This window comes from Culex pipiens, chromosome 3 (assembly GCF_016801865.2).
Source record: "Culex pipiens pallens isolate TS chromosome 3, TS_CPP_V2, whole genome shotgun sequence".
Lineage (NCBI taxonomy): Eukaryota > Metazoa > Arthropoda > Insecta > Diptera > Culicidae > Culex > Culex pipiens.
Genome location: NC_068939.1, coordinates 110,118,851 through 110,695,566, shown reverse-complemented (window position 1 = coordinate 110,695,566; position 576,716 = coordinate 110,118,851). Strand labels below are relative to the sequence as shown.

Below are 576,716 nucleotides of genomic sequence, written 5' to 3'. Positions count from 1 at the left end.
GCATTAAAATCGATTATACTATTATTTTATTTAAAACACTATCAACCGATAACTGCAGAAGCCTCACCAGTGATCAAAATGGTAAGAATTCAAAATTTACCGAGAAAATTTAACAGTCCAAAATTGGAACGCTAATTGCGGCTAACAATGTTAGGAAATATTTCGCTTTTTCCACGAGTTCTTCATTTATGATGCATATGCAATGGATCAAATTTCGATTTCCCAAAAACCAAAAAGCTACCAAAACAAGCACCGGATCAGCAGCACCAGTGGCCCAATGTTGGCCAGCCACAGTGAGGGCGGGGGGTTTGCTGTTTCGACCGGATTGTCGGCATGTTCACACGCTAAAACAATCAAATTAGTTGGTCATTCCAGTTTTTGCACTCGTTTTAATTGAATTAAAATGACACATAAATAATGCCGCTTCCCTGCCGGGCCACTGCTGGTCGCTGTCGGACGGGTTCCGGTGATGGCATTAATGTGGCCACGTCCCACGCAAGCCATCCCAAGCTCGGTTGGCGGTGGGTAGTCCAAAGCGTGGTATGTAAATCGGATATCCCGTGCATCGCGTGGACATTCCGGCCGGAGCGGACTGCGGACGGGGCTGGAGGAATATTCACGGAAGGCACGATGAATGTATCGGTAAATTGCTTCCAGTACACCAATTTGCTCGCAGCAATACCCCGACAATATGGTTACCGCGTCCGCACAAGGTTTTCCTTTTCAAATTAACAGTTTTTGGATTTAGGGGACGCATACAAGGAAACAGAGAATTTGAACTCCGGTTGATTCGAAAATTTGGTTTTTGCAAAATTCAAAATTGCACCATGAAAGTTGAACAGTTCTCTTCCTGGTTCCCGTTGGCATGAACTCTGTTCACGTTTACGCGAACTCGATTTTTTGAGCGTTCATAATTTTAGAAACTGCTACAAATATCGAGTACCAACTCAGAGACCCGGATATCCAAAGCATGGTTGAAACAGAGAACTTCAGCGTGGCCCCAGATGGTCTTTATCATTTTTTGCAGCAATTATACCAAAACAAATTCGAAAACGGAAGTCCAAGATCTATATGCATCTGCCTTGGCATCAATATTTGGAGTCAAGGTATAGAAGCAATTCAATGGCTTGAAATTTGTAAGAAATACTGGACCTAAATCATTTCCAACCAGGTTTGTTTTGGATTATTTAGCCAAAAAAAATGAAATTTGGCTGGAAACTGTAGGCTATTTTCATTTCTGCTTACCGCAATACAGATCCTCATAAGCATTTGGTCGCATTTGGCAAACATGTGACTACAGTTGGTACAATTCGACAATCCTACTGACGACATCCGATTATGGCACTATTCATGCTGGCTCCCCGAGCATGGGTAAATAACATGGGAAATGCGTAATAATACCTTTCTCTGATATCAATACCAAATGTTGGTATTCCTGGACCCTTTCAAATTTGTCTTAAGGATTATGCAAGAGCAAAATGTGGTTTCATACCAATTTAAGGTATTGTTTTTATATTGCAAAATTGCAGAAATTGTCAATGGTCGAACACCACATTTTGGTATTCTTTTGGTATTACAGTATTTTATCAAATTCCTCTGAAACTATGGGAAAATGTTGACCAATTTTGACAAAATCATTAATTTTGCGCTAAAATAATGTCTCTAAGCGAATGCTTTCACTGAAAACCGGAAATTTCAAAATTTATTTTAAATATTTTTGATATACCCCCTAAAGAAATGACTTGAAATTGTAGAAAATTTTCTAAGCCAGGATGCACCATTTTGGTATTATTTTGGTATTGGAGTGTTTCATCAAATTCCTCTGAAACTATGGGAATTTTTTTTATAAATTTTGACGAGATAATAAATTTTGCGCTAAAATGACTTGAATTCCAAAAATTTTAAAGCTGATTTAATTTTTTTGTATGTACCCACCAAGTTTTGCCTTCCTCACTGAGGTATGGCTATAATCCTGCTCTAAAATTGAACTTTTTATTTAAAGCTCGAAAACCAACCTTGATGTATTACTGCCCATGATCGCATAAATGTCCCATATGCATTTTCAACGATTTCGAATTAATGATGCAGTTTGGTTCAAAATTGTGTGCTCTTTCAAAAGAGCCTATAATATCCAGTACTTTGTTCTAGAAATCAGGAGGAAATCCATTTTTTTCGCGAAAACTTAACCCGTAGCCTTATGTATGGGACAAACTTCAAATGCGTTTTTCTCAGCTTGCTGTTTTTGCATATGGGACATTTATGCGAACATGGGCAGTATACATATCGACTCAGAATCGAAAACTGAACTAATGTCTGTGTGTATGTGTGTGTGTTTGTGTGTGGGTTTTTTTTTTTTTTTTTTTTTTTTTTTTTACGAGGTCGGAATCTGCTATCAGACATCTGAGAATTCATTTCTCAGGTAGTGTGGGGTTGGGAAAACAAAAAGAGTTTTCCCGACCCACTAAACCAGTCCTTGAACGCCGTGCCCTTTTCCCCCCGGGATGTGTGTGGGTATGTGTGTGGGTATGTGTGTGGGTATTTGTGTGTGTATGTGACCAATAATGTCACTCAGTTTTCTCAGCACTGGCTGAACCGATTTTGACCAAACCAGTCGCATTTGACTTGGTTTAGGGTCCCAAACGGTGCTATTGAATTGTTTGAAGTTTCGATAAGTAGTTCAAAAGTTATGTATAAAAATGTGTTTTTGCATATTTTTGGAAGTTAAATAAATGGCAGTAAACTGAACCAAACATCATCATGCTATACATCGTTAGTTAGGTAATTGCGAAACCAAAACATTTGTAATCTGGCAACCCTGTCTCGAGTTATAACCACTTAAGTGATATTTATGTACTTTTTTGTAGCCGGATCTCACTTAAATGTATGTAAACAATGTCCGGATCCATCATCCGACCCATCGTTGGTAAGGTAATCGAAAGACATTTCCAACGAGTCTAAAACATTGAAGATCTGGCAACCCTGTCTCGAGTTCTGACCACTTAAGTGATATTTATGTACTTTTTTGAAGCCGGATCTCACTTAAATGTATGTAAACAATGTCCGGATCCATCATCCGACCCATCGTTGGTAAGGTAATCGAAAGACCTTTCCAACGAGTCTAAAACATTGAAGATCTGGCAACCCTGTCTCGAGTTCTGACCACTTAAGTGATATTTATGTACTTTTTTTAAGCCGGATCTCACTTAAATGTATGTAAACAATGTCCGGATCCATCATCCGACCCATCGTTGGTTAGGTAATCGCAAGACCTTTCCAACGAGTCTAAAACATTGAAGATCTGGCAACCCTGTCTCGAGTTCTGAACACTTAAGTGATATTTATGTACTTTTTTTAAGCCGGATCTCAATTAAATGTATGTAAACAATGTCCGGATCCATCATCCGACCCATCGTTGGTAAGGTAATCGAAAGACCTTTCCAACGAGTCTAAAACATTGAAGATCTGGCAACCCTGTCTCGAGTTCTGACCACTTAAGTGATATTTATGTACTTTTTGGAAGCCGGATCTAACTTAAATGTATGTAAACTATGTCCGGATCCACAATCCGACCCATCGTTGGTAAGGTAATCGAAAGACCTTTCTAACGAGTCTAAAACATTGAAGATCTGGCAACCCTGTCTCGAGTTCTGACCACTTAAGTGATATTTATGTACTTTTTTTAAACCGGATCTCACTTAAATGTATGTAAACAATGTCCGGATCCATCATCCGACCCATCGTTGGTAAGGTAATCGAAAGACCTTTCCAACGAGTCTAAAACATTGAATATCTGGCAACCCTGTCTCAACCTATGACCACTTATGATACCACTTATGAGCCCTTGAGTGATATGTGTGTTTTTTGTGTTCCGGAACATAACGAAATTAGACGAAATTTGTGTGCAAACCCATCATACATATCACCCATCGTTGGAAAAGAGTGAGGAAGGCACCAACCACATAGGTGGATTAAGTTAGTTTTTTTTAAATCGTTGAAATTTCTCTAAGTCGGGATAACCAAATACTTTGAAAAACGAGTCAATCGACAGATTGTTGAATTTTTTGAAATTTTAACCCAGTTTAATTTTAATAACACTTATTTTTCAATCTTGTTATTTTTCAGAAGCTTCAAGAACTTCAAGCACAGGCCGTTCATCAATGACAAATGCATTTGATGTGGTGAAGAATATCACTAAGAACAACATGGAATCATCAGGTGAGTAGATTTGGCTGTTGCATATGGATCATTTCCGTTTTTTCACTAACTGCAACTGCTGCACTAAAAAATGGCATGAAAATACCAAATTTTGGTATTACTTGTGCAAATACCAGCGACCAAAATGTGCCCTTGGTTGCCCAGTAATAGATGGTAAAATACCATGAAATCATACCAAAAACATGTTTGTGGAAGACCACAGGAATACCAAAATATGATTTTCGAAGGGCACGGGAATACCTAAAAATAAAACCATGGCAATACCAAGTTTTCGTATTCAAGCAATGTTCAAAAATCCAGAAGCATTAAAAAATAATGTCAAACTTGTTTTTGCATAAAACTTCGATTTTTTCCAAAAATCACTATTTTTTCAAAAAATCATAACTCGGCGTCAGATTTTTTGACCATGTTTCTCTATAGCTCAAATGTTGCGGATTTTTGTCCCCTAAAACATATCAAAAAATCTCGGAAATCAAAAAATACGTATATTGAGTTTTAATGAAAAAAAAGTTAATGAAAAAATCTGCAATTTTTTTTCCGTGTACCTATTTTTTTCTCAAAAGTCCTCAACAATACCTACATTTTTGCCGAAGACACCAAATTGATCAGAAAATTCACTCAAAAGTTACAGCTGTTTGAATATTTACATACACCCAAAACTGGCAGCGCTAGTCCGAGATAATGATGGTCTCGAGTCGAGAGAATAGTGGTACCATTCACGGACACAGAGAACACAGCTCGAGATGGGCGATAGAACTATTCTCTCGAGGTTCATTTGCAAAAAAAGTTCATCCGTCAAAAAAAAAAAAAAAACAAAAAGTGTTGACTACGGGAATCGAACCAGAGACCTTTGACATCTCAAGTAACAATTTAAGTTTTTTTACTTTCTTAAAGATAGATTCAAGTTATCTTAGCCAAAAATTATCATAAAGCCAAACTTTCTCCAGAACAACAATAAATCAGCGTTAAACCTGAGTTAAGAGCAAAGTGGACTATTTTAGGAGGTTATCAAGAGTGTTTATGCGGAGTAATTTAAAACTAAGCAACTTTGACGTTGATTTTACAATACTCTGCAAATGCTCTTTATTGCTATTCTAAAACTTATTCTCAAGCTTCAAAAATTTATAACATCATAGAAGAGATCTTCAAGTCTGTCATAAAGTGAACTTAAACTTATTTGCTCTCATTGATGATAAAAAAGATTTGTCGAAGAAAAACCAGTTCTGAATTTTATTTCGTGAAATCCATTTAATCTTTTCGAAATTAATTCACAAATGGCCGATGAACTTAAGCTTACACCGATAATTATATTATAATAACAAAATAAATATAACTGTGACTTTACGCAGCCATTTTTATCGTAAAATTCTTGCCATAAAAATTTCACTGATCAATTTTCTTAGATGCCTCGAAAAAATATGCATCGAAGGTATGAATCTTTCAAAATTACTATGATTTGAAATTTTTAATGGAACAATTATTTCTACATCAGCAGAAAAATCAACATGGCTTCCGTTTTTGGGCGTTATTTTTTCATGTTAATATGGCTGATCTCATCAAATCTATTCTCTCTTACTCAAAGCAGTTATTAGAGCTAAGTTTCTTGAGAAGCTCTTGTTCAAGATTAAGTAAGAACATGTAGACTGCAGTAAGCTTTAATGCGGTTTTATCGCAGAGTAAAACGCGTAGTAATGCGACCGTAGCGCATGCACATATTTGTTTGCAGGAGGTAGATCCGAAAAAGATTTTTGGAAATGCTTTTTTGTCGTTGGATTAAAACAATGGTGTTAATTATTTTTCAAATCTTTTTATTTATTCATTGAACGGCCGCGACTTTTGAAGAAAACACTGATCTCGCATTTGAATCTAAATGTAAGGACGGGTACTGGACACGGATTCACCGGCAGGTTGGTGTTTTGCTCGCACCTTATTCGACAGCCTTGACGAGAGCCTTGGCCACTTCAACGGCAATTCAGCCTCGGCGCGTTCCACATCCGTAGAGGCCGACGAAAGTTTGCTCTGGGCGCCGGACAGGAGTTCGCGGCACGCACCGGCATCCAGATCCTCAACCGGGTGGGCTTCTTCGGCCAGCACCTGTAGAAAAAAAAATCACATGGAAAAAAAACGTTGAAATAACGAACATTTTTAGTCACAGTAATCAACACGAAACCAATAAAAACACTAGCACTCCGCGGGACATTTTTCTCCATTCTCGAAACGCCTAATTCTGGTCCGGATGCGTCATGCCGATTTTGCGTGTCGGAGAGGTCACTAAACTGACTGACTGTACGAATATTCAGTGATTTGACAGATCAAGTTCAAAGACTCTTGAATTATGCTTTCATTAAACGGAGAAGTTTTAGTTCAGTTTTAAGGCAGTTTTGGCAATGTAAAATGGTCTTAAAAATAACCTCTCTGTGATAACTTCAAGTCAAACAACGAAGAGTGACATAAAACTATGTGTCATGCTTCTAAAGTGCTCTTGAAGATGCTTTTAAGAGATTTCTATCGTAAATCTTGAAAGTTTTGTTCAATATCATCACAACACCAAGTAGCAAATTTTAAATCTTTTATAAAACCTGCTAAGAAGTAGAAGCATTTTGCTTGTTACTTGGGATACCATTCCAATGACTTAACTGCCTCGGCCACCACAGCTTGGTGACCAAGGAGAGGTCAGAAGTCGATGTATGACACTTGTTGGAAATTTATTGATTCAACTAACGAATGAACTCATTTGTTATGATGGTGTGAGTTGGTACCATTATTCTATCGATTTTGGCGCTGATCCCTCAATAAATTTTGAGAGAACGATTATCTCGACTGTGAATTTTGGGTGTACCATTTTTGTATGGACAGCTACCAAAATTGTATGGAGACTTGTATGGGTGAACCAATGACACAAAATAGCTTATTTGATCATAGGGAAGGCCCCCACAAAGTTTGAGCCAAATAAAAAAATACAAATAAAATCCATTTCCGGTTTTGGTAGAGAATTGCTCACAATCAGCTGAAATCAATTTAAAATGCATTTCCCTGCGTGTAGAATCATTTTTAACATGTTTGGGTTGATTTAAAAATCTATAGAATTTTTGAAAAATTTTAATGTTCAAGTTTTTTTTTTTTGCTAAAATTTTTATTTTCGTCAAATCTTTCATTTTTTGAAAATTAATGGTTGAAAAACAACTGAACTAGTGTAAAATGCATTTTAAAACACTTTTGCATTCAAATGCTGAAACTATGGCTTGTTATTTCAATATTTATATTTTTTTAGTTTATTGCCCCCTCCCCTCGACCCTTTTTGTATGGATCGTGGACAATCGCCATCCCCCCCCCCCCCCCTAAAGTGTCCACGTGGTTCCCTTCAGTCAGACGGCTGAACTAGTGGACCATCGATAAACCACGTGAACACCTTAGGGGGAGGGGGGAAGGGGGCGGTTCAGCGATTGTCCACGCTCCATACGAAAAGGGGAGCGTTTTTTTATTACGTAACGCAAAAAAAACTGGAATTTTGGACCACCTCCCCCCCCTCCCAACAAAATTGGAATTTTTTTTAAATTTTGTATGGAGCGTAACACAGCCTCCGACCCCCCTCCCCCCAACTGCGTTACGTAATAAAAGAACGCTCCCAAGGATTTGTTTTGTAATTTTCCTCGAGGGGGGGTTGGAGAGGTCTGACATTTCAAAAAAAAAACTGTCCACGTGGTTTATGGATAGTCCCTAAGCGCGCGGACAATTTCCAATTCGAGCAAAAAAAAATCAAACTCAAAACCGAGCTCAAAATTCAAAAAAATCTGCCTTCGGTTATCCGCCGGGCACTCGACTAGCAACAGTCAGTGATAGAGAAAAAGAGCTGTCGATTGATAGCTATCATTGCAAAATTGATCGAAATTCCGATCAAATGTCAAACGAACTAGTGATACGCGAATGAATTTCGGGAGAGAGTCAATTGAGCATTTGAGTGACTTTGTGTGGCGCTCATTCATTCGTGTGTGTGTGTTTGAGCGAAAGCAGAATGTCTAGGTCAGGCAGACGTAGCGAAAATGAGAGAAGAACTCAATCAACTGTCAGAAAAAATGTCGATCCATCACAACCCCTGGGCGCGGGAATACATAAAAAAACACCATGGCAATACCAAGTTTTCGTATTCAAGCAATGTTCAAAAATCCAAAAGACCTAAACTTGGTATTGAAATGGTTTTATTTTGAGGTATTATTTTACCCTTGGAATAACATGGTTTGGTATTGTTGTGCCCTTCCACATACAAGACTTTGGTATGATTTCATGGTATTTTACCATCTATTACTGGGCAACCAAGGGCACATTTTGGTCGCTGTTATTTGTCCAAGTAATACCAAAATTTGGTATTCCCGTGTTATTTACCCCTGCTCGGGTCAGCCATGCGTTACATTGGGGATCAATGATTTTTCGGTGGGTTCCGCATAATGAAATGACCAACCAGGCGAGCCTTCGTGGTCTGCATTGTTTGAAGAGTTACAAACCGAACCTGGACTAAGAGACCAAGCTGGTCAAGCAAAGCTGCTCGTCGGATGAAAATTTCGGACTTGTGGAATTCCAACTACACTCACTTTTTCGTTTGACACTTTTTTTAGTTTGTACCCCGTTGGTTGGTCAAAGTCAAACTAAAAAGTGACGAACTGTCACTTTTTACACGGCGCTCACGCACACAATCAAAACAAACGTTTGATAGTGTGTGTGAACTCCGTGTAAAAGGGGTGTCAAACTAAAAAGTGACCCCGTTCGTTTGACAACAGTTGGTGTCAAACCATCGGGGTTTGAGTGTAAACGCAGCTCGCATCAGAAAAAAATGAGTTTCATGCTTCGGCGTATCTATCGTCATTGGTTCACGCTGCTTACTCAGAACGGTTTTGAAAAGGAGACTTTTCTTTCACAATAGAATCCGGATGGGAGCTCCGGTGAAAAGGAGAAGGCTCACCATTTCCAGTCCTCGGACACTTAGTTTCGAGTAAAATTCTTGCAATAGAGAAAGCCAAGGCCATGATGTAGAACGAACAAGTTGATAGCCTGTTACACATGAAATTGAACTTTTTGAGTGTCATTTTAAGGTGAAGCCGTTGCTCATTTTCAAAGAAAATGTAACATTTCTTTAAAATACTTTGGTTTTAATTAAAATTGACGAATTTCTGCACCAAAATGAATCATAATGAACCTGTTATTACCTTCTTGAAGCTTGCGTTGGAACCCAACTTACATGGACACCCAAGCCTAAAAAAAGTCGGAACGGTATTTTCAACTCTCTGGATGTTGGTCATATCGCAAATAATTGAAACGATTCTTTTTTTCAGAAATTTGTAAATTTCCCTGCTTTAAGATTACAAAAAAGATCACCCAAAACACTTTATCAAATTTCCCTTTTCTTCAACCAGGTTATGATTGAAAACAATTTATAAAATATGTTAAACTCTGTGGTTTTAGTTTTTTTTTGTTACAATGCAATTCCAAATTCGTTTTATATTTTTGATATTTAGTATATATTTGAACCAACTTTTATGATTTTAGCTTCTGGATCAGCTAATCGTCGCCGTCATGCTAACTTGTCGTACGTGCATTTTGGGCCAAATTGAGTTAAGAACGCCATTTTGTGCAGCTCACAATGCCTCACCTTTTGTCCTTCACAGATCCCCAAAATTTGATTTCGAAAAAAACTCCGTGCATTTTTGTCACTTTTCATATGAAAGAAGTTTCAATCTTGTCGTGCTATCTTGAAACAGCCTGAAAATTTATGTAAGTACAACAATTGGCCAAAGTTTGACACAGGAACGAGCTCGAATATCGTAAACATTTTCAATTATATTTCGGGACTCCGGCAACCAAATTCAACCAAACTTCGGGGCAATGCTCACACAGAAAGAAAATCATGGTAATATTACACCTGGGAAGGGGTACATCTTTTATGTCAGACTAAATGTGTAACCTCTAACTACCTCTGAAAATGTGTAATTTTACCACTATTCTGGTGTAATTTTGCTTTTTCATTCTAAATAGAGGTAAAATTACATCATACAGGTAATATTCAACCATCCAAAATTACACCTTCCAAATTTACGCATTTTTTTCGCTTGCGCTCGTTTTTGTTTATTCATGGTCAAACACTAAAACGCCTTTTTCTCGGAACGTCAAAAAGCGACGTACGACAAGATAGCACGACAGCGTCGTAATGATGCCAAATATTTAACACAATCCAAGAGAAAAACAGAGCAAAATTCTCAATCCCAAGCAAAGTACCTACAGTTGTTCCCACGTAATTAGAAAGAACAAATTACAAAAAAGGTAATATTTGGAGCACTTGCTTCCACCGGATCAAATTTAAAGTGCACAATGAATCCTAAACTAACCAGCATTAGTTCGAACTCCGGTACAAGGACGCTAAGCCTGTATGGTTTGAAACTGTCTGCACTATACGTACTCACACGAACTGACAAGCGTTTTCCAGGATTAAATCCGAATCTGAAATGAAGCGCTTTTGCGTGATGTGATCCGCGCTCAGCAGGTGAAATCCACGTGGGTGTGTGTGCATTAGGGTGCCCAGAATATGGGACTTTTTTTCCAAACCTCGCTCCACAAGCTGAATATTGTTCCTTGACCTATTTTATGAGTCTGGGCCAAATATGAGCAAAATCGGTCATCATTTACCCATTGACACTCGGAGGTGAAGTTTTAATGGGAAAAATCGAAAAAATGTATGGAAAACCCAAGTTTCTTACGGTTTGGGCTACATGGTGCGCTACTTCCATCCAAATATTCCCAAAAGTGAGATTCTTATTGAAAATTTAATGCTCTACAACTTTGTACAACATACCAAAGCTGTAAAACTCGATGATGAAAAGTTATTAGCGATTTAAAAAAAATCATTTTTGTATGAAAAACCTTTTTTTCGCCAACTTTAGGCTCGGGTATCAATGGGTTAATCCCATCCAATTTCGCTCAATATTTACACAGATGCTTAAAATAACCCAAAAAACCTTTTTTCCGCTTGTGGAGCAGGGGGTAATTTTTTTCTGGGCACCCTAGTGTGCATGTATGTGGGAAAAACAAGTTGCGGGTGGTCTGCCGCGAATACCGTGCTCTATTAAGTAATATTTGTATATCACACAAAGTTTAAATCGGATGTCAGGGGTTTGGGAGGTTGGAGGTGAACAACGCGGTCGGTAGCAACATTTTATAGCGTGTAACTGTCAGTACGCGTGAGCAGTGCGCGAATTTACGTGAAAATAAGCGTACGGTTGCACCTCATGCGTGGTATTTTATTTAATATTAAAACAAACACATACACATGCACACACACCTACACACAGCGACAGCAATTTCCATCCACCACTAGTTAGAGGTCGCGCCTGGTTGGGTCGCAACATGGGACATGGTTCGCGGAAGATTTGCGTAAACATAATGACCAAACGCTTTTTTGTATTTGCGTTTTCGCGCTCTCGAAAATAACAAACCAAAAAACGCGCTTTTGCACACGTCGCTCCTGTTACTGATGGGTGGTGGTGTTGGGTGAGAGCTTGTAACCCGGCCATTGGATGCAGTAGTGCCCACTGGACCGAACTCACGGGGGGATTTGCGTTGAACCTTTGCTGTTAGAAATTTACATTATTATAATGGAAAAAACACTACTTTTTATTTGATAAAAAAAATCTAAGACGCACAACATTTTCATGGAATCTCTACAGTAAAAAATTGGTAAAAAAATTATAATATTAAATCTGGGAATGAGAACATCTTTAATGTCAGAAATTTTTTTTTAATATTACCTCTGATGCTGTGTAAATTTACCTCTAACATACGCAAGTGAAAAACTTGCAATCCCAAAAATTACATCAATCCGGGAATAATTATGTCCAGCTTACTTATTCCGCGTCCCGGATACTACTTTTAAACACTGTTTTATTAATAAGGAAAGCAGGGCTGAGCTGTTGGTTAGTCGAGGTTAGTCGTCGACTAACAAGTTCTTGAACAAAAATGTCGCCCTCCTTAAACCATTTGGCGCCCTTAGCAGGGCCCAAGAGAAACTTTGCATTTTGCAAATTTGCTAAGTTGCCAAGTTGCGCCGCGAAACGCTGCCGCGTTTGTTTGGAATCAACTAGCAGTGCTCTTCGACTTGTTCCGTTTTGATGATTCTTTCCTTTTTCTAGATGCTGCTACGTTGCTTGGGTCGCTGTTCGTTTTATGCATCGCTAGCATACAATGACCGGTGTTATGGTATATGTGGGTCTGGCCTGTGTTTGAAATATACTTTTTTGTTCGCTGCGATGATTAAATTAATTGCGGCTGGAGTGGCTATTTTTTGCCAAATCATTCTAGAACTTACCTTTACTGCCCATGATCGCATAAATGTCCCATATGCATTTCCATCGATTTTGAGTTAATGATGTAGTTTGGTTCAAAATCGTGTGCTCTTTCAGAAAAGCATATAACATCCAGTACTTTGTTCTAGAAATCAGGAGGAAATCCAGTTTTTTCACGAAAACTTAACACGTAGCCTTATGTGTGGGACAAACTTCAAATGCGTTTTTCTCAGCATGCTGTTTTTGCATATGGGACATATATGCGAACATGGGCAGTTTAGTAGGGGTGAAATCGGGTCAAAATGTTTTTTTTATGGAATTTGCAATTCCTCAGTCTTTTCAGTGAAACTTAATTCTGTTAAAGGTTTGAGACATCTTAAATACGTTTGCTGAAAATCTCACAATCCAAGAACAAAACCTGTGTTTGTAGCAGCTATATATGTTTGGGGTACGTTTTTCACCAACAAAGATTTCTCAAAAATTCAACCTTTAGTATACTCTTTGAAAAGGGTCGATTCCTTTGAAAGAGTAACACTGCTGAGTGACTTGTTTTGATCATTTCTTAGTATTTGAGCATTATTTCAGTTTAAGTTTTATAACGATTCATGTTGGTCAGCTATCTGAAATTCTTCGTAAAAGTTTTTTTTTTCATTTAAATATTTTTTGTGCGGTAGAAGTATTTTTTGTGTAATCCAAAAACGAATAACATATTCCAAACCCCCCCTCCCCCCCTCCCCCGCTCATCACTTGGCGCCCCTTGTACAAATATAGGCGCCCTCGCCAGGAACATTGGCGCCCTGAACCCGCCAACAGCGACTAACTAGCTCTAAATCGTACAGCTCAGCCCTGAAGGAAAGAAGGCCATTTAGTTTTTCCCGAAGGACAGGAAAAGTTGTCAGTTTCACAGCGGAATTGCAAAATATTAGTTTATGCAACAAGTTGCAAAAATAATATTTTTTAGCACGATGTGTAGATTAATGTGCCGAGTACTGAAAAAAAAAAGAGTTTTGCAGCGAGTTTCATACATTTTTTTCAGGGTGTGTCAAGATAGTACGACATGATTGAAACTTCTTACATGTAAATACATGTAATTCGTGAAATTCATTCAATATAACGTCCTTTTGAGTTGTTAGTCTGTATTAAAAAAAATGAAAATATTGTTTTCGAAAAGATCGGAAAATTTCACGAATGTATCATATTTTAACATTGAAAGTCGGACCATTAGTTGCTGGGATATCGACATTTGGGTTTGGGTGAGACTTAGAAAACATAAATTTTTCTGTTTTTAAATCTTTGCATGGCAATATCTCAGCAACTAAATGTCGTATCAACAAAGTTCAAAAAAGCAAAATATAGAGAATTTTCTCAGCTTTTCAAAAATATTTTTTTCAAAGGTGGGCAAACATGGGCACTAATTTTTTAAAAATGAATAACAGCGACTATTTTCAAAAAAAGTTCCCTGAAAATTGCTATTACTTGAAAACGGTGGACTTTATCAAAATTTATCTTTAGTACTTTTTGATTGCAAATTCGATTTTACATAGAAAAATGAAGTTGAAAAATTTGTGCGACCAATATTTCCATGCAGCAATTCCCCACGAAAACAGCATGATTCGAAAAAAAGTTCTCCGATTGAGCTCAATTTTTTTCTGGGGGATCCTTGGCCAAAATAATTAGACCCGTATTTTTTTGTTTGGCCATTAGGGTGACCTACGCCGTGTTAGGGTGGTTCGAAAAATGACAATTTTCGTCGATTTTCGCAAAAACCACTTTTTTTTCAAAAAATCATATCTCCGCGCCATTTCATCCGATTTTAGCTGTCTTAGACGCAAAAGAAAGGTGATTAGTTTGGCTATTTGGGAAAAATAGTAAGAAGTTTCAAAAATCTAGATTAACTTTTGAAAAGGTCGTATGAAAACTTAAAATGCTGTTTTGAAGGTCTCGGGACCAAAGAGCCTATGTCTGAAAATATTTTTATCGGATTTCTCGGAAAATTTCACATAACATAACAAAAAATGGTGAAGTTATGTTTTCGATACTCTGAGATACGATTTTTTGAAAATAAAAACTGGATTTTTCGACGCGCCACGCGCAAAAATGGGAAAATGACGAAAACGGCAAGAAATCGACTTTTTTCACTAAAACTGCGATAACTTTAAAATTTCAGCGATGACCTATACTGCCCCTGATCGCATAAATGTCCCATATGCATTTTCATCGTTTTCGAGCCGATGACAGTTGAGCCAGTCAGATTTGCGATTCCTTTCCGTAGGGTCGTAAGAATTTTCGGGTCCGCCGTCGGTGTGTTTTTCGTTTTTTTCGCGTGCGTGTGTGTGCGTGTGAAGGTGCGACTGGCTTTGGCTGTCCCGATGACAGCTAGCCAGTTCGATTTGACCCTATCAAAACCCTATCATACCATTTCAGCTTGATACACATCGAAACTCGTCGTTCGCACCGTTAATCAGTACCTCACTAAACATCAATCATTTAAAACTCGTAAAATCATCTCAAGTTAAAAGTTACATTGTTTAATCCTTCATTCTTTTATTACAAATGATTTTGGTTCTATCTTTCCACAGTCGGCTGTCTAAGACTAAACCATTTCATTTAAAATTTAACAACCGATAAACGGGAAATTTCTCATCCGCAGCATCCGATTGCTTGCCTTGAGAATAATATATAATACCTTTCAACAAACACTATGATTTTGGGTCGCATCATCATCTTCTATGATGAATCCTGACCAAATACCCTTCCCTACTAACAAATTTTTAGGTTCCTGGCGCTCGTGGGGTGTAAGCACAGAGTAAATCAGCTGCCCTAGTAGCAACTTGCGCTAACTAACATTCCCGTCCCTTAAAATCGAGGTCTACAAACTGACATGGCGGGCGCCGTTGGTGGCCAATGACTGTTACCTATTCGCAACTGATCTAGCTTTAGCAATCATGGTGTTTTATCTTTTCGGCGCATTCATACATGCTGTTGATAAGGGAAACATCACTAGATCGTCGAAGCCTATAATCAGTAGTGCTGAAAGGATATTACGGTTCTGTTCAGCAACGGAGGGGCAACCATGGGTGATCTCTCATGCTCATGCTCATGCTCATATGCATTTTCATCGTTTTCGAGTTATTGATGCAGTTTGGTTCAAAATTGTATGCTCTTTCGAAAGAGCCTATAACATCCAGTACTTTGTTCTAGAAATCAGGAGGAAATCCAGTTTTTTCGCGAAAACTTAACACATAGCCTTATGTATGGGACAAACTTCAAATGCGTTTTTCTCAGCTTGCTGTTTTTGCATATGGGACATTTATGCGAACATGGGCAGTATAGATGTTATGGTACCAAAAGTTGCATCTTTCAATTTCAAAAGTTGCGTCTCGAAAATGTTGGTACCCTAACATGTATAGGTCATCGCTGAAATTTTAAAGTTATCGCAGTTTTAGTGAAAAAAGCCGATTTTTTGCCATTTTCGTCATTTTCCCATTTTTGCGCGTGGCGCGTCGAAAAATCAAGTTTTTATTTTCAAAAAATCGTATCTCAGAGTATCGAAAACATAACTTCACCATTTTTTGTTATGTTATGTGAAATCTTCCGAAACTTCTTACTATTTTTCCCAAATAGCCAAACTAATCACCTTTCTTTTGCGTCTAGGACAACTAAAATCGGATAAAATGGCGCGGAGATATGATTTTTTGAAAAAAGTGGTTTTTGCGAAAATCGACGAAAATTGCCATTTTTCGAACCACCCTAACACGGCGTAGGTCACCCTAATGGCCAAACAAAAAAAATACGGGTCTAATTATTTCGGCCAAGGATCCCCCAGAAAAAAATTGAGAATCGGAGAACTTTTTTTTCGAATCATGCTGTTTTCGTGGGGAATTGCTGCATGTGAAATTATCATTTATGACCAAATTATGACCAAAAATCGATTTTTCGATACTTTGGCTCAATTCTGAGGGCAGATTCAGATTCAGCAGGCAAAATTACATGGAAAAACATATATTTGGACAATTTTCGAATTCCGTTAGGGTGGTCCCATATGGTTTCCCTTGAAAATTAGAATTTTTCAAATGAAGATATCTCGAGTTTAAAGAAAAACATCTATGAGATTTTTTCAGCGTTTGGAGTGCTAAATCTCCTCTTTCAAATGCAACCTAGTGCTTACAATTTGGCTTGCGCCTTTTCGAGATATTAAAGTTTTAAGTTTGCATCTATTTTACCTTAAAATGGCTGTAACATTTTTCGGAAAATCCATTTTCCACCTTTTTTTTCAAATTAAATATATTGCTTATTGCGAGATAAAATCATGTTTCTCCTTCGCTGTGAGTGACAGGAGAATATTGCCGCCTGAATACCGCAGTGTAAAAATCAGCAAGTTGAACTGAAATTCTGCGTTGATTTGGCTGTCAACATGGTTTGTTTTGAATATTTTCCAAAAAGTCAGCTGAAAACTCAAGGCAACCTTTGACAACAGCCACAAATTTGCTCTACGGTTGTCATGCGGCTGTCATGCGACCATTATCTTGCGGTCGTATCACCGCGCGTGAACTCTAATTATTGACGCCCGCAGTAATATCTTTATTGAACTTTCTTATAATAATTACATTTCTTTTACATGCTAAGTGGTATGGCTTAATGCTCTTCATCTTTGTTGTATTTTTCGTTTTATTATTAACTGTTCACATAAATTTATTTACTTCAAACTGTTTTACATTTTTGCATTGAATAGAATACATTTGGATAAAAGTTCAAGATGGTATGTCAGAGACATAACCGAAAGACATAAGACCAAACAATTTGAATGAGTTTTTGGATTGCTAGTGATATCTGGAATAAGATTATTTTATTTTGTTTCATAGATTTGTCGGCAAAATTGTCATAAATGGTTCTATGAAAGGCTCTCCGGGCCCCGGGGAACCTGCTTTGAGGGCACCGGCCACTCCAGGTTTTGGCCACCACTGTCGAAATGGCCATTATTATGTTCGGTATCAAAAACCATGAATTTTGATACCCAAATTGCCAAAACTCGTATGGTTCTGTAAATATCCCCCAGGCCCCGGGGGAGCCTGCTTCGAGGGCACCGGCCACTCCAGGTTTTGGCCACCACTGTCGAAATGGCCATTTTTCATGAGAACCGCCGCATCATAGCGACTTCCTCCGGTCCGCTTCGCTCGAATTTCCTCCTTCTGCTGCTGGTGGTTCTTCCTTCTGGTTGCTGGTCCTCTTCTTCTATTGGCTGCTGCTGCTGCTGCTCCGCGCCGGCCCGACGTGCTCAGTGCGAGTGCTCGTTCCAAAATGACTTGCTTTTGTGAAATTTTCTGGTTAAAAAGCGGCACAGCCGGAGAACGGCACAAAAGGGGCGCGGCCTCGAATGCATACGCTCGCTCTGATTGGTCATCTATCCGATTTGTACAGAAAATTTACTCATTTTGATTGCATGTTTTAAGTGCTTTAACTATGTTTAGTCAAATTTTCTATGTAGTTAAACGATAGTGAAGTCTTCCCCTTTCGATTGGTGGTTCAACCGTCTGGATTAATTCACAGGGAAAAAAGATATAAGCGTTCGAAATGTCCCCTATTTTGTACGCTTAAAAGTGACGCTTTGGATCGAATTTCTGAACTGGCCCCCAATATAGTAAGTAGAGACATAGTCCTATGTCAAAAAAGAAAAAAAAATCACTTTAACATCTAATCCTAACTTAAAACTAAAAAACTAAATTCATTGAAATATTTAAAATCATTAGAACGAGTAAACTACGAACTGTATTTCAAGATAAATCCTCCAAGCGTTCTTACTTGTTCCGCACGAGTTTTGCAACCATGCAGTGTTGTTGTCATCTCGATGAAAATGTTCAGAAGTTCTTGTGGTGGAAACAGGTCACTACTGCCTTCATCCGTTGATGCTGGTTGGTTTTCCTTCGTTTGCTGACTGAAACCAGGAGGTGTTGTATTCTCTGCAACTTTTTGCCGCTGATTCAACGGCAATGGCTGCAGATTTGGAACCATTCGAACAGATCCTGCTCCTGGTGACGCCAAAGCAGGAGAATCCACGTCCGTGAATGCTGGTGGTGTTTTGCGACGATTTGGTTGGTGCCTTGTCGTCGCTTGCTGCCGAATTTTTACAAACTCAGCACGTTTTGGGCAGCTCCGATTCTTGGTCGAATGGTCGCCGCCGCAATTGAAGCATTTGGCTTCTATGTTCTCGTTGATTGTTTCGCAAGCTTGAGTTTTTGTGCTCACCTCCGCAGGTTGCACAACGAAATGAAACAGTTCTTTCCACCATGTCCAAACTGAAAGCAGTTCGAACATTGTGTCACGTCACGGTGCACTGGACGATAACGTTCCCAAGTCACGATGATGTTGAATATTGCCCGAACTGCTTTCAGCTCAGACGGCGTTGTCGATCCTTTCTCGAGATGAACCAGGTACAGCTGATCACGATACCTGTTTCATGGAGCGTTTACCTGGATCGTCATGGCTGTAGTATTCAATCTTTGTGTTGTTCAGGAAATCCCGAACGTAGTTGTAATCCTTTCTGGTAGGTAGCAGAATTTTGAGTCCATCAGCACACAAGCGAATGGAAGCTCGTAAAGCACCAGATTTGATAAACCCGGTCAGCCACTTTCGCACCGAATCCGATGACGATGTTTTCACAAAAATGGGTGGCAACTTTTCCCGTCGTTCAAATTCTTCCTTCTCGCTCACGTCCACAGGGAGGGTAGCAAACTAGTTTCCAGACAATTTTTGAGCGTCCTTGCTCAAACTGCCTGGCTTTGCAGGTAGCGCTTCGGCATTCTTTAGCTTCTTCAAATCTACCGATCCTGCTGGTGAGGACCGCCTATTTTTCTTGCCGTGAGGCATTTTTTGCACTTTTCAGGAGCTAATATCGAGGAGTACCTCACTGATTGGTGGTCCACAAATGAATCAATCCATTTTCCACTTAATTTTGCGATCTGGACCACTGTGCATTGCTTTGGAAAGGGCATTTGGGTGTAGTTGGAAGGATCTAAACACAATATAAAATTTAATTGACGAATTTCTAAGCTGCTGCTCTACAAGACGTTGTTCCAGCCGGCGATGACGTACGGTTACCCGTACGTAACGCCTCCTTTCCTCTAACTATCCCACATCTATTAGCTATTTCGAATGTTATTTTTGCAATTTTTTTCCTTCTCTGTCCAATTCGTTCTCCTTAGTAAGAGTAAACTCTCTCCCCATTAAGAACAAATAAGCTGTTGAAAGGTAGTCCATATCTCAGCTCAGGATAACAACTGCACCAATGTATTTGTTAAAGCAACCAAATAAATGAAATGAAATGAAAATGAAATAATTGACGAATTTTGTTTATTAAATTTACAAAATTCATTTACAAAACACACCGTACCTCTCAAAAGTACTCCACGAATGTTTGCCAAATGCATTTCCTCTCGAATATTGGGTGCTATTTGATACCCTTCCTACAGCCACCCCTTTTTAACATAAGTCCCACCCACATCGCACCACGACCATCGTGGGTCACAGTTGAAAATGTTTTCTTTGTAGACCAGTTCTATGAACCACACACACCCACACCCACACAACATGGGTGCAACATTGTACATCCCGTGTCCGAACCACCCCGTGGTACGTGGATTCCGCAAACACGGGTTTGGAACACGTGGCCAGACTCACCGTGTCCCGTGGAGGCTCCAAACGAGACGAGCGCGGGTGTGATGTTACAAATTAAGTCAAGCGGCAAACTTCAAGTTGATTTGTGGGGCCCGTGCCTTTGCTGATGGCTAGAGAATTGCTGAACGGGATGCTGCGAGGTACTTTGTAATCGGTTTTTAGTTGCTGGAATTACGATGGCCACGTTGAAATATCTGTACTTTTTACCGTTAAAACAATCATTTACCGTTAAATTTAAGAATTCAACTAGTCAAGACTACAACAAAGCCGAAAAAAGCTCCGCTTTCGCATCGAAAATGATCCGAATAAATTAAAAATTTCCACAAGCAAGAACTCGAACAAAAACAACTGAACTGGGTTAACTAACGAAGTGCAAAAACGATCCTCCGACAGTATTCTCGAATTTAAATTCACATTATCATCAGGCAAATCGGGCGACATGTTTGCACTGGCAGGGGTGGCTTGGGGTAGAAAAACGTGTCCCGTGCATCGACAGATGGTTTTTCGCGTGCGTGTGTTTTTAAATCAGATTTTTCGATCACGGATTATTTTTATTCATCATGAGTTTTGGTGCTTCTTGGGTGAAATATTCATATTTGCCTGTGTCGTTCTTATGCAAAAGAGGGTACGTGATTTGAACGAATATGGGGTTGTATATAGAAATTGAATGAAAAAAATATATATATCAGAAAAAAACATTGAACATTTGCTATATTAAAAGCTGTTAACTGAGACGATTTGAGAATCACGGATTGATTTGAAATACTTATATTTACCAAATGTTTGCCAATATTTAAATTTGTTTATTTGGTTAAAAAATGAATAAAAGAAAAACTAGAAAATACATCATTACCAAATCTGATTTTTTAATACTTATGAAATGTTTTTAGTTCGTTCAAATTTACAAAGTATGTGAAGAAGTCTTTCAGATACTTTCATTCAAAAGTAGTAACATGTTGGTTCAGCTATGAGAGGTAGCGAGTTCAAAAAATGATCCAATTCAAGACATGATTTCATAAAAAAAATGAATTTCCGATTTTGGTACACATATTGAACTAAAAGCACCATGCGTCTCCAGCAAAATTATTATTTTTATGGAGTAGTATGTTACCGTCATCAGGGGTGAAATTGGGTCTGGGGGGTGAGATTGGGTCATACAAATTTCAGCATTTTTGTATGACCCAATCTCACCTCCCAGACCCAATGTCACCCCTGATGACGGTACTTATGGTTCGGTTGATTTAACAAAATCCGATACCGTCATCTGGGGTAAATTCGGACACATGGGGTGAATTGGGACAGCTGTTTAGCAATGTTGCAGCTTAATATTTTGATATTTTCGAGTGGTTTCTGATAGACCAGATTTAGAACAACAACATGTGTACATCCATTTCCAAATTTGAAACTATCAACTGCTCTGAAACGTGTTGTCCCTATTCAGACTGTAGTCCCAATTCTTCCAAGATGACGATACATTATTTTCAAGAAATCTTATTTCAAAATACTTCTTTTCTAATCTTATATAACCCTAGCGAAGCCATCATACCCTATTGGTTTTGGAGGCTATTGCATAAAAATATTGTGGTTTTAACAATATGTATTGTAAATAGTAATTTGCAATAGCTATGAGAAAAAGTCAAACCAATCCCGAATCCTCATGCCACATTTTTAAGTGCTTCAAATTATCTTTCTAATGCAACCAAGATAATTGTAATTGATCAAGTTTTACGAAAATGCGGACATTTTAAAGATTTCTTATATTTTTGGGCGTCACACCAGAAACAAATTTGTCAATCATTTTTAAATCGCACACTGTTTCTTTTTCACTGTACCATTCTCTTCTTCGGCGATTGTTAGAATTCGAGTTTGACGTTTCGTCACATCAGCTACTTCCTTGCTGTGAAGAATTCTGGAACAACATGTGAAAATGGCGGATAAGAGTTGGATTGGAAATGTCACAAAATCTGTCTTCAGTTGAATAGAATTAAATAGGGTCAATTGCGTTTATTTCTTAATACATAACTGAATCTTTTTTTCCTGTGAAAACATTGTTTCTTTTAAAAACGTTCCAGCATTTCGATGCCTATGCTAACTAGATAGGAAAACCAGCAAGCATAGTACAAGAGAGCACAGAGGCATCGAAATGCTGGTACGTCGAAACAATGTTTTTACAGGAAAAAAAAAGATTCAGTTATGTATTCAGAAATAAACGAAATTGACCCTATTTAATTCTATTCAACTGAAGACAAATTTTGTTAAAACGTATATCACGGCGTCTTTTTCAGGGGGGGGGGTAGTATTTTTTGAGAAATAGCAAGAAAACTGTCATATACATATGAAAGTGTGGAACATCCCCGTTCATTTGCGGGGCGAACGAAAATCTTTGGTCGGGAAAAATCAAAGTTATCCTCATTTGAAGTTTTTGAACTTTTTTCCTATGAGGCGAAATTTCGTCTATTTCAATTTAGTATTGTTATAGTCTACATAGGCATGATTTATGGTTCAGATCATATCATTTCTTATGGGAAATGATGCAAGGAACATTTTTCCTCAAGCACGCAAAGTGATTGAAAATAAGGGAAAAAAGTTATAAAGGTTTTATTGGAAATTTGGAAGATTTTCTGATAAAATTGCACACCCCTTTACCAAAAACCGCATTGTTTTTGATATTCAGATCATTATTTCGATGAAATCTTTTTTGAGAAATGTTTCTGGGCCTATTGAGTATATAAATCACTACAAAAAAGTGTAATTGGTTGGGTTCATGCTCAACTGTAAATCACATTTACGAATTTTGGATTTCAACCGAATCAACATATTTTTGTGTGTTTTGGTTATAAAATGTACCGTTTTCATTAGATTTTTCACATTTGTATTAGTCTTATTAAAACTCACAAGAGATCTCGTACTTATTTTGAGGTCAGGTGATAATATTGTAAATCAAAATCAAATCAAACCTCCACATTCACGACCCCCGGGTCTTTTGTGGTCTCTATTGCAAGTTTCTGATCGAACCTAGGAGTCCGAAGGCTTGAATAAGGAGAGCACCCAAACCTCTTTTTACTCCAAGGAACCTTCCACTCCAGTGTTCTGACTGTGAACTGACGACCTTTGGATTGCGAGTCCAACCGCCGCCAGCGATTCCACCGGAGTAGGCTTGGTTTGGTGTGTTGTTTGTACTTATGGAATGGAGACAACTCCTACACCTGGAATGACTTAATTGCCTAACAACCAAGGCCGGGACCGACATTTTACTTCCTCATCCGATGGAAGGTTGGAACAGATGGGTATCGAACCCAGAATCATCCGCTTACAAAGCGGACAGCGTAACCATTCGGCCACGCACTGCCACTGTAAATAAAAAGATCAATTATTTGTGTGTTTTTTAGCAAAACAATTAAATTGTTGTATTGTTCGTTGTTTCAAATTTGGATGCCAGACTTATTTAGTATGGGCCGGGACCGTGGTGTAGGGGTAAGCGTGATTGCCTCTCACCCAGTCGGCCTGGGTTCGATCCCAGACGGTCCCGGTGGCATTTTTCGAGACGAGATTTGTCTGATCACGCCTTCCGTCGGAAGGGAAGTAAATGTTGGTCCCGGACTAACCTAAAAAAGGTTAGGTCGTTAGCTCAGTCCAGGTGTAGGAGTCGTCTCCCTGGGTCCTGCCTCGGTGGAGTCGCTGGTAGGCAGTTGGACTAACAATCCAAAGGTCGTCAGTTCGAATCCCGGGGTGGATGGAAGCTAAGGTGTAAAAAGAGGTTTGCAATTGCCTCAACAATCAAGCCTTCGAACACCTAGTTTCGAGTAGGAATCTCGCAATCGAGAACGCCAAGGCAATGCTGTAGAGCGAATAATTTGATTTTTGACTTGTTTAGTATGTTAAGCTGAATTATTTGAGATTAAATTAATAGATTTACATGCATTTAAACTTTTTTAATGATTTTTACGCAATATTTATGTTATTACCAATAATTGCAAGTTCAACTCTGTAGTTTCAATACAAATAATATAGCCCAAATGGAAATACAAATTTACAAAAGGTTTCGAAATAGAAACCCTGTGATTGCATTTGCACTGCATGTCTCAATTAGATAAAAAAAAATATCATGTGGACCATGTACTCACAAAAAAAAATAATAATGAAAACGGTACATTTTATAACCAAAACACACAAAAATATGTTGATTCGGTTGAAATCCAAAATTCGTAAATGTGACTTACAGTTGAGCATGAACCCAACCAATTACACTTTTTTGTAGTGATTTATATACTCAATAGGCCCAGAAACATTTCTCAAAAAAGATTTCATCGAAATAATGATCTGAATATCAAAAACAATGCGGTTTTTGGTAAAGGGGTGTGCAATTTTATCAGAAAATCTTCCAAATTTCCAATAAAACCTTTATAACTTTTTTCCCTTATTTTCAATCACTTTGCGTGCTTGAGGAAAAATGTTCCTTGCATCATTTCCCATAAGAAATGATATGATCTGAACCATAAATCATGCCTATGTAGACTATAACAATACTAAATTGAAATAGACGAAATTTCGCCTCATAGGAAAAAAGTTCAAAAACTTCAAATTAGGATAACTTTGATTTTTCCCGACCAAAGATTTTCGTTCGCCCCGCAAATGAACGGGGATGTTCCACACTTTCATATGTATATGACAGTTATCTTGCTATTTCTCAAAAAATACTACCCCCCTGAAAAAGACGCCGTGATATATACTTAAGCCGATAGACAGGCCTACGCCACAAGGATAGATATTTAAAAAAAATCAAATAAAAACTAGACTCTAAGTGTTCAAAATCCAATTCAAAAATTTCCCTCAATTGAATTGATCTGTTAGCCTAGTTGTAGATTCGAATATTTATTTTCACGCCACACAGCCAACACCAAATCCACAGCTGCAAAGCGGTCGGATTAAACCGCTCGTATGTTCATCCGAAAACATTGCACTTGGGCCAGAGAGCTATTGGCACAGCAATTCATCTCGTTGAGCACATGAACATTTCGGGGCTGTTTTATTTGCAAATTGTGCAAGAGAAATCCCTTTATTAGACTTTTTCGTGAACTCCATAGATTACATGCAAAAAATAGCTCCATCCTCTTGAAAATCATAAAAACAACAAACATTCTCGAAGCGTTGAAACACTCATGTTGCACTCCCAATAGTTGCTCGTTACCGGCAGATTTCCGAGGATTTTTCAGGGAAATGTTCCACCAGAGAGAGAAAGTCGTACTTCGCATTGAAGCATCAGCGTCATCAGCATCACCAATGTAGGAGGAGGATGCAGTTTTTCCGCCATTTTCGCGCGCCCAATAACCATGCATTCGCGGGGAAAATTGACTGAATGTTAATCATTTTTTCGCCGAAGGATTCAACATTTCCACACGGTTTGGACCGAAGCCTTCCATAAATAAATTAATGCGGAAGCCCTCCCCGCATGGGTGGAATCCTTTTGTGCGAATGCAATACCAAGCGGTGGAAGTTCCTCCAGTGTTGCCAGCTCATTTTTTTTGTTTTGGTTTACAGATATGTTGTTTTTGCTGGACATACTATCGCGTGCAAAAAATGCCGACCCACTGTGGCACTTATTTCGACCCACCACCAAAGCACCAAATGGATCGCATCGGAAATGATGAAGAGTAGACGTGAAACAATTTTTAAAATTTATTTGCACTCAATCCTGTGCCATTTTTTGCCCGCCCAAAAAGCATCAACCAGTCGTGGTAAATGTGACATTTCAAATAAAAAAAAGGCTGGTGTAGTAGTGTAGTGATAAGTTTAGTGGCATTTTTCACTCGATAAAAATGCCTACTGGGACTTGCAGCATTTTACTGGAATTCGAAAGCCAAATTCAAGACTGGAAAAGAGAAACCTTTTTTTTTTACTCGGAGGTATTACGCTTTGTATTTCGTCGTGTCTCTGAACCATAATACATTTTTGTAAGTTTATAAGAGTGATTTGTAGATGGGAACAAGATCTACAAAGATTTTCAAATAGTTGCTTCGTTCCAGAGTAACCATTTTACATTAAAGTCCCTTTGACGCTGAATTTCCAAATCGTCACCATTTCAGGCTGCAAATTAAAGAAATACACGATTTTTTTCAAATGTTCAAAAATGGAAGGGGTCGTACCGCTCCTCCGTCACGAGATATTGAAAATGGAGGAGAGATTCCTGATCAGAGACAAAAAATACCCCTTAGGTCAAAGTTTCACGCAAATCGAAGTTGGGTCGGGGCCATTTTTCCGATTTCGTGGGAGTTGGCGTAGAATTACCTATTTGCAACCAAAAAAATGTCCCTGTTTTTTTAAACATTTTTATTTTAAAACCCGAAAAACAAGGATTGGACTTAGTACAATGGTCGATATGGAAACTTTTATGTAAAAATGTCTGAAGAATCAATTCCCACTATTGGTTTTTGAAAATGTTGACGCTTAGACCACTTTAAAACAAACAGTTTTAGTAAATGATATGATGAGTTTTTTAAAGAGAAACATCTTGCATTTTTCGTGAGTCTTTTTGTAACATCTATTTCCTCAAAATGTTTGAACGACAAAAATCGTGACATCACCTTAAAATTTAACTTTTAAATTTATAAATCGAAAAATCTCATAGAAGTGGCGTGTATTTTTCTTTCAGTGTATTTTTTCAGAATGCTCGTCTAATTTCCTACAAGAGCCACGCACGCTGGCTGAATGGTTACGATGTTCGATGTGAATGGTCCTGGGTTCGATACTCATTTCCAACGAGAAAGTTCTGGACTAATTGAATTTGGTTTCATTGTTATCGGAGAGGGTTGGATACAAAAGTACAAGAAAAATCTTGACTTAAGCTGGAATTGCTTATTTCTTCTTCTTTTAAAGCTTTTTTTTTACATTTTTTTTTATTTTTTTTAATCTTGCAAGATCTAACAAAAACTATTTTAAAATAGGGTAATTCTCCGCCAACTCACACAGCAGTTGCCCCGACCCCTCTTCGATTTGCGTGAAACATTGTCCTAAGGGGTAACTTTTGTCCCTGATCACGAATCCGAGGTCCGTTTTTTGATATCTCGTGACGGAGGGGTGGTACGACCCCTTCCATTTTTGAACATGCGAAAAAAGAGGTGTTTTTCGATAATTTGCAGCCTGAAACGGTGATGAGATAGAAATTTGGTGTCAAAGGGACTTTTATGTAAAATTAGACGCCCGATTTGATGGCGTACTCAGAATTCCGAAAAAACGTATTTTTCATCGAAAAAAACACTATTTTTTTTAAATTCTCCCATTTTCCGTTACTCGACTGTAAAAATGTTTGGAACATGTCATTTTATGGGAAATTTAATGTACTTTTCGAATCTACATTGACCCAGAAAGGTCATTTTTTCATTTAGAACAAAATTTTTCATTTTAAAATTTCGTGTTTTTTCTAACTTTGCAGGGTTATTTTTTAGAGTGTAACAATGTTTTACAAAGTTGTAGAGCAGACAATTACAAAAATTTTAATATATAGACATAAGGGGTCCGCTCATAAACATCACGAGTTATTGCGATTTTACGTAAAAAAGTTTTGAAAATGTTGGTCGTCGTCGATCATGGCCGTTCATCGTCACCCGCGACTGACACGGACGACGAAACAAAGAGAAACGCAAAAAGTAACTTTTTCAAAACTTTTTTTCGTAAAATCGCGATAACTCGTGATGTTTACAAGCAAACCCCTTATGTCTATATATCAAAATTTTTGTAATTGTCTACTCTACAACTTTGTAGAACATTGTTACACTCTAAAAAGTAACCCTGCAAAGTTAGAAAAAACACTAAATTTTAAAATGAAAATTTTTGTTCTAAATGAAAAAATGACCCTTCTGGGTCAATGTAGATTCGAAAAGTACATTAAATTTCCCATAAAATGACTTGTTCCAAAATTTTTTACAGTCGAGTAACGGAAAATGGGAGAATTTTTAAAACTTTTTTAGTGTTTTTTTCGATGAAAAATATGTTTTCTCGGAATTCTGAGTACGCCATCAAATCGGGCGTCTAATTTTACGTAAAAGTCCCTTTGACACCAAATTTATATCTTATCACCGTTTCAGGCTGCAAATTTTTGAAAAACACCTCTTTTTTCGCGTGCTCAAAAATGGAAGGGGTCGTACCGCCCCTCCGTCACGAGATATCAAAAAACGGACCTCGGATTCGTGATCAGGGACAAAAGTTACCCCTTAGGACAATGTTTCACGCAAATCGAAGAGGGGTCGGGGCAACTTTTCCCGATTTCGTGTGAGTTGGTAGAGAATTACCCAATTCTTCGAGCGTCTGTTCCCCGGTGTCCGGCTCCGTCGTTGAGGTAAGCGTCTGTTCTCCATGTCAGGGGCGGCTTGCAGCACATAGAGTCCGGACCCCCCCCCCCCTCGAGCGTCTGTTTCCCAGGTTAGGGGAGGCTGATTAACAGTCCCAGTGCCAGGGTGGGACTCTAAACAGTCCTGGTACGACGGTCCTCCGGCGAGACAGGGGGTTGGTGATGGCTACACGCACCCGCCGTAAAACAGTAGTGCAGAGAGCTCCAGATGCGAGCCGATCCAATCGCCGACCCGATTTTCGGGGATCCAGGGATTGGAAACTCGGGACGTGGAACTGCAGGTCTCTCAACTTCGAGGGGAGCGACCGCATTCTTCACAACGAATTGCGGATCCGCGGCCTCGAAGTCGTGGCGCTGCAGGAGGTGTGCTGGACGGGGAAGGACCACCGAGAACTCGGGGGGTATACTATGTATTGGAGCGGCGGCGATACACACGAGCTGGGGACAGCTTTTATCGTGCTGGGCGAAATGGCGAAGCGCGTGATTGGTTGGTGGCCAGTCAACGACAGAATGTGCCGGTTGAGAATCAAGGGCCGATTCTTCAACCTGAGCATCATTAACGTGCACAGCCCGCACATGGGAAGCGACGCCGATGACAAGGACGCTTTCTACGAGCTTCTTGACCGCGAGTACAGGAAGTGTCCAAAACACGACGTCAAGATTGTCATCGGCGACTTGAACGCCCAAGTTGGCCAGGAGGAGGAGTTTAGACCGGTTATTGGGAGGTTCAGCGCTCACCAGCAGACGAACGAGAACGGCCTACGACTCATTGATTTCGCTACCTCCCGAAACATGGCCATACGTAGTACCTTCTTCCAGCACACCTCCCTATACAAGTACACCTGGAGATCACCAAACGACACGGAGACGCAAATCGACCATGTTCTCATCGATGGTCGGCACTTCTCGGACATAATCGACGTCAGAACCTACCGTGGCGCGGACATCGACTCGGACCACTACCTGGTGGTGGCAAAGCTGCGCCAACGCCTGTCCGAGGTCAACAAGATCCGGTACCGTCGCCCGCAGCGGTATAATCTGGAGCGACTCAAGGACCATGAAGTCGCTACCCAGTACGCGCGGGAACTCGAAGCTGCGTTGCCTGACGAGGGTGAGCTCGCCGAAGCCCCTCTGGAGGCCTGCTGGAGCCATATGGAAGCAGCCATCAACGCAGCGGCATCGAGCGCCATCGGGTACGTGGACCGAGTTCGACGGAACGGCTGGTTCGACGAGGAATGTCAGGCGATTTGGGACGAGAAGAAAGCAGCGCGGGACAAGTGGCTGCTGCGTAACACCCGTGGGAACAAAGAGTCGTACAAACAGTTGCGAAGACAGCAAACCCATCTCTTTCGGGACAAAAAGCGCCGCCTGGAAGAGTTGGAGTTCCAGGATATGGAACAGCTGTATCGCTCCAACGAAACGCGTAAGTTCTACAAGAAACTCAGTCAATCCCGGACTGGCTTCATGCCGCGAGCCGAAATGTGCCGGGATAAGGACGGAGGAATTTTGACGGACGAGCGTGAGGTGATCGAAAGGTGGAAGCAGCACTTCGACGAGCACCTGAACGGCCCAGAGGCGGAGTACCAGGGCGACGGGGGAAACGACGTCAGCGGTATGGTGGACGGCGAGGACGAGCCAGCACCCACGATGAGGGAAGTTAAGGATGCCATCAAGAAGCTGAAGAACAACAAAGCAGCGGGTAAGGATGGTATCGGTGCTGAACTCATCAAGATGGGCCCGGACAAGCTGGCGGCCTGTCTACACCGGCTGATAGTCAAGGTCTGGGACACAGAACAGCTACCGGAGGAGTGGAAAGAGGGAGTAATATGCCCGATTTACAAGAAGGGGGACAAGTTGGAATGTGAGAACTATCGAGCCATCACTATTCTCAACGCGGCCTACAAAGTGATGTCTCAGATCATCTTCTGTCGTCTGTCGGAGCGAGCAAAGGATTTCGTTGGGACGTACCAAGCCGGTTTCGTGGAGGGGAAATCGACGACGGACCAAATCTTTTTGCTACGCCAAATCCTCCAAAAGTGTCGCGAGTACCAGATCCCGACGCACCACCTGTTCATCGATTTCAAAGCCGCGTACGACTCGGTCGATCGCGAAGAGCTATGGAAGATCATGTACGAGAACGGCTTTCCCGGGAAGCTGATCAGAATGGTGAAATCAACGATGGACGGGGCACGGTGCAGCGTGAAGATCTCGGGGGCGATGTCCGACCTGATCGAATCGGGCTTGAAGGTGTTATGAGGCGGGCGGGCTTCAACATGCGGGGCACGATTATCAACCGATCCTGCCGGTTATCTGCTATGCCGACGACATGGACATTGTCGGCAGAACGTTCGAGGAGGTGGCCAGGAGGTACACCGAGTTGAAGCGGGAAGCAGAGAAGGTTGGATTGAAGGTGAATGTGGCGAAGACGAAATATCTGCTAGCAGGAGGAACCGAGTCCCTTAGGGCTCGCATAGGACCGAGCGTGACGATCGACGGGGACGAGTTCGAGGTTGTGGAGGAGTTTGTGTACCTCGGATCGTTGGTGACGTCGGACAACAACTGCAGCAGGGAAATTCGGAGGCGCATCATCACCGGTAGTCGTGCCTACTATGGACTCCACAAGACCTTACGGTCTGGTACCCTTTCCCGACGTGCAAAGTGTACCATGTACGAAACGCTGATAAGACCCGTCGTCCTCTACGGGCACGAGACGTGGACGATGCTCGAGGAGGACCTGCAAGCGCTTGAAGTTTTCGAACGACGAGTGCTTAGGACGATCTTTGGCGGTGTACGTGAGAACAACACATGGAGGAGAAGGATGAACCACGAGCTGGCGCAACTCTACGGCAAGCCAAGCATTCGGAAAGTCGCCAAGGCTGGCCGGATCAGGTGGGCCGGACACGTCGCGAGAATGCCGGACGCGCTGGATGCGCGCCAACCGAACCAGACTATCAATCCGGTGAAGTTGGTGTTCAATTCAGAGCCGGTTGGAAAGCGGCGGAGGGGGGCGCAACGTGCGAGGTGGTTAGACCAAGTGGAGGAAGATCTGCGAAGTGTGGGAGTTCCGAGTCGGAATTGGAGAGTAGCAGCCCAGAACCGAGTTCAGTGGCAGCGCATCTGGAGACAGCTCATGACCCGGGGGTTGTCTGGGCAGTAAAAGTAAAGTAAGTATGCAAGAGCGATGAACCGCCCTAATTCTCCATACAAATTTTGGAGATAAACCATTCGGCTCTGTCTAAATATGTTTGAAAAATTCAAAGTGCACGTGTTTCTGGGGACCCTAAAGTTCATGCTGCCCCTCGAATTTAGCCTGCGCAGTCATTTTTGTAGGTCAGTGTAATCATATCTTGGCAAGTCATCATCTGATAATAAATTTAATGATTTCCCAACAAGTTTTAAAATTGTATGAGAACCCTATCCTATGATTTAGTTGTAAAGAGAAAACAAACAATATTTTTCTTAAGATTACACCTCCACCGAAGAAGTTTTTGTCTTTTATTTCCCAAATTGTTGCATTATCCAACCAAATATGAAATAAGTTGATTGTGAAAATAGTCTAAAATTGTTGTTGTACGTTTAGTAGACTTTGGAAGATTTATGAAAATAAATATATCGATAGTTTCCGTTGTTTTTTAAAAAAAGAAACTCAAAAATAAAAAAAAAAGTACATCTCGGTCCTCCAGATGTGCATCGTTAACAGGATTCTCAGATGGCGTTTTTCTTTTTATAAAGTCCACTCTAAATCCTTTTTCACAACAAAATTCAACTTTCTACAGAACCTAAATACCTTTGTGACAAAAATTCGCGATAACCCACCTGCCTTCAAACACCTCACAGCATCAATGAGTCTTATACATCTCCCAGAGAAAACTTCACAGAGCTGCACCGTCAAAAAATTACCCATTTCCTCCGAAAGAATAAAACCGTCAACAGGTTAAGATCACCGGAAGTCTTGGCCCCTCGACAGTTTTGATAGCGGAGCGCCTTATAAGTATGTCACTTTGCGCGTGTTCACCTTTGCTGACTTTTGTTTGTCCAGGGAGTGAAACTTGGGAAAAACTTTCGCCCAAGTTTGCCCCTAATAAGCGGTATCAAATCCTTCCACTATTTGTTTTCCCTGATTCTTGTATACTTTGCTAGGGACGAACAACCCCCACCCACCTCGCAGCTCCACACTACACTCTGTTGATTCAAGCTCAACAAAACGGAAAGTTCAAAAACTGTCACAATCTTAGTGTTTGCCGTTTCAATACACATCCACTTTCTTTGTCCCCGAGTTGTTACACAGTCTGACGAAAAAAACCATACGCTGACTAAAGCTTTGGAGTTGAATGTTTTAAGCTGATTCGATATAAATTACTTAAATTTATCTCTATAATTTGATACTGGGTTAAATAATGACAACAAATTCAAATTAAAAATAAATCTCTGAAGTTAAATCTTGTCGAACAGTGTTGTTCGTTGCCCTTGGACGAAGAAAATGGCACAACTCCGCACTCGACTCGAATCGAACCGCAGTCGAATCTTTCCGAAGCGTTTCCGTTTCCTCTTTTCACACCACTCACTCGCTGTGCGACTGAGAAGACGCCCTCCAGCCTGCCGGAAATTCATCTCGCGCACCAGGTGGAAACTTTCATTTTCTGTTATTGTTTTCCGTTCCACTTTGTTTGTGCAATCTTGGCCCATTGTTCCACCTTTCTCCTCCGAAGGTATCTTTTAATTATCTTCGTTGCACTTTTCAACTTTGCATTCATCCGGTGTTTGCGCTTCGCTGGTTGAACGAAATGAGAAAGGAATGATTTTTGGATTTTTTTGTCTGTTTGTCTGTCATTTGGGAAAACATTCGCTTAATCATGAAAGTACTGTATGTCTAATTTATAAGGAATCTTTTTTTAGCTCTTTAAGTATTTTAATAACATAGAAGACTAATATTAATCAGCAAAATATTTTCAATTATATTCGAACATGGCTTTGGAACATTTTACGTATTCTTTAGATTGTCGCAAAGCTTTTCGAACATATTTTTGCGGGAGTGCTTTTTCTTTTAAAGGTAGGGGAGGTGGGGTAAGACGGACATGCTCCTATTTTACTATTAAACTTGATAACGTCATGATTCGAATTCCCGGACGCTTCGAAACCCGGACACCTCATCTTGTTTTATCAATGTTTTGGATATAAGTTCGCATTATGTATGTCAAAACTGTGTTATTTTATGAATTCTAACATCAACTTTCATTTAAAGTTTGTTTGAACACTGTAGTTAATGCCAAAACAATTATATAAAATAAAATTATAAATTTACCAAAATTGTGAAACATTTCACTGAAATATTTCATAGGCGTTCGATGCATCGGGAAGGCAAAGTGGAAATTAATGGTTTTGATTTTCTTAAATTCTAGCAAATTTTTATATAAAATATCGCAAAAGTGTCCGGATTTTAAATCAGCTTTTATCAGTATCCGGGATTCAAAGCACAACAAGCCATTTTAATTTTAAAATTCTGATGAAAAATTGTTCGAAAAGACATTTGCTGCATGCATTCTCTTAAAACTGACTGTTTGTACTCCATCCTGATGATATTTCTACATTTCGAACTTTTACATGATTTTTTGCCAGCTATAACAAAAATGATATGCTACACCCAAAGAAAAAATATATAAACAGCAAATAAAGTAGCTGCGTATAAAAGGTCTGGGTGTGAAATAAATTTTGCATTATTTTATGAAATTCTACGTAATATTACCCCCTGAAATATGTTGCCCATCAGTAAGCGAGATCTACTTGACCGAAATTTAAAGTTCATAAATGCGTTTATCTTTCCATTCTTCATCGATCTGATGGCCGAGCGGGCTAAGGTGACAGTTTTTTACTGTTGGTACTGGGTTTGAATTCCGTCGGTTGCAACTTTTTTTTGTGTTTGCAAAAATTGTAGTTGCAGTGTGTAATATTAAATGTCTTTTTTGACGAAGATGATGTGCATGCTCTTGCATGCGTTTTTACCATTGGATTTTTTGCTGTGTACTTTAAGTGATTAAAAATCAAATGAATACATCGATCTCATGATACAGATCGTAGAATATTCACATGCGTTGTTTATATGATTCATTAGTTTGCATTTTATATCATTCATTAGTTTGAAATAAAACAATCCAACAAAAATGTCAAAAATGTGAAAACACATTCTCAATTCATGCAGAAGTATACATGCAAACATTGCTGTGTTTTCCGCTTCAAAGGTAAATTTTAAAAATTCCCCGAAAATCCTGTTAATTTAACCAAATGTATCAATTTTCAAAACTGTGCCGTGTTACAAAAATGTTCTGAAAATGTATCCATTTGGTAAAACTGATCAGTTCATTTTATTCAATTCACTTTATTTTCTGTTTTTACGGACCTCAACTCTTTTCTTAAACTTTCTTCTCAAACTCTTTTTTAGGATGATCTAATATAAGAAGCTATAAAAATTGTTTGGAAACCGGAATTAAGTTATATTTTACCGATTGAAAATAAATCATTACAAGAATTTTCGAAACAAAATGTCCCCGTGGTTTATGTATGAGCAATTCCAGCTCAAATCAGGAATTTTTCTGGTACTTTTGTACCCGACCCTCTCCGATTTCAATGAAACTTTGTAGACATGTTATCCTAGGCCTATATAAGCCATTTTTGTGTATATGGAGCCAATAGTACTCGAAAACAACATTTGAGAAGGGCGTAAGATATTTAAATATTTTTGTATTTTGTAATTTAAAAATTACTGTATCTCGAAGCCGTTGTATCGTATCAAAAAGTGGTCAAAGACAAACTTGTAGGAAATTGGACGGGCTTTCTGAAAAAAATACACTGAAACAAAAATACACGCCACATCTATGAGATTTTTTGATTTTTATGTCTAAAACTTAAATTTAAAGGTGATGTCACGATTTTTTTTCGTTCAAAATTTTTGAGGGAATAGCCTAAAATGTTACCAAAAGACTGACGAAAAATGCAGGATGGTATGTCTCTCCTAAAAAAATACAAAAATCATTTACTAAAACAGTTTTTTTGAAAAGTGGTCTAAACGTCAAAATTTTTAAAACCCGGTAGTGGCAATCGATTCTCCAGACAATTTTACATAAAAGTCTCCATATTGACCATTGTCCTATGTCCAATCCTTGGGAAGATACAGCGGTTTTAAAAATAAAAATGTTGAAAAAATTGGTTTTTTTGTGGTTTTTGGCAATTTCTATATGACAGACTTGGTTTTTCAGTCTCGTAAATATTTTTACCGGAAAGCTCGTCCAATTTCCCATAAGTTTGCCTTTGACAGCTTTTTGATTTGACTCGTTTTTATATTTACGTAAGCAAATTTACTATCCAGGTTTCTACCACACTGAAAAAAATATTCTATTTTCAGTTATTAGCAATGTAGTTAAGCTTATATCTGTAAGCCCTTACATCCAATTGAAATGCTGTCAAAGACAAACTTATGGGAAATTGGACGAGCTTTCCGGTAAAAATATTTACGAGACTGAAAAACCAAGTCTGTCATATAGAAATTGCCAAAAACCACAAAATAACCAATTTTTTCAACATTTTTATTTTTAAAACCGCTGTATCTTCCCAAGGATTGGACATAGGACAATGGTCAATATGGAGACTTTTATGTAAAATTGTCTGGAGAATCGATTGCCACTACCGGGTTTTAAAAATTTTGACGTTTAGACCACTTTTCAAAAAAACTGTTTTAGTAAATGATTTTTGTATTTTTTAGGAGAGACATACCATCCTGCATTTTTCGTCAGTCTTTTGGTAACATTTTAGGCTATTCCCTCAAAAATTTTGAACGAAAAAAAATCGTGACATCACCTTTAAATTTAAGTTTTAGACTTAAAAATCAAAAAATCTCATAGATGTGGCGTGTATTTTTGTTTCAGTGTATTTTTTTCAGAAAGCCCGTCCAATTTCCTACAAGTTTGTCTGTGACCACTTTTTGATACGATGCAACGGCTTCGAGGTACAGTAATTTTTAAATTACAAAATACAAAAATATTTAAATATCTTACGCCCTTCTCAAATGTTGTTTTCGAGTACTATTGGCTCCATATACACAAAAATGGCTTATATAGGCCTAGGATAACATGTCTACAAAGTTTCAGTGAAATCGGAGAGGGTCGGGTACAAAAGTACCAGAAAAATTCCTGATTTGAGCTGGAATTGCTCGTATGGTACCTAATCGATGATTTTTGTAAAACCAAAACCGAAAATCATATCTCTGGAACGGCCTAAACAAAAAGAAAATAAAAGCGTGTTTTGTCTTTGCGAAAAAAATATATTTTTCGAACCACCCTTACTCGGCTAGGACCACCCTATTTACCAAAAAAATAAATGGAGTTATTATTATTTTCTGTTTTATGAAAAAAGGTTTTCGGACCGATTTAGTACCTTCGTCAAAGTTGTTGCTCATAATCACAGCTCTGCAGAAAAATAAATTTACACAAAAAAGATGAAAGGAATTTCAACATATTCGTCGTTGTCATGCTATATTAACGCACGTACATTTTGGGCCAATTGAGTTAAGAACGTCATATCCCCCCCCCCCCCCCTTCAATCCTGAGATATTCAATGAAAAAAAACTCCGTGCAATTGGTGTAAGTGCGACAACTGGCCAGATAGATTTCAGGTCAGATGGCGTTTGACACACGTGCATGCCCGACTGTCGAAACATATACGAGCAATTCTCTATCAAAACCGGAAATGGATTTTATTTGTATTTTTTGATTTGGCTCAAACTTTGTGGGGGCCTTCCCTATGACCAAAGAAGCTATTTTGTGTCATTGGTTCACCCATACAAGTCTCCATACAATTTTGGCTGCTGTCCATACAAAAATGGTATGTAAATATTCAAACAGCTGTAACTTTTGAGTGAATTTTCTGATCGATTTGGTGTCTTGGGCAATGTTGTAGGTATTGTTGAGGACTATTGAGAAAAAAATAGGTACACGGAAAAAAAATTTGCAGATTTTTTAATCAACTTTTTTTTCACAAAAACTCAATTTCCCAAAATACATATTTTTTGATTTTCGAGATTTTTTGACAAAAATCCGCAACTTTTGGACCATAGAGAAACATGGTCAAAAAATCTGCCGCCGAGTTATGATTTTTTGAAAAATAGTGATTTTTGGAAAAAAACGAAATTTCATGCTAAAACAAAGTTGATGTAATTTTTTAATGCAAAATTGAATTTGCAATCGAAAAGTACTTTACAGGTTTTTTGATAAAGAGCTCTGTTTTCAAATATAGCCACCGAAAGTTTGATTTTAGCGAAATATTTGCAGTTTTCGATTTTTAAAAATAGTGACCATGAGTGACAATTTCTGAAAATATTTTTTTTGAAAAGTTCAGAAAATTTGCTATTAAATTGTCTAAGAGACATTGAAGATTGGACCTCGGGTTGCTGAGATACAGCCGATTTAAGAAAAAGAATTACGAAAATTGAAATTTTTTAAGTCTCACCCAAACAACTCACTATTTTCTAATGTCGATATCTCAGCAACTAATGGTCCGATTTTCAATAATAAAATATGAAACATTCGTGAAATTTTCCGATCCTTTCGAAAAAAATATTTTGAAAAAAAAATAAATCAAGACTAGCATTAGCATAAGAATTAGCACAAAGTTTGAGCCAAATCAAAAAATACAAAAAAAAATAAAAATGGTCGAAATCGGCCGATTTCGTAGAGAGATGCTCATGTACCGATAACCAAATTAAACCAAACTTCGCGACACAGAACAGAATGGTCAGCCAAACAAAACGTGTTTGTTAATGTTTACATTGCATGCTCTATTTTATGTTTAATCAAGGTCAAACAAGTTTAATACAACAGAGCACACAGAAATGCAGGTGTTTTTACCTTCTACTTCTTGAGTGAAATTGTCAAAAGTGTGCACAAGATTGACGACCTGCTGCCATCTAAGAACGTTGATGTGTTGCTGAGTCGCTGCAAAAAACAAGAGTCATTTTCCACTATTTTATTCCGCGCTTAACGTTGTGGGCTTGTTGTCACTAGATCAGTGCTCTGTCAACTCTATTTGTTTATGCACTTTTAGTTCTGGTATAAACACACCACCAACTGGCATGTCGTGTAGCGTGTTTGTATACACAACAGCTAAGCTAAAAGTTTTTCGCCCTTTTCGGCCCTTGGCAGACCGTGGTGCAAAGAGCGACTCTGGGAAGCTGGACCGTATTGTTTGGCCAACCCCACATTCTCCACGTGGTCCTTGCTGATGGTCAGCGAGAAGCATCAGCAGCAGCAGCAGCAGCCAACAGCGTCGGTTGGTTGAACTTTCGTCGAAAAGTTGTGATGTTTGTTTGCGGACCTATAAATCTGTTTGTGCACTCGTGAAGAAAGATGTTTCCTCACACTTTTGTGCCAAAACCGGCGTGCGGACACTTTTGGGCTGGAGTTTGTTGGCCGGAGGTTGGCGTTCGAACAATGCGAAAACCAGGACGAACATTCGCCGAGGAGGGGGATGAGAAAAAAAAATCCCGGAATATTCCTGTGGTTCATGCGAAGAGTTTATAATAACGAGGAAAAAATCGGCAAGTTTTCGACACAAAACAGAACAGCAAGAAAGGAGAGAAAACTTTTCACGTTGTTGTACTGTGGAGTAGTTATTTTTCTTTTGCTTCGTTTCGCCGATTTGCTGTGGAGCATTCCAAAGATTTGTAAGGAGGTAACGGTTGAAATAATTTGGAAGGAAACCCATAAATATTCTTCGATACAATTCCGGTCTCGATTCGAAACCGGCACACAAAAGGGACATTTAAAACTCATGGTTGATCAGTAAATGTTTGCACTAGTTTGTAGCTTTACTGCGCGAAAGAATTGTTTTTTTTTCACGAGAGGAAATAATTTCATTAGCGATCATGAAAAAGAGATCTAAAGAATTAAATTTCGATATTCAGTTGAAAGTTATGAATTTGCATGTTGTTGTTACACAAGTTTAAGTTGACATTTAAAATACTTGTTAAATGCCTCACTTAACTGCAACCCAAACACAAAAGAGTAAATTAGGTAAAAAAATGTTACCTTTTGGAATTGCTTGAGATGTAAGGTGCTATATAGTAAAAGGCATGGTATCATTAGTAGGGGACTAATGATATACATTAGTACTCGTCTCACAATTTCAAAATAACAAAAAAATCAAATGATATCGAAAAACATTTAACGTAGGATTGTTCTTAGGCTTCATCCATAAAGTACGTCACGTTAAAATCAGCCAAAATTTACCAAAAATTTAGTCAATATTAATTTGATGTGGTTTTTAAAATTGAAAAAAAAACTAGATTTTTTATATGAGAAAAATGTATTAAATGGAAACATACGTCTGTTGGTTTACGCCGATTTGAAAAGACATTTAATTTCTCATAAATACATGCCAGTTAAGCATAAGCATAAGCATAAGCATAGGTGCCCACCCGCAGTTGCTACTCCGTTATTGACCAGGACCTCCAGAAGTTACATCCACGAGCCGTGGAAGATGAGTGGGTGCTATCTTTCCTCGCTTCGCAACTTCTCAAAGGCCCCTATCATGCTGATCAATACCGGCGCCGGCCACGACCAGTGGTAGAGTCACGGGGAAGTGGATGGGAATGTTAGTCCGATACTTGAGTGATAGAGACCGCCCAATCGACTGCTTCTCCGACAAAGTATCACATGAGATTTGAGGGGGTTAGTAGATGGGTATGAGGTCAGGATTCACGAGTGGCAGTGATGTGACCATGAGCACTTTGTTTATCGGTTGAAAATTTTAAATCTTAGGCAACCGACTGCGGAAAGATAAATAATTGATTATTTAAAAGTGTTTTAATCGAACGCGTGCCAACCGAGCAGTAGTGCTATGGGCTGGACTTGTCAGTATATTTTACTGTTTGTACAATTTAGATAACGCGAGCAAATTTCAAAAATAGTAAATAAAAGACGCTTTACTCTTAATAAAATCGACAGTTTGATGAGTTAATACTAAAACTGTCAGCTGGGATAAACTATTACGATCAACGAATATAAACGAAAAAAAAAACAGGTAATCACGTAACCGATTGTAATGAAATTTAAGCAATAACTTAAACGAACTAAACCGGCGGCGTGCCTTCTAATCAACGATGATAAAAGAAGAACTTATGAAGAATAAAATATCAAATAAAAGGCTCCGTCAAACACGTTGCAGAGTAACCACGAGGTCCCGCTGCTTACAATCGAATCAAAAAATTCAAAAACGAATGATGACCCTATAACGATGATTTTCAATGAGATGTGATTTGGATTTATCGACCGATTCTGGAGATTTTACGCGGTTTTGAATATTTATTGGGCTGAAAAAAGAACAAAAAAACTCATTCACACTCTCTTACACACATAAACTAATTTACCCTTTTTTCAGACTTCAACATTATAGTGAGAAAGATTTTTAAATTAGACTTGAAATCATTTTTGAATGGCATCAATATAATGAAAACAGCCTGTACTGCAAAAATAAGAAATAACAAAGAACCCTAAATTGGGTAGAATTTCCAGCAAAGGAGAAAATCAACTCGCAAAAAAAAAAAAAATTCTCACTCGCAAATAGTTTTACTCTCACACTCATGATTCATTCTTCTCACCCAATGTTTGTAAAAAGTCTGCAGGTTATATCTAAAGTCTGCATGTGTAGATTTTGCCATTTTCAAAAATTACACTTCAAAGTTCAAATGACGTCTGTCAGAAAACCTCGCGAAAAATGAAGCCACAGCAGAATCCATCTGCACTTCACACAAATACACACACAAGCAACCAGCTTGTGCTGTCACCGCTCTTCTCTCACCATGCACCACCCCTCCACCTGCTCCCGACTCAGGAACCTGAACCCTTGCCCTTGGAGAGTAAGCGACGGCCACTCCGACTCCCCCGCCAACCGGAAACTGTTCTCCGCCGCACAGCAACGTCGAGTCGCGTCATCGGCAAACCAAAACACTTCATCGAACACACACTCTCCTTCCTGTGACGCTCTCCGAGAGCGAACTCTCTGCCAGAAATGACGTTTGGCTGCTTTTTTCTTCCTTAGATACACGACAACAAAAACTTAAAATGGACCAAAAACCACTTTCAAAACAGAAACACGCGTCATTTTCACAAAAATCGGTTAGCCTGCCACTTAATTATTGTATAGATGCACTTTCCCGGACCGTAGCACTACAAAAACACTTCGAAATCGGCAAGATAAATCGCGACGGAAATCCACAACTTCCACACCGCCGCCATCTTTTCCACCCCTCCAATTTCTCATAAATACATGCCAGTTGAATAAAAAAGAAGGGCTAGTTTGAAAATTTAACTCATAGTATAAACTACAACAAAAAAAATACAATAAAAAATGCATGCAAAATTGAAATGAAATGCGTAAATTCGTCAATTCAAACTGGAACGGCTTTTGTTAAAAGTTCATTTTTAAAGTATAATAATAGCTTAACCTCAATGAAGAAGGCAAAACACTGAACATAAACACTATTTCATCGTAGTGTTGGATTGATTTAGTTTGTTTATACGAGTCTGAGAAGGCCAACAAGTTGCATGCAATTACTGCCCTGACTATTAATAGGCTTTTTTTCTAAGACCAATAACCCATTCAAATGGTACCATTTATGTAATCATTCATTGAATAGAAACCATAGACAGAGGCTATCTCTTTCAATTCCAGCAAGATGCACCCACAATACAAACTCCCCACACAACAAAGAGATGCCTCTAGAACAAAACACTGCCTGAATGGTTCTTCTCAATTTTGCACCACTAAACCACCATCCCCTTCCATTCTCTTCCACTATGATGCTTTGCAGCTTCTGAGTGGCCTCTGTGGTAGCTGATCAATGCAGAAAATGATGGTCGTTATCCTTACAACAGATGGTAATTTATCATCGCTCTTTCAAGACTGCAGCCAATCTGACCGCCATCCATTCCAGTCAAGCTTGCAGCTTGCTTCCTTCTGCTGATGGCTTAGCAATGCTCTTCTGGGAGCTTCCTGCCATGGTGCTCACCGTGCAAAAGTTTAATTAATTACTCATATCAAGTCAATAGTTTGAAAGTTGAAAACTAATTAGTTATTCTATGCCGCCGCAGGGATCTATTATCCAGCGACGACAACAATCGCCAACCTCCCACCCACGCCGAGATGAAGACTAATGACTTCTGATTAAAGGCACACGCGGTGAACAATTTCACGCTACGATTTGCCGGGCAAAAGTTTTGCCATCCACCTCCGCACACTGACATCGATCATCTTCCTGCATAGCTAGGCATTAAGGAATAGAACAACGCACCAAGTTTTTGCCTTTGACATCAAATCAGAGCAGGAGATGTGTGATATAGGTGAATGTGGGACTTCGGAGCACGGGGATGAGTAATACCTTTATTACACCTTGCGAACGCTGCTAATGAGTGCTTCAGGCAAGTTCTACAAGTTTTCCCAGCATTTGCTGGAGTTGTTCCACTCAAACGCACTCATTTGCGCCCTGCTCTCATCTTCTGTGGTTGGGATGTGGAAATGAAGAGATCTCCTCTTGCGTTTCCGCAACCGATTTACGGGAAAGAGAGGGTGGTGTTCTTTGTTTGATAAGGTCTAGTCAGATAGTTGGCAGACGTCGTTGGATGCGCTTTTACATTTTCATTTCAATGTGAGAATAGTTTAAACTTGAAATTTAAATCTATCTTTTTATATTTATTTTAGGTTTCAAAAATATATTGGACGTAATTTATGACTTCTTGCTTGTCACGACTGTAGACCTACACTTTTTTACACCGTTTTGCATCATTAGTTTGTCCATACAAGTTCCATACAGTTTTGAAGGCTAGTCATACAAAATGGGCTGTGGAATATCCGAAAATCTCTGATTGATTTGATGTCTTAGTCACCGTTGTAGCAAGCAAGTTCTGTCTGTTGCAAAAGATAAATATAAAGATAGCAAGCAACCTGTCAGGTTCACAAATCATTTAAGTTGTCCAAGAACAGACTTGCTGTTTCAACTTAAAGGTATATTCTCGATGTACATAAATATTTTATTTTCTGACTAATTTATAAAAAAGTGTCTTTAATATTCTATTTTTAAATTAAAGAAGCATTGAAGCAAGCATATCTCTAAAAACCCAATCTAATCCCACCTGGGGTGAGATAGAGCCTTTCTTACTATAGAATATAACAATATTAGAACTTTTTTCAATTAATAACAATGAATTTGTTTATTTATAACGTCAGCACAAAAGAAAGTCTTATGATGAAAGCAATGATATGATTTCCAAAAGAAATAAAAAACGCAATTTTCACCAAAAGAATATTTCTTGACTTTTTTTTGATAAGGTCCTATAAACAAATGTAAACATTGAGTGTATCCCTTTCACACCTTATGTCAAAGTCCATCGGAGTAAGCGGGATACACTCAATGTTTACATTTGTTTATAGGACCTTATCAAAAAAAAGTCAAGATTTTCAATCGTACCATATGTTTGTACGTTTGTAATCAAACAAGCGTTTATGACAAACGCGATCATAGCAAGCTTCCCATGCGCCAGTGACAACGCACACCACGGTTTTGGTTTTTTAGCTTCGGTACGAGCCCTTTTGTGTGTTGGTATTTTGGTTCATCGTTCCAGCGCACCAAGCCAAGCAAAACCGAGGTACAAGTGAACCGCGTGTGCCGCACGGTGCAGGGAAGCTAGCCATTCAGCTTCTACGAAAGTGACAGAGTCAGAGATAGCTATTTTTAACAACCGCACCACTACACACTCAATCGCGAGAACCTTAGGTAGAAAGCCATTGGCGTCGCCAGCATTAAAACTTTGAAAACGATATAAACGATGAAAAGCTTAGAAGGCTCCTATTGGAATCCAATGAACCCTGTTAAATAAACTTACGAAAATGAAGTTTACATTTAGGCGATTTTAGGAGCGCAAGGGAAACAAATTGATTGTAGCCAGATGAATGTCCTATGTCACAAAAGTTTTTGCATAAACATTGGACAGTTATGCAAAAACGGACAAAGCAAAAGAAACCGAAAAGCTACGATATGTTGTAGGAAACATCGGTAGACAAGCTACTACAAAGTCGAGCCACAAAACATATGCGCCAGCAAGCGATGGAATTATCATCATCAAACGAAAATCATTGGACGTTCATCAAGAGAAAAAATCCGAAGGGAGCTTGGCTCTCCTCTCTTGCGCACGAAAGATCGGTAAAAGGAATCAAAAAAAATCATCATCTTGATTATTCGGCGGAACATCTATTTCACTACTACACTTGCAAGTGTAACGTCACACGTCGAAAAATGACCTGTCACATTTTGTAGATGGGCAATGTGTGTAAACAAAGTGAAATAAATATTTTTAAGTGGTGCTAACAAGAAAATTCACAAAAAATCATCCGCAGATTGATTTTCTTGAAGAATTTCGGGAGTGATTTTCTTTTGCGTGATTTTCCTCCTCTCTCTTTCGCGGGTGAAGAAAGTTCGCTAGCGAAATTGATTTTTTTGTGATTATTCCATCCCTGGCGCCAGCATTCTCGCGCCAGTATTCGAAGCTCAACTTGACAACTTGTCGACTTGGCGACGAAGCGTCGAAAATCGATGCAGTGTGATTTTTGACGATTTTTCCGATTAAAAAACATGCTGAATCGACATTTTTACGAAGATGAAAATGACGTCCAGCCTTAAAGTAAAACCTATACCTTTCTTTAGTAAGAAAGGCAAAAACTTGAGTAACATAGCATAGGGGATACCAGCCTAGATGAAGGAAGAGAATCTATGTTTAAGAGGACAAAAAATATCTTTTACGCAAATGTTAAACATGGTGCAAAATCTGCTGCTGAAGTTATGATTTTTTTGATAAATTATGATATTTAAAAAGCATCGAACAAACAAAATTTTAAGATTTATTTTTATGCTCTAAATTTAAATTTGCAATCGAAAATAACTCAACATTTTTAAGAAGTGCATCGTTTTCATGTTATAGCCATTTCAACTTTTTTTAATTTTTTTTTTTTGTAGATACGCGATAATTCGTGATGGTTACAAATAAACCCCCTATATATAAACCCCTTGATACATAAAAAATATTATTGTCTGCTCTACAAAATTGTGGAACATTGTTACTTACTTACTTTATCAGCAACAGGTCTATCGACCCAACGCTGAACTAATCGAAGATTTCCAGGATGCTCGATCTTGGGCCGCTCGTCTCCAGTCGCCCACAATGTTGGCCGCTCTTGCATCTTCGTCGACTGCACACAGCCAACGCGTACGTGGCCTTCCACGAAGCCGACGACCCCGTCCAGGTTCGCTGCTGAATGTCGTTTAAGCCGCCCGCTCGTCCGACATTCTGGCTACATGTCCAGCCCACTTTAGCCTGTCGTGCTTGATGACTTTTACGATATCAGCATGTTTGTAGTCTTGGTACAGCTCGAAGTTCATGCGCCTGCGCCACCGGTCTCCTACTTGCTTGCCGCCGAAGATAGAACGCAGGATTCTCCGCTCGAAGACCCCAAGTGCTCTCTGGTCAGCCTCCTTTAGCGTCCACGACTCGTGACCGTAAAGAGCTACAGGGAGTATCAAGGTCCTGTACAGCGTGATTTTCGTAGGCGTCCTTAGGCTGCGGGACCTTAGCTGGCTACGAAGACCGTAGAAGGCCCTGTTTGCAGCACTAATCCGCCGTTTCACTTCGCAGCTCACATCGTTGTCGCACGTCACAAGTGTACCAAGATATACAAACTCATGCACCACCTCATACCTTTCTCCATCTATTTCCACCTCCAAAACACCATCACCTGCACTGCCACGCGCTCTGCCAGCAACCAGATACTTGGTCTTGGCAGTGTTGATGGTCAGTCCGATCTTCGCAGCTTCCCGCTTGCAAGGGACGAACGCCTCCTCCACAGAACGACGGTCGATACCAATGATGTCGATGTCGTCAGCGTATCCAAGCAGCATGTGCAATTTAGTGATGAGTGTTCCGTTTCTTTGCACGCCTGCCCTTCGAGCAGCACCCTCCAACGCTATGATAAACAGTAAGTTCGAGAGAGCATCGCCCTGCTTCAATCAGGGGGACGACATCTATATCTCACAACAGGCAGCCTGTAGCCAACACAAGCTGTCAACCAGAACAAAAGGGAGCTGTCAATTACGGCGCCAGCACAAAAGAACAGCTGTTCGTTACGGAACCAAAACAAAGCAACTGCGCACTGTAAAAAAAAAGTACAAAAACTGCAGGCATAAAATGGAAATAAAGTAATTATTGTTTTTATGTAAAATTTTACCGCAATGTACGTTTAAAAGTAAGTGTATGTTTTTGAGGTAATTTTTATCAATTTATTTGCAAAATAAACTACTGAAGTTGGGATTATTAAGCGCACATCGGGCCGATGACCTCATTTAAAGTTGTACTATTATCAAATGAAACGTTTAACTTACACGCAAAAAAGTCCGTTCGCGTAAACGTGAACAACGTACCATGAAAATAGGAAACAAAGCAAATTTTATGATAAGATTTTGCACCGTGAACAAATGCATGATTGCAACCGATTTCCATGAACGTTTGTTCACGAAAAACCGTAACGCCAGGTCTGGTTACGTTTTTCCTGATCTCGTATTCATAAACTTCGTTCATGGTAATGGGAAACAAATCATACATTTGTTCACGCTCATGCGAACAAAAAGCATGAAATTTTTCTTCGGGGGAATTTTGTGGGCGTTGCCACAGCTTTGAAACAGAGGCGAAGAACGTTCAGAAATCCTTATACGGAAAAGTGACAGTTGCAGGGTATCATTCAATTATTACGTGATGAACTATTTAATTTTGGCCCGGGTACGGATATATTTATCTGCAATCAGTTATTCGCATACCAAAATTAGATAATTTAACCGATTTTGGATGTTTTGGCCGCAGATGAAAGATACTAAGAACCTGCTTTATTGGAGCAATGCCGATGGAACCTGGTCCAACCTGGCCACTCCGGAACGGGTCACCGGTAACCGGTGGCCACTTGGGGACACTTCGGAATTTGCAAGGAACCATGTCATGTGACATATCAAAATTCATCAAATTAAAAACTATGACCATTACAAGTGATGCCAACGTCCTCTGGCCCAACCTGGCCACTCCGGAACGGGTCACCGGTAACCGGTGGCCACTTGGGGACACTTCGGAACCTTGCAATGTGACATATCAAATTTCATCAAATTAAAAACTATGACCATTACAAGTGATGCCAACGTCCTCTGGCCCAACCTGGCCACTCCGGAACGGGTCACCGGTAACCAGTGGCCACTTGGGGACACTTCGGAATTTGCAAGGAACCATGTCATGTGACATATCAAAATTCATCAAATTAAAAACTATGACCATTACAAGTGATGCCAACGTCCTCTGGCCCAACCTGGCCACTCCGGAACGGGTCACCGGTAACTGGTGGCCACTTGGGGACACTTCGGAATTTGCAAGGAACCTTGCCATGTGACATATCAAATTTCATCAAATTAAAAACTATGACCATTGCAAGTGATGCCAACGTCCTCTGGCCCAACCTGGCCACTCCGGAACGGGTCACCGGTAACCGGTGGCCACTTGGGGACACTTCGGAACCTTGCAATGTGACATATCAAATTTCATCAAATTAAAAACTATGACCATTACAAGTGATGCCAACGTCCTCTGGCCCAACCTGGCCACTCCGGAACGGGTCACCGGTAACCGGTGGCCACTTGGGGACACTTCGGAATTTGCAAGGAACCATGTCATGTGACATATCAAAATTCATCAAATTAAAAACTATGACCATTACAAGTGATGCCAACGTCCTCTGGCCCAACCTGGCCACTCCGGAACGGGTCACCGGTAACCGGTGGCCACTTGGGGACACTTCGGAATTTGCAAGGAACCATGTCATGTGACATATCAAAATTCATCAAATTAAAAACTATGACCATTACAAGTGATGCCAACGTCCTCTGGCCCAACCTGGCCACTCCGGAACGGGTCACCGGTAACCGGTGGCCACTTGGGGACACTTCGGAATTTACAAGGAACCTTGCCATGTGACATATCAAAATTCATCAAATTAATAATTACGACCATTTAATGTAATGTCAACGAACCATGGCCCAAAGTCACGTAGAAGTTGCTATATTAAAAAGTACAAAAATACAAAAATACAAAAATACAAAAATACAAAAATACAAAAATACAAAAATACAAAAATACAAAAATACAAAAATACAAAAATACAAAAATACAAAAATACAAAAATACAAAAATACAAAAATACAAAAATACAAAAATTCATAAATACAAAAATACAAAAATATAAAAATACAAAAATACAAAAATACAAAAATACAAAAATACAAAAATACAAAAATACAAAAATACAAAAATACAAAAATACAAAAATACAAAATACAAAAATACAAAAATACAAAAATACAAAAATACAAAAATACAAAAATACAAAAATACAAAAATAAAAAAATACAAAAATACAAAAATACAAAAATACAAAAATACAAAAATACAAAAATACAAAAATACAAAAATACAAAAATACAAAAATACAAAAATACAAAAATACAAAAATACAAAAATACAAAAATACAAAAATACAAAAATACAAAAATACAAAAATACAAAAATACAAAAATACAAAATACAAAAATACAAAAATACAAAAATACAAAAATACAAAAATACAAAAATACAAAAATACAAAAATACAAAAATACAAAAATACAAAAATACAAAAATACAAAAATACAAAAATACAAAAATACAAAAATTCAAAAATACAAAAATACAAAAATACAAAAATACAAAAATACAAAAATACAAAAATACAAAAATACAAAAATACAAAAATACAAAAATACAAAAATACAAAAATACAAAAATACAAAAAAATACAAAAATACAAAAATACAAAAATACAAAAATACAAAAATACAAAAATACAAAAATACAAAAATACAAAAATACAAAAATACAAAAATACAAAAATACAAAAATACAAAAATACAAAAATACAAAATACAAAAATACAAAAATACAAAAATACAAAAATACAAAAATACAAAAATACAAAAATACAAAAATACAAAATAAAAAAATACAAAAATACAAAATACAAAAATACAAAAATACAAAAATACAAAAATACAAAAATACAAAAATACAAAAATACAAAAATACAAAAATACAAAAATACAAAAATACAAAAATACAAAAATACAAAAATACAAAAATACAAAAATACAAAAATACAAAAATACAAAAATACAAAAATACAAAAATACAAAAATACAAAAATACAAAAATACAAAAATACAAAAATACAAAAATACAAAAATACAAAAATACAAAAATACAAAAATACAAAAATACAAAAATACAAAAATACAAAAATACAAAAATACAAAAATACAAAAAAACAAAAAAACAAAAATACAAAAATACAAAAATACAAAAATACAAAAATACAAAAATACAAAGATAAAAAATACAAAAATACAAAAATACAAAAATACAAAAATACAAAAATACAAAAATACAAAAATATAAAAATACAAAAATTTCTTGAATTTCTTGAATTTCTTGAATTTCTTGAATTTCTTGAACTTCTTGAACTTCTTGAATTTCTGGAATTTCTTGAATTTCTTATATTTCTTGAATTTCTTGAATTTCTTGAATTTCTTGAATTTCTTGAATTTCCTGAATTTTTTGAATTTCTTGAATTTCCTGATTTTTTTGAATTTCTTGAATTTCTTGAATTTCTTGAATTTCTTGAATTTCTTGAATTTCTTGAATTTCTTGAATTTCTTGAATTTCTTGAATTTCTTGAATTTCTTGAATTTCTTGAATTTCTTGAATTTCTTGAATTTCTTGAATTTCTTGAATTTCTTGAATTTCTTGAAATTCTTGAATTTCTTGAATTTCTTGAATTTCTTGAATTTCTTGAATTTCTTGAATTTCTTGAATTTCTTGAAATTCTTGAATTTCTTGAATTTCTTGAATTTCTTGAATTTCTTGAATTTCTTGAATTTCTTGAATTTCTTGAACTTCTTGAATTTCTTGAATTTCTTGAATTTCTTGAATTTCTTGAATTTCTTAAATTTCTTGAATTTCTTGAATTTCTTGAATTTCTTGAATTTCTTGAATTTCTTGAATTTCTTGAATTTCTTGAATTTCTTGAATTTCTTGAATTTCTTGAATTTCTTGAATTTCTTGAATTTCTTGAATTTCTTGAATTTCTTGAATTTCTTGAATTTCTTGAATTTCTTGAAATTCTTGAATTTCTTGAATTTCTTGAATTTCTTGAATTTCTTGAATTTCTTGAATTTCTTGAATTTCTTGAATTTCTGGAATTTCTTGAATTTTTTGAATTTTTTTGAATAATTTGAATTACTTGAATTACTTAAATTCAAGTTCTTACTTGAATTACTTGAAAAACTTGGAATGAACTTGAATTTATCGAAATGCTTAAAATGTTTGAAGTACCCCTCCAACCCAACCCCTCACCCTCTCCCTGTGTTGCTTTTCTCCCTCCTCTCCAAAAAAAAACACATGCATGAGTCCTTGTGGGTAATGACCCCTCACAAAACTTACCAGAACCACCCGCCCCGAAGCCGAACGGTCGAAAATCCACTCACAAAACTACAACATTCATTTGTAAATCAAACTTCCTCGATAATCTTTTTGAAAATAAATACACAAACTAATTCAACCAATCAGCTGGTCAGCACGTCAAAACTTGTCTGTTTTGTTTCCAAGCGTTACTGGTCGACTTTGAAAAAGTAACGCAACTTATCGTCTTTAAACACGGATCACAGCGTCGTGAACTAGTTCATAACTTTATGAAGTGCATATCATGATTTCATGATTTTTGTACCATGATTTCATGAATTTGTTCACGTTTCTATGAACACGTTTGTTTGCTAAATTCGTGATTTTTTGTTCATGGCTACGGGAACGCTTTTTTTTGCGTGTAACTACTTTGTAATTTGACTTTTACTACAGTAATTGTTATAACAAAAATTGAATTATTAATAAAAAAAATATTCTTTTTTTCACTGTGCGCAGTTTGCGCGCATTATCAATCTCAATCACCCAAGATGGCGGCCTTTAGCATCCCCCTGGCTTCAATCCATCCAATCCATAACGAAAGCTTCAGATGTCTCGTTAGCTATTCGCACGCTTGATTTTGCTTCGTCGAGCGTTGCACGAATCAGTCTTATTAGCTTCGCCGGAAAGCCGTGTTCTAGCATAATTTGCCAAAGTTCGTTTCTTTTGACTGAATCGTACGCCGCCTTGAAGTCGATGAACAAATGGTGTGTTTGTAGGTTGTACTCCCGGAACTTGTCGAGGATTTGTAGCAGAGTGAACATCTGGTCCGTCGTTGACCGACCCGCTCGAAAACCGCACTGGTATTCGCCGACAAAGGTCTCGGTCAACGGTCTCAGCTTGCTCCACAGGATTCGGGATAGTACTTTGTACGCTGAGTTGAGGATTGTGATGCCTCGATAGTTGGCACAATCGAGTCTTTGCCCCTTCTTGTAGATTGGTGTGATGAGCCCGTCTAACCAGTCGGTCGGAAGCTGTTCTTCGCACCAAATTCGCTGGACGATTTGGTGCAGAATCTCGATCATCCGCGCGCTCCCGCGCTTGAAAAGTTCGGCCGGAAGTCCGTCCTTTCCCGCGGATTTTGCGTTCTTGAGCTCCTTTACGGCTTTTTCCACGTCCTCCAACGTAGGCGGATCCACAGCTATTCCATCATCCTCAACGTTCATCCTGTCCTCGACGACTCCCTCTCGCATCTCACCGTTCAACAGCTGTTGAAAGTGCTCCTTCCACCTGGCCGCTACCGCTGTCTTATCTGTCAACAGGTTACCTTCCCTGTCGTTGCACATAACAGGAGAAGGCGTCGCTTTCTTTCTTACACCGTTGACAGTTGCATAAAACCTCCGCTTATCGTTCGCGTTGTACTGTGCTTCCGCTTCGGCAAGTACCGTTTCGTCGTACTCCCGTTCTTTTCGGCGGTGGGTTCGTTTCTCAGCTCTTCGCAGCTCGCTGTATCGCTCACAGTTTCGGCGGAACATTGTTACACTCTGAAAAATAACCAAGCAAAGTTTCAAAAACATGATATTCAAAATGAAAAATTTTGCTCTAAATAAAATATTACCCTTCTGGGTTATTGCAGATTCGAAAAGTACATTAAACTTCCCAGAAAATGACATGTCCCGAAAAATGTTACAGTCGAGTAACGAATAGCGGCAGAATTGTTGAAATCATTTTTTATTTATTTCGGTGAAAAAAACGTTTTTCCAGAATTCTGAGTGTGCCATCAAATCTGGCGTCCGAATTTACAAAAAAAAATCCTTTTGGCACCAAATTTGCAAACCATCCCCATTTCAGGCTGCAAATTATTGAAAAACACGTATTTTTTCGAATCTTCAAAAATGGAAGGGGCGTACCGCCCCTCCATCACGAGCAATTGAAAAATGGAGCTTGGAAATTTGTACTAAAGAACAAATTCATTCAAATTCATGAAATTTAAACAAACCTGACCCAACTTAATGTAATGTAAATTTTTTGATCAGAAGAAGACTTCAGCTGAGTTTTGGTTAAACTTAAAACCACTTAAATGAAAAAATAAAATATCAAATGATTTTGGTGAAAATAGATCATAAGTTTCGAAGGGATTTTTCATGCAGGTTCCATCAGAAAATTCTGCTGTTTCGATTGTTTTACCTGCAGATGATAGTTGAATACAAAATACAACATCAATATCGAGCATGGACCAAACAATATAATCGTTTTCAAGGAAGCGTTCTTTTATTACGCAAAAAAAAAAAAGGATTTTTAAACCCCCCTTCCCCTCTCGTAACAAAATTTCCACACAAATTTTAAAAAATTTGTATGGAGCGTAACAAGGCCTTCGATCCCCCCGCTACCCTCCCCCTACTGCGTTACGTTATAAAAGAACGCTCCCCAAGTATTCTAACTTTCATAATTTTCGCTTCTACCCTAAACGGGACCGAATTCAAATCTTATGCACCAGCATTCTAACCCGTGCTCTAGCCTAATTCATTGCCATTATCTCTAATATCCTTCATATCCTTAGCGCCCTACCACTATCCCACCCACTACAACCAAGCGTAGTACTACTGGCAGCAGCGCCAGAGTGATCCTTGTGAAAGGCAATCCTTTCCCATCCCCCTCCCGAAAAGCAACGTTATTTGCCGAGCAGCAGCGAAAGTGGAGATCCTTGTAATCGCACGCGAAATCCGACTCAATGCTCTGACGGTGCAGTTTCGAGTGCATTTCAAACATTGCACTTATCTTGTAACTCGTGTACGAGTAGAGCACTGAATGTGCGTATGTGTGTGTGTGTGTGTGCTGCTTATTCACGTAATCAGTGTGCGGTTTTCTCCAAATCGTTTATGGTTCTTCGTGGAAGCGCTATTTCTCCCGGCAACGAAATTCGACAACATCTAGATGAGAAAGGGAACCCCATTATGTGTGTAGATGCTCTCTACTCAGATGATTTTGAGTTTTCTTCAAAAGTTCTCAACGTTTTAGGGAAGATTGAAGAAATGCACGTGAGTAAAAGTTATTGCAATATTCAGTATAACTGTTTAAGGTGAATCGGGACACCAGTTCTTGGACAACTTCTGTTCAACTGAAATCAATTTCTAAACTCGACACATTGCTTGCTATCTTTATATTATTATTATCGTTTGCAACAGACAGAACTTGTTTATGTTACTGCGTTTTCCGTAACCCTTTCAGTCCTGATGGGTCATCAGGGTGTAATATAGTTGCATGATAAAAAAAAGTTGTCCAAAATTAGTGAGCACAGCACGTTTTAGACCAGTTTTGAACATGCTGTATCTTTTTTCGGGATCCTGCTAGCACCATACTCTCTTCGGGAAAGTTGTAGAGCACCTTTCAGAGTATCCGAATATGAATCCGGTTTTGATATACCGCGAAACGTGAATTTTATAAATTTCAAAATCCAAAAAAAAAAGATTTTTCCCATACATATTCTCATAGAAAATTGAATCGCTCTACGCAAAGTGAGGACTAAACCAATCGTTCCCATACTTTGGAGAGTTGTTTAGTACCCCAAAAGGAACTGAAAAATTGCAGTGCTAGAAAATAGATTTTGATATTACACCCTAATGGGTTTCGCCTTGTAAGCGGAAGGTGATGGGTTTGATTCCTGTCTGGCTCAGCAAAGTCAGATCCCTTCAAAGAGTAAAATCTGCTCACTGGGAGTCCTGACCGGTAGAAGATGGGTTTCGACAAGCGGCGTACTGGATTTCCTTCCAATCCAGAGGTCGTGAGTTCAATTCTCGTACTGGAATGATGAAGTTTAAAATAAAAAAAAAGAAAAATGTCCAGCACTAGCCTATAATTTTCGTATGGGCGTAAAAATCTTTTTCCCATCAACAGCTAAAATTATTTTTAAAAATTCAGGCTTGAAAAAGTTAAAGGTGTTTCCAAAAACTCGAGTCGTGGTTTCAACATGGCGCGGCCTTCCCGTTTCACCTTAAGGATGGACGAATTTGAAGTTGAGGCAGGATCAAATTCTACAAAATCGGCAGATGGCGACCAATAAAATCATATTGTTTGTCCAAATGTTGCAAAAAATCATCAAATGATAAATGATAAATGATAAATGATAAGGCTGGTACAAATATTTTTAAAAGTTTTTGTCACCCCCCCCTTCAAAATTGGCCCGAAAAATCAGGGGGCAAAAAAAATATTTTTACAATAAACTTCAAAATTTCAATGAAAATTCAAGTGCAACCAGCTGAAATCAAATTAAAATACATTCTCCTGCGTTTAAAATCATTTTTAGCATGTTTTGGTTTAATAAAAAATCTTAAGATTTTTTGAAAATTTTCGATGCAAAATCTTTTTTTTCGATACAATTTTTGTTTTTGTCAGATCTTAGATTTTTTGAAAACTAATGATTGCAAAACAACTGAACTAGTGTAAAATGCATTTTAAAACACTTTTTTCATTTAAATGTGAAGACTATGGCTTGTTATTTAAATTTTTATATTTTTTTATTTTTTTGCCCCCCCCTTGACCTCGGCCAGGACCGAGGGACAAAAACTTTTTTAAATATTTGCATCGGCCTAAATGATAAATGATAAATGATAAATGATAAATGATAAATGATAAATGATAAATGATAAATGATAAATGATAAATGATAAATGATAAATGATAAATGATAAATGATAAATGATAAATGATAAATGATAAATGATAAATGATAAATGATAAATGATAAATGATAAATGATAAATGATAAATGATAAATGATAAATGATAAATGATAAATGATAAATGATAAATGATAAATGATAAATGATAAATGATAAATGATAAATGATAAATGATAAATGATAAATGATAAATGATAAATGATAAATGATAAATGATAAATGATAAATGATAAATGATAAATGATAAATGATAAATGATAAATGATAAATGATAAATGATAAATGATAAATGATAAATGATGAATGATAAATGATAAATGATAAATGATAAATGATAAATGATAAATGATAAATGATAAATGATAAATGATAAATGATAAATGATAAATGATAAATGATAAATGATAAATGATAAATGATAAATGATAAATGATAAATGATAAATGATAAATGATAAATGATAAATGATAAATGATAAATGATAAATGATAAATGATAAATGATAAATGATAAATGATAAATGATAAATGATAAATGATAAATGATAAATGATAAATGATAAATGATAAATGATAAATGATAAATGATAAATGATAAATGATGAATGATAAATGATAAATGATAAATGATAAATGATAAATGATAAATGATAAATGATAAATGATAAATGATAAATGATAAATGATAAATGATAAATGATAAATGATAAATGATAAATGATAAATGATTTAAAAAAGCAACCACCAGTGGGATTACTAAGCATGAAAATTCAGAAAAAACAATTTTACATTTCTAGATAGCTTAAAAAATTGATTTGATCCCCTTAAAACTTCTTATTTTACATTTAGATAAAGCATCAACTAGGCAGTAAAACAATTTCCGGTTTGAGAAAAAAGCTATCACAGCAAATTTAATCCTTTTCAGAGCCAACACATCGTTAAATAAAAAAAAAATAAAAACAGAAAAAGCAGAACCTCACGATGAGGTGAGTGAGAGTAATTCACAAAATTTGTAAAGCATTTCCGCAATGAAAGAACGTCAATTACTTCGAGCGTCATAATGGGGCTTTAATTTTTCAGTACACCATATGGCCATACAATCCTTCTAGAATGCCTGTACCGCACCGCACAACATACCGTTTCAGGTGGTTTTCCACGTGCCCATACACACATTCATAACCACACATTGGCGCTGTGCATCCTGCTTATATTGCTTCTCGTATTTTCCCCGTGCTTTGTCTTATTATGAATTATGAAGTAAACTTTTTTTCTCCCCGTCCCACCATGCGCAGAGGCTTGTTACCCGCCAGAAGTGCGACAAATGCACATTACAGGCTCTCGTGGAACAACCACGAACCCACGGCAGTCAGCCTGCCATCGAGCCAACTTTCAACTGAAGTAGTACCTTCTACACGCTCCATCTAATGCTTCTGTGAAAAGGTTTTTTCTTCTTTTCTTCACGGTTTTTTTTTCCTCATTTTCCCAGTCATTCGAGCCCTCCCCTCTCCACAAACGGCGGCGTGTGCAGCAAAACACAAATACATTGCTGGCCCCTTTCCACGTGCCATGAACAAAAATAAAAACACAGATAATGATCGTCTAAAGTATGTGCAAAAATTAAAAACTTCTCCCCACTTTTCTCATTTTCCGAGCGGTGGCAACAGCAGTGACACATGAGAGCAGGGCAGAAACACGGAAAAAGATAAATTTGGTTTAGTCGTATAGGATTGTATCAAAGATAAGTAAAACTTATATTTTTTAAGGGTCAATTCTAAAATTTAAAATGCCAAAAAGGTTTGTGATAAATTGATTGTCATCAATGTGTCAAAACTACTTTTTTAAACAAAAGCCATAGAAATAAACCACAAAAATAACAATTTCTACAATTGCGCCTTTTGTCGCTGCGATTATCGTGGCGACAACCTCGGCTCATAAATTTACAGCTTTCTTGTGTATACGACTTTACCGCAAAAAGAGTGGGATCCTGGAGTTTGGCCTGAGTCCCCTTCCCCACCTTCCCTTCCTGTCCGTAGTCCACGATGGCATGTTCTTGCCCTGTCTCTGTCCTGTCTGTGGAGCGCCGCAGGATGCCACCCGGGGAGATAAATTCCGAATAAATAGAAACAAATGTCCTCGGAATGTGGAAAGCCATCGCCTCGTTCGTGAGTGCACTTTTCCCGGAGAAGCAATTTTCCTACGTGCAGAAGCGAACCTCAGCCGGCGCATGTTTTCCCTCGAGGAAATGCTGGCTGCACCACCGAAGAGAGCACATACCTTTTTTGATTAGTGACTCTTACATCGGAGGCACTTGTGCTTCGTTTGCCGGATTTAGCTTTTCTATCCGGCGGCTATATGTCTTTTTTAAAGGTAACACTTTCCAAGAGCTGAGAACAACCGGAAGGCAGATGATATTGGTTGGGATCCCTGAGGATGCTGGGAGAACTTTATCTTACTGATTAACTTTGGTTTGGAAAAGTTTCTCTTAAAACTAATAAGTATTATGCAGACAATCTTGAGTCTTCAAGCTGTGTCTGTTATTGTAATGAAAATATGTATGTCGAGTTATATCCTCAATAATATAAACATCCAATTAAAATTGATAGCAACACGTTCCGTAATTTTAGAAGCTTTTTTCTTCTAATTTGTCTTTCAATAACCAATTGCAGTTTTCATCTCTTATTTTGACTACGTCTGCTTAGCAAACTTGAAAAAACTTATCCCCACTTAAAGCAAAGCAACAGTCCCGTACTTTTCAACGAATTCCATGTCACGATCACAAACTTACAGTTATGTCCAACTTTCTGTTATTCCCATTTTTCAGAAAATATGTTTCTTGCTCGCATTCTGCTCAATCTAGTTGGGTTCTTAAAAATATACTCACAAAGAGAACGTGGAGTGAAACTAGTCTATTTTCTCTCCATCTGCATGAATCGCAAAGTCCGATTGGCCCAGCTTATCCCTCAATCCTCGATGCATGTAGCCATCCGAACAGCGAACATCGCACCATTATGTTGCTGAACCATCACCACTGCTGCAACTCTTCTTGACACAAATTGTATCAAGGACCTTGCTCGAAAGGATCTGGGACAGAAGCGCGAAACTCGAAGCTACGCGTTCCCACCCAAAAAAAACACGAAAGAAAGAACAATGCAAATCGGTCTAGTTTTCGGATGAAGCCAGCCTGGCAGGTCCCGAAAAAATGTGTCCAAACCAAAACTGAAATGTTTCGAATCGAAGTGAAAGCGGGGAGGAAAATGAAAGGAAAAAAAAAGTACGAGAATCTATTTTCATGTCAAACGAAGTGATAATAGAAAAGAGATTATCGATGGAAAACGTTCGTTCGTTCGATCGTGGAAAATACGTGGCACTACACTGACAATGTGCGTTGGAATTGGGGAACGTTTTCGCATTCCCCGTGGAGTGTGAGGGGAACACGGCTCACGAAACAACTTCTTTTGAATCGGAAAACTTTCAGTGGGTATTGAGAGATAAAAGGAGTCGAAACTGCAGTCCAAATATTCGGTTATTCTTTTTAATTTTTGTATTTTTGTATTTTTGTATTTTTGTATTTTTGTATTTTTGTATTTTTGTATTTTTGTATTTTTGTATTTTTGTATTTCTGTATTTTTGTATTTTTGTATTTTTGTATTTTTGTATTTTTGTATTTTTGTATTTTTGTATTTTTGTATTTTTGTATTTTTGTATTTTTGTATTTTTGTATTTTTGTATTTTTGTATTTTTGTATTTTTGTATTTTTGTATTTTTGTATTTTTGTATTTTTGTATTTTTGTATTTTTGTATTTTTGTATTTTTGTATTTTTGTATTTTTGTATTTTTGTATTTTTGTATTTTTGTATTTTTGTATTTTTGTATTTTTGTATTTTTGTATTTTTGTATTTTTGTATTTTTGTATTTTTGTATTTTTGTATTTTTGTATTTTTGTATTTTTGTATTTTTGTATTTTTGTATTTTTGTATTTTTGTATTTTTGTATTTTTGTTTTTTTGTATTTTTTGTATTTTTGTATTTTTGTATTTTTGTATTTTTGTATTTTTGTATTTTTGTATTTTTGTATTTTTGTATTTTTGTATTTTTGTATTTTTGTATTTTTGTATTTTTGTATTTTTGTATTTTTGTATTTTTGTATTTTTTGTATTTTTGTTTTTTTGTTTTTTTTTGTTTTTTTGTATTTTTGTATTTTTTGTATTTTTGTATTTTTGTATTTTTGTATTTTTGTATTTTTGTATTTTTGTATTTTTGTATTTTTGTATTTTTGTATTTTTGTATTTTTGTATTTTTGTATTTTTGTATTTTTGTATTTTTGTTTTTTTGTATTTTTTGTTTTTTTGTATTTTTGTATTTTTGTATTTTTGTATTTTTGTATTTTTGTATTTTTGTATTTTTGTATTTTTGTATTTTTGTATTTTTGTATTTTTGTATTTTTGTATTTTTGTATTTTTGTATTTTTGTATTTTTGTATTTTTGTATTTTTGTATTTTTGTATTTTTGTATTTTTGTATTTTTGTATTTTTGTTTTTTTTTGTATTTTTGTATTTTTGTATTTTTGTATTTTTGTATTTTTGTATTTTTGTATTTTTGTATTTTTGTATTTTTGTATTTTTGTATTTTTTTATTTTTGTATTTTTGTATTTTTTGTATTTTTGTATTTTTGTATTTTTGTATTTTTGTATTTTTGTATTTTTGTATTTTTGTATTTTTGTATTTTTGTATTTTTTGTATTTTTGTATTTTTGTATTTTTGTATTTTTGTATTTTTGTATTTTTGTATTTTTTGTATTTTTGTATTTTTGTATTTTTGTATTTTTGTATTTTTGTATTTTTGTATTTTTGTTTTTTTGTATTTTTGTATTTTTGTATTTTTGTATTTTTTGTATTTTTGTATTTTTGTATTTTTGTATTTTTGTATTTTTGTATTTTTGTATTTTTGTATTTTTGTATTTTTGTATTTTTGTATTTTTGTATTTTTGTATTTTTGTATTTTTTGTATTTTTGTATTTTTGTATTTTTGTATTTTTGTATTTTTGTATTTTTGTATTTTTGTATTTTTGTATTTTTTTGTATTTTTGTATTTTTGTATTTTTGTATTTTTGTATTTTTGTATTTTTGTATTTTTGTATTTTTGTATTTTTGTATTTTTGTATTTTTTGTATTTTTGTATTTTTGTATTTTTGTATTTTTGTATTTTTGTATTTTTGTATTTTTGTATTTTTGTATTTTTGTATTTTTGTATTTTTGTATTTTTGTATTTTTGTTTTTTTGTATTTTTGTATTTTTGTATTTTTGTATTTTTGTATTTTTGTATTTTTGTATTTTTGTATTTTTGTATTTTTGTATTTTTGTATTTTTGTATTTTTGTATTTTTGTATTTTTGTATTTTTGTATTTTTGTATTTTTGTATTTTTGTATTTTTGTATTTTTGTATTTTTGTATTTTTGTATTTTTGTATTTTTGTATTTTTGTATTTTTGTATTTTTGTATTTTTGTATTTTTGTATTTTTGTATTTTTGTATTTTTGTATTTTTGTATTTTTGTATTTTTGTATTTTTGTATTTTTGTATTTTTGTATTTTTGTATTTTTGTATTTTTGTATTTTTGTATTTTTGTATTTTTGTATTTTTGTATTTTTGTATTTTTGTATTTTTGTATTTTTGTATTTTTGTATTTTTGTATTTTTGTATTTTTGTATTTTTGTATTTTTGTATTTTTGTATTTTTGTATTTTTGTATTTTTGTCTTTTTGTATTTTTGTATTTTTGTATTTTTGTATTTTTGTATTTTTGTATTTTTGTACTTTGGATGGTTCTGATAATTTTCCATGTTTTCCAACTATTTGAACCACACAAAAAACATATTTCCACACCAAAGTTCCTATTCTTAACATATATGTGAGCAGATGTTGTAAAATGTATAAACGCTGGGAATTTTTAATTTTCCCAACTGTTTTAAATAATAGCTCAAATTAATGGAAGGAATGCAGATATTTAATCAATCTAAACGGTATTTTATAGTAAAGTGACTCTTTTATAAGCCCTCTTATTGACAGAAGCAGGTTCTGTAGGTATAAAATTATACAGGACATTTGAAAGGGGGTATATGGAAGCGTTGTCCCGTCACGAAAAATAACATTAGTTAAATTTGCAATAGTTCGTGAAATCGGTTTTGCATCATATTTTGGATTCTCTTCGTACTCAAAAAACCCTTTAAAATGCTTATTAGAAATCGAAAATTGGCCAAAAGGATCCAGAGTTACGGCTGACGCAAGTTTGCGTTGTCCCGTCACACCAATTTTTTGGTTAAGGCACGAATTCAAAAAAAGATGCTCATTTCTCGTGTCTAGAAGCAAATCGTGTAACAGGCCAGTTTTTGATCGATCTAGACTAAATCGACCCTCCAGAATCCAAATTTGTCCGTTGATTTTCCTGAGTCTCAAAGGGAAGCGAGATATTCAAGATGGCGTCTAATATGGCGGCAGAATGGAAAAAAACACCATAAAAGGATTTTTAAGTTCAATCAACTAGTCAAATTTAACTAATCTGGGGTCGCTGAACTCGAATATGAGCCATATAATACTCCAAAGTACTCAGAGAATGTGCAATCCAAGATGGCGGCCAAGATGGCGAACCTAGAATATTGGAAATTTTTATACAGAAATGTAACAGGCAGTCAACAGGTCAAATTTAATTAATTTGGAGATGCTGAACTCGAATATAATCCTTAGAATATTCTAAAGTCCTTAGAACAGTCTGTGCGGCATAATGCCAAATACGGTGACAAATAAATAAATAAGTACTCAGGGAATGCAATTCAATTTTCTAGCTTCGCCATCTTGGATTGCACATTCCCTGAGTACTTTGGAGTATTCTATGGCACATATTCAAGTTCAGCGACCCCAAATTAGTTGAATTTGACCCATTGATTGCCTGTTACACATCTGAAAAAAAAATCAAATTTTCTAGCTTCGCCATATTGGCCGCCATCTTGGATTGCACATCCCTGAGTATTTTGGAATATTCTAGAGCTCATATTCGAGTTCAGCAACCCTTTGTTAAATTAGACCTGTTCATTGCCGGTTACATTTCTTTATAAAATATCGAATATTCTAGCACCGCCATTTGGATTGCACATTCCCTGAATACTTTGGAGTATTCTAGGAGTCATATTCGAGCTCAGCGACCCCAAATTAGTTAAAGTTGACTAGTCAGTAGAGATTTTCACAATTGCTTCATTTCTTGACGGGACAACGCGAGCAAAACCCTCTTTTGCAAAATATCTGCGTTGTCCCGTCACGAAAAGAAGTACCTGTCAAATCAACAAAATTTGACGAAATTGGGTGATCCAGGAAGCAAAATCTTCGTTTTTCATTTTAGAAACAACTGTAGAAAAGGGTCTTCCAAAAACTTACTAGGAGAGCAGAGTTCTTCACTTTTGTGAATGAAAATCAAAATGATCCAATTGTACGATGTTGTCCCGTCACGCTACATTTGTAACTCTCTTGACTCAAACTTTGTGTTTTTAAATGTTTGCTGGAGTGAATCTTATGGGAAATTTAATGTACTTTTCAAATTTGTATAAATATTGGTACCTTTTCTCACAGATTTTGAAGTTATCAGCAAAAAACTGAAAACATATGCGTACAAACGTTGTCCCGTCACGAAAGAATCGGTCTTTTGTATTTTTGTATTTTTGTATTTTTGTATTTTTGTATTTTTGTATTTTTGTATTTTTGTATTTTTGTATTTTTGTATTTTTGTATTTTTGTATTTTTGTATTTTTGTATTTTTGTATTTTTGTATTTTTGTATTTTTGTATTTTTGTATTTTTGTATTTTTGTATTTTTGTATTTTTGTATTTTTGTATTTTTGTATTTTTGTATTTTTGTATTTTTGTATTTTTGTATTTTTGTATTTTTGTATTTTTGTATTTTTGTATTTTTGTATTTTTGTATTTTTGTATTTTTGTATTTTTGTATTTTTGTATTTTTGTATTTTTGTATTTTTGTATTTTTGTATTTTTGTATTTTTGTATTTTTGTATTTATGTATTTTTGTATTTTTGTATTTTTGTATTTTTGTATTTTTGTATTTTTGTATTTTTGTATTTTTGTATTTTTGTATTTTTGTATTTTTGTATTTTTGTATTTTTGTATTTTTGCATTTTTGTATTTTTGTATTTTTTATTTTTGTATTTTTGTATTTTTGTATTTTTGTATTTTTTGTATTTTTGTATTTTTGTATTTTTGTATTTTTGTATTTTTGTATTTTTTGTATTTTTGTATTTTTGTATTTTTGTATTTTTGTATTTTTGTATTTTTGTATTTTTGTATTTTTGTATTTTTGTATTTTTGTATTTTTGTATTTTTGTATTTTTGTATTTTTGTATTTTTGTATTTTTGTATTTTTGTATTTTTGTATTTTTGTATTTTTGTATTTTTGTATTTTTGTATTTTTGTATTTTTGTATTTTTGTATTTTTGTATTTTTGTATTTTGTATTTTTGTATTTTTGTATTTTTGTATTTTTGTATTTTTGTATTTTTGTATTTTTGTATTTTTGTATTTTTGTATTTTTGTATTTTTGTATTTTTGTATTTTAGTGTTTTTGTATTTTTGTATTTTTGTATTTTTGTATTTTTGTATTTTTGTATTTTTGTATTTTTGTATTTTTGTATTTTTGTATTTTTGTATTTTTGTATTTTTGTATTTTTGTATTTTTGTATTTTTGTATTTTGTATTTTTGTATTTTTGTATTTTTGTATTTTTGTATTTTTGTATTTTTGTATTTTTGTATTTTTGTATTTTTGTATTTTTGTATTTTTGTATTTTTGTATTTTTGTATTTTTGTATTTTTGTATTTTTGTATTTTTGTATTTTTTATTTTTGTATTTTTGTATTTTTGTATTTTTGTATTTTTGTATTTTTGTATTTTTGTATTTTTGTATTTTTGTATTTTTGTATTTTTGTATTTTTGTATTTTTGTATTTTTGTATTTTTGTATTTTTGTATTTTTGTATTTTTGTATTTTTGTATTTTTGTATTTTTGTATTTTTGTATTTTTGTATTTTGTATTTTTGTATTTTTGTATTTTTGTATTTTTGTATTTTTGTATTTTTGTATTTTTGTATTTTTGTATTTTTGTATTTTTGTATTTTTGTATTTTTGTATTTTTGTATTTTTGTATTTTTGTATTTTTGTATTTTTGTATTTTGTATTTTTGTATTTTTGTATTTTTGTATTTTTGTATTTTTGTATTTTTGTATTTTTGTATTTTTGTATTTTTGTATTTTTTGTATTTTTGTATTTTTGTATTTTTGTATTTTTGTATTTTGTATTTTGTATTTTTGTATTTTTGTATTTTTGTATTTTTGTATTTTTGTATTTTTGTATTTTTGTATTTTTGTATTTTTGTATTTTTGTATTTTTGTATTTTTGTATTTTTGTATTTTTGTATTTTTGTATTTTTGTATTTTTTGTATTTTTGTATTTTTGTATTTTTGTATTTTTGTATTTTTGTATTTTTGTATTTTTGTATTTTTGTATTTTTGTATTTTTGTATTTTTGTATGTATTTTTGTATTTTTGTATTTTTGTATTTTTGTATTTTTGTATTTTTGTATTTTTGTATTTTTGTATTTTTGTATTTTTGTATTTTTGTATTTTTGTATTTTTGTATTTTTGTATTTTTGTATTTTTGTATTTTTGTATTTTTGTATTTTTGTATTTTTGTATTTTTGTATTTTTGTATTTTTGTATTTTTGTATTTTTGTATTTTTTGTATTTTTGTATTTTTGTATTTTTGTATTTTTGTATTTTTGTATTTTTTGTATTTTTGTATTTTTGTATTTTTGTATTTTTGTATTTTTGTATTTTTGTATTTTTGTATTTTTGTATTTTTGTATTTTTGTATTTTTGTATTTTTGTATTTTTGTATTTTTGTATTTTTGTATTTTTGTATTTTTGTATTTTTGTATTTTTTGTATTTTTGTATTTTTGTATTTTTGTATTTTTGTATTTTTGTATTTTTGTATTTTTGTATTTTTGTATTTTTGTATTTTTGTATTTTTGTATTTTTGTATTTTTGTATTTTTTGTATTTTTGTATTTTTGTATATTTGTATTTTTGATTTTTTGATTTTTTGTATTTTTGTATTTTTGTATTTTTGTATTTTTGTATTTTTGTATTTTTGTATTTTTGTATTTTTGTATTTTTGTATTTTTGTATTTTTGTATTTTTGTATTTTTGTATTTTTGTATTTTTGTATTTTTGTATTTTTGTATTTTTGTATTTTTGTATTTTTGTATTTTTGTATTTTTGTATTTTTGTATTTTTGTATTTTTGTATTTTTGTATTTTTGTATTTTTGTATTTTTGTATTTTTGTATTTTTGTATTTTGTATTTTTGTATTTTTGTATTTTTGTATTTTTGTATTTTTGTATTTTTGTATTTTTGTATTTTTGTATTTTTGTATTTTTGTATTTTTGTATTTTTGTATTTTTGTATTTTTGTATTTTTGTATTTTTGTATTTTTGTATTTTTGTATTTTTGTATTTTGTATTTTTGTATTTTTGTATTTTTGTATTTTTGTATTTTTGTATTTTTGTATTTTTGTATTTTTGTATTTTTGTATTTTTGTATTTTTGTATTTTTGTATTTTTGTATTTTTGTATTTTTGTATTTTGTATTTTTGTATTTTTGTATTTTTGTATTTTGTATTTGTATTTTTGTATTTTTGTATTTTTGTATTTTTGTATTTTTGTATTTTTGTATTTTTGTATTTTTGTATTTTTGTATTTTTGTATTTTTGTATTTTGTATTTTTGTATTTTTGTATTTTTGTATTTTTGTATTTTTGTATTTTTGTATTTTTGTATTTTTGTATTTTTGTATTTTTGTATTTTTGTATTTTTGTATTTTTGTATTTTTGTATTTTTGTATTTTTGTATTTTTGTATTTTTGTATTTTGTATTTTTGTATTTTTGTATTTTTGTATTTTTGTATTTTTGTATTTTTGTATTTTTGTATTTTTGTATTTTTGTATTTTTGTATTTTTGTATTTTTGTATTTTTGTATTTGTATTTTTGTATTTTTGTATTTTTGTATTTTTGTATTTTTGTATTTTTGTATTTTTGTATTTTTGTATTTTTGTATTTTTGTATTTTTGTATTTTTGTATTTTTGTATTTTTGTATTTTTGTATTTTTGTATTTTTGTATTTTTGTATTTTTGTATTTTTGTATTTTTGTATTTTTGTATTTTTGTATTTTTGTATTTTTGTATTGTTTTTTTACTCTTTACAATAGAGTCTTTCAATCGGAGGCTGGTTCAACTATTTTTGTAGTGTTAGATGTACAGCCAGATGGTAAAAAGTATTTTCCAAGAAAAACAATCGCAATATTTTTCAGTAACAATGAAACTGCTCATTTGTAGTTCACTTCCACATCAATTCATTGGTCACTTCGGTTCACTTCCGAAAGTGATTAAATTCAAATCAAATCAATCCGGGTCGTTCAAACTTTGGTCCCTGCTCGGTCGGTCACTCAGTCACCAGTTCAACGCCAACACAATTGGCCAGGTCATGCCAGCCACAGGCTGCAGGACATCGGGCCGTCCAGTCCGTCCGGCTGGCTGTCATTCATTGCCAGTTCACCGCAGAACTAATTACAAAAGTTCACAATGAGCACGATTGCGGAAAGCCACCTCAAAGTCCCAAAACGGTTGAAATTACCATTTATCAATGGGTTTGAAATTGATGCTGACCACCACCCACAACGGAACGGAACGAGAGCCGTCACTCTTTTTTGGGGTGATGGGGAGAAGTGGGGGGGGGGGGGGTCACCGGCAAAGAACAGGAAAAACTGGGCTCCCATTTTCCGGCACAGCAGCCATAGCAGCAATTATTGCCACCACCACCCCTACCATCGGCACCCAGCCCTGGGAGTGCTGAATGTGTGGGCTTTTTTCTGCCCTTCAACTCTCTTCATTTGCTTGAAATCCCGAGTGCGGGCGAAAATAATAAAAAAAAACGCTACGATAATGGAATCGCGCTGGGGAAAAAAGTGCTGCCCAAAGCTGCAAATACTTCACGTCAAATGCATGTTGAACGGTTGTGATTTCAAGGGGTTTTTTTTTGTTCCTGCTCCAATCCAAGAACTTGTGCCATGTGTGCATTTTTGGTGTGCGACGACCTTAATTGACAGTATTATGCAATGATATGCCCCAGAGGGAGAAATGTGGGTGAACTGAAACTGCTGGAAAACCACGAGATTTTTCATTTTGGTGGTGTGTGTGGTTTCGGCAGATTATTGTCACGAATTCGGATATACAACATCATCTAGCGGAAATAAACTTTGACTGAAATGTTTCAACAAAAAACTTTGATAAACAATACTTGGTTTGTTCAAGAATCATTCATTGATCACTGATCAGAAAACAAGCAAGCAGAGAGCTTACAAGATAAGTCGCTCAGATTATGATCCCCAATGATCAATTTCAGGAAACCAAAACATTTCACCTTCAACGTAATAACATTCGAAATCGCTTTTTCCGTGAAAACTGCAATAGTTTGTGAACAAAATAGTTTTGAAGCACAGCTATTAATCAAATCCTAAAAGAAGATTTTTCACCAAACTTTCGAAAAATTTGATTGTGGGGTGGTTTCAAAATGGATAGGGCGGTTCAACGATGGAATGATCATCATCAAAAAAAAAATCTTTGGATGTTTATCAAGAGAAAAAAAATCGAAGAGAGCATGGCTCTCCTCTCTCGCGTTCGAAGGATCGGTAAAAGGAATCTAAAAAAATCATCATCTTGATTATTCGGCGGAACATTTTTTTCACTACTGCACTTGCAAGTGTAACGTCACACGTCGAAAAAAGACCTGACAATTTTTGTAGATGGACAATGTGTGTAAACAAAGCGAAATAAATAATTTTAAGTGGTGCTGACAAGGAAATTCACAAAAAATCATCAGCAGATTGATTTTCTAGGAAAATTTTGGGAGCGATTTTCTTTTGCGTGATTCGCCTCCTCTCTCTTTCGCGGGTGAAGAAAAGGCAAGTGAAATTGATTGTATTGCGATTATTCCATCCTTGTTAGCTGTCGTGCTAACTTGTCGTACGTGCATTTTGGGCCAAATTGAGTTAAGAACGCCATTTTGTGTAGCTCATAATTTCTCAACTTTTGACCTTCACAGATCCCCAAAATTCGATTTCAATCCTGAGATATTCAATAAACGTTACTTAATCCACCCTTAGGTGGTTGGTGCCTTCCTCACATTTGAAGGGTAAATAAAAATAGATACAAAAGGGCGGACCTTTCAATGTTATATCAACTTGATTCATTATTCATACCATCAGATTGGGTAGTCAGATCTTCATAATTCAGGGCACTTATGTGCTTATAACTTTTGATAGGGTTGTCAGATCAGCAAACTTTTGAATTCGTTGCAAAGGTCTTTTGATTACCTCTCCAACGACAAGTCGCATGATAGATCCCGGCAACGTTTTCATCGAAATATCTCAGATCCGGCCTCTAAAAAGTTCATAAATAACACTTAAGTGCTTATAACTTTTAATAGGGTTGTCAGATCTGCAATATGTTGAACTCGTTGGAAAGGTCTTTCGATTACCTATCCAACGACAAGTCGCATGATAGATCCCGGCAAAGTTTTCATCGAAATATATGAGATCCGGCCTCTAAAAAGTTCATAAATAACACTTAAGTGCTCATAACTTTTGATAGGGTCGTCAGATCTGCAATCTTTTGAACTCGTTGAAAAGGTCTTTGAATACCTTTCTAAAAATGTATAACATGACGGAGTTTCTTTCAAAAACCACTCTTTTTACAATCTTCCGGACTTTTGTTAAAATCGTTTTTTAGCATAACTTTTGAAGTACTTTACTAAACTTTATAATTTTCAATAGCGACTTATTGGACCCCAAGACTAATCGAATGAGACAAAAACGGTCCAAATCGGTTGAGCCAGTGCCGAGATAATCCAGTGCAAATTTTTTTGATCAACATCCCACCACACACACAGACATTTGCTCAGAATTTGATTCTAAGTCGACATGTATACATGAAGGTGGGTCTAGGAGGTCAAATTAAGTTTTCGTTTTTCGAGTGATTTTATTGCCTTTCCTCAGTAAGGTGAGGAAGGCAAAAACCGAAAATACTCCGTGCATGTTGTCACTTTTTATATGAAAGAAGTTTCAATCTTGTCGTGCTATCTTGACAAACCCTGAAAATTGATGTCTGTGTACGATTGAGGTGCAAAAATCCGTCCTTTGCTAAGCGACCATCCATAAAGCACGTGGACACTTTGGGGGAGTGGGTATGGCGATTGTCCACGCTCCATACAAACAAGTTTTTTTGTATGGACAATCTGTCTACGAGGGGAGGGGGGGGGGGGTTTGAGATTTCCAAAAAATGTCCACGTGGTTTGTGGATGGTCCCTAACCACTAGGCCATAGCGACTTGGTGAGTTTAGGTTGGAATTACGAATACTGGTACAACCAAGAGCGAGCTATAGAGCATTCTACGTACGTATGTATTGCGTGTACGTACACGAAAAAAAAGTGAGGTAAAATTTTGTCAGCCAGCAAAACCAAATGGTGCGCTAGTGTGCGTACGCGAAACGTCATAAAGCTCTATAGAGTTATCTAAGCCCGAGCTCACGCACACTAGCACACCATTTGTTTTGCTGGCCGGTACAAAATTTAACCTCAATCTTTTACGCAATACATGCGCATGTAGATAACTCTATGGCGTTTTAACCACGGCAAATAGTGTCCAGGATATTCGTGGAAATACAATGTCCCGTCCCAGAGGGTCCCGGAATACCAAAATTTCTTAGCAGGCAGCAAAATTTGGACCGTATGGTGGTGTGTCCCTACGCTTCTTCCTTCCCTATAGATTCAGAATTGTGTTGTTGTTTTAACACTCCGTGCTAAACTCAACCCACTTTATTTAATCATCTCTGCGGTAAACTTTGCGCAGTATTCCTGGCCGCTCAAATATGTGTAATGTTAAGATTAAATATTTTAACTGACACATTTCGGTAACAATCGGTCTGATTTTCAACGTTCAAAAAAAGTTTTTCCCCTGAACTCAAACGAATGAAATGTGAAATGCCGTACGAATGAAGTATTATTTATCTATTTTTTACGCTGGGCTGTAAAATTAATGCATAATTGTAAACAAGTGTGTAACTCGATCCTCAATGACAATAAAGTAGATGATTCGTAGAAATATGTTAACAATTGCGTATTGTTAAAAATATTTTTCCATGCGAGTGATGGTGGAGTAGGAGAAATATGTCTATTATGTAAACAATCCAAACAATATTACTCAAAAAAAAATTTTATGGGAGTTAAAAACCGCAATATTTCTTTTTAAAAAGTAGCCTGAAAAGGAGTTTGTTTCCCCTACAAACGTCTCCAAAAGTTTTAATTTAATAAAAACGAGTGTCCGGAATTGGTTATTCGCGAATGCTTAAAACAAATGCGAAACATTATATAATTATGCAAAAAAAACCTGCCATCACTCCAAACCTAAGCGGTTTAATTATGGCTCTTGTAACGCTAATTGACGCGAGGGGTCCACTTGGCCTGGTTGTTCCGAGTGCGGCCTCGGCCACTCGTTTAACCTCTCTCATTGAGCTCCAGTCAACCCGAATAATCCCCTCTGTGTTGTGTGTTGAATAATTCCACTTAAAAAATCACGCAAACATACCACTTTGACATCGTAAAGTATCAGATTTATTGCCTCTCTTGCAGCACACACGCCCTCTGCATGTCAACCGTTTTCCCAGCCATCCGATGACATCCCAAATATGACCCCGTTCCGAAGCCACCCCGGCCAGAACCGTTTCGTGGAATGCCTCCCTCTCCAGACCACGTGCATGGGATGGCGATTCATGATGAGTGGGGGTGGTTTCATAATTATAAAAGCACACAGTTCCGTCCTGAGTCCTGGGTACGATGTACGCAACAACCAACTTGAAGCACACTGACACATACACATTTGCTGCCCCTTGGGTTGTTCGGATTTCAAATGTGTCACAGCGTCTCTCGCCTGGTCGTGGTCGACGTGGCGGCCTGGAGGCGATTCCAGAAACACATGTCCGTGGATTTGTTTGATTTTACGAGCTGACTTCGAGTTTGTAATTCCAGGAAAACTCGGTGGATGATGCTGTAATTGCTAAATAACCTTAAGTATGATTAGTCTAATAAACATTTATTATGACAACAAAAAATACAAGATAAATTTAGCTGAACAAATAAAATTCCATTTTGGGAAAAGCCGACTTAACAGATAAACTCATGCGTAATAGTAAATTTTTCCCATGACTCATGAAGATCATCGGGGCTGCATTTACAAAGCGGATTCTGTGGCTATGGCTAACTTAATATTAACATGTTATGGTTAATGTTAAAATTCCATAGGTCGCCTTCACTAAGGTGTCGGGCTTGTGATTAAACAAAACCTTCCCTTTACTAAGCAATTGAATCCAGAAGGAAAAAGATCACCAGTTGTGTTGGTCCGAGCCGGGATTTGAACCACGATCTACCCCTTACGTGGTGGAAGCGTTACCTCTAGGCTACGTTGCTCGGTCATAAATTCATGCGTAAATTTTCAAAAGGTCCCATCTGTAAAAGAAATCCACAAGACACAGGAGGGAGGAATTTATTTAAAATTGAAGACAATCTTGAATCCTTTGTTTAATAGGACTTTCAGTTTATCATCATGAATCATGAGCAACCTCTTAATTTGTGTGTTTTAAAAGCCTCAACATACACCCAACCAGCGGTCGCATGATTGTGATACATGGCGGCATGAAATTATATCAGAATCTGCATGAAAACTGTCCTCATGCATTTTTTGCGATATAGGGATATGGCATTTTTGCCCGTTACCGACAATTATCGACATTACCGACGGATGATTGATTGTATTGCAGAAAAAAAATCTTAACAGAACGAGGATTGAACCATCCACTTCTAGGTTGCTGATCCGACACGCTACCACCGCGCCATGGACGCTTGATGAATTGTGAGGGACAGAGCGCGAACATATTGTTCTCTCTGGAGTGTTGCTCGGAGACGCGCCCGCATTATATGTGTTGGTGAGAACTGCAGATCGCTGACATGTTTACACGCGGGCAAAATTGAGCTATGAGCTTGCTGCAAAAACTGTTATAAAATGTAACATTTTCTGTAGCAAATCCACTGTTGCAGATTTTGAGCTTTATATTTCCTTTGGGTGTACTTTGGAAAGAAATACAAAACTTGCTTCCACATCAGTATGATTTCAGCAACCCAATCCTTAGGTCATTCATTACCCCCTCATAACAAACCGCTCTCTTTTCATAAATTACGAACGTTATTGCTGGTGGATATTGGTAATGTTCTCCCAGTTTTTGAAAGCACACCAAATACAACACACACAGTACTTTGAGCGAGCAGCTTTTAGTGTGCAGCTTTTGCAGTGAGAGTGCCTTCGGAGGAAGGACATTTTTCATAAATATCCATTAGCAGACGTACAATAAAGGCACTGACTGCTGCTACTGCATCCCTATAGTAGCAGCAGAAGTAGCATCCTTTTCATTGAAGGGGGAGGGCACTTCATTGCACGTGCACACTCTCGCTCGCTCTCTCTCTCACACACACACACCACGCCACGCCACCCAACGGCGGACGGCCATAATTTAATACTTTCGATCGAATGTGCAGCATGCAGGAATTTATATTTGTTACGCATACTTGACGGTCGTTATACGCTTCCATGCATTATGATTTCCTGCGTTTATGCATCTCCGCGCTTTCGAACGCGAACGCGACGCGAGTGGATCCTCAATTCGCGCCATCACCCACACGCCCTTCTTCTCGTCACCCTTACCACCCAGGATTGATGAGAAACGAGGGCTTATAATGGGACGGGTAGAGGTGACAGCAAAATGCAATCTCCCCCCCCCCCTCTCCTCTCCTTCCGGCAGGCCAGCGCCAGCATGAGGGTAAATCGTGTTTGAATGTGGGTGAATAAATTTTTATTGCAATTTTTTTGGTGTCCAGCTGGTGTAGGGTTACGGGTGGCGATGTGACACATTTGGAATCCGGACACCCTTAAACACCAACTCAATCTATATTCAAGCTTGCTAAATTAATGCTCTCCCTCACACGTGTTTTGTATGTTGCAAATACGCCACTATTTTATAATTTCAAGCAAAACAAGTAAAATGTAAACAATTAAAATCCGCTGGCGTTTAGCTTCGACTTGACGACTTTTCGAGCGAGAACGAGCCGCGACTTAAACAGTAAAAAATTGTGTAAATTTGGAAGCTTTAATTTTGCAAGGTTGAATATTACCTCTTTTATGATGTAATTTTACCTCAATTTAGACTGAAAAAGCGACATTACAACAGAAAAGTGGTAAAATTACACATTTTCAGAGGTTAAATTACACATTTTTGCTGACATAAAAGATGTACCCCTTCCCAGATGATATATTACTAAATAATATTATTATTTTTTTCTGTGTAGAATTTGATGTTCAGTATGGTTCATTTCGCGCAAAGTGGCACACCACTCCAAATTGGCTTTTTCTGCAAAGCAAAGCAATCCACTTAAACGACCCCCGGATCTTGTTGGGTCATCCAAAACCTCTTTTACGCAAATGGACTGACGTGTTACTACCCCATCCGATAGAAGGCGTGATCAGGCAAATCTCGTCTCGAAAAATGCCACCGGGTCCGTCTGGGATTGAACCCAGGCCTTACTTGGGTTTAGAGGCTACCACGCTTACCACTAAACCACCGGACCTGGCTTACTCTTTTACTTTTTCTGATCAAGCTCAAATTTGGTGGAGCTATTGATACTATCAAAACATTTTGAACATTTTGATTTTGAACCAACTTGGAAACATCCCTTCTTTTTTCCTTTCTTTTTTTGCGATTTGCGCAAATTTTCCAAAACACCTTTTTTCAAATACAGTACTCGTTCGATAACTGGGCTGAGAACGTAGCCCAGTACCAGATCACCATGTTCACAGAATTAAGTTGAAAGATACCCTCAGGGCCCGAGGAGGACCACCATAAATACCGATGCGAGACGCGTTATCTCAACTAGACCTTGATGTTCTCTATCCGATCTATCAGTTCCTCTTTGATTCCAAAATATCCATTCAGTTTTTCTTCAGTTAGTTTTCCTTCAGTTAGTTTTCCTTCAGTTAGTATAACTCGCCTTCACACAAAGCCGTCGTTTCTGGTTTGCACCGGAAGCAGAGCAAGATCGCGCCGAGCAGCTGGACACCGAGTTGCGGCAGAGGACAAAAACAAAGGCCAGCAGAGCTAACCAAGACCCCTACACAATCCCCTTCCCTTCCCACGCCTCGTCTTTTAACATTAATCCCTTCCCTTCTAACCCCAAGTAGGCCGCGGGTAATCGGCTCCCCTCCCACGAACATGTACACACAAGATCCTCTGTTATTACTCTTAGCTTTAAGTAAAATGTAATTACAAAAGCCGGTCCTAACCAGGTCCTAGTACCGAAAAGTACCTAATAAACATAATTTTACGAAAAAAAACCTAGCCCAGTTACCGAATGCTGCTCGCTAACTGGGCTGAACGGAAAATGCCGAGGGGACCATCAATGCATTATACTTTCTTCGTAATATATAAAAATAAAAATTACCTGAATTTGTGTGCAGAGCCAATTTTTCAAGTTTCCTTAAATTGTGACTTGAAATTTAACAAAAAAAAAAAAAAAAGAAAAGTTTTATTTATAACAGTTGATTGTTGCATCCACTGACCCCTCGATCATTTTGGTTTGTTTTTGTATTTTTGACGTTTGTCTGCTTTTTAAGTTGGCTTCAGACCAGTTATCGAGCGCCCAGTTAAAAAGTAGTCCAGTAAAACAACGCCCAGTTACCGAACAACTACTGTAGTACATTGCTGTGTACAGTTAAGACGAAATTACCCGTATATGATCTGTAATAAAACCAAAAATTGAATAAGAAAAAATGGGGTAACAATATTTAAGACGTAAAACACTAATATGGCTATATCCCTGGAAATAAATTTTGGATAAGCTTTAAATTTAGGGCACAAGCAGTTTATGACGCAAGCTTATTGTTTGAAATTTAATTCTTTGAATTATAATGTGTTCTCTGTATTAGTTAGTCCAATTAGTCCAAAAATACCTCTAAAAATAGCTTTGACCTTTGCTTTGCTTTAGCTGAGTCTGCAGATCGGAAGGAACGCGGTCAAGAAATGTTGCGTGTTCTTTTCGTGACTGTTTTTTCATATTTTCGAACGTTTATTTTTGAATCATTTGTATTGTTGAATATAAGATTGTAATTGAATTTTTCAGTAAGAAAATAGATTTTGTATGATTATTGTCAAGTTTATTTTCATTCCGGTTAATTTCATTTCGGTCCCGCCAAGGTGGATTAATCAGACAGTGCAGTGAACTCACAATCCAAAGGTTGCTGGTTGGTACTAGCAATAGTTGGTGACACGTGGGCCTGTAGGGTTTTCGTCCTTCAAAATAATGTAAACATTATAAATATGTTGACTGGGTAATAATAACCCAAAACAGACGATTCCTTACTGAAGCGTGTACTTGGTTTTGACAGCGCATGAAAAGAGGCGCGTGTTTATGTTTACGCTGTGGACAGTTGAGAGTGAACGTTTGGCGCGGAAGTGTGAGTGTGATTGAATTGTGCTGGAACCGGTTGGCGGAATCCGGAGCAGGACACGACGGAAGCGGACATGAGGTCAGTGGGTGGTTGGGAGGTTAATGATCGGCAGCGATGGTGCTGCGTCCGGAACGTCGTGTCTCAAGGAGTCCCGGTTGCGACTCTACATCTGGCGACGAGGAGAAAAGGACCGTTTTTTTATCAGAGGGAGAAGAAGGGGACAACGGGCCAGGTTCCGGGTGTCGTCAAATTATAAACGAGCGATTGTGTGGTAATTGTAAAAAGATAATTTGATTCTGGTAGTGAAGTGGTAAAGCGAGTGTGGTTTCTCGCAAGATTGTTGATGAGAAGAAAATAGTAGAAATTATTGAAAGTGGAAGGCAAAGCGAAAGTCAAAGTAAAATGGTTGATTGTTTTCCCGGAGGGCTTGTCGTTGTTTATGATTTGATTCTTGACAGTTTGGCTAGAAGGCCTTACTGCAGTAGAAGATATGCTGAGCTGGAAGGGTCATGGATCGAATATTTGGCTAGGGGGCAAATGTTCTAAAATGATCGGGCTCTGGAGATGAATTTGGCTAGGGGGCCAAATGATAAAAAAAACTTAGGGGGCTCAAAGTTGAATTTGGCTAGGGAGCCAAATGATCAAATGTTTGCAAGAGCTAGGGGGCTCTGGAGTTGAATGATTTGGTTAGGGAGCCAAATGATTTAAAGTGTTGCAAGAGCTAGGCGGCTCTGGAGTTGAATGAATTGGCTAGGGGGCCAAATGATTTAAAGTTTGCAAGAGCTAGGGGGCTCTGGAGTTGAATGATTTGGCTAGGGGGTCAAATGATTTAAAGTTTGCAAGAGCTAGGGGGCTCTGGAGTTCAATGATTTGGCTAGGGGGCCAAATAATTTAAAGTTTGCAAGAGCTAGGGGGCTCTGGAGTCGAATGATATGGCTAGGGGGCCAAATGATCAAAAGTTTGCAAGAGCTAGGGGGCTCTGGATTTGAGTGATTTGGCTAGGGCCAAACGATTGGAAGTTTGCAAGAGCTAGGGGGCTTTGGAGTTCAATGATGTGACTCTTAAATTACTCAATTTTGGCTAGCGGTTTCAATCTATAAAGATTTGCTAGATCCTGGGAGATCTAAATATCAGTGATTTGGCTTGCGGGCTAAATTTTGATATCGTGGAGAAACTAGAAGGCTCTACAGTAATATAACTATTGCAGAGATGTCATATGTCTATTGATTGTCCGAATTAAGAGGCACCTTAATTTATTTAAAAGAGCTAAATGTTTGACAAGAGTCAAAGGAATTGAATTTGTACGAATTGATTCCCAGTACGTTGTTGTATTTAAAAGATGTTTCCTAGTCAAATCTGAAGTATTCAAAAGTAAAAGTGATTTCCGGTAGATTTCTCGATAGGTGTATAATCGAGGCAAAAAATCTTGACGGAGTTTGAGGACAAAATGTAACTGAAAGATTTCCGAGTCAAATTCATTGACAGTGTTCCATATATTTGGCAGAAAAGGTTTGTTTTAGTTTGGGAGCCAAACGATGATCTAATTTTAATGTGCAAAGACTTGAAGACGAAACATTTGAGACTAGTGGTCGAATGTGGTTGGAAATGTGACAAGAATAAAACGCATGCTGTAGTTTAACTCACTTTACTGCAATATTGATAAGACGATATTTGGTTAAAGGAGTTTGAATTTGAAAGAGGCTTTAATTGAAATGATTCAACTCTTCAATGTTTGGATATGTAAAATATTTTTAACAAAGATCGTTATGGTTAAAATTCCTACTAGGAAATATTTGTGAACCATTCAAAACATAAATGTGCTAATTGTTTCAAGTTTTCAAAGTGCCTTTTGCTTTGTTTGGTGTTTAAAACAATAGTAAGGTCTTCTTCTTATCATTGTGGCGCAGCATATGAAAGCAAGCCAGATGAAAGAAAAGGAAAGAAATGAGAGGTTGGCAAGTGTCGGACGAACAATCCAAAGGTAGTCCAAAGGTGATCCACAGGTTGATGGGTTCGAAGTGCATAACAGGTTTGAGTTAGAGGTTTGCAATAGAGACCACCGAAGGTTGTAATGCAGATGATTTAGTGAGTTGTTTACATTCCTAATGTTTTGTGCCTAGTCTAAGTCATTGATCTAAATGTTATATTAACGACGTCTTAATATAGCTAGGAATCAAAGTATCAAAATGTTTTCCAGATACAGAATTGCCAAAATGATTGGTAAGGATGGATCACGCGATGGATTGTAATTTTTCAATTGAAGTTTGTTAAATGTTTGTCTGAAACGAGTCGATTAAAAATAAATGTTCGGTGAAAAACAAGAGAACTTTGAATGAATGATGTTTTTAAGATTTAATTATTCAAGTGGTTTGTGTTACTTGTTGGTTTTATATTTTTTTCTGGTTGGTGATGAACTGTGATATGTGAAAGCATACTGTATTAGTGCACTGAATTATGTTTTGAGAAATGTATAATTATGACAGTTGAAAATTGTATGGATCTAAGAGTTTTCATTTTTTTAGCATTTTCAAGTTGATGGCCACTGACAAATGTAAACGTTATTGAAAAAAGTATTGTGCTGTTTTATTGATACTTTTTAAACATTATAAAAATGATAATGTTTATAGACATGACAATTTACTGATTCAAATACTAGTATACAGAAAGGCTGCATAAGGTAAAAAGTAAAATACTACAAGTAAAATATACAAGATTGAGAACAGTTGAAATACGAGAGTACTGATGCATTTGTTTTGAATGGCTAAAGTAACGTGTTTATAAAGATCGGCATTATTAAGGTTCAGATCGAAATTCGAGATAAGAGGTGTTGTATCGTAGTAAATAAATTAAAGTGTTATTGGTTCTATGATGTAACTTCAGTAACGTTCAAAAGTTAGTTATCATCACAGTTTTATAAAATAATTGTTAAAGGGCTAATCACTCCTGATATTATGATTATGAAATCTCTTTCGATATGTAGCAAAGGTATACTACGTGAATATTTTAGCGAATATGATATAACCAAAGTGATAACCCCTTTTATTGCTGTTTAGCTCGGAACAGTAAAGTTCTCTTCTTCGGTACGGAATAAGTTTCCAACTAAATTGTCAATCCAATGGTCGTAAGTTTATTAGTGATAACAAAAGTGATCCAGCTAGTTATTGAACTGAAAATAATCAAACTGTATGAATATGTGTTATACAATTCTGAAATTTAATCAGATCATAAATTTTGAGATTTCATAACAGAATGATTGACCAGAATTTCAAAATAGAGAAAAGATGAAAACATGGCCCAAAATGAGAAATACATAAATATGAGTTGTTGAATTCAATGTAGTTATGAAATGGTAAAGAATAAAAGAATAGTCGAACTACTTATGCAATTTTTGGTAAATGCGCTAGTTAAATTTTAAAAATGGGTTTTCAGGGTTTGTTGTGTTGATAATAAATTTATGATTTATTATTTTTATTTGTGAAATTTTGGGTCGGGATCGATAAAAAAATAGATATTTTATTTTAAAGCAATTCGAATAAAGTAGGATGTTTAGCACATTGCACTGGTATGTTATATCTGTAATATAATGACTTAAATCCATTGCAGCTTAAATAGATTAATCTGTGTGTCTTGGGTTCAAAATTCTCAGCATTATTCTCATGAAGAAGTTGGAGCATTGACTAAAAATAATAATCGGGATTGTACGTGATTGTAATTTTTTGATAGCTTGAAGTGTAGAGAAAACGTGAGAATGTATTTAATAATATTTCATATTGGTCATACGAATGGTTTGAGGTTCATTTAAGTATACTGACTGTTTTCAAAATTATTTAAAAGGTGAAGTGGGAGAGCGGATGAAAAACATAGCTGGTGAACTAATGAACATCACTGTTTCAAATGTGTTGAAGAAGATTGAGTGTCACTTAAAAAATATGTAAATTTTCGCTTGTGTAGGAAATAACTGAAGACGATTTTAATTCTAATTTGTTTTGGAAAATAAATAGTTGCATTTCAGCAAGTAATTGTGGCAGTTGATAAGGACGTTGATTTGTTTTGCCTTGAATGTTCAATTATCAAACTTGTTTACTAAACAGTAAATTAACTTGGGATCGCTAGATATCTGGTTGAAACTGATGTGTATTTTACTGTGGTTTTGTTTAGTTGAACTAAGGATAAATTATTGAAGCAAGTGATGATGAGATTAAATATTTGAAATTGTCAATGTGAGTGAATTCAAATCCAACAAATGTTTTATTTAAAGGAAGATGGGGATGTAGGGTTTTCGTCCTTCAAAATAATGTAAACAATATAAATATATTGACTGGGTAATAATAACCCAAAAACAGACGATTCCTTACTGAAGCGTGTACTTGGTTTTGACAGCGCATGAAAAGAGGCGCGTGTTTATGTTTACGCTGTGGACAGTTGAGAGTGAACGTTTGGCGCGGAAGTGTGAGTGTGATTGAATTGTGCTGGAACCGGTTGGCGGAATCCGGAGCAGGACACGACGGAAGCGGACATGAGGTCAGTGGGTGGTTGGGAGGTTAATGATCGGCAGCGATGGTGCTGCGTCCGGAACGTCGTGTCTCAAGGAGTCCCGGTTGCGACTCTACAGGGCCGACAGCAATAAAGAAAACTTCTTTTTTTTACTCCATTTCGACCATAAAACTAAATCAGTCCATTTAATTTCAAGATTCTGCATTTTGAGATTCGCCGGGATTTTCAATATTATTCTATCGAATACAAAATTATTAAAACGTTTGTAACTTTCAGTCGCATTCAAAAAGTAAAATTCAAATTCTTTGATTTTTTCATCAAAACATATTGCAAACAAGCGTCAAACGTCACTTTCCGTTTCTGTTACTTTTCAGCTGCGTACCGCTTAAGAAAAATCTTTTCGTGACCCTTTCCTTGACCGTTTCTTGGGCGTTTTTTTGTATGGAGTTTTGCGTTCCTTCCGATCTGCGTATCAGCCTTTTAACGGCAAACTCTGGATTGTGAGTCCATTGCGCGGTCCGATTGTTCCACACGGGTGGGATGAAATTTTTGAATTGCTCGCAATTTGAAACAATTGTAGAACTCCGCGTTGCAAATAGTCTTAAAAATAGAATGACTGCATATTTGGTGGGACCAAGGTCACATCGGATGTCATTGCATTGAATTCTTACATCCATTTGTAGAGCCTTTGACAAACCAGCCAAAGGATTTGGCTGCTCAAGTTTTAGTGTAGTTTTTCTCATCGACTATAGATTATAAAATGTTTTTAACCGAATAAACCTTTGGAAGCGTAAGTTTTCCGTTTGCCACGAAAAAGTATAAAAAAACATCAAGGTTTCTGTAAAATGTAAAATTTCCAAATTGTATTGAAAGTTACATAAATATATTGAAAACTACTGCTAGCAACCCTAAACCCAGAACCATGTCACCCTGCGCCACATCCCCGCCGTTTGGAGCGCCACTTATTACGCCAGTTCCCAGTGCCAAGCACTCGAGCACACTTGTTAAATGTTCATAAATTAAACTGAAAAGCCAAATGATCCGGAATAAATTGAAAACATAAAAATTTTACATCACACAAATGCGAGATGCTTCCTCTTGCTGCTGCCGGGTTCGCACCCGGTTTTAACCATTTTCGCAGTGCTATTATGCGCGTTTGCATTGGATTTTTTTTTCGTTCCTCCTCTCAAGCTCTTCAACTTTTTTATTTTATTTTATTTATTTTTTGCTGGTGGCATCCCGCGAAAGCATAAATTGTTTTCACTCCGGTGGCAGTGTAGCGGTGACGTCGGGCTGACATTTGGTGGTCGATGTCACAGGGTGGAGAGAGACCGGCACGTGGCACTGGCACATGGTTTGCGTTAAACGCTGCTGGCGGAAACTAAACTCGCACACAAGTTGGGGTTTCTACTTTTGATTGTTTTTTGGAAGCTGTCAGCGTGGTCAACTTTACTGAGCAGATGTGAAATTTCAGCTTTTTCAGGGTGGCATAATGTTTTGCGAAGTTTCTTCGAGAAAAATGCAGAAGGCAATGAAAAGATTGCAGATAAATTTATCGTGATTTTACTTAATTTTTTTTTTGTTGTGGAAAACGTGAAGGGAAAACTGTGAATTCTCAAATCAACAAATTTGTTTGAAGTAGAAAGTTGAAATCATATTTCGATACAAGCTAAATTTTGTCACCAAACCATAGTTCATAAATTCAGCGTCCACTCATCTCTCACCGTCAGCTGACGTGTGCGCACGTGAAATTACAGCAGCCGTTAACGTCCACCCGACCCCGTCAAGAACGATAAAGTTTCCAAATTGAATTTATCGCTGCGATCAACTGCTTGTAAGCTATCGAAAACAAGAGAGACAAATTAACACTTTCTCGTCAGCCAGCCACCAACGCGCAAAATTGCTTGATTGCTGCAAGGAAGTTTCCACCCCGGGGTGAATTTTGACACCCGATTTCTCCCTTTTGTCTAGCTCAACTGTCCTAAATAGTGTGTTTTAGAATGAGATGGTGCTCCAGAACAACGGACTTTGCAAAGGAACTAAGCCTCGGAAAGCTTTCGAGTGCGAAAACGAACACCGAATTGCAATCTCCGACTTTTGGGGAAAATTTTACTGAGTATCTTCTGATTCATCAGAAATGAAACTAAACTGTAGGGATGGTCAGCATGAAATTTCATGAAATATAAATTATATTGAAATACTCTGAGCATTTCAACGAACAAATTAAAATGTAATCATTCGAACAAAATTCGAATAGTTAATCAGTTGATAATGGAAGTTGACATTTTTCGACGAAATAATCTCACCCATATCAACTAATGAACAGCGTCCTCACAAAGTCAGTCACCATGATAGCAATGGCACGGTGTGATAAAATAGCTTATCATAAAAATGTATTATGTTAATGAAGTTTTTATCCAGTATATATCAAATTTCCATGAATCATAATCATAATAAAAAAAAATAATTGAATAATATTAGCTGCAAATCTGCATTTAAGAACACCGTAACGGGCCATTGATCGCCGAAATTCGGCTGACAGTAACACGCAGCGACAGCCTCCCGCCAGTGCAGTACAAAGTATCACGAAGAAAGTGCCCATCATTGCATCGGCCGTCAACCCGGCAGGGCCAGCAGTGTCAGTGCATCGGAACTTTGTATTTTCAGTGCGACGAGCTGACTTTGCCGTATGAACGAAACGGACAGTCGAAATCCTCGCCGGCTGGAAAATGCCACCCGCCAAATTCTGTCGCCATCAGCAACGCGTCCAGCAGCATCAGAGAGCGGGAGCTTTCTGGAAGCTTAACTGTATCTAAGGGAAACTGGTACACCAATGACAGTGTAACGAACGTTGCCAATGTCCGGGCAATATTTGAATGGGTCATTTTCATGCCTTGTTTGAACAACATTGGTGCGTCTGAATCTATTCAAATTGTTTTAAAATAAGTTCAAAAGTAGTTTTAAAATGAGCAAATCTCCACCAAATCCAAAAATTAAATATTAATTTTATTTAAGATTTGGTTCAAACTTTGTTGGGACCTTCCCTATGACCAAAGAAGCCATTTTGTGTCATTGGTTTACCCATACAAGTTTTCATACAATTTTGTGAGCTGTTCTTACAAAAATGGTACGCAGATATTGGAAAATCTGTAACTTTTGAAGGATTTTTCTGATCAAATTGGTATTTTCAGCGAATTGTAGTTATTTTATTTATTTTTTTTAAAACTTCATCATCCCGGTACGAGAATCCCAGCACGCCGCAAGTCGAAACCCATCCCCTACCGGTCAGTATTCCCAGTGAGCATATTTACTCTTTTAAGGGATCTGACTTTGCCGAGCCAGACAGAAATCGAACCCATCACCTTCCGCTTACTAGGCGAAACCCGTAACCTCACGGCCACGGAAGCTCGGCTCTCATAAGGACTATTTAAAAAAAATGTTGATTTCAAAATTAACTTTTTGCCTTCCTCACTGAGGTAAGGCTATAATCCTGCTCTAAGAATGAACTTTCTACAGAAAGCTCGTAGACCCACCTGCATGTAAACCTATCGACTCAGAATCAAAAACTGTACAAATGTCTGTGTGTGTGTGACCAAAAATGTCACTATGTTTTCTCAGCACTATCTTGATCCAACCAGTCGCAGTCGACTTGGTTTAGGGTCCCATACGGATCTAAAAATAATAGATGAAGTTTGTGCCCAAACCCATCATATAACCCATTGTTGGTAAAGAGTGAGGAAGGCACCAACCACATAGGTGAATCAAGCTAGTTTTTTTTACAAAAAAAATCTCGAAGTGATCACAAATGTTTCACAAACCTTTCATTTTTAAACATTGGAAATTGTATCATTAGTTGCTGAGATATTGGCACTACAAAATGTGGGAATGTTTGGATGAGATTTAAAAAAACCAAACAATTGTGAAATTTTATGATCAAGAATATCATTTCAACTACTTTTCGATTGCAAATTTGATTTTACACAAAAAAATTAGGTCAACAAAAATTGTTCACTTAAGGGTACAAAGCAACCAGGGAAGTTCTTGTCTTCTTGCGGAACCAATCCTGATATATTTTAATATATAGGTTGATTTTTTTGTTGTTGTAAATCTTTTTGCAAAAAGAAAATAAAATCGATAGTATTTTTGAAGATATTAAAATGTCTGTAAAAATAATCTGGGTGCAAAAGCTCTGGTTGATGTGACCCGTTAAATTATTTTTTTCCAAAATACACATTTTTCAAAAATCATAACCTGGTGGCAACTTTTTTGTCCATACTTCTCTGTGGCTCAAAAGTTGCGCTTTTCTGTTCCTTAAAACTTATAAAAGATATCGATGATTATAAATTTAGGATTTTGGGCATTGAATTGGTCCGGAAAAAAAGTAAACCCTCTACTGCCCAATTTTTTCAATTTTTTTTGCCTTGTTTAGGAGGTCATTTTGAGCAACTTTTGTTCTACGAAAAACTTTGCTACTCTAGTTTAATGTTTTTCTTGATTAATTTCTAGTATTTTAATTTGCATTAATCTTTTTTTGTTTTGTGTTTTTGGTAGTATTAGGCCTATTCTACCACCTCCTATCATTACATTTTGCCTATCTATTTTTTCATGTTTTTACAGTCATTTTTTCTATTTTTTGCTTGTTTTCTCCACTTTAATTAAAGTGGAATTTAAATTGTTAAAAAAATGCGTAGAGGCATAGTGTAGGACACAAGAAAAAATATTTTTACTTAACACACACACTTATTTTTACTTAAAATATAGGAAATTTTAGCAAAAAACACAGCCAAAGTTGACCCCTAAAAAAATACATTTTTTAAAACATTGGCAAAGTCACAAAAACAAGTCAAACTTCCAACCCATACATTTTCTAAAATTTTAATAGTTCTTCTTTCCAATGCTTTTTAAAGATCAAAAAGCCCGTCTAAAAGCGGGGTTGGGTTGTAGAGGGTTAATGTAAAAATCTTCAATTTTTTTCGTTTACCTATTTTTTCTGAATAGTCCTCATTAACACTCAAACGCTCGGGTAGCATTTTGACCACTATTTTTTTTTTCTTAAAAATCTCATAACTTTTGGTAGAATTAACTAATTTGGATGCTTCCGGTTGCAAAAGATCCAGATTTGTCTATATTTTTAACTGTCAGATGGGGGGAAAATATGGTCCACTTTTACCGAAGATATTCCGGATACCGTTGGGATACCTCGGCCCTCCTATTTGGGATTTTGGTCAAAATAACAAAAACTTTTTCACAGAACAATGCCGGAAAGTATGCAAAACTTCAAGGCATCATACTAATACATCATTTTCTATAGATACATGTCATGGTTAAGGACTTCGGGTACTGGACCAACCGGAAACGGTTCACTGTGCTCATGTCGATTGGTGCCCAACTGGAATCGGCTCCAGTGCCCCGTAGGACTTAACCATGTCAATTATTTTTGCAACGGAATCCGGAATATCTCCGGTAAAAGTGGACCATATTCATCCCTCATCAGACAGTTAAAAATATCGAAAAATCTGGATCTTTTGCAACCGGAAGCATCCAAATTGGTCAAATCTACGAAATGTTATAAGATTTTCAAGAAAAAAAAATAGGGGTCAAAATGCGTCCCGAGCGTTTGAGTGTTAATACCTACTACTTTGCCGAAGACACCAAATCGATCAGAAAATTCCTTAAAATGATACAGATTCTCGAATATTTAAGTACCATTTTAGTATGAATCTGCCAAAATTCTATGGAGACTTGTATGGGTAAACCAATGACACAAAATTGCTTCTTTGGTTTGGTCCCCACAAAGTTTAAGTGAATAAAAAAATATAAAAGTAAAAATAGAGTTATCTAAGCCCGTGCTCACGCACACTAGCACGCCATTTGTTTTGCTGGCCGGTACACAATTTAACCTCACTTTTTTTCGTGTACGTACACGCAATACATGCGCACGTAGATAACTCTATGGTCGAAATCGGACGATTTCGTAGATATTTGCTCTAGGGTCATTTCAAGTCAACTGGGTACATTTTTGGACTTGACTTGGACCAAATTTAGAGAGAACATCTATCGATAGTTAACAGAAATCCCATGTTTGGTGCCGATTGGACCATCCCTCTTTCTTTGGCATCGCCCTTTTTTGACGATTTTCAAAAAAAACTTTTTATTTCTTTACTCGTAACTTTTCAACAATTTGACCAAAAGCCTTTCTTCTGGTTTCATTTTATAGGAAATTGTCCTACGAATTCATTAAAAATAAAATATCAACCCTACCGAGCTACCGTGGCCGTGAGGTTACGGGTTTCGCCTTGTAAGTGGAAGGTGATGGGTTCGATTCCTGTCTGGCTCGGTAATGTCAGATCCCTTAAAGGGCTAATTCTACTCACTGGGAATACTGACCGGTAGGGGATGGGTTTCGACTAGCGGCGTGCTGGATTTCCAATCCAGAGGTCGTGAGTTCGATTCTCGTACCGGGAAGATGTTAAAAAATGAATCCTTGATGGTGTGCCTAACTCTCAAAACAAACTAATTTATCAAAACCTCAGACCATGTTCCAACCATTTGGCATGCATGACCAACAAAAATCGATAAAAATCCTAACCTCCAACACCAACTCGCACTCATTTTGGCAGCTTTGAAGCTCCATTCAGTCTGCCCCCGCAAATCCGTAGTTTATTTCGTCGAGAGAGCTTCGCGCCACTTCAGCAATATCACCAGGCAATCACAGTTTCACACCAGGTTTTATGACGCGGAGAGGAAAGTTTCCCCATCCTGGTTTTATTCTTTTTTTTTGCGCAACTTTACCTTCCGGCACAATCTGCGACCCAAACTGGCGAGGTTTTGCACAGCAAAGTTGGCCACCGACCGAGGTTTGTTCCGAAATAAAAATCGAACACAATAACCTGCCCCCTCGCACCCGTGCGCGCACACCCGTATACGTGATTAAACTGTTAAGCTTAATTTCGTTTTATTACTATTTTTATCGGTTATAGAACCCAAGGTATGCTTTCATTTTCGGCCAATTTCCTCGCGGAAGAGTTCTTGTTAGGATGTCCGAAAAAAATAGTTCTATCTTTTAATGTCATAAAAAATAAAACATTTAAGGTGAAACGGAACGCCTTAGACAACTTCTGTTCAACTTAATCAATATCTGAACTCGACAGATTGCTTGCTTTCTTTATATTTATCGTCTGTAGACAGAACTTGCTTCCAAAAACACGTGTCGTGGTTTTAATATGGCGCCGCCTTCCCGTGTCACCTTCAGGGTTGTTACGGACGGCGCGGATCGCGCGGATGGCGCGTTTCGCGCGGATAGCGCGGATCTGGCGCGGATTTGCTGGCTAATTTTGCTTAGGCGCGGATTTCGCGCGGATGGAAATTTTGATAAATAAATAAATTGAGAGAGACAGAATTACTTTCAAGTTTTTAAGAGAAATATTATCAGGAATTACGATAATTTGTTTTTTTTTCTTTTGAGTGCAAGAATTTCATATTTTTTTATTAATTGAATTTTCTTCTGAAAATGTTTGTTTGTATTTTCTTAGTACGAAACGTCGAAAAATTAAGATGAAGATTATGTAGAAATTATTTTTTATATGTTTCTTGTCATTTCTTAACATCTCCGGTTCTGAATATTTAATTTCTTTTGAGTTTAGAGTAATGATTTTTAACCATATTTATTTTTAGTTTTATACTGGATTCATTCAATTTTTTATGTTGTAAATCAAATATTACAAACTTTTCCCGAAGATATAGACATTAGAATGTGTGTGGGGCTTGTTCTGGTGAGCGCCAAATATGAGCTTGATGGAACGTAACAGAAGCTGGCCTCCACTCTCGAATTTTAGATGGAATTTAATCGTAGAAATATTTTTTTCTAAATTTGAACATTCTTGGCGAAAATAAAAAGATCAGAACATTCCAAATTCAAAGCTACAGAAATTCAAAAAATCGATTTTATTTTTCTTAATTTCTTAAATTCTTAATTTTTTAAATTCTAAAATTCTAAAATTCTAAAATTCTAAAATTCTAAAATTCTAAAATTCTAAAATTCTAAAATTCTAAAATTCTAAAATTCTAAAATTCTAAAATTCTAAAATTCTAAAATTCTAAAATTCTAAAATTCTAAAATTCTAAAATTCTAAAATTCTAAAATTCTAAAATTCTAAAATTCTAAAATTCTAAAATTCTAAAATTCTAAAATTCTAAAATTCTAAAATTCTAAAATTCTAAAATTCTAAAATTCTAAAATTCTAAAATTCTAAAATTCTAAAATTCTAAAATTCTTAAATTCTTAAATTCTTAAATTCTAAAATTCTAAAATTCTAAAATTCTAAAATTCTAAAATTCTAAAATTCTAAAATTCTAAAATTCTAAAATTCTTAAATTCTTAAATTCTTAAATTCTTAAATTCTTAAATTCTTAAATTCTTAAATTCTTAAATTCTTAAATTCTTAAATTCTTAAATTCTTAAATTCTTAAATTCTTAAATTCTTAAATTCTTAAATTCTTAAATTCTTAAATTCTTAAATTCTTAAATTCTTAAATTCTTAAATTCTTAAATTCTTAAATTCTTAAATTCTTAAATTCTTAAATTCTTAAATTCTTAAATTCTTAAATTCTTAAATTCTTAAATTCTTAAATTCTTAAATTCTTAAATTCTTAAATTCTTAAATTCTTAAATTCTTAAATTCTTAAATTCTTAAATTCTTAAATTCTTAAATTCTTAAATTCTTAAATTCTTAAATTCTTAAATTCTTAAATTCTTAAATTCTTAAATTCTTAAATTCTTAAATTCTTAAATTCTTAAATTCTTAAATTCTTAAATTCTTAAATTCTTAAATTCTTAAATTCTTAAATTCTTAAATTCTTAAATTCTTAAATTCTTAAATTCTTAAATTCTTAAATTCTTAAATTCTTAAATTCTTAAATTCTTAAATTCTTAAATTCTTAAATTCTTAAATTCTTAAATTCTTAAATTCTTAAATTCTTAAATTCTTAAATTCTTAAATTCTTAAATTCTTAAATTCTTAAATTCTTAAATTCTTAAATTCTTAAATTCTTAAATTCTTAAATTCTTAAATTCTTAAATTCTTAAATTCTTAAATTCTTAAATTCTTAAATTCTTAAATTCTTAAATTCTTAAATTCTTAAATTCTTAAATTCTTAAATTCTTAAATTCTTAAATTCTTAAATTCTTAAATTCTTAAATTCTTAAATTCTTAAATTCTTAAATTCTTAAATTCTTAAATTCTTAAATTCTTAAATTCTTAAATTCTTAAATTCTTAAATTCTTAAATTCTTAAATTCTTAAATTCTTAAATTCTTAAATTCTTAAATTCTTAAATTCTTAAATTCTTAAATTCTTAAATTCTTAAATTCTTAAATTCTTAAATTCTTAAATTCTTAAATTCTTAAATTCTTAAATTCTTAAATTCTTAAATTCTTAAATTCTTAAATTCTTAAATTCTTAAATTCTTAAATTCTTAAATTCTTAAATTCTTAAATTCTTAAATTCTTAAATTCTTAAATTCTTAAATTCTTAAATTCTTAAATTCTTAAATTCTTAAATTCTTAAATTCTTAAATTCTTAAATTCTTAAATTCTTAAATTCTTAAATTCTTAAATTCTTAAATTCTTAAATTCTTAAATTCTTAAATTCTTAAATTCTTAAATTCTTAAATTCTTAAATTCTTAAATTCTTAAATTCTTAAATTCTTAAATTCTTAAATTCTTAAATTCTTAAATTCTTAAATTCTTAAATTCTTAAATTCTTAAATTCTTAAATTCTTAAATTCTTCAATTCTTAAATTCTTAAATTCTTCAATTCTTATATTCTTGAATGCCACAATTTTTTAAGTCATATTTTATGTTAGAGATTTTGAAATTATGAGAAGAAAATATTTTAATTATCGGAAATTAGATTTCTTTCGTAGTTAAATTATAGCGAAGATTCTGGAAAAAAATCGTAGATTTTGAATTTTTGGACTTTCGAAATTTAAAATTTTATCATATTAAAATTTTAGATTTTGATTTATTTTTGAGCCTATATTTTGAAGATTTTTTTTCATGACTTGAGGTATTTTTAAAAATGGATTTATTGCTTTCTTCAAGGCTTGTATGCAGATCGGAAGGAAAGGGGTCAAGAAACAGCTTAACGAACAGCAGGAGAGGGAGCGATTTCTTGGGGCTTTTCTTCACCCTCTCTGACTTGCTTGCGCTGCCGCTGCTGCCCATTTGATTTTTTTCTTGACCGGTTCCTTCCGAAGTGCTTATACCGCTTTAAACATAAAACGAGTTTTTTTTTATCAAATACTTTCTGTACAAGTTTTTCTTTATTAGAAAATAAAATTTCTTAAATGTTGGTCACGAATTTTTTTTATATGGCGCGGATTTCGCGCGGTTTCGGATTTTAGGTCGGCGCGGATTTGGCGCGGATTTTTTTTCGACTCTCCCGTAACAACCCTGCACCTTAAGTATTCCAAATTAAATTTTAGGCTTTTAATTTGGATGTTTGTTTTATTTAAATTCATTCTAACAAACATTAAGAAGGGAAAAAACTACGTTTGTCACATGGGTCACTCTAATCCCAACCTTTCCTCCAAAGCATAAGGTAAAAATGCCATTAAATTTTCGCAGTCTGGATAACTGCTCGTGGTTTAATTCCTCGCACTCTGGCAATTTTCGACAACGCCACCATCGACCGTCGGAAACGAATCTCCAGGTGGTAATTGCACGTTGAATGGCCACACAGCAGCGCGCAGTGGACAAACCCTGCCGGGCGTAACCCACCTGATGATGCCCGTTTGACGTGAGGACTGATTATGGTCCACGGGAGGGAGCGGCTTCGGGGTCATTATCTTGATGAATTTGCCATTCGAGTGACATTGTGGCAAATTGAAATAAACGGACGGTTTGGTTTTCGGTGCCAGGGCCGAGGCCCTTAGGCATGGTTGTCACAGTAATGAGTACTTCTGATTGATTTCAATCGTGATCTAGGCTTTTTGTTCACATTAACAATCATTAATTAGCAGAACTGTTGGCACTTGTGGGACATCTCAAGGAAGTCTTACCAATAAAAAAAAAAGTCTGACCACTTGTATCTAATTAATCTTCATCAAATCTCGCCGAAGGAATCCAAGACGCGAAATTAGTGTCATCTTCCATCATTCAAACGGGGGGAGAGAAGCCATTCAAGTGTCCGTGGCATTCATCACATCTTCAAGATTTACTCCGACGGGGGAACACAAATAGTCATAAATTAATCATCATCTGTCAGCTGTCAACGTCTGTGGGTCTGATTACGGCGATGATGATTCCTGCTCTCCGGTCTCATCTTCGAGCAAGCCCTTCCTGTTCGTAAGGATAAATGTCAGGAGCTGTCTGGGCTGAGCAGCTCCTCTCTTTGAATGCATCTCCCCTCAATCCGATTCACCAGACGATGACACGTTTCTGCAAGGGGAGCAAAGTCTACAGTGAGATTGATTACGGAGGGTTGTTGTGATTATTATTGTGCTTTAGCATATTTTAATTGTTTGACTTGGGCTCATGAAAAACAACAACCAAACAGTCAAAGTCATTAAAAATTAACATTAATTTTTTTTTGCGTAATTTCAACCGATATTATCTCTCTTGGACACAATGAAAAATGATTACTTAGGTTCAAAGGAACAATAGTTTGAGGTTTCTCCCCGACCCGTGGTGTAGGGGAAAGCGTGATTGCCTCTCACCCAGTTGATCTGTGTTCGATCCCAGAAGGTCCCGAAGGCATTTTTCACGAGATTTTTCCTGATCATGCCTTCCGTCAGACGGGTAAGTAGAGGTTAGATCATTAGCTCAGTCCAAGTGTAGGAGTCGTCTCCCTGGGTCCTGTCTCAGTGGAGTCGCTGGTAGGCAGTTGGACTAACAATCCAAAGGCCGTCAGTTCGAATCCCGTGGTGGATGGAAACTAAGGTGTAAAAAGAGGTTTGCAATTGCCTCAACAATCAAGCATTCGGACACCTAGTTTCGAGTAGGAATCTCGCAATCGAGAACGCCATTTATTTTTTATTCTTAGTTTGAGGTTTCAAAAATCGCCTGACATTTGAAATTGTCGTATGAAATCTAAAAAAGCTGTCGAATGCAAAGAACCTATGTTACAAAACAGTATTATCAAACAACAATGGTGGAACTTCATTACCAGAATTCCAAACAACGATATTTTCAAAGTAAAATCGGGATTTTTCACTACACCACGAGCAGTAACGGAAAAAAGACATACTAAGGGCAAAAATCAAACTGCGATGACCCACACTGTGTTACACATACTTGGTACCCAAAAATATAGAGGCCATCGCACAATTTTTCAAGTTATCTTTTGTATGAGTCTGTGTTTACAATTAAAATTTGGTTGTTTAGTTAGTAAGATGAGGCGATAAATAACAAAAAAATATGGCCTTCAACATATAAACAAACTTTTCTTCCAATTAATGCATTGCTATAAAGATAAAACAATTTGAATAAAAACAAAAAATCATAATGCAAAAACAAAAACAAAATGTAAAATTCACAAATTGAAAAAAGTCATCTAGAAAATCACATTGCCATCCAACTTTTCCTGAACTTATTGGTTTGATACAATTTCACTGATCATTTTTAAAGATCGAGTTGGGAGCGCTTTCGACTCTTCTATAAAGTTGTCAGTGTTCAGTGTCAGTGTTTGGATTGTGGAGCTGCTATTTGAAAACTGTGCCAATAGGGTGGAATCGAAAATTTATTTTTTCAGCAACACATTTTTTGGGTCTCTATTAGGGTCCCAAACAACCTCCCAAAATTTGGGAGCGATTGGTTAAGCACACGATTGACGCAAAGCGAATGGAATTTTTATGGAAATTACCATGGGGAAACTTGTATTTTCACATTTTTAAATTTAAAAAATTCATGTTTTATTATTTCATGAAACTAACGCCGTAGAAGTACTTTTGTTAGAAGCAATTTGGCCCCATACTTTCTTCGGGAGAGTTGTTCAGGACATCCTGTGCTATACTTCTAAGGTGTTGGTTTCATAATGGATTTTAATCATTTTCAATTTTCTCATATGACTAGATTCCACTCTACTGTGCCAAGTTACTCAAACGAACTTAAAGTACCATGCGCCTCCATGAAATTGCGCACGAAAAATCTTGATCAAATCTCAGCGAAATTAAATAACAGTAATTACTTTGTATTATTATAGAACATTCTCCAGACGACCACCACTCCTTAAAATTTGATTTAAATATAGGTGGACAGGTCTATGGCAAGAATGATCATCTCTCTGTCTATCTTTCTAGGACAAAGGTCATCATTACAAATCAAACGACCACAGCCGGTGCTTCGAGCAATCACATTGAACGGATACCGTCTGTCGATGTTAATCAAAACAAATGATGGAAGATGGCCTGAACAATAACGCCACCACCCATCAATGCACACAAATGTGGTCACAACATTCAACCAGCCAGACGGATGCACACTTCAATCTAATCGTTTACGCTCCAGGAAACGGAAAGACTCAGGAAGCTGACGCTAGAGAGGAGGGAAAGGGGGAGTGGAAAGCCAACGGTAGGACACCAGCTTCGTACATATTAATCTAAATTGTATGTTCAGTGTCACCTTACCTTACCAGGTCATCACGAGGATACCAGGAAAGTCAGTCGATTATTGTGCAAGGAAATCGCTCCCGAGACGATACTGCTGCTGCTGTTGATGAATAAACAAACATTATCGACACATTAACGGGAAGTTTGTTGAAACGGATCTTCATCAAACACTCGGGCGTGTTTGCTCGAATCAACAGACTTGTCATCACCTGTGCAATCGTTGCGCAACAACGCAGTATAGCGGTAACTTTGTTCCAATCTGTGTGATAAAGGAAATTGTGCGTTCCCTCAGTTTGGCGTAATTTAAAGCCAGCTCCGAGATAAGCAAACCAATAAATAGTATTTTGGAGAAAAAAAATCAGCACTCTTTATTTGTGAACAGTGTGATTGATCAAAGTAACGGCCTATTTGCAATCACTTTACTTAAAAAATCGCACTTAGCTAAGGAATTTGAATTAATGAAATGGAATCAGATCTTCTACAATGAAAAAGTATTCAAATTAGAAACTTGACGTATGGTTTGGAACACAGAAAAAAAAGTTGAATTTTGGATTGTTGAAAATTTGGAAGGTTTATTTTATTAAAAAAATGTGTAAAAATGTGAACCTGATGAATATTCATCAAAAACTGATGAAAATTCAACATTTTCAGAGGTAAAATTAATCATTTTTTGACACAAAATCTGTCACCATTTCCTGATGAATTTTACCATCATTTTTTCTGTGAAAAATTCAAATTCTACGGTAAGTTGCCGTTTCCATATTCATATCAAACAACTTCAAAGCAAGTATTTCAACCAGCATGTTTTCTATGTTGATGGTAGATGACGGCCGTAAGTTGCGTACTTTCCAAAGTAACTGCTTTTTTACTTTACTGAGATGTTCTAAGCTACACAGCAAAAAAAAGTTGAATTTTGGAATGTTGAAAATTTGGCAGGTTGAATATCACCAATATGTTTAGTAATATTACTATTGTACAATCAGTTCCTAGCTGGACTCGGTCGCTGGAAACGACCGGCGACTAGAGCGTCCAATTTCCCGGGGTTACAAATTTCCCGGGAAACGGGAAATTTTCAGCCAATTTCCCGGGAAATCCCGGGAATTCCCGGGAAATTTATTTTTTAATGAAAATTGCTATGATCTTGGTTATAATTGATATTATGCATCAAAATTGTAAAGGACAATGTTAAAAATGGTTAAAATAAGTGTGAAGGTCAATTAACAGCTTGACTGCATGTAAAAAATCATTCAACTACAAGAAAATGTATTTTGGTATTTTTTGATGAGAAATTTCAAACTTGCCTCTGTAACCAGTTTATTGAAACAAGAAAATAAAAACATGTAGAAATTATGTTTTTCATGACAAATACTGGTTTCAGCTTTTGAACAAATGGTAGCATTTTAGTGTTGGTTTTACTCCAAACAACCCAATGTTTTCAAATATTTGAAGCAAGCTTTGAATATATTTTTGCATTTTTTTGAGAACGAACAATAGAAGTAATTTTCCAATGAATTTTTTGTATTGTTATGCAACATGATTTAAATTATGTTATAAATTAACATCATTAAAGATGTGTGAAGGTTTATGTTATAAAACTTTTTTTCGTAAAATCGCGATAACTTGTGATGTTTTTAAGCAAACCCCTTATGTCTATATATCAAAATTTTTGTAATTGTCTGCTCTACAACTTTGTAGAACATTGTTACACTCTAAAAAATAACCCTGCAAAGTTAGAAAAAACACGAAATTTTAAAATGAAAAATTTTGTTCTAAATGAAAAAATGACCCTTCTGGGACAATGTAGATTCGAAAAGTACATTAAATTTCCCATAAAATGACATGTTCCAAAATTTTTTACAGTCGAGTAACGGAAAATGGGAGAATTTTTAAAACTTTTTTAGTGTTTTTTTCGATGAAAAATACGTTTTTTCGGAATTCTGAGTACGCCATCAAATCGGGCGTCTAATTTTACATAAAAGTCCCTTTGACACCAAATTTCTATCTCATCACCGTTTCAGGCTGCAAATTATTGAAAAACACCTCTTTTTTCGCATGTGCAAAAATGGAAGGGGTCGTACCGCCCCTCCGTCACGAGATATCAAAAAACGGACCTCGGATTCGTGATCAGGGACAAAAGTTACCCCTTAGGACAAAGTTTCACGCAAATCGAAGAGGGGTCGGGGCAACTTTTCCCGATTTCGTGTGAGTTGGTAGAGAATTACCCTTATAAATTAACATCATTTCACAAAAAGTCTTCTATTTTTCACATATAACCCTCTAACACCTGTACTTGCACTAAATTAATACTTTTTGCACAAATTCGATTTTCATCTCATTTGATTATGGTAAATAGAAACATAAAAAAATATCAATTTTAATTTAGAGGTAAGGAGTTAATATTGTTTTGATGAAATACAGTAGTTGTTCGGTAACTGGACGTTGTTTAACTGGGCTGCTTTTTAACTGGGCGCTCGATAACTGGGCTGTAGCCCACTTAAAAAGCAGACAAACGTCAAAAAACCAAAACAAACCGAAATGACCGAGGGGTTAATGGATGCCAAGAGCCTGTTCAACAAATAAAAAAACTGTTTTCAAACATTTATTTAATTTCAAGTCATAATTAAAGAAATATGAAAAGTAAGCATTGTAAATATATTTGAGAAATTTTTATGTTTATATTACATCAGGATAATACTATGCATCGGTGGTCCCCTCGTTATTTTACGTTCAGCCCAGTTAGCGAGCAGCATTCGGTGACTGGGCTACGTTCTCAGCCCAGTTACCGAACAACTACTGTAACATCAATCTGTTAAAAGCTTACCTAATTGTAATAATTTAATACTCATTAAGCAAGATCTATTCCCAGTTGCTTCAAAAATTAATATTATCAGAAATAATTCTGATATCATAATTTTGATAATCAAATTAATTATATATAAACCAAACAATACATTTAATTGAACAAAATCATATTGAGTTTGTTCATTTATTATTTTTTCAGAGCATTTTCAAATAATAGTTCCAAAAATTTAAGAAAATGTATACTTCCGCTTAAATTTCGGGAATTCCCGGGAAATTTACAAATTTCCCGGGAAACGGGAAATATTTTTTTTCGGGAAATCCCGGGAATTCCCGGGAATTTTTTTCCCGGGACGGGAAATTGGACGCTCTACCGGCGACTCAACGACCGACGAAATAGGCGGCGGGCCAGATGCGGGCATAAAAATGTCAAAATCTCTTCCCCCTCACTTCGTCTCACCATCCAGCTGCAGCTTTGTTGACAAACAAACGGAGCAAGCGGTCGCATAATGGCGGCATCGAGCCAGAATTAGGGGTGATCATGTGATTAAAAATGATAGTTTTTTCAAGAAAAATAATATTTTCCGACCGATTAAAAAAATTGCGAGCATGTTCAAACATTTATTCCTAATGTCGGAGAAGTGATAAAAAAGCTAAATTTTAATCCATAATTTTTCCACAAATTGATTTTTTCACTCCAACTGGGAACCCCTAGGTCTATCCACGACCGTTTCCAATGACCGTGATGGCCTATCTACAATCACTTAGCTTAGAAAATTTCACTTAGCTTAGGAATTTGAATCAATGGCAATGAATCTGAGTTTCTACAATGGAAAAGTAATCAAATTAGAAACTGACGTTTAGTTTGGAAAATTTCAAAATCTACGGTAAGTTGACGTTTCCATATCAAAGGTAAACAAACAACTGCATAGCAACGTATATCAGCCCAGCAAGTTTTCTAAGTTGATTGTGGATGACGAACGTAAGTTGCAGACTTTCCTAAGTAACTACTTTACTTAGATGTTCTAAGCTAAGTGATTGTAGATAGGCCATGAGAAGATCCACATTAAAAATGTGTAAAAATGTGAATCGATAAAAAAACAAAAACTGATGAAATTCATCATTTTCTGATGCAAAATTACACATTTTTTGATACAAAATCTGCCACCATTTCCTGATGATAATACCATCTTTTTTTTCTATTAACGACGTGTTCTGAAAAAAAAATCAAGTTTTGCAACGAGTTGCTTACAACATTTTTTGCAATTCCTAAAACGCTTCTAGTTTTATGACAATTACTCATGTGTTTAATAAATTCACCATTCAAAACAAAAAAATGTTGAAAAATTTTACTTTTCGACACTAGTATAACACTCAAATTTAACTTTTCAGCACCCATTATAGTGCTGAAAAGTATTACTTGAAAGGTATTAATATTCCATTCTGTTATTTTTTGTAGGAAAAAGAAGGCCGTTTCGTTTCTCCATAAGGAACAGAAAAGTTGACAGTTTCACAGCGGAATAGCAAAAATAAAAGTGGAAGCCACCTTCAGGGACACTTGATCCCTTGCCATTATCTTGTCAACATGGGGGTTAAAAAATTAACTTTGTACTAGAAAAGTGTGAGTCAACTCAATGTGGAAAACAACAAAAACAATTGCTTGACACACATTTTTCAAAAAAAGCTGCAAGAAAACCTCCAAGAGATCTTTTTTCTTTGTTTTGACATGTATAGCAAACACTTATAATTAATGCAAAAAATAATGTTTGTACATGAATTGTTTGATAAACTTATCAACTACAAAACCCTCACGCATTTGACGTTAAATTTATCGTCATACTATTTTTGCAACCAATTGTTTAAAAAAAGTGTAATTAGGGAGACTTGATCCCATTTTACAGTCACTGGAATCAGCCTCAAGCATAATAAATAGGTTTGGTATTTTTTTATAGCTGTAGAAGACTTACTGCAAATGGAACCATTTTTCAAATATTTTGTAAACACAAATTATCAGCTTTTGTAAACATGCTCAATATTGGTTTAAAAGAGAATGTTTATTGAAATATTGTTTTTTTTTTATATATTTTACATACTAACCTAATATATTTTGAACAAAAATGTTCAGGCATCACGTAAAATTGCTGTAACTGATAGAAAATCAATAGTTTCGATTAATAAGAAACATTTTGCTGAAGATTTCTTCAAAATGTTAAAAGTAGGGTGAAGTCACCCCTGACATTTTGAAAATGCTGGTTTAAAATATGTTTTAAAACGCTTGGCATGACTCGAAGAATTCTTCTGATTGAATACCCTTATCAGCCTAACATAGTGCGATACCAAAAAGGGGATCAAGTAAATACAACAATGTTGACGAATTATGTTAGATTACAATGTTTACAAATTCGACAACATAGAGTTACCGGATTTGCTTACAGAATGTCTTTCCAGTTCAAATGGAACCAAATGGAACCATTTTTCAAATATTTTGTAAACACAAATTATCAGCTTTTGTAAACATGCTCAATATTGGTTTAAAAGAGAATGTTTATCTCACTGTGCGAGCTAAAATAAGTTAGCCTGAAATTAGTTTGTGGGGATATGATTTAAAAAAAAAAAATATTTTTCGTAAATCGTCTAAAATTTATCTTTTATTTAATACCCAAACTAGGACAAACATTACTGTTATCACCTAACAAAAAAAAGTATTAAATTATTTTGGCATGGGGATGTTTGCCAAATGTGAGTCAAACCGGAACACTTTTGATTTGAATCCTGCTGGTTCGATGTGAAATAATGTAGGTACTGTAACATTGATAGCTTTAAAAAAAACAAATCATGTTCATGAACTTTGATGATAAAAAGTATAAAAAAAACCCTTCCACAAAATGCACAATACACTCTTATCCTATCAGATAAACATGATACGAAACGGAACACACACAAAACCTCCAAACTATTGAATTGAGTTTTCCAAAAGATCACAATAAAGCGAAAGTATGCAGCAATAACAAACACGGCCCCCAAACATACTTTGTGAGCAGAGTGGAAAAATTCTGCTTTTGTTTTTGTTATTAAAAATGGAAAACGAAGCTTATTTTAAAAACTTGCCTCGTTTATTATTATTGTTTCGATACTGTGGTGGTGGTGGTGGTGGTGGTGCGCTATATCTGTATTGGACCACCTTTTTATACCCCCATCGCCATCATGTTACGGGGAGTGTTTTCCAGCACGTCGAATCTTTATTATTGTTTTTATTGCGCACACACACACCGATACAAACAGCACCGCAGAGTCGCGTGGTAACCTCACGAATCTCCTCCTCCCTGCCACCCACCACCCACTGAATGATGCAACAACTGGTGGCCACCAAACACACACACACACACACGCCCGGTTGGTCATCGGAAAAATGCATTGGAACCCGTTTTCGGGGGGTTGGGCAGTGTTTGACTTTGGACCCGGCCACATTGTGGCCACCGGGATGTGATTCTGGTGGCGTTTTTGTTGTTCCGGTCGGGACCGGGTCAGCCAGGTGTAGTGAGCTCCGGGGTGAAGATTGTCAGGAGAGACAAACTTTTAAGCATCACTGAATTTTAAAATCAGTCTGTTTTTTTTTTTGTTTTTGTAAAATCAAACGAGAGGAGGGCCAAAACTGCAATATTTATGAGCCACTAATTACCGCAACGAGTCCAATAGATCGAAGACCTAGCAACGAAAGAGTATTGAGTATTTCCCTTCTCTCTGTAGCAACCCTGTCTCAAGTTATGACCACCTTAGTAAATAAATAAAAAAGTTGAGTTGATGTATATTTTTATAGAAAATTTCAGTGGTGCAGTTTTCAAATTATTCAAATCAATCCGTTTAAAAAAAAAATACGAATTTAAAAATTCGAAAATTTATGTTTTTTTCAATCCAAGAATTTTTTTTTAATCTTGGTTTTTTTTTATTTTTTAAAGTTCAAAATTTATTCAGTATGAGTGGTAAAATTAATTTTTAGCAACAGAGGAGAAAAGCAACTCGCGATAAAATTTTGAGGCTAGGAATTTTGACAGGTATGATTTTCAAAAAGTATTCGCCTCCTTTTCTCTCCCACAGAAAACTGCTGACAATGTAGCTGTCAAACTAGGCCAAAATGTTAAAGTCACTCACAAAATGAACTTTGAGTGACTTGAATTCATTTATGACGTCACGATTTTCGCCTCTATTCCGTCGTGAAACTATTTACTTTTCCAGTCATTCTTGAACGACGAAATAGCCTACTTTTCTGTACCAAAAATAACAGAATCGAATAGCAACACCTTTCAAAATAAATGCTGAAAAGTTCTACTTTTCAGCACTCAAATGGGTGCTGAAAAGTTGAACTTTTTAGCACTTATTTCGAAAAGTAACACTTTTCAATTTTTTTTTTATTCAAACGATTTATTGACAAAATACATGGAAATTTGACATAAAATTTCACTCATTGTGTGTTTTTTGGAATTGCAAAAAATGTTGTATGGAACTCGTTCCAAATTAGATTTTTTTCAGCACTCTTCATATTTATCCAACTCGGTGAACCTCGTTGGATAAATGTACGACTCGTGCTGCAAAAATCCTCTTTTTGCAACTTGTTGCATAAACTACTATTTCAGTACTCTTATTTTCGGTGATGAAAAGTAAGCCGATTGAGTTGAAACGTCTACATCAGTTTGACAACTGGTTTTGACGGTTGAGTGCTTTTTAATTCGAATACGTTCGAATTAGCGAGCATTCGAACACACGGACATTCGAAGAAGCGAAATTAGAATTAACGAATCCGATCTGTATTAGACCGATTCTTCTCCTTTTCAAAAAATTGCCAAGTTTTTTTCAGCGTTTTGGCTGTAGTGGCACAATTAAAGAAGAAACCCCCCAATGTTATTACATATTTGAAAAGATAATTGATTTTCCAACATGGGATTTGAACACTTTGTTCGAGGTTCCCATTTTCATGAACGCTTGTTCACGATTTTGGGAACTCCTTTTTTCTCCGTGTACTTACACTCGTTGATGCCAAGGAATCGTGAGATGTTTTCTCCTAATCAACAGCTATGACTTAAATTACCCAACCTCCCCTACGACCGGTCACCGTCAGCTATAGTCAGCAGTAGCTCTGGTGATGGCCTCGGGCTCTCGAATCTACAGTCCAAACCCCCGGAAAGTTGACCCGCCAAATCCGCTTCCCGATGACTCTGTTTTGCACACTACTACTTCTATGAGGTTGTTTGCCGGGCCCCTATTTTTCCGTGGTTTTTATTTATTTTGGCCTTCAATTTTTGTCGCATGATCACGTGCACAGCCACACTGCACACGGGAAGTTGCAGGCGTCGATGATGTTGAATAAAACATTCGCCTGATTCGGATACATGATGCTTCCATTTCCTTGTTGCTGCTGCTTCTGATGATGATGGCACACGTTTAGCGGAACAGGTGCACTTCAAACGATACTGGTGCCCACTCTGGTGCACGGAGGAACATTTTCGGTGACCGTGGCCGCGCCAAAGCGACAATCACTTACCACGATAGTGGGCACTAATGTTGTGGTTATTGGACTAAACGCGAAGCTGTGTTGCGATGGAGCAAGGGTTTTTAGTGATCCAGTGGAGAGCGAACTGAAGTGAATTTTGGAGGATTTTTTATTCACTACACTACTGCGGTTGGACTCCCGTTGAAATTGTTACGTGAGTGGGACTTGATTGGTGCTAGAAACATTGCATTTCTGGACGTATTTAACAATTTTCAAAGTACTGTTGAAATATAGAGTGAATTTGTTTTTATACAGAAGGACCTATAGTTAATTTATATAAACCATTGCAATGGATGGATTAAAGTCTGAATCAACTTATTTTTTCAATTAAATTTACCAGCAGAACAACGAATTGTTAAAAACAAACTCTTTGGCCTCTAAATAGTTATTGATGAATATTAGGGTGTCCCAAATCCGGCTACCACGGGGCTATCCCCTCAATTCCAAGTTATTCTGACTACAGAAATCCTTCCCTCTGCAGGTATAAACTGAAACATTTTGACGATTTTTCCCGTACAAACTGGATAAAAAGAATCGAAATTTGAAATTTAGTCTTATTCGGATTTGGATCAACCTACTGGATATTGTAACCTACAGCTTACTCTCGTAACTAGTGACTCTCATGGAAATTTCGCTGTATTTTTCCATTAGAAATTATTTTGATGCATTTTGCGCTATTGATTTGTTCAATTTATTAGTATATTTGGTCTCTCTTTTAATATTTCACAAAGCTTATTTTTAATTTACTACAACTAGTTAGTTTGTATGAGTTAGAAGCTTAAACATTATGGAAATTTGATCCGAATAGTTTTTTGAGTCGTGTATGTTGTGATGTTTTGGTCATCCAAAGACTTACAGTATGTAAAAAAAGTATTTACACCCCTTGGACACTATGCACATTTTGTGATGAAACATGTAAACAATTTAAAGTTTGACAGAAAACTAGTACTATAGTATACGTTTTGTTCAGAAACTCATGCCAAACATTTTGCTGCAAAAAGCTCATGAAAAGATGATTTCTATAAAAAGTTCTATAACAAATACTATTACAAAAATCAAAAAAGGTGCAAAAAAGTGTGTCCACCTTTCGAAAAATTAACATAAATAAAGTTATTTGTTGACAAATCACCATAAATCCAGTCTACCAACTCCAAATGGGCATCGTTGACTGATTTAAAAAAAATTGGATTGTATATAAAGTTTACTAACTACTTAGTATTAAAAATGATATACCTCTGGAAATTATGTATAAAACATTTCTAAACTTATTCTTTTTAATGTTTCAAACTTTTAATTCAGCTAAATGTCAATATATTACCATAAAATTGCTAAATAAACATTGTCAAGTGGGTATAACACCGTTTCGGGGGTCTGTGAATCGATAGAATATACAGAAAAGGTTCTATCCCATTCCTCAGAATCCCATTCCCCGAGAATTCCATTCCCCAGAATTCCATTCCCCAGAATCCCACTCCCCAGAATGACTCATTCCCCAGAAATATTTAAAATCTTGAAAAACATGTTATGTTTCCCATTTGGTATAATGCCATTTAGCATAACGCTGTTTGGCATAACATAATTTGGCATAATGGCGCATAATGGTCAATTGGCATGATTAATTAAATTTTCAACATTAATTCAATATTAGAATCGCTTTAAAGAAGGCATCATGACTTGTGATAACTGCTGACACTAATTGATAATTTTTCATTCTTTAAGAAGGGGAAACTCTCTATACTAGGGATAACTGCTGCAGTTATCACAAGTCAAGGGAGTTTCAACTTTTGCCCGCAGTTAGACAGTCAAGAGAGTTATCCCTTTTGTAAAAAAGGGAAAATCAAGGGAAAGTTCTACTCCAAAGGGAAATTAAACCTTTGGCAACAGTATTGCCAGACCAGAGAGTTTTCCCTTCTTTAAAGAAGTCAAAATTCAACATTGAAGGGAAAATCAAACTTTTTTCAGCAGTACTGACAGACAAGAGCGTTTTCCCTGCTTTAAAGAAAAAAAAAACTCAACTTTAAAGGGAAAATTCAACTTTTGTCAGCAATTATCACAAGTCAAAGGAGTTTTCCTTTCTTTAATGAAGGAAACATTCAACTTTTGTCAGCAGTTATCACAATAAAGGCGGAATCCGAACACTTCACACTTTAAAACTGTTCATTTATTGGAATAAAGTACATTCATAGTAAAAATATTTTTTTCTGGGGAATGGGTCATTCTGGGGAATGGGATTCTGGGGAATGGGTTATTCTGGGGAATGGATTTCTGAGGAATGGCATTCTGGGGAATGGAATTCTGGGGAATGGGATTCTGGGGAATGGGATAGAACCTACAGAAAAATCTATTTTATCGATTCAAATACCCCCAAAACGGTATTATACCCACTCCAAAATGTTTATTTAACAATTTTATGGTAATATATTGACATTTAGTTGAAATAAAAGTTTGCAATACTAAGTTTATAAAGATTTTATACATAATTTCCAGAGTTATATAATTGTTTATACCGTAATCTGGGGTGAATCGAGACTATAGTCTGAATAGGGACAGCAGTTTTTAGAAGTGTTTGAATAGGAATTCGTATACGATTCTAGTTAGATTCCGTTTCAGAATTCGAATTGTATTGACTGGTTACCTTGCAACATCAATTTATGTTGCGCGACATTTTTTGGAAGTGTTGGCAAAAAATACGAAAATTGACCAGATTTCGGCTTTAGTGGTACCTTAAAGCTTTTGAATTTGGAAATGGATGTACACATATTGTTGACCAGAGTCTGTTCTAACCAAAACCAGCCAGAAAAATCAAAATATTGTGCTCCAACATGGTTAAAACTGCTGTCCCAATTCGCCCCATGTGTCCCGATTGACCCCAGTTTACGGTACTAAGCAGTTAATAAACTTTATATATTCAATCCAAATTATTTTTCTTATCAGTCAACGATGCCTATTAAGTTTTGGAGTTGGGAGACTGGATGTATGGTGATTTGTCAACAAAAAACTTTATTTATGTAAATTTTTCGAAAGGTGTACAAAATTTTTTGCACCTTTTTTGATTTTTGTAATAGTATTTGATATAGAACTTTTTATTGAAATCATCTTTTCATGAGCTTTTTGTAGCAAAATGTTTGGCATGAGTTTCTGAACAAAACGTAGTACTAGTTTTCTGTTAAACTTTAAATTGTTTCCTTTTTTATTGTCCAAAAATATAACTTTTTTATTATTTTTTTGCTGGGTCTCTTAGAAATATATAATGAAAAGGCACAACATTGTATATTTAATTGTACGGCTACTAAAGCTATAAGATATAAGCGAGCGAGTTTTTCACCAATGTGTAACAGGTCGTATCGAAGTGCTCCGATTTGGATGAAACTTTCAGCGTTTGTTTGTCTATACATGAGATGAACTCATGCCAAATATGAGCCCTCTATGACCATGGCGTAAAACGGGCATCGAAGTTTGAGGTCGAAAAAAACATAAACAATCTTAAAATTGCTCGCATTTCCGTAAAACTTCATCAATTTCAACTCTCTTAGATGCATTCGAAAGGTCTTTTGAAGCACTTTAAAATGTGCCATAGACATCCAGGATTGGTTTGACTTTTTCTCTTAACTTTTGCAAATTACTGTCAAAAATGGATTTTTTTGAAACCTTAATATCATTTTGCAACAGCCTCCAACACCCATACTCCCATAGGTCAAAAGATGTGTAATTTCATGGACTATAAGCCTATGGTATTAACTTTTTGGCCAATCGCAGTTTTTCTCATAGTCTTTCGATTTCTCTATAACAAACATTTTACAACGTTAGTTAGGGGGCGTAGGCCGCCATAACGGCACTTTTTGGTCTCAATTTTGTCATATTCGGAATTCTCGGAAAATTTCACGTAAGTTAGAAGTGTTGGAATTGTAAATTTGAGTGGAAAAATTGCCATTTAGAATGAATTAAAATATTTTTTTGCAATTCCGTCTTGAAACTTCCTACTTTTCCTGTCATTCTCGCGTGACGAAACAGCCTGCTTTTATCTATTCAAAATAACAGAATCTAATAGAAACACATTTCAAAACAAATGCTGAAAAGTTCTACTTTTCAGCACTGAAATGGATACTGAAAAGTTGAACTCGTCAGCACTTGTTTTGAAAAGTAATACTTTTCAATATTTTTTTATTTAAACGATTTATTGACAAAATACATGAACATTCGACTTAAAATTTCACTCAATGGGTGTTTTTCAGAAATGCAAAAAATGTTGTATGGAACTCGTTGCAAACCTTGATTTTTTCAGCACTTGTCGTATTTATCCAATTCGATGAACCTCGTTGGATAAATGTACGACACGTGCTGAAAAAATCTTCTTTTTGCAACTACTATTAACAATTTGTTGGGTTAGAGGTATAACAGATTTTCGCCTACTTGATACATCATTAGACGTATTAATCATAGGGTAAATAAGATCTATTTCTTTTTTCAAAAATGTTTTACTTAATTATTTTTTAAATTAAAATTACAGCTCCAATACTTCTAACTTACGTGAAATTGTCCGAGGATTCCGAATATGACAAAATTGAGACCAAAAAGTGCCGTTTTCTTGGCCTACAGGGCAAAAACTAACGTTGCAAAATGTTTGTTCTAGAAAAATTGAAAAACTATGAGAAAAACTGCGATTTGCCAAAAAATTAAGACAGTAGGCTTATGGTCCATGAAATTACCTATCTTTTGACCTATGGGAGTATGGGTGTTGGAGGCTGTTGCAAAAAGATATTAAGGTTTCGAACAAATCCATTTTTGACAGTAATTTTCAAAAGCTAAGAGAAAAAGTCAAACCAATCCTGGATGTCTATGGCTCATTTTAAAGTGCTTCAAAAGACCTTTCGAATGCATCTAAGAGAGTTGAAATTGATGAAGTTTTACGGAAATGCGAGCAATTTTTTTTTTGTTTTTTCGACCTCAAACTTCAAAGCCCGTTTTACCCCACTTCCCATGGTCGTAGAGGGCTCATATTTGGCACGAGTTCATCTCATGTATAGACAAACAAACGCTGAAAGTTTCATCCAAATCGGAGCACCTCGATACGACCTCTAGAACAAACCGAGCAATATTTGCAAATACTGCCTCTTAATTAAAATTTGTCAATTAGATATATTTCAGAAAGACTCACTTTTACTGAACTCTACTAGAAATCACCTTTTGTGCTAGTATACTTTGTGCACCGTTTGTAAGGGTGTTTGTCAGGGAGGCCGACTTCAAAATTTATTGGGTATAAGTTAAAAACTTAACGGGTATTTTGCCCTTGGGGTAAATTTCCCACATGAACCAAAATTTTGGATATGTTAGAAGACGATTCTGCTGACGAAATAAGTGAAAAAGTATTTTTCTGCATACATTTTTCACAAAAAAAAACTTTTTTCTCATGTGTTTGTGTAATTAAGAAAAGCTTAATGAATTGCATTTAAAGCATGGTATGTAGTTGAGTTTGTCATAACTGTAGCCTAACTTCAATTCCGTAGGAACAGTTTAATAGGGCGAATCTTCATTTGTAAGCAGTATATCCCTTTTGCTCAAGTGGCAGTTCACGTCAAGTAAGAGGGGGATAGACCGCTTGTTTAAAAACGCAGATTCGCCCTATTGAACTGTTACTACGGAATTAAACAACTTGTTTAAAACACTTTCGTACACATTTTTAACCATTCTATCCATTAGAAATTACCTATCGTTTAAAATCTCCTCATTTTTATGTGCATTTCCAAAACATTCACCAGTGGTGATAAAAAATCCCCGAAGCAAATCCACTTTAACTCCTTGCGGCTTCGGTCTTACACCGGTGAAAGGTACAAAATTTATGCTCCTCCGGGGAAACAACAACAACTCGATACCGCTCGAAAGGCTAGCCTAAAGTTGGCCATTCAACCGCGTTGGCTGGCTGGCTGGCGTTACATTGCGGTTGCTGCCATCCCCGGATCACCGCAAAAGGACCGACCGACGGGAAGAATCCGCTCCAGTCGGGCTGAAAAATATCTCCTTCTGCATTCCCAGGCATAAACAAACAGATTATTTATCCCGCCGGAGACATTTCTATTTCACAGTCGTTGACTTCATCGTCTGGCTCACCCTTTGGCTTTGGCCTGGAAGAAACCTGCCAAGAAAGTCCAGGGATCATCGGTTCTCGGATTGCCGTCGGATTGGTGGAACCTCTCTCAGGGCGCCAATCTTCATACATCGACGCAAAATTAGCCGACAGCAATAAACTGTCACTTGAATTTATTTATTGACCATTATGGCCCCCCTCTTTTCATTGCGAATCTCACTCGAGAGCCCCTCAGAAGTGATGAAATGAACGAGCGTCGGAACTGCTTCTTTGGGACCGCAATTTTTCCCTTTGGCTCAGAGAAGGAGAACCTGGAGATCAAACGGGTCCCGGCTTCAACTGCTGCTCCGCATAGATCAGGTGGAGTCAACCGAACTGGACCGGACCGGAAACCAGAAGCTTGGAATGCATTCAAAATGAAATGTGCATGCCTACGAGGGGCTGTAGAAAATAGAGCAAAATTGTCCTACGTAATAATTTGTACATTGATTAACAAAAAACATAATTGTCAAATTGTTCTACCAGAAAACCAAAAAAGAACAGCTGTTTTCTTGTACGACAATTATGCATTTACAGTCAAACCTCCATCTGAGGGCTCTGCGGCCTCGCCATGTGTACGGGGCTGGCAAATGTTTTCACAGGGCTGACTGGTTCCGTAATAACCCCTTTTCCAGCACAACGAGCCATTTAACTTCGCAAATTCCATCCGAAAAACACAGCCAACCAAATTTCAATCAGACCCCGGACGTCAGTCCTACTTGTTCGTCATCCGAGCCGAAATACAGCGGGACTAAATTTCGCACACGACCGCCCAAAGTCCACACCGATGATTATTTGCCATTATTTATTCTCATCCCACTGTGCCATTTTCTGCTCCCTTCCCCCTCGGCAAGAGGGCCTATTTCCCTGGAGATCATAAGCTAAATTCGAGCTGGCTTTCTCCGAAGACATCGGGCTGGATGGATGAGCGGGGTGGACATTCGTGGTACTTTCTTGTGCTCTGCCTCTGATGCCGGATATGCAACACTGCTAGGTCTTTAATTCAAGCCATTTCGAGTTCAATAAAAGAGTCAGTTAGGGTTTGTTTTTGTTTCAATACAATTTTTCTAAATGTCTAAAACAAAAACAAGTCAATACAAATTTGATGATTATCTGATTGATGGTTTCAATATTTTCATTCATACAAAGAACAAGAGAAGTGATAAGTTTCGCACCTCTGATTTTTAGTTTTTAAACTTTTATTTGTAGAGTCGTTTTTCTAAACACCAAATTTTTAGTTTTTGCTTTTTGGGTGTTTTTTAATACCCTTGACTCAAGGCGGTTTCAAAAACACCCAAAAAGTAAAAACTGAAAATTTGGTTTATTGGACCTTTTCAAAAAAAACTTCAGAAATGCGCCTTGGGTTTTCTTATGCACATAAGACCTTTTGAAAAAGTAAGCGAGATTTCTGAAAGTATTTGAATTATATTTTTTTAAATTCAACCAAAACATCTCACAGCACGAATCTGGTACATTTCGCCGAATGTCGTTTCACCGCCGGTAATTTCGCCGAATGTTGTTTTGCCGAATGTTGTTTCGCCGAATGTTGTGTCGCCGAATGGACGTTTCGCTAAATTGCATAACAATAATCATTTTGTGTGATTTATGGTATTATTGGTAAACTAAGAGAAATAATTAAAATGATAAAAAATTAAAAACATACATAAATTAATCATAATTATCGATGCTGAAAATTTAAGTCTCTGCTCACGTTTGAAACATTCGAAAACTCGCTGAAATGTTTTTTTTAAATGCACAGCTTTGCTGATAAAAAAAAATTGCACATGTTTGAAAGGATGCAAAAACTTGAATAAATATATCAGATAATATGCCCAAAAAAATTTGTCTGATTACTCCTTCCTTCTTCCTTCCCCGTAAAATTCAGAATTAGGGAAGCTGGGGGTAAGACGGCCAGGCGGGGTAAGACGGCCACCCCACTATGGGCCATCTCCATACAAACAAGCGGCCAAATTATTTTTTTGCTTTTTAAATGTTTTTTTTTCATACGAATTTGGGTAATTGTATGGTATTGAAATTATATACGTCGATTTTTATGACTTTTCATGTTTTTCAATAGTTGATTGTTTATAATAAATAGTCTTTTCATACATTTGCAAGTGCAACAGAATTGCGTATATATTGTATTGCAAGTTTATATTATTAAATTATGGATAAGCTAATACATCCCCACTTTAAGGACACAACCCCTCACTCCTCTTACTTTCACCCCCCCCCCCCCTCTCCTCCTCCCCACCAACAAAATTTGGTTAAGCGTAATAAACTCATTTTAAGTCAAATATTTATTATTTACTACTGTGTGTTTCTTTTTGTGAGTCCATGCCATATAACTTGAGAAACCCCCCCCCCCCCACCCTTACGGGCATAAATTGCGAAAATTTTAATTGTTAAATCAAATAACAGAAAAATTAATTTTATTCAAAATATTAATTATGAAGTAAAACGATAAAATACAAACCATATTCTTAAAATTCATTTGATTATAGAGTTTGTGACAGCTTCAGGATATGTTAAAGGTACTTTTTATGATGTTTTGTACTAACCAACATAGATTGATCGCAGAAATTCATCATGCTAAGTAAACATTTTGCTGAATACTTTTTTCGGTATAAAACTGAGATTCTCCAGTTTCGCTTGAGAAACTTCGGTACGAATACCTTATTTTGACTAAGGTACTCAATTTTAAATGTAGGCAACAGAAAATTCCAATAATGTCATTTCGAACTTCTTGAAACCAGTTATTGATTTTTGAAGCGACGATGCCCACGAAGTAGGTAGCAAAGCAAGTGAAATAAACGGGCGCATATGTAGATTGCAGCAAATTTTGATAAAACGTAAATGTTCAAAATGGCATATCTCCGAAAACGCAAAAAATCGCAGGCTGGAAATTTCAGCAATGTTAGATTATAATCCAATCTTTCAAGTGATCTTAGTTTCATGTTTAGCATCGGTTAGCAAAAAAAGTACTCGATTAACAAACACAAAAAAATAAGTTTTGTCAAAAAAATGCTCCAGTTATTCGATGAAAACTTCAGTTTTTGGTTTGGAAACAACATTTTATTTATAAATAGTTTCAAAGCTTATCTCATTACCTTTCCAACGATGTATAATTGTCCTAATAAAATATTTAAAATGGCTGAGCTATGTTAAAATTAAACAATCAGCCTTTTTCACGAAAAACGCTAGTTTTTACTCCATTTTTTGAGTTTCAGCTTGCGTATCTCCGTAATGAACAAACTTAGAGCTTTGAAAATTTGGATTTTTCTTAGTTAGAATGTTTACTTTCGAGAAAAAAATACCAAAAAATATTTGGAGAAGGTCACTTTTTTGAAACTTGACCACCCAATGTACCATAGTGCCCCACTGTTTTAATAAGTTTACTAATGAATATTACTAAAATGTTCAGCAATACTGTTCCTCATGCTAAATAATGCATGTGGAGTCACCTTTGCCAGAAATATTGTTTAAAATAGTATAAATATAGCTCGGTTGGCGAACGACTGGACATGGCGTACCATAGGTACTGTTGCGTCCTTGCTCGGCGTCCACTGTTCGCGTCGTCAGCTCCGTAATGACTCAGCAGCCCAAGCGAGCTGTCAAATCATCATGACGTCACAACGCGCAAGACTTATCATCGCAGGTGTGGTTTCAAGAATGTATACAAAAGGTTAAAACATAACTCAGGACCCTACATCCCTCCTTAACTTTATTCAAATAATACGAATCTGAAAAACATCATCAATATGGAATGTAATCTTTGAAGCGGTTCGGTTCACATCGCTTTCTCTTTGAGTTCGACGGACCCTCTTCAACCGTCTCATTCAAATCACCGTTTTCTTCAAGCTCGCCAATGTTCGCATCCCCGGCGAACTCCGGTTCCGGACTATCCACAACAGATTCCATTACAGGACCATCTTCGAATGGTGTTTCATCACTTCCCGCACGTCGAACCCTTTTGAGGTGTGTAGAGCATCTCCTGTACTGCTTCCCATCGACCGATGACTTAATAGTCACGTCACTTCCCTTCTTCCGAACCACTTGGAATTCTTCCGGCGCAAATTCCGACTCCACCTTGTTCTGCCTTCTCATACGCTTCGCCACTACCGTGTCACCCACCGTGATGTCACTAAACGTCGCATTTCGCTTCCTGTCAGCATACATTCTTCCCTTTTCCTTCTCGATTCGGTCACGATCGCGCACCTCTCCATCGTCAGCAGTTGTAGTAGGAATACACGGCAACTTTGTTCGCAACTTCCGGTTGAACATCAGCTCCGCCGGAGAGTGACCGGTGGTTGAGTGCTTTGTAGAGTGGTACGTCAACACATACTTTCGTAGTTCAACACGCCAATCCAGACCAAGGTCGTGAGCAATCTGTAGACGTTTTCCCATTGACCGATTTTGCCTCTCGACCTCGCCATTCATCTGCGGCCAGTACGGTATTGTGCTCACTAATGCCACACCATATTCCAGGCAGAACTCTTTAAACTCCGCTGATGAAAGTTGTGGGCCGTTGTCTGCTCGAATAGATTCGGGTACACCATACCGCGAGAATACTGTTAGCAGTTCCTTGATGGTGGACGCTGTCGAAATATCCGTCATCTCTACTACCTCTACGTATCTACTATAATAATCGACGCAAACCAACAGATTTTCGCCATCCGGAAGCGGGCCCATAAAATCAATGGCAATTTGCTGCCACGGTCCGACGGGTAGCTCCTTTCGGATCATTGGTTCGGGCGGGTTAGGCGCTGAGACTAATGTGCATCCTCGACAAGCTTTAACAAAATCCTCAACTTGTCGATCAATCTTGGGCCACCAAACCGTCGACCGTAAATGCTCTTTCATTACGCGTGCTCCAGGGTGCCCTTCATGTCCCAGTTGAATAACGCGTTCGCGCAGCCTGTCAGGTATTACAATCCGGTCACCTCTCAACAATACTCCGTCAACTCGGCACAGCTCGGGTGCAATCACTTTGTACGGCAGCGACATCTCGTCAGTGCAACCCGACTCCAGTGCTTGAAAAACCTCTTGTATTTCAAGATCAGCACCACTAGCGGTTTTAATTTCCTCCCACTTCACAGCGATCATCGAAGCAGCCCCACCACTAACCTCCTGAATTGTCAACTCCTCCGAGAGATCAAATGGTACTGGAACTGTGATTGATAACCTTGAGAGAGCGTCTGCAATGTTGTCCTTCCCGGAAATAAACACAGTCTTGTACTGGAACGCTTGCAGGCGAAGAACCCACCTTTCGATGCGTGCACATGGTCGTGATGTGGGTTTGAACAAGAATGTCAAAGCCTTGCAGTCCGTCAACAGGTTGAACTCTCTTCCGATGAGGTATATCTGGAAACGTTCAACGCTCCAAACTAGCGCCAAGGCCTCTCGTTCTGTCTGGCAGTATCGACGTTCCGTGTCCGTGAGCGACTTGGAGGCAAAACAGATTATCCGCGACTGCTGCTGGGAATCTGTTTGAACGAGAACGGCCCCCAACGCATACTGGCTAGCATCAGCAATGACACTTGTTACGTGTTCTACTCGATAAAACCCAAGACACTGCGCGTTTGCGATTCTACCCTTAATTTCAACGAAGGCTGCTTCCGCTTGGTCTCCCCATTCAAATTTTGTTCCCTTTTGCGTCAATTTTCGCAGCGGTTCGTCGATAGTGGCAAGATCGTGCACGAATTTGCCCATGTAGTTAGCAAGACCCAGAAAACTTCTCACTTCGCTTTCGTTTTCCGGCCTTCGAAAAGACAGCACCGCTTCCTGCTTTGCCAACGAGGGTCGAATGCCGTGCGGGCTGAACCTGTATCCCAAGAAGTCAAATTCGGTAACGCGTACTTTACATTTCGTCCAATTCAATACAACGCCATTATCTTCAAACCGTTTGAGCACCTACAAAAATGTAAATAAAAAAAAACAGAGATTTTGAAGACCGATTTATTTCTAACCACCAATTGATCACAATTGAATTATACCTTGTTCAACCGAGCGTCGTGCTCTTCAACAGTATCTCCTACGATACCGACATCGTCCAAGTACCAGTAAGCACCCTCACAATCAGCAAGCATTTCGTCCATGTGCCGCTGAAACACTTCCGGCGCCGACACCAGCCCAAAAGTGAGCCGCGTGAAGCGATACAACCCGCGATGCGTTATGAACGTGACGATGTCTCGCGACTCCTCATCCAGCTTCAACAGAAAAAAACGCATCCTTAATATCGAGCACACTCCAAATTCTTCCTCTCCCGATCTTTGCGACGACGTCCTCAACTACCGGCATGGGATGGCGCTCCCGAACCACAGCTTGGTTCACCCGTCGAAGATCAACGCACAAACGGATCTCTCCGTTTGCTTTGTTCGCTACGACTAATGGGGATACCCAGGTTGCCGGACCCGTCTTCACCTCAATGATGTCCCGTCTGAGCAGATCGTCCAGCTTCTTGTTGACAGCGTCCTCGAGTGCAATTGGAATTCGCCTCAGAGGCTGAAACACCGGCTTAACATCCGGATCCATTTGGATGTGAACCTTTGCACCCTTGATACTAGAGAAAGGCATCGTCTCTGTCGAGCCGCCCTGGACACTCTGCACATCGAGTCCCACCTTAAGTATGCCCAGACGTTTAGACGTAAAATCACCGATCAGATCACGCTGACCATTTTCTACGACGAAGAACTCCGCCTCAGTGGAAAGCTCACCAACCATAACCACCGCCTGGAAGGTGCCCAGAATAACAAGCGGAACTTCGCTTGCGTACGATCGAAGAATTTTGTTCCCGCCCTTTCTGCAGCTCAAAAGTTCCACCTGTCTGAACTTCAACTTTTGCCATGTTTTCGAGGTAATCAAATTGGCATCTGAGCCTGAATCGACCAACATTTCCGTTGAAACACCGCCGATGTTCACTTCCACCACATTTGTCGTGTTTCCGCCATAGAAAGTGTAGTACACCTTCTTGATGTCCATCTCCTCTGACCGATTATCGCTTGCTTCCACAGATCGGATCTTCTTCGAGGGTTGTTCGGGAATCTCTTGCTTAAAACTCCGCTTCGACTTGGGGCACCTCAACCCAAAATGGCCAATGGCGTTACACTTGTTGCAATTCCGGCCATTTGCTGGACACTCCTTGTCCATCGCCTTGTGACCCCGGCGTCCGCAAGCAAAACAGGTCCACGGGCAATGCTCCTCATCCTTCGACCGATTCTCGAAGTGAGCTTGCCTTCTTGATCCCTTGTCCTTGGTGATCTTGCACACCTCGCTGTACGCACTGCGCCCTGAGTCATTTCCCTTGCCAAGCTCCTTCTCCTGCATGAGAACGCTCTCGATCGACTCTCCCATCGCTTCAATTTCCGCCAATGTTTGATCTTTCGCCAGAATTTTCCGGCGCAGGTCCTGTGACGCACACCCTTCCACGATTACATCGATCATCAACATTTCCTCGATGATCCGCCGGACCTTGGGACGATATTTCTCAAATCCGCAATCCTGCATCTGCTGCCTCAAACGGAGAACGAAGTGGGCAAACCGTTCGTTCGGAGCTTGTTTCATATTACGCAACTTGTGCCTCTCGAGGACATCCTGTCGGCGTGGCTTGAAATAGGCATCAAGTTTTTCGATGGCAGCGTCGTACCAAGGTTTTTCAACGAGTTCCTCCGGGAAGTCTTCCGTTCCGTCCAGGCTGCGAAAAACCTTTTGCAGCTGCGGTCCTCCCAAATGCAGCATCTTTGCTCTCATCAACTTCTGATCCGTGATCTCATAGGAGTCAAAATAGCACTGGAGAGACCCTTTCCATTCCTGCCACTCTTTGGCCAACCTGCCGCCTTCGATCTGTTCGCACCTGAACGCGGGCAACGGTCGAGATTCGTCCATCTACAACCAAACAGAAAGTGATAAAAAAAATCATCAAATCATCTTCTTTTTTTTTCATATATTCAGACCCCGCTAACACATATCGATCCACGCAGGCATCGATCTCTTGCACGTCTCAACGACGGCCGAACACATACCGACCCCAGCGGGCGTCGATCTCTTGCTCGTCTCAACGACGGCCGAACACATACCGACCCCAGCGGGCGTCGATCTCTTGCTCGTCTCAACGACGGCCGAACACATACCGACCCCAGCGGGCGTCGATCTCTTGCTCGTCTCAACGACGGCCGAACACATACCGACCCCAGCGGGCGTCGATCTCTTGCGCGTCTCAACGACGGCCGATCACTTTTTTTTTAACAGATCCGCATCTAATTCTTATCACAAAACAAATAAATAAAGATCTGACAAACTGCTGTCAGCATCCTCATATATAAACCGAACATCTCAGCAAGAATTTTGTTGGAAATTATTTCCGTCCGAATTCTGCCCGAACTCGGCCGGAACACCATGAATGGGTAATTTTCATTTACCCGACGCATTTTTTTCTTTTGGAAAAAGAAATCACTCGCCGCCTCGCCGCGTTCAAATAAAACCCCCCCGACAATTATTTTTTTTTTTTCACTTTTCTTTGCACGCTTTGTTTGGCATCCGCCATTTTGTTTTTTCGTTCTTTTAGCTGAGCTCATCGCCGCTGCATTATTTTACCTGCATTTTGTTACAATAATTCCGCGTACAATCACCAATTAACTCGAGAAAACCACTTTACAACAATTTCCGCGCTACTAAAAATCCAAAGGCCGATAAACTTTTCTTTTTTTTTTCTTCACCGCGTCGCCATTTGTTGCGTCCTTGCTCGGCGTCCACTGTTCGCGTCGTCAGCTCCGTAATGACTCAGCAGCCCAAGCGAGCTGTCAAATCATCATGACGTCACAACGCGCAAGACTTATCATCGCAGGTGTGGTTTCAAGAATGTATACAAAAGGTTAAAACATAACTCAGGACCCTACAGGTACTTCGAGTACCGCAGGAATAAAATAGACCCACCAAGTGGTCCATTAGCCTCTTGTCCAGTAACTCCGATACCCTGGCCTCCCCGCGGCGCTAGCCGGGATACTAGTAACCATTGGAAAGATCGGGTAACCAACCCCGGTGGGAACTATGGTAGTATGCTGACAGGGAAGGGGGGCTCCATCCTCTTCGGAGGGTGTAGCTATACCGTTAGGCCTCGAGAGAAAGGCCCCCGTTACGGTGTCGAGAGAAAACCGGAGCTGGGTCTCGGTAGCTTCAAGGTGGCAGCCCCACCCCGAGACTAGGTATCGCAGCCCCAATCCGGCTGCATACCGAAAATTCAAGTATTACGAACAATCAAGAAGGAATAAGGATCCGGAACAAACGGCATAGACCTAGGCACGAAAAGGACACCGATTGGAAACTCGGAACATGGAACTGCAGATCGCTACGTTTCGATGGGTATGAGTACGCTCTGTTGAACGAGCTCAAACCCCGCAACTTCGATGTTGTAGCGCTGCAAGAGATGTGCTGGAAGGGAGCGAAGATGTGGGAGGATGATGCTTTGGAGCTCACCATGTACCAGAGCGGCGGAGCCGAAAACAAGCTGGGAACCGGCTTCATAGTGTTGGGCAAGATGCGGAGTCGTGTGATAGATTGGGAGCCGATCGACGACCGGATGTGTAGATTGAGGATTAAAGGCCGTTTCTTCAACTATCACATCTTCAACGTACATTGCCCACACGAGGAATCATCCGATGCCGAGAAGGAAGCGTTCTACGCGAAGCTGGAGCAGAAGTTCGACAGCTGCCCGCAGAGGGACGTCAAGATCGTCATCGGAGATATGAACGCCCGCATAGGAAGGGAGGAGATGTACAAGCCGGTGATCGGGCCGAACAGCCTGCACACCGTCACGAACGACAACGGCCAGCGGTGCATCAACTTCGCAGCCTCCCGCGGTATGGTGGTACGGAGCACATTCTTCCCCCGGAAAGACATCCACAAAGTCACCTGGACATCGCCTAACCAACGAACAAAAACACAAATCGACCACGTCCTCATCGACGGCCGATTCTTCTCGGACATACGGAACATCCGCACGTACCGCGGTGCGGACATCCACTCGGACCACTACCTGGTGGGTGCAAGCATGCACTCAAAACTGTCGACGACGTATCACCGACGACGGAGCCGGCTCCCACCGCCGTTCAACACCGAGCGGCTGCAGGACACGGCTGCGGCTCAGCACTACGTGCAGCAGCTGGAAGCGAGCCTGCCAACGGAGGAGGAACTCGGCGCTGCCTCGCTCAACGATGGATGGAGCAGAATATGCTCGGCCATCGGCAGTGCCGCTGAAGCCGCGCTAGGTAGTACGGTCCGAGTTGGAAAGCAGCGCTGGTTCGACGAGGAGTGCCAGCGGCTACTTGACGAGAAGAAAGCAGCTTATGCGGTGAAGCTGAGAGCTGCAACTGATGAGAACGTGGCCAGATACAAACAAGCGCTGAAACAGCAGAGAACGGTCTTCAAGCTCAAGAAGCGCCAGCTGGAAGATCGCGATCGCGCCGAAATGGAGCAGCTGTTCCGGCAGAACGAGACGCGTAAGTTCTACGAGAAAGTTAACCGGTCCCGCAAAGGCTATGCGCCGCAAGCCAACACTTGTCGGGACGCCGAGGGAAACCTTCTTATGGACAAAGGCGAGGTGTTGAACAGGTGGCAGCAGTTCTTCAACGAGCACCTCAACGGCGATGTAGCGCATGGAGACGGCTTTGAAGCCCAACTTGGACCGCCCGCTGCTGACGAACAGTTCCCGGCACCTGATCTGGAAACGGTGAAGAAGGAGATCAGGCAGCTGAAGAACAACAGGGCCGCCGGTAAAGATCGGTTACCAGGTGAGCTCTTCAAATATGGAGGAGAGCAGTTGGCGAGGGCGATCCACTTGGTGATTTCTAAGATCTGGAGGGAGGAGAAACTACCAGCAGAATGGATGGATGGTGTCGTGTGCCCCATCTACAAAAAGGGCGATAAGCTGGACCTCGGCAACTACCGCGGCATCACGCTTATCAACGCGGCCTATAAAATCCTCTCCCATATCCTCTGCCGTCTGCTGACACCGTACGCACGGAGGTTCGTGGGCCCCTATCAAGCGGGGTTTACTGGCGCTCGGGCCACCACGGACCAAATTTTCTCGCTCCGGCAGATCCTCGAGAAATGCCGTGAGTACAACGTGCCCACACATCACATCTTCATCGATTTCAAGGCAGCGTACGATAAAGTCGACCGCGAACAGCTATGGCAGATCATGCACGAGAACGGATTTCCGGACAAACTGACTCGGCTGATCAAGGCTACCTTGGATCGTGTGATGTGTCACGTGCGAGTGGCAGGGGAGCTAGCGGACCCCTTCCAATCGCATCAAGGGTTACGACAAGGTGACGGCTTATCCAATGCGCTGTTCAACATCGGGCTTGAGGGAGTTGTGCGAAGAGCGGGTATAGACACGAGAGGCACGATTTGCAACAGGACAGTCCAACTTCTTGCTTATGCGGACGACATTGATATTATAGCGAGAGACCTAGAGACGGTGAAAAGTGTTTACACCGCCTTAAAGACGCAAGCAGGACGAATTGGATTGGCCATGAATACGACGAAAACAAAGTACATGAAAGGGAGGGGCTCAAAGGACGTTGACCCCCCAAGACTCACCCCTCTAGCTGTGGATGGCGATGTGCTGGAGGAGGTGAGCGAATTCGTGTACTTGGGATCGCTGGTAACGGCCGACAACGACACCAGCTTAGAGATCCGGACTCGTATCCACTCCGCGAATCGCGCCTACTTTGGATTACGGAAAACCTTGACATCTGATCGAGTGCAACGCGCCACGAAGCTGACCCTGTACAAGACACTGATTAGACCGGTTGCCCTCTATGGCCACGAGACCTGGACGCTGCGGCAAGAGGACGAACGAGCCATTGGAGTTTTCGAACGGAAGGTGCTGCGAACGATCTACGGTGGAGTACGTACAGCTCAGAACGAGTGGCGAAGGCGCATGAACCACGAACTGCACGCGCTGCTGGGAGAACCGACCATCGTCACCCTGGCGAGAATCGGGAGGCTCAGGTGGGCCGGCCATGTCGCGAGGATGGACGAAGACCATCCTGTCAGGATGCTCTTTGACCGCGCGCGACCGGATGGCGGCACTGGCCGAAGAGCAGGAGCGCAGCGTGCACGATGGGGTAATCAGATCGAGGCGGACCTAAGAAAGATCTGCAACCTAGGAGACTGGCGAGCTGCAGCCCAGAACCGAGCAACATGGAACAACCTTCTTGATACAGCACGGGCACCGCGTATGGTGTTCTAAGCTGTTTGGTATGGTATGTATATAGCTCAAAATAAAAAAAAATATTTCCGAACTTGAAACTGGATGCAATTTTCATGAATTACAACTTAGGCATTTTTGTTAAATAACAATATGTTTTTCTGTCTTCAAATATTTTTAATATTGTTTACATAATTTTGATTTACTTATTCTAATCGAAATACACAAACTAATTTTTTTGTATCAAATTGTGTTTGTTTTGTAGTAAAAATTCATAGTTTTTCATAAAATGTGGTCGCAATAATATGAAATTCACTGAGCCAAAATATGAAATTTTTTAAACAGCATTTTTCTTCACATTTGAAACCTGGTTTTTTTCAACCAAAATAGTTATGGTGTTCAGAGAAGTCTGTTGAACCAACCATGTAAGTGTTTGGGTGGATTTAGCAAAGTTATTAAGTTAATTTATAGCATTGGCCGTCTTACCCCACATGGGTGGCCGTCTTACCCCGCGTATTTCATATTATACGATTTCAATTATTTTTTTTTAATTGCTGAAAAGTATTGAAAATTGGTTTTTAGACCAACTAATTTAATTCATTTCTATAATAGACTAGTAGAAGAACAATATGTACGTAATTTGAGATCAAAATAATCTGTTGTGTAAATTTTATTAGACTTCTCCCCTAGGGTGGCCGTCTTACCTCCATCTCCCCTATGTTGTTGTATGACCAATCCGTGCTCAAACTCAACCCAATTCAACGAATCATGTCTCTGCGATACGACTTTACGCAATAGGTCTGGCCGCTTTAGCGCTGATGTTACAATGCATTCTAATGAAAAGAAAAACAAGGCGTAATCTAACCTAAGGCATTCTTCAAGATCCCTTCAAAAGATTGGTTGCGCTATGGTTTGATAAGGTTAGATTATAAAGAGATTATTTGACCAAAATGCGTTTAACTTCTTTTTTATGTTATTCTTGCTCTAAAATTTTTAGTATTACATTTTTTTTGTTTCCAGAACTTCAAGTACAACGCATTCATGTATCATAACATTTTCCCCCACTCGGGACACCTCTGTCAACTGCCAGGTCGGGTCCGCCAACTTCTGGACAAACTCTTGGCACAAGCCCGATGCCTGATCCGATACCGTGCGGCAGGGTGGTGGCTTTACTGGGATGCCTTGGGTTGCACCAATCGTCATTTCCGCCGTAGAACAAACAAATCCATTAGGAACCAACGCCGTATTTTTGCATCTTTTTGCGTTTCTGCTCTTCTTGGAATGCTGCACCGACACTGCCATTCCCATTTCTCGTCATACATCACCCGGGGGGAATAAATTGAACTTTTATATCGGTGCTTGTACCAAAGGGGTCGATTTCGCCCGAACCAGATAAAGAATGCACCGGCGAGGAGCGAACGTCGTCTGGAGGCCACGATAAAAGGTTTCATATTGCAGACTGGTATCAAAGGAGGTGGTAGGGCGGGGGTGGACAAGGACAATTGCCATTGTGCGACTTATATCACAAAAGCTGTGAGAGATATGAAATGGATTTTAACAATTAATTTTATCATAAATTACGTTTCCGGTAACGGCAAACAAGGTTAAGGTCCAGGAAAGGGGAGGGAATAATAGATCGGATTATTTGGAAGAAAGCTTTTTGCTCGTCTGTGTCAAGATAGAGCCAAGACTGCAGAAGGGTGATAAAAGATTATGATAGTATATCGATGCCTCTGACATCCATTGTCTAAGCTGGTTGCTGGTTTTCCTATGCAGTTAGCAAAAGAGAGCACAGAGGAGCAATTATCTACCAAAACCGGAAATGGATTTTATTTGTATTTTTTGATTTGGCTCAAACTTTGTGGGGGCCTTCCCTATGACCAAATAAGCTATTTTGTGTCATTGGTTCACCCATACAAGTCTTCATACAATTATGGCTGCTGTCCATACAAAAATGATATGTAAATATTCAAACAGCTGTAACTTTTGACTGAATTTTGTGATCAATTTGGCATCTTCGGCAAAGTTTTTGAGAAAAAAATAGGTACACGGAAAAAAAATTGCAGATTTTTTAATCAACTTTTTTTTCACTAAAACTGAATTTCCCAAAATAGGTATTTTTTGATTTTCGAGATTTTTTGATATGTTTTAGGGGACAAAAATCCGCAACTTTTGAGCCATAGAGAAACATGGTCAAAAAATCAGCCGCCGAGTTATGAATTTTTGAAAAAATAGTGATTTTTGGAAAAAATCGAAGTTTCAGGCAAAAATAAGTTTGACATTATTTTTAAATGCAAAATTGAATTTGCAATCGAAAATAACTGAACAGATTTTTTGATTAAGGGCTCCGTTTTCAAGTTTAGCCACCGAAAGTTTGATTTCAGCGTAATATTTACAGTTGTTCAATTTTTAAAAATAGTGACCATGAGTGACCATTTCTTAAAATATTTTTTTTGAAAAGTTCAGAAAATTTGCTATAAAACTGTCTAAGAGACATTGAAGATTGGACCTCGGGTTGCTGAGATAGACCCGCTTTAAGAAAAAAAAAACACGAAAATTGAAGTTTTCTAAATCTCACCAAAACAACCCACCATTTTCTAATGACATTATCTCAGCAACTAATGGTCCGATTTTCAATGTTAATACATAAAACATTCGTGAAATTTTCCAATCTTTTCGAAAAAAATATTTTGAAATTTTTTAAATCAAGATTAACATTTTAAAAGAGCCAAACATTGAATATTACACCCATTTAAAATGCTAGTCTTGATTTAAAAAAAATCCGTTTTGATCAGAAAATTAACTCAAAAGTTACAGCTGTTTGAATATTTACATACCATTTTTGTATGGACAGCAGCCAAAATTGTATGGAGACTTGTATGGGTGAACCAATGACGCAAAATAGCTTATTTGGTCATAGGGAAGGCCCCAAAAATAAAAATGGTCGAATCGGCCGATTTCGTAGAGAGTTGCTCAGAGGCATCGACATGTCAAATAGCAAACTATATCAAATACCCTATGAAAATGGTTTCAAAAATCGGAAATAATGTTGAAAATACAACATATAGCACAAAAACTTTGACATTTTGTCGAAGATGTGGCGATAATTTTAACTGCATCGGTTGCACTTGAATATATGTCATACAAATTGACAAAGTTTCATCGAGACTGATGAAGCGAGCTTTGTTTGAGACCAAAACATAATCAAAAGTATCAAAAGGGTATTTAAAAAAAAAAACTAACTGTACTAATTTTACTGGTAGATACAGCTGAAACTAAAAATGTTTACAAATCTGTCGAAAAGGTTCAACATTCTTCTAACAGTTTGTAAGACTACTAAGAAAGGCAATTGATTACACCGACCAACACAATTTCGGCACATACTCAATGTGAGGGAAAGCATGAACACAGGGGTCCTCATAAACACGTGCTTTTTCATATTTCATATTTTTAATTTCCGATCACTTTTTTTTCATTTTAAGGGGTTATATATCTGTAAATCTGCAAAAACGTCAGAGGTTGTTCTGAGCACACAATTAAACTTTTCTATTATTATTTTTTCAGGGCATTAAAATATACATTTTTTTATAGACATGAATTAAGTAGTTTCTTAAAACGGGTGCCATGATATTTCAACACTGATTCGACCAAATCAGCTCAACATTTTGGTGAAGGCTCGTTAAACCGGTCCCGTGTGCATGACGATGGCCGATTTTCAAACTTTATTTAAAAAAAAAACGACGAAAATATTTTTTTTCATTTAAAAATTTTTCAGTTTTTGATTTTTGTATTTAAAAAAAAGCTAAATTTGAAAATCAGGATCCGTCATGCACACGGGGTGCTCACAAACACGTGCTTTTGGAGGTGTCTGGAGAGTTTTCACCTCAAATATCAGCCAATTTGGTCCATCCCATATCGAGATAACGTGGTACCCGTAAACCAACTCTGTGTTTAGAGAAAAACGCTCACAAAGTCTGACAGTTCACTTTGCGCATGGCAAAATTTCAAGCCTAAATCGGCTTCTACTAAGCACAAGCATAAGCATAGGTGCCCACCCGCAGTTGCTACTCCGTTATTGACCAGGACCTCCAGAAGTTACATCCACGAGCCGTGGAAGCTAAGTGGGAGCTATCTTTCCTCGCTTCGCAACTTCTCAACGGCCCCTACCATGCTGATCAATACCGGCGCCGGCCACGACCAGTGGTAGGGTCACGGGGAAGTGGATGGGAATCCGACAAAGTATCACATGAGTTTTGAGGGGGTTAGTAGATGGGTAAGAGGTCAGGATTCACGAGTGGCAGTGATGTGACCATGAGTATTTTGTTTATCGGTTGAAAATTTTAAATCTTAGGCAGGCTGCAGAAAGATAGATAGATGAATATTTTAAAAAGTTTTTTTTATCGAACGCGTGCCAGCCGAGCAGTAGTGCTATGGGCTGGACTTATCAGTATATTTTTACTGTTTTTACAATTTAGATAACGCGAGCAAATTTCAAAAATAGTAAATAAATTACGCTTTACTCTTCATAAAATCGATAGTTTGATGAGTATATACTAAAACTGCCAGTTTGAATAAATTTTTACGATCATTTACGACGAAAATTATCGCGAAAAAACAGGACTGCGCGTCCCCAGAAGCACTGCGCTTATGATGTCATTATTCAATTATAATAACCAATCACCCCATGCACACAAACAGACAGCGCTTCCCCGTGGGCAGCGCACTAATCACAAGAGTAAATCGGCTTCTACTCAGTTTAATCATGAAATATCTTCATGAAACTTTCAGGAGTGATTGTGATTTTCTTCATGTATGTAACCTCTTAATGCAAAAAAAAATGACAACAATATTTTACAATGGATCAACTATGATCCACTTGGAACGAGCTGTCAAGCAAAATCCAAAATCCATTTTTAAACCTTTGTGTTCTTACAAAGGGTCATTGCACTCAGAAAAATAAGTTTTATCGCTGGGAAAAAATAATATCAGCAATTTAAGCTTAATTTTATAACCCTGGCAGTGCGTGGCCGAATGGTTACGATGTCCGCTTTGCAAGCGGATGATCATGGGTTCGATTCCCATCTGCTCCAACCTTCCATCGGATGAGGAAGATAAACGTCGTTCCCGGCCTTGGATGACGCTTTAAGTACAAACAACACATCAAACCTAGCCTGCTTCGGTGGAATCGCTGGCGGCAGTTGGACTCGCAATCCGAAGGTCGTCAGTTCGAACCCTGGGGTGGAAAGAGGTTTGGGCGCTCTCTCCATCCACCTTAGGACACCTACGTTTGAACAGAAACTTGCAATAGAGATCACAAAAGACCTGGGGGTCGTTAAAGTGGATGGTTTGTTTTTGATTGTAAACAAACAGCCTATCCCTTTTGCTCCCGCGGGTAGTGGCTATTGTTTTAATTCAATGAATTCGAAGTAAAACTTTACAGCTTTGTATGACCCTACAAAATACGCAGCACGTGGTAATGTCCCTTATTTAGCCATTACTGCTAGTACCAATGGCCAATAATGCTCCATGTGTTCCATTCACCTTAGCTGACGGTATTCGAACTCGATCCTAAAACTTTGAACATATTGATCTTGTGAGTTCAATGTAGAACTGCTTAGATTTAAAATGAATTATTTTTTTTCAGTTTTATGCATCATTTGATTACCAAACACAAAGTTATGTGCAATTTTACTTCGTTGAAAAGATATTGCATGCAATAACGTACTCAACATTGCTAACAATGTTGTATTCAAGATTGCGTACAATATTTTGTACTAAAAATATGAAAATTACACAAGATGTCACCACTGTTATGAAATTGCGCTGTAAATGAAATATTTTGTGGTGAAATCTAGATTAAATTTTCAAAAGGTTCTATCTGCATAGGAACAGTTGTTCTGAAAATTCACTCTATAAATATTTAATGATCCACACAATAGAGAAACAAATCAAAGTACTAACGTTTCATCTCCCTTTAAGTTCATGATAATGATGTTGTATAACGTTATAAATTCGTAGTTTATGGACACTAACTACAAACGTCATTCATTCACGCGCGCTTTCTCTTTCTTTCTCACTTTTCATTCATTCTGTATCCAAGTGCCGAGCAGTACAGTCGTGTTAAATCAGTCAAACTTGTTTTGATTGAATACCAATAAAACAACGTCAGCTGTGTGCTATCTTGTGACATAGACCATTTTGGTCAAAAATGAGTTAATGATGACGTTTTGCTATACTTAAAAAACACTACAAGATGCTTTAACCTGATTTTGGAAACTCGCTTCTGACTCCCGGATATCGCAATACACACTTGTGACATAGACCAATTGGGTCCTAAAACGAAGCTTAGATTGCTGATATTATTGTTCACAGCGATAAAGCTTATTTTTCTGAATACAATAACCCTTTGTACGACTATAAAGACCTTAAAATGGATTTTTAAATCAATTTTGAAAAATTAACCTCGCGGTCCTTCTTGACAGAAAAGCTCCTACTTGACAGGTCGTTCCAAGGGGACCATAGTTGATCCATCGAAAAAATGTTGCCTTGTAAAAAAAAAAAATTGCATTAAAATGAAAAAAGTGATCAGAAATGGTTTTTAATCGTGTTTTTTACCGTTGTACATAAAAATTGGCATAGGGCTTTAGTACCCAATTTATCATCAAAATGATTGTGCACACGTCATACATGTTTTTTTGGAAAATGTGGAAAAATTTTCTTGTTTTTCACAAATTTATGTACACACATACTTTCTAAAGGCAAGGCAACCTTTTGTTTTTGAAAATTTACTGATTAAGTCGGTTAAACCATTAATTTAAGCCTATTTTAGTTTGAATGGGAATTCTGTGCACACTTGTGACAAGTAGTACAATTTTACTTTCGAAACACACTTGTGACACGTGCTTTTCAGATTTTTGTTTACATTATTTACTGTATCTTTTAACTGGTGTAACCAAATTAGTTGAAACTTGGAGCGTTTGTCACGCGATAGTATTGCGCGTATTCCCGAAAAATACACGCGGCATACCAGCCTCGAAACGACGCGCCGCACTTTCGGCAAATGCGCGCTGTCAAATCCCATACTGCGCGTTTTGTTTTTGTTGGTCTTCTTCTTCGAATTGCATGGCATTGTTGCCGGGTATGTTTTTTATTGCACCAAAAGTGCAGAAAATCGCTGGCAACAGTGTCTGCGGCACATTCTGAAATGCCGCGCGGCGTGTACCTTTGAAAGAAACGAACAATATAAGAACCGATTAATTCAAAAAGTTTGGCTCTATCATTCATAATTTTGAAATTATTTACCAACAAACTTTAAAAATCGATTTTCTCGAAAAGTACTAAATGGTCGTTGTCACAAGATAGAACAACTGACGACATGATGTCATTCAAAATTGGTGCAATGACTATGAATGATTGTGCTTGATTTAATGTCCATGAAGGTTAAATGAAATGAAAAATAAATCACGTTTAGTAAAATGCGTCAACAATGAACATGTATGAAACCATTTTTGGATTTCTGCATTCTGAATCATGATTTTCGAGTTTTTTTTTGCTGAAAAAATACAGAACAAACCGAAAAATGGCCTATCGGGAATAATGCCATTTACAGCCATAAATAAATAATTAAAAAATTACTTGAAATTCTGAAATAAAAATCTTGCCTTTCAAGCTGATAGGGATAAGATCGTTTAGTAACAGATTGATCAAACATTTTTGTCAAAACAACCTTTTTTAGACATTTTACATAATCTCAATCACTGCCGTAATTTTTCACATTGAATATGAGTGACCGTGACCGTGATGTTACGGGTTTCGCCTTGTAAGCGGAAGTTGATGGGTTCGATTCCTGTCTGGCTCGGCAAAGTCAGGTCCCTCCAAAGAGTAAAACTACTCACTGGGAACACTGACCGGTAAGAGATGGGTTTACATTAGCGGCGTGCTGGATTTCCAATCCAGAGGTCGTGAGTTCGATTCTCGTACCGGGAAACAAAAATCTATGGTGGCATAACAGTCTTGTTAACATACAACACATGGTAAAATCGTTGTTGTTCGTAATGTGTCATCACATTCTATATTTTATTCATTCAATATGACTTTCGGAAATAAACATAACTCAAAACTGTGTTTAGGCTTCTTTTATTTCGAATGTTTATCTTATCCAACATAAGCACAGCTATTACATATGTTATGTTTATGATCTCCATGAAGTATTACAAGCATTTTGTTTAGTCATCAGAATATAGACTGATCCTCGCTATAGTAGCTGATTCTTTTACAAATATATAATTTGATGGTACTTAGATGCTTGATTTTTAAGGTTGATGTTCAGATAGCATAAGAGGTCAATAACTTTGAAAGTCGAAAAGGTTGAAAATTTTGTAGGAGGAAATCTTTGACACCGCTCAATATCTTCATGCAGTTTGTTATACAATGTTATTTGTGTGTATATGTATGTGTGTGTGTGTTTGTGTGTTCCTTTCTCAAATGGAAAATCGGTTCGTGGCTTAAAACACACGCGCAAGTCTTTTCGTGGTGCGTTCATAACGTCACGTTTTCCCTACAGTTCTATAATTGGTGCTCGGTTCGTTATGTTTTCTTATGGCATCGGCATACTCGTATTCTGGTTCTGGTCATTCTATTTGCGGTTTTCACAAATCGTTGCGCTTCCAACCTGTCAGACCTATTTGTTACTTGTTTGTTTGTTGTTGTTTTTTTTTATTGGTTGCTGACTTTGTTCAACTTTTAGTTAAATTATTTGGTACTCTCTTTCTACCGTGCTATCGTTATTTTGTCAATTTTATGAGGTAGTAGTATCGACCAGATTTTTTTTTTCCAGCGTGTGCACTAATCCTTATCTTTAAGATCCCTAAATATCTGTTGTTTTTTTTTTTGTTACACGTTTCTTCTCGCAGGTACCCTTAAAATGATATTCGCAAGGTTATTTCAAAATCTGTGTAATTCGTTCAGTCCAAGTAAATAGTTTCTCTTCGTGGCTGCTGTTACTCGTTTTCGCTGTTTTCTGTGCTTTTTTTCGTACGGAAATTATTGATTGATGCGAAAAAGTTGGACTTATCTTTAATTGTGTATGCAATGGATCAAAATACAGAGAAATGCATGACTTAATTAAAATGAGTCCAGCTCGACGAACGAAACGTGTGTTTAAAAGGAATCTGCTCTCATCTCGTAATCAAATCAAACCAAACAATTTTAGGAACCTTCTAATATCTCTTTTATCAAATATACTCGTCGTTCTCATCTAGCGCCAATAAATTGATTTTGAATTGAACAATCCTACGCTTAAAACTATGCAATCCCTACGCTCTTTCGTTTAGAAAACTACCTTCCTTCAAAGTAAAAACCGAAAAGACACTCACTAACAAAGATAATCACAGATGTTGTTTTAATAAGAACAAACTAAAATAGAAAATGGAAAACTTGAACAAAACTGAATGCTATAAGCTATATATGTAAACGTGCTATGTTTTGGGCTCTGGAAGTAAGCAAATTGTTTCAACAACGTTGACATTGTAAATGCACTGTAAATCCTCGTTTGAATTGACCCCTCCGGATAGATCCAATTTGTACATCACACGATGGTTGAAACAATTTACCGTCGGCCACCGGAACCAGTATTTCAAAAAAGTGAAAACTTTCCATCGTCGTCTTCGTTCCTGCTTTCCAAATTGAGAAACAATAAAAGAATTATACACCCTTACACTGGTAGCTCTCTGTAATTTACAGAACAAAACACATCATTTTCACTTTTTCGAAGCAAACCGAAGTAAAAAAGTATCTAACCTAATGCATTTTTTGCTTAGAATCATGCGCGAATGGGACAGCGTTGCGTCCAATACATATATGTAACAGAGAGGGGGGCAATATATGAATAATATAGCTGTTTGTAATATGATTAAAAAATATGTCGGCCCTAAAACTTACAACACTCTGACCGTTCTCAGCTCTGCTTAACTCTACCACTCGTTTCAGGATAAAATAACTCCTGCTTATCTCGATATAATCAAACTTGATAGTAAGATATAGTTTATAATATGAATATATAAGGTACATACGTTATCATCAGCAGTTTCATTTTCGTCGCCCAATGCGAACGGGTGCCACACTCAAACCTAAGTTTAAACAAACCACCCGCCCAGCCATCGTTTCCAAACAATTTCATCTCTTTCTTCGAATCAGTTAAACTTGAATAAAATGTTCGAGCCTTTAATCTCAACAAACCTTAAGGAGCACTACATGCTGGCGTATCCAATCTTCCTCACTTTCCCTTCTTCTGTTGAGCTCGAAGCTGTATCACTCTCGGTTCAACCGCAATCAGATATCACCACGTCGTTCGATTTCCGGGGGGTCCAGTTTTACCGGTCCCGCCAAATTCACAAGCAGAAAAATAAAGTTTCCACGTATCTCCCTTAACCGTAGTGTTCAATATGGTGGTTCCTTATTGTGCCGCGGATGCACCGTACAAAAATGGCGGTCGTTTTTTTATGATTTTTTTTTCTTGTGCACGAGCCCTCTTTCAGTTCTCTCGGGTGATTAAAAAAGATAGAATTGATTTTTCCCTCCATCCGTCTCTCTCGCTGCTTAGCATCCTAGGTATTATCTTACAGTCTCATCAATCAAATCGTTCCGCCGGGTGGGGAGGCACCGATCCGCATTAAAACTCCTCCAGCACCTTGTCGATGTTGACGTGCTGGCCGGCCTTGAGGACCTCTAGGATTTTGTTGACAAACTCCGTCGAGTTTCCGGCGATTTTGATCTCTGCAAGTAGAACGTGATCGTTTAATTTTGATTTCGAAGATTGAATCGTCTTGTTGGTGTACTTACTGGTTGCAGTTTGGACGAGACCGTCCATCCTTTGCGAGCACTCTTCGACGGATTCGGTTGGGACCTGGCTGCACTTGGTCATAATGATCTGCTTCATCTGGTTGATACCGTTGATTAGGCGCTCTGTAGAAAGGAAGAATGATAAATATCCAAAACTCAAGCGGGGTAGAAATAGTCTAAACTCACTGTGTTCCGTCTCCAGGCCGTACAGCTTAAGTTTGTTAGCCTCGTGCTGGGCCTTCTTCTTGAGTCGGCAGGCCCGCGACGCGAGCTTGTTCTTCTCCTTGCGCGTCTTGGGCCGCGCGTTGAACGGTAGCTCGCTGACCGGCGTCATGTCGTTGATGACGCGTCCCAGCTTGTCCAGCTCCTTGCCGATGTTGTGCAGCTTTTTCGGATTGGGCGTCAGATCGTTACCGTCGCCCTTGCGTGCTTTACCACTGTGCTGTAAACGAAGGTTCTTAAGAAAATTATCAAGAGAAAAAGAGGTACACGTTTTTAATTCTGGTATCTGGTGCCAAGAAAGAGCAGCGTACGCGACGGATGTTAGACTACAAACCTTGATACCGCGCACGGAGCAGTTCGGGCTGAAGACCGGATCAGTGACCTCGTTCAGCACGTGCGGATCCTCGGTTTGGGTTTTGATGACCAGCCGCTGACCCTTGGGACCCTTGGCCTGGACGTTGTACTGCCAGAAGTAGCGCTTGGCCTTGGAGCTGCTGGACGACGGACCGCTTCTGCCGCCATCCTCGATGTCGGAATCGTCTGCAGGAGGAAACAAAAGGAAGTTTAGACTCAACAAAAGGGTCACCCCTCAATCACAAACTCACCATCACCGCTGGAAAAGTCCTCGTAGTGTTCGCTGTCGTCTGAATATCCTTCGTCGTGTGAAAAATCCGGTGCTTCCGGGCTAAGAACGCTGCCGGTGCTCAGTGACGAGGTTGATCCTGCCTCGGCCACACTTCCGGTCGACAGCAGATGCGGACGGGGTTCACGGCGCTGCCACATCAACATATCCATGCCCACGTGAGTCGGAGCCGACGAGGACAGCCGGGACATGGTTCCACCGCTCGTGCCACCAGCACTGCCAGCGCCACCGATTCCCGAGTTGGTGCTGGAACCGGCCTGCGCTTGCAGGTGGTGAAGCATACGGCGATTGCTGAATCCACCCGGGCTGAGCGAAGTTCCGTTCATCAGCACCGACGAGTTTCCGGGCACGGATTGACCCAGCATCATGCCGCTCCGATCGGCTCCGGTGTTGCTCATCAACAGCTGCTGCAAGGTGGAATACTTTGGATTGTACTGCACCTGACCAACGTTGCCTGGGTTGTTGTTGGTCACATTCTGGGCCTTTGACTTCTCGGCATTTTCCATCTTGATCAAACGGCTGTTGTTGTTCATGGTATTCATTTGAATTTGCTGATGGAGTCTATTGTGGGTCGGCGGAGTCAACGTTTGTGTGAATCCCAGCGACGGACTGGAGCTGTGACTTCCAGGGGAAAAGGCCGCCGGAGAGCTGACATTATTCGAAGTGTTGTACGGAGAAGTGGAGATTTGGGTGTGATCTTCGTACATTTCACAGTTTGCTGGAAGCAGCAGATCGTTCGTCAGATGCACATTGCCGGACATGGCCATATTGTTGTTTGCATTCGTATTTGATCGTAATATTTGCTGTGGCAGACTAGGCGATAAATGAATTGCACTTCCACTTCCACTATCTCCGCTGAGATTCGGCGACGGCTGGCTCAAAGTAGGATTCAATAGCAGCAGATCTTCGTGTAGTAAATCAGTCGCAAAGATATCTCCCAGCGTGGCATCACCAATCAGTTCATCCTTATCCAGCTGGTAAATATCGTCTTCATCCATGTGAAACTGACCCTGCTGACCGGTCAAATGCGCCACGGAGGAAACCGTCGACGACGGAGACACAATCTGACCAAACGAGTCCGTGTTCCAAATTTCAGGCCCTCCAAATCCACTCATGTTGATCGTCCCAATCTGAATACCATCACTCACGAATCCACTCTCGGAGATGTTCTGCAGCGTAAAGATCGTGTCCACCGGCGTCGAGGTGTTCAAATTGGTCCCAGCACTGGTCGTGATGAAGCTAATGTCCTGCAACATCTGCGGCGACTGACTCTGCTCAATATCAAACACGTACTCCGACAGATCAACCGGGGCGACCCGCTGGTTACCGCCGCTGTTGCGGGACGGAATCGGAACCGACGCCGTCGTCAGGATCGGATTGCTGCTGAGTGCGTCCATCATGCTGTGCTGGTGATGGTGATGATGGTGCTGGTTGCTGCTCGGCGATGGACTGGGCGACGCAGACGACTCTAGCTTGATCGAGGAGTGGCCTAGGCTGCTGTTGGACTGATCGTAAAACTCCGGAACATTGAAGAAGCCGGTATGACCTTGAGCGTTACCGACACCGCTCATATCCGTGGTTGTGCTGACCAGACTCAAATCGGAATTGGGGGTGACTCTGTGGAAGGGAAAGAGGGAAAAATATGTGTAAGGGATGCTGTTTATCAAAAACTGGAACTTCTTTTGTTGTTATTTAAACCAAAATTTAATATATTCAATTCATACACAATTACTCAAACAAACGTTTCTTGGTCCACCATGGAGCTTGGATGAGAACCTACTCAAATTAATATAAACTCATTATTAATTCATTTTTTTCATGCAAATAGGAAATTATCAAACGAGACAAAAAAGAAGTTCTGCAAGTAAGATATCGATGTAAAATTCAAAGCATTTTTGATTTTGATAATTCGTAAATTGATCGAGAACCGAACGAAAAGAAGTCTTATTTCCAGCTGGCGCATCGGACCTTTGGAAAACTAACCCGAGTGATTTATATAATTTTTTAATAAGGTTCACTATTTTTTTTTCTTTAGACAGAAATGTCTGTTCATTATTATCTTTTCCTGATTTGAAAGGTGTTTTAGAAACCTTCCTAGAAAAAAGGTTTTTTTTCTGCTAAAACCACCCTCGTTTCATCCTAAACACAGACCTAAGTCAAATAAAATGACAACAACCAAGTCCAATGAGCCCAATTGTCTTCTTACAGCTATACAAATTTGCTTTGTTTGTGATTCCGAGTCTCTTTGTATACGTTGCATTTTGCGAGAGTATAGAACTCTCGCGCTAACAGCAACAACAAATCGTGTTCATTTGTTCATTGAAGCAGTTCATCCGATTGAGAAGCTTATATGGATAAATTACCACCACTTAGTTACTGAATCTTGGTGGCCGATACGGCAAAGGCACGGTTCACTATGCCGAAAGCGGTGGGCTCGAGTCTCGGTATCGGCACTTTTTTCTGTTTTTGAAAGATGAACTTTTTAGGAAAATGCACCCATGAGTAAAGTACTCTCGGATATTTTGGGTCTTATCCTTTCCGTCTATTCATAGTATCATGTGGTATCATGTTACTACCGAACCGTGCTCTTTATCCTCTCGTGTGCCGATTCCCAGTTCTGGGTGTAAGAATTCATACTCTACTTACACAAATTTAATATTTATTACCGTGACTATTGTAGATGCTGTGAAGTTGATTAAAAGGCGAATATTTTTCAAAATCATTTTAACCCACATAATGTATAATGTAATTTTAGGATCTACAAAGTTTTCCGGAAATCGCCACCGTGACAAAATTTCATAAAATAAAGCAAATCTAGATCTTATTAATATTTTATGCCAATCGATATCTCACACCGATCTTGGTTCGTGCCACTCGTGCGGGGTCCCCAATGCAGAAGGTAAACATTTATCAAAGCTCGTTTTTCTCCTTCTCATTCCACTCTGCTAGATTTCCGTCAAAACAAACCCGCTGGCCTATGTATTCAAGCCACATATTTACAAACATTCAACATAGCACATAGCTCCGCTGTGTGTACGCCCGATGCCGATTCTGCTTAGATTTCGCTTTGGTTTGATGGTTGATGGTGTATCGGTAATGGCCAGCCAGCCAGCGTCGAAACCGGCTTCGAGACCCGAATAACGCCAAGTGCGGCTAGAGAGGTAAACAATGTTATAAATAAACACCTCTCTCAGGAAAAAGCCTTGAACTTCACCTCCAATGACTGGGGTGGTGGTGTTGGGGGGCAGAAAAGCCCTACCAAGTGTTGTATAATCACGGCCTGCTCTGATGGTGTTGAAACACGCGCCTCGTGACGTTCTTCCTGTCCCAAAACCCAACTCAACTCCTGCTGGTTTACATCATTGTGCTTTTTATTGTTGAATTTTCCCCGTCCCCACACAGCTCACAGCTTGCTTTATTTACGATCCGTGCACGAGCGTAGGAAGTGATTTTCCTTTGTTTTGACACGATCAGGTTCGTGTCCCAGAGCGGACTTCCCGCCTCATCCTCGAGCTATACTGGTCAAGATTTGGGCGGACTGGGTCAACTTCAATCTTAATTCAATTAAAAGTAAAAATTAAAAATAGGAAAAAAATCATAATACGACAAAGTGGTTCCGCAAATAGCTTAGCCACCCTAATCTAGCGCCACCGTCATTATTTTGTCGCAGTGTTATATTTTTAGCTCAGCTTTTTCCGTTGAAAGTGAAGAAGGATCCGCAAGCATCGTTGGATGTGGGCAGCTAACGAACGTCTAAGGCAGAGTACATGTACCTGTCATGAAGGAAAGCTAAGAAGAAAGAATGTATTTGGGCGCCACAAATCTTGCACCATAATTTTCGTCGTGTTGGATAACAGAGAAAGGAGGTTACCTGGTGATTAGCAAAGAATCAGGTCGGTTTCAGAAATAGAAAGGAATTTATGATGATTTAATTACATCGTAGCGTAAAACTTTACGATTTCTCTAATTTCTCTAGGCTACGGCCCAGTTATCGAGCGTCCAGTTAAACAACAAAACAAATAAAAAACTGTTTCATTTTAAAACTAACGTAAACTGGGGACAATCGGGACACATGGGGCGAATTGGGACAGCAGTTTAAACCATATTGGAGCACAATATTTTGATTTTTCTAGTTGGTTTCGGTTAGAACAGACTCAGGCCAGCAAAATGTGTACATTCATTTCCAAATTAAAAAGCTTTGGGTGCTCTAAAAACTGCTGTCCCTATTAAGACTGTAGTCCCGGTTCACTCCAGATTACGGTAACAAATTTCACAAAATGCTATCAGAGTGCTTTTGACTTGCACGTTTAAAAGTATTCATAGAATAAACCGTGATTTGAATCAAAACATTATGGTCTTCATTTATTTTAAACGTTTAAAAGTTTACGAAATGTCAAGTTTGCTTTTACGAATGATATCGTTCTCAGTGTTTTCACGAACACTTTTCTAGAGTTTTTATTTATTGAAAAGGTCCTATAACATGTGAAACACAACAGTTTATAGGACCTTTAAAAAAACTCTAGATTTGTTAGTTCAAATTTTTAAAGGTTTTCACAAGTTTTAGAAAGCCTTTGGATCTTTTAATGGATAAATATATTTAGTAAGGAATGTCTAAAAGAACAATTCTAGAGTGTTTTTTTAAAGGTCCTATTAACATATGAAAGAAAAAAAAAATCAAGTTTGAATTGAGAAAACCCCAGAAAACTCTCCCTTTTTAAATCAAACTCCCAGTTAAATTAAAATGTCTAATTAACAAAAGCTTCCATACAAATTCCATACAAATCCGTATTATGCGTGAAATTCCTTACAAAAATTCCGGCCTGTCAAAAATCCGCGAAGAGGGTCGAAAATCCGTACAGTTGGTAGCCTTACTTATAACAAATCTTGTTAAATATTAAAAAAAAAAATTTTGTTAGCATTCAAATCAGAATTTTAAAATAACTTTAAAAAAGTTAGGATTTGTCTTTAAAACCTGAAAAGGGCAATCAAAAATGTGAAAATTGAGTCTAAAAGTAAGGGCAGGTCTTATTTAAAGTATTTATTTAAATAATGGACCCAAAAAGTTTTAAAAAGTCTAAAGCTTCCTACATCATTTGAAAGATATCGTTTCTTCAAAAGTCTTTATCCATAAAGTATGCCACGCTAAAATCAGTTATCATTGTGTCCTCCTTAGGTAGGCCACTGCACATATTTTTTAAGGTTCGGCCCTGACTAAATATTTTTTTAAAATTCAAATTGTACGTGTTTCTGGGAACCCTGAAGTTCATGCGAATTAATTCTGGGCAGAAATTTTGTGGGACGGTGTAATCATATCAAGCATGTTTTGCTCGTTGAAAAAATATTTGGATTTTTTTTTGTAAATTTACAATGTAAAGCACCGCAAAAATATATCGTCTATACTTAAATATTTCTGAAGCTTATGATCAAAAAACAACTGGACTGGTGTATTATTCATTTTATGACACTTTTTTTCTTAAAATTTTGTGGCTTGTTATTTATTTATTTTATTTTTTTAATGCCCTCCCCATTTTATTCAGGTCAGAGTCGAGGAACATAAACTTCAAAAAAAAAATGTTGCAATATAATATAATTTTTATGAACTGTTGTTCAATAATTTTTTTAACTCTTGTTTTATGTTTACCTTCCTCTGGTATTAAAAAAAAACACACATAAGGTATTGGGGTCCTTTTCGACCACACACTTTAAAAAAAATCTCAAAAATTCAGTTTTTGACCGATTCCGGTTCTTTTGGTCACAAATGAAAGCTTAGAACGTCCCCTTTCCTAAACCGACCTGGAAACCAGGATTTGGTCACTGTGGCCACCGGGAATCGGCTACAACCGAAAAAGGACCTTTTTGAGACCCCAACTTTGACGACCTGTATCTCCGGCAAATTTCAACCAATCAGGATGCTCTGGGTTGCATTGGACAAGTATTTACCTGTAATTTGACCACAAATATTAATATCAGGGCCAGGTGACTTACCGGTTCCGGAAATCCGGAACATCCGAAAAGTTCATGTTTTACTGTTTTTCACATATATGTGATACCAATACTCTCATGATAGTTGAAATTGATCCATAAAACTTACTAAAAACACAATACACGATTGCCAGAACCACTCTGGAGTGTTAGTGGCCACTTCCGGGTAACCTGGAACCGGTTCCCGGGTACCCGATGAACGGCCAACTTGACTTTTTTGGTGAAAACCCATCATGTTGCACATCAAACTCCATGAAATTGAAAGATATGTCCATCTTTGGTAATACCGTTGTTCGCTGAGCCATCCTGGCCAATCTGGAACCGGTTACCGGTGGCCCCTTGGGAACACTTCCGGAATATGAGAGAAACCCTATCATCCGACATATCAAACTTCATGGAATTGATAGATATGTCAATCTACGGTCATGCCGTTGTTCCCTGATCCATTCTGGCCATTCTGGAACTGGTTTCCGGTGGCCCCTTGGGGACATTCCCGGAATTTGAGAGAAACCCTACCATCCGACATATCAAACTTCATAAAATTGAAAGATATGTCAATCTACGGTCATACCGTTGCTCGCTGATCCATTCTGGCCAATCTGCAACCGGTTACCAGTGGCCCCTTGGAACACTTCCGGAATATGAGAGAAACCCTATCATCCGAGATATCAAACTTCATGAAATTGAAAGATATGTCTATCTACGGTCATGCCGTTGTTCCCTGATCCATTCTGGCCATTCTGGAACTGGTTTCCGGTGGCCCCTTGGGGACATTCCCGGAATTTGAGAGAAACCCTATCATCCGGCATACCAAACTTCATAAAATTGAAAGATATGTCAATCTACGGTCATGCCGTTGTTCATTGACCCATTCTGGCCAATCTGGAGCCGGTTACCGGTGGCCCCATGGAACACTTCCGGAATATGAGAGAAACCCTATCATCCGACATATCAAACTTCATGAAATTGAAAGATATGTCAATCTACGGTCATGCCGTTGTTCCCTGATCCATTCTGGCCATTCTGGAACTGGTTCCCGGTGGCCCCTTGGGGACATTCCCGGAATATGAGAGATACCCTATCATCCGGCATACCAAACTTCAGCCATTGTTGGTAATAAGTGAGGAAGGCTTCAACCACATAGGTGGATTAATTTAGTTTTTAATCTATGATTCCTAAATTCACAATGTCAAAAAAGGCTCAAAGTTCCCTATTTTATCAAAATACTGAATAACCTTTAAATAATGTATTCTTAATAGATTTTTTTTCTAAAACAAAGGCTATTTAAATTGTTTTCTGAAAAAAAAGAAAAAAAATTATCAAACTCGGCCCGATAAATCAGGGGGCAAGCAATTTTTTTTTGTCAAAATTTCATATTAAAATTTTGGCTTGTAATTTCCATTTCTATAATTTTTATTTTTATGACCCTCCCCCCATTATCCACTGAGAAACGCAACGACCAGTTCAGCCGATCAGGACGTTCCTTTTCTCAGTGGGCGATCTTGGCCAGAGTCGAGGGACAAACACTTTGAAAAATATTTGCATCAGCATAAAGTCTTTTAAATCTCTTTACAAATTCTTAATTCAAAAGTTCAGAAAAATTGTGGTTTTTCATAAATTTATTTGGAAATAGCATAACTGTAAAGATGTGCCAAAAATTCGAAAATCAACCTTGATTATTTTTGTTAGTTTTTGTTCATGAATATTGTCAAAAGTTCCAAGGTTCCCTTCGTTCTTATGAATAATTCACAGATTGTTTACAGGTTTCCCGGCTACAAGCATTTTCATTTGCGCAGAAATATTTCAGGAAAATGTCAAAATGTGTTAAGCCTCTAATCCTCATCTCTCTTTTAAAATTATCTTCCAATCAAGTTCGATCCAATCAAAGCCCCAATTCACAGTCTCCTACAAACTGTTACCCTTGAAAGAGTTCATTAACACCGATTCTACTCGCCATGTGACGCTAACATTCCTCTACTATCTTCGTATGGTTTTGTTTACTATTCTACAAACTAGCTTGGGCTGTGCGGTGCGGGCTGTTCTGAATAGATCAAATTAGTGGCAGAAATTCCTTAGTTGAGTGACTTACATCGAATTATTCAGCACACACCAGCAAAACCCACCACTAGAACACACACACACGCGCGCGTCTAATGGGGCTGGTTTTTCCACTTTTCAGCTTCTGTGTGTGAGTAGTGTTGTGATCTGATCAGTCTTGTTATTCTTGTTTTGGTTCTGGTTTATGTACTCGGGAGCGCGCGTGTGTTTTGTTGTTGTGCTACAGCACACTTTGTGAGTTCATTCACTTGAGTGTTGCCTCTTTTTATTTTGCTAATTTTTTCGACTTTTCGCTAGTGGTCACTCTATTTCCGCGTTTGAATGTTGTCTATTTTTGTGAAAACGGGTTTAAGCCTCTTCTCTTATGTTTATCGCCACACACTTTTTCGCCTTTACGATATTGTTTTTGTTTTCTTCGAATTTAAATTATTATTACGTGTGTTCCACTTTTTCCTTTCACAACAAAAACAAATTAATCACCACCGTTTTTTGCACTCATTCGAGCATGTGCTCGCCCGAGCTGATAAGATAAGCTGACCGTCGGTTATCAGTGGCGTAAATTAGCACACGCAAGCAGGACCATCGCCATTCACTGCTCGGACGTTTCCTGCGCGACGGCGGCCATTTTTGCTCACTTTTCAAGTTGGCACTTTACCACTTCCTTTGTGCTGAGCTCCTTCCAACGTGTGTGCGCGCGGCGCGACACTACTAATCAAATTTGAATTGAAACTATGCCCAGACTTTCAAAAAAAAAAACAGCCAACACGATAACACGTGCCCCCGAAGCTGGCACTCCGGAATCAATAAGCCGAACTTTGGCACTCGTGCCACGAATTAAAACTCAAATCCTTCTTTTGTTTCTTGCTTTTTTTCGCGACTTGCCTAATCGAATCAGCTCACCAACATATAAAGAGCGCGACAACCAAATAATTTGGAAACCTTTCAAACTCGTTTGTCCTAGCGCAAAAATACAAAACGCGACTTTTGTTTATCAACGACTGTGCAAGACTGACCCGCCAGCACACAATTCAACGGGCCGAACCCGATCGCGAGCGGATCTTCGCGCGCGCACTCACACCTGGTAAAAGGGAGCGCGAGCGCGACACTATCTCGCGCGATTCCTTCTTTCATTCATTCATTGCTATACCTACACTGGTGGACAAATGTTCGTGCGCGAGGCGTGAGTTGTGGTGCGATAATTCGGGCTGATGGATTCCGATTCGTGATAGTACACAGATATTTACGAATACTCGCACACATGTATCATGTACGCCAGGTTGAAAGTATGTAAACAAAACTATTAAGAAAGCGAGAGAGGATGTATTATGGAGATATTTGAGGTGATTTTAGATGTCAACATCATTTAGCTAGAAGTTGGGATAATCAGCGGGATTATATTTTATTACGTCACATACCCAAGAATTTATTTTAATTTTATATCCATTATTTTGTATTAATAACTAAACAAATTTTAACAATTTGTCTCTGTGATTCTTGTCCTAAGCTTGCTGAGATTCCTATGTAGTTACCAGAAGAGAGCACAGTGGCATCAATTTGTCAAAATGCACTCTGAAATGCAATTTAGTAAACAAATCAAATTTCATAAAAATGTATTTTATATGAAAACTTATTAGGCCGTTGCAAATATTTTTCAAAGTTTTATCGCCCCCTTCAAGACCGGCCAGAAAAATCAGGGGGATTTTTTTTTCAAATAACCTGTTTGAGATTGTATTAAATTATTTTGAAATTTTCAGAAAACCCAATGTACAGTACCGCAATAGTAGTTTATGCAACAAGTTGAAAACACAAGGTTTTCAGCAGGAGTCGTACATTTATCCAACGAGGTTTACCGAGTTAGATAAATACGACGAGTATTGAAAAAAACAATTTTTGCAACCTTACAACATTTTTTGCTATTCCGAAAAAAGCTTTTTGCATGGAATTTGAGGTAAAAAAACAATAATTTCGTCAATACTTCGATATTTTCAAAACTAATGATTAATGTACTGTTTCCATTCAAATGTTGGAATCAAGGCTTGTAATTTTGATTTTTATATTTTTTAGCAACGGCTTTAACGATATAAATGCAATTATAAAAAATGAGCCAAAATATACTTTAGCATTACATGCATCACATTAAAATGTATCTAGAGTTCAGTTGCTTTCTCTTAAGGGGTTACATACATGTAAGTAATCAATTCATTAAATCCACTAAAAAGATCACTCCTGAAAGTTTCATGAAGATATTTCATGATCAAACTGAGTAATAGATGACCGACGGCTCCTTTTCAAAAAAATCCCAAGTTTTTTTCAGCGTTTTGGCTGTAGTGGCACAATTAAAGAAGAAACCCCCCAATGTTATTACATATTTGAAAAGATATTTGATTTCCAACATAGAAATGACATGCATAATGAACAATATTATACCTGTGCTTCTCCTGAAATGAAAATGTAGCGTGACGGGACAACATCGTAAAACTGGAATTTAAAAGGCACACCAAAAAAATCGACACAGTTTTGCCAGATTGATTTTTTAAAACTTTTGCTCTCCTACACATTATCACAAATTGAAAAACGAATCTTTTGCTCCTTGAACTGAAAGATTTGGTTGAGTTGAGTTTTTGCCAGCCATTTCTTTTCGTGACGGGACAACGAAAGGAGCAGATTTATGAAAAAACTCCTCTCCCATTCAATCAGAGACGCATCGAGCTCTACAGGCTCAATAAAAACTCCTTACCTGCTCTGTATGGTAGAACAGAGCTAAGCTCTGTATGCAGCGAACAGAGCCAGCTCTGTATGGGGAAAAATAATATTGATTTGCATATATCTCAAAAACGATAAGTTTTAGAAAGTTGACATGTTCTAGAAAGTTGCTGGTACCAAAAGGTTCTATATTATTGTCTCAGACGTCATTACAATTTGATTGATTTTAGTTGTGCAAAACAAGAAAAAACTATTTATTTTCTAAGATACAAGGTATAGAATATTTTTGTTTTCGACAAAGTTGCTCAACTACCAAAAATGAACAACTCTCTCGAAGACACCAAAGCTCTATCTGCAATAGATACCGAAATAAAAAATAAAAACTATTTTTATAATAAATACTGCTTGCGACAAACACAAAGCGACCGCGTCGTACGCACAGGTAATATGAGGCATGTTTGGTAGAGATCGTCTGAAGTGAAAACTAGTATAGCAGAGTGTTCATAGAGAGTTTTTATGTTAAATGCTCTCGTCTGGATGGTTGAAAGAAATTTCAGATAAAATTATACAAATTTATAAAATTATATTCTTTTTATTGTACTGGTAAGTAATTAAGATTAGAAACAACAAAATTATTGCACAGCTATTTTTATGTTTGTCTTGACAAAACAAATGTTTAACAAAATTACAAGTTTTGTACAACAAATTAAGATAAAAAACAATTTCAAATACGCAAGTTAAAAAAATAAAAACTAAATCTTCTAACAATTATTTTAATTTTATAAAAAGAAAATCAGTTAACATATGTTTCATTTCAGGAAACTTTGCCATTTTATTAAATTCAACAGAAAAAAAAACTATATTTTTCAAGCAAGATAACCATTGGAAAGTTTTAAGCTCTAAATAATCTCTATGATATTTTTTACATTTGTCACCTTTTTTAAATAAAATAAGAAATTGAAATTAAATAGCAAAAACCATTTTTTTCTTTATTTCTCAAGCAAGGAAATCAATGAAGAGTTTCAAGCTCTAAATGCTCTCTATGGAAATTTGCCATTTTATTACCTGTATTCTAAATATTTTTTTTATTTTTCAAACAAAGGAAAGCAGTGAAGAGTTTTTAGCTCTAAATGCTCTCTATGGAAATTTGCCATTTTATTACCTGTATTCTAAATATTTTTATATTTTTCAAATAAAGTAAAGCAGTGAAGAGTTTTTAGCTCTAAATGCTCTCTATGGAAATTTGTCATTTTATTACCTGTATTCTAAATATTTTTTATTTTTCAAATGAAGGAAAGCAGTGAAGAGTTTTTAGCTCTAAATGCTCTCTATGGAAATTTACCATTTTAATACCTGTATTCTAAATATTTTTTTATTTTTCAAATAAAGTAAAGCAGTGAAGAGTTTCAAGCTCTAAATGCTCTCTATGGAAATTTGCCATTTTATTACCTGTATTCTAAATATTTTTTTATTTTTCAAACAAAGGAAAGCAGTGAAGAGTTTTCAGCTCTAAATGCTCTCTATGGAAATTTGCCATTTTATTACCTGTATTCTAAATATTTTTTTTATTTTTCAAATAAAGTAAAGCAGTGAAGAGTTTTTAGCTCTTAATGCTCTCTATGGAAATTTGCCATTTTATTACCTGTATTCTAAATATTTTTTTATTTTTCAAACAAAGGAAAGCAGTAAAGAGTTTTTAGCTCTAAATGCTCTCTATGGAAATTTGCCATTTTATTACCTGTATTCTAAATATTTTTTTATTTTTCAAATAAAGTAAAGCAGTGAAGAGTTTTTAGCTCTTAATGCTCTCTATGGAAATTTGCCATTTTATTACCTGTATTCTAAATATTTTTTATTTTTCAAATAAAGGAAAGCAGTGAAGAGTTTTTGGCTCTAAATGCTCTCTATGGAAAGTTAGCAAAAACATAATCGACAATAAAATATATTATCGATTTATTTTGTCCAACTTAAATTTAATTACATTATTCAACTCAATTGATGTTAAAATCTTGTAGTGAGAAAAAAAAGCAAAATTTCTATAAAGAGCATTTGGAACAAAACACTCTTCACTGATTTCCTAAAAAAAAAATAGAATACAGGTAATAAAATGGCAAATTTCCATAGAGAGCATTTAGAGCTAAAAACTCTTCACTGCTTTCCTTTGTTTGAAAAATAAAAAAAATATTTAGAATACAGGTAATAAAATGACAAATTTCCATAGAGAGCATTTAGAGCTAAAAACTCTTCACTGCTTTACTTTATTTGAAAAATAAAAAAATATTGAGAATACAGATAATAAAATGGTAAATTTCCATAGAAAGCATTTAGAGCTAAAAACTCTTCACTGCTTTTCTTTATTTGAAAAATAAAAAAATATTTAAATGCAGGTAATAAAATGGCCAATTTCCTTAGAAAGCATTTAACTGCTTTACTTTATTTGAAAAATAAAAAAATATTTAGAATACAGGTAATAAAATGGCAAATTTCCATAGAGAGCATTTAGAGCTAAAAACTCTTCACTGCTTTCCTTTGTTTGAAAAATAAAAAAAATATTTAGAATACAGGTAATAAAATGGCAAATTTCCATAGAGAGCATTTAGAGCTTGAAACTCTTCATTGATTTCCTTGCTTGAGAAATAAAGAAAAAATGTTTTTTGCTATTTAATTTCAATTTCTTATTTTATTTAAAAAAAGGTGACAAAATGTAAAAAAATATCATAGAGCTTATTTAGAGCTAAAAACTTTCTTATGGTTATCTTGCTTGAAAAATATAGTTTTTTTTTCTGTTGAATTAAATAAAATGGCAAAGTTTCCTGAAATGAAACATATGTTAACTGATTTTCTTTTTATAAAATTAAAATAATTGTTAGAAGATTTAGTTTTTATTTTTTTAACTTGCGTATTTGAAATTGTTTTTTATCTTAATTTGTTGTACAAAACTTGTAATTTTGTTAAACATTTGTTTTGTCAAGACAAACATAAAAATAGCTGTGCAATAATTTTGTTGTTTCTAATCTTAATTACTTACCAGTACAATAAAAAGAATAAAATTTTATAAATTTGTATAATTTTATCTGAAATTTCTTTCAACCATCCAGACGAGAGCATTTAACATAAAAACTCTCTATGAACACTCTGCTATACTAGTTTTCACTTCAGACGATCTCTACCAAACATGCCTCATATTACCTGTGCGTACGACGCGGTCGCTTTGTGTTTGTCGCAAGCAGTATTTATTATAAAAATAGTTTTTATTTTTTATTTCGGTATCTATTGCAGATAGAGCTTTGGTGTCTTCGAGAGAGTTGTTCATTTTTGGTAGTTGAGCAACTTTGTCGAAAACAAAAATATTCTATACCTTGTATCTTAGAAAATAAATAGTTTTTTCTTGTTTTGCACAACTAAAATCAATCAAATTGTAATGACGTCTGAGACAATAATATAGAACCTTTTGGTACCAGCAACTTTCTAGAACATGTCAACTTTCTAAAACTTATCGTTTTTGAGATATATGCAAATCAATATTATTTTTCCCCATACAGAGCTGGCTCTGTTCGCTGCATACAGAGCTTAGCTCTGTTCTACCATACAGAGCAGGTAAGGAGTTTTTATTGAGCCTGTAGAGCTCGATGCGTCTCTGCATTCAATGACTTACAGACCTTATTTGGTCAATATTTTTGGCATTTCGGATAAGAAAACGCATTTCGAGCACATTGCAATTATTAGATCATAACTAAAATGAAATTTTTCATATAGAAAATCACATTGAAAATTGAAAAAGTGACATTTTGGTGTAGCTTTGCTAAGAATCGGTCAGATGATTTAAACTCAAAATTTTGCCTTGCTCAAAGCGGGTTGTAAAAATTTGTCATTTTTTACGGGTGCCACGATATCTCGAGATGTAATTGTCTGAAATAAGAGGTGGAGACTCTCAAGACACCCGGCGTAAATGACAAAGCCCGATTTTAAAATTTTGCTTTTTTAAACAATACAAAAATCAAAAACTGATTATTTTTTTATTTGAGCAATTCTCTACGAAATCTTTTTTTTAATTTTTTATTTAGCTTTTAGTCACTAAAACTTGATTTGCAACAAAAAACACTATTTTTATTTTTTTTATTTTTTGATATGATTAAGAGGACATCAAATGCCAATTTTTCAGAAATTTCCAGGTTGTGCAAAAAATCATTGACCGAGTTATGAATTTTTAATCAACGTATTGGTCGCAAAAAAAATTCAACTTCATTTTTCGATGTAAAATCAAATTTGGAATCAAGAAGTACTTCAGTGAAATTTTGATAAGAGGCACCGTTTTCAAGTTATAGCCATTTTCAGGTAACTTTTTTGAAAATAGTCGCAGTTTTATCTTTAAAATTAGTGCACATGATTGCCCACTTTTGAAAAAAATATTTTTTAAGAGCTCTATATTTTGCTTTTTTGAACTTTGTTGATACGACCCTTAGTTGCTGAGATATTTCCATGCAAATGTTTAAAAACATGAAAATTGATGTTTTCCAAGTCTCACCCAAACAACCCATCATTTTCTATCGTCGATATCTCAGCAACTAATAGTCCGATTCACTATGTTAAAATATGAAAAATTCGTGAAATTTTCCGATCTTTTCGAAAAAAATATTTTCGATTTTTTTAAAATCAAGACTAACATTTCAAAAGGGTCAATTATTCAATATTACGCCCTTTTAAAATATTACTCTTGGTTTAAAAAATTTGAAAATATTTTTTTCAAAGGATCGGATCGGATCAACATTAGAAAACGGTGGGTTGTTTGGGTGAGACTTAGAAAACAGCAATTTTCTTGTTTTAAACAGTGTTTTTTTGCAAATCAAGTTTTAGTGACAAAAAGTTAAATAAAAAAACACCAAAAATGTTGTTACCGTGTATCATTATTTTTTTCAGTGTAGTCCGTATCCATACCTACAACTTTGTCGAAGACAAAAAAATCCTTCAAAAGATACAGATTTTTGAATTTTATACATCATTTTGTTATGGACAGCGGCAAAATTTGTATGGAAAATTATATACTGCTCATATGAAAACACAAAAATAATTTTATCGTTAAATGAACTTTTTGAAAATCGGCCTTCGTCATGCACACGGGACCGAATAAACGAAAACCATCAAAACTCCTGTTTTTCAATATTATTATTTTTGAAAACGCTGTATCTGCATAAAGATTAGACTTCAGAGACATAACATCCTGCTTTTTTCCTGAGTCTTTTTGTAACATCTTAGGCTATTTTCTCAAAAATTTTAAACGATAAAAAATCGTGACATCGCCTTCAAAGTTAACTATTAAACTTGAAAATCGAAAAATGTCATAACGGCGTGTATTTTTTTAGTGTATTTTTCTAAGAAAGCTCGTCCAATTTCTTACAAATTTGTCTTTGACCACTTTTTGATGTGAAGCAACGGCATCGAGACACAATAATTTTTAAATTACGAAATACATAAATATAAAAAAAACTAACGTCCTTCTCAAATGTCATTTTCGAGGTATTTATAAGCCTTGAATGTCTACAAAGTACCATCACAGAGTAACCCAGAGAGCACAGTCCGAAGAAAAGTCATTGAAATATGTGGCTCCGTTACGAGTTTACCCTTTGGAATCATAGCAGCTCACAGCGTTATGTTTTGAGCGTTACAAGACCAGCGAAGATTTTTTTTTCATCATAGTAAACTCAGGATTTTCCTACGTTTTTTTTTTGCTTTGACAGTTTTGAAAAAGTGATGAGCTTTGAATAGCGTTGGTTGAAAGATTTGTTTGTTCTTCTGAGTTATTTCTTAAAAAATATTGTCTGTCAAATTTTATAAAACTTTGGCAGCAGGAGTTTTTGTTTTTGTCTCCACTTTTTTGAAGAACTAGATACTTTGAATTGGCTATGAAACATGAGCATGCTGTCGGGGTTTGTTCCCAAATTCACAGATGAGTTCCGATTTCCACAGAATAGAACAGAAAACAGAACGCCAGAGAAATTTAATGAACCTGCAGAGTTGCTTCCTCCATATGCACACGAGGCATTTTCTAAAGACTTCAACTGACATGACGAATACAATATCCGTAAATTATAAAACATTTTTTCTTCAGAAAATAAAATCATAGTTGGGGTTAGTCATCTGTTCCAAAAACGACTTTTTTTCTATTCACGCATAATGAGGGAAGTCAGAGCATCGATGCAGACATGGATAAAAATGATTATCTCAGCATGAAAATGAAAAAAAAAAACATGTTTAACATAGTAAATATAATTGTGCCAAGCTCAAATTCATGTCTTTGTTGTCCTCTTGTAGACATCTGCAAAACAATGCCGGAAAAATTATCAATTCAACACTAGCATTTGCCCATAATGCAAAATTACGACCAAATGTGGTCGGTGAACCGGCACAGGAAATTCGTCCAAAATGCCAGCACTTTTTTCTGCATTTCTTTCTAAATGACGATTTGTTGATTTTGGGAATTTGCAAAATGTTGACAACTCACAGTCGCACCGGGTCTACTAGATCGCTATGAAAAAATGTAACGCTCTTGGTAACGCCCCGAACGTCAGTTTACTCCGAGGCCCACGATAATCAAAAGTGTGTCTGAAGGGGTGATGTACTACGATGTACCGCGTAACGCAACCATAAATTAAATGCCAGTGCTCCCTCTGGGTTACTCTGTGGTACCATTAAAACTGGAACTGATGAATATTCACCAGTTCCTTAATTGAAATGTTAGAATTCTGTACGTTGAAATTTCATTTAAAAAATCCTGATATGTTTGCTGGTTCAATCATGCTTAAAATGAGTAAATCCAAATTAATCCAAATTAAATCAAAAGCACAATAAAGAACATACAAATTTCCAATTCTAAAAACTGCTGTGCCTATTCAGATTATAGTTTAGATTATGGTAATCATCTAACTCTTTGATTTATCGATTTATTAATTTAACAATTGTATTAGAAAATGGATTCTAAGATCATTTTAAAATATCACGAGAACCAGGGAATCCCTAGAATTTCAAAAATAGTCTTCCGTCTTCGCTGTAAATATGTAAGAATATATTTTTACCAAACAACCTTTGAGTACAATGTGAGTGCGTCAAATTCAATAATTCAAAAATAATCTTATTGCAAAATTGCAACATTGAAACAAACCATTCGACGCGCAATAAGCCGCCGTGTCGCAATGTCAGCAGGAGCATAACCTCAATTAAATCAATAGAACAGTTATGGTCCCTCGCAAGCTCGTATTCCAATCAGCACTTTATACAGCACACGGGGGTCCCAACTCAGAACGCGGAGTTTCCAGTTGCCCGTTTTTTATTGCACCACACTGAAATTTGAGGCTTTTTGCTTAACGCTGATTTGAAGAAAAGTTAGTTCTATTTTTGCCTCGAACTTCGATTCCCACAGCAAGTTCTGCTCAGACACTGTGGAACCACGTTGGGTTCGAATGCGGTTGCGACATTGTCCTGGTTGGCCGTTGAAGACCGCGCCGAAGTTCATGGTCAGTGATTGACCACTTTTAGCTGGGTTTGCTCAAATTTGCTTACGCAGTTGGGGCCCAACATTGTGTGCAATATCGTTCATCGGCAATCAATTATACGCGCATGATAGGCTTCGATAGACATCAATCATAAGCCTTCCGAATGAAAACAGTATTTGCACAGGAAATTGTGTATTTTTCGTGTTACATGGGGAAATTGCAGGTATAATATTTGTTGAAGATATTTTAAAAATTTGTGAAATTTCATTTATCTCAAACATTTGCAACTCAAGTTTTACAAACTTTATTCGTAACCTTGGTAATTTTTTTTGGTGAAATTCGTGTAACACCTGCCAACTCACCCCAATCCTGCTGTTTATCACCGCAATTGACGTCGACAAATGGCACGCGTAGTCACGGTTCTTCTCAAATTTGCTGGGCGCGTGGGCGTCACCGTCAGATTGTTGGTTTGATACTGGGAAAAAAGGACGAAACCCAGGCTGGGTGAGTGGGTTACAACGGTGTTGACGTTGGCTTGGTTCAAGGATGTTTTTCCGACACGTGGAACGGCGTGAAACCCCAAAGGTCTCGACACGAAGTTTTTTCCCTTTGTTGACGATTTTCCTCTGGTTGCGTAGGAATTACGCAAAAATGGACTGTGGGCGAACTATTTGTTCGAGGGTTTTGTTTGGATAGTCTATCGCTTACTCGTTATTCAGCGTGAAAGAGGAAACGATGAAGATAGCAGCTTGCCCTTTTACATGGCGATGTCCTTGTGGCTGCCGGCAGGATCATTTGTGGTGGGCTATTTTTAGTTGCTAGTGGTTTTCACATCAAGGAAATTTTCCTTGTTGGAGGTTCTCATTTTGTCCTTGATGTGGGAATCTTAAACTTTTGAATGATCATTTTTCATAAAGAATACTCAAGGCGTGATGACATGTCTGTTCTTAGAGAGCACAAAAAAAAACCTTTTGATTTTTCATGATTTTTATCGTCTCACCCCCCAATTTGTCCTCCACTGGAAGGTGTTTAATAAATTGATATTAGTTAATTCATAATTTTTATATTTGAACGCATAAATGTCTCATATGCAAAAACAGCCGGCTGAGAAAAACGCAATTCAAGTTTGTCCTGAACATAAGGCTACGTGTTAAATTTTCGCGAAAAACTGGATTTCCTCCTGATTTCTAGAATAAAAAACTGGATGTTTTAGGGCTTTTCTGAAAGTGCACACAATTTTGAACCAAGTTGCATCAATAACTCAAAAGTGATGAAAATGCATATGGGACATTTATGTGATCAGGGCAGCACAAAGATTATATAGATGACAACCCTATCAAATGTTATGAGCACTTCAATGTTAGTTATACACTTTTTTGAAACCGGATTTAAGATATTTTGATTAAATTTATGTTCGGATCTACCTTGCAATTCGGGAATTTAACATTTATCAAACAGTGAAACAGTATGCTATTATTTGGCCATTAAGGCAAAACATTTATTTGAATAAATTTGTCAAAATTTGAATTTATTTTCTTTTAAATTATAGCTCCTTCAAAATATATTATGTAACAAAAACAATAATTTTCTAAAAGAAAAATCATGCCTCCGAATCCAACACAGTCCAGGCTCGATTATTCGAATGCCTCGGAAAAATTTCACTTCGGATAATCGAATCTTCGGTTAAACGGTTAAACGAATCTTCGGGTAAACGAATCTTCGGATAATCGAATCACAAAAGAGTCGTTTTCTAATTTTTGTTTGTCGAGCTTAATTATGTCCCATAAACTACTCTAAAATGATTTAGAATTTTTGAATCCAAGATGGCGGCCAAAATGGCGGTGCGGAAAAATTGAAAAAAAAAATTTTTATTTAGAAGGCAATTATATATGGGTCATTCCAGGTCAACTGAGTACACTTTTGGACTCGACCTTCACCGATTTGGACCAAACTTGGAGGGAACGTTTATCTATCGATAGTTAACAGAAATCCCAAGTTTGGTGCTGATTGGACCATCCCTCTATTTTTGGCACCGCCCTCTTTTTTGGCGATTTTCTAAAAAACTTTTTTTTCTTTTAATCATAACTTTGCAACTATTTGAGCAAAAGACTTTCTACAGGTTGCATTTTATAGAAAATTGGCCAAGGAATTCGATAAAAATAAAATTTTAACCCTTAAATGCCCACTAACATTATATTTTAACGTTTTAAGTATAAAAATTCAGTTTTGACCAATTGATTATATTTTTATTTTTTTTTATTTTATCGCCATCGTGTTCCTCGGACAATTTCACATAATGATTAATATAGACATCAAACTAAAATGAACTATTGGCGAGATACAGCGATTTTACTGAAAAAAGTTTGATTTTGCACTGCACTCTGTCCTATGAATTCAAATCCGAAATAAGCTTCTCGCATATAAAAACCGAATTTTGCGAGATTCATTCCTTTTTGTTGAAAAGTACACCATGAACTTCCGAGTGCTGCGCAAAATCAAACTTTTTTCAGTAAAATCGCTGTATCTCGTCAATAGTTCATTTTAGTTTGAAGTCTACATTGATTATTATGTAAAATTGTCCGGGAAACACGATGGTGATAAAATAAAACAAATAAAAATATAAGCAATTGGTCAAAACTGAATTTTTATACTTAAAACGATAAAATATAATATTAGTGGGCATTTAAGGGTTAAAATTTTATTTATATCGAATTCCTTGGACAATTTTCTATAAAATGCAATCTGTAGAAAGTCTTTTGCTCAAATAGTTGCAAAGTTATGATTAAAAGAAAAAAAGTTTTTTAGAAAATCGCCAAAAAAGAGGGCGGTGCCAAAAATAGAGGGATGGTCCAATCAGCACCAAACTTGGGATGTCTGTTAACTATCGATAGATAAACGTTCCCTCCAAGTTTGGTCCAAATCGGTGAAGGTCGAGTCCAAAAGTGTACTCAGTTGACCTGGAATGACCCATATTCAAATTTGACTAAAATGGGGAACTCGAATTTGATGTTGAAAGTAAATAAAAAAAAATGATTTGTTTTTGGACCTGATTCGATTAACCGAAGTCCTATACAAACCTTCTGGTTATAGAACTTCGGATAATCGAAACTTCGGACAATCGAGTCTGGACCGTATATTTCAACTTAAAAATTATAATACCATGAAGTTTAAAAATATGTTGTAAATATTATTTTAAGTTAAGGCCAATTGCTTTTTTTTTTTGAGTACTTATGTATGATTTTAAAAGTCTGGATGATTTAGTATGTACTTTATTAAATCATTGGAAAAAAATCTTTTTTGCAAAGTTTTTGCCTTCTTCACCTTACTGAGGAAAGGCTACAAAATCACTCGAAAAAACGAAATTCTTAATTTGACCTCCTAAACCCACCTTCATGTATACTTATCGACTCAAAATCACATTCTGAGCAAATGTCTGTGTGTGTGGTGGGATATAGATAAAAAAGTTTGAAGATCTGACAACCCTATCAAAAGTTATGCGCATTTAAGTGCACTTTTTAGAGGCCGGATCTCATATATTTCGATGTAAACGTTGTCCGGATCTATTTGTCGATGGATAGGTGATCAAAAAACCTTTGCAACGAGTTCAAAAAATTTAAGATCTGACAACCCTATCAAAAGTTATGCGTACTTAAGTGTTATTTATGCACTTTTAAGAGGCCGGATCTCACATATTTCGATGAAAACGTTGTCCGGAACTTTAATGCAACCTGTCGATGGATAGGTGATTGAAAGACCTTTCCAACGAGTTCAAAAGATTGAAGATCTGACAACCCTATCAAAAGTTATGCGCACTTAAGTGTTATTTTTGAACTTTTTAAAAGCCGGATCTCATATATTTCGATGGAAACGTTGTTCGGATTTATAATGCGACCTGTCGTTGGATAGGTAATCAAAAGACCTTTCCAACGAGTTCCGTAGATTGCAGTTCTGACAACCCTATCAAAAGTTATAAGCAAGTGCCTTGAATTATGAAGATTTCACTACCCAATCTGATGGTATGCATTACCCTCTAAATGTGAGGAAGGCAACAACCACCTAAGGGTGGATTAAGTAAAGCTTTTTTTTTAATCATGTCGTTTGAAATTTATGTAAAATTTTCAGATATTTTAAAAATACAATATTTTTAGAATTCTACTACAAAAAAGTCACTATTAATACAGGCAATCACTTTTAGGTGGTTACTACATCAACACAAAAATTGAGTTCATGTTGAAAATTATGTGTTGTTGAAAAGCACGGTCATTTTTTACGAATTTTTCTCAACATCCCTACACACGCACAGACATTTGCTTAGAATTTGATTCTGAGTCGAAATGTATACGTAATGGTGGGTCTAGGGCATCAAATTAAGATGTTTAATTTTCAAGTGATTTTATAACATTTCCTCAGTAAGGTGAGGAAGGCAAAAACGTTTCAAGGTACCGATTTTTTTACATTTGTATGGAGTCGAGAGCAGATCACTGATGAAGTCTGCAAATAGTAGACGAAATACGTATCCGTCAAGATATTAAAAATATATAGCGGAATTAAAAGTCGTCTCTTTGTATTCTCATTTGTATGGAACACTGCACTGCTGCCAAAGTGTATAAATTTTTGTTTGGACTAATGATGCAAAAGGATTTTTTCGCTAAAAAGAAAGTACTCACATAATTTCAGCCAAAAAAAAAATATTCACAGAAATTGATAATTTTGGAAGAATTGTTCTTCTTGAATTCACAAAACCTTTTTTCAAAGAAAAAATTACGAGCATTTGCATTAATGTTGATAACAGTGTAGCTGTGCAAAATTTTTCTACAAAATTAATACACTGTGAATGCCATTTCCTGCTTTCTAGTAATTATTTATGTTATTCTAAAGAACAAAAACGATTTTAATTTTATTTTGAGTTTGTAAAATCTGTAGAGCATGATGATACAAAATCCCAATCATTAGTAAAATTAGAGGTATGGATTGGAAACTTTACTTTGTATTCAAGATATTTGAAAGCTTTCTTGAGGAATTTAAACTTTGAACCAAATGTATGCGTTCAAAAAGTATGTTGATACTAACGTTAGCCTAAAAAACATTGTAATTTGATTTATAAACATTCCAGAAATATCCTTCTAGTCTCGGAAGAAAACCGGGAAATTGAAAATCGAAATCTGGTGGCCACCCTATCCGTTTTCAAACTTGGATTATGCTAATAAAGTATATCTCAGTCCCGGGTATTAGCCTAGACCTCACGCTACTATTCCTGGGCCATTTGTCATTGTCTGGCCCAGCCTAAAGATAGAAGCTAGCACCAGAAGGATCCTCGATATATCTTTAAACTTTCAATACCTTCAGAGTAATCAAGGATTGTCACGTAAAACTAGTTTCTTGAAAGTGTTTTCCACCATAACGTCGTCAGTTCCCGAAATCGTATAACGGGAATCGAATTCCACGAAATTCCACAACAGATTTCGCTGGTGAAAGGTTGCCATTCACTTTCTCGGCTTATCGTTTACCACAAGGGGCACACCTCATCGAACCTCTACAAGTTCTCGGGTGGAACACAAAAAGAAGAAGAAGGAGAAAAAGTTGTTGTTTTCCACTGGCAATCGTTTAGCAAACAACACTCACCCAGCCCCCGCAAATGTCAGAATTGAAACAACTCGATCCTCCCCCCCTTCCCCAGCTTGTACCATATGGAAAGGGGTTGTTTTGCTGTCTAGCGACTTGAAATGTACGTCGTTCGGCATGTTTTTATTTGCATTGCCTGTAGAATCCCCCGTTCTCAGCAGTGACGTCATCCGGGCGCGTGGCAATTTTGTTGTTGTTTTGCCGACTGAGATGTGTTATCGTGTGGTGTGTAACGGTAGTGGTAACAGTTGTTTTTGTTATTCTGCGATAGTGGACCACCGACCACTATTTGGAACGGGTTTTTAAACATATACTACAACATGTCACTAAGCTTCTTTACAGTCAGACAGACACCAATAGTCAAGGACAGCGAACCAGATAGGTGTGTTGTGCCTCTGAAATACAAATGCCTTGGGTGAACGATTTGCATATTTGTGAAGCTGGGGGCTCGTTCAAAGCTTTTTCTTGCTTGTTACCCTGAATTTTATACCGGTTTAAACATTTCGTTGAGTAGATCATTTATGGAATATTGAAAAAAAAAACTCAGGGAAAATTCATTCATATCAAGTTTTCTTCTATAATAATTTTGATGTCACAAAAACAACTAAAACCTTCGAATGACCAACTATAAGTGTCGTTTTATCACGATACTACAGACTAACCTGCCATCGTAGTGTAGTGTACTCTACGGAAAATGTTGATCTTCCAGAGCCGCTGAGAGTGACTGTTTGCGTATTATGAGCACGTTGCAATTCGCGTCGACGATTTGAATTCCGGTGCCCGCAAACAACGCCCGGACACGTGCACCGTGTCTGACTACAGAGGAAGTATGTTTTTTTGCTGCTTCTTCTTAGGCTTAGATTGGAACCTGCGTTACAAGATTACTCTGGCACGTGGAATATTTTTAAGTGTCAGAGAATTAATGAGAATCTTTGATATCAGACTGGGATTGGATAAAATGTATGGTTCTGTTTGATATAGTTATTTTTATAACATAATTCAACATTGCAATCTTTGGTCTAATTAGGAGTCCTAAACAATCTATAAAAAATAGATCGATATCCGAAGTTCAATTACACAGACCTACAACAATTGACAAAAATGATGTTTGTCCGTTCTTTTTTTTGCTAAAATTGCTGGTTCACGGCGTGTTTTCTGGGCAACCTTAAGGAGAAAAAATAGTCATCGCTACTATTAAATGTGTCTTATAGGAAATTTTCTCAGCTTTCCAATGCTTCTAAGAGCGAAATATTTCATCGGGAAATTTCTGAGATATCTATATTTTAAGTTTTTTGTTTTAAAATCCTTAATCATTTATTGGTATCTTTTAAATAACAGTCCAGGAAACTTGTCAAATGATGTGTTTCATGTGTCATTTACTCATAAAAATGTGCAAAATAAGACAAGAAACTACTTTGTAGAAGGCTGCAAACCGCTAAACATTTTGAAAATGAAGTTTTTACCGATGTTATGAATATGTGGGATTTATTCAGAAATTAAAATCATTAAACCGCATTAAAATATTATTTTTACAAGAACAACTAGATTATTACATAATTGTTGTGTACAAATAACACCGGTCTGCTCTGATCCAGCTTGGAATTAGCTGATACAACCGATTTTTTTCAGGTTTGAGATTGATGAGGTTTTTCAAGATTTTTATGAATTAATATCATATTTCCTCAATCAAACATTAACCAGTTGCATGGATACAAAACATGTTAATGTTTAATACTCGAAATTGAACTGCAAACTACTGTTGCAAGCTTTAGGAGAAATACTTTCCATCTGTATAAAATAATTGTTTTAGTTTTTTTGTATTAAATAATCAAGGAATTAGCAATATTTTAGAAGATTATAAGACTCTCATCTTCAATCTCATCTTTTTAAAAAATGTTTTATTTCCTGATTTTTGTTCAAATAGTTTGGAAAGGAAGTTTCTGTTTGAATTTTTTTTGTTGAAATGATAAATAATATTGTTCGAACAAAAAAAAAGTTTGTGACGGTGTTTTCAGCATTCTGAATTGGAAGACTCGAGTTTTATTGCTACTTTTTAAGTGCATTTTCAAAAGTAAACATTATATAAAATTTTATATTTATTTTAAACTCATGAAAATATGACTTTTGAAGCTTGCAACAGTTATATGTAGTACATTTTCGATTTTAAATCATATTTGTATTTATGTTCCTGGTTAATGTTTGTTAAAGAAAATATCAAATTTATTCATTAAAATTCAATAATACCATTCACAATCACAAACCTGCCAAAGTTTCGGTTGAACAAGCTAAATTAGAGCAGACACGTGATATTTGTACACCAAAAATATGTAATAATCTAATAATTCTTGGTAAAAAATATATTTTTACACTGTTTTATGATTTAAATTTCTGAATAAATCCCATATATTCAAAAACTCAGACAAAACATAATTTTCAAAATGTTTAGCGGTTTGCGACCTTCTACAAAGTTGTTTCTTGTCTTATTTTGCACATTTTGATGAGTAAATGACAAATGAAACACATAATTTGATAAGTATTCTGAACAGTTAGTATAAAGTTTCTAATAAATAATATGAAATTTAAAATCAAAAAACTTAAAATAGAGATATCTCAGAAACTTCCCGATGAAACATTTCGCTCTTAGAAGCATTGGAAAGCTGAGAAAATTTCCTATAAGACACATTTGAAAGTAGCGATGACTATTTTTTCCTGAAAAGTTTGTTCTAGAAAACACGCCGTGGGTTAAAATATTCAAAAATAAGCACTTCACGATTGTAGGCGCAAAATCAGGTGCCACGATAAATCAACTAAAATGCTGGGTCCCGTGTTCATCATAAAGGCTACAAAGATTTTTTTTAAATTAGATAATTGAGGCTTTAGATATTGTGGTACCATCAGATTTTAATTTTTAATCGTTGATAGTTTGCTCAAATAATGAAATAGCTTGATTTTTTTTTCAAATTTGGTAGAGATACCAGTTTACAGTAAAATGACTTCAAACTTAAGAAATTTTTGGTCAATATTACTTAATTTCTTAAAAATTTTGAAATATTGGATTTTTATTAAATTTTGAATAAAATAACTAAATAAGTTTCAATTCAGCTTACCATTCAAAAAAATATGTGTGTTATATAACACTACTGCTTCAATAATTTAAAGTAACCCTTCATAAAACAAAAAAAAACACGTGGTCTTCACAATTGAATTGAAAAAGACCGTGAGTTCAGCTATTCAATGATAACAATTAACCAGTTCAGCAGAGTTCAACGTCCTTCCTTCCCATCGTGCTTGACATCTCTACCTATTTTAAAGAAAAAAATAATATCACCCTTCCCATTAAAATTCCCTTATTCAACTTGCTACCTTCCTCCAGGTTACGTCAGTGTTCAGTAACGCGCTCCCCTAACTCCAAAATAGAACATAACATTGAAGGAAAAACTCCTATTGGATAAATAGCGAGGGGTGAAATTCCTCTACTTGTAGATTTCCGAACCTGTTTGCCCTACCAACCTAGATTTTCATCTTCCCCCTTTGGTTATATTTTACCCCAATTATTCACAAGAATAAGAAAGAATAATTTGACCCTCCAAGAAGAATCGAACCATTCGCGGACTGAAATCGAGAAATAATCGAGAAAACATGTGTCGGAAATGGTTCGAAAATGGAACTCTCACAAACGAAACACATTTTGAGAGCAGAAACCTCTACATTGACAAGCCTTAAAACAGGTCTGACGTGTTGCAAAAATAAAAACTGGAACACAACAGAGGGAAACTGATATTGCAAACTCACACATCGTTCAACTTTGAACGTCTCAAACCATTCAATATAACAATATAAAAAAAACGACGCTTCTCGGTTGGTGTCTTATCAACAGTTTAATTAAAACACACTTTGAACGTATCAATTGGATTGGCGCCACCATCAGCGCAAATCGCGAGACTTGCGACGTGTCCAAAGTGTTTCCATCGGGGACGCGAAACGTCTGATGTGAATCACAAAATAATCGTCGCTTTCCGGAAGGGGGGAAGTCTTTCCCCGCTCGAAACGTCTTGGCGTCCTTCCACCCACACCCACACGACTACCCTCCTTGCAAAATGCAATGTTTTGAGTACAATCAAAACATGCGCCTGCGCTTCTAATCGGTTTGTGGGGCGTGAATCTTAGCGTGACTTTTGCATTGTTGGAAATTTAACATTCAGATAATGTTTCTGGATAACATAAATCTGAATCGCATCGATTTTTTTAATCGAGATATTGTAAAATTTTACAATTTTTAATATGGTCTGGCCAAGTCCTGCCAAGTCGGGGGTTCTCATACATACAAGCATATGTATTGTAAAATTTCACATTTTTTTCCCTTTGTCGCAATATCGTTTGTTGAAAAAATGAATGATAATTAGCAACATTTACCTAGAAAACATAGCTTTTCTGAATTTCATTTTTTTTTGCATTGCTTTTTATCTCAGCAAATAACTGTCCGATTTCAAGACCAAAACTGAAGATTTATGGAGTTTTTTTTTTAAAAAAAAAAAGGTCCAATTAGAGGGTGACGATTCTCGAGATTTTGCATTTCTCGGGAATCGAGAGTTGAATTACATTGGACCCGGGAGTATTTTTTTTGCAAAATCATTGATTTTTTGACATAATCTAAAAGAACTTACAAACATTGACAAATAACAACTGTCATCATTAAATCATAGTTATTCAGCACAATGTAAGTTAAATTTCAAAATTTCAATAAGGTACCTTGTGGAATACGGTCTACTTGTTGATAAAGCTTTCTTAATCTGCTGGTAAAAGTTCAATAATTTTTCCTGAGTTTAAATTATTTTAGTGTGTCGTTATCAACATTTTAATTAGATTTTTTTTAACAATAGTTTAAATATCAATTTGCAAGATCGAGATTTTTGCTATAAGAATCCTTAGCAACATTTGAAGGTTGTTTTTTTCGTTCTCAACTGTTAATTAGCAGCAAAATAATATTTTTGCAATTCCGTCGTGAAACTACTTACTTTTCCTGTCATTCTTGAACGACGAAATAGCCTATTTTTCTGTACCAAAAATAACAGAATCGAATAGCAAAACTTTTCAAAATAAATGCTGAAAAGTTCTACTTTTCAGCACTGAATGGGTGCTGAAAAGTTGAATTTTTCAACACTTGTTTCGAAAAGTAACACTAAAAAAAAGGTCCAATTAGAGGGTGACGATTCTCGAGATTTTGCATTTCTCGGGAATCGAGAGTTGAATTACATTGGATCCGGGAGTATTTTTTTTGCAAAATCATTGATTTTTTGACATAATCTAAAAGAACTTACAAACATTGACAAATAACAACTGTCATCATTAAATCATAGTTATTCAGCACAATGTAAGTTGAATTTCAAAATTTCAATAAGGTACCTTGTGGAATACGGTCTACTTGTTGATAAAGCTTTCTTAATCTGCTGGTAAAAGTTCAATAATTTTTCCTGAGTTTAAATTTTTTTAGTGTGTCGTTATCAACATTTTAATTAGATTTTTTTAACAATAGTTTAAATATCAATTTGCAAGATCGAGATTTTTGCTATAAGAATCCTTAGCAACATTTGAAGGTTGTTTTTTCGTTCTCAACTGTTAATTAGCAGCAAAATAATATTTTTGCAATTCCGTCGTGAAACTACTTACTTTTCCTGTCATTCTTGAACGACGAAATAGCCTATTTTTCTGTACCAAAAATAACAGAATCGAATAGCAAAACTTTTCAAAATAAATGCTGAAAAGTTCTACTTTTCAGCACTGAATGGGTGCTGAAAAGTTGAATTTTTCAACACTTGTTTCGAAAAGTAACACTTGTCATCATTTTTTTTATCTAAACGGTTTATTGGCAATATTAATGAAAATTTGATTTAAAATTTCACTCAATGGGTGTTTTTCGAAATTGCAAAATGTTGTATGGAACTCGTTGCAAAACTTGATTTTTTCAGCACTCGTCGTATTTATCCAACTCGATGAACCTCGTTGGAGAAATGTACGACTCGTGCTGAAAAAATCCACTTTTTGAAACTTGTTGCATGCAATAAACTACTATTACAGTTACAAGATAAACTGATCTGATTATTTACAGTAGGCTTTCTTAAACATTAAAAAAAAAGTTTTACTTAAATAATAATTGATTTTTGGTGCCTTTTAGAAAATAAAAATTGCACGCCTTCAAATTTTGAAATAACCTTGCAGGAAAGAAGTCTATTTATTTTAACCCACCGGCAGTCGCGTACGTGTACTTTGTACATAGTTTGTAAGGGCACCTGTAAGAAAGGCGAAAACACGCGACTTCCCGAAGGTTAACTACCTTGGTTTTTAATTTCTGGGCTGTGACTGCTAGTTTTTTATGAAGGAAAAATTTGGGCTCACCAACTTAGTGGTTGTGGCATAAATTACAAACGTTGGAATTTTTAACATTCCAACGCCCAAGGACGGTAACTTCAACTCAATGGTTCTCGGGCATTACTCAACCAATCAAGATGATTCTTCTTTCCAGTGATTTGTTAGGATGTCTAGATGATTCTAGAACTTTGCAGAACTTAATTTGATCAAATCTGTAATTTTTGCGATCAAAAACATCGTTCCAACTTTTTTTTCCGGGTGTAAAAAAAATTCTCCGAAAATTCCGCGGAGGCAGTCTTTTTTAAAAAGGTGGAACGAAGTTTTCGGTCGCAAAAATTACAGATTTGTTCAAATTGAGTTCTGCAAAGTTCTAGAATCATTTAGACATCCTAACAAATCACTGGAAAGAAGAATCATCTTGATTGGTTGAGTAATGCCCGAGAACCAGCGAGTTGAACTTACCGTTCCACCTTCTTTGGGAGGCTTGGGCGTCCGTGTAAGTTGGACATGCGTTAGGCGTTCCAGTGTTAAACAAGTTTGATTTTACACTTTCTGAATTTGTAAATTAAAGAATCAGAAATCATCGAACTTTAAAATGGAATTACGTTTGTTTTCTGTGTATGGAATTCAACTTTTCTTTTGTCAATGATATGATTTTTATTTTTTTGCCTCATTATTTATAAACATAAAAATTCCCGGGAGTCTCGACCATATTTCCCGGGAATCAAGAGGCTCAAAATGGCTAATTTCTCGGGTTTTTTTTTCCTGGGAATTTCCGCTCGTCACCCTCTAGTTCCAATAAACCAAATTTTCAGTTTTTGCTTTTTGGGTGTTTTTTAATACCCCTGACTCAAGGCGGTTTCAAAAACACCCGAAAAGCAAAAACTGGAAATTTGGTTTATTGGACCTTTTAAAAAAAAACTCCAAATGTAGTGATTTTTTTTCTTAGTATTGTTATCTCCAAACAAGTTACTACTGAGTTGTATTATGATTGTAATAAAATTATTTAAATGAATGTCTCTGCGCTCTCACCACTGAGTCTCTCAATCTTTCCGAAAATTGCAATGAAAGAACGCAAGATGGCGATTAGGAACCAGCCAAGCATGACGTCCCGTTAAACTGCCTTTGAAAAATAGGTTTGGTGGCGGCTTTTGTGGTTAAACGCTGTTGCCGTAGGAAGATCGTGGAAGCGGGAATGAGAGAGAAAAGGAAAATGCCAATCGCGAGTGTGAAAACACGAAAACGTGTTCGGCTATGTTCGACGCTGAGAGTTTCAATAAGAAGAGAAGAGCAGTTATATTTAGGGCCTGAATATTCAGGCGGGATAGTTGTATAGTTGCTGAGAGCTGATATTTTTATATTTTAAACAACCCTGATTATCGTCATAACAATTATCTGACTAGACGGATTTCATCATGGCAATTGTATCGAGAAGTTTTGGAGAAAGTCTGAAAGTCTGCTTGAATCAAAATTGATACTTTTTTTTAAGAAATGGTCCTGGAAACTGTCTGATTGTTTCGGAATTTTTTTAAAATGTGATGGTGTTATATGGCAGACGAAAATAATTGTGGGAATCTTTAGGATAATAAGTAGTTTTTAGATAATAGTATTTTCATGACCAATTGCACTAAGAAAGGATTTTCATTCTGTCGTATTGGGGTTTTCAGCTTGGATTCTGGGATTATTTCGAAGAACGCTGGAAATCTGTTTAATTTGATTGGGATATTTTTATTGGTACTCAAATATTGGTCAAAGAAATTTGAAGAATATGTACACGAATCCATTGATTTCTGTCGACTATTCTGAAAAAAAAAAATCTTCAAAAAATATGCTTAAGACTTCTTTCATGGTGCCAAAGATCAAACCTGCCAAATTTTATATCTTAATGTTCTCGAAAAAATACATCGTGTAAATATGATGATCAGAACAGGAAAATGCTTTTTCATTTGTTTTAAATTGATTAGGCTTCTATTCAAAAGATGAAGTTGTTTTTGAAAAACCATGGTGTGCCCTCTCGATAGTTCCGGCATTTTTCGAATGGGGACATAAACGTTGAAAAATATTTTCAGCGGCAAAAAATCACAAATAAAAATTCGATTTTATTGTTTTTTTTAATTTTTTAATCAATTTTTGAGACGTTAATGTCAAGCAAATAAAACATTAACACCGAAACTCCCAAGCTCGAGAAATAGGGGGAGTTTCTATATAAATTCTTCCTTTTCTTCGAGCTTGAGAGTATACGTGTCGCTTAGCGTAAAGACTTCCATCATTGCCATGATTTTTCGTTCAAAGATATAAATTTTGCGTAGCTTTCAACACTTTGACAAAATTCCTTCTACAAGTTGTTTAGAATAGTGCCCTACACATGCTGATTCCTTTTGGTAACGATTATCCCATTCCTTCCAAAGTTATGGAAATCGTGATTAATCAATGATTGTCAACTAGGACGTCAATGATTGTACCACAAAATTATATAAATTTTCAAACGCATTTGATTTAGACCAAAAATTCTTTCAGTGGCTTCAAGAAGGCAACAACCGGCACATGCTGATTCCTTTTGGTGAAGAAATTCGTTAAATTGAATTTAATACAGAATATTTTACAGTGATGATCAATTTTCTTCGAAAATGATCAACGGCTTAACCTTAAGGGCGCATCGATCAGAAATTCCACTTCAAAGATATTGATTTTTGAATATGCATTGCTAATCTAAAAAAATTCTTTGGTGCCTAAGAAAACAATAGAACTATTGATGTTAATTGAGGCTTCGGATAATCGAGTCTGGACTGTAAATTGTTAATTCTCTTTATTTATTTCAACGTTAAATGCTTGGTTTGAAGTCATTTTTTAATATATGCAACATTGAAGAGAGTTTGTTCCGAATTTGCAGATTTCATGGGTGTGAATTTTCTACTTTTTTTACAATGTCGTCAGAGCTTTTTTTCATTATTTGCAGATTGGACATTCTGCAAAATGTACACAAGAAAGCTCATAATACTTTCCAAATTCCTACACTCCAAAACACTACCGCCATCTCTGTTGCGCAACAATGATCAATATCACAAAGTTTTGTATGGGAGAGCAGAGCCTGCAATCAATAAATAAAGAACCAAAACATCCCCTCGCTAAACCAACCCTCGCCAGCGTCACCCATCCCAGCTCCCCCCACCAACTAGCACGACGGCGACGACGACGAGGGGACGCCAAAGTGCGCGAGGGGTTGCTTGTTGGTTAGTGTGTCAGAAGAGCCAAAAGAAGGGTCCGCGCACAAGGGTGGCGGAAAAAGGTAGGGAGGGTTCGGGGTATGTTTTGATCGCCTGAGCCAGTGCTCTGTTCACAAACACACACACACTGGTACAAAATAACAAGTCGAAGCAGTGTTGGTATGTTTACGACGAGGGCGACCCAAACACAAACAACGCATGTTTTTGTACCACACACAACAGCAAAACACAGAGCAGATGGAAATCAAGCAAAACAATGTAAAACGGCCATTGTCATTTTTCAAAACATTGAGAAAAACAAGAACGAAATTTTCGATAAGTTTTTTAATTCCTATTTCAAACCAATTAAACATACTGCAAAAATTTATTACACACTATGTGTAAAAATAGTATAGTTATGTATCCTTAAACTTACATTGTTGAAACTTTTTAATTATTCCGATAAAATTAATGAAAAAAGAACATAAGCCTTGAGCAATAGTTTTAACCGTGTGGGATCGTATTCAGCCCTTTGCGTTTTAGCACCTTTGTAAACATTGGCAGTTCCATTTTCCACTTGGGCCTCAGGCCAAACACGATCACAGTTTGTTTTTGTTGTTTTTTTTTGTTTTTGGGCTCGAAGGCCAAACCAAAACAGATTTCGCTTTCCTTTTTGGCCTTTTGGTTAAAAACAATGTTTGTGCTTCGTTTAGCGATACTTTAAGGATTGATTAGGTTTTAATTAAGCTTTTCATTCATCCGCAAAGGTAAGTAAATAAAATTTTACTTGATAAGGTTAAAATTATTGAGTTTATATTGACTTTCAGCATGCATCCAACTACGCGGATTTTCAGTACCGTAAGTTTACCTGTCGTTGGATAAGCTGCTGATGATTACTACAAGGGCCAGAGCCACAACATCCTTGAGGATTTGAACATTTCAAGGAATCGGCAGCGTAGTGTCAAATTTCAAGCTGGCACCAAGTCTCACGCCGAGCAGACACTGAGGAAGGACCTGGAACTGCACTGGACCGAGGACAAACCGGTGGTGTGGCAGGCTTACAATGTGGGGAAGAAGGCTCTGGCGATGCGGTTCGGGCAGAACAAGGCGGAAGAGATTCAGTTTGTGTCCGTTGATAAACTGTTCTTCGGGAAGCAGATTCCAGTCGAGGAGTGCATGGAGGACAAGTTCTTCGAAGAGATTGAAATGATAGACTTTGAGAAGGATCCGATCGCCAATGGTGCCTACTTCAAGAGTGCGTGGCAGAGCATGTTCAAGCCCGAGGAGACCAAAAAGGAGATTTTTTACATTTCGAACGAACGCCAGGATTTTGTCGATATCATGCACGTCGAGGGAACCTTCAACCATGCCGCCAACGAGAAGCTCGGCTGCCACATACCGAAGCTGCTCTACACCGGCCAGGACGAAGCGTCCCGCGAAATGATGTTCGTGCCCCCCCCCACCCCCACCCCCCTACCGAAACCAACGCACTGGACAAACTCAAGTACACTATTGAAAAGACCGTCGACATGAAGACCGTACTGGGCCAACTAAGCATGGGAAAGCTGTTCGAAAACTCGGCCAACTTCTCCGACTTCTCGAAGAAAGCCCAGATCGGCTTCGACGAGGTGCTGCAAAAGTCCAAGATCGTCGTCAACGAGGAGGGCGCGACGGCGGCGTCCGCGACGGTCGCGTCCAGCTTCCGATCGTCACGCCCACGGATCCGGCCATGTTTCACTGCAACCATCCGTTCATCTTCGTCATCTACGACAACGCCACGCAGGCTGTGCTGTTCAACGTGCTGTTTTTTAAATGTCGAAAACTCCCTTTCCATACTTAAAATAAATTGAACCAAAACCAGAACTATTTATTTATTGATTGATTGCAAGGGTGAAAAGGCATTATCAACATCAACAGAATCTTGATGACTCAAGTCTTAAGGGGAAGGAATTGATCAGAAATGCCCGATTTTTCAAATTTTCAGCTAAAATTGCAGTTTTGAAGCAAAAGGCCAATGTTGGTTTGGTTTTTGTTTGCAAACAACATCGTGTTTGTCCCTGGGACTAACACGATTCCAAAACAAAACAACCAAGTTTCCACAATGGTCCTTAGCAGCAAAGGGTCTATCCAAATTTTAAAAACAAACAAGGTATGATTGACATTGGCCTTTTGGGAAATATAATTTTTTTCATACAAAAATCGAACTTTTAATACTTTTCTCGATATGTTGCGATAGATTAAGACATTAAGCATCGTTTGCAGAGAAAATGTGGTTTGTTTACATTTTTGACTTAGGGCCTTTTACATTGTTTTGCTTGAAATATATTTTCGTTTGAGAATTTGTATTAAATATTAGTAATTTGCAGAATACATTAGTAACTTTGTGCCACTTACCCTATGGGTAATCTGCCACAAAGCGCAGACTATTTGAGTTGGACTACGACGACGACGATGATGAAAAAATCAGCACGATTATATCATCCTCCCGAGCTTCACGTTCGAACTTGTCCGCGACCAAGGGAAAACAGATGATTTCCTTTGTTTTTAATATTTTCAAATATGGCTCCCCAAAGTTCACGTTTGCTTGCGACTTCCGTTCGACGAAAAAGGATTTTCGAGACAATTTTGATCACTTTGTTCACTACTCAACGTTTTGTTCTCTTTTTTAAGTTTTTTTTTTAATTTCACAACAATCTGTTTGAAGAAATATTATTCCATTTGTTCAATTTCAACACTTTTCAGCAACAATTGTTTTCAAAAACACTCTCATTAGTTTATAACACTACAAATTAACACTTGTACTTGGTTTTTAACAACTAAGCAATGCTCAACGAGCTAAAATTTCACTTTTTATTCTGCCCTTAACCACGCTATCACTTGCGGAGCACAAACATTACACGGCCATCTTTGAATAGCACAAACTTCGGTATGAAAATGAATGACTCGATGTTTACAATTCTGATATAAAAAGATTCTGCTGCTGGCTTGTACAACAAGCGATCTCACCAACACATGCGCACTGCCGCTGGATGTGTGAATGAAACCGTACACATTTGTATACAAGCAGGGTTTTATTTGTGCAAATTATTCATACAGACACCTCAACAAACGCATGCGCGCCGATGGTTTCTGGTGGAGTTTGAGAAAATCAAAATATAAACAATAATAAATGCTGATGTTTACAAAATTAAACTGTTGAATTCAATTTGAAAAGCCAAATTTTCTATTCTATTTTTTTTAATATTATCAGATATATCAAGTAACCACAATCAAACAAAAGATTCAAAACAAAAGAATTTAAAAAAAAAACATTTCAGCACATAAAAAAGTACCTACCACCGATCGATAGAGCATTACCCCCTCAGAAACCATCATAATTCTGTTTCAGGGTTGTTTTGTGTATGCTGGGTTCTTTCGTGGCCGCCGCGCGCGTGTTGATAATTATGCTTCGTGCTTTTTGCTCTTCCCTTCTTTGTTCTCCGTTCGTACGTTCGTTCGAATCATCATGGCGGAGAGCTTTTCGTTTTCGTTGGTGTGCGTGCCAACATGCTTTGCATCGTTCGATTCATCGTGGTGTTGAATGAAAAGCTTTGCGAAAAATGCTATAGCTTTACCGTACGCTAGTTATGAACGGAAATATCGACGCCAACATTTCAAAAAGCATCATGTACAAACCATGCGTTTTGAGAAAAACGCATTAGAATGTTGAGCATCCATTTTCAATTCCCATTTTGATATAAAAGCAAAATAAGATGTTCTAATGGTAACAAACGATGGAAAACGTTGCTTTTATTGATACTTGATCATCCAAATTCATTAAAACATCAGTTCCGTAATTTTATTTGAGAAAAACAAACATAACTTCTTTTGAAATCACCAACGTCTATATCACCCTGCTGTCATTGAGGGGAGCGGTTTGTCATGATTCGTTTTTCTTCGCCGAATGTACATGGCGCTTTGTGCATGTTGCTTTTTTTTCGTCACTAGGTTCATGTAGTCTTTTGTTTGACAGATTGACAGGGCTATATAAACAGGGACTGCTGATGGCAGAGATTTTATTTATGTTACTTTATTTAAAATCATGATTAAACTGACTTTACTGATTCTTTTGAACGGCTCTTTCGCTCTTTTTCAAAATTTGGATGAAAAGGTTTTTTTAAGAATCGTGTGATTTTTTAAGTTATTTCACATTGGACTTTTACAAATCATTTGATAAAGAAAAACTAACTAAATCCACCTATGTGGTTGATGCCTTCCTCACTTTTTATCAACAATGGGTAGCATTGGACACAAATTTCAGCTATTTTTTTTAGATCAAGAAAAATAAGTACACAGATATAACCTAAGTGGTCATAATTCGGAACAGGGTTGCCACATCTTCAATGTTATGGACTCGTTGGAAAGGTCTCTTGATTACCTAACCAACGATGGGTTGGATGATGGATCTGGACATCGTTTACATACATTTAAGCGAGATCCAGCTTCAAAAAAGTACATAAATATCTCTTAAGTGGTCATAATTCGAGGCAGGGTTGCCAGATCTTCAATATTGTGGACTTGTTGGAAAGGTCTCTTGATTACCTAACCAACGATGGGTTGGATGATGGATCCGGACATCGTTTACATACATTTAAGCGAGATCCAGCTTCAAAAAAGTACATAAATAGCACTTAAGTGGTCATAACTCGAGGCAGGGTTGCCAGATCTGGAATGTTTTGGACTCGTTGGAAAGGTCTTTCAATTACCTAACCAACGATGGGTCGGATGATGGATCCGGACATAGTTTACATACATTTAAGTGAGATCCAGCTTCAAAAAAGTACATAAATAGCACTTAAATGGTCATAACTCGAGGCAAGGCTGCCAGATCTGGAATGTTTTGGGCTCGTTGGAAAGGTCTTTCAATTACCTAACCAACGATGGGTCGGATGATGGATCCGGACATAGTTTACATACATTTAAGTGAGATCCGGCTACAAAAAAGTACATAAATATCACTTAAGTGGTCATAACTCGAGGCAGGGTTGCCAGATCTGGAATGTTTTGGGCTCGTTGGAAAGGTCTTTTAATTACCTAACCAACGATGGGTTGGAAGATGGATCCGGACATCGTTTAAATGCATAAAAGTGAGATCCGGAAATATGTGAAAACACATTTTTATACATAACTTTTGAACTACTTATCAAAACTTCAAACAATTCAATAACGATGTATGGGACCCTAAACCAAGTCGAATGCAACTGGTTTGATCAAAATCGGTTCAGTCAGTGCTGAGAAAACTCAGTGAGAATTTTGGTCACATACATACACACACATACACACACACATACACACAAACATACACACACACAGACATTTGTTCAGTTTTCAATTCTGAGTCGATATGTATACATGAAGGTGGGTCTTCGAGCTTTTATTCAGAAGTTGTTTTTCAGAGCAGGATTATAGCCTTACCTCAGTGAGGAAGGCAAAACTGAAAACGAGAAGATGCCCTTGAAAACCTTGCCGGTCTGCCTATGTGGATCAATCGGACCGCGCACTGGACTCACAATCCAGAGGTCGCCGGTTCGAATCCCGAGGCGGACGCCAAAAATTCTAAGTGTAAATATAGGTTTTCGGTGCCCTCTCCCCGTGCCATACCTTCACACTTAGGAAACCCGTGAGGCGGAGTCTTGTCGCAAAAAGAACGATACACGCCTGTGGATTCGTTGACGAAACCGCAAGGTTTAAGAGGGCCACATTATAAGGTGTTACGTCGATTCCTTTTTTTTCTTGGCGGTCTCTATGTTAAGTTTTCTAATCGAACCTAAACATTCGTGTAATTGAATGGCATCCAAACTTAAATCTCTGATGTTGGAAAAATTTACTGTCAATTTTAATGTTGCATTTATTTCTGCTAGAATTGAACTAACGCTGATATTTGATTTGGAGGAAACATTCTGTGAACTCTTTTCTACATTCTGATTCAATCGATGAAGTCTTTAAATTCTAAAGTTTAATCGTACAAAAGGTTTTTTTTAATCTCTGAACTATTCACTAGGTTATTGGCAATATTTTACAGATTATGCAATTTGAAATGCTTAGGGACCGGCCATGGCTGACTGATTACGGTGTTCGCTTTTTAAGCGAATGGTTCTGGGTTCGATTCCCATCTGCTCCCAATGAGAAAGTTATGAACACATATGCTAACCACTAGGTCATGACGACTGAGTATTAGGATGTAACAAAAATGACTTTTTGGCGGGCATTCAGGGGTTTGTTCCGGTGGGCATACTGAGCCTAAATCCCAAATATGAGCTTGATTGGACGTAACAGGAGCTGGCGCTCCGCCCTTCAATTTTAAATGGGATTTAACCCGTAAAAAAAGATTTTTTCAAAAATGTCACTTTTTGAGGCATTTTGGCCACCAATGCGTTTACCAAAAACATCACTGGCGTGTAGGCCAGATCCTTGCGCATCTTTTGGTATATATAACATTGAAGTTTGGAGCATCCTGGAGCTCGGTACAGACCTTCAAAGTTTGGCATTTTTTCGAAAAATCGGCCCCGGCAAAAAAGATATGCACCTCGCGACGCCCAACGCCATTTGATTTTGCTGGGACCGATTTTTCGAAAATATGCCAAACTTTGAAGGTCTGTACTCATTATTTTGGGCGAAACACGCGCCACTTGGCTGAATAATACAGAAACGTTGTTTTTCCTCATACGTTTTTGCGATTTTCCCCATATAAACTTCAACGATAAAAAGCGACCTCTTAACCTTAACCGATTTTGCTCAAAATTGACGCAGATACTTTTACCTAAGAAATCGAGTCAGAGGGTATCCCTGATGTCGATTTTTTATTGTCACACTATTGTACGATGGTGCTATTAGAACCTTCGGATAAACATGTTTTCGTATAATTCTGACTTCAGTTTATCTAAAAAGGGCTGTATTTCGGGCTTTTTTTTACTTCGAAAAAGTTGTGAAGCGCACTATTTAAAAAAAAATAGTAGAAAGCAACAAACTTTTTATTTACGGCTGCAAAGATATTTTGATTCAAAAGATAAAAAATTGATCGTGAATATTTCATAATAGTTAGCCCTACATGTTCACCATTAAAAATATAAAATATCTTTGATGCGTATTGATCAAACTCAATGTATTTAAGAGCGAGTCCACGAACAGGGCATACCCCTTTGTATGGGACGTCGTTTGGACCTTACCAATCTGCCTGAAATTTTCAAGGGATTATTTGTACATATAAAACTAGCATCTGGCCAAAATATGAGCTCTCTAGGTCAATGGTAAGTGGGGCAAATCGGGACACAAAGTTTTAAGTTTCAAAAACGTCAAAAATCTTTAAAAGGCTATAACTTAGGCAAAATTCAATTGAATTTCAAAATTTAAAATGCATCTGAAAGGGCTTAAAAAATGCAACAAAATGCAGGGAGAAGCATCCCAATTGGTTGAATCCAATGGTAGTTATTGGCATTTTAGTAAAAAAATAGCATAATTTTCAAACTGAAATAAAAAAGTGTTCCATCCAGATATCAACTCGGTTCGACCTGCAGCTTGTAGGGGACATCTGGGAATACCATCTGAAACTCAGAACGCTTTGGGTAAGGCAGTTTAACATATCAAATAGACACTTTTACTTTTAGTGACATTTTTGGCTGAACATTTTTGCTCGGGGGACCCCTTAGATCCCTTTTTCTAGTAGTAATTTTATCATATTCGTGTTCCTGAGACAATTTCACATTAGAAACATGCATAAAAATGTTTATTTTCATCCATTTTAACCCCTAAAAAAATGTCTAGTATCCTTGGAAACGAACTTGATTTTCAATAAATGTGAATCGAAGATTTTTTTAATTTAACCAATTGGAAAACATCTCCCTGCATTTTGTTGCATTTTTTTAGCCCTTTCAGATGCATTTTATATTTTGAAATTAAATTGAATTTTGCCCAAGTTATAGCCGCTTTAAGATTTTTGACGTTTCTGAACCCTTAAACATTGTGTCCCGATTTGCCCCACTTCTCGTTGACCTAGAGAGCTCATATTTTGACCAGATGCTAGTTTTATGAATCTATGACATTTCCCCGAAACCCATATTACCGAAGGGACATTTCCCCGAATGCCACTTCCCCGAAAAGACACTTCCCCTGATAGTCATTTCCCCGAATTCCATTTACCCGAATTTCCCATTTCCCCTAATCGTCCACATCCCCGAATGCCATTTTCCCGAATGGGCCACAATCCCGAATGCCACTTACCCGATTAGTCATATCCCTGAATAGTCATTTCCCTGAATGCCATTTCCCCGAACGCGGTCAAGCGGAAATGCCCGGTGCCCCGGAGCGCGCGCTCCTGGGCACCGGGTATTTCCGCTTGACCGCGTTCGGGGAAATGGCATTTTAAAAGAAAAAAAAATATGACAATTTTTATCACATCAAACTACATATTTAAAGGTTCGTAATGGCCTTGAATGATCAACTTTCTTTTTGGCTTCATTCAGAACAGACGTAGCATTTTAGGGGGGATTCAAAACAAATTCCAATACAATGAATATTGTTACAGACTTTTTTTTATACATATATTCTCAAAACAAATACTTTTTTCTTATAGACATGATAATAATAATGCAATAGAAGTTTTGTTATTTTTTATGATTCAAAAAACATACCGTGCGATTTTCGTAGTACAGAACCCCGTACACACTCATCATTTTATTCACATTGCTGGTTTGGGATTTGGGGAAAAGTATAATCAACAAAAACTTTAAATAAAATTTGTACCAGCCTTATGTACCTATTTGTTCGATTTTTGTGTTCTTGAACAAAATTCGAAAAAAGACAAATTTCCTTGCAAATTTCTCAAAAACAACATCTAATTATGCGGTTGAATACAAATGTTAATTGGACAAAAAAAAACGAGTACAGTCCAGACTTGATTATCCGAAGGCTTCGGAAAAATTTCACTTCGGATAATTGAATCACGATTTTTTTTTATGATGCCTATTTTTTTATTGTCGAGCGTATGTCCCCTACGTCCCCTACTACGTTAAAGTGATTTAGAACTTTTAAATCCAAGGCCAATATGGCGGTGTTGAAATATTGAAAAAATGCATTTTATTATTTAATGATTGCATATTCAACTATTAAAATTTTACTAAAATGGGGTTGCAGTACTCAAATTTGATGTTTAAAACAAGAAAAAGAAAAAAAAAACGAAAAAAAAATTGTTCTTGATTCGATTATTCGAAGTCCCATACAAACCTTCGGATAATCAAACTTCGGATAATCGAAACTTCGGATAATCGAGGCTTCAGATAATCGAGTCTGCACTATAATTGGGTCCCAAAATTAAGCTTAAATTTGTGATATTATTGTTTACAACGATATGGCTTATTTTTCTAAGTACAATGACCCATTGAACGACCGCAAAGGATTTAAAATGGATTTTTAATTCAATTTTAAAAAATTCACTTCACGGCCCTTCTTGGCAGAAAAGCTTCTACTTGACAGCTCGTTCCAAGGGGACCATAGTGGATCCATAGAAAAAATGTTGTCTTGTCAATAACTTTTTTTTTGCATAAAAATGAAAAAACGTTATCAGAAATGGTTTTTAATCATGTTTCTTACCGTTGTTCATAAACATTGATAATGGGCTTTACTAACCAATTTACAACATTTAATCAACAGCATACCCGAAAAAGCTGTTTGTTCGGTAAAATTGAGAAAGAAAATATCTGTTTTTCATGGAAAAAGGCTTTAGCGAAAATGATGATTAGGGGATATGAAAATTCGGGAAAATTTAAATTTAAATAAACGGCAATTGGCGTAAGTGTCACTTCGGGGAAATGGCATTCGGGGAACTGGCCGATTAGGGGAAATGGCATTCGGGGATATAACCGATTAGGGGAAATAATATTCGGGGAAATGGCATTCGGGAATGTGGCTGATTAGGGGAAGTGATATTCGGGGATGTGGTCAATTAGGGGAAATGATTTTCGGGGAAATGGCATTCGGGGAAATGTCATTCGGGGAAATGAGCTAGACCCTAGTTTTATATGTACAAACAACCCCTGAAAATTTCAGGCAGATTGATAAGGTCGATGCGAGATGGGTATGCTTTGCTCGTGGATTCGCTCTTAAGTTTCAAAATGTGTTGGGTAAAGTCCACGATCATTATAAACAAAACAAAAATGTCTTTTTCGTGCTCTACAAATTTAAAATGCAAGGAAATGAACTACGTTTAACATTTTTTTTTTACATTTTGGTCAGTCGGGACAAATGGGGCGAATCGGGACAGCAGTTTTAACCATGTTGGAGCACAATATTTTAATTTTTCTGGTTGGTTTCGGTTAGAACAGACTCAGACCAACAAAATGTGTACATCCATTTCGAAATTTAGAAGCTTTAAGTGCTCTAGAAACTGCTATTCCAATTGTGAATTGATTATTTACCTGGAAAATAAATTTAATTTAATTGAATTGAATTGAATTGAATTAAAGACAACAGTGATTACATTTTAAACAGTAAAATGTAGGAAACATTAAAAATGACAAGAAAATCGAAAAAAAAAACTAAATTGGAAAAAGATAACAATAGTTTGAAGACTAAAAACAAGGGTCCTGATTTTCGGCTCACAGATCAGAAATCACTCACTCATTACTGAACGAATCTTTGCCGACTGAAGCGTGTAACCATTCGTGGGCGAACGAGACTCGCTTGGTTTAGAAGTGACAAACGGTAGGAATACATCAGAGCAGTTATACGTCACGCTCGATTTGTGCTCGCGAGTGACTGAGTCTAGGACGCTTGGCTTACGGTAAATTAATTTTTAAGCCAGGATTTTGTGATATAACAGAACTAAAAACTCACCCTTTTAAATGCTTATATTTATTTTGAAGAAGCGATTGTTTCTGGCCTTAAGATTCAGAGAACATTTAAACACAGAATTTCTTTTAAGAGCTGATTGTAGTTTACCCTCGCTCAAGGAAATAGCACTGGTCGACGAAAATTTGATCTTTTATAAATCACGAATCAATGAAAAGATAAACTTCCTTATGGTTAATGTGCTCTATTACGCTGGATGGTGTGAAAAGTGCATCATAATTTTGTGCCACGCTTTCGCTAAAATTCATAAGCTCTGTGGATTAAGGTGGATTTCCTAAGAAAAATACTTCACAACTTTCCGTTCGTTCACAAACATTTCGCATAAGCTGATTCGGCGCAGAGTTCCTAAAGGCCGCAAATTGCGCCGCAAATATGGTGTGGTTATGGATGTGGAATTGGACTGACTTACATTTTATTAGGCATCTATTGATTGTTTTATGGTACAGCATACTTTCATTGTTGTTGTGTGGTGACTTTTCCCGCTACTAATTGACACGTTTTGGAGACAATTTGAAGATTTTTCTTTGTTCAATGTACGTGTGATGCTTGGCATCGTTTATTTACTTTTTGTTCGTTTGCAATTGATGACTTTTTGAGTGCGTGAATAAAACTTGATTCGTGCCTGTTCTACAGTAGGAATAATTACTTAGCTGTATTTTTTTTATAAAATGCTTAAAATATATCTTCAGTGCACCATTAAAAATATTATCGGACGAAATTTACTGCAAAAATGTGCATCAATTTGTATGTATTGTGAGAGCTTTAGGTTAATTCAAACGAGCCGTTTAAAAGCTTGATAATATCTATCATAAATTTCTCTTGCATAAACAAACAATGTTTTAACATAACAGTTCAGTTGGTGCTTGCACCAAAATTTATTCGTTCTTCAATTCCGGCAGTAAGTCGTACCATCCACTGATACCCTGTCCGCAGGTGATTTCCGGATCGTTGAGGACAATTTTTTGCTAAAAGTAAAAAGTGATTTAGACGAGTTTTTATCAACATTACATTAAGCGAGCATTACCCTTCCAATGATGGGACTTCCGAAGAATCCCTTTTGCGTGCAAACGGTAACTTCCAGCTCGGAATTGATCAGTTCCGCCGGGGACATAATGTACTCGAAGGTAGCATCAAACACCGGATTGCAGTTGTCCTTGACCACGTTTGTTTTCCGCTTGGAATCAGCAGTTCGTCCCGGCAGCAGATACAGCTTCACGTACGGATCGGGGATGTTGGTGGGGTCCTTCAGCGGGATGTTGGCAATCTTGTGGACGATGACTAGCAACCGCTGGCGTTGAATGCTGTGCGCTATCGTCAGCTGAATGCGCCCCAGGCCGGCGGCACCAGCCGAGGAGGTCGTACTGGGACTACGACGAAGCAGCTCGGAACCATTCTCGCTGAGGTTTGGACTTCTCGGGGGAGTTGCCATCATGACGGTGTTCAACGTGGACAGTACAAACGGCTCTTCCTGGATGGACATTTGGTCAATAATCGCGGACGAGGCGGATTTGCGCGATTCTTGCTTCCTGAGCGCGCTTGAGCTCGCCTCCGAACTTGTTGAATCGGTCACAGTCGTAGGAGCCGCCTTGACCGAACTAGTCCTGGAAAGTACACTTTCCCCACTGCCAATTCCAGACTCGGACCCCTTCTCCGAGGCGGCATCGTCCGCCGAACCACGACCTCGCTTCAAAATTCGCAGCGACATGGACATGATGATTTTCGTTTCCGGTCCCGATTTCTGCAGCTGGAAGGGTTGCGACACCACCTCCAGGTTCTTCTTCTCCATGAGTGTGCTCAGGATGTACGTGAGGTGGCCAATGTTGGTGCCCGTCTTCTGGTCCAGAATTTTGAGCTGCAGTGTGTCGTTGTCCGGATTTCCCACCAGGAACGTGAAGCCCTGCTCCCACACCGGGGCGTCCGTTCGCATCTGGACGCTGGTCTGTTCGGTTTTCTTGCCAACGCTCAGGATCATGTACGGGTCCGGTTGACTCTGCTGGCGGGCTTGCTGTTGAGTTATTGTGGAAATAAGAACAGATTTCATTATTTGTTCCAAAATTACGACCTAATTTTATCGCCAAAAATAAAACTACTGAAACAAAAGTTTATGCAACCACAACAACAACAACAACAGTTACAAGATATTTTCATCTCAATTAAAGTTTTGAAACGAGTTGAATAAATCAGTTTTCGCAATTCCGGTAAACATCCTTAGAATTGGATTAAAAAAATAAAACTATACACAGCAAAAAATCCGATGGTAAATCGCATTCAAAGCTGCACATCACCTTCGTCAAAAAAGACACACATTACACACAGCATGTGCAAAGTTTTAAAACAAAAAAAAGTTGCAACCAACGAGACTCAAACCCAGCACCAACAGTACGGACTGGTGCTTTAATCCACTCGGCCATCAGACCGATGAAATTTGGAAAGGATAAACGCATATATGAGCTTGTCATTTCGGTCAAGTAGGCTTTCCATACTGATGGACTACATATTTCAAGGTGTAATAATACATAGAATTTCATAAAATTATGCAAAACTTATTTTACACCCAGGCCTTTTACACGCAGCTGCACGGAGAATGGTACGTTTTTCAAACACGTACAATTGAATTCAAACACTTTGTTCGTGGTTCCCATTTTCATGAACGCTTGTTCACGATTTTGAGACCTCATTTTTCTCCGTGTGGATTAGATTTTTTTTGCTTTGTAGGGGAAATTCTCGTATGTTTGGCAGGTTAAGCACTCGCTCCTAACTCCATCCAATTTGTTGATTTTCTTAAACAACAAATTTTGCAAAACTTTTGATAAAAACTTGCTTGCTCACTTCTTATTGAGCTATTTATGATTCGATTTCAGTTGAAAACGATTTTAATAAGCTTTAATTGAATGTCAAAGTTCTGACCTGTCAACATTAGAGGCACTCTGAAATTAGATGCTGTTCCCCTAGTTTATAAACATTGTTTCAGGGCTGCGGAGTCGGGTCATATTTCAAACGACTCCGACTCCGACTCCGACTCCGGCTTTCTCAGATTAGCTGACTCCGACTCCGACTCCAGCTCCGGCTTTGAACAAATGGTTGGCTCCGACTCCGACTCCGACTTCGGCCTACCAAATCTAGCCGACTCCGACTCCGACTCCGACTCCAGCTTTCAACAAATGGTTGGCTCCGACTCCGACTCCGACTCCACATATTTTTAAATGTTTCAAAAGTTAGTTAACTATTATTAGCTAATTATTTTTAAATCATTGATAAATAGGATAATGTAAATACTCTCTAAGCGTCATGTTTTTCTCAAGAAAAATAAGTTAAGTAAAAGAAAAGTAAGGTGAATAAACGGAAAAAAGTTTCTAGGTTACAAGTTTTTTACGTTATGGAAACAGAAATCAAAAAATATCCCTGTTTTAGAGGCATTTTGAGAAGAACAGTTTTGTAAGTAAATTTGGATTTATTTGCTGACCCTCAAATTTGAAAAAAAATGTTTCAAGGCTTATAAATTTAAATATTAATCTGTTATTTTTGAATGCATAACTAAAAGAAACCTGGCCTTGGTGATCTATTTAACATTAAAATTCAATTTGCTCACTTTCAGGCTGACATTTGTAAAAAGCACAGTGACAGGCACCTTGTTTTTTAAATGACAATTTTAAACGAAACATTTTTTTGTTTTTTTTTTTAAGATGTACATTGGCATCATGCCATGGCTGAAGGAGATTATTATTGCAAATCAATGTATTTAAACATTTTTTTCGTGGAAAGGACGCTTAAGATGTCCTTTTAAAATTTCTGTGACATAGAAAATATTTTATCCTAGAAATTTTTAATTTATTTTTTTTTATTTTAAAATTTTATATACTTTAAAAAGGAGGCGCACGATACTTCGTGAATCTTCACCTTAAACGAAGCTTTATGGATGATCTTGGGCCTCCATCAAAATATATGAAAAAAAAACTAAAAATGTAATAAAAAAACATATATCCACAAGTAAAATATTTTCTAGGTCACAAATATTTCATTTTTTGAAGGTAAATTGATTTGCAATGATTATCACCTTCCGTCGTCATATTGGCGTGGGACATACAGTATGAAAAAAATCGTACCAGTTGATATTATTTTGATTCTGTTTTTTTATCTATAATATTTGGAAAATAAATTAAAATCCTATATTTTGATCTATACATTTTTTTATAAGTTCATTTTTGTACTGAACTCTTGAGATTTGTTCAACGATAATTTGCAACGATATCAAAATAGTTTACCTAAAATCAACATCAACAATCAATAATTATTTCAAAATTTGTTGCAACTTCTTTTGACATTTTTTGATAGTTTAAATTATTTTAATTGCAACACTTAAATTTTCTTGTACTCAGTTATAAACAAAATGCGCATGTTGAGTTCCAAGTTAGAGATTGTTATTATTGTTGATTATTTGTTACAAAAGTTAAACTGTCAGTGACTCTTTTTCGATCTGTAAAAACAGTGATTATTATTTTTAATATTTTTATTTACCTTGTATGTTTTCCTAAATAAAGATTTAACTGAAAACCTCTAAGACATTCGCTATCGGGGTAAAAGATGACTTTGTGTGTACTTTTTTCAGAAATAACTGGATGAAATTTGGCCGAATTTAAATTTAAAGGGCACATAAATATAATCTGACTACATAACCAATATTTTTTATTATTTTTTGAATTATGATACTACCGTAAACTGGGGTGACTTTGATAGCTCGGGGTGACTTTGATAGGTTTTTCAAATGCCCGTCAAATTAATATCTAAACATTATTGAGAATTTTCAGTATATAAGCATTAAGGGATAGCTTATTATCGAACATATATGCAAAAATGTGACTGTTACATTGGATATATCAAAATTATTGGCCAAATCAAATTTCTATCAATGTCACCTCGGGCTATTAAAGTCACCCCAGTTTACGGTACATACTTGCGTAAGAGGTTATCATTTAGTGATTTTAGTGTAATAACCCAATTAGAGCTTTTCAATCACAATTAAAAGCTTCAAAAACATAATGGCATCTGATAAATCAATTAAAAATATAAGTTGTTTTGTAAATTAAGCTGTTATATAGGAAATACTGAACAATAAAAAAACATATTTTTTGTTGAATTTAAGATAACTCCGGCTCCGACTCCGACTCCGGGTTATCAGAAATCTTCAGCTCCGACTCCGACTCCGACTCCAGCTCTTAAAATTTAGCCGACTCCGGCTCCGACTCCGACTCCAGCTGTTCGAGTTTTGATGACTCCGACTCCGACTTCGACTCCAGGTCCCCAAAAAGACCCGACTCCACCGACTCCGGCTCCGACTCCGACTCCGACTCCACAGCCCTGCTTTGTTTGAAATGAAAACACTTACCGGTAGGTTCTTGGCCGAATCGATGAAAACCGTAAGCAGGGCGGTGCTCATTGACGTGACGCGCAGCAGCTGGGTTTCCTCCAGAGCCGCCTTCAGGTCATTCTTTTCCGCACTCAGAGTGAACCATGTCAGCCGCAGATGAATCAAACCATGCTTAGCTTGCTCGAGGGTAAGCCACTGAAAAGTTTGATAAATTAAACCTCTAGCAATATGGAGAGTATTCAAGAACATTACCGTATCAATTTCTCCATTCTTGGTAACGCTGCTGATTTCAACCGTAGCTCTGAGTTATTTCGGATTGAGAAACAGAATGGAAATATTATTAGCAATAACACTTAAAACTCAAAGGTCATAAAATTAAAAGTTCGACTATTCTATTTAGATGTAACAAACAGGCATACATAATCTATTTGAAATTGCAACCAAAAACCACTCAAAATGGAAAGCGCATTAACACCTAAGTTTAGTATTGACGAAATGCGATTAATTTGAGGAGGGAAAACTCCGGAAAGTCTATTCAAAACCAAAACGATGGGCAAAGTAGAGCAAAATGTCGAAGAACGAAACACAAAGTAGGATGGCACAAACAAAACGTGAAGAACTTATTCCAAGAAACAGTTCGATAAAAGTCGACAAGTCGCAGTGGAAAATCCGCAAAGTGGCAAAGAAAAAAAAGTGAAGTGAAGTGAGAAAAATTCGAAGAAATTTCAGAAGAAGAAAAAAAAGAGCAAAAGTTTATCATCTTGCTTCAAAGTGAATGAGGGAAAAGAAGAAGAAGAAAAGAAGATGTGAAAATTAGCTTGTCTTCGAACCTGCCGAGGGGATCGTGATCGCCGGTTCGATCCCAGTCGAATAATTTTATGCCAATCAGGGTTTGATGTGAAACGTCAACACAAGCCTGCTCACACGGAAGGGTGGAGGTGGGTGGTCGTCGTTATTTTTGTTGATTGATTGGTGGTGGTGCGTTCGGTCAGTTGGGTTTAAGGTTGGTTATTTCAGCGGTTATTTTTTATATTTATTTTTTGTAAGTGTCAGTAGAACGCGTAGGAAAAAACACAACGTCACACACCGTTTTGGACATGGGAAAATATAAAGTTTGGTTAGCGACAGAAATAGGCTGCTGGTTGGTAAATTTTTGTTTTGTTAGGAGGGATATTTTTGCTGGAGACAAACTGAGTGTGAGTGTTATTTTAGATATATATATATCTAGTGTGATGTTTCTGCTGAAAGAGTAGTTGTGTTCCAGGGTTGTGATTTATGTACAGTGATCCTAAGTTAGCGAAATAGCGGAAAACCATATGAAATAAATATGTTTGTTGCTAAAACTATATGTACAATACAATTATAAAACGTGTTCAGATTAAACTTAATGGCAAAATTGACTTTCTAGTTCTATATGTAGTAGTTTGACAAATTATTCCCCTTTATAGATCATCATATAGTCTTCTTTAAGTTAAATTTTCTTAAATTAGCTTTCGTAATTTGCATACCAATTGTACTAGATTTGTAGACAAAGGTAAACAAGCTATACATTGAGCTATCTAATTTTGAAAACACATTCAGCACAGTTCGTCACAAAAGGCTGTACTCGGTTACTTTTCATCCGAATTTCAACGTGAAAAAAGTTTCAAGAAGTGTTGTAAAAAAGACTTTAAATCAGAACAAATATTTGAAAAATAACTTCATTGATAAATTTGCTGTTAAAATGCTTATGCGCCCTTTTCAACTATTGCTCCAGATTTTGTCTAGCTTATGGTACGTTCGTTTGAGGGCTAGTTCCGCACTGAGTGCCGCACTCAGAGCTGTCAAAGTGTTTGTTTGAAGAAACTCGCGCTAGTTCCGCACGAGTTTTGCCGCCATCTTGGAACTGAAACTCTAGTGCCGCACTCGATATTTTTTCAGTTTCATGCGAGTTCCATGCACACTGAAAAAGAATGTTCGTTTGAACCAAAACTGGCACCGACGAGTGTGGCACTCAGTGCCGCACTGGCTGTTCAAACGAACGTACCATTAGAGGGTGACGAATTCTAACTCCCGGAAATTTCTTTATTTTGGCCACTCTGAGTTCCCGAAAAAAAACCTAACAAAAAATCGTTTCGAAGAATTCCTCCAAATTTCATTAGTCAGTTTTATTTGAAATACAAAAATTCAAAATTAATTATTTTTTATGTATTTTTATGTTTATATTGATTAAATGTAACATTTTGAAGGTCTTCCCTATGATCAATGATGAAATTTTGCAACATTAGTTCGTCTGTACAAACCTTGATAAAAAAAAATAGATGACCGTATAAAAACGGTATGTAGATATTCAAAAATCTGTCTTTTTGAAAGGAATTTTCTCATCAAGACGGTGTCTTCAGCAAAGCTGTAGGTCGTGGTGAAAACAATTTAAAAAAAAAAAAAAGAAAAAGTGCCCTTTTTAAATGCAAAATTAAGGCAGTTGCAAAATATTTTTTTGATGTTGAAGCAAAAAAATAAAAAAAAGCTTCATAATTTAAAAATGATTTCAACATTTGAATGGAATTAGCGTTTTCAAAATGCATTTTACACCTGTCCAGTTATTTTGCAATCATTAGTTTCCAAAATATCCAGTATTAAAGAAAATGTTATTTTTTGCGAAAAAAAAGTTTTTGCGAGGCTGTCATTGGAGTTCAGTTAAAAATACAACATATTTTTAATCCGGCCCAAGCATGCTAAATATGATTATCAATGCAGAAAAATGCATTTCAGATTGTTTTCAGTTGATTTGATTTCTATTTTCATTAAAATTTTGAAGTTCTTTGAAAAAAATAGATTTGCCCCTGATTTTTCGGACCAATGTTGATGGAGTGGGGGGGGGGGGGTGGCCACATAAACTTTGAAAAATGTGTACAATATCCTAAATTTGAAATTACAAACTAAAGTTTCTAAATCCCTTTTTCAAATAGCTGAATTCTGTACAATTTTCATTTTTGGACTCTGAAAATCTGATATAGTATTGCAATGAATTAAGAATCAGAAAATATCTTCGCTGTTCCAAAATTAGGCTCGTTTGACCTTATAAGGTCTGATTTTAAATTTTGAAAATATTTTTATTCCAAAGATTGGAAGATTACACAATGATTTCATTTTAAACATAGAAAATCAGATAAATTGCTTATAGAGTTATTGTCAGTCAAAATATCGAGGCTTATTAGAGAACAATTGGATTTTTTTAATTTTCTGCATTTCAATTCAATTATTTTTATTATTTTTAAAGTCCAAAAAGTAAAATTGTGGAAAATGTAAGCCATTTGATTTATTTTTAACAGGTTGACCAACATGGATTTTTTGAGTCAACAATATTACTTGGAATCAACACTAAATCGGTTAAATTTTTTTATTTATATATTTAGGCTGGTACAAATATTTTTAAAAGTTTTTGTCACCCCCCCCTTCAAAATTGGCCCGAAAAATCAGGGGGCAAAAAAAATATTTTTACAATAAATTTCAAAATTTCATTGAAAATTCAAGTGCAACCAGCTGCAATCAAATTAAAATACATTCTTCTGCGTTTAAAATCATTTTTAGCATGTTTGGGTTTATTAAAAAATCTTAAGATTTTTTGAAAATTTTCGATGCCAAATCTTTTTTTTTCGATATAATTTTTGTTTTTGTCAGATCTTAGATTTTTTGAAAACTAATGATTGCAAAACAACTGAACTAGTGTAAAATGCATTTTAAAACACTTTTTTCATTTAAATGTGAAGACTATGGCTTGTTATTTAAATTTTTATATTTTTTTATTTTTTGCCCCCCCCCCCCCCCTTGACCTCGGTCAGGGCCGAGGGACAAAAACTTTTTTTAAATATTTGCATCGGCCTTATAATTTTATAGAAAAAAATCTTGATTTTTTTTTATACAAAACCTCGCTTTAAAATAGTTTTCATTGCTGATTTGATTTTTAATTTCAGAAGAAAAAAATTGAAATATTTTTAATACTACAGTCCAGACTCGATTATCCGAAGCATCGATTATCCAAAGATCGATTATCCGAAGGTTTGTATGGGACTTCGGATAATCGAATCACGAACAATTTTTTTTCGTTTTTTTTCTTCTTTTTCTTGTTTTAAACATCAAATTTAAGTTCTGCGACCCCATTTTAGTCAAATTTGAATAGTTGATTGCGTATTAAATAATAAAATGCATTTTTTCAATATTTCGTCATCACCATATTGGCTGCCATCTTGGATTAAAAAATGTAAATTATTTTAGCGTAGTTTAGGGGTCATACTCAAGCTCGACAATCAAAACTAAGACTGCGAAATATTTTTTTTTTGTGATTCGATCATCCGAAGTGAAATTTTTCCGAGGCCTTCAGACTCGACTCCGACTGTATTACTATATTTTCGAAAAATAATATCTTCGTGAACAAAAATTTGTCCATATTTCTCTGAGTCTCAAAAGTTGGCTTTTTGATTCCCTAACACATATGAGAAACGGTTTTGGGAAATTCCCAATCAGTAAAAAAATAACTTATTCAAAAATAAGATTTTTCAAAAAGTTTATTTTTTCCTACCAAACCTACCAAAAAGAATCATCACGTAAAGGGTGCTATTTTAATCTACTTGTAGAAGCAATTTTGTGTAAATTTTGTAAACTAAGTATAATTTATAGCTCCAAGTGTCCTCTTTTTCAGTTGAAAGATCAGAACTCACTCATTCATCACCGAACGAAACTTTGCCGACTGGAGCGCGCAATCATTCGCGAGTGAACACGACACACTGGCTGCCAGCGGATTGGTCAATCGCTTCACTCAGCGAAACAAATACTCCGTGAATTTCGGAAATAACGTGGGAATAACATTTTTTTGGTATTTGAAAATACTAAGCAAATAACGTTATAAGTTATTTATAACAAAATTTGTTATTCGTCGTTATGATTTTTTTTATTGGATTGTTATTGTAATAACAGACTAATAACATTTCCAGTAATTTTTCGAACAAATCTTTGTTATTATTTTTTGTTATTTTAACAACATATCCGATCACCTCAATAACAATTGGAGATATTCCTCCATATCAAAATATGTTATTCCCAAGTCGTTTTGGCTTCTAACCTATATCAGTCCAATAACAATTTTTTTTTTATGATAACAAAAACTGTTATTAAACTCTTATGCAAAAAATGATTTTGCAACTCTTATGCAAAAAATGATTTTACATTTTATAACACTTTTTGTTATTTTAACAGTATTTGTTATTGAAATGGCATGAATTTAATTATTACCGCCTGTTCGGGGAGCCTAAAAAATACTAGTGTGGCGCTCACTTTGCTTGCACTACAACAGTTTGCCGAATTTGGAATTTGGTAAATTGCTGCCAAATGTGTCTTTGTTGTTGTGTAGACAACAAAATTGCAAAAAGTAAAATTGATTTCAAACAATCCCCTACATGATCAAAGTAATGCCAAGAAAGTACATGTGCTATTACGAAAATCTTTTTTTTAGATTCTTCAGGCACCGGAAAGAACTTCTGGACATAGAAAAACGGCTTGAAAATAGCAAATTATGGTAAAAACGGGTGTTAAAACTTAACTGTTTTTTATGAAACCCAAATTTCAGAACATTCATTACCAGGACCGGTGGTGTAGTGGTAAGCGTGTTTGCCTCCCATCACAGTTACAGATTGAGTTCAAAGTTCAGTTTTGGATTGTGGGCAATAATTGAACTCCTCTATGATATTTATACAGTTCCAGGTTAGTTGTGAATTGAAAGCTATCTTATATCAGTTCCATCAAATGTATGCTCATGAAGTACTCCACAACTCGTCCCAAACGCCGGTCATTCCAGATGAACGTATGGACTGAGGTGTGTTCCGCGACGCAGATGTTAGCAAACAACGGATCGATCTAAAGCGCGGAACAAATTCGCAGCCAACAAGTTTGTGAAAATGGAAACAAAAAAGCGACAACAAAACCCTTTCACCACCTGCCGAGAAAGTCGTCGTTCTGAACGCCTGGAAAGCCCGGATCCCAGTCCCACAGGTTGAGAATGATTTCCTGCCCTAACGTTGCGTTCACCTCTGCCTACAGGAAACCAAAGAATAATCGGTGTCAGTTTACTGCGAAAATGACGCGGAAGCTAGCTTTTTTTTTGGTGTTTGATGAAGGGTGGTGAAGCGGCGGCGGAAATGGTGATTTGCAGCTCAGCTGGTTTTGAGCTAAAACCTGATTAATCTGTGCCACAGCAGCAAACCAAACATGCACAAAACGCTGCAAACATTATCTAACTGGTCACAACGATAAGCTTAATCCTACCTGCACGAAAACAATTGGATTATATGTATGAATCACAAGATAGCAGAACCCTTTGAAGCTTTTTTTAAAATACGATAACTTAATTAAACATTGATTAGCCAATTCCCACGGGTATTAATAACTTAAATCATACCAAACAAACCAAAAATTACAAACACCGGCGTTAAATACAAACTCATACCTTAACTAAAAGACGTACAGAATACTGTTAAAACAGAAGGGAAAAACTTAATATTACAAATAAAAGTTCGCAAACAATCTCACCTTCCCAGCAACTCATCATCGCCGGTGTTGTCCTTGTCATTAACTACAATCTGCAAGTGTTGGCCGCTTTCCGCGTGGACAAACGCCTTCGTGGTTTTTGCGGGTGTGTTGGTGTTGTAGTTTCAACAAAATGAAGATAAAGTATGTCGGATTGGAGGATGCATTTTTTGTTTTTTTTTTTTTGTTTTTCAGTTGATGAGATGGGCAGATATTGGTTCACATAACAATAAATAAGAAAAAAATGAAAATCAATAGTACAAGCTATCATATGCGAGCCAGCGCGCGTAATCTATGGACGGGCCAAAAACCTACGAAACGATTAAGTTTTGGCGGTGGCTTTGGCAATGATTACTCTGCTATACACAGCTGTACAATTTGTTTGTGGCAAAAACAAAATATATAGTAAACAATAACCAATAAAGCAAGAACGAAAATGCCACACTTCCAAAACTTACGCGTTGTTTCGGTCCGTTTACGGTGCGATACTTAATAAAGGGTTCATAAAACTACGAAATATATAAAAAAAATCAACCAAGACTTAAATTAAAACTATTGTTCGTGACAAACTGATAAGAGTAATTTGTGTTGATAAGTCGCAATAAAGTGTAGAAACCACTCGATGTAGTTAAAAACTGCTTGAACAAGTATCAAATAAGATCTGTACAATAATGACAAAAGAGAGGTGATATCAAGTTGACACTCTAAAGTGGCATAGATAACTAACATTTCCCCAACAAATAGAATCAAATAAACGCCAACTAACACAAAATTGGGAAAAGTTGCCCAGACCTTTATTCTATTTCTATGAAACTCTGCTCTAAGGAGTAATTTTGTTGATGATAATCAACAATCGTGATCTACTTGTTTTTGTAACGGGTGGTTACTTAGACTAGCTTGAAACGGTAAAGGGATAGAAGTATGGTTTGGATAGGTCTTTTGTTCGAAATTGATTCGAAGGGTTGGTGTCAACGCACAGGTAGACTTTAAAAAAATGTTTAGGCCACTGAAATAATAGTTCGATCATTGCTGAAAAAAAGCTTTTTTAAGTTACCAATTTCGGAACGGATCTCAACACAACACAATTATAAAATTTAAAAATTCAGCCAATACAATTCATCCAATCACGGATATCATGGCTCCCGTAAATCAACTCAATGTTTCGAGAATACGCTCAGAAAGTTTGACAGTTCGTTTTTAGTAGCGGTTGGAAACCATATTTTAAGTCAATATAATAAATTTCGCTGCTCGAAATTTTTGTAAAATCTTCAAGTTCGGCCAGGTAAGATACGCAGAAAAAAAATGATGGTAATATTCATCAGGAAATGGTGACAGATTTTGTGTCAAAAAAAAAGGTTTATTTTACCCCAGAAAATGATGAATTTTCATCAGTTTTTGATGAATATTCATCAGGTTCACATTTTTACACATTTTTTATGTAATATTACCCAAAAAAGAGGTAATATTCTACCAAATTTTCAACATTCCAAAATTCAACTTTTTTCTGTGTACACAGAAAAAAAAGTTGAAAAATTTTCAATTTTTGCTTTTTGGGTGTTTTTTAATACCCCTGACTCAAGGCGGTTCTAAAAACACCCAAAAAGCAAAACCTGAAAATTTGGTTTATTGGACTTTTTCAAAAAACAACTCCAGATATGAAACAACTGGCCAAAGGGATTTCAGGTCAAAACAGGTTTGAAGCATGTACTAGCTAGACTACATATAACATTTGTAAATATAATTCGGGACTCCAGCAACCAAATTCAACCAAACTTAGGGGCAAAGCACAGAATGGTCAACAAAAATAATGTGCTTGTTATTGTTTACATTGCGAGCTCTACTTTTTGTTTATTCAATGTCAAAAATCGCGGTTTTCTCGGATTTCCATCGAATTTTTATGCTCGAGGTTGCATTTGACTGGTCAGTAGTTGTACCACGGACGAACGGACATGACATGACAGGACATGAAATGACTTTTACTTCTTCTTGGCGAAAACTTGCGCAAGCGAGATCGCTTATGTCAAAATCTTCACGCCACGTGGTCTTAAACGTAAACAAAGCCAGCTGATGATGCAATCTTATGAGCACTTTTTGAAATGGTCGTATGATTTTATATTAAAAATACCATTTCTATCAATTTCTCGGCAATTTTAGTAACCATGAAAAATTACATAGAATCATAAAGACAAATTTAATGCTTAAAAACTGATTCTAGCACCATACTAATGCTAAATGTTTTAATTAATTATTGCATAAGACATTTTGAGAAATCATGCGTAATCGCGCAATGCTACTTCGACAACTTGAGTGTAGATGGCGCAAGTGATAGTTTGCTTCAGAAATTTGAAGAAAATTTGTTCCTGGTGTCATGTCCATTCGTCTGTGGTTGTACTTTTAGGGAAAATTATGGATCAAGTGAAAATCTCATCTCAGCTAAAATGGAAGGCACTGAAAAAAGTGTTTTTTTGACACGGCCCCGGAAAATCCATAATCATCATGAACCTGTTTGAATTGTTTTAGTTAGGCCGTTGCAAACATTTGTTTACTTTCATGTTACGGCCCTTCCTTCAAATCAAATGGTGTGGGACCTAATAAGCGTTTCAAGCCCTTGGTATCCAGCTTTTGGGATCATTTCAATCAAGCCCGTTGATATTGTATTAATTTAGGAAAATTAAATTGTTGAAATTGAATAATAAGAAAAACGACAAACAAAAGAAAAGAATATCCAAAACAAGAAATTAAAGATTTTTTGTTGAGTTTTTTTTTTAAACTGTCAACAATTCCAACTGGGGGTGTTTCGACAAATGTATCACCAGATTATTTCAATAAACAAAACGGCACAAATCAGGTCCCAAACATGCAAACAAACCACACTTAACACTTCCCTAACTCCCCCGTCTGACGCCATGATTTCCCAAAGTTATCTCTCTCTCTCTGGAGAGCAATCAGGAGCTAATCAAGATTAAAACCCGTTAGAGTGATATATGTCTAGGGTTAAACGACAATAAAAACTCATTTTCAAACGCTCTAGTGTTTGTTAAACGAAGAAAAAACCGAAAACCGCACTATTAGTTGCTTCTAGCTCTCACTCCTGGCTGTTTCTGAATGTGTGTATGTATTTGTGACTGTAAGTGTGAATGATTTTTTTGTTTGTTTGTGTGTTTGTGTGACACTCTGCGCTGAGCAAGGGAATTTTTGTTTCGGGAGGGGGGGCCGGAAGCCCCTAACCAGCACCCACACTACTCACCTCGCACCAGTAGTCCCACTTGGGGTTGACGGTGTTGTCGATGGTCTGGGTCCGGAACTGCTGGGCACCGACGGACACGATGGTGTACGGGTCGGACTTGCCCTTGCCGAGCACACCGATGTCCTTCTTCATGAGGTCCTTCGCCTCGACCACGTGGATGCGAAGCACGCCCTGGCGGATGAAGGAAAGAGAGGAAATTCGCGGAAATTTATTCAATGGGCAGCTAGTCGAATTTGGTTGTTGGCAATTCTCTAGCAATACGTAAGTCTGATTTCCTTTGTTGAATCTTATCATAATGTAGATTATTTTTACGTAGACTTACACACGTCACAATGGATAATTGTCTAATCAATACCATTACAACTTTCCTTACAATTTTTTACCAAGATTAAAAAATAATCGACTTTCGAGTACCTAGAGACTTTGCTGCTGGACGATGCAAATCCCGGTGAGATTAAAATGCCACTACAACAGCTTGAACATCACTTACCTCTGGTTCCGGCATTTTCAGCGACAGCGCCGGAACACCGTCGTTCAAAATTATGGGCAGCTTGTTCGGCAGCACCATAATGGCCGCGACCTGTTCCACGATAATTTTGCGCAGAATGTCACTCAGCCCGGGCATATCGAGCAGATCCACCACGCCGACCAGGTTGAAGTCAATGTTCGGATTGTTCAGGAAGAATATCTGCAGCCCACCCACCAGGGGCATCTGGCTGATCAGTGGCTTCATGATCACCCGAACCGTACCGTGAATCTGGAAGTCCTTGATTCCACCCCGCAGCCCGCTCAACGAAAAGTTGATGTCACAATCACCGGCGTAGAACAAATCCAGATCCATGATGATTTCGTTCCGGGACACGTTCTTGTCGTACACCTTGACGCCACCGATTCTGGGAGGCTGCAAAAGAGTAACAAAACCCAGCTCGGTGGTCATCCCTTTGAAAACTTAAACTCAAAGACTCTTACAATAGTGCCCAGAATCATGCGGTCAAACTTGAACCCGTTCAGCTTGTAGCCGGCCAGGGCCTGTTGAATGTTCGGCTCGATGGACTCCTTGATGAGGTTCTTGGCGAAGAAGTTTGCATTGGGCCACACTTGTTTCAGGATCTGCCCGGGGGAGAGAAGGGGGAGTTTGGATATTAGCTGTGTGAATTTCTAAACGACAAAGTTTGCCGCCATAAAACATACCCTGTTGAGCCACTCGCAACGTTCCACATCGGGGAAGAACACCTGTACGAGAGAAAGTGGGAAGAAAGGATTAATTTACTTTGCGGGATTAAACAGTGGTAAAGTTTGGAATCAAAATCTTAGCTTTAGTCAGACAATGAGATACATAAAGGAAACATGATTAAAGTCATGCACAGTAGTCCAGATCGCAAAATAAAGTGGAATTTTTTTCCGAAAAAATGTGCCGTTAATGAGCCTATCACCCAGAACTGGGCATCAGTATTCAAGAGCATGAGCATGAGCATGGTTGACTGCAATGAGCTGCTACTCCGTTATTGACAGATCAGCTGAAGTTAAATAATGAATAAAAAATGATCAGAGGGAGCCAACCATCCGTTCACTGTTTAACCTCTGAAGATCCCTACTTTATTAGTCAATACCGGCGCCCTCCCAAGAAGCCTGCAGTTCAACGAAAGGGAGGAATGTTAGTCCGATAGTTTAAGTTGCAGACTCATCAAGCACATAGTTTTTCGCTATATACTTGTTGATACCGCTTGAGACCGTTGAATCCACAGCATCTCCTTCAAGCATCACGTGATTAATATTTTTTTGGGTTAGTATGATAAGGTATTGGCTTTTCGATGCGTCCCGAGGAGGACTTTTATAACAGAACCGTCGGCGAGCCTTCCGAGCAACGGTGCTATGGGAAGGTCTTTCTGGTTAGCACACAAAATCACTCACACACAGTTATTTTGCTCCACTATTAACTCGACGATCCAAATTGTCAGTGCGTCTTTCGATCATTATATAGAAATGGCTTTTTCACCGCAAATAAATAAAAACTTCGAAAAATTTAAACACAATCCACCCGACGCCGTGCCTTCCGATCAACGATGATATAGGAAGGGCTTTGAAAATCACAAAACAATAAATTAAGACACACACAATTCACGACCAAAGGCACACACAAAAAAATCACTTTTCACTCCGAATATTTTTTACACCACCTTTACAAATTATGCACTCACCCCATACGAATAGCGATACAAAAGCACACACAAAAAATTAACCTAAATAATCACGACTTCGCGTCCCCCCTTCCAGCGCACCAATCAGAACTGGGCATCAGTATTCAAGAGGCCAAAAACTTTCTTGAAGACAAAAAAAATCACAAAAATATTCCTACAAAGTTAGAATTTCAAAAACACCCTAATCGTAAAATACACTAATTTTTAATCAAGCCAAAAGTTGCCCCTTTTCAATTGCAACAACTCATTGGAAGACACTAAAGCTCCAGAACGACATTATTTTTACTTTTTTAGAGAGCCATTTGAGCAAACCTCCAAAAACGAGGTAGTTCAGGGCTAAGTTTTAGAAAAAAAAAGTGTTGTTGTTGGAGCTCTAAAAACACAGATTTTTATATTTTGACAAGTCTTTGAGGTGACCAACGCGGTGTTAGGGTGGTTCGAAAAATTGCAATTTTCGTCATTTTTCGCAAAAAAACACTTTTTTTCAAAAAATTATATCTCCGCGTCATTTCATCCGATTTTAGCTGTCTTAGATGCAAAAGAAAGGTGATTAGTTTGGCTATTTGGGAGAAATAGTAAGAAGTTTCAAAAATCTAGCTCAACATTTGAAAATGTCGTATAAAAACTTAAAATGGCGTTTTGACCGTGTCTGGACCAAAGAGCCTATGCCTGATAATATTTTTATCGGATTTCTCGGAAAATTTCACATAACATATCAAAAAATTGGCGTTGTCGAACCGAACGTTTCCGAGATACGATTTTTTGAAAATAAAAACTGAGTTTACAACGTGACATGCGCATAAACAGAAAAATGACGAAATCGGCAAAAAATAAACTTTTATCACTAAAACTGCGATAACTTAATAATATCAGCAATAACCTATACATGTTAGGGTAAAATACGCAACTTTTGGTACCCTAACATGTATAGGTCATCGCTGAAATTTTTTAGTTATTGCAGTTTTAGTGATAAAAGTTTATTTTTTGCCGATTTCGTCATTTTTCTGTTTGTGCGCATGGCACATTGAAAAACTCAGTTTTTATTTTCAAAAACCATATCTTGGAAACGTACGTTTCGACATCGCCAATTTTTTGCCAATATTTTAAATTTTCATACGACTTTTTCAAATGTTAAGCTAAATGTTTAAAACTACTTTCTATTTTCCTCAAATAGTCTAACTAATCACCTTTCTTTTGCGTCTAAAATCTAAAAGCTAAAATCGGATTGAATGGCGCGGAGAAATGATTTCCTAAAAAAAAATTTTTTTGAAAGAATGACGAAAATAGCTATATTTCGGACCACCCTTACCCGGCGTAGACAAGACGTTGGAGTTGTTTTTTTTTTGGAATCATGCTGTTTTCGAGAGGAATTGCTGATAAGCTAGGTAGTCAAAGGATTATCTAACAATTTAATGTACCGTAATCTGATGCGAATCGGGACTACAGTCTGAACGGGGACAGCAGTGTTTAGAGCACTTAAAGCTTTTAAATTTGGAAATGGATGTACACACTTTGTTGGTCTGAGTCTGTTCTAACCGAAATCAAAATATTGTGCTCCAACATGGTTAAAACTGCTGTCCCAATTCGCCTCATGTGTCCCGATTGACCCCAGTTTTAATTACAATGAGGTAAATACGACTGATATAAATAAGTTCAACAAATCCTGTTCAAGTCATATTTTACGATAATCAGTGAGCCAAATCTACAAACTCTACTACTAATTTCCTCAAATGGATTCTTCAGTTTAGTTCAATTTTTATTTGTGAAAAAGCAAATTGCAATAAGCCCAATTTGTGTACAAAACAGTGTATTGTAGTTCCTTTCATCTGTGTGTTACACTCATTCATCTTGGTGGAATTATTGCAATTAACTATAGGCTCAGCAAAAAAAACGCAAATTAAGAAATGTTTATTAAAAAATGTCCTATTCCTGGCAAAAGCCATCTCGAATAAAAGTCAATCCAATCGTCTCTTCTAAGAATCATCTATTGCTTAACGTGAAGACTTCCATCAGTGCCATGTTTTTTCGTTCAAATATATAAATGTTGCGTCGCTATCAATATTTTGACAAAATTCCTTCTACAAGTTGTTTAGAATAGTGCCCTACACATGCTGATACTTTTTGGAAACGATTATCCCATTCCTTGAAAAGTTATGGAAATCGTCATTAATCAATGATTGCGAACTAGGACGTCAATGATTGTACCACAAAACTATATAAATTTTGAAGCACAATTGAGTTAGATAAAAAATCCTTCAGTTGCTTCAAGAAGGCAACAACCGGCTCATGCTGATTCATTTTGGTGCATAAATTCGTTAAATTGAATTCAATACAGAAAATTTTAGAGTGATTATCAATTTTCTTCGAGAATGATCAACGGCTTCACCTTAAAGGGTTACAGAATTGAAAAAGCAAAAAAAAGTGTCCCCGAAAAAGGCACCCATAAATACTTAAAAGCTCATCAGTGCGATGAAGGGTAAAACATCATTTAATATTCCCTCTCAAGAGTCCAAAAAACTAAAGTCCAAAAGGGACGAAGCCACTCATAAAACATAACTGTCATTAGGAGGAGCTAAACAGCACCATTTTTATGCTCGAGAGCTCGTAATTGCGGTCAAACTGAGCTGCTCTCTTTGCTCTGTCTCTGTTATGTTGTTTGTGTCTGTGATGATAGCAAGCCAACACCATTTCCACTCAGTGTATGATTGCTCTATCATGCTGCTGCCAACCCTTTAACACTCGGGAAAACTGCTTGGCGTTCTTAGTGCGAATGACTATGGAGGGTGGTATGTTTGAGCTTTTCTTCAAGAGACCGACTGGAATGCTTCGTTCGTAGGAAAGGAAGGAAAATGCAAATATTTGGTTGGGTCTTTGAGACGAAGTTGTGGTGAAGATGACGCCAACGTCTTGTCTTACGGAAATACATGGAAAATGATGACATTTTAGATATGCAGGAGGTATGTTTTGCTAAATATACATTGTGTTATCATCATCTATAAATCATGCGAGAATAGTAAACAGTTTAATTGAATCAGCTGTAAGAAATGATCAAAAATGTGCTGTCTTAAAAATAAGACGCAGCTGAGCTTTTCTCGAAAAAGAATATCCGTTTCGACACCTTTACCTTACTCCCTGTTGTATATAAACAGATTCATTCACAAAGAAAATATTGATTCAGAATACACCGGAAACACACTCCCCAGGGAGGCTCAAAGAAGAACCATTTAGAGGGTGTACATAATTTGCTTCAACAACAAAAAGAACGTTTCCTTCAAATATTTATCTTATTTTTAAAGCGACGAGCTTCCGAATTGATGATAACATTTTAAAGTATCCGTAGGTGTTGTGTTTGCGTTTATTTTCACCCAGAATAAAAAAAAAACATGAAAATCTTCCGCTCCGGGTAGCCTTTCCACTGCGGAATAGCGTCTTTATCTTTATTCGCGGAACGGATAATGGCGAAGCTTCGGGGAGGAAAACAGCCGAGCAGTACACGGTTGTTGTGGGGATTTTTCCATCACAGCTTTCATGCTCGGTAGGTATAACACGGTGATGATTGGACGACGACGAAAAGGATAAAATCATTGCAATCTTTGAGCTTGGGAAATTCGTTGTTTTTCAAGGTGAGGCATAATAAATAGTAATGCATTGTGAAAGTTTTAGGTCAGCAGCGATTTTCTCTAAATTACTCAAATTATTCAGCAGCAAATTTGCATAGCTTCAGAAGTGCTAACCCTCTGATGGCCAATGTTTACCTTCTTTTGTTCTACGGAGAACATAACTTTTCCGATGTTTTTTTTTATTTACAGTCCAGACTCAATTATCGGAAGCCTCGATTATCCGAAGGTTCGATTATCCGAAGTTCGATTATCTGAATGTTTGTATGGGTGGCAGTGCGTGGCCGAATGGTTACGCTGTCCGCTTTGTAAGCGGATGATTCTGGGTTCGATTCCCATCTGCTCAAACCTTCCATCGGATGAGGAAGTAAAATGTCGGTCCCGGCCTTGGTTGTTAGGCCGTTAAGTCATTCCAGGTGTAGGAGTCGTCTCCATTCCATAAGAACAAACAACACACCAAACCAAGCCTACTCCGGTGGAATCGCTGGCGGCGGTTGGACTCGCAATCCAAAGGTCGTCAGTTCAAACACTGGGGTGGAAGGTTCCTTGGAGTAGAAAGAGGTTTGGGTGCTCTCCCCATTCAAGCCTTCGGACCCCTAGGTTCGAGCAGAAACTTACAATAGAGACCACAAAAAACCCGGGGGTCGTTAATGTGGATGGTTTGATTTTTTTGTATGGGACTTCGGATAACCGAATCCCAAACAATGTTTTTTTCGTATCTTTGTATTTTCTTACCTTTAACATGAAATTCAAGTTCGGGGACCCCTTTTTAGTAAAATATGAATGGTTGGTTGCGTACTAAATTGAAAAATGCGTTTTATCAATATTTGATCACCGCCATTTTGGCCACCATCTTGGATTTAGAATTGGTCGCTGTCGATCTTCTCGATATCGATATTGCTCCAGCTGTCAATAAATTGTTTTGTTCCTTCAAGAAGCATGCTTTGATTTTTTCGTTCCATAATTCGATAACTCCTTCTCTCGACAGTCCCTTCAATATCGACAACAAGAGAGTCCACGGTAGTTACAATCTGCTCGTGCTATCTTGTTTATTCTTAAAAGTGCGACAAATGGATAGAGGGAACCAAGAGGGAACTTAGTTAGAGGACATTTTGACACAGACATATGCCCGTTAATTGCATACATTTTTTATTGTATCTCGGGCATCCAGCCATCAACTTAAACCAAATTTCGGGAAATAAAATTTTCTTTTCTATGCGGATAAAAGACAAATCTTAAGATCGTGAATTGTGTTCATACATTTAAGAAACGTTTAAAATGCAAATGCACCATAGGAGAGAGTGGGGATACTTGATCTTCGGGGATCCGTAGCCTGTATCTCGTCAACATGTGGGTAAAACAATGAGCTTTGATCTAGACAGTTGTGCGAAATCGACTCAAACTCATTGTGGAAAACAAAGATTTTTTAAAAAATGTTCGGATTGAGTTACACACATTTTACTAAAAAGTGCTACAAAAAACCTCCAAGAGATATTTTTTCTTTATTTTAATATTTAAACACATTAAATTTATTCAAAAAAATATTGTTAATACTTGAATTGTTTGATAAACTTATCAACTTCAAAACCCTCACGCATTTGACGTTAAAATTATTGAACATGGCTTCCTTTAGTATAGTTTTAGAGGAATTACTGCAGTTAGAATTTGTTTTCCAAAATTTTTCAAACACAAATTACCAGCTTTTGTAATCATGCTCAATGTTGGTCTAAAGATGAATATTTTAAGTTTTTAAATATTTTACATACTAAATTTGTTTTATTTGAACACAAACGTTCGGGCTTTGCTGTAAATTATAGAAAATCAACAATTTGGATGAGTAATAAACAGTTTGCTTAAGATTTCTTCATAATTTTGAAAGGGGATCAAGTTACCCCTAACATTTTGAAAATGCCGGTTAAAAATCTGGAGTATTTTTTTAAAAGTTCCTATAAACCTAATTTTCATTTTTTGCTTTTTGGGTGTTTTTGAATACCCCTGACTCAAGGCGGTTCTAAAAACACCCAAAAAGCAAAAATTGAAAATTTGGTTTATAGAGCAATTCCAGCTCAAATCAGGATTTTTTCTGGTACTTTTGTACCCGACCCTCTCCGATTTCAATGAAACTTTGTAGACATGTTATCCTAGGCCTATATAAGCCATTTTTGTGTATATGGAGCCAATAGTACTCGAGAATAACATTTGAGAAGGGCGTAAGGTATTTAAATTTTTTTGTATTTTGCAATTTAATAATTACTGTATCTCGAAGCCGTTGCATCGTATCAAAAAGTGGTCAAAGACAAACTTGTAGGAAATTGGACGGGCTTTCTGATAAAAATACACTGAAACAAAAATACACGACACATCTATGAGATTTTTTGATTTAAAGTCTAAAACTTAAATTTGAAGGTGATGTCACGATTTTTTTTCGTTCAAAATTTTTGAGGAAATAGCCTAAAATGTTACTAAAAGACTGACGAAAAATGCAGGATGGTATGTCTCTCCTAAAAAAATACAAAAATCATTTACTAAAACTGTTTTTTTGAAAAGTGGTCTAAACGTCAAAATTTTTAAAAACCGGTAGTGGGAATCGATTTCCCTGATAATTTTACATAAAAGTCTCCATATTGACCATTGTCCTATGTCCAATCCTTGGGAAGATACAGCGGTTTTAAAAATAAAAATGTTGAAAAAAAACGGGATTTTTGGTGGTTTTTGGCATTTTCTATATGACAGACTTGGTTTTTCAGTCTCGTAAATATTTTTACCGGAAAGCTCGTCCAATTTCCCATAAGTTTGCCTTTGACAGCTTTTTGATTTATATCGTTTTTATATTTACGTAATCAAATTTACTATCCTGGTTTCTACCACACTGAAAAAAATATTCTATTTTCAGTTATAAGCAATGCAATTAAGCTTATATCTGTAAACCCATACATCCAATTGAAATGCTGTTAAAGGCAAACTTATGGGAAATTGGACGAGCTTCCCGTTAGAAATATTTACGAGACTGAAACCCCAAGTCTGTCATATAGAAATTGTCAAAAACCACAAAAAATCCCGTTTTTTCAACATTTTTATTTTTAAAACCGCTGTATCTTCCCAAGGATTGGACATAGGACAATGGTCAATACGGAGACTTTTATGTAAAATTGTCTGGAGAATCGATTCCCACTACCGGTTTTTAAAAATTTTGACGTTTAGACCACTTTTCAAAAAAACAGTTTTAGTAAATGATTTTTGTATTTTTTTAGGAGAGACATACCATCCTGCATTTTTCGTCAGTCTTTTAGTAACATTTAAGGCTATTTCCTCAAAAATTTTGAACGAAAAAAAATCGTGACATCACCTTCAAATTTAAGTTTTAGACTTAAAAATCAAAAAATCTCATAGATGTGGCGTGTATTTTTGTTTCAGTGTATTTTTTTCAGAAAGCCCGTCCAATTTCCTACAAGTTTGTCTTTGACCACTTTTTGATACGACGCAACGGCTTCGAGATACAGTAATTTTTAAATTACAGAATACAAAAATATTTAAATACCTTACGCCCTTCTCAAATGTTATTCTCGAGTACTATTTGCTCCATATGCACAAAAATGGCTTATATAGGCCTAGGATAACATGTCTACAAAGTTTCATTGAAATCGGAGAGGGTCGGGTACAAAAGTATCAGAAAAATTCCTGATTTGAGCTGGAATTGTTCTATAGGACCTTTTCAAAAAAAAACTCCAGAAATATATTTTTTAAACGCTTGGCATGACTCGAAGAGTTCATCTGATTAAAAAATCCTTATCGATCAATCATAGATGAATGTTTCAGCTTTCAATTCATGCATAAAGTTCATAGTTTTGTGAGAAATTAAGACAATTATGTGCTGTACAGAAAAAGGGGAACAAATCTCCCCATTTTCCCCTATTCATGAATATGTTTTATGTGGTTCTCAAATTCATGAAAAACAATTCACGATTATGGGAATTGATTTTTGTTTCGTCTAACTATCCCACATCTATTAGCTATTTCGGAGGTTATTTTAGCATTTTTTTCCTTCTATGTCCAATTCGTTCTCCTTAGTACCAGTAAACTCTCTCCCCATTTCGAACAAATCAGCTGTTGAAAGGTAGTCCATATCACAGCTCAGGATAACAACTGCACCAATGTAATTGTTAAGAGCGAGTCCACGAGCAAAGCATACCCATCTCGCATCGACCTCAGCAATCTGCCTGAAATTTTCGGGGGTTGTTTGTACATATAAAACTAGCATCTGGCCAAAATATGAGCACTCTAGGTCAACGGGAAGTGGGGCAAATCGGGACACAAAGTTTGAAGGTTCAAAAACGTCAAAAATCTTTTTTTCTTTTTTTTATTTGGGTTTTAAAATTGTGCTATTTTTTCACTAAAATGCCAAAAACTCCCTTTAGATTAAACCAATTGGGATGCTTCTCCCTGCATTTTGTTGCATTTTTTAAGTCCTTTCAGATGCATTTTGAATTTTGAAATTAAATTGTATTTTGCCTTAGTTACAGCCTATTTATGATTTTTGACGTTTTTGAACCTTCAAACTTTGTGTCCCGATTTGCCCCACTTTCCTTTGACCTAGAGTGCTCATATTTTGGTCAGATGCTAGTTTTATATGTACAAACAACCCCTGAAAATTTCAGGCAGATTGGTGAGGTCCAAACGACGTCCCATACAAAGGGGTATGCCCTGTTCGTGGACTCGCTCTTAAAGCAACCTAGCAAAATGAAATGAATTGATTTTATTCTGAGTAATAATTTAAAAAAAATAACTTATTTTTACTTAAAAAATAATATAACACCTTCTGGAAATTAATAGCAAAGTAAAACAAGTCCCATTAACCCGAACCAAGAGGTTGCTTTTTAATGATGCTGGTTAATGTTTGGCGATTTATTACGTTTTTTTATACAATAAAATAATTTTCTCTACTCGTTTCATCAATAGTTGTTCACATTCGAAAATTTAATTACATTTTTTGTCACACCAGAATGTGTTAAGAGTAAATTTCATTAAACCAGAATCGCTATGAGCCCTTTGGACTATTTTAAAGCCAAGCCCAAGTCAGGTCAGGTCCTTTGCTTTCATTTTACGACATCCCCCCCAAGGATTTCGACTCTTGCCTCAACCTTTGAACAAAGCGCACAACTTTAGGATGGCGTCGTAATTTTGCATCGGTCCATAAAATCGTGCCCTTGGCTTTGGGACGTTTGCCGACGTCGAACTTCATGTGTGGGAGATTGATATCGCAAACCCAGGGCAAATCAAGCGTCACAAAAAAAAGGGCAACACAGAATGAATAAATAAATCCAGTCACATAATAAAAACCAGCGAACTTTACTCACCCAAGCCGGCAGATCGCCGAGCCGTGCCAGAATAACGTCCTTGTCGTTGGCGAGGGCGGACGCCTTGGCCACGTTCCGGCGGGTTTCATTTTTGGTGCGCCACTGGTCGCGTGCCACCGACAGAATGACCGGCGTAATGAGCCACGCCACCGACCAGCCCATGTAGCCGACAAAGTAGATAATTCCGACGGTGACCACCTTCTTGGCGAACGAGTACACCAGGGACGCCGTACTGTCGCCCGCCGCGCTGGCCACACTCGATGTCCCGGCGGCTTCAGCAGCGGCGGCCGTCGCCGGATCTTGCTCCTTGCTGGCGCCAGTCATGTCGCCACCGTCCAGCTCCTCAACGGCGGATGTTGGTCCAGCTTCGGTCAACAGGCTGTCAGTCTCCCCGCCGTAGTTGAGGCTACCTTCGGGAGTAAGGGACGGCTCACCGGGGCCACCACCACCACCGTTGGTCAAATCACTGCCGGAAGAGAGAGAGAGAAAGAAAGAAAAAACCCAAATGACTAATTGCTTCACTATGGTAATTAAATTAGCACGCGACAACGACTTGGTAATGGTTGTTATTCCCAAAAGTCGGCCAACGATAACGCACCACTTGAACTCTGAGTGAGTGATCTAATCTGTTCGCGACCAGCGATGGAGCGAGAATGAAGTCGAAACGTGGCGCTACTCGGGGCCTGAAAGGAGCAGAATCTGGTCCCGGAGAGAATGGGGTGAAAACGTGGACTTCAAGAAATCAATTAGGGTAGGGTAGTCATCAATGAGACACTTTTGGTTTTCAACTTTCAACGATTTTTCTAATTTTTTCATCAGCATGTCTTAATGAGCTTTTAGTTGCATTATCTTTCTTTTAATGTGTTCTATCATTGACCAAAATATGAGATCGATCCGACATCTACAGCCAGAGTTATTCAACTGTCTCATTGTAGACGCACTTGGCAGGAACAATGAGACAGCTGGGGAACAATGAGACACTCTACGAAAATCAACATTTTTCTAGCAAAACATCATGTTTTGGTATTGTTCCATTGCAGGTGACTTGCCTTGAACATTTTAGAGCAATTTTGCCAACATGAAACTTTTAATAACAAAAGTTACACTAAAAAGTATTTAAATTTTGTAAAATCCATATATTTATACCAAATAACTTTGTATTTTTGGTTAAATGAAGTTTAAACTCTATAAATATGCCAAAAATCACTTTTAATTCATGTTTTGAAAGATTTCCATCGATTTTGAAAAGTTTATTGAAGAAAAATCAAAGTGTCTCATTGTTACCCATGGGCTGAAATGAGTGGGGAACAATGAGACAGTCCTGAATTCTGTGTGTATTCTAAATTTTGGCCAAATCTAATGAAAGGACATTGTAGCCCAACTTAATCCCTATGGAACGTCGAAAGACATTTGAAGAAATATTAGTTTTGGTGTAAATGGCAGCCTACGAGCGAAAAAGTATTTTTTGTCCATGATTTACTTTTACACCCCAGAATCAAACATTTATGAATTACTTTTCAAGGGAGCGTCCATAACCAAAGCCACTTATATGGCAGACGTGTATCCAGTAGACACACCTTTCCCCCAAATATGAGCCTGATTGGTTGAAACTACGACTTATGAGAGCCATTTTATCATTGTTCCCCGTGTCTCATTGATGACTACTCTACCCTACATAAAAATGAAAGGATAACATTGGCACATTGGAAAGTGTAGGTATCAGTTTAACCCCCTTAAAACAAGTTTTTTATTTACTATTTGTTGCTATTTTGGATTTAGGTTAACTATTATTGTTATTTCTTAATTTTCGAAAAATGTACAAAGAAATCCGATGCAAATACATGCTGAAAATGTGTTTAAAATTGCTTTCAGCTATTGGACTCGATTATCCAAAGTCCTCGGAAAATTTTCACTACGGATAATCATCACGAAATAGTAGTTTATGCAACAAGTTGCAAAAAGAGGATTTTTTCAGCACGAGTCGTACATTTATCCAACGAGGTTCACCGAGTTGGATAAATACGACGATTGCTGAAAAAATCAAGTTTTGCAACGAGTTCCATATAACATTTTTTGCAATTTCGTAAAACACTCATTGAGTGAAATTTTAAGTCGAATTATCATGTATTTTGTCAATAAATCGTTTAAATCAAAAAAATGTTGAAAAGTGTTACTTTTCAGCATTTATTTTGAAAAAACATTTTTTTGCAATTCCGTCGTGAAACTACTTACTTTTCCTGTCATTCTTGAACGACGAAATAGCCTACTTTTCTGTACCAAAAATAACAGAATCGAATAGAAACACTTTTCAAAATAAATGCTGAAAAGTTCTACTTTTACGCACTGAAATGGGTGCTGAAAAGTTGAACTTTTCAGCACTTGTTTCGAAAAGTAACACTTTTCATCATTGTTTTGATTTAAACGAACTATTGACAAATACATGAAAATTTGACTTAAAATTTCACTCAATGGGTGTTTTTTGGAATTGCAAAAAATGTTGTATGGAACTCGTTGCAAAACTTGATTTTTTCAGCACTCGTCGTATTTATCCAACTCGGTGAACCTCGTTGGATAAATGTACGACTCGTGCTGAAAAAATCCTCTTTTTGCAACTTGTTTCATAAACTACTATTTTATGTCTTGTTTTGTCGTTGAGCTCTAAAATAATCCCAAAGGTGCTCTAAAGTGATTTGTAAATTTTCAATCCAAGATGGCGGGGAAGAAATATAAAGAAATGCAGTTAGTTATGAAACACCCAAGTAACCACAAGCACTAAATCGGAACTGTTTATCAACATTTCCGTGTTTTGAGCCCCTATAATACAAATTATAATGTTACTTTAGAGTACTAACTCTATATAAGCTGTGGTAAAAGCTTCAAAGCTTTGACATTTCGTGTTACTCTAAAATCACTTTATATCAACTTTTCCAGTGCTTCGTAACATTGTAAACAAAAGCGACATTCAAATATTCGAAGTGTTGGTCTCGGGTTAGATTTTTCATTGAAAACTTTGATTATGATTGGTAAGTTGGAGAAATTGCAGTGGTAATTACTTTTCACTGAAACGTTATTGTTCATTTTCAGAAAACTTCTAGAATTCCGGGCTTTACAATCGTTTTTCCTGAGTGAAAGTACGAGATGGACCTATGGAGGATTTAAGACCATTCCGTGCAATGAATAACCGGCGGCGTCTCTGAATCTACAAAATAGTGATTTGTGATAAATTTGAAAAGTGTAGTAAGGTGTTTAGGTGATTAAATAAACAAAATCATTCAAGTTCAGAGAACAGATTTTCTAAATTCATTGTGAAAGTGCACTTCGACAATGTTCTCCGGGGGAACAACATCGACAATTATCTTCGTCGAAAAGCGTCTTTCTTTACAGAGCAGTCGGTTAGTGCACGGCATCATAATCTTGGAGTTCACAACATCACATCATCGACAGGAGCAAGTGCGGAAAATTACAAAAAAAACATGAGCTTTGAAAACGCCATCTGTCCTTGATAAAGTTCACCAATCAAATAAGCAACAGATGGCGTTGCGAAAAGCTTTTTCTTTTTTGGCATTTTTCTAGGTGCTTTTCCAATGCACTTAAACTCTATATCCACCGTTCCAGTCGCCACTTTTGGCTTTTAAATCACTTTACAAGATGATATAGAGTAATGGAACTCTAATAGGCTCACTTTATATATTAATATAGAGTTCATTTAGTGCTAATATTTAGTGTTTTGCGGTTACTTGGGCAGACAATCATCTACGCAAATTTAACCAAAATGAGTCGCAGTAGGATGGTCCAAATCCGAGTTTCTACAGAGCTACCACCTGAAATCAAAGATTGGTCCATCACCAGGCTAAATTCTAAATTTGAGCTCATTCTGACTACGGGAACCCCTCTCTCTAATCGCTTGAAGTTTGTTTGGTAAAAATCGTCAAAACGTATGGAGAAAAGAAACTGTTTCAGTTTTTACCTGTGGAAGGCACAATAACTATCCAATTCTTACCAATTCTCGAAAGTAAGATCTGAAAACACCATATATTTTAAGATTTTTCGCTAACAGGTTAGGCCGTTGCAAATATTTTTCAAAGTTTATGTCGCCCCCCTTCAAAATTGGTCCGAAAAATCAGGGGGCAAAAAAATATTTTTTCAAAAAAATATCAAAATTTCAATGGAAATAGAAGTCTAATCAACTGAGAACAATCTTAAATGCCTTTTTCTGCATTGATAATCATATTTAACATGTTTGGACTCGTTTAAAAATATTTTGAACTTTTATGAAATTACAATGTACAGCACCGCAAAAACTTTTTTTCCGCAAAAATAAAATTTTCGTCAGTATTTAGAAATTTTGGAAATCAATGATTGCAAAACAACTGGACAGGTGTATGATGCATTTTAAAACACTTTTTTCATTCAAATGTTGACACCGTGGCCTGTAATTTCAATTTTTAGCTTTTTTTATTTTTTTAATCTCACTTATTTCACATAAATTTAGATAAAGTTTCGCCAAAATAGTAGTATTCAACCATCCAACTTTTCAACCTTTAAAAATTATATGTTTTCCTACAGTTCGTGTTAGAGTGGTCCGAAAAACAACATTTTTCAAAAAAATGTAACTCTGCGCCATCTAATCCGTCTTGGAAAGTTCAAAAAGACGCGTCTACGCTTAGGATCGATGCAAATATTTTCAAAGTTTTTGTCCCTCGGCCCTGGCCAAGCTCGAAGAGGGACCAAAAATTTTTTTAAATATATATCTGAAAATTGAAATAGCGAGCCAGAAATTCAATTCAAAAGCACGAAAATGCATAATACAGGAATACAGTCGGTTTGTACTCAGCTGGTTTCAAAAGATCTCAGTTGTAACAAAAAAAATTTTTTGCTCTAAACATTATTTTGCGGTGCTTGGAAAATTCCGTGAATCTCGTGATTTTTTTGAGCATGAGCATAAGCATGAGCATGGTTGACTGCCAATGAGCTGCTACTCCGTTATTGACAGATCAGCTGAAGTTAAACAATGAATCCAAAATGATCAGTGGGAGCCAACCATCCGTTCACTGTTTAACCTCTGAAGATCCCTTCTTTATAAGTCAATACCGGCGCCCTCCCAAGAAGCCTGCAGTTCAACGAAAGGGAGGAATGTTAGTCCGATAGGGTAGAGGACCCAGTTTTCGCCCTGCTCCAGTTTTCGCCCACCTACTGGATTTAATCTGTATTTAGCAAACTCATACCGTTTTTTTGGTTGAATTTATTATGCAGGTTTACATATTCATTAATTTCTAGTACTAATTGAAACTTTCCTAATGAATTTCTATTGTTTATTAAGTTTTTATAAGCTTTTCAAAAAAAGACTTACTGCAGCCGCCATATTTTTGTCAATTTAGACTACAGCGGGTAATAATGTCAATGAGGGAAAACAACTCATTTTATCCGAAAATAATGTAAATGAATAATTCATTAGTTCACTGTTTGTCTGAATTTCATAAAAATCTAGTGATTTACCTGTTTTAAACGTTTACCAAAGGTTATTTCCATAAAATAAAGTGGGCGATTTCTGGGGTCATGGAAAAACATGCGATCCAATTTTCGACCAGGGCGAAATCTAGTATTGTGTTTTAAAATTTTATCTAGAACCAGTTTTCGTTTACCATAAAAACTTTTCTAATCGCAGCGAAATGTGCTTGAAAATATATTTGGAACATTCTAGATTATTTTTAAAGGTTTAATAATCATTTTAATTACTTTCATTTTTAAGGGGTTTTGGTTCAAATGTTTTAAAAGTTTACTGGTACATAGGAGAACAAATTTAACAGAGGATGGAGAAGTAGTTACATATGTGCTTTAATATTTTTATTAAGAGGTACTCGATGTTTTATATTGAGTCAATTTGGGAGCAAATGACTCATAGGGTTAAAGCTCCCCTAACAAAATCAACAACAACATGGAGCTAATTGTAACTGTGTACCCTTATGTTGGGATGAACACATGAGTTCTATCACAAATTTTGATTCAGTCATATTTTTTTAGTGAGAGTGAGAACATTTTTGGTTTTAATTATAATAGACAGAGAATCTCAAAATAAGTAGGATATCTGAAAAAAAAAACTCCCAGGATTTGTTGAACCTCAAATTATACTATGTACGACAAAATATGTGCACATCAATAAAATTTAGCTTCGGGAACATGTTGTGTATCAATAGGAGACCATATTTGCTTAGCTTTGTGTCATAATTTCATTTGATTTCTTGATTTTTGTCGTGGGCGAAAACTGGTTCCAAGGGTGGGCGAAAATTGGATTTAGGGGGACGAAAATAGGCTCTTCAGAGCACTTTATTAAAACGCAAAATTTTATCAAAAATGAACATGTAAATGACAAAAACCTTGTGGAAACTTAAAATCAAATAGTTTATCAACGTTCTACAACACATAGAACCAAAAAACCCGATTTAATATCACCAGAGGTGAAATAGAGCCTTTCTTACAAAATGATGAAACTCCGAGAAATATATTGGTGCAATTATTTTTTCAAAATCATAATGATACCATCCAGTGAGAATTTTACCAAAAGCTTCGAATCTTTTAAGGATAAACCTCAAATGCCATTTTTTTTAATTTCAGAAGTACATTATTTGTCGCAAAACATTTAAATTTAATTAAGAAAAACATATTGGATTGACATTATTAGAAAAAAGGGGTACTAAGTCTATAATGTTAGTCTATGATTAACTTAAAAAAATATGTATCGCTATTGCACTTTGTCGATCAATTATGAGAAGCCAGAAAGAACACATTCACGCGCAGCGTAAAACGCGCAAGCGTAAAAGCGCTGGCGTTGAAGCGCTGGCGTTGAAGCTTCGACTTGACGACTTCGACTTGACGACTTCGACTTGACGACTTCGACTTGACCGAGCTTTCGAGCGAGAACGAGCCGGGACTTCGAATTTGATGTTCAGTATATGATTTTGTATAAATCCAAAAATTTAATAGGAAAAAATAGGGTAAAAATAAGACGAAAAACACTAAAATCGCTATATCTCTGGAAATACATTTTGGAAAAGCTTCAAATTTTGGGCCCAAACAGTTTATGGCGCATGTTTTCGAATGGTTTTTTGTTTGAAACTGAATTCTTTAAATTTGATAGTGTTATCTGTAAAATAGTCCAAAAAATACCTCCAAAAATGGCTTTGACCACATTTACTGGTCGAAAATTGTGAATCGAAAAATAAAATGTTCGTCTCCGACCCCACGGCTACAGATCTGGCTTTTAAAAATTGTGGGTTTTACGAGCGGTTTTCCAGTGATGGAAGACACAAATTTTTAAGAGCGGATACAGACATCGGCCATGTATTTCAGAAAAAGAGCTCTCAAAAATCAGACTTTGAGTTCCGGGTTTCGGGCCAAAATTCAATCGAAAGAACGCATCTAAACCTTCAATTTAGTAAAAGGATTTTTTCCTGGGACGAATCCTCGCCGTGCACGATTTTTTTTAGATTTCTGAAAAAAGAGTTTTTCCAAAAGCAAACCTTAAACCTTTCTTTTGTAAGAAAGGCAAAACATAAATTGTCATCAAATTCTCATCAAATTTCCTAGACTGCCACTACAAAGTGGGCGATTTCTGGGTCCTCTACCCTAGTTGAAGTTGCAGACTCATCAAGCACATAGTTTTTCGCTATATAATTGTTGATACCGCTTGAGACCGTTGAAACCACAGCATCTCCTTCAAGCATCACGTGATAATTTTTTTTTGGGTTAGAAGCAGTGATCCCCGTGCACCGCGTTCAACCGCGTTCTCTGTTTTCTGTACTCGATCAAACACCAGCACCGCGTGTGCACGCGTACAAGCAAACCTAAACTCTGCCGTGTACAGTCTGTACGCGCACACGAACCTCGAGTTTAAAACCGAACCTTGCACCCCGGGTACAAACCTCGTGCAAGCCGACGACTCAGAAAAGAGACAAAAATATTTCCCTCACGCTCCCTCTGCTGTAAAGCGGTGTTTCATTCTCCGCTGCAGTCACACTACAGTGTTTGCCACAGAGAGAGTGAGAAGCAGTCATTTTTTCGTCTCTTTACACGCTCTTCGCTCGCACCGCGTTGTACCCGAGGTGTGCACCCCGTGTTTACACCGCGTGTAAACTTGAGTGCGCCGTGCGGGGAGAACTTGAACATGGCAGCACTGAAAACATGTACGGCGTGTACGGCGTGCGCGCGTTCGGGGAAGACTGGTTAGAAGGATAAGGTATTGGCTTTTCGATGCCTCCCGAGCTACGACGCTATGGGGAGGACTTTCATAACAGACCCGTCGGCGAGCTTTCCGAGCAACGATGCTATGGGAAGGTCTTTCTGGTTAACACACAAACTCACTCACACACATTTATTTTGCTCCACTATTAACTCAACGATCCAAATTGTCAATGCGTCTTTCGTTCATTATATAGAAATGGCTTTTTCACCGCAAAAAAATAAAACCTTATTCGAAAAATTTAAACACAATCCACCCGACGCTGTGCCTTCCGATCAACGATGATATAGGAAGGGCTTTGAAAATCACAAAACAAATCACTTTTCACTCCGAATATTTTTTACGACCACGCGCTCCCTTTGCCAATTATGCACTGATGACGCTGCATTTTCAGAGGGCAATCTTCTTTTCGCAGCACACGACAAAAATGCGAAACAAAAGGCACACACAAAAAAAATCACTTTTCACTCCGAATATTTTTTACGACCACGCGCTCCCTTTTCCAATTATGCACTGATGACGCTGCATTTTCAGAGGGCAATCTTCTTTTCGCAGCACACAATACACGACAAAAATGCGAAACAAAAGGCACACACAAAAAAAATCACTTTTCAATCCGAATATTTTTTACGACCACGCGCTCCCTTTGCCAATTATGCACTCCGTGAATCTCGTGATTTTTTTATATATAAACTCAAACATTTTAAACACAGGGGTAAGCATTTTAAATTGTTTGCGGCTGATTGCACTTAAAATGTCACTGAAATATTGAGAGTTTAGAAAAAAAATCCCTCATTTTTTCAGACCGGTTTTCGCAACAGCCTAAGAATATTACAGCATTTATCGTTGTGGTCCCTTAAAATATGAATGTGACATAATGCACAGTGGTCCCGATAATGGATTTTCCATATAATGGTGCAGTTTTGGAGCAGCAAAAGTTTCCCCTTCCCATTAACAACAAGTTATCTGAAGATAGCAAGGCTCCTGATGACTGCACCACTTTCAGAAAATCAATTTTCAATATATTTTGCGATCTGGACGACTGTGTAATGGTGGTTCAAATATTTTTAATTTTAATTGCATGAAATACTACATTTCAAAATATGTTATGATTTCTTTTATCTTAACAATATTTTTTGTTCTTTAAAAAAATTAAAAATATAACATTCTTCTCTTCAGTATGATACAGTACAATTTTCTACATTTAAATTTCCTCTTCAAATTGTTAGTTCATTAAACCCGATTTGACCCCCTCTCACTCCTAGGATGATTATAAAAACAAACCTCATTTTCTCTCCGTGGAGAAATTTCCCGCTCCCAGTCGCACTGGCTCTCTGCTCTGATTTTTCTCAGCCCAGCTGCAGCAACCGAAGCTGCTCACCACACCACGATTTATTCGCCGTGTTCGTCGTCGTTCAAAGCTGCTTCAATACGGCTTGAAATGTTTACCAACAAATTATTGATAACACTTGAATCACCAATGTCAACCGACACACACACACTTGTACAAACACGCCGGTTAAATCACACCGTAATCAATGATAAGCAATTCACCACCTGACTCGGGGCGATTTAAGCCAAATTAGGCTAAATAGAGAGAGAAGAATCGCACGACTTAAAACCTCAACCAGCCGCCGTCAGTGGTCAGACGGGAATGTTTGCAATTTTCTTGAAAATTTACATTCATCGAGCAACAATGTTCACTGTAGCTGGTGGTGGTGGTGTGATTTCAGGGGAAAAACAGCGATTTGCGATGATTCTTGGTCTGGTTTCAGTTGAACACACGCGCTCGCGACTGTGTAAATTCAGTGTGTGTGTGTGTGTGTGTGTGTGATGAGTGAGTGTGAATGTTCTAAAAATAGAAGATGAGAAAATGAACTGAATTTCAAATGAAAATAAAAACATAAGCAACTAAGACAAATTGCACGAAGGAATGGAAGCTGGTAGCAAGTTCAGTAAAGGTGTCGATGGTGCAAAAACAGATGTCAAAGATTTACAACAGTGCGTTAAATTTGAAGGGGTTAATATTTGTGATGATTTTCGACTGACATACTGAAATTTTTTCTGATACACTGGGGGAAATTGACTAAAAAGTAGTCAGCCAATCTTCCGAGATTTTTGTTAACAATGTTTAAATAAATATGAACTTATTTCACTCTTGTGATTCAATAGCAATAGATTCAAGTTCAATTAGGGATATTACTGAATTTTTAGCACTAAAATGGTTGCTGAAAAGGTTAATTTTTTATTCTTTTTATGCTTTTTTATTTGATTTATAGATATAACACGAAACTAACGACCTAACCTCTAGGTTAGACCGGGGCCAACATTTACTTCCCCGTCCCACGGAAGGCGTGATCAGACAAATCTCGTCTTGAAAAATGCCACCGGGACCATCTGGAATCGAACCCAGGCCGACTGGGTGAAAGGCAACCACGCAAAAACAATATTAATGTTATTTCAAATGTATAGCAAGTCCCGAGCATGGATAAATAACAAGGGAAATGCGTAATAATACCTTTCTCTGGTATCGATACCAAATTTTGGTATTCCTGGACCCTTTAAAATTTGTCTTAAGGATTATGCAAGAGCAAAATGTGCTATCATACCAATTTAAGGTATTGTTTTAATATTGCAAAATTTTAGCATTTGTCAATGGTCGAACACCACATTTTGGTATTCATTTGGTATTACAGTATTTTATCAAATTCCTCTGAAACTATCGGAAAATTTTGACCAATTTTGACAAAATAATTAATTTTGCGCTAAAGTGATGTATCCAGGCAAATGCTTTAATTGAAAACCGGAAATTTTAAACTTGATTTTAAACATTTTTGATATACCCCCTAAAGAAATTACTTGAAACTGTGGAAAATTTTCTAAGTCAGGATGGCACATTTTGGTATTATTTTGGTATTGAAAGGTTTCATCAAATTCCTCTGAAACTATGGGATTTTTTTTTATAAATTTTGATGAGATAATTAATTTTGCGCTAAAATGACTTGAAACCCAAAAATGTTAAAGCTGATTTTCATTTTTTTTTTATATACCCACTAAGATTTTTTTAAAAAAACGTTGAAATTTCTCTAAGTTGGGATAACCAAATACTTTGAAAAACGAGTCAATCGACAGATTATTGAATTTTGTTGAATTTCAATCCAGTTTCATTTTAATAACACTTGTTTTTCAATCTTGTTATTTTTTAGAATCTTCAAGAACTTCAAGCACAGGCCGTTCATCAATGACAAATGCATTCGATGTGGTGAAGAATATCACTAAGAACAACATGGAATCATCAGGTGAGTAGATTTGGCTGTTGCATATGGATCATTTCCGTTTTTTCACTAACTGCAACTGCTGCACTAAAAATGGTATGAAAATACCAAATTTTGGTATTACTTGTGCAAAAACCAACGACCAAAATGTGCTCTTGGTTGCCCAGTAATAGATGGTAAAATACCAGGAAATCATACCAAAATCATGTATGTGGAAGACCACAGGAATACCAAAATCTGATTTTCCAAGGGCGCGGGAATACTTTAAAATTAAACCATGGCAATACCAAGTTTTGGTATTCAAGCAATGTTCAAAAATCCAGAAGACCTCAACTTGGTATTCAAATGGTTTTATTTTGAGGTAACGTCATGATTCGAATTCCCGGACGCTTCGAAACCCGGACACTTCATTTTGTTTTATCAATTATTTGAATATAAGTTCGCATTATGAATGCCAAAACTGTGTTATTTGATGAACTCCAACATCAACTTTCATTTAAAGTTTGTTTGAACGCTGTAGTTAATGCCAAAACAATTAAATACAATAAAATTATAAGTTTACCAAAAATGCGAAACATTTCACTTGAAATATTTCATAGGCGTTCGAAGCACCGGGAAGGCAAAGCAGAAATTTATGGTTACGATTTCCTTAAATTCTAGCAAATGTTTATATAAACTATCGATTGTTTTGATGTTATCAGCTTATTTGAGACCTAAAGAATGCCATTCACTAACATTTCAGTCCAAATTTGTGCGATTCATAAGTAAAATCGAGTGTCCGGAATTCGAAGCAAGAGTGTCCGGATTTCGAATCAGCTTTTATCAGTGTCCGGGATTCGAAGCATAACAAGTCATCTTAATTTTGAAATTCTGATGAAAAATTGTTTGAAAAGACATATTTTGCATGCATTTTCTTGAAACTGACTGTTTATACTACATCCTGATGATATTTCTACATTTCCAACTTATTTCATGATTTTTTGCCAGCTATAACAAAAATGATATGCTACTAAGTGTCCGGATTTCGAATCATGACGTTATTATTTTACCCTTGGAATAACATGGTTTGGTATTGTTGTGCCCTTCCACATACAAGATTTTGGTATGATTACATGGTATTTTACCATCTATTACTGGGCAACCAAGAGCACATTTTGGTCGCTGTTATTTGCCCAAGTAATACCAAAATTTGGTATTCCCGTGTTATTTACCCCCGCTCGGGGAATCTCATGTATATATTTTCAAAACGCGTTTACAATAGGGTGTGAGTGGAATGAACTTCTTTAATTTTTGACTATTTCATGTATAAAATTCTAAAAGTTTTTCAAAAGGGCGTTTTTTTCGGAAAGTTTTCTTATAATATTCAAGCAAAACAATGCTAAAAGACCAATATTGAGATGACAATAAACAATGCAATCAATCAAGTAAGAAGTATTTTATAATCAACTATCGGACCGTGTGAACTCTTCCAGGCAAAACAAAAGTCAAAGCCAAACAATTTTGTTTTAGGTTGGGGATATGAAAAGGATACTATCAAATCATACTCATGAATAAGCTGTCGATACCCAGTTAACGAATTCACCTTTCGCCTTATGCCATTTCGTCGTGGCTGTGCTTTGTTGCCTCACGTTGTTTTTGAGAAAAAACGCATTTTAGTGTTTGACTTTAAATAAACAAAAACAAACGGATAACATGCAAATAATCAAACCAGAATGTTTTTTTTAGCCCATGTATACACGGTTTCTTACTGATATAAATTTATTAATAATGTTCATGTTTATCAAAGTTATAAAAAATTTAAGTTTCAATTTTAAAATCTTATATTTGAAATCATCTTTTGAGGTTTTGTAAAGGTCGTCCTTAACTTAACCTAACTTTGGCCCATAATCTACACGCGTCAACAAAGCACAACAACGACGATTTATCGATCCACGTGCCATGAACGTTTTAGATCCAATAAACTCCTTATTAACCAGCACAAGAATCCATCCAATCAGTAGCGCACCCTTTGTCGTCCTGGATGTCTCATTGGCATAACATTACACCCAATTTCGTTAACCTTCCTCACTTTCCTCGACAGCGAGATGAAAGACCATTCCACTTTAGCCAGCGACTAAACGATTGTTTAAACAGAAAAGCACTCGCAGTGGTTAAAAAACCCCTAAAAAGCAAGGACCGGCCGGATTTTGCACAGTTTTTCGCCGGAATGTCTAAAATTGAATTTAATAGCGTCCCACTTTGAAATCCTACCCATAGTCGTGTACTTCGAGGACCCGCTGAAGGACCATTTCAACATTCCTCCTCCGCTGTGTCGAGCTTCTTTTATGTCAACTCAACACCAAAAAAAGGCTCCCAGTTATTAAATATTCATTTCAGGTGAACGGCGAGAAAGCAAAACCGTTTTATGTGAATGGATTTGTACAGCCACTCCACCGTGCCGTGCTTCGCGGGTGGTTAAACTGAAAAGTCATTTCCGGTTAGAATGACCTGCACAGACTGCCTGGTGTATTTTCACAATTTATTGGAAATGCCCTCCACGTGATAAATTCAGTTCCCAATTATCGCCGCAGTCGCTGCAATGAAATCATTTTTTTTTTTGCATTTACATCGAGTGAAATCATCACTGCGAACGGAATTGAACGCAGTTTAGCAATCATTTTATGGCAAAGATTCAACCAGTGATATTCCGTACGCGACTGCGGCGCCAGACTGTCACGGCGTTTGGAATCGATTTTTCCCCTTTTGGCTCGGGAACGATATGAAAGACAGTAACAAAAACATTGTATGTTTGCTTACGCAATGCCATTCAAAGTAACTTGATAAGTTATTTATCGGAATCATACATATGATAAATTTACGCAAAGTACATAAGTTATTCAATTTCATGACTGGAAATTACCGATGTACTGCGTAGTAGATACATGGGACATAAATGTCCCATAAGCAAAAATAGCAAGCTGAGAAAAACTCAAAGCAACTTTGTCCCACACATGAGGCTACGTGTTAATCGCATCATCTTGGTGGTAAACTTTACGCAGTTGGCCTGGCCGTTTAGAAAAGAAGGATGTTGGAAGTAATCACCCCGACAATCTCCAGCGTGCTTCCGGAAGGTCGGCTGATTAGATTAGATTAGAATTCCTGCATTCTGATTTCTAAAACAAAGTACTGGATGTTTTGGGCTTTTCTGAAAGGGCACACGATTTTGTATAACTATGCAAACAAGGGCAGTAAAGTACTATCTACAAAATAATTTTCAGCAAAGCTTGACTTTTTTTACTACAATCCAGACTGGATTATCCGAAGCCTCGATTATCCGAAGTTCGATTATCCGAAGGTTTGTATGGGACTTCGGATAATCGAATCATGAACAAAAAAAATCGTTTTTTTATTTTCTTATTTCAAACATCAAAATTGAGTTATGCGAACCCATTTTAGTGAGTCTACTAACGTAAAGACTTCCATCCTTGCCATGATTTTTCGTTAAAAGATATACATTTTTCGTTGCTTTCAATATTTTGACAAAATTCCTTCAACAAGTTGTTTATAATAGTGCCCTACACATGCCGATTCCTTTTGGTAACGATTATCCCATTCCTTGTAAAGTTATGGAAATCGTCATTAATCAATGATTGCCAACTAGGACGTCAATGACTGTGCCCCAAATTTATATAAATTTTGAAGCACAATTGATTAGGATCTAAAATTCTTTCAGTGGCTTCAAGAAGGCAACAACCGGCACATGATGATTCCTTGGGTGCTGAAAGTTAAATTGAATTTAAAACAGAATATTTCATAGATCAACGGCTTCACCTTGAATTAAAAAATGCATTTTTTAATATTTCATCAACGCCAGATTGGCCGCTATCTTGAATTTAAAAATTCTAAATCTCTTTAGTGCAGTCATACTTAATCTCAACAATCGAAAATAGGACATCGAAAAAAAGTTTTTTTTTGTAATTGGGTAATTCTCTACCAACTCACACGAAATCGGGAAAAGTTGCCCCGACCCCTCTTCGACTTGCGTGAAACTTTGTTCTAAGGGGTAACTTTTGTCCCTGATCACGAATCCGAAGTCCGTTTTTTGATATCTCGTGACGGAGGGGCGGTACGACCCCTTCCACTTTTGAACATGCGAAAAAAGAGGTGTTTTTCAATAATTTGCAGTCTGAAACGGTGATGAGATAGAAATTTGGTTTTAAAGGGACTTTTATGTAAAATTAGACGCCTGATTTGATTGCGTACTCAGAATTCCGGAAAAAAACAAATTTTTCATCGAAAAAACACTAAAAAAGTTTAAAAAATTCTCCCATTTTCCGTTACTCGACTGTAACAAATTTTGAAACATGACATTTTATGGGAAATTTAATGTGCTTTTCTAATCTACATTCACCCAGAAGGGTCATATTTTCATTTAGAACAAAATTTTTCATTTTAAAATTTCGTGTTTTATCTAATTTTGCAGGGTTATTTTTTAGAGTAACAATGTTCTACAAAGTTATAAAGCAGACAATTACAAAAATTTTGATATATAGACATAAGGGGTTTGTTTATTAACATCACGAGTTATCGCGATTGAAATTGTTGGAACTTCAGCTGTTTAATTTTTTATGAATTTTTTTTTAGTGTGTAGCCTATAAAAAACAATCCCATTTTTAATTCGGCTTTTTTAATAGGCTTTTTCGATGCTCAAAAATCCCATTTTTAATTCGGCTTTTTTAATAGGCTTTTTCGATTGCAATCAATGTTTAGATCATATTTCTTGCAGCACGGATCGTACCTTTATCCAACGAAATTTACCGAGTTGACTAAATACGACAAGTGTAAATAAACAAATTTTGCAACGAGCTGATTACAACTTTTGTTGTGATTCCGAAAAACGCTTTTTGAAAAGATTTTATATCAAACATCCATGTGGGTAATTCTCTGCCAACTCACACGAAATCGGGAAAAGTTGCCCCGACCCCTCTTCAATTTGCGTGAAACTTTATCCTAAGGGGTAACTATTGTCCCTGATCACGAATCCGAGGTCCATTTTTGATATCTCGTGACAGAGGGGCGGTACGACCCCTTACATTTTTGAACATGCGAAAAAAGAGGTGTTTATCAATAATTTGCAGTCTGAAACGGTGATGAGATAGAAATTTGGTGTCAAAGGGACTTTTATGTAAAATTAGACGCCCGATTTGATGGTGTACTCTGAATTCCGAAAAAACGTATTTTTCATCGAAAAAAAATCCAAAAAAGTTTAAAAAATTCTCCCATTTTCCGTTACACGACTGTAAAAAATTTTGGAACATGTCATTTTATGGGAAATTTAATTAAAAAAAAATCATTTAGATCATAAATTTATTTTTTTAAATTTCGTGTTTTTTCTAACTTTGCAGGATTATTTTTTAGAGTGTAACAATATTCTACAAAGTTGTAGAGCAGACAATTACAAAAATTTAAAATTTAAAAAAAAATTAAAAACATCACGAGTTATCGCGATTTTACGAAAAAAAGTTTTGAAAATGTTGGTCGTCGTTGATCATGGCCATTCATCGTCACCCGCGACAGACACGGCAGAAGAAACAAAGAGAAACGCAAAAAGTAACTTTTTCAAAACTTTTTTTCGTAAAATCGCGATAACTAGTGATATTCATAAGCAAACCCCTTATGTATTTCTATCATTTTTTTTGTAATTGTCTGCTCAACAACTTTGTAGAACATTGTTACACTCTAAAAAATAATCCTGCAAAGTTAGAAAAAACACGAAATTTTAAAATGAAAATTTTTGTTGTAAATGAAAAAATTACCCTTCTGGGTCAATGTAGATTCGAAAAGAACATAAAATTTCCCATAAAATGACATGTTCCAAAAATTTTTACAGTCGAGTAACGGAAAATGGGAGAATTTTTAAAACCTTTTTATCGTTTTTTTTCGATGAAAATACGTTTTTTCGGAATTCTGACGATCGATCGTAGCAATCGGGGTGTGCGGACGCGAAAACTTTTCGCTGTCACAGTTTTTCTCGGGCTCCAATAATTTTTCATGAAAGATTGTGAAAATTACTTGGAAAGTTAAGTTTTTCAAACGGCGGAAAAATGGGATAATTTGGATGGATCGCGGTGGTGGTGGTGGTGCTGGACGAGGACGGTTCAATGGAGAACGTGGCCTGTTCCGGATTGGTTGCGGAACTGTCATGGAACTCGGTAGCTATCGAACCTTTCCCGAAGACCAGAATGGTGCTCGGTCCTCGTCAAGGTCAACATCCCGCTAATGAAAGCGTGAAAAATCCTGCAAAAGGTGGACGGAGCGGATTACGAGTGGGCGGTGGCAAGCGGGAACAGGCCTCCTTGAGCGGGTACCCACCCTCGTTTGACGAAGACGAAGACGATTGAAGAGAAGCTGGTTTTGAACAATTTGTTCACTGGTGAGCTCGTTCTTTTTATAAAACAACCATTCTTTCATTTATTCTGACATACACACACATCATTCAAGACTACGCCGGTAGGGCGTTCCCAAGGAGCAGCCGTAACTGACTGGTTACGGGGTTCGTTATGCGAATGGTCCTGGGTTCGATTCCCGTATGCTTCAAACGAGAAAGTATAGGAAATATAAATCTTGAAACTCTGAACATGAACGAAAAATCAGAGTCGCTCGAGTTGGGGTTCGATTCCCCGTCCTTTGGATTGGTAAGCAAAAATGCTAACCACTCGTCCATCGCGACTGGAATTAGGAATACTGTTACTGTCAACTATATACGCGCTGGGTCCTTGTCCATTTGATAAGGGTTCGGAAGTTCTAAATAACGTTTGAATCCGATGGATGCAAACGTTCTTCAGGGCGGGGCTTGTCGATTCAAGCTGAGGTACCTCGCGCTCGGCTAGCCAGCGTAGAAATGGGTCACCGAAGCTCGGCAGAGCTAACACCTTCCTAATGCCTATGCGAGTTATTTGCATGTATAGAATGTAGATGTTGCACACACACACACACAAATACGTTTTTTTTTCGGAATTCTGAGTACGCCATCAAATCGGGCGTCTAATTTTACATAAAAGTGCCTTCGACACCAAATTCCTATCTCATCACCGTTTCAGGCTGCAAATTATTGAAAAACACCTCTTTTTTCGTATGCTCAAAAATTAAAGGGGTCGTACCGCCCCTCCGTTACGAGATATAAAAAACGGACCTCGGATTCGTGATCAGGGACAAAAGTTACCCCTTAGGACAAAGTTTCACGCAAATTGAAGAGGGGTCGGGGCAACTTTTCCCGACTTCATGTGAGTTGGTAGAGAATTACCCATGTGTTAAGTAAATTCACCATTAAAATGAAAAAAATATTGAAAAATGTTATTTTCGATATTAGTGCTGTGAAGTTTTTTTTAAATAAAAAAAAGTAAATAGTTTCACGATGGAATTGCAAAAACATTATATTGACTTTATTTTAAGATGATATGACATGACATGATTTCGTTTGTCATAGAAAAAATACACCAAATTTATTCCAAACCAAAAAAAATATCAAAAAGTAATCGTTGTCCAAAGTCTTATGGAATTGCTCAATAACATAATTACAAGAAACACAATCTTAGCTAAAAAATAAGCTGAACTATTGCATATTTGAAAAGAAAATATCTCTCGATCGTTTACAGACGATGGTGATGGAGATTGTTTTATCAATAAGTTCAAATGTTCAAATGTTTTAATCAATAATTTATAATTAACTTTAAGAGAGGATCGTACCTTAACAAGTAGTGACAATTGTATCTGACTAACATTCTATAACTTTGCTTTACTCATCAGCAAAACAAACCGACAAAAAAATCGGATTCTGAATCATCAACAATCATCGGTAGCTAACCGGCAACACCAAATTTTTCGACAAATAGTTGTTTCTGGTCGACCTTCACCAAAGGCTAAATACGCAGCTCATTCGCCGCTGGCTAGCCGACTCTGACTCCGTGTATTTACACTATCGTAAGGCCCTCAGAATCATGAGCATGAACCACACCAGAGAGTGAACATCGCGCGAGAATGCCAACAAGTCAAGCCAAACAGCAAACCAGCTGTTCCCCTCTGCCTGAACTGAACAAAAACAACAACGATGGGAAGAACGTCGGAATTGCAGTTCTCGACGACGACGGAGAATGAGGTAAGCGCCCTATGACATCATCGATACAGTGGCACTTGCACTGAGGCAAAACTAAAACAGGTCCGGGTGCGGTACGTGTATAAAGGACACGTGTGTATCGATCGGTAACACTTGAATCGATTAGTTGAACTAGTTCAAAAGTACTTGTATGAGTTTGAATCCCAAATCGTTGGGCTAATTCGCTTTGCACTACCGAAAAATCACCGCTTTGACACACTTTACAGAGCTTAAACCGAACCGGAAAAGTTGTACACCAACCAACCAACCAACTAGCGAGAGAGTTTTAGCGACTGTTTAGTTCGTCGACGTCGTCGGCACTGCCGGCAAGAAGTCACACTCTTAACTGCGAACTGCGAACCGATGCTGAATATAAATTCTGATATTATGGATACACTCGGACAGACAGACGAGTGACTTGGCTTGACTCTCGTGTACCGGCAGAGGGAAGGATGGTCTCTCGCGGCGCTCGACCAAGACACTGACATCTCCGTGACGCACTCTAGCGAGAACCCAGTGGTTTTCAGTTTGAACAATTTTGCATATTTTTGTGAATTTCTCCATTGAAAACTAAAAGCCACAAATGTTCTTATAAAAAATTACCCAAATATTCAATAATGCCTTTAAAGCGATTCTCCTCGATTTTTTTAAACTTTGTTTGTTCACTTTGACCTGTATCCAAAGCAGACGGCTGAGAATAAAAAGGTATCATATTTATCTGAGTCTATAAAGAGTTAAAATCAATTAAGCTTTTGCAAGCACCCAACATAAACTGCGACGTCGTGGTTGATACTTAAAGGTGGCGAGTCAAATGTTTCAAGAATGTATTACCGACAATTTTTGTGATTTTTTTACTCCTGAACTGCAAAATAAATCCGTTCGCTCAGTCCACGTTCTTCTTCCTCTCAGATGCTTTGGGTTAAGCAAAGAGTTCAAATCTCAAAGTCGTAATCAATTTTTTAATAAAAAGTACCATTTTAGGGTTGTAGTAACTTTCAGTTTATAACTTTCGGAAATGTTCATATCTTCCAGTTTTGGAAAAATACTTTATGAAGGCCATCCCAGATAAAAATATATTTTGAAAACCTGAGAATACTTCCTACAACTTTCACTCAAAGACTTTGGAAATCGAACTGTTAGTTTCTGAGAAAAAGCCTCAATGAAAATTGATCTAAAATCTGAGTGTCACCGAATTAACCTGTCATTTTCAACTTGAAATGTTTTTTTTTATCTTTTCAATAGAAAAAGTATCTGAATTTTAAAATTTGGTCTTAAATATGAAAAGAGGAACATTATTTATTTGTAGACCTTTTCACAAGAAATGGGTAATTCTTCGCACACTCACACGAAATCGGGAAAAGTTGCCCCGACCCCTATTCGATTTGCGTGAAACTTTGTCCTAAGAGGTAACTTTTTTCCCTGATCACGAATCCGAGGTCCATTTTTTGATATCTCGTGACGGAGGGGCGGTACTTCTTTTGTTTTTGAGCATGCGAAAAAGGAGGTGGTTTTCAATAATTTGCAGCCTGAAACGGTGATGAGATAGACATTTGGTGTCATTTTAAGGGACATTTAATGTACTTTTCGAATCTACATTGACCCAGAAGGGTGATTTTTTCATTTAGAACAAAATTTTTCACTTTAAAATTTTGTGTTTTTTTCTAAAACTTTGCAGGGTTACTTTTTAGAGCGTAATAATGTTCTACAAAGTTGTAGAGCAGACAATTACAAAAAAATATATATATCTATAAGGGATTTGCTTCAAAACATCACGAGTTATCGCGATTTCACGAAAAAAAAAGTTTTGAAAATGTTGCTCGTCGTTGATCATGGCCGCTCATCGTCACCCGCGACTGACACGGACGACAAAGCAAAGAGAAACACAAAAAGTATTTTTTCAAAACTTTTTTGGAAGATCACAATAACTCGTGATGTTTTGAAGCAACCCCCTTATGTATATATATCAAAATATTTTATCTTTTTTTAATGAAAATTTTGTTCTAAATGAAAAAAATACCCTTCTGGGACAATGTAGATTCGAAAAGTACATTAAATTTCCCTTAAAATGACATGATCCAAAAAAATTTACAGTCAAGTAACGGAAAATGTAAGAATTTTTAAAACTTTTGTAGTGTTTTTTTCGATGAAAATATGAAAATTGGAATTCTGAGTACGCCATCAAATCGGGCGTCTAATTTTACATAAAAGTTTCTTTGACACCAAATTTCTATCACATCACCGTTCCAGGCTACAAATTATTGAAAAACACCTCTTTTTTCGCATGTTCAAAAATGGAAGGGGTCGTACCGCCCCTCCGTCACGAGATATCAAAAACGGACCTCGGATTCGTGATCAGGGACAAAAGTTACCCCTTAGGATAAAGTTTCACGCAAATTGAAGAGGGGTCGGGGCAACTTTTCCCGATTTCGTGTGAGTTGGCAGAGAATTACCCAATGAAAAAATGGGTCTGTCTTTCCATCATGCAGTATTTTTGTAAAAATGAAAAATGGTCAAATTTTCTAAATTTATAGCCAAAATGTGACTATAACTCCAAAACGGTGCAAAAAATCAGTAAAGTTCTTTTCGATTGCAAATTTGATTTAGCTTTTCAAATATATTCACATTTTTGATTTTTATCAAACAATTTTTTTAATCATATCTCTGGAATTAGATTTAGCAAAATTAATAAATATGTATTTATTAGCCGGGAACCGTGGTGTAGGGGTAAGCGTGGTTGCCTCTCACCCAGTCGGCTTGGGTTCGATTGCAGACGGTCCCGGTGGCTTTTTTCGAGACGAGATTTGTCTGACCACGCCTTCCGTCGAACGGGGAAGTAAATGTTGGCCCCGGTCTAACCTAGAGGGTTAGGTCGTTAGCTCAATCCAGGTGTAGGAGTCGTCTCCCTGGGTCCTGCCTCGGTGGAGTCGCTGGTAGGCAGTTGTACTAACAATCCACAGGTCGTCAGTTCGAATCCAGGGGTCTATGGAAGCTAAGGTGTAAAAAGAGGTTTGCAATTGCCTCAACAATCAAGCTCTAGTTTCGAGAAGGAATCTCGCAATCAAGAATGCCAAGGCAATGCTGTAGAGCGAATAATTTGATTTGATTTGATTTGTATTTTGAGAATCCAATTTTTTGTAAAAAAAAAATTACTTAATCTACCTTGAGGTGGTTGGTGTCTCTCTCGCATTAATATACTTATGATAGGGTTTTCAGATTTTCAACCGTTTGTACTCTGTGGAAAGGTCTTTTGATTAATCATCCAACGATGGGTCGCAGGATAGATCCGAACAACGTATTCTTCAAAATATTTGAGATCCGGCCTCCAAAAAGTGTTTAAACAACAAATGAGAGCTAATCACTTTGGTAAGGTTATCAGATCTTCAATATTTTAGGATCATTTGAGATGGTTTTCAGTTACCTAACTAACGACGGGTTGCATGATGTACCCGGGCATCATTTTCATTGAAATATATGAGGCGTCCAAAAAGTGAATAAATAATATTTGATTTTTGATAGGGTTGTCAGATCTTTGATGTTTTAGGCTCATTGGAAAGGTCTTTCAAATACCTTTCTAAAAATATATAACAAGACGGGTATTCCCTTCCTCACCTCACTGAGGAAAGGCTATAAAATCACTCGAAAAATGAAATTTCTTAATTTGACCTTCTAGCCACACCTTCACGTATACGTATCGAATTAGAATCAAATTCTGAAAAAAATGTCTGTGTGTGTCGTGGGATAATGATCAAAAAACTTGCACTGGATTATCTCGGCACCGGCTTCAACCGATTTTGTATATTTTGGTCTCATTCCATCCGTCTTAAGTCGCTATTAAAAATTATAAAGTTTAGTTGAGTATTTAAAAGGTTATGTTAAAAACGATTTTAACTAAGGTCTGGAAGATTATAAAAATGGATAACCATGTTATACATTTTTAGAAAGGCATTTAAAAGTCCTTTCTAACGAGTTACAAACATTGATTTTGTAATTTTCTATAGTAATTAAAAAATAATCTTGATACAATAGTGTTAGAATTTGGTGACCACTGCGCCACCACTACCAATTTACAGCGCGCAGGGAGCCAGACATCGTCAGACACTCAAAGTGATGTCGTTGGATCTCTTGGCTGGAGTCGATGTTCCGTTTGTTTAGCTTGTGTAATTGGATTCAAAAAGTAATACCTACTGCTCGAGAAACTTTTCCCTAAGTTTACCAAAACACATCAAATGTCGTCCGAAAATTTCAACGTTCTCCACGTGCCAGCCAATTCGATGAGCAGAGCAAACTCAGTTGCGTGTTTGGTCAGGTGGAACAAATGGCCTCTAATTGGAGACGGGACGGGGAGTCACATCAGAGGTGAAACTAGGCACTATCGGCGCAGAGGCAGGAAACGTTCTTGAAGTTTGTCGCCGGACGAACTTTTGATGCGCAAAAAGAAGTGGAGCTCTTTTTTCTTTTCTTGAAAATGGTTGCTCCAATTTAAGCTCGATATTTGGCACCATGGCTGCGATGGTAATGGTTGTGCTGCAATGCAACTCATGAATAAATCACACGTTGTGCATTTAAGTTTGAACTCGAGTGGGGAGCAGCCGAAAGGGGTTATCATATGAAAATGGCTCGCAGCACTTTGCAGGAAATAATTGGTCTGAGAAAGAAGCAAAATGTTAAAAGCTCTATTCGAGATTTAAGAAGCACTTTCTGTAGGTTAGCTTACTTAGCAGAACGCAAATATGTTGAATTTTGATTGAATGAGATTCAAAAATCGATTAGACTTTTTCACCTATAGATTAATCGATAAGTTATAAGAGTATATATTAAAGTAAATCTATCTATGTTTCAGAGGGAAACACCCTTGAAGAGTATCGGGGCCGGCATTTACAAAGTGGGTTCAGTTCTATTTGGTTTACAAATATTAACAAATCAATCAAGAAAAGGAAATTGAAAAAATACGACTTTTTGGATCGAATTATCCGAAGTTCCCTTGAAGACTTTCGGATAATCGAATCTTCGGTTAATCGAGGCATCAGATATTCGACCTGAACTAAATAAAAAAAAACATCTCATTATCATCTCCATATCCACCTGTTCCACTCTTTCGATCACCTTTGACTGACTCGTAATCACCTGCTTTGGACGTAATAACTCAACGACGGATCACCCGCCAAACACGCCCTGTCACTGTTCCGTCACAAAAACAGTCATGCCAAGGTCCTGTCGCTCCTGGCTAGGGAGACCCCGGATGACGACTCTAGAAGACTCATTACTCATGCTGGATTTTGGACGACTCGGTGACACGGTCAAGGACTAACGAGTCGTTTCCACAAACTAAACCACCCCCGCACAAGTGTTCTTCTGGGCTTCAAAGCTGGAAGCTAATTTCCTCTGGCCGGGTCACACAGTTTGTCCTCTGACTGGTGGCGCTCGACAGGTGGAGCTGGGGTAGATTCTACTAATCGACCCGGTGAAACACACTGTGCGACGATAGATGCACTAGATTTGCTGCCACTGCCGGCATAGCACCTCTAGCTCCCTGTAGCTCATGCGGTCGAATGGTTTTAACAGGATTAATTAATTATCGTGCCGAACGTGCCAGGATCGTTGGATCTGGGTTGGTAGATTGCTAGCAGCTGTAGAATGAGGACAACCACATCAATGCCGTCGGTATTTGGAAGCGATTCATTTGGTTATTGGTTTCCGATATCAATCGGGCAATCTTCTGCTGGGTAGAGTAGTCCTCAATGAGACACGTTTATTTTTCAACTGCAGGATTCCAAAATCAACCATGGAATTTATCTGCGCTCTCGCCGCAGTTCTTCTTTAACCGTAAAAAAATCTCTTCTAACCGATCGAAACTTAAAAACACGCACAAGTCATGCTTGTGCTTGAACAAGCCTACTTTGTAGATGTAAACAAAGTGGGATTATTCGAAAGTCACGTTACGCATTCTCTCTATTCATCATCCAGGGATAATCCAATCACGAAATATTTTTTTTGCAATTCCGTCGTGAAACTACTTACTTTTCCTGTCATTCTTGAACGACGAAATAGCCTACTTTTCTGTACCAAAAATAACAGAATCGAATAGCAACACTTTTTAAAATAAATGCTGAAAAGTTCTACTTTTCAGCACTCAATGGGTGCTGAAAAGTTGAACTTTTCAGCACTTGTTTTGAAAAGTAACAATTTTCAACATTTTTTTGATTTAAACGATTTATTTACAAAATACATGAAAATTTGATATAAAATTTCACTTAGTGTATGTTTTTTGGAATTGCAAAAAATGTTGTATGGAACTCGTTGCAAAACTTGATTTTTTCAGCACTCTTCGTATTCATCCAACTCGGTGAACCTCGTTGGATAAATGTACGACTCGTGCTGAAAAAATCCTTTTTTTGCAACTTGTTGCATAAACTACTATTTTTCGTTGTCTTTTTTTTAATTGTTGAGCTTACGTATGACCCCTAAACTACGCTAAAGTGATTTAGATTTTTTTTATCAGGCGGTGATGAAATTTAAAAAAATGCATTTTGTTATTTATGTTGGAAAGTTGGAACGGTAACTTTAACTCGCTGGTTCTTGAGTATTACTCAATCAATCGGGTTATTTTTTTAGTGAATTGCAAAGTTGTCTAAAATGATCCTATAACTTTGCAAAACTCAATCTGATCAATTATGTATTTTTGGCGATGAAAAACATCGTTCAAACTTTTTGTAACGCGTTTGCCTCCGCTAAATTTTGGGCGAATTATTTTTTACACGCACAATTTTTTTAGGTTTCACGTCTTTTCCAATATGTAGTCTAAAAAGTCAAATGAAATCAAATTGTAATTAGCCTAAAAGTGCCGCATATGAACATTTCTCTGCGATTTCGGTCTTTCGTTTTTTAAGTATTTTTTTAGTCCAGCTGAAACTTTTTCGGTGCCTTCTGCATGCCCAAAGAAGCTATTTTGCATCATTCAAAAATCAAATTATTCGCTCTACAGCATTGCCTTGGCGTTCTCGATTGCGAGATTCCTACTCGAAACTAAGTGTCCGAAGGCTTAATTGTTGAGGCATTAGTTTGTCCATATAATTTTCCATACAAATTTGGCAGCTGTCCATTCAAAAATGATACATAAAAATTCAGTGTCTTGCGAACCTTCGTGGTGAACGGACACTAGAGCTGCGGTATTTTTTACTACCTAAGCTCAGAGTTATTTCAAAACAAAATTCACAGTCTTTTAAAAGACTACCTGAGTTATTTTCCAAAATTCTAAACAGTCTTTTCAAGACTAACCCCACCTGAAATTTTGTTGTATTATACAAACGAAGCCATCTTTTTAAGAGAACTTTGCTTGCAAAATGCGTCAAAACAAAGGTAAACGCAAATCTTCTGAAGATTTGGTCGTTACGTCGGTGAAGCGTTTGAACGCTAAACCGGCTAACGGTAACAGAAAAAGAAAACAGCCTCTTCTGAGGTCTGATTCTGATTCTGAATGTGAGGTCAATCCTCCAATTCCATTGACAAACAGTTTCGGTGTTTTATCCGAAACTGAAGACATGGAACCTTCTCCTCGTACTGAGCCTTCTGCCGTCGAGAAACGAGTAAAGGCTCCGCCAATTGTAGTGACTTCCGTCTCCGATTTGGCCAGCTTTCGAACGCAACTGAAGAATTGCAAGGAAACTTGCAATTTAAAAGTTTCGTTCCAGCTTGGTCGAAGAGGAGAATGTCGCTTGTTGACGGAATCTTTACAAGATCACCAAACTTTTGTTGGTTATTTGAAAAACCACAAACACAATTTCTACACGTATGAGACCAAGAATGCTCGTCCATTCAAGGCGGTCCTGAAAGGTCTCTCCAACGACTTGTCGGTGGATGAGATCAAAAACGAACTTAAGGTGTTGCTTGGCTTTGCCCCATCCCAAGTAATACCAATGAAGAAAAAATCAAACGGGAATATTTCTCGCTTTGGTTTGACTTCACAATTTTATCTGATTCATTTCAACAGAAATGAAATCAACAATTTGAAACTTTTGGACAAAGTTCAGTTTTTGTTCCATGTACGGGTAAAGTGGGAGCATTTTAAGAAACATGGCGGTAATGGCCAGAATCTGACCCAGTGCCGGCGTTGCCAGGCATTCGGTCACGGTACTGATCATTGCGCCATGGTTCCAAAATGCATGGTTTGCGGGGACTCTTCTCACGACAAGGACAACTGTCCCGTGAAAGAAGTCACCCAATTTAAATGTGCAAATTGTGGTGGAAATCACAAATCAAATTTTTGGGATTGCCCCATCAGAAAAAAGGTTTTGGATTCTCGTGCTAAGCATCAGCCGAAATCCAAACCGAAATTTTCTCAAAGTCAGGTTGTACCTGCATCTTTAAATCAAACGTTCGTGCTGTCTCACTCGAACAATTCTAGAAATACCCCTACCGTGGAAAAGTTAGGTAACAACAATGGCATTTCTTATGCTAACGTCGTTTCGGGTTCATCCACGAATTTTAAATCCTCTACCAATCTTTCTGAATTTGGGCAGGTACCTCAAATCTCATTTGAAAATTTTTCTGCTGGCAACGCTTTGGGATCTTCTGATCTCGGCGAAGTTACGATTGAAAAAATGACTTTTTTGCAAAACTCACTGTTTGGTTTGATTCAAACAATGAGTAATGCTACATCCATGATGGAAGCAATCCAGATTGGATTAAAATTTGCGAATGATGTTGTTCTTACCCTGAAGTTTAATCATGGATCTAAGTAATTCCATCAATATTATGAATTTTAATGCTCGCTCTTTAAAAGCGAAAGAAAATGAATTTTTCAACTTTTTACGAGTTCATAACGTGCATGTTGCTGTTATAACCGAAACATTTTTAAAAACTGGCACTTATTTGAAAAGTGATCCAGATTATAAAGTTATAACTAATAACCGAATGAATCGAAATGGCGGTGGAGTTGCAATAGTAATCCACCGTAGTATGACTTATAGCACGTTACGTGACTTTAAGTTAAAAGTTATTGAAAGTTTGGGCATTGAACTTGAAACTTCTTTTGGGAAAATTATGATTGCAGCTGCATATTTGCCATTCCAATGCACTGGGGAAAATAAAAATTATTTCAAAGGGGATTTGAATAAACTTACTCGGCATAGATCTCGATTTTTGATCATCGGTGATTTTAATGCCAAACACCAATCTTGGAATAATTCAAAAGTAAATTCCAATGGTAAAATTCTGTTCAGAGATTGCACTTCTGGTCTTTATTCGGTTTTATACTCGAATGGGCCAACTTGCTTTTCTTCTGTTAGAAATCCATCAACAATTGATTTGGTGTTGACAAATCAAAGTCAGTATTGTGGTCCTTTAGTGACTCATGCTGATTTTGATTCTGATCACCTTCCAGTAACTTTTTCACTTTCCCATGAAGCAGTTACCAGACCCAATAGTTCTGTGTTTAATTACCACAAAGCTAATTGGGACAGGTATCAGCATCATATTGAGAATAATTTAAATCATGATTTTGTTTTAGAAACCAAAGCTGATATTGATTCAGCCTTGGAATCTTTAACTAATGCAATTTTGGATGCTAGGAATATTGCTATTCCTAAAGTCCAAGTCAAATTTGATTCTCCCATTATTGATGACGATCTTCAGCTTCTGATTCGTCTGAAAAATGTTCGCCGAAGACAGTATCAACGTTCTCGTGATCCTGCACTGAAGCGAATTCAAAAAGATTTGCAAAAGGTTATTGACCACAGATTCACTCTCCTGCGAAATGAAAAGTTCGCAAGAGATGTCCAACAAATTAAACCTTATTCCAAACCTTTTTGGAAACTTTCAAAGGTTCTTAAGAAACCTCAAAAACCCATCCCTTCTTTAAAAGATGGTAATAATATTCTATTAACTAATGGGGAAAAAGCTCAAAAACTTGCTCAGCAGTTTGAGAGTGCTCATAATTTCAACTTGAATGTTTTGAGTCCTATTGAAAATCAAATTTCAATAGAATTTCAGAATATTGTTGAACAAGAATTTTCGTCAGATGAAGTTTTTAATACGGATCTGAATGAAATAAAATCTATTATCAAAAAATTTAAAAATATGAAAGCCCCTGGTGAGGATGGTATTTTTTACATTTTAATTAAAAAATTACCAGAAGCAACTTTAAGTAGCTTGGTCAAAATTTTCAACAAATGTTTTGATTTGGCATATTTTCCCAGTAGTTGGAAAAATGCCAAAGTAATTCCGATTTTGAAACCGGATAAAAATCCTGCTGAAGCCTCAAGCTATCGGCCCATTAGTTTGCTTTCATCTATTAGTAAATTATTCGAAAGAATAATTCTTAATAGAATGATGACGCACATTAATGAAAATTCAATTTTCGCTGATGAGCAGTTTGGATTTCGCCTTGGGCATTCAACTACTCATCAGTTGTTGAGAGTTTCAAATTTAATTCGAAGCAACAAATCTGAGGGCTATTCTACTGGCGCTGCTCTTCTAGACATAGAAAAAGCATTTGACAGTGTATGGCATAAAGGTTTGATTGCGAAATTGAAAAGGTTTAATTTTCCGATTTATATCGTGAAAATTATTCAAAATTATTTGACGGATCGTACTCTGCAGGTATGTTATCAGAATAGCAAATCTGATCAACTACCTGTACGTGCTGGCGTCCCTCAAGGAAGCATTTTGGGTCCAATTTTATACAATATTTTTACTTCTGACTTGCCTGATTTGCCCCCAGGATGTCAGAAATCACTTTTTGCTGATGACACAAGCATCTCCGCCAAAGACAGAAGCCTTCGTGTCATCACAAGTAGATTACAAAAAAGCTTGGATATTTTCAATTCTTATTTGAAAGAATGGAAAATAACTCCAAATGCTGCAAAAACTCAACTTATTATTTTCCCTCACAAACCAAGGACTGATTTTCTTAAACCAAAAGGTCATCACATTATAAAGATGAATGAGGTAAATTTAAAGTGGGAGGATCAAGTGAAATATCTTGGACTTGCTTTTGACAAAAACCTTACTTACAAGGATCACATTGAAAGTATCCAGGTTAAATGTAACAAATATATTAAATGTTTGTATCCACTTATAAACAGGAATTCTAGACTTTGTCTCAAGAATAAACTGTTAATTTATAAACAAATTTTCAGACCTGCCATGCTTTATGCTGTGCCGATCTGGACAAGCTGTTGCTTAGCCAGGAAGAAAAAACTTCAGAGGATTCAGAACAAAATTCTGAAAATGATTCTGAAACTTCCTCCCTGGTTCAGCACCAGTGAACTTCATCAATTAGCCGAAGTTGACACTTTGGATGTTATGTCCAATAAGATAATTGATGCATTTCGACAAAAATCATTACAGTCTTCAGCTGCATTGATCCGCTCTTTATATAGTTTATAAGTTAGTTTTAAGGTATCCCTTTTCCCTTTTGTACATGTAGGACCTCCTACATTTGAAATCACTGAATAGCGAAAGCTACAATATTTCATGAATAAATGAAAGTTGCTAGTATTTAAAATTGAGGTGAAAAGTCATCGTTTGTGATTGGACACTCAATAATATTTTAACTGAATGAATGTACATGGAAAAGAAATTTGAATAAATATAAATTAAAAAAAAAAAAAAAAAATACATAAAAATTCAAAAATCTGTATCTTTTGAAGGAATTTTTTGATCGATTTGATGTCATCGGCAAAGTTGTATGTATGGATAAGGGCTACATTAAAAAAAGAAGATACACGGTAAAACATTTTTTGGTGATTTTTAATTTCACTTTTTGTCACTAGAACTTGATTTGCAAAAATACACTATTATACACTATTTTTTTTTTTTAATTTTTGATAAGGTTTAGGGGACAACAATTTTAATAAAGTGCACCGTTTTCAAGTTAAAGCCATTTTTAGGTTACTTTTTTTTAATAGTCGCTGTTTTTTTTTAAATTGGTGCCCATGTTTGCCCACTTTTGAAAAAAGTATTTTTAAAAGCTGAGAAAACAACATTTTCATATTTTTTTTATCAAGACTAACATTTCAAAAGAGCGTAATATTGAATGTTGAATAATATTGAACCGGCAACCGTAAAAGTATAGTCTTAGATATATATCTCTCGAAGACAGTATGGTGCTAAGTTGCTTCTAACAAAAGTAACAGAGCGTTCAAGAGAGACATTTCGAAATACTCGGTAAAATCATACTTTTTGCCAACACTGCCAAGTCAAGCGGAAATTTTCAAAAACTGTTATATATTTGAGGAATTGTGGTGCAACTAAACTAAATAATGTCTTTTGAAAATTTGTTCACATCAATTTTATGTAAGGTTTTTCAAAATATAAGAACAATCAGTATTTTTTGAATTTCCTGGTTCCTTTGGAAATGTTGGCAGAAAATGTGAGTTTCATTGATTATTTCAATACACTACTTTTGAAAACTCCTTATGTTTTTTGACGCACTTAAGCTAATCAGCACCAAACTTTCTTGGGAAGAGTTGTTCGGGACATCCAAGGCAACACTTCCACGATGTTAGTTTCATAAGATAATAAAACATGATTTTTGTAAAGTCAAAAATGTAAAAATGCAATTTTCCCCATTGTAGTTTCCATACAAATTTCAATCGCTTTTCGAGAGATCATTATTACCTACATCAAATCATTACTTACACTCAAACCCCGATGGTTTGACACCTACTGTTGTCAAACGAACGGGGTCACTTTTTAGTTTGACACCCTTTTTACACGAAGTTTACACACACTACCAAACTATTTGTTTGTTTTGATAGTGTGCGTGAGTTTGACTTTGTTAAACTAACGGTGTACAAACTAAGAAAGTGTCAAACGAAAAAGTCACCAACCACCGAGGATTGAGTGTAGTTTGAACAAATCATTACTTAGAGACAGTTGAAACATTTTTAGAAAGCTTCAATTGGGTCATTCATCCATATGATAATATGTATGTCGAAATATTGTATTAACTCCTAACAGTTTCAACATTAATGTTTGAAAATTGGTTAGTTGTTCTCCTCAAAGCATCAATTGCATTGTTATTTAAACCAGTTGTCACCCTGCTTTTATCGAATTCGTCACTCGTTATCAATTGGCTGAGCTTTCAATCAATTTTCCTTTTCGGTACAACAACATGTATGTAACACATGCTTTACCATGCCGCGATAAGATCCTCCTTCAATGATTCAATTACCTTGTTTACGATGAGTGATATCGGTTTGCGCGATAAGCTCCTTCAAAGGGTTTGAACAATTTACATCCACTCGCAGGTAAATTTACACTTCACTGAGAGATTTCCATTGTAGAATCACAACTCTCGGCGTTTGCTCTCACTCACTTAATTAAGTTCACTGTCGAACGAAGCAGCAGCAGCAGTTGCTCGGTTAGCTGAATTTTTAATCCACTGAATTAAAACCTTCTCCCGGGGAATTCTCTGTATAAAATATAAATTCTACCACTGATTTAAAATTCCATCATAAAACATCCACTCCCGCGAAATACACGTGGGTTCGATTCCCGTCCTTGCCCTTCACAATTTAAGCAGACGTGAAAAAAAAACACGTTTCGAGGACCACAACAAACTACTATTACACTAGGCTTTTGTGCAAATGATAGACACTAAGAAACAAAAAGCGCTAAATATGCTAATCAGTTACATAGCCCAACCAGCCCGATGCTATGTACCAACTAGAGCTCACTAGTGTTCTTAGAAGAAAAAGCTCCAACCAATCGACCGCGGAAGCACGTCCGACTCCGTCCACATCACACTCACGAGTGAAGAACCACATCGTCGAGGCCGTTTTGCGACGTCGAGCCCCCACGAAACGAACAAACGAAGTTTCGACCCCCTGACGCAGCATAAACATTCTCAACCCCCCCCGCCGGAATTGGTGGTGGAGTTCATGATCTGATTGTTGGCTGCGGAGATCGAAGAGATTTCGTGCTCTCGGCTGGCGATTGAGCTGTTTGGGGAGAGAGTTCTCCCTCGGTTTTTGTTGTTTGTTGCTCCAACACGGGCTGACCGTGACCCATATCCGGGACCGACCAACCACCCGCGGGGTGGAAGTCGGTAGCGAAGAAGTTCTCAAGTTGGTTCTTGAGAACGTGGGGTGGTTTTGATAACAAAAAACAGTCAACAATTTAGAATTCTCTAAAATATAATGCCCAACTTTTATTAAAACACAAGCATTTCTGCATTATTTCGGCCAAATTTCCAGGTTTTTTACACGAGGTGGAGTCAGTTTAGGCGAGTTTTCGGAGTCGCCATTTAAAAAAACGTTTCTTAATCCACCCTTAGGTGGTTGGCGCCTTCCTCTCAATTAAACAATCTAAAATAGACACAAAATGGCGGTGTTTTTCAATGTTTTATCAATTTGACTCATAATTCATACCACTAGATTGAGTAGTCAGATCTTCATATTGCAGGGCAATTTATGATAGGGTAGTCAGATCTTCAATTCAATTCATGCTTGATCTGAGATCCGGCCTCCAAAAAATGCGTAAATAACACTAAAGGGCTTATAACTAGGGTTAGTGAATTTTCACAATTTCGCGGACAGCGTAAAAGTCGTGAAATTTGAAGATTTCCGCGAAATTTCGTGAAATTTATCAATTATCTCAAATCCATTAACTAAAATAACAACATAGCAAATATTTCATAAAGACCTCAGCGATAAAAGTCGTCTTTCCATTTTCTTCCGTTAAATGATATAACGTAAGAGCAAAAAAAATAGATTGAAAAATTTAATTCCATCAGAGAAGTGTCGTGATCGGGGAGTTTCTTTTATAATAAAAACACAGATATTTTGCAATTAACAAACAACACGTCTTATTCCACAGAAATTAACCACAAAACTGATTTGACAATCTTCATTATCTCTTTCGCCGGCCGCGCGCATCTCGTTGTTTTCTCGCTCGTTGTTCTCTCTGCTGCGGCTAGCGCGCTCTCGCACTCAATCCACAATCAGCTAACAAGGCAATATTCATGAAGGTGCGCACTTTTTGTTGCGCTCTTAACTCTTATTTATAAATTATATTAATCTTATAATAAATACTCATTTAATAATTTATTACATATTCAATCCTGCAACCCATAATCCCTACAAGAAGGAAAGAAAAATATTGAGAAATTTTTCATTCGCCGTCATAACAATTTTACTATTGTTTAATTTGAATTTTGAAAGATATAATTTAAACAGAAGTTGAATGAACTTGGTTTATTCAAGTTTAAAAAAATAGTTTTTTTTTATCTTTAAAGTCACGTTCTAAGAACATTTCAGATTTTTTCTTAGCTTGTTTAATTTTCACGATATTTGATTATTTGGGTGGATGTTTTCCGTGGAAGTTATTTTATGTTTTCTGATTTTGAATAAAATTTTGAAGATTTCGTTACAGATTAAATTATTTTTGCCTATTGATTATTAATTTAGTTTTTGAAAAGTGAGATGAAAACCTTAAAACTAATTTTACTGGGCAAAATGTCGCAAAAAAGTTATTTTAATTGTTAGATTGTTTTGTTAAATTTGGCTTTTTTCCTAAAAGAGCACTCAGCTAGCAAAATCTAAACGTAGAAATATGTACCTTCCATGCAAAGGTTTATGAATTGATCTCAGTTGAAAGGTTCTCCGAATCTCTGAAATTCAAATGTAACATCCTGGAACAGAACTGCTAAATTCTAATAAAAACAGTTTTCAGTAAAATGTAAAATGTTAAATTAGCAGCAAATCAGCAAAAACTGTTTAGCTTTATTAGACGAACATTAAAAAAGCAGCTCAATAAAAGACAATCTGCATGCCCAACATGCCCAATATATTACATATGGGTCATTCCACCTGAAGTGTGCAAGAAAAAATGCAAATTTGAAAATTACCATCTCCGATTCTGCTCAAATTTGGCAGAGCTGTTGAGACTGTCAAAACATGTAAAAATCCCGAATTTCATCCAAATCGGACCACCCCCTCCATTTTTGTACCCTCCCAAAAAATCGACTTTTTGGCTATTTTTGAGCGAAACCCCTATCTTCGAACGACGATAACTCAGGAACCACAAATCTTAGAGAGTCGGTCTTAGACTCAATTTTGAAGGAAATTGGACGTAGAATCCATTTCCGTGATCAAAATTTGGATTAAAATATTTTTTCTACCTGTATTGCGCAATTGAAAACTTTGAATGGCCGTATCTCAAAACAGCCCTATTTATTTTTTAAATTTGACCTCACCATCGTATTCCCCGTCCAATTTTACATAAGAATCACTTATCGACAGAAAGGAATATGTTTCGTTCCACAGATATCGAATTTTAAAGTTTTGAGTATTTGAGATTACCTAAATTAGCTACACTCGCCACATATGCTAGAAGGACTCGGGCGCGCTGATCAATAACTGCTACCTGTTTATTTATTGAAATACGATTTCATCCCAATTAATCATTAGCAAATTAGGCAAAAATTGTAGGAAAATGCTGTATTAATCTTAAATTTAAAAAAATAGTATGAGGTGAATTTATGTGCTAGCCCACACGACAGAGCAAGAACGACACGCAATACAGAGCAGAATGGAATTCCCGCTGTGCTAGCAGGAAATTGAAATTGATGTTGTAAGTAACACTTAAGAAAAATGTACAATACATTATCGTATCAAAAATTATGAATTAACATGAATAATACTCTCGTGAAGCATGATTAAGCAAGAGGATTTCTGGAAAGTATAAAGCTGAAAAAAGTAAGAAAATCACAAAGATTAATTAACCGTTCGAACAATTATCTTTTTTTTTGTCAATCATTTCGAAATCTTGGAAAACGATACAGCTGCTGTCCACATGTATCAGAAGTATATGGTATCGTTTTTGAAATTAAATGTACCAGAATTGAAAAAAAAAATCATCAATTTTTCAGATGAAACTGGTTCACAATATAAAAATCAGTTTAATATGATCATGCTCAATCTTTCAAACCGTAAGGCAGATTTTGGGGTTTATTGCTGAATGGCACTATTTCGCTACCGCACATGGCAAAAGCTCTAGAACCCATGAGAATTATTTCATCTACTACATCCAGCTCTACATTTGTTCTTGCTTCAAATAAAAGAAATAATTTGATAAAGTGGGAAGAAATGAGGAATTAGGAAAAATATGAAAACAATAGATTTTTTTTAATTGTGTTGTAAAAACGTTGTAGCATTTGCAAATAAATATTGAAAGTTCAAATTTTACCTAATATGGTTCAATGACACTGACATCAGGAAAAACAGTGCATTAAAAATTACCCAATAAATATTCCTTAAACAAAAAATAGATTGTTCAAGGTATTGATTACCTCAAAATCGTATAAAATTATAAAAATAATTCATCTTACAGAGCACCAGGTAGTAATTATTGATCAGCGCGCCCGAGTCCTTCTAGCATATGTAGCGAGTGTAGCTAATTTAGGTAATCTCAAATACTCAAAACTTTAAAATTCGATATCTCTGGAACGAAACATATTCCTTTCTGTCGATAAGTGATTCTTATGTAAAATTGGACGGGGAATACGATGTTGAGGTCAAATTTAAAAAATAAATAGGGCTGCTTTGAGATACGGCCATTCAAAGTTTTGAATTGCGCAATACAGGTAGAAAACATATTTTAATCCAAATTTTGATCACGGAAATGGATTCTACGTCCAATTTCCTTCAAAATTGAGTCTAAGACCGACTCTCTAAGATTTGTGGTTCCTGAGTTATCGTCGTTCGAAGATAGGGGTTTTGCTCAAAAATAGCCAAAAAGTCGATTTTTTGGGAGGGTACAAAACTGGAGGGGGTGGTCCGATTTGGATGCAATTCGGGATTTTTGCATGTTTTGATAGTCTCAACAGCTCTGCCAAATTTGAGCAGAATCGGAGATGGTAATTTTCAAATGGTGTTCCGCTTCAGATGGAATGACCCATATTAAGCATGAAAAGTACTTTCTGTAAGTCTAACATAAAATTTTCATAGTGATTTTAATATTTTTCACGTTCAGTGAAATTTCCGTGAAATTTGGTGTTTTTAAATTAAGGTCCCAGTGAAAATTGCAATTTTTGAGCGTGAAAAATCACTAAGCCTACTTATAACTTTTGATAGGGTTGCCAGATCTTCAATGTTTTGGACGCGTTGGAAAGGTCTTTTGAATACATATTCAACGATAGGTCGCATGAGAGATCCGGACAAGGTTTTTATCAACATATCTCAGCCTCCAAAAAGCGTAAAAATAACACTTAAAGGCTTATAACTTTTAACTGGGCTACAGCCCAGTTATCGAGCGCCCAGTTAAAAAGCATCCTAGTTAAACAACGCCCAGTTACCGAACAACTACTGTAGTACCGTCAGTGGGGGTGACTATGGGTCAAAAAACGATACACCTCTCGTAATTTCTTAATAACAAAAACAATTTAAACAACATCGAAAATCTTTCAACGTAGATTTGTTCTTAGATAGTTTACTGACATTTTCCCAAAATATGGTGGATTTTGATGAACACTACCTTTAATGCCAATAGTTTGAAAATTGACCCAATCTCACCCCTTAGAGGGGGTGACATTAGGTCAAATGAAACTATAATGATGCTCAAATACAACGATATGGTAAAAACAAGTCATCCAACAGTGTTTCTTGTTCGAGGGAATCGTATTGACATGCTACAATGTTTGAAGTGGAGATTTTCAAACATTTGGGTAGTTTTCGAGCAATTCTAACAAAAGTATTAGAAAAATGATTTTTCGAGAGGTCATTTTTGGCCAAAAACGTACCTCAACTTTAGACAGCTGCCAAAATAACAGGATTTGTTCTAGGAACGAGATTTTTTCAGCGAAGTCATCTTAAGATGTCCCCTACACAACCCTTTTAACAGAATTCAGTTTCAATGAGAAAAACCTGAGAAATAGTAAAATCCGTAAAAAATCACTTTGACCCAATCTCACCCCCCAGACCCAATGTCACCCCCACTGAAGGTACACAAATTTTCAAATTTATTGCTCTAAAAAATCCTGTACCTATTCAGACTGCAGTCCCGATTTCCCCCAGTTGGCGATAGTGATTTAAAAATAGTTTGTTAAATATGTTTTATATAATACATGAAATTCTAAACTGTTCTAAAATTTTACGTTGGATGGATTCATTTTATTTGTCGTCGTTTCTTTTTTTTTTTTTACAGTTTCAATGAAATTTGTTTAGCTTTTGTAGTCATTTCATATAAAAATTAAAGAAATATATTTATAAGAATTTTGTGATTATTAATATGAAATAATTTGAATCATTAAATTAAATTATGATTCATTATGATTATGATTCATAAAAAATCCAAAGCATAACAACAAAGAACAAAAAACAAACATTTTAAATATTTTTAAAAGTACATAGAAAACTGCTGTTCTTGTTCAGATTGAAGTAAAGATTATCACCAATTAACAGTATTGAGTTAATTCTATGATTGTAAGCTTCAAAAACTTAACAAATTTAATGAAAACATAGATTTTATGACTGTTCAAAAAATTTCCCGGGATCCCGGGAATTCCCGGGATTTGAAAAATATTTTTCCCGTTTTCCGGGAAATTTGAACGCCCTAGTTTTTTAGCTATATTATAACTCGTAACAACCCAACCCCGCTGTAGTAAATAGTCCTTTTTTTTATTTCATTCAGCCATCTTGACAGGCTACGAATAATCGCCAAAATACATTTCTGGAGTTTTTTTTGAAAAGGTCCAATAAACCAAATTTCCAGTTTTTGCTTTTTGGGTGTTTTTAGAACCGCCTTGAGTCAGGGGTATTGAAAAACACCCAAAAAGCAAAAACTGAAAATTTGGTTTATTGGTCCTTTTCAAAAAAAACTCCAGATTTTTTCTACCAAATTTTGATCTTTAAAAGCATGAAAAGAAGAACTCTTAAAATTTTAAAAATGTATGGGTTGGAAGTTTTACTTGTTTTATGTGGTTTTGCCAATGTTTTTAAAAATGTCATCTTTTTAGGGTCAACTTTGGCTGTTTTTTTACCTCGCAGTATGAGCTATTTATCAATCAATTTCAGTTGAAAACTCCTTGCAGGAGCTGTGTTTGAAAATCAAATTGTAGATATGTCAACACTGGTTGCACGACGGAATTACATGCTGTTCCCCCTGTTAGAACTCAGAGGCATCGATATGGTCAAATCAAAGTCATTTTTTACCTCGAATCAGATGTTTATTCTTGTTTTGCTTAAAAATTACCAAAGGTAGAATCAATTTATCTACTGCACTATTTCAAAATCATCCTCTTCGCGTTTCCGCTTCATGCTTCCACTCTCGTTGTCACTTGCGCCGAAACCCAGCGGATCATCCACCTCGGTCTTGATCTCGATCGCTCCCGCACCACCGTCTCCGACCGACAAAATTGGCGCGTTTTTAATCGGCTTCACGGCCGTCGTCTTCGGCGTGGTGGTAAACTTGAACACCGGTTTGGGAATCGACACGACCTGCGTTTTGGGCGTGGACTGTACCGCCGGACGTTTGACTCCGCCACCCCCGGAGGCTCCTCCTGCGCCACCCGACTTGCCAACGCTGGTCTTGATGCTGGACCGTCCGTCCAGGGCCGATTTGGTCATCTTCTTTGCCTGTTGGGCCGCACGCAGCTTGTAGTTGCACGCCGACAGGCAGTAACGATCGGGCGGGAGTCGCAGGCCGCAGTGCGTTTTGATGAGCGGAAGTGGCGTGTTGTTCCGGTTACGGGCAATCTCCAGCAGCACGTCCCGCGGCGGTGGACTCGTGAACGCCTTGTCTAGGATCATCTGCGTGGCCAGCTTGACGTCGTCCAGCTCGATGACCTTTTTGCGGGCGTGGTTCGCAAACACCTTGGCATCGTCCAGAATGCACGTTACGTATCCTGGAATGGAAAAGTTTATTGAAGCGTTTTTTGTATCAAGAATCAAGAATTGTATGACTTACTGTAGGTAAACTCCAGCAACTGGTTGATGACCCGCGGTTCATAGTCCGCTACGCCCAGCTCCTTCAGGATCGACATGATAACTTGGGCATCCTTCGGAATATGTTTGACCTGGCTTGAGATCTTTAACTTTTCCGATTTCTCCCGGTCGCCCTGGGATTGCGATGGCTGAGTGGAAGAGGACGTATCTTAATTTCATGATCTGCAGAATTATGTGTTGTAATTACTTACATTGTCCATCATCATCAGGGCCGAATAATTGACCCGGTGATCGGATTTGAAACTAACTTCTGCGAAGATGCAACTTTTGCTTACTCAAGCTGAGTTTGTTGAATAAACAAATTTGTAAACACAAATGACAGCGATGACAGCTCGTAAAAATGATTGGTAGCAAAACTAGACTTTAATTTTGCTACCACTCTAGTGTTGCCAAATGGCTACCAATTGAGAGCGTTACGTTACATTACGTTGTGTTACGTTACTTACGTTATTACCCACTGAGAAATTTAACGCCCCGTTCGGCTCTAATCAGCCCGATTTTATTTTACCATCAGACTGATCAGGGCGTTACATTTCTCGGTGGGTATTTGTCTCATTATAATGACGAGTAATTCAAAAGGGCGCATCCACAGACGAATCTTAATCGCTCCCATTTTTAAAATAAATAATTTTTTACTTATTTGTCAACGCATTGATTTAGCAACTTTAGTAAGCAGTCTTCTTGCGTCGATACGTGGTAGCTATGTTCAAGAAATGTTTTGACTTTACAAACACGGTGAATTGTACAAGCGATTTCGAATGTAAAAATTAGCTAATTTTACGAATGTATGAGTATATTTTAGAAAGAAAAATGAAACATGAAACAACCCAGACTCAAATCACTTTGCTTGCAATGCCTGAATCGTGACGCAACCTAGATCCATAATTTGAATGTATTCCGAGCCTCCACCCTGAAGACGGAAGCAGCAGTCCTACAAAGACAAAAAATAATAAAAGTTGAACGGTTATTTAAACTAAGCAAATCTTTAAATCTTACCCCAATCTTGTCGCAAATTGTACTCTTCTGCTTATCAGTGAGTCCATCGTGCATAATAATAAAATCCGTGAGCTGCTCAAACAGCTGGCCCACGCTGTACGCGTCATGGGTCAAACCCTTCACGTAATCCTCAAGCTTGCTGTAGTTGGACGTCTTGCAAACCGACACAAAGTCTTCCAAGAACTTCCGCGGGACCACACCCGACATCTCCAGGATATCCGAGTGTTCAATTTTAGCCTCCTTGCCCTTCAACCGGTGACACGACTGCAGCGTGGTAATCGCCCGTCGCAAATCTCCGCCCGAAATGTCCACAATGTCCTGGTACGCCTGGTCCTCCACGTCGACCGTCTCCTGGTCACAGATGAACCGCAACCGTTCGATAATTTTTTCCTGCCTCAGCGGCTTGAACCGGAACTTGGTGCAGCGCGACGTGATCGGTTCGATGATCCGGGACACGTAATTACAAACCAAGCAGAACCGTGTCGTCTTGGTTTCCTTCTCCATTGTCCGGCGAAGCGCGGCCTGAGCCGCGTGCGTCATGGCATCGGCCTCATCCAGGATGACAATCTTGAACGGTGGACACGGCTTTCCGTCCGGCCTGGTTCCGCTGGCCGCCAACTGGGCAAACGTTTTCACCTTATTCCGAATGACCGAAATACCGCGATCGTCCGAAGCGTTCAGCTCCAGAATGCGCTCCTTGAACATGTCCCCAAACAGTTGGCGGGCCGCCGCCAGAATCGTACTGGTTTTACCCGTTCCGGGCGGTCCGTACAGCAGCAGATTCGGCAGATCGGCCGTCGACAGAGATTCGCGCAAAACGGCCACCACCTCGCCCTGCTCCACCACGTCGTCCACATTCTTTGGTCGACTAAAATAAGAAACACAAAATATTAGAGGCAACTTCCGGACCGGATTCCCAACCCACAACTCACTATTTCTCAACCCAAGGGACGGAATGTGTCTTGCTGCGCTTTTCCACCGGTTGTCCGTCACCAGCTGTGGTATCGCCGGATTTGCCAGTCTTGAAAAATGCGTGCATTTTTACTAGTTTCACCAATCGATCACTAAATTCAACAGAAAACAATAAACTTATTTGAAACGGGTGAGATTTCCAAGATTTCGCGTGATGATGATTGGAAACAAAACTTTATTTGATGACAGAAGCCGGCCGTGCGGAATGCGCGCGAATTTTGAAGGGTGACGTTACGGTGCGTTATGTTGTGAATAATTTTGTGGAAGCGAGGTTGCCAGATGAACAGCCAGAATATTGAGAATATCTGTAAAATAAAGAAAATGAATACAGTGAAACCTCTTTTTACGCGGTGCGTTACGTTTTCCTAATTAAATTAGAATTAAATTTGTAGGGGTTTTCAGTTCTACAAAACGCTTTTTTCAGTTTTTTAGTCAGATTATTTTCCGAGTGGGTAACAGGTACCACACTGTACCTGCTGTACTTCGACCGCGGCACCGTCAAGATTCAAGAACTGCGGCAGACTAAGACCGACGACCTAAGACGTTGGACAGTTTTTGGGTAAACTGGCGGTTTAACACCAAGAACCCGACGGACGTAGCGCAATGCCACCGTTGCCAGAAATTTGGCTCGCGGAACTGCAACCTCCGGCCCCGCTGCGTGAAGTGCGGTGAGTCACACCTCTCGGAGGCGTGTGCACTGCCACGAAAGGCGGACTTGGGGGACAAGGCAGAGCAAACCAAGCCGCGCGTAAAGTGCGCGAACCGAGGTCCCGGCCTTTTGAGGTTAGGCAAAAAATCACCCTTTTTTGTATCTACAAAAATCTTTTTCTTGGCATAACTTTTTAAAAACTTAACTAAATAGAATAAAATTTAATAGGGTCTTAGGGGACCCCATAACGAACAGAATAAGGCGGATCCGGCCAAAATCGGTTCAGCCCGAGGGGCGTGACAATCGAAAATAATTAAATAATTTAATTAATTAACTGCAGAAATTAACGAATTGGGTACTAAAGCCCTATGTCAATTTTTATGTACAACGGTAAAAAACACGATAAAAAAACATTTCTGATCACTTTTTTTCATTTTAATGCAAAATTTTTTTTTGACAAGACAACATTTTTCCGATGGATCAACTATGATCCCCTTGGAACGAGCTGTCAAGTAGGAGCTTTTCTGTCAAGAAGGACCGCGAGGTTAATTTTTCAAAATTGATTTAAAAATCCATTTTAAACTCCTTGTGCTCGTACAAAGGGTCATTGTACTCAGAAAAATAAGCTTTATCGCTGTAAACAATAATATCAGCAATCTAAGCTTCATTTTAGGACCCAATTAACGCAAAATTAATTTTTGTTTACGATCAAAACATCGCCACCTCTTTTTACACCACATTGAACCAGTTTGACATTGCGAGCGTTTGTTTTTGTTGTTTTTGTTGTCAGAGAGAAGTGCCTACAGGAGAACGCGCAAAAAAAGAAAAAGAGACCGAGGACACGGTGAAGAAGGGATTCCTGGGACCACTCCAGCTGCTCGGTAAATAGCTTCAGCCAAGGCGCCCCCGCTGGTCGGCGGTCGATTCAGAAGACGTTTCTGTGGATGAGGCCAACAACATGCAGGACATTTGAGTAAGTTTTCAGTGGAGGATTCCTAATTCCAGGGGTAACTCCTTATTCCTATTTCAGACTTCTTCAAGGTGAACGACCAACATCAGAAGAACGATTCCACGCATGTTTCGATGAGCAAAGACCGCCTCCGCGACGTTACCAATCGCCATCCTGATCTTCATCGACCTTATCGGTTGAAACTTGTCCCGTTTCCGTGGGACAGTCCGCGGGACTTCTGAACCTTATGACGGCTGGGAAGCCTCACGGCCGAGCTGCGAGAAAAACGCGCCACAACAGATCGTTCAACCAGTGCTGGCCCCTCTGCCAGCTGACGACCCGGACAGTTCCAGCGGAAATGAACTTAGCTATCTTGAGACTCTAGTGGCGGTCACAGTCGAACTGGAACGTGAGATGTTGAGATTAAAAAAAATAAAAATTGAACTCTAAGCGAGACTCAAAGGTTTCTTAAAATTGGGGAGCATAAACACAAGCAGAAGATTCTTCATTTGATGTTTCAGATCAAACAATTGCATGCAGCTGAATAAAAAAAGCACTACAAAAAATGCACAATTTTTGTTTGTGGATAAAACGCCAAAGCAACAGGCAGCAGCCATCCGGCGATATTGCCACGAAGAAATCCCTCATTCAAAGAGACCGAATCCCATGTCGTCATCATCCTCGGATTCGAACTCTTTTCCTTCTTTTGCTCTATTCTTCTCCTTGGCGGCAGCGGCCAGGGCAGCACCACCGGACGGCATCCAGGAGAGCTTCTCGCGGCGGGTAGCGAATCGCTACTAGCGATCAGTTTCACGACGGACTTGCCCTTCAGCTCGTTGACCACCTTGCACTATGGGGTATTTCCATATAAGCGAGCGGCCAAAAATATTTTTTTGCTTTTTTGTGACTTTTTTGTGTTGTTTGTACTTAGTATAATGAAAACAAATGAAATTTGATATTTTTCCAAAAAAAAGTTTAATTTTCGATTTTTTCATATATTTGAGGCCACATGCATTAAAGTGGTGAATTTTAATATTCTTGCTCTGTCTATTTGATGCACGGAATGGCGGTTTATGCTATGTTAAAGTTTCTGATTTACGTTCAATCTCCCTCCCCTTTTTCTTGAGTTAAAATCCACCTCTCTTTGAAGACCCCCCCCCCCCTCCCCCTCCAATTAAAATTTGATTTTTGCGGTGTTTTAGAATTTTAGACGGTTTATTTTATGGAACATTGTATGGATTCTCGTCCACGTTTTTGGTTGATCCACTTGCAAAATTCACGTTTTCCACGATAAATTCTTCTAAATCAAAATCACTATGTAACCGATTGTCGTTAGATTACTTAAAATATGAACTTCTTCTATGGGCTTTTGTATATTTCGTTTTGAAGCTACAGAACAGCATGCGTAGTTTTTTCTCTGTGGTTTTTCCCTGAGTTGATCATGTGATGGTTCTGCAATGTTGTAATTCTTACAAATATACTCGAAAGCAGTTCTCACGTTTTCAGAATAGTGCTTCGTTATATCGTACAGGGACACTACGGTATTATTATCCATACTTTCAAAAGAACACAACAACGAACTGATACGAATATTCGAAGAATCGTGTCTGTAAAATACTTAGAATAGGAATTTCTAATTTTATTAAACGTATCAAAGTACCAACAAAGTCATGAATATCAAATCAATTTCAAAACATACATAGCAGGTACGTCATTTCTGCCTCCGCAGGTAAATAATGTGATTTTAACCAAGCGTATACGCGAAATCATTAATTTCCTTGCATGAATCAAAATGTTCAAAATGGCATAACTCAAAAAGTGCACATAAGTGCACTTTGAAATTTGGAGACAAGTTAGGACATGGTTCAAATTTTAAGCTGCAAAATTTTCAGATCGCACAAATGCACACAAAAAAGTACTCCATTAACAAAGTTGAAAAAAACTAAATTTTGAAAAAGAATCCATCTCTTTTTATTTTTATTATTTTTTTTGCCTGTAAAAGTGTGTTTTGTAAAATATTATTGAAAAGTTGAATCAATTACCTTTCTGAATATATATAATGATGCAGGAAAAAATACATAAACAGCTACACAGTACAACTATGAAAAATAATCATTTTTTTGTCAAAAAACATGTTTTTTCTTACCATTTTCGCCTTTGAAGGTCTGCAATTCAGTGAATTTTGAACCTACAACTTTCAAACTCCGGATTTTTCTTAGTTAGAATGTTTATTTTCGAAAAAAAATACCAAAAAAATAATTAGAGTATGTCGGTTTTTCGATTTATGGCCGCCTGAAACCCCATAGTGCCTTGGTGACTCGGGTTGAGTCGGCCTCGATACCGACCGAGCTCAGGACCTTCTCGATGTCGGGTTTCGACGGAACGGCAAGGAGACATGCGCAACTGCGGCGAACAGGCCCAGCAGGAAGTTCAGATGAATACGGTCAAGGCCTCTATGATCGTTATAAGCTGCCGGTTTTCCGAGAATCCGAAATCTTCGATGAAAACTAGATGCGGAAATGGACGATGGATCACCTTTTGCAGCTTCTAGCAACAGAAATTTACTGATTCCTTCCGGAAACATTCGCAAAAACAAATTGAAAACAAAAAAAAACTGATCAGCTTTGCCAAATTTTTGACCAAGATCAAATAATCAACACAAACTTGACAGGAGGGTGCGCGAAGGAGACGCAAAACAAATCAATGTTTTCGACAAAGCAGGTTGGGCGCTGTCAAATGTTAGTTGACAAGAGGAATTTAATTCCTTAATACATTAAATGCGCAAATTAAATATATTAAGGCCAGTTTCGCGCCCCTCGGCCGGGTCTTTTTGTTTACGTGCGAGAGTCGCGCCAGATGAGCAGTTCTCTAGGATTTCGGTCATTCGATTTTTTTTTTGTATTTTTTAATCCGACTGAAACTTTTTTGGTGCCTTCGGTATGCCCAAAGAAGCCATTTTGCATCATTAGTTTGTCCATATAATTTTCCATACAAATTTCGCAGCTGTCCATATAAAAATGATGTATGAAAATTCAAAAATCTGTATCTTTTGAAGGAATTTTTTGATCGATTTGGTGTCTTCGGCAAAGTTGTAGGTATGGATACGGACTACACTGAAAAAAATGATACACGGTAAAAAAAAATTGGTGATTTTTTTATTTAACTTTTTATCACTAAAATTTGATTTGCAAAAAAAATACTATTTTTAATTTTTTTTATTTTTTTATATGTTTAAGAGGACATAAAATGCAACTTTTCAGAAATTTCCAGGTTGTGCAAAAAGCCATTGACCGAGTTATGAATTTTTTGATCAATACAAAAAAAAATACAAAAAAAAAATCGAAATATTGGTCGCAAAATTTTTTCAACTTCAAATTTCGATGTAAAATCAAATTTGCAATCAAAAAGTACTTTAGTAAAATATTGATAAAGTGCACCGTTTTCAAGTTAAATCCATAATTAGGTGACTTTTTTGAAAATCGTCGCAGTTTTTCATTTTTTTAAATTAGTGCACATGTTTGCACACTTTTGGAAAAAATATTTTTGAAAATCTGAGAAAATTCTCTAAATTTTGCTTCTTCGGACTTTGTTGATACGACCTTTAGTTGCTGAGATATTGCAATGCAAAGGTTTAAAAACAGGAAAATTGATGTATTCTATAAGTCCACAAACAGCTCACCATTTTTCAATGTCGATATCTCAGCAACTAATGGTCCGATTTTGAATGTTAATATATGAAACATTTGTGAAATTTTCCGATCTTTTCGAAAACATTATTTTCAAAATTTTCAAATCAAGACTAACAATGTTAGTCTCATATCAAAAAATAAAATAAATAAAAATAGTGTTTTTTTGCAAATCAAATTTTAGTGATAAAAAGTTAAATAAAAAAATCACCAAATTTTTTTTACCGTGTATCATTTTTTTCCAGTGTAGTCCGTATCTATACCTACAACTTTGCCGAAGACACCAAATCGATCAAAAAATTCCTTCAAAAGATACAGATTTTTGAATTTTCATACATCATTTTTGTATGGAAAGCTGCGAAATTTGTATGGAAAATTATATGGACAAACTAATGATGCAAAATGGCTTCTTTGGGCATACCAAAGGCACCAAAAAAGTTTCAGTCGGATTAAAAAATACAAAAATTAAAATTGAAGAAAAAAGACCGATTTCGTAGAGAATTGCTCAGATGCGAAACGCCCGGTTGCCACATTGCTTCAAATGAGAGTCTGCATATTTTCTGGAAAAGTCTGTATCAAGTATATATTTTTTCATAAACTTATTTTCATTATTACTTTGTAAATGTGAGGAAGGCACCACCCATTAAAAACAAATCCACCTAAAAGGTGGATTAAGAAACGTTTTTATTTATACTTTTATTATTATACTTTTATTATTTTTGTACTTTGATTCTCGGTCGCAGCACCTAAAAGGACCTAATAAAAGAAGTTATGAAGAAAAAAAAAACAAATAACTGATGAAACAAATAGTCAAAATTGTTCAAAAGACTTCAGATTTCAAAGTTTTGTACATAGGGTTATGAAAAAGTGCCTAAAATATTGAAAAATTGTAAAAAATACGCTTCGGCTCTACTAGGGGGTACACTAATGTTAAAAATATCCTAAAATGGAGATTGCCCAATCGGGTGACAATAAAAAATTAGCATCGGGGATAATTGTGAAAATTTTGCGCGAAATGGGTTAAAGGTTAAGGGTCGCTTTTTATCGTTGAAGATAGTGAAAAGATTTTTTTTCATATTAAATCGTCAGGGTTAACTCGGATCATTTTGTGGTCTTCGACAAAGTTTTTTGTCAAACTAAAATTTCACATAGGAATCTCACACTTGACAATTATCCGACACATTTAACGCCATCGCTTTGGCGAAATTTTAAAATTTTTGCTTTTCCCCATACATTTTTTTAGTTTTCTTTAAAAGCTTAAAATTTGCACAGTTTCCTATTTTTAGCTAAATAATCGAGCACGGGGTATCTCTTACGATTTTCCAAATTTTTCATTTTTTTTCTTGTTACCCTATTGCCCAGTCTCAATTCTCAAGTTTTTGCAGTTTGGATTGATTTGCGAGTTGGATTTCTTTTGAGTGAACATTGAATAGTTTATCTTTCGTGAGTTATTTTTAACATACATATATTTCTATTATATTACATTTTCTGTATTTTGAAAAAAAATCAATATGACTAGTGAACGAATATGACATATTCCATTTTGGGATGATGTTGAAAACAAAAATGAATGCAATAATTTCGGTTGATATCGTACAAATCTGAACTCTTCCAATGGCTAATTTAGAGCTTCCTTCCTTTTTTTTTATCAAATATAATAATTTCAATCAATATACACAATACTAGCTCGGTAAGAAATCTTTCTAGAATACTTTCTTTCCTGTGGTGAAGGGGTAGAATGATATTTCCGAATAAGGCAACGAGGAGAAACGGTCGTTTGCGGTGATCGCACGTGTACAGATAAATAGGAGTTTGCTGTTAAGTAGAACATCTACCATAATTGTTTTGTTTTGTTTTTTCTTTCTTTTATCATCACTGGCCTTGGCGCCAACTACTGCCAGTGCGTAGTGTTGTTGTAAGTGCGTTAGAAAATCTACAGTCTATAAAGCTTCCGTACAGGTCGGCGGTCCCAACCACGCCCTCGCCACCGGAACTAGAGTATCGTGCAGACACGTGGCTTGTGGTGGGGTTTTTTCTCCACGGCCCGGACGGCTTCGTCGAACACGTCACCCAGGTTGAGTTTCTTCTTCGCGGAACACTCCACCAGTGAGTAAGCTTTGATTTTGTGCTTGAGCTTTTTGCCCTCGACCGTCGTGACAAACTTCTCGGAGCCGTGCACTCGGAGATCACTTTTGGTGCCTGGGGAGAGGAAAAAGAGGAAAGAAAAGGGTTATTCAAACTTCTCGAATTTCATGGTCATGGACAAAACAAAAAAATAACTCACCTACGAGTACAACGGGCACGTTAGGGGCAAAGTGCCTTATCTCTGGGTACCATTTTGAAATAACGTTATCGAAAGATGTCTTGCTCGATATTGAGTAGCATATGAGAAAACAATCGGTCTGCAATGATAATTGAAAAACGGCGTCAGATAAGAGGGTCAAATTGGCCAACCGAAAAAATGGAGCACTTCTTGAATGAGAACAAAATTCGATGTGCCTTCCATCCACAAATGAAAATTTTGATTTCGTAATTTTCTAAAGTAAGCCTCACATTTGGGTAGCTGAGGGGCCGCAGTCGCTCGTAGTCCTCCTGGCCGGCCGTGTCCCACAGCGTGAGGGCGTACTCCTTCTCGTCCACGGTGATGTTGCAGGCGTGGTTGTCAAACACCGTCGGGACGTACTCGCTGGGGAACTCGTTGCGGACGTAGGTGATTAGCAGGCACGTCTTGCCCACCATTCCGTCCCCGACGGTTGTGATCTTCAGCGGCCGCATGTTGCCCATCGTCATCGTGTGACGTCAGTCTGCGAAAATGAAAACGAGAACAAACACAAACACCAGCGAGTCAATTAAACAATTCAAACGATCGATTATCATCGGATTTTGGAACACTTGATGTTTGTATATTGTGGGGCGTTGAAGACAATCTTGTGGCGCATACACACTAATAATAATTTGATGAACTCACGCATCACCCAAGTGGTTACATGTGGTTTCGTTTTGAATTTGAATGATGCTGCGCCCATTAGGGGCAGGGGGCAGAATGGCCTGCCTAAGTAAAATGCGCCAAAAACCATAGAAAAACATACAAATTTATGAATTCAGTGTAGTAGGATTATGCTTTGCGATGTTCTCTTCACGCAACCTAGACTTCGGTCAAATTCGCCGAAATTCTCGGTAAATTTATCAGAAATTCTCTGATAGAGCGTCTCTATCAGAGAATTCTCCGTCAAATCTTTATCAGAGATCTCAGTCAAAATCGGTCAAATTCATTCGCCTCGGTTTTGACGTTTCTCTCTATAGAGTTATCTACGTGCGCATGTATTGCGTGTACGTACACGCAAAAAAGTGAGGTTAAATTTTGTACCAGCCAGCAAAACAAATGGTGTGCTAGTGTGTGTGAGATCGGGCTTAGATAGCTCTATGTATTGTGCACTCGCATTCACCGTATTTTTTTCAATTTGACATTTTGACATTTCGACATTTTGATATTTTGACATTTTGACATTTTGACAATTAAACAATAGAGGAAAAAATCGTGACGTCAGAAATGAACTCAAATCACTCAAAGTTCATTTTGTGAGTGACTTTAACATTTTGGCCTAGTTTGACAGCTACCTCGTTCCCAGGTTTTCTGTGGGAGAGAAAAGGAGGCGAATACTTTATGAAAATCATGCCTGTCAAAATTCCTAGCCTCAAAATTTTGTCGCGAGTTGCTTTTCTCCTCCATTGAACAATTGAACAAAAAATATCAAATAATTAATTGGGTAACGTAATATTTTTATGCCTCATTTCACATAATCGCTGATTGCTCCCCGTCTGAGATGACGGCTTATGCCGATAACCGCCACTTGGGGCGCAACGATCTTTGCATGAATTAGGAGTGAATTCTCGTGTACGATACAATGTTGTGCTCATGTGTGCGTCAAATTTGTTTACTTGGATGAACTTAAACCAAAAAGTTTATCAGAGAATTTCTGATAGACGATTATCAGAGATCGGTCTGATAAGCGCCAGGTTTGTGTGTTCAATGTTGTATTCTTAGTTGATGATTTTTTTTAGTTTAAAACTATTGTTTATGCAATTTAAAAAAAATGTGCTTTTCAACTACTTTTACAGGGTGCGAGACAGCATGGGCCACCTTAGGAAACAAGCCATTTCGTCTAATAAAACGTTGAAGAGAGATAATAAATGACTTAAGGGACCTTTCTAACATAGTTTCCATGAAGCTAGGCCACTTTTATAAAAAATAGTCACTTAACAAAACAAACAGTTTTGAAAATTCATCACCAAGTCTCTAAATGGTTTGAAGGTTCCGTTGTTCAATGTGAAGTTCAATAGCCAAAGTGAATTTTATTGAAAATTTTCTAAACTATTCGGAAATTTTCCAGTTAAAATTAAACTTTAAGTGCCTATATCTAGGCTATTTTAAAAGGTCCTATTAGCTATTGTGTTTCATATGTTTATAGGATCTTTTCAAATAAAACTCTAGATATCTTGAAAACGATGCACTTTATCAAAAAATCTCTCGGCAGCAATTTTTTCATTATATTTCTCTATGGCTCAAAAGTTGCGGTTTTATGTCCTCCAAAACACATAAAATAAATAAAAAATGCGGATTATGGTAAATTAAACTTTTGTGAAAAAAAAGATAATTCATAAATCGGCATTTTTTCCGCGCATACGTATTTCTTTCTGAATAGTCCTCATTAGGGTTAGTGAATTTTCACAATTTCGCGGACAGCGCAAAAGTCGTGAAATTTGAAGATTTCCGCGAAATCCCGTGAAATTTATCAATTATCTCAAATCCATTAACTAAAACAACAACATAATAAATGTTTCATTTAGACCTTTAAAGTAAATTTTATTAGATTTCAATTCAAAAAACGTATGAATCATTCGAAGAATTGTTAGGAAAACAAACATTAACATGAAATTTATACAACATTTACTGAGAAGTGAATGCTACTTAAACTTAAATGATGTTAACAAAAATCAGTCAAAGAAGAAAAAATAAACTCGGAATTTATTTTTTAATAAATGTTGTCCCATTCAACCAAAACTTGTTAAAATTGACTAAACAAGTATATTGTGATTTTTTTAAAGATTGCACAGATTTTTGAAGTTGTATTGATTTATTTTTTGAAATCAAAAGCAAACATTCATTTGAAAGTAACATTCAGTAATAAAAGTCGTCTTTCCCTTTTCTTCCGTTCAACGATATAACCGGAGCGGAGGATCAAAAAAAAAGGTTGAAAAATTTAATTCCATCAGAGAAGGAAAGAAAAATATTGAGAAAATAGATTACTATTTTCTTGATAATATAAACAATAGTTGTTCAGCTTTTCTTAGGAAACTAACTGAATTTAACATTATTTTAATTCGCCGTCATAACAATTTTACTATTTACTATTTACTATTTGAATTTTGAAAGATAAAATTTTAACAGAAGTTGAATGATTCAAACTTAGTTTATTCAAGTTTAAAAAATAGTTTTTTTTTTTAAGTCACATTCTAAGAACATTTCAGATTTTTTCTTAGCTTGTTTAATTTTCACAATATTTGATTATTTTGGTGGATGTTTTCCGTGGAAGTTATTTTTTTGTTTTTTGATTTTGAATAAAATTTTGAAGATTTCGTCGCAGATTAAATTATTTTTGCTATTGATTTTTACTTTAGTTTTTGAAAAGTGAGATGAAAACCTTAAATCTAATTTTACTGGGCAACATGTCGCAAAAAAGTTATTTTAATTGTTAGATTGTTTTGTTAAATTTGGCGTTTTTTCCTAAAAGAGCACTCAGTTAGCAAAATCTAAACGTAGAAATATGTACCTTCCATGCAAAGGTTTATGAATTGACCTAAGTTGAAAGGTTCTCCTAATCTCTGAAATGCAAATGTAACATCCTGGAACAGAACTGCTAAATTTTAATAAAAACACAAAATGAATTGAATTAAATCTGGCTTTTATAGGAAATTCAGTAAAATGCCAAATGTTAAATTAGTAGCAAAACCCGCATAAAGTTTTACTATAAACCTACAGTAGATGTTATGGTTATCACACGATAAATTCTATGGTTATTTTTACCATGATTCTACAGTAGCCGTTATGTTTTTTCACCATAGAATATATCTTATTTTGGGAATTTATTATAAAAAAGGGGTATTGTTAGGCACAGTCACCATAAAAATTTCGACTTTTCCCCATACAAAAAAAAAACAAATACTATACATTCTACCGTATTTTCATTGATGCCTTTTCCGTCCAAAAAATTACCCTGACTATAGAAAACATAATACATTTATAATAAAAACAGTAACCATTACAATGGTTTGCACAGTAAATTCACAGTTCTTCATGGATTTTTCCATACTAAATAGTACGGTTTAAACTATATTCGTACATTGAAATAAATAATAACTACAGTAAGTTTTATTGTATTTTAATGTTATTTATTTTTTTTCTCCACTAAATTGTACTGTAAAACATATATTTATACATTAAAATTAATGGTCAATATGGTAAGTTTTATTGTATTTTTATAGTTTTTTTCGTAGATTTAAAAAAAATAGTACTTTTTTTCCGCGTCGTTTTCTTTTAATATTCTGCTTCAATCCGAACTTTCTGACGTTGTTCGAAATGTTTGTAGCCGGTGCCGGAACTACTGCTTCGTACTTGGGATGAACTCTCGCGTATTTATGAAGAACAATCCTCAGTGGAATAGGCCCCTGTAAAAGAGAAACACACTAAATTAGACATAGGGAATATTTTCATATGTTTGTTTCGGTACAAATGCTATTAAATTAGCTGTTACTAAAATTCTAAAATTCTAAAATTCTAAAATTCTAAAATTCTAAAAATCTAAAATTCTAAAATTCTAAAATTCTAAAATTCTAAAATTTTAAAATTCTAAAATTCTAAAATTCTAAAATTCTAAAATTCTAAAATTCTAAAATTCTAAAATTCTAAAATTATAAAATTCTAAAATTCTAAAATTCTAAAATTCTAAAATTCTAAAATTCTAAAATTCTAAAATTCTAAAATTCTAAAATTCTAAAATTCTAAAATTCTAAAATTCTAAAATTCTAAAATTCTAAAATTCTAAAATTCTAAAATTCTAAAATTCTAAAATTCTAAAATTCTAAAATTCTAAAATTCTAAAATTCTAAAATTCTAAAATTCTAAAATTCTAAAATTCTAAAATTCTAAAATTCTAAAATTCTAAAATTCTAAAATTCTAAAATTCTAAAATTCTAAAATTCTAAAATTCTAAAATTCTAAAATTCTAAAATTCTAAAATTCTAAAATTCTAAAATTCTAAAATTCTAAAATTCTAAAATTCTAAAATTCTAAAATTCTAAAATTCTAAAATTCTAAAATTCTAAAATTCTAAAATTCTAAAATTCTAAAATTCTAAAATTCTAAAATTCTAAAATTCTAAAATTCTAAAATTCTAAAATTCTAAAATTCTAAAATTCTAAAATTCTAAAATTCTAAAATTCTAAAATTCTAAAATTCTAAAATTCAAAAATTCAAAAATTCTAAAATTCTAGAATTCTAAAATTCTAGAATTCTAAAATTCTATAATTCTAAAATTCTAAAACTCTACAATTCTAAAACTCTATAATTCTAAAATTCTAAAATTCTTAATATCTCAATTTTCTAATTTCCTAATTTTCTAATTTTCTGATTTTCTAATTTTCTAATTTTCTAATTTTCTAATTTTCTATTTTTCTTATTTCCTAATTTCCTAATATCCTAATTTCCTCATTTCCTTATTTTCTAATTTTGTAATTTCTTAATTGTTAATTTTTTTAATTTCCTAATGCCCGAATATCCGAATTCTGTAATTTCTTAATTGTTTAATTTTTTAATTTCTTAATTTCCTAATTTCCTAATTTCCTATTTTCCTAATTTCCTAATTTCCTAATTTCCTAATTTCCTAATTTCCTAATTTTCTAATTTCCTAATTTCCTAATTGCCTTATTGCCTGATTTCCTAATTTCCAAATTTCCTTATTTCCTAATTTCCGCATTGCCTTATTTCCGAATTTCCACATTTCCTAATTTCCTTATTGCCTGATTTCCTAATTTCCTAATTTCCTAATTGCCTAATTGCCTAATTGCCTAATTTCCTAATTTCCTAATTGCCTGATTTCCTAATTTCCTAATTTCCTAATTTCCTAATTTCCTAATTTCCTAATTTCCTAATTTCCTAATTTCCTAATTCCCTAGTTTCCTAATTTCCTAATTTCCGAATTTCTGGATTTCCTAACTTCCAAGTTTCCTAATTTCCTTATTCCCTAATTTCCTAATTTCCGAATTTCCGAATTCCCAAATATCCTAATTGCCTAATTTCCTTCCAAGATTCAGCATTTTGAGATTCGGTCTGATGAGCAGCTCTATATGTTTACATTAAATACAAAATTATGTGAACATTTCTCGAGTTTTATAATTTTTAAAATTTTAATTTTTTGCATTTTGAGTGTTTTTAGAACCGCCTTGAGTCAGGGGTATTCAAAAACACCCAAAAAGCAAAAAGTGAAAATTTTGTTTATAGGACCTTTTCAAAAAAAACTCGAGATTTGTAATTATCAGTGGCATTCAAATTTGCAAATCCTATTATTTCATTTATTCATCAAAACAAATTTAACACTGGCACCGTGCCAATAAACGTCAAACGCTACTTTCTGTTTCTGTTATTTTTCAGTTGCGTACCACTCAACAAAATTCTTTTCGTGACCTTTTCCTTGACTGTTGTTTGAACGTTCACCGTTGAGCATCAACACACAACTTACCTAACGATTTTCGCCTCCAGACGAAACGACCATCCTGAACAAATCCGGCCGGAAGTGTCCGCAGCAGGCGCCGGGCCTGGTAGAAGAAGTCCCTGTAAAAAAGAGGGACACACACAGTTTGTTCAGACAATTGCTCTCGCAAACTTGACCTTGACCATTCTCTTTTGAACATAACCAAACTTGTCCGCACCTTCAGCAAACGTCAAATCAAAACAAATTGCTGCCGGATCTTTCTCCGGATCTCTTCCGTAAAAGATCCGGCAACAATTTTGTATGGCTTGAAGTTTGCGGAGGGTACCAAAAAAAGGTAAACAAATCACTTTGTGCATCAGCCAATAGCTTGAGAAATTTGCCTGAAAATGCCTGCTGTTGTTGCGGGTGCGATTCCGCCCTCTCCAAGTTCAACAAAACTCCTTATACTCACCCAAATATGAAAAAGTTCCGCCATCCCAGAGCCGTTCCGGTTCGGTCACCCGGCAAATTTGTCCAAGACCGTGTTGGACAAACGCCGGATGTTGCCTTTTTCACGAACACACGCGATTTCACTAACACTTTTTCGATTAAACAGCGGCCAAACACGATCGACACAAACATGATCGAACACGCGCGCGATTGAAAACAAATGACAGCTCGCCATGGTGCGTTCGTTAGGGGAGCGTCGCCCAGTTTAGGTGTCATGGTGCGTTCGTTAGGGGAGCGTCGCCCAGTTTAGGTGTCATGGTGTGTTCGTTTTGTGATCCTTAATATTTTTTGCCGTTTTTATTATTGAATAAAAATGTTTATATGTTTAAATGTTTAAATGTTCAAATGTTTAAATGTTTAAATGTTTAAATGTTTAAATGTTTAAATGTTTAAATGTTTAAATGTTTAAATGTTTAAATGTTTAAATGTTTAAATGTTTAAATGTTTAAATGTTTAAATGATTAAATGTTTAAATGTTTAAATGTTTAAATGTTTAAATGTTTAAATGTTTAAATGTTTAAATGTTTAAATGTTTAAATGTTTAAATGTTTAAATGTTTAAATGTTTAAATGTTTAAATGTTTAAATGTTTAAATGTTTAAATGTTTAAATGTTTAAATGTTTAAATGTTTAAATGTTTAAATGTTTAAATGTTTAAATGTTTAAATGTTTAAATGTTTAAATGTTTAAATGTTTAAATGTTTAAATGTTTAAATGTTTAAATGTTTAAATGTTTAAATGTTTAAATGTTTAAATGTTTAAATGTTTAAATGTTTAAATGTTTAAATGTTTAAATGTTTAAATGTTTAAATGTTTAAATGTTTAAATGTTTAAATGTTTAAATGTTTAAATGTTTAAATGTTTAAATGTTTAAATGTTTAAATGTTTAAATGTTTAAATGTTTAAATGTTTAAATGATTAAATGTTTAAATGTTTAAATGTTTAAATGTTTAAATGTTTAAATGTTTAAATGTTTAAATGTTTAAATGTTTAAATGTTTAAATGTTTAAATGTTTAAATGTTTAAATGTTTAAATGTTTAAATGTTTAAATGTTTAAATGTTTAAATGTTTAAATGTTTAAATGTTTAAATGTTTAAATGTTTAAATGTTTAAATGTTTAAATGTTTAAATGTTTAAATGTTTAAATGTTTAAATGTTTAAATGTTTAAATGTTTAAATGTTTAAATGTTTAAATGTTTAAATGTTTAAATGTTTAAATGTTTAAATGTTTAAATGTTTAAATGTTTAAATGTTTAAATGTTTAAATGTTTAAATGTTTAAATGTTTAAATGTTTAAATGATTAAATGTTTAAATGTTTAAATGTTTAAATGTTTAAATGTTTAAATGTTTAAATGTTTAAATGTTTAAATGTTTAAATGTTTAAATGTTTAAATGTTTAAATGTTTAAATGTTTAAATGTTAAATGTTTAAATGTTTAAATGTTTAAATGTTTAAATGTTTAAATGTTTAAATGTTTAAATGTTTAAATGTTTAAATGTTTAAATGTTTAAATGTTTAAATGTTTAAATGTTTAAATGTTTAAATGTTTAAATGTTTAAATGTTTAAATGTTTAAATGTTTAAATGTTTAAATGTTTAAATGTTTAAATGTTTAAATGTTTAAATGTTTAAATGTTTAAATGTTTAAATGTTTAAATGTTTAAATGTTTAAATGTTTAAATGTTTAAATGTTTAAATGTTTAAATGTTTAAATGTTTAAATGTTTAAATGTTTAAATGTTTAAATGTTTAAATGTTTAAATGTTTAAATGTTTAAATGTTTAAATGTTTAAATGTTTAAATGTTTAAATGTTTAAATGTTTAAATGTTTAAATGTTTAAATGTTAAATGTTTAAATGTTTAAATGTTTAAATGTTTAAATGTTTAAATGTTTAAATGTTTAAATGTTTAAATGTTTAAATGTTTAAATGTTTAAATGTTTAAATGTTTAAATGTTTAAATGTTTAAATGTTTAAATGATTAAATGTTTAAATGTTTAAATGTTTAAATGTTTAAATGTTTAAATGTTTAAATGTTTAAATGTTTAAATGTTGAAATGTTTAAATGTTTAAATGTTTAAATGTTTAAATGTTTAAATGTTTAAATGTTTAAATGTTTAAATGTTTAAATGTTTAAATGTTTAAATGTTTAAATGTTTAAATGTTTAAATGTTTAAATGTTTAAATGTTTAAATGTTTAAATGTTTAAATGTTTAAATGTTTAAATGTTTAAATGTTTAAATGTTTAAATGTTTAAATGTTTAAATGTTTAAATGTTTAAATGTTTAAATGTTTAAATGTTTATATGTTTAAATGTTTAAATGTTTAAATGTTTAAATGTTTAAATGTTTAAATGTTTAAATGTTTAAATGTTTAAATGTTTAAATGTTTAAATGCTTAAATGTTTAAATGTTTAAATGATTAAATGTTTAAATGATTAAATGTTTAAATGTTTAAATGTTTAAATGTTTAAATGTTTAAATGTTTAAATGTTTAAATGTTTAAATGTTTAAATGTTTAAATGTTTAAATGTTTAAATGTTTAAATGTTTAAATGTTTAAATGTTTAAATGTTTAAATGTTTAAATGTTTAAATGTTTAAATGTTTAAATGTTTAAATGTTTAAATGTTTAAATGTTTAAATGTTTAAATGTTTAAATGTTTAAATGTTTAAATGTTTAAATGTTTAAATGTTTAAATGTTTAAATGTTTAAATGTTTAAATGTTTAAATGTTTAAATGTTTAAATGTTTAAATGTTTAAATGTTTAAATGTTTAAATGTTTAAATGTTTAAATGTTTAAATGTTTAAATGTTTAAATGTTTAAATGTTTAAATGTTTAAATGTTTAAATGTTTAAATGTTTAAATGTTTAAATGTTTAAATGTTTAAATGTTTAATAATTAAATGTTTAAATGTTTAAATGTTTAAATGTTTAAATGTTTAAATGTTTAAATGTTTAAATGTTTAAATGTTTAAATGTTTAAATGTTTAAATGTTTAAATGTTTAAATGTTTAAATGTTTAAATGTTTAAATGTATAAATGTTTAAATGTTTAAATGTTTAAATGTTGAAATGTTTAAATGTTTAAATGTTTAAATGTTTAAATGTTTAAATGTTTAAATGTTTAAATGTTTAAATGTTTAAATGTTTAAATGTTTAAATGTTTAAATGTTTAAATGTTTAAATGTTTAAATGTTTAAATGTTTAAATGTTTAAATGTTTAAATGTTTAAATGATTAAATGTTTAAATGATTAAATGTTTAAATGTTTAAATGTTTAAATGTTTAAATGTTTAAATGTTTAAATGTTTAAATGTTTAAATGTTTAAATGTTTAAATGTTAAAATGTTTAAATGTTTAAATGTTTAAATGTTTAAATGTTTAAATGTTTAAATGTTTAAATGTTTAAATGTTTAAATGTTTAAATGTTTAAATGTTTAAATATTTAAATGATTAAATTTTTAAATGTTTAATGTTTAAATGTTTAAATGTTTAAATGTTTAAATGTTTAAATATTTAAATGTTTAAATGTTTAAATGTTTAAATATTTAAATGTTTAAATGTTTAAATGTTTAAATGTTTAAATGTTTAAATGTTTAAATGTTTAAATGTTTAAATGTTTAAATGTTTAAATGTTTAAATATCTAAATGTTTAAGTGTTTGAATGTTTAAATGTTTAAATGTTTAAATGTTTAAATGTTTAAATGTTTAAATGTTTAAATGTTTAAATGTTTAAATATCTAAATGTTTAAATATTTAAATGTTTGTTTAAATGTTTAATTGTTTAAATGTTTAATTGTTTAAATGTTTAATTATTTAAATATTTTAATATTTTAATATTTTAATATTTTAATATTTTAATATTTTAATATTTTAATATTTTAATATTTTAATATTTTAATATTTTAATATTTTAATATTTTAATATTTTAATATTTTAATATTTTAATATTTTAATATTTTAATATTTTAATATTTTAATATTTTAATATTTTAATATTTTAATATTTTAATATTTTAATATTTTAATATTTTAATATTTTAATATTTTAATATTTTAATATTTTAATATTTTAATATTTTAATATTTTAATATTTTAATATTTTAATATTTTAATATTTTAATATTTTAATATTTTAATATTTTAATATTTTAATATTTTAATATTTTAATATTTTAATATTTTAATATTTTAATATTTTAATATTTTAATATTTTAATATTTTAATATTTTAATATTTTAATATTTTAATATTTTAATATTTTAATATTTTAATATTTTAATATTTTAATATTTTAATATTTTAATATTTAAAAATTTTAATATTTTAATATTTTAATATTTTAATATTTTAATATTTTAATTTTTTAATATTTTAATATTTTAATATTTTAATATTTTAATATTTTAATATTTTAATATTTTTTTTATTTTAATATTTTAATATTTTAATATTTTAATATTTTAATATTTTAATATTTTAATATTTTAATATTTTAATATTTTAATAGTTTAATATTTTAATATTTTAATATTTTAATATTTTAATATTTTAATATTTTAATATTTTAATATTTTAATATTTTAATATTTTAATATTTTAATATTTTAATATTTTAATATTTTAATATTTTAATATTTTAATATTTTAATATTTTAATATTTTAATATTTAAATATTTTAATATTTTAATATTTTAATATTTTAATATTTTAATATTTTAATATTTTAATATTTTAATATTTTAATATTTTAATATTTTAATATTTTAATATTTTAATATTTTAATATTTTAATATTTTAATATTTTAATATTTTAATATTTTAATATTTTAATATTTTAATATTTTAATATTTTAATATTTTAATATTTTAATATTTTAATATTTTAATATTTTAATATTTTAATATTTTAATATTTTAATATTTTAATATTTTAATATTTTAATATTTTAATATTTTAATATTTTAATATTTTAATATTTTAATATTTTAATATTTTAATATTTTAATATTTTAATATTTTAATATTTTAATATTTTAATATTTTAATATTTTAATATTTTAATATTTTAATATTTTAATATTTTAATATTTTAATATTTTAATATTTTAATATTTTAATATTTTAATATTTTAATATTTTAATATTTTAATATTTTAATATTTTAATATTTTAATATTTTAATATTTTAATATTTTAATATTTTAATATTTTAATATTTTAATATTTTAATATTTTAATATTTTAATATTTTAATATTTTAATATTTTAATATTTTAATATTTTAATATTTTAATATTTTAATATTTTAATATTTTAATATTTTAATATTTTAATATTTTAATATTTTAATATTTTAATATTTTAATATTTTAATATTTTAATATTTTAATATTTTAATATTTTAATATTTTAATATTTTAATATTTTAATATTTTAATATTTTAATATTTTAATATTTTAATATTTTAATATTTTAATATTTTAATATTTTAATATTTTAATATTTTAATATTTTAATATTTTAATATTTTAATATTTTAATATTTTAATATTTTAATATTTTAATATTTTAATATTTTAATATTTTAATATTTTAATATTTTAACATTTTAATATTTTAATATTTTAATATTTTAATATTTTAATATTTTAATATTTTAATATTTTAATATTTTAACATTTTAATATTTTAATATTTTAATATTTTAATATTTTAATATTTTAATATTTTAATATTTTAATATTTTAATATTTTAATATTTTAATATTTTAATATTTTAATATTTTAATATTTTAAAATTATAATGTTTTAATATTTGAATATATTAATATTTTAATATTTTAATATTTTAATATTTTAATATTTTAATATTTTAATATTTTAATATTTTAATACTTTAATATTTTAATATTTTAATATTTGAATATTTTAATATTTCAATAATTTAATATTTTAATATTTTAATATTTTAATATTTTAATATTTTAATATTTTAATATTTTAATATTTTAATATTTTAATATTTTAATATTTTAATATTTTAATATTTTAATATTTTAATATTTTAATATTTTAATATTTTAATATTTTAATATTTTAATATTTTAATATTTTAATATTTTAATATTTTAATATTTTAATATTTTAATATTTTAATATTTTAATATTTTAATATTTTAATATTTTAATATTTTAATATTTTAATATTTTAATATTTTAATATTTTAATATTTTAATATTTTAATATTTTAATATTTTAATATTTTAATATTTTAATATTTTAATATTTTAATATTTTAATATTTTAATATTTTAATATTTTAATATTTTAATATTTTAATATTTTAATATTTTAATATTTTAATATTTTAATATTTTAATATTTTAATATTTTAATATTTTAATATTTTAATATTTTAATATTTTAATATTTTAATATTTTAATATTTTAATATTTTAATATTTTAATATTTTAATATTTTAATATTTTAATATTTTAATATTTTAATATTTTAATATTTTAATATTTTAATATTTTAATATTTTAATATTTTAATATTTTAATATTTTAATATTTTAATATTTTAATATTTTAATATTTTAATATTTTAATATTTTAATATTTTAATATTTTAATATTTTAATATTTTAATATTTTAATATTTTAATATTTTAATATTTTAATATTTTAATATTTTAATATTTTAATATTTTAATATTTTAATATTTTAATATTTTAATATTTTAATATTTTAATATTTTAATATTTTAATATTTTAATATTTTAATATTTTAATATTTTAATATTTTAATATTTTAATATTTTAATATTTTAATATTTTAATATTTTAATATTTTAATATTTTTATATTTTAATATTTTAATATTTTTATATTTTAATATTTTAATATTTTTACATTTTTATATTTTAATATTTTTATATTTTCAATACTTTTATTACATGATTCGCATTATTTAAAAAAATCGTTCAAAAAAAGTTCACACTGTGCAACTATAACATTACAATTAAACTTACTGTAACAAAAATTTGGAAAAAATGCATTATGAGATTTCCAATAACAAAACCATGTTATTTGCTGTCTTCATGAATTTTACGGTAGTTTTATTGTTTCAATTTATAACATTTCCAATAACAAAACCATGAAATTGACTGTAACCATGAAATCTACGATAGCTTTATCGTCATTCCAATGAAGTTCAAAAAAATCAACCATAAACTAACCATAAATATTATAATATCTATTGTAACTGCATGGTTTTGACAATGCAAATCATCATATAATTTTATGCGGGAAATCAGCAAAAACTGTTTAGCTTTATTAGACGAAAATTAAAAAAGCAGCTCAATAAAAGACAATACGCATGCCCAACTTTTTTTTTCTTCAAAATATTTTTAGAGCCCATCCTAAACCAAGTGGATTTTTTTAATTGATCATTTTTTCACGTTGAAATTAAGGTATGATTTTTTTAGTTTATTGAAAAATATATTACATATTAAGCATGAAAAGTATTTTCTGTAAGTCTAACATAAAATTTTCATAGTGATTTTAATATTTTTCACGTTCCGTGAAATTTTGTGTTTCTTAATTAAGGTCCCCGTGAAATTTGCAATTTTTGAGCGTGAAAAATCACTAAGCCTAGTCCTCATCACTACCTACACCTTTGCCTTGTATAGATGAACCAATGACATAAAGTGGCTTCTTTGGTCATAGGGAAGTCCCCCACAAAGTTTGAACCAAACATAAATCCTTAAAAAAAATCCATTTCCGGTTTTGGTGGAAATTTGCTGTAATGGAATTTTCAACGAAATCGGTATAGATTTGGCGCTTTTGTAAAACAATTTATTAATTTTACTCAAAAATAGGCTATTTTGTTCTACAAAATCGATACGATGCGATATCTCAGTTTGACAATGATTTTTGTTTGACATAAACTATTGACATCTCCAAAGTGAGATTTAAAGTGGTACTTTCCATACAATTTTGATCACTCAATCTGAATCAACATTGTGATGTTTTTCTTTATGTATAGCCCAACAGTAGGTTTCGATTCGAAAAATCTCCAAGAAAATATTATCAATTTGCATGACGCAGGTGTGAACCAATAAAAAATAATAATTGATTTCCAACTCAAATGCATAAGATTAAATTTCAAATTACTGTCAATTCCAGCATTTTTGTATAACCCAATCTCATCCCACAGATCCAATGTCACCCCTGATGACGGTACTTATAAATCTTAAAAAGCCTAACAACAAAGCAGGATTGTTTGTCACTTTTAATATTAAATGAAAATCTATTCAAAATGAGGTTTTCTTTTTACTGTATTCGAGCCGTACAAAAACAACTGCTAAGGAAAAGTTTAGGATAGTCCTAAAAATTGATGTAATTGTGGAATAATCTCAAAGTTTTGTATGAATATATAATTTCATACAAAATTCTCTACGGAACCAGCATGATTCGAAAAAAAGTTCTCAGATCGGCTCAAAATTTCTCTGGGGGTTCCTTGGCCAAAAAAATTAGATCCGTATTTTTATGTTTCGCCATTAGGGTGACCTACGCCGTGTTAGGGTGGTCCGAAAAATTGCCATTTTCTTCATTTTTCGCAAAAACCACATTTTTACAAAAAATATCATACCTCCGCGCCATTCAATCCGATTTTAGCTGGCTTAGACGCAAAAGAAAGGTGATTAGTTTGGCTATTTAGAAAAAATAGTAAGAAGTTTCAAAAATCTTGCTTAACATTTGAAAAGGACATATGAAAACTTAAAATGCTGTTTTGAAGGTCTCGGGGCCTATGTCTGAAAATATTTTTACCTGATTCCTCGGAAAATTTTACATGACATATAAAAAAATGGTGAAGTTATGTTTTAAATTTTCTGAGAAACGATTTAAAAAAAATAAAACTGGGGTTTTCGACGCGCCACTCGCAGAAATAAGAAACTGACTAAAGCGTCAAAAATCGACTTTTTACACTAAAACTGAAATAACTTGAAAATTTCAGCGATACATGTTAGGGTACCAAAATTTTCGTAATTGAAATACGCAACTTTTGGCAAAACGTAGTGAGAATTCCGGATCATCCGGATATAATAAACCTCAACATAGAATCCTCGGGAGACATAGAATATAACGTAAAACCACAAAGTAGTCAATTTAATAATCATTCATGCTTTATGATAAAGATCAGAGGTTTGGAGGATTGTGCGAAAAGATCAATGAAATATTTTGTTGGCCAAATTTATACTTCTGACCAGTACTGTACTAGCCCAAACAAAGCTTTATCTAATCAAATCCTGTAAATGAAATAAGGTGCTCTGTTTCGCACCTTTATGACTGCTTGTGATGAATCACACAAATGCCGGTCCGGTATGTTTGGGAATCTTGCCATGGCTCACACCAAGAATGTGGTCAGTCAACCATCTTCACCAACTTGCTCACCCGCGAGCAAATCATGCCAATGGCAGGGTGGTGGTGGTGCGGTTAATGCAACCATTCACGTACATTTGCTGGAACTGGGCACCGTCTTGGCGGGTGACTAATATGGTGAGTTGAGGTGACGACGAGCCACAATTACCAGTTTCCTGGCCGTTTATGTCACACCACGGAAAATCATCGTAAAACGATCGCCAAACTGGTTGACCAAGGGGTAGAAAGTTTTAGTTGGAGTGGCTAACATCCAAACAATAACCGTACAGTCGTCAATGCCAACAAGCCATTTGAGGAAGCTATTGGCTCTATACTTAAAAAGGCCATTTTCGTCGACAAGTCGTATAAATAGAATTCGTACCCATTTTATGGTCCATTGAAAGCCCATTTCACCTCACACGCTCTTGTCTCAAATCTCCAACAACAGTTCATAATTTGTCCAGCGACACCAGTGTGTTGGGACCGGCTCTTATTCAATTCTCGGCCATTAATCTTTGACCATACGTTACGATTAATTAAAATTAATCTACATCAATTAATTCCCGTCCACACGCTTCTTCGCGCGACCTGTACTATCTCCTGCCGACTTCAAAAACATCATTCAAGAGTGTTCATTTTCTGTACCGTCGACTGGTGCTCAATTGATACTGCTACTTCTCAGCGCGTATAGTTTGTTTTCTGTAGTATACGGTCAACACTTGTTGTTGAGGTAGGTGTTCTTGAGCGCATCAAAACAGCAGCTGTTGTGGGACGGCGAACTAAAAGTGATAGTGGAAGAATCCGGCAGCTTTTGTTAAGCGTTGCTGCCGGGTGTGAATGAAATCTGTTTCCGGAACGAGATTGCACCGAAGAATGTGCTCAATCCAGATTGTTTGTTTTGAAAGAGATGCATTAGTGAACAAAAAAAAGGAACTACATTCGTGATTTTACGTTGGTCATTTTTAGGAAATTTAAAAAAAAATCACAATATCTTATTAATTTCAAAAAGTTATTCCCCAACCAAACATAACAAACCTCAGACTAGTAATTACCACTAAATGAGCGGGTTTTCATCAGTAACTCTCGACAACGTTGTTCACACTTTGCTAGAGTGATACTTTAATTGCACTGAATTAGAACCGGCCAGTGTGTAGATCAATTCGGTCAATTGAGGCAAATTGAGATTTTCTTTTCACCCTGCAGTGCATCTTCTCTGGTACTCAAAGAGTTTATGGAATGTATACTAGAAGGGACGGAGAACGCTGCTAGTGAAAGTACATTGGTATGTTTCGTGCACACTTTGGCATTCGCAATGTAGTAGCAGCTCGAGTTATTCCTTTCATAGTCGTGAGTAATACTCGTTGTTCTTCGCCCAGGCGTCTTCCAGTCGCGTTATCACATCATTCATACTAGTACTAACTACTGAGCTTGATGGCGATGAAACAACCCTTTTTTGTACCCTCTCTCTTAGTTAGTTGTAAATGTGCCAGTCTTTGTATCACTTATTTATATTGATCTGCTGTTTACTATGGAGACCAGTAACCATGGAAATTGAACATTTGTGACCAAGATTTACTTTGAATCTCATTCATGGGCCTCGTGGCACGGTGGTTAGCGGCTTCGGCTGCCGATCCCTACACTGAAATAAAAAAAAAGGAAAAAATTCCTTTATTCTAGGAATTTTGCCCCTTTCCTTATTTAGTAATTTGGCTTCCTTCTTCCAAAGAAGTTACCAAATTCCTAAATTTGACAGCATGCTTTGCCAGCCGGAATTGACTGGTGGCGCCAACTTCATTTGACTTATTGAACTACAAAAAAGCTCCAAAAGCTTGTTTAAGCACTTCAAAGCGACATCTTGTGGTAAAATAATTTTGTGGGTGAAAGCTCGTTAAGTGACATCTGGTGGCGGTGGACAGAAACATAATTGTTTATTTTCATTGTTTTATTTTAATGTTGTTGAAATGAAAAAACACTCCAAAAAACAAATTTTATTGATATTCTTCCCTAAATACATAATAAAATATTGAATACACTAAAATGCCGACCAGGAACACCATCCTCCTCGGATTGGAACTGGTCATAACCTGCCTTTCTGCAGCGGAATGCATCGTTGTTCCGGGTGAAATCGACGGAAGGTTCCAGTAGAGTCCAGCGGTCATCCGCCTTTGATTCCGGGTTGAACATATTCCGTTTGTTTGCACCGGTTCTTCGAAAACTTGGCCGGGACGTTGCCATCAGGAGCTGGATGTCACTGAAACGGCAAAAAGAAAAGCAGGTTAGAAAAGTTTGGCGATCAACTACCCCGGAGATGTGTTCCGATTTCAGAATCAGCACCGATTTTCCTTTTCACCACATGATCCTCACCTTTACATCGTTGATCCGGAACATGGTTCCCAAGAAGGAGTCTCTCATAAAGCCGCGGCTTCCAAGGCTGCCGAGAAGTCTGGAAATCTGAAACAAAACGTGCATTTTTTTATCAAAAACATCCAAATTCAGCCTGATTTTCAGTGAACTTACCAGGGAATACAATCCGGAACGTCCGATGACCGGTCAAAAGAGACGGATTTCCCAAAATTGTCCATTCTGATTAGAAATTCGGGAACATTTTGCGGAAATCAAGTCCAGACGATTGAACCACTTTTCAGGTTTGCTTGCTGCGTCAAATGAGCTTTACATTCAACGGGTCGTTCAAAAATAACGAACATTAAAGGGTCATACAAATATAACGTAGCTTTAATTATAAATTTATTTATTTTTTCTTTGAAGAAAATTTTTAAACGAAATTTATAAATCTGTAATTTTTTGTCTGTGCATTATGGATGCTGGCTAGGATGCTGGTCATATTAAAAGGGCATGGAAATAAAATAAAATTCCAGAAGTTTAGCGCTGTGTGAAATATTTTGTCCTAGATTTTGTCATTATTTTATGTTAAACCAGTGACAGTCGATGTTTATAAAGTGACAGTTAGTCATTGTAAAACAATAAGTTATATACTCCAAAATTCTAAAATTATAAAATTCCTCAATAGGGTCCCTATGTAAATTTTTATGTACAACTGTAAAAAACAAGTTTAAGCCCGAGTTAGAACCATTTCTTATCACTTTTTTATTTTATTGATTAAATTAAAATTAAATGACAAGACCACATTTTTTCGATTGATAAACTATGGTTCCGTTTGAACGAGCTGTCAAGTAGGACCTTTTCTGTCAAGAAGGTCCGCGAAGTTATTTTTTAAATTTATTTATATTTTTTTTAAATAAGCTATATTGTTGAGCCGGAACCGTGGTGTAGGGGTAAGCGTGATTTCCTCTCACCCAGTCGGCCTGGGTTTATCCCGGTGGCATTTTTCGAGACGAAATTTGTCTGATCACGCCTTCCGTCGGACGGGAAGTAAACGAGGAAGTAAATGTTAGCTCAGTCCAGGTGTAGGAGTTTTTTTTAAATTCTAAAATTCTAAAATTCTAAAATTCTAAAATTCTTAAATTCTAAAATTCTAAAGTTCTAAAATTCTAAAATTCTAAAATTCTAAAATTCTAAAATTCTAAAATTCTAAAATTCTAAAATTCTAAAATTCTAAAATTCTAACTACTTTAAATACTTTAAATACTTTAAATACTTTAAATACTTTAAATACTTTAAATACTTTAAATACTTTAAATACTTTAAATACTTTAAATACTTTAAATACTTTAAATACTTTAAATACTTTAAATACTTTAAATACTTTAAATACTTTAAATACTTTAAATACTTTAAATACTTTAAATACTTTAAATACTTTAAATACTTTAAATACTTTAAATACTTTAAATACTTTAAATACTTTAAATACTTTAAATACTTTAAATACTTTAAATACTTTAAATACTTTAAATACTTTAAATACTTTAAATACTTTAAATACTTTAAAAACTTTAAATACTTTAAATACTTTAAATACTTTAAATACTTTAAATACTTTAAATACTTTAAATACTTTAAATACTTTAAATACTTTAAATACTTTAAATACTTTAAATACTTTAAATACTTTAAATACTTTAAATACTTTAAATACTTTAAATACTTTAAATACTTTAAATACTTTAAATACTTTAAATACTTTAAATACTTTAAATACTTTAAATACTTTAAATACTTTAAATACTTTAAATACTTTAAATACTTTAAATACTTTAAATACTTTAAATACTTTCAATACTTTAAATACTTTAAATACTTTATATACTTTAAATACTTTAAATACTTTAAATACTTTAAATACTTTAAATACTTTAAATACTTTAAATACTTTAAATACTTTAAATACTTTAAATACTTTTAATACTTTAAATACTTTAAATACTTTAAATACTTTAAATACTTTAAATACTTTAAATACTTTAAATACTTTAAATACTTTAAATACTTTAAATACTTTAAATACTTTAAATACTTTAAATACTTTAAATACTTTAAATACTTTACATACTTTAAATACTTTAAATACTTTAAAAACTTCAAATACTTTAAATACTTTAAAAACTTTAAATACTTTAAATACTTTTAACACTTTAAATACTTTAAATACTTTAAATACTTTAAATACTTTAAATACTTTAAATACTTTAAATACTTTAAATACTTTAAATACTTTAAATACTTTAAATACTATAAATACTTTAAATACTTTAAATACTTTAAAAACTTTAAATACTTTAAATACTTTAAATACTTTAAATACTTTAAATACTTTAAATACTTTAAATACTTTAAATACTTTAAATACTTTAAATACTTTAAATACTTTAAATACTTTAAATACTTTAAATACTTTAAATACTTCAAATACTTTAAATACTTTAAATACTTTAAATACTTTAAATACTTTAAATACTTTAAATACTTTAAATACTTTAAATACTTTAAATACTTTAAATACTTTAAATACTTTAAATACTTTAAATACTTTAAATACTTTAAATACTTTAAATACTTTAAATACTTTAAATACTTTAAATACTTTAAATACTTTAAATACTTTAAATACTTTAAATACTTTAAATACTTTAAATACTTTAAATACTTTAAATACTTTAAATACTTTAAATACTTTAAATACTTTAAATACTTTAAATACTATAAATACTTTAAATACTTTAAATACTTTAAATACTTTAAATACTTTAAATACTTTAAATACTTTAAATACTTTAAATACTTTAAATACTTTAAATACTTTAAATACTTTAAATACTTTAAATACTTTAAATACTTTAAATACTTTAAATACTTTAAATACTTTAAATACTTTAAATACTTTAAATACTTTAAATACTTTAAATACTTTAAATACTTTAAATACTTTAAATACTTTAAATACTTTAAATACTTTAAATACTTTACATACTTTAAATACTTTAAATACTTTAAAAACTTCAAATACTTTAAATACTTTAAAAACTTTAAATACTTTAAATACTTTTAACACTTTAAATACTTTAAATACTTTAAATACTTTAAATACTTTAAATACTTTAAATACTTTAAATACTTTAAATACTTTAAATACTATAAATACTTTAAATACTTTAAATACTTTAAAAACTTTAAATACTTTAAATACTTTAAATACTTTAAATACTTTAAATACTTTAAATACTTTAAATACTTTAAATACTTTAAATACTTTAAATACTTTAAATACTTTAAATACTTTAAATACTTTAAATACTTTAAATACTTTAAATACTTTAAATACTTTAAATACTTTAAATACTTTAAATACTTTAAATACTTTAAATACTTTAAATACTTTAAATACTTTAAATACTTTAAATACTTTAAATACTTTAAATACTTTAAATACTTTAAATACTTTAAATACTTTAAATACTTTAAATACTTTAAATACTTTAAATACTTTAAATACTTTAAATACTTTAAATACTTTAAATACTTTAAATACTTTAAAAACTTTATAAACTTTAAAAACTTAAAAAAAATAAAAAATTTAAAAACTTTAAAAACGTTAAAAACTTTAAATACTTTAAATACTTTAAATACTTTAAATACTTTAAATACTTTAAATACTTTAAAAACTTTAAATACTATAAATACTTTTAACACTTTCAATACTTTAAATACTTTAAATACTTTCAATACTTTAAATACTTTAAATACTTTAAATACTTTAAATACTTTAAATACTTTAAATACTTTAAATACTTTAAATACTTTAAATACTTTAAAAACTTTAAATACTTTAAATACTTTAAATACTTTAAATACTTTAAATACTTTAAATACTTTAAATACTTTAAATACTTTAAATACTTTAAATACTTTAAATACTTTAAATACTTTAAATACTTTAAATACTTTAAATACTTTAAATACTTTAAATACTTTAAATACTTTGAATACTTTAAATACTTTCAATACTTTAAATACTTTAAATACTTTAAATACTTTAAATACTTTAAATACTTTAAATACTTTAAATACTTTAAATACTTTAAATACTTTAAATACTTTAAATACTTTAAATACTTTAAATACTTTAAATACTTACTTTAAATACTTTAAATACTTTAAATACTTTCAATACTTTAAATACTTTAAATACTTTAAATACTTTAAATACTTTAAATACTTTAAATACTTTAAATACTTTAAATACTTTAAATACTTTAAATACTTTAAATACTTTAAATACTTTAAATACTTTAAATACTTTAAATACTTTAAATACTTTAAAAACTTTAAAAACTTTAAAAACTTAAAAAAAATAAAAAATTTAAAAACTTTAAAATACTTTAAATACTTTAAATACTTTAAATACTTTAAATACTTTAAATACTTTAAATACTTTAAATACTTTAAATACTTTAAATACTTTAAATACTTTAAATACTTTAAATACTTTAAATACATTAAATACTTTAAATACTTTAAATACTTTAAATAATTTAAATACTTTAAATACTTTAAATACTTTAAATATTTTAAATACTTTAAATACTTTAAATACTTTAAAAACTTCAAATACTTTAAATACTTTAAAAACTTTAAATACTTTAAATACTATAAATACTTTAAATACTTTAAATACTTTTAACACTTTAAATACTTTAAATACTTTAAATACTTTCAATACTTTAAATACTTTAAATACTTTAAATACTTTAAATACTTTAAATACTTTAAATACTTTAAATACTTTAAATACTTTAAATACTTTCAATACTTTCAATACTTTCAATACTTTAAATACTTTAAATACTTTAAATACTTTAAAAACTTTAAAAACTTAAAAAAAATAAAAAATTCAAAAACTTTTAAAACGTTAAAAACTTTAAAAACTTTAAAAACTTTTAAAACTTTTAAAACTTTTAAAACTTTTAAAACTTTTAAAACTTTAAAAACATTAAAAACTTTAAAAAATTTAAAATTTTTAAAAACTTTAAAAACTTTAAAAACTTTAAAAATTTTAAAAACTTTTAAAACTTTTAAAACTTTTAAAACTTTTGATACTTTTTATACTTTTATACTTTTTATACTTTTTATACATTTTATACATTTTATACTTTTTATACTTTTTATACTTTTTATACTTTTTATACTTTTAATACTTTTTATGCTATTTATTCTTTTTATACTTTAAATACTTTTTATACTTTTTATACTTTTTTTACTTTTTATACTTTTTATACTTTTTATACTTTTTATACTTTTTATACTTTTTATACTTTTTATACTTTTTATACTTTTTATACTTTTTATACTTTTTATACTTTTTATACTTTTTATACTTTTTATACTTTTTACACTTTTTATACTATGTATACTTTTTATACTTGTTATACTTTTTACACTTTTTATACTTTTTATACTTTTTACACTTTTTACACTTTTTATACTTTTTATACTTTTTACACTTTTTATACTATTTATGCTTTTTATAATTTTTATACTTTTTATACTTTTTATACTTTTTATACTTTTTACACTTTTTATACTATTTATGCTTTTTATACTTTTTATACTTTTTATACTTTTTATACTTTTTATACTTTTTATACTTTTTATACTTTTTATACTTTTTATACTTTTTATACTTTTTATACTTTTTATACTTTTTATACTTTTTATACTTTTTATACTTTTTATACTTTTTATACTTTTTATACTTTTTATACTTTTTATACTTTTTATACTTTTTATACTTTTTATACTTTTGATACTTTTTATACTTTTTATACTTTTTATACTTTTTATACTTTTTATACTTTTTTATACCATGATATGTTTTTTATCGAATTAATAAATTTTCATTATCTGAAAATATTTGTAAATGAAAAAGTTTTATTCTGGCATTTATGTGGATCGATCATCAGAATCCTGTCGAAACAAGTCAAGCTTGAGCAGCTTCTCTCGAGAACAAAAGAAAGAGGAAAGTTCATGATGTTAAGCTCTGAAGAAGATTCCGAGTTTCAATATCAGATGGCGCAGTTGCGCAAGATAAGCTTTGCTGTCAGTTTAAGCTCATTTTTCCAAAGAAGTATCAGAATTCCTAAATTGGGCCAGCAAATTTAGGAATTGGGTGACTTCTCTGGCAGAAGTTGGCAAATTCCTAAATTTTAGGAATTGGATTCCTTCTTTTTTTTTTCAGTGTAAGTTGCTATGGGTCGCGGGTTCGATTCCCGCCTTATCCTCCTGGTTTTCTATCGGATGGGGAAGTAAAACGCCGGTTCATTTGCGTAAAATACTTTTGGAATAAACTTGAAATTAACTACACAGCAAAAATAAACAAAATAATAATAGTCAACACTTCTACTCTCAGTGAAAAAGGCATTATTCAATATTCAAAATATGACTTGTTCAGGAGGTCATTTTGAGCAACTTTAGTTCTACGAAAAACTTTACTTCTCTTGTTTTATGTTTTTCTTGTTTCATTTTTAGTATTTTAATTTGCATTTGTCTTGTTTAGTTTATGTTTGTTTTTGGTAGTATTTGGCCTATTCTACCACCTCCTATCATTACATTTTGCCTATCTAATTTTTTCATGTTTCTACAGTCACTTTTTCAATTTGGGTAATTCTCCGCCAACTCACACAGCAGTTGCCCCGACCCCTCTTCGATTTGCGTGAAACTTTGTCCTAAGGGGTAACTTTTGTCCCTGATCACGAAACCGAGGTCCGTTTTTTGATATCTCGTGACGGAGGGGCGGTACGACCCCTTCCATTTTTGAACATGCGAAAAAAGAGGTGTTTTTCAACAATTTGCAGCCTGAAACGGTGATGAGATAGAAATTTGGTGTCAAAGGGACTTTTATGTAAAATTAGACGCCCGATTTGATGGCGTACCCAGAATTCCGAATAAACGTATTTTTCATCGAAAAAAACACTAAAAAAGTTTTAAAAATTCTCCCATTTTCCGTTACTCGACTGTAAAAAATTTTGGAACATGTCATTTTATGGGAAATTTAATGTACTTTTCGAATCTACATTGTCCCAGAAGGGTCATTTTTCATTTAGAACAAAATTTTTCATTTTAAAATTTCGTGTTTTTTTCTAACTTTGCAGGGTTATTTTTTAGAGTGTAACAATGTTCTACAAAGTTGTAGAGCAGACAATTACAAAAATTTTGATATATAAACATAAGGGGTTTGCTTATCAACATCACGAGTTATCGCGATTTTACGAAAAAAAGTTTTGAAACGGAGGAGATATCAAAAAACGGACCTCAGTTTCGTGATCAGGGACAAAAGTTACCCCTTAGGACAAAGTTTCACGCAAATCGAAGAGGGGTCGGGGCAACTTTTCCCGATTTCGTGTGAGTTGATAGAGAATTACCCATTTTGTTTCTTGTTTTTTTACATTTTCTGCTATAAAATGGCACCATTATCATTTACATTGTAAAAAAATGCGTAGTGGCGTAGTCTGGTACATTACTGCATACTTCTTTTTACTTAAAATATAGGAAATGTTTGTCAAAAACAATGCCAAAGTTGTCCCCTAAAAAATACCCCTAAAAAAATCACATAAAACAATCCAAACCCATAAATTTTCTAAAATTTTAAGAGTTCTTCTTTCCAGCGGTTTTTAAAGATAAAAATTGGTTGAAAATCGTTTTTTTTTGCGTGTAAGGCGGGGTTAGGTTGTAGAGGGTTGAAAATGAGCTTAAAGTGTAAACGGAAATAAATATCCCCACATTTTTAAACATCATTATTAAATGAATTTTAAAACTGAATATATTTTTAAATCCTCTTGTCAATCTTCTTGTAACTGAAAAATTATGATTTTCAATTCAGGAGCTACTGAAAAATTACTAAGCATTATATTCAAACTTTTTAATTTTTGCAGAACATAAAATCTCATAGTAAGGCTGGTACAAATTTTATATAAACCTTTTGTCACTCTCCTTCCCCTCAAAATTGGCCCGAAAAATCAAGGGGCAAACTAAATACTTTTTCAAAAAAAAAACAAAATTTCAATGGAAATTTAAGTGCATTCAGCTGAAATTGATTTAAAATGCATTCCTCTGCGTTTAAAATCATATCAAGCATGTTTGGGTTGATTTAAACATCTTTTGAATTTTCGAAAATTTTCGATGTTTAGTATTGCAAACATTTTTCGTCAAATCTTACTTTTTTGAAAAGTAATGATTGCAAAATAACTGAACTAGTGTAAAATGCAATTTAAAACACTGTTTGCATTCAAATGTTGAGACTATGGCTTGTTATTTCATTTTTTATATATTTTTTTATATTTTTTGCCTCCTTCGACCCCGGTCAGAGCCGAGGGACAAACACTTTGAAAAATATTTGCATCGGCCTGAAAAACAAAATCAAAATTGGTTTCAAACGATAAGTCAATCCGTTATTAGTTCTACAAGTATCTATTGAAATTTTTAACCGATTTTTAAGCATTAACTTTCAATGTCTTTTTTCAAATAAAGCAAATGAGACAAGAAGAAAGCTATCAATGTCAACCCGGAATTGGAAACTTGTTTTTTGACGAAACTATCGACGATTTATCGCAATTTTACGAAAATAAAGTTTTGAAAAAGTTACATTTTGCGTTTCTTTTTGTTTCGTCGTCCGTGTCTGTCGCGGGTGACCAACTTTTTCAAAACTTTTAATGGTAAAATCGCGATAACTCGTGATGTTTATGAGCAAACCCCTTATGTCTATATATCATTTTGCCTTCCTCACTGAGGTAAGGCTATAATCCTGCTCTAAAAATGAACTTTGCAAAAAAACGTCGTAGACCCACCTTCATGTATACATAACAACTCAGAATCGAAAACTGAACAAATGTCTGTGTGTATGTGTGTGTGTATGTGTGTGTGTATGTGTGTGTGTATGTGTGTGTGTATGTGTGTATGTGACCAACAAACTAGCTCATGTTTCTCGGCACTGGCTGAACTGATTTGACCCGAACCTGTTGCATTCGACTTGGTTTAGGGTCCCATAGATCGAGTTTTATACAGATTGAAGTTTCGATAAGTAGTTCAAAAGTTATATATAAAAATGTGTTTTCACATATATCCGGATCTCACTTAAATATATGTAAAATATGTCCGGGTCCATCATCTGACCCATCGTTGGTTGGGTTATCAAAAGACCTTTCCAACGAGTCCAAAACATTGAAGATCTGGCAACCCTGTCTCGAGATATCCCCACTTAAGTGATATTGATGTACTTTTTGGATGCCGGATCTCACTTAAATGTATGTAAACTATGTCCGGATCCACCATCCAACCCATCGTTGGTTAGGTTATCAAAGGACCTTTCCCATGAGTCCAAAACATTTAAGATCTGGCAACCCTGTCTCGAGATATGTCCACTTAAGTGATATTTATGTACTTTTTGGATGCCGGATCTCACTTAAATGTATGTAAACTATGTCCGGATCCACCATCCAACCCATCGTTGATTAGGTTATCAGAAGATCTTTCCAAAGAGCCTAAAACATTGAAGATCTGGCAACCCTGTCTCGAGATATGCACACTTAAGTGATATTGATGTAGTTTTTGGATGCCGGATTTCACTTAAATGTATGTAAACTACGTCCGGATCCACCATCCAACCCATCGTTGGTTAGGTTATCAGAAGATCTTTCCAATGAGCCTAAAACATTGAAGATCTGGCAACCCTGTCTCGAGATATCCCCACTTAAGTGATATTGATGTACTTTTTGGATGCCGGATCTCACTTAAATGTATGTAAACTATGTCCGGATCCACCATCCAACCCATCGTTGGTTAGGTTATCAAAGGACCTTTCCCATGAGTCCAAAACATTGAAGATCTGGCAACCCTGTCTCGAGATATCCCCACTTAAGTGATATTGATGTACTTTTTGGATGCCGGATCTCACTTAAATGTATGTAAACTATGTTCGGATCCACCATCCAACCCATCGTTGGTTGGGTTATCAAAAGACCTTTCCAACGAGTCTAAAACATTAAAGATCTGGCAACCCTGTCTCGAGATATGGCCACTTAAGTGATATTTATGTACTTTTTTATTCCGGATCTTAAAAATAGATGAAATTTTTGTACAATTCCATCATATCAGCCATTGTTGGTAATAAGTGAGGAAGGCTCCAACCACATAGGTGGATTAAGTTAGTTTTTTTGTAATTGTCTGCACTACAATTTTGTAGAACATTATTACACTCTAAAAAATAACCCTGCAAAGTTAGAAAAAAACACGAAATTTTAGAATGATTTTTTTTGTTCTAAATGAAAAATTTACTCTTCTGGGTCAATGTAGATTCGTAAAGTACATTAAATTTCCCTTAAAATGACATGTTCCAAAAAAAATTATAGTCAACTAACGGAAAATGGCAGAGTTTTTAAAACTTTTTTTAGTGTTTTTTTGACGAAAAATAATTTTTTTCGGAATTTTGAGTATGCCATCATATCGGGCGTCTAATTTAACATAAAAGTCCCTTTGACACAAAATTTCTATCTCATTACCGTCTTAGGCTGCAAATTATTGAAAAAAACACCTCTTTTTCGCATGCTCATAAATGAAAGGGGTCGTACAGCCCCTCCGTCACGAGATATCACAAAACGGACCTCGGATTCGTGATCAGGGCCAAAAGTTACCTCTTAGGACAAAGTTTCACGCAAATCGACAACTTTTCCCATTTTCGTGTGAGTTTGAACAAAAGTTATTCTTTTTTTATGTGCAAAGCTAAACTATTTTACCAGTAGAACTAATTTGAAAAAAAATGGATGATTGATCTCGTTTTGCTTTAAAGACATAGTTTGCTTTTGTTGAATTAAATCCCATTTAAATCCAGTGTATACCAGGTTTCAGCAATTCGAATATCAAAACAACAATTACTTTAGTTGTTATTGACATTGAATCATCCACAACTCATTCAGTTATGACACGTTCGATGTATTACAGTCTATAATAAGTCAAGTCTAACGATCTCTCTTCCGTGAAACTTTCCTCTTCCTCTGATGAGTAACAGCATTATTCATACACGCAAAATGACACGAATGGCAAAACCGTATCAAAATCCTCCCAAAAACATTCTTGCTCCGATGTGTGACAACAAGGTAAATCCTCTCGGGACGCAATTATGTCACGCGGAGAAACCTGCTGCAAACAGGTACTAGACTGGGAGGTTTGGGACCCCACTCTCCCCCTTCCCCTCTTTTCAATTTGGCCCAGGGTTGCTAAATGGGCCGTTTATTTGCGAGCTCTGGCAAAGTGTACGTGAAATACGTAAATATACAGCATATGGGAGTAGAGCGACGATAAACAAGAACACGGCACCACACCTAGTCTGAAGGCGACGATGAAGACGAGTTTAGCCACCCTTGGTTGAAGGTTGGTTATAGTGGATTAATGTGTTGGAAAGTTAAGTTTGGCACCCGGCGCATTAATATCTGCACAGTTATTAGTATTTGATATGTAAATTTTAATGACCTAAAAAAATTATAGCAAAAAACATAATAAACAGTACTTCCAGTGAATCTTAAATCCCCGTCTTAAGGGTAAGCAAAATGTCAAACCTTCATTAACCCCCAACAGAGGAAGCAGGAAGGTGTATTCAGCGTGGACAACATCAAAGTGGCTGGGGCAATTAGATTTCCTGTGGGGGAAAGCCCTCGCACTTGGTCAGACCGTAGCTGATTAGGCGATTCTTCCGGTGTGGCGCAAGAAATCTCAGGACATATTTAGGAGTTCTACAGAAAGGACCTCATTACTCAGAGCGTTTAATTTCCCGGGATTTTCCGTAAGAAAATATTTCCCGTTGTAATGTAAACATTTTCTTAACCATGATCAAATGTTATGAAAATTGAATTAGTATCATTAAAAAGGCCAAATAGGTTTGTGCAAGAAGAATTATTTTTAATTCTTTAAAAAGAATTATGGAGCCCTGGTGCAAACAGGGTTAAAATCGCAAGTTTTAATGAAATGTTATTAGTGTGGAATATTGATTTATTTTACTTACTGTCCAAACACTTAGATGAAAAAATGCTTCTGAACCAAACATTTATTGTACTGTACGATTTGAGCTTATAAAATAAGAAAAATTATACATTTTCTTTTAGTTATATGAATTTTTACATGCAGTTTAGCTATTAGTTGATCTTTACTCTTATTTTCACCATTAAAGTCGCTGTCCTGTTCCTTTTTTTTGCAAAATATAATCAGAACCAAGATCATCAGAACAACTTTCAACAAATTTAAAATTTTTCGAGAAATTGGTTGAAAATTTCCCGTTTCCCGGGCCTAACTTTTTATTGTTATTATCATTCTTTGCAAGCTCCTTATCCAAATATGGCTTTTAAAAGACTGAACATTATGAAGAACGAGTTGAAGTAGGTATCACCCGTTTAGCCCTTTATTTTCAAGTGACAATAAATATCTTGAAAACTATTAATTTCGTGTCAATGCCAAAAACTTCTAAAAATCAAAATTTCAATCAAAATTTTGCAAAATATCAATAAATCTGTGAAAAAAATCCTCAAGTTTAACGTTTTTTTCCGATCTGTAGTCCCAAAATTCAAAATTATTATTTTTTATTAAGAACGATTCTACGAACAGGGAAAATACATTTGCTAAAGGCGTCATTAAGACCTCATCAATCTGCCTAAAATATTCTGGGGTTATTTGGACATAGATAAATAGCATCTGCCTTAATATGAGAACCCTACACAGTAGAAAAAATCATGGTAATATTACGTCTGGGAAGAGGTACATCTTTTATGTCAGAAAAAAAGTCATTTTTCCAGTCTAAATTGATGTTAAATTACATCATAAATGTGGTAATATTCAACCTTCAAAAATAACACCTTCCAAAGTTACACATTTTTTTACTGTGTAGGTCAATGGAAGGTTTGGTAAATCGAGACAAAAAGTTTAAAGGCTTAAATACCTCAAAAATCTTAAAATGTTTGTAACTAAGGCAACAATCATTTAATTTCATTACTTGAAAAGTATCTGAAAGGACAAAAAAATGCAGCAAAATGAAGGATGGAGTTATTAGAATTTTAGTGAAAAAATACAAAATTTCGAATTTAAAATAAAAGAGTGTTTCATTAAGAAAGACAAAACCTTGAAATTAAATTTGCATTAGCCTTAAAAGTTTTTGGCCTTCCTCACTGAGGCAAGGCTATAATCCTGCTCTAAAAATGAACTTTGTATAAAAACGTCGTAGACCCACCTTCATGTATACATATCAACTCAGAATCGAAAACTGAACAAATGTCTGTGTGTATGTGTGTGTGTATGTGTGTGTATGTATGTGACCAACAAACTAGCTCATGTTTCTCGGCACTGGCTGAACCGATTTGACCCGAACCTGTTCCATTCGACTTGGCTTAGGGTCCCATCGATCGAGTTTTATACAGATTGAAGTTTCGATAAGTAGTTCAAAAGTTATGTATAAAAATGTGTTTTCACATATATCCGGATCTCACTTAAATGTATGCAAACTAAGTCCGGGTCCAGCATCCGACCCATCGTTGGTTAGGTTATCAAAAGACCTTTCCAACGAGCCTAAAATATTGAAGATCTGGCAACCCTGTCTCGAGATATGTACACTTAAGTGATATTTATGTACTTTTTTATTCCGAATCTAAAAAATAGATGAAATTTTTGTACAATTCCGTCATATCAGCCATTGTTGGTAATAAGTGGCTCCCACCACATAGGTGGATTAAGTTAGTTTTTTAAAGTTAATTTAGAAATGAAAACAGTCGCATTTATATGTATATTATAGAGATCGGAATGGATTATTCAGATTATAGAATAAAATGGTAGCCGGGACCCGTGGTGCGTGGTTGCCTCTCACCCAGTCGGCCTGGGTTCGATCCCAGAAGGTACCGGTGGCATTTTTCGAGAGAAAATTTGTCTCATCACGCCTTCCGTCGGATGGGGAAGTAAATGTTGGCCCCGGTCTAACCCAGAGGTTAGGTCGTTTGCTCAGTCCTGCTGTTAGGAGTCGTCTCCCTGGGTCCTACCTAGGTGGAGTCGCTGCTAGGCAGTTGGACTAACAATCCAAAGGTCGTAAATTCGAATCCCGAGGTGGATGGAAACTTAGGTGAAAAAAAAGGTTTGCAATTGCCTCAACAATCAAGCCTTCGGACACCTAGTTTCGAGTAGGAATTTCGCAATCGAGAACGCCAAGGCAATGCTGTAGAGCGAATAATTTGATTTTGATTTTTTTTTTAATTAAAAGGTAAAAGGAAGGAAAATGGTGTACAATTGCCACCCTAAGGGATTTTTTAAAGACGAGATAAAAACATATCATACCAACTACAATTCTTTCATAGACTATTTCTTCAAAATGTGGGAAAAGATGGCCAGTGCAATTTCCCATGGCGCATAGGACCTTTTTTAAAAAAAAATAAAAAAAAACTGTAGCATTATGTATTGTTAGAATTTAAAGGATGATTTAGTACAAAGAGGCTCAAAATGAGTTGAAACATTTCTTTCCGTTACCGTTACTTTTGCTTTTCGAAGGGACAGTAGAAATCATCGAACTATGAAGAAATATGGAGATATCCCAGATCGACAACCGAAGATTTCACTGTTATTTTCCAATTACAGCGTTAAAATAACTCTAACAAGCAATTGCCAAACCACTGCCAGAAATACTAACGATTCTATGTTCGTTTTACCAACATTGTCATACGAATTCATGCCCCATATCTCAATTCCACAAAACTTACAGTTTGCCTGAATCGTTCAAACCTGGTTATTACTTCAAGATTCCGTACTATCGCTTGAACATTTTCTAAGAAAAAGAAAACTAACTCTGTTTTACAACCTGCGGTTGTCTAATTGATACTTTCTCCCGAATCACTAAACCATAGCATTTGAAATGGTAAAAAGGTAGTCTAACAACTGAATGCAACAAACAAAAAAAAACACTTTTGAGACTGGTTTGGGACAATTTTAGGTCAAAATTATCAAACGGAATCCCAGTGGGGATTCCAAATTTACTCATAAATCAAACCATTTCAATTGTTATTTAAGACCATACTGAAAACTGCATTAATCAAGAATGTTTTTCCCCAGCTCACACAGCATACTTTCAGCATCACTCGTCGATTCCGCTAAATGCTGACCGGGCCGCGCTACTGTTTTGCGTACACACATTCGCCACTTTAGGTCTAGATTTCACACTTTTACCCCACAACAATTCCCAACTCCTGCGAGTGCGACTTCCTCCCCTGTGTTACGACGTGAATCACCCCCACCAAGGTTGAGGAGGGCCTCACGAGCGTGATAAAATTCCCTGGAAAAATCATGGCTCTTTCGAGAGACCTCTTTGCTAGCTCTGCTGGTGCGTACCTTTTCGGGTTGATTTTGGTTTCTTCTCGTGCGCTTTTTGAAGGTTCAACCCGGCGGTGGCTTTCGTGGCTTTTTCTGATGTAACCGCCAGGTATTTTTTTTTTTTTGGTTTCGGCTTCTGCCTCTGCTCCCTCTTTCTTGGCTAATTATCACACAACAAACTTTCTCCAAAACTCGGGTTTGTCCCCTCCTCGTCTGCTTTGAAGTTGCTCACTGAATCGGATTGCGCTTTGCAGGTTGTTTTTTTTTTGTTTCGAAGATCGGTGGACAGATGATTTCGGTTTTCGCGCGGCTCACTGACTTTGGCTCTTTATGTAATCACGCGGCGCGATTTTTCGAACGATTTTTGATGTTTATGTTGCACGCATTCGGCAGCCAGAAGAATCCATTACCTCAGCAAAAATATGTGTGCTTTTTTTGGATTAAGATATTGAGATATTGAACTGGTTTCGCTCATTAAATGCGAAAGTGAGTGCGGCCAGAGGGGCGGTTCCTCAGATTCAAACGAATCAACGCCGATTTGCGCGGATTCCAAATTTAGCACAAACACACACACACGCGCGCGCACACACACACGTCGTTCAACCTATATATCGATGGCAGCGACCGACGTCGAACGTCTTCCACGACTTGGACCGGGTTGGTAACTACTGCCTGCCCAGTTCAAACTCACTTGCTGTGCACGACGAGTTTGGTCGAGGCTGCAGCTCTGTGTGTATGGCCACAGTTGTATTTGGTTTGTATTTTTCCACTGATAACAAACTTTGCCACTTTTTTATCACTTGATGTGTGATATTTCTTGTTTCTTTGCCGGAGCACTTGAGCGTTTGCAGTTTCGGAAAATATACAGTCCCAGTCCTGGAGCCAGTCGTGGGTCATCAGCGGAACGGGCGGGTACCGCTCCATTCTGCGGAAGATAAGGACAGTCCATCGCGTACGTACACACTGAAGAGTTGGGAGAGTCTATTTGAACGATTGAGGCGATGGTCAGGCACGTGGCTAGGATGGCCCACCAAGATCATACTGTTGCTTAGAGCAGATTCTTGAAATTTCAGAAAAGCAAATTCGAATAATTACCGATCTCGTTATTATGAGTTACACTGTTCTCTTCATTTTCCATTTGCTTTTTCATAAAAAAATCTTTTCCATAAAAAATTATTGTACTTGTCTCATGCAAATTCATGCAAGCGCATCTACACCCAAAGTAGAACGCAGAGCATACACGGAGAATAAGGGGGTCGGGTCAATCGGCAGAAAACCGATCGGCAGAATGCCGAATGGCAGAATTCCAAATGGCAGAAAATCACATAACAGAAAGGTCTAATAGCAGAATAGGTCAAATGGCAGAATATTAAATGGCAGAAAAGGTCAATCAGCAGAAAATTAAAAGGCAGAAAATTAATTGGCAGAATAAGTCAAAGAGCCGAATAATCAAAGGCAGAAAAATTAAAAGGCAGAAAAATCAAAAAGCGAAAAGTTAAATGGCAGAATGGTTATAAGCAGAAAAATTAATTAGCAGAAAATTAATTAGCAGAAAATTAAATGGCAGAAAGTTGATCAGCAGAAAAAATAAATAGCAGAAAATTAAATGGCAGAAAATTAAACGGCAGAATAGTTAGTTGGCAGAATAGATAGTTGGCAGAATAGTCAAATGGCAGAACAGTCAAATGGCAGAATAGTCAAATGGCAGAATAATTAATTAGCAGAAGAGTTGAATGGCAGAATAGTTAAATGGCAGAATGTCAAATGGCAGAATAATTAATTAACAGGAGAGTTGAATGGCAGAATAGTCAAATGGCAGAATAATTAATTAGCAGCAGAACAGCAGAATAGTCAAACGGCAGAATAGTCAAATGGCAGAAATCAGACCGAAAAAAAACCATCAAAGGCAATGGTGAGAAGGACCGTAAAAAAAAATCTCAGAAAATAACAAAGAATTGTACCTGCATTTATTATAAGAGTTAAAACGTTTACAATTATAGTACTTAGAATTCTCACTTATATATTATGTTATTTTCCACGGACTTGATTTAATATTAAGAGTAAATATTGTAACTTCAGTGTTTATTCAACATAAACAGTTTATCAAGTTTATCAAACAGTTCATGCAATAAAAGTAATATTGTTTAATAAATTTTACACCCAACCGGCGGTCGCATGATTGTGATGCATGGCGGCATGAAAGTTTATCAGAATCTGCATGAAATCTGTCCTCATGCATTTTTTGCGATATAGGGGTATGACATTTTTGCCCGTTACCGACAATTATCGACATTACCGACGGCTGATTGATTGTATTGCAGAAAAAAATCCTAACAGAACGAGGATTGAACCATCAACTTCTAGGTTGTTGATCCGACACGCTACAACCGCGCCATGGACGCTTGATGAATTGTGAGGGACAGAGCGCGAACATATTGTTCTCTCTGGAGTGTTGCGCGGGGACGCGCCAGTATTCTATGTGTTGGTGAGAACTGCGTTGACATGTTTACAAGCGGGCAAAATTGAGCTATGAGCTTGCTGCAAAAACTGTTATAAAATGTAACATTTTCTGTAGCAAATCCACTTCTGTAGATTTGTTTAACATTTAGTGTCTTTTTGAATAGGTTCGTTAAACATATGAAACACAAAAGCTTATAGGACCTTTTTAAAAAAAATAAAAAAATAAAAAAAAGCACGCAATGTAAACAATCTCCCATAAACATATGAAACACAATAGCTTAGAGGACCATTTAAAAAAAACTGGAAATAACAAACATTTTAAATTTGTCTAACCGTTCTGTGTACTGAAGTTTGGTTACTGGCAGGGTTGTTAAAATATCAAAATATCAGCACTCAGCAACTACAATTATCTCGACTGAATATTCATGCCTCAAATACAACTGCTCTTCTCTCTTCATTGAAACTCTCAGCGCCGAACATAGCCGAACACGTTTTCGTGTTTACACACTCGCGATTGACATTTTCCTTTTCTCTCTCATTCTCGCTTCCACGATCATCCTATCGCAACAGCGTTTAACCACAAAAGCCGCCACAAAACCAATTTTGCAAACGCAGTTTGAAGGGGCGTCATGCGTGGTCGGCTCCTAATCGCCATCTCGCGTTCTCTCATTGCAGTTTTCGGAGAGATTGAGAGACTCAGCGGTGAGAGCGCATAGTCGAGGAAAAGGGAAGGAGTGATAGAGAGAGAATGACATCGCTGGGAATCACGAGACACAAGAAGAGATCTCACAAGCTATAGTGACGGCCGCTATACTCTCGGATATTTTTGGTGCAGAGATAATCTATTGATAGCTTTTCTATCACTCTTTTACAACACTGGTTACTGGAGTCCCGAGTTACCTACACGCAAAGAAGGTTTATCGTGAATCTTACTAAAATTTAGTTAAAAATCCTAAAAATTGTTTTTTCAACCACATTTTTTTTGAGTTGGAAATCATAAAAAATCCTGGTCCAACATATAGTAAATCTAGCTAAATAAATTTTACTAATTTGTAAGCTGGAAAAATGCTGTCAGTCTCAAAAGCTGTTTGCTTTCAGAAAGTCTGTTAGCTATTTTAGCTAGATTTTAAGGTATTCTTGTGAGCTTCATGGCTAGCCCAGCGAGTTTTTATACTATTTTAACTAGTTTTTAGGAATAATTCTAAAAATTTTCCATTGATGGCTGCGAATCAACATATTTTCACAAATCTTTTTAGCTAGTTTAGCTAACTTTGCCACTATTCTTGGTATGTGCTATGGTTAGAATAGCTACTTTTTGTGCTATTTCTACAAGTTTTTATTTCATAAGCCTCCATTGCTGCCTGCAAAGCTTGCTCTATTCACCCAGCCTTTTGGGATATATATATTTTTTTTTTTGAAGACTGGACTTTTTGGGACATGAACCCATGAGTAAATAACTCTTCGTGGTAGCTACCTGACATATGGCGTCGCGGTGTGCATCAAGCTTCCATAGCATGCTAAGGAAAATGTGATGCTTTTTCTGGGAAAACCGTTGATTCCGGAGACATCGGATTGTTAACCGATGCGCCAGCTCTAGGTACAACGAATCCGTGTGCTCTCTTCGGGAAAAGTGTTCTCCAGACCATTCCCCATATGCCTGACCATACCAGAAGTTGGCGCGTGATTTTTCTAGACCTGTAGGAGCGTTTGAACAAAAAGTTCCAATTTCTCGTAGTAATTTCCATGTAAACTTTAACCCTGATGCGCGCAGTCAGTTTACAACCAAATGAGCTGATATTTGGCATGAAAGTCCCTATGTACATGCCCTACAAGGGGAACTATACTAAAACTTAATCGGAGAACTTTTTGAAAAACGTACCCACCCTAATACTTACACATTTTGAAAACATAGCTGAAAAAAACAGATGCGGATGACAGTTTAAAAATTGTGGTTTTGCGATACGCCACAAAAAACGCACACTTAGAACACTAAAGATCTCAACAACATTTTTAATTATTTTCTGAGAAGGGGCCATCCACAAACTACGTAGACATTGTGTTCAAAATGTCAGACCTCTTCCCCTCCTTTCACTCCCTCTTTGTGCACAATGGTTGTAAATGAAAACATTTACGATTTTGCAGAACAAAATGGCCACTTTTGCATAAAAATAGTTAGTAAGCACTCAATCTCTACCCAAAGCATACATCTGGAGTTTTTTTTTTTTTGAAAAGGTCCAATAAACCAAACTTTCCGTTTTTTTCTTTTTGGGTGTTTTTTAATATCCCTGCTCAAGGCGATTTCAAAAACAACCAAAAAACAAAAACTGGAAATTTGGTTTATAGGACCTTTTAAAAAACTCCAGACATTTTCCTAACACCGACGTAAACTATCAATTTTCCGCCAATGATGCGCTATTCAGTACTTCAATAACCATCTTACGCCATAACTTCCAGTTATATATCGTCATTTTATATCAACTGAGTAATTTTTTTACCTTGACCTTCACGATTAGGATCAAATTTGGAAAGAAATTCATCTTTTTTTGGCAACGCCCTCATTTGACGATTTTCTAAAAAAAATGTTTTTCTTTTGCTCGTAATTTTTACAACTATTTGATCAAAATACTCTCTTGTGGTAACATTTCATAGAAGATTGGCCAGGAATTTATGTTAACTATCGATAGATGAATGATCCCTTCAAGTTTGGTCTAAATCGGTGAAGGTGACATGGAATAGCCCATGTTAACTACATTGATTAATTCTACAAAATCGTAGAATTTGACTGGCCTCCGAAGATCCAGCTAACTTTGATTGATTTTTTTTATCAATTTTCAAACAAGTCCAAAAACATGAAAAATTCACTGCAAGGATTTGGGTCAAATTTTGGCCATCGGCCTATTCTAGTTTATAAATTCAAAAACTTAATGTTCAGTTCAGTCCATTATTATTTTTGCAAGGGAATAATGCATTTTTCAACTTTAAATGTGTTAGAATACCAGACAAATATTATTTTTTAAATATCATCGTATAGTGGTGCTTTCTGTCGCTCGATGTCGATATTGAAGGGACCGTCGAGAGCGGGAGCTATCAAAATATCGAAAAATCAAAACAATCTATTTGAAAGGACTGTAAAATTCATTGACAGCTGGAACAATATTGATATCGAGAAGATCGACATCCAGAGAATCCACTGTATATAAATTTGCTCGATTGTTGGACATGAATAAAACATGTTTTCAAGTATTTTTTTTTTCATACTTAATTAACTTGGATGCTCCTAGAAGATATTTACCTTTTATATTTCTCGTAGAAACGCTTCCCCGGACTAAAACTCCCGCGCAACGTGCCTGATTCCGACGACAACGTCCCTAAGACGGATGATTAAGTCACTTCGCACACATTGGTTGAGTGTGCCTTCGAGGAGCGAGAGTGTGAGAGAGAGGGTGTGCAGAAAAATATTGCTAATGTCAGCAATAAAGCGCACTCCCGCACACAAATGTTGGTGCGAAACACAGTACAGTGTCGCGAAGTAGTGTGTATCGGGCGGAGGAGCAGAAGAGCATCAATTATTCATAGCAGCACACTAGAACTAGCACTCGTACGTTAATCAGCACATCGAAAACGGAAACTCCGTCCGCAACAAACTACACCCAACTATACTCCGCGTCTGGTTGATGAGTTTAGATAAACAATTAAACGCTTCGTCACATGCCTTCTTCCTTTCGCTGTATGGCTATTCATACAACACACCCACTAAGCACAAAACACATATCAGAGACACACAAAAACACACATACACAGGATACGGATGAATAGGAGGAGATGTTGATAACAGCGATAAAGCACACACAAGCCCCGGAACTACTCCTCCTGTCTTGACCCGAACCGGAAGCGAACTTGACTTGACTTGCACCACTTGTTTGAATGTGTCGTCAAACCACCCAAAAGTTCAACCTTTTAGGCCCTTTTAGGAAGCACAACAACAACAGCACGCGCTCACACGAACCCACCGGGCAAGTTCAGCAGGCCGATCTTCACGACGACCGGGCGAACGAACAGGTCTCGATCGAAGCAACACACGACAGCGAAATCTACGACGACGACGCGACCGACTTCGACAACAACAACCGCTCGCAGCACATCGCAGTTGGCGAATGAATGATACGCCGACCGAGAGTGGGTGAGCGAGCGAGACTTGTTCGTTCGGGTCAACAACGTGGTCTTGAGGGAGGTTTGCGCGTGATAGTGAATGAACCTTCTGTGTTCTTTTTGGGTTCCATGCAGAGAGGAATGAACCTATCTCTGTGAGTGCCGAATGTGTGTTTGTTGGTGTCAACGTTTTATATTTTGCTGAGATGCCTTCGTTTGTACCTACTGCTTTAGCAAAGATAGCAATAACGGATGTGTGTGAAAAATGAGGCGTAAAAGCAAAACGAGACTTGATGAGTGTTGGAATTTGTCGTCTGTTGTGCCTTAATTGAAGTCTGGAAGTGATGTTCAATTACTCAAATTACTTCAACGTTTTAGAATTGGTAAATTCGGCGATACTAGGTGAAACAGCCTTTTTATAAGTAATTCTTTCAATTCCTATCTTAACTGAGTATGTTACAATTCTGAAATCATAAAATAACATTAACATGATGTTGGCGGATGATTTGCAAACTCAGTTTGAATTATGAATGTCCTTTAACAAGCTAAACACCATGCGTCTCCATGAAAGTTGTATCTATCCTGTATTATGGAAACACGTGGTGCTTCAGGTGCGTTTGAACCACAGGTAGTAAAGCTACAATCATCTTGAAACCATACTTTTTCTATGGAAGATGTCAAAGTCTAACAGTTGAAAGACTCCAAAGACTTCATGTAATGGATAAGACCTTTCCAATACATCACAAACATCAGACATCCATTAACCCTAACGAAAGTTAAGTCCACAAATATGATATTTATTTTGATTTTGGACCCTAAATTACAGTTATTGTGATGAAGAAGTTTCTTTTCTTTCAATAAGAAGAACAAATATATAATGATCCAAAACAAATAATAAACTGTAATTTCCGTCACTTATTATAAGAAATACAACAATGTTAATCTAAGCGTGAATAGAACTTTATAATGACGGAAAAACAAGTGGCCAACTTGTCTCACCCAACATGATAAATCACCACACCAAGCTAGTCTGTACGTTCACTACTTTAGTAACTAACTTGCGAACACTCAAGACTCAGGCCTTCGTTTCTTTCCGGATTCATTTTCGCGTAATGAGGACGACGAAGAAAGTCTGCTCGAGAGAAAAAACAAAACAAATGTTTCGCCTCTAGTAAAAAGGTTAAAGATGCAACCCGCTGACGATGCATCATTATGCAAACGGGTTAGTAGTGCTGGCCCCCGAGTCCTTGTGAAGCCGGATGAAGACGGCAGACGCCATGTGTGCAGATTTGCACGTTATTTTTTGCTCGATTGAGAACTGGTGGCTGCTACTTTCTGTTGCTATGCTTTGTCAAACTTTTAGAGATTTAGTTTTGTTGAAATAGGATTAAATCAATTGTTTTATAATGCAATATCCTTCTGACCCATCCCTAGTTGGCCTGGGTCAATCCTTGTTGACCCTTGGTCCCCTGACCTGAGTGTAGTTGTTAGGTCGATAGGTAGTTTATTTCAGAGTAAAAGTTGTCTCGCTTGGATGTTGAAACAAATAAAAAAGTGCCAAACTGAGCCTTACCCTCGGATCCAAAAAGTCTTCAGTTCGAATCCCATGACGTATTAAAAGAGGATTGGGCGCTACCTCAAATCTAGTCTTCGGATAGCTAGGGATGGGTAGAAATCTTGCATTAGAGACCCCCAAGATCTCGTAGATATCCGTGATCTGGAATTCCAACCAGCTAAGCCAAACAGAGCACATGGCCATAATTCGGTGGGTTGTAGTCTGAATGGTTCTTTTTTCCTATTTTTGTTTTCAATTAAACCAATCCACTCCTTGCACATGAATATAGAAGACATAAAAGCTTAGGCTAACGAGCTTTTTGCTGCCACCTATTGGAAATTCGAAAGATCATCTCATCTTGAAGGCATTTTTTTTTTGACTATGCCAATAGCGGCAATAATTTAAAAACTAACTTAATCCACCTATGTAGTTCGAGCCTTCCTCACTTATTACCAACAATGGCTGATATGATGGAATTCTACAGAAATGTCATCTATTTTTTAGATCCGGCTTCAAACAAGTACATAAATGTCACTTAAGTGGCCATACTACGAGACAGGGTTGCCAGATCGTCAATGTTTTGGACTTGTTGGAAAGGTCTCTCGATTACCTAACCAACGATGGGTAGGATGGTGGATCCGTACTTAATTTACATACATTTAAGTGATATCCGGCTTCAAAAAAGTACATAAATGTCACTTAAGTGGCCATATCTCGAGACAGGGTTGCCAGATCATCAATAATTTGAACTGGTTGGATAGGTCTTTTGATAACCTAACCAACGATGGGTACGATGGTGGATCCGGACATAGTTTACATACATTTATGTGAGATCCAGCTTCAAAAAAATAAAAATGTCACTTAAGTGGCCATACCTCGAGACAGGGTTGCCAGATCTTCATGTTTTGGACTCTTTGGAAAGGTCTTTTGATAACCTAACCAACGATGGGTAGGATGGTGGATCCGGACATAGTTTACACACATTTAAGTGAGATCCGGCTTAAACAAGTACATAAATGTCACTTAAGTGGCCATATTACGAGACAGGGTTACCAGATCGTCAATGTTTTGGACTCGTTGGAAAGGTCTCTCGATTACCTAACCAACGATGGGTTGGATGGTGGATCCGGACATAGTTTACATACATTTAAGTGAGATTTGGCTTCCAAAAAGTACATCAATATCACCTAAGTGGGCATATCTCGAGACAGGGTTGCCAGATCATCAATAATTTGGACTCGTTGGAAAGGTCTTTTGATAACCTAACCAACGATGGGTGGGATGGAGGATCCGGACATAGTTTACATACATTTAAGTGAGATCCGGATATATGTGAAAACACATTTTTAAACATAACTTTTGAACTACTTATCGAAACTTCAATCTGTATAAAACTCGATCTATGGGATCCTAAATCAAGTCGAATGCATCAGGTTCGGGTCAAGTCGGTTCAGCCAGTGCTGAGAAACATGAGCTAGTTTGTTGGGCACATACATACATACACACACACATTTGTTCAGTTTTCGATTCTGAGTCGATATGTATACATGAAGGTGGGTCTACGACGTTTTTATACGAAGTTCATTTTTAGAGCAGGATTAAAGCCTTACCTCTGTGAGGAAGGCAAAAGAAGGGTAATAATTTTTTTGGCTTTTCTCAATTATTATTATGGAAATTTAAAATTTACACATTCTGAATAAGATGATTAGAAAACAATTGGTCTTATCGAACTTAAACATCGATGGTTCTAAGTGATTTAGAATTTCCCAAAAAACAAATTTGATTAGTTTTTATAATTTTGCTTCGATTCGACCAAATCAGCTCAAAATGATGGTGAAGATTCGTTAAAACGGTCCCGTGAGCCCGATGAATGATGCAATTTCTAATTTACAGTCATTTTCAGAAGAACAAATTTTATATGAACTGTAAAACCTTTTAATTCGTTTTTCGTATTCAGTTTGAAATCGATATTTTTATAAGTAAAACCAGTTTTAATAAGAGGTAAAATTCTAACTTTTGATTAATTTTACATAAAATTTATATATTTTTTGCTGAAAATAAAAAAATACCTTTAAAATTTCAATGCAATTGACTTAACATTTGTACTATTTATCATCTAAGAAATAATTTTCTTTCGTAAAAACGTCCAAATTATTAGTTCATATTATTATTTAATCTAAAAATGAAAGAAACGTTTCAAATACATTCTAATCTGATATATCTAAGTGATAACAAATCAATTGTTAGCAAATTAACATGTTGTTCCATGCATTGTTCCTCTTGCCCCACTTGTTGAGTAGAACGTACGTAAAATCAAAAAATTTAAAATCATTTTTTTTAAACTTGTTCTATCAAAGACAGATGAACGGATCCCAAATTTCATAGAACCATATCATGATATGATAACATAAACTGTTATTAAACTCTTGTGCAAAAATTGATTTTTCCAGAAGATTCCATAACACTTTCTGTTATTCTAACAGTATTTGTTATTGAAATGGCATGAATTTTGTTATCACCGTCTGCCCGTGTAATTAATTAATTAAATATATTTTATTGAATCTTACATAACAAGTGATAAGCTGTTGTTCTTCAGTTCTAGTTTGCTCTTAGTTTGATTTTAACACTGTTCATTTTTATATCTATAAAAGTATATGATTTAACATTTTTGTAGCATAACGAACACTTGATGATCTACTTTTTAAAGAAGATAAGGGAAATTCTCCACAGCATCCTCAAGTAAGTTTCGCTAGGCAACTCTCAATAATTTGATTTCAACATTGCAACATAACTCCTTGTACTAAACTCATCATAAACCAACGGCCATATCATGCTGCTTGCTACTGCCGCCATCTTTGCGCTGAACAGCATAATTCAAACTCTCTTTCCCTCTCTGTTTTCGATATGTTTCCATTCAGGTACTAAAACCAACTATTCAAACTGAGAATGTATAAACACTTTTCCAGCTGCTCTCTCCGACTCTCCCTCTTCAACCATTCACCAATACATAAACCTTGCAGCATAGCAGAGCATAACTCCACGAGAGAGAGAGAGAGCATCCTGCAGGCCCCTCTCGCTCTAGCAAAGGTGTGCAAAAAACAGCCAAACCGTCGCGAGAGAGCATGTTTTCCCTCCATACACCAGCAAAACGGGGGGTTGCGGGACTGTTATTGGCACCAACACACCCTTGGGCCGCATCGCACTCTCTCTCGCGCGCTGTTCCATACAAGTTGAACATTTTTGTTTTGTGCCTCGACTCATTCTGCGCTGGATAGTTTACATCGCGACAACGCACGTCCCTTCAGGCCAGGCAGTTTTGAACAGGAGAAAAAAATACATATTTTCACCCAGGCTAAACGGAGCGACTTTTTTCAAAGTGTTGTTAATTTTGTCAAGTTCTGGACACTTGTTCCGGCGGTTCGTCGTACGTGGTTCACGGTTCGCGCGACTCTTCAACTCAGGACTGCAGTACTGGTTATGCTGTAATACGACCGAGGGGGGAGGCTTTTCGACTGTAGGAATCTTCACGAAGAAAGAGAAAATCGATTATAGCTGCAAAGTGATAAAGTTCAATTTTGACAAGGCGAAAAGAGTGAGTTCTACTACTATTGGCTGTTCTGGATATTGGCCGTGTAGTGTTACCCAAGTGAGAATCAATCGAAGATGTAACCTTACAAGTGATTGCTGAAAAGGTGCACTTAAGTTTCGGTCGTGATTCAGTGGCAAGAGAAAATCATTTTTGATATTTTCATCGCGAGTGATGAGTAGTATCGTTTGAGTTGCTCAAGTGAAGTATGCAGTTACAAGTGTAAAACAGGAAAATTTTCAAGTAAAGGTCTTTGTTATCTTGGGACGGTTGGTCAACCCAGGTGTTGGCTGAGCATTTCGCAAAATAAAATCCTTCAAAGTGGAACACCCTACTATGAAAACTCGTCTCACTACGTTGACATGGCGAGGTTCAGCGTCCGTGGATCCCCGGTTTTCGGCGTCGATGCTCCCGTGGTCCATCGCCGACATCCGGAACCACGAGAGTTATGTAACCGTAAGTATTCCGTACAATGAAAAAGTCCTCGAATCTTCCAGCAAAAGTTCCTTTGAAGCCGAGGGGAATCATTTTTTGCTGCCTGTTCTTTTCAGCGAAAACTCATGTATAAAAATATTGATTTTCTTGGTCGGTCGAACAGAGCCTGAGCCACACACAGAGAAACACAGAGTAGAGAGAGTGAGGGAGCCGTTCTTTTATCCTTGCCAGGTTACAACCGACCGAGGACGGGGCTCGAACCGCGAGCTGCCCGCAGAAGAATGAAATTTTAATCAGCGAATTTATGCACCGCAAAAGCTGCACTTGCACTTCCCTTGCAGCTAGTTGAGAGGATGTTGCCGATTGTTATGCGGAAATTAGACCATATTTAGGTGTGCTGCTATGGGGTGTACTTTTGAGCGTGATTACGTTAGTTTGGAGCAATCGGGCACAAGGGGGAACGTTGGCTGTTAGAAACTTTGTTTTTGTGACCCTCAACCCATAAAAATGAAACACTCTAAAAAGAGGTAAATTTTTCTTGTTTTGGTTTTTTGAACATTTTTTGACTAATCTTGAATTATGGGGTGAGGGGGCAAAATGCAACCCTTGTGTTTCTCCAATTTAGCTTATTTTTCATAGAAAAAAGCAGGGCTGCGGAGTCGGGTCATATTTCAAACGACTCCGACTCCGACTCCGACTCCGGCTTTCTCAGATTAGCTGACTCCGACTCCGACTCCGGCTCCGGCTTTGAACAAATGGTTGGCTCCGACTCCGACTCCGACTCCGGCCTACCAACTCTAGCCGACTCCGACTCCGACTCCGACTCCAGCTTTCAACAAATGGTTGGCTCCGACTCCAACTCCGACTCTGACTCCACATGTATTTAAATGTTTCAAAAGTTAGTTAACTATTATTAGTTAATTATTTTTAAAACATTGATAAATAGGATTATTTAAATACTCTCTAAGCGTCATGTTTTTCTCAAGAAAAATAAGTTAAGTAAAAGTAAAGTAAAGTAAATAAACGGAAAAAAGTTTCTAGGTTACAAGTTTTATACGTTATGGAAACAGAAATCAAAAAATATCTTCAGTTTTAGAGGCATTTTGAGAAGAACAGTTTTGTAAGTAAATTTAGATTTACTTGCTTATCCTCAAATTTGAAAATATTTTTTTCAAAGCTAATAAATTGTTATTTTTGAATGAATAACTAAAAGAAATCTGGCCTTAATGATCTAATGAACATTAAAATTCAATTTGATCACTTTCAGGCTGACATTTGTAAGAAGCACAGTGACAGGCACCTTGTTTTTTAAATGTAAATTTTAAACGAAACTTTTTTTTGTTTTTTTGTTTAAGACGTACATGGACATAACGACATGGCTGAAGGAGATTATTATTGCAAATCAATGTATCTAAACAATTTCTTCGTGGAAAAGACGCTTATGATGTCCTTTTCAAATATCTGTGACATGGAAAATATTATAACCTGGAAATTTTTAACTTATTTTAATTTTGAAATTTTCTATACTTTAAAAAGGAGGTGCACGATACTTCGTGATTCTTCACCTAAAACGAAGCTTTATGGATGATCTTGCGCCTCCATCAAAATATATGAAAAAAATAAAATATAATAAAAAAAACAAATAACCACAAGCAAAATATTTTCTAGGTCACAAATATTTCATTTTTATAAGGTACTTTGATTTGTAATAATTATCACCTTCCGTCATTCTGTGTTTTTTATTTAAAATATTTGAAAAATAAATTTAAATCCTATATTTTGTGCAATACATTTTTTTATTAGTTCATTTTTGTACTGAATTCTTGAGATTCGTTCAACGATAATTTGCAACGATATCAAAATAGTTCACCTTAAATCAACATCAACAATCAATGATTATTTCAAATTTGTTGCAAAAAGAACATTGTTGAAAAGAACATTTTTTAGTTAGTTTAAATTATTTTAAATGCAACACTTTGATTTTCTTGTACACAGTTATAAACAAAATGCGCATGTTGAGTTCCAAGTTAGAGATTGTTATTATCGTTAATTATTTGTTACAAAAGTTAAACTGTCAGTGACTCTTTTTCGATCTGCAAAAACAGTGATTACTATTTATAATCTTTTTATGTGCCTCGTAATTTTTTCCTAAAAAATGATTTAACTTAAAACCTCCAAGACATTCGCTATCGGGGTAAAAGATGACTTTGTGTGTACTTTCTCAGAAATAACTGGATGAAATTTGGTCAAATTTGAATTGAAAGGGAACATAAATATAGTCTGACTACATAACCAATATTTTTATTACTATTTTTTGAATTATGATACTACATACTTGGGTAAGAGGTTATCATTTAGTGATTATAGTGTAATAACACAATTAGAGCTTTTCAATCACAATAAAAAGCTTCAAATACATAATGGCATCTGATAAATCAATTAAAAATATAAGTTGTTTTGTAAATTTAGCTGTTATATAGGAAATACTGAGCAGTAAAAAAACATATTTTTTGTTGAATTTAAGATAACTCCGGCTCCGACTCCGACTCCGGGTTATCAGAAATCTTCGGCTCCGACTCCGACTCCGACTCCAGCTCATAAAATTTAGTCGACTCCGGCTCCGACTCCGACTCCAGCTATTCGAGTTTTGACGACTCCGACTCCGACTCCGACTCCAGGTCCCCAAAAAGACCCGACTCCACCGACTCCGGCTCCGACTCCGACTCCGACTCCACAGCCCTGGAAAAAAGTATGCAATTGTGTTGATTTTCCCGATTTTATCGTATGTCTCGTATGGACAGTATTTTATAGTACGAGTTTCAGAAAGTCTATGAGATATGATAATTTTAAAGTATGAAGTTTTAACGACAATGTTTCCTTTATCCCAAGTGACCTTGAACAACAATATCAATTCGTTTAATTATTGCCGTCCTAATAGGTTATAAAATCACTCGAAAATAAGCTTATTAATTATACAAATCGACTCAGCATCAAATCCTGATCAAATATCTGTGTATTCATGTGTGTGTGTGTGTGTAGGGATTTGAATAAAAAAAATGCACTCAATTATCTCAGCGCTGGCTAAACGGAGTTTGACCGTATTGTACCGACCGTATTGGATTGTGAGTCTTGGGGTCCCAAAAGTTCCTTTTTAAAATTATAAAATTAGGCTAAGCCTTTCAAAAGTTATGCAAAGAAAAAAAATTGACAATTGTCTGGAAGATTGTAAAAGGGTATTTTTGTAAGAACACCCGTCAAACTTCACATTTTCAAAAAGGTATTTGAAATACATGTCCAATGAGCCAAAATATAAATTAAATGGAATTGAAGGAAACAACTTTGTCGAAGAGGGTGAAATGATTCGTCCACTATTTATAACGTTACAGAATAAATAACACCGCCGTTGAAAACATTAACTTTTCTTCAAGCTCTTCTGGCAACACCATCAGCGTGCTTAGTTGCATGAGCATCGCGACGTCTGCCTCAAAAGAGTGAAGAAAAATTTGATGTTTTCAGCGACGGTGGTAACGTCATGATTCGAAATCCGGACACTTAGTAGCATATCATTTTTGTTATAGCTGGCAAAAAATCATGTAATAAGTTGGAAATGTAGAAATATCATCAGGATGTAGTATAAACAGTCAGTTTCAAGAACATGCATGCAAAGTATGTCTTTACAAACAATTTTTCATCAGAATTTCAAAATTAATATGACTTGTTGTGCTTCGAATCCCGGACATTGATAAAAGCTGATTCGAAATCCGGACACTTTTGCTTCGAATTCCGGACACTCGATTTTACTTATGAATCGCACAAATTAAGACTGAAATGTTAGTGAATGGCATTCTTTAGGTCTCAAATAAGCTGTACACTTCTATGAAACCGGATATTTGAATGATTTTGACTATATTTTAAAATTTAAAGTTTATTATAAATGCATCAATACTTCAACAATCTAATCAGTATGGTCTGTACAATACATATTTAGAAAAAAAACACTTTGTTAAACTCTATGCTGTTTTTGAGTCAAGATCTAATGCATTTTGATAGAAATTTTTCCTTAAGGTGGATTAATTTTCGTTTTTCGATAAAATTGTGATACTAATAATTTTTACATCTTTGTTGAACAGTGTTAATCTGTAACAAAGATTCTGCAGAGATGCAAAAATACGATTCTCTTGAAAGAAAAAAAATGTTATGCAGATGCACAAAGTATATTAAGTTTTAAAAAGTTATACATATTTTAATTCTTTGCCTTCATGATTGACTTTTTGATTTTTCTAGGCAAAGGATATTGTGTCAGCACTTCAATCTTTTTATTTACTTAACTTTGTTCATCCGTTATCGTAAAGAAAATTATTGAAAAAAATTCACTTAAGGCTATTAAGAAAATATGTAAATTTTTGTCCCCCGAGTCTAGTCTATTTCGAAGCACAAAAACACAAATTTTCAAGCATTATTCTCATTTTTTTAAGTACTACAAAATGAATTTTACATTATTACAGTTCTGCTACTGTCACAAATTAACAAAATATTTGAAAACCCTTTAATTGATTTAAAAATCATCAATAAACTTGGCTTAATTGAAATTAATTTTTAACAATATGTAAGGCCGTTTCAAATATTTTCAAAGTTTATGTCACCCCGCACCCCCTTCAAATCGGCCCGAAAAATATTTTTTGGAAAAATATCAAATGCAAATATAAGTGCAATGAAATGAAAACAATTGAAATTCTCAAAAATAATTAGGCAGCTATGTCTTATTTTAACACAAAACGATAAAAGGCTTGCCAGGAAACCAATCCAGATTTTCAAATTAAAAATAAATCAATCGATAAGTCTACATTCTACGACGGATCAACTAGGGTCCCCTTAGAAAAAAACTGTGTGCAAAAATTGGTTTTTCGTCAAAACTGATAATTTTTGGAAACTGATGGTTGCAAAACCACTGTTCTGCTGTATAATAAATTTTACAATTATTTTAAAAATGTTGAAATACGGGTTTGTTATTTTATTTTTCATGCACTTCTATACGTTGTACTGCATTTTGCTTACTAATTTATTTTTAAATATAAGTGCCATCTATAAATTACGGCGAACCGCATGTTAAAATGACTAAATGAGTTTGAAAAAAGCCACAAGCCTCAAGAAAATGATTTTTAAAATAGCGCACTGGGTCATACTAAATTTTGCGTAGATCTTGGATCATGACTAAAGCATTTTACTGTGACGTTGTTGTTGTTAGTTCTTTATTTCTGGCAACTTACACCTGTACGGTCATTCGCTGCCCAATACTGCGATGACACACGCACAGAAAGCTGAAGGAGCAGTAAAGCAATATTGAGTCCTTTGCTTATTATTTCGACTCTTAAACATATTTTCTCATGAGTCATGAAAATCCTACTGTAATTTTTAATTTAATTGTAATTTCAGAAAGGCATGACTAACCAAACATCTTTTTTATTCCAGTTATCCGTTGGTATTGAGAACGGCCATCTCGAAGCTTACAACACAGACTTTGAGCTCCAGTTCGTGCACCAGCTCAAGTATATCCTCGGATATTGCAGGTAGGTGTAACTTTTCGCCAAAGAACTTTTTTAATCATTCGACACACGTGGCTCAATACTCATCATTCAACTGAATGTTTCTTTTTCTCCACCATTGCATCCAACAGAGTAATCGTGAAGCAGGAAAAGGGCAAGAAAAATTCCGACTTTCTAATCCCGAAATCAAACAGCACCCGCGTCCTGCCAATCACCATCGGCAACGATAACGTGGCCGAGATCTACGGACCGGAGTATGGTTTGGTGTACCTGCTGAAAACGCCCCAGGATCCGCTGCTCCACATTCACCTGTACGAGTGCGATAAATACGACCAGGTGAGTGCTGCTTGCTTATTCTGAAGTGGGGTTTCAATTTCGTAAAGACGGTTGCCATTTTCCGCCAGGAATGGTGATTGCTACTTAAGCTTTTGCTGCGAAAGAGTTACAGAAGCTTTTTCAATCTAAAATTCATAGCGAAACTGAATAGCTCAGGTTGTAAACTTTTGTTGGAACAATAAACGTGTCGCTGGAAAGTTTAACTTCCTGTTTTACGAGTGCGCTGATTTAACAGGTGCTAAAAATAACAGCCTGGAAAATTCCAGCATACTCTGGCTAACCTCCCTAACAGGACACATCACCTTAAATCACGCAACCCAAACCATCTATTCTCACGAAAAAGCAAAACTGTAATTAAATCAAACGTAACAAGACAGTACGATATGGAAGGCAAACATCATGTCGTCCCAAAGTAAAATTCTCAATTAGCCAGATTGTTTTCCACGTGGAGTCCCCTCCCAAGTCCCCAAAGGACCACGACACCACCAAAATGGTAAAGCAAACATCACTCAGCAGGACTTTCCCATCAGGCATGTGGTGGTTTTATGCGACAAACGCGAAAATATGACACCGGAATGGGTCACACCTTTCCACGGCGCTGGTCTCGTTCTGGAAAGAAGTGGATAATAACTTTTCTGGCTTACGCCGGTAAACTATTAGATTCAGGGAAATGGATTAATTTACCACCTCGTTTGCGTGGAGTTATAGAGGATAACTGGGTGCTGAATAGTGGTTCGCAAAACGGCCTCAATTTTGAACTGTCAAAGTGGAACCAATTTACTGTTCGCCAAAAGTAGAGAGTATTGTTATCGATCATTAAAAATTGCTTTTTTTTTTGCAAGAATGTTTTTGTTTTGCTTTTGAGGACCTGAAGTTGAAGTCAACCAATCTTAAGAAAGTTGAAGGAGAGATCGTAATTTTTGTAGAATTATGAATGAAGCTGTTTATGGAGTCGATGCGGCTATCCATCCAGACGCTGTCTTAATTGTTTGATTCTGTTTGAAAACCTACTGGTTTAGTGAAAATCCTTTCTGTTTGTTGGATCAGATTCGCTAGAAATAGCGATGTTTTTTCGCTGGACCAGGAAGAGCTGTATGATTCCAAAATCAGCCAGGGAATTTATCTGCGACATCGCAGAATGACACTCTCGCCACAGTTCTTCGTCGCCCGTAAAAAAGAAAAACCTCTTCTAACCGATCGAAACTTGAAAACACACACAAATTTTCAGCAAAAACTGTAAAAAACTAAACAAAATAACACACATGCCACTGATTATAAAACAGCTCATTTACCAGTAAGATAAAAGTCATGCTTGTGCTTGAACAGCCTCCTACTTTGTAGATGTAAACAAAGTGGGATCATTCGAAAATCACGTTACGCATACTCTCTATTCATCACCCAGGAGGATAATATCACTTTTAATTTGTTTATTAAGCCATGTATATCCCTGATTTTTACAAGCTTGAGCTGGCCAATTTTGAAACTTTAACCTTATTTGAAATGAATATTAGAAATCACTAAAGAAAAAAATCAATCTGAAAACATATCATTGTTTTATTTTGGGAATTATTTTTGTTTACTTTTACAGGCACGATGTTTTTTTATTATTAACTTAATTTATATCTCGAAACATGAAGTTTTGAATGCGACTTTCCAGACAAAAAAAAATGCGTGGAGAATCGTATCAAAGTCGTTTATAATTAATCATCTCGTAATTCAAGTCATAGTTTAAAACCCCCTGAACAAGTTTTTGTTCAAACACTGCCCTTGAAAGTATGTATTTTTGGGAGTAAAAATGACTCCATGAGCGATTTCAAACAGATTTTGATAGCGTTTTGACAGTTAAACTTTGACTGAAATGTTCATATGAGCAGTTCTCTACGGAATCGGTCTTTTTTCTTTAATTTTAATTTTTGTATTTTTTTATTCAATTGAAACTTTTTTGGTGCCTTCGGTATGCCCAAGAAGCCATTTTGCATCATTAGTTTGTCCATATAATTTTCCATACAAATTTGGCAGCTGTCCATACAGAAACAATGCATGAAAATTCAAAAATCTGTTTCTTTTGAAGGAATTTTTTGATCGATCGTCTTCGACAATGTTGTAGGTATGAATATGGGCTACACTGAAAAAAAATGATACACGGTAAAAAAATGGGTGATTTTTAATTTCACTTTTTGTCACTAAAACTTGATTTGCAAAAAACACTATTTTGATTTATTTTTAATTTTTTGATATGTTTTCTGAAATTTCCAAGTTGTGCAGAAAATCTTGACCGAGTTATGATTTTTTAAATCAATACAGATTTTTTCAAAAAATCATAATATTAGTCGCAAAAATTTTTCAACTTCATTTTTCGATGTAAAATCGAATTTGCAAACAAAAAGTAGGTACTTTAGTGAAATTTTGATAAAGTGCACCGTTTTCAAGTTATAGCCATTTTTAGATAACTTTTTGAAAATAGTCGCAGTTTTTCATTTTTTTTAAATAAGTGGTGGGCAAACCATAGAAAAAAATATTTTTGAAAAGCTGAGAAAATTCTCTTTACTTTGCATTTTTGAACTTTGTTAATACGACCCTTAGTTACTGAGATATTACCATGCAAAGGCTTGAAAAACAAGAAAATTGATGTTTTCTAAGTCTCACCCAAACATACCACCATTTTCTAATGTCGATATCTCAGCAACTAATGGTCCGAATTACAATGTTAAAATATGAAACATTCGTAAAATTTTCGGAATTTTTCAAAAAAAAAATTTCAAAATTTTTAAATCAAGACTAAATCTAAAAAATCTGTATCGATTCAAAAAATCATAACTCGGTCAAAGATTTTTTGCCCATTCTGGAAATTTCTGAAATGTTGACATTTGATGTCCTTTAAAACATGTCAAAAAATAAAATAATTTTCTTCACACAACATATTATTTTTTTATCAAGTGGAGTAAAGCTTTAATACTTTTGAACTTTTTCATTTTCAACAAATTTCAGAAATATTTTTTAATAAAATTAAGTAATGTAAAGAATAAATAAAATAAAATTTAAAAAAAAAGTTTTAAGCTATCAAAAAAAGGAAAATAGTTTCCAGTTATTCTACCATTCGTAACAAATTGCGCACTTTCATTTCACCGACTGTCCAAATAAACTTTTCCACCGCTACCATCGAGAAAACTGACGAGTACACTTTACACATCGCAGTTGATTGCATTGCACCGCCGCTGCCAGCCAGTGATATCATTTATCTGCAAACCCTATAACGATCTCCGCACTCTAAACGATCCCGGTGCGCCGCCCAGCCATGCATTGAAGCCCCGGCTTGGCGGTTCACCAGTCAGTTTAGAAATTGTTTTAATTGACATTTGGCCATCTCTAATTGAATGGCATCAGCATCAGCAGCAGTACAGCGAACGAGAGAAAACACTAATCTCCAACACTCTCGCAAATTGCTGTGTGCAAAACCAGCGTGAGCTGTTGTGATGGAGGAAGAAAAACCGCCACCAGTTTGGGTGTATTTGTCTTATCGTGGGGAGGTAGATTTGAGCGGCGGAAAAACAGACACTTTTGCATATTATCGCTACTCGCACACACATTCCTGCTGCTGATTTTGCTGTATGTCATTCACTCAATCGGCTTTGAAAAGATTTTCCACTTGTTCCATATGGTGTCGGAGAGGTTTTTTGTTTGGGAATCTTGTTCATCATCTCCTCTGCAGAAGTGTTGGTATTGCTTTGTTAGGGGAGCAAATCGCAGAGTGTGGATTGATATGTATCGGAATGCTTAGCATATTATTTTCATCTCTTTTTTGACATTTGTTACTTTTATAAAAATGCACATCAAATCATAATCCGAAAACATGGAGATTTACCTACTGAGCAATTCTCTGATATTTCAGTCATTCGATTTCTTTTTTTACTTTTAAATCCGACTGAAACTTATTTGGTGCCTTCGGTATGCCCAAAGAACCATTATGCATCATTAGTTCGTCCATTTTATTTCCCATATATATTTGGCAGCTGTCCATACAAAAATTATGTATAAAATTCAAAAATCGGTATATTTTGAGTGGTTTTTTGATCGATTTGGTGTCTTCGGCAAAATTGTAGGTATGGATAAGGACTACACTGGAAAAAAATGATACAAAGCAAAACAAATTTGGTGATTTTTAATTTTACTTATTGTCACTTAAACTTGATTTGCAAAAGAACATTTTTTTTATTTATTTCTATTTTCTGATATGTTCTAGAGGATATCAAATGCCAACTTTTCAGAAATTTCCGAAATGGGCAAAAAATCTTTGACCGAGTTATGATTTTTTGAATCAATACAGTTTTTTTCAAAAAATCGAAATATTGGTCGCAAAAATTTTTCAATTTCATTTTTCGATTCAAAATAGAATTTGCAAACAAAAAGTAGGTACTTTTTGATAAAGTGCACCGTTTTCAAGTTATAGCCATTTTTAGGTAACTTTTTTCAAAAAATCGCAGTTATTCATTTTTTTAATTAGTGCCCATGTTTGCCCACTTTTGAAAAAAATAGTTTTTGAAAAGCTGAGACAATTCTCTATATTTTGCTTTTTTGAACTTTGTTGATACGACCTTTAGTTGCTGAGATATTGCCATGCAAAGGGTTAAAAACAGGAAAATTTATGTTTTCTAAGTCTCACCCAAACAAACCCTCCAGTTTCTAATGTCGATATATCAGCAACTATTGGTCCGATTTTCAATGTTAAAATATGAAACATTCGTGAAATTTTCCAATCTTTTCGAAAACAATATTTTCAAAATTTTCAAATCAAGACAAACATTTCAAAAGGGCGTAATATTGAATGTTTGACCCGAGAATGTATTTCAATTTTTTTCAGTTGATTGCAATCAAATTTTGAAGTGTTTAGAAAAAAATCCAATTTGGCGCAAATTATAAATTGAATCTTTGTTTGCTGATTCAACGGCTTCGGGACAAGACAGTAAAGTATGTAAAAAAAGTATTCACACCCCTTGGGCACTTTACACATTTTGTGATGAAACATGTAAACCATACACCTTTCGAAAAATAAACATAAATACAGTTTTTTGTTGACAAATCACTATCAATCCAGTGTCCCAACTCAAAATGATCAGCCTTGACTGATCAAAACAATAATTTGGATTAAGCATAAGCATAAGCATAAGCATAAGCATAGGTGCCCACCCGCAGTTGCTACTCCGTTATTGACCAGGACCTCCAGAAGTTACATCCACGAGCCGTGGAAGATGAGTGGGTGCTATCTTTCCTCGCTTCGCAACTTCTCAAAGGCCCCTATCATGCTGATAAATACCGGCGCCGGCCACGACCAGTGGTAGGGTCACGGGGAAGTGGATGGGAATGTTAGTCCGATACTTGAGTGATAGAGACCGCCCAATCGACTGCATCTCCGACAAAGTATCACATGAGTTTTGAGGGGGTTAGTAGATGGGTATGAGGTCAGGATTCACGAGTGGCAGTGATGTGACCATGAGCATTTTGTTTATCGGTTGAAAATTTTAAATCTTAGGCAGCCGGCTGCGGAAAGATAGATAATTGATTATTTAAAAAGTTTTTTTTATCGAACGCGTGCCAGCCGAGCAGTAGTGCTATGGGCTGGAATTATCAGTATATTTTTACTGTTTTACAATTTAGATAACGCGAGCAAATTTCAAATTTTTTAAATAAATGACGCTTTACTCTTCATAAAATCGATAGTTTGATGAGTTAGTACTAAAACTGCCAGTTGGATAAACTTTTACGATCATTTACGACGAAAATTATCGCGAAAAAACAGGACTGCGCGTTCCCAGAAGCTCTGCACTTATGATGTCATTATTCAATTATAATAACCATGCACACAAACAGTGACACAAAAGAAATGAAAATGAGCATGCAAAAACAAGACAGCGCGTCCCCGTGGTCAGCGCACTAATCTGATCAAAACAATAATTTGGATTAAATATAAAGTTTACTAACTACTTAGTATATAAGTTTATAAAACTCTGGAAATTCTACATAAAACTTATCTAAATTTAATTCTGCAAACTTTTAATTGCACTTTTTTTTATTTTTGTGATAGTATTTGTTGTAATTTCGATGGAGAAGCATGGTACTTTTGATTCGATATTGTTACGTATAATGTTCTGAAAAATCATTTTAAAACATCACCTACACCCAAAGTTAAAGAACGAGGGGATAGTCCTCACGAAAAGAAACGTAAGGAAAGTGCTATTTTGTGAGAGTACAGTCCTCTCGCGTGTTCATTCGTTCATTGGAACAGTTCATCCTATTGAATGGTTTATATGGACAAATGACCGCCACTTAGTCACCGAACCATGGTGGCCCATACGGCAAAGGCACGGAAAAAAACGGAATCGACGTAACACCTTATAATGTGGCCCTCTTAAACCTTGCGGTTTCGTCAACGGATCCACAGGCGTGTATCGTTCTTTTTACGACAAGACTCCGCCTCCCGGGTCTCCTAAGTGTGAAGGTATGGCACGGGGAGAGGGCACCGAATACCTATATTAACACTTAGAATTTTTGCGTCTGCCTCGGGATTCGAACCGGCGACCTCTGGATTGTGAGTCCAGTGCGCGGTCCGATTGATCCACACAGGCCGACATCTTTATCCTCTCGTATGCCAATTCCCAGTTCTGGATGTAGTATTCTTCATGAGAAGCCCAACTTCTTACCTTTGTTTAGAAACGCGGCGATATAAAATTTGTTCCGGGTATTTTGCCTTGCAAGTTTTGCGATATTATGGATTCCTAAACGGCTATAACTTCACTTTGCATATTCTTGATTGGGGAACCAATTAAGTTTTATTTTTGGACCAAATTTAATGATTGACAATTAAGGCTGGTACAAATATTTTTAAAAGTTTTTGTCACCCCCCCCCCCCCCTTCAAAAGTGGCCCCGAAAAATCAGGGGGCAAAAGAATATTTTTACAATAAACTTCAAAATTTCAATGAAAATTCAAGTGCAACCAGCTGAAATCAAATTAAAATACATTCTTCTGCGTTTTAAATAATTTTTAGCCTGTTTGGGTTTATTAAAAATCTTAAGATATTTTGAAAATTTTCGATGCAAAATCTTTTTTTCGATACAATTTTTGTTTTTGTCAAATCTTAGATTTTTTGAAAACTAATGATTGCAAAACAACTGAACTAGTGTAAAATGCATTTTAAAACAGTTTTTTCATTTAAATGTGAAGACTATGGCTTGTTATTTAAATTTTTATATTTTTTATTTTTTTGCCCCCCCTTTTGACCTCGGCCAGGGCCGAGGGACAAAAACTTTTTTAAATATTTGCATCGGCCTAAGATAGAGTAAATAAACTTGCAATTAAATTCCTTTGTATTTTGGGAAAATGTTCGTGAAGTATTTATGAACAATCCTTCCTTAAGGGTTTACATACATGTATATCTGCAAAAAAGTCAGAGGTTGGTATGAGCACACACTTCAACTTTTTTTTTAATTTTTTTAGGGCATTAAAATATACATTTTCACCAATTAACAAAACAAATTTGGAGATATTTGGTTGCATGATTGCCGAGATATAGCAATTTCAAAAAAAGGGTGCCACGATATCTCAACACTGTCTTGACCAAATCGGCTCAAAATTTTGGTGAAGACTCGTTAAACCGATTCCGTGTGCATGACGAAGCCCGATTTTCAAAAAGTTTATTTTAGAAAAAGATAAAAATATTTTTGTGTTTTTCATATAAAAAACCGTTAGTTTTTGATTTTTGTATTTTTTTAATAAACAAATTTTAAAAATTGAGCTTCGTCATGCACACTGGATACATCTTGAGAGCCTTCACCTCAAATTTCAGCCAATTTGGACCATCTCATCTCGAGATATCGTGGCCACGTAAACCAAGTCGGGGTTTAGAGAAAAACGCCAACAAAGTTTGACAACCCGCTTTGCGCATGGTAAAATTTTGAGCTTAAATCGTCTCTTACTCAGTTTAATCATGAAATATCTTCATGAAACTTTCAGGAGTGATTAATAATCATCTTTTAAGTGGATTCAACAAATATTTTGTAATAAAAAAAATTGTGATTTTCTACATGTGAATAAATAAACTTTCGATAGCATTTGAATTTTAATTGTTGTTTGAAAATTACAAAAAAAAATAGTTTTGTTTGTCCATAGTCACATCCTCTGAGGTAAAGACTTTAAACTTCGATGGAGCCGCATGGCAGTTAAAGTTAAATTAATATGCGCTTGCTTGTCGAACTCAATATCACTATGGTATTTCAATGCCCCGCATAATTTTGATTACCAATTTTATTTGGTGTTATTAAATGGACAAATCTCCATATTTTTTGTTCATTCCTTCTCATTTGACCGTATCGACGTACGTGGATTGGACATGTGGTGTCCACACAACATGTGTGCCACTGAAATGAAACCCTCCAACTCACACAACAACAACAGTCAACAACAAAAACATTGCCACCCATGTCTCTGTTCGAGGAACCCACCACACCAATAACGTCGTCGTCGTCGTATTACTTTTTTGAAACAGAAGAACCCGAACCCGAGTTCGTCAGTTTAATTTTATTTTTCGAACATTTCGGATGTCATCGCAATTGGCTACCGTTTTGCCTTGGCCACGGTTGATTAGAGAGAGACTGCTAGAACAAACCTCCCCCAAACATCCCCAGTGTCAAGTGGAGGTGAAAATCGGAAAAATCGTATTGAGTGGGGGGAAAGCAAATACAAAAGTGCGTGCGTGTGGAAAATAATTTCCACGTGAAAGATGTGATTGTGCTATAACAGGTAGAAAAGGAAAAAGGGGAAAAAGTAAAAGAACAAAGCGGTTGCAGAGATTCCTCCTTCAGGCCTTTAGGAGCGTCTAATTAAATTAATTTAAGGCTTTCTCCGCTCCGGCTGAAGTGAAAATTGGAGCGCTTTTCCGACATACCGAGTTGAAAGCAAGCCTGTCGTGATTTCGTTCTCAAAAGTGTTCTGAGGGGAGAGTGCTGCAACGTGGTTGATGAAGAGTAACGGGTCTCTTTTGCCGACGAGTGAAAACCGGTTGAATGTTCCATGAAAAATAAATGAATTCACGTTCTGCAGATAGCGACCGGCTTGTGGCAAAGTGTTATGAAACCGACTTGGTGAAAAGTGTTTTGCAGTCGAGGAAATGAAAAGAGGAAAAAGCAAATTGGTGGATCTAGTTCCGGGTTTATGTTTGTGTGCCTGAAGGGGGAAACTCTAGAATTGTGTGGCAAATAAAACTTAATATATCTCTATGTTGCAGATATACCTACTTGGAATTCAATGTTATGTTCAGTAACTTTATGTATTGAATTCATTAACTAGCATCTTCACTGAATTTTCAATAAATTTTCTTTGAATGTATATAATCATCCTTCCTTACCTTACAAATTCTGGTTCAAACCAAATTTCCAATAAATTAAACTCATTCTGCAAACATAAGGATGAATTGACGTCAGCCCAGCTCCATTTAATGTATCACAATATTCAACTGAGCTAAATTGGTCAAATATTTCTCAATTGATTGCGCCCTCTTGTTGTGACATGTCCGATGTTCGATACAGGCTGCGTGTGTTGAGGAGGAGTTGGAAATTTCGTTTTATGATGGATCTGAACAGAGTTAGTTTTTTAATTATATTTATTTCATAAATATCTACAGACATAAACTCAGGGAAATAAATATCAGCCAACATTAACAAACGCTGTATGACAATCGCAAGATAATTGAAACAAATGCCGGAGAAGCCGAGTGTCTCGATTGCGGAAAACAAAGCAATAAAACCAATCGATGTAAACAAATCAATCGCAACCCGGGTCTAATTAAGCCGAATTGACTCGATTAATTCGCACCACCCACAGTCGCTGGCTGTGATTCACAGAAAAAAAAACAACAAGTGCAACAACAAACCCAAAGAAAGAAAGTGTCGCGTGTCCGAAGATTGTGTGTGCGTGTGAGCAACTGATTGCTAATTGAAGATACAATCCCGCAGAGGAATTGATACTCCGACTGGTCACGTAATCGGCGTGAACGTTATTGATTTCCTGGTCGGAGCGAGATAAACCACACGAGTACCTGACGGAAGAAGAAGATGTTCACGTTACCCCTTTACAAGGATAACATTCTGGTCACGTCCTGGAGTGATGCCTCGACACTGCGGACCAAGAAAGTAAGTTGCAGCGGGAAAACCCCGACTGGGTGAACAAGGGATTTATCACATTTGTTTCAGTTTTTAGCAAAAACTTCTGTTAGAAGTAATATTTTTCTGGTCGGAATAGAATGCATCTTTTTTTCTATTAGTAGGATAAGGTATTGGTTTTTCGATGCCTCCCGAGCTACGATGCAATGGGGAGGACTTATTTAATATAAACCCGTCGCCGAACCATCCGAGCTACGATGCTATAGGAAAGGCTTCTGGTTAACAAACAAAAACACTCGCGCCCAGTTATTTCAATACTTAATACATGTAATTTTGCACCGACAACCCAAACCAACACCGTGCCTTCCAATCAATGATGATTTAGGAAGGACGTTTTAATAATACAAAAAAAATGATGATTTGATATATCGTCTCTTGTGCGCTATCATTTGCTGTTAAAAGATAGAACGTATCACAAGATAGCAGACAAGCGACGATATGCTAAAAATGATAATCAACGCAGGAAATTGTGTTTTCAATAGTTTTCATTTATTTGCACTTCAATTTTCAATGAAAATTATGAGAGTTTTAAAAAATAATGACCCCTGCTTTTTCAGGCCAATTGGTGGAGTGTCATGAACTTTGAAAAATATTTGCCCGACCATTTTGTGAAATTCCATATAAAAAAGTGTTTTTCCGAGATAATTGCTTTATAACATGCATAATTTTAATGATGTCTAAATCAATTTGTTAATAATATTTACGGTTTCTTCTAGAAATTAGTTAAATTTTCAGTACAGTCATCCCACATATTCGAAACACCCACAAATTCGGAACACTTTTGGGATAATTTGTCAATAACAAACCAAATGCGGCCGGGACACGTGGTTTAGGGTCAAGCGTGATTGCCTCTCACCCAGTCAGTCTGGGTTCGATCCCAGAAGGTCCCGGTGGCATTTTTCGAGACAAGATTTGTCTGACCACGCCTTCCGTCGGATGGGGAAGTAAATGTTGGCCCCGGTCTAACCTAGAGGTAAGGTCGATAGCTCAGTCCAGGTGTAGGAGTCGTCTCCCTGGGTCCTGTCTCGGTGGAGTCGCTGGTAGGCAGTTGGACTAACAATCCAAAGGTCGTCAGTTCGAATCTCGAGGTGGATGGAAACTAAGGTGTAAAAAGAGGTTTGCAATTGCCTCAACCATCAAGCCTTCGGACACTTAGTTTCGAGTAGGAATCTCGCAATCGAGAACGCCAAGGCAATGCTGTAGGTAGAGCGAATAATTTGATTTTGAACATGCCAAATGCATATTTTCTGTCGAAGTAGTACAGTTCACTCTCTGACTGTCGATCTTCTCGTTATCAATATTGCAGTGCTCCATGTACCGATGAACTCTTCAGTCCCTTCAAACTGCATACTTCGATTGTCTTTGTTTCTCTATATTTTTTCTTGCTTGGAGGATCTCTTCCTCGACAGTTGATTGGATCCTAATGGCTTTTAAGTTTCTATTCCGGTTGTCAATAATTTCACTTTCTCATGGCATTTTTCTTTGAGAAACGGAGCTTTGAAGGGTGTTTGACATTTCTTTGTTTTTTGTTTATTTTTTATTTTTTTTGTTGGGCGTTGCCCTGGTTCTCTCCCATTGCTGGTCCCTTGGATATTGACAATCAGGTCGACTGTACTTTTTGAACAAAAAAACTGCATCTCAAGACTACTTCATTCAGAGCAGCAAAATGCTGCCTTCAAATTGCATGTTCCATAATTGTGGGATGTTATTGTGCCTCTCACAATTGTGGAACACCTGAATTTAACTGATATTTTTTATTTATTGAATTTTATTGGTTTTAGGGCGTAAAGTCATTATTTTGTGAAAAATTGTACTCTTGGAGAGAACCAAAGTTTGTTTAAATACATCCGTAAGAAAAAAAATGTTCCGAATTTGTGGATAATCAATGGTCAGAGTTTTTCTTCAAAAACATGATATAAAAGGTGAAATTTGCAGTTGTTCGATACAGCATTCGAAAGATTGCAAGAAAAGCAACATTAAGTTCAATTATCGATTTTCTTTAAACTGTTCCGAATATGAGGGATGACTGTACTCATCAAAATGACAAACAAAAGACGATTGAAATTGTGATGGAAACACAGCTAATTTGAAAAGTCCTATAAACATAAGAAATCCCATAGCTTACATGACCTTTTTAAAAATAACTCTAGACCAGCTGATGTTTAAAAACATGTGACTCAATCCAACAGTAACTAGCTGAGACTTACACTTGGTTACGTACTTATATTTAATACAGATACTACAAATGGGGGAGACTAAATGGTTTGCCTAAGTAAAATTAACCGAAAACCTTAGAAAAACATACAATTTTATAAATTTAGAATTATGCTTTGGAATGTTTCCTTCACATGTTTGATGACAAAAAATACTTAATTTTTTATGTACTTTTTAAAAATTAGTTATAACAAATTGCAAAAATATGTTAACCAACTTACGCCAAAATTATATTTCAATGGTCATTTGAGTACCGATAAATGTGAAAATTGTGCCAAAAAGTTGGGGAGGCCTCGTTTGAATCCGTTCTAATGCCCAAAACTTAGGGTGACCCATTCTGCAACCCCCGCCTCTACAAATATTGATCAAGGCTTCATCCATAAAGTACGTCACGCAAAAATCAGCCAAAATTTACCCTCCCCCCCTTTGTCACGCTTTTCCTATACTTATAACATGCAATGTCACACTTGCTCAGACCCCCCTTCCCCTCCTAGAGCGTGACATACTTTATGGATGACGCCCAACAAACTTTACAACTCATAGTATGAGTCTCATACTCACTTTCAAATACCTATTCACAATTTTATAGAAGGCCAAAAGACATTTCCATTCATGAAAAGTTACATACATTTCACTTTAACTTAGACATCTCAATAAAATTATGCCACATTATTAAACCTTATAACTTTTTGAAAAAAGGGTTTCAATTAAATATCCAATGATAGCTGGTTTTGAAGTCGCTTTCAATCAAAATTTCGTTCTTTTAATTATATTTCCTTCCATAAAGCTTATGAAATTTCTTGAAAGTGCACATAACTTTTGACAGAGCTATCAGATCTTTTGAAACTTAAAACATACATTTGGTTTTGTTTTTTCTCCTGCTATCGTTACATTATTCGGACATAGAAAAGTTTTAAATATATGAGCTGAAAATTAAATTAAATTTCATTAGAATTAGGCAAGATAATATTTTGATTTCAACTGTTTAAGTTCCCTACTATGAACGAATAAAAAGAATCGGTAACTTCTTCAAATCATCTAAAACATCAAGCTAACTCTTCAGCAGTTTCCCATCGATATAACAGCAAAGTCCACTTCCATTCTACCTTTGTTTCCCCAGGTCATCTGCACCCTGCCAAGCCAAAGTCCACAGTTCGCCGGCAACCTTTCGTTTCGACGAAAAATTTCGCATTCACGCTATCGCAGAGTGATTTTACGGTCTGCTTGGGTGTGAAGATCTTTGCCCAACAGCGTATTTTATTTCATTTTATTTTTTGTTTTGCTAATTTCGAGATCATGACAGTGTGTGTGTGCCCTGCCTCCGTCATCCGAAACACAACTTTTGCTTTTTTTCCTCGTTCGAGTGGCGAGCGTTCTTGAAACGAATTTTCCACCCTCACCTCCATTTTCACTTTGGACATGTGTGTGAGTGGCCAAAATCGTGACCTGTGTGCTTCCGTCAACTTTGGCTGCCCTCGTCACCGGCCAGGCTTCTAATTCAAATAAATATTCGAGAGTTGAATTCGCGTGACGTCTATCACGTCTGTAGAATCTAATTCCGAGCGCAACATTCGGCCTGTCATTCTTAAAGGGGGTGGATAGGGAAGAGGCAGACCAAGACGAGAGGCTAATATCGCCTGTGTGGTTGTGCTTGAGTGCTGAGTGAGCCTTAACGAAGAGGCCGAGACAAGCCGGCACCTCGAGCGATCGATTTTGGATACATTTTTTGTTCTGTTACGACGATGTCGGGCCACTTTCCGTTTCGTTCGTTTCATCCTTCCGTTCTTCCTGTTGACACCCCGGTCCGAATTAATATCAAGTTTTGAGGGATATGTTCGTCAGCTGTTTTGGGTTTCTTTGTTGGTTTCTTGTGTTCCACGCTGAAAGCTTTTAATTGGGAACATAAGTTCTAAAAGCTTTAATTGTCACAGCAAACCGATTTGATTGTTGTCCCACGTAGATTATAGACGTTTTTGAGAAAAAAAAACCTATTGTAGCGTTTGACCTTGAATCTTCAAAAAACACACTCTTTGGCATGAAATCATTAAAAATTTGTCGTGATAGTGCTATCTTGTCACACATGCATTTGGAACCATTTTGTGCAGCATTTAATGCTTTACCATTTGACTTTCAAATTATCAAATTATCCAAAATTCGATTTCATTACTGCGATATTCAACAAAAAGCTTAAAACCAATGTGTCACTCTACATGAGAAAAAAAAATTAAATATTTTCATTGAAAAGATCAGAAAATTTCGCAAAAGTCTTTTTTACATTGAAAATCGAACCAATAGTTTCCGAGATATCAGTTGAAAATGACAAGCCAGTTAGGTGACTTTTAGACATATTTTCAAAATTACAGAGAGCATTTTGTAGGAAACTTTTTGAGCTTTTCACAAAACAAATTTCAGGTATGCATATTTAATATTTTTTGTCCAAGTTTTCAATATTTTGAAAAAAACACGATTTCGTCAAAAAATCATATCTTCTAAACCAGATTTTACACCTTCGTGATGGTGCTTAGAAGGTGTCTTTTTGCCTTCCTTACCTCGCTGAGGAAAGGCTATAAAATCACTCGAAAAATCAACTTCTCAATTAGACCTCCTAGACCCACCTTCAAGTATACCTATCGACTCAGAATTAAATTCTGAACTGTGTGTGTGTGGAGGGAAGTTGATCAAAAATCTCGATCTGTTTTGGGGTCCCATAAGTCACTATAAAAAAATTTGCAGTTTAGTTTAGTACTTTAAAACTTCAAAAGAGCTAAAAACGATTTTGACTAAAGTTCGGAAGATTGTAAAAAGGGTGGTTTTTGTAAGGAAACCCGTCATGTTGTACATTTTCAGAAAGGTATTTGAAAGACCTTTCCAACACGTCCGAAACATTGAAGATCTGACAACCCTATCAAAAGTTATAAGCACTTAAGGGTGCACAGCAACCAAGGAAGTTGTTGTCTTCTTATTCCAAAATTGTCAAACTTACGGACCCAATCCTGCTAGAATCTGATTGTGAAAATAGTCAAACTTTGTTGTAAATAACTACGAAGATAGTAATTTAGGGAATGAATAAAAAATTATATCAATAGTTCCCGTAGTTTTGGAGATACTTAAATGTCTGTAACATAAATCTGAGTGCAAAAGCTATGGTTGATGTGTACTGTTAAGTGTTATTTATGCACTTTTTGGAGACTGGATCTCTGATATTTTGTGAAAACGTCGTCCGAATCTATCATGCGATCAAGGCAACAACCAGCTAAGGGTGGATTAAGTAATGTTTTTTCCTCTAAAATGCATCAAAAAAAATTTAACTTAAATAATACGCTTTGGAAATTTTACTTTTCGTGATTCAAAGTTAATTTAAAAAAACGAGTTTTTTTTTTCTTGTGTCTATTTTTTCCGTAAAAACCCTAATCATAACCTACAACTTTGCCCAATACACCAAATTTATCAGAAAATTCCTTCTCAAGATACAGATTTTGTATTGCCCTTAAATTGTGTAGAGTCTTGTATGGAAAAAATAATGTGGCAAAATTGCTTCTTTTGACATGGGGAATGCATAGCTAAATCGTAGAGAACTACCCCCCTATTAAATAAAAAATCCAGTATTTTCTCTCATTACGCAAAAAAAAATCGTTTTGCTTTTAGGACGATCTCAACCTTAGCAATGATAAGCAGAATATCTCGGCCTTGGTTGAATTTTTGAATTTGTCGTTGCCAATTTCTTTGAAGCTTGACAAAATGATTGAAGAGATTATACATAGCGTTGAACAATTAAATTATTTAAAATGTATTCAAGTTTCACAGATATTTTAAATTCATTTATTTGAATTCGTTTTTTTTAAGCGGGTGATGAAATGGAAAATAATTCAAAACAAGGTTGTATTATTCAAAACTTCCTGCTTTTAAACACCCATTCCACGTCCCTAATTCAGTTGAACACTCTGACTGGTTTATTTACGCTCCGTGTCCAAAAACCGAACCCTACCGTTGGTGGTCAGTTATTTTTAACGTCCCAGCAGTGTCGATACTTTTCGGTTGTTTTCCATCGTCTCCATTGCAAATAGAAGCGCGTCAATGTTGGTCGGTTGGTGCTGCTGTTTACTGTTCTCTTTAACCGCTGTTGACAACAATCTGCCAAAGTGTCTCAGAGTGATTTCACCGAATTGCAAAGTCAGTATTATCCCAAAGTTGATATCAACTTAAATATCAACAATTGTTCGATCTTTTCTCTTTATTCAATGTTTACAAATCCACAAAAGGCAATACGACCAAATTAACAAAAAACCACAGATGATGACACACACAAATCTCATCCACATACAACCAGTTGAGTTCACAAGGTTCGCGTCATCATTTTTCTTTTATTCATTTTGAGACGTATATACTGGCCCGTTGCCAGGAAAATTGTATTATTTTTACCCCGTCCGCAACACACAGGCACACAGGAGTGACCATCACAAAGCCTCGGAACAGCGGACTGCCACGGAACTGGCGACCTCTTGTCTGACTGCCATGTATTACCGGCGTGACCCCCCTGTCCCCAACCCAACCTCTGAGGCCGAGGATAATAATTCCCATCACATGAATCCGGAATTCGAGCTTTGGTATCGGGGAACGATGATGAATCGACAAAAAGTCCTCACTCTGGGCCTTTGGTAGGGTAATTAAGAGACACAAAGCGGTTTGGATTGCCAAAATTCTTTGCTGGCTCAACAAGTACCGTTTGTTGTGGGGACTTTGTGCTGGACGACAATTTAAAAAAAATGCTGAATCAACATTCATGTAATAGTTAATCAACTATAGTATGTACTAGCTCTAACTGTTCAAAGGCCTTTCTAAAAATGTATAGCATGAAGGGGGTATCTAACCACACTTTTTACAACCTTTCGAACTATAGTCTTAATCATTTTAATCATAACTCATAACTAAGGCTACCAACTCTTGCTGAGCAAAAATCCGTAAACTTTGCCGATATGACACCATATATCAAAAACTGTCAATGAATGATTTAGATTAATTAAATTTAATATATTTGAGAATTAAAAATATAAAACTATGTCGATTTCACAGCTTACAAATTTCACAAAATGCTATCAAAAAGTATTCATAAAATAAACCGTGATTTGAATCAAATCATTATGTTCTTCAATTTTTTTTTGTTAAACGTAAGTTTACGAAATGTCAAGTTTGCTTTTACGAATAATATCGTTCTAAGTGTTTTCACGAACACTTTTCCAGAGTTTTTTTTATTGAAAATGACATGTGAAACACAACAGTTTATAGGACCTTTAAAAAAAACTCTAGATTTGTTAATTCAAATGTTCAAATGTTTTCACAAGTTTTAGAAAGCCTTTGCAAAGGTATATATAGATTTAGTAAGGAATTTCTAAAAGAAAAATTCTAGATTTTTTTTAAAAAGGTCCTTTCAACATATGGAAGACAAAAGTTCAAAAACTCTAGAATTATTGATAATCAAGTTTGAATTGAGGAAACCCCGGAAAACTCTCCCTTTTTAAATCAAACTCACAGAAAAATACAAATTTCTAGTTAACAAAAGCTTCGAACAAATCAAAAACGCAATTCAATGATTAAAAAGTTGTTAAAATTCCGTACAAATCCGTATTATGCACAAAATTCCCTACAAAAATTCTGGCCTGTTAAAAATCTGCGAAGAGGTTTGAAAATCCGTATGGTAAGGAAAAAATCCGTACAGTTGGTAGCCTTACTCATAACTAAGACTCCGACAAAGGGCCAAAAAAGGTTCAACCTGTCATGAGATAATCGTTTATGTTTATCAACATCCAACACACGACTTCCATCTCACATGAGTTTTCGTTCGATGATGTCTAGAGTTTTTTAAAGGTCCTATAAGCTATTGTATAGCAAAAAAGGTAGTAATCCAGCTGCGTGTAAAAGGCCTGGGTGTTAAATAAATTTTGCATTATTTTATGAAATTTTATGTAATATTGCACCCTGAAATATGTAGCCCAGTATGTGAAACCTACCTGACCAAAATGTCAAGCTCATATATTCGTTTATCCTTTACATTGTTCATCGGTCTGATGGCCGAGCGGGCTAAGGTGCCAGTCCTTACTGTTGGTGCTGGGTTCAAATCCACTGTTGCAGATTTTGAGGTATATTTTTCCTTTGGGTGTAGTAATCCAGCTGCGTGTAAAAGTGCTGGGTGTAAAATAAATATTGCATTATTTTACGCAATTTTATGTAATTTTACGCCCTGAAATATGTAGCCCATCAGTATGGGAAACCTACTTGACCGAAATGCCAAGCTGATATATGCGTTTATTCAGACAGCTTCTCATCGGTCTGATGGCCGAGTGGGCTAAGGCGCCAGTCCATACTGTTGGTGCTGGGTTTGAATCTCGTCGATTGCAACTTTTTTTTGTGCTTGCAAAAATTGTGCGTGCAGTGTGTAATATTAAGGGTTTATTTTGACGAAGGTGATGTGCATGCTTTTGCATGCGATTTTACCATCGGATTTTTTGTTGTGTTCTACTACAGCTCTTTCCAAGGGAACCATAGTTGATCCATCGAAAAAATGTTGCCTTGTCATTTTTTTTTTGCGTTAAAATGGAAAAAAAAGTGATCAGATATGGTTTTTAATCGTGTTTTTTACCGTTGTACATAAAAATTTACATAGGGCTTTAGGACCCTATTAAAGGAAAAGGATGAAATTTGTGATGTTTTGTCTTCCTCATCTTACTGAGGAAAGGCTATAAAATCAATCGAAAAATGAACTTCTTAATTTGACTTCATCGACCCACCTTAACGTATACATATCGACTCAGAATGAAATTCTGAGCAAATGTCTGTGTGTGTGTGGTGGGATGTTGATCAAAAAATGTCACTCGATTATCTCGGTACGGGTTGTTCGTCGTGTATAACTAGTTGAGTGAAACGTACGAAAAATCAATAATTTAAAATCTTTTTTTTATTATAAAACAGGATTTTTTAGAAACTTGTTCTATCAAAGTCTTAGTCAAGACCTGGAATAAGATGATTATCAAAAAATCTGAAAGATTTTTAAAGTTTTAATGATTTTAACGAGCATTTACTTAGCTTGTAACACTTGCCCCACTTTCCTCTACATTTATTTTTTACCATAAAATTTATGCAAACATATTGAAAACAATACATTTTTTCCAAATTCACTCTAGAAGCGATTAAAGTTTATGTTTTCTGTCTATACAGTACACAAATTTTAATTCAATTCAATTCAATTCGGTTTTATTGGTGAATAATCAAGATACAATGAGTTATTTTGAAGTGCATAACAGAGTTTTGGAGTTCCTTACAGCTGTGTGTTGCATCATAATCCATTTAGGAACAATTATTTCTTTAACTAAGGCACTAGCAAGAGTAAGAAAAAACTATAAAAAAAAACTTACAGAAATTGCAAAGGAAAGGGGATAGAGGAAGAGAAAGCTTAATACTAGATCACAGAAAATTTATCCTTTGTAGATGTGTTTGATCATCAGTTCCCCAAGGGCCAGGAATTGTTCTGCCTTGTTCCGGCAGCTCCGAAACCGCGTCATCATCTCCCCCGCGAGAGCAAAGAACTCCGGCAGGGTGAAGAGATCTTCCCCGGTGACTTCTTGCTGGGCCGTACTGCCGCTACCGGCAGCGACCACGCTGGCGAACGAACGCCCCCAACCAGGAGGGAACGCTGAGTTTTCCGCTGGAACCGTACGCTGTCCAGCTGCAGGAACGGCTGCGCTCGTACTTCGCTGAGGAGGGTGGGACGCTTTCTTTTTTCTCTTTTCCTGCTCCTCGAGGTAGGCCTTGCGCGCGACGCATCCGCGGTAATTGCCGGTATGGTTGCCGTCACAGTTCGCGCACTTTACGCGCGGCTTGGTTTGTTCTGCCTTGTCCCCCAAGTCCGCCTTTCGTGGCAGTGCGCACGCCTCCGAGAGGTGTGACTCACCGCACTTCACGCAGCGGGGCCGGAGGTTGCAGTTCCGCGAGCCGTGGCCGAATTTCTGGCAACGGTGGCATTGCGCTACGTCCGTCGGGTTCTTGGTGTAAAACCGCCAGTTTACCCAAAAACCGTCCAACGTTTTAGTCCGCCGCAGGTCTTGGATCTTGACGGTGCCGCGGTCGAAGTACAACAGGTACAGTGTGTGTGTACCTGTTACCGTTGTCTTGCGCAAGAGCACTTTAATCTCCCGCGGTTTTATTCCGGCGTCCGAAAGGTGACCCTTCAGGTCGGAGATCGGACGGTCTTGATAACCCTGCAAGACAACCTTAACAGGGGGCTTCTCGGGGTTGAATGTGTAGAAGTTGAAGTTGCTACGCTTCAATTCTTCAAACACCAGGTCGAAATTCTTTTTGGTCAGTGTGATCACTTGCACTGCCGACTTACCGATTTTCAGACAATATCCGAGGCCTTCCAGCAACTCGTCAACATCGTCCGCTAACGTGTCCAAAACAAAAATTGGAGGTGGTCTACGTTCCGCTGGAGAGTTGTTCTTTTTTGACGTCGGCACTTTTTTCCGTGCACGACCATCATCGTCGTCGTCGTCGTCGGTAGTGCTGCTACCGTCAGAGTTGTTATTTTCTTCGTCGTCGCTCAGCATCTGGAACTCGTTCCTGATGGGGATGTTGGCGGATGTTGATGTGCCACTGGTCGTGGCACCGGAAGTACCGGAACGGGTTCGCACTGGTGATCTTGGGACATATCCAGGATGTAGTAACTTTTTGTCGATGCCTTCAGCGCTGACGCTCCCCTGCGCGATGGCGGCCGACACGGCGTTGGTTTGTTTACCTTTTTGCACACGGCCGGTAGACGAACTTCGCGGGTTTTTCGAGGCCGCACTCGAACTGCCACGGCCACGGCCGGCCTTTGGCATGCTGGAGAAGCAAACTCGCGGGTAACCACAATCAATTACGGCGAAAAAAATCGAAAAAACGATGGAGCACTGAGCACTAGCTGCATGCTCTCGTGCGTACACGGAGGGAGCTGACACAAATTTTAACAATTCATAAAAGCCGTTAATCAAACACAAAAACGAAACAACGTTGAACAATCACAAAAGAGCCCATCTTTAGCGTGATGTCATCTTGACCCGAGCGAAGAGGACTCATCTCTTCAACATCTTTACAGCAGCAACCATAAAACAACAACAACAATCACGGAACGCGCCAGAAGTGTGCCCTGTTTGTCCTCCACCAGGCTGGATGGAGGAAGAAAAGCGAGACTTGCTCAAAATATAATTTCATTACCTGGCTGTTGATTTTATAAATGGAAATCAAATTACCTTTTCTCTTCCCGGTTTTTTGCGCGCTGCTCCTGCTTTCGGAACGGAAGTGGCTCCCACACGACACTTTGCCACTTTAATTTGCCTATATACAGGGGCAGCGGAGCTTTCATTTGTAGGTATATAGAACAATGCCATTCGCCAAAGCTTTCGCACGTGAAAAGCTTGATGTTTTGAACTTGCTAAAATTGGTTGCCGGCTTTGGTGGGTACATGGAGAAAGGAAAACCCCGTTTTCCTTCGGCACTGCAGCTAATGATGCATGTTGATATAGAATATGGGGTAGTACAACACTGGTACACTCCACATACAGCCATTAGGAATAAGTCCTCTCGAACACTCACACGATAAACAAGCAACCAAGTCGAGGGTTCTCGATGTTCACGTTGAAGAGGCCCTTCGCCACTTCTGCTGTTTGGACAGGGACTGTTTACGTGTTACGTGTGGTTTCCGATCAGGGGAAAAATCAATCAGTGCAATAAATCAATTGATTGTGTGAGGGTTAATTTTTTGGGACACGAAGGACGACTCAACAGTTCAATGTCAACGAGCAATGGAGCAGCATGGTTCTTTGTATATTGAAATAAAAAAAAAGATTTTTCAAATTTCAAACCCACTCGTACGTCAATCACAAAATTGCCCCAGCTCGACAATGTTATTATATTATTGTTGGTGTTACTGCAAATTTACACTCGCAGTATTTCAGTCACATATTCCGTCATCTATTTTTACACAACTGACAACATGTGAACTGCAAAACCCATGTGGATGGGCGGTGATTTTCCCTATGTTTTTTCCTCATTTTCACACAAGCACACACATTTACAGTACACTCACAAACTCATGTGCGAGAGTTTTTCCCTGCTATTAGAAAACGTAAAGTAAAAACTAGGTCATTCACACTAATGGTTTGATGTGGGGTGGGGCTATTTGGATCGGATTGGCTGCGCCTGATGTTTGTTGTTGATGATGATGATGATGATGAAACTGAAATGCTGCAGGGACGAAGTGAACTCAAACTAAGTGGACGAGGTCAGGAGCATACAAGCGTACACATGCTCATACTAATTCGGGTCTCAGAAAGTAATCTGCGAGAGTTGATATTTTACTTCCGGAGTGCAAACTAATCTCAAGATTAGTGGAGAGTCATAATGCGAATCAGATGTCAATAATACGAAGAAGGAAAAATAAAATAAACCTAGAGATGATGACCATAAAATTTGAAAAGTAAAAGTAAATCTTTCCCAGTTCCTGAGGGGAACAACCTTGAAGAGTATCAGGGCCGGCATTTACAAAGCGGATTCAGTGGCAGTTTCATTCTCAACTTAATGTTAACATGTTAAGGTTAATGTTAACATTCCATAGGTCGCCTCCCTAAGGTGTCGTGATAAGGTCCAGTTTGTGACGATACACTACCTTCCCTTTTCAAAGCAATCGATTCCAGAAGGGAAAAGACCAGTTGTGTTGGTCCGAGCCGGGATTTGAACCCCGATCTACCGCTTACGAGGCGGAAGCGTTACCACTGGGCTACGTGGCTCGGTATAAAATTTTAAAGCTTTTTGAAAAAAAATTTACATTATTTTATTTTTAAACAACAACAACGAGGGTAAGAAGGTAAAAAGTTCCATTTGGTACATTACGTTATAAAAGAACGCTTCCTTAAAACTGGGTTAACATTGGGATAAAAATCTAGATTAACATTTGACCGTGTCATATGGATAATTCGTGCTTTCTATTTCATTAGGGCACATAACTTTTGTAAACAAGAGGGTATCCCTCTCAAACCTTATGTAAACTGTCATTTGAGTGAAAGGGATACACTCTTGTTTACAAAAGTGATGTGCCCTAATGAAATGTTAGGCTCCAATTGAAATTGTTTGATACATTTTCAAAATTAATAAATGTTCTGAAATACAGTATACAAAATCCGATTTTGACAATAGGAGGGAGCTGGGGGGTGAATAGAAGGGCTCAAAAGCAGAACCGTTTTGATCTGTCAAAGCGGAACCATTTTACTGTTCGCCAGGAGCAGCAAGTATTGTAATCGATCATTAGGGAAATTATTGTGAAATCAAATGTGATTTGCTGATTTTCTTTTAATATTTTCATTATATTTTTGAACTAATGAATCTTTTGTAAATATTCTCAAATACCGCTAGATTTTGAATTCTTCCTGTAGCTCACAAATTACGAAATTAAAATTCCACGCAAGAAACATGAGAGATTTCAAGCTCGCTGTAACAGGGCTCATAACCAGAAAAATCGTCATCGAGCCATTCTTCCTCCAATAAACCCACTTCCGGCACGGCTCTCTTCTTCTGGAACAAAACGTTATATGTCCTGACGCTCGCTCACATTTTGTTCCAAACCGACTTCGCAAAACTCCACCCACTTCTGACGTAGTTCATTGTCTTCCGAAACCATGAAAAAATACGCACAACAGATTTCCAAACGAACAGATTTCAAGTCAATCCGGCTGAAACTTTTTTGGTGCCTTCGGTATGCCCAAAGAAGTCATTTTGCATCATTAGTTTGTCCATATAATTTTCCTACAAATTTGGCAGCTGTCCATACAAATGATATATGAAAATTCAAAAATCTGTATCTTTTGAAGGAATTTTTTGATCGATTTGGTGTCTTCGGCAAAGTTGTAGGTATGCACTGAAAGAAAGGCTCACAGCAATGTCACATGTTTCACACGTGAATCTGCCCCATACGACTTTACATGTGAATCTCATGTGAAAATCACTTCGAAAAATCTCATCGCGCAACACGGTAAATTCAAAAGCAAAACACGTTAACTTCACATGACGACGCACATGAATTTGCAATGCTTTTCTTATCAATGTTAAATGACTTTGTAGAGTAAATCGAACAGATTTCCAATGATTTTCATTTGTGTAAAAAATGCGAGGGGGTTTTTTATTAATTTATTTCTCGGTTTAAACTATGATTAATATAAATAAAAACATTTTTGAAAGCATGTAAAAAATCACTCATTTCACTTCACTTGACTGTTACGCACGAGCGTTGCTAAATTCTGATCAGGTTCTGACAGCGTTTTGATGATCTACTACGAAGTTTGTGCACGCCCTGCCGGACCAAAAAATCACAACGACCAGGACGTTCGGGAACGGGTTTAACCTGACCGAGCAAAAGTGCACCGAGGCGACCACGTACTTCTCGGTCCGGTAGCTGGCGAATCCGTAGCCCGCCCTGGATATCCATAATGCATCTCGAAAAGCACCTTTTTCAGGACGAACAGCTCCGGATCTGGAGCAGATTCCGAAGACGAACCCTGATCTTCTGGAAAAAATAAACCGCATTAATTTCAAACAGATTAACTCTTTCACTAGATTATACCTACCACCAGCTCAAAATATTAAAAGTATTCTTAAAAAATTTGTTAGCTAAACGATCATTTTAATCCGAAATGATCCGAAAAGCAAATTTTCCACCACTTTCGTCGGCGGCCATCTTACTAATGGAGATTTTTCGTCAGACGCATTTCAAAACCAAAACATTCCAAACTAACGTGTTTTTCACTTCAAAATCGAAGGAAATGTCGAATGGGGCAAATCGATGAGAAATTCATTTGAATTTGAAGGGAACTTTATGTAAAAAAAGAGTGGAAGGTTTCTCGCTAACGATCAGCTGGTTTCAAGTTATTTTCACATCCATTTGAAATGTAAAACACGTGAGGGCCAATGGAAAAGCACGTGAATGAATCGTGTAGATTTTTGGAGACACTCACGTGAAAAAACACTTGAGCTTGCTATGTTGGTTTCTTTCAGTGTGGATATGGACTACACTGAAAAAAAATGATACGCGGTAAACAAATTTTTGGTGATTTTTTATTTAACTTTTTGTCACTAAAACTTGATTTGCAAAAAAAACACTATTTTGATTTTTTTTATATGTTTTAGAGGATATCAAATGCCAACTTTTTAGAAATTTCCAGAATGGGCAAAAAATCATTGACCGAGTTATGATTTTTTAATCAATACATTTTTTTCAAAAAATCGAAATATTGGTCGCAAAAATTTTTCAATTTCATTTTTTGATGTAAAATTGGATTTGCAATCAAAAAGTACTTTAGTGAAATTTTAATAAAAGGCACCGTTTTCAAGTTATAGCCATTTTTATGTAACTTTTTTCAAAATAGTCGCAGTTATCGATTTTTTAAAAAAAAGTGCCCATGTATGCCCATTTTTGAAAAAAATATTTTTGAAAAGCTGAGAAAATTCTCTATATTTTGCCTTCTCGGACTTTGTTGATACGACCGTTAGTTGCTGAGATATTGCCATGCAATGGTTTAAAAGCAAGAAAATTGATGTTTTCTACGTCTCATCCAAACAACCCACCAGTTTCTAATGTCGATATCTCAGCAACTAATGGTCCGATTTACAATGTTAAAATATGAAACATTCGTTTTCCGATCTTTTCCAAAAAAAATATTTTCAAAAATTTAAATCAAGACTAACATATTAAAAGGGCGTAATTTGAATTTTCACATATCCTTTTTGTATGGACAGCTGCCAAATTTGTATGGAAAATTATATGGACAAACTAATGATGCAAAATGGCTTCTTTGGGCATACGACCGAAGGCACCAAAAAAGTTTCAGCCGGATTAAAAAATACAAAAATTAAAATTAAAGAAAAAAGACCGATTCCGTAGAGAACTGCTCAGTGGGATCATTCTAAAATCACGTTACGCATCCTCTCTTTTCACCCCCCAGGGAGGGAGTTACCAACATGAGTGCAATTAAAATATTTTCATTACAAAAAGATGAATGTAAAGATTTTTATTCATTTTTTTCCATTTCTCCATAACTTTGCTATTTTTTTGAATTTTTGATCATGATCATCAATCAAAATGGCTGAGGAATCGGATGAAAATGTTTTCAGATATGAGCTCTTTAGTTATATAAATTCAACATACCGATGCCCGTGTGCTCTCTTGTACTATCTAGATAGGAATCCTAGCAAGCTTAGTACAAAAGAGCCCAACGGCATCGATACAGTATTTAATGTTGTCATATTCAAACAGGGGAAATATACCCATTTTAATCACACGTAGCCGTTCGACCAATTCTCATCACTTTTGCCGTTTTTCAACATTTTCAGATGTATCAACAATGATTAGTTGCTTGCTCACTTTTATTTGAGCTATTTATTACTTTGGAACAGTCAAAAACACTTTTTGAAAGCTGTAATTCATGATCTAAGTGCTGATAGGCCGATAATAGAAATAGGCTGAGAAAGGGTATAGTTCCCCTACTATGCTTAATTTTTTAAAGGGATCGACCAATCCAATCAGCCTCATATTTGGGGGAAAGGTGTGTCTACTGGATACACGTCTGCCATTATAGTGGCTTTGGTTATGGACGCTCCCTTGAAAAGTTATTCATAAATGTTTGATTCTGGGGTGTAAAAGTAAATTATGGACAAAAATTACTTTTTCGCTCGTAGGCTGCCATTAACACCAAAACTAATATTTCTTCAAATTTCTTTCGACGTTCCATAGGGATTGAGTTGGGCTACAAAGTCCTTTCATTAGGTTTGGCCAAAATTTAGAATATACCCAGTATCCAGGACTGTCTCATTGTTCCCCACTCATTTTAGCTCATGGGTAACAATGAGCCACTATGATTTTTCTTCATTAAACTTTTCAATATCTATGGAAATCTTTCAAAACATGAATTAAAAGTGATTTTTGGCATATTTATAGAGTTTTAACTTCATTTAACCAAAAATACAAAGTTATTTGGTATAAATATACGAATTTTACAAAATTTAAATACTTTTTAGTATAACTTTTGTTAATTAAAGTTTCATGTTGGCAAAATTGCTCTAAAATGTTCAAGGCAGTTTACCTGCAATGGAACAATACAAAAACATGATGTTTTACTAGAAAAATCTTGATTTTCGTAGTATGTCTCATTGTTCCCCAGCTGTCTCATTGTTCCTGCCAAGTGCGTCTACAATGAGACAGTTGAATAACTCTGGCTGTAGATGTCGGATCGATCTCATATTTTGGTCAATGTTAGAACACATTAAAAGAAAGAAAATGCAACAAAAAGCTCATTAAAACATGCTGATGAAAAAATGAGAAAATCTTTGAAAGTTGAAAACCAAAAGTGTCTCATTGCACAGAAAAAAATCAATTCTCATAATCGTGAATTAAGTTCATGAATGTGTGAACCACGAAGGAATTTATTCATGAGTATGGTGCATTTGCACTATAAACGAGAATATATTCCTTCGTGGTTCTCGCATTCGTGAATTTTATTCACGATTTCGAGAATTGATTTTTTTTCCGTGTGATGACTACCCTACCCTACTTGTAAGCGAAGGTGATGGGTTCAATTCCTGTCTTCCTCGGCAAAGTGAGATCCCTTCAAATAGTTAATCTACTCGTTGGGAATCATGACCGGTAGGGGATGGGTTTCGACTAGCGGCATACTGGATTTCCAATCCATAGGTCGTGAGTTCGATTCTCGTAACGGGATGATGCTTTTTTTTAAGGAGCCACATATAAACCACCTGGACACTGCCAGATCGACAACCAGAGAGTCGCCCATACAATAACTGGATAAAATTCAATGCAAATACCATTCCTCAGATAGTAGGGGAACAGCATCTAATTCCAGCGTGTGCACCGGACTTAGTCCGTGCGACCTAACTAACTTAAATTATAATGTTGGCAGGTCAGAACTTTGACATTCAATTAATGCTAATTCAACTGAAATCGAGTGATAAATAGCTCAATAAGAAGTGAGCAAGCAAGTTTCTATCATTTTTTTTGCAAAATTAGTTGTTTAAATTGTGAAAATCAGCAAATTGGATGGAGTTAGGAGCGAGAGCTTAACCTGCCAAACATACGAGAATTTCCCCTAAGTCCTGCAAAAACAAATCTTTTGCAACAATAATTCCCTAAGTAAATATCAATTTACCACAACCGCACAAACACCTTTGCGACCTAAACGACATTTTGTCACGTGTCTTGAACCTTTAGCACAGGCGTGTTCTAGGCATCACCGTCAGCTGGTGGTTGGTTAGACTACTGCTGCGGTTCCAGCGACACACACATATTCACACTCCATCTACCGACCACCCGTTTAGGGCGCTAGTCGTTTGCATTTCCCTCTTAATACGACCAACAGCGAGGTGGTGTATCGTAATTAGCGACTCGTTGAAGATCATCAATTTGCATCGCCGTCGTCGTATCCTCTCCAATACGTATACTAACCGAGCTCGACTCAGCTCGGTAGACTCCCTTCTAGACGACCCGTTCTCTGAGTCAAGTTCAAGTTCTCGGCGGCCGCGATCTTTACGAAGTTGCATTTTCTCACGTGTCCTCCTGCTCACCAAGTTCTCTCTTGTCTCTTTCCCTCACGTTTTTTTGTGTTTAGATGGCCGAGCTGATGCAGCAGATGCGTGATCCAGCCTCAATCGGGACCGGCGGTTCGGTCGGCAGTATTCCGCAGAGCATCGTGTCGTCCAGCGGTGCCAATTCGAACGACATCCACCGGGCGTTACGCGGCCAAGGCATCCACTCGACACCGGCGTCCAACCTGAAGCTGTCGGAACAGATGCGGCATGCCCAGCACGACAGCAGTCCGATCCAGAACGGGGCGAGCCAGGCCAATGGACAGCAGCCGAGCGCGACCTCGGCGGGAGGACGGATTTCCGCCTCGAAGAGCTTCTCCGGCGGGTTGAACCACTCGGCCAGCGGCGGCAACATCCAGGCCAGCGGAAGTGTATCGTCGAGTCTGTCCTCGCTGCCGGACATTTCCGCCAACAACTCGCAGTTCTTCGAGGTGCTGTACGTGGGCAAGATCAAGGTGTCCCACAAGCGCGTGCCGTTCACGTTCATCGACGACGCGCTGCCCAAGTTCAAGGCGTACGACGCGCAAAAGCTCAAGCAGCAGCTGGACGCGGCGCGGAAGGTGAGTGAGTTGGCTCGGCTATAAGGGTCAGTTACATGATTAAAACTTGTCAGGTGTAATATCCTAACATCATTAATTCAAATTGTTAAGATTTTTTCTATCCCTTTTTTTTTAATTGGGTATACTTTGGTTTATTATGTTTTCCACTTTATGTTTTTCTCATTGGGATAATTGACGGTACTGAAAAGTGCATTTTGCAATTTCTCCGTGAAAGTACTTGCTTTTCCTGTAATTCTCGAGCGACGAAACGGCCAAAAATATAAGAATGGAAAATTAATACCTTTCAATAATGAAAAGTTAGTTAACACTAGTATCGAAATGATATATTATTCAATATTTTATTTTTGGTTTTGATGGGAGAATTTGCTAAACAGAGCTGAAACTTTTTTGGTGCCTTGGGCATGCCCAAAGAAGCCATTTTGGCATCATTGGTTTGTCCATATAACTTTCCATACAAATTTGGCAGCTGTTCATACAAAAATAATATATGAAAATTCTAACATCTGTACCTTTGGACGGAATTTTTTGATCGATTTGGTGTCTTCGACAAAGTTGTAGGTATGGATAAGGACTACACTGAAAAAATGTAATACACGGTAAAAAAAATTTTGGTGATTGTTAATTTCACTTTTTGTCACTGAAACTTGATTTGCAAAAACACACTATTTTAATTTTTATCTTTTTCTGATGTGTTTTAGATGACATCAAATGCCAACTTTTCAAAAATTTCCAGAATGTGCAAAACATTTTTGACCGAATTTTTGAATCAAAACTGATTTAAAAAAAATCGAAATATTGATGGCAAAAAATTTTCAATTTAATTTTTCAATGTTTCAATGAAATCAAAATGTACTTTAGTGGCATTTTGATAACACCGTTTCAAGTTATAGCCATTTTAAGGTAACTTTTTGAAAATAGCAGCAGCTTTTAATTTTTGAAAAGCTGAGAAAATTTTCTATATTTTGCTTTTTTGAACTTTGTTGGTGCGACCTTTAGTTGCTGAGATATTGCCATGCAAAGATTTAAAAACAGGAAAAAAATATGTTTTCTAAGTCTCACCCAAACAACCCACCATTTTCTAATGTCAATATCTCATTGGTCAGATTTGCAATGTTAAAATATTTTTCAAAGCTTTTGCTGTTTAAGTGCAATCAAAATCAATTTAAAGTGCATTCCTCTGCGTTTAGAGGTCGCTAGGGTTTATTCAAAAATAATTTGAGTTTTATTGAATTTTTTGAGGTTTTTTTTCTTCGAGCCTTACATATTTTTGAAAATAATGATTGCAAATCAACTTTAATAAACATTTTCTAACATTTTTTTCAATGAAATATTTCTTTGATTTTTTTGCCTCCCCTCGATCATCGCAAATTTCAAAGTACAAAATCTGTTTTAAATACTTGCATCGGCCTAATCGCTGAAAAAAAAATTGCAATATTTTTTCATTTGTTACACTCAATTTAATGATAAAAATACACAAGTACAAGTACATTCAACTTAATACATTTTCAAAAACCTAAAACAAAACTGGCGAAAATGTAAAAAAAAAAATAACAGAAATTTAAAAAAAAACTTGAAGTAAAGTATGTGTTTCATAGTCTTTTAAATTTATGTAACGTTATTTCATTTTGTAAATAACCAATTGCCCGCAAGCTCATTTGACCTTCAAATATGGCCCGGCATCCAAAAACGTTGAGCACCCCTGACTTAAGTGGTCATAACTTGAGGCAGGGTTGCCAGATCTTAAATGTTTTATACTTGTTGGAAAGGTCTTTCAATTACCTAACCAACGATGGGTCGGTCGTGGATTTTGATACAGTTTATATACATTTAAGTGAGATCCGGATACAAGTGAAAAACATTTTCCTACATAACTTTTGAACTACTTATCGAAATTTCAAACTATTCAATAGCGATGTATGGAATCATAAACCAAGTCGAATGCGACCGGTTTGATCAAAATCAATTCATCCAGTGCTGAGAAAACTTTGTGAGAATTGGGTCCTAAAATGAAGCTTAGATTGCTGATATTATTGTTTACAGCGATAAAGCTTATTTTTCTGAGTACAATGACCCTTTGTACGACCAAAATGAGTTTAAAATCAGCCCGGGAGCATGTTGACAGCTCCCATACAAACTGAGCGTACCTCTTTTTGTGGGCCCAGTGGGCCTAAGATGGCGGCCTTTGATATCATCTAGCCAAACATTTGAAAATGGCGAATAGTTTAAATTAATATAGTTTTTGCCTACTTTCGGTTTAAAACGACAAAATAAGCATTCTGGAATCATTTTCTTGAAAAACTTGTTTAAAGATACGCCACGTTAAAATATTAGTCTCGAACAGTTGGAGGGAGCGTGCCGCGAAAGCCGTCACGGAAAAAAAGTTTCCCATGCAAATTTTGAGTTGCGTTTTTAATGGGCGGACTCCGACGAGGTCCACATGCCATCTGTCGGTGGATACGCACAATTCACGAAAACTGTCATGTTAGGGGACGGCTGTTTAAAATTGACTTTTAAACCATTTTTGAAAAATTAACCTCGCTGTCCTTCTTGACAGAAAAGCTCCTACTTGACAGCTCGTTTCAAAGGGACAGCTCGTTTCAAAGGGACCATAGTTAATCCATCGAAAAAATGTTGTCTCGTCAAAAAAAATTGGCATTAAAATGAAAAAAAGTGATCAGAAATGGTTTTTAATCGTGTTTTTTACCGTTGTACATACAAAATCACATAGGGCTTTAGCTGGGTGCTGAATAGTGGTTCGCGAAACGGCCTCAATTTTGAACTGTCAAAGTGGAACCAATTTACTGTTCGCCAAAAGTAGAGAGTATTGTTATCGATCATTAAAAATTGTTTTTTTTTTTGCAGGAATAAAAAATGTGTGGCTTTTAGAATCAGAAATTGAAGTCAAGAAATCTTAAGAAAGTTGACGACGAGATCGTAATTTTTTTATAATTCTGAATGGAAGTTACTACTGTTTGTAAAACAGCTCGTTTACCAGTAAGAAAAAAGTCATGCTTGTGCTTGAACAGCCTCCTACTTTGTAGATGTAAACAAAGTGGGATCATTCGAAAATCACGTTACGCATTCTCTCTATTCATCACCCAGGGCTTTAGTACCCAGTTCTGGTCACATACATACACACACACAGCCATACATTAGGTCAGTTTCCGATTCTGAGTCGATAGGTATACATACATGTGGGTCTAAGAGCTGTGTGTGAAAAGTTTACTTTTAGAGCAGGATTATAGTCTTACCTCAGTGAGGAAGGCAAAACAAGTTTTGCAACAAGTTCCCTACAAAATTTGTAGCAATTCCGAAAAAATCGTTGACAGAGTTATTCAAAAGGAAAAAAGGAGAATAACTGTTGCTTGGATTCTGTGATTACTGAAATGAATGATTCCGTCATATTTTTCCCGAAAAGTTCAACATTTTTTTAAGGTTATGAAAGTGTACAGTCATAATCGATCTTAATCATAATTCCAAAATTCAACTAAATAATTCCTCATTTTTCATTTTTTTAACCAGGTGTTAATATCGATATAGTGTAAGGAATTTTGGTCACGAAGAGTTGGTAGCCGTACATATTCCATATACTGGCAGTGGGAAATTGTACAAAAGGAAGAAAATATTGTTTGAAAAAGCTTCGAATTCCCATTTGACAAAAAATCACAAATTTACTACTTTTCCCGATTTTGTGCGGATTTTTGTGGATTCCCGACTTTTCCAATTTTCTGACTTGAGTGGCCACCCTGTTATTGACCACCAACGGCGCCCGCCATATCAATTTGTAGATCTCGATTTGAAGGGACTTGAATGCTAGTAGGTACATGTTTATAAAAAATAAGTATAAAATGGTTAAGGGTACAAGTACCGAAAGTTACATTTCAAATGGAATAACTTGCCAGGAAAATGTTGAAAACAGCTATTCTAAGTTTGTGGTTTGGTTGAGCGTTTTAGCAGAATGCATTACTGTGAATACAAGAGACGTCTCTTTGTATTCACGCTATTCTAAGGTATACTTCCAAACGATATTTTGTTAGAAGGTAATTTTTAAATTTGGAAAATATCTTTTGCCAAAACTTTAATCATTTGTTAATCAGTAAAATAAAATCTATTACAGCATAAATTATTTTGTTCAAGCTTTTTTTTATTTTTTTGTATTTAATCGAAAGAAAAAACATTTAATATCTTCGTTGATATCAAAAACTTGCGATTAGTTCTAACCAGACATCTGCCTCCATCAAAACGCATATCCAACGAATGATGTGATGTTTTATATACAAATTTTTTTCATAATCTAAAACATTTCTTACAGACAAACGGCGACGAATCTTCCGATCAGAACTCGTCGGAAACGTCTTCCAACGGCCAGCCGACGCAAGCGGGCCTGAACAGGATCAGCGAATCCAACGAGTCACAGTCGGTTCCAGCAGAGTCCGAACAAGACAGCATCAGCAGCAGCAGCAACAACAGCAGCCCTGCTACATCTCAAGCCGATAACAAGGAAAACACGCTTCCTTTGGCGCAGGCACCCGACGACGCCGAGGTCTTCCGGGGCCGGAGGGTCAGCCACTTTGACATACCGGCCAAGAAGGTGTAAGTATTGGGTGCTTAACGATGACTACGTAATACAATGATTAATCAACACGTCCCACAATTAATTGAAGTTGTCCCGGTTCTGGTTACTCAAACACTAATATTCAAACTTTAATGAGCAACACATTCAGTGACATTTGATTGTATGTAAATTTTCCCACTCTCACAAACTCAGTGATTCGAAGGAGGAAGATTCAAACAACGACGAGAGCACTACTAGCAAAAATACTAACGGTTGCACAAAAGTCGACGAGTACCAAAGATCGGTATCGCTGCAGCAGCCACAGAAAGATTCAAAGTCATCTTCTGATGAGGAGTAAGTTTTTTTTAGGGAGAGAAGAAGAAAAGTCTCCAGAATCTTTGTTTTGTGGCTGCACTTTAGAGAGATATTAGTTTGTAATGCTGCGCATGAGTTTAAAACGCTTCAGTTTTATCTTTATTTGCTGATTTTGAACAGCCGCGAATGCTTTAAAATATCATTTGAAAGCTACATTTATGCAAACATAACAATGTTTCTTTAGAAATGGAAAGCTGCATGATCATTGAAAAGTTTGAAACATAAACAAAATATAACCTACCATTTTTGATTGATACACCGATCAACAAAATTTATGCGCAGGCTCAACTCGAGGAGAGAAATGTAGTTTAGGTTCCCCATAATCACGTGTACTCCGATTTTTTTTAGTATAAATTTGGCAGAGGCAGAGAATTTCAATAAATTAATTTATTTACTTTTCAACTATTCTTCTAGAAAGTTTTCCTCAAACCGATAAAATATTATCTTGTAATAGTTTTCTTATAGGTTTTTATCCACGGGGAAACAACTTTGTAGAACATCGCAAAGTGCTAGGAATTCGACGTCGTCGTGCTATCTTGTCGCACCCGCCATTTTGACGTTCCGAGATAAACGCGTTTTAATGTTTGACCTTCAATATTCAAAAACGAGAGCACGCAATGTAAACAAGAACAAACACGTTTTGTTTGGCTCACCATTCTGTGCATTGTCCCAAAGTTTGGTTGAAGTTGGTTGCTGGAGTCCCAAGTTATAATTACAAATGTTTACGGTAGTCTAGCTTGTACGTGCGACAAACGCATCCTGACTTTCCTGGCTTGAAATCCCTTTGGCCTTTTGTCGCACTTACATCAATTTTCATGGAGTGACAAGATAGCACGACAAGATTGAAACTTCTTTTATATGTAAAGTGACAAAAATGCACTGAGTTTTTTCGGTTTTTGTTGAATATCTCAGGATTGAAATCGAATTTTGGGGATCTGTGAAGGTCAAAAAGTGAGGCATTGTGAGCTGCACAATATGGCGTTCTTAACTCAATTTGGACCAAAATGCACGAACGACATGTTAGCACGATGGCGACGAATTGATCCCGAAAAGATACAGATTATTTGTTTGAGCATATTTTGAAATTTTGCCGAATAAAGTAAACTCCAAAAAACATCCTGTATCTTTTTAGGATCAATTCCTAGCACTTTTCAATGTTCTACAAAGTTGTTCCCCGGATCAAAACCTATAAGAAACTTAAGAATAGGAAAATTTGACAGGGGTTTGGAAAATTTTCTGTCTGAAAATGTAAAAAGTCATAGTAAATTGATAAATGTTCCATACTAATTTAAGATCAAAACTGGAGCAACTAAACCATAACCAAATGACTACAAATTTTCAGGCTAGCTTCTAGGGTCATTGTACTTTAAAATTCCGGTTGATGCAAACGACACTTTTGTCTTTTTCATACATCCGTGAACCACGCTATCCCACATATTCTTGCTTGTATGCAACAGCGACGAACCATTCTGATTCTCCATACAAACTTTGGAATAAAAAACCATTAAGCCCTTTCTAAATATTAAAAAAAATCAAAGTGCACGTGTTTCTAGGGACCCCAAACTTTATGCTTCACCTCAAATTAAGCCTGCCCAAACATTTTTCTTTTTTTTTTTGCTGGTCAATGTTATCAAACTTCCCTAATCTTTTTTACTTCGTTTTTTCATTATTATATCACTTACATCACATCACAACACATCATAATTATTTTGTAACAAAAAAACAATATTATAAAGCTATCCATTGAAACAGTTGTTGCATCTATTTAAATTTATTCACCTATTCAATTCATCATACAATTATCAATTCGACATAAACAATATTGATTGATTCCCAGATTGGAGTTCGATTTGCTTTCCCCTCAAAAATCAGACCGCACTTTTAACTCATAACAATGCGAATGCGAAAAAGACAGTTATGCAAACATGGGCTCTTCTACCTGTTTAGTCATCAGTCAGTTTATCAATCTATTTAAAGATTCTTTCGCTCAACAGATAAAAAAACATATAGGCGTCATCCATAAAGTACGTCACGCTCAAAGGGGAAGGGGGGTGGTCGCAAGTGTGACAGAGGGGGGGGGGGGTACGTGAGACTGAAACGTCACGTTAGACTATTTCTTTAATTCTTTAAAAATACATATAGACAAAAAGTTTAATGTTTGATAAACTTTAGTCATAAATCAAGGCTTTAAGAAACAGAGCTTTTGATGATAAATTTAATATGCTTGAAAAAACTATCCAAACGCAACCTGTAAAAATTAAAAACTTTGTCGATTAAATTCCGAATTTAAAAATAATCTTTTTTAAAAATCATGGTGCGCATTGGATCGACGTCCGTTGTCTCCAGAATCAATGATTCACCCTTCAAATGTACGCATTGTCCTTAGTATGCTATGACGACTAGGTGAAAATTACGACGCCCCATGTCAGACGGTGAACACGTGGCAGAACATACACTCAAGTTTTGGGTCAGAAACATTCTTTAAAGTAATAAAATTACAATTATTGATGTTCCTGTAACAATTTGAACTATTCTTAATAACGTAACATGATGATTTTGTAATAATAATGCAATCGATGCTTCTCCACGTGTTCACCGTCTGACATGGGGCGTCGTAATTTTCACCTAGCCGTCATAGCATACTAAGGACAATGCGTACATTTGAAGGGTGAATCATTGATTCTGGAGACACCGGACGTCGATCCAATGCGCACCTTGGGGACAGAATGGACAAACCTAATTCCTTCTGGAATTTGTTCCTTGGACCATCCCCTACACACCTGTCTTTATTCAGAATGAATCCATGTTGTCCCCAGACCTGTAGGAACGATTGAACGAAAAGCATAAAAATCCCATAGTAATTTACATGTAAACTTGAAACCGCTGGGGACAGGCCAATTCTCAACCAAATGGGCTGATATTTGGCATGAGAGTCCCTATGGGTATCCTCTACTAGGGAAACCTCGGTTTGCCTGATTCTGAGAACTTTTTTGTTTGGTTGAAACACCCTAATATGTATACATGAAGGTGGGTCTTTGCAGACTAGAACAGGATTATAGCCTTACCTCATTGAGGAAGGCAAAACTGAAACAATTATGCGTACTTGAGCAGTGATGAGACGAGAAAATGTTGGAACCGTTATCTGGGGTGAATTGGGACACATAGAAAAGACCCGATTCGCTCCAGATGACGATACTTTTAATGAGTTCCAAACAAAGTACTAGAATTTTTGCGACAATTATGCGTAGAACGGCAGATCCCTTCTTTTAAAATCCTTAAGGCTGTTGGAAATGTTTTTCATAGTTTATGTCGCCCCTCCCTTTAAAATCAGTCTGAAAAATCAGGGAGCAAAACAAATATTTTTTCAAAAGAAAACTTCAACATTTTTATGGAAATAGAAATCTAATCAACTGAAAACAATTTGAAATGCATTTTCCTATGTATGTATGTATGTATGTATGTATTAGGGTGGGTACGTTTTTCAAAAAGTTCTCTGATCTAGTTTTAGTATGGTTCCCCTTGTAGGGCATGCCCATAGGGACTTTCATGCCAAATATCAGCTCATTTGGTTGTAAACTGGCTGCGCGCATCAGGGTTAAAGTTTACATGGGAATTACTATGGGAAATTGGAACTTTTTGTTCAAACGCTCCTACAGGTCTGGGAAAATCACGCGCCAACTTCTGGTATGGTCAGGCCTATGGGGAATGGTCTGGAGAACACTTTTCCCGAAGAGAGCATATGGATTCGTTGTCCCTAGACCTGGCGCATCGGCAAACAATCCGATGTCTCCGGAATCAACGGTTTTTCCTCAAAAAGCATCAAATTTTCCTTAGCATGCTATGAAAGCTTGATGAACACCGCGACGCCATACGTCAGGTAGCTACCACGTGGGTGAGAAACGGCTAGAATATTCAATTGCAAACCTTCTTTTATCTAGAAAATGATCATTTCAAGTAATCCTGATATTATTTAGACGAATTCAGAATTTTTGCTTAGCAAATTTGTATTTTTTTGCAAATATTTCAACCACGTGGTAGCTGCTTGACGTATGGCGTCGCGGTTTTCATCAAGCTTTCATAGCATGCTAAGGAAAATTTGATGCTTTTTGAGGAAAAACCGTTGATTCCGGAGACATCGGATTGTTTGCCGATGCGCCAGGTCTAGGGACAACGAATCCATATGCTCTCTTCGGGAAAAGTGTTCTCCAGACCATTCCCCATAGGCCTGACCATACCAGAAGTTGGCGCGTGATTTTCCCAGACCTGTAGGAGCGTTTGAACAAAAAGTTCCAATTTCCCATAGTAATTCCCATGTAAACTTTAACCCTGATGCGCGCAGCCAGTTTACAACCAAATGAGCTGATATTTGGCATGAAAGTCCCTATGGGCATGCCCTACAAGGGGAACTATACTAAAACTTGATCCGAGAACTTTTTGAAAAACGTACCCACCCTAGTATGTATGATCCCCATACCCGCAGGCAACTTGGTCCCGAAACACATGTGAGCGCTAGGTGAACAATTCGATCATCTTTTACTCCATAATCTGTACACCCACGTGCATAAGTTTTTTTGCACGAATTTTAGTGCTACAAATACCGGCGCATATATCAAATGGTTTCCCTTTTCCCTACCCATGCGCCGAAAATTTGTAGCGGGTGTAGGGACACTTCGCATAGACGTCCTTGCTCCCATCACGTCATTGAGGGTATGGAGCGACGAGAAATTAATAAGCATGCCCCCTCAGTCGAACCTTCATTAGAGAAGCAGGCAATCCAAAACTCACAGCGAACGACCAAGGGAACACCCTACCGCGTATATAGTAAGGTGGTGTAGTTGTCTTCATTGAAATGTGTGAATGTTAGAATAGATGAAGGAGTTATTTGAAAATAATAATGGAAAGCTCTCACCAAAAACACGAAATCTTCAAGAACAACTCCAATCGTCTAGCCAAGTTCCAGTTGGATCTTCCCTTTTCTTGAGTTCTTGTCTTGAATCGGTCTTGATCACACAGAACTACTGACAGTACTGGTACCGTACGATATATAGCATGCAACACTTGTCGGAAAGGATCAGCCTGCCTTTAAAATAATATTTCATCAAAATGGATTGATCAAAAATATTTTGAATTTTTGTGAAATTCCATTGAACAGTACGGCAAAAAGTTTTTTTTCGACGAAAAAAAAAAATTCGTCGGTACATAGATGTTTTGAAAATTAATTATTGCAGAACAACTGGACAGGTGTAAAATGCATTTTAATACACTTTTTTTAATAACATTTTAATACCATAGCTTGCAATTTTATTTTTTTTTTTCAAAACCCTGATGAACTTTTGTCAATATCTGTTTGGCTATTTACTGTATTATAAAAATCACGCAACACTTTTCTAACCTTTTAAAAATTAACTTGGCTGACTGCTTTTCAAATAATTAAAGCTGCTTATTTTACTAATTGAATAGACACTATTTATTTCTTGTTATGGAAATGTGTACACTAGTCAATCAGAAATATGTTATATTTATATTAGTTGTTCAAACGTGACAAATTCCGATTCTCAAAATCATCATAATAGTTATATTAAACATTACTCAGTATGTTCCTGTTCCAATTGTTCGCAGCATAAGTTCTGCATGTTTAGTAATTGTTGAGATCGGAATTTGAAAATAAAATTAACCCTTAACATTTCCCAAACCACTAATTGTAATTACTGTATAGCAAAATAAAAAATAAAGCGAAGCTTTTAAGTCAACAAAAAATGACAAGAATTTCACTCATCGTTTAAAATAAATTTTCAGCGTTCCGGTGCGCCGTGATCGATCCGCCTCGATCGGGTCGATTCCGGTCGTGGAGCAGAACCGCACAATGGTCTTCCTGATTGGCCAGACGGATCTGCGGCTGATTAGCCCCGATCGCAAGCAGGTCCTGCTGCACAAGGAGTTCCGCGACGTGGCCAGTTGTGCCCAGGGCCAGAAGAACGCCGACCACTTTGGAATCATCTGCCGGGACATGAACAACGACGGCTACATCGGGTACGTGTTCAAGTGCCAGTCGGAGAACGTCGCGGACGAGATTATCATCGCAATCAGCCAGGCGTTCATGGTATGCTCGGAGCAGAAGCAAAAGGACAAAGCGACGGCCCAGATCTACTCGTGCGAGCACTGTCCGATGTTGTGGTACCACAAGCTGTGCTCGGACACGGAAGGGTTGAGCGATAAGAAGACGCAGTACATGATCTTCAAGCGAATAGACACCACACTGACGGACGACGAGCAGCGACTGCTGATGGAGAAGTATCACGGAGCGGAAGAAGCTGCCGGGCACAGTCTGGGCGAGCAGAACCAGTTTCTGATGATGCTGTTGAGGGCTCACTGTGAGTCCAAGCAGCAGCGCCACGTACACGATACGGCCGAGAACAGGACGGAGTTCTTGAACCAATATCTGGGTGGGAGTGGAATCTTCATGAAGGCGAAACGATCGCTGACGAGTTCATTCGATCACTTGCTAAAGCGCCGTACGAGCAAGGACGACTTCAGCGGTAGTGTCACCTCGATCAAAGATTCCACCTCATCAGGAGATCTGCGAGCTGGAAACGATCTGGAACCCCAGCCGAGATCTCGTGCATCCACCATCGGATCCAGTCCTTCGTTGAGCCGGAAGAACTCGGACTTTGGCGTACCGACTGCAGCACCGCAACTCAAATCACCCATGATGGATATGTAAGTTGAAGCGTTATCCGATTGATTCTAACACGCATAAAAACATTTTTCCACTCCACAGCTTCATCAAGGTTGGCAACAGTCCGCGGGAAAACTCCAGCCACGCCGGCTCGTGGCGCCAGGCGATGCTCCATCGGGTCGTAACGCCCTCGAAAAATCTCAAAGTGACCGGCACCGAGTACATGTCTCCGCTGAGGAATCCCCACGTCAGTACTCGGAAGCGAACCCGCGCCGAGTTGCGCGAACTGTGGCGTGTGGCCATCAAGCAAACCATCATCCTGAACCGCATGGACAAGGAGAACGCGCGACTCCAAGCGCGCCAGAACCAGATCAAAACGAACGAAATCAAACGCATCAAGCTGGAGTACGACGAGATATCGAGCTGCGACCAGCAGGCGGTTGAGATCTGGGAAAACTTTCTGAGCGCATCCTCGGCGGAGGCCGTCCACACCCGCAAGGATCCCAAAGTGCTCTACCAGGCGATCAAAAACGGAGTTCCACGCGCCAAGCGGGGTGAAATCTGGAAGTTTCTGGCTAATCAACACTCGTACAATACGCCCCCGGTGGACACGACCGATTTCCCCAACTACAACACTCCGTACCAGACGCTGCTGAAGAATTTGACCGAGCATCAGCATGCGATCTTTATCGATTTGGGTGAGTTTTCGGGGGTTCGTCGCTATTCCGGGATGAAGTCACCGCTAATTTTGAATTAATTTTCGACAGGACGAACCTTCCCCGATCACAAGTACTACAAGGACGCCCTCGGGGTGGGTCAGCTGTCGCTGTTTAACTTGCTCAAGGCGTACTCTATCCTGGATCCCGAACTTGGTTACTGCCAAGGGTTGGGCTTTATCTGTGCCGTTCTGCTGCTGCATGTGAGTATTGTTTTGTTGGTTGACTTTTGACGTAGAGCTGTGATACCGATGGTTTCTTCTGTTCCTTCATACTGCATACTTCGATTTTCTTCCTTCCTCGATATTTTCTCTTGCTTGAAGAATCTCTTCCTCGATATTGAGCAAGAATTTGGTAATTATAATTAACCGAAATGCATTGAAGATTTAAAATTTAAACGAAAAACTTACTACCCGAGCAGACGGAAATAACTTGGGAAGGTCAGTTTTTGATATTGTGAGAAGATCGAATTATGTTATTGGGATGATCGGATTAGTTGTTAAAATAACAAAAATCAATAGTAAAGATTTGTTCGAAGAATAACTTAAACTGTTATTATGTTGTTATTGCAATAACAAACCAATAACACAGAAGGAATTATGAAGGAATAACAAGATTTGTTATTTTGTGCGGAGAGGTGGAGCAGCATAATAACAAAAAATGTTATTGAACTGGTATCGCGAGCAGACGGAAATAACGCGGGAATAACATTATTTGATATTGGAAAATACTAGGCCAAATACATTTTATGTTATTTATAACAAGATTTGTTATTCGCCGTTATGATTTTTTTGTTAATGGATTGTTATTGTAATAACAGATTAATAACATTTTAAGTTATTCTTCGAACAAATCTTTGTTATTATTTTTTGCTATTTTAACAACTAATCCGATCATCACAATAACAGTTGGCGGTATTCCTCCATAACAAAAAATGTTATTCCAAAGTTGTTCTGGCTTTCAACCAATAACAGACCGATAACAAATTTTGTTATGATAACATAAACTGTTATTCAACTCTTGTGCAAAAGTTGATTGTTCAAGAAGAATCCATAACACTTTCTGTTATTTTAAGAGTATTTGTTATTGAAATGGCATGAATTTAGTTATTACCGTCTGTTCGGGATATGTCTCCATAACAAAAAAAAAGTTATTATTTTGGTTTATTTGTAATTTGCAAATAAACCTGCAGTTGCCATAACTCCCCTGTACTAGTCAGGGCTGCAGAGTCGGGTACCTCCAAGCGACTTTGAATCCATACTTTGAAGACAACTCCGACTCTGGATGCAGGATATGACGTCAACGACGACTTCAGCTCTCCAAAAATACCCGACTTCACAGATTCTGACTCCAAGTAAATGTTGCTGAAAATTAGCTGAATCCGATGCCGGTCTCACTCCAGCTCGAACTTCAACGTCAGCTCCGACTTCCTGGCTCTGTGAAAATAATAACAGTTTTTGTTATTCACACTTCAAAAATTCTCAATAAATAAATCAATTCCGTTAGGGAAAATAACAAAATTTAAAAAAAATGAACTCTCAAAAGTTAATTTTATCGGATTAATTTTAGCTTGAAACCCCATTTCATGGTGAAATAATGACCCCGATGAAATTGGTCAAAATTATTTCATAGTTCTAGCCAATTTTAGTAAAATCCCTTAGGGGGTATATCAAATAATTAAAAAAATCAACTTTCAAAATTTCAACTTTTTAGAATAATTTTAGCTTAAGGATCCCATTTCATGGCCAAAACAATGACCCCGACGAAATTGGTCAAAATTATCCAATAGTTCTAGCCAATTTTAGCAAAGTCCTTTAGGGGGTATATCAAATAATTTAAAAAATCAACTTCCAAAATTTCAACTTTTTAGAATAATTTTAGCTTAAGGACCCCATTTCATGGCCAAAATATTGACCCCGACGAAATTAGACAAAATTATCCCAAGTTCTAAACATATTTAACAAAAGAAAAAATAATAACAGATTGTGTTATGGACACTTAGAAACTTTTCCATTTGTGCGATTTATGGTTATTTTATTTCTAAGTCAGTATATCGAACGAATAACAAATTTTGTTATTAGGAGAGTTTTTGAAATGTATAACATTTCCTCTTATTAGCGTGTAATTAAACATTTTCAATATAATATCACTTCAATACCAAATTTTGCTATTTTATTAGAAACTGTTGTTATTTTTTCTTCTTGAAGTTGAAGTTCTGGATAAAATAATAACACTTTTTGTTATTTTGACAGGATTTATTATTGAAATATTATTAATTTTGTTATTACCGTCTGCCCGGGATATATTGAAATCAAGGTCCCGGTTCGTTGTTTTGCTATCATTTAAATCTCCTACGTAAAAAGCAGATAAAAAATCATTAAAATAATTTATAAAACTAATCAATGTTCCCATTCTTCCCCACCACCCTTTTCTAGCTCGAGGAGGCGGACGCGTTCGATCTGCTCAAGCATCTGATGTTCAAGCGGCAGATGCGCGCCAAATATCTGCCCGACATGAAGCAGTTCCAGCTGCAACTGTACCAGCTGTCCCGCCTGCTCAAGGACCACATCCCGGAGCTGTACGACTGGTTCGACCAGCACGACATCTCGCCTACGCTGTACGCGGCGCCCTGGATCTTGACCGTGTTCAGTTCGCACTTTCCGCTGGGATTCGTGGCCCGGGTGTTTGACCTGCTGTTTTTGGAGTCGTTCGATGTGATATTCAGGTGTGCGATCGCACTGTTGGAGGTCCACAAAGAGCAGCTGCTGCAGCGGGATAACTTTGAGGAGATTATGAACTATTTGAAGACGGTCGTTCCGAAGATCAGCGCCGATGTAATGGAGAAGGTTTTTCGGAATGTGTTCAAGTCCGATTTCTCTCGGCAACTGATCGAATACCAAGTCGAATATAACGTGCTGAAGGAGGAGATGACTTCGCAGAATCATCACTTGGAAAATTTTAACCGCGTGAAGGAGGAGAACCAGCAGTTGGAAACGCAGCTGCAATTTGCTCAATCTAGCTTGGCGCAGCTGGAGAAGACTCGCCAGGCACAGCAGAACCAAATTCAGAACCTACAAACGCAGGTTCAAACGCTGGAGAACACCGTTCACACGTTGGTTCGGTTTGTCGAGCATTCGACGGAGAGCAAGCCCGACTACGTGCTACCGAACGAGGTTTGCCGGATCTTGCAACAGGTTCAGGAACTGCAACCACAGCACGGCCAGCAGAAGAAGCGATCGCCTATTTTTGTCGATCGGAAGATCGGCAAATCTATTTCATTCAACAGCAATTTGGGCCTGGCGCTGAACGTGCTGGAGGAGGCCAACGAGGCGGACAGCGCCAGCGGAACTCCGACCAAGAAGAAACCATTCTTTCAGAGCTCGTTCGAGCAAATCCGCCAGCAAAAGGCCGGTCTGCGCTTGAACAAACTGGACGAGTGCAACAGTCCGGAGCACGGATCTGCGGATCGGAACGGTGGTGGCGCCGGCATGAAGCTGAACAGTGCCAGCGATGACAGCGGAATCGCCACCCCAATCAGCCCGCAGATGCACGCCCCGTCGACCACCCCGATGGTGGCCGAGTGTAGACCGTTGGTTCCGAGCATGCTCGACATGCACCCGCTCAGCGGCGACGTCAACGTACAGTTCAACGGTACAACCCAGCTCAAATCCATCAAACCACGGGTACAATCGCGACAAAACTCGGTCTCGTCGATCGTGAGCGACCTCGGCGATCTCGCCGGCCAACAACCCGGCTTCATGAACCGCAGTTAACAATCAACCGTCGGGTTGGACCGCTAAACCCGCGGTACGATCGCATCGCAGAGCAGCTAAACACTAGAGCAAAGACACACCGTCACACACATTACGCTATGATTATCAACTTTAGTATGCAAATTCACCACCCAGCGTAAGCGCGCGCATTCGGAACGGATATATATTCTATATTTTAGGGATAAAGCTTCTCAGTCTTGCATTGGCAGCGCTAGTGTATTTAATCAAGTCTTGCTTTGGCGAACAGTGATATGTGGTACTACTAGATTAAGTGTGTAGGGAATCCCTTCAGTGCAGTAGAAATTAATGCTTTTTGATACCCCAACTGCGTGGAAGGTACAAACTAGGGGCAACCACCTTCACAATCCGCTTCCGCATTGTTGTTACTACGAAAATTACGACACAAAAAAAAAACAAAAAAAAACTAAATTTGCACTCACACCGGCTTGGTTCCAGAATCAATAAGGCATCACAATTGTTGCAACCCTGAACATAATCAAACAAACTTAAATCGTTCGACCCAAAATGAGATATTTAAGAAGAACCGAAACAATACTCACGTGCACGCAAATATTACCAAACAAAACAAAATAAGTCAATCGAATGGAGTCGCGTGGTACGTCAAGAACAATCCATCAAGCGTCCCCATCGGAATCAGATTCGTCCCACAAACAAAAATTCTGCTTGCACAAAAATCGAACGTGACGCAAAAAAAAGTTATTAAATGACCGGCATGATATTCGGTAGCATATAAATTGTACATAAAAAAAAGTCAAGAAATGTGTGAAGCAAACCTACCAACAGTATAAATGTAATCAAGGATCAAGCAAGATACCACAACCAAACTCAATAACCGACGCCAATTTCCTGCTTGCATGCGCATTAGCTGTAGTAGTGGTGAAGCAAAACCAAGCAAATCCTTGTGGTTCCCAAGACAGACAGAAAAAAATGAAACAGAGAGCGGTTATTTACTAGAGCTCCAAAGCTGCCCCCGAGTTTTTTTAGAGGAATCAGAAATATCGGAATGAAAAGTGGTTGAATTCTTCAAACGCAGGTGTCTTATTTCGAGCTTATTTCGTTTTGTCACGTGGGCGCCGAGAAGGTGACTTTTTTTAGTTGTTGATCGTTGTTTTGTTTGTACTATTTTTTTAGGTTTCAAAAAGCTGTTTTGTTTTTTTTTTACTTTGATGACTATTTAAGCAGGTTTGAGAAGGGTTTTAGCGAATAGCTAGTTTTAGTGGATTATTTTTTAAATGTGAAAATTGATATTCAATGAAATTTTGTTGCGGACTTAATAATCGGTTAGATTGGAATGAAGAGTGTACTTAAGGCATAGGTTAATCAAGTGTAACCCCAATTACCCCAATATTCGATAAATATTTACTGTACCCCAAAATATATAGCATTGAGACATAAATATGTACTATCTATATTAGTATTCAATAAAAATACAAACAGTGACAGTCCTACATCCATATATCCGCAAAACTGTGAAGTTTCATTGCTTTTTAATTAGTTTTTACCTATCACAATCCTTTAAATAGTGTTCCATCCAGGTAGGCCGTAAGAGAGAGAAATTTAGGGAATTGTTACCATTTGTTATTCCACCCGCTTGCTATGAGCACATGGGGCTGAACCACGCCCCACGTAATCACGTGTAACCATGGGAATGCGTACCGCTAATGCAGATGGCCGTCCGTCATAACGTGCTCTTCCTCTCAGTACCATTTTTTGTAGAGCCTTGAAACCACTGTGGACAATTATAGGAATATTGTGGTGTGACTCATTTTTGCCTTCCTCACCTTACTGAGGAAAGGCTATAAAATCACTCGAAAAATGAACTTATTAATTTTTTATAGCAAAATCAGGTTAACCTAGCAACATGGAACGTTTTGCCCAAGTTAGGGTTGACTCTTTTGCTGAAATCTATAACCCTGCTGAGACGGAACCTACAGTACACAGAAAAAAAAATCATGGTAATATTACATCTGGGAAGGGGTACATCTTTTATGTCAGAAAAAAGGTGTGATTTTACTTCTGAAAATGTGTAATTTTACCACTTTTCTGGTGTAATGTCACTTTTTCAGTCTAAATTGAGGTAAAATTACATCATAAAAGAGGTAATATTCAACCTTCCAAAATTACAGCTTCCAAATTTACATTATTTTTTTCTGTGTATGTAAAAAAAGTATTTACACCCCTTGAGCACTATGCACATTTTGTGATGAAACATGTAAAAAATTTAAAGTTTGACAGGAACCTAGTACAACGTTTTGTTTAGAAACTCATGCCAAACATTTTGCTACAAACAGCTCATGAAAAGATGATTTCTATAAAAAGTTATATAACAAATACTATTACGAAAATAAAAAAGGTGCAAAAAAAGTTTGTACACCTTTCGAAAAATTAACATAAATAATGTTATTTGTTGACAAATCACCATAAATCCAGTCTTTCAACTCCAAATAGGCATCCTTGACTGATTGAAAAAATAATTTGGATTGAATATAAAGTTTACTAACTACTTAGTATAAAAGTTTATATAACTCTGGAAATTCTATATAAAACTTATCTAAACTTAATTTTGCAAACTTTTAATTCAACTAAATGTCAATATATTACCATAGAATTGCTAAATAAACATTTTGGAGTGGGTATAACACCGTTTTGGGGGTATTTGTATCGATAGAATAGATTTTTCGTTGGAATTTCGTACCAACCCGGAATTACGTCGTCGGAAAATCCGTGTTCACCGTCTGACATGGCGCGTCGTAATTTTCAGCTAGCCGTCATAGCATACTAAGGACAATGCGTACATTTGAAGGGTGAATCGTTGATTCTGGAGACAGCGGACGTCGATCCAATGCGCACCTTGGGGACAGAATGGACAACCCTAATTCCTTCTGGAATTTGTTCCTTGGACCATCCCCTACACACCTGTCTTTATTCAGAATGAATCCATGTTGTCCCCAGACCTGTAGGAACGATTGAACGAAAAGCATAAAAATCCCATAGTAATTTACATGTAAACTTTAAACCGCTGGGGACAGGCCAATTCTCAACCAAATGGGATGGTATTTGGCATGAGAGTCCCTATGGGGAAACCTCGGTTTGCCTGATTCTGAGAACTTTTTTGTTTGGATGAAACACCCTAATGTATATTATATATATTTTTAAATGAACATTCCAATTGAGTTTCCTATTTAAGATGACTCCTGGATATATCACTTCATTGGAAAAAAAACCTATTGTTATCCCAGGAACGAACAAGTTCAGGGATTAATATCGTCATTTGTCAACTGTATTACAGACATTAATTCGAAGACCTTCACTTTTATACCATTTTGAAATAAAATTCAACGCTGATTGCATTTGGTTTGAAATGAAATTTCCTATTTCTCCATGAACCATTATGATGCAGATATCATACGCATAACTTATTAATTCGAAACCGAGACACGCTAACTTTTTCAAGAGATCATCGACTACTAATGACCAGAGTAAGGGTGATAAAACTCCACCTTGTGGACATCCCCTCCGAGTTTTGATAACTAGTCTGTTTCCTCCTTTTTCAGCAGATATCTCCCTGTTAATTAGCATTGCCTCAATTCAGTTGATAATACATAAATCAAAGACCTTCGCGTCCATAGCAGCTTCCACTTCACCAGGCAGTAGAGTGATATTTCCGAAAACCAGATTGTTCCTTCAGCAGCACACCAGTATTACGACATCAGTTGTCCTTTCACGATTGTTTCCACGACTTTCTCGTACCAGCGGCATCACGTGCGACATTGACATATTGGACCATTAGATTTGACATTACGGATTAAGACCGCGGAAATAAAACAACGCATTATTTTTTTGAGTATGTTTTTCGCTGGTCGATGTTTCGGAGACATAATTTTAATTGAAAAATCTATTACAAACTAGAAAGTTACAGAGAAAAAGTGAACTTAACTTTTGAAAATAAAAGCTTGCTACCTTGTAATATAAAGTCTAGTTTGGAGGGGGGAGGGGCAGGCAGGGCGGCCGCAGGACATGTGAGTGTGTTTGTTTGTTTGTGTGCGCACTTGTCTGCTCGGTCAATCTCAGTAAAAAGTGTGTAAGGTATACAAATTAAATAATATTTTATGTATAATTAATAAGAGTAGCGCTGTGAACTTACGACGACAAAAATGAAAATAAAGCGTTTGTGAGTGCTGTGTGTTGTTTGTGTGTACGTGTGTATGTGTGTGGAAGTTCCGCTACAGTCCGGTGCTTGGAAATGCATTTGCTGTTTTTTTTTTTGCTTTTGGAGAGTAATAATAATAAGATGCTTTATGTTTAGTAAAACTGTCCACCATGGATCGGTTGAGCATGGTGGCTGTTGATAATCTGCTGGGTTGGTGTCGTGAAGAGGGACGGCGAAATAGCACCCCCGATGAGCTGCTGCTGGGCGACATTCTGGGTCGAAGTGGCCGCGCAGGCGATCGTCGGATTCATCGTCAGCTGCTGGGAGGGCGTGACCTGCTGTTGCTGGGACTGCTGCCGGCCGGTGCTGGAGATGAGTCCGGGATGAATGTTCGGTTGGTTGCCCATCGGCATCATGTTGCTGTTGATAATGGACATGTCAACCTCGCCAAGGCCATTGACGGTGATGCCATTTACGAGATTTACTGCATTTCGAGCACCTTGAGCATCGAGTTGACCCCAGTACGCTTCGCTTGGTGATGTGGTGTTAGAGCCTGGCGGTGCCGGAACGGGAGCACCGGTATATCGGAAGTACGGATTCTTAAGATCTAGCGTGTTGCAGGAGGTGATCATCGTGCCCTCCAGCTTCATGTCGATTTCAACGTCATAGCTTTGTCTTTGATTAGCTGCCAGAACGACCTTACCGGACAGGACCTGGCCTTGCTTGACGAAAATGGGCGTTTGCAGCAGGCAACGCACCTGGTACCAATGGGTGAGAGACTCCGTCGGTGCGGTCGACAGCCAAATCTGCGAGCACGAGCCAGCAAACTCCACATCGAACCAGAAGGCCAACCCGTGGCACGTTCCCGTCTCCAGAATGTGGAACTCGACGTCAATCGCGATGCGATGCAAGTCCTTCTCGTCGGCGGTCAAAAAGTTGGTCGTGTGTCGGATCGATTTCGCCATGCAAATGCGTATGTCAAACGTGTCCACGATCGGCTGCCGGAAGTACTCCTTCATGGCCGCATCCCGCAGGGACACCAAGTTAACGCCGTGGAACTCGGACTGCATCCAAAAGTTTGCCTTGTTGTACTGCTCCATGTAGAGTGCCTCGTCCGTGAACGGCGCAACGTGCAAATCTCCCCGCGACGGGAACATCTTGCCCTCCGGCTTGAGCCACTTTTTGCCGTGCAAATAAGTCTCCAGCATGCGCTCGTTGTACAGCATGTAGCCCATCGGTTCCGAGATGATGACGTCCACCATTTCGGGCAGCTCAATCTCCTCGATCTTGCCGGCAATCACCGTAATCTTGCCGTTCAGATTGTTCGAGTGCACCAGCTGCTGGGCGTACTGGGCCATGTTGCTGGCCTCGACGGCGTAAACCTTGGCGGCACCAGCTTGAACGGCGAAAAACGATAGAATGCCTGCGAAAGAAAAAGAAAGTTAGCATTTAGATCAGGGTAATAAAAACATAAATCATAGTTACATCAGGTTTAGATTTGAAAATAGTATCGAGCCCGCTTGCGTGTTGTGCGGCGATTAATCATGGCTCCAAATCCTATCAATATACCCCATCATCGAAATCCAAATTCGATCAAAGTTCATGCAAGGGCGTAATGCAACTTGGGGTACGAATCGGGGGCCATAAAACAAACAAAAAAAACTTCTAATTTTTTATAGCGATTGTCCACGCTCCATACATTTTTTTTGTATGGAAATTGTCCACGATGGGGGTTGATTCGCAATTCGCAATTTTTCAGTGTAAGAACGGGCCTTGACCGATCTTATGCACTAGGTTCCCGACGAACACGCACTGCCCTTACACCTACATCTCACCCTTGCTCTGAGTCAGTACGAGCAGCACGCTAGAACACGCTTTGAGTGTTCGTGCCAGGCATGCACACCTTCTTTTCCGGTTACGCATTTTAACTCGGCCGGGGGTGGTACATTACGTAGGGTTTGATGTAAGTATAAGCGCCTAACCATTTATAGTGTGCCTATCAACTTTCATTAAAGCAAAAACTGTTATATTTTTAGTTTGAATTCAAAAACTTATTGTTATTTACTGTGTATTGTTTTCTCCTGAAATCTTCCCTATTGTTGAGTCTGTTTATCTGTTGCTATTTCTTTTGTCGCGGTGTTTTGTTACAATTTTTGGTCCTAAGCATGTTATAAAAGTTTACCAAAAATACAATAGTAATATTTGTGTTAATCCTTTAACCATTCCATAAATTGAGTAAGGGCTCAAACCTCACTTGTTTGAAAAAAGGGTGAAGATTAAAAACAATTGACAGTAAAAGATAATTTATTTTATAAAAATCAAGTATCAATAGTAAGAGAATGATTAGCGTATTTTGAAGAATAAAAATGAGAAGCTAGATGTATTAGATGTAAAATTAGACAATAGTTAATAAAAAGAGATACAAAACAAGCTTAGATTATAGTAATGATAATTTATAGGACAGATAAAGAATTATTCAAATAAATAAATTCGCAATAAAATCAAAAAAGATTAAGCGAATGATAAATAGACTTGATATTACTAGTACATTAAGGAAAAGTATATTTTTAAAGAAAAAAAAAACAAAACAAAGTTTGTTACAGCAGCATCAATTGATAGAAAAGAGTGGAAAAGCTTTGAGAGATAAGAGAATCAAAAGTTAGTAAAATTAAAATCAAATGTTGGATATTAAATAGAAGCATCAGTGAAGAATTGGGAATCAGAAGAGCAAAATAAAAATAGGAAATAGCTGGTAGCTGAGAATGAAGAGAAGAGAAACCCCGTTGTGCGATGTTTCAGGTACATCCACAGCAGTTGACTCAACATACTGCGAATCAAAACAATACCGTCTACAATCACAAATTACTTCCCTTTCCCACATTGTTGCGCCCCTTTCTTTTAGCCGTCTCGACTCTGACCCGCGGTGGTCAAAGGTTTACGATCCGTTTCCACAGGCCACCAGCTAGGTCATCATGAAAACCAAGCCAACGTGGAGGTAAGAAAATAGGACACTCGCAAGGAACCAGAGCTATACTGTTCTGATCAAGATAATTCGGATGATCTAACAGAACTACGGATGTAGTTAGTTACGCTCCTTCCAGGATGTTCCTTACGTGGACGTCAACCGAAGAGCACGCAACAAGGTCAGTGCCATTGCATGCTCTTAGGTATCAATCCTTGGCCTGCAGTGTCTTATTTCAACATATTAAAACTATTTTCAAAAATGTTTGATTTGGTTAATTACTATTTTCATAAAAGTGGTCTAACTTCATGGAAACTATGTTAGAAATGTCCCTTTAATCATTTATTATCTCCCTTCAACGTTTTATTAGACAAAATGGCTTGTTTTCTAAGGTGGCCCATTCTGCCCCGCACCCAGGAAAAAGTAGCCGAAAAAAACTTTTTTTTAAGTAGATAAAAATAGTTTTAAGCTAAAAATTTTCATCAACCAAGTATACAACATTGAAGGGAACATCCCAAAGCATAAGCCTACTACACTGAGTTCATAAATTTGTATGTTTTTCTATGGTTTTTGGCGCATTTTACTTAGGCGGGCCATTCTGCCCCCCCTGCCCCTATTGACCTCGGCATAACGCCGGTCGGCAGTTGGACTCACAATCCAAAGGTCGTCAGTTCGAATCCCGGGGTGAATGGGAGCTTTGATGTAGAACGTGGTTTGGATTGCCTTACGGTTTCATGCACCATTATCAGGCAATTAGAAATTTCGTTCAAAAGAAGAAAAACATTTTTTTTTTGCCAAGTACCCAACTGAACCCCACACTCCCCTACACACTGGGAATTATAATTTTCGATAGCGAATTGATGATAGCGTGCTATAAAACCATTGGCGTAAAAAACGAAAAAAAAACTCTTTTTCTGCGCTACGCGCGTACGCAAGAGTTAACATCGATTGATGATGAATGGTGGTGATAGTAGTGAGGTGAAGTTGGGAGAAAAAAAATCACCAAAAGATGGATGATGCAAACACAGAACTGAACAGCTCCCCACCCGGCCCGGCCCCCTGGCAAGAGTCAAGGTCACTCACCCGAGCCAGCGCCGACGTCCAGCACGATCTTGTTGTGGAAGTCCTGCGAGTTGCTGTAGATGGCCCGCTGGTAGGTGCTGGTCCGGACAAAGTCCTGCATCATGTTCTGCTGCTGGGACAGATAGCCGTAGAACTGGAAATACTGTGATGCTGACGAGTCCTCCGTGCGGAGGTTGAATACTGAGTTGACCTTGCCGGACATTTTCTGCAGCAGCGACCGGAACAGCTGGCAGTCGGCTTTGGAGGCAAACTTCAGGTAAAGCATCTCCCCGCCGGCAACGACGACGTGTGATGTGTGGCCATGGTTCAGGTGCGTCGTTTTCGCATTCACCGGGTACTCTTCGAGTTGCTGGCCACCGCCACCACCACCACCTCCTCCCTCCTTCAGGATCCGGACGCTCATACCCTGCGGGTCATACCCACAGGCAATCGTCACGCTGTGGCCATATTTATTGACCAGGCAGTCATTGTCACCGATGATGAGGATGTTGCACCCGTGCAGTCTGGCCAATTGTTCGCACATTTTAACCCACACTGCTCTGTCTCTTTCTCGGTCGCCTTTATTCTTCGCTCTGGCAAGGGTTCTTTTCTTCCGGCAATCCGGCAGGGACACTTTTCGCGCTCACACACACGCACTCTGTTTTTCACCACCCGATTACGGAACAAAACACCGAAAATTCACGCGGTTCCGACGCGGTCTTTTTTTACAAGGAACAAGGACGGCGAAGTGTGAAAATTTTGCGATCCGTTCGTCCGTGTCTTCTCCGCGGTCTTGTCGCGATTCTTTCCTCCTTTTGGGCTGGCTGCTGGGGACTCGGACGGCGACGACGACGAGCATCGATGCTGAAAGCTGCACGAACACACACACACAAACTGACTGACTGATGGCGGTCGATTAGGCAGGGATGCCAGCGCAAATTGGTTGTTGTGAAGTCTGCGAGATCGAACCAAAATGTCTGCGGATAAATACATATTGTACACTCAATCGAGAAATTAAAAGTGAGAGTGTGTGCAACATGGAGTTAAACATTCTGTGCAGTTACTGTGAAGGTTTCCATAGCACTTCGAAAAGTTTAACTCCATGTTGCACGCACACACTCTCACTTTTAATTTCTCGATAGAGTTATTGTGCGATCAGTTCCTAGCTGGACTCGGTCACTGGAAACAACCGGCGACTCAGTGACCGACGAAATAGGCGGCGGGTCAGATGCGGGCATAAAAATGTCAAAATCTCTTCCCCCCTCACTTCGTCTCACCATCCAGCTGCAGCTTTGTTGACAAACAAACGGAGCACGCGGTCGCATGATGGCGGCATCGAGCCAGAATTGGGGGTGATCATGTGATTAAAAATGAAAGTTTTTTCAAGAAAAATAATATTTTTCCGACCGAATAAAAAAATTGCGAGCATGTTCAAACAATTATTCCTGATGTCGGAGAAGTGATAAAAAAGCAAAATTTTAATCCATAATTTTTTCTATAAATTGATTTTTTTCACTCCCACTGGGAACCCCTAGGTCTATCCACGACCGTTTCCAATGACCGTGAGAAGATGCCAGAAAATCCAGCTACGAGCTAAATCCACAATATCTACGTGCGCATGTATTGCGTGTACGTACACGAAAAAGATTGAGGTTAAATTTTGTACCGGCCAGCAAAACAAATGACGCGCTAGTGAGCGTGAGATCGTGCTTAGATAACTCTATGGGACGAGTTTCAATCCCGTGTCAGAAATTTACCAACATATTTATCGTATGTTTACATTGTTTGCATCCAATGTCCGTATATTTACAGATGGATGACATTGGTTTGCATCAGGTTTCCATTTTCTTTTTAGCAAAAGTTTTTTGTCAGGCGACTTCTAGCTGGGTTTTTTTGACTGACCACCCGATATGTCAGCCAACATACTTCGCAGGGCTGTGACAGCTACATATAATTCTAGATATAATTTAACTCAAAAATGACGAACTCCTCGTCACAGTGTCCTGATGCAAACAATAGAGTTATCTACGTGCGCATGTATTGCGTGTACGTACACGAAAAAAAGTGAGGTTAAATTTTGTACCGTCCAGCAAAACAAATGGCGTGCTAGTGTGCGTGAGAGCGGGCTTAGATAACTCTATAGAGTTATCTAAGGCCGATCTCACGCACACTAGCACACCATTTGTTTTGCTGGCTGGTACAAAATTTAACCTCAATCTTTTTCGTGTACGTACACGCAATACATGCGCACGTAGATAACTCTATGGGGTCTCGGTGGCGCAGGGGTAGCGGCTTCGGCTGCCGATCCCGATGATGCTATGAGACGCGGGTTCGATTCCCGCCTTATCCACTGAGCTTCTATCGGATGGTGAAGTAAAAACGTCGGTCCCGGTTTCTCCTGTCTCGTCAGAGGCGCTGGAGCAGAAATCCCACGTTAGAGGAAGGCCATGCCCCGGGGGGCGTAGTGCCAATAGTTTCGTTTTTACACGCAATACATGCGCACGTAGATAACTCTATAGGCCCCCAAAACCAAAGCTAAAAACTCTATTCGCCACCTACATTCGAGTAGGAGAACTTTGGTGCAAGGTTACGTTTACGGTTTTGCGCGATAGGTGCAAAGGGGAGTGAAAACTATTCTAAGATTTTTTAAAAGAAAATTGATCTTTTGGAATAAAATAAAGTTAACAGGAGGTAAGAAATAAAAAGATCTATCGACTGACTTTTTGATTTTTTTGCTAAGTTGCCTTTTTCATTGAAAATTCTGAGATCCGGATTGAAAACGCGAGAATGAGGTTAGATTGCTAATTTTGAAAATCAATCCAATTATTATTTTTCAAGCAGATCTTTGCTTTTATGATAGAAGTGACTTTAAAAAATAATTGTCCACTTAAATAATCTACATTTTCAATTGATTAGTCATGTTTTGGTTGATTAAAACATTCCCTTATTTTGAATCAGATAATGAACAGGTTAAATCGACCATCTCAAAAATATTTTCGTTTATATCAATTAAGTTATTTATTTCTTACCTGAAAATGGTATAATTTGCTATTAATGTCAATTTTATGATGAAGTAAAACAATTTCAAATTTCAAACCAATTTACTCGCTGTAGGTTATAACGAAAACATCACCCCAAGTTTGAGCGCCCTCTAGGGGGGGTAATTTTGACGTTTGATTGCCTATGATCGAGCTCCCAGATACGAGATTTTCTTACAGAATTGGTTCTGTAAGAATCCTGCTAGAATGATTCTAGCAGCCTTGTCAGAATTCTGTAAGAATTTTGCAAGAATTTTCTTATAGAAAATACTGCTCACTGATTGGCTGACTTTTTACCGGTTCAAATCTGTTCTGTTTCGACCATTTGAACAAGATGGACGTTTTTTTTCGCGAAAAAAACACTGGTGGACACTTAGGTAATTTGAGTTCCGAAATCAATACTTAGCTGGCAGATTGAAACACACCATCGCAGGTAAGCCATCACTCCCACAATTGGGTCCTAAAATGAAGCATAGATTGCTGATATTATTGTTTACAGCGATAAAGCTTATTTTTCTGAGTACAATGACCCTTTGTACGACCACAAAGAGTTTAAAATGGATTTTTAAATCAATTTTGAAAAATTAACCTCGCGGTCCTTTTTGACAGAAAAGTTCCTACTTGACAGCTCGTTCCAAGGGGACCATAGTTGATCCATCGAAAAAATGTTGTCTTGTCAAAAAAAATTTTTGCATTAAAATTAAAAATAGTGATCAGAAATGGTTTTTAATCGTGTTTTTTACCGTTGTACATAAAAATTGACATAGGGCTTTAGTACCCAATTCCGGCACTTTGCATACAGATTTAGGCATTTATGAAACTTAACCAAAAACCTAACCTACTTTTCCGCTCTTTGAAGGCATGGATCTGCAGTTTTGGCGACATTCAGACCTCGGATCTAGAGTCTGGATTCTCTACTCGGCATCATTGGCCGCAACATCGTCTTCAAAGATTTCCAACCCGGACTACGCGTGTGTAAGTCGGCTTCCGAAGGATCAACAGACGCCTGGTGTATTGAAAAGTGATGCGACCGGCATTGAAGCCGAAAATGACTTGTATTAAGTTGAGAAATAAATTTTGTTCGAAATGAAATTTTATTTTGCCTTAGAAAATAAAAACAATCAAAATTCCTACAAAATTCTAGCAGGGTTCTAGCGGAAAGTTTTGCCGTCTCATTCTAGCAAAATTCTTACAGAATTCTAGCAGAATGGCCTGTCAGAACAGTTCTAGCAGGATTCTAGCAGGGTTCTAACAAAACCGGTTGCTTTTACCGGATTCTGCTAGAACCGGTTATTGCATTTGAGCTAGAATTCTCTGAGAATTCTTGCAAAGATCTGGCAAGATGATGGCAACGTTCTAGTAAGAATAATTTTTCTCAGCTAGAATTCTGTAAGAATCCTGCGAGAACGCCGTGACTGGGAGCTGTAGCCCAGTCACGGCGTTCTCGCAGGATTCTTAGAGAAATCTTACAGAGCGAAAATGTTCTTACTAGAACGCTGCCAGCATCCTGCTAGATTTTCTCAAGAATTCTTTGAGAATTCTAGCTCAAATGCAATAACCGGTTCTAGCAGAAGCCGGCGAAATCAACCGGTTCTGTAAGAATCCTGCTAGAATTTTGCTAGAACTATTCTGACAGGCCTCCAGCTAGAATTCTGTAAGAATTTAGCTAGAATGAGATGGCAAAGAATTCTGCTAGAATCCTGCTAGAATTTTGTTAGAATCAAATGGCAGAAAATTTTGGTAATAACCAAACAATTAAAAATATTCAATTTAAAAAACATAACACAAGAATCTTTATCAATTTATTAAACACTCAATTTTCAATTACACTTCATCTTCACTTCATCTTCACACACACATTTTCTTCGTTTTTCCTGTGACTTTTGGTGAGAAATCGGTAGTGCTGAGGGCAAATATAGTCGTCTTCCGGCAGGATTCCGGCGGATCCGGGAAATATGCCGTCAAACTTGACATGTCCAACTTAATTTCCAATTAGCGGCCGCCTGAATTGAGGGTGCTGGTGGTGAAGTTCCTCCGTGGGCCATGTGGTTCTCGCTGACAGTTTTCCTAAAAATTGATCGAGCCTTCCAGGTCGAGGCAATGGAAACCGTGCCTGTGGAATTGAAATTGAAGAATTAAAGTAACTTAAAGGAAAACATCTATAAGTATTTTTCTTACCATATTCGGGTTGGCCTGGCGACCAACGGAACGACGCCGACGCTACTTTTTCTGATGGCAAATTTTTGTCACGCGATTTCTGACAAGATGGCGGTCACAATGTAGTTTGGCGAAAATGACGTCATTTTCGACGAACTTTGCGCTGCCAGATTGTTCTAACAAAATTCTTATAAAATTCTAGCAGATTTCGCTCTGTCAGAATATTCTAACAAAATTCTTACAGAGTTCGGACAGCCCTGCTAGAATCATTCTAGCAGGATTCTAATAGAACCAATTCTGCCAGAAAATTCCGTGTCTGGGAGCTGTCACAGCCCAGCGAAGTATGTTGGCTGACATATCGGGCAGTCAGTCAAAAAAACCAGCTAGAAGTCGCCTGACAAAAAATTTTTGCTAGAAAAAGGTAGGAAACCTGATGCAAACAAACGTCCAACTGTCATGTAAACATACTTTGAATGTGTTGGTAAATTTCTGAATAGAAAGCCTTATTCGCTCCCGAACACTCTCATTTCTACTCTCCTTCTCTCTCTGATCGGCTCAGTCTCCGAACGGCTCAGGCAGGCCGAACGTCGCCGATCACTCTGTACTGAAAACATTTTTTCTCTGATGCGCTGCGTTATACTCATTGATTTGGGTTGGCTAAATTCAATGTTATCAATTAAATTGTGCATTTGTTTGGATTTCATAACATTATAGACATCATTCAAAGAAACATCCACCAAGAAAAAATCAAATTGATGGCAAACTGAGGGCGAGAAAACTGCAGCGCTGGCGTTTTGTGAGAATGGCTCTTCGCTGAGCATGGTAGTGTGTGAGTGTCGTCGAGCGACGGAGTAGGCAAATATTTTCACGATGTATTTGTTCGCTGAGTGAACAGTTCGGGCCACTCGCTGGCTGCTTGCGATTATCATTCGCTCATGAATGCTAGCGGGTTAGAATAGCCCTGTTTGAAAAATGTCGCACGTCGTACGAGTTGTCGCACGGTTTTGATTTTACCGTTTCGATATCGATTGGTCGAAAGGACGACAAGCGTGTGACAAACACTTGACAAGCCCGACATTGTTTTTTCTATCGATTTTCCTTCCATTTGACGTCACGATTTTCGTCGACGCAAGCAGTTTGACAGTTCTTTTCAGTTGGTCTTGTTTTAACTTGATTGCAACCGGATTGAACCAGTTTTCGTTGCTGTTGAGCTTCGCAAGGATTTTGGTCGGATGGTAGGTGAGTTGTGTTATTTTTTCTGCTGGAAAGATTCAGCCGGAGTGGGCGAGCGGCCAAATCTTAGTGTCCTGTGTTCCAGGTTTCCTGATTTCGGTCATCGTGGTGGTAGAGGCGAAGGAGGATGGGAAATAGAGATAACCCGGCGGCCATGCCGGAAGACGGGAGGAACCGGTCTGCGGTCAAGGAAACGGATGTTTTACTTTCCACGGGAGGTTGCGGTGCATTCCCAAATGAGAAGAAGAATGAAATACCAAGTTCCGCCCAAGGGAACACAAAGAGAGAAACGGAACTTCCAATTCCTAGGGAGTTGTTCACTGTTCTGGTGAATGAAAAGGAGGAGGAGGACGGAATAATATACTCCCGGCGGCGTTTCTGAGTCGACAGAAGTTGTTATCAATGGAACTGGTGAGTCATGTTTTTGAAGTAATAAAAAAATCAAAAAATCAGACATTTAAAAAATATTTATGGATACATAAGCTCACAATTTTATAATTTCAAAAAAATATAATTTAAAAAAATCAAATTTCAAATTTTCAAAATTCATATATATTTTTTTTGAATTCTAAGATTTGAAAAAAATATGATTTAAACATTTCTAATATTTGAAAACAAAATAAAATTTCTTACATGTTTCACACGTTTTAAAATTTGAAAAACTTCTAATGATTTTAAAATGTCTGTTTTTCTTTTAAATTTCTGAATTATAAAGTAAATAAATTATAAAATTATAAAATTATAAAATTATAAAATTATAAAATTATAAAATTATAAAATTATAAAATTATAAAATTATAAAATTATAAAATTATAAAATTATAAAATTATAAAATTATAAAATTATAAAATTATAAAATTATAAAATTATAAAATTATAAAATTATAAAATTATAAAATTATAAAATTATAAAATTATAAAATTATAAAATTATAAAATTATAAAATTATAAAATTATAAAATTATAAAATTATAAAATTATAAAATTATAAAATTATAAAATTATAAAATTATAAAATTATAAAATTATAAAATTATAAAATTATAAAATTAAAAAATTATAAAATTATAAAATTATAAAATTATAAAATTATAAAATTATAAAATTATAAAATTATAAAATTATAAAATTATAAAATTATAAAATTATAAAATTATAAAATTATAAAATTATAAAATTATAAAATTATAAAATTATAAAATTATAAAATTATAAAATTATAAAATTATAAAATTATAAAATTATAAAATTATAAAATTATAAAATTATAAAATTATAAAATTATAAAATAATAAAATAATAAAATTATAAAATTATAAAATTATAAAATTTTAAAATTATAAAATAATAAAATTATAAAATTATAAAATTATAAAATTATAAAATTATAAAATTATAAAATTATAAAATTATAAAATTATAAAATTATAAAATTATAAAATTATAAAATTATAAAATTATAAAATTATAAAATTATAAAATTATAAAATTATAAAATTATAAAATTATAAAATTATAAAATTATAAAATTATAAAATTATAAAATTATAAAATTATAAAATTATAAAATTATAAAATTATAAAATTATAAAATTATAAAATTATAAAATTATAAAATTAGAAAATAAGAAAATTATAAAATTATAAAATTATAAAATTATAAAATTATAAAATTATAAAATTATAAAATTATAAAATTATAAAATTATAAAATTATAAAATTATAAAATTATAAAATTATAAAATTATAAAATTATAAAATTATAAAATTATAAAATTATAAAATTATAAAATTATAAAATTATAAAATTATAAAATTATAAAATTATAAAATTATAAAATTATAAAATTATAAAATTATAAAATTATAAAATTATAAAATTATAAAATTATAAAATTTTAAAATTATAAAATTATAAAATTATACGACGAGATGAGCTGAAAGACCAACCGGAAGAAAAAGCCAAAAACCACGTGTAGATCGCAACTTAGATTAATTTACAGAAAAAATACATCTAAAAATAATTTAAAAATAAAAAAAATGTGTATTTTTACTGCAACATAACCTAAAAACCCAAAAAAACAGAACACGACAAAGGTACGACAACCTGAAAAACAAAACCGTGCGACGTCGGTCGAATGTCGTACGACAATGTCGAACAATTTCGATGATCGATCGCACGACAAATACGACATTTTGGTGCAAAAACGTATGACATTCGTGCGAATGTCGCACGACATTGTCGTGCGACGTCGTACGATTGCACGGACGACAAACGACGGACGTCCGACGGACTTTTCAGTCAGGGAGGCGACGAATGGATAGGCGATGAGTGAGTGGTTTCTGTTCATTGAACCGAAAATCAGGACCCTTGATCCAAACCACTATCAAATGCAAGTGTTTGGGCGATTGACTTTTTGGTATTTTTTGACACGTTATTTTCATTCGAGAGGCTCACGCTTTTCAAGTGTTTTGCTAATGAATTTGACCCTCTGTCTTGAACTATTTAAAGTGATGATGAAAACACTTGAAATTGATCTTAAGATCTACCCAAAACAGCCACTATCCAAAGTCAAGGTGATTTTCCTTTTGAATTTAATGTGTTTCACTGATTGATTTTAGCGCGACTTTTATCGAAGGCTAGAACGAGTAGCACAAAAAACTCTCCCATATTCAACTGGCCGGCCGGAGCAGTGGTAGCGTGCACGACTAGCAAGCGAGAACTTGTATATCGCTTGAACGTTTTATTTTTCAACACCATTTAAAATTCAAGTGTTTGGCTATTGAAATTATTTCATGGTCAATCACCGAAATTTCAAGTGTTTTGCGATTGATATTTGAGTGCTCTGTACAGCAGGGCCAGATCATGTGCGAAACACTTCGATGCGCCTTGTGAGTTTTGCTCAGTGTGAGCTCGTGCTGTCACAGCCCTGCGAAGTAGGGTATTTTAACCATTAGTGGACCCCCTAGTAGAGCCGAAGCACATTTTTCACAAATTTTCAATATTTTAAGCACTTTTTCATAACCCTTTGTACAAAACAATGAAATCTGAAGTCTTTTGAACAATTTTGACTATTTGTTTCATCAGTTATTTGTTTTTGAGCAGAAAAATAGCCAATTGAAAACAAAGTTTTTTTTGCCTGTTGTGGACCCCCTTTTCCTATAGTGGACCCGGGTCCATAATCCGATTATGGACCCGGGTCCACTATAGGCAAACTGTTATTTTTATACCAAATTTAAGCGATATTTGATGTTTTGATGAATGGTGTAGGTCTAATGGTAGATATAATAAATAAAAGATGGATTTTGCTCACTTTTCATCAAATATTTTTTGTAAACAAATTTGGCTTTAAACAACAAAAAACCTAACAGACATTTAAACACATTTATTTCCGAAAAAGGTCAGAGAAAACGTTTCAAAAACCACTGTAAACATAAAAATAATTTAAAAAAAGTATCATTGATGCAAATTTTTCCATATTAATTACATAAATGGTTGACCGAAACTAAACAATAGAATTGTTTACAGTTGCTTATAAAACCACGCATGTTTTGTTTTTATTATTATAAAATATAATTTCAAACTTCAACTATCATGCTTCAGTTAAGTACAATTAACTATAGTTTTGATTATTTATAAATTCTTAAGGCTTCAGCATTGTTGGTACTTTTAACAAGAAAACAGCTATATTTATGCTCATAATTGAAATAATATGCGTTTAGGTTGATAACAACAAGCATTTACTGTATGTTTAAGAGAAACTTTTGCTTGAATACACAGTTTTCTTCATTTTTGAAGGTTTAATTAACAGGGGTCCACTGTTGGAAAAGTTTGGATTTTCGTTGTCCTATATTGGACCCCCCTAATTTTTGCTCGAAAGTTGCATTTCTTCGCTTTATTTTAGTAAAAATCCTTAAACTTACACTATTTCGACTTGCTGAAGTTAAATAATCAGTCAAAAAATGATTGGATGGTTAATTCAATCATAAAATATAAATGCAGTTTTGTTGTGAAAATGCTAGTGGCCATGGCTGATTTCAGATGTCGAAATCAAAACACTTATTTTGGTGAAAAGGACAATTCAATGTCAGTCAACATTGTTCTAAATGATGCTGAACATGCCAAATAACAGATTTGTAGACAACAACACGCTTGAAATTGTGATTTTATTGAATTTTCCAAAAACCCTTCAGAGGGTCCACTATAGGAAAGGGGTCCACTAATGGATAACGTACCCTATGTTGGCTGACATATCCGCCGGTCAGTCAAAAAACCAGTCCCCTGACAAAAAAAACTTTTGCTAGAAATAGATAGAAAACCTGATGCAAACAATCGTCCAGCTGTAATGTAAACATACTTTGAATGTATTGGTAAATTTCTGACTAGAAAGCCTTATAAAAGTGTGTAAAAGTGAACTGAAAAACGTGTAATGCTGATTCTCGGTTTAGAAGCCTTTTATCTTAATGTTGAGTACAAACCGTGGGAATTTAGAAATGAAAATAGAGCTTTATGACGTTTCGCGTACGCACACTAGCGCACCATCTGATTTTGCTGGATGGACAAAATTTAACCTCAATCTTTTTTGTGTACGTACACGCAATACATGCGCACGTAGAAACCTCTATAGAGCTATCTACACTGAAGATTAAAATTACGCCCAAAATGTGTCGATCTGACACATCGAATGTGTACACCGCGTTGTTTTGGAATCGATGTGTTGATTCTACACATCACGATGGTTTTTGATCGAAAATCCATCCAATGTGTAAACTGCTGTTTCGTTTGATCTGCCAATTTTGCCGGTAGGTGTCACTACCAGTCTTGGACTTAGACGTAAGACAAAGAGTGAAAAAAAAAACACGCGGCTTTTCTTTCCGCATTTTGTTTTTGGTAAATTCCTCAAATAGTTATTGAATTATCTAAACTTATAAATTAATTTTATAGATTATAATCAAGGAGATGCTTTCGTCATTCGGTGCTGCACAAATTTCGACCGGGCCGTGGCAAATTTGACCAACATCCTGGATATTCAAGTTTGGTCAAAATCGAAGTAGGCTCTTCACCAAGGCGGACAACCCGATCGAAGACTGTCCGAGGGATTGGTCGATTCTTACCGCAAAAAGTATTCGTCGTCGAAGCCCAGTGGTTCTGCTCTGACTCCTGGTCACGACTAAACTTGAGGAACCTCGCCAATCAACTTCCGTTTGTGTCGTTTGCGGCGAAAGGAGAAAAAAGAACAACTAACGAAAACATCAGGATTCCACGCGATGAAATTGAACGGATCGGATTTGGTGATGATCGCGAGAGCAATCGTACTGGAACTGAACGTTGATTGGGGATTGGTATTGTTGCGGAGATGACTTCTGCGGTGTTGCTTCGGTGATCCGTTGAAGTGCTACAACGACAACTGTATCCCGAAGATTCTTCATCCGACGAAGATGATAGCTTGAAGCGATAAAGATAACCGGTACCAGTGCAACGACCGCAAGGAGACTGAGTTTATCTGCAAGAAGAACATGCCATAGGCGCGAAGAAGTGCATTTCCGATGGAGATCCGGATTGCGTTGATGCGGCGGACAAGTAATGATCAATTTGCGTCCGTTAATGAAAGGTGTTAGTCAGGTAGGGTATCTTCTTCTTTATGGTTGGAATTTGGGGTTAACTTTGTTGAATTGTAGGGTTCTTCCGAATCGTGGTTGATCTTCAGTAGTACTTCTAGTGAAATGCAACTCATCCTGCACACGCTCCTGAACCTATGCTGAGTTTCTCCCGTCGATTTTCAACTTGATGTCGTAAAGTCCAAGATGGATAAAATAATAGTGAGTTGATCTGCAAAAATCTACCATAAAACATTTTAGCTCATCTTAAAAAATTTCAGCTCAGACCAGCCTTTGCCAGAATACTTAGGCCTGCTGAGGATGTTTTGTCAGTACAGTACCCCTTTTACGCGTCAACTGGCCTGTCACTAGAACCTGCAGAACATCACACCCCATCCAACGCGGTGTTCCGATTGATGGCCATGTTTGCGCAGCGTCATGCGGACGCGACGAAAGTCGAACAGCACAAGGTGGACATCAACCGGCGACCCACTCTGAAGCGTACTTTGACGGGTAACCTGCTACAACATCCGACATCCTACCTGCATAGCAATAGCGCTCAAACGCCGACGGTTGGTTGATATTTTAATGTTAAATTTAAGTATAGAAATGTTTTCATAATAAATATTTTGAAATTTAATCGTCTTTTATGAAAATTAAAGCAAATAAGTTTAATCTATTCATCAACAGGTGGCAGCACAATATTCCCGCTATTCGAGAGCTTCCAATTTTTGCCACCAGGTGGCTACCGCCTAATGAAAAGTTACACATTTGATGCGTTTTTGGCCAGAATCCAGCCAATGTGTTCCGGCCTGTTTACACGGCGCGATGGTTGAAGCGTGGTCTTGTGCGAAAATGGTTGGATTCAACGCTTTTTGGTGTAAATCTGATCTTCAGTGTATGCTCACTCCAACGAATTGTCAATGTTAAACAAAGAATAAATCTGTCAAATTTGATTAACAGTAAACAAATCGCTTGGAGGATGCTTGAAGCGTCCCACCAAAATTTGTTTCTGAATTTTAAACGCTTCAACTGTTTTTTTTTTTTTGTGAAATTAACGGTAACACTAGATAAAGTGTTTCAAAAATGTTCGAAGTTTGCTGCCGCCTGTGCTTGGAGCAGGTTCCGTTGAGCCGCGTCCAATCGCTGTACGACAAGCACCAGGACTACACAATAAGGGACAAAATCACGGAACTCTTTCAAATAGAGGCAAGTTTCCAAAGTATGGGTAAACATTTTTCAACATTTAATTTTCTGTCTAGTTTTCAGACACCGAGAAGCTCTCCACCGTCTGCAATGCCTGCCTCGAGAAGGTCGAAACGGCCAGCAAAATACGATCCTTTTTCATCGCGGCGAACGATCGTTTCCGGCGAATTATGCTGGGGTGAGGCTTGGGTAGCGTTCGTTTGCAGGCAGAATTCTAACTTTACTGTTTATTCCAGCTGTGAAGATAAGAAGGAAAGCAAGGAGCCCAAAAAGGACGAAGATTCTTTGGTGGTGAAAAGCGTGGCCGATACGGACGATGGCGATCCGGAGGATGTTAAAATGGAACCCAGCGAGTCGGCTGAGAAAATTGATACAGTCGCTGAGTCGGAACCGGTTCCGAGCGATCAGGAGGAAGAGGAAGAACATCTGGTTATGTTGGAGGAAGTCGCGGAAGAAGATTCACCTGATATGAGTGTCAGCATTTACGACGGAAGCGAAGAAACCGGTTCAGAGCACAAACCCGATGAGGAGGATGAATTTGAGTTACATGAGATGGAACAGGAGGACGGAGAGGACGCTGTTGAAGTTTTGTCGGAAGTTTTTTCATCGGAACAGGGTTGCGATTTGGAAGAGGAAGAACAGCGTTCGAGCAATGAAGTTGTGGAATTGGATGAAGTTATCAAGAGGACGGTCTCGATTGGGGCTCCAGGCGATGAGGAGTTTAGCGTCGTCATGATTGAGTACCAATGTAACGTGTGCAATGAGGTATTTGAGGACAGAGTCTCCCTTATTCGGCACACAAATGGAACTCACATCAAAGAGTATTCGAAGAACTGTCGTCACTGTTTGAGCGTTTTCAGAACTGACGAGGAATTAAAGGAACACGATTGCATCGTAAAACCACGTCTTTTCAAATGCTCCAAATGCAACCGGAGCTTCCAAAGCGTTAAAGAACTTCAAGATCACACAAAGATCTCCCATCGGATCTACGAGATTCCTATCACCAAGCCTCAACCCCAGGCCCGTCGAAGCAATACCTTGAATCAATGTTCCCACTGTCCAAAATCATTCGCCAACAACCGGACGCTGGTGCGGCACGTTCAAGACGTTCACCCGGAAACAATTCAAACAATTCTCACCTGCCAGCGTTGCGAGCAGCAATTCGCCAACGAAGCTTCTCTCCAAGCGCACATGGCGGCGCACGAGAAAAACTACGAGTGTCGATTCTGCGGGAAGGTTTGTCCGACGTCCGTTGCCCTGGCCGGTCACGAAAATACCCACACCAAAGATCAACCCTTTCAGTGTAACGAATGTGGGCGTAACTTTGCGCAGTACACCAGTATGCGACGCCACATGAAGATTCATTTCAATGAGAAAAAGTACAGTTGTGATCTGTGCCCGAAGCTGTTCCGGCAACGGTCTGTTATGCTTACTCACAGGCGCATTCATACGGGTGAAAAGCCGTTCGAGTGTGGAGTTTGCAAGAAGAGCTTCCGCGATCACAGCACGCTGGCCAAACACAGGAGGGTTCACGAAAAGGACGGTCCAAAGCGGAGGAAATCGTAGATCGATTGTAATTGAGTTTCATGAATTGTGAGAAATAAACCATTAATTTGTAAATAAAAAGAAAAAAAATAAACAATTTTATTTGTTATTACCACTTTGGTATTCCGTTCAGAGTTTCTAGGATATTAAATTCAAAGTAAAAAAAATTAACATGCATTACCGTTTTGCCTTCTGAAACAAGTGTAGACGCTATCCAAAAGTGACATATTTTTTTTTTGAATTTTTGACGCCCTCATTCTCGTCAATTTTCCAAACAAAAAAAAAACTCTTTCAATATGGATTGTCCCGATGACATTTTTTCGTAATGTTGCCAATGAAAGTGTTATCTCAATTTTTTGTTTACCGATCTTCAAAACTTGTCAAAAAAAATCAGGGCGCAGAAAAAAATCTTGCTAAAATATTAAATTTTTATTGAAAAACGAACGACTTAAAACACGTTGTATTACATTCATTGTTTGCCTTTTTAATCAAACAAAAACTAAATAGGTTGATGGCAAGCAATTTGTAGAGTTCAGAAATTTATTTAAGTTAAACAGAAGATGTCCAAGAACTGGCGTCCCGTTTCACCTTAAAGTTATTCTTGCTCCAAAATTTTGAAATTTGGTAAAAAACATAGAGTCAGGTGGGATTCGAACTCACACCTCTGGATTGGTAGTCGGAAGCTCTAGCCATTCGGCTATCAAGGGATTAATACTCCCTGAGTGAATTAAAGCCGTAGTGGTGAAATAATGTCACAAAGTCATTTACTATATAATAGAGGACGTCAGAAATGAACTCAAATCACTCAAAGTTCATTTTGTGAGTGACTTTAACATTTTGGCCTAGTTTGACAGCTACCTCGTTCCCAGGTTTTCTGTGGGAGAGAAAAGGAGGCGAATACTTTATGATAATCATACCTGTCAAAATTCCTAGCCTCAAAGTTTTGTCGCGAGTTGCTTTTCTCTTCTATACAACAATCCCTTCCCCAACAATTCCCCTACACACCACACACCATTATAATCTATAAATAACTCGAACCGGTTGGTACGGTATGTCCCCGGCTTCTTCTTCTTCCCCTGATGATTCTATGAAATGTGGGATCCGTTCATAGAATCTGTCTCATGCGGTTAACGTGAAGACTCCCATCATTGCCACGATTTTTCGTTCAAAGATATAAATTTTGCGTCGCTTTCAATATTTTGACAAAATTCCTTCTACAAGTTGTTTAGAATAGTGCTCTACACATGCTGATTCCTTTTGGTAACGATTATCCCATTCCTTGCAAAGTTATGGAAATCGTCATTAATCAATGATTGCCAACTAGGCCGTCAATGACTGTGCCACAAAATTATATAAATTTTGAAGCACAATTGATTTAGATCAAAATTTCCTTCAGTGGCTTCAAGAAGGCAACAACCGGCACATGCTGATTTCTTTTGGTGCTGAAATTCGTTAAATTGAATTTAATACAGAATATTTTATAGTGATGATCAATTTTCTTCGAAAATGATCAACGGTTTCACCTTAATGCAACGCAGTAGGCCGGGCCGCTTTGATGAGTGTAATACACTTCGGGGGTTCTCGAAAGTACTGCAAACATTAATAATGACAAGAAGGAACTTGAGGCGTAATCTAACCATAAGTTCTTCCCGGATGCTTTCTTCGGACTGGCTGCGCTTGTGTTCGATTAGATTAGATTAAATTTTGAAATTTGGTAAAATTTCAAATTTCAAGCTCATTTTCCATAAGTTCCCATTTAAAAAAGGTATCAAAAATAACTTTTGACAAATTCCGGCGTTGCAACGTCACAAAAACTGTCCCAAACTTTAATATTACTACAGATATGGATTGGAAATTGAATTTTCTACATGTAGTAACTATGGAAAACTAATTTTAAGTTGATCAATAAACTGTCACTGAATCCGCTGTGTGAATGCCGGCCCCGATACTCTTCACGGGTGTTCCCCCCAGGAACAGAGAAAGATTTACTTACTTTTCTCGGGAGATGCGTATACGCGTATATTTATTGGTATATTATACTGGCCCTCAGTGTCTTCAAGATATGATAGATTTGGGCTCGCTCCAACCGACACAATTGAATTTTAGTAAATTCCCTGCGAATGATTAAAGTTGTGAATTTCGAGCTTGTGCTTAGAAAAGCCAGGCGCCTCCATTAAATCATTCTATTCTGGGCAAAGTGAAATTCAATGGAGGCGCTTGGTTTCTTAGATTGATTTCATAGCATTTGGACCCGAAATTTACAACATTATTATTTCGTAGGAAACTCAATAAAAATCAATTCTGTCAATTAGAGCGTGTTCAGGGAGCCCAAATCTATCATACTTTCACGAAACTTAAGGGATTACTGACATCAACTTTAAGAATGTCGAGTTGTAATACAAAATCCATACAAATTTGCAAAGTTTTAAAGACTTCATGAAAAAATCCTTATGTTTCACATCTTTTCCGATCTGTGATCCAAAGTTCAAAATGTGTAAAAATATTTGAGAGTAATTTATTTAATGTGAAATGGCACACCACTGGAAATCGACATTTTCTGATCATTGAATTTGCTGGAACAATTTTTTACTAACAAAACATGCAAGATTCCCGAATTTCAGCATAATCGGACCATCCCTTCATCGTGTGGTAGGTAAATTCTGCAACTAGGTACATGATTAAAAATTCGTTATCTAGTAAAATTTCAACTTGGCCAACAAGAAAATATATGATTCTTATGTATGTCGAGAAAATAGCATGTGAAGTTTTCAATTGCGCAAAATGCCCCTTAATTGGATCCAATCAAAAATCTGATCACAACATTCGATTCAATGTCGAATTTCTTTAAAAAATATCTATATTTTGTTTCCATGGCTATTGGAAAACAGAATTTAAAAAAAATACAAAAATCGCAAAATTAGAGATTCTTGCATGAAGTCAATTTTTTAAGAGCGAGTCCACGAACAGGGCATACCCCTTTATTATGGACGTCGTCAAAATTCAATTAAATTGCAAAATTCAAAGAAAAGGCTAAAAAGTGCAAAGAAATTAAGGGTGGAACATCTGAATTGATGAAATCTAAAGAAAGTTACTGGCATTTTAACTGGAAAACAGGCCCATTTTGAAAATCAAATTAGAAAGTGTTCCTTTAATTTCAACTCGATTCGACCGGGAGCTTGTAGGGGATATCCTGGGACTACCATCTGAGGCTGAGTATGGTTTGGGTAAGGCAGTTTAACATACAAAATAAACACTTTTTCTTTAATTAAATTGTGTGGGTGTATTTTTTTTTTGCTTGGAAGACCTCTTGGATCCAAATTTTTGGTGAGAATTTTATCAAATGTGTTCTCCCGAGTCAATTTCACAAAAGAAACATTAAGATGTTTATTTTCACTCATTACATTCTTTACAAAATGAAAGGTTTAAAGAATAAGAAGCGGCCTTTTCTCGGTGACATTTAGTATCCTTGAAAACGGACCGGAGTTTGATTTTTTTTAGTCGCGCAAAAAGTTCGACTGTCTCAAAGTAGTTTCCCTTTCTTTATTTCACGAATTGGACAATTGTCCATACAAAAAAAAACCTTAACCTGATAAAAAGTTGTAAACTAACAGGTTATCGTTATAAATAAACGCACAAATTACAAATTACAAAATTATTGATTCTTGATTACATAAATTTCATCGGCCATTTTCACTTTAGTATATTTTATAATAAATTTCAACCATACCTGCAATCTAATTCATGAACCATTTATAGTAATACTACAATGTTTACAACCATCTCATTCATAAAGAAGGAGAAGTTTGGCAAAATACTACAGCCAATCACAGGCAATTCTGATGTAAACATACTAACCTCTCCAACCACGTGTTGCATGTAGAGGAGAAAATCGGGGAAAATCATTTCCCCTGCGGTGGAGTTACGCTTTTCTCAAAATTAGCCCTTTAGTTCGCGATTCGTTTTGAAAACGTCATCGTGTTTTGTGTTTTTATCTCGAGTTTCATGCTGACAGATGGGAAATAGTAACACGTAGGAGAAACTATCAAATCATCAGCATATGGAAAAGTTTAAAAATGTTTCGAAACCATCTTGGTTTTCAGATTGATTGATTATTTCAATAAGATCGTCATAAGAAGGTTTCGTGCTTTTGGTGGGTTATAGTTTGAGCAAAGCTATCGTATGTATTCAATTTTGAAGTTTTGTTTCGAAAAAAGGTTGCTTTACCTTACTCGATTTTCTTCGCCTGGGAAACATACCTATTATCATAATATATCATAATATATTCAAAATGATACAAATAAAATACCCCAATACACTTTAAATAATATCATTTCTTCAATTGTACCTTACCGAGTTATTTAGAAGCTCCTTTTCGAAGACTTTGAAAATTGTATGCAAAGATAAGAGTAGGGCCAAAAATAGTTGATATACGATAATAACATTTCCCCCCTCTAATGCTTGGTCCATGTAATATTGAAACAAATGCCGAGTTTTTTTAAAAAAAGGTCCAAAAATAAAATTTATATTTTTTGCTTTTTTGATGTTTTTGAATACTCCGGACTCGAAAAAGTTTGAAAAGCACACAAAAAGCAAAAAATAAATTTTGTTTATTGACGTATAGAAAAAAAACTCTAGAAATGCGAACTAATATTTAATAGAAAATTAATTTACAAATTAATTAAGGTACACTCAACCTCCGATGGTTTGACACCAACTGTTATCAAACGAACGGGGTCACTTTTTCGTTTGACACTTTTTTAGTTTGTACCCCGTTGGTTGGTCAAAGTCATACTAAAAAGTGACGAACTGTCACTTTTTACACTGTGCTCACGCACACTATCAAAACAAACGTTTGGTAGTGTGTGGGAACTCCGTGTAAAAAGGGTGTCAAACTAAAAAGTGACCCCGTTCGTTTGACAACAGTTGGTGTCAAACCATCGGGTTTGAGTGTATTGTAATTAGTTATATCTAGAAATATTTAATCAACATTTTTAAACACTTTTAATTTGCATCACTTTTTGTTTTGCTGAAATCATCCTCAATTTGAGTTAATCTTCCAAGTACATCTTAAAAGCAGTTTTAAAAATATATATAACGAATATGTGTTTTCCGGAAAATCTTGATTATTTTAGTTTCAATACTAAGCAGACAACACTCTAGGTGCTTGGAAGATGTCCACAATTTTCCATGTCTTGTGGCCAATGCGCAAACGCACTCAAATTGTTCATCAGTTGCCAAATTCCTTTGCTGGATAGCCATCTTTGCAGAATCAAAAATCGATCTTGTGGTGGTGAATTTGGACCACGAGAAAAATCTAATTTTTACGGTTTTAAAATAAGTTATTGTTATTCATTTTTGTACCAAACAGTTTTAGAAGTTATAAGTTATTGGTATGAGTAAAAGTTAGAAGATTCATGGTGTTGAAAACCAATTTATCTAGAACCAGCTCAGTTCATCAGCTGAGACCTAATTGAAGAAGTGCAATGCTATCAACGATCTGCACCGAGTAACTGAAAAGCCCACTAAAACACAATCCAAACCAAAATGGACCATCTAGATCCGTTTTAACGCCAGAAAAGGAATCAATCCACCGAAGATTGCGAATTTTCCGCCATCTCACCTAGGGCGTGGTTGCTGGAGCTTTCCAGCGTCCGCCATATTGCGAAAAAAGGGTGACGTTGAAAAATGCTTGGTAGAAAGCAGAGCATCAAAGGTGAATCGGTGCTGGCAGATTACGGTCCGGAAGAATCCCTTAACGAAAGCGCAGACATTGAGTGGGTTAACAAGGTGAAATACTGAATTTGTTTTATTTGAGGAGCATTAACAACCAATTTGTTGTATTTTTTGTGTTATAGATGTTGTGGTTAAAAGATCGAAAAGTGTTTGTCTCCAGTAGTTTGATTGAGATGAATTTCGTTTTCCTCCCATTTCACCATCCTTCACCATCTGACAGTTTGACTAGTCTAGCGTTACGTTACTCTACAGATCAAAACAAAATCTGACCATGCGCTGTAGAAGGTATTTTTTTACATCCATTGGAGACCGTTTTCCATTCTGTTTTTTTCTCACTTACTTTCTTGATTCATTCTATACAATCGCTTTCCATTTAATGCAAACAGTGCAGCATGCCACGCTTTATTTCCATGGAGACGCGTGGTGTTTTGAAATTTGCTTAATCTACCAGGCGTCTCCATTATTATCGTTTGAAACATCCGCTGGCTACTTCGACGGTTTTCTGTAGATTTAGGTGCTAAATTACTCTGGAAGCTCTGGAGTCCGACCGGTCAACTTTTTTGTTTTCGTGGGGAATTGCTGTATAATTCCAAATAAGCCGCCTTCTTGGATTATACATTTGGAGTGGCCGTAGAACTTTTTGAACATCATCGATCCAAAATATGTAATGCTTTTTTGTGTTTCGGTTATCCGCCATGAAATTTGGCTAGAACTTGGGAAAACCGAATCCAGACTGTAATTGAGTTTTTCAAAATCAATTAATTACAAATTCCCGTATACAGTAGTTGTTCGGTAACTGGGCTGAGAACGTAGCCCAGTCACCGAATGCTGCTCGCTAACTGGGCTGAACGGAAAATAACGAGGGGACCACCGATGCATGATATTTGCCTGATGAAATACAAAAATAAAAATTTCTCAAATTTATTTACAATGCTTAATTTTCATATTTCTTTAATTGTGACTTGAAATTAAACAAATGTTTGAAAACTGTTTTTTTTATTTGTTGAACAGGCTTTTGGCATCCATTGAACCCTCGGTCATTTCGGTTTGTTTTGGTTTTTTGACGTTTGTCTGCTTTTTAAGTGGGCTACAGCCCAGTTATCGAGCGCCCAGTTAAAAAGCAGCCCAGTTAAACAACACTCAGTTACCGAACAACTACTGTATTTTATGTTTAAATGTTTCGAATTCCAGTCGCATGCTTTTTTTAAGAGTATTGTTTTGCTACGTTTTTCTGTAATTCCTCAACATTATTCCAATCAAGATTTCTTACAAAATAAAACTTCTCATTCCACTCCCATCCTACGTACAGCTATGGGTCCGCCGGCTCATGCGCCTCTGTGCGCTGGTATCGCTCACGTCGGTGTCCCTCAACACGCCCAAGACGTTCGAGCGATACCCGATGCTGCAGTACATCACCCTGTGCAGCGACATCGTGGTCACGCTGCTCTTCACCTCGGAGATGATCGCCAAAATCCACATCCGGGGCTTGATCAAGGGTGAGGCGCCCTACCTGAAAGATCACTGGTGCCAGTTTGACGCTTCCATGGTGAGCTTCCTGTGGGTGTCCGTGGTGCTGCACATCTTCGAGATGCTCGCGATAGTGCCAAAGTTCCACTACTTTACGATTCTGCGAGCGCCACGGCCCCTCATCATGATACGCTTCCTACGAGTCTTCCTCAAGTTCTCCATGCCAAAGAGCCGCATCAACCAGATCTTCAAACGGTCCAGCCAGCAGATCTACAACGTAACGCTGTTCTTCCTGTTTTTCATGTCACTGTATGGACTGCTCGGAGTGCAGTTCTTCGGTGAACTGAAGAATCATTGCGTACTGAACACGACGGATCCAGAGTGAGTTCGATTTGGGGGAAATGGGAAGATCGTTGGTTTTGACTGAGTTTCGTGTTTAATTACAGAGGACTAACCATCAACTCGCTAGCCATCCCGGATACCTTCTGTTCAATGGATCCCGACTCCGGTTACCAGTGTCCGACCGGTATGAAGTGTATGAAGATGCACTTTCTCACCAACTACGTGCAAGGATTCACGGGATTCGAGGATATCGCAACGAGTATCTTCACCGTCTACCAGGCGGCGTCGCAGGAGGGTTGGGTGTTTATCATGTACCGAGCGATCGATAGTCTTCCAGCGTGGCGTGCTGCGTTCTACTTTAGCACGATGATCTTCTTCCTGGCGTGGCTGGTGAAGAACGTTTTCATCGCTGTCATTACGGAAACGTTCAACGAGATCCGCGTCCAGTTTCAGCAGATGTGGGGCGTACGGGGGCACATTCAGAACAGTGCGGCGTCGCAGGTCATTACCGGCGATGACTCCGGTTGGAAGTTGATAACAATTGACGAGAACAAGCACGGAGGCCTCGCTAACGAGACGTGTCACTTGATCCTGAAGTCACCGTACTTCAGGTTGCTCGTCATGTCGACGATCTTGGCCAACGGGATTGTGACGGCCACTATGCACTTTAAGCACGATGGACGACCGCGGCAGGTGTTTTACGAGCGGTATTACTACATCGAGATGGCATTCACAGTGCTTCTGGATCTGGAGACGCTGTTCAAAATCTACTGCCTTGGGTGGAGAGGATACTTTAAGCACTCGATCCACAAGTTTGAACTACTGCTGGCTATTGGCACAAGTCTTCACATTATACCGGGTTTGTACCTGTCCGGGTTCACATACTTCCAAGTACTACGCGTCGTTCGACTGATCAAGGCGTCACCAATGTTGGAGGGGTTCGTGTACAAGATCTTTGGCCCCGGCAAAAAGCTAGGATCGCTGATCATCTTCACCATGTGCTTGCTGATCATCAGTTCAAGCATTTCGATGCAGTTGTTTTGCTTCCTGTGTGATTACACCAAGTTTGAGAGCTTCCCGGATGCGTTCATGTCTATGTTCCAGATTCTTACCCAGGAAGCGTGGGTCGAAGTGATGGACGAGACGATGATCCGAACAAGCAAAACGTTGACTCCGCTGGTTGCCGTCTACTTCATCTTGTACCATCTGTTCGTCACCCTGATTGTGTTGAGCTTGTTCGTGGCCGTCATTCTGGACAACTTGGAACTGGACGAGGATATAAAGAAGCTGAAGCAGCTAAAGTTTCGCGAACAGAGTGCCGAAATCAAGGAAACGCTACCATTTCGACTGAGGATCTTTGAGAAGTTTCCGGATTCCCCACAGATGACGATCCTGCACAAGATTCCAAACGATTTCACGCTGCCAAAGGTGCGTGAATCCTTCATGAAGCAGTTCGTGATCGATATGGAGCCGGAAGATCCGTCGTATTGCGAGGGCTACAAGCGTCCCATGTCGGAATGCTGGGAGTCCAAGGTCGTCTACCGGAAGCAGAAGCCCGTCAACGTGATGAACAAAACGGCCAAAGTTCGCTGCGTCGGAAGCAGCCTGCGCAAACTGGCCATCACGCACATCATCAACGACTCCAACAACCAACGGCTGATGCTGGGAGATTCCGCCATGATTCCCGTTGCCGGCGTCAAGTCCGGCATCAAACAGCAGGGAACCATCACGCAGACCAAACCGTGGCGCATGGACCAGAAAAAGTTCGGCTCCCGGTCGATCCGACGAAGCGTACGCAGCGGTTCGATCAAACTGAAGCAAACCTACGAGCATCTGATGGAAAATGGGGATATCGGAGCGGCAAGCCGAGTGACCTCGTCCCGGGCGAGACCACACGATCTGGACATAAAGATTCTGCAGGCCAAGCGGCAGCAGGCGGAAATGCGTCGGAACCAGCGTGAGGAGGACCTCCGTGAGAACCATCCCTTCTTCGATACGCCGCTGTTTGCGGTGCCTCGCGAGAGCAAGTTCCGGAAGATTTGCCAGCGGATAGTTCACGGGCGGTACGACGCCCGGTTGAAGGATCCGCTGACCGGGAAGGAGCGGAAGGTGCAGTACAAGAGCATGCAGTAAGTTTTGTACTTTTGCGTTAGTGGAGACTTTTTAGTATAATTTCTTTTTAAATTCTATTCCAGCAACTTTCTCGGCCTCGTAACCTACCTGGACTGGGTGATGATCTTCGTGACGACGCTGTCGTGCAACTCGATGATCTTCGAAACGCCCCAGTATCGCGTGATGGAACACGTGACGCTGCAGATCGCCGAGTACACGTTCGTCATCTTTATGAGTTTGGAGTTGGCGCTCAAGATTCTTGCGGACGGGTTGTTCTTTACCCCAAAGGCGTACATCAAGGACGTCGCATCGGTGCTGGACGTGTTCATCTACGTGGTTTCGCTGACGTTTCTGGTGTGGATGCCGCGCCAGGTTCCGAGCAATTCTTCCGCGCAGTTGTTGATGATTTTGCGTTGTTTACGACCGTTGCGAATCTTTACGTTGGTGCCGCACATGCGGAAGGTGGTTTACGAGCTGTGTCGGGGTTTCAAGGAGATTCTGCTGGTATCGACACTGTTGATCCTGCTGATGTTCGTATTCGCGAGTTATGGAGTTCAGCTGTACGGAGGTCGATTGGCGCGTTGCAATGATCCGACGATTTTGAAGCGGGAGGACTGCGTTGGAGTGTTCATGAGACGAGTTTTTGTGACCAAAATGAAGTTGACCCCGGGCGTGAACGAGTCTTACCCGGCCATGTTGGTGCCTCGTGTTTGGGCCAACCCGCGGCGGTTCAACTTTGACAACATTGGAGACGCGATGCTGGCGCTGTTTGAGGTACTCTCGTACAAGGGTTGGATCGACGTGAGAGATGTGCTGATCAAGGCGCTGGGTCCGGTTCATGCGATCTACATCCACGTGTACATCTTCTTGGGTTGCATGATCGGATTGACGCTGTTCGTGGGCGTGGTCATTGCAAACTACTCAGAGAACAAAGGCACCGCTCTGCTGACCGTAGATCAACGTCGTTGGTGCGATCTCAAGAAGCGACTAAAGATCGCTCAACCGCTGCATTTGCCTCCCCGACCAGATGGTCGCAAGTTCCGAGCTTTCGTGTACGACATCACGCAGCACATCGCGTTCAAGCGTTGCATTGCCGTGGTCGTGCTGGTCAACAGTATGCTTTTGTCGATAACGGTATGGTATTCATGGAGTTGTCCAATTCTGTTCTGACTTTATCTCTTCTCTCTCAAATTACAGTGGCAAAAGGACGAGGTTCACACGGCGCGGCTGGTCATCGTGAGCACCCTGCTCACGTTCGTCTTCGTCATCGAGGTGGTCATGAAGAACATCGCCTTCACCCCGAGGGGCTACTGGCAGTCTCGGCGGAACCGGTACGACCTGCTCGTGACGGTCGCCGGTGTCGTGTGGATTTTCTTGCAAACAACACTGAGAGTATGTGCCCGTTGTGTGGTTGTCGAACCCAAATCTGCCGTGTTGTTTATCGTTAAACAAACGTCAACGCTAACCGCCTACTCTGATTTAAACGTCGTTCAACTTTTAACGCCGTTAATCAACTATTTTTTACGCACCCTTCCCAACGATGAAGATAGTTTGTTGCGAGTCACTTTCGGAGCAATGACCATTTTTTTATTGATGCATTCTGAATCAAGATTTGATTGTTTTTTTTCGCTGAGTGGTACATTCTACAGCCTTAACGACGTTTATTTAATCGATAATCCTCACTGCAAATCTGAAATGCCTACTCCTTCTAACGTTTTCTTGTATCTTTCTTCCAGAGCGATTTATCATTGTTCATTGGTTTTATGGTTGTCATATTGAGATTTTTCACAATAACTGGCAAGCATACGACCTTGAAAATGTTGATGCTCACAGTCGGCGTCTCAGTGTGCAAGTCCTTTTTCATCATATTCGGTATGTTTCTGCTGGTGTTCTTCTACGCCCTGGCCGGAACGATCCTCTTTGGGACGGTCAAGTACGGCGAGGGCATCGGGCGGTAAGTACCTCAAGTCCCCCAAACAAAACAACCCCCCCTTCTGCACCGCCATTTCCATTCCAAAATTGCACAAAAACGCACCACCACACGCACACACATTGCCATTATTTTCTATGCACTTTTCGAAAAACAAAAAATCACTCCAAATCAAGCAAAATTCACTCGACAGGCAAAACGTGCCCGTGGCTCCCACCACACCACCGGCAGGGAAATTATCCAATGAAGTAAACCGGATTTGTCCGCAGACTTTTCTCCCCTCTCTGGTGGGGGGATATATAGATTGGGCTCAGCCCAATCTGACGACAAACCGAACTCAAAGAATAGTTTAGTTCATTTGATAATTCCCGAGTTTTTTTTCGCCCTGCCGGGTGAGTTTCGCTTCGCAGGTCATCAGTTTTTGAGTTTGTTTCATACATCTAAAATAATGTAGGAAATATTCAGCGATTTTAACTTCCAACTTTTTAAAGAGCAAACTTTTTTAAATAATTAAAAAAAATAGTGTAAATTGATGATTTTTCGAAAGGTTTCATCCTTTTTCAAATGCTCAAGATATTTTAAATTCCATTTTTACCTCTTTGAAATTGAGTTAAACATTAATCAATGTAATCTAATAAAACGTTACTTAATCCACCTTTAGGTGTTTGGTGCTTTCCTCATATTCATAAAGTCAATACATTCAGTAAAAATAGCAACATGTTTAACAAATCAACTTTATTACTCATTTCTTTTGATAGGGTTCACAGACCTTAAATATTTCTGGCTCATCGGCAAGGTCTGATAAAAAAACCTATCCAACGATAGTTCGCATGGATGATTCAGGCAATATTTCTATCACAATATCTGAAATCCGGCCTCCAAAAAGTGTATAAATAACACTTAAGTGCTAATATCTTTTGACAGTGTTGTCAAATCTTCAATGTTTTGGACTAATTGGAAAGGTCTTTTTAATACCTTTCTGAAAATGTATAACATGATAGGTTTTCTTGCAAAAAGCACCTTTTTTACCATCTTCCGGAAATTCGCCAAAATCGTTATTTTAGCATAACTTTTGAAGTACTTAACTAAACTTGCTTATTTTAAATAGAGACCTATGGGACCCCAAGACGGATCGAATGAGACTAAAATGGTCAAAATTCGTTCATCCAGTCCGGAGATAATCGAGTGAAAATTTTTTGTCCACCCACCTACACACATCCACACAGACATTTGCTCAGAACATGATTCTGAGTCGATATGTATACGTGAAGGTGGGTCTACGAGGTCAAACTAATAAGTTCATTTTTCGAGTGATTCTATAGCCTTTCCTCAGTAAGGTGAGGAAGGCAAAAATGATTTAATGGTTGACATATAACATGCAAGGCGCGCAAGCATCATTGTGCTTTATCGGTCCCAATTTAAATAGGGAGGGGGATGAAATAACTTTTAAAAATAGACCCACCTCGGGTGAGTTTTCAAAAAGCCGTAAGAGCCATCGTGACCTCTAACACTAATTTTCGTTTTTCTCGAAAATGAGACAAAATCTTATTTATTTTTAGTTTGGGCACTTGAAGGACGTGGCCATTTTTTACAAATGAACTGAGAGAATAAGTTTTCAAAACAACCCATGTGCCGTGGGTTTCCTTAACAGATAGAACCTTTTGGAAATTTAATCAAAAACTGATATCAAAACATGGTTATTTATTTGAAATGTTTACACACCAGTGTGAATGAGTAAACATATAATTCCAACGCTGTTTACATCGATTATCTTAAAATGTTTTAAAATGGTTTTCTTGAAATGCGCCCTTGGTAGACCGGCGCCCCACTCAAATTTTCAAAAATTTGAAAAATTGATGTTTAGTGTCAAAGATTTCTTCAAAGAGTTTTGATTTAAAAATTGCAATTGGTTGGAGACCTGAATGATGACGGTTGAAAACCAGAAACACAGTTTTTATGTTTTAAAATTTATGAGAGTTTGACTGGTGTTATTATGTTATGGTTAATCGTTAGTCTGGGCATAGTGAAACGCTGTTTATGCTGTGTACGACGATTTGGCTCTGATTGGCGCCTTCTTCAGGGGGAACTGTTAATTAATAATTTATTGTTAAGGATTTGTTACAAAACCATACAAAGATTGACGTTTCTTGTTATATGCCTTTTCTAAGGCTAACGTCATAAAATCAATCAATAGCTTTTAACCGGCAGCTTTTGATTGATTTTATGACTAAATTTAACAAATAAGGTGAGATTATGACATATTGGAACACTGAATTTAACAATAAAATATCTCACACTGTCAATATGATCATGACGTTTCACTTTGTCCAAACGGAGTAGCCGTCAACCCTTAATTTTATGTTTTAGTTTTTAAGTAATTACTTTTCATTATTATTTTTTTACCATATAAAATTATACTAAATTTAATTCAAATTACAATAATGTTTACAAAATTCTTATTTTACGCCTGGACTCAATTAAAATTGAATAAATCTAGGGTAAATCAAGGAGTAAATAGTCATTTTAAGCGATACAAAACCGATCGATTGAATTGCTATGGGTTTTCTATGCAGATAAATGACAGTTGAAGATTTAACAATTCATGACAGTGGAGAGGAGGGGTGACCACTGATCAGCCAGTTGTTCAACTAGAAAGGAAAGGAAAATGCAATAAAAACATTGAAGTTAGTGAAAAAGTTGTCATAAAAGTTTTACATACATAGTAAAAAAAATGCATATTGAAAGGATGAAAAATGTGATGTTAAAATATTTACATCGTTTTAGCTGTAATTTTGCCTCAATTTATGTGGAATTAGTCATATCAAACATTCAATCAACATTCCCAGATATTACAGTCCAAACTCGATTATCCGAAGCCTATAATTCCGAGGTTCGATTATCCGCAGGTTTAAATGGGACTTCGAAAAATCGAATCACGAATAAAATTGAATCACCGCAATTTTGGCCACCATCTTGGATTTACACATTTTAAATCAATTTAGGGTAGTTTTGGGATCATATACCTAAACTCAAAAATTAAAAATGATACGCAGATTTTTTTCTTGATTCGATTATCCGATTTCAAGGCCTTCGGATAATCGAGACTGTATGGGGAAATCAGCCCGGGAGCATGTTGACAGCTCCCATACAAACTGAGCGTACCTCTTTTTGTGGGCCCAGTGGGCCTAAGATGGCGGCCTTTGATATCATCTAGCCAAACATTTGAAAATGGCGAATAGTTTTAATTAATCCAGGTTTTTAAGCGAAGATGGCGTTCGAATGGTGAACGTTCCAAATGTCAAAATCGCGCAGTAGCACCAACATTAGAAAATAAAATGTGGCTGTCATACATGGCACACTTTTTTCATAATGATGGTACCACTGCGTGATTTTGACATTTCGGGCGTTCATCATTCGAACGCCATTTTCGCTTAAAAATCTGGATATAGTTTTTGCCTACTTTCGGTTTAAAACGACAAAATAAGCATTCTGGAATCATTTTCTTGAAAAACTTGTTTAAAGATACGCCACGTTAAAATATTAGTCTCGAACAGTTGGAGGGAGCGTGCCGCGAAAGCCGTCACGGAAAAAAAGTTTCCCATGCAAATTTTGAGTTGCGTTTTTAATGGGCGGACTCCGACGAGGTCCACATGCCACCTGTCGGTGGATACGCGCAATTCACGAAAACTGTCATGTTAGGGGACGGCTGGGGGAAATATATCCTTTCTAATCAAACACCTATCTTCGTCATATGGAGAGTTTGATGCCCGATTGATGCTCCAAAAATACTATTTAGGCTATAAACTTACCAGCAACAGCACCGCCTCAAGTAAGCACGCAAATTTATGCCATTTAATGGCCAAAAAGATCAAATTTAATGCACTTTTGGTCATAATTTCTATTTTGCAAAACCATTTCTCATCATTTTGGTGGCACACACATCCACATGCAAGATGAGAGCATAACTGCTTAACGAAAGTCGCCATCAATATCTTTTCACTTGCGCTAACGATTTCAAAGCGCTTAAGATATAAAATTGCTTCCAACTACCGGCAGCATGTTCTTTTGCACATTAGTTAGTCACTCACTTGAAAAATAATCCCGAAACATGAAAATAATAAGCAACCGCCATCAAAAAAACAAACGCACCAAGTCTTTTGACGTTTAATTTTTGACGACCCATTCCAATCGAAGGCTGAAGAAAACCGAGAAAGCGAAAGCAAATAAAGAACAAAGGGTGGCCACCAACACGACCAGCAGCGCCTGTTGGAGTGAGTCAGTGATGCCAGGAAATTTTCTCTATAAATGCTATTTTTCGTGAGTATTTGCTTAAAATTACATCAATTTTGGCAGCACTAAGCAGACCCAAAAGAGCGCTGGAAGAAAAGAGAACTAAGATGAAAATAGGAAAATGGGCGTGGCCCAATGCATTCTCGAATGATTAGAATACGTTTGGGAGTATTTTTTTAAAAATGCTTGTAAAAGGAATAGAATAACTTTTAGTAAAAGTGAAAATAAACAGAAATGTTCACAAAAAGTTGCTTTACTCGTTGGTGTACTTGGTTTTAGTAAATTTCAAGGAACACTCCAGATTATCCAGCATCATTCAAACACGACCTTTTTATGCTTGAAATGGGTATATTTCCCCTGCCATGTTTTTTTTTTACTGTACATTATCCCAGTCAAATCGGGATGCATCCGAATCCTGGATAAAATTCAAAATAAAGAAATAAATTTAGCACAATTCGACGTCGTCGTGCTATCACGTGCCATACGTCGCTTTTTGACGTTCCGAGATAACCGCGTTTCAATGTTTGAGCTTGAATAAACAAAAACGAGAGCACGCGATGTAAACAATAACAAACACGTTTTGTTTGGTTGACCATTCTGTGCATTGCCCCGAAGTTTGGTTGAATTTGGTTGAATTAATAATTGAACATTTTTACGCTAGTCGAGCTTGTATCGGTGTCAAACGCCTTCTGGCCTGAAATCCCTTTGGCCAATTTTCGCACTTAAATCAATTTTCAGGCTGTGTCAAGATAGCGCGACAAGATTGGAACTTCTTTCATATGAAGAGTGACAAAAATTTTCGGAGCTTTTTATTTTATTTTTATTGAATATCTCAGGATTGAAATCGAATATAGGGGATCTGTGAAGGTCAAAAGACGAGGCATTGTGAGCTACACAAAATGGCGTTCTCAACTCAATTTGGCCCAAAATGCGCGTACGACAAGTTTTGAAATTAGACCACTAAATCCATTGAAATGCTACACCCACAGTTGGCCAGCGCCATCTGAGAGAATAAAGAACACGATCTGGTAGTATAAAGGTACTGTGAACGGACACTGAGGATACATCCCGAGATTGGCTAGACCGTTATTCTCATGGGTTCATTTTCAAAACAGAGAGACTCGAACCCAAGACCTTTGACATATCGAAACGCGCATTTGCGGTATCAGCCACCAAAGTTCGATGACTATGAGATGGTCATTTGGCAATATAAGCCACTCAATGGGATGAACTGTTTCAATGAACAAATGAACACAATTTCGTGGTGGTTCACCCGCGAGAGGTTTATTCTTCCATTTAATTTTGGTAGAGCTATTCTCTCGGCTTTCTACGTTTTATTTTCAAAACATTCTAAAGATGTTTAAATCAACCCAAACATGCTAAAATAGTAGTTTATGCAACAAGTTGCAAAAAGAGGATTTTTCAGCACGATTCGTACATTTATCCAACGAGGTTCACCGAGTTGGATAAATACGAAGAGTGCTGAAAAAATCAAGTTTTGCAACGAGTTCCATACAACATTTTTTTGCAATTCAAAAAAAAACACACTGAGTGAAATTTTAATTCAAATTTTCATGTATTTTGTCATTAAATCGTTTAAATCAAAAAAATGTTGAAAAGTGTTACTTTTCAAAACAAGTGCTGAAAAGTTCAACTTTGGTGGCGGTCAAGAATGACAGGAAAAGTGAGTAGTTTCACGACGGAATTGCAAAAATGATTTTAAACGCAGGAGAATGCATTTTAAATCAATTTCAGCTGATTGCAATTAATGTTCCAATGAAATTTAGAAGTCTTTTGATTTTTTTTGCTTCCTGAATTTTCGGACAATTTTAAAGGGGGGTGACAAAAACTTTATATAAAATTTGTACCAGCCTTATTATAAACTTGTTTTTTGACACCAAAGTTGGATAATTTAACTAAACTTAATGATTTTTGTTTCCATCAGATCGAGCACGGAAGCAGATTTTCATGGGAAATGTCTCGGGTTTTTTGACTAGTTTTTCAGTAAAGTAGTATTATTCGGTAATAACCGCGACAAATACGAAACTAGCAATCAAAAAGAGTTTCTCCTACGCTACTAATAAATAAATAAAACAAACAAAAAGGGAATTCCAATTTTGCCTTTTTACATAGTCTTTGAAAAACATATCAACGATTATACTAAACCTTCACCATCATGCCCCATACATTACCTACTTGTACTATGCAAACACATCATTCCAACCGTAGTAAAATCAGCTTAGTGAGAAAGAAATGTCTCTAGAATTTGACGATAGTCCAGTGAAACGAGCGTACGTATCCCTTCATATATAGTTAAGATTTGCTTCGCTGTAACAAAATTTCGGACTTTCGAGTCTCGTTTAATTGTGCTAGTTTATTTTCCTTTTATAATATAGCTCTCCTCAGCCTTAGACACACATACTACTTCTAAAAATTCGAATAACTCTTTTCAATTCGTCCAGTTTGTCCATCGCTATGTTCAGTATAATGTACATTTATTTGAGTTGTGAAACTTTCCGTGTCTATGTTGTACTTAAACCTTCCTTTCGACTTTAATGCTCTCGAATTAAACCATACTTTAACATTTTTGTCTCTAATCCTTCAAGTAACTGCTCTCAAAAAATACAAGGGAATAGAAACGAGGGAATCGAAATCGAAAGAAATTCTAACATATTTGCATGCCGGAATGCGATTCACTATCGAGTTGACCAATTGTGCCAAAACCTTCATTGATTTGATCGTTGTTCTAATTCGTTGCGTCCATTCTCTCTCTTTATATATATATAGTCCATATATTTACATTCTCGAGTTTAGTTTGTTATTTTCTCTTGATTTTTCAAAACTATATTTGCTCCTCGTTTCCACCGGGCGAATGCATATTTCATAATCTGTAACTATATCAAACAAACACACACATACATTGTGATACTTTTGTGTCGCGCAGACGAAACAAAAAAAGGGTCGAATGCTCCTTTCATTGCTTTCCAGTTTTTCGATGTTATAGAAATTATTTATATGACAAAATTCCTCTATTTATTCCCACAATTAAAAAAAAAAAGATAATCGCCTCACTACACCACGCTAGTTTGTTCACGTTTTATTCTTTCGATCGAATCATTTAGATGGGCGTGTCCACTTATTGTATAAAAAGAAGAAGAAGAAAAAGAGCTTAGTTGTTTCATCCTGGTAGTGGCCTTAGTCGAGGTGCTATTGTTGTGTGTTTTATCTGCTTTTTTCTCTATTCTTTTTCCGTTCCTACTTCCTTGTTCTTCAACTCATCTCCACTCGTCAGCCGGGCAAACTTTGGCTCGCCCGTAACCGGTGTGGCCATGCTGTTCCGGATCGTCACCGGTGAGGATTGGAACAAAATCATGCACGACTGCATGGTGCAGCCACCGTACTGCACCCTGGCGGCCAACTACTGGGAAACGGACTGTGGTAACTTTACCGCCAGTTTGATCTACTTTTGCACGTTCTACGTCATTATAACCTACATCGTGTTGAATCTACTAGTCGGTACGAAGCAGTCACAAACCCAGTTCCAGACGCAAGTCATAACCTTTCTTTCCCAACCTGCAGCTATTATCATGGAGAACTTTTCGCTGTTTTACTCCAACGAGGAGGACGCCCTGCTCTCGTACGCGGACATACGCAACTTCCAGAACACGTGGAACATTGTGGACATTCACCAGCGCGGGGTGATTCCGGTGCGGCGCGTCAAGTTCATACTGCGGCTGCTGAAGGGCCGGCTCGAGTGTGATCCGCAGAAGGACCGGCTGCTGTTCAAGTACATGTGCTACGAGCTGGACAAGCTGCACAACGGCGAGGACGTTACGTTTCACGACGTGATCAAGTGAGTAGAGTAACTCTCTGAGCAATGGGCCTTTTACAGATTTTAATGTTTGTATTTGTTAATCTGGCTTTTTGGATGCCTTCCGTATGACCAAAGAAGCGAGTAGTGCGGTGCCGGTGGATATGCGCAGTCCTGTTTTTTCGTGTTATTTTCCATCTCTTTTGTGTCGCTGTTCGAGTGCATGGGGTGATTGGTTTTCTTCTTCTTTTTTTTCATTTTTTTTAGTTCGCGCGTTCGTTGGCCGATGAGTTTTTTTTGTTATCTTTACATAGTTTTCGATAGAAACGATCAGATTTTTGTTTTTTGAGACAAGCAAGTCGTATTGCTGGATTAAGTCCTTTCCATATCATCGAGGATCGGAAGGCACGTCGACGAATATGTTTTAAGGTTTATGATATAACATAATTTTAATGAATGAAGCCCTTCCTACATCACCGTTGATCGGAAGGCACGCCGACGGAGAATTTCTAGAGAATCGAATTAATACTATATTTAAATCCCTAGATAGCTATCTTTCCGCAGCCGGCTGCCTAAGATTTTTAAAATTTCAACCGATAAACAAATTGCTTATGGTCGCATCACCTACCACAGTGAATCCTGACCTCATACCCATCTTACTATGCCCCGGACATAAAACCGGGTGGAAATAAAAGCCGACTGGCTTTCAATAAGGTTTCATGAATGCCATGCCAAACGGTTTTATCGCATGCTTTGTTAAAACCTAGGGTGTTGTAGCTGTCAAGTGCCATTAGGCATGTAAAAAGCTCACTTAAAACCAACCCTCCAATATCTATTATTTATCCTTGCCATTTTTGTAAACTATCTCCATAATTTCATTTGGCAAGACGAAGGCTTATTTTTGCCAAAATAAAACCTATTTGGCATAAGACGTTTGAAGACGTATGAAATGTCATTTTTCCAGAACTCCTGGCTAGGTTTTAACAAAGGTTTTATCAAGGCTTTGAGGATGTTGTTAGGATTCCGTTGTGAAGCCTTGAACTCCTATGTAGGTTTTTTAAATAGGCCGTAACAACCTTTTGCGGAGGTCCTTTTGGGTTTTAAGTGGGGTTTATCAAGGTTCTGGGGAGTTTGTTACGACTAAGGGGTTTTAATGTTGGTTTTGGCTGATAGGTTTTATAGCGGTTGTGACAGCTTTGATAAAGCCTAAAATGTTACTTGGGTGGTCAATAACGAAGTAGCAGCTACGGGTAGACACCAATGCTATGCTATGCTATGCCTTCCGTATGACCAAAGAAGCAGTTTTGCATCATCAGTTTGTCCATATCATTTTCCAAATATGGTACATATGTATTTTTTGAAGGATTGTTTTTATCGATTTGGTGTCTTGAGCAAAGCTGTAGGTATGGATGAGGACTACATTGATTGCCACACAAAACAATTTTCAAAAAAAAACTATTCTACTTTTCTTCTCTTATAAGACACAGCTTTTCAATTAAAAAAAAATGTGCCCATGTTTGTCCATTTTTGACAAAATATCTTCGAAAGGCTGAGAAAATTCTACCTAATACCTAATTATGCTTTTATTTTTTAACTTTGTTTATCCTTCGGGAGTCACGTGTTTTGGCGTTTTTTACAAGTGTCCTTACAAAGTGCGTACACGTACGCGACTGCCAGTGGGTTATATGGCTTTGGTTGCTGAGAAATGGCCATGCAAATTTGAAAAAAAAACTATAAAAATTAAATTGCCTCAGTGTGCCCATTTACCCCTTGTTTTTTGAAAACCGATTCCGCGGGAACCGGTTGAATGTTAAATAATGATAATTTTGTGAAAGTTTCTGCTCTTTTCAATCAAAATAAAAAAAATGGACAAAATAGCCCAACATTAAAAAGACATAAATAGCTCTTATTATAATATTGATGTTTTTAAAACCGTTTTTATATGGACAACTGTCGAATTTGCATGGAACATGATTTGGACAATTTGATGATGCAAATCGAAAAATATGCTTTGATTTAAAGTTTTCAAAAATGGCTCCGCTAATTTTTTGCTCAAATCGGACGCGAAACATTTTCTTTACTTAAAATTCTCAATGGAAATAGCAGTAAAATTAAACATTATTTAAATGTTATTTAAGTATTTCCGGGAAATTACCGGGATTTTCCGGAAAAAAATATTTCCCGTTTCCCGGGAATGCCCGAAATACAAACGGAAGTATACATTTGCCTACCTTTTTGGCACCATTTTTTTTTAATTATGCAGAAAATAATAATTAGAGAACCTGATTTGATTTTATTAAAAATATATTGAACTTATCAGCTTGTCTGTAAATTCATGTCAATGTTTAATTCAGATAGCATTTATTACTGAAGCATTCACAACTAGAGAGCCTTGAGCTTATTAGAGAACGGACATCTAAAATTACTGATACTGGCACCTCTGCATGCACATTAGTCAAAATAGCTTAGAGCACTGCAATTATCAAAGCAGCAGCGTTACTCTTTTCAGATTCTCTTTTGATCAGTCAATCGAGCCAAAACAAACTGTTAAGACATAGTTTATGGTTGGTGTAAAGAAAAAATGAGGTGCTGCGTTTGCAAAAATTCCCGAAGGTACCAACTTTTTAGATTTTTTTCTTACGATGTTATAAGCGCCCGAAACTGACCATTTGTGCGCAGAATAAACACGACTACGAATCGAATAAATTGAAAAAAAAATGAAATTGTTTTGTTTTCAGTACGTGCACTTTTTCGAATAAAATATAAATCAGCTAAATTACAATACTTCCCATCGATTGAACGCCAACTGAAATTTCTTCTGCTCGATTGGTACCTCCGTTTGGCAGTTCTCGTGCTTCGATTGGTACTTTTGTTTTTGAGATGTTCGTTGTCTAATAAGCTCCAGGCTCTCTTTTCACAACTAGGAATATTGTTTTCTTATATGTTGTGCAACAAAAATTACGCTATAATGGAATGAATATTACTTTTTTTATTTTTGACATCCTATTTTAACAGTGGCAGTGCGTGGCCGAATGGTTACGCTGTCCGCTTTGTAAGCGGATGATTCTGGGTTCGATTCCCATCTGCTGTAACCTTCCATCGGATGAGGAAGTAAAATGTCGATCCCAGCCTTGGTTGTTAGGCCGTTAAGTCATTCCAGGTGTAGGAGTCGTCTCCATGCCATAAATACAAACAACACACCAAACCAAACCAACTCCGGTGGAATCGTTGGCGGCGGTTGGACTCGCAATCCGAAGGTCGTCAGTTCAAACACTGGGGTGGAAGGTTCCTTGGAGTAAAAGAGGTTTGGGTGCTCTCCCCATTCAAGCCTTCGGACTCCTAGGTTCGAGCAGAAACTTGCAATAGAGACCACAAAAGACCCGGGGGTCGTTAATGTGAATGGTTTGATTTTTTGATCCTATTTTAACGAAATTTGTTGTTAAATCATTTGTTAGAAAAAAAATTACTTGTTGTGCTTCGAATTCCGGACACTGATAAAAGCTGTTTCGAAATCCGGACACTCGATTTTGCTTATAAACCGCACAAATTAAGACGAAAATGTTAGTGAATGGCATTCTTTAGGTCTCAAATAAGCTGTTGATATCAAAACAATCGATATTTTATTACTCTTCTTATTGAAAAGTGCCAGCAACAAAATTGGGCGAAAAGTTCATCGCCCGGAGATCGCGAGTTGGCGCGAGCGAATGAACACCGCGAAAAAAGATTCGGGGGTGCATTGGGGTTAAATGATTATTTCGGCATTCGGTTTACTTAGAAAATAATTATTTTTTCGTAAATATCGCTACTTTGATGCGATGTAATTAATTTTTACATGAAATTAGTAGTAAATTAAGTTTTCGCGGAAAAACTGGATTCCCCCCTGATTTCTGGAACAAAGTACTGGATGTTATAGGCTCTTTTGAAAGAGCACACAATTTTGAACCAAACTGCATCAATAACTCGAAATCGATGAAAATGCATATGAGACATTAATGCGATCAGGGACAGTATAAACCTCCGTTGATCAAATAGCTATCTAGGCCATGACTTCCGGGAGTTCTTGGATACCCAGATTTGAGGATGGCCCCTTATCAGTGTTTTGTGGAAGATCCCTTATATAAATGTTTCGTTTAATTGTAAATAAAATTAAAAAAGAAAATCCCGTTTTACGCCAAAACCCCGCAATAACGCTCCATCGATTTGCGCTCAAACCACGAAATAACGCTCCCCCGAGTTGCGCTCTTCTTCGGTTTGCGGGGGAGGGGGCTCAAAAAGAGCGCACACTTGAAAGATTAGTCTATGTTTGTTTTTCATGCTAAACACTGCAAATATTAAACTTACCAGAAGTTCCGGATTACCGAATCTTTTGCCCCGGAATAAGCCCCTGGTGGATTGAAAAACCTTCTCCGCAAATCAAATGCAACCGGAACCCTCGCAGAACTAGTTTTACAGATCGGAATCATCTCGGGAATTCCCGGGAAATTTGTTGAAAATTTCCCGTTTCCCGGGAATTTTGCAACTCCGGGAAATTGGACGCTCTAAAGTACTCCCAATTGTTTTTGCTAGCTTATATCAAAACATATATAAAATGTATTTGGATAAGAGTTTTGTATTTATACATCTGAATTTATCATTCTTGTAGATTTTTTTGGAATTAAATAAAAATCAAAATATTAGGATAGTTTTTTATTCGATTGCTAACAATTTAATAATTAGTCAACTTGTTGGTAAAAGGGCAACTTTTTAATCACGAATTAAATTTGAAATTTGTTTATACCTCGTGCCGGAGGGACTGTACGACCCCTTCCAATTTTTCATAAAATTCGCTTTGACATCAAATTTCCAAAAAAAAATCACAATTTCAGGCGGAAATTTATTTAAAACACGTTTGTGTTTGACCGAAACCATCCAAAAATATCACATTGTTGTGCAAAGCATAGCAAAACAGCTGTCCCGATTCGTCCCAGGTGTTCCGATTCGCCCTAGATAACGGTAGCAGTCTATCAACGACCGATGTGAGAAGGGTGACTAAATTAAAAGGTAGCGCTGCGGGTTAATTAAATATTCTTCCAATAATTATTCTTTCTTCAATTGGATGAATTTATAAGTCGCCCTGGCTTTTTTCAGTCTGGTAGTGTAGACTCAATTTCAAATGAGCTTACAAGTTATGCAATCTTGTAAGTTCTAGAATTCAACTTCCAATTCAAGTTGTAATTCAAGTTCTATTAATGCTCACAATTCTCAACTGTCATGTGTAAAGCAGTTTATCTTACTAATCCAAAGGACAGGGGAACGAATCCATCCGTGAGCTTTTCAACGATTTCCAGCAGTCCAGAACTATCTCGCTGGCAGCAGATGGTAATCAATCCCAGGTCCATTCATAGTTAGTCAGCCAGCAGCCGTTAATTTTTCAAGTGACTTTCCAGCCTTTCCACAGTGAGGAAGGAAAAGATAAAAGTGATTTCTGTTTTGTTTGCTATTTAACTTCTTGATCTTAAATTAATTGTAATTTACGAAACCTCTCATTTTAGCATGCTGTCGTATCGTTCGGTGGATATCCGAAAGGCACTGCAGCTGGAAGAACTGTTGGCTCGCGAGGAGTTCGAGTACATCATCGAGGAAGAGGTGGCCAAGCAGACAATCCGCACGTGGCTCGAGGGATGCCTAAAGAAAATCCGCGCCAACAACGTTACGGTATGGAATGGGTTGGGTTGAGTTGAGCTTCGAATGGCACTAACAAAATTCTTAAAATTCAGAGACAACAAAACTCCCTCATCGCTGGTTTGCGAGCGGAAAATATCCAGCGGCAGCAGCAGCAACAGCAGGAAGCCGCCGATGAACTGGCCCTGAACAAGGAGGTCATTCTCGAGCCGGACACGGTTGAACTTCCGGTGAAGGAGGTCGAACACAACGCCAAGGGGAGGAAAAAGAGTCAAAACCTGAACCGGTCGGATTCAACGGGAAGCAGCAGCGGTCGAAAGTTTCTCGCACCTACGCTTTCCGATCCGCAGGCCAAAAATGAAAAGGATCGCTACATCAGCAAGAAAAAGTCCCAACGGCAGTCCGGCACCAACAGCAAGAACATCACCCAGATCAACGAGCTGAACCATGGCCACACGTTGCACCAGCACTATCACCACAATGCCCACGGTAGCGAAATGCAGCAAACCAGCAACAATAAAGTGGGTCATCCGCACATTAGCATGGTCTACGAGGTGCACGACTGGTGGCAGGAACAGGTCACCTGTCCGCACAGCGAAGACGAAGAGTAGCGAGTTTGGTAGCGATTGGTATTGGATGTTGCTTAGAAGAAGTTTTTTTTAAGTTTTAGACCAGTTATACGAGGAGTATTGTCTGTTGAGTAGGTTTGATTTGTACTGATGCACACAATGTTAACGAAAATGTATTAGCAAGTATTGTAGACTTTGTTGAGACAGCTCAACAAGCCACACATAATGTCCGGTTTTATAGGTTTATATACAGAAATATGTTGATTTATTGCCAATGCAGGAAATTGGAACGAGGATAGTGATATTTAGAAATAAAATAAACCCACCCAGAATAATAGATTTTTTCTCCTCTAATCTCACATTCATGACAACATAATATTTTCTGCATTTCGATTGGATAGTAAATAAGTTAGTTAGAGTTAAATTAAAAAGTGGTGCGAGATAAACATATGCAGGGTGGCCACTCAAGTCGGAAAATCGGGAAAAAGTCGGGAATTCGCCAAAATCCGCCAAAAATCGGGAAAAGTCGGGAATTCTGAGCATACTTGATTGAAAATTATTTTTTAACTCTTGAATAATTTTGTAATATTTTGTAAAATTTTCAAATTGAATTTACTCATTTCTGCTTTAGTAACTTACTTTAAATTTAAGGTTCTTTTCACTATTTCAATATATTTGAGTATAGAAAAGCTGTTAAAGGCATTCAAAATCTTAATGAATATTGTAGTCTTTGACACAGATTTTCATAATATTTTTTTATGAATCAAATGATCGCTTTAATTTTTGTTCATCAAACAAGAGGTAAAGTTAATGAAAAACAAATATAAAAATGGAGCATAATGCCCAGCTTAGAATTATGATTCTATTTCATTTTGTCACATAATTGGATATTTGGTAACATATTCCAACTTGAGTTTGGCAATGGTTTTTTTTTTTTGAAAAACTTTCTTACGTTTTGGAACATAAAGAAAATATTGAAATTGCAAAAAAAAATAATCCAAGAAATTTTTAGTTATTGAAAAATTATTTAAAAAAATTGTTTCTTCAATTATTTTGCTTAAAATAAGTGGGAAAACATAAAATCATATCAAACTTAATTTTCATTGAAAAAAAAAAACAGTTTAATACTGACCACTAGATAAATTAAAATTGATTAGAAAATTTAATATCAAAAATTACAAAATTAAAATTAAATTTTATGAATTCCTTGACATTTTTCTAAATCCTTTGAATGAATAATAACAGCAATTATGTTTCAATCATTCTTTGATTTAAAATTATGATAAAGTTTTGAAAAAATAGGAACGCTATTTTAAGTTCAGTTATCTTTAACTCTTTGTCATTTTCAGTTGAAACGAAGTATCAAAAACTATACGTTTGCCAATTTAAAAAATAACATGGAAGTTATAAGTATTGTTAAACTTTCGATTATTTTTTCAAAGACTAATTGTTTGTGTTTCTACTCTGAATCATAATAATGAAATTCCATTTTTGAAGTGTTTTTTTATTTATTGTTTAGTTTTTGTATTTACAAAAAATGCCTATATTTGGATTTTTTTTTAAATCATTGTGATTTTTTTTTCGCTGGTTAATATTGACTGTTCTTATAGAAAGTTTTTTGTTTGAAATCATTCTTTAGATAAGAAATGCCTATTATTTGAGCATTCTGGAAAAGTCTGGAAAAGTCGGGAAAATGTCGGGAATTTTAAAATGGAATTTGATTGGTCACCCTGCATATGGGAAATCGGACAAGCTTTCCGGTAAAAATATTTACGAGACTGAAAATCAAGTCTGTCAAATAGAAATTGCCAAAAAATGACAAAAATACCACAAATACAACATTTCTATTTTAAAGACTTTTAAACTTTTAAATTCATCATCTTAAAATTCAATTTTCAAACTCAAAAATCTCATAGAAGAGACGTGTATTTTTCCTTCAGTGTATTGTTTTGTCCCGCCCGTGTGGATCAATCGGACCGCGCATTGGACTCACAATCCAGAGGTTGCTGGTTCGAATCACGCGGCGGGCGCTCTAAAAATTCTAAGTGTAAATATGGTCGCTCCGTGCCGTACTCAAACTCTTGGGGGCCCAGGGAGGCGGAGTCTCTTGTCGCAAAAAGAACTATACACGCCTGTGGGTCCGTTGACGAAACCGCAAGGTTTAAGAGGGCCACATTATAAGGTGTTACGTCGATTCCGTTTTTTTGTGTATTTTTGCCTTCCTCACCTTACTGTTTTTCTTCAGAAAGCCAAGTTTGTCTCTGACCACTTTGTGATACGATGTAATGGCTTCGAGATACAGTGATTTTTAAAATTACGAAACACAAAAATATTCAAATAACTTACGCCCTTCTCAAATGTTGTTTTAGAGTGCAACTGGCTCCACAAAAATTGCTTATATAAGCTTAGTATAGAATGTCTAAGTTTCATTGATATCGGAGCGGGTCAGGTACAAAATTACCAGAAAAATTCCTGATTTCAACTGGAATTGCTCAAAAGAGAGAATGCCCCGTTTTGCACCAGAAATTTAGTTCAAATGGAATTCGAAGAAATCTCTTGCATATAAAAGAATGCACACAGAAATTTAGTAAACTAAATTACATTTAAAACCACCAAGTTTACTCACTTTGTCTCACTCCGACAATTCATTATCAAGCTCTCTGCTATTGCTGCTCCTTCCACTTGTGATCGAATGAAACTTCTTCCGATGCACGTGCAGCATGGAAACGTTCCGAAACCGACAATCACAGTTACTGCACGCGTACGGTGTCTCTTTGGTGTGCTGGCCCCTAATGTGATCCTTCAGATCACCAGCCTGCCGATAGGCTCTCGTGCACATGTCACACTTGTACGGCAGTTCACCTGTAATTTTGGAAGAAGGCTTAGATCAACTTTTTTTTTTAATTAAAATTTAAACAAAGTAGCTAACCCGTATGAATCAACATGTGCCGCGTCAGATTCTTGCGGGCGGCAAATTGCTTCCCGCAAATTTCGCACGTGTGCACCGGTTGCACTTCGGCATGGGTCAGCTCGTGCTTGCGCAGTGCGTCGCTGTTGCTGGCGAGCAGGCCACATTGGCTGCACTGATAAGTCCTCAACTTGCGCCTCTCGGCATAGCCGTCAATGTTTTGCTGAATTTTCACCTTCATGCGGTGGATTTTGCGCTCGTGTGTGAGGCTGTTCTCGCGCGTGAAGAATCGCAACTCGCACACGCGGCACTTGTGCGGTCGCTCTTCCTCGTCGTGCAGCGCCAAATGTTTGCTGGCCTGTCGGACCGATTTGATTACGATGCCGGCGCACTTGTGGCAGGTGAGTGGAACTTGGGCAAAGTGTTCCGTAAAATGGTTGGTGAGGGCAAGCTCGCTGTCAAAGATTTGCATGCAAAAGTAGCATTTGTGCTTGGGAAGTTGCGGCGTTTGGTTTGGGTGGGCTTTCTTGCGCACTCTCGGTTGCACTAAAGTGCTAACAATGAAATCATCGATGTTGTCTGATCCTTCGTCAAAGTGGTCCTCCTCATTAACTTCCTGATTGCCTGAGCTATTTATGATATCCACTTGCTGTTGCAAATCTTCATTTATTTCAGCGAGCTGAGCTTCATCAAAGTTTGAGCTAGAGAGATCTACCTCACTTTTGATAACCTTTTCTTCCAGTATTTCTTCATCATTGTCTGAAGCTTGTCCATTGTCAACGGCGTCAATTTCATCGGTTGTTTCTTCATGCAAACTGAGCAAAAGTAGTCGCAGTCGGTCATCATTGTCTTTAAATTGCTTGGAAATTTTCTGAACGGTGTTGATACGATTGACACACTCCACACAAATATTCAACAGGTGATCGTTTCTGGAAAACTGGAAACATTTGACAAAATCAGTCCCACATCAGTCCTTTTGTTTTTCTTGCAAAAGAAATATATGAAAGACAATACATTAGAAATGTTTATTTGGAAAATTTTACCAAAAAATTGCTAAACACCCATGAGATTTTGTAGAAAAAGTCTTCTTGCTAGATAAAACTTTGGCATTGACAGACTTGATCAATTAAATCAGAATGTAGAAAAGAGTTCGCAGAGTATTTCCTCAAAATAATAAACTGTCAGCAATTTTTTTTTTCAATTTTAGCAGAAGAGCAATTCTAGCCCAAAACAGGATTTTTTTAAGGTACTTTTTTCTCGACCCTCTCCGATTTCAATGAAACTTTGTAGACATGTTATCCTAGGCCTATAAAAGCCATTTTTGTGTATATGGAGCCAGTAACACTCGATAACGACATTTGAGAAGGGCGTACGTGTTTTCAATATTTTTGTATTTCGTAATTTAAATATTGCTGTATCTCGAAGCCGTTGCATCGTATCAAAAAGTGGGCAAAGACAAACTTGTAGGAAATTTGACGGGCTTTCCGAAAAAATACACTGAAAGAAAAAAACACTCCACTTTTATGAATTTTTTTCATTTTTATGTTTAAAAGTCAAATTTGAAGGTAAGCTCAAGTTTTTTTTTCGTTCTATTTTTTTGTGAAAATACCTAAGATGTTGCAAAAAGACTCACGAAAAACGCAGGATGGAGCAACTCACCTAAAAAAATACAAAAATCATTTACTGAAACTGTTTTTATGAAAAGTGCTCTAAACGTCAAAATTTTCAAAAACTGAATACGGGAATCGATTCTCCAGATAATTTTACATAAAAGTCTCCATATTGACCATTGTCCTAAGTCCAATCCTTGTGAAGTTACAGCGGTTTTAAAAATAAAAGTGTTGAAAAATAGGTTTTTTTATGGTTTTTGGCAATTTCTGTATGACCGACTTGATTTTTCAGTCTCGAAAATATTTTTACCGGAAAGCTCGTCCAATTTCCCATAAGTTTGTCTTTGACCACATTTCAATTGAATGTATGGGCTTACAGATATAAGCACAAAAGATTTTTTATATTTGGACAATTGTCCACGAAGGGGGGGGGGGGGGGGTTCGAGATTCCCAAAAAAGTGTCCACGTGGTTTATGGATGGTCCCTAGCTGAGAAAGATGAGAAGAGAAACCCCGTTGTGCGATGTTTCAGGTATGTAGAGAATAAGACGAGGATAGTCAATATAATGCAAAATTACTTTATCGATTGAATTATTCAATGGTAGAATTGGTTTTTATTCCCATTAATCAATTTCTATGCGACCTGTACTGGACAATCATCGCATTAGCATGATGAAATCCAGTATGCAACTTGCTAAGATCACCATCTCCATGCGAATGCGAATGCTAATGAATTATTCAATGTAAACTTAGTGCCACAAATTATATTTGGCCATTTGAAATGTTAGAGTCGAAACTCACGTGTTCCTGAAGGGACTCAAACTGAATCCTGAAGGGCATAAATGTCAAACAAGCAGAGTGAGAAGAAAAAAAGGAAACTTTCTCGATGGAACGCCATTCGATAAACGATTGTGCTTGCGATAAGTGGTGTTTACTACATGGCGCAGTTGGTGGGTAAGTTAGTGAGGAATTCAGGGAAGAGAAGTTAAACAATTGAGAAAAAGCGATGAGATCATGTAAAAAAAAAAAAAGTTGACGAACGCCTCAACTATAAAATGAAACAGTTGACAAAAGCCTCAACTAGTTAAATATGTAAAAAAAAAAGTTGACGAAAGCCTCACCTATACCAAGAATCAGTTGACGAAAGCCTCAACTAACTAAACAAGTTAAAGAATTGGATATTAAATCAACAAGATGATTGGGCGTAAGCCCCCAATCACCAATGATAACAAACAGGACAACAAAGTGATATAACAAAACTCGGAACTGTTAAGTAGGTTGGCGACTGCCCCGACGGATTGAATCTGGAATTGTTGAATTTGAAGTTAAATGCGAGTCCAAATTACACCGGTCAGGATTAATAATAAAAAAAAAGTCGCAAATTATAGGGTAGCATCCGATTGACTGTCTTTGGCTTCATGAAATAGAAAACAAAACGAAAAAAAATCTCAAGCACCGCGTGACCAGGATATTAGTGAATCCTTACCAAGAGAAGGCTTGGATTGCTACGATTGCAAGTAGATTCGTGCCTCAATCGTAATTAATCCAAATTTGCATAACGATGGAGTGTTTTGAAGCTATTTAACGATGATGATGGCGGTGCAAAGCGTGTACTTGTTGGTTACTGCAGTTTTGGCATGTTTTTTTTTTCGTTCAAAACTAATTCCGTTTGACAACAGGCCATGAAAAATGATGGAATGTTAGCATTTACACACCATGATCTTTGACCTGGTACAGGAACTATATACCTACGAAAAATTTCATTGAACGGAGATGGATTCGGCACATTTTTTCTGAACATTTGAATTTGGTGATTGAGCGAATGCCCTCAATCTCCGCTAATAATGGCTTGAAAAAGCAATATTATGTTGGACATAGTTCAGTTTTCGAATGGGTCTTGGTTTAGAGAAAGAATAAACAAAAAAAAAAAGAACCGATGCAAAAGATTAAACAAAAAAAAAAAACAGTTAAGCAAAACAGTTCATACAAAAAGGCGAAAAGAATTTGAAAAAAAAAAAGATATTATAATAAAGGAAAGGGAACAATAAATTAATAAAGGAAGACAAGATTTTTTTACGAAATTGTCGAAAAAGAATGAAAGAGAGTTTGGTAGTCACAAAGGGTGAAAACATTAAATACAGTTATTATGGAGATCAAATAAGAGAAAATAAAAGGAAAGAGGAGAGCTCAAATGTCAAAAAAAATTATTCGTGTTTTTTTCACAAATTGGTTGTGTAAAAAAAAGCAACACAAAAAAAATGTTACAAAAAAAAACAAAATTAAAAGCAGCTAAGCAGAACAGTAGCTGAATGTTAAAGAGTAAAATCCACAAAGCTGATAAGAATTTGTAATGTAAAACAATTCTTAACAAATATAAAAAGAGAGAAAACGAGAAAACAGAAATTTTAGTTGAATCGCCGAAAAGAAAGATTGAGAGAAATGTTGATGCGTCACATATAGTGAATGAAATATAAAACAAATAATGCAACATATAAAAAAAAAGAAATAAAGAAATTAAACGACAGAGTAGAGTTCAAGTGTTTTTTTTAATTAACATCTTGGTTAAAAAAAAACAACCGAAAAAAAAATCTCTGAATAGATAAAACGAAATAATGGATTTATAAATATTTTTCTAATATTTATAAATGTTTCTGTTAGTTATGCGAAAATGAAAGAGACTATTGTTTTCAATGATCTTTGGACCTCAGAAATAAAAAAATAACAAGGTGATTTTTCAAGAGGAACAAGTAGTTTAGAATATGGTTTTGCAAATTTCTGAACTGAATTCATAAAAGAAGTTTAATACAGTACTTTTGAAATGATCATTGGACCGAGTAGAAAAAGCAGTTTAGCAAAACAGTAAAAGGAAATTAATGAATAAAATGCAAAAACTGACCTAAAGGGAGAATAGTACCGAAGGAAGTCGTAATATTTTTTTTAAATCGTTGAATTTACGGGCCCAATCTGGGGTTTATTTATGATCAAAAGTGAATTTTGTTACAAATCAATAACAACAAGTGAAAAAAAAAGAAATAAAATCAACCACACTAAACATTTGATTACTAAATTGAATTTCTTGTGGAATAAAAAGAAGTGATTTTTTTTTTCTCAAGTACAGTACGGGAAAAATAGACAGTAGACAGAAATTGTAAGAAATGGTAGATTGGAAACTAACACGTTAAAAATATTATCAGTGTACTGTTTTTTTAGGAAAGAACAAATGAAAGAAGTTCAAAAAAAAAATATATAATTGTGCAAAAAAAAAAAAAAAAAAATGGAATGGAAAATGTTTCAGTTAGTTATTGGAACAATTAAATTTTGTAATTTGTAATTTGTTTGTTTATTTGTAACGGTAGCCTGTTAGTGTATACACTTTGCTTAAGGTCAAGGAAGCAATTAAAGAGAATATTGTTTTAAATGATTATTGGACTCAACGAGATTTTTTAAGAAAAGGGGAAGAAGTAGTTTAGAATGTATGTATTAGAATTATCTGAACTGAATTTATGAAAAAAGGTTGATTGCAGTATATTTGAAATGATTATTATACCGGGTTCCTGAAGAAAATTTGAGAAAAAGTTTTTTTTTCTAGAGCAGAGAAACTAAAATTTCATTTTAATGATTTTGGATGTTTCTGAACATTTTTTTTTCTTTTGCTTTAAAAACTGATTTTATCAAGGAAAGAAAAGAGAAATGTTTTAGTATGATCCTCAAAATTTCTGAATACCCAAGTAAAAAACAAAATGTTCAAGTGACAAATGAAAAAAGGGAAGCTTGGAGATTAACGAGCCTTTTATTGCTTGCTAGAACTAAATTTCTGGTGGAAATAAAATAAATAATGTACTTCTCAAGAAAGCATAATAATTTGGATTGATAAAGCCTCTGAAAGTTGGAATACAAAATGTAAGCGACAGAAGATGAATAACAACGCAAAATGAAGTATCTGGAGAAAATACTACCGAAGAGATTAAAAAAAAAAAACGAACAGCATAAATTATGCATGTAAAAGATAAGATATAATAAGATCAACAGACGGAGGTTGTGTAGAAAATTATATCATGAAGATATTTTTTAGCAAAAAGGAACAACATAATTTGAAATGTTGTGAAGTTTATGTACATATTAATTTTAAAGCAAAGTAAAGTATAAACTAATTTGGATCGATTTTCTATGAGTTAAAAGCGAGGTTTAAAGTGTAAATGTGAGTATGTTAGTTTTGAATCGGCCATCAGTCTGTGTTTCGAGACAAAACTTAAGTGAAAGTGATTTTCTTTTTCAAGAAAATAGGAAAATACAATTTGGAATGGAATTGTAAATGTATTTTAAACGAACGAAAAGAGAAATGTTTTGGTTTGATTCTCAACATTTCTGAATGCTCAAGTAAAAAAATAAAAATGAAAATGATCTTCTTTTTCAAGAAAATAGGAGCAGCTTTAAAAAAGATCCATAGACTGAGTTTTTTATAAAAATAAATGAATGAGCAAAAAAAAAGGAAATTAAAAAAAATATGAATGATTCTTGATCTCATGAAAAAAAAATGATAATTTTCCTATGGAAAGAAAAGTGCAGGGCAATTTGAAATGACACAAAGAAAAAAAAACAAAGGATCGGTAGTTTGCAAACTATTTTCGATCATTGAACTGAACTTCTTGAGGAAAAATAAGAAATGATTTAGGTGGTACTAAGTTAGTTTTTAATGAATTAAATAAGTTTTTTTTTAAAAGAAATTTGAATCGAAAGTGATTGTCTCAATGATTGGAACGAATTTGAAAATATAGTTTAGAATGTGAAACGACAAAGAAAATAGGAGAATAAAAAAAGAAGAGAGGAAAACTGAAAATTTAGATAAAACAGAATGTACGGTAGCTTAGATAGCTAAACACTTTATAAACGCATTGGTTTGGTTTCCTTGGACGACAACAGGACAGTAAAAGTTAGAGAAATCATTGATTTGCAAAAAAAATGAGTAAAATAAATTGTAGCTCGTGTATTAAAATTTAGGAACAGGATCAGAATCCATGTATATGTAGATAGTGTAAACGTACACGAAAAAAATGGGACACTTTTATTATGAGTAAAAAAACACAGCAGCCGCTTTGATGGCTACTGTGAGGGAGAGAAACGTCACTATGCTTTATAATGGAAGAAAGTGTATGGAATTTTCAAACAACATGTAAACTTTTGCCACTTCAGATGGAGTATCAGTTACTAAAGAAACCATGAAAAGAAACAGAATAGAGTAGAGGTGGGGGAGAATGTAGAGAATAAGACGAGGATAGTCAATATAATGCAAAATTACTTTATCGATTGAATTATTCAATGGTAGAATTGGTTTTTATTCCCATTAATCAATTTCTATGCGACCTGTACTGGACAATCATCGCATTAGCATGATGAAATCCAGTATGCAACTTGCTAAGATCACCATCTCCATGCGAATGCGAATGCTAATGAATTATTCAATGTAAACTTAGTGCCACAAATTATATTTGGCCATTTGAAATGTTAGAGTCGAAACTCACGTGTTCCTGAAGGGACTCAAACTGAATCCTGAAGGGCATAAATGTCAAACAAGCAGAGTGAGAAGAAAAAAAGGAAACTTTCTCGATGGAACGCCATTCGATAAACGATTGTGCTTGCGATAAGTGGTGTTTACTACAAGGTCAGGGATGCCAGGTCTGGTGGAAGTCGAATCCGTAGACTTGTTAAAAAAAAATTCAGGTGGTTGGTGTCTTGGGAACCCAAAATATTTTTATTCTAGCTAGGGGTTATAGAATTTCCAAAACCAAAAGTTTTCTTTTTAAATATTTTTTTTTACTAAAATTGAATTAAGGTTTTATCAAGATCAACAAAAAATTAATTTCAAATTTCATGCCTAATTTTACGAAACTATATTTCCACAGTTGTGCTACTGTACATAAACTACAAAATATCAATGATTTTTTGAAAATATGTTTTTACATGATTTTATGTGCATATGTCCGTTATGATGGTTATAATACATTGTGCGGTGACAGAATGACGTTTCTTTTTTCAGTTTTTTGCTGTAACTCGGAAGTTTCAAAGAAAACATCCTCAATATTTTTACAGATTCTGAAAGTAAATAAATTTGCCATAAGACATTGGGCTAACGGTTTAACGTTTAGGTTGCTGTTTTACGTTCGTGTTTTTCGACGAAAAAATTTATTCTATTTTCTGGATATGATATGCTTTGGAAAAATGGTTCCTAACAACCGGATATATTTCAGGATTCCAAAGGTGGAATCACAACATATATTTCGCCATTAAATCAAGTTTTAAAATTGCACTCCTATTTTCAAGACAACTCTGATTTTTTATTATAAAAAATGGTTTACCATAATTTGTTAGGTACCCTATTTAGAAGAAAAGGCAACATTAATATTGAATTTATGTGTATTACATAAAAAAATATGTCCACAGTCTTATTCTCATCATTGTTATATAATTTGATAAACCTTCATATTATATGTTATATTACTTAAATGACATTTGCAACGTTTTCAAGTGGTTTGTAAATAGTCGAAAAATTTTATCTTGTGAATGAACTATCGGCTAAGATTTTCATATTTTTAAGGCCGTCGCAAATATTTTTTTGAAATAGTGTTTTTAAATGCATTTTGTACCTTCCCACTTATTTGCAATCATTAGTTTTAAAAATATCTAAGAACTGACGATTATTTTTTTTCGCAGAAAAAAAACCTTTTTGTAGTAATGTACAACGGAAATTTACTAAAAATCAAAATATTTTTTAATCGATCGCAGACATGCTAGATATGATTTTTAACTCTAACAAAAAAAAACACATTTTTATAATTAACTTTTTAAATTCCCAAAATTTGTATTTAATTTAAAAAAACGTATGTTTGGCCGTGACTTATACAATTTTTACGCGAAACATTTTAAACTGCATTTTTGAAAGTAGAATCGAACTTGCAATCGAAAAGCAGTTTTTAGAAGTTTTGATAAAGCTTTTACAAAGAATTTTTTTGCTTCATAAGTGTCCATTTAATTTTTTTTAGTTTTTATTTAAGTACAGATTTTGTCTTTTTGTTCTTGCGATACAGCCACTTATTTGAAAAAAAAAAATTGAATTTGAAATTTTCCGCAAATCCTAAGCCAGGGCTACCTAACATCCGGCAGCGAAGGCATTCTATCTGGCCTACGGCGGTTTTCGAAAATTGTTTGTGTAGACCGTTCATGAAATATTATATTAATGTCATAAATTAAAAAAAAAACAATTACATGATAAAATTTTAACATTTTTCCAAAACATTTTTTGAAACATTTATATGAATTTTGCTTTTATCCTTTTTGTACAAAAAAAAATCAGGGACGTGCTGGTATGGAGAGAAGTTACAAATTGTCTATATTTTTTTTTTAATTTTTACATGGATTTCAGGTTTTGGGATATTACAGCGTTATTTTGCCAAAATTAACACATTTGAGCAATTCTCTACGTAATCGGTATTTTTTCTTTAATTTGAATTTTTATATTTTCAATGCAGCTGAAACTTTTTAGGTGCCTTTGGTATGCTTTAAGAAGCCATCTTGCATCACTAGTTTGTCCATATAATGTTCCATATTTGTATTTGGTCCATACAAAACTGATTTATGAAAATTCGAAAATCTGTATCTTTGGAAGGAACGATTTGGTGTCTTCGGCAAAGTTGTATGTAGAGAGCCTGGAGCTTATTAGAGAACGGACATCTCAAACCAAAAGTACCAATCGAAGCACGAGAACTGTCAAACGGAGGTACCAATCGAGCATAAGACAAAGGATTTTGCTCGATTGGTACCTCCGTTTGATAGTTCTCGTGCTTCGATTGGTACTTTTGCTTTGAGATGTCCGTTCTCTAATAAGCTCCAGGCTCTCTAGTTGTATGTATAAGGCCTACACTCAAAAAATATGACAAACGGTAAAAAAATAAGTGATTTGTTATTTCACTTTTTGACACTAAAACTTGATTTGCAAAAAAACACTATTTTTATTTTTTTTCTGATATGTTTTAGGGGATATGCAAAATATAGAGAATTTTTTCAGCTTTTCAAAAATATTTTTTTCAAGAGTGGGCAAACATGGGCACTAATTTAAAAAAAATGAATAACTGCTACTATTTTAAAAAAAGTAACCTGAAAATTGCTATAATTTGAAAACGGTGCACTCTATCAAAATGTCACTTAAGTTTTTTTTGATTGCAAATTTGATTTTATATCGAAAAATTAAGTTGACAAATTTTTGTGACCAATATTTCGATTTTTTGAAAAAAAAAAGAATTGATTCAAAAATGTATAACTCACTCAAAGATTTTTTGCCTTTTCTGGAAATTTCTGAAGAGTTAGCATTTGATGTCCCCTAAAACATATCAGAAAATTAAAAAAAAAATAAAAATAGTGTTTTTTGCAAGTCATGTTTTAATGAAAAAAAGTGATATAGAAAATCACTAAATTTTTTTTTACCGACTACCATATTTCTTCAGTGTTGTCCATACCTACAACTTTGCCGAAGACACCAAATCGTTCAAAAAATTCCTTCCAAAGATACAGATTTTCGAATTTTCATAAATCATTTTTGTATGGACAGCTGCCAAACTTGGTATGGAAAATTATATGGACAAACTAATTATGCAAAATGGTTTCTTTGGGCATACCAAAGGCACCTAAAAAGTTTCAGCCGGATTAAAAAACACAACAAATTCGAATGACCGAAATCTCAAAGAATTGCTCATTTACCATATTAATGCTCTGGGCAAATTTGGTTTTAGTAATTTAGAAATATTGAAATAATAATATTTATAATCAAAAATATGTTTTATAGATGGTTTGAAAAATATTTTTCCTTAGTTTTGTTTAAAATCTTTGATTTCACGAATAAAAAATAAAAAAAAACTGAAAAAAAATTAATACTAAAATTAATAAAAAAAAATCAGATTCAATGTTAGATTTTTTTTAAATTCTATTTTTAAATTTCATGTCAATTTAAAGTAGAAAATAGAAACTAGAAATTAAATCATCGATTTAAAAATACTGCAACAAGCAAACTGGGTTAGGGATTTTTTATCAACCTGTTTAATAATCCAATTGCAATTTTTAAATCAGAATTCTTTAAAGCAATTGGCAAACATTTGAATTTAAAATCAATTCATTACAGTGGGGAAATATTAAGGAGGGCGCCAAATTGATGCTTCGCCAAGGGTTCCTTGGACCCAAGGTGCATCCCTGAAGAAAAGTAACATTTTTCGTAGAGCAAAAGTTACTAAAAATGACCTCATGAACACGGGAAAAACAATTTGCACTTGTAACCTCTTCTTAGAGAAAGTTACTCAAAACCCTATACAATATTCCTACTCTCAATTGTTGTTAAAGGTTTTGATCCGGAGAATAACTTTGTAGAACATCGCAAAGCGCTAGGAGTTGATTCCGAAAAGAAACAGGATGTTTTGGGATATTTTTTTTGTTTCTTGGGCACAATACACACCACATGTTCTAATTTCAATCCAAATTTGCCTTTTAACTCAAGTTTAACTTATGTTACGATTTTGTTTTAAATTATTTACTAATTTTTTATTTACACCAACATAATTATTTTTCAATCATCGACTTGACGTGACTTATCTATAAGCTGCACTGGATTTAAGCCATCGCCTCATTTCCCCTAGACGACTTTTCAATTTAACGATCCTCAAAACTTCTTGTAAAACAGATTGTTCAAAACGTTTTCATAAAACATTTTTATCACGCAAAAATATAATTTCACGTCCTTCATACAATTATCAGCCGGTATGAAAATCCGTAGATTTTGGAGATCAATCCGTAGATCCGTAGAAATGGCCGAAATCCGTAGATCTACGGAGAAATCCGTAGATATGGCATCCCTGTAACAAGGTACATCCACAGCAGTTGACTCAACATACTGCGAATCAAAACAATACCGTCTACAATCACAAATAACTTCCCTTTCCCACATTGTCGCGGCCCTTTCTTTTAGCCGTCTCGACTCTGACCCGCGGTGGTCAAAGGTTTACGATCCGTTTACACAGGCCACCAGCTAGGTCATCATGAAAACCAAGCCAACGTGGAGGTAAGAAAATAGGACACTCGCAAGGAACCAGAGCTATACTGTTCTGATCAAGATAATTCGGATGATCTAACAGAACTACGGATGTAGTTAGTTACGCTCCTTCCAGGATGTTCCTTACGTGGACGTCAACCGAAGAGCACGCAACAAGGTCAGTGCCATTGCATGCTCTTAGGTATCAATCCTTGGCCTGCATAGAAATTGCCAAAAACCATCAAAAACCCATTTTTTCCACATTTTTATTTTTAAACCCGCTGTAACTTCACAAGGATTGGACTTAGGACAATGATCAATATGGACACTTTTATGTTAAATTGTCTGGAGAATCGATTCCCGTATTCGATTTTTGAAAATTTTGACGTTTAGAGCATTTTTCAAAAAAACAGTTTCAGTAAATGATTTTTGTATTTTTTTAGGTGAGTTGCTCCATCCTGCATTTTTCGTGAGTCTTTTTGTAACATCTTAGGCTATTTTCACAAAAATTTTGAACGAAAAAAAATCTTGGGCTCACCTTCAAATTTGACTTTTAAACTTAAAAATCAAAAAATCTCATAAAAGTGGAGTGTTTTTTTCTTTCAAAATATTTTCTCAGGAAAGCCCGTCAAATTTCCTACAAGTTTGTCTTTGACCTTTTTTTGATACGATGCTACGGCTTCGAGATGCAGCAATATTTAAATAACGAAATACAAAAATATTTAAAACACTTACGCCCTTCTCAAATGTCATTATCGAGTGTAACTGACTCCATATACACAAAAATGGCTTATATATGCCTAGAATAACATATCTACAAAGTTTCATTGAAATCGGAGAGGGTCGAGAAAAAAGTACCTAAAAATTCCTGTTTTGGGCTGGAATTGCTCTTTAGATGTAATTTTTTGACTATTTTAAAGAAAACACTTCAAAATTCATTTTTTTTTTTCTAATTGATCGATTTCTCTGACACGACGCAAATTTTTGCAATGTTTTAAAGCAATTTTAAGGTTTTGTTCAGATCTACAAAACGCTTTTTGAAGCTTGCAAAAATATTGTTTTAGGAGAAATCTACGAAACAAAAAGTGTAACGCCTCCGCGTGAAAAGAGATTTATCTGTAACTCAATTTTCCAACAAAAGTAATTCGAAAACTTTCGCCATAATCTGATTGTGCCTAAAATTTGAAGCTTTTACGAAAAAAAATATTCAGAAATATAGCCATTTTAGTGGTTTAAATCATATTTTTACCCTAATTTTCTCATTTAATTTTTGTTTTTGTACAGAATCATGTACTGAACATCGAAGTCGAAGTCCCGGCTCGTTCTCGCTCAAAAGATCGCCAAGTCGTCAAGTCCCAATTTTTCTGAATTGCCTACTTTTTTTTTCTTTTGCAAGAAACCCTTAAGGCTCTACAGAGCGGATTCGCTAATTTGAATGGAACTGCATTCGAACAAGCGAATCCAATTCGATAATTGGAACGACTGGCAGCTGTCAAAAGCTTGAATCCACGTGTTCGGAACAATGATGTTAAAACGTCAACATCAGTTTGACAACTGGTTGAGTGCTTTTTAATTCGAATACATACGTTCGAATTACGAGCATTCGAATTAGCGGATATTCGAAGTAGCAAAATTTGAATTGACGAATCCGTTCTGTACACTCAACCCCCGTTGGTTGGTCACTTTTTCGTTTGACACTTTTTTAGTTTGTAACCCGCTGGTTGGTCAAAGTCAAACTAAAAAGTGACGAACTGTCACTTTTTACACGGCGCTCACGCACACTATCAAAACAAACGTTTGGTTGATTTTGTGAACTCCTTGTAAAAGGGGTGTCAAACTAAAAAGTGACCCCGTTCGTTTGACAACAGGTGGTGTCAAACCATGGGGGTTTGAGTGTATTTCATCTCTAGGTTTCATCTCGGGTTTTCTAATAATAGACATTTACGTCGATGTCAAATCAACACCACTGAACGGTACCTTGATTGAAAACAGCATCTCAACGAGTTCGTTCAGCAGTTCCCCCTTGAAGGTGTCGAACACCGAAAATGTGAGCGCATCCTCGTTCGGCACCACGAGACACATGCGGCAACTTAACAAGTTCAACGATTCCATTGTGAGGCAACACAAATTACACAAACTTTTCACACAAAACTTGTTAAAAATTATAAAAAGCGTCCAACGGACACTGTTTGTTTATGTTTGACTTTAACTTCGAGACGAATGACAGTTCTTGGACTGATGTTACTTGAGCAGGGAAACGTTAGCAGGGGAAATTTTAGTTCTCGTATTGGCCACCAGATGGCGTCATTGAAATCCAATTTCCCTGCTCACTTCACATCGTCAGCAGGGAAAAAAATTGTGAAGACAGCAGGGAAAGTGAAATTTCCCTGCTAACGTAAATAGGATTTTTTAAACTATAATTTTTATCGTAAATGCAATCTTTTCAACAATATATTTGCTTTGATTTATTTAAATAAATTTTTTTTACGTATTTCAATGCCTTCGAATTTGAACAAATATTTTCCCTGCTAACGTATCAGTTACTGAGCCAGAAGAAAATTCATAGTCATGGATCACAAAAATTGGCGTTTTCAAACCAAAATAATAATTTATGGTGAAGCCGTTGATCATTTTCGAAGTAAATTGATCATTACTATAAAATATTCTGTATAAATTGTATTTCAACGAATATCTGCACCAAAATGAATCATGGGGAGCGGCCGTGGCTGACTGGTTACGGTGTTCGCTTTGTAAGCGAATGGTTCTGGGTTCGATGCCCATCTGCTCCCAACGAGAATGTTAAGAACACCTAAATTTGAAATGATGAATATGAACGAAAAATCAAAGTCGCTCGAGGCGGGGTTCGATCCTCCGTCCTTTGGATTGGTAAGCAAAAATGCTAACCACTAGGCCATGACGACTTGGTGAGCGTGGACTGGAATTAGGAATACTGTTACAGAGAGCGAGTTGTGGCGCTATAACCACGGCAAATAGTGTCCAGGGCATTCGTGGAAATACAATGTCCCATCCCAGAGGGTCCCGGAGTACCAAACCTTCTTAGCATGGTGCTCCCAACGAATACAACCAAATCTCGGAGCGTATGGTGGTGTGTCCCCACGCTTCTTCCTCCCCTGTCGATTCAGAATTGTGTTGCTGTTCGAACACTCAGTGCTCAAACTCAACCCAATTACGGATCATCTCTGCGATACGGCTTTACGCAGTAGGCCTGGCCGCTTTAACGCTTGTGATGTTTCAATGCATTTTCAATGCAATGGCGCACTACAAGTGTTAATAAATGACAAGAAGAGTGCTAGGCGTCATCTAACCTAAGGCACTCTCCAGGATCCCTTCGAAAGATTGGCTGCGCTAGGGTCTGATTAGATTAGATTAGATTAGAATATCTGCACCAAAATGAATCAGCAAGTGCCGGTTGTTGCCTTTTTGAAGCCACTGAAGGAATTTTTGCTCTGAATCAAATGTGTTTCAAAATTTATATAATTTTGTGGAACAATCATTGACGTCCAAGTTCGCAATCATTGATTAATGACGATTTCCATAACTTTACAAGGAATGGCATAATCGTTACCAAAAGAATCAGCATGTGTAGGGCACTATTCTAAACAACTTGTTGAAGGAATTTTGTCAAAATATTGAAAGCGACGCAAAATTCGACGGTAACATTTGAAAAGGCATCATGTACATTTTGACACTTTCTGGGTTATTGTATATTCTGAAAGTACTTCTAATAAGCTACCTCTCCACCAAAAATGAGCAAAAGTTACTTCAGTAAAGTCTGTTTAATCATGATTTTAAATAAAGTAACATAAACAAAATCTCTGCCATCAGCAGTCCCTGTTTATATAGCCCTGTCAACCTGTCAAACAAAAGGCTACATAAACCTCGTGACGAAAAAAAAGCAACATGAAAAAAGCGCCATGTACATTCGGCGAAGAAAAACGAATCATAACAAAGCGCCCCCCTCAGTGACAGCAGGGTGATATCGACGTTGGTGCTTTCAAAAGAAGTTATGTTTGTTTTTCTCAAATAAAATTACGGAAATAATGTTTTATTGAATACAAGATTGAATATGGATGATCAAGTATCAACAAAAGCAACGTTTTTCATCGTTTGTTATCATTAGAACATCTTATTTTGCTTTTATATAAAAATGGTAATTGAAAATGGATGCTCAACAATCAAATGCGTTTTTCTCAAAACGCATGGTTTGTACATGATGCTTTTTGAAATGTTGGCATCGAATTTATATCTTTGAACGAAAAATCATGACAATGTCTTTACGTTAAGTGTAAATTTACATTCAAACTTTTATACAATGGTACTCAAATATGTTGGTGTAAAATATTTTCAAATCATTCCTGTTCTTCAAGTGTTCAGCAGTGAATTTTATCATTGGGGCGTGGCTTATTATTATGATGAGCATTTTTCTTGCTAACTTCACAGTAACCAAGCTTTTTGTTTTTTTTATACAGGCTAAAGTCATGTAGAACTATTTAAAAAATAAATGAATAAATAATCTATTTAATTTAACACTAGCACATTTTACTATCTTTTCATAAAAGTACGATTGTAATGTAAACTCAAATAAATATTTTGTTTGAAATAACAATATCACATCTTTTCTGGTTGGATAACTCTTGAAGATTTGGATTTCCTTGCAAATATTTCTTTATCATTAAGCGCTTGGTATTAGAATTTTATTTTAAAACAATTACATTTCTATTTTTTCGAAATTTATATTTTTTTTCAGACAGATGTTTCAGAATCAATTTTTTAAGTGAAGTCCCAGACAAATCAAAAATGTTTTCCCTGCTTACGTAACAGTTTACTGAGTTAAGTGTTACTTCAGCAAGGAAAACGTAGGCCACGTCCCGCAAACGACCCACAACGTCTTCAGCAGGGCAAATAGCTGTGAAGACCGCAGATTTATGTTTTTTTTACAGGGCCATGTATGGTGGCAAAGCTTTCACCTCATATGCGGTAGTTTGAGAGTGCAATTGCATTTGATATTTTTTCCTGAACTTATATGGACACCTTAGGGCAATCGACCAATACCGTAAACTGGGGTCAATCGGGACACATGGGGCGAATGTTGGAGCACAATATTTTGATTTTTCTGGTTGGATTCGGTTATAACAGAGTCAGGCCAACAAAATGTGTACATCCATTTCCAAATTTAAAAGCTTTAAGTGCTCTAAAAACTGCTGTCCCTATTCAGACTGTAGTCCCGATTCACCCCAGATTACGGTAGTAGTTTAACATTAGCATGAATCATTTTTTCATTAGTTAAGTAATGACATTGCCACTGAATCCGCATTGTAAATATCGCCTTGATACTCTTGAAGGAATTTTTTTTTTTCTGTTTTTGAATTTTCAAGAAAATATTATTTTGTAAGCAATATATCTAATTGAAAAAAACATGAAAGCCACAAAAATATATCATGCCCCAATATGTTTTGAAAACATAATAAAAAAAATAGGCAGATTTTTTCCCTGCTGACTTCACTTTTTTTCACTGCTAACAACGTTGTGGGGGCGTGGCCTACGCTTTCCCTGCTGAAGTAACACTTGGCCCAGTAAACTGTTACGTTAGCAGGGAAAACATTTTTGATTTGTTTGAGACTTCAGTTTGAAAAAAAAATCAATCAATTCTGGAACGCGTAAGCAGGGTGATTTCGTCCGTGACTTCAGTTGAAAGAATCAATTATGAGACACGAATTTAACTTTAGAAAAAAATAATAAATTTTCAAATAATTCAAATTTATGTCGCTAGGAGTTTTTGCCTTAATGTTCCATGGTTTTTGTAAAATTGCTCTAAAATACATTCTAATGTCAAGCGATTAATAGTAAAGAAATTATTAAAGGAACTCCAAATCTCTAATAATTTGCCTACTATTTACGAAACGATTTTTTTTTCATATTTTCGCTGCTTACGTTAGCGGTAATTATTTGAACAATTTCCAGCTGATTTGATCAAATCAGTATTTTTTGTATATTTCAATGCAATTTAATCTCAGTTTTTTTTAACTGGCCCGCGAGCCGGTGATTGAAGATAAAAATTACTAGTATGTATATTTTTTCAAACTTTTATCAAAGTTATGTTTGCTGGCCACATGAGAATCGATTCCATCAAACAAATCATGAAAATGTTGGCAATTGTTAATTAGACGATCAAAAATGTAAAAATTGAGCAAAAAGGGTTGGTCAGGCCTGATTTAGCTAATGGAGGAGAAGCTTTATTATCGGATGTATGTTTTTCATCATAAATAACGTAAAAGTTACTGAGCCAGAAATAAACTTAAATGTCAGAAGAAGCTAGTGTAAAATTAAATACAAACTACTAATTTATTTTTTAAATAGTTCTACATAGACCTTAGCTTGTATAAAAAAAAAAAAAAAAAAAAAAAAAAACAAAAAGCTTGGTAACTGTGACAAAAAACTGTGAAGTTAGCAAGGAAAATGCTCATTACAATAATAAGCCACGCCCCAACGATAGAATTCACTGCTGAACACTTGAAGAACAGGAATGATTTGAAAATATTTTACACCAACATATTTGAGTACCTTTGTATAAAAGTTTGAATGCATGTTAAAATACTTAAATTATTATTTTGGTTTGAAAACGCCGATTTTTGTGATCCGAAAAAAAAAATGAAACTATTGGCACTACGCCCCCCGGGGCATGGCCTTCCTCTAACGTGGGATTTCTGCTCCAGCGCCTCTGACGAGACAGGAGAAACCGGGACCGACGTTTTACTTCACCATCCGATAGAAGCTCAGTGGATAAGGCGGGAATCGAACCCGCGTCTCATAGCATCATCGGGATCGGCAGCCGAAGCCGCTACCCCTGCGCCACGAGACCCATGACTATGAATTTTCTTCTGGCTCAGTAACTGATACGTTAGCAGGGAAAATATTTGTTCAAATTCGAAGGCATTGAAATACGTAAAAAAACTTATTTAAGAGCGAGTTTTTCACCGATGTGAAACAGGTCGTATCGAGGTGCTCCGATTTGGATGAAACTTTCAGCGTTTGTTTGTCTATGCATGAGATGAACTCATGCCAAATATGAGCCCTCTACGACAAAGGGAAGTGGGGTAAAACGGGCATTGAAGTTTAAGGTCCAAAACACATGAAAATTCTTAAAATTGCTCGCATTTCCGTAAAACTTCATCAATTCCAACTCTCTTAGATGCATTCGAAAGGTCTTTTGAAGCCCTTCAAAATGTGCTATAGACATCCAGGATCGGCTAGACTTTTTCTCATAGCTTTTGCAAATTACTGTTAAAAATTGATTTTTTTAAAACCTTAATAACTTTTGGCAACAGCCTCCAACACCCATAATCCCATAGGTCAAAAGTTAGGGAATTTCATGGACTATAAGCCTACGGTATTAACTTTTTGGCCAATCGCAGTTTTTCTCATAGTTCTTCGATTTTTCTAGAACAAACATTTTACAACGTTAGTTTTTGCCCTGTAGGCCAAGAAGACGGCACTTTTTGGTCTCAATTTTGTCATATTCGGAATCCTCGGTCAATTTCACGTAAGTTAGAAGTATTGGAATTGTAATTTTGATTTAAAAAATAATTAAATAAAACATTTTTGAAAAAAGATGATATATGATATATATATATATATGATCAATACGTCAAATGCTGTATCAAGTAGGCGAAAACTTGTTTACCCCTAATCCGACAAAATTCTAAATAATATTTTAATCAATTCTAAATGGCATTTTTTCCAATCAAATTCAAAATTCCAACACCTCAATCTAATGTAAAATTTTCTGAGGATTCCGAATATGTCAAAATTGAGACCAAAAAGTGCCGCTATGGAGGCCTACAGAGCAAAAACTAACGTTGTAAAATGTTTGTTCTAGAAAAATCGAAAAACTATGAGAAAAACTGCGATTGGCCAAAAAGTTAATACCGTAGGCTTATAGTCCATGAAATTCCCTAACTTTTGACCTATGGGAGTATGGGTGTTGGAGGCTGTTGCCAAAAGTTATTAAGGTTTTAAAAAAATCAATTTTTAACAGTAATTTGCAAAAGCTATGAGAAAAAGTCAAACCAATCCTGGATGTCTATAGCACATTTTGAAGGGCTTCAAAAGACCTTTCGAATGCATCTAAGAGAGTTGGAATTGATGAAGTTTTACGGAAATGCGAGCAATTTTAAGAATTTTCATGTGTTTTGGACCTTAAACTTCAATGCCCGTTTTACCCCACTTCCCTTTGTCGTAGAGGGCTCATATTTGGCATGAGTTCATCTCATGCATAGACAAACAAACGCTGAAAGTTTCATCCAAATCGGAGCAACTCGATACGACCTCTAGAACAAACCGAGCAGAATCTACAAATACTGCCTCTTAAATAAATCAAAGCAAATATATTGTTGAAAAGATTGCATTTACGATAAAAATTATAGTTTAAAAATCCTATTTACGTTAGCAGGGAAATTTCACTTTCCCTGCTGTCTTCACAATTTTTTCCCTGCTGACGATGTGAAGTGAACAGGGAAATTGGATTTCAATGACGCCATCTGGTGGCCAGTACGAGAACTAAAATTTTCCCTGCTAACGTTTCCCTGCTGAAGTAATATCAGTTTCTTGGCACACTGAAAATAATTTTATTGTAAATTCAGCATATATTTACCCAAAATCCGTGTAATCTTTGGTTAACTTGTTAGTTTACATTTTTTCCACGGAATTTCTGCTCCCACCCCTAAATGTAAACATTTCCTTTTTGACGTTTCGGGCAGCCGGCTGATTCCAGTGTTTTCCCGTGTTGTGTTGGCCGAACAGGAACTTTTCTCCAATTTTAATCCGCAAAAGTGATAAAATATGTCCTCGAAGGAACTAAAAGCGGCCCTGAAGGAGGCTCGCGAAGCAGTCAAGAACAAAAAGTTTTCCGATGCCATCAAATTGTGCAATGTAAGTTGTTTTCTTTTCTCCTCTATAGGAGTAACGTTACATTTTTGATCCTTTCGCAGAAAATCCTCCGCGAGGACAAGGAAAACTACATGGCCCTTCTGCTGATGGGCGCTTCGTACCAGGAGACGGATAAGAAGGAAGCGGCCTCCTACCTTAAGCGTGCCCTCGAGGCAAACTCTGACCAAACGGTGGCGTTGCAGGGGTTGGCCACCTGTGCCGATGACCGGGATCTGCCGGAGGTTTGCGAAAAGTTGCTCGCGTTGACGCCGGACAAGTATGGCGATATGCATGGGAAGCTGCTGGGGGTGGCCAGCAGGGGAGAGCAGGTCGAAAAGGTGTTGGGTATTTTCGAGCGGGAGACGTCGAAGGAGGGGGAGCCGGATCGCGTTCGTTCGGCGTTCCAGTGTCTGTCGAAGGTGCTGCTGGCTGATCCAGCGCTGGAGGGAAAGCATGAGACGTTGGTCGAGCGAACGCTGGAGTTTGAGGTGGACAATCCGGAGGATCCGTTTTTGCATGATAAATTTAAGCGATATTTGAAACTGTTGTACAAGCTGAAACTGCATGAAAAGCTCGTGCGGAAGGCTTGCGCGATGCACGACCGGTTCCGGAACGACAACTACCCGCTGGAGTGGATCTGCAAAGTGTACGCCGAAGAGCTGATTGATGATTGTAGCATGGAGAAGCTGCTAACGAAACCGCTTCAACAGTACATCGACGCAGCGATTGAGATAAAGTCGGATTCCGCGCTGGCGCTGGTCGCCAGTGGAATCTTGAACTACCGCAGTGGGGAAATGACCAGGGCAAAGGAGTTGCTACGCAAGGCGGACTCAGTTCAACCAAATTGGTCCATTTGTTTGAAGGTGCTGGCCGAGGTGTACTTCCGGGAGAAGGCGTTTGGGCTAGCGGAGAATATCTATCGTCAGCTTAAAATTGTGAATTCGAATTTGTTTGTTGCTTTGGTGGAGGATGGCAGCGTGGAAAAGCTGCAGGAAGCTTCCAAATACTGCGTTGATTTGCAGAAGGATTGTGACGACGAGAGATTTTTATTTTATTGTGCAAAAATGAATTTGCTTCTGGGAAATCTTGGAGATTTTGATGGCTTCATGAATAAGCTAAAAACTTTGAACGTTTCCCAAGATCGTTTGGATTACCTGAGCGCGTTGCGATTGAAATCCGATGGTAAGCCGCAAGAAGCGTTAGAAATCCTACAAAAGCACGAAAACAGCTGCGACTGTCTGCTAGAACTAGCCAAATTGTACTACGAGACCCAAAACGTGGAGCAGAGCTTCATGGCCGCGCTGAGGGCAACCAAACTCGACCCAAACAACGCCAAATGTTTCCACTGGCTCGGCAAGCTCTACCTCCACAACGCGGACACGGCCCGAGCGCGCAAATGTCTGGAAAAGTGCATCAGTCTCAATCCGGCCCAGAAGGAAGCGATCATTCTGCTCAGCTCGCTGTATCGCACCCTCGGCGAATGGGACGCCAACTCGAAGCTGCTGCAAAGCTCGGTTGCGCTCGGTGCCACCGGAAGCGGTTCCGCGTGGGCCCATCTCCAACTCGGGCTGCACCATCTGGGCCAGCAAAAGCACGACGAAGCAATTGCCGCCTTCCGGACGGTGATCCGGTACGACGTGGCCAACATCACCGCCTGGGAGGGCTTGGCCGACGCGTACATGGGCCGGGGTTCGTACTCGTCCGCCGCAAAGGTGTTTGAGAAGACGGCCGAACTGAAGCCGGAAAATCCGTACCCGAAGCTGCAGCTGGCGAATATTAAGAATGTGAGTTTCATGAAGTCTTCTAGATTGCCAATATTTAATTTTAATTTCCGCTAGATCCTTCGCCAACACCGTGACGCCGTGGCGCTCTTTGAGGAGCTACTCTCCACCAACGAAAAGTACTTTCCCGCGGTCAAGGGCATCGCCGAGTCGTACGCCGGTCTGTGCTACTACCGGCTGGGTCAGCGCCTGGTCGGCAAAGCCCGCGATCACGCCCAAAGTGCCGTCGATTACGTAACACGAGCGATCAAGCTGAAGCCCAACTTTGTCTGCCTGTGGAAGCTGCTGGCGAACGTGCTGGACACGGTGGCGGAATTCCCACGGCCACGGTCGCACCTGTTGATCGAGGGTGGGCTGGCGGGGGTGGCTCACCGGAAGAATGCGTTGTTGGAGGGGGAGAAGCTGTTCGAGTTGGCCAGTCGGTGCTACAGCCGGGCGATCAAGATCAACGGGGACGACAGTTTGCTGTGGTACGAGCTGGCGTTGAATCACTATCGGCGGGCGACGAGGTTCGGAACGGTTCGGGAAGAGAGTGTGAAGAAGTTGAGTTCGGCGGTTGAGGCAGCGAAGCAAGCGATCAAGTTGGAACCGAGCAGGTGGCAGAATTGGAACCTGCTTGGGGTCATCTGTGCCAACAAGGAGATTAATAATTTGGCCTTGGCTCAGCACTGTTTTATTGAGGCGATTTCGGTTGATAAGAAAACTGCGGCCGTGGGTTGGTCCAACTTGGGTGTGATGTATTTGCTGCAGGGATCGATCGGACTGGCCAACAAGGCCTTCGGACGGGCCCAACAGACGGACACGACCTGCATCAACGCTTGGATTGGGCAAGCCAGCATTGCTGAACAGATGGGTCATGGCGAAGAGGCGATGGATCTGTTTCGACATTGTACACAGCTGGGTTATCATCCGGAATCGGCGCTAAGTTATGCGCACTGGGTCTGCTCGGTTCTCAGTGAGGAAGATTACAGCAAAAACAAACGAAATCAGTTTGCGATTGAAAACATGCACGCGCTGCCGTTGTCGCACGACTCAATTCAGTGGCATTGCATCGACAAGCACGATGAAGCTTCCGTCGAGGCGCTCAGCTTCCTTGGGAACATCAGCAGCCGGCTGGGACTGTGGGCCACGGCGTGCGAAGCTTACCGAAAAGCGGCGGCCAAAGCCAACGGTCAGCAAAAGGATCACATCTTGTGCGATCTGGGCCAGTGTCTGCTGAAGCGGAAACTGTACTCTGAAGCCGTGGAGTGCTTCCAGCAGGTCAGCGAAGCCACCTACCAGGCCACGGTCGGAAAGGCGTTGGCGTACTTCAAGGCCGGCCAGTATCAGGAATCGTACGCCGAGTACGAAGGCGCACTAAACTGGCTGGCCACATCGGACCTGGAGAAGGCCTACGTGCTGATCGCGATGTCCGCCATGGTGTACGCATTCCAGGGCGAAGCCGACGCCAAAACGATTCTGTTTCAATGGTAAGATCGTCACAACTTTGTAACAACAACAAATTAAACCCATTTCATTTCAGCATCACCCTACCCGAACCGCCCATCGAGGCTCTCTTTTCGGCGTGCGCCCTTGGCCTTCTGCACAAAGACGCCGTCCTCACCGAGCTAGTCATCAAGGAGCTGCGCAAGTACGAGGACGATCCCAAGCACGGCCACCACGTGGTCTACCTGGTGTCGCAGTTTTACTGGGCAAATGTACGTTAAACTTTATCAACTCAAACAATTTTATAACTCATTCCCCCTTCCCAGAAACAAAAGTCCCAATCGCTGGCCTACCTCGTGTCCCAGGTGCACAAGTGGCCCGCCCGGGCCAAGCTGCGTCAAGTCTTAGCCATCTCGCTGCTGAAAAACCATCGCACCCCCAAGCAGAACCTGATCGTGGCCAGTGGGATTGCGCAGAGTGCGCTGGTGCTGGATTTGCACGACCGGCAGGGCAGTACGCGGGCCGAGGATGCGGCCAAATGGCTGGCGGTGGCCAGCGAAGCGGTTCGGCCGGTCGACGAGCGGCGGAGGCGCGTTCTGGCTCAGAAGGCGGTCCACGTGGATCCCACGTGCCGGGAGGCGTGGAGCTCGTTGATTCGGGTGTTGCAGGCCAAAAAGTGAGGAATGTCGGCGGGGAATGTGATTTGATTGTTGAGTTTGGTGGAATAAATTGGAAAGTGAGTATGTGATATTCATAACTTAAATTTTGTTTTACCTAATTGTTTATTTTAATATACACTAGACCATTCACAAACTAGGGGAAAAACCATTTTAAGCCTAACAAGCGGTCGTGTTTGAATGATGCTGGATAATCTGGAGTGTTCCTTAAAATTTACTAAAACCAAGTACACCAACGAGTAAAGCAACTTTTTGTGAACATTTCTGTTTATTTTCACTTTTACTAAAAGTAATTCTATTCCTTTTACAAGCATTTTTAAAACATATTTCCCAAACGTATTCTAATCATTCGAGAATGCATTGAGCCACGCCTATTTTCCTATTTTCACCTTAGTTCTCTTTTCTTCCAGCGCTTTTGGTCTGCTTACTGCCGTTCTACGCATAATTGTCCCATGTTCAAAAAAGTGCAACTGAGAAAAACGCGATTGAAATTGTTCTACCGATTTCTGTGTTTCTACGCATAATTGTCCCGTGGTTCCTATTCGCCCTATGTGTCCCTAATCGCCCCAGTTAGCAGTTTATCACCCTTAATTGTAATTCTATTGCTATACAACAGATAAACAAGACATAATGGTTAGTAAAACTAATGATTCCGTGTAAGAAAATACTTGGTGGGACAATTATGCGTAGAAGTTTAACGATGGGACAAACAGACTTGGTGTTGTTTTCAATGAGTTTCCGAACAAAGTACCAGATTTTATGTTTTTTTTTCTTAAAGTACACATCAAACTAAACTTAAAAATGTAATAAAGTCAAAATCGTCCAAAACTGACATGGGACAATTATGCGTAGAACGGCAGCTTAGTGCTGCCAAAATTGATAAAATTTTAAGCAAACACTCACGAAAAGTAGCATTTATAGAGAAAGTTTCCTGGCATCACTAGCTCACTCCAACAGGCGCTGCGGTGGTGTTGGTTGGTGGTTCGGTTTTCTTCAGCCTTCGATTGCAATGGGTCGTCAAAAATTAAACGTCAAAAGACTTGGCGCGTTTGTTTTTTTTGATGGCGCTTGCTAATTATTTACATGTTTCGGGCCTATATTTCAAGTGAGTGACCAACTAATGTGCAAAAGAACATGTTGCCGAAAGTTGGGGGTAGTTTTGTATCGAAAGCGCCGTGAAAAAGTAAGCGAAAGGGAAAAGTTGACTTTGGCGATATTCATGAAGCGTTTGAGGGTTTCTCGCGTGTGTCACTGTGTGTGTGCGCCAACAAAATGGTGAGAAATGGTTTCGCAAAATAGAAATTATGATCAAAAGTGCATTAAATTTGATCTTTTTGGCCAGTAAGTGGCATAAATTTGCGTGCTTACTCGAGGCGGTGCTGTTGCTGGTAAGTTTATAGCCTAAATAGTATTTTTGGAGCTTTAATCAAGCATCAAACTCTCCATATGACGAAGATAGGTGTTTGATTGGAAAGGGTATATTTCCCCTACGACATTATTCTTAATTTACTTTTCAATAATGGAGTTTTTTTAAAGGTCCAATAAACCAAATTTCCAGTTTTTGCTTTTTGGATGTTTCTGAAATCACCTTGAGTCAGGGGCACGGTCAGGGGTATTAAAAAACACCAAAAAAGCAAAAACTGAAAATTTGGTTTATTGGACCTTTTCAGAAAAACTCCAGAAATGTTAGTCGAGAAATTAAATGTGAGAGTGTGTGCAACATGGAGTTAAACTTTCTGTGAAGTTGCTGTGAAGATTACCATGGCACTTTGAAAAGTTTAACTCCATGTTGCACGCACACATTTAATTTCTCGATAATCTTTATTTGCCCCCATTACAACCTTACCCAATTTTGGGTGCGTCTCTTCTGATACAACTTGTGCATAAACCAAAATGTGGGTCATATTGTGTAAGCGTGTGAAATTGCACTCATCACCTCTCTAACTCGAACACCTTGCCCCTTTGTTTTGATTTCGAACCGCGCGGCTTCGCGATTTTTGCAAGCAGAGTCATTCCAAACGTTTTCTGCAGTCGATGTTGATAGTGATTTTAGTTAAGAAAGATCTTCCAGAGTGACCATTTCCACATGGATCAAACAAATCAACCAGATTGCGGAGAGCAACAGGACGAGGCCGGTTCCAGGGAGAATGTCCCCCAAAACGGCACCTCGGAAACCGTGGTAAGTTGTCAAATCGGTTGTAATGAATAATATCAATCGCTCATTTTTAACGATCGGTTCCAGAAATGCCCCGAACCACAGAAACCGGAAGTGACCCGTGACCTGAAACGGCTAGCTGGACCACTCACGGGCCAAACCGTCAAACGAAAGAAGAAGCTATTTTTGTACGGGAACTACGACCGCTACTACGGCTACCGGAACAACCGCGAGGCGCCCAAGGAGGACGTCCGGCTGCCGGTTTTCATGGAACAGCGCGCGTTCATCGAGGGCAAGCGCATGTTGGACATTGGCTGCAACAACGGATCGTTGACGCTGCTCATCGCGGAACATTGCCGGCCGGCGAGCGTGGTCGGAATCGACATCGATCGGAATTTGATCGGAGCCGCGCGGAATAACCTGGCGGTGAGGCAAAAGGCTTGCGACTCGGAAGCGCTTCAAAATGTTCAGTTTCGGCATATAAACTACGTTTACGCGGACGAAGAACTGCTGGAGTGCGAAAAACCGCAGTATGACGTGATATTCTGTCTGTCCGTGACCAAGTGGATCCAGCTGAACTTTGGCGATGCCGGCGTTAAATTAGCGTTTCGGCGAGCGTACCGGCAGCTGCACCCGGGTGGTCGATTTGTGTTGGAACCGCAACCCTGGGATAGTTACAAGCATCGGAAGAAGCTGTCGCCGGAGATCTTGGCGAACTTTCGGGCGATCCAGTTCCGACCGGACGCGTTCCGGGAGTACTTGCTGGGCGATGAGGTTGGCTTTCGGGAGGTTATGGAGTTGAAGATTCCGTCGGGTGGTGCGGGAAGCAAGGGCTTTCGGAGGCCGATTTACGTTTTTCAAAAGTGATGATTAGATTTAAGTTAGTTATTTGAATTTTTCAATTGAAATTTACCCAATAAAAATGCAGGAATTTTCTCAAGGAGAGCACAGTCAAAGCGGTTGTTGATGGTACTATTTATTTAGTTTGTTTCTGATAAACTTTGTACATCATTCCTCAATAGTTCTGGGATCACAATAGCTTTCAGTAAAATCACTGACAAAAAGCATCAGCGCGCGCGCAAACACACGTTACCTTGATAATTTAAGCTAGCGAAAGCTTAAAGTTTGATATGCTTCGAATCCATACGATTTGTAAACGGCTATCAAACGATTCTTTTCTATCTACAATCGATGAGAGGTTTTCCTAAATTGATGCTGTTTCGGTGGGGTCTGGGACATTTCGCCTAATGTTGTATCGTTGATGTGATTTTTTTTAGTAGAGGAATTTCCCATGTGTTCGGCAGGTTAAGGATTTTCAATCAGTACAAATTTTATGAAAATTATTGTTGATTGATTGACCTTATTATTCCAAGATTTTTTTTCTTTTACATCTGAATGACAACATGTTGGAAATAAATAAATTTGTTCAATTACCGCTTGAATCCAATAATATTATTTATTATTTGTGATAAAAAAAAAGAAATGGAAATTTTACAAAATAAAAAGATTTAAAAAAAATAAAGATCTTGAATTCAATTCAAAAATTAATTTTGTTAATATTAAAAAATCATTAATATAAAATGTAAGAGCGAGTTAGGTGCGTCTTGATTTTTGGCAGTTTTGAGCCCCTTGTTGATTTTTTATTTCTTCAAAAACCGCTTAAGCTCACTCCACAGAACAACTTTGCCGAAGAGTGCGAAAGATTCGTCAACTATTAAAAGTGTTACACAAATTATAACACCAGCGCTGAAATCTTCAACCTTCACTTTCTTCTGGCAGCACTTGCTGCCACTGCTGAAAATATTGAGACAGGCGTCGCGACGCTCATGCAACCAAGCAAGCTGATGGTTGCTAGAAGAGCTTTAAGGAAAAGTTAAAGTTTTCAGTGGCGGTTTTATAGATTCTAAAATATTCTTAATATTTGACGAATCGTTTCGCACTTTTCGACAAAAACTGTCTCGAGAAAAATCAGGAATTCAAACATTAAACAATTTTGCAACACAAAAAAGGAAATAAAGAATAAAAAAAATTAAAAAAACACCAAAAATGCAAAAAAATAAAATTCAGCATTTGAAAAATCAAAAAATTGAAAAGTTAAATTCAAGTTTGTTAATATAAATTGAAGTCATAAAACTTTAAATACCGTCAACTGGGGTGAATTGGGACACATGGGGCGAATTGGGACAGCAGTTTTAACCATGTTAGAGCACAATATTTTGATTTTTCTGGTTGGTTTCGGATAGAACAGACTCAGACCAACAAAATGTGTGCATCCATTTCCAAATTTAAAACCTTTAAGTGCTCTAAACACTGCTGTCCCTATTCAGACTGTAGTCCCGATTCACCCCAGATGACGGTACCGTAAGTACTCGATTATTCACGAAAAGCATGACCGCGTTCCTTCCGAACTCCGTACTTAGTTTTAAGCGATTGATTAAATTGCTAATTTTTCATCAGCGATGAGCGAATTGGTTTCTTCGATCTTCTGAAATTGATGGCAATCTAACGATCGTTTGTAATTATCAGGTTTAGGTTTTTTGTCATCCACAACCTTTTGGAAATTCGATTCTTTACTATCATTAAGCAAATTTCTTGCACTTCAGCGAAACGACATTCGGCGAGTTGTCCTACAACCGTTTCGGTGATGATGTTTCTAGATAATCTTTTACTAACTTTTAAAATGTTCGAGAACCTTGATATATTTTCGAGTGCGTTCTATGCGATACGTTTTCTACAATCTATGTTTCATGCAAAGGCTTAAGTAATTGAGATTCCAGCCGAGATTTGTTTTTAGTTCAGGATGGTTCCGTTTCGTTGGATAGCGAAAAGTGTTGTACCTTGTGTGCGTGTGTTTTTCTTCTGAATAAGTTGTGCGTTTCATTACTCTTCCCTAAACAGGATAATCACACTCGTGCGTCACATCTAAAGCAATAACAAAATTACGGACTAACTAATCGGATAGCACAGAGTGCACGCGTATAGTGATTCATAGATCGAAAGCATTTTTGGAAAGGCAACAAGCTGAGCTAAGCAAAAACGACGAATTTTTCTTTTAGAACGTAACAAATAATGGCAATTTTTTTAAACATGATTTCAACAATCAGCTCTTTGTCAACCGAAAAAAGACATTTCTTAATCGCTAAATTTGGAAGCCGAAAATAGAGATTTTCAATAATACCTTCTAGCTAAGCTTAAGAATTGAGCAACAGTGTTTTGATTAATTCTAGTGTCGAAGAGATATTGCAGCGCGTGTGGTTTGGGCCCTCACAAGTTCTCCGAGTTGTGCCGCTGCAGCACGCTGTTGATTTTGAGCCGCAGCGGAGACAGGTCAAACTTGGCGAACCGTGGCAGCGATCCAAAGCGTCGACTCGTCCCAAAGATTGAGGCAGCCTCGGGGGCAGCTTTTTTGGAGGAGGAATTTTTCTCCGCGTACTTGCTGCTCGAAGATGATGGCGAGTTGCTGCGCGCGATTGTGGCGTACTTTTGGTGGTGGAACACCAGCAGCTTTTCCGGTGGGCTGTTTTCAATGTTTTTCGTGGGGGACGTGTCGAGTTGTTGGGGGGTTGGGGCGGCGCACCGTTCGGAACTCGCGCTACGGGCGCTCAGTTTAGACCGGCTCGAGGAGGGTTTTTGGGCAGATTTGCAGGCACGCGGCATCGTGGAGATACCCGGCGGGACGTGATGCTTGCGTTGAGACGATGATCTTTTGATGCTGTTGCTAGGGCTCTCCTTGGGTTTTGGGCTTTTACGCGGGACGTGGCTTTCAACCTTCTTGGGCGTTCGGAAGTCTTCGTTCGGGTAATACGAGGGAATTTTGTCGTCTATCGAGTTGCGCTGCTTGCCGGAACTGCACACGCTGCTGGTGTTGCTGTACATGCTGCTGACACCGCTGCTCGTAGAACTGGATCGACTAGCTTCCTCGCTAGCACCAGGTTTACCATCCATGTCCATGTAGATTGATTCCACGATTTCCAGCGGCTTTCTCAACTCGACTTCCTGCAGTTTGAGCCGGTTGAATCCCGTCCCAGGTGCGCCCATTTCGCAGTAACCCTCAGTCGTCTCAACCGGAACCGGTTCCGCCATCGAACAGCTGAACCCTACCAGATTGACCGTCGAGGAATTGCAGGATCCGTTCAAATTGGGAACAACCTTCTCAGAAACATTCAGCATTCCTCCGCCGAACCTGCTATCGTCACCTCCGTCCTCTCCGTTGATCAACAGATTCGCCAGAGATTCCTCGATCGACGGACATCTCGAACCGGGTAGCAACTCCGTCGACAAATAGCAGTCCTCCTCGATGTAGTCCTCCACGTCACGCTGCACGTAAAACTCCGAACTGCACGAACCCTCGTCGGACAGATTGTCCCCGCACGTCGCCGCACTTCCACCATCATCCACCTTCAACGCACTCAAATCCGGACTGGAAAAACTGTTTCTCTTGTTTTCCGAAAACCGCAACCGCGCCACCTTGTCCCGGTACACAACCTTCTGGTCTGGCTTCTTGACCTCCGTCGCCGACACTTTCGGCGTCTTCACCCCCGTACCGGACGATCCGCTGTTGGTGCGCCGTCGCCCAAACATCGTCTCAAACAGCTGCCAGTGCTTCTTCTTCTTCAGGTAGTCCGACTCGGGCGACGTGAACGATCGCTGCAGCTCGAACTCATTGGTGTGAGATCGTGGCCGGGGCGGCAGCGGCGGTGCCTCGTCCTCCCCATCCACCGCCAGCTCGTCTGCACTTCTCTCATGCTGCTCCCTAATATCGGTTAGTTTCATCTCCTCGTAGATCCCCGACACGACGGACGCTCTCGGTCGAAACACTCCGGACGCTCGGGCCGGATCGAATATCTCCTCGTAAATTCCAGACACCCCGCTAATTCGGCGCAAAAAGACCTCCTGCTCCGTCGCCGCAGGCGGCACATTCGGCAACGGTCCCAACTTGTCTGGCAGCGCATCCGTCGCCGTCGTCATGTCCTGCGTCAGTTCCAGATTCTGGTACACCAAAAGCTCGTCGTTATCCCCCGGGTGCATCTCCTGGCGGATTTCGTGCATCGGTGTCCGGCTGGCACGTCGCAGCTGCAGAATTTCCTGCCGGTACAGCTCCAGATTCCGGATCGACTTCTTCATCCAGCGCAGGTGCCGTTCGCAGAGTAGCTGGGACGCGAGCGCAAAGTACGCGCAGCACCGCTTCCGGTTGTGCTTCCAAAACAGTCCGTACGAGTGGGCCCGGGTTCGGGAGGTGGCCATCTGCACCGTCAGTCCCGGGATGTTGATGCGCACGATCAGGTCGGTGGTTTCCTCCGTGGCGGACTTGAAGAAGGAGATTTTCATGTAGCACGGAAAGCACTTGACCGCCTCCACGCGCACAAAGTATCGCGTCCAGGACTGGAATGAGAGTGCGCACATAGTCATGAGTTAGAAATGTTTGTCGCGTATTGAGTGTTGTTATCGCACAGGAAATCCCAGCTGTGACGCAAAACTATAAAGTATGTTTTTTTTTATCCCAGTCTTGAGGGAATAACATAAATTGTTGGTGAGTTTCGGTTTCTGGAATTTTATCAGCGGTAAAATTATATTTTAAAACGTTACTTAATCCACCCTTAGGTAATGCGGGTAATGCTATCTAAAATAGATACAAAAGGTCGAATATTTCAGTGATCTATCGACTTTTTTTTTTTTTTTGGGGAGGGTGATCTAGCCGCACATCGTTGATGCCTCTAAACTGGGCCCTCGTCCTGTCACGTCCGTCAGTAGTCTTGTCGTACATTACAACTAGAATCAGATCTGCCAATGAATTAGTACACTTCGACCAAATAAACACTGACTCTACAATAAATGCACAGTTGTGTGTTATTCATAAGTCCAAAATGTTCAATTATTCATATAAGTCCTAATATTCATTTGCGGATAACTACCTAACTTGAATTGAATACAAGATTTAAAGCAACCTATCCGAAAGCTACTCTTATCTCAAATCCCCGACATTTTAATTATTAACCAAAAAAAAAACGTTTCTTTTAAAACCTGTCTGGCTTCTTTAAAAAAAAAAAAACAAAAAAAAAATAACAGTTGATATTTTACAAGTCGTGAATTGAAAAAGAGACGACCATTTGTTCGTCAGAATTCCAGTAGATCCTCGATTCACAACAATGGTCGATACAATCATAATCCGACAACCGTTAGTTCAACAGATCAACGAATTTAGTCCGATATCATTTCACTATTGATTGATCGAGACTCTATGGAAATTTTGACAAATCAGAATGGTTTTCATGCTACTTGAATGAAAATCACCGATTCTGATAAAATTACTAAATTCACTGTTACTAATTTTGTCCCTAAATAACTAAAGGCAAAGTATAAAAAGTTGATATTTATAGTTAAAATCCTAAATTCTACAATCACTATTTTTTTAAACCCGCATCCTAACCTGACACCCACATTAAGATAGGGAAAAATCACATATGTAGCGGTTCATTGTACAAATGTGATATTTCCACTATCAGAGAACCTCCTTGTCTCGATGACAGCTTACCGGCCATCGATTAACCCTCTAACGCCCAGAGCTGTTTGCTTATCGTAAAAATAGTAAATGGTTTAATTTTGGTACAATAATGCAGGAAATACTTTACTTTGACCCACAAACATCGAATTGGGGCAAAAAAGTAGAATTTGAAGTGGTGCACCAGAGCACCATCAGGAAGATGAGCAACTTTTTTTTAAACCACAAAATCTCGTTTTCTTCAAATCTATTGGTTCATTTGTTTGAAAACGCTTCGAAATGTGTTAACAACGACTTATTCTTTGCTGTAAGACCATATTTCTGAAGTATTAACTACAAATTCTAAAATCTCTGCATTTTCAGGTTTCTTTGATTGGCTCATTCAAAACCCACAAACAACCATTTTCATGAAAAATGAGGAAAATAATGGAATTATCTGTCTAATAACAATGTTTTGTCTTGTTTATGAATAGTCAAAACGTTTATAAACTTTTGTTTTGATAGAAATAAGCTTTTTCTGTAATTTAGAAAAAAGTGCTCCTGAATATTTAGTTGCTCATATGCCTAGGTGGTGCTCTGGTGCACCAAATGAAAAAGGTTGAAAAACACTTAAAACCAGTCCAAACTCACAATGTTGTTCACAGGGGTTCTTGTCCAAGGTTCAAATGATAGCAAAATATTTTTTGTTTCATAAAATTTTGTGTTTGGTAATTTTTACGGACTTTCGAAAACAGGTCTTATTTATTTCCCTAAAATTGGCCCATTTTTGTTTACATTTCACACTGTAACTTTGCTTGTGCTTAACCAAATTTGATGAAATTTGGGGAGATGTTAGTATACATTCTACATGGACAGCTGCAACTTAAAGCACAATGAAAAGTTGTGTCAGTTCCGAGATATTTGAGTTCAAAGTTTTGGTGCTCTGGAGTAACCATGGGCGTGAGAGGGTTAAGCCCTGAGACTACGCCAAAGTGGGTTCTCGCAGCATGAAGTGGTGTCCATGTGTAAAAATGGAAGCTTCAGCAATATACTGAACACTTCGATTTTAATTCCACATCGAATCAAATCATACTCTTTGCCAAACAAGCATCAAATCTATGACACTCATCATGACAAAGCCCAGGGTATTTCAGTGATCTATCAACTTAATTCATTAATCATACCGTCACATTAAGTAGTCAGATCTTCATAATTCAGGGCACTTATGTGCTTATAACTTTGGACAGGGTTGTCAGATCTTCAATCTTTTGAACTCGTTGGAAAGGTCTTTCGAATACCTTTCTAAAAATGTATAAAATGACGGGGTTTCTTTCAAAAACCACCCTTTTTACAATCTTCTGGGCTTTTATTAAAATCGTTTTTTTAGCATAACTTTTGAAGTACTTAACTCAACTTGATAATTTTCAATAGCGGCTTATGGGACCCCAAGACGGATCGAATGATACCAAAACGGTCCGAATTGGTTCAGCCAGTGCCGAGATAATCCAGTGCATTTTTTTATAAACATCCCACCACACACACATACATTTGCTAGGAATTTGATTCTGAGTAAATATGAATACATGAAGGTGGGTCTAGGAGGTCGAATTAAGAATTTGGGTTTTCGAGTGAGTTTATAGTCTTTCCTCAGTAAGGTGAGGAAGGCAAAAATCGTGCAATTGCAAATGTTCCATACGAGCACGTTCCAGCAATAAAGTATAGTAATTTGTACAATTGAATCTCCCAAGGAATCTCCAATACTTATCAACGGTGCGGTTTTACTACTGTGATTCTAAGAGTTTGAAATACTTTAATACAAATAAAGCACACACACCACATTTCAATTGGATGTATGGGCTTACAGATATATGCTAATTACATTGCTCATAACTGAAAACATATTTTTTTCAGTGTAGTATAGTAACCTGGATAGTTAATTAGCTTAAATCATCAAAAAAAAAAAAAAAATGAGTTATTTTGAAAAGTGGTCAAAGACAATCTTATGGGAAATTGGACGAGCTTTTCGGTAAAAATATTTACGATACTGAAAAATCAAGTCTGTCACATAGAAATTGCAAAAAACCATCAAAAACCTATTTTTTCAACATTTTTATTTTTAAAACCGCTGTAACTTTACAAGGATTGGACTTAGGACAGTAGTCAATATGGAGACTTTTATGTAAAATTGTCTGGAGAATCGATTCCCACTATCGGTTTTTGAAAATTTTGAGGTTTAGAGCACTTTTCAAAAAAAAAACAGTTTCAGTAAATGATTTTTGTATTTTTTTAGGTGAGTTGCTCCATCCTGAATTTTTCTTGAGTCTTTTTGCAACATTTTAGGCTCTTCACAAAAATTTTGAACGAAAAAAAATCGTGGGCCCCTCCTCAAATTTGACCTTTAAATTTAAAAATCGAAAAATCTCGTAAAAGTAGTGTGTTTTTCTTTCAGTGTATTTTTTTCGAAAAGCCCGTCAAACTTTCTACAAGTATGTCTCAGACCACTTTTTGATACGATGCAACGGCTTCGAGATACAGAAATTTTTAAATTCCGAATTACAAAAATATTTAAAACACTTACGCCCTTCTCAAATGTCATTATCGAGTGGAACTGGCTCCATATACACAAAAATGGCTTATATAAGCGTAGGATAACATGTCTACAAAGTTTCATTGAAATCGGAGAGGGTCGAGAAAAAAGTACCTGAAAAATTCCTGTTTTGGGTTGGAATTGCTCCAACATTAAAAAAAAAAGAAATCTGGAATTCAACAATTTGAAATTTCATAATTTTACATATTCAAATAATAAATAAAATAGAATTCAAAATTTGAAAAAAAAAAACGTCAAAAGTACGAATTATTAAATTGAAAACTAGCGAAATTTTTACAATTGATTTTTTTATTTTTTTTTAAAAGAAAGTTCTTAAGTTATGAAATTATTAAGTTATGAAATTATGCAATTATTAAAGTATTAAAGTATGAAATTATAAAATTATTAAATTATTAAATCAATAGATTATTAAATTTTATTTTTTTGCCATTTTCGTAGTTCGGATTATTTTCGGAGCCATATTTTAGTTTAGAGAAATTCGCAATTTTCAGTGTAAGAACGGGCCTTGACCGATCTTATGCACTAGGTTCCCGACGAACACGCACTGCCCTTACACCTACATCTCACCCTTGCTCTGAGTCAGTACGAGCAGCACGCTAGAACACGCTTTGAGTGTTCGTGCCAGGCATGCACACTTTCTTTTCCGGTTACGCATTTTAACTCGGCCGGGGGTGGTACATTAAGTAGGGTTTGATGTAAGTATAAGCGTCTAACCATTTAAAGTGTGCCTATCAACTTTCATAAATAGTAAGAGAATGATGAGCGTATTTTGAAGAATAAAAATGAGAAGCTAGATGTATAAGATGTAAAATTAGACAATAGTTAATAAATAGAGATACAAAACAAGCTTAGATTATAGTAATGATAATTTATAGGACAGATAAAGAATTATTCAAATAAATAAATTCGCAATAAAATCAAAAAGATTAAGCGAATGATAAATAGACTTGATATTACTAGTACATTAAGGAAAAGTATATTTTTAAGGAAAAAAAAAACAAAACAAAGTTTGTTACAGCAGTATTAATTGATAGAAAAGAGTGGAAAAGCTTTGAGAGATAAGAGAATCAAAAGTTAGTAAAATTAAAATCAAATGTTGGATATTAAATAGAAGAATCAGTGAAGAATTGGGAATCAGAAGAGCTAAATAAAAATAGGAGATAGGTGGTAGCTGATAATGAAGAGAAGAGAAACCCCGTTGTGCGATGTTTCAGGTACATCCACAGCAGTTGACTCAACATACTGCGAATCAAAACAATACCGTCTACAATCACAAATTACTTCCCTTTCCCACATTGTCGCGCCCCTTTCTTTTAGCCGCCTCGACTCTGACCCGCGGTGGTCAAAGAAGTGCTACAAAAAATGCTAATATTGTTTCAGAAATGGCAAAAAAGGTTTAACTTGGTGCAGGTGGGATATGAATCCACATCTGATCAACGGTACTGATCCAAATGCTTTCTGTATTATTCTTTTTTCGTTTGAAATTTCATTCATTATGTTACTCTCTTCTATGTTTGTCGCGATTTTTTTATATGGCGCGGATTTCGCGCGGATTGGGTTTTGAGGTCGGCGCGGATCTGGCGCGGATTTTTTTCGACTTATCCGTAACAACCCTGTAATGCGTTAAATTTATTTTTTGCATGTCAAACCAAAAAAAGGCTTTTAATAAAGTTCTTTACAAATTCTGCTATTTGGGACCACAGATCGTAAAAAAAACCGTAAAAGTTCGGGATATTTTTTTAAACGTTCTTTCCTGTTTTTTATGTTCCTTAAAGCTATGGGACTCCATATGTTAAAGAACCATTTCAAACAAAACTTTAGATATTCAATTCACATTCACGCTGCGAAAAACCAAACGGTCAATATGCCACTATGATGGGAAATTTGCTTGACGACGATTCGATGACGAACACTAAAACGCGTTTTTCTCGGAATACATGATTTTGCAAATTAGCCGAATTTTTAATTACTTATGGGCACTTTAGCACAATCTTACATCTATTTTTAAACACCATTATTACAGGCCAGTAGTCCACCGGCTTAAACCAGAAACTTGCTAATTTTCACCTGTACAAACAGGTACATGTTTTAAAACGTAAATTTTACAACCTTGAGTGAGCTCATTTACACCCTCCGCTGCCCAGAGAGATGCCCTGTATCACAGAGGTGCAGTCTATCTGGTTTCTATAGAGGTAGAGAGAGAGAGACAGAGAGCCGAGCGCTGCCAGTGCTGATGGATGGTGCAAATGATGCAGTTTACATTCTTTTCCAGAACCTGTACGTGTCGACATCCGCCCGCACCCAAGCCGGTTCTGTTTGGCTTTGGGGCAACACACACAATAGACGGATGTGGCGCGACACTTACCTTGAGGTGAGAGAACTCCAGCTTCCGCTCTCGGATGTCCAGCTTTACGTCCATAAACATGCTGATGACATTCTCCTCCATTTTGGGATTTGGGGACTCTACCTCTGCGCGTTTGTCTGCCTGGAATCGATAATTGCAAATAATTAGTCCAGTTGAGGGGTTGTTCTTCGGGTTGTCGTTAATCCTAATGCTGACTTAATCGTTTGTGGTCTCTCGATCTAAAGTCGTCTGGCCAAGCTCTAAATTGCGCGCCTCGCTGGGCAAAATCTCACTTGTTGGAATTAGCAAAAACACACAATTTAACAACTTGCACATACAAACAGACACACGAAAGTATAACCATATTATTTGCCCAGCTTGGCTCGTGACAATAGCCATTCAACCGATAATAAAAAAAAAGATCTTGTATTCACCTATTGACGCCGATACAGGCGTTGCTGTTGGTGTTGTAATTACTGGACGTGTTGAGATGAGCGCACACTTTTTCCTCTATTTACTCCGGCGGACACAAATTTGTTCCGTATCACGGTGACCATCAGCTTTGCACATGATCCCGCCAACACCTGCCCCTTTCGAGTTTCTCGCAATTGCGACTTTAATTTTAACGTTTTGTGAAAAGTTTAACTCAAAATGTGCCCAAAATAAAAGCTGGACCGAAAACGCAAAATTTGCAACCACCGCGGCCGCACGCACCACACCCGACGACGGAACGAAAATAAATTATTGGCAAACAGAAAACCTTGCCTTCGTTTTTGCGCCTGCCCAGAGACTATATGCGATCTTCACCGACTTCGCGACTGACAACAACTGCATGGAACGGAGAGATGCACGCGTTTGAAAATGTAGGTAAAGCATGGACGACAACGCCAAACATGCACGCTTGTGAACTTTTCACGATTTCACGGCTGTCTTTAAAAATGAGCAACAAAATACAGATTAGTAAACCTGTTTTAATCCTAAATTGTGATTTTAGCACAATTTGCAGACATTTTTGCGAATATTCTATAATGTTATGACTTTAAATGCACTCAAACAGAAGCTTTTATTTTTCGCTACTTTATATCTATACACTCAAACCCCGATAGTTTGACACTAATTGTTGTCAAACGAACGGGGCACTTTTCAGTTTGACACCCCCTTTACACAGAGCTCACGCACACTACCAAAAGATTGGTTTGATAGTAAATGTGACAGTTCATCACTTTTTAGTTTGACCTTGCCAAACCAACGGGGTACAAACTAAAAAGTGTCAAACGAAAAATTGATCAACCATCAAGGGTTGAGTGTAGTGACATGGAATAAAGGAGTCTGTGTGAAGTGTATTCTCACTTGGTAAAACTCTGCGAGTATTCACTCCATCTTCTTTACCATTTTGGTGCATTAAATTTCATGCCCTTTGTCAGGTTTATAGTCAGATTACTAAGCAACTCAGCATTTAAAACTTTGCAACGTGATTATTAATCTGCCTGTATGGAACATTATTCATTCAAAGCCGGCAACTACCTGCATGAGGCATAGAGTCAAGCAAAGAGTTATCTAAGCCCGGTCTCACGCACACTACCACCCATTTGTTTTGCTGACCGGTACAAAATTTAACCTCAACATCATGTACACAACTCTTTACTGCGTCTCCCACCGTGGACGTTGGAAAATAATGCCGTGAATTTTACCGTGAAAAAAAAGATCGCTGTGATTGAAATGTACCTTAAGGTACGAGCATTCTAAAACGAGTTCAAGTGTATTTGTGAGCGTTTGTAGAGAGCGTTGCAAATAGGGAAAAGGGCCGATTTTAGGCTTCAATTTGCAAATGATACTGTTGTACTCGTTCTACGCATGATTGTTCCATGTTAAAAAAGTAAAACTGAGAAAAACGCGATTGAAATTTTTCGACGGATTTATGTGGTTTCAACACGTACGTACTTAAATATATTAAAAGTACCTTTCCTAACATTTTTTTTTCTTTAAAAGTTTGATAAACATTTATAGTTAATTGTACTTACTTTAGTAAAACAGTGGAAACATTTTTTTGTTGAGAAATACACTCATCCGACATATCAAACTTCATCAAATTGCATGAAAAGTAATTTTGTATCAAAATCAAACCGATTCTGCAAAACCGGTTCATTCAACCGGTTCAAAAGTTGTACCGGCTCAACATTACTATCACAAAATGTATCAATTGCATGAAAAGTCATTTTGTATCAAAATCAAACCGATTCAGCTAAACCGGTTCACCCAACCGGTACAAAAGTTGTACCGGTTCACCATTACTATCACAAAATGTATCATCCGACTTATCAAACTTCATCAAATTGCATGTAAAGTCATTTTGTATGAAAATCAAACCGATTCAGCTAAACCGAAAAACCCAACCGGTACAAAAGTTGTATCGGTTCACCATGACTATCTAAAATGTATCATCCGACATATCAAACTTCATCAAATTGCATAAAAAGTCATTTTGTATGAAAATCAAACCGATTCAGCAAAACTAGTTCACCCAACCGGTACAAAAGTTGTACCGGTTCACCATAACTATCTCAAAATGCATCATCCGACAAATCAAATTTCATCATAATGTATCTAAATCAAACCGAATCAGCTAAACCGGTTCACCCAACCAATACAAGAGTTGAATTTAAATAATTTAAAGAATATAAAGAATTTAAAAAAAATACATTGAGATTTGAACATGTATTGTATGAGATATAATTTTGACAAATTCACTGTAACGCATTTTGCACGGGGTTTTTTTGTGCACCCCCTCCCCCCCAAGCCCCGCCCAGAAATCTAATAGTACAAATATTTTTTTTCTTGGAGTAGACATTCTGACGATTCTAAAACAGTATAGATCATTGATGTTTGGTATTATTTTACTTATGTTCCAGGCTTTCGAAAAATCACTGTAACGCATTTTGCAGGCTTGGGGTTGTACCGGATTTTTTCTGTCTTGGGGTTGTGACTGTTATTTTATGAAATGTTGTTTCTGTGTCAAATACTAGTACCTCTAGCCAGTTTGTGACAACTTTGAACTTCTGATAACTTTGTTTAGTTAGTTTATATTAAAAATTGGTTTAAATTTAGTTTTTATAAGTAAAACTTATCAAAACATTAGTTAATAAACATCTATTTTTTATAAAATTGCTATTTTATTGGGTTTTTTGTCCTCTATCTGACCACCACAAAATTTCCCCCCGAGAGGTTTAACCGGTTCCGGGACAATCCGGATTGTTTAACGGTATTGTTCCGAAACAGTATTTTTGGTCCAAAAATGTCAATAAAAAGGATGAAAACAATGAATATTTTGAACAAATATTATTGAAACTTGTTTAATAGAGACTCTTACAACATAAAATAGCAATTTTATAAAAAATAGTTGTTTATAAACTAATGTTTTGATAAGTTTTACTTAAAAAAATAAATTTAAACCAATTTTTAATATAAACTAACTAAACAAAGTTATCAGAAGTTCAAAGTTGTCACAAAGTGGCTAGAGGTACTAGTATTTTACACAGAAATAACATTTTATAAATGAATTCACTTAAATCCATCAGATTTTGTACTTTTATTAGGGGTACGGACAATTATTTGACCTCTTTTTTTTACTTTTTCAATAAAATATTTTTGTATTTTTTAAGAAAAAGTTTTTTGCAAATCCAATGACAGTGTCTTAAAGAGGACATTCTGCCGCGTCGATTGAAGTACAAAACATGGTATTTTAGTCGAATTTTATATACTTTTATATCACAAACATTTTCCGTACGGACAAATATTTGACTCACTGTAGTTCTGCTGGTTTGTTTACGCAAATTACTGGCTAAAATATTTGACAGCAGAAAATTTAGCGAAATTTTTCGCTGTTTACAGCGTGGTTCCCTACTACACTGGCAGAAATTCTACCGTAAGAAATGACAGTTGTCATACTCATCTCAGAGTTGAGTGATGGGACTCAACAAGCTTTTGAAACTAAGTGAAACTAAAAAGCAAAATGTGTGTAGTAAAGTGATAGAATGCAGTGAAATCGACCACTCAATTGAAATTTAATGTTCACACAGTGCTGGTTTAACAAATCAACAAATCCAACGCGTAATTAAACAAACACTATTATGTGAAGCGGGAATTTATTTGCAAACTCGTCAAAACAAACAGAATTATGTTTTCAAAACGTTTCCAACAAAATTTCACTAATTGAGAAAACGCAAATCCAATGCAAACAACCGCTGAACTAGCGGAGTTTCTCCCAAAAACCAACAGAACAATCGTCTAGTTTATTTTGACACGAACTAGCAAAAAGCAAAGCAATCCACTTTAACGACCCCCGGGTCTTTTGTGGGCTCTGTTGCAAGTTTCTGCTCATTTCTAGGCGTCCGAAGGTTATGTGTACACAGCTAAAAAAGTAGTAATCCAGCTGCGTGTAAAGGCCTGGGTGTAAAATAAATATTGCATTATTTTATGCAATTTTATGTGATTTTACACCCTGAAACATGTAGCCTATCAGTATGGGAAACCTACTAGACCGAAATGTCAAGCTCATATATGCGTTTATCCTTACAGTTTTTCAACGGTCTGATGGCCGAGCGGGCTAAGGCGCCAGTCCTTGCTGTTGGTGCTGGGTTTGAATCCCGTCGGTTGCAACTTTTTTTTTGTGTTTGCAAAAAATGTACATGCAGTGTGTAATATTAAGTGTTTATTTTGACGAAGGTGATGTGCACGCTTTTGCATGCGATACCATCGGATTTTTTGCTGTGTAGTGAGTCACCCAAAACCTCTATTTACGCAAATGAACCGACGTTTTACTTCCCCATCCGATAGAAGGCCAGGAGGATAAGGCGGGAATCGAACCCGCGACCCATAGCAACTTAGGGATCGGCAGCCGAAGCCGCTAACCACCGCGCCACGAGGCCCTCTTGACACGAAAAAAAAAAGACGTCAGCGAAACAAAACGCTGATCCAGTGCCATAAACCGCTCAACCCGCGAAGTAACCCTCTGGCTAAAAGAATTGTCTCCCGAAACCAGCAGAAGAATCTCCTGGTTGATTCTGAAATCTGGTAGCTCCTTCTTAGCCAGTAAAAATATTTGCTGATTCTAGCGAAACCGATCCCCCAAACAGTGAAAATTTTCACTAAACCAGTAAATGTTTTCACCAATTCGATCAAATTTGACTGAGTTCCAAACCAGCGAAAAAAATAGTGATTCCAGGTAATTTTCCAGCAGGCTGAGATCAGCGATTTTGCTTGAAGATTCATACCCGTGATGTAAGTCTGATCGACACATAATTCTTCAGTGCGTTGCAGACATCATTTATGCTTGGGACAAAAGATTCAACGTACCTAGAATGTCACGCCGAGGGCATGTGATGGTAACGCACGACATCTTCAAAAATAAAAAGGATTGACACTGCCGGGGGGATGGCAACCCTATTCCGACCAAGGCAAACTGACAACAGTCGACATTAGCACGGTTGTCAACTAAGAGCCCACAACAAAAGCACTAGCTGTCAAATGGTAGCCCATAACAAATCATTGTTTGGGTTTTTGATCTTCAAATTTCCCGCAATTCAGACGATAAATACCTGAAAAAACACGTGAATTGTGTTGCTGATGGCTAATTGTATCATATCCTTGGAGATTTCATCCCAATATTGGCTGAAAATTCATATCGAAAAAAGTGATTTTTCTGTTTACCTTTTTTTGCTTTTTTTCTTTTGGTCGATCAAACAGTGCGCCGGTACACTGTGAATCGGCATTACACATTTTTCGGTTTGGTTATACACATTTGCATGGGACTTTTGAGTTTAACCAGGATAACACACTTCGTGTTACCAAAGTAATGTGAATAATACTGATTCTGAGTGTTTGTTATCTGAACTTCCAAGATGGCGGCTTCTTCGCTACCCCCTGGACACTGCAGACAGAGCCTTTAAGAAAAAGTATTCGATTTCGTTAACTCTTTTGGACATTTGTTGACCCGAAACTTCTGCGGGCTGTGAGATGATCATCTACCGAGAAAAAACCCTGCACCTGTGATAGCATGGATTTTATTTTTCTCTTAATATTTTTTTAATTATATTTTAGTTATTGGTGTAATAATAGTACAGTACATGTCACCTTTTTTCAATCATAATAAAATGGAACTACTTAGGTTGTACCGCCTAGTTTTTTTTTCTTCTCCTCCTGCGTATTACTACTTTCATTCATATTAGTTTCTTTTTTCAGCTCGCAAACAAATATCCTAGCTCACAAAGTTTCGCCTGATTACGGATTACGGTGCCGATTTATTTTAACATGAGACAAAAAATGTTTTTTTTTTGTTTATAAATAAAATTATATAAAAAGAAATAACCTAACAAGAGCGAAATCACGTTGGTTTCCATAAATTAATCGAACTATGTTACATACTTAGAGTACTCACAATAAATTACATTTTGTTTTACTTTTTTGCTACAGTACCCAGCTTCGCGACATGCTTATTGGGTTTCATTCTTTCTTTTTTTTTAGAGTGTCAACCTAATAACGAAGCGCGCGGGGTGCGTTACGAATTGCTGAGTGTTGTCGAACGTTACTCATCCTCTCGTGGAGAAGGGACTTTGTATTTATGATTTAGGCTTAAAACTCTATAAAATTACATTACTTATCGTTCAAGGTAGTTTTTATTTAGATCATATTTGTGTTTTTGTTTTGCTGTTTAATAGTACATTATTTTATGTGATTTTTTTTTCTCTCTCGATATCCCAAGTTTAGCATCCTTGTTGGGGTGTGTGTTTGTTTGTGTGGGATGATAAGCCGAGTTTGTGCTTGGCTAAATTATGCTTTTTAAAACAGTTTCTAGAGGTGGATGTTCGAACCAAACCCGTAGAAATATATATAAACTGTATCGATTTGGGGGCATCTGGTTGGTAGTGTTTTTATTTTGTTTCGATTAGTTTCATGTGAGTATGCAGTGTATGGATAATTTAAATATGGGTTTTACCTTGCAGTTTTATCTGCAGTTCTGCCTAGTGCATAGTTTTTCTTAACAATCGTAAAGCTACAGCGAGAAACAAATGATTGGCTACTTATCGTCAATTGAATAAGAAATGATTGCAATTGCACCACTCGGAGGGGTGGGCATTTAAAACAAAAACTAGAAATAAAACCATCGCAAAGTATTATGTTACTCTATGTACAGCACTGTTACACATGTATGTAATCTAACGTTCTCGGAAATCCATTAAAAATATGTGTAGATATCTGAGGTGTTTTGCAACTTGTTCGTTTCCCTGCTAAGATCTAAGTTGTTTATTCTTTTAAAAGATGAAAATGAGATGCTTTTGGCCGCCTCATTCCATCCTTTCAATCTAAAGAATCTAGATTAATATTACTTTATGCATTCTGCTTGTCAATTGCTACCTTTTTCCAATGATTTCCTCTAATTTACTCGTAAAAAGGACAAATTTTTGTCCCATGTTCAATACGAATACTTTTTTTGTTTGCTTTGCGTTTTCTTTTACCAACAAATATATTTTTTTTCTCCGCGCATTTGTGTTGTTACTTAGTTGCATATTTGTACGTTACTAGAATGGCTCGGGACGATCGATTGTAAACGCGGTCCGCTCGTTTCGCTAAGGTAGAATCTAGAACAACACGCTTTGCTTCATTCGATACACATTCGACAGACAAGGGTTTATTTATGTTGTTGTTGTGGTTTGGGGGTGCAACTTAGCTCTACTAAACTGAAACTGCAATTGACTGTAAACGATCCAACAACAGAGTAGTGTGGCAGTATGGTTTGTTTTGAATTTAATTTAGCTCGCGTTTTGGGAATAAGTCAGCGCGAGGAATGACGGATGGGCAATTCTCCAGGGCTGTGAACAGTGTTAATTTTAGAACTTTTAAGTTTGATCTAACCTTTGTGAGTTTTTTTTCTGTTTGGCTAAAGAAGTCGGTTTGCACTATAAGTTCGTGCATACAATTTTGCAGCACGAAAATGCTATGAAAATAATTTTAGAACGATGAACTTTTTCTTTAAGAACCTAGAATGAATAAAGTTGGTCACCGGAAAAGCGCTTCCCGAACACGGAGGTGAACTGCAAGTACCGAAAAGCGTAATTACTTTTCACAGAACTTGCACTTCCCAAACAACAAAGACGTGAACTTCAAGTACCTAGATTGCCTAAAATTTATGTGTTGATTAACAAAGTCGATTAGAAACTCTGATCTTAAAAATAAATTTTTATGGTTGTTTTGTATGTATTGCCAAAATGGCAAATGTTAAAAATGAATGAACGAACCAGTGTTTTGAAATGGCTTCTTGAGTAACAAAAAAAAACCCTGGATATCCTAGCGAGAATTGCTCAAATTAACTTTGTGAACACGAACTGTGCATCAGTTCAACTGCAAGCTCCGAACGGATTTGCGGTAAAATTAAAGTTGAAGTTGTCGACCGTACAGCAACCGGAGGTGGCAGGTTTAAATGTTGTTTTAAAGATGAGAGATGACTCCACGACTGTCGACAATTTGGAAACTTTATTGTGTATAAATATATTAAACGTTAATTTTAGTCAGAATTCAGTCTTTCAAACAAGGTTCTTCTAAGCTAATTTGTTTGTCACCGAAAATATTGAGCAATTGCTTGGCGGTTATGGCTTCTGGGAGAGATAACTCGTACACCTAAATGAAAATGTCGTCAAATGTGAAGGAACTGCTTGCTTGCTACTGCTGCTTTCTAGCCACAGCGTCTCATGTCGAAGTGTTGCCTGGTCGGTGCCGATTAGAGCTAGATGAGGATGTGTTCGAGTGTTCGTCGTCCCAGTTCCAGTCCTTTCCCTTTGGGCGAAATTTGGCCGACTTGTGCTTGTGGTGGTGATGGTGCTGGTCATTGCTGTTGGTGGTGGCGGTCATTGCCCCCGTCGTCGTCATCGTCGTTCCCTGTTGAATTCCTCCATCCAGCGGAGGTCCCACTGCCAACGTGGCGCCACCACTTGTTCCCGCCGAACCACCCCCGAATCCATCGGTAAAGTCCTGGTCCAACGGTTCCGCGCTGCCCGTCGAGCTGAGCCGTCCGCTGAGACTTTCCTCGTACTCTTCCCAGTTGCGTTCGCGGAACTTTTTCTTGTAGTGCTTCTCCGAAGATACCTTCGATTGGCGCTGGTACTTGAGCGGGATCTTGAGGCTGTTACTTCCGTGCATGAGATTGGCAGTCGCAGCTGCCGAAGGAGGACCTGCTGCCGACGCCGCTGCCGCCGCAGACTGATGATACATCAGCGGTGGACTCGATGAGGGACTGGGCGTCCGTGGCAGGCCAACGTCCGACAGCGGAGGACTTTCGACCGGTTCCGCCGGCGAGGACTTGATGATCGGAACAATGTGCTTCATCATGCCACCGCCGCTGCTACTGCTGCTTCCGCTTCCCGCACTCACACTGCTCGGTGGCACGTCCAGCTGCGACGAGGACGACGAAGACGACAGGAAGGTGCGGCTGTGGTCACTCTGGTTGATGCCCGAGTCCGGCGAGGTAGTGCAACTGGTGGACGAGGGCGGAGCATCCTCGTTCGATCGACGCGTTTTGTCCAGCTCAGTCGACGCAAACGCCACCAACCGATCGAACCCGGAACTGACGCGGTCGTGCCAGCTCGATTCATCGTCCCCAACGTCATCTATTTTTTTTATCGGAAAATCACAGTTTAATGTGGAGGAAAAACGAAAAACAATATTGATAATGCATTAGTGAAAGCCGGATCGTACGCGAGACTCGTAACATTGCGCTCGATGAAGGAAGAATGATCGTGGTGTTGTTCGATGTTGATGAGAATGATGAGCTCCTCGTGGAAATGTGTGCTACAAATCGGATATACTGATATTGTTGTTACTGATAGCGCGGCGCTCCCGACAGTCACGATGACATTGTTAATCACAACAATACCGCGATTTGTGTTACTATTTACAGCGCGATGAAGAGACCCCTCCGACACCTAACGCATCCAATCCCCACACCCCCTCTATCTATTCTAAAAATTCAGTAAACGACAAAATTGGGATGCACTAGACAACTTCACAATTGTGTTTCATTATAATTTAAAATGTCAAATGAGGTAAGCTAGTAAAACAACTACAGTAACCATAACCAGGAATAATGTCATACAATTATACGAAAGCATGCAATAACTTTGAATTAGTAACTTACTACTAAACAGTCGATGGCTTCACGATCACACGGCTGGGTTCCTATATTGTTATTGTTTATTCGCACTCTGCTGGGCTTGGTTGTTTAACATGATTTTTTAAACCGAATGACCCGGTTTATCGCGTGATAAAATTCTTGTATTTACACTATCCTTTCGCGTGTGCAAAATACATTCCAACCACCAAGCCTCCCAAAAAGTTGGAACGGCAACTCTAACTCGCTGGTTCTCGTGCTTCGATCGAGACGACAAAAAAAAAGTTGGAACGATGTTTTTGGATCGCTAAATTTACAGATTTCATCAAATCTAGTTCCGCAGGGTTCTGAGCTTATCTAGGTATCCTTGGAAATCACTGGAAAAAAGAATCGTCCAGATTGATTGAGTTATGCCCAGGGGTTGAAGTTCCAACTTTTTTGGAAGGTTTGGGCGTCTGTGTAAGAGGGATATGCGACATCGGTGTTCCAGTGTTTGAAGAAGCTTTTAGCTTGTAAAATTCCTAGAAAAAAATGATACGTCATTTGTGGACGGCGCCTGATCGATGTATGTTTCCAGAACATTTTCCAAAAGAATCAATTTATTTTTAGCTTGCTGTGAATTCACTTTTGGATTTTTTTTTCGATTCAATATGCGTAAAAAGTATACGAATATTAATTTCTGCGATTTCGAATGTTCTTGGGATAATCTTTGGATAACTCAATTTGGACTGCATTATCGCTCTTAGCTTAGATGAGGACCTTGTATTACACTCAAACCCCGATGCTTTGACAGCAACTGTTGTCAAACGAACGGGGTTACTTTTTAGTATGACACCCCTTTTAAACGGAGTTCACACACACTACCAAACGTTTGTTTTGATAGTGTGCGTGAGCGCCGTGAAAAAAGTGACAGTTGGCCACTTTTTAGGTTGACTTTGCCCAACCAACGGTGTCAAACGAAAAAGTGATCAACTACCGGGGGTTGAGTGTAGTTGGTTGATTCAAAGAGGGCGAGAGTAAAGCCAAAATTATCATTTAAGCAATTTTAAAATTAAAAACAAACAATTAAGACTTACGCGGTGATTATTGCACTCGATTGTAATATTTCGATTCTAAACATAAACTTTGAATAATATTTTCAACAGCCTTATTGCGAAAATAAACATAAATTTAAAAGCAATAAAGTAGAGTTAAGGAAAACAATGTATTTTATTAAATGACCAGTAAAAATAGCATCAGCCAAGACGTCCATCCAACATAGATTTGAGGTTGTTTTTTTATACAGTCCAAACCCGATTATCCGATGTTTCGATTTTCCGAAGTTTTGTTGGCCGAAATCTTGGATTATTTTTTTTTAAATCACTTAACTTTATTTATGAGTCTTACTAAAGCTCGACAACTTTGAAAACTAAACATAAAAGGTGATTCGATTATCCGAAGTGCATTTTTTCCAAGGCCTTCGAAAATTCGATTCTGATCCACAAAAAAATGTTGTGAAAATTTTAAGCCAAAAATAATATCATTATACAGCAATTCCATTCGAAAAGAGCACACACGAAACAAAATTCTCCGATTGGACACACAATTTTTCTGGGGGACCTCGTAGACCCACCTTCACGTATACCTATCGACTCAGAATCAAATTCATGAAGATATTTCTTTGCGTGTGTATGTCTGTAAGTCCGTGCACCGAAAAATACGCACACGATTATCTCCGGACTGGCTGAACCGATTTGGACCGTTTAAGTCTCATTCGATCCGTCTTGAGGTCCCACAAGACCCTAGTTAATATCATGAAATTTAGAAAGGTACTTCAAAAGTAATGCTAAAAAACGATATTATCTAAACTTCGGAAGATTTTAAAAAGGGTGGTTTTTGTAAGAAAACCCATCTTGCTATATAACATTAGAAAGGTATTTGAAAGACCTTTCCAACGCGTTCGAAAGATTGATAATCTGACAACCCCATCAAAAGTTATGAGCACTTAAGTGCTATTTATACACTTTTTTGATGAAAAAGTTGTCCGGATCTATCATGCGATCCATCGTTAGATAGGTAATCAAAAGATCTTTCCAACGAGTTCAAAAGATTGAGGATCTGACAACTCTATCAAAAGTTATAAGTACTTTAGTGTTTTTAATACACTTTTTTTGGAGCCGGACTTTTTTTAAGGCTGTGTTGTGTAATCACTTTATGAATACGATGAAGGCACCAACCATCTAAAGGTGGATGAAGTAACGTTTTAAAAAAATGCATGACTTTTCCATTTTAACCGATTTTACCTGTTTTGGACGCAAATGAAGGGGGCCTTTCAAAGAAAAAAATAGTTTGAGGACCGAAAAGTCCAGACTAACAAATGAAAATATCGCATGAAAGTTTCAAATGCCGTTTCGCCTGTGCATTAGGGTGTCCAGAGTATGGGAATTTTCTTCAAACCAAGCTCCACAAGCTACATATCGTACATAAAGACTCTGAGCCAAATATAAGCAAAATTGGTCAACATTTACCCATTGATACTCGAAGGTAAAACTTGTATGAGAAAAATCGAACAAATGTATGGAAACCCCAATTTTCTTACGGTTTTGTCTGCATTTAAATATTTTCAAAGGTGAGATTCTTATTGGAAATATAATGTTCTACAACTTTGTCGAACATGCCAAAGCTGTAAACCGCGATCCTGAAAAGTTACTAGCGATTTATAAATCCATTTTTGTATGAAAAACAGTTTTTTCACCAACTTTAGGCTCGAGTATCAATGGGTTAATCTTAACCAATTTCGCTCAAAATTTACACTGATTTTTAAAATAAGCCCAAAAAAAACGATTTTCACTTGTGGAGCAGGGGGTTATTTTTTCTGGGCACCCTACTGTGTATGGACCAAAGAGACTTCTACGCCTGATTTTTTTTTTTTGTCAGATTCCTCGGTAAATTTAACGTAACACGTAACATTTGACGTGGATATTATTTACAATGTTGTAAGAATGTTTCATTTCATCTCTGATCAGTCTTGCATAGGTGAGCCAAACGAGTGGGGCAAAATAGTTTCTTGAGATAATTGATTGATTCTTTTTAGTCATGAAAAATATTTAAACTGAGTTAGGCTAATTCCATAAGCGTCATATCAATTGAATGTATTTTGGGTTGGAAAATATTTACACTTTTTCTTATGTTTTATACCATGTTTGCCAAGATATTTCAATCTTTTCAATTCACCTCTTCCCGAACCCAATTGTTGCCAATTGTTACCAAAATATTAGCTCCTTCCCAAATGTTACCAGCCACTGTTGATTGAAACGTGTGTGAAATGTATTTACAGCAAATCCTCATATCCGATTTTGTTTTGTGTAGATGAAAGTATGAAAATATGTCATTGAAACTGAACTTGAACAAAAACAAACATAAAACGAACAGAAAAATAAATAAAAATTAAACAAAAACAAACTCAAAAAGGTAAATATAAAAAGTTTTTCAAGTAACCAGTTTCATTATGCTCGTGGTCGTGGTACCTGTTTTTGCATGAGTTTCGAGAGTGGGAAAAGGAATAGGAGGAGGAAGAGGAGGCGGGAGTGGGTGCACTGACGATGGCGAGTTGGTCACGGTTTGCACACACACGCACACGCAAACTTACCAGTTGTTGCCGTTGTTGTTCTACGGTTCTACACGCGGAAGAACGCAAGTCTGATTTGGAGAAAGTCGACCCTAGGTACAAGAGGTGTTTGGTGGTGGCTTTATGGGAGTGCAGTCAGAGGTTGAAGTTGCTGGTGGTTACGGCCACCAGTGATCATCACATCTTGTTGCCATTGTCATTTGGAGGGGTACGAATTGTTGGGGTGGTTGTGGTACTTGTTGGCGGAACCATTTCCGCCGCCGCCTCCGCCATGTGGCCGGTGGTGATGTTGGGGCGGAGGGCGATGATTCCCAGCGACGGCGGCGGCCATCGGTTTCTGGATGCGATACTGCTGGTGTTGGCCATAGTTACGACTGCTGGCGGACGACGTCGTGGTCGTCGGGTTTGAACAGCCAGTTGTAGCACTGCTCATGGAACCGCTGCCGTACGGCAGGTTGATCACCTTGACCGATGAGGTTGGCTGGTGTTGTTGTTGTTGCTGTTGCGGTTGATGGAGTTGCTGCTGCTGTTGGGGATGGTGCTTGCTCAGCAACAAGTTACCACCTTTGGCACCGGAAGGCGTCCCTACTGTCGAAGACATTGGAACGATTACATCGATTACGGTGGTGCACGGTACTGCGGTTATAATTTTGTACATTGTTGCGGGTTTTTTTGGTGTTGACATTGTTGTTGAGGTTGTTGAAGATGTTGTAGTTGTTGTTGTTGTCGAGGAAGAAGAGAAAGTGGTAGTGGTAGAAGAAGAGCTAGAGACACAGGTACCGCGGCCTAGGACCAATATACACATTTTATACACAAAATTTTGGTTTGCTCAGGGAAAGTAAAGGTTTTTTTGTTTGTCGTCATTATACATCACACAGTTCAATGCGTTCGGCATGAGGAGGAAAAAAGTTCCTTCAGTTTTGATTGGTGTTAGAAAAAGGCAAATTATAAACTAACTCAAACTTAAACGTAACTAAACCAAAGGTAAATATATTTAAATAAAATCAATGAAACAAAACTTGCGTGAAAGCAATCTAATGTGGATGAAAGAAGGCCGACACAGATTATCCCGTTTAGTGTCGACTGTTACACAGGACGACGACACTCACGTGGATGGTAACCCTCTCAAAGTTTAACCGACGCTGATCGTGCACCCTTTCAAGGCGATGCTTACCTACATGATACTTGGTGGTTAGTTTGTTCGGTATGGTTGAGAGCGCTAGCGTTATCGAAAGGGCGAAATTTTGAACGAATCCTTAACTTGAACTATTGAAGTAACACTTTTCCTAGCATTGTTGCTCGGAAGGCACCGTCGATGGTTGAGTGAAAAGTTAGATATGCAATGTGCTCTTACTCTGTCTTTCTCAAGTATGTCTTGTTGGCGATTGCAGTAAGATTTATTCACCAACCCACAGCATCGCTGCTCGGAAGGCACGGCGTTAAAATAATTAAACTGCATAGATTTTTTTTAATTGTGTGTTCTCAAAATTACGAAAAATGCAATTTCATAAGCTGAGCAGTTCTCTACGGAATCGGTCTTTTTTCTTTAATTTTAATTTTTGTATTTTTTAATCCGACTGAAACTTTTTTGGTGCCTTCGGTATGCCCAAAGAAGCCATTTTGCATCATTAGTTCGTTTACAGAATTGATTTGTGAAAATTCAAAAATCTGTATCTTTTGAAGGAATTTTATCACTATTTTTTATATTTTTTGATATGTTTTCAGAAATTTCCAGAATGGGCAAAAAATCTTTGACCGAGCTATAATTTTTTGAATCAATACAGATTTTTTCAAAAAATCGAAATATTGGTCGCAAAAATTTTTCAACTTGAGTTTTCGATGTAAAATCGAATTTGCAATCAAAAAGTTCTTTAGTGAATTTTTGATAAAGTGCACCGTTTTCAAGTTAAATCCATTTTAAGGTAACTTTTTTGAAAATAATCGCAGTTTTTCATTTTTAAAATTAGTGCCCATGTTTGCCCACCTTTGAAATTTATTTTTTATTTTTTGAAAAGCTGAGAAAATTCTCTATATTTTGCTTTATTGAACTTTGTTGATACGACACTTAGTTTTTTTTTTTTTTTTTTTTTTGGGAGGGTGATCCAGCCGCACATCGTTGATGTCGAAACCTCTAAACTGGGCCCTCGTCCTGTCACGTCCGTCAGTAGTCTTGTCGTACATTACAACTAGAACCAGATCTGCCAATGAATTAGTACACTTCGACCAAATAAACACTGACGCTGTATGGATCTGACTCTAGAATAAATGCACAGTTGTGTGTTATTCATAAGTCCAAAATGTTCAATTATTCATATAAGTCCAAATATTCATTTGCGGATAACTACCTAACTTGAATTGAATACAAGATTTAAAGCAACCTATCCGAAAGCTACTCTTATCTCAAATCCCCGACGACAAAAAAAAACGTTTCTTTTGAAACCTGTCTGGCTTCTTTTAAAAAAACAAAAAAAAAATAACAGTTGATATTTTACAAGTCGTGAATTGAAAAAGAGACGACCATTTGTTCGTCAGAATTCCAGTAGATCCTCGATTCGCAACAATGGTCGATACAATCATAATCCGACAACCGTTAGTTCAACAGATCAACGAATTTAGTCCGATATCATTTCACTGCTGATTGATCGAGACTGTATGGAAATTTTGACAGATCAGAATGGTTTTTATGCTACTTGAATGAAAATCACCGATTCTGATAGAATTACTAAATTCACTGTTACTAATTTTGTCCCTAAATAACTAAAGGCAAAGTATAAAAAGTTGATATTTATAGTTAAAATCCTAAATTCTACAAACACTATTTTTTTAAACCCGCATCCTAACCTGACACCCACATTAAGATAGGGAAAAATCACATATGTAGCGGTTCATTGTACAAATGTGATATTTCCACTATCAGAGAACCTCCTTGTCTCGATGACAGCTTACCGGCCATCGATTAAGCCCTGAGACTACGCCAAAGTGGGTTCTCGCAGCATGAAGTGGTGTCCATGTGTAAAAATGGAAGCTTCAGCAATATACTGAACACTTCGATTTTAATTCCACATCGAATCAAACCATACTCTTTGCCAAACAAGCATCAAACCTATGACACTCATTATGACAAAGCCCAGGGATTTTGCTTTATTGAACTTTGTTGATACGACACTTAGTTGCTAAGATATTGCCATGCAAAGGTTTAAAAACAAGAAAATTGATGTTTTCTAAGTCTCACCCAAACCCAAATGTCGATATCTCAGCAACTTATGGTCCGATTTACAATGTTAAAATATGAAACATTAGTGAAACGTAATTTCGATCTTTTCGAAAAAAATATTTTCAAAAATGTAAAATCAAGACTAACATTTTAAACGGGCCAAATATTCAATATTACGCCCTTTTGAAATTTTAGTCTTGATTTACATTTTTTGAAAATATTTTTTTCGAAAAGATCGGAAAATTTCACAAATGTTTCATATTTTAACATTGTAAATCGGACCATTAGTTGCTGAGATATCGACATCAGAAAATGGTGGGTTGTTAGGGTGAGACTTAGAAAACATCAATTTTCCTGTTTTTAAACCTTTGCATGGCAATATCTCAGCAACTAAGGGTCGTATCAACAAAATTCAATAAAGCAAAATATAGAGAATTTTCTCAGATTTTCAAAAAAAAAAAATCAAAGGTGGACAAACATGGGCACTAATTTTTTTAAAGGGTGGTTTTTGTAAGAAAACCCGTCTTGTTATACATTTTCAGAAAGGTATTTGAAAGACCTTTCCAACGCGTTCAAGACATTGAATATCTGATAACCCTATCAAAAGTTATAAGCACTTAAGTGTTATTTAATCACTTTTTGGAGGCCGGATCGCAAATATTTTGATGAAAACGTTGTCCGGATCTCTCATGCGACCTATCGCATCAACATTTTCAAAAACCGATAGTGAGAATCGATTCCTCAGACAATTTTACATAAAAGTCTCCATATTGACCATTGTCCTATGTGTCATAAGCAATCTTATGGGAAATTCGACGAGCTTTCCAGTAAAAATATTTACGAGACTAAAAAATTAAGTCTGTCATATAGAAATTGCAAAAAACACAAAAAAAAAATAATTTTTTTCAGCATTTTTATTTTTAAAACCGCTGTATTTTCACAAGGATTAGACATGGGACAATGGTAAATATGGAGACTTTTATGTAAAATTGTCTGAGGAATCGATTCTCACTATCGGTTTTTGAAAATTTTGATGTTTAGACCAAAAAGAACACTGCTTGTATTTTTTTTTTTTCAAGGAGAGACATACCATCCTGCATTTTTTGTGAGTCGTTTTGTCACATTTTAGGCTATTTTCACAAAAAAATTGAACGGAAAAAAATAGTGACATCACCTTAAAATTTAACTTTTAAACATGAAAATTGAAAATTCTCATAAAATTAGCGTATATTTTTTTTAGAAAGCCCATCAAATTTCCTTTTCTTTGACCACTTTTTGCAACGGCTTTGAGATACAGTGATTTTTAAATTACAAAATACAAAAATATTTAAATAACTTACGCCAGGGGTGCCCAACCTTTTGGCCCTGCGGGCCTGATCTGATTTTTCTGTAGCAGTTACGGGCCGGAATAAATATTTGATAAAAGTTGAAAAAGTGAAGTGAAAATTTTTTTTTTTAAATTTTCTTCTGAATAATATTAATATGAATAATTATTAATTAAAAAAAATATAAAAATTGAAATTACAAGCCTAGGTTTCAACATTTGGATGAAAAAAGTGTTTCAATATTCATTTTGCAGGCGTACAGTTGCTTTACAATCATTAGTTTTGAAAATATCAAGGTATTGACGGATTTTTTTTTCGCAGAAAAAAAAACTTTTTGTGGGACTGTACATTGGTATTTCATGAAAATTTAAAATGTTTTCAAAGGAGTTCAATCATGCTGAATATGATTATAAACGCGGGAAAATGCATTTTAATTAGTTTTCAGTTGATTAAACTTAAATTTTCATTAAAATTTTGAAGTTTTCCGAAAAAAATAATATTTTTGCCCCCTTTGAAAAGGGAGGGCGACATAAACTTTGAAAAATATTTCCAACGGCCTTATTTAAAAAAAAAAGAAAATAGAAAAAAAAATTGAAGTAAACACAGTCAAAACTGAAAGAAATAACATTTAGTCTCTTTTTGTAAATTTTAAGACAACAATCCAAGTTTTTTCATAAATTTAACAATTTTACGAAATGGATATTTTTGTTTTCCTGCACAATTTTTTCAGTAAAAAAATACCAATATTGATCTTTAGCTTATTTTTTTTTAATTCAGATAATAATTTTATTTATTTAATACTTCATGAACAGTCTTAATACTTGAAATATTTTAAAAAGCCGTCGCGGGCCGGATGAAATGGCTTCACGGGCCGGATCCGGCCCGCGGGCCGGACGTTGGGCAGGCCTGACTTACGCCCTTCTCAAATGTCACTTTTGAGTACAATTAGCTCCATTTACACAAAAATGGCTTATATAGGCCTAAGATAACATGTCTAAAAAGTTTCATTGAAATCGGAGAGGGTCGGGTACAAAAGTACCAGAAAAATTCCCGATTTGAGCTGGAATTGCTCGCATTCCAACGAATAAGCACCAATCGACATGCCTTCCGAGCTACAGTTCTTGTTGGATCGCGTGGAAACTTGTCACTCACATGCCTCATCGAGGTGCCGGCAAAACTACATACAGAATAACAGATAAGAACTTGTTTATCATGTATAATATTTTATCTGACATTTTTCGGTCTGCCTTCCGAGCTGCAATGCTATGGAAATGTGCTTTCTAAGGCTAAAAAAAAAACAAAAATTAAAAAATGTTGATGCGCACGATCGAATATCGTAGACTAAAACATGTTTCTAAAACCATCTGCTTAACCGAGGACTCAACGAGTTTGCATCCTTCAATGTTCCGCTTCTTCTCTGAAGATCCGCTCGTTTCAAGGTTGTGTCGTAGTGTTAATACGACACGCAATGCTTTATACGCACACACACACTCACTAAAAATACTATCTCTACCAAGACGTGAAAACGCAAACAACTACAGAAATACGGTGCACATGCAACTCTACGCTGGGTGGTGGAACTCGTGAGGGTGGTGTGCTAACGCTCAAAAAGGCCGTGTATGTTTTTCGAAGTTTCGATACCTGCCTGGGTTGACGATTTCGCCTCTAGGGTTTACTCTCTACGTTCTCTATCGCGGAAGCGCGAGCTACGAAGCGTTTACTTGAGTTATTGTAAAAAATGGGAAATGGGGTCACTATTTTAATGGTTAAGTACGAGATACGGTATAGGAGGAACGCCACTTGAAGAAGGTGAGTTTGGGTTGGGTAAATACAGAGACATTAAGAAGCGTTTGTGCGAGATGGTAATGGGTGACCGGTGACGGGAGATGACCGCCTGGAGTTGGTATGAAACTCCCGGAATGAGATTTAAGGCACTTGTTAACGACACAAAGCATTCACAGAACAGACACGCACACACACATAAGATAAATAAGAAGATTGACAGAGCGAAAAACCCCCGGAAATTGCACCGAACTACAGCAGCTCTACGTGGCTACGCCAAGCGGCAAACTTACCGTCGACGTCGTTCCTGCCGTGGCGCAGCAGATGGTGCCGATCGTCACCGACCGTCGTCAGCGAGTTGATCTCCGGGCTCATCAGCGCCATGTTGCGCGACGGGCCCGAAACTCCCCGGCTGGCGGCGTGCAACAGCTCCGGCGTGATCATCACGTCCGAGCAGTCGGTGTACAGCATCTTGGGAGGTCGCGGCGGGTTCTCGATGATGGGCGAGGTGCGTTTCAGCCCGGATGGGTATTCTAAAAAGAGAGTGGTGCAGGTTTAGTTTGAGTTACAATTTTTAGGCATTTCTGAACAACTTACTATCGGCTTTCAGGTGTGGTGTTTGTACTAGTTGTATGTTATTGCTTCCGACGGAGCCGGAGTTGTGCATCGCCATCAGGTCGGCCCGACGGTGTCGCTCTTCGTCTTCCTCCTTGCTCTTGAGCTGAGCAATTACGCGCGCTTGAAGACTTGCGGCCAGACCTTTAAGATTAAACAATTAAATTTAGACCATCCACAGCCAACAGCAACTCAAGCTTACCTTCCAGCGGAGGACTTCCGTTCAGCCGGTCCATCCGATCGTCCATCAGGTGCGGCGCCATCGGCGTTTCACGACGATCAACCGGCGCCGGATGGCCCCGATGATGGTGATCGTTGCCGCGAGCACTGGCCTGCGGCGGTGGATGGTGTGCTGCCGTAGGATGATGATGGGCCTGGGTCGCAATTGCTGGCGACCCTTGGCGGTGCAACTGTTGCTGCGTCTGCTGCTGCTGCTGTCGCTTGTGTTCATCGATAAAGTACGATTCCAGGTACGGTTTCATGTCGGCCCGCGGAAGAGCCATGTACGGCGGCGCTTCGACACGTTCGCCAGGCGCCGGGTAGCTCGTCGTTGGAGGTTTATCCTGGGGTCCCCGCCCGGTTTGGTAGGCGCTGTATTGCTGCTGCGAGGAGGACGCTGCGGGCGCCGGTGGTTTCTTGTTGTTGTAGGTGGCAACTTGGGCCAGCGTGGCCAGATTGCTTTGGCCGTGCAGATGCACCGGAGATTTGCTCGTTTCGTTGCTGTTGGGGCGCGAAACCGGACTGAACGTGGTCTGAACACTGGGGTGAGAAGAGGGAGATAATGTTATTGTTATTCAAAAGTTTTCAAACTGATTTACTTACCCGCCATTCAATCCGAGCTCTTCCAGCACTCGGATGCTGACCCGCTCGGGTCGCTGCACATTCGTGTTGATGACGGTGTGAATCGCAGCCGCCGCCTGGCCTGCCGTCGTGCTCATGTTGACCGCCGCGTTGATGATGGACTGGTTGGAGATTTCCAGCGTGCGCTCGATCTCCCCATTCACCAGATCGCCGATGGTTTTGACCGTGGAACCGCCGCTGCCGCTCGCAGGCATTCCCGGATGAGTCAGCTTTTCCTGCGAAAGATGCCTTCTGAGAGCCATCTTTGCCGGCGACACCTGCGTATAATCGGGCTGCGATGAAGACGATCCAGGGCGGGAGTTGTTTCCGCCGAGTTGTTGATCGCGCTGATCGCGATCGCGTTGTTGCTGCTGCTGCTGGGCTGTTGGGACGCCGATGTAGCGCACGTTTCCACCCGGACCGGGTGGGTAGTCTCCGTCCAACGAAGTGGCCGAAGAACTTCGCGAGTGGCTCTGGTAAATCGGCGCTTCAACGGGATTGCGAGGATCGTACCGGTACGATTGCTCCGGTGCTTTGAACTCCAGCTTGCCGTCCATGGTGACGCCGCCACGGTGCAGCAGGTGATGTGGATCTATCGCCGGGTGAGGTTGGCCTCCGTAGTGCTGCTGCATGACGACCGGATTCTGGCGCATTTCACGCTCGCGTGCCTCACGCTCCTGTTGCTGCAGAATCTGCTGATGAGTGCTGGTGTTGTTGTTGACGGCACCCGCCCCAGGCGAGTGATGATTCAAGCTGGCAGACATTCCCTTCTGATAGTACTTGGAACTCGGTGAGATTTTCGTACTTTGGCTACCGCCGTGAGGTTGCACCACCTTGTACGGCGATACGGGAGCGGTGGCGATTGTGGTCGAGGCGTTCAGATGATGCGGCGGCTGCGACGAAGACGGGTGAGGTAGTTGATGTTGGCCACTACTTCGCGAGGACATGTCGTGGATGGTGCCTCCGCTGTGCATCGAACTCGTCGGTGGACCAGATTGGAGGTACACCGTTTTACCGTACGAGGAGGATCCTTTCCCGGGCGATATGTGTTCCGTTCCGTGCGCCAGCATCATCTGCGGATGCTGCTGCTGCTGTTGCACCATTTGAACCTGCTGAGTCGGTGGTTGCTGCTGCTGGCTAGCGGAGATTGTTTTGGGTGGACCTTGCAACACCGACGTGATGATGCTCTTGAGTCGATCCTCAAAGTTGACGACTTTGTGCGAGTCTTGCAGTTTGGCGCGGGGTTCCGCCTTGACGCTCGACATTTCTGCCCCGACGACAGATGAACCAGGTACGTAAGTTTTCGCTAGGTTGGCAGTATTGTTTGCGCTTGCGTTGTTGTTGCTGCTGTTACTGTTACGGTGATGGGATTTGTTCAGGGTTGGTGGGGCCGGCATGAGCGCAGCATCGCCCGGGTGATGGATTTGGGACTGCTGCGGAGGTATCGACGCATGCTGCTGCTGCTGCATGTGATGATTCTTCGTTTCACGCTCCTTTTGATTCCGCAACTTGCCAGCCTCAATCTGGCGGCCAGTTTCCAGAATCTTCTGCGCCAGGATCTCCGGATTGTTTTCCTCAATCTTTCCGATATCTGGAATTTCGGGCCACTCTTGCGAGCGGGTTCGATTTTCGCGCGACTTGCGCTGTGACCGCGACGACCCGGAACTGTGCTTTGACGGTGGATGGGACGTCACGTGAGCGGCGGCCGGTTGCGACGAGTGTACCGCCGCCGGATGTTCTCTCGCGTGGTGATGCTGCTGATCGACCCGAGATTGGTGGTACTGCTGCTGCTGCTGTTGCTGCGGTTGGGGTTGATGTTGAGGATGTTCCTTCTGCTGAGCGACGGTCGTAACGGTTAGAACCGGGTTGGCCTTGCGTTCTTCGGCAAGTTTGTCGATTATGTTGAGTTCGTTTTCGAGCGACGAAACTTGCGCGCACAGTTTCTTTCTCTGGGAGAGCGTGTTGGCGATCTCCTTCAGCACCATTTCCTGGGAAGTCTTGGGCGTTAGCTCGACCTCTTCGGTCTTGATGTACTTGTCGGCGATTCGGTGCATGTGTTGCATCACTATCCGTTTCTGCTCCTGCTCGATGGTGGTGACTTGGCTTTGCAGTTTTGCTGCCATCACCTGGAGTTCTTTGTGTCGTCCGACGATTTCCTTCGCTTTGCAGAGCAGATCGTTCTGACTGGTTGTGCTAATGCCCAGTTCGTTCATGCGTGCCTTCAGCAGGGCCACGCTGTCATCGATGAGGACCTTGATTTGCTTTTCCAGCTGACCGGCGCGATTCAGCAGTCGTTGATTGCGTTCCTTTTCGCGTTCGATCTGCTGCTGAACGTTGTCCCTGTACGAAGGTTTCCGGAAGGATTCGATTGCTTTCATAAACTGAGTTTTGAACAGGTCCAGGAGAATCTGTAATGCGTACGGTGTTTCCGAGGGTGCTTCCGGAATGTCCAGCTCGGTATGCTGCATATCTCCAGCTAGTGAAGTGAGCAGCTGGTCGACGCAGCCCGGTGCCGGCGGAAGCCGCTTGCCAATTGCTTGATCTGAGGTACTTAGCAGGGTTTCGCTGTGCAGCAAATCGAGACCGTTGATCTTGAGTGCTCGCCGCTGTCGTCCCTTCTTGACTCCGCGGCCACGCTTCTTCGCGCCTACGCCTTGGGCATCAAGGGGCATTTGTGGTATGATGATATCAACCATGTCCTTTGGCGCCACCGGTTCTTTCTTGGCAGTTTTCGTCCGGGTGATTTTCCTTCGCTTCTTCGTTGCCACCGGAATGCGGCCGTTCCGGAGCACCGGAGAGTTGTTATTTTCCTCCTCGGATTGGCTGCTCTTTTCTTTGCCACTACACCAACCCGACCAGGGTTTCCTAGGCGGAGGTGGAGGAGCTTGCGTAGGTCCGGGGACGTCCGCGTCACTATCGGACGTGCTTTCGTCATTGTTGACTGGCTGTTTCGGGACCGTATCCTTCTTTGAGCGGGACGCTCGAGTAGTTGTACTGCTGGTGGGTCCCTCGTTGTCACCTCCCTTTGTTTTCAATCGCTGGAAGTACCGCTCCAGTTTGGTGCGATCGATTATGTGCAAATAGTACGATACGGGTTTTCCGGTCCAAGACACGGACCCGCGCAGCGGGGACATCTCGCTAACGTGCATGATCGTCCCAATGTCACTCAGATTTCGATCAGTTATTCGAAAATTCAACGGACAAAAGCTTTTCGACGACACTATCCTAGCGCCATCGCGCAAATCCGCGAATCGCTCCTTCAGCTGATGATCGACGTTCGGTCCAAACGCAAAGTTGTTCACAAACACAATCGTCGCTGCGGTTATTTTCTCCCGATGTTCATCGGCCAGAAAGTCACCCTTGATCAGCTCGTAATCGCTGTACTTTTTCCCAAACCAATGCATCCACATCTTAAACGTGGCGTTCATCCCTTCAGCGTACCGCGACGGAACGTCCGCCTTCTCGATTCCGTAGCACACCTTGACCGGCGTTGAGGCGGCCATCTGCAGGACGACCTGCCCCACACCCGAGCCCAGATCCACAAACACATCGTCCGCGGTTATCTTGATTTGATCGATCATCTGGCAGATCAAGTCGAACGACGTTTCGCCGTACACTTCCGGCGAAAACGGTTCGTATTGGTTCAACTTTTCCGGTTCTACAACCGCCTGATTATACACCTGTTGAATGATGTGCCTCAGAAGACCCCGCGAGGGATACGTAAACCGCTGACTCGAAAGCGAGGTACCCTTTTCCTGAAAGACGGTTCAAATTTGAAATCGCAACTCACTCAAACTCCAAAGAGCACACAAACTTACCAGCGCCGCCACACTGTCGATGGCCTTGTTGAACCGATCGCACAGGTTCTTCATCGCGTCAAAGTCCCCCGTGTCGAGCTCGTTCAGGTTGATCTCCTCGATGGCGGACTTGATCTCCGGCATGTCCTCGCACACCCACCGCACGTTCTCGATCAGCTCGATGCCGTTGTCGTGGCCGCCGCCGATCGAGAACGGCCAGTTGTACAGGAACGGTTCCGCGCCGGCCGGCGACTGCAGCTTAAGCTCTTTGTAGTTTGGTGTTGCCATCTTTTTGCTTTGCGTTTTGTTTTGTTCTCTTGTCACACACTTAAAAATAAATAATTGTTTACACCGTTTCTTCTTCCTTCTTCCGTTCGTAGATTATTCAATCTTCAAGGCAACCTTTTCCCAGATATTGGTAGCATTGTTAATCTGTAACAGGAAAAGAGAGAGAAAAATCTGTTGAAATTTACGGGGTCAACGAATTTCGATCTGTACAACTAAAGTGCAATCCATCAATCAATCTGTTTTGGACAGCAAAAACAAAACAAAGGAGAACAAAAACACACAAATTTCCGTCGATTTTCGCGACGGTCAACAACCTTGATTTGCCATTCCATTTGCCCTAGACAAGCTGGCTGGGGCTCCGGCGGTTCTTTATTCTGTGTGCATGTTTGGCAGCAGATGACGATGATGATGGCTGCGTGTTCTGGCTGGCTGTGTACAATATCCTTGCCTGGGCTGTGCCATAAATACCGCGCCGCGCCACGCCGTCATCATCGTCCTGCTTATCGCATGTCGCGTGCTGTGAATCCCGCACCGGTGGAAAAGCACGTGGTTTGCTGCAGCACCGCCAGAGCAAATGGTTTGAGCGACACGCGACAGGACCCTCGCTCTCTGACGGATCACGTGGTGTTGGAGTTTGGGTTTTAAACCGAAAATAGTCAATTCGTTGGCGTGATACTTTTGAGTAGACAAAAATAGAGGGTGGACCAAAATAAAATTGCTCCAAATCATTGCGGTGTGGAACTGCGGGTCATGTTATGACTGAAACGAAATATTCTTGTTTTCTTTTTCATCACCATTTAATTCCCCGGATTGAAAACTGTCACCTGTAGCTATTGTCCTTCCTACTCTAGTCGAGAAACTTTCGAGAAAGAATGCCTGAAGTTAGATTACACCTAGCATTCTTCATGACATTTATCACCACCACAAACGTTAAAGCGGCCAGGACAACTGCATAAAGTTTACCGCATAGCTCATTTGAGCAATTCTCTGAGATTTCGGTCATTCGATTTTTTTTGTATTTTTTAATCCGGCTGAAACTTTTTTGGTGCCTTCGGTATGCCCAAAGAAGCCATTTTGCATCATTAGTTTGTCCATATAATTTTCCATACAAATTTGGCAGCTGTCCATACAAAAATGATATGTGAAAATTCAAAAATCTGTATCTTTTGAAAGAATTTTTTGATCGATTTGGTGTCTTCGGCAAAGTTGTAGGTATGGATATGGACTACACTGAAAAAAAATGATACACGGTAAAAAAAAATTTGGAGATTTTTAATTTAACTTTTTGTCACTAAAACTTGATTTGCAAAAAAACACTATTTTTAATTTTTTTAATTTTTTGATATGTTTTAGAGGACATTAAATGCCAACTTTTCAGAAATTTCCAGAATGGGCAAAAAATCTTTGACCGAGTTATGATTTTTTGAATCAATACAGATTTTTAAAAAAAATCGAAATATTGGTCGCAAAAATGTTTTAACTTCATTTTTCGATGTAAAATCGAATTTGCAATCAAAAAGTACTTTAGTAAATTTTTGATAAAGTGCACCGTTTCCAAGTTATAACCATTTTTAGGTAACTTTTTTGAAAATAGTCGCAGTTTTTCATTTTTTAAAAATAGTGCCCATGTTTGCCCACCATTGAAAAAAAATATTTTTGAAAAGCTGAGAAAATTCTCTATATTTTGCTTTTTCGGACTTTGTTGATACGACCCTTAGTTGCTGAGATATTGCCATGCAAAGGTTAAAAAACAGAAAAATTGATGTTTTCTAAGTCTCACCCAAACAACCCACCATTTTCTAATGTCGATATCTCAGCAACTATAGGTCCGATTTACAAAATTAAAACATGAAACATTCGTGAAATTTTCGAAAAAAATATTTTCAAAAAATTTAAATCAAGACTAACATTTCAAATGGGCGTAATATTGAATGTTTGGCCCGATTGAAATGTTAGTCTTGATTTTAAATTTTTGAAAATATTTTTTTCGAAAAGATCGGAAAATTTTACGAATGTTTCATGTTTTAATTTTGTAAATCGGACCTATAGTTGCTGAGATATCGACATTAGAAAATGGTGGGTTGTTTGGGTGAGACTTAGAAAACATCAATTTTTCTGTTTTTTAACCTTTGCATGGCAATATCTCAGCAACTAAGGGTCGTATCAACAAAGTCCGAAAAAGCAAAATATAGAGAATTTTCTCAGCTTTTCAAAAATATTTTTTTTCAATGGTGGGCAAACATGGGCACTATTTTTAAAAAATGAAAAACTGCGACTATTTTCAAAAAAGTTACCTAAAAATGGTTATAACTTGGAAACGGTGCACTTTATCAAAAATTTATTAAAGTACTTCTTGATTGCAAATTCGATTTTACATCGAAAAATGAAGTTAAAACATTTTTGCGACCAATATTTCGATTTTTTTTAAAAATCTGTATTGATTCAAAAAATCATAACTCGGTCAAAGATTTTTTTCCCATTCTGGAAATTTCTGAAAAGTTGGCATTTAATGTCCTCTAAAACATATCAAAAAATTAAAAAAATTAAAAATAGTGTTTTTTTGCAAATCAAGTTTTAGTGACAAAAAGTTAAATTAAAAATCACCAAATTTTTTTTTACCGTGTATCATTTTTTTTCAGTGTAGTCCATATCCATACCTACAACTTTGCCGAAGACACCAAATCGATCAAAAAATTCTTTCAAAAGATACAGATTTTTGAATTTTCACATATCATTTTTGTATGGACAGCTGCCAAATTTGTATGGAAAATTATATGGACAAACTAATGATGCAAAATGGCTTCTTTGGGCATACCGAAGGCACCAAAAAAGTTTCAGCCGGATTAAAAAATACAAACATTAAAATTAAAGAAAAAAGACCGATTCCGTAGAGAACTGCTCATTTGTTAAATTGTATTGAGTTTGAACACTAATGTTCTAACACCAACACGTTGAGAGCACAATGCCATTCCCCCCTGATAAAAGATGGGTGCATCATGATTAGAGTACATACACATATAAAATTCTGAATTCTGTAACCCTAGTGCTTTTCTTACAAAATACTGAAGTAATTGAAAAAAAAAAACAGGTTAAGAGATAGAAATTTGGTATCTTCAGCAAAGTTGTCATTTTCTGGGATTTTTTTTCGGTGATAGGAATGAAACCGCCTAAAGACATTTCGATGCCTCTGTGCTCTTTTGTGCTAACTTGATAAGAATCTCAGCAAGCTTAGTACAAGAGAGCACAAAGGCATCGATTTGACTAGTTTTTGAATCATATAGTCTATATGTCTACATATAAGAGAACCTAGAAGGCTTAAGAGCGAGTTTTTCTACAGTGTGTCACTAGTAGTATCGGGGTGTTCCAATTTGGATGAAACTTCTAGCGTTTGTTTGTTTATACATGCGATGAACTCATGCCAAATATGAGCTTTCTACGACAAATGGAAGTGGTGTAAAACGGGCATTGAAGTTTTAGGTCGAAAAAACGATACAAAATTTTAATAATTTGAACAGTTTTTTTTATGAACGACTTCGTAATGCGCCATACATGTTCGGGATTGGTTTGTCTTCTTCTCATAGCTTTTGCAAAGTGGACATCAGCAGTAAGCACGAGACAACCTTTGTATAAAACAACCAAAACTGGTAAATCAACTCTTTTGTATCACTAAAATTAAATTCACTCTGTTTGAAAATAGCATTTTGCCATACATATTACTGTACAAATATCGTTTGCTGTACTAAAGAAGCACCTTTAATTATTCAACCAGGTCAAATTGCATTAAAACATGAAAACTTTTGCGATGCTCGATTCATCCTTATCATTGTCCTTGAATAGAATTCAATATCCGTCGCATTATGTGTCTAGATCGCAACTGAACTCCATTAACTCCACATCAAAATTGCAACGCTATAAATATCATTCCCCATCATTTATCGATCGCCGCTCGCAAAATAATTCATCCGGATAAATTAAAGCAGCCACACTTCCTCCTCGTCGCTGGGAACGAAAGCACTTTCACGATGATAACACGAAACAGGGCGGGAGAGTGAACGAGAGATGGACCTTTTTTTATTTGGTTCGTTCTGGTGGTCGATATTGCCAACATCCTCCTTGTGCGGTGGTGGTGCTGGGGCCTCATCCTCCCATATTTCACTTTCCATCTTAAGACGTAACGTTTTCATTCGATCCACAACACCAGCCCACCCCAGAAGGGAGCACTTTTCCGGGTTAACATTTTTCTTCGTTTAGCTTCTTCGCTCGCTGCGGAAAGGTTTGCGTTGCGTTAGGGTGACCAAAGACTACTAACAAAACTAAGGTTTGTTATGTTTTCTCTGCATTTTAATGAATTTAAAAATTTGTCTTTGAGAACATAGCATGAAATTCATATTTTTCTTTGGGAGCGTTCTTGCATTACGTAACGCGAAAAAAAAAAGATTTTTGACCCCTTTCCCTCACAACAAATTTTCCATACAAATTTTAAATTTTATGGAGCTTGACGCACAGCCATTGACGGTAAATTTGATGTTCGACCTCGACAAAGTTAAGGCGTTGCCCATTCAACATATGAATGGGCACAAATTTCAGAGGTTGGTTTGAGCACACATTTAAACTATTTTTAAATCTGTTTTCAGAGTATACAAATATACATTTTTACCTATTACACGCAGAAAAATAAGAAATATTTGAATCAGCTAAACGTTTTGTTGATTTGAAAATCAAGATTTTGGTTGAATCAACGCTAAACGTCAAAGCAGTTTTTTGAAAACAACAAAATACTTTTTTAGCATTAAGAAAACCAAGGTTTGTTTCAACGCAATTTTGTTGTTGATTGTATTCAAAAAAAAAAAAATGTTTACTCAAACCTCGTACAGGCTGATTCTACGAAACATTTTTCTGCGTGTAGCAACACAACTTTGAGGCATTTGGTTGCATCATTGCCGAGATATAGCTATTTGATGTTAGCAGTTTCAAAAATTAGTTGCCACAATATCTCAACACTGTTTCGACCAAATCGGTTTAAAATTTTGGTGAAGCCTCGTAAAACCGGTCCCGTGTGAATGACAAAGCGACAAAAACTTTAAAAAATATTTACAACGGCCCTATCAAGATACGGCATTTTTTCTTTAAACTGCTTTTATAAACGCGAAACGGAGAATACTTAATGAGCTTCGTGAACTCGATAAATTAGATTTGTAAACTCGTCCTTTTTCTGTAACAAACAGAAGTGTTGCGTTACGGACTATCCATAAACCGTGGGCTTGGCGATTGTCCATGCTCCAATTAAAAAAAAAAGTTTTTTTTTGTATGGACAATTGTCCACGAATGGGGGAAAGGGGGTTGACATTCGTTTTCGTTTTCGTTTTACGGAGCAAGGTGGGGGACGCGGCCTCAAGTCAGTCCAAGTCCGGTTTCTTGTGGAAAATAAGGTAGTGGCCGAACTAGTATTGCATACCAAATGAACACCACCGGAAGATATAGAGGATCAGGAGGGGGAAGGTGAAAGAAAATTAGTGTAGGTGTGAGTAGTAAGAACTTGGATGACTTAAGCAGTTACGTTAATCTAAGTTTAACACTGAATAAAGGAAATCTGAAATTATGATTCAAAGTAAAAAGGCCCGGAAGAAATTGAATTATTAGTTAATTAAATGAGAAAATGTAAATAATCGGAGATTTATACAAAGGACACCTATGATGTATTTCAAATTTAAAGGAAATTAAAAAAAAAAAAACTGGAAACCGAAAGATGAAAACTAACTTGTCTATGGAATATAAATCTTGATGCATTTTTTCTGGGCCCCGCCCTGTCGCGTCTGTCAGTAGTCTTATCGTACATTACAACTAGAAGCAGAAGTGCAAATGAAATAGTACACTTCGACCAGTTTAACCATTGATTAAAGTCCAATCTATTATTTACGGAAAACAAACATTTATCAACAACCTAAACTAAACTTTCTGAAAGAAACTTGAATCTCAAACTCCCAAATTCCAAACATTCCTTTACCTTGTTTTTAACCCAATAAAAGTAACTGAACAGTTCATACTTTACAAGTTGAACACTCGTTGTTAAGACGACTATTTCCGTAGTAACAGTTCAATAGGGCGAATCTGCATTTGTAAACAAGCAGTCTATCCCCCTCTTACTTGACGTGAACTGTCACTTGAGCGAAAGGGATAGACTGTCTGTCCACAAATGCAGACGCGCTCCATTGAACTGTTATTACGGATTTCGTGCCTTCCATTTCATTAGGGCACAGAAGCTCTGCAAACAAGAGTGTATCCCTATCATACATTATGTAAACTGTCATTTGAGTGAGAGAGATGCATCCCTGTTCACAAAAACCATGTGTACCTTTGAAATGTTAGGCTCCATTTGATCGTCAAAACTCCAGTAGATCCTCGATTCGCAACAATGGTCGATACAACCATAATCCGAAAACCGTTAGTTCAACAGATTAACGAATTTTGTCCGATATCATTTCATTACTGATTGATCGAGACTCTATGGATTTTTTTGACTATTCCGAATGGTTAGCATACCACATAAATTGAAATCAGAGATTCTGAAAGCATTACTTAACTCACTTACACACAGATGGAGTCTGGAACTATTAAACAACCTAAAGTTACAAAAAAATACTAACTATTCTGAGTGCCTTGCAACAAAACTAATTTATGAAAATACCAAATCCTAACCTAACAACCACTTTGAAAAAAAAAAACGAAAAAAAATCACAATGCCTAGAAGAGGCCTCTCTTACTGTTTTGTGTAAGCGTTGCTGTGCTTTATGAATTTCTACCTAAGCTAACGACGTATCAAAAAGATTAAAACCTGTTCAAAGCAGATTTTACAAACAAGAATATTTAGATGCAAATAAAAAAAATCAATATCTTGCAATTTTACAGAGTACAATAGTTGTGATTTCTATCAACACAAGTATATAAATATAAAATAAATGTGTAATATATATCAACATCGGAAACCATCTTTGCAAATAGCCCTGAAACGACGGCAACGTGTGGCTCCATCTCCAGGGAATGGGGGAAAGGGGGTTGACATTTCAATAAAAACTAACTTAATCCACCTATGTGGTTGGAGCCTTCCTCACTTATAACCAACAATGACTGATATGATGGAATTGTACAAAAATTTCTTCTATTTTTTAGATCCGGAATAAAGAAGTACATAAATATCACTTAAGTGGCCATACCTCAAGACAGGGTTGCCAGATCATCAATGTTTTGGACTCGTTGGAAAGGTCTTTTGATAACCTAACCAACTATGGGTCGGATGGTGGACCCGGACTTAGTTTACATACATTTAAGCGAGATCCGGCTTCCAAAAAGTACATCAATAATACTAAGGTGGCCATATCTCGAGACAGGGTTGCCAGATTTTCAATGTTTTAGGCTCGTTGGAAAGGTCTTTTAATAACCAAACCAACGATGGGTCGGATGATTGACTCGGACATAGTTTACATACATTTAATGAGATCCGGATATATGTGAAAACATATTTTTATACATAACTTTTGAACTATTTATCGAAACTTCAATCTGTATAAAACTCGATCCATGGGACCCTAAACCAAGTCGAATGCAACTGGTTCGGGTCAAATCGGTTCAGCCAGTGCCGAGAAACATGAGCTAGTTTGTTGGTCACATACATACATACACATACACATACACACAGAAATTTGTTCAGTTTTCGATTCTGAGTCGATATGTATACATGAAGGTGGGTATATGACGTTTTTATACGAAGTTCATTTTTAGAGCAGGATTATAGCCTTACCTCAGTGAGGAAGGCAAAATGTCCACGTGTTTTATGAATAGTTCCTTGAAAACTCGAGTCGTGGAATCATTATGGCGAACTGTTTGCTTGAGTTTTCGCCAAAATTCGTCAGTCTGAACACGTGATAACAATAGGTTCATCATCGCTTTAAAACACTGCTCAGTGGTCCAGACCGTAAAACTAAGTGGAAAATGGATTTTCCGAAAAATGGTGACATTTTGGAGCTCTTGTGTCTTCAGAAGAGTTGTTGCATATGGAAAGGGGCAACTTTTGGCTAGGTTTAAAATTAGGGTGGTTCACGATTAGGGTGATTTTGAAAATCTAACTTTACAGGAATATTTATGGGAATTTTGTTGTCTTCTAGAAAGTTGTTGGGCTTGCCAAACCAAGCAACTTTGTCCAAGGCACCAAAATTTTGTCTCGTAATCTACGCCTTCTATGACCTAATTTATAGAAAGCATCTGAGCAAACCTTCAAAAATCAGTTTTTTGAGGGTGGCATTTCAGGGTTAAGCTTTAGAGAAAAGTGATATTTAGAGCACTTTTAGAGCTCTAAGAAACGAACATTTTTATTTTTTGACATGTCAGTTTGGACTTAAGGGTCAAAAGTTACAGTCATTTTAAGGTAAAAAAGTTGCCAATTTAAAACATAAATATCTTGGTCAAAAATTCCATATTTTGCGTTACGTAATAAAAGAACGCTCCCTTATTTAAAAAAAATCAAATAAAATTATTCGCTCTACAGCATTGCATTGGCGTTCTCGATTGCGAGACGGAAGGCGTGGTCAGACAAATCTCGTCTTGAAAAATGCCACCAGGACCGTCTGGGATCGAACCCAAGCCGACTGGGTGAGAGGCAACCACGCTTACCCCTACACCACGGTCCCTCAGTAGGAGACCCATATTTTGAGTTACAATCGATTTCTGGTTTTCGTTATACAAGGGCCTATCGAGGAAGAGAAGCATCAATTTTCAGAACGATCCAAAATGAAGACTCGATTACATATATTTTTTCCTGATACCAGCTATGGCAGAGTTCTCGATAGCAATATCTACTAAACAAAAACAAACAAATTTCATACAAACTTGAAAAGCATCGTTTAACAAAGAAAAATATCTAAGCAAGCCATGAAATAATGAATATATTGACCATTGGAAGTCGAGAAAGATATACTTCAAGCAAGAGAAAATATCGAGGAAGGAAGTATGCAGTATGCGGTAGATGGAGCAATATTAAAATTGAGAAGCCAGAGAGTCGACTGTATCGCCAGAAAATTACTTTTTTGAACATTTTTGCAATAATGACTAATGTGAAGAGCTAGAAAATTCAGCGTCATCGACAAATTTTCATAAAATTCTCTCTTCTACAACTTTGCCCAAGACACCAAAGCCTTAGCGTTATCTAACAAAGATATATGTTGGGTGACACTCTGAAAGGTCTTCACCCTGTAAGTTAATGAATTTAAAAGATAGCCTTTATCAAGTAAAACTCTTCTGAAGATACCTGTTGGCTATAGACGTCAAATAAAGAAATCGAGTCAAACATTTCATTAGGGCACAAAACCAAAATGTAAACTTTTGGGATTATCCCACTATTCCATTCATTAGTACACTCCCTACATGCCCTCCAAGAATCAGATTGATAGCAAACAATTTACTTTTGAAAAAATCAAAAACACAAAAGGGCGATGTTCACTGCAAACCAAAAAAAAAAAAAAATCAAGTGTGTCCTTTTGATTTTCGTTTTTTTTTCGCAGTAGTGGAACTTTTTGTGTTATAATGTGAACTTTTCATACATTCTCAACACTAGTGCCCTTTCAGTTGTCGTCGAATTTGCATTTAGAAAGGGCCCATCAGGAACAACAGTTGGAAAGTTAAAAGGGCCTAAAACTAGTTTTTTCTTTAAAATTATGAGTTTTATTGCAAAAATCAACATAAAATAAGAAGCATTAAAGCAGAATTCGAGCCAAACATTTCATTAGGGCACAAAATCAAAAACCGCGATTCGAGAAAATCGCTGGCAAAAAGTAGACATCTTGTTTCAATTCCTATTTAAAAAGAAAGCTTGACTGGTGGTATTTTTATTGATGATACGATAAGACACATCATTATCCTCAACTCTGCTTTAATGCTTCTTAATTTATGTTGATTTTCGCAATAAAATTCATAATTTTAAAAATCTCGTTTTTGGGCCCTTTTAACTTTCCAACTGTTGTTCATAATGGGCCCTTTCTAAATGCAATTTTGAAGAGAACTGAAAGGGCATTAAAGCGCTGTCACCTGATTGTTGTTTTTGATGATGTTTATGGGCCCTTTTGTTTAGTTAGAAATAATGAGAAATTCAGCGGAAATTTTGATAATTTGTGAAGTTTTGTGATCGAGTGGTGTAGATAAGGTATGTGAAACATAAAAATTCTTCAAAAGTGTACTGAACAGCAGCCGCGGGGCCGTATTAAATATTGTATTTCGATGAAGTTTTTTTCTGCAGAAATCCTTGGTGAAACGTAAACCAAACTTTGTTTTGAAGTGAATTAGTGTTATGAATGTATGGCAAGTTCACTTTATAGCATATAAAGTTCCTTATCCACGAAAAACTAGAGAGCCTATATGGAGAGGCGAAATGTCACTCTCAGGGTTCCAATCGAACAGTCAAATCGGGGTTCCAATCGAGCAACAAAGTCATGTAAGAACAAGGTCGGAATCAATTTAAAATCATTTTGGCAAAAAACGAGACTTATAGCAATCAAAAGTATTGTAAAACTGTTGTTGATAATAATCTGATAGTTTTTGTTATGTTTGTGCTTGTTCGTGTTTCGTTAAGAATAATGTTAATTTGTGAAGTTCACGTGTGTTAAATCCCTAGAGGGTTGCTGTGAAGGAGGCACGTTATGACAGTCGGCATCCGTATAACGGCACACGTCTCTTTGGGTACACGAGAACAAACGTCTCTGGGCCGCGTATGTGAAGTGTTATGTGTATGTCAATGAACTTTTTGTTCCAGATGATGATGAGTGAATCATTGCACGTGTGTTAAATCCCTAGAGGGTTGCTGTGAAGGAGGCACGTTATGACAGTCGGCATCCGTATAACGGTACACGTCTCTTTGGGTACACGAGAACAAACGTCTCTGGGCCTCATATGACAAATTTATCAAAAGCAACGCGACTCTGGGCGCGGTAAAACCCTTGAATGGACTCATATGTGTGTGAGATGGGGCGGGGGAAAATAATCTCATTACCCAGATGGTCCCTGTTCAATGCAATGTTAAAGAAATAAAGGTTTTTTGATGGACGCGCATGGTTTAAAACAAGAGAATAAATACATAAATAATGAATCAAAAACACAGTTAAATTACAAAAATATCTAACAAGATAAATAAACTTCATGTAATCCCATGGGCGGGGGTTAGTGGAGGGCCATCTAACAAGAAAAGTGCCAGCACCAAAGAAAAACTACAAGTTTTTCAACCTTAAATTTGAATGACTTTGAGTGTTTGAAATTTCTCCCAGAACATTTTATTTCCTTATGTAGGTCCCTACGAAAAACTTACGAAAAAGAAAAGGGCACAATTGAACTTTTCTTCTGGTTTGGAGTAAACATTGCTATGTGCCCTTTTGTGTTTTTGATTTTTTCAATAGAACATTGTTTGCTATCAATCTGATTCTTGGAGGGCATGTAGGGAGTGTACTAAAGAATGGAATAGTGGAATAATCCCCAATGTTTACGTTTTGGTTCTGTGCCCTAATGAAATGTTTGGCTCGAATTGAGGATAATGATGTGTTTTATCGTAGCATCAGTTAAAATACCATCAGTCAAGCTTCTTTTTGCTTTCCTCACCTTACTGAGGAAAGGCTATAAAATCACTCGAAAAATGAACTTCTTAATTAGATCTCCTAGACCCACCTTCATGTATACCCATCGACTCAGAATCAAATTCTGAGCAAATGTCTGTGTATATGGTGGGATGTTGATCAAAAAATTGTTACTCGATTATCTCGAGACTGGCTAAACCGTTTTGGCCTCATTCGATCCGTCTTGGGGTCCCATAAGTCGCTATTAAAAATTATGCAGTTTAGATAAGTACTTCAAAAGTTATGCTAAATAAACGATTTTGACTAAAGTCCGGAAGATTGTAAAATGGGATTGTTTTTTGTAAGAAACCCCGTCATGTTAGAAAGGTATTTAAAAGACCTTTCCAACGCGTCCAAGACATTGGAGATCTGTCAACCCTATCAAAAGTTATAAGCACTTAAGTGTTACTTGTGCACTTTTTGGAGGCCGGATCTCAGATATTTTGATGAAAACGTTGTCCGGATCGCCCTGCAATATGAAGATCTGACTACCCAATTTAGTGGTATGAATAATGAGTCAAATTGATAAAAAAAACTGAAAAACACCGCCCTTTTGTGTCTATTTTGGAAATTTGGGAATGTGAGGAAGGCATCAACCACCTAAGGGTTTTGGTTTTGTGTCCTAATGAAATGTTTGGCTCGAAATTAACTATTTATTCCACTTTATTTTGCCATTCCGAGCACTGTGCAATGGCCTAAGGTAAGAAGAATTGAAAATTGTAAACTAATCTATGAGTTCAACAGTCACCCTATCCCACAATCATAATCCTCATGTTTCGCGTAACTCCTTGAGTCGCGTGACGAAATTGCTGACGACCTCCTTCAGCTAGGCTCATCTTCCTTCTCCACCGTGAGCCCGCCTGTTCCGTCACAACCATCAGGGAGGCGAATTCCAACAACCCGCGTGGGTGGTGTTGGCGGCGCGGAAAATCACAACAATAACAAAAAATCGATGCTTCACCCTCTGTATGTTTGTGTGTGTGTGTGTGTGTGTAGGACTGTGTTTTGTATTCCCTCACTCTCCACTCTTCTTCCTATGTGGGGCGTTTGCTTTTATTGATTTTTCTTTTTCGGTGTCTCTTTTTGGCTGCTGCTCGCTGCTTTCGCCGAGGCCCTCCCGTGAGAACGGTCTGGTCCGTTTGTCACTCACGATTTTCCTCGCACTTTCTACCACCAAAATAGAAAACAGACCTCGACCAGGTTTCGATATTCGGTCAAATTTTCCGCCACGCCGAACCACACACGTTTGCACGTTGCGACAACACTTACAGGTGGAACCGCTCGTTGGCTCAGAATCAATCGCAGAGGCTAGGACCTGGAGGTGGGGGAGCGGGGGTCAACCTGGCCACGGCCACAACGCGACGACCGCACTTTCCTCGAGCATTTCTCCAAACAGACTGGTTCTGCTGACGTAGATGATGATGATACTGCTGCTGGTGATGGCACAAGCCATTTTCGTCCGAGAAGAATGTGTCCTCCTCCTTCTCCTCCCTCACTGCTTCACTTCATTTTCCGGACCACGCCGAGAGTTTAAACTTTTGCACTCGATGGCCTCCGAGAGCAGCAGCGGAGCAGGGTGGTTTGGAAAATCGATAAAATATTGATTAATTTTTGCCTCGGTCGGTTTTCATGGTACACAAAACATAGCCAGGCCAGGCCAGGACGCGTGGGACGGAACGAGACGGGAAAAGGCAGCATAACACACTGCTCTATGCTCCCGGCTGCTGCTGATGTTGCTGGTGGTGTTTTTCAGTAATGGCACAGCACGCTGGGGAGGTGATGACAGAAAGGGGTGTGGAGGCGGAGGGAAATGGGACGTTGTGGGAAATATGAAGCGGAAAAGGCGGAAAAACAGCAGGAGGAAATTACGAGCCAGTGGAACCAGACATGCTGGGAGAATTGGGTTACAGTTAAGGTGGTTGGTTTAAAGCCCTCTCCCGCCCATGGTTACTCCAGAGCACCAAAACTTTGAACTCAAATATCTCGGAACTGACACAACTTTTCATGGTGCTTTAAGTTGCAGGTGTTCATGTAGAATGTATACTAACATCTTCCCAAATTTCATCGAATTTGGTTAGGCACAAGCAAAGTTACAGTGTGAAATGTAAACAAAAATGGGCCAATTTTAGGGAAATAAATAAGACCTGTTTTCGAAAGCCCGTAAAAATTACCAAACACAACATTTTATGAAACAAAAAATGTTTTGCTATCATTTGAACCTTGGACAAGAACCCCTGTGAACAACATTGTGAGTTTGGACTGGTTTTAAGTGTTTTTCAACCTTTTTCATTTGGTGCACCAGAGCACCACCTAGGCATATGAGCAACTAAATATTCAGGAGCACTTTTTTCGAAATTACAGAAAAAGCTTATTTTTATCAAAACAAAAGTTTATAAACGTTTTGACTATTCATAAACAAGACAAAACATTGTTATTAGACCGATAGTTTTATTAATTTCCTCATTTTTCATGAAAATGGTTGTTTGTGGGTTTTGAATGAGCCAATCAAAGAAACCTGAAAATGCAGGGATTTTAGAATTTGTAGTTAATACTTCAGAAATATGGTCTTACAGCAAAGAATAAGTAGTTTTTAACACATTTCGAAGCGTTTTCAAACAAATGAACCAATAGATTTGAAGAAAACGAGATTTTGTGGTTTAAAAAAAGTTGCTCATCTTCCTGATGGTGCTCTGGTGCACCACTTCAAATTCTATTTTTTTTGCCCCAATTCGATGTTTGTGGGTCAAAGTAAAGTATTTCCTGCATTATTGTACTAAAATTAAGCCATTTACTATTTTTACGATAAGCAAACAGCTCTGGGCGTTAGAGGGTTAAGGGTGAAATTTGTTGCTAACATCCTTCGGGCAATTTCGCAAATTTATGAAATTTATGACAAACAGCTTACTTTTTTCATCAACTTCAACGATAAAAAGTAACCGATTTTGCTAAAAATTTTCAAAATTACTAATTTTTGCCTAAGGAATCCAATTATGGGGTATCCCTGATTTCGAGTTTTTTTATTGTCACCCTCGACTCGATTATCGAGTAAAAATTTTTGATTTTCTTTTTTTTTATTGTCTTGTTTTTTTTGCATCAAATTAGAATTATGCTACCAAATTTTAGTCAAATTCGACAGTTCGATTGCCTATTAAATCAAAAATGCATATTTTTGATATGTTATCATCGCCATTGTGACCGCCATGTTGGATTTGAAAATTCAAAATCACTTAGGGGTTTAGGGGTCATGTCTAAGCTCAAAAATCAAATATTAGACAGCGAAAACGATTTTTTTTCTTGATTCGTTTATCCGAAGTGATTTTTTTCCGAGGCCTTCGGATAATCGAGTCTGGACTATATTTCCAAAAGTGTGACTAGCATAGGAAAATTAACATTCTATAACATTGTTGAAGGGACAAAAGCTGTAAAACTTAATCCAGTGATGTTAGGCCGTTGCAAATATTTTTCAAAGTTTATGTCCCCCTTCAAAATTGGTCCAAAAAATCGAGGGGCAAAAAAAATATTTTTTCAAAAAACTTCAAAATTTTAATGAAAATAAAAGTCAAATCAACTGAAAACAATCCAAAACGCATTTTTCTGCATTGATAATCATATTTAGCATGTTTGGGCTGGATTTAAAATATCTTGAATTTTATGAAATTCCAATGTACAGCACCGCAAAAACATTATTTCTTGCAAAAAAAAATAAATGTTCGTCAATACTTAGGTATTTTGGAATCTAATGATTGCAAAACAACTGGACAGGTGTATAATGCGTTTTAAAACACTTTTCTCATTCAAATGTTAAAACCGTGGCTCGTAATTTTTTTTTGCTCCATACAAAAAATATTCGTTTTGTATCAGCCGGACCCTAAGATGACAGTTTTTGTTAGTTGCGCGTATTCACCGACAGATGGCCATTGGGCCTCGTCGGAGTCCGCCCATTAAACACGCAACTCAAAATTAGCATGGGAATTTTTTTTTCGTGACGCTCACATCAACTGTTCTACACTTATATTTGAACGTGGCATATCTCTAAACAAGTTTTTTTTAAGAAAATGTTTTTTTAATACTAAACTTATTGTTATTAGGTCCTCTTAGGTGCTACGACCAGGTTAGGACCAAGGATCGATCAATCAATAACGTCATGATTCGAAATCCGGACACCTAGTAGCAAATCATTTTCGTTATAGCTGACAAAAAATCATGTAATAAGTTGGAAGTGAAGAAATATCATCAGGATATAGTATAAACAGTCAGTTTAAAGAGAATGCATGCAAATTATGTCTTTTCTAGCAATTTTTCATCAGAATTTGAAAATTAAAATTACTTGTTGTGCTTCGAATCCCGGGCACTGATAAAAGCTGATTCGAAATCCGGACACTTTTGCTTCGAATTCCGGACACTCGTTTTAGCTAATGAATTTTCGAAAGTTTGGCTAGATAAAATCGAAGGCCGCCATCTTGGTCCCACAAAAAGGGGTACGCCCAGTTTGTATGGGAGCTGTCAACATGCTCCCGGGCTGTTTTGTATGGATATTGTTCACGAGGGCGAGAGGGGGTGGGTCTGAGACTCCAAAAAAGTGTCCTCGTGGTTTATGGATGGTCCCTACGGTATGTCCACGCATGTGATCCGTTCACGTACTCTTTGCGGTAAATATAACGCAGTAACTATATTTTTTGTGATACATTTACGGGTGTTCTCGAATGTACTGGAATTATTAATACTGAAAAGTGCTTGGGGTGTAATCTAATTACAAGACTTTCCAGCATTCTTTCATCAGACTGGCTCCGTCTATATTAGATTAGATTAGAACCATATGTTTTTTCATGTAATTTTGACCGCTGAATCTGAATCTGCCCTTATAATTGAGCCAAAGTGTAAAAATATTGATTTTTGGTCATATTTAGAGTTCCCATGTAAAATTATCATATAGGGGAAATATGCCAATTTTAAGCCTAATAAGCGGTAGTGTTTGAATGATGCTGGATAATCTGGATTGTTCCTTGAATTTCACTAAAACCAAGTACAACAACGAGTAGAGAGACTTTCTGTGAACATTTCTGTTTATTTTCACTTTTATTAAAAGTTATTCTATTCCTTTTACAAGCATTTAAAAAAAATATTTCAAAAATGCATTCTAATCAGTCGAATGTCACGTCCATTTTTCTATTTTCAGCTTAGTTTTTTTTTCTTCCGGCGCTCTTTTGGGTCTGCTTAGTGCTGCCAAAATTGATGAAATTTTAGGCGAAAACTCACGAAAAGTAGCATCCCTGGCTCACACCAACAGGCGCTGCTGGTGGTGTTGGTAGCCACCCTTTGTTCTTTATTTGCCTTCGCTTCTCGCTCCGTTTTCTTCAACCTTCGATTGGAATGGGTCGTCAAAAATTAAACGTCAAAAGACTTGGCGCGTTTGTTTTTTTTATGGTGCTTGCTATTTATTTACATGTTTCGGGATTATTTTTCAAGTGAGTGACTAACTAATGTGCAAAAGAACATGTTGACGGTAGTTGGAAGCAATTTTATGTCTTAAGCGCTTTGAAATCGTTAGCGCAAGTGAAAAGATATTGATGGCGACTTTCGTTAAGCAGTTAACCTCTGATCTTGCGTGTTGATGCGTGTGCCACCAAAATGATGAGAAATGGTCTCGCAAAATAGAAATAATGATCAAAAGTGCATTAAATTTGTTTTTTGGCCAGTAAATGGCATGAATTTGCGTGCTTACTCGAGGCGCTGCTGTTGCTGGTATTGCGTGTACGTACACGAAAAAGATTGAGGTTAAATTTTGTACCCGCCAGCAAAACAAATGGGGTGCTAGTGTGCGTGAGCTCGGGTTTAGATAACTCTATAGTATTTTTGGAGCTTTAATCGAGCATCAAACTCTCCATATGACGAAGATAGGTGTTTGATTAGAAAAGGTATATTTGACAAAAAATAAATATTATAGCTATTTTTAGGCTAAATCGGAAAAAGTTGCACCGACCCCTCTCGATATCCGTAATATTTTAGTCCCTGATCACGAATTCGAGGTTCAATTTCGATATCTCGTGATGATTGGGCGGAACGACCTCTTTAATTTTTCTGATTATTTACTTAGACACGTTTTCTAGTGATTTGTAGCTCAAAACAAAAAAAAACTATTTTTTATTTAAAAAAAACTGAAAAAATAGTTTCAAAATCGCTGCCATTACCCATTACTCAAGTGCACTAGCGTGCTCAGCGGACGTAGAAATGAGCAGTAACTTGCAACAGAGACCACAAAAGACCCGGGGGTCATTAACACTTGTAGCACCAACGGGGTCAAAACTTACACAAAGCACCAAGGGGGTCAAAAAAGTTGGAAATGCAACTTCAACCGGCTGTATCTCGGCGAAAACTCAATCATCTAAATCGATTCTTGTTGTATTCGATCCGGAAGAATGTCAAGAATCACCTCCAACAAGGTAGATCCAAAACAGATGCGTCTACCATAAGTTATAACAAAAAAGGCATTTCCAACTTTTTTTTTCCAAGGGTTGTATAAGCCGGTGAAAATGCATTTCCAACTTTTTTGACCCCATTGGGGCTACAAGTGGATTGATTTGCTTTTTTTTGCTTTGGGGCAGTTGGCTCATGTCAAAAATCGATTGTCTTGTCATTTTTACTCAGCTTACTTGATAAATGAGCTTCTTAATTATACCTCCTATACCCACCTTCACGTATACATACATACATATCTACTCAGGACCAAAATCTGAGCAAAAGTCTGTGTGTGTGGTGTGGTGTGGTCAAGAATTTGTCGCTCGATTATCTCGGCATTGGCTAAACCGATTTTGTCCGTTTTGCATTATTTCGACCCCTCTTGGGGTCCTATAAGTCGCTATTGAAAATTATAAAGTTTAGCTAAGTACTTCAAAAATTACGCTAAAAAAAATTAACTAAAGTCCGGAAGATTGTTAGAAAGATGGTTTTGTTATATAAGAAAACTTGTAATGTTATACACGTTAAGCAAGGTAATCGGAATTTTCCAACGAGCCCAAAATCGTTTTTTTTGGTAAATTTTATGTACTTTTTGAATCTGCAATAACCCAGAGAGGATTTGAATGACGTGTTTTGTAACTTAGCAGGGTAACTTTTTAGAGTGTACTAATATTTCACAAGTAGTTATAGAGCAATTCCAGCCCAAAACAGAAATTTTTCAGGTACTTTTTTCTCGACCCTCTCCGATTTCAATGAAACTTTGTAGACATTTTATCCTACGCTTATATAAGCCATTTTTATGTATATGGAGCCAGTTCCACACGATAATGACATTTGAGAAGGGCGTAAGTGTTTTAAATATTTTTGTAATTCGGAATTTAAATATTTCTGTATCTCGAAGCCGTTGCATCGTATCAAAAAGTGGTCAAAGACAAACTTGTAGGAAATTTGACGGGCTTTTCGTTAAAAAATACACTGAAAGAAAAAAACAATCAACTTTTATGAGATTTTTTGATTTTTAAGTTTAAAACTCAAATTTGAAGGTGAACCCACGATTTTTTTTCGTTCAAAATTTTTGTGAAAATAGCCGAAGATGTTACAAAAAGACTAACGAAAAATGCAGGATGAAGCAACTCACCTAAAAAAATACAAAAATCATGTACTGAAACTGTTTATTTGAAAAGTGCTCTAAACGTCAAAATTTTCAAAAACCGAATACGGGAATCGATTCTCCAGACAATTTTACATAAAAGTCTCCATATTGACCATTGTCCTAAGTCCAATCCTTGTAAAGTTACAGCGGCTTTAAAAATAAAAATGTTGAAAAAATTGGTTTTTTGATGGGTTTGGCAATTTCTATATGACAGACTTTTTTTTTTTTTTTTTTTTTTTTATAGAGACTTTACACCATTGTGCATTCATTTCTTCAAGGTGGATAGTGGAAGAGGAAAGGTTACAGAGTTTTAAATCACTTGTCTGGCTATATTTCAATAATTGTTACCATGCCTTTTTTTTATGTCTGTCTATGTTTCAAATATTTAGCGGAAAATTTTGATTTTAAATTATCAAGTTCTTCAATTTTATCTTCGTCCTCTTCCTCGAGGGATTTAACAGTTATCTCATAACACTTATTCCTATAATATTTTGCTTTTATGACAGACTTGATTTTTCAGTCTCGTAAATATTTTTACCGGAAAGCTCGTCCAATTTCCCATAAGTTTGTCTTTGACCACATTTCAATTGGATGTATGGGCTTACAGATATAAGCTAATCACATTGCTCATTACTGAAAACATCATATTTTTTCAGTGTGGTATAGTAAACTGGATAGAAAATTAGCTAACCTGGATAGTAAAAAGCCCGTCAAATTTCCTACAAGTTTGTCTTTGACCACTTTTTGATACGATGCAACGGCTTCAAGATACAGAAATATTTATATTCCGAATTATAAAAAAAAAATCAAACCATCCACATTAAGGTCTCCGGGTCTTTTGTGGTCTCTATTGCAAGTTTCTGCTCGAACCTAGGAGTCCGAAGGCTTGAATGGGGAGAGCACCCAAACCTCTTTCTACTCCAAGGAACCTTCCACCCCAGTGTTTGAACTGACGACCTTTGAATTGCGAGTCCAACCGCCGCCAGCGATTCCACCGGAGTAGGCTTGGTTTGGTGTGTTGTTTGTACTTATGGCATGGAGACGACTTCTACACCTGGAATGACTTAACGGCCTAACAACAACCAAGGCCGGGACCGACATTTTACTTCCTCATCCGATGGAAGGTTGGAGCAGATGGGAATCGAACCCAGAATCATCCGCTTACAAAGCGGACAGCGTAACCATTCGGCCACGCACTGCCACCGTATATTCCGAATTACAAAAATATTTAAAACACTTACGCCCTTCTCAAATGTCATTATCGTGTGGAACTGGCTCCATATACATAAAAATGGCTTATATAAGCGTAGGATAACATGTCTACAAAGTTTCATTGAAATCGGAGAGGGTCGGGTACAACCGATTCCCTATTTGGCATGGAATTGCTCTATAGTTAAAAATAAAATGTTTACAAACATAAGAGGTTTGCAAGTATTCCTCAAGAGTTATCAGAAATTCACGAACAAGTTTTTGAAAAAGGGATGATATTATATACCAGTTTGACCAATGTTGTTGGTCTAAACGTGTGAGAAGTGAAGTTGAATTGATAGAACATTAAATGTGGAAAAGGGCACTAACCACTTGAAGGTGGATAAGCAACTTAAGAACAATTGCTCGCTAATGTACTGAAGTTTTTCAGACTTCAATCTTGAAGAAAAAAAAACAAATGTATTGTAAATAGCTATACCAAAACAAAACAAGTATAAACCAAACTGGCATCGCTGTCCATGAGACAAGAGGCTAATCGCGCATCGTATAGAGAAGGACCGAGAAGAGTGGAAGGAGGAATAGGCGGGACCAAGAAGATTCAATCCGGATGGGGACGTAGACGTCCAACGGGGAGGTAGACGGGAGGAAGCACGTACAGGAAAAACTAGTAAAATAACGCTGCTTTCGCGGTGATGCTGAGGCTCCATCATCAGTCGCGCGGATGGTACGTAAACAAGAGATGAAGAGAACGAGATTACAGCACCGAGGAGTTCAACCGAGTTGCTGGTGAACTGTGAGAACCTGAAGCTTGTAGGAAGAGTGTCTCTAGTAATGGTATGTCACTTTAATCAAAACGCACACTATCGCAAACCAGCCACTCACGGAGTGCGGCCGAGAGAACCGCGGAAACATTTTCAGCACTATTGATATTATCGTACTCGTGGTGTCTGCCACTAATGTCAACTGAGTTCAAGTAGCGCGGTGCCGCGATAAGTCTAGGAACTGTTTGCAGGGTTGTTACGGAAAAGTCGAAAAAAAATCCGCGCCAGATCCGCGCCGACCCCAAAACCCAATCCGCGCGAAATCCGCGCCATATAAAAAAAATCGCGGCAAACATACAAGAGAGTAACATAATGAATGAAATTTCAAACGAATAAAGAATAATACAGAAAGCATTTGGATCAGTACCGTTGATCAGTTGTGGATTCATATCCCACCTGCACCAAGTGGAAGCTTTTTTGCCATTTCTGAAAAAATATTAGCATTTTTTGTACCACTTTAAATATCGTTGCTTTGAAAACAAATTCAGGAAAAAAATAAATACAAAAATTTAAAACATTTAAAACCATAAAACAAATCACCAAATAATAAAATCTAGGGATTTTGTACTTGATAATTCTCGCCAAAATTTTACTCTGGAAAATCGAAACACGAATTTTTTATTATTTTCTTCACTAAATTTCTCTAAACAAAATTATGAGTCCGAAATAATTTAATAATTAAATAATTTAATAATTAAATAATTTAATAATTAAATAATTTAATAATTCAATAATTTAATAATAAAATAATTTAAAAATTTAATAATTTAAAAACTTAAGAACTTTCTTAAAAAATAGAAAAAATAACAATCAATTGTAATATTTTCGTAATTTTTCAATTTAATAATTCGTACTCTTTAACGTTTTTTGAATCGGTATGTTTTGGCAATTTTAAATAATAAAATCTATTTTTTTATAATTATTTGAATAATGTAAATTCTGAAATTTCAAAGTGTTGAATTCAAGATTTCCTATTTTTGAATTTTAACATTAAATTTCGCTTTTAGACGGAGATTTTAACAGATTGTTAAGTGGATTTCGTCATGTTGTGATAATTGGGAATAGAATCAATTCTACCTGAATCAGAGTGGCAACAGAATTTTTCATTTTTTCAATAAACCAAAAATTTTAAAATTTCAATTATTATTTTGAAAAAACTTAGAAAATCTAAAATGTTGCACAGCTTAAATTTTTTGAAATTCTGTAATTTTCCGAATTTTGTTATTTTGATTTTAATAAAATTGTTATTAATACGAGTTGTTAAGCAGATGTTTTAAAAATAATGAGTTGTAATGTTATGTTTAATTTATGTAACAAATCTCAATACATTTAAAAAAAATCGCTCCTTGAAGATTATTTCGAAGTTTCACATTAAGAAAAAAATCAATAATTTTTAGAAGAAAATTTTCTTCATTAACAACTTCTTAGAAATTGATATTTTTGCACTCAACAAAAAATATTGAATTTATTTAAAGGTGCGCAGCAACGCAGGAAGTTGTTGTCTTCTTATTTCAAAATTGTCAAACTTACGGACCCAATCCTGCAATATCGAGATTTTAAAGTTGTCAAACTTTGTTGTAAATTACTTTGTGGGCAGTACTTTAGGGGACGAATAAAACAATATTTCGATAGTACCCGTAGTTTTGAAGATACTAAACTGTCTGTAACCAAAATCTGGGTGCATAAGCTCTGGTTGATGTGCACTAATAATATTTTCCTTTGTAATTTGAAAAAAATTCTATCGTTCTCAATTATTTTTTAAATCAAAATTGCTATCCGCGCGAAATCCGCGCCTGAGCAAAATAAGCCAGCAAATCCGCGCCGTCCGTAACAACCCTGTGTTTGGGGCTTGTTAACAAAAAACTATGGAAAGATGAGCAAACGGAATTCACTGATTCTGTAGTCGGTTTTTTCAGATGACGGCTTGATGTTCCAGGGGTGGTTTGGGAAATACTTGATATGATCCTTGCTATATTATTCATGGAAACCAATTCTGCTCTGGATATCTCTGACACAAGGAACTAAACAAGATCTAGAGCAAACAAATTATAAGTTGCTAAAACGCTCAACCAAACCACAACTGTCTTACATTTCTAGCAAAACAATGCAAAAGGGCCGTTGTGGGTTTGTAAACAAAAGTGTTTTCTGCTCACGCTAGAAGATGTTTACATCTGGCATGAAAGGGATACACTCTTTGTTTACAAACCCACAACGGCCCTTTTGTATTGTTTTGCTAGATTTACTAATTTCGAGCAGCCTAATTTTAGCCAAACAGTTGCATAGTTTTGTAGGTAGAGCTAGACTAGAGGATACTCATATGGGCAAAAGGATTATCAGTATCCCGCTTGTTTCTTTTACAGGAAAAACTAGTTAAAATGAAATTTGCCCTCTGTAGGACATTAGTTTGATGACCTTCTGGAATCACTAGGAGTTCCCGGGTATGTTCCGACAAGGGAACATTTACAACTTGCATTACCCTCGAAAGTCCCACTTGGAGGTTGTTGGGGGGACTGTTCTGAGCCAGAAAAACGATACCCGGAATATTCTATCGGTGAAAACTATTTTTAACTCGATAGGAAGTTAAAAAACAATATAAATTTCCTTAAACCTCTAAAATACGTCCAGAATCCCGATGTTACTGCGAACAGACAAGTGAATTTTTATCAAGAAATAGTACAAACAAAACCGATCCATAACTAGAGCCCCAGAATCATTAGAAATTGTAAAAGAGTAATAGTTGTTTGAATTATTTTTAAATTGAAGAAGAAACTCCGATGGTTTGGCACCAACTGTTGTCAAACGAACGGGGTCACTTTTTAATTTGTTCCTCAGGGGGTGGGCTACGGGCTGAAGACCCCCCCCCCCCCACTTGAAACTTTTGGAAGACATATGGAAGAGAGGGAAGAAGAACAGAAGAAAAAAATTATTCTTCCAATCTAAATTGTTCGCTCTACAGCATTGCCTTGGCGTTCTCGATTGCAAGATTCATATTCGAAACTAAGTGTCCGAAGGCTTGATTGTTGAGGTAATTGCAAACTTCTTATTACACCCTAGCTGCTTCCATCCACCCCGAGATTCGAACTGACGACCTTTGGATTGTTGGTCCAACTGCCTACCAGGGACTCCACCAGGACAGGGACCCAGGGAGACGACTCCTACACCTGGACTGAGCTAACGACCTAACCTTTTTTAGGTTAGTCTGGGGCCAACATTTACTTCCCGTCCGACGGAAGGCATCATCAGACAAATCTCGTCTTGAAAAATGCCACCGGGACCTTCTGGGATCGAACCCAGGCCGACTGGGTGAGAGGCAACCACGTTTACCCCTATCCCATGGGTCCAGGGCACGATTTTTGTAGTTTTTTTTATTTTACATAAAAGTCTCGCTGACACCATTTTTTCTCTTCTGACATTCCAGAAGGTTGGAAGGAGTCGAACTACCTATCCATCACGAGGTTTTAAAAAATTGTTGTTGCATTCGTGGTTAGAACACCCAAATTACCGATAAGAACATCATTCCCTTGTGGACCACCAGTCAGTGAGGTACTCCTGGATTTTAGCTCCTGAAAAGTGCTTAAAAAGTGCAAAAATGCCTCAGAGCAAGAAAAAGAGGCGGTTCTCACCAGCAGGATCGGCAGATTTGAAGAAGCTAAAGAATGCCGAAGCGCTACCTGCAAAGCCAGGCAGCTTGGGCAAAGACGCTCAAAATTCGTCTGGAAACCAGTTCGTTACCCTCCCTGTGGACGTGAGCGAGAAAGAAGAATTTAAACGACGGGAAAAGTTGCCACCCACTTTTGTAAAAACATCGTCATCGGATTCGGTGCGAAAGTGGCTGATCGGGTTTATCAAATCTGGTGCTTTAAGAGCTTCCATTCGCTTGTGTGCTGATGGACTCAAAATTATGCTACCTACCAGAAAGGATTACAACTACGTTCGGGATTTCCTGAACAACATAAATATTGAATACTACAGCCATGACGATCCAGGTAAACGCCCCATGAAACAGGTAATCCGAGGCCTGTACGACATGGATGTGAGTGTGCTGAAAGAAGAGCTCAAAACTCTTAAGTTGAACGTGATCGATGTCTTCAAGATGACGAGACACAACAAGGACATCAAGTATCGTGATCAACTGTACCTGGTTCATCTCGAGAAAGGATCGACAACGCCGTCTGAGCTTTGGGGTTTCGACTTGTTTTAGTGTAAATTATATGCGTTTTCAATAATAAAGTTAAAAAAATCGATGTTTGTGTAAGTTTTTGAGAAAAAGTCACTTTTGTCCATTTTGTTCTAAAATTTGAAATTTACAGAAGTTAACAAAACTTCAGGTTCCAGGAATCATTGAAACAATTGGACTAGTGTTAGCATAGCCAATAGAGTTATCTACGTGCGCATGTATTGCGTGTTTGTACACGAAGGATTTTTAGGTTAAAATTTGTACCCGCCAGCAAAAACAAATGGCAAGCTAGTGTGCGTGAGATCGGGCTTAGATATCTCTATTACCTTGCTAACCATCAAAGAATTTTTGAAATTCCTCTTTTTCTTATTTTTTATCATCTGTTTTCCTAAAAAGAAGTTGGCTTAAACTTATGCAAAAAAAACTTAACCTGTCAAACACGACAGTGACAGTTTCATTCTCAACTTAATGTTAAAAGCGAGTTTTTCACCAATGTGTAACAGGTTGTATCGAGGTGCTCCGATTTGGATGAAACTTTCAGCGCTTGTTTGTTTATACATGAGATGAACTCATGCCAAATATGAGACTTCTACGACAAAGGGAAGTGGGGTAAAATGGGCATGGAAGTTTGAGGTCCAAAAACATAACAAATCTTAAAATTGCTCGCATTTCAGTAAAACTTCATCATTTCCAACTATCTTAGATGCATTTGAAAGGTCTTTTGAAGCACTTCAAAATGAGCCATAGACATCCAGGATTAGTTTAACTTTTTCTCATAGCTTTTGCAAATTACTGTTAAAAATGTTTTTTTTAAACCTTAATATCTTTTTGCAACAGCCTCCAACACCCATACTTCCATAGGTCAAAAGTTAGGGAATTTCATGAACTATAAGCTTACGGTAATAACTTTTTGGCCAATCACAGTTTTTCTCATAGTTTTTCGATTTTTCTATAACAAACTTTTTACAACGTTAGTTTTTGCCCTGTAGGCTTCCATAGCGGCACTTTTTGGTCTCAATTTTGTCATATTCGGAATCCTCGGAAAATTTCACGATGGTTAGAAATATTGGAGTTGTAAATTTGATTGGAAAAAATGCCATTTAGAATGAATTAAAATTTTTTTATCAATTTGTTGGATTAGGGGTAAACTTTTGACCTATAAGAGTATAGGGGGATGGCGTCGCTATTTTTAAATCACGTTTTCCACTTTTTCTCATCTAAATCGTCTACTTTATCGACTTCATTTTGCTGGGCGAGATAGGACGCCGTCTATTTTTAGACGATGACTCAGCACTTTTCCACTCTTGCACCTCAAAAAACCAGGTGGCAGCACGATGTAACGCCACGTCCCTATCGGACCGCGCACTGGACTCACAATCCAGATGTCACCGGTTCGAATCCCGGGCCGGACGCAAAAAATTCTAAGTGTAAATATAGGTATTCGGTGCCCTCTCCCCGTGCCCATGCCTTCACACTTAGGAGACCCGGGAGGCGGAGTCTTGTCGCAAAAAGAACGATACACGCCTGTGGATCCGTTGACGAAACCGCAAGGTTTAAGAGGGCCACATTATAAGGTGTTACGTCGATTCCGTTTTTTTGGAGGCTGTTGCAAAAAGATATTAAGGTTTTAAAAAAATCAATTTTTAACAATAATTCGCAAAAGCTATGAGAAAAAGTCAAACCAATCCTAAATGTCTGTGACACATTTTGAAATGCTTTAAAAGACCTTTCGAATGCATCTAAGAGAGTTGGAATTGATAAAGTTTTACGGAAATGCGAGCAATTTTAAGATTTTTTTATGTACCTCAAACTTCAATGCCCGTTTTACCCCACTTCCCTTTGTCGTAGAAGGCTTATATTTGGCATGAGTTCATCTCATGTATAGACAAACAAACGCTGAAAGTTTCATCCAAATCGGAGCCCCTCGATACGACCTTTTACACATTGGTGAAAAACTCGCTCTTATAGGACCGAATCTAAAACAAAAGTCCTGATATGCTCTTGACAATGCATCGCTACATCACAAATGTTAAGGCGTTAAGTTTACTGTAGAGATGATTCCTTGACTTTTTTATAAGCAAATGTAATCATTGAGTTTAACCCCCTCACACCTTAGAGAGAGTTCTTTTATTACGTTCTCCCCCCCTCCCCCCTATTGCGTTACGTAGTTCAATGTTTATTTAAACAACAAAGTTTAAAGATTACTAAAGAGAATGAAGCGTAACGGCTAACTACCTTACGTTTTCAAGCTTCGATTTTATTTTGTTGAGAGCACCATGCTAAGAAGTTTTGATAACTCCGGAATTCTCTTTTGTCACTTGTTTTTCACTACACAATTTGCACGATTCGAACAATAATTTAACCAATCTGCTAATAAAACATGTTTTAAAGTTTTTTTTTTCCAAGAATGAGTGCTTTACTTACGGCAATCTATTGCTCCTCGCCTCAGCATCGTCCATCGCGGTGGCAAACAGCTTCATCGTCGCGATGTCCTCTGCCACCTCTGGCGTTCCTTCTTAATCCAACCATCTGCCCTTATCGCCGTCCCTCAACAGAAAGAAGGGCTCAACTTCCGCTAATCCAAAACACTCCACTCTGGTTGTTGTTGTTGTTCCCTTCAAAACACACCCACACAAACACCACCCTCATTCACTCACTCACTCACGGGGTGGGAACTCTTTTCGACGTGCCCGTGTGTATGTTTTTTTGTATTTTTCACTGTTATTTTTCTTTCCTTCACTGCTCAAAGCTGTAAACTACCGTCACTACTCCCCCACTTGCTTCCACCCCCTCACCGCACACTATCTGGATTGCGCACACCGTGTGTGCACACAAACACACACACTTTCGTTGATGGTTTTGAGAATAAAAATCTTCCGGCAGCACGGCGCGCACTCTTCCACGGTTTGCTTCTTCTTCTTCGTAGAGTGAGATATTCTGGACGTGTGCGCCTTCTCACTCACACCGTTGCAGCACAAACACAAACACACACACACACGCGAGCAACCAAAGAAGGCTGCTCTCGCGCGGAGAAACGCGCTCCGCCACCAAAAGAAATGGCTGCTGCTCCCAGAAGGCGAAAAAACCTTCCTCCTCAGGGGGACGACAGGAATCGACCAGCACCGCTATCGCGTTCACATCCGGCTACGGGTGGCCACTCCGACTATCCGGGCCCGGTGGCATGACACTTCCGTCTTCTTGGTTCAGGACCGACGACGTCTTCTTCTTCCGCGAATCGAAGCAACCAGCGCGAGCAGAAGAAAAAAAAGGTGAAAAATTCTGATCAAATTTTCGTCGCACTTGGCACTCGTGGGCACATCCGGCGCGGCCCGATTCCACCCGCAGTGTGTTCCTTCCGGTGTGCACCGCCAGCTGCGTACACTTTCCGGACCTCCGAAGCGCCTTCCGGGGTCAAAAAGTGCAATAAACAAAACAGATATCTTTTCACCACACACCACGGGCACAGACCACACGACGACGCACCGAGGGCGAGAAAAAATGGGGACGACGTCCGTGTTCGACGGAGGGTCTTCTTGCTTTGGCTGATTTTGATGGCTGCTGCTGCTGGCAGCGATGCCACATTCTGTGAAAGTCTGTACTGCTTTATCAAATAGTCTGTAAAGAAGCACAAACAGGAAGTTTATTTTAAACTTAAAATGTGTCGTTCGACTTTGGAAACACAGTTTTCAACGTTTTGTTGTTTAAATCAACTTGAAAGCACCGTTTCTCATATAAAAATTCCAAAAAATACATTTGAATGTCCATCTTGTCTGCAATTACTCAAAAATATCTGTGAAACACAAACGATTCTGAAAGTTTAGCATCACTGCCAGTTGCTGCTGCAGACGGTGTTTGTTTGTGTTGGTGAGGGCGCACCGCACACACCCGTCCGTGGTGGGTGGTTCGCGGATGCGCCGACTAGCTGGCGCTGGAGAGATGAAGAAGAGATCAAAATTTGACGGCAGTGTTGGCAGCATATGCACGCATAATCCGGATAACACAGTTCAGAGTAAAATTTGTTACAGGTTGCCCTAAACCAGGAATACACAGAATCTGTGTAGAAACCTTGTACACTCAACCCCCGGTGGTTGGTCACTTTTTCGTTTGACACTTTTTTAGTTTGTACCCCGTTGGTTGGTCAAAGTCAAACTAAAAAGTGACGAACTGTCACTTTTTACACGGCGCTCACGCACACTAACAAAATAAACGTTTAGTAGTGTGTGTGAACTCTGTGTAAAAAGGGTGTCAAACTAAAAAGTGACCCCGTTCGTTTGACAACAGTTGGTGTCAAACCATCGGGGTTTGAGTGTACACAGAACTGTGTACAGCCGTTGTCTGTCAAATCTGTGTAATTTTGAAACAACAATCTGTGTAAAATTTTACACCGAATCTGGGTAAAAATTAAACAGAATCTTGGTGAAATAATTACAACTAATTCTTGTTTTGAAAGGAGAATTTATTTAAACATTATTTTTCACGATACAAATGATAAAGAAACATCATGAAAGATTAAAAAGATAAATTATTTATTACTGTAAGTTTGAAACCTGATACATTTCATTCATGTAAAAAATGCGATGGGAGAGATAAAATGTTCACTTGTGTGCATGGCCAGATGGAAAGTCGTCGAGCAGCTTCTGCGGCAGATAATGCCGCTTCGCTTGAAGAACCAGTTCATTCATTCGGGGGAATTTTTTAGTAAAGTACTTCAAAAGTTATGATAAAAAAAAAAATTTGACAAAAGTTCGGAAGATTGTACAAAGGGTGGTTTTTGTAAGAAAATCCGTCATGCTATACATTTTTAAAAAAGGTATTTAAAAGACCTTTCCAATGAGCTTAAAACATCGAAGATCAGATAACCCTGAAATGACTCTATGTTATCGCTAGAGTGCGATCCTGTGATAAGTCTGTTGTAAAAAGATATGACGTGTAACAAGATAGTACACAAGTGACGATTTGTTATATGAATGCGAGGAAGGCACCAATCACCTAAAAAACGAAACTATTGGCACTACGCCCCCGGGGCATGGCCTTCCTCTAACGTGGGATTTCTGCTCCAGCGCCTCTGACGAGACAGGAGAAACCGGGACCGACGTTTTACTTCACCATCCGATAGAAGCTCAGTGGATAAGGCGGGAATCGAACCCGCGTCTCATCGGGATCGGCAGCCGAAGCCGCTACCCCTGCGCCACGAGATCCACGACCACCACCAATCACCTACATCTAGGTAAAAAAATTTAACAGAATTTGTAGTTTCATTTATCTTCGAGTCGATAACAGAACACTATGATGCAGTCTCCTAGTACTTTTAAGACGAAATATACTAAAACGAGGATACTAACACCAAATACCTAGCGGCCACACAAAACGTCGAACCAAACCAAAAACGATTGGCGTAATCAATGGATTTATTGAATCAATTCTTCCAAAACATGCGAATAAATCGAATGTGCCTCATGAATTGGAAAAGATTTGCACGATAAAAAAAATCTCCCCGTAAGACACAAGGGCGCCCAATTTTCCCTGGATTCGAAATTCCCGGGAAACGGGTAAAATATTTTGGGAATTCCCGGGATCCCGGAAAATGTTTGGTAATGTTTTTCAAGCTTAAAATCATAGAATTAACTCAATACTATTAATTGATCGACTGCCGTTTCCTAAGTTGCTATGGGGCGCGGGTTCGATTCCAGCCTTATCCTCCTGGCCTTCTATCGGATGGGGAAGTAAAACGTCGGTCCATTTGCGTAAAAGAGGTTTTGGGTGACTCACCACACATAACCTTCGGACGCCTAGAAATGAGCAGAAACTTGCAACAGAGCCCACAAAAGACCCGGGGGTCGTTAAAGTGGATTGCTTTGCTTTGCTATTAATTGATGATAGTCTACAATTCAATCTTAACAAGGAAGAACATTTTTAGATAGTTTACAAGAAATTAAACATTTTTTTCCGTGTTATGGCTTGAATTTTAAATGAACCACAATTTTGAATCCAATTCGATTCAAATTAACATTAATTGTGATACCAGTCAATGTATAATTAAATTATGTTTTATGTAAAAAATATTTTGTATATCATCTTTACGTAACTACCACCAACTGGGGCAAATCGGGACTACAGTATGAATAGGCACAAGAGATTTTAGAGCAATAAATTTGGAAATCAGTGTACTAATTGTTTTGTTCTGTTCCTGTTTTAAACGAAGTCAATCAAAACATTATGCAAAAAATGGCTAAAATAGCTGCCTTAACTCGATACATTTGTCCTAATTTGCACCTAATGCCGGTGTTTTATAAAAAATAATTTATTATGATATTTTTTTTTAATTTAAAATCATAAATTTACGTACATATAAAACCCAGTCTTTTGAAAATAAATAAAATGAAATAGAAATTATTTAAAGCGCTAGGCATTTTGCGGATCTATAAACTCAATTTTTCAAAATTTTCCCTTATAAGCCAAATTAATGCTGATATATGCCGAATACAAATTTTAATGCTTTAAAATTCTTATCGTACTCAACTGTTCAGCTATTTCCACAACAAAATTTGATTTTCAAGACCAAAATTTGATATTTTTTTTTTTTCAATTCCCGGATCTCCCGGGACAAATTATGAAAAATCCCGGTATTCGGAAATTCCCGGTTTTGGAAAAATCCCGGGAATTCCCGTGATGGACGCACTATAAGACACATTACAAGATGAAAATTGCATATAAAAGGAAAATGGCCATACAACTTACAGTTTAGTTGATAAAGTAACTCTGTCCTACTAAAATAAGAAATTATGTTGACGTCAGTGCTGAATATTTTTTTCAAAATTGATTTTTTTTCGTAGCTGCTGTATCCAAATAAGCTCAAGTTTCTATTGTGAGCTTTCCGGGTGTATCCCATTTGGCATAATGCCATTTGGCATAATGCCGTTTGGCATAACGCCGTTTGGCATAATGCCGTTTGGCATAATGGACGTTTGGCATAACGGTCATTTGGCATAATGGCCATTTGGCATAATGGTCATTTGGCATAATGATATTAAATTTTCAAAATTATTTCAATTCCATAGACTGGGATCAATCGGCACTACAGTTTGAATGAGGACAGCAGTTTTTAGTACATTTTAAAGCTTGACATTAAGAAAACGATGCACTTTTTTGAATGTTACAGAATTTATAACACCACCTCTGGAAATTTAAACTTTTTCTTCAAGCTCTTCTGGCAGCTTGCTTGCCCACTGAGAATTTTGGCTCGAACCTCGAGTCGATCTGGTTCGAGATCGAGCCTGATCGAGTCGAGGCTCAAGCAAAATAGAGCTATCTAAGCCCGATCTCACGCACACTAGCTTACCATTTGTTTTCGCTGTCGGGTACAAATTTTAACCTAAAAATCCTTCGTGTACGTACACGCAATACATGCGCACGTAGATAACTCTATTCTCAGTGGGTGGTTACATGCCTCGTTTTCAGCGGTGGTGCACACTCAAAATAATCCACACGTTGATGCTACCTGAAAAATCACGTAACCCCGATTTTCCCCTCGCTAGGCTCGTTTTACGTGACACACGTAAAAATAATGTGAAAGTGTACTGGCAAAAAAAAGTTTTCACGTTGATGTTACGTGAAAAGCCTTATGGTATTTTTCCACTAGGGTTTTCCATGTAGTTTTTATGTGTTTTGAAATGTAACTTCAACGGAACTCGAGTGCGCCATTCGGCGAAATTTCTACGTGATTATTTTAGTATGAAAATTGATGGCGTCCGGCGAAGACCTGCTGCCGAACTTGTTCTCGCAAAATATCATCAAAAAAAGAACAGACGGTAAGTTAAATAAAGTTATAATGATTTTATTTATAAATAATCATAGAAATATTTTTTTGCAGCGGCCGAATTCTGGAAGCAGCATACTTTTACCGGTGGCCACTTGGATTCTGGCCCGTTCTAATATAAGCGGCTGGTCGTGGTGAACGACGCAACCGAAAATGTCACGGACATTGCGGACACTTGCCTGGGTGCGAGGTTGCTTTGCGGCCATCTTCTCGTCGGCCTTGGCCAGTGTGGTGCCCGCGCCAAAGTTGTTCGAAGCAGCAAGTTGTATCCGGCAAGACCAACGAACCCGTGCACGGAATTCGAGAGCTGAACGTGGTCGCCCCAATCATCTTTAACATCTTCCTGGCCACGCCATCCTGGCCAACCATCCGAGCACCCAACTTGATCGGAAACTTTGCCTAGTTGCTCTCAAAGTACCTGCCCCTGGTGATGTGCAGCCACGTTAACGTGGCACAGACAGAAGTACCACAACTAACGACAACGACTTCGAAACGGGTTCCCGTGCGGCCACGAAGTATAGCGGAAACAGAAAGCTACGTACGAACGTCTTCCTGCTCGGTTTCATGAGAGACTGGACCATTCTTTATAAATGTTAGCAAAGGAAAATTGAATAAAACTATGATTTAAATTGAAACTAGAACTGCATTTCTTGTTTTTTTTTTCTAAATGATAAAAAAAAATATCAGAAATTAGACCACATTAGTACTAGAAGGTTCCTATAATGTTTACTACAACAAACATGTAGAAATCATCAATTGATTCATTTAGCTTTTACGTGTGAAGCACGTAGAAACGACGTGAATTGATCTGGCCAAGCAAATTCCGTTTCTACTAGGGCCGCCTCGTAGAAGTTACGTGAAAACTCTAGTGGAAAAATACCACATAGCTTTTCACGTAACTTCAACGTGAATGTTTTTTTGAGTGATGATATAAATTCTACACGCAAAGCCGACATTAGTCTTTTAAGACTTAAAATTAGGCTTTATCGAACCTAACCGTGTTAAGTCTTTTTAAGCCTAATGATGGGTTAGTCTTTAAAAGACTAGTTTCGTTTTAGTACGAAAAAGCCTAAATTTTAGGCTTTATGTTATCGTCAAAAAGCCTAAATTTTAGTCTTTTTCGAGAATGCGAGGGGATCAGAGCGGACAAAATCCAAGATGGCGGAACTTGATTAAGACTTATTTTTAGGCCTAAAAAGACTTATTTAAAGGTTTAAAAGACTAATTTTTAGGCTTTTGCAGGAAATGGGAGGGGTCAAAGCGGACATAATCCAAGATGGCGGAACTTGATTAAGACTTATTTTTAGGCCTAAAAAGACTTATTTAAAGGTTTTAAAGACTAATTTTTAGGCTTTTGCAGGAAATGGGAGGGGTCAAAGCGGACAAAATCCAAGATGGCGGAACTTGATTAAGACTTATTTTTAGGCCTAAAAAGACTTATTTATAGGTTTAAAAGACTAATTTTTAGGCTTTTGCAGGAAATCGGAGGGGTCAAAGCGGACAAAATCCAAGATGGCGGAACTTGATTAAGACTTATTTCTAGGCCTAAAAAGACTTATTTATAGGTTTAAAAGACTAATTTTTAGGCTTTTGCAGGAAATGGGAGGGGTCAAAGCGGACAAAATCCAAGATGACGGAATACTTATTTTATGCCTGAAAAGCCTAGGGGATCAAAATAGCAGGAATAAACAGTAGAAAATAAAATATTGTTATATATTATTTAAATATATATAAAAATGTTTTTATTCGGTAATTCGGTAGTTTCGGAATACGACAGATTCACGGATGCGTTCAGCTTTAACCTGAAAATAAATAAATCAATATTTTGAAGATGAGTTGCGAGAGTTTGATAGTTATTAAAAAATTGGATGATTTCATTTAAGAGTTTGTCTCAGAACTGGATTTGCGTAGTTAGGCAAGTTCGATTTTTAAGAAATTTTTAGAATTTAAGAATTTTGGAATTTTGGAATTTTAGAAGTTTAGAATTTGAGAATTTTAAAATTTTAGAATTTTAGAATTTTAGAATTTTAGAATTTTAGAATTTTAGAATTTTAGAATTTTAGAATTTTAGAATTTTAGAATTTTAGAATTTTAGAATTTTAGAATTTTAGAATTTTAGAATTTTAGAATTTTGGAATTTTAGAATTTTAGAATTTTAGAATTTTAGAATTCTAGAATTTTAGAATTTTAGAATTTTAGAATTTTAGAATTTTAGAATTTTAGAATTTTAGAATTTTAGAATTTTAGAATTTTAGAATTTTAGAATTTTAGAATTTTAGAATTTTAGAATTTTAGAATTTTAGAATTTCAGAATTTTAGAATTTCAGAATTTTAGAATTTCAGAATTTTTGAATTTTTGAATTTTCAAATTTTAGAATTTTTGATTTTTTTTGAATTTTTGAATTTTTGAACACACACACACTCACACACACACACACACACACAAACACACATACATACGGAGTAGCACACACACAAATTTTCAAAATTTCGCTCATAAACACACACACACACCACTTATTCACTAACACAAACACAACCACCACCACCATAATTTTCACCGCCACCGTCGGTTGTCCACTCCCGCTTCGTTGCCCTTTTTCGCTTCCACTTTGGATTTCAATCCCCGGCGGATTCATTCCGCGATTTTCTTTCCACACGTCCATTTTCTGTCCACACGTCCGTCCACAAAAAAAAGTTGCTTCCCTCCTGCATCCGCAAAAAACACGCTTCCCGTCTTCCTCCACCGTACCGAGAACCAGAATTTGGGAACCCGGTAAACAGCAGACATTTCGTTCGGCCGCCGTCTCACTCCGGCCGAACCTTCCGGCAGGAAAAACACAAAAACTTACCTGCAAACTGGCCAAAATCCTGCCCCTGTCCGACGAACAGCAACCACCACCGGCAACTTCAACTTTTTCTGATTTGACATGTCAAATCGTGAACCAAAGTTTATAGTACAGAAAAGCCTTAAATTTAGTCTTTTTCTAAGTTTTGCACTAAGTTCTAAAAAAAGCCTAAAATTTAGGCCCAACAAAAGACTAATTTTTAGGCTTTTTTCTGACAATAATGACCGAACTTCAAAAAAGGCTAAAAATAAGTCTTTAAAGACTAATGCCGGTTTTCCGTGTATAGCATTCTTAATATTTGACGAATCTTTCCAAACTCTTCGGTTCCCTGGTTGTTCCTGGGTTGTGCCCTGGAACACGAACTATGAGCTCGTGAGGTTGATGAAAAATTCAAAAATCATTAAGGGACTCAAAACTCAAAACCAAAACGCACCGATTATACGGGTTTAAATCCCATTCAAATTTCAAAGTCAAAGCGCCAGGTCCTGTCACGATCATATTTGGGATTCGGGCTCAGTGCATCCAGGGGATCATGCCCTGAAATGTACGCGAAATTCACTCATTTTGTTACATCATGCCAACATATACTCGTTCATATTACACAGCAAAAAAAAGTTGAATTTTGGAATGTTGAAAATTTGGTTGGTTGAATATTACTCATTTTTTGAGTGATATTAATCAAAAATTGTGTAAAAATGTGAACCTGATGAATATTCATCAGAAACTGATGAAAATTCACCAATTCCTGATGTAATATTACACTTTTTTTTTCGCCACAAAATCTGTCACCATTTCAGTCGACAGCTCGCTCTCGTTGCTGTCGGACGTAAGCGCTAACTTCTACGGTTTTCTTTTGTTCTTTTTTCCCCTGTCGGGGCCGTGATAAAAATTGTTCGCGATGTCGAAATATCGCCGCAATGCCGTCGTGCTCGATTTCAACGTCATGCCAGTTAGACCAGATATCGAAACGGTATCGAAATTCATCGCCAAAGGCCTTACACTGGATCTGAAACGGACTAAAAATCTTCAGTTCAATAATTCACGAAACCACGTCATCATCGAGCTAGGATCGCCGGAGGAAGCTTCGGAACTAGCTGACCAGCACAATCTCAAACATAACCTAAGATGGAGTGGCCGAAACTTCGCGATTCCCATCTTTGTGGAAGACAACGCGATTCAGGTTCGAGTCCACGATTTACCGCCGCACATGCCTAACGATCTAATCACATCTCACCTCGAGGCCTACGGAGAGGTCCGTTCCATTCGGAACGAGGTCTGGCGGGATTATTTTCCCGGGATCCCAAATGGAGTTCGAGCTGTTCGTATGGTCCTGTCGAAGCCAATTCCGTCCTTCATCCAGGTGGAGTCGGACTTGGCTTATGGGTAATTCTCCGCCAACTCACACAGCAGTTGCCCCGACCCCTCTTCGATTTGCGTGAAACTTTGTCCTAAGGGGTAACTTTTGTCCCTGATCACGAATCCGAGGTCCGTTTTTTGATATCTCGTGACGGAGGGGCGGTACGACCCCTTCCATTTTTGCACATGCGAAAAAAGAGGTGTTTTTCAATAATTTGCAGCCTGAAACGGTGATGAGATAGAAATTTGGTGTCAAAGGGACTTTTATGTAAAATTAGACGCCCGATTTGATGGCGTACTCAGAATTCCGAAAAAACGTATTTTTCATCGAAAAATACACTAAAAAAGTTTTAAAAATTCTCCCATTTTCCGTTACTCGACTGTAAAAATTTTTGGAACATGTCATTTTATGGGAAATTTAATGTACTTTTCGAATCTACATTGTCCCAGAAGGGTCATTTTTTCATTTAGAACAAAATTTTTCATTTTAAAATTTCGTGTTTTTTCTAACTTTGCAGGGTTATTTTTTAGAGTGTAACAGTGTTCTACAAAGTTGTAGAGCAGACAATTACAAAAATTTTGATATATATACATAAGGGGTTTGCTTATAAACATCACAAGTTATCACGATTTTACGAAAAAAAGTTTTAAAAAAGTTGGTCGTCATCGATCATGGCCGTTCATGGTCACCCGCGACAGACACGGACGACGAAACAAAGAGAAACGCAAAAAGTAACTTTTTCAAAACTTTTTTTCGTAAAATCGCGATAACTTGTGATGTTTATAAGCAAACCCCTTATGTCTATATATCAAAATTTTTGTAATTGTCTGTTCTACAACTTTGTAGAACATTGTTACACTCTAAAAAATAACCCTGCAAAGTTAGAAAAAACACGAAATTTTAAAATGAAAATTTTTGTTCTAAATGAAAAAATGACCCTTCTGGGACAATGTAGATTCGAAAAGTACATTAAATTTCCCATAAAATGACATGTTCCAAAATTTTTTACAGTCGAGTAACGGAAAATGGGAGAATTTTTAAAACTTTTTTAGTGTTTTTTTCGATGAAAAATACGTTTTTTCGGAATTCTGAGTACGCCATCAAATCGGGCGTCTAATTTTACATAAAAGTCCCTTTGACACCAAATTTCTATCTCATCACCGTTTCAGGCTGCAAATTATTGAAAAACACCTCTTTTTTCGCATGTTCAAAAATGGAAGGGGTCGTACCGCCCCTCCGTCACGAGATATCAAAAAATGGACCTCGGATTCTTGATCAGGGACAAAAGTTACCCCTTAGGACAAAGTTTCACGCAAATCGAAGAGGGGTCGGGGCAACTTTTCCCGATTTCGTGTGAGTTGGTAGAGAATTACCCTTATATTAGCTACAGCCAGCAAGTGAGAACTTGCCGCCACTGTGCAAAACCACTGCATAACGGGAAAAAGTGTGACGAGATAAAAAAAGCTACGATTACAGCAACAACAACAGCAACAACAACAACATCACAACCACCAGCACAACCACAACCAGCACCAACACCATCAGCGACAACCGTAGAAACAGAAATAGCACCAGAAAGAACACCACCTAAAACAGCAACAACAACAACAACAATCAATCCAACGACCTCTGTCGAAACACAAAACACACAACCAGCAGATCAGACTAAGTCTCAGTCCAATCAAATGGATATTTCTCCAGAGGACGACGACGACAAAACAGAAAAAGAGGCAAAATCGGAGAAATCTGCAAACAATACCAACCCAGCAAAGAGAAGATCACGCAGAAATAACTACCGCAATCCCTACAAGTACTACGACGACTAGAAGAAGATCGCGTGTATCGATCCATCTACTTGTATTTTTCACGACTAATAAAACTATATTTTATAAAAAAAAAAAAAAAAAATTTCCTGATGAATATTACCATAATTTTTTTTTCTGTGTACATTATATTAATTGAATATTTTATCAGCAAGTGGCGCTACTTCCATTCAAATATAGGCGGTGTATGCACTTCGGAAGGAATCGGTCAAGAAAAATTTCAAATGGGCAGCAGCGGCAGCGAAAGCAAGCCAGAGAGGGTGAAGAAAAGCCCCAAGAAAACGCTCCCTCTCCTTTGTTCTGCTGTTCGTAAAGCTGTTTCTTGACTTCTTTCCTTCCGATCTCCATACTAGCCTATACACAAAAATGAGATTTCTATTTGAAATTTAAAGCATTCCACTTTGTCATATACGTAGAAACATATTAATTCACCGTCTTCAGCTTTGGATCTAACCCAAAAGAGCTGCGGGTCATTTTTTCTAAACTCTCAACTGCTGACTCAAGGTTTATATTTCCTTTAAAGAAATGAACACTTTCTTGACTTGTGACAACTGCTGATAAAAGTTGAATTTTCCTTCTAAAGTTGAATTTTCTTCATTAAAAAGGGGATAATGCGCTTCAGCGGTGGTCACAACTCAAGCGAGTTTTCCCTTCCTTTAAAAATATTCACCTATATCAGCAGTCAAAGAGTTTTCCCTTCTTTAAAGAAGGGAAAATTCAACTTGTATCAGCAGTCAAGAGAGTTTTCCCTTCTTTAAAGAAGGGAAAATTAAACTCATGTTAGTAGTTATCTAAAGTCAAAGAAAGTTTTCACTTCTTTAAAGAACGATAAATTCAACTTGTGTCAGCAGTTATCACAAGTCAAGAGAATTTTCGCTTCTTGATTGGAGAGCGCTCTAAAAATTCTTTGTGTAAATATGGGTATTCGGCGCCGTCGCTCCGTGCCATACTTTCATACACTTAGGAGCCCAGGGCGGCGAAGTCCTTGTAGATAAAAAGGAAGACACTAGTGGTTGTCACTAGCAATGGTGGCCGACAGCTATAAAGTCAACTTCGTTTTTGATTTGAGAGAAAATTCAAACATATAGGGATAATTCAACTAGTGTTAGAAGTTATCACAAGTAAAGCTAATTTTCCATAATTTAAAGAAGGAAAAATTCAACTTGTGTCAGTAGTCATCACAAGTCAGTGAGTTTTTTTCCTTCTTTAAATAATGGCAGCCGGGAACCGTGGTGTAGGGGTAAGCGTGATTGCCTCTCATCCAGTCGGCCTGGGTTCGATCCCAGACGGTCCCGGTGGCATTTTTCGAGACGAGATTTGTCTGATCACGCCTTCCGTCGGACGGGAAGTAAATGTTGGCCCCGGACTAACCTAAAAAAAAAGGTTAGGTCGTTAGCTCAGTCCAGGTGTAGGAGTCGTCTCCCTGGGTCCTGTCTCGGTGGAGTCGCTGGTAGGCAGTTGGACTAACAATCCAAAGGTCGTCAGTTCGAATCCCGGGGTGGATGGAAGCTAAGGTATAAAAAGAGGTTTGCAATTGCCTCAACAATCAAGCCTTCGAACACCTAGTTTCGAGTAGGAATCTCGCAATCGAGAACGCCAAGGCAATGCTGTAGAGCGAATAATTTGATTTTTTTTGAAATAATGGAAAATTCTCTTTACTTGTGATATAACTACTAAAAAAAAGCAAAGTAATCCACTTTAACGACCCCCGGGTCTTTTGTGGTCTCTGTTGCAAGTTTCTGCTCATTTCTAGGCGTCCGAAGGTTATGTGTGGTGAGTCACCCAAAACCTCTTTTACGCTATTGGACCGACGTTTTACTTCCCCATCCGATACTAACACGAGTTGAATTATCCCTATATGTTTGATTTTTCTCTCCCTTTCTGTAGGGAAAATTTCCTTGACTTGTAATAACTGCTGACACAAATTGAATTTATCTTTCTTTAAAGAAGTGAACACTTTCTTTGATTTGAGATAACTACTAACATCAGTTGAATTTTCCCTTCTTTAAAGAAGGGAAAACTCTCTTGACTGCTGATATGGGTGAATATTTTTTTAAAAAGAAGGGAAAACTCGCTTGAGTTGTGACCACAGCTGAAGCGCATTTTCCTCTGTTTAATGAAGAAAATTCAGTTTTAGAAGGAAAATTCAACTTTTTTTAGCACACAGAAAATAAATGATGGTAATATTCATCAGGAAATGGTGACAGATATTGTGTCAAAAAAAAAAAAGATTAATTTTACATAAGAAATTGGTGAATATTTATCAGGTTCACATTTTACTATTTTTTTTATGTAATATTACTCAAAAAAGAGGTAATATTTTTAATCAACGAAATTCAACTTTTTTTCTGTGCAGTTATGGCAAGCCTAGAATAGAAAGTGTCCCTTTCTTTAAAGGAAATATTAACCAAAAAGTAACCCAGAGTGACAAGTCCGAAGAAAAGTCATTTCAATTCTTGGCTCCATAAATGTCGAACATATTTGGCTCAATCTAGGGCTCAAGGCTTAAAATAGCCCTGGGAACAATATTCAGCATGTGGAGCAACATTTTGAACAAACGTTTCAAGTTCTGGGCACCCATAGCCAGCAGTTTTTAAATCAAGAAAAAAAATTCTTAAGGAATGAAAAAATCAGCTTTCGCCGGCAGTTATCACAACCTAATGTGGTCTTCTTAAAGCAATTCCAATATTAGACTTTATTTTGAAATTTTAACATCATTTTGCCAAATTACCATTATGCCAAATGGTCATTATGCCAAACGGCATTATGCCAAATGGCATTATGCCAAATGGGATACACCCGAGCTTTCCATAGGCCAAGCTTTTGCTGCAAAGGATGGTTTGATATCTTCATCGGAAGCTTTTTATCTAGATATATTTGAGCAAATGATTTTCAAAAGTACGCGCATTGATGGAGATCTGATAGTCAAGCTGCTTTGAATGCTTTGAATTCTTCCAAATGCCAATCTAGATTGGTTTGGGAGTGTGTAATTCTTCTGAAAAAACTGGGTAATAAAAATCGAGTATTCTTGTACTGGGTTCCAGGCCACTGCGGGGTTGAAGGGAATGAAAAGGCCGATTTGCTTGCCAGGAAAGGCTCAGATGACCTTTTTGTTGGTCCGGAGCCATTCTGTGGAGTGTCGAAATGCGTTCTGAAAATTGAAATTACAAAATGGGAAAATTCCATGATACAACAGAATTGGATTGCCTCGCATTCTGCAAAGCAATCCAAGTTGTTTATCACCCCTAGCAAACAGAAAACGTCGCGAATACTTGGTCTGAATAAACGGTCACTAAACATATACATTGGATTAATTACAGGACATTGCCCATCACGGTATCACTTGAAAAAGCTAACGCGAAGTCAAACTGATATCTGTAGGCTATGTGACTGTGAAGTGGAAACTTCAAGGCACTTACTGTGTGAGTGTGGTGCACTGATTGCAAAAAGAATTAAATTTTTCAATAAAGGGATTTTAACTCCCTCAGAAATTTATTCAGAAAATCCCACTTCGGTTGTTGACTTCATTCTCGAAGCAATGCCAAACTGGGGTATATCGCATCCTCAGTCAGTGGCGGTCACCCTAAATGGTGACTTGTCACCCTGAAAATATGAGACAGTAATTAGGGGTACACTAAAATAGATCAACTAAATGGTCGCAGTAGTCTTAAATCCCACAAAAAAAAAAAAAAATTGATGGAGATGTAACAACGCGTGGCTTTGCTCGAAAATTCCTGGTAATCACAGATTTTACCCTCTAACGTCCATGTTACTCAAAAGTGCGACTTATTTTACCTTCAAAATTAATCATCTCGACGACGAGGTATATTTTTAAACCTTTTTAACCTGAGCTGAACTTTATGTAAAATGCAGGGTGACCACATAAATCCCATTTTCAAATTCCCGACTTTTCCAGAAACTCAAATAATATGCATTTCTAATCGAATGAATGATTTCATAAAAAAAATCTTTATAAATAAAAAATTACATAATTCTAAATGAATTAAAAAAAAGATTGACAATTTTCATAAAAAACGGAAACTCATTACTCATTATTTTGATTTAGAGTAAAAACATAAACATTAAGTCTTTGAAAAATTACCGGAAGCTTAACAATACTTATAATTTAAATGTTCAATGTTCAATGTTTTTAAAATTGACAAACGTATAGTTTTTGATACTTCGTTTCAACTGGAAATGAAAAAAAGTTAAAGATAGCTGAATTTAAAATTTTATTCTTGATTTTATCTTAATATAAAAATGAAAGTCTAAAACCTGATAGCTGGAATCATTTTTTCAAAGAATTTAGAAACAAATATCTAGAAATTCGTTAAAAACATGTTTTTACCCAATTCCCTTCATCATTTTGCGATAACTGAAAATCAAGCTTTATCTAGAGTCGAATGTATAGCACGAGGCGAAGGCGCCTAATTCCCATATTGACACTAAAAAAATTGAACTGGATTGTGAGTCCAATGCGCGGTCCGTTTGATCCGCAGGGTTGATCTCTTGATTTATATTTAAAAAAAACTATAAAACTATTTTGAGCTGGGCTGGAAGGAGTTTATTGATTGGGGAATTTTTCTCTCAACTTAAAAACAAATCATGAGCTTAGCATTAAAGTTGTAAATAGTATTTTATTACATTTTATTGTTTCACATAATGCAACATTTACACTCATGTACCGTAATTTTAACATTTTTGTTGACAGAAACGTTTTAGAGTCATTTTGATATTTATTTTTTTTCCTTTCCTGTATGTATCTTCTCAATTGAATTAGCATTAATGGACGCCGTCGATGTTTTTCGTCTATTGAGTAAATTAGTTGTGAAATGAGGTAAAACTATATTCTTTATAGTAAGCGCTTACAGATACACATTTCTAGAACTACGAAATTGATCACAAATGTCGTAAGTACATAAACTCTATCCTGCATCAAATGGTTCAACATATCGCATATAGACAGATTTTGGTATATTATTTCACATTAACACATTGTTTTCTCATCACGTACAAACACACATTCCGTTGCGTATAGATTTTTGATTTTGACTTTTTATTTGTTTGTTTCTATGCTGCGATGTTGTTCTTCTATTTAGGTACATCCATACATCTATTGTATTGTTTCCCTCCCTTGTTTTTTTTTACCAATCTGCATTCCTATTACTTGCGATGAAGCGAATATCAATTGATCTGCGTAAGCAGCGGTTGGGTCACGCCCCGGATCGTGTCCTCGCCACCGAGACTGACACGTGCCTTCGTGTTGGGCAGGTTCTTGGTGCTGTTGGACTTGATGAAATTATACGAAACGTTGTTGAGCTTTTTGGTGGTTCCACCGCCGCCGCCGCCGCCACCATTGGCACTGTTCAAGCTGTACATGGCGCTGTTGTTGTTATTGTTGAGAATTCCGGTCGGTGGAACTCCGTTCAAAAGTGCCACCGGTCCACCAACTCCGTCGGGAGGTTTGGCCGGCGATTTGAAGCTGGATTCGGTCTTTTCACCGTTCAACCAGTACGTTAGCATTTCTCCCTTGCCCTTCATCGGTACGAGGCCACGCTCGGTTACATCGAACGTGCCAAAAGTGTCCAGCAACTGCTTGGTGGTGCTGCTGACGTGAATCTTCAGCGCTTCCCCGTTGGACTCCATTCGCGAGGCCGTGTTGACCGTGTCCCCAAAGAGACAGTAACGGGGCATTTTCAGTCCTACCACACCCGCGACGCAGGGACCTACAATGAAGAAACGGTTAGGTATGGTGGAACAATGAGCAACTCAAATCTCAGCTTACCAGAGTGCAAGCCTATCCGCAGCCGAAGTTGCTCGTTGGGCCGATGCCGGATGCTGAACTTGTACACGGCGGCCAACAGAGCCAGCGCCATGCGCGAGATTTCCCGGGCGTGGAGATTGCCGTTGCGCATCGGCAGGCCGGACACAACCATGTAAGCGTCACCGATGGTTTCGACCTATTCGTTTGGATTGAAAAAAATAATAAGTTGATTTACCCTCAGTGTTTACTAGAGAACCTGAGAAGGTGCTCTAGTATTTACGTTCACCGACCGTCGCCAAGACGATGACGATCATGATACACGTTGTGTGTCAGCGATCAAATATCGTTTTGGGAAATGATCGCCGACAGAACGTTCTATCGAATATCGAGCAGTCCCTGGTTAGAAGCATTGGTTCCGATGAATGATTTAAGGGGGACACAGTATCTCCGGTCCAAATTTCCCCAAAATTTCCTCATATTAGGCATGAACACAATTGTGATCAATTTAGTGGCCCTGAAACAGGCCGTTTTTTCAGCGTCCTACCGAACAAAAGGGGAGGAAACTTCTTCGCAAGCGGAGTTGACATAGGAATCGAGATGAAATCAATCGACTTTCCCTTATCACTCAAAAGTGACCAAGAAAATTAGCGCAAACGGGTCCTCTTTGAGCTGGTAGATTTTATCCGCAATCGAAATCATTATGATGTCTTCCCAGGTTTACCTGGCGGTGGAGATACTTGAGCTAGGTGGACGAAAAGGTTCAGTATCTCGATGGGGAAATGTTTTTGCAAGCACATGTAAATTTCATGAGCATGAGCATGAGCATGAGAGATCACCCATGGTTGCCCCGCCGTTGCTGAACAGAACCGTAATATCCTTTCAGCACTACTGATCATAGGCTTCGACAATCAAGTGGTGTTTTCCTTATCAACAGCATGTATGAATGCGCTGAAAAGATAAAACACCATGATTGCTAAATCTAGATCAGTTGGTAACAGTCATTGGCCACCAACGGCGCCCGCCATGTCAGTTTGTAGATCTCGATTTTAAGGGACGGGAATGTTAGTTAGCGCAGGTTGCTACTAGGGCAGCTGGTTTGCCCTGTGCTTACACCCCACAAGCGCCAGGAACCTGAAAATTTGTTAGTAGGATAGGGTGTTTGGTCAGGATTCATCATAGAAGATGATGATGCGACCCAAAATCATAGTGTTTGTTGAAAGGTATTATCCCATTTCCCGTTTATCGGTAGTTAAATTATAAATGAAATGGATTAGTCTTAGACAGCCGGCTGTGGAAAGATAGAACCAACATCATTTGTAATTAAAAAAATAAGGATTAAGCAGTGTAATTTTTATCTTGAGATGAGACCACGAGTTTTAAATGATTGATATTTGGTGAGATAAACTTTGGAAACGACGAGTTACGATTTTTATCGAGATGAAATGGTATGATAGGGTTTTGTTGTTGTTGCCACTGCGATGGACGCGAAAAATCTTGCGACCAGACGGACAGGCATCGCAAATCGGACTCTGCACAATCCTGTTTTTTTCTCACTTTGCAAACAAACACAACCATCCGCTCGCTCTGATGGAACATAATTGAATCTTTTGCAAGCACATTTAAAATTTCAACTTTAAAAATTCTAAGTGTAAATATGGGTATCCGGCGCCGTCGCTCCGTGCCTTACTCAAACACTTAGGGCATCTCCAGCGCTGGGGTGCAAATTAAATTTGCACCCGGCTCATGAATACCGAGATCAAATTTGCCACCGTGAAAAAACTCCGTCATCCCCACCGCTAAGGTAGCAAATTTGCCACCGAAACAAGCCCGCCGTGGGGGGCAAATATGGGTATTTATTATTTTTGCTCTCGTTTACCTTCAAAATCAATAATTATATGTTGATTCATGCCTAGAAATGCTAAAAGTTTTTTAAACTTTTTAATCCTATTGAAAATTTCAAAGAATTTAATTTTTCGAAAATGTCGAAAGTTAAACAATTTGCTATCCGATTTGATTCCCACCAAATTTGCTCTCGAGTTTGCCCCCGTGTCTCCCACCGCGCGTAGCAAAGCAGGTATCAAATTTGATCTCAAGTTCATCTGTAGAAGATATGTGTCGGTACCTAGGTCGGTACCTGTCGGGTACTCATTTTCTGATACCCGACAAGTACCGACAAGCCGGGGGCAATGTTTTAAATGCGTGTTTCGGAGATTTTTGTATGTCTGCTCTTGTGTATGATTCAAAAATTCAAAAAATTAAAAATTTTAAAAATTGAAAATCCAAAAATACAAAAATTCAAAAATATAAAAATTTAAAAGGCAAAAAATTGAAAAATTTTAAAAATAAAAAAATTTAAAAATTCAAAAATTTAAAAATCGAAAAATTCAAAAATACAAAAATTCAAAAATGCTTTTAAGAGCGAGTCCACGAGCAAAGCATACCCATCTCGCATCGACCTCACCAATCTGCCTGAAATTTTCAGGGGTTGTTTGTACATATAAAACTAGCATCTGGCCAAAATATGAGCTATCTAGGTCAACGGGAAGTGGGGCAAATCGGGACACAAAGTTTGAAGGTTCAAAAACGTCAAAAATCGTAAAAAGGCTGTAACTTGGGCAAAATTCAATTCAATTTAAAAATTCAAAATGCATCAGAAAGGGCTTAAAAAATGCAACAAAATGCAGAATAGAGCACCCCGATTGGTTAAATCTAAAGGGAGTTATTGACATTTTAGTGAAAAAATAGCACAATTTTCAAACTCAAATAAAAAAGTGTTCCATCCAGATATCAACTCGGTTCGACCTGCAGCTTGTAGGGGACATCTGGGACTACCATCTGAGACTGAGAACGCTTTGGGTAAGGCAGTTTAACATATTAAATAGACACTTTTACTTTTAGTAAATTTTTTGGTTGTAAATTTTTGCTCGGGGGACCCCTTAGATCCTATTTTCTGATGATAATTTTATCATATTCGTGTTCCTGAGACAATTTCACAATAGAAACATGCATAAAAATGTTTGTTTTCATCCATTTTAACCCTTTAAAAAATGAAAGTTAAAAAAAATCTTCGATTCACATTTATTGAAAATCAAGTTCGTTTCCAAGGATACTAGATGACACCAGAAAAAAAGCAGCATCTCAATTTTTTTTAACTTTCATTTTTTAAAGGGTTAAAATGGATGAAAATAAACATTTTTATGCATGTTTCTATTGTGAAATTGTCTCAGGAACACGAATATGATAAAATTATCATCAGAAAATAGGATCTAAGGGGTCCCCCGAGCAAAAATTTACATCCAAAAAATTCACTAAAAGTAAAAGTATCTATTTAATATGTTAAACTGCCTTACCCAAAGCGTTCTCAGTCTCAGATGGTAGTCCCAGATGTCCCCTACAAGCTGCAGGTCGAACCGAGTTGATATCTGGATGGAACACTTTTTTATTTGAGTTTGAAAATTGTGCTATTTTTTCACTAAAATGTCAATAACTCCCTTTAGATTTAACCAATCGGGGTGCTCTATCCTGCATTTTGTTGCATTTTTTAAGCCCTTTCAGATGCATTTTGAATTTTTAAATTAAATTGAATTTTGCCCAAGTTACAGCCTTTTTACGATTTTTGACGTTTTTGAACCTTCAAACTTTGTGTCCCGATTTGCCCCACTTCCCGTTGACCTAGAGTGCTCATATTTTGGCCAGATGCTAGTTTTATATGTACAAACAACCCCTGAAAATTTCAGGCAGATTGGTGAGGTCCAAACGACGTCCCATACAAAGGGGTATGCCCTGTTCGTGGACTCGCTCTTAAATAGCTTAATTTTTGGTGTTTTTTAAATAGCAATTTTTTTTATATTACAACTTCTTTTTATTTTATTTTTTAATTTTTCAATCTTTTAAATTTTTTCAATTTTCTAATATTTAGTTTGATTTTTTATTTTTTTGATTTTTTTTTAAATTTGTTAATTTTTTCAGAATTTTAAATTTTTTGATTTTTTTTTTAGTTTAATTATTTTTTTTATTTTTCTTTTTTTATAATTTTGATTTTTTTAATAAATGTGTTTAATTTTTTTTAATGTTTTCATTTTTTTTATTTTTTAAAAATCTTTTTGATTTATTTTTATGATTTTTTTTATTTTTTTTTATATTTTCTAAATTTTATTTTTTTAAATTTTATTCTTATTAATTTTAAATTTTTTTATTTTTTTTTATTTTTTGTATTTTTTTAAATTTTTCTTCAAATTTTAATTTTTTTTAATTTTTTTTAATTTTGTCATTTTTTTTTATTTTTTTGACACATAAAAAAACAATTTAATTTTTTTCCGTGCATGATTCAGTTTTCCGTGCATCATTCCATTTGCTGCAGTAGCAAACCATCAGAATAGCGAGAAGCAAAGTGAAATCCCGAAGAACTGAGAGCAAATTTGATACGGCGACAGGTACCGCGGTGGGGTTGACGTCGGGTGCAAATTTGATTTGCTTCGATGTTTGCTACCCGCGCTGGAGATGCACTTAGGAGCCCAGGGCGGCGAAGTCCTTGTAGTTAAAAGGAAGACACTAGTGGTTGGTACTGGCCGACAGCTATAAAAGTCAACTTCGTTTCGTAAATTTCAACAGCAAACATTAAAAACTAGAGTTTTTTTAAATAGGTCCTATAAACATTTGAAACACAATAATTTATTGAACCTTTCCAAAAAACCCTAGAAAAATCCTTTTTAGGGCTCGAATTGATTACGAAAAAGTTATTCTCTATTTTCAGGAAGAGAAAACTAAATTGTAATAAACTAAACATGTTTTTTGCATTGCAAGAAAATCTGATTTGTGCAAGTTTGACTCGTTGGAAGCCATGTCTACCCAAAGCAGTTTAGCATGGCTGCTCTCAATTCACAGAATCTTACCTTGTACACGTCGAAATTCTCCACGATCGAGTCGAAGCAGGTGTACAGATCGTTGAGCAGGTCCACGACCTGCATCGGCGTACTCTGCGCGGAAATGGACGTAAAACCAACAATATCGCTAAAATAAATAGTCACTTGATCGTAGGTTTCGGCTATCACAGATTTGCCCATAATCAGCTGCGCGGCCACAGATCTGCAAGAGGATCAGTTGGTTAGCTGGTACACAAGGACGTTGCAAAGGTCGAACTTACCTTGGCAGCAGCTGGTACAGCAGTTCCTCGCACTTGCGCTTCTCCTCGAAGTAGTCTTGGGTGCGCTCTTCCACTAGTGCCTCCAGATTATTTGCATACTGCTCCATGCGTTGCAATAAGTTATCTAATATATTACCAGATTCGTTTTCTCTGTGGTTGTGGCGGGCAAGAGGGTCATACGTGAGTGGAATGGAATTCTACGGAGATCGCTGCACGAAGGAACTTACTTGTTGATTTTCCGTATGATCGTTTTCAGCAGGTTGAAATCTGGCCGCTCTAGGGGTTCTTCGGCCCAGCACTTGACCATGATGTTGTTGACGTCCTCGTAGGACGTTTCGTCGACCCGCGGTCGGAACGGCATGCCGTACGATTCGGGTCCATTTTTGACTAGTTTGATGATTTCTGGAAATAAAAATAGTTTGGTCAAAGTAGCTCAGATATACGAGCGGTCATAAGTTATCAAATCATTTAGGCCAACTTTCTAAATTGACAGTGTGATGTTTGGTAAAGCTTGAAATGCCCTTAGAACGGCAAGAAGGGAGGACCCCTAGAAAACCACCGATCGAGGCATGGCGCGATCGGCGTTCGCAGCTGGGCGAATCGTCCAGCAAGTCCCGCTACAAGCTGTACGATCGACCGCAGAGATCGACATTCGCTACCGCTCTGGACAGCATCAAGCGCGAAAGGGATCCAGGGGCGTCCACTTCCAGAGTGGGTCCGAAACGGACCGTCCAAATAGCGTTGGATCGCAGGGCGAATGTGTTGCCTTCGCTAAGGATAGTTCAGCCGAGTCAGCCAAGGGCGTCCTTCATCCGGGAAGACAGTCCGGTGAACATTACAAAACGAAAGAGTCAGTACTTTAAGGATGTGTTCAGCGAATACATGAAGAAACGAGCCCTCACGGTGGGACCCGTTCCACGGCGGATACGGATCATTAAGGTTTACGGTGAGTGAACATGGCTTGAAGTGATCGGTTCTACAACTTTCTTCAGTTCCACGTAGCCTGGACGAAGCCCTGGTAGAATCAATCAAGAGGTTTAAACCACTCAAAAAGTTTGACAACGCTTGGCGTGAACCGCGTCTTCATTGGTTGGAAAAGCTAGAACTTGAAAGCGACGCTCCACCAAAAACACTTCCGGACGATCCGGACGATGGATGTGCCACAGACTGCTTCCTTTGGTTGTACCCCTTCAGTAGACGACGACAACGTAAGGCAAACAACAAATGAGCGACGTTTAGTGAAACACTTACCTTTGGGCGACTTTTCATCGTCTCCGGTGTAGAACGGCCCCTGTCTTGAAACAATCTCCTGCACGATGATGCCGAACGAGTAGACATCGCCCTTGGGAGTTCCGGCCGGGTCATGGTGAGGATCTCGCAGCAGTTCGGGGGAGGTCCAGAGAAGTTCTGCGAATGTGATGCAATTGTTACGATCCCTCAATAAATTCCAAATAGTGGCATAGCTTACTCTTCCAGTAGGCGTAACTCTCCTGGTCCAGCTCCTCGGTTGGTTTGCGCAGCTGATGCAACCCAAAGTCGGTGACCTTGAGCACGAACCGCGAGTCCACCACGCAGTTGGACGACTTGAGGGCACCGTGCGAGTGGATTTCCGTGGAATGCAGGAACGCCATGCCCTTGACGATGTCGTGCATGAGCGATATTTTGAACATCCAGTCCAACTTGATCGTTTCGTTCTCCAGGATGTCCTGAAGCGAGCCCTTGGGGCAGTACTCGGTCAGGACGAACGGCTCCGGACTGGGATCGAGACAGGCACCGTAAAACCGAACCAGATGATCGTGCTGGAGGTCCTTCATACGCTTGAGCTCCAGCATCATCGTGCGGTTCAGGTTCAGATTGTGGATGTTGATCTTCTTGATTGCAACCTTGCAACCCTTGTAGAATCCAAACTGAATGTAGATTTGCCGGTCACCAGGTAGCGAATTAAGGTCTTCGGAGTAGATAGTCTGAAATCGTACTATGGATTGGTTCATAAATTACTACGGGGAGGCTCGGCGCGTCTACTTACGGCTTGGCTGCCACGCTTGGCCATCAGGTGCATGCTGCCCCGATGGCCGTGACTAGGATTGCAGGAGAGCACCTCGTTCGCGTGTACTTTCCATGTCATGGAGTTGATTTCCGCCTCGAGCTTGTAGTGCCGGTAGCCCAGGATCGACGCGATCGCCATGCAGATGACGCAAACGCCCAGGATCAGCGACAAAATGGCGTACCCGGGAAGGGCTGGAAAGGGAGTTATTAGAAAAGCTTGCAAAAATGGTACACCCAAACGAAAAGCCGCTGACATTCAATGATTGATCGATTGATAGATGAACAGCAAGAGAAAGAAGCATTAAATCTCTATCTTTTTTGAAACAAATGTGGAGAGAGAATTTTTTGCTTAAAAAAAATTGTCAAATAAAATGCGATTTCAAAACAATATCGAAATTATGAGCAAGAGTACTGATTTCTCAGTTCACTATGATCATCTAAATCTAAACGAATCGTGAGCGAATACGAATCTAGAGCTGAATAGAGCGAGAGAGGGAGAGCAAAAAAGAGAGTCGTGAATGATACTCGCACAAACCAATCAGAAATCAGAGCCCTTGCATTCGGACATAATACTCACACTTATCGGGACATAGAGAGCCGTCGAAACCGCAGGTCGGTCGATCCGGCGGAGCAGTCAACCTCCCGCCGGACCAGTGAATCGTCTTGCCTTCGACAAAGTGAAGGCCACCGTCGTGGAAATAGTTTGCGACGATCTGGAAAATATCCCAAACATTATTTGATTCGGACGCTTCTCGCCGGACAAATTCGCAATCACCTCAAACATTCCGGTGTTGGGGTTGAGATCGAGCAGCGAGTAGTCCGACAGCCGATCGCCGTTTGCATCGATGGTCACGTTACCGGTGATGCCCTTGAACGACTTGCCCCACATTAGGTGGGCCAGGTGCGTCCCGTTGATGGGCTGCTGGAGGGCGCGCTCTTCGCCGAGCAGGGCGATGCTGTCGTTCAGGGCGTACGCGTACAGCAGCACGGCGTCGTAGAACGCCGTCACGAACGTGGACACCGGTTCGTCCTCGGCGTACGTGTAGTTGAAGTTGGCCTTGGTGAGCTGTTTGACCTGGGGGTTTCAAGATAAAATTGAAAATTAGAAAGATTTATGTGGAACATCGTCCTTCCTACACAAAATATTATTTTGTGCAACAAGTTGCATTTTTTTTGCTACGACTTGAATACAACTCGTTTTGCAATTCTGGGAAACACACTTTCAATTAGATTTTTTCTCAGTGAATGGTTTGTTTGTACTTCTCCGCTTTAATGTTAAATTTGATATCAAGATAAGTGTCAAATTTTAAAACAGTATCGAAAAGTTTGATTTTTCGATAAAGGTGCCCAAAAGTTGAACTTTTCAGCACGCAGGTGGGTGCTGATTTTGTTCACACTGATATTTAACATTGTCGAAAAATATGAATAGTAAAGTTGAACTTTTCTCTTCAAGATCTGAAAAAAAAAATATTCGAAGAACATTACCGATAACTCATGAAGATTGATGATTTGGCAACACTGTTGGGTTTTGTGAAATTTATAATAAATAAATGAAATTGAACTGAAACTTATAATAAACATGTCTTCCGGAAATACAGTCCTATACATCGTTTGATGAGCATTAGAAAGACCTTTCTGATAAAAAAAGTTTATTTAAAAAAAATAAGCTAAAATCAATTCAAAAAGCTTATTCCAATGCTCCTGAAGCCTCCTCAATATAAAGACATTTTTCCATCCTATTTGATCCAAGTTCGTTTGCCACAAATATAAAATTTTCCGTACCTTTCATCAGCTCATAAATTTCATCAACAAACAATGCTCCAGAGAGGAACAACTTCATCTTCCTACAACGAGCTTCTCGCCAAACATTTCCACTTTGTTTCTAGTTGAGTTCTTCGAATATACGTAGGTATACGAACCACCCACAACTTTCGCCAAACTTGTGAGGCAAACTGGAAAAATACTTTTATCTCTATACCTCTACTAGCCGGGAGTTATATGTTTGGTTCTGCTTGTTATTGAGACAAAAAAAAAAGAACTGGCAACAAATGGAAAATCCTCGCGGAAAATTCAACGCGACATAGAGAGTGAAACTTTTCTTCTCAATATGTTTTCCGCGAATGAAAAAGCGAAAAAAAGTCTACATTTTATCAATTTTCTAGCTTGCCGACAACATTGTAAGGGTGAATCATGTTTCCCCCGAGATTGACGACGTCATATATTGCAAATAAATGTAATTGGGGGTAGGTACAAAGTTTGCGAGTAACAAGGTTTATTTGCATTGAAGCAAGAGAACATTGCTGTGCTGTATGACTTGAAAAAGTTGTTGAACAAAAGGTTGTAGTCCACAGATAACACTGTTTCACAAATTTTAGGTTTTTTTTTTTTGCATTTATGGGGAAAAAACACTAGAAAATCTAAAAAAAAACCTGTGCAATCAAAAGTAGTATGGGAAATTAGAGCGGTTTGTTTCTTGTACACAACGAAGTTGACTTTATAGCTGTCGGCCACTATTGCTAGTGTCTTCCTTTTATCTACAAGAACTCCGTCGCCCTGGGCTCCTAAGTGTACGATAGTGTGACACGGAGCGACGGCGCCAAATACCCATATTGACAGATAGAAATTTAGGGCTTCTTCTTGTACATATTACATGCAATTTTTAGCTTTTATGCAGCACCTATAAATTCAGTTTTACCGTCTCAGAATAGTTCTTTAATTGTTCGCGATTTTTAATAGAGTTTTTTTTTTATTATTGTTTCAAATTGAGCATTATGCCTCATGCCACACATGCATATTTTTTAAAAAATAAAGCACTTGAAAACAAAAAAAAACATAAAATACATACAGTCGACTCTCTGGCTGTCCATCTTCTCGATACCAATATTGCTCCAGCTGTCAATACATTTTGTAGTCCTTTCAAGGAGCATGCATGATTTTTTGTTCTATAATTTGATACCTCCCGCTCTCGACAGTCCCTTCAATATCAAAAATGAGAGAGTCCACTGTATTTAGTTAGCTGCAACTTATATAAAATTCGAAAAGTATGTTTACAGAGCAGACAGACAATAATAAACCTGAGCAGTTCTCTAGGATTTCAGTCATTCGATTTTTTTCGTATTTTTTAATCCGACTGAAACTTTTCTGGTGCCTTCGGTATACCCAAAGAAGCCATTTTGCATCATTAGTTTGTCCATATAATTTTCCATACAAATTTGGCAGCTGTTCATACAGAAATGATGTATGAAAATTCAAAAATCTGTATCTTTTGAAGGAATTTTTTGATCGATATGGTGTCTTGGGCAAAGTTGTAGGTATGGATACGGCGACACTGGAAAAAATGATACACAGTAAAAAAAATTTGGTGATTTTTTTATTTAACTTTTTATCACTAAAATTTGATTTGCAAAAAAACACTATTTTTAATTTTTTTTATTTTTTGATATGTTTTAGAGAACATAAAATGCCAACTTTTCAGAAATTTCCAGGTTGTGCAAAAAATTATTGACCGAGTTATGAATTTTTTAATCAGTTCTTATTTTTCAAAAAATCGAAATATTGGTCGCAAAATTTTTTCAACTTCATATTTCGATGTAAAATCAAATTTGCAATCAAAAAGTACTTTAGTAAAATTTTGATAAAGTGCACCGTTTTCAAGTTAAATCCATATTTAGGTGACTTTTTTGAAAATAGTCGCAGTTTTTCATTTTTTTAAATAAGTGCACATGTTTGCACACTTTTGGAAAAAATATTTTTGAAAAGCTGAGAAAATTCTCTATATTTTGCTTCTTCGGACTTTGTTGATACGACCTTTAGTTGCTGAGATATTGCAATGCAAAGGTTTAAAAACAAGAAAATTGATGTTTTATAAGTCTCACCCAAACAGCCCACCATTTTTTAATGTTACTACAAAAAAAAAATCGATTGACCGAAATCTGAGAGAACTGCTTATATGTAATAAAGATGAAAACAAATGCCTTAAATGTCAATTTAGAAAGGATGTTGAAGAATTGAGCTACATTATTTATGTTGTTATATCTGCAAGAAATTTTTAATTAAAATTTTACATGCATTCAAGCTTCCTCTAACGTGCTCTAATGTTTTTCAATATTGATACATTTTCCAGCTTCCCAAAATAAGAATTAAGTGAGATCTCTGGCTTTGCACATCAATTCCGCTCTATAATTTAATATGTTTAGCTTCGTGACATCTTAAAACCTTTTCCCCTTGTTTTCTCTACCTGCTGTTGTTTATGGAATATTTCCACAATTTTTCCAACCGACACCACCTCCTCACGTAAAGAAAGTGAGTTTGCGGTGCTAGAAATCACACTCTCCGAAATTTGTTTGCATTTCTGTCACGTTTTATGCTTCTGCTATGCATACCTACCCCAAACTACATACCAGCAAAAAGTCCAGCATAGTTTCCCCTGAATTTAGCGCGCGTGTGACTGAGCATAATATGTACCGGCAAAGCGCCGTCAACACGCCAACGCTTGCCTTCGAATTCGTTGAAGGATCTTACAGGGCTGGCGCAAAAAGGGAAAAAGCCAATTTCGCATCGGTCGCGTTTAGGTGGGCTCGTAAAAAAGGATCAAATGATATCCACTAGGATGTAACAAAATGACACTTTTTCGTGGGCATTTCAGGGGATGATTCCCTAGGTGTACTGAGTCAGAATCCCGAATATGAGCCCGATTGGTTGCGACAGGACCTGGCGCTCCGGCTTCAAAGTTTAAATGGGATTTAACCCGTAAAATCGGTGCGTTTTGGTTATAGCCACTTTTGAGTCCTTCAACGATTTTTGGATTTTTCAAAAACCTCATGAGCTTATAGTTTGAGTTTCAGGGCACAACTTTGCCGAAGACTGTGAAGAGATTTGATAATTAGTACTGCTTGTACAATGATTTGAAAATAAAAAAACTTTTTGCCATTAATTTGTTTGATTTGTATTGGCAACACTTTCTTTGAACGCGCGCATCCAGAGCCAGGCGTCGTAACTATAGCAACGAGAAAACATCCAGCGTACAACGGTCAAAGTTTGACACATATGGAAAGAAAATGTGGATGTTGTACTCATGTTTTCAATGGTGCCGGAGGATTCGATCACCGGTGCTGCTCTTTTAATCTGTCGTAGATTCCTGTATTCTATTTGGCAGTGACTCGCAGGATTTAGTTCTAAACCCACCTGGTCCTGTCATTAACCCGTGTGGATCTTTTTCGTCTCGACCAGTTGTGGTGCTGGGGGACATGTTAGCGAACCTATGCTCGAACATAGTGCAATTGGTGTCTAATGAATTCGCAAAATATCTAGCCAGAGAACTCTGCTGTATGAAAATAGTATTTACTTATGTTGTCAATGCAATACATTAATTTGTTTATGACCGATTTTATTGCCAAATTGCCATAACTCTTTGATTGATTACAAAGCGAGTGAAAACTCTCACTAATATCTTCCGCGTGTCTCTCGAAATATCTTCCGGAATACGGAATATTTAAAATGCATACAACATCCGTGCGTAATAAAGTGCTTTCAAGACAGCCGCGTTAGTTGACACTCGAGCAAGGTTTAGAATCGGTTCTGCCTGGGCATCCAACAGAACCCTGAGAGTCACCGCAGAGCTTCTTGCAGTTCCATAAGAACTTTAGTTCTCAACAATCACAACAACAAAAACAACAACACGACGCTTGGACAAATACATGCCGACGCGTCGCGACCTGTCGCGACGCCCCGTAGCATGCGTTGCATAGTTTGCCGAAAGCGCGCCTCAAAAGCGAGTGTTGCCAGAACATGTTTTACGTTATCAGAAAAACAAGAGAAAAGATTTTGTAAATTCTGTACCATTTTTCAGAGCGGTCAAATCTCTTCGCAGTCTTCGGCAAAGTTGTACCCTGGAACACAAACTATAAGCTCATGAGGTTTTTGAAAAATCCAAAAATCGTTGAAGGACTTAAAAATGGCAAAAACCAAAACGCAAATCCCATTTAAACTTTAAAGCCGGAGCGCCAGGTCCTGTCGCAACCAATCGGGCTCATATTTGGGATTCTGACTCAGTACACCTAGGGGATCATCCCCTGAAATGCCCGCAAAAAAGTGTCATTTTGTTACATCCTAATATCCACCCACTGTCGATTGACTGGTTTGATACGTTATTTTCTGCCCAAGTAAGCAATCTCCAGGAATTGGTCCTCTCTCTTTGGACATGGAACTTACCTCTTCCGAAAAGCGCCGATACTCTTCGTCCTCCGGTTGCCGGGCGACCACCTGTAGCAGGGCCGTGTAAGCGTTTTTGGCCTTCTGGTTGCGTTCTTCGGTGTCGTTCTTCACAAACCACGGCGGTTTCTTCGTGGCGGCCATGCTGTATTAGGGGAGGAGAACGGGGGACAAACAACGAAAAACGGAATTAGAGAAAAATATTATTGTACAACTTTTGCAAGCTAAATTCTAGATTAATTATTCAAAACAACCAATGCGACAGGACTTTGAACTTCAGCTAAGAGCTTCGAAATGTAAAAATTGATGCAAATTGTGCTAAAACTTAAATAACCAGATAATATAAATAAACATTTGGGGGTCTTTATGATGCAAGATGATTAGATCTCGGGACTTAAATTTTTTATATGGAATAACGGTTGTGCTTATGAGTAGATTAGAGTAGATGACATCTACTTAGCTGTTTACTTTATTTTTTTGTTTTTATAAGGAAAAATATTCAAGTTAAACTATATTTTTGACCAAACAAGCACAAATTTCATCAATTTATTGGCTTAATTTTGAAGCGCCCTTTTCTTTTTTCAAGTCATTTGCACTTTTTCTGGAAAGTCAACCAAACATTTCAGTGTTCCAGTGTAAATAAAAATAGTATTGAACTTCTCAATATGAAAATTTGACTGGAAGCGCCCCTAATGGTGGAATTCGGCTGCTTTTAAATGCCTCGATTACCCGAAGTTTCGATTATCCAAGGTGTGTATGGGACGGATAATCGAATCATGAAACAAAAATTTTTTCTTGTTTTTTTTAGTTTCTTTTTTTTACCATAAAGTTTGATTTCTGCGACCCCAATTTTCAATATTTAATCCCTGCCATTTTGGCTGACATTTTTGCTTTCAAAATTCTAAATCACTTTACTGCCCCTGATCGCATAAATGTCCCATATGAATATCCATCGCTTTTGAGTTTTTGATAACTGCATCAAAATTTTTGTGATAACCGCTGGCATAAGCTGATTTTTCCCTTCTTAAAAAAAAGAAAAACTTTCTTAGGGACCATCCATAAACCACGTGGACACTTTAGGGGGGGGGTATGGCGATTGTCCACGATCCATACAAAAAAGATTTTTTTTGTATGGACAATTGTCCACGAAGGGGGGGGGGGGGGGTAACAGATTCTCAAAAAAGTGTCCACGTGGTTTATGAATGGTCCCTTAACTCTGAAGTTTTTTTTGGAATGGTACAATACCCGAACAAACGGTAATGACTAAATTCATGCCATTTCAATAACAAATACTGTTAAAAAACAGAAAGTGTTATGGAATCTTCTGGAAAAATCATTTTCTGCACAATAGTTTAATAACAGTTTATGTTATCATAACAAAATTTGTTATTGGTCTGATATTGGTTGAAAGCCAAAACTACTTTGGAATAACATTTTTTGTTATGGAAGAATACCTCAAACTGTTATTGGGATGATCGGATTAGTTGTTAAAATAACAAAAAATAATAACAAAGATTTGTTCGAAGGATAACTTTAAATTTTATTAGTCTGTTATTACAATAACAATCCAATAAAAAAAATCATAACGGCGAATAACAAATCTTGTTATAAATAACATAAAATGTGATTGGCCTAGTATTTTCAAATATCAAAAAATGTTATTCCCAAGTTATTTCCGTCTGCTCGGGTGAACCAAATTTTAAGTTTTTGAGTGTTTTTTAATACCCCTGACTCAAGGCGGTTTCAGAAACACCCAAAAGGCAAAAACTGGAAATTTGGTGTATTGATCCTTTTCAAAAAAACTCCAAAGGGAGCGTTCTTTTATTACGTAACGCGAAAAATTGGACTTTAAGACCCCCTCCCCCCTCCTCGTAACAAAATTTCCATACAATTTTTAAAAATCTATGTTTTGCCTTCCTCACTGAGGTAAGGATATAATCCTGCTCTAAAAATGAACTTTCTATTAAAAGCTTCTAGACCCACCTTCATGTATACATATCTACTCAGAATCGAAAACTGAACAAATGTCTGTGTGTGTGTATGTGTGTGTGTGTGTGTGTGTGTGTGTGTGTGTGTGTGTGTGTGTGTGTGTGTGTGTGTGTGTATGTGTGTGTATGTATGTATGTGACCAAAATTCTCACTGAGTTTTCTCAGCACTGGCTGAACCGATTTTGATCGAACCAGTTGCATTCAACTTGGTTTAGGGTCCCACACATCGCTATTAAAGTGTTTGAAGTTTCGATAAGTAGTTCAAAAGTTATGCATAAAAATGTGTTTTTCACAAATACCCGGATCTCAATTATATGCATGTAAACGATGTCCGGATCCATCATCCGACCCATCGTTGATTAGGTAATTGAAAGGCCTTTCCAATGAGTCCAAAACATTGAAGATCTGGCAACCCTGTCTCGAGTTATGACCACTTAAATGATATTTATGTACTTTTTTGAAGCCGGATCTCACTTAAATGTATGTAAACTATGTCTGGATCCATCATCCGACCCATCGTTGGTTAGGTAATTGAAAGGCTTTTCCAATGAGTCCAAGACATTGAAGATCTGGCAACCCTGTCTCGAGTTATGACCACTTAAGTGATATTTATGTACTTTTTTGAAGCCGGATCTCACTTAAATGTATGTAAACTATGTCCGGATCCATCATCTGCCCCATCGTTGGTAAGGTAATTGAAAGGCCTTTCCAATGAGTCCAAGACATTGAAGATCTGGCAACCCTGTCTCGAGTTATGACCACTTAAGTGATATTTATGTACTTTTTTGAAGCCGGATCTCACTTCAATGTATGTAAACTATGTCTGGATCCATCATCCGACCCATCGTTTGTTAGGTAATTGAAAGGCTTTTCCAATGAAACCGAGACATTGAAGATCTGGCAACCCTGTCTCGAGTTATGACCACATAAGTTATACATTGTGTTCTTTTTTTCTGGATCTAAAAAAATGATGAAACCACTCATATACCCATTTTTGGTAAAAAGTGAGGAAGGCATCAACCACATAGGTGGATTAAGTTAGTTTTTATTATATTTGTTATGTTGTTCAAGTTTAAAATCATAGAATTAGCTCAATCATATTAATTGGTGATAATCTACTCTTCAATCTAAACAAGGACGACGAGTTTTAAATTGCTTAAAGAGAATTAAAATAAGTTTTAAGTGATATAGATTTGAAATGAACTACAAAGTGATTCAAATTTAATAAACTTATATAAATATATACATGACCAGAAAAGCTTAAAAAAATTATTTGAAAATATCTTTTAAAAACAGATGGCGACAACAAAAAAAATGTAAAATTTTAGATAAGTTTTGAATTTGAATTAGCGACATTTGAATTGATTTGTTTCCATGTGTTATATAAATTCACCGTTAAAATAAAAAAAAACTCGGTTGACTGCTGATTCAAAGTTGAATTTTCCCTTCTGTAAAGGAGGGAACTGACACAAGAGCAACTCTCTACGAAATCGGCCGATTTCGACCATTTTTATTTTTTGTATTTTTTGATTTGACTCAAACTTTGTGGGGGCCTTCCCTATGACCAAATATGCTATTTTGTGTCATTGGTTCACCCATACAAGTCTCCATACAATTTTGGCAGCTGTCCATACAAAAATGGTATGTAAATATTCAAACAGCTGTAACTTTTGAGTGAATTTTCTGATCAATTTGGTGTCTTCGGCAAAGTTGTAGGTATTGTTGAGGACTTTTGAGAAAAAAATAGGTACACGGAAAAAAAAATTTGCAGATTTTTTTATCAACTTTTTTTTCATAAAAACTCAATTTCCCAAAATACGTATTTTTTGATTTTCGAGATTTTTTGATATGTTTTAGGGGACAAAAATCCGCAACTTTTGAGCCATAGAGAAACATGGTCAAAAAATCTGCCGCCGAGTTATGAATTTTTGAAAAAATAGTGATTTTTGGAAAAAATCGAAGTTTCATGCAAAAACAAGTTTGACATTATTTTTTAATGCAAAATTGAATTTGCAATCGAAAAGTACTTTACAGATTTTTTGATTAAGGGCTCCGTTTTCAAGATATAGCCACCGAAAGTTTGATTTTAGCGAAATATTTGCAGTTTTTCGATTTTTAAAAATAGTGACCATGAGTGACCATTTCTAAAAATATTTTTTTTGAAAAGTTCAGAAAATTTGCTATAAAATTGTCCAAGAGACATTGAAGATTGGACCTCTGGTTGCTGAGATACAGCGGCTTAAAGAAAAAGAAACACGAAAATTGAAGTTTTCTAAGTCTCACCCAAACAGCCCACCATTTTCTAATGACGATATCTCAGCAATTAATGGTCAGATTTTCAATGTTAATACATGAAACATTCGTGAAATTTTCCGATCTTTTCAAAAAAAAATATTAAAAAAAAATTTAAATCGAGACTAGCATTTTAAATGGGCGTAATATTCAATATTTGGCCCTCTTAAAATGTTAGTCTCGATTTAAAAAAATTCAAAATATTTTTTTTGAAAAGATCGGAAAATTTCACGAATGTTTCATGCATTAACATTGAAAATCGAACCATTAATTGCTGAGATATCGTCATTAGAAAATGGTGGGCTGTTTGGGTGAGACTTAGAAAACTTCAATTTTCGTGTTTCTTTTTCTTTAAGCCGCTGTATCTCAGCAACCAGAGGTCCAATCTTCAATGTCTCTTAGACAATTTTATAGCAAATTTTCTGAACTTTCCAAAAAAAAATATTTTTGGAAATGGTCACTCATGGTCACTATTTTTAAAAATCGAAAAACTGCAGATATTTCGCTAAAATCAAACTTTCGGTGGCTATATCTTGAAAACGGAGCCCTTAATCAAAAAATCTGTAAAGTACTTTTCGATTGCAAATTCAATTTTGCATTAAAAAATAATGTCAAACTTGTTTTTGCTAAAACTTCGATTTTTTCCAAAAATCACTATTTTTTCAAAAATTCTTAACTCGGCGGCAGATTTTTTGACCATGTTTCTCTATGGCTCAAAAGTTGCGGATTTTTGTCCCCTAAAACATATCAAAAAATCTCGAAAATCAAAAAATACGTATTTTGGGAAATTGAGTTTTAGTGAAAAAAAAGTTGATAAAAAAATCTGCAAATTTTTTTTTCCGTGTACCTATTTTTTTCTCAAAAGTCCTCAACAATACCTACAACTTTGCCGAAGACACCAAATTGATCAGAAAATTCACTCAAAAGTTACAGCTGTTTGAATATTTACATACCATTTTTGTATGGACAGCTGCCAAAATTGTATGGAGACTTGTATGGGTGAACCAATGACACAAAATAGCATATTTGGTCATAGGGAAGGCCCCCACAAAGTTTGAGCCAAATCAAAAAATACAAATAAAATCCATTTCCGGTTTTGGTAGAGAATTGCTCACAAGTTGTATATACCATTTTTAAGTGAAAACTTTCTTTGACTTGTGATACCTACTAACATGTGTTGAATTTTCCCTTTTTAAAAAAAGGTAAAACTCTCTAAACAAGTTGAATTTTCCCTTCTTTAAAAATTGATAACACACTTTACTTGTGAGAACTGCTGACCAGGGTTTGCCAGGTTGCCAAATAAATCTGGAAATGCCAGATTTATTTGGAAATGAAAGATTCCCCTTCTCTGTGCCAGATATGGACAGATTTTTCCAGATTTTCCATTTTATTTTTGAAAATCAAAAAAAAAAATAATACGTGTTTTTCAAAAAGAAAATGTAAGTTAAACATTTTTGAAGTCACAGTTAAACCATCTTTTGCCTTCCTCACTGAGGTAAGGCTATAATCCTGCTCTAAAAATGAACTTTTTATTAAAAGCTCGAAGACCCACCTTCATGTATACATATCGACTCAGAATTAAAAAATGTTTCTGTGTGTGTATGTGTGTTTGTATGTGTGTATGTATGTGTGTGTGTATGTGTGTGTGTATGTATGTATGTGACCAAAATTCTCACTAAGTTTTCTCAGCACTGGCTGAACCGATTTTGACCAAACCAGTTGCAATCGACTTGGTATAGGGTCCCATACATCGCTATTGAATTGTTTGAAGTTTCGATAACTAGTTCAAAAGTTATGTATAAAAATGTGTTTTCAAATATATCCGGATCTCATTTATATGAGTGTAAACGATGTCCGGATCCATCATCCGACCCATCTTTGGTTGGGTAATCGAGAGACCTTTCTAATGAATCCTTAACATTGAAGATCTGGCAACCCTGTCTCGAGTTATAACCACTTAAGTGTTATTTATGTACTTTTTTGAAGCCGAATCTCAATTAAATGTATGCAAACGATGTCTGGATCCATCACCCGACCCATCGTTGGTTAGGTCATCGAGAGATCTTTTCAACGAGTCCACAACATTGAAGATCTGGCAACCCTGTCTCGAGTTATGACCACTTAAGCGATATTTATGTACTTTTTTGAAGCCGGATCTCAATTAAATGTATGCAAACGATGCCTGGATCCATCATCCGACCCATCGTTGGTTAGGTCATCGAGAGATCTTTTCAACGAGTCCACAACATTGAAGATCTGGCAACCCTGTCTCGAGTTATGACCACTTAAGTGATATTTATGTACTTTTTTGAAGCCGGATCTCGATTAAATGTATGCAAACGATGTCCGGATCCATCATCCGACCCATTGTTAGTTAGGTAATCAAAAACCCTTTCCAACGAGTCCACAACATTGAAGATCTGGCAACCCTGTCTCGAGTTATGACCACTTAAGTTATATCTGTGTACTTATTTTTCTGGATCTAAAAAAGCTGAAATATGTGTCCAAACCACTCATATTACCCATTGTTGGTAAAAAGTGAGGAAGGCATCAACCACATAGGTGGATCAAGTTTGTTTTTTGGGCTAAATCTGAAGCTGAAGACGTATCAAATACTCAAAAGCTATGAAAATGCATATTTGGCATCAACAGGTACAGTTTACATTTTTTACAAACGAGAATCATACTTTTAAGTATATTTGAATGGAAACAGCGCCACCTGCTGATAAAATCATAGGAAAACTTGTTGAAATACACTACGTATTTTAAATTAGCCATGGAATATAAATGAATTAATGTTGACCATATTTGACTTATTGGCCCGCAGGGAACAAGTCCCATATCAGAGAACCTTAGTCAGCAGATATCATAAGATAAGAAAGTTCTCCTAACACCAGCAATAATCATAGTCAAGAAGGTTTTTTTTCAAAGCGTTTCTGACTCTTGAATTTATTTTGAAAATTAAATACCATTATGCCAAACGTCCATTATGCCAAATGGCGTTATGCCAAACGGCGTTATGCCAAATGTCATTATGCCTAATGGGATACACCCGTTTTTCTTAGCTTGCTGTGGGACATTTATGCTGCATATGGGACATTTATGCGAACGGTTTAGGGGTCATACTTGAGTTCGACAATAAAAAAGACACAAATAAAACATATTTTTTGTGTTTCGATTATCCGAGCTATTTGAGTGTAATGATATTAAATCCCGAATCTCGAGTAGCTGGGTCCCGCATTTATTCTATTTGAATGTTGCGCAAAGTTACCTTTTAACATTTTCATTTGACCATGTTGATTTTAATTTGCTACGGATTAATTTTATAACATACTGGTTGTATTTAAATTCAATTTTAAAGAAATTTTGCTAAAAACAATAAAATAATGCATAATTTGCGAAGAACTTCTCTCAAAGAAAACCGGAGATAGATCCCGTCATTGACTTTTACGAGCACCCTTGTATTTTTGACGCAATTATCACGTCGTTATCATTTTGTGGAAATTGTTGTGGGTGGCGTGGGGGTGGTTCTTACCTGCTGAATATCTCAATGTTGAAGAAGACGTACTCTCCGCTGTCGACCATGTTGAGCTCGGCGGCGGCCAGCATGATCTCGCGGATGGTCGCTGGACTGGCGCACATGATGACAACTGTGAGGGTGAGAGAAGGAACAGAAGCAGAGAAAAAAAAGTGGAATGTTAATATAATCGCATCAAAAGATTCTGCAGAAGGTGGGGACAAACGACACTGAAATTGCGTTAGCTGGCAAGGGAGCCTCCCATGGGAAAATGGGATTGGGAAAATTGGATCACTATATTATTTAAGCTCAAGATGTATCTAATTTATGTTCGAAAATTTACAGCCGATTTTTATGGTTCTTCGAGCCCTCTTGAATAAGTAATTATTTAATTTTTAAACTTTTTGTGAATAACGAACAAACGTTTGTCTTGCGAATTTATCTTACGTGGTTCATCATAATCATGAACTTTGTATTCAATTAGCTTTGCATTCTGAAAAGTGCAGTCAACCTTACACTGACTCGATAACTCTTCTTTGAATGGTAAGACCAAGCCAGGATACGCTCCGTTCTGATGTTTGAAAGTATAACTTCTAATTAGGTAACACTCTCGATCCTAGAATGTCGGTTACATCAGCAGAAGAGCGCACCCACGCCATCGATAGACGAACAAACTTTCAAAATTTCCGGAGCAAACACCAGCTTTCACCTTTCTCACCCGCCACGAAGGCACACATGTCTTCTCAAGGTGTTGACGCCTGCAAGCTATGCGAGCTATTCAAGCTGCAAGTTTTGCAATCATCGCCAACGTACGGACGAGGAAAACCCCGGCCAGGGCGTGAGAATGTCGAGTGGTGAAACTTTTCTTTTTTATGGTTCTAGTACTCTAGCCGGTACAACTCGAGAAGCAGTAGCTGCAACTTGAGAGTGGAACCAGTCTCTTGGAAGCTATTGTTTCATCAATGATGATGATGACGGTGTACAATAAAAACAAGGTCCATAGACCTTAACCATGGCACAGGATCCAAGCATTTTTTTAAGAGGCGCAATTTTGAGAGATTGTTCGAGCATGCACTGTTTCAATTCAGGAAAAAGTTACAGCGTCTCTGCTCTGAATTGTGTTGGGTAAAGGCATTGAAATTTGGTTTAACAAATGCAAAGTTTCGCTTTTCTTTTTTTTGGTAAAGAACATACTGGAAGACTGTGAAAAAAAAAAAAAAAAAAACTGAAAACTTACATAAAAGGCACCTTTACCCTATAACCTTTGGGAACAGACGTGTGCTTTGAAGGCGAGGAACCTCCGTGAGTTTGTATATGCTCACATTTATAACTCAATTTCACTATTATTTAAGCAGACGGGTTGCGCGCGCCAAAGGACAACCGTATGATCCTGTAAAGAAAGCGGCTGTCGTTTCAATCTTTTCGCTGTTTTACCATGACGACCATCAAGACTTTGCGATACGGCAAACTGGTGGCGTGTGGTTCTATGTGAAATAGAGGAATTAAAAAAAAAGTTCAGCTAACTGAAAGCATGCAACCTAAATTTAGAAATATACAAAAATGTATTATCTTTTTGTTTTGGGACAACATTTTACTAATGAGCGAGTTCTCTTAGACTTGTTAGGTGTCGTCCAAAAGAAACGTAGCATTTGTCGGCGATTCTAGATATTCCCTCGTTGTTCTTTTTAAGACGTAACATTTAGTGTCCTCTCTCAAAGTAAAATTCTAGAAATTGTCATCTTCAATAAAGTGGTAATGATTTATTTAGTAAATCATTATCAATATAATCATAATAACAAATTGATTTGGATTTGAAAAATGATTTTCACCGTTTATTAAAAAAAAACCCCTTCGATTAAGCTTTTGAGTCTCTCCCGCCCTCGTTACTCTTCGCTCCAATCTTCTAAATAATGCTACGTCATTTCGGCGTCGTCGTGCTATCTTGTCGCACGCGCCATTTCGACGTTCCGAGAAAAACGCGTTTTAATGTTTGACCTTGAATAAACAAAAACGAAAGCACGCAATGTAAACAATAACAAACACGTTTTGTTTGGCTGACCATTCTGTGCATTGTCCCGAAAGTTAAAGTTGGTTGCTGGAGTCTCGAGTTATAATTACAAATGTTTACGGTAGTCTAACTTGTACGTGCGTCAAACGCGTTCTGACCTGAAATCCCTTTGCCCTTTGTTGCACTTACATCAATTTTCAGGGAGATGACAAGTGCTAACGACAAGATTAAAACTTCTTTCATATGAAAAGTGACAAAAATTTTCGGAGCTCTTTTGGTTTTCATTGAATATATTAGGATTGAAATCGAATTTTGGGGATCTGTGAAGGTCAAAAGATGTGGGAATGTGAGCTGCACAAAATGGCGTTCTTAACTCAATTTGGCCCAAAATGCACGTACGACAAGTTAACACCACGGCGACGATTTGTGAACAAAATGCTTTAAATTACCAAGTAAGAGATGATTTTCAAAGTAAAACTTTGACCACAGAGTAGTTTTTTATTAATTTGGAAGATCTGTATAATTCGCGATCCGTGGTGTAGGGGTAAGCGTGGTTGCCTCTCACCTAGTCGGCCTGGGTTTGGTCCCAGAAAGTCGCCGTGGCATTTTTCGAGACGAGATTTGTCTGATCACGCCTTCCGTCGGATGGGGAAGAAAATGTTGGCCCGGTCTAACCTAGAGGGTTGGGTCGTTAGCTCAGTCCAGGTGTAATCCAAAGGTCGTTGGTTCGAATCCCGGGGTGGATGGAAGCTAAGGTGTAAAAAGAGGTTTGCAATAGGGGGATGGCGTCACTATTTGTAGACCATGACTCAGCACTTTTCCACTTTTGCACATTAAACACCAGATGGCAGCACGATGCAACGCCACGTCCCTATTGCCTCAACAATCAAGCCTACGGACAGTGTCGAGTGTCGAGTAGGAATCCCGCAATCGCGAATGCCCTTTTTAAATCAAGTCTAACATTTCAAAAGGGCATAATATTGAAAGTTTGGCCCTTTTGAAATGTTAGTCTCGATATGAAAATTTTGAAAATATTGTTTTCGAAAAGATCGGGAAATTTCACGAATGTTTCATATTTTAACATTGTAAATCGGACTATTAGTGGCTGGGTTGTTTGGGTGAGACTTAGAAAACATCAATTTTCCTGCTTTTTAAGCCTTTGCATGGCAATATCTCAGCAACTAAACTGCCGCTCTAATCGTTTCCGTCCCATATGTAAAAACAGCAAGCCGAGAAAAATGCGTGTCAAAGTTGTCCCGCCCATAAGGCTACGTGTTAGAATTTCACGAAAAAGTGGATTTTCTCCGGATTTCTAGAACAAAGTACTACATTTTATTGGTTTTTCTTATAGTTTACATGATTTTGAACCAAACTGCATTATTACCTCAAAAATGACGAAATTACATATGGGACGGACTAGCTTCGAGCGGCAGTAAAGGTCGTATCAACAAAGTTCCAAAAAGCAATATATAGAGATTTTTCTCAGCTTTTCAAAAATATTTTTTTCAAAGGTGGGAAAACATGTGCACTAATTCAAAACATGGAAAACTGAAACTATTTTCAAAAAAGTTACCTAAAAATGGCTATAACTTGAAAACGATGCTTTTTGATACTTTTTGATTGCAAATTCAATTTTACAACGAAAAACTAAGTTGAAAAATTTTTGCGACCGATATATCGATTTTTTGAAAAAATCAGTATTGATTAAAAAATTCAAAACTCGGTCAAAGATTTTTTGCATAACCTGAAAATTTCTGAAAAGTTGGCATTTAATGTCCCTTAAAACATACAAAAAAAAAAACAAAAAAATAGTGTTTTTTTTTGCAAATCAAGTTTTAGTGACAAAAAATTAAATTAAAAATCACCAATTTTTTTAGCGGAAAACTTTTTTTTCAGTGTAGTCCTTATCTATACCTACAACTTTGCCGAAGACACAAAATCGATCAAAAAATTTCTTCAATAGATACAGAATTTTTAATTTTCATATATCATTTTTGTATGGACAGCTGCCAAATTTGTATAATTTGCATAATGGCATCAAAAAAGTTTCAGTCGGATTAAAAAATACAAAAAAATGACGAATGACTGAAATCGGAGAGAATTGCTCAGATGTAATATTACCAGGTTTTTTTGTACTGTGTTGTTTCACTTTTAAACAATATTTTAAACAGGAACTTAAAAATAACCATTATCGACACCTACCTTGTCCGATTGCAGATGGTCTTAATTTTTTTAAATATATTTAAGGAAAGTTAACATCAAATTTTCACCATTAATATTTCCAGAGAACAAAAGATGCCCGCGTAAAGCTGGGCCAATCGGGGCGTAATGAGATTTCACCAGCCCCAGGAACGTGCACGTAAAATTCATCTCCGGATGAAACGGTATTCTTGAATAACAAACGACGACATGGCGTCCGCTTGGAAGAGGGGGGGTATTTTCGGTGCCTCGGGAAAAAAACAGAACGGATGTACGCGTTAGGTGTGATGATGAACCAGCCGGAAATGCATACGACGAGTCGACAGAGGGCGCTAAAGGGATATCGTCCTCTTCCTTTTCATTTTTCAAAGTCGGTCTAAGTTACACAAAGGATGCGATTTTTTTCCCGCTTTTTTCTCGATTTCTACATTACCAGCTCTCAATGAAGAGGTGAATAATAGGGTTTTATGTGCAAGAGGACTGGAGTTTATAATGTATGCCAATCCGTTAGAGTGAAAGATGAATGCTTGTGATGGAAAGAAAAAGTCGTTTGTTATATAAAATCGTTGAGATAATATTGGAAACAGGAAGTTAGGTTGAGTTGTATCGACAGTAGATTTCAAAACTGATAATGGATTGATGCATGCAATGAATATTATGATTAGAATAAGACTTTTTCATACGCGAAGACCCACTAAAACGAACTCTGAAGGGTTACAGCTACTATCGTCACGTTTGCTCACTGCATGTTACTGCAGTGATAAGCCGGAGGAGGAAGTATGACAGTGCTTTTATTGAGTTTTTTTTTCCTTTGAATGAAACTACACATTTCGGAAGAAACACATCCACTGATGATGTGACCGTCATAAAACACCGAAAGACAATTTCGACCAGCGATAGGTTATTTATGGCATTTTTCCAACGCAATAGGGGTAATTCCAACGTGGATTACTTTTTCCTCTCAATTCTTCTCGGACACTTAGGAGCAGCTGTGGCTGAATGGTTACAGTGTTTGCTTTGTAAGCGAATGGTTCTGGGTTCGATTCCCATCTGCTCCCATCGAGAAAGTTAAGGACATAGAAATACTTGAAATGCTGAATATGAACGAAAAATCAAAGTCGCTGAAGGCGGGGTTCGAACCCCCGTCCTTTGGATTGGTAAGCAAAAATGCTAACCACTAGGCCATGGCGACTTGGTGAGCCTAGACTGGAATTAGGAATACTGTTACAACCAAATCCGCAACGCCTTTCGAGGTGTATCCTAGGGTTCTACCTCTCCTACTAACATTGAGTCCAAAATCTCCCTACAAACATCTATACCACTAAGGTGACGTAGGGGTCCTTGCGCACTTTAGATAGGTGTTTACTAACGATCCTTCATATCCCTGAGGATAGCTTGGACCCGGCCTGGACCCCCTTATGCCCTGGGCTGTATTACACACTCATCAAAAGATGAAGACATGGTATCTCCCGTGTTGGATTATTGTTCCGGATGAGGGTCTAACACAACCAGACCAAACAGAGGGATAAGCGTTGTGGAGCCTTCCGGTGGTGGGGCGTCCTCCAAAAATGCTTAAAAAAAAAATGCTTAATGCTTAATTCTTCTCGCACACTTTATTTTCGTCAAGAGGAGGTTAGCTGTCCAAAAATAACTTTCTAAATGCACTATTAAAGAGATACACGAGAGATGTTATTAAAGATGAGAATCTGAAAGTCACACCTTCGATGTGATGATGAAAAAAGCTTGCACGTGTAATTTATGCAAAAATATGTGCACTTTAATACTGGGAGTAGCGCCCGGTGCGATGAGATTTGCTCGGATAAAATCACGATAAAGCTTTGACGGTTTTGTCAGACAATGTGAGAACTTTTTTTTAGAAGGGAAATGAACTTTGCTTAAAATAGAACGAATTCGATGTCATGTGTGAGAACTGTGGGTTTAATTAAATATGTGGGAGTTTTAATTGATGTTGCTAATTGTTTAATTACACAATTGACTATAGAGCAATTCTCTACCGAAACCGGAAATGGATTTTATTTGCATTTTTTTAATTTGGCTCAAACTTTGTGAGGGCCTTTCCTATGACCAAAGAAGCTATTTTGTGTCATTGGTTCACCTATACAAATCTCCATACAATTTTGGCTGCTGTCCATACAAAAATGGTACGTAAATTTTCAAACAGCTGTAACTTTTGAGTGAATTTTCTGATCAATTTGGTGTCTTCGGCAAAGTTGTAGGTATTGTTGAGGACTATTGAGAGTAGGTACACGGAAACAAAAATTTTCCGATTTTTTAATTAACTTTTTTTTTTACAAAAACTAATATTCTCAAAATACGTATTTTCATAATTTCGAGATTTTTTTTATGTTTTAGGGGACAAAAACCCGCAACTTTTGTACCATTGAGAAGTATGGTCAAAAAATCTGCCGCCGAGTTATGATTTTTTGAAAAATAGTGACTTTTGGAATAAAACGAAATTTTGTGCAAAAACAAATGTGACTTAATCTATCTATATATATAAAAAATTTCGATGGTTTTGTTCGAACGCGCATCAGATCAATACGGAACTACGGATCGGTGCGCTTTTTTCTGCAGTGGGTTCCTTTAAACCAGTATTTCTCAACCTTTTGCGTTCCATTCCCCCCTTGGCTGATTTACAAGAACTTAATTCCTCCCCCCCCCCCACCCCCTCACCTTTATTTTGAAGTTATTGGTTTCAATGCACAAATATAACCATAAATATTAAATGTTTACATAAAGATTGCAATTTTAATAACATATTAAAGTGTAAACTTCAAAATAAAGTGAAGTACAGACAACACAGGTTTGATTTTTAAAATGCGTTGTGGTTAACATTTGCTGTTCATTTTTAATTGAAAGATTTCAAAAGATTAGTTAATTTCCAACACATACATTTTTGCCTTCCTCACTGAGGTAAGGCTATAATCCTGCTCTAAAAATGAACTTTGCATAAAAACGTCGTAGACCCACCTTCATGAATACATATCGAATACGAATCGAAAACTGAACATATGTCTGTGTGTATGTGTGTGTGTGTATGTGTGTGTGTATGTATGTATGTGACCAACAAACTAGCTCATGTTTCTCGGCACTGGCTGAACCGATTTGACCCGAACCTGTTGCATTCGACTTGGTTTAGGGTCCCATACATCGAGTTTTATACATATTGAAGTTTCGATAAGTAGTTCAAAAGTTTTGTATAAAAATGTGTTTTCACATATATCCGGATCTCACTTAAATGTATGTAAACTATGTCCGGGTCCATCATCCAACCCATCGTTGGTTAGGTTATCAAAAAACCTTTCCAACGAGTTCAAAACAATGAAGATCTGACAACCCTGTCTCGAGATATCCCGACTTAAGTGACATTGATGTACTTTTTGGAAGCCGGATCTCACTTAAATGTATGTAAACTATGTCCGGATCCACCATCCGACCCATCGTTGGTTAGGTTATCAAAAGACCTTTCCAACGAGTCCAAAACATTGAAGATCTGGCAACCCTGTCTCGAGATATGTCCACTTAAGTGATAGTGATGTACTTTTTGGATGCCGGATCTCACTTAAATGTATGTAAACTATGTCCGGATCCACCATTCCACAGATTCGTTGGTTAGGTTATCAGAAGATCTTTTCTACGAGCCTAAAACATTGAAGATCTGGCAACCCTGTCTAGAGATATGCCCACTTAAGTGACATTGATGTATTTTTTGGAAGCCGGATCTCACTTAAATGTATGTAAACTATGTCCAGTTCCATCATCCGACCCATCGTTGGTAAGATTATCAAAAGATCCAGCGAGTCCAAAACATTGAAGATCTGGCAACCCTGTCTCGAGATATATCCACTTAAGTGATATTTATGTACTTTTTGGATGCCGGATCTCACTTAAAAGTATGTAAACTATGTTCGGATCCACCATCCAACCCATCGTTGGTTGGGTTATCAAAAGACCTTTCTAACGAGTCTAAAACTTTAAAGATCTGGCAACCCTGTCTCGAGATATGGCCACTAAAGTGATAGTGATGTACTTTTTTATTCCGGATCTTAAAAATAGATGAAATTTTTGTACGATTCCATCATATCAGCCATTGTTGGTAATAAGTGAGGAAGGCTCCAACCACATAGGTGGATTAAATTAGTTTTTAAAATGTATTTTAATGAATAAAAAATTGCAGATTAATTATAAAACAAAATAAATCTCACAATAAATATCTTATGACAGTTTTATTAAATTTGTTTCGGTTTATTTTCACTAAACTACTCTTGTTCAATATGCAATTCCGTGTTCTGCTCATACTCTGACCCATTATAAAAAAATGAAAAAAAAAGTTTTTTTTTCTAAGCTTGAAGGTTGCAACAATTCACAGCGATTTTTATAAATATTAATCCCAAAAATGCGAAAAAAAATCCATAATTTTCTGGAGAATTGTTAAATTATTGCTTGTGTCAAAAAAAAAAAAAAATGTTGCATAGAATTGTCAAATAATGATTTATGTTTTTATTTTTGTAAATTCGTTTAAAGCCATTGAATTTCTATTGAATCCTCATTCCCCCCTACAATGGCCAAATTCCCCCCCAGGGGGGAATTCCTCACCGGTTGAGAAACACTGCTTTAAACCCAAGGAAGGTTTATACGCTAACTAATTGACACCTTGGCCACTCTGGAACCGATTTCGGAGTATCGGAAAATTGTATGGAAAAAGTTACGTAAAATCAAATTTCGATCACAGAAGGCTGAATAAGCAAAAAAGGTAAAACGTCAAAAAACGAAAAAAGGCAAAACAAAGTTAGTCGGGTTAGGCTTGTTTTTTTTTATGTAAAATTGAAATTACAATCGAAAAGTACTTTACAGATTTTTTAATAAATATTTTTAGAATCACACGCAGAAAAATAAGGCATATTTGAATCAACAAAACGTTTTTTTGATTTGAAAATCATTATTTATGTTGAATCAATGCTAAACGTCAAAGCAGCTTTTTCGAAACAACAAAAGCCTTTTTTGGACTTGAGAAAATCATGGTTTGTTTCAACGCAAAATCGGCGTTGATTATATTTAACAAAAACAAAATGTTGATTCAAACCTCGTACAGGCTGATTCTACAAAACATTTTGCTGCGTGCAAATAAATAATTTTACCTAAATATCATATAATTTTCATTATATTTTTTTCAGATATGAGCTGCACAGCTTCATTTTCAATTTAAAGAAAGAAACAATTTGAATAATTTGATTATTTAAACTTTAAACTTTAGTTTTTTTAAATGCACAAATTTTATATAAACTTGAGATACAGCTGATAAAAAGACAGGAAAAATTCAAAGCCTCACCCGAATAGTTCCCCACTTTCTAATGCCAATATCTTAGAAATTAATGGTCAAATTTTCAATGTAAAAATTGTAGTTTATGCAACAGTTGCAAAAAGAGGATTTTTTTCAGCACGAGTCGGTGAACCTCGTTGGATAAATTCGACGAGTGCTGAAAAATCAAGTTTTGCAACGAGTTCCATACATCATTTTTTGCAATTGAGAAAAACACACATTGAGTGAAATTATAAGTCAAATGTTTATGTATTTTGTCAATAAATCGTTTGAATTAAAAAAAATGTTGAAAAGTAATACTTTTCGAAACAATTGCTGAAAAGTTCAACTTTTCAGCACCCATTTCAGTGCTGAAAAGTAGAATTTTTCAGCATTTATTTTGAAAAGTGTTGCAATTCGATTCTGTTATTTTTGGTACAGAAAAGTAGGCTATTTCGTCGTTCAAGAATGACAGGAAAAGTAAGTAGTTTCACGACGTAATTGCAAAAATAGACACTTGTGAAATTATCACGTTATATTGAATGTTTTTTCCCGTTTTGAAATGTACAAACAAATAAATAGTAAGTTTTTTTTAACTCATCAGTATTTAGTAAAAAATTTAAGGAGAAAAAGATTTGAATTCATTGCGCATTGAATTCAGTTCTGTTTTAACTTATCGACAAATTGTTTGTGTAAATGAAGTTCAGAGATTTGAGGTATCCTTCGAGCTGTGTCTAACAAATTTATGTCAACGGTTTGTGGTAAAAGTAAAAGAAAAACATCCAGCTAAAAAAACATATTGCTATTGACGAGAACAAGTTTTTCTGAGGGTTTGCATGCATTCTAGTAAATGCGATTAATTAAAAAAAATATGTTTGATTCAAAACTATTAAAAACATCATACATGCCTCTTCTTGATTTGACTTGATTTGGCTAACAGATTCCAAACTCGTTTCAACTGTTATACGAAAAGTTCAAAACAAGACTTGAAACAAATGACATGTGGCACTAAAAGATCCACTATTATTCGGACCTATTAATAAACAGATCTTTACATATTTTGATCTGATTTTGTTGGGGAGAAAACGAGAGCCATTTTTATGGCCTCCACCTGGTTGACTGATGTAAACTGGTGTACGGTGAGCTTGATCTATGCTTCGAAACCCATAGTAACAATCGGTATCACGTTTTATCGTATCGCACCGAAACCTGTTCAGCGAGGAGGATTTGCATAAATGATTTTATCTGTTCAAAATAGCACAGCTTCGCCTCATTCAAAAATCGCGCCTTGAAGGTCATTCCAATTCATGGTTATGTAGCCAGGCGGAGAAGAAGGGCGTGTTCAAGTTTTGTTATTCACTGTCGAAGCGCCGATTCGATTGTTGAGATTCAGAAAGCAACTTACTCAAACAAGCTGCAAAATCGGTTTATTGTTGTTTGAATAGCATTGATCTGGGCTGAGCCGGGCAGGCAGAGAAAGTTCCCCCCCGTTGCGATAAGGCCGACAGAACTTACTCCCAGAACGTGATTTCACTTTTATTGAGTGCTGCTTCAATCACGATTCTTACTGTTATGATCTCGAATTTGCACGTATTAACAATCAAATCAATTTCTTTTGCTTCGTATGAATGATTCTTACAAGCCTTGGAACTATTTTGCGATGTTAGATGATCAAGTTCAGTAATGTTTTTAGCTTGTTTTTACTTTTATGAATTGTTTTGAATTGTTAAAGGTAGTTTTTATACTTTCACCCATTATTAGTGTAATACACATTTTGAAAAAGTGTGAATATCAATAGCAAAAACTTAATCACTGAATTAATCGGTATATATCCGAGAGCATTTAGCTAGTAAATTCACATCAAAATCCGTTCGCTAAGCTGGTTTTCAGTTGCAATAAATATCAAGTTACTGCATCCTGGCCAGAGCTCCCTTATAGTTGCATTCTACACACAAACACGTTCGGAGAGGAAAACGATTGAGGGCACGTGGATGCCACGCGTGAGAAAAACAGCTACTCTAGGGATCGGGAAAAGGAAAAACGAAGTTAATTGAAGGGAAAAATTCAATCGCTGATCAATGTGGAAGCGTAAGAGTGCTGCTCCTAGAGCGATAAGAATGTACGGGAATGTGAACTAACGCTGCTCAGAAGAAACTCGAGAAACTTCCTCCGTTGGAACGTTCGAAAAGTGGCGTGATAAAGCAGTCGATAAAGATGTAGGGTGCTTTTATTCACTGGAACAAGTTTAAATAAGGGTTTGTGGAATTTTAAAATGAATCTTAGCGGTGATTTTCTTTGGCTGACCAGCATTTTCACAATTCCGTAGTAACAGTTCAATAGGGCGAATCTGCGTTTGTAAACAAGCAGTCTATCCCTTTTTTTCAAGTGACAGTTCACGTCAAGTAAGAGGCGGATAGACTACTTGTTTGCAAACGCAGATTCGCCTTGTTGAACTGTTACTACGGAATTGATCAGATTGTTAAAACTCTTAGTGCCGTCAACTGGGGCAAATTGGGGCACATGGGGCGAAATGAGAGAACAATATTTTTATTTTTCTGGTTGGTTTCGGATAGAACAGACTCAGACCAACAAAATGTGTACATCCATTTCCAAATTTAAAACCATTAAGTGCTCTAAACACTGCTGTCCCTATTCAGACTGTAGTCCCGATTCACCCCAGATGACGATGCTTAACAAAAACTGTATTGCTCTTACTGAATGCAATCAAGACGAGTATCAAACTTAACATTTCGTAGAAAATGTAATCACTTCGATTTACCAGTAAGTGAAAACTTTTTTTATCACATCGTTATTAGACGAGTAACTCTCTACGAAATTGGCCGATTTCGACCATTTTTTTGTATTTTTTTATTTGACTCAAACTTTGTGGGGGCCTTCCCTATGACCAAATAAGCTATTTTGCGTCATTGGTTCACCCTTACAAGTCTCCATACAATTTTGGCTGCTGTCCATACAAAAATGGTATGAAAATATTCAAACAGCTGTAACTTTTGAGTGAATTTTCTGATCAATTTGGTGTCTTGGGCAAAGTTGTAGGTATTGTTGAGGACTTTTAAGAAAAAAATGGTGCACGGAAAAAAAAATTGCAGATTTTTTAATTAACTTTTTTTTTACAAAAACTCAATTTCCCATATTTTTTGATTTTCGAGATTTTTTGATATGTTTTAGGGGACAAAAATCCGCAACTTTTGAGCCATATAGAAACATGGTCAAAAAATCTGCCGCCAAGTTATTAATTTTTGAAAAAAATAGTGATTTTTGGAAAAAATCGAAGTTTTATACAAAAACAAATTTGACATTATTTTTTAAAGCAAAATTGAATTTGCAATCGAAAATTACTTTACAGATTTTTTGATAAAGGGCTCCGTTTTCAAGGTATAGCCACCGAAAGTTTCATTTTAGTGAAATATTTGCAGTTTTTCGATTTTTAAAAATAGTGACCATTTCTATAAATATTTTTTTTTCGAAAAGTTCAGAAAATTTGATATAAATTTGTCTAAGAGACATTGATGATTGGACCTCGGGTTGCTGAGATAGAAACACGAAAATTGAAGTTTTCTAAGTCTCATCAAAACAACACACCATTTTTTAATGACGATATCTCAGCAACTAATGGTCCGATTATCAATGTTAATACATGAAACATTCGTTCGTTTTCCGATCTTTTTTAAAAAAATATTTTGAAAATTTTAAATTAAAAGAAAAACATTTTAAATGGGCCAAATATTGAATATTATGCCGATTTAAAATGATAGTCTTGATTTAAAAAATTTTAAAATATTTTTTTCGAAAAGATCGGAAAATTTTACAAATGTTTCATGTTTTAACATTGATAATCAGATTATTAGTTGCTGAGATATCGTCATTAGAAAATGGTGGGTTGTTTTGGTGAGATTAAGAAAACTTCAATTTTCGTGTTTCTTTTTCTTAACGCGGCTCTATCTCAGCAACCCGAGGTCCAATCTTCAATGTCTCTTAGACAAATTTATAGCAATTTTTCTGAACTCTTCAAAAAAAATATTTATAGAAATGGTCACACGAATATTTCGCTAAAATCAAACTTTCGGTGGCTATATCTTAAAAACGGAGCCCTTAACAAAAAATCTGTAAAGTACTTTTCGATTGCAAATTCAATTTTTCTTTAAAAAATAATGTTAAATTTGTTTTTGTATAAAACTTCGATTGTTTCCAAAAATCACTATTTTTTCAAAAATTCATAACTCGGCGGCAGATTTTTTGACCATGTTTTTCTATGGCTCAAAAGTTGCGGATTTTTGTCCCCTAAAACATATCAAAAAATCTTGAAAATAAAAAAATACGTATTCTGGGAAATTGATTTCCAGTGAAAAAAAAATTGATTTTTTGAATCTGCAATTTTTTTTCGTGTACATAAATTCACAGCTGTTTGAATATTTACATACCATTTTTGTATGGACAGCAGCCAAAATTGTATGGAGACTTGTAAGGGTGAACCAATGACACAAAATAGCTTATTTGGTCATAGGGAAGGCCCCCACAAAGTTTGAACCAAATCAAAAAATACAAATAAAATCCATTACCGGTTTTGGTAGAGAATTGCTCAGATAAGGGTGCACCAAAACTTGAGGTTCAATAAAGAATCTCACATTAAAAAAGAAACTACACCCAAATCAAACTCCGCTGACATAGGGGGATGGCGTTGCTATTTTTAGACCACGTTTTCCACTTTTTCTCATCGAAACCGACTACTTTATCGCCTTCATTTTGCTGGGCGAAATAGGACGCCGTCTATTTTTAGACGATGACTCAGCACTTTTCCACTCTTGCGCTTAAAAAAACCAGGTGGCAGCACGATGTAACGCCACGTCCCTATTCACTGACAAGCAAGCTTCTGGCATCCGTTGAGAGCTTCTGCGAATAGCATGGATGCGTTCTGCCCCTTGGTTACCATCAAGTGATCGTAGCGCAGTAGTTAAGAATTAGACTCTCATCCGCAGAGCTACGGGTCGGATCTTGGTAAAGGCAAAACATTTTTTTACGTTCTTGGTGTGAAAGAACACAATGACATCTATTTTCATAGCTTCTGTCAAAATTGTCAGAGGATTTGGCCGCTCTCATGTATGGGTGTACCCCAACGAGTTTTCAGTTCGGATTGCGCTACGGGCCAACTAATTTCGAAGTCGTTTGCCATTTTATTAGAGCAAAGGCAGAGCATAGGGCTTTCATCGCCGTCATCACTTGGAGCTCATCATGCATTAAGTAGGGGGATGAAGAAAAAAGTGAAAATGTGTTTGACTTTCGAAAGAAACTGCGGTCGCTGAAAGATGCTGCTGGGGCAGAATGCTCAAACAGAAAATGGAAAAAAGCCTAATTCGGAAGATCTCAGAAGCATGCTACATCTTTCTTTTTTTCTGTTGAGACAACATAGAAATAGATACAAAGCAGCTGGTTATGTTCGCCAAATTATGTTTCATCTTTGCGGCCTCGGAGTGAATCAGCAGGGAGCTCCATCTGACAACCCTCATTCCCATTCTCTTGCTCCATTGGTTTAGAAGGAAGACGGCATCAATCAGTCGCACGGTGGGACTTTAGCGCCAAAGTTGGACCAGACCCTGGAGGTGATTTGAGCGCTATGATTTGGACCAGATGGTGTGTGGCTTGTGGTGGAGGAACGAAACTTCCGAAGCAATTTGCGGTAGCCAACGGGAGTTGTTTGATTATTTGAATTGAAAAAGTTGCTGTTTAGGTGAAATTAATAATCTCTCTACCTCAGAAGTTGGGCTAATGATTGTTTGCGTTTTCTGCTCGGTTTCGCAGGAAAGTTTGTTGATTTAGGGATGGCTTGAGCCATCGTTTTAATATTCTGAGATTTAAATTTTTGACATACAGTGAAAAGAAAGGTTTTTTTTCCAAACAGTTACACAGAAAAAAATAATGTAAATTTGGAAGCTGTAATTTTGGAAGGTTGAATATTACCTCTTTTATGATGTAATTTTACCTCAATTTAGATTGAAAAAGTGACATTACACCAGAAAAGTGGTAAAATTACACATTTCCAGATGTAATATTACCATGATTTTTTTTCTGTGTAATTAGAAAACCCCACAACTTTAAATCGGACGATTTTAATGTTTGGATTCTTCAAATTTGGTTATATTCTAACACCACAAATTATGGGGTCTAGCTCATTTCCCCGAATGCCATTTCCCCGAAAATCATTTCCCCTAAATGGCCACATCCCCGAATACCACTTCCCCTAATCAGCTACATCCCCGAATGCCATTTCCCCGAATATCATTTCCCCTAATCGGCCATTTTCCCGAATGCCATTTCCCCGAAGTGACACTTACGCCAATTGCCGTTTATTTAAATTTAAATTTTCATATCCCCTAATCATCATTTTCGCTAAAGCCTTTTCCATGACTAACAGTTATTTTCTTTCTCAATTTTACCGAACAAACAGCTTTTTGGGTATGCTGTTGATTAAATGTTGTAAATTGGGTAGTAAAGCTCTTTGTCAATTTTTATGAACAACGGTAAAAAACAAAATTAAAAACCATTTCTGATAACTTTTTTTTCATTTTTATGCAAATAAAAAGTTATTGACAAGACAACATTTTTTCGATGGATCAACTATGCACAGCTAAAAAAGTAGTAATCCAGCTGCGTGTAAAAGACCTGGGTGTAAAATAAATATTGCATTATTTTATGCAATTTTATGTGATTTTACACTCTGAAATATGTAGCCCATCAGTATGGGGAATCTACTTGACCGAAATGTCAAGCTCATATATAAGTTTATCCTTACAGATTTACAACGGTCTGATGGCCGAATGGGCTGAGGCGCCAGTCCTTACTGTTGGTGCTGGGTTTGAATCCCGTCGGTTGAAACTTTTTTTTGCGTGTTGCAAAAATTGTACATGCAGTGTGTAATATTAAGTGTTTATTTTGACGAAGGTGAAGTGCATGCTTTTCCATGCAATTTTACCATCGGATTTTTTGCTGTGTGGTCCCCTTGGAACGAGCTGTCAAGTAGAAGCTTTTATGCCAAGAAGGGCCGTGAAGTGATTTTTTAAAAATTGAATTAAAAATCCATTTTAAATCCTTTGCGGTCGTTCAAAGGGTCATTGTACTTAGAAATATAAGCCTTATCGTTGTGAACAATAATATCACAAATTATAGCGGAATTAAAAGGAACAACTCGTCTCTTTGTATTCATAGTAATGCATTCTGCTAAAACGCTCAACCAAACCACAACAAATTTAAGCTTAATTTTAGGACCCAATTACAGTCCAGACTCGATTATCCGATGTTTCGATTATCCGAAGTTCGATTATCCGAAGGTTTGTATGGGACTTCGAATAATCGAATCAAAAACAAAATTTTGTTTTCGTTTTTTTCTTCTTTTTCTTGTTTTAAACATCAAATTTGAGTTCTGCAACCCCATTTTAGTCAAATTTGAATAGTTGATTACCTATTAAATAATAAAATGCTTTTTTTTCAATATTTCAACACCGCCATATTGGCCTTGGATTTAAAAGTTCTAAATCACTTTAACGTAGTTTAGGGGACATACGCTCGACAATAAAAAATAGGCATAACATTTTTTTTTTTCGTGATCCGAAGTTTCGATTATCCGAAGTGAAATTTTTCCGAAGCCTTCGGATAATCAAGTCTGGACTGTACTAGATTTTTTTTGTTCAATTAACATTTGTATTCAACCGTATAATTAGATGTTGTTTTTCGAATTTTGTCAAAGAACCCAAAAATCGGACAAATAGGTACATAAGGCTGGTACAAATTTTATTTAAAGTTTTTGTTGATTATACTTTTCGCCAAATCCCAAACCAGCAATGTGAATAAAATGATCAGTGTGTACGGGGTTCTGTACTACGAAAATCGCAAGGTATGTTTTTTGAATCATAAATAATAACAAAACTTCTATTGCATTATTATTATCATGTCTATAAGAAAACAGTATTTGTTTTGAGAATATATGTATAAAAAAGGTCTGTACCAATATTCATTGTATTGAATCCCCCCTAAAATGCTACGTCTGTTCTGAATGAAGCCAAAAAGAAAGTTGATCATTCAAGGCCAATACGAACCTTTAAATATGTTGTTTGATGTGGTAAAAATTGTCATCATTTTTTTTCATTTAAAATGCCATTTCCCCGAACGCGGTTAAGCGGAAATGCCCGGTGCCCAGGGAAATGGCATTCAGGGAAATGACTATTCAGGGATATGACTAATCGGGTAAGTGGCATTCGGAATTGTGGCCCATTCGGGAAAATGGCATTCGGGGATGTGGACGATTAGGAGAAATGGGAAATTCGGGTAAATGGAATTCGGGGAAATGACTATTCGGGGAAGTGTCTTTTCGGGGAAGTGGCATTCGGGGAAATGTCCCTTCGGTAATATGGGTTTCGGGGAAATGTCATAGATTCCCAATCCTAGCAAAAAGGGAAAACCACAACCGACGGATTCTCTCTTAATTTACCTTTCCTTGATTGTTAATCTCTCTTTCAGTCTTCCCCACCGCAAACCAAAGAATCTGCCCGCAAATGATGGACTATCTCGGTGCGGTGAGTGAAGATAAGCTCCCCATCTGAATGGGAGAGCTCAGCCATAAAAGGGATGCACTTTTTGCAGTTCAAGTGATTACATTCATTGAATATATCAAAGTCCTTTCGTCGTCAGCACCGCTCCATTGTGATGTGACGAAGGAGGGAAGAAAGGGCTCTTTATCCATCGTCAACGATGTTCTTCCGTTCTTGGCGCTGAGCCACACACAGTTTGGAAGTGGAACTTCACCACGTGTCTCAAGGATCGCAGGGATCTCCGAAGGAAGCGCTCTGCTTGTTGACACTTGCCAGAGAATGGTGGCTTCAATTATGCAACTTCTGAACGGTTTTCTAATTTGAAATTCAAATTAAGATATGTACTGTGTATCGGATGGAAGCCAACTTCCATCTTATGGATCTGTTCCTGTGGTCACAATAACTAACTTTGGTAGATGTTATTCGGATGATTAGTTACTGTATACTGTGGTCATCGTAATTAATTCTAGTATGTGGGCAGCAGGGATGGAATAATCGCGAAGAAATCAATTTCGCTTGCGAACTTTTTTCACCCGCGAAAGAGAGAGGAGGCAAATCACGCAAAAGAAGAATCAATATGCTGATGATTTTTTGTGAATTTCCTTGTCAGCACCACTCAAAAATATTTATTTCACTTTGATTACACCTATTGCCCATCAACAAAATGTGACTGGTCATTTTCCGACGTGTGACGTTACACTTGCAAGTGTAATAGTGAAAAAGATGTTCCGCCGAATAATCAAGATGGTGATTTTTTTAGATTCTTTTTACCGATCTTTCGTGCGCGAGAGAGGAGAGTCATGCTCCCTTCGGATTTTTTCTCTTGATGAACATCCACAGATTTTCTTTTGATGATGATTATTCCATCGCTGGTCGGCAGATTATTCAAACTGAGTAAGTCTTTTGCAGATCTTTGAGAAATTGATTTATTCCCCGTCAAGAAGCTTTTTCTATCTTTGATAAGCAAGTATAATTGTAGTGAACAAAGCACAATTTATTTTCCGCTTGAAAAAATCAGACATTTAACCGCTTCTAATTCCCAGAAGACTGAGCTAAATAAATCTAATGATTTATGAGAAATCGCAGACAGGTCAAAGTTTCCGACCAAAACAAACAAATTAGTCTTTATGTTTGTCTCAGTTTCACTTATCCACAAGCAGCTCACATTCAAAGGGGAAATTTTTCCTGACTGGTCGCGGAAGGATAAACTTTTGCCAAGCGTATGCAAATAGTAAAACTGCCAAAATAGAGCATATTGAACTTTCACAACAATTTTTCCCATAAGGTATGAGCGCGCCGTGGGAGTTTTTTTTTATGTTTCCCACAGTGCTGACGGAAATATCGTGAAAAGTTGTAACGAAAATGATGCGGATGATGTTAGCTTGATAAAAGCTGCTTGAATATATGAAAATTGTTTTTTGTAAGTCATGAATGCAACTGTAAAATGAAATAAAATGGATGTTTTTATGAAACCAGAAATAAGGCTGACCTTTATAGCTGGTAATCCGCATTCGTGCGAATGGCAATTTTCCCACAGGGAATTTTTCAACGGGCTATATTTTTTGAACGCTTTATCACCAGATAACAAACGAACCTGTGGCAAAAGCAAATAGTGGATGATAGATTGTTTTTTTTTCTGGAATTGTTTACAGAGTGTGTATGTCTATTTATTTATAGTTTATATTCATAATATTTGGAAACGGTATAAGCGACAGTGTGTTAAAACACAAAAAAAACATCGAAGCTTATTAAATTTGAAACAGATGTGTAGAGGTTTGCACTTAATTTAATTGGTAATAAAATGGCGATAGAACCACATTCTTTCACAATCTTAATACTTTTGTTTCAGAAATAGCTTTCTGGGAAAATTCAGATCAAATTCGGCCTGACTGACACTAAATAGCTTTTATCTTCTCAATGGTGAACGTTTAAAGGGAATCGCTTGACATTTAATTTCCGATCGGGCGCAATTTGTGACGCCACATGCCGGCAATTTGATTTTTCGATTTTGATGGCGAAATTTTCCAGCCAATATTTTCCCTATTTTTGGTTGCTTCCTGTTTCTGTCGGTGAGTTATCTCCCAAAAGGTTCGTATAAAGCACTGGTGGATTCAGGATGTGGAAAATATGTGCGATTGATGAGTGAATAGACCTCGTTTACAGGAATATCCGGTAGTTTTACAATTCTTGCCAGGAGTGGTGCTTCAAAACGGTTCGCTGATGAACAAATAAAATGGTTTCACAAAATTGTAAATCAAGCCGAACCATAGAAACGCATTAATACGGCGGTTATTGACCAAATCCTAACTGAATGAATGAGAGATTTAATTTCCACTGATAGTGTTTATTCTCTCATGAACCTTATATTGAGTAAATTATGTGTGCAATGTTAGTGAGGCGTGTGCATTCGAAAAAAAAAACATCGAATGATTTAATACAGGAAATTCGTCTACAACTTTGTCAGAACGTTATGTTAGCTGACAATGAGACAGCCCCATCACCCTTCTCCTGCAAAATCTAGCTGTAAAATCAGGGGACAAAACAACCATTTTTCGGAAAAACTTCAAAAATTAAATGGAAATTAAAGTCTACTCAACTTTAAACAATCATAACTTGCTGCATTGATAATCATGTTAAATGTCATCATATTAACTCAATTTTCGGCCTGTTTAAAAATATTTAGATTTTGTGAAATTTTTCAATACTGTTTATTTTTCGCCAAAACAACTGGACTAGTGTAAAATGCGCTTTTTTTCATTCGAATATAGAAACCATTCCCTGTACCGGTGGTTGATCACTTTTTCATTTGACACTTTTTTAGTTTGTACTTCGTTGGTTGGCCAAAGTCAAACTAAAAAGTGACGAACTGTCACTTTTTACACGGCGCTCACGCACACTATCAAAACAAACGTTTGGTAGTGTGCGTGAATTCCGTGTAAAAGGGGTGTCAAACTAAAACGTGACCCGGTCGTTTGACAACAGTTGGTGTCAAACCATCGGGGTTTGAGTGTAACTTCAATTTTTAAATTGTCGTGTTTTTGCCTTCCCCTCGACTTAGGTCTAAGTCGAGGTACATAAACTTCAAAACATATTCGCAACGGCTTTAATACGAATTACAAAACTCGATATTTTCGAAGTTGATGTTGGTATGCGCTTCAATTTCGTCAGGGTTGGGCCCCGAACACGCTCTACTCAACAGAATTGTTTTTGCCTTCCTCACCTTACTGAGGAAAGGCTATAAAATCACTCGAAAAATGAACTTTTTAATTAGACCTCCTAGACCTACCTTCGTTTGTACATATCGACTCAGAATCACCAGCTGAGCAAATGTCTGTGTGTTTGGCTGTATGTAGACATTAGGGTGGGTACGTTTTTCAAAAAGTTCTCCGATCAAGTTTTAGTATGGTTCCCCTTGTAGGGCATGCCCATAGGGACTTTCATGCCAAATATCAGTTCATTTGGTTGTAAACTGGCTGCGCGCATCAGGGTGAAAGTTTACATGGGAATTACTATGGGAAATTGGAACTTTTTGTTCAAACGCTCCTACAGGTCTGGGAAAATCACGCGCCAACTTCTGGTATGGTCAGGCCTATGGGGAATGGTCTGGAGAACACTTTTCCCGAAGAGAGCATATGGATTCGTTGTCCCTAGACCTGGCGCATCGGCAATCAATCCGATGTCTCCGGAATCAACGGTTTTCCCTCAAAAAGCATCAAATTTTCCTTAGCATGCTATGAAAGCTCGATGAACACCGCGACGCCATATGTCAGACAGCTGCCACGTGTGTGCAAACCTTCTTTTAACTAGAAAATGATCATTTAGAGCAATCCTGATATTATTTAGTCGAATTCAGAATCTTAGCATAGTAAATTTGTGTTTTGTTGATAATATTTCAACCACGTGGTAGCTGTCTGACATATGGCGTCGCGGTGTGCATCAAGCTTTCATAGCATGCTAAGGAAAATTTGATGCTTTTTCAGGGAAAACCGTTGATTCCGGAGACATCGGATTGTTTGCCGATGCGCCAGCTCTAGGTACAACGAATCCGTGTGCTCTCTTCGGGAAAAGTGTTCTCCAGACCATTCCCCATAGGCCTGACCATACCAGAAGTTGGCGCGTGATTTTCCCAGACCTGTAGGAGCGTTTGAACAAAAAGTTCAAATTTCCCATAGTAATTCCCATGTAAACTTTCACCCTGATGCGCGCAGCCAGTTTACAACCAAATGAGCTGATATTTGGCATGAAAGTCCCTATGGGCATGCCTTACAAGGGGAACCATACTAAAACTTGATCGGAGAACTTTTTGAAAAACGTACCCACCCTAGTAGACATGTGTACCGAATCAATGTCACTGGAATATCTCGTCACAGGCTCAACTGATTTTGGCCGGAACGGTTTTAATCGATCCGTTGCTATTTAAATTCATTCAGTTTTACCATGTATTTAAAAAGTTATGTTAAAAAAAAATGTTTCATGTTAAATAAAAATTATGCTAAAAAGGGTGGTTTTTTATGAAACCCTCACAAGTTATATTTTTAGAAAGGTTCTGAAATGACCTTTTTTGTGGAGTAAGAATTTTCAAGATATGACTTACCTATCTTAAATTACAAGCAGTTTAAAAAATGGTCTGAATTCACATAACCTCAACTGGTCGGGTCTGATCGCCACGAAAAAGCCGTGTAGAGGGATGCCATTTTCCTCAAAGGCCATGTCTGTATAATCTTGACAAAAAGTCTGTAGGTAGTCTGTTTTTTTACTCGTCACTTATTTTTATTAGGACCACTTAGGTGCTGCGAACGCTAGGGGAGATCCATAAACATCTGGACACTTTCGGGGGGGTTGAATCTTTATAAATGAGAGGAAGGCACCAACCACCTAAAGGTGGATTAAGTAAGCTTTTTTTTAAATTTCCTGCCAATCAGTAAAATTGTAAATTTCGGGTTTCAATGGAATTGAATCATCCATGCAAATGCAGTCACGCGCATCTTTTTATTTTTGCTACTCCCATAGAAAATTTTGGGTGCGCGTGATTACTTAAGATGATTTCATATTATTATATTCGAAATTTCCCATTTTTTTTATTTTCACCGGAAATTTTCAAAAAGCTCAAATCAATCAGAATTTGACGAAAATAATGCGTTGACTTGCTGAGAAATTAAAAGAAATTTTTTTAAATGGGATTTAACTCGTAAAAAAAAGATTTTTTCAAAAATGTCACTTTTTGAGGCGTTTTGGCCACTAGAGCGTTTATTTTCAACATCATTGGCGTGTAGGCCAGATCCTTGCGCATCTTGTGGTATATATAACATTGTCATTTTTGTTACATCCTAGTACTGACATAAACTTCAAAAATGTTATGTTGTGTTATATGTCTAATAGTAATTGAATTTACCAAATAATATTAAAATCCAAATTTCATTTAAATCTAGAAAATTCAATGTTTTTCATAAATCAATATTCTAAATGACTACCCTGGTAGATGGTAATAGCAAAATTCATGCCATTTTAATAACAAATACTGAAAGTGTTATAAAATCTTCTTGGAAAATCCATTTTTGCATAAGAGTTTAATAACAGGTTATGTTATCATAACAAAACTTGTTAATGGTTTGACATTGGTTGAAAACCAAAACTACTTAGGGATAGCATTTTATGGTATGAAAGAATACCTCCAACTGTTATTGGGATGATCGGATTAGTTGTTAAAATAACAAAAAATAATAACAAAGAATTGTTCGAAGAGTAACTAAAAGTGTTATTGGCCTGTAACAATAACAACCCAATAACAAAAAATTAATAACGACGAATAACAAATCTTGTTATAATTAACATAAAATGTTTTTGGCCTAGTATTTTCAAATATCAAACAATGTTATTCCCAAGTTATTTCCGTCTGCTTGGGTATGCATATTAGTGTGTCATAAAAATTACTTTTTGGCCGTCATTCTAGGTTGTTTCCCGCTGGGCGTACTGAGCCCAAATCCTAAATATGAGCACTCGGAACACTTTTTTCATAACAAACTTGGGTTCTCTCCAGAGCGCATATTTTTAGCAAAATATTAACAACACACGCAAAATTCCACAAATTTAAAGGTCAGCTATGGTTTTGTAAGTAGTCAAAATTTTTTTTGGTGGATGTTTCATTTCGAATTAGATGTTACGTAACTGTGTTAGATACAATGTCATCCCACAATTATGGAACAGACATTTTCGAAGCAGTGTTTGATAAAATAGTCTTGAAATGCAGTATTTTGTTTTTAAAAGAGATCAACTTTTACTTGTGACATAGCAAGAGAATGGCCTAAACAAGACCACAATAGAGTCCCGAATTTTAGGGTGTTCCGAATATGTGGGACGACCACACAAAATGCTAAATTAGAAAAATTGCAAAAAAAATTCTTTTGAGTAAAAAAAGAATACAATTTCTATTCATTCATGCCTTTGTGGGAAATATGTTGCTTTTATATGGTAAAGAGATGTCACTTTTTCTATATTTTCAAACAAAATCAAATACATTCAGGTATAAACAAATCATAGCATTCAATAGAATTGTCTCAAAAATACATCGTAGTAATTTCACTATCTAGCCACAAGCTTAAGTTAATTGTTAATCGTCAAAACGTACGGCAGGATAGCGCAATGATATCGATTTGAGTTCATCCAAATAGTTTTGATCATGTTAAACAAATTTATTCAGGATGCGTAAATTTAGAATACTCGCAACAGAGGAAACCTGTTTCTATATGTTATTCCAATAGTTTACCCTTTCTGACACTCTGTGTTGTTTATACTAAAGTCAATCGTTTTACGGCGCCAACCAGAATGGTCGTAAACCAATGTTTGTGCTACAAATAATACTTTCCCAAGAGAGATAAACTTGACTGGTTCCACTTACTTCGAGCCTTTCGCTTGGTCTTGGTCAGGAACTGCAGGTAATCCTTGTAGCTGGTTTCGGTCTCGTCAAAGTTGTGCGAGAAGTAATCCGTCGTGTTCAGCGCCCGGAAGATCGACGAAATGGCCATCGAGCAGTCCGAGTGTCCTTTTCCTTTGTTCTCATCGTTGTCATGGTAGATGAACGCCTGTACGGTCCAGTTGAAGTGCCTCCGGATCTCACGGACGGCCAACCCGGTATCACTGTAGCTGCCCATCATCCGCGTCAGGGTCGGGTAACTCGGTTTGATCGAGAACGCATCGGTGAGGCCACCGGTGGTTAGGATCGGAATTCCCCAGACCGAGTTGTACCGGGCGATCGGAGCGATCACGTAATCGCAGATGGGACCGAAGAATACGTCTAATAATAAAAGAAGGAGGGGCGTTCGATGAAGGGGACGTTGTTTACCGGCGTTGGTACCACGAGCGTAACGCCGCCCGGATCGAATCGAATGAAATTGTTAATCATCACTTTACTCATTCTGTGATGAAGTGGCAAAGATAGACACCAGCTGTGCTCTTGGCAGTAAGTTCTGGCCGTGCTTAATTTCTATTATTCAATTTCCGTGACCGTGCTCTATTGGCAGCAATCTTGGACGGATTTAGATTTACGACCTTTTCCAAACTCAAATCATCACCTCGTTAATTTGATTCGGCAAATAATGCTTTAATGAGCTTGTTTTTTTTATTTAGATGCTATGATTTGTTGAGAAAGCAATCAAATAATTGAAAAGAAATGTTTTACCGCAGATCAAATTTCAAGAGGCGTCAAGCACACACATGGCTCGTATACGAATTGTGTTAATTAGGATTGCCACTTCCAGATTAATCGAATTTTCCGTGATAAGAGAGCGTGTAATTGGACACATCGAATCCCGATCCTTTTTCGGCCTAGCCATAACCCTCCAAATCTACCTTTTCACACAATGCTACCAACACGCAAAGGTTATCGATTTCTCCCATGGGCAAAAAATGGCGCTTTTCCTCCTTTCCCAAGGCGGCACTTGATTAGGAAACGCTCAAGTATGCAATCCTAGCGTCAGAATTCCGAGAAGAACCACCCCCACAGCTGCTGGCGGGAGAAACCGAAGTGAGGCAAAAAAGGCTCTCAAGTTGTTATGGTAGCCAATCTCAAATCTCGACGACGACGACGACGACGGATTATGAAACCCCGGCCGGCCGGCTGACAAGTGTCATCGAGGTGACGACTTCAAAATTACCCGGGCAGATGGTAATGACAAAATTCATGCCATTTCAATAACAAATACTGTTAAAATAACAGAAAGTTTTATGGAATCTTCTTGAAAAAAACATTTTTGCATAAGGCTTTAATAACAGTTTAGGCTATCATCACAAAATTTGTTATTGGTCTGATATTGGTTGAGAGCCAACACAACATTGGAATAACATTTTTTGTTATGGAAGAAAAAACCATTTTTGCATAAGGCTTTAACGACACACCAAGTTGGAGCCCCATGGGGAAAATTTCTTTTTTTGCGTTTGCGTCGCCAAAAAATCAGGAACAAAAATTTTGGCAAAATAAATACATTCACGCTGTTGTGCACATTCCAATCTACGTTGTGGTGAAATTTGGAGTGATTTGGTGCCTTTTTGTGAAAACTGGACTAATTTCCGTGAAAAAGTCCGAAAAACTGAAAATCTATGTTTTTTGCTTTCGCTCGTCATATCTCCGTTATTTTTCGATAAAAGCCTAGTAAGATTACATTTAGCTTGTAGCTGACATTCTGAGGAAAACGATGATGTAATAACATTGATACTTTTCTTGTAAATTTTGAAAGTTGGACCTCAGACAAGCTGAAAGTTTTGAAAATTTGGTTGGTTTCCACGTGCCGCGACGCAGCACCAAGCATCTCTGCTGGCCATCGCATGCACGAAAGGAAGGAGAAAGTGCAAGAATTGGTAAAACTCCGTTCAATCAGAATTGCCTTGATAACGTGTGAGAATTAGGTGAATTTGCAGGCGGCAAACAAGCGGGCGGTGTTTTCACTAAATAGTCTGTTATCCGAATTGATTTTGGTGATCAATGTGGTTCGGGTATTTCGATATGAGGACAATTTTTGAATCGGTCGTGATGCCATAAAGCAGATGAGCCAGCAATGTTTTTTTTCGCAGATTAGCAAGCAATATTGATAAAGAGTTTTATAAAGATGAAAAATGACATGAGGTTTTATAGACCTAGTGACTATTTCGACCACGGGTATGTTTTATCGGTATGGGTTCATCTAATTGAGAGAAATAAATAATGGTTTATCGACAAAGGACTATTTTAATGCCAATATAGACTAATGTATAATTGAAAGTATTTTTTGTCATGAAACAACGTCTAACTTTATCATTTTCTTATACAACATGCCTTATATTACTTATGCAATTACTTATGGCCAAGGCCTCCGGGGACCCTGGGACCGGTTCCAAGTGGCCATCGGATGACTCAATGTTGGTACATGGGTGCAATCGTCAAATATGTCAAGCGGCATGTCAAAACGCTTGGAAATGGTTCTATAAATTCAATGAAAATGTCAGAAACTCAGCAGCTGGTCATTTGGCCACTTTGGCCAGTTCCGGTGAATCCGGAATTCCGGTCCAAGTCGAAGATTTTTTCCAAATGTTCAAATATGTCATGCGGTATGTCAAAAAGCTTGGAAATGGTTTTATAAATTCAATGAAAATGTCAGAAACTTAGTAGCTGGTCATCTGGCCACATTGGCCAGTTCCGGTGAATCCGGAATTCCGGTCCAAGTCGAAGATTTTTTCCAAATGTTCAAATATGTCATGCGGTATGTCAAAAAGCTTGGAAATGGTTTTATAAATTCAATGAAAATGTCAATAACTCAGTAGCTGGTCATCTGGCCACTTTGGCCAGTTCCGGTGAGTTCGGAATTCTTGTCCCAGCCGAGGATTTTTTCCAAATGTTCATATATGTCAAGCGGCATGTCAAAACGCTTGGAAATGGTTTTATAAATTCAATGGAAATGTCAGAAACTCAGTAGCTGGTCATCTGGCCACTTTGGCCAGTTCCGGTGAATCCGGAATTCCGGTCCAAGCGAAGGATTTTTCCAAATGTTCATTTATGTCAAGCGGCATGTCAAAACGCTTGGAAATGGTTTTATAAATTCAATGAAAATGTCAGAAACTGCCGATCCCGATGATGCTATGAGACGCGGGTTCGATTCCCGCCTTATCCACTGAGCTTCTATCGGATGGTGAAGTAAAACGTCGGTCCCGGTTTCTCCTGTCTCGTCAGAGGCGCTGGAGCAGAAATCCCACGTTAGAGGAAGGCCATGCCCCGGGGGGCGTAGTGCCAATAGTTTCGTTTCGTTTCGTCAGAAACTTAGTTGCTGGTCATCTGGCCATCATTGGCCAGTTCCGGTGAATCCGGAATTCCGGTCCAAGTCGAAGATTTTTTCCAAATGTTCAAATATGTCATGCGGTATGTCAAAAAGCTTGGAAATGGTTTTATATATTCATTTCAAACATTTCAAATTATTTTTCATCAATCACAATTTGTAAAATATGTTGCATATAAAACAAGAAATTCAAAACTTATTTAAAATTTTACACTGACTGGTATAATTTTATCTGTTGTCGCTTTTTGTTTTTTAGACATTTTCAATGATTTTTTCTAACTTTTTTAGATCTAGACTAGTCATGTCATATAAAAAAAATGTATAAATGAAATATATTTATAAAAGACTTATTAAATTTGAATAACACTGAAATTAAAAATTTTAGTTCATTTTAAATTTAAAGCACAACAAAGAACAAACAAAATCCATTTATAATTTCTTTTAAGCTTCTTAAAAACTTTCGTCCTTGTTTAGACTGAATTGTAGATTATCATCAATTAATATAATTGAGCTAATTCTATGATTTTAAGCTTGAAAACATAACAAATATAATAAAAACATAGATTTTATGACTGTTATAAAAAAATCCCGGGATTTCGAATATATTTTTCCCGTTTCCAGGGAAATTCAAAACCCGGGAAAATTGGACGCCCTAGGCATGTCAAAACGCTTGGAAATGGTTTTATTAATTCAATAAAAATGTCAGAAACTTAGCAGCTGGTCATCTGGCCATTATGGCCAGTTCCGGTGAATCCGGAATTTCGGTACCAGCCAATGATTTTTCTAAATGTTCATATATGTCAAGTGGCATGTCAAAACGCTTGGAAATAGTTTTTTAAATTCAATGAAAATGTCAGAAACTCAGTAGCTGGTCATCTGGCCACTTTGGCCAGTTTCGGTGAATCCGGAATTCCGGTCCCAGTCGAGGATTTTTTCCAAATGTTCAAATATGTAACATAACTGTCATAATGTGAAAAGTTGTTTAGATACACATTGCGTAAAGAATTAAAAGATTATGCTTTATTTTTTTTAATAATTTATTCCTCTTGTCGATCTTGACCAAGACTGAGATACAAAAATTTAAAATATAAAAATGTGTGATAGTAATTCGAACAAAAATGGAAAACACCTGATTTTTTTAATTATTATGTTAAATTGTCTCTGCTTTCATGTGGACATGTTGGTTTTTAATAAAATAGTGCACTGGCCTTCGGATATGGCTTTTTTTTAAACATTTGTTTTCGGCTGAATTTCGCACGACTCGTAAATAAATTAATTCAAAAGCCTTCAAAATTTCCTTTCTAAAACTGCTCAAAACATAATGGTTCTGATAATGATAATGAATCAATGAATAATAAAAAAATACAATTTTCAATAAAATCTGTTTGTTGGCGCTAAAGGTGTACTCTACATGAAGTCAGCAAGATCTAAAAATCAGATGCTTTTACATATAATTTTCCAGCTTTGCTTCTTTTTATTTTGATAAGCTTGCTAAAAATACTCAAAATTCTCAAAAATATGAAGTCTAGGTCTGGATTTTGAACAAAAAAATCAAAAAGATCTAAAATTACAAGTAACAATCTCTAATTACAAGTAACATAAATAAACGCATTGACTGACTGTTGCTCTAAAACTCATATCTAAAATATTTTTAATTAACTCAATTGCATGAAAAAATAAAAATAACCTTTGAGAAAACAATTCTTCATTCCTCTAAAATTAAAAAAAACTCAAGAAATTTTGATGAGGCTTATCAGGTATATTTCGCAAATTTCGTTATACATGAAAATTTTGCTGAGCTACATACTTTGTCATACTTTTCCAAATGTTCAAATATGTCAATCGGCATGTCAAAACACTTGGAAATGGTTTTATAAATTCAAGAAAAATGTAAGTAGCTCAGTACTTAGCCATGAATTTATTGTTTTTTTTTTTCAATTTTTCAGTAGTAGCATAACTGGCATGATGTGAACAAATTTTTAGATACGTATTGCGTACAGAATTAAAACATTATGCTTTAATTTATCTAAAAAACTTTTCACATTATGACAGTTATGCCACCACTGAAAAATTGTAAAAAAAAACAATGAGTTCATGGAAAAAATTGTTTTACTCAAGTTGCATACCTTTATCAGTTTCTGTGGTCTCAAAAAATAAATTTGCAAACACCCCAAAGTGTCCAATTTGAATATAAATGCAAAATTAAACGTAAACAATATTTTCTTAATATTTTCTTAATTTTCAAAAAAAATAATTTTTCAATCGTTATTTTGCCCTTTTATTTGGCTTAAACTTTGTGGGGGCATTCCCTATGACCAAAGAAGCTATTTTGTGTCATTGGTTTACCCATACAAGTCTCCATACAATTTTAGCTGTTGTCCTACAAAATGATGAAGACTATTCAGAAAAATTTGTACACAAAAAAATCACTAATGATTCAAAAATTCATAACTCGGTCGAAGTTTTTTTTGTCTATTCTGGAAATTTCTGAAAAGTTGGCATTTGCTGTCCCCTAAAACATAACAGAAAATAAAAAAAATGAAAAAAGTGTTTTTTTTTGCAAATCAAGTTTTAGTGACAAAAAGTAAAATAAAATATCACCAATTTTTTCACCCAACTCGATCAAAAAGTCCTTCAACGACTTTTTGATTGAGATTTTTGAATTTTCATAAATCATTAAGGTAGGGACAGCTGCCAAATTTGTATGGAAAATTATTTGGACAAACGCACTCAAGATTGTTTTTTAGGCATAACAAAAGCACCAAAAAAATACAAAAAATCGAATGACCGAAATCTCAGCGAAGTGCTCAGTAGTTAAAATTACGAAATTGCATTTTGCATCATCTCTGTATAGTTACACAAAAAGTTTTTATAAAATTGTTCAATGTTTTGATATTATGACATAACCAATTTTAATTGAATTTTTCCTCCGCTTTTAAAAAATCTTCAAAACAGGAAAAAAAGATTTTTTTATTAACTATTCTTTTACAAAAACTCAATTTCCCAAAATCCGCATTCTTGATTTTCGAGACTTTTTGACTTGACTTTGACGCAAATTTTGAGCCAATAGGTAAAAAAATATGTATGCAATTTAGATTTTTTCTAAATATCACTAGTTTTTCAAAAAATCATTATTGGACGGCAAAATGTTTAGCAAACTTCTCTATGGCTCAAAAGTTGTGGATTTTTGGCCCTTAAAGTATATCAAAAATTCTCGAAAATAAAAAAATTACGGATTTTGGGAAATTGAAATTCGGGAGAAAAAGATAATAAAAAAATCAGCAAAAAGTTTTTTCCCGCGTACCAGTTTTTCAGAATAGTCCTCATCAATATCAATAACTGTGCCAAATTACTCAGAAAATTCCTTCAAAGCTTGTAACCGTTGGTTACAATTCTGGATAATTGAAGCTTCGCCTCAGCATTTTATACCACTTACACTACACTACAACAGTTTTGATGGGGCGAAGCGTATCAGTGTAAGCGAGGCTGATGTCCACCAATTTCCTGCGGGCGCATTTGAATACGTCACAAAGGAAATGGTGGGAAAAATGGACTTGGGAAAACAAATGAGGGAAGTCGATTTGGGGAAAATCGCTCTCTTCCAAACAGGCGTCCGAGTGGACAAGTCGTGCTCCCGCGAAGGGTCGTCAATCGCCCTTCCCATCGGCGGAACCAGGAGGTTTCCGCGAGCAGCTCGTCCATCTCGGATTGGTCGGCCTGGGTTGCGTAAATCCCGTGCTGGTAGCTTCCCACGTCTAATCCGTAATAGGACCACCCCCGTCGTCTGGCGCCTCCCCGCGCCATCACCGTCAAGGACGACCACCCTCAGGCCGCTGGCCTTAACCGCAAAGGAGGGTCCCCTCTCGGCACGCCCGCATCAGTGGACTCTGGGGCTGCCGATCAGCCAATGAGGGAAGACGCCTGCCCATCGGAACCAGCAACGCCCGCTGGTCGTCCATCATCCCGGCACGGAAGCCGGAAGAACCGACGCCGCCCAAGGAGGCCGGCGAACAACGCTGCATCTGGCGCCGAAGTCCAGACTCGCAGCCAAGAACAAAGGGCCGCCGCATCCGTCAGCAACAACAATACCCCCCCCCCCCCCCCTTGGGGCAGTTCCCGCCGCAGAGTGGAGGTTGGACGAACTCCTCTGCCGGCCCGCAATCGCCGGAGGCGAACCATCAGCTGAGCGGATCACGGTACGTTAGCCCCTGAAAAACCCACACTCCACACACCCACACCCACACGAACAAAACCCCAAAATAAAGTGCTGATGAAAAGTGGAAATCCTTCCGTGTTTTTCTGTTGTAACCGATCCTCCCTTGAATCACCTAGTAGTTTGCCGACCCTGGGATTACCCGGTTTGAGTCTTGTGCTACGCTGGCCAAGCCATTAGTTTCAAGCTTCAGGTTTTCAAATATTCACGTACAATTTTTGTATGGAAAGCTGCCAATCTTTTGAAGGACTTTTTGATTGAGATTTTTGAATTTTCATATATCATTTTTGTAGGGACAGCTGTCAGTCGGATTAAAAAATACAAAAAAAAATCGAATGACCGAAATCTCAGCGAAGTGCTCTGTAGTTAAAATTACGAAATTGCATTTTGCATCATCTCTGTATAGTTACACAAAAAGTTTTTTATAAAATTGTTCAATGTTTTGATATTATGACATAACCAATTTAAATTGAATTTTTCTTCCGCTTTTAAAAAATCTTCAAAACAGGAAAAAAGAAGCAAAAAGATCAAAACCAGATATTGTTAAGGAAAAAAAATAACAATGGGGTTTGTTTGTGTGTTTGAATCGAGTACCGAGATGATATTGAATTTTATAAAATAAGTATAATAAATAATTAACTGTGCATTTCTTCTTGTAAAAAATGTGAATACCAATCAGGAAATGACGTTTATATAAAACATTACGCTTTTATCACTTTTTAAATATTTTGAATATTTTTAACATTATCATAACTGTAACTGTGCGTTTCTTTTTCATGCTTTTTTACTTTATTTTTTCCAACCATTCAAAAAATTCAATAAACTTTTTTCATTTAAAATAAATTTAGAAATGATCAAAGTATGTTTGGTAGGTTCTAAAAGCCTAAGGAACCAGCCACATGCGAGCATTTTCTAGTATGGCAATATGGGTGTCAAAGTTGAGGATTTTCAAAATCATGCTCAAAATTCAATTTTTCTAGTTCAAAAATTGCAATTTTTACAGGTACTAAATCCAAAACACCAAATTTTACGGAATTTAACATGAAATAAACTAGAAAATCTACTGTAAATATAACAGGTAGATTTTTTTACTTAATTTTATATTGTTTATTGTTCACCGTCTTCGACCGGAGTCGCACAGACTGAATATTCATTATTCATCAATCAATTATATTTTTTTCACGGTTAATTTTGGAAACTCTAAAGTGGTAAAACCGGTCCATAAATGTTACTGAGCTTTATTTGTATCAATAAACTGTGATACACATTTTGTTTGGTTTTAAAAATATTTTTGTATTTTTTTACAAAATTTACCATACTTTGGAATTTCGAGGTACCTGAAGCCGGTTCCAAAGCGGCAAGATTGATCCAAAAATGGTTCTGAGGATCAAGAATGAACTTGATTTGGAAAATCATGTACTTTGACTCCTATTTTGCCTGGTCAAAAATAACTGTAATAAAAATAATTGTAATATTTTCGAAATTGACCGTATTCCGGGATCCATCGCGGTATCTGGAACTTGTCCCAATGTGGCCAATTGGCAAAAAAAATCATGTACTACGATACCCGTATTGTTTGATAAAACATAATTCTTTGGTTTTACGAAATTGCTCCGGAATTTACCGAAGTACCTGGAACCGGTTCCAACGTGGCCAATTGGGTCTAAAAAATGGTTTTGTGGATCATGAGTGAGCTTTATTTGGAAAATCATGTACTTTGATACGCATATAGCACGATCAAAAATAAATCTAGATTTTTTTTACGAAATTGACCGTGCTCCAACATCCACCGCGGTACCTGGAACCGGTCCCAAATTGGCCATTTCGGTCAAAAAATGGTTCTGTAGATCATGGGAGAGCTTGATTTGGAAAACCATGTACGTTGACACCTATTTTGCCTGGTAAAAAATAACTCTGTAATATTTTCGAAATTGACCGTAATCCGGAATCCACCGCCGTACCTGGAACCGGTCCCAATGTGGGCATATTGGCCCAAAACGGTTCTGGGGATCATAAATATACTTAGAAATGAAATAAAAACAACCGAATACGGAGCTTTGAATCTAACTCAAAAATGGTTTTACAAGTGTGCAGTGGCAGATCTAAAATTATTTTTTTTCTTTGTTGATGTTTTCGCTCCACTTCTCCCACTTGTTTCGCGCAAGGAGGACTTAGCCGTTTTTTGGGCGCGGGTTCCCAACTGAATGTGCTCTTAATAACAGTTTAGGCTATCATCACAAAATTTGTTTTTGGTCTGATATTGGTTGAGAGCCAACACAACTTTGGAATAACATTTTTTGTTATGGAAGAATACCTCCAACTGTTATTGGGATGATCGGATTAATTGTTAAAATTACAAAAAATAAAAACAAAGATTTGTTCGAAGAATAACTTAAAATGTTATAAGTCTGTTATTACAATAACAATCAAAAAAAACATAGCGGCGAATAACCAATCTTGTTATAAATAACATAAAATGTTATTGGCCTAGTATTTTCAAATAACAAACAATGTTATTCGCAAGTTATTTCCGTCTGTTCGGGTACGCTGGCCATCACAGCGTGAAAGTGAATTTGGGATCTTATCAGCGTTGTCTGCGGTGGAAAGTGACTATAATGGGCTTATTGTGATTTAATTTTGATAAGTGAGAGATTTACAATTGACAGAGAGGCTTTGCACTTTCAATTTCGATATTATTTTGTTTTAAGTATTGGAAATTACTGAATGTATATGACAGGAAATTCAATGGCAATGTGTATTTCTTGTTTCAAAAGGAGTAATAATACATTAAAATACAATTTTGATTCAGCAAATTTCAACTCAAACAACCAGGAACAAAATCAACAGTGGTCCGATTTGGCTCAAATTTGGCATGTGAACTCCTGTTGTTTGACGTTTTGAGTGGTCTAAAAATGAAATGATTCTAAGTGTATGGCACGGAGTGACGGCACCTAATACCCATATTTACACAAAGAATTATAGAGCGACCGCCACGGGATTTAAACCGGCGAACTCTGAATTGTGAGTCAAGTGCGTGGTCCGATTGATCCACACGGGATTTGAAGCTGAAAATATGTTTATATGGATGTTTGAAAATTGTCTAAACGAGATTTTTTTCACTAAAACAGCGATAAATTGAACATTTGAGCGATGACAACTCTATTTATTACTAACCACCCTAATCGTTAAACAAAAATACGGGTATAATTATTTTGGACGAGGAACTCTCACCCTAAATTTGAGGTAAATCTTCTGATCTGGATCCTGCAGCTCTGACGTAGTATTTAAAAAACTTATGATTGAAAAATAACGTCATTATTCGATTTCCCGGACGCTTCGAAACCCGGACACCTCATCTTGTTTTATCAATTATTTGGATATAAGTTCGCATTATAAATGTCAAAAATGAGTTATTTGATGAATTCTAACATCAAGTTTCATTTAAAGTTTGTTTGAATGCTGTAGTTAATGTCAAAACAATTAAATAAAATAAAATTATAAGATTACCAAAAATGCGAAAAATTTCACGTGAAATATTTCATAGGCGTCTGAAGCACCGGGAAGGCAAAGCAGAAATTTATGGTTTTGATTTCCTTAAATTCAAGCAAAAAAAATTTTACGCGCCAGGTTGCATTCGTAAAAGGAGATCCAGCATTATAAACGCTGAAAAAATCCTGGGGGTATTTTGCTTTAAATTTGAGATATCTTCATTTGAAAATGTCTAATTTTCAAGGGAAAAGTGTATGGGACCACCCTAACGAAATTCGAAAATTGTCCAACTATATGTTTTTCCATGTAATTTTGCCCGCTGAATCTGAATCTGCCCTCAGAATTGAGCCAAAGTGTCAAAAAACTATTTTTGGTCATATTTTAGGTTTTTTATGTAAAGCTATCATAGACCCAAAATATGACCAAAAATCGATTTTTTGACACTCTGGCAAATTTCTGAGGTACAAGAAAAACCCTCAATTGCCACCAATATCACATTTGTTTTTTTTTTAGTTTTTTTAAGATAGCTTTTTTACGCAAAATCTTTATCTGCAAGATAAGGGAAATTGAAAATAATTTAATAAAGTTGCAGGTTCAAACTTTTTACTGACGCGGCATTCGTCTTTTAATGTGTACAATACTCTTCAAAATAGACATGTAGAAAACATTTTTTTTAAAAATGCGCTAGGAATAATGATGGCAGATTTAGCAAGAAGTTTACAAAGCTACTTGCAGTGCTTAAGTTAGTTATTTTATTTAAAATAAAAAAAAAAACCTTTTGCCGAGCTGTACCCTGTATTTTAGCATTTTTTTTACGGATACTCTTGTACGAACAAGACAGGAATTACAGAACGGTTAGTATAAGAGAACATAGAAGTATCTATATTTTAAAATAAGTTCATTCACACTTATACTGAAAAACAACGGAATTGTTTTGAAAACAAAGCCGATTTCGATCGGGTTTCAACCGATTTACCTCTTGCACATTCTTTAAATAATATAAGCGACTGATTCAAAAACAATGAAATATCAGTTTATTTTAGAATAAAATGCAAATTTGTGCTGGCCTAACCCCTAAAATTGCCATGTTTCCCCTAAAGCACATCCGGAGCTCAGCAACTGAAATTAAAGCTTTTTCATTGCTTCAAACAGCCATCTCGTTCTCCTTCGTTTCAACAACTTGCTCATCCATTTGCTACCCGAATGATTTTACATCACCCCGCATGCAGCCACGTGTAACTAACAAAATCGTAATGCTACCGGTGCTGCTGTAGTGGCAAATCCTCTAATTGAAAATCGTTGTTGTGTGGTTTATTAGGGGGAAGCCGTTTTTAGGCGATGTTATATCGGGCCAATAAATTTCATTCGATTCGATCGGACCACGTGCCCGTCCCAACCCACCTGGCTTGCGCTTGAGAAAAATGTCAAACGCGCCGAGTGCACCGTACGTGGACGAGCATTGCGTGTCGCGGTAATCGATTTCGATTCGCACGTTCCGCAGCACCCCTTCCGGTCCGGTGACGACCCGGGTGGCCATCTCGATGACGGGCCGAATGGTGGACAGAATGCGGACGTCCCGCCGGTTTCGCGGTTTCTCCGGCAGGAGGATGGCGAACTTGACGTGGGGCGGTTCGCTGTGAGTTCCGATGGTGGAATGTCGCCGGAGGGCGGCCACCATCGGAGACGGTCCGACCGAGGAGTAGGTGGCCTGTGTGGAGTTGAGGTCATCGTCTATTGCGTACTGGTTGCCGGCAGTCTTGGCGTTGAGCGCGAACGAAGGTGAGGATGGTTTGATGTGGCGAAGGTTTTTCAACGATTTCGGACTAATCTGCTCGATGACATTGCTGCTATGGTTGACGAACGCGCTGTCGTTGTACTCGTAATGACTACTTTCGGCATTGCTGTTGCTTCCATTGCTTGAGGTACGGTACTCACTGCCGGCCAGATTGACCAGCGAGCCTAACAATGATATCACTGATAGCACCAGTGCACGTTTTGATTTGAGCATGGTTTGATTCTTAATTAACTTGAGCTGGTTCTCTTCATAGCACATTCACACAGAACAACAGCAACAGCACACACTTGACTCGTGCCAGCTTCTTCTTTGTACCGACTTAGCATATCACAGTAAAATCTTCTTCTCGTCTTCCTTAATCAAAATACACACAATATACTTTTTAATAGCTCCCTCTTTGGAACCGTATTACAGGAGATTTCTCTTCATCACCGATTCAGCAGTTCCAGCAGTGCCGGAGGAAGCGCCTGTATCACTGCCATTCACTGTCGTCGTCGGAGCAGCCCGCGGATTTGTTCCAGTCAATGAGCAGCGGCCGTCTGTGGCATCGTCTTCGGCGGGGCAGCCTTGCAGCCGGTGGCGGCGGCCTCGACGGTCACAACGTGGTCGATAGTTTTCCGTAAAACCGTTGCTGCCGTTATCAAATGACCGCATTATGATAATCGCTACTACTACCAGTTGGAGGCTGTCCAAACGCGCTGCTTTTATTGCTTTCCCGAGCCTGGGCCTCAATGTTTTTTTGGCCACACCAAAACCAACCGGCAGCAACTTTAATTTATGGCAGTTTCTCCTGACGATATTTTTAAAGGAAATAAAACTTTGAACAGGCTTCACCAGGCTTCAACGCCCCGAATCGGTGTCGGTCTGTGGCTGAAAATAGATAATGGACACGCTGTCATCCGTGGAAGTTCAGTTGAGCAGGGAGATTCATTGGTCCATATCCGGCCGGGTTAGCTCGTCAAACAAACAAATGTCACTTTTAATAGTCGCAGAAACTTTTTGCAACTTGGTTATTCCGAGAAAAAAAAAACCTTTCACAAACCATTAATCCGTTACCAAAAAATCAGGTGTTTCAGTTGAATTTCTCTTTTTTGCCGGATTCCCCCCTAATATGTGCCAAATATAAATATCCTCCATTTGTGGCATCGAAGAACCGTGTGAGTAAAAATAGTGAGGAAATTAATACGTGTGCGAATTGCTGATTTGCGGTAGCTAGAACATGTACTAATGACGCCGATCGGCATATTAATAAAAATTGCTTCTGGCTGATTGGCAAAACGTTGAGATGACTGTTTTGGCATGATCGCCTGAAGGTGTGAGATTCACACGGTGCATCATCGTAGAAAATCGAACGGAATTGGTACCAAACTAGCAGGTGGTTATTCAAATTTACTTATTTAAAGCCCGAGAAATCCCTTTTTCTGTTGGCGCAAAATTCAACTTTTTGAACGACGTTTTTGCAAATCCATTTTTTCAAGTATTAACTTCGCTAACTCTTAAGCAGCAAATTTAAAAAAGAAAAGGAAAAAAAGGATTTTTTTAAAGGAATCAAGAAACTAAATTATTCTTATTTAATGTTCTCATTGAACTCAGCAGTTTCTCATGATGGTGCAAAAGAGGTGGGGATGGTGATTCCTTTGGGAGCCAACAACGAGAGAGGTACTCCTCAATATTAGCTCCTGTAAAGTGCAAAAAAGGCCTCACGGCAAGAAAAAGAGGCGGTCCTCACCAGCAGGATCGGCAGATTTGAAGATGTTAAAGAATGCTGATGCATTACCTGCAAAGTCAGGCAGTTTGAGCAAGGACGCTCAAAATTCGTCTGGAAACCAGTTCGCTACCCTCCCATTCGCTTGTGTGCTGATGGACTCAAAATTCTGCTACCTACCAGAAAGGATTATAATTACGTTCGGGATTTCCTGAACAACACAAAGATTGAATACTACAGCCATGACGATCCAGGTAAACGCCCCATGAAACAGGTCCTCCGAGGCCTGTACGAAATGGATGTGAGTGTGTTGAAAGAAGAGCTTAAAACTCTTAAGTTGAACGTGATCGAAGTCTTCAAGATGACGAGACACAACAAGGACATCGAGTATCGTGATCAACTGTACCTGGTTCATCTCGAGAAAGGATCGACAACGCCGTCTGAGCTGAAAGCCGTTCGGGCCATTTTCAACACCATCGGGACTTGGGAACGTTATCGTCCAGTGCACCGTGACGTGACGCAGTGTTCGAACTGTTTGCAGTTTGGACATGGTGGTAGGAACTGTTTCATCAAGAGTCGTTGTGCAACCTGTGGAGGTGAGCACAAAACTCAAGCTTGCGAAATAATCAACGAGAACATCGAAGCCAAATGCTTCAATTGCGGTGGCGACCATTCAACCAAGAATCGGAGCTGCCCAAAACGAGCTGAGTTTGTAAAAATTCGGCAGCAAGCGACGACGAGGCACCAACCAAATCGCCGCGTCACCTGGAGCGGTTCCAAATCTTCAACCACTGCCGTTGAATCAGCGGCCAAAAGTTGCAGAGAATACAACACCTCCAGGCTTCAGTTAGCAACCGAGGGGAAACCAACCAGCATCAACGGATGAAGGCAGTAGTGACCTGTTTTTACCACAAGAACTTCGGAACATTTTCATCGAGATGACAACAACACTGCGTGGTTGCAAAACTCGTGCGGAACAAGTAAGAACGCTTGGAGTATTTATCTTAAAATACAGTTCGTGGTTTACTCGTTCTAATGATTTTGAATAATTCAAAGAATATTTATTTTAGTTTTAAGTTAGGATTAGTTTTCAAAGTGTTTTTTTTTTCTTTTTTACCCAAATGTATTCAATTCAATGCAAAAATGTAAAACAATTTGAAGTAAAAAAATGAATGTGAACGAAAAATACAACAAAGATGAGGAGCATTTAGCCACACCACTTAGAATGTAAATGAAATGTAATTATTATAAGAAAGTTCAATAAAGACATATTTATTTTCAAAAACAATGTCTTGCCTATTTTGATTGTATCAAAGCCCGATAAAATTGCTGCGTACGTTTGAGTGGGACATCCAATTTTTCCGGAAATTAGCATTTTCATCTTTTGCTACCGGAAGCTTTAAATGTGGTCAATTATACCAAAAGTTATAAGAAGTTATCTCAATTTTCAGACCAACATTTTTTTTCAGTTTCGGGAAAACCGGGACAAAATTCAACGACAACCAGTAGAACATACCGGAGATTCAAATGTGCAATCATGTTACTCCATCAATACTACTTTGTATGATAAATCGGACACAATAAGCCATCACTTTATTATGGACCTCTCGTATTCCAAGAATATCGTCTATATTACCAGTCGGAATGCACGTCCAATAAATCGTTTAGAAATAGTTGCAAATTGTCGTCCAGCCGTATCACGTCACCAATCCCCAATGAATAATCGGCAGTTTATCTGTGCGCGCGCGCGAGCCCATTTACAAAGTCTATTAGATTATCATTGTATTTTTTTGTGCGGGGGTGGACGAAGGGAGCGCGTAATTGAGCAGTCATTTATATAAATTGGCGCCTGCCAAATGAAGTCCACTAGCAGCTTGGGAGGTGTCGGGCGAAAATAGAAAACGCGATATTTGCATAATCACGCGGTGCAACGCGCGTAAGGAAATTTGTTATCCACATTAGTCAACTGGTGAACTGGGCTGATATCGGCTGGAATGTGAAATTTGCATTGGGTGAGCGTTTTTTTGTTGCAAGGAAACGATACTAAGATTTGAGAAAGCTGTAAAGTGAAAATTAATAAATTATTTTAAATGTTTGAAAATGTTTAAACTCAATTCCGTAACAGGAACCATCCATACAAATCAGAATAAAGTCAATCAACTTTTCTTAAATGTTAAGTCACTAACGGGTAGCAATATAACGGTGACAGTTTGGAAGGCAATTGTGTTTGTAGTCCGCTCACACACATGCACGCGCGAAAACTAAAGTGTGATGTGTGACACCAGATGTCACACATATTCTGTTAGGGTTACCAAACTAAGTGCAAGTGACAACAGTTGGTAATTACTCATACTGCCAAGTATCCCTTAGGCCAAGCTCTAGCAAGTGCATTGAAAATGCATCTCATACAGGGCATCGTAATGACAGTTGGTGGTGCACTGTTTGATTGATTTGCGCGTGGGGGCTATTTGGTGATCAGCTTTGCGGAATTGCTAATGACTTTTGTACTCGCAATAGCTTCAACACCCTTTGAGACAAAAGTTCACTGGAATGACGAAATGACACTTGTTGCATCAGATTACTAATTTAATTACATTTCTGTTGACAGTTTGCTTACAAACAGTTCGTTGGAAGTGGATGAAAAATGGGTTTTCACTGGAACTGACCATTTCCATTCATTATTCATTCTGCTTGATTTTTCGCAACCAGTGACCTTCGCAAAATGCTTGCTCGATTTTAAAACAGGCTTTGCTCACAATGAGATACGCAGGAAGAAAAAAACGACGTCTGGAAATTGTGTCTATTTGACTAACAAAGCAGATGCCACACGGTTCCTGACAGACTGAATGGGGGCTGGAATTGATACTGAATAATCTGAAGAACGTCGACACGGTCGTGTTCTCCAGCGGCAAATAAAATTCAGTTTTACTGGTATTCCCAGATTTAGCAACGTTTGGAAAATCGTGTGCTATCTTTTAATACTTGCACGGTGCTCAAAATACCGTTATTATGAAAAAAAATATGCACTCCGAGATTTTGGGGTCTATCGATTCCTTACACCATAGCGCATCTCTGTGCTAAAAATAAAAACATTCGCTGATGTAGTTCTCGAGATACAGCCATTTTAAAATGTTATATCCGATTTTTTCAAAGAAAATCCATAAAATCAATACAATTTCAGCACTTTAAAGAATATACATTACGAGATAAAGGTGTTTTTTGCTTCATATGACTGTCAAGTATCTCTGGGCCAAGTTTCAGATGGTTTGCTGATGTAGTTCTCGAGATACAGCCATTTTAAAATGTTATTTCCGATTTTTTCAAAGAAAATCTATTTAATCGGCGTTAAAAGTCGGAAATAGCAAATTAATTCGGCTGTTCCTCAAAAACAACATCAGCAAACCTTCTGAAACTTAGCCCAGTGATGCTTGACAGTCATATGAAGCATAAACACCTTTATCTCGAAGTGCAAATTCTTTAAAAGGCTGAAATTGTATTGATTTTATGGAT

At 36.9% G+C, this 576,716-nt stretch overlaps 18 protein-coding genes, 1 long non-coding RNA gene and 2 pseudogenes across 38 annotated transcripts in view; 8 read left to right on the top strand and 13 right to left on the bottom strand.

Moving 5' to 3' along the window:
* Positions 1-112,863: 112,863 nt before the first annotated feature.
* Positions 112,864-117,288, bottom strand: LOC120422374 (uncharacterized protein K02A2.6-like). Its single transcript, XM_039585783.1, has 5 exons — positions 117,133-117,288; positions 115,402-116,991; positions 115,104-115,316; positions 115,010-115,020; positions 112,864-114,931 (listed from the first exon to the last, which is right to left on the bottom strand). The coding sequence occupies exons 1-5, from the start codon at positions 117,286-117,288 to the stop codon at positions 112,864-112,866; spliced, it is 4,038 nt and encodes a 1,345-aa protein (XP_039441717.1).
* Positions 117,289-130,195: 12,907 nt separating this feature from the next.
* On the bottom strand, positions 130,196-169,375 carry LOC120422357 (protein CREBRF homolog). 3 transcript variants are annotated; one of them, XM_039585764.2, is made up of 6 exons: positions 168,838-169,375; positions 132,985-134,639; positions 132,714-132,919; positions 132,344-132,599; positions 132,158-132,280; positions 130,196-132,091 (listed from the first exon to the last, which is right to left on the bottom strand). In XM_039585764.2, exons 2-6 carry the CDS (start codon positions 134,591-134,593, stop codon positions 131,988-131,990), a joined length of 2,298 nt encoding a protein of 765 aa, XP_039441698.1. In that variant the 5' UTR covers positions 134,594-134,639; positions 168,838-169,375; the 3' UTR covers positions 130,196-131,987. The 3 variants fall into 3 exon arrangements, with proteins under 3 accessions (XP_039441698.1, XP_039441694.1, XP_039441695.1); XM_039585760.2 differs by having other exon boundaries at positions 132,344-132,614; positions 168,838-169,374; XM_039585761.2 differs by lacking the exon at positions 168,838-169,375 and adding an exon at positions 141,094-142,080 and having other exon boundaries at positions 132,344-132,614.
* Positions 135,439-168,306, top strand: LOC120422375 (serine protease inhibitor 88Ea-like; annotated as a pseudogene).
* Positions 169,376-177,308: 7,933 nt separating the features above from the next.
* On the bottom strand, positions 177,309-237,112 carry LOC120422354 (extended synaptotagmin-2). Of its 8 annotated transcripts, none has more exons than XM_039585758.1 (13): positions 237,013-237,112; positions 236,480-236,719; positions 203,664-204,129; positions 193,686-193,727; positions 193,464-193,604; positions 192,985-193,395; positions 192,495-192,665; positions 189,706-189,756; positions 188,658-188,755; positions 182,942-182,990; positions 182,708-182,884; positions 178,349-179,329; positions 177,309-178,289 (listed from the first exon to the last, which is right to left on the bottom strand). In XM_039585758.1, the coding sequence occupies exons 3-13, from the start codon at positions 203,985-203,987 to the stop codon at positions 178,200-178,202; spliced, it is 2,535 nt and encodes an 844-aa protein (XP_039441692.1). In that variant the 5' UTR covers positions 203,988-204,129; positions 236,480-236,719; positions 237,013-237,112; the 3' UTR covers positions 177,309-178,199. The 8 variants fall into 8 exon arrangements, with proteins under 8 accessions (XP_039441692.1, XP_039441687.1, XP_039441685.1 ...); XM_039585753.2 differs by lacking the exons at positions 236,480-236,719; positions 237,013-237,112 and adding exons at positions 213,184-213,334; positions 223,575-223,708; XM_039585751.2 differs by lacking the exons at positions 236,480-236,719; positions 237,013-237,112 and adding exons at positions 213,184-213,334; positions 223,526-223,665.
* Positions 237,113-243,442: 6,330 nt separating this feature from the next.
* LOC120422368 (transcription initiation factor TFIID subunit 9) lies at positions 243,443-244,591 on the bottom strand. Its single transcript, XM_039585777.2, has 3 exons — positions 244,442-244,591; positions 244,213-244,378; positions 243,443-244,150 (listed from the first exon to the last, which is right to left on the bottom strand). Exons 1-3 carry the CDS (start codon positions 244,454-244,456, stop codon positions 243,519-243,521), a joined length of 813 nt encoding a protein of 270 aa, XP_039441711.1. The 5' UTR covers positions 244,457-244,591; the 3' UTR covers positions 243,443-243,518.
* A 431-nt stretch (positions 244,592-245,022) lies between these two features.
* Positions 245,023-246,414, bottom strand: LOC120422369 (replication factor C subunit 4). Its single transcript, XM_039585778.2, has 3 exons — positions 246,179-246,414; positions 245,247-246,114; positions 245,023-245,181 (listed from the first exon to the last, which is right to left on the bottom strand). The coding sequence occupies exons 1-3, from the start codon at positions 246,283-246,285 to the stop codon at positions 245,089-245,091; spliced, it is 1,068 nt and encodes a 355-aa protein (XP_039441712.1). The 5' UTR covers positions 246,286-246,414; the 3' UTR covers positions 245,023-245,088.
* Positions 246,415-247,898: 1,484 nt separating this feature from the next.
* LOC128093384 (60S acidic ribosomal protein P2-like) lies at positions 247,899-253,044 on the bottom strand (annotated as a pseudogene).
* Positions 252,942-294,533, bottom strand: LOC120422361 (ras-like GTP-binding protein RhoL). 3 transcript variants are annotated; one of them, XM_039585771.2, is made up of 5 exons: positions 294,405-294,533; positions 293,743-293,818; positions 254,056-254,306; positions 253,787-253,904; positions 252,942-253,701 (listed from the first exon to the last, which is right to left on the bottom strand). In XM_039585771.2, exons 3-5 carry the CDS (start codon positions 254,290-254,292, stop codon positions 253,496-253,498), a joined length of 561 nt encoding a protein of 186 aa, XP_039441705.1. In that variant the 5' UTR covers positions 254,293-254,306; positions 293,743-293,818; positions 294,405-294,533; the 3' UTR covers positions 252,942-253,495. The 3 variants fall into 3 exon arrangements, with proteins under 3 accessions (XP_039441705.1, XP_039441704.1, XP_039441706.1); XM_039585770.1 differs by lacking the exon at positions 294,405-294,533 and having other exon boundaries at positions 293,743-293,864; XM_039585772.2 differs by lacking the exons at positions 293,743-293,818; positions 294,405-294,533 and adding an exon at positions 288,009-288,598.
* On the bottom strand, positions 257,940-261,031 carry LOC128093317 (uncharacterized). Its single transcript, XM_052709669.1, has 3 exons — positions 260,722-261,031; positions 260,298-260,389; positions 257,940-258,228 (listed from the first exon to the last, which is right to left on the bottom strand). Exons 1-3 carry the CDS (start codon positions 260,973-260,975, stop codon positions 258,197-258,199), a joined length of 378 nt encoding a protein of 125 aa, XP_052565629.1. The 5' UTR covers positions 260,976-261,031; the 3' UTR covers positions 257,940-258,196.
* A 4,888-nt stretch (positions 294,534-299,421) lies between the features above and the next one.
* Positions 299,422-353,280, top strand: LOC120422358 (TBC1 domain family member 4). 3 transcript variants are annotated; one of them, XM_039585765.2, is made up of 10 exons: positions 299,422-300,196; positions 305,645-305,742; positions 305,850-306,054; positions 335,170-335,706; positions 340,019-340,299; positions 340,475-340,615; positions 346,433-347,353; positions 347,415-348,010; positions 348,080-348,231; positions 350,464-353,280. In XM_039585765.2, the coding sequence occupies exons 1-10, from the start codon at positions 300,077-300,079 to the stop codon at positions 351,799-351,801; spliced, it is 4,389 nt and encodes a 1,462-aa protein (XP_039441699.1). In that variant the 5' UTR covers positions 299,422-300,076; the 3' UTR covers positions 351,802-353,280. The 3 variants fall into 3 exon arrangements, with proteins under 3 accessions (XP_039441699.1, XP_039441700.1, XP_039441701.1); XM_039585766.2 differs by lacking the exon at positions 340,475-340,615; XM_039585767.2 differs by lacking the exons at positions 299,422-300,196; positions 305,645-305,742; positions 305,850-306,054 and adding exons at positions 314,665-314,846; positions 315,727-316,234.
* Positions 353,281-355,654: 2,374 nt separating this feature from the next.
* Positions 355,655-360,843, bottom strand: LOC120422372 (histone-arginine methyltransferase CARMER). The gene is made up of 2 exons (XM_039585780.2): positions 360,018-360,843; positions 355,655-357,395 (listed from the first exon to the last, which is right to left on the bottom strand). The coding sequence occupies exons 1-2, from the start codon at positions 360,538-360,540 to the stop codon at positions 356,125-356,127; spliced, it is 1,794 nt and encodes a 597-aa protein (XP_039441714.1). The 5' UTR covers positions 360,541-360,843; the 3' UTR covers positions 355,655-356,124.
* A 10,537-nt stretch (positions 360,844-371,380) lies between these two features.
* Positions 371,381-372,588, top strand: LOC120422376 (uncharacterized). The gene is made up of 3 exons (XR_008212669.1): positions 371,381-372,050; positions 372,107-372,247; positions 372,307-372,588. It is a non-coding gene; the product is annotated as an uncharacterized LOC120422376 (long non-coding RNA).
* Positions 372,589-372,991: 403 nt separating this feature from the next.
* Positions 372,992-374,866, top strand: LOC120422379 (zinc finger protein 260-like). The gene is made up of 3 exons (XM_039585787.2): positions 372,992-373,234; positions 373,288-373,409; positions 373,468-374,866. Exons 1-3 carry the CDS (start codon positions 373,112-373,114, stop codon positions 374,795-374,797), a joined length of 1,575 nt encoding a protein of 524 aa, XP_039441721.1. The 5' UTR covers positions 372,992-373,111; the 3' UTR covers positions 374,798-374,866.
* A 5,451-nt stretch (positions 374,867-380,317) lies between these two features.
* On the top strand, positions 380,318-401,026 carry LOC120422378 (sodium leak channel NALCN). 2 transcript variants are annotated; one of them, XM_052709443.1, is made up of 11 exons: positions 380,432-380,563; positions 380,632-380,794; positions 381,819-382,357; positions 382,423-384,447; positions 384,514-385,564; positions 385,628-385,822; positions 386,167-386,384; positions 393,943-394,166; positions 394,230-394,503; positions 399,993-400,155; positions 400,218-401,026. In XM_052709443.1, exons 3-11 carry the CDS (start codon positions 381,837-381,839, stop codon positions 400,731-400,733), a joined length of 5,187 nt encoding a protein of 1,728 aa, XP_052565403.1. In that variant the 5' UTR covers positions 380,432-380,563; positions 380,632-380,794; positions 381,819-381,836; the 3' UTR covers positions 400,734-401,026. The 2 variants fall into 2 exon arrangements, with proteins under 2 accessions (XP_039441720.1, XP_052565403.1); XM_039585786.2 differs by lacking the exon at positions 380,632-380,794 and having other exon boundaries at positions 380,318-380,563.
* A 2,297-nt stretch (positions 401,027-403,323) lies between these two features.
* LOC120422377 (zinc finger protein 845-like) lies at positions 403,324-417,499 on the bottom strand. The gene is made up of 3 exons (XM_039585785.1): positions 417,252-417,499; positions 403,621-404,536; positions 403,324-403,553 (listed from the first exon to the last, which is right to left on the bottom strand). The coding sequence occupies exons 1-3, from the start codon at positions 417,384-417,386 to the stop codon at positions 403,324-403,326; spliced, it is 1,281 nt and encodes a 426-aa protein (XP_039441719.1). The 5' UTR covers positions 417,387-417,499.
* A 6,527-nt stretch (positions 417,500-424,026) lies between these two features.
* Positions 424,027-428,199, top strand: LOC120422370 (tetratricopeptide repeat protein 37). Its single transcript, XM_039585779.2, has 5 exons — positions 424,027-424,223; positions 424,283-426,004; positions 426,059-427,470; positions 427,524-427,698; positions 427,753-428,199. Exons 1-5 carry the CDS (start codon positions 424,134-424,136, stop codon positions 428,104-428,106), a joined length of 3,753 nt encoding a protein of 1,250 aa, XP_039441713.1. The 5' UTR covers positions 424,027-424,133; the 3' UTR covers positions 428,107-428,199.
* Positions 428,200-430,050: 1,851 nt separating this feature from the next.
* On the top strand, positions 430,051-431,214 carry LOC120422367 (probable RNA methyltransferase CG1239). Its single transcript, XM_039585776.2, has 2 exons — positions 430,051-430,282; positions 430,346-431,214. Exons 1-2 carry the CDS (start codon positions 430,190-430,192, stop codon positions 431,123-431,125), a joined length of 873 nt encoding a protein of 290 aa, XP_039441710.1. The 5' UTR covers positions 430,051-430,189; the 3' UTR covers positions 431,126-431,214.
* Positions 431,215-431,216: 2 nt separating this feature from the next.
* On the bottom strand, positions 431,217-442,526 carry LOC120422366 (uncharacterized). The gene is made up of 3 exons (XM_039585775.2): positions 442,123-442,526; positions 441,710-441,829; positions 431,217-435,640 (listed from the first exon to the last, which is right to left on the bottom strand). Exons 2-3 carry the CDS (start codon positions 441,788-441,790, stop codon positions 433,523-433,525), a joined length of 2,199 nt encoding a protein of 732 aa, XP_039441709.1. The 5' UTR covers positions 441,791-441,829; positions 442,123-442,526; the 3' UTR covers positions 431,217-433,522.
* A 5,205-nt stretch (positions 442,527-447,731) lies between these two features.
* Positions 447,732-496,322, bottom strand: LOC120422365 (histone-lysine N-methyltransferase, H3 lysine-79 specific). 5 transcript variants are annotated; one of them, XR_008212616.1, is made up of 8 exons: positions 495,198-496,322; positions 467,046-467,456; positions 463,210-466,982; positions 462,590-463,146; positions 462,370-462,531; positions 462,066-462,305; positions 455,473-456,087; positions 451,267-452,365 (listed from the first exon to the last, which is right to left on the bottom strand). XR_008212616.1 is itself a non-coding variant. In XM_039585774.2 (7 exons), exons 2-7 carry the CDS (start codon positions 467,310-467,312, stop codon positions 450,428-450,430), a joined length of 5,916 nt encoding a protein of 1,971 aa, XP_039441708.1. In that variant the 5' UTR covers positions 467,313-467,456; positions 495,198-496,320; the 3' UTR covers positions 447,732-450,427. The 5 variants fall into 5 exon arrangements, 1 of the variants encoding a protein (XP_039441708.1); XR_005606119.1 differs by having other exon boundaries at positions 451,267-451,344; XR_008212618.1 differs by having other exon boundaries at positions 455,473-456,036.
* Positions 496,323-504,336: 8,014 nt separating this feature from the next.
* LOC128093383 (uncharacterized) lies at positions 504,337-506,386 on the top strand. Its single transcript, XM_052709944.1, has 2 exons — positions 504,337-504,821; positions 506,260-506,386. Exons 1-2 carry the CDS (start codon positions 504,337-504,339, stop codon positions 506,384-506,386), a joined length of 612 nt encoding a protein of 203 aa, XP_052565904.1.
* A 4,838-nt stretch (positions 506,387-511,224) lies between these two features.
* The window catches only part of LOC120422359 (atrial natriuretic peptide receptor 1-like), a 258,080-nt gene continuing 192,588 nt past the window's right edge, over positions 511,225-576,716 (bottom strand). Inside the window, exons 2-15 of one of the 2 annotated variants that reach the window (XM_052710916.1) lie at positions 571,108-572,371; positions 558,602-558,997; positions 533,598-533,712; positions 525,782-525,926; positions 520,347-520,646; positions 520,149-520,284; positions 519,552-519,763; positions 518,994-519,489; positions 518,777-518,932; positions 517,753-517,927; positions 517,526-517,675; positions 517,275-517,467; positions 512,404-512,578; positions 511,225-512,344 (exon numbers count right to left, since the gene is read on the bottom strand). In XM_052710916.1, coding sequence (XP_052566876.1) covers positions 511,803-512,344; positions 512,404-512,578; positions 517,275-517,467; positions 517,526-517,675; positions 517,753-517,927; positions 518,777-518,932; positions 518,994-519,489; positions 519,552-519,763; positions 520,149-520,284; positions 520,347-520,646; positions 525,782-525,926; positions 533,598-533,712; positions 558,602-558,997; positions 571,108-571,759 — 3,843 coding nt within the window. In that variant the 5' untranslated portion in view covers positions 571,760-572,371 and the 3' untranslated portion in view covers positions 511,225-511,802. The remainder of the gene's footprint in view (positions 512,345-512,403; positions 512,579-517,274; positions 517,468-517,525; positions 517,676-517,752; positions 517,928-518,776; positions 518,933-518,993; positions 519,490-519,551; positions 519,764-520,148; positions 520,285-520,346; positions 520,647-525,781; positions 525,927-533,597; positions 533,713-558,601; positions 558,998-571,107; positions 572,372-576,716) is intronic. The other variant, XM_052710917.1, reaches the window with a different exon arrangement.

What these genes read in the sequence shown, in the direction of transcription:
- LOC120422377 (XM_039585785.1), bottom strand. Translation starts at nt 417,386, where the DNA reads ATGGAATCGTTGAACTTGTTAAGTTGCCGCATGTGTCTCGTGGTGCCG. An exon ending in AGATGCTGTTTTCAATCAAG is followed by an intron (nt 404,537 to 417,251) that starts GTACCGTTCAGT and finishes AAATGTTTCCAG; the next exon opens with TTTTCCAGAAACGATCACCT. An exon ending in GCACATGTTGATTCATACGG is followed by an intron (nt 403,554 to 403,620) that starts GTTAGCTACTTT and finishes CCAAAATTACAG; the next exon opens with GTGAACTGCCGTACAAGTGT.
- LOC120422365 (XM_039585774.2), bottom strand. Translation starts at nt 467,312, where the DNA reads ATGGCAACACCAAACTACAAAGAGCTTAAGCTGCAGTCGCCGGCCGGC. An exon ending in CGGAAGTCCTCCGCTGGAAG is followed by an intron (nt 462,532 to 462,589) that starts GTAAGCTTGAGT and finishes TTAATCTTAAAG; the next exon opens with GTCTGGCCGCAAGTCTTCAA. An exon ending in ACCACACCTGAAAGCCGATA is followed by an intron (nt 462,306 to 462,369) that starts GTAAGTTGTTCA and finishes CTCTCTTTTTAG; the next exon opens with AATACCCATCCGGGCTGAAA.
- LOC120422372 (XM_039585780.2), bottom strand. Translation starts at nt 360,540, where the DNA reads ATGTGCGAACAATTGGCCAGACTGCACGGGTGCAACATCCTCATCATC. An exon ending in GGACGTCGGCGCTGGCTCGG is followed by an intron (nt 357,396 to 360,017) that starts GTGAGTGACCTT and finishes TTTCTTTCGCAG; the next exon opens with GCATTCTATCGTTTTTCGCC.
- LOC120422354 (XM_039585753.2), bottom strand. An exon ending in AGTGGGACTACTGGTGCGAG is followed by an intron (nt 189,757 to 192,494) that starts GTGAGTAGTGTG and finishes TATATTTCGTAG; the next exon opens with TTTTATGAACCCTTTATTAA. An exon ending in TAAACGGACCGAAACAACGC is followed by an intron (nt 188,756 to 189,705) that starts GTAAGTTTTGGA and finishes GGTTTCCTGTAG; the next exon opens with GCAGAGGTGAACGCAACGTT.
- LOC120422379 (XM_039585787.2), top strand. Translation starts at nt 373,112, where the DNA reads ATGTTCGAAGTTTGCTGCCGCCTGTGCTTGGAGCAGGTTCCGTTGAGC. An exon ending in CGGAACTCTTTCAAATAGAG is followed by an intron (nt 373,235 to 373,287) that starts GCAAGTTTCCAA and finishes TTTTCTGTCTAG; the next exon opens with TTTTCAGACACCGAGAAGCT. An exon ending in TTCCGGCGAATTATGCTGGG is followed by an intron (nt 373,410 to 373,467) that starts GTGAGGCTTGGG and finishes TGTTTATTCCAG; the next exon opens with CTGTGAAGATAAGAAGGAAA.
- LOC120422366 (XM_039585775.2), bottom strand. Translation starts at nt 441,790, where the DNA reads ATGGAGGAGAATGTCATCAGCATGTTTATGGACGTAAAGCTGGACATC. An exon ending in TGGAGTTCTCTCACCTCAAG is followed by an intron (nt 435,641 to 441,709) that starts GTAAGTGTCGCG and finishes CTCTCATTCCAG; the next exon opens with TCCTGGACGCGATACTTTGT.
- LOC120422361 (XM_039585771.2), bottom strand. Translation starts at nt 254,292, where the DNA reads ATGACGATGGGCAACATGCGGCCGCTGAAGATCACAACCGTCGGGGAC. An exon ending in GGCCCCTCAGCTACCCAAAT is followed by an intron (nt 253,905 to 254,055) that starts GTGAGGCTTACT and finishes TTATCATTGCAG; the next exon opens with ACCGATTGTTTTCTCATATG. An exon ending in CGTGCCCGTTGTACTCGTAG is followed by an intron (nt 253,702 to 253,786) that starts GTGAGTTATTTT and finishes TCCTCTCCCCAG; the next exon opens with GCACCAAAAGTGATCTCCGA.
- LOC120422369 (XM_039585778.2), bottom strand. Translation starts at nt 246,285, where the DNA reads ATGCACGCATTTTTCAAGACTGGCAAATCCGGCGATACCACAGCTGGT. An exon ending in GTCCCTTGGGTTGAGAAATA is followed by an intron (nt 246,115 to 246,178) that starts GTGAGTTGTGGG and finishes TTCTTATTTTAG; the next exon opens with TCGACCAAAGAATGTGGACG. An exon ending in CAATTTGCGACAAGATTGGG is followed by an intron (nt 245,182 to 245,246) that starts GTAAGATTTAAA and finishes TTGTCTTTGTAG; the next exon opens with GACTGCTGCTTCCGTCTTCA.
- LOC120422370 (XM_039585779.2), top strand. Translation starts at nt 424,134, where the DNA reads ATGTCCTCGAAGGAACTAAAAGCGGCCCTGAAGGAGGCTCGCGAAGCA. An exon ending in ATGCCATCAAATTGTGCAAT is followed by an intron (nt 424,224 to 424,282) that starts GTAAGTTGTTTT and finishes ATCCTTTCGCAG; the next exon opens with AAAATCCTCCGCGAGGACAA. An exon ending in AAAACGATTCTGTTTCAATG is followed by an intron (nt 427,471 to 427,523) that starts GTAAGATCGTCA and finishes ATTTCATTTCAG; the next exon opens with CATCACCCTACCCGAACCGC.
- LOC120422368 (XM_039585777.2), bottom strand. An exon ending in GTTGCTGGAGTTTACCTACA is followed by an intron (nt 244,151 to 244,212) that starts GTAAGTCATACA and finishes TTTCCATTCCAG; the next exon opens with GATACGTAACGTGCATTCTG.
- LOC120422374 (XM_039585783.1), bottom strand. Translation starts at nt 117,288, where the DNA reads ATGTGTTCGGCCGTCGTTGAGACGAGCAAGAGATCGACGCCCGCTGGG. An exon ending in AGAGATCGACGCCCGCTGGG is followed by an intron (nt 116,992 to 117,132) that starts GTCGGTATGTGT and finishes GTTTGGTTGTAG; the next exon opens with ATGGACGAATCTCGACCGTT. An exon ending in GGGAGCGCCATCCCATGCCG is followed by an intron (nt 115,317 to 115,401) that starts GTAGTTGAGGAC and finishes TTTCTGTTGAAG; the next exon opens with CTGGATGAGGAGTCGCGAGA.
- LOC128093317 (XM_052709669.1), bottom strand. Translation starts at nt 260,975, where the DNA reads ATGACACCTAAACTGGGCGACGCTCCCCTAACGAACGCACCATGGCGA. An exon ending in CGGAACTTTTTCATATTTGG is followed by an intron (nt 260,390 to 260,721) that starts GTGAGTATAAGG and finishes TCTTTTTTACAG; the next exon opens with GGACTTCTTCTACCAGGCCC. An exon ending in CTGGAGGCGAAAATCGTTAG is followed by an intron (nt 258,229 to 260,297) that starts GTAAGTTGTGTG and finishes TCTCTTTTACAG; the next exon opens with GGGCCTATTCCACTGAGGAT.
- LOC120422378 (XM_039585786.2), top strand. Translation starts at nt 380,462, where the DNA reads ATGCTTGGTAGAAAGCAGAGCATCAAAGGTGAATCGGTGCTGGCAGAT. An exon ending in TACGGCGAGGGCATCGGGCG is followed by an intron (nt 386,385 to 393,942) that starts GTAAGTACCTCA and finishes TCCACTCGTCAG; the next exon opens with CCGGGCAAACTTTGGCTCGC. An exon ending in TCCGCGCCAACAACGTTACG is followed by an intron (nt 400,156 to 400,217) that starts GTATGGAATGGG and finishes CTTAAAATTCAG; the next exon opens with AGACAACAAAACTCCCTCAT.
- LOC120422358 (XM_039585765.2), top strand. Translation starts at nt 300,077, where the DNA reads ATGAAAACTCGTCTCACTACGTTGACATGGCGAGGTTCAGCGTCCGTG. An exon ending in AGTGCGATAAATACGACCAG is followed by an intron (nt 306,055 to 335,169) that starts GTGAGTGCTGCT and finishes TTTTGTGTTTAG; the next exon opens with ATGGCCGAGCTGATGCAGCA. An exon ending in GACATACCGGCCAAGAAGGT is followed by an intron (nt 340,300 to 340,474) that starts GTAAGTATTGGG and finishes TCACAAACTCAG; the next exon opens with TGATTCGAAGGAGGAAGATT.
- LOC120422367 (XM_039585776.2), top strand. Translation starts at nt 430,190, where the DNA reads ATGGATCAAACAAATCAACCAGATTGCGGAGAGCAACAGGACGAGGCC. An exon ending in ACGGCACCTCGGAAACCGTG is followed by an intron (nt 430,283 to 430,345) that starts GTAAGTTGTCAA and finishes GATCGGTTCCAG; the next exon opens with AAATGCCCCGAACCACAGAA.
- LOC128093383 (XM_052709944.1), top strand. Translation starts at nt 504,337, where the DNA reads ATGTCGAAATATCGCCGCAATGCCGTCGTGCTCGATTTCAACGTCATG. An exon ending in GAGTCGGACTTGGCTTATGG is followed by an intron (nt 504,822 to 506,259) that starts GTAATTCTCCGC and finishes AGATAAAAAAAG; the next exon opens with CTACGATTACAGCAACAACA.
- LOC120422357 (XM_039585760.2), bottom strand. Translation starts at nt 134,593, where the DNA reads ATGAGCGGTGTCGGTAACGCTCAAGGTCATACCGGCTTCTTCAATGTT. An exon ending in GCTCCGTGCGCGGTATCAAG is followed by an intron (nt 132,615 to 132,713) that starts GTTTGTAGTCTA and finishes AATTTTCTTAAG; the next exon opens with AACCTTCGTTTACAGCACAG. An exon ending in CGGCCTGGAGACGGAACACA is followed by an intron (nt 132,281 to 132,343) that starts GTGAGTTTAGAC and finishes TCCTTTCTACAG; the next exon opens with AGCGCCTAATCAACGGTATC.